This window comes from Ranitomeya imitator, chromosome 1, assembly GCF_032444005.1.
Source record: "Ranitomeya imitator isolate aRanImi1 chromosome 1, aRanImi1.pri, whole genome shotgun sequence".
Taxonomy (NCBI): Eukaryota; Metazoa; Chordata; class Amphibia; order Anura; family Dendrobatidae; genus Ranitomeya; species Ranitomeya imitator.
The window spans coordinates 623,512,539-624,089,254 of NC_091282.1; the positions used below are offsets into that span (position 1 = coordinate 623,512,539).

General features: G+C 45.5%; 1 protein-coding gene across 1 annotated transcript; it reads left to right on the forward strand.

Annotated features, from left to right (window-relative positions):
• Positions 1-27,123: 27,123 nt before the first annotated feature.
• On the forward strand, positions 27,124-300,171 carry LOC138681287 (antigen WC1.1-like). Its single transcript, XM_069768718.1, has 16 exons — positions 27,124-27,172; positions 47,485-47,706; positions 47,892-48,206; positions 79,340-79,648; positions 86,404-86,718; positions 87,400-87,711; positions 168,974-169,279; positions 213,857-213,910; positions 227,700-228,014; positions 229,313-229,357; positions 229,708-229,845; positions 230,124-230,222; positions 241,905-241,982; positions 271,721-271,834; positions 297,547-297,660; positions 298,162-300,171. Exons 1-16 carry the CDS (start codon positions 27,124-27,126, stop codon positions 298,275-298,277), a joined length of 2,901 nt encoding a protein of 966 aa, XP_069624819.1. The 3' UTR covers positions 298,278-300,171.
• The last annotated feature ends 276,545 nt before the right edge of the window (positions 300,172-576,716 follow it).

A 576,716-nucleotide genomic window follows, 5' to 3' on the forward strand; every position in this document is an offset into this window, starting at 1 on the left:
AGTACACGCCTGCGCAAGGCAATCTTGCCTTGCGCAGGTGTGTACTACGGAGGAGAGAATGAACTTCAATCCAATATTGCGGCCAGCATGCAGTCAGCGGGTAAGGAAAGGGTGAATCAAACACCTGAAAACTCCGCCCATATGACCCAAAACCAGTCCTGCCAAATTCAGGTGACAGGTTCCCTTTCAGCAATGTCTCCTCATTCTTCACCACTAGATCACAATTCACCAAGGTTAACGTGTTCTGTGCTGCTATAGGTGGTCGAATATTTAGCAAGGGTGTCTCTGATGCCCAAAGTATATTTTTTAAAAATGTATCCCCCATGGGTAAATGTTTGTCAGCCCCTGCTCTTAGTGTATGGGCATTACAAGTCTAGGAGACCCGCTCCTTTACATTGTGCCTATTTTTTCATGAAACTTTCAGCAATGTCTCCTCATTCTCCACCACTAGATCACCAGGCTTAACGTATTCTGTGCCACTACAGGCAGTCCAATTTTTGGCAAGAGTGTCTGTAATGCCTACAGTATATTTTTAAGAAATGTATCCCCCTTGGGGAAATGTTTGTAAGCCCATGCACTGCGTGTATGGGCATTACAAGTCTGGGAGACACACTCATTTACATTAGGCCGAGTTTTTAATGAGGCCTTCAGCAATATCTCCTCATTCTCCACAACTACATCACCATTCACCATGCTTAACATGTTCTGTGCTGCTATAGGCAGTCAAATATTTGGAAAGGGTGTCTGATTCCCATAGTGTATTTTTAAAAAATGTATCCTCCTTGGGGAAATGTTTGTCAGTCCAAGCCCTTAAGGTACCTTAACACTAAACGACGCTGCAGCGATCCAGACAACGATCCGGATCGCTGCAGCGTCGCTGTTTGGTCGCTGGAGAGCTGTCACACAGACCGCTCTCCAGCGACCAACGATGCCGGTAACCAGGGTAAACATCGGGTTACTAAGCGCAGGGCCGCGCTTAGTAACCCGATGTTTACCCTGGTTACCATCCTAAAAGTAAAAAAAACAAACGCTTCATACTTACCTTCCGCTGTCTGTCCCCGGCGCTCTGCTTCTCTGCTCTGGCTGTGAGCGCCAGCCAGCCGGAAAGCACAGCGGTGACGTCATCGGGGACAGACAGAGGTAGGTAAGTATGTAGTGTTTGTTTTTTTAACTTTTTCGATGGTAACCAGGGTAAACATCGGGTTACTAACCGCGGCCCTGCGCTTAGTAACCCGATGTTTACCCTGGTTACCAGCGAAGACATCGCTGAATCGGCGTCACACACGCCGATTCAGCGATGTCAGCAGGAGAGCCAGCGACCAAATAAAGTTCTGGCCTTCTAGCCCCGACCAACGACATCACAGCAGTATCCTGATCGCTGCTGCGTGTCACACTGAACGATATCGCTAGCCAGGACGCTGCAATGTCACGGATCGCTAGCGATATCGTTTCGTGTGAAGGTACCTTTAGTGTATGGGAATATCAAGTCTAGGAGACACACTCATTTACATTGGCTCTAGTTTCAATGAGGCCATCAGCAATGACTCTTCATTCTCCACCACTAGATCACCAGACTTAACATATTCTGTGCCACTACAGGCAGTCCAATTTTTGGCAAGGGTGTCTATGATGCCCATAGTATATTTTAAGAAATGTATCCCCCCTGGGAAAATGTTTGTCAGCCCATGCATTGCATGTATGGGCATTACAAATCTAGGAGACACACTCCTTTATATTGTGCCTAGTTTTTAATTAGGCCTTCAGCAATGTATCCTCATTCTCCACCACTAGAACAATTCACCATGCTTAACGTGTTCTGTGCTACCATAGGCAGTCCAATATTTGGCAAGGGTGTCTATGATGCCCATAGTATATTTTACAAAAATGTATCCCCCTTGGGGAAATGTTTGTCAGACCATGCACTGCGTATATGGGCATTAGAAGTCTAGGAGACACACTCATTTACGTTTGGCTGAGTTTTTAATGAGACCTTCAGCAATGTCTCCTCATTCTCCACCACTAGATCACCATTTAATACGCTTAACATGTTCTGTGCTGCTATATTTGGCAAGGGTGTCTATGATGCCCATAGTATATTTTTTAAAAATGTATCCCCCTTGGGGAAATGTTTGTCAACCCATGCACTTAGTGTATGGGCATTACAAGTCTAAGAGACCGGCTCCTTTAAATTAGGCCTAGTTTTTAATGAGGCCTTCCTCTACCTCTCATTTTCCACCACTAGATCACCAGGGTTCACGTGTTACGTGCTGCTACAGTCAATTTTTTGGCAAGTGTGTCTGTAATCCCCATTAAATATTTTTTTTTAAATTTACCCCCATGGGGAAATATTTGTCAGCCCATACACATAGTGTAAGGGCATTACGAGTCTAAGAGACCTGCTCCTTTGTAATGGGACAGTTTTTTTTATGAAGCCCTCCTCCATGTTTATTCCAATGGTGGATTGGGGTGCGTGCAATTTTGGGTCAAGGCGGCCCTTGCATTCAATGCATAAGAAAACAGTATGGCAGAACCAACTGAAGAATGTGAAGTGGATTTTCCTGTGGCCATCCAGTACCTGGGTTCAAAGGCTTATTGGGGTGCATATGACTTCATAGCAGGGCAAGCCTTGCAGGTAATACATAAGAAAACTGTATGGAAGGACCAACTGAAGAATGTGAAGTGGTTTTTCCTGTGGTCAACCAGTACCTGGATTCAAAGGCTTATTGGGGTGCATATAACTTGATAGCAGGGCAGGCCATGCATTCAATGCATTGTATTTTTGGCAGCCCAGCCACTCACTTCATAGGCAATAACAGCATAGGAGACCCAGTGTATAATAATGGCCTTTTAAGAATATTAATACTGCCTGATGCCCCTCTAAAAATAGGCTTTCAGACTTTAAGACTGAGTCCCTCTTTCATAAATGAAACAAGATGTGTCTCCTTATGTGTCACACACCACATGGCCAGCTGGGGTTGTTAAATGTTACAATGACATTTCCCAGTGAATGCATTTGTATTGGTTGAAAGCAATGAAAAAGTTGAAAAACGCATCAAAAATGCTGTGTGTGAACATAGCTCAAATGGTGGAGGAACATTTTGGTCTGGGGTTAATAATTTTGCCTTATATACAAGTCATTACCCTGGAAAGGATGCACCTTAACATATTTGCCAGCAAAATCCATTTTGGTTTCGTTTTTGTATGTTTTTTGGTGCACCTGTGAAAATGGCGCGAAACTATGACAACATTGCTTACAGCTGTGACCTTGAAGTCAGAAATGCTTCCAGGGGCGATCCCCATGATGTTCCCATGTCTTTGGAGCAGTGTTTCCATCATTTTCAGACGTTTTTAGACCTTAAAAGGACCCCTGGGGGAATCGCTGTTAAAATACTTGGGTTTCCAATAGACTTACATTGGGCTCGTTGCTCAGGTCGAGTACCCGAGTATTCCAATTTGCTTGACCCGAGCAATGAGCACCCAAGCATTTTAATGCTCACTAGTGTTGAGCGATACCTTCCGATACTCAAAGGTATCGGTATCGGATGGGATAGGCCGATATTCAAAAAATATTGGATATCGCCGATACCGAAACCCGATACCAATGCAAGTCAATGGGACACAAGTATGGGAAGCTATCCTGGATGGTTGCAAGGGTCTGAAGGAGAGGAAACTCTCCTTCAGGCCCTGGGATCCATATTCATGTAAAAAATGAAGAATACAAATAAAAAATATGGATTTACTCACCCCTCCGACGAACCCTGGCTATCACCGCTGCAAGCGTCTGCCTCCGTTCCTAAGAATGCAGAGAGTGAAGGACCTTCGATGACGTCGCGGTCAGGTGATCAGTCCTGTTCAGTTTCTCATGCAATTCTTTGTAAACGTGAAAAAATTGGAACTAAATGAAATAAATATTTTCATTCCACTTTGCATGAACTCGTGGGTAGCACCTGAAGGGTTAAAACATTTCTTGACAGCAGTTTTGAGGGGTGAGGTTTTAAAAAAGATATCACTTTTTGGGTGTTTCCAATATATAGGCCCCTCAAGTCTGACTAAATCCCTAAAGAAACAGGTTTTGTAAATCTGTTGAAAAAAATGAGAAATTGCTGCTAAAATTTTTAACTCTTCTATTCTAATAAAATAATATAACATTTGAAAATGATGCAGATGTAAAGTAGGCATATGGGAATGTTATTTATTAATTGTTTTGTACAGCATGACTAACTGGTTTAAGAACATAAAAGTTTAAAAAACTGTGAATATTTAAATTTTTTGACAAAAATCCAATATTTTCATAAATACATGCAAAATATATCTACCTAAATTTACCACTAGAATAAGGTATAATATGTCATTAAAAAAACAGTTTTAGAATTGCTGGGATACATTGAGGCGTTCCAGAGTTGTTGTCACATGAAGTGATGTTGGTCAGATTTAATACATTTGAACTGCTTATTAAGGTCATAATTGTCTGTGCCACTAAGGGGTTATTATTATTATCATAAAATATATATTCCTTCTATCGCAGAAAGTAAACGTCTGCGGCTGATGAATGGAGATGGCCAATGTGCTGGAAGAGTAGAGCTCTACTACAATGACAGTTGGGGGACAATCTGTGGCCACTTTTGGGATAAAACAGATGCAGATGTGGTTTGTAAGCAACTGGATTGTGGATATGCCCTTAATGCTACACTTGAAGTTTATTCTGAGTCTAGCAACATCTGGCTGAATAGAGTACAATGCAGAGGACACGAAACGCACATTTGGAACTGTGCTGCTGACCCATGGAGTAACCACAAGTGTGGAACTTTTGAAAATGCAGGAGTAATATGTTTAGGTAAGAGCTCTGAATTATTTTATATTCTATTCTTCAACTATGACAACTCTCATCGCTATAATCAGGGCAGTATCAAGGATGATGACCATTTGGTTCATAACCTTTATAAAATATGACACTGGGACTCCACGATCTGAAGTTTGTATCTTTGTTCTATAAAAAGACAACTAAGCTTTACTCATCTTCCCTGAGTTTCTCCACTGCTCATGGTGTCTATTATTGTCTGCAGTGCTGATATCATGTCAACAGCCAAAATATGACCTCAGCGGCTTTGCCCGAGTTGATGGCATGAGCTGCTCAGAGACTCTGAGTTCACTGATTAGCCACGGCACTGTTGATGTGATGTTATCACTGCAGACAGTATCAGTCACTGGGAGCTGTGGATCTTTTCATATCTTCAGGTGTTTGAGTGTATTTTCAGGTTTCCAAAAAAATCGAGGTAGTTAAAAATGTGACCAGACCATTTTTCATGCATTTTCAATTTTGAAGATACTCCACATGTTACAATGAGAAGGCCGAAAAGATGACCTATGCATACTTTTGAGTATTTTGCCAGCCTTTTAGCTTGAAAAAATGTTTTAAAAAAAAGTAAGAAAATGCCTGTAGAAAAAGACACCTGATCAAAAATGACAGTGTTGAAAAATGTATTTATGAAACGACTGACCAAAAATGTTGAAAAAATGTCGTCAGGTTTTTGCTTGAAAACCTCATTGGTTTCACCCATTAGGAAAAGTCATTGTGATTTTCAGTGTTATAAAGCTTTTCTAAATATACTGTATATATCGATATTGTCTGCATTGGATACAACTGAATGCTCAGGATGACAATGTTAGACCTGGAATAAATATTCAGTTAAAAAGTAGATAGCACATTCCCTACTGTAGTTTATCGTTGTCAACCAATAATCATCGTACGATTGGAGGAACTGTCAAATTTATCTTTATTTCAGTAAATGTTTCATGGATGTGGTTCTGTGGCACCTTATGAGACTTAAAGGTCCTTCTTCTGAACCTTACTCACAGACAACACAGCTGTCCCCAAAATGGCTACTCATGCAAAGACATGTGACCAGATTTGTTCATCGGCCATCTTCGATTGAAAAACATCTTGCCCATTTGAATGTTTTTTTTAATAGAGTTAGGCTAATGTAGAGATCTGTCCACATGCTCCTCCATTGGTTGATATCTTGTAGACACAAAAGCTGTGCAGTCTGATTGCCTTGCGTAGGCATGTACTATGGAGGACATAGAATGAACTTCAATCCAATATTGCGGCCAGCATGCAGCCAGCGGGTAAGAAAAGGGTGAATCAAACACCCAAAAACTCCACCCATATGACCGAAAACCGGTCCCGCCAAATTCAGGTGACAGGTTCCCTTTAAATGTGCTGAACAGTTGTTTTGGGTTGTAGGATAGTGAGGATACAAGTTTAGTAAAATAGGTCTGTTTAGCAGAAGAGAGGGCTAGTTTGAAGGCAAGTGTTGGTTTTTGAAAGCAGTGAAGTCGTTTGGCATGCGTATTTTTTTCCAACGCCGCTCCGCGACCCTGGATGCTTGTCAGAGTTTTTTGGTGAGGTTATTACGCAAAGAGTTACTAGCAGCATCTATATCAAGCAGCTCCACCAACTACTCCCTGCCCAAATGTTGGTTGACCTGTTAGATCAGCTAGAGCCCTGTTTGTGCGTTGTCTGTTTCACTGGTTATAAACCCAGCTGGTCTACCCATCCTGTCAGACCTCTCCACTTTTGACCCCAGCTGTTCCTACTGATCCTTTGCTTCTTGCCCTAACCTTAGGTCATCTGAGTTTGCTTTCACTTTGCCCTCCTGTACCATGCCTCTGACCTTCAAATCAGCTGCTGCAGACCTTGGACTGTCCTGAAGTAGTACCTGGTGACTACCTGTGGCCAAGCCTGTCCTCACCACCAGAGGCACTAGTGAACACTAGGAAGTCAATTAGTTACACCCCACCAGGGTAAGGCTGGCCCATGGAGTAGTTAGTCCACATCTACCAGTGTTATATTCTCCCACCACCCTAACAGTATGTTTGGTCCAAGTCAGGATCCATGGATCCCAAGATGACAGGTCAAATGTTGTACATTGAGGTCTGCTCTCAGCGTAAGCTTCAGGGCCAGCTGATGCAGGTGATTAAAATTAAGTCTGCTCAGCTGCAGGATTTGTTCTGTTCTGTTTCCACGCTGTCCTGTACCACAACTGCGATTGGTCCATCTTCCTCAGTATCGACATAGTTTCCAGGGGATCCAATTGGAGTTACAGAGTCTGTTGGTAAGATAAGTTTCATCTTTCACTTCTGTCCCACTTGGATATCCCAAGGAGAGCTGAGGCTTCATTAATCAGTGTCATATCGACTTTATTCCCAATCCTCATTTTTTTTTCCATTTGACAAGACCAAGATTGTTTTCTGCATCTCTCTGCTATGCGGATGAGCCCTTGCTTAAACAAACCCTACTTGGGATAATGGAGGCCTCAAGACTCAAAATGTTGAGACATTATTGGAGCTGGTTAGGGCAGCATTCAAGGAACCTGGCCACACCTTGTATTCTGCCTTATCCCTGCTAACTATAAGCCAGGGCATGGATACCATGGCTCAGTATGCATGAAGCTGCTCTGAAATGAATAATCCTTGATAGCAGCCTTCTACGATACGATTCAATATGATACAATACACTTTATTGATCCCGGGGGGAATTATGGTATTACAGCAGCAATACAAACAGCAGTACATAAAATTTTAGGACACAAATCTTGCACAAGTATACCAACATTACATAACAAATAAATTCTGGCAGGCGAATGTCTGGTCACAGCAAGGATGATTTAGCAGACAGAGATCTATTATGCTCTCTGGATGACCTTATACATCTTGCTTCAAAGATTGATCACCGCTTCCTTGAGCAAGGTCTAGAACAGGCTCAAGAGTCATATTTCTTCAGGTCAGTTCCAAACTTTCAGTACCCTTTGCTGTCACAAGCTCGACATGTTTGTCAGTGCCCTGTGAGGCCCGGAGGCCTCCATTGCCTTAGGATGGTCAGAGAGATTACCCTGGATGGAAAAGTTAACTCTCCAAAACTTTTGACCCAAGTGACTTTGGTTTGGGGAGAGAAGTCACTCTCCATGGCTACCCATTTAGAATCTGGATCCAATGCCAATCTCAATCATCCCTGTTGTGAATTCTGTGGCAGAGCTCCCTCCTGTGGTCACAAGTGGTACTTCGGCTGATTCTCTCTGTGAGCTTCCGTTGGTGGAGGAAAGTGGTACTGCAGCTTCTGAGTTTCCTTCCTCAGGTGATGTGGTGAAGTCGTTAGGTGCTGCTCTATTTAACTCCACCTAGTGCTTTGATCCTGGCCTCCAGTCAATGTTCTAGTATTGGACCTGTTTCCTCCTGGATCGTTCCTGTGGCCTGCTGCTCTGCATAGCTAAGTTCTGCTTTGCTATTTTGTTTGCTGTTTTTTCTGTCCAGCTTGTCTATTTGTTTTTTCCTGCTTGCTGGAAGCTATGGGATGCAGAGGGTGTACCTCCGTGCCGTTAGTTCGGTATGGAGGGTCTTTTTGCCCCCTTTGCGTGGTTTTTGTAGGGTTTTGTGTTGACCGCAAAGTTACCTTTCCTATCCTCGCTCTGTTCAGAAAGTCGGGCCTCACTTTGCTAAATCTATTTCATCTCTACGTTTGTCTTTTCATCTTAACTCACAGTCATTATATGTGGGGGCTGCCTTTTCCTTTGGGGTATTTCTCTGAGGCAAGGTAGGCTTATTTTCTATCTTCAGGCTAGCTAGTTTCTCAGGCTGTGCCGAGTTGCATAGGGAGCGTTAGGCGCAATCCACGGCTGCCTCTAGTGTTGTTGGAGAGGATTAGGGATTGCGGTCAGCAGAGTTCCCACGTCTCAGAGCTCGTTCTATGTTTTTGGGTTATTGTCAGGTCACTGTATGTGCTCTGACCTCTATGTCCATTGTGGTACTGAATTATCTTATCATAACAATACTGGAGGCTGAAAGTACTAATGATTTACAATAGAGGGAAAAAAGAAGTTCTGAGACCATTTTTTTTTCTCTGCACTGTGTTTTGCCTTTTTTTTCCCCTAGACATTTGGGTGGTTCAGGACACAGGTGTAGCGATGGACATTAAAGGTCTGTCTTCATGTGTGGATCAGCTCACGGCAAGAGTACAAAATATTCAAGACTTTGTGGTTCAGAATTCTATGTTAGAACCGAGAATTCCTATTCCTGATTTGTTTTTTGGAGATAGAACTAAATTTCTGAGTTTCAAAAATAATTGTAAACTATTTCTGGCTTTGAAACCTCGCTCCTCTGGTGACCCAGTTCAACAAGTTAGGATCATTATTTCTTTTTTACGTGGCGACCCTCAGGACTGGGCATTTTCTCTTGCGTCAGGAGATCCTGCATTAAGTAATATCGATGCGTTTTTCCTGGCGCTCGGATTCCTGTACGATGAACCTAATTCAGTGGATCAGGCAGAGAAAAATTTGCTGGCTCTGTGTCAGGGTCAGGATGAAGTAGAGGTATATTGTCAGAAATTTAGAAAGTGGTCCGTACTCACTCAATGGAATGAAGGTGCGCTTGCAGCTATTTTCAGAAAAGGTCTCTCTGAAGCCCTTAAGGATGTCATGGTGGGATTTCCTATGCCTGCTGGTCTGAATGAGTCTATGTCTTTGGCCATTCAGATCGGTCGACGCTTGCGTGAGCGTAAATCTGTGCACCATTTGGCGGTATTACCTGAGCTTAAACCTGAGCCTATGCAGTGCGATAGGACTTTGACCAGAGTTGAACGGCAAGAACACAGACGTCTGAATGGGCTGTGTTTCTACTGTGGTGATTCCACTCATGCTATCTCTGATTGTCCTAAGCGCACTAAGCGGTTCGCTAGATCTGCCACCATTGGTACGGTACAGTCAAAATTTCTTCTGTCCGTTACCTTGATCTGCTCTTTGTCATCATATTCTGTCATGGCATTTGTGGATTCAGGCGCTGCCCTGAATTTGATGGACTTGGAGTATGCTAGGCGTTGTGGGTTTTTCTTGGAGCCCTTACAGTGTCCTATTCCATTGAGAGGAATTGATGCTATGCCTTTTGCCAAGAATAAGCCTCTGTACTGGACCCAGCTGACCATGTGCATGGCTCCTGCACATCAGAAGGTTATTCGCTTTCTGGTGTTGCATAATCTGCATGATGTGGTCGTGTTGGGGTTGCCATGGCTACAAGTCCATAATCCAGTATTAGATTGGAAATCCATGTCTGTGTCCAGCTGGGGTTGTCAGGGGGTACATGGTGATGTCCCATTTCTGACTATTTCGTCATCCACCCCTTCTGAGGTTCCAGAGTTCTTGTCTGATTACCGGGATGTATTTGATGAGCCCAAGTCCGATACCCTAGCTCCGCATAGGGATTGTGATTGTGCTATCGATTTGATTCCTGGTAGTAAATTCCCAAAAGGTCGACTGTTTAATTTATCTGTGCCTGAGCACGCCGCTATGCGGAGTTATGTGAAGGAGTCCTTGGAGAAGGGGCATATTCGCCCGTCATCGTCGCCATTAGGAGCAGGGTTCTTTTTTGTAGCCAAGAAGGATGGTTCACTGAGACCTTGTATAGATTACCGCCTTCTAAATAAGATCACGGTTAAATTTCAGTACCCCTTGCCGTTGTTATCTGATTTGTTTGCTCGGATTAAGGGGGCTAGTTGGTTCACCAAGATAGATCTTCGTGGTGCGTATAATCTTGTGCCTATTAAGCGAGGTGATGAATGGAAAACTGCATTTAATACGCCCGAGGGCCATTTTGAGTATCTAGTAATGCCATTCGGACTTGCCAATGCTCCATCAGTGTTTCAGTCCTTTATGCATGACATCTTCCGAGAGTACCTGGATAAATTCCTGATTGTGTACTTGTATGACATTTTGATCTTCTCGGATGATTGGGAGTCTCATGTGAAGCAGGTCAGAACGGTGTTTCAGGTCCTGCGTGCTAATTCTTTGTTTGTGAAGGGATCAAAGTGTCTCTTTGGTGTTCAGAAGGTTTCATTTTTGGGGTTCATCTTTTCCCCTTCTACTATCGAGATGGATCCTGTTAAGGTCCAAGCCATCCATGATTGGACTCAGCCGACATCTCTGAAAAGTCTGCAAAAGTTCCTGGGCTTTGCTAATTTTTATCGTCGCTTCATCTGCAATTTTTCTAGTATTGCTAAACCATTGACCGATTTGACCAAGAAGGGTGCTGATGTGGTCAATTGGTCTTCTGCTACTGTGGAAGCTTTTCAAGAGTTGAAGCGTCGTTTTTCTTCTGCCCCTGTGTTGTGTCAACCAGATGTTTCGCTTCCGTTCCAGGTCGAGGTTGATGCTTCTGAGATTGGAGCAGGGGCTGTTTTGTCGCAGAGAAGTTCTGATTGCTCGGTGATGAAAGCATGCGCCTTCTTTTCCAGGAAGTTTTCGCCTGCTGAGCGAAATTATGATGTGGGCAATCGAGAGTTGCTGGCCATGAAGTGGGCATTCGAGAAGTGGCGTCATTGGCTTGAAGGAGCTAAGCATCGCGTGGTGGTCTTGACTGATCATAAGAACTTGACTTATCTCGAGTCTGCCAAGCGGTTGAATCCTAGACAGGCTCGTTGGTCGCTGTTTTTTGCCCGTTTTGACTTTGTGATTTCGTACCTTCCGGGCTCTAAAAATGTGAAGGCGGATGCTCTGTCTAGGAGTTTTGTGCCCGACTCTTGGGGTTTATCTGAGCCGGCGGGTATCCTCAAAGAGGGAGTAATTGTGTCTGCCATCTTCCCTGATTTGAGGCGGGTGCTGCAAAAATTTCAGGCTAATAAACCTGATCGTTGCCCAGCGGAGAAACTGTTTGTCCCTGATAGGTGGACGAATAAAGTTATCTCTGAGGTTCATTGTTCGGTGTTGGCTGGTCATCCTGGAATCTTTGGTACCAGAGAGTTAGTGGCTAGATCCTTTTGGTGGCCGTCTCTGTCGTGGGATGTGCGTACTTTTGTGCAGTCCTGTGGGATTTGTGCTCGGGCTAAGCCCTGCTGTTCTCGTGCCAGTGGGTTGCTTTTGCCCTTGTCGGTCCCGAAGAGGCCTTGGACACATATCTCTATGGATTTTATTTCAGATCTTCCCGTCTCTCAAAAGATGTCAGTCATTTGGGTGGTCTGTGATCGCTTCTCTAAGATGGTCCATTTGGTACCCTTGTCTAAATTACCTTCCTCCTCTGATTTGGTGCCATTGTTCTTCCAGCATGTGGTTCGTTTACATGGCATTCCAGAGAATATCGTGTCTGACAGAGGTTCCCAGTTTGTTTCGAGGTTTTGGCGAGCCTTTTGTGGTAGGATGGGCATTGACTTGTCTTTTTCCTCGGCTTTCCATCCTCAGACTAATGGCCAGACTGAACGAACCAATCAGACCTTGGAAACATATCTGAGATGCTTTGCTTCTGCTGATCAGGATGACTGGGTGTCCTTTTTGCCTTTGGCTGAGTTCGCCCTTAATAATCGGGCCAGCTCGGCTACCTTGGTTTCGCCGTTTTTCTGCAACTCTGGGTTCCATCCTCGTTTCTCTTCAGGGCAGGTTGAGTCTTCGGACTGTCCTGGTGTGGATACTGTGGTGGACAGGTTGCAGCAGATTTGGACTCATGTAGTGGACAATTTGACCTTGTCCCAGGAGAAGGCTCAACGTTTCGCTAATCGCAGATGCTGTGTGGGTCCCCGACTTCGTGTTGGGGATTTGGTTTGGTTATCTTCTCGTCATATTCCTATGAAGGTTTCCTCTCCTAAGTTTAAACCTCGTTTCATTGGTCCGTATAGGATTTCTGAGGTTCTTAATCCTGTGTCTTTTCGTCTGACCCTTCCAGATTCTTTTTCCATACATAACGTATTCCATAGGTCATTGTTGCGGAGATACGTGGCACCTATGGTTCCATCTGTTGATCCTGCTGCCCCGGTTTTGGTGGAGGGGGAGTTGGAGTATATTGTGGAGAAGATTTTGGATTCTCGTGTTTCAAGACAGAAACTCCAGTATCTGGTTAAGTGGAAGGGTTATGCTCAGGAAGATAATTCCTGGGTCTTTGCCTCTGATGTCCATGCTCCCGATCTTGTTCGTGCCTTTCATATGGCTCATCCTGGTCGTCCTGGGGGCTCTGGTGAGGGTTCGGTGACCCCTCCTCAAGGGGGGGTACTGTTGTGAATTCTGTGGCAGTGCTCCCTCCTGTGGTCACAAGTGGTACTTCGGCTGATTCTCTCTGTGAGCTTCCGTTGGTGGAGGAAAGTGGTACTGCGGCTTCTGAGTTTCCTTCCTCAGGTGATGTGGTGAAGTCGTTAGGTGCTGCTCTATTTAACTCCACCTAGTGCTTTGATCCTGGCCTCCAGTCAATGTTCTAGTATTGGACCTGTTTCCTCCTGGATCGTTCCTGTGGCCTGCTGCTCTGCATAGCTAAGTTCTGCTTTGCTATTTTGTTTGCTGTTTTTTCTGTCCAGCTTGTCTATTTGTTTTTTCCTGCTTGCTGGAAGCTCTGGGACGCAGAGGGTGTACCTCCGTGCCGTTAGATCGGTACGGAGGGTCTTTTTGCCCCCTTTGAGTGGTTTTTGTAGGGTTTTGTGTTGACCGCAAAGTTACCTTTCCTATCCTCGCTCTGTTCAGAAAGTCGGGCCTCACTTTGCTAAATCTATTTCATCTCTACGTTTGTCTTTTCATCTTAACTCACAGTCATTATATGTGGGGGCTGCCTTTTCCTTTGGGGTATTTCTCTGAGGCAAGGTAGGCTTATTTTCTATATTCAGGCTAGCTAGTTTCTCAGGCTGTGCTGAGTTGCATAGGGAGCGTTAGGCGCAATCCACGGCTGCCTCTAGTGTTGTTGGAGAGGATTAGGGATTGCGGTCAGCAGAGTTCCCACGTCTCAGAGCTCGTTCTATGTTTTTGGGTTATTGTCAGGTCACTGTATGTGCTCTGACCTCTATGTCCATTGTGGTACTGAATTATCTTATCATAACACATCCCGATCTGGCTCATTAGCTTCAGCTTATATGCAACCGCTTTTTTGTCTCCTACCTGTTTCCTCCACTGAGGAGCAACTCCTGGCAGAGCCTATTGGTCATGCCACACTGCCTTTCACCCTACAAATTGTAACCCAACACTCAGAAAAAAATCCATTTTTCGGTGCTGCCTAACTCTATGGACCGTTCTTCCGTTAATCCCCAATCCCCACAGTTTTTAGCGTACCCTAAAAACTCATTTGTTCAGACTGACCTACCGCCTCAATGCATTAACCTAACAATCCCTGTGTGGCCTATTTAAAAAAAATAAATAAAAAATCAGGTTCCTCGCATTATGTTCTCATTCACTTTATGCAGTTAATAGCCCTCTGTGTCTGTACTGCTACATACTTAGGCAGTTAACTGGTTCATGCAGCTTTACATGAACACCCAAGCCTTACACTATGGCTGGTCCGAATAACTATAGCAATTGTTACCATCCACCTCTCGTGTCTCCACTTTTTCCTCATAGTTTGTAAGCTTGCGAGCAGGGCCCTCATTCCTCCTGGTATCTGTTTTGTACTGTATTTCTGTTATGCTGTAATGTCTATTGTCTGTACAAGTCCCCTCTATAATTTGTAAAGCGCTGCGGAATATGTTGGCGCTATATAAATAAAAATTATTATTATTATTATTATTATTATTATTCTGGGCCTTGCTTAGGTACGGCTACACGTGCTGGTTGTTGACTGGTCCACTGGTCAGGTGCTTTAATGGGGATTGGCGTTTGCTACCAACTCACCCAAGTTCCCAACTTCCATGCCTTTGGACCCGCTTTCCTTGCCTGAGAAATGTGATATGTCTGATTCTGAGAAGGAATCCCTGTCTCTGACTAAGGTTGTTGAAATGGATTCTGTAAGAGATGCCACTCCAGTTAATATCAGCTTCAACTCGGAGGTGCAGAATCCAATCCAGAGGCAATTGTGCCAAAACTACCTATACTCCTATCTTTCCTGTGATGTCTCCTTAGCAGCGTGGCCTAAAAAGTGAAGGGCATAATGGGGGTACTGTCACAACAGAGATTTGCAGGCATTCCCAGTGCTGCTCTACTCACCATTCTGGCAGTGCCGCTTAGGCTGCTTCATGAAGCACTGCTGCATGTGGCATCCATCAAGCTTTAGGGGGGTGTAGCCAGTCTCTGCAGGAATGTAATCCTGCCGTGTCCTGCAGAGATTAGCTTCCCTGGCCTATCCCAGGGCCTATATCAGGCAGCTTCACCAACCACTCCCTGCCCCTAATGTTGATTCCTAGCCTGCTAGTTCAGCTAGATTTCTGTTTATGCGTTATCTGCTTGTTTCCCCTGTTATTGACCCAGGTTGCCTACCTGTCCTGTCTGACCCCCTGCGCTCCTGACCCAGGCTATTTGTACAGATTCTTTGCTGCCTTCCCTGACCTCGGACCATCTGACTTTGCTTTGTCTTTGCCCTCCTGTACAGCACCTCTGACCCTCCGGTCTTCTGCTTTAGACCCAAGGACTGCCCTGGATTGGTACCTCACGACTACCTGCGGCCAAACCTACTCTCACCATCAGAGGCACTAGTGAACACCAGGTAGTTCTTTAGTTAGGTCCCTCCAGGGTAAGCACAACCCGTATTGCAGTGGGTCCACATCCATCAGAGGTACATTCGCCCACCACTGTAACAGATGTAATGTCTTGTTCGGAGGACTCCAGTGTATAGTCATTAAAAATATTCAGCACAGTAGGTTGTATTGTTACACCGAAGGTGACAAGTTTGCCCCCTACAACTGTAATGACAAGTATGGGCTTAAAAGTCTTGGTCCTAATTGTAGCTGTCTGTGGTTTCAGTACATGGTGGTAATAAGAGTGTACAGGTGAAAATGAGCAGTGAAGGGGAGCAGTAAGGTGAGTATTAGTTGTTTCTTTTTTTCCTTACATCTTACGTTAATTATACTTAGGGTACTGTACAGACGTCAGAGCATATCAATTCATTCAGAATAGATTTGTTCAATATCAAAATTCCCAGTAAAATTTGCTCCATTTGACAAATATGAATCTTGACGGATCCGCTCATTTCTAACATACACTAATGTCTTACCAAAGATTAAACTAGAAATCCAGCTTTAGGTCTCATTCAGACAGTATTATAAGAGGCTGTGTGCATGCTGTCCTTGAGTGCCACAAAGAGCACATGCTATTATAGCCTGCGTACCAGTGCATAATTTTACACATATACTAATCACCTGTGTGGAGAAAATTACAGCATACATTATATTGGTCGGTGTTAAGGACCAGAGTAATGCAAGTAGTAAAATTCGCTCTGACATCTATCCACAACATTGACTAATACACAGAGTCAATCATGGCCCCAATTTGTGAACACAACTGGCCTGTTTTTCCATGGCTTTACTGTACAAATAGTATTAGTTCAAAATTCTGCAATGGATTGATTACGGTACATTTTAAAATAAAACTGATCAAGTCAATCCTTTAAAAAAAAATTAAAATATTGAAAAACATGTCCTTTGCAGACTTTGCAGTGAGTTGCAGATTGTATTGCAGCTAAGAGAACAGGTAACAATGTGTAAATGATCTGTTATACAGTGGGGCAAAAAAGTATTTAGTCAGTCAGCAATAGTGCAAGTTCCACCACTTAAAAAGATGAGAGGCGTCTGTAATTTACATCATAGGTAGACCTCAACTATGGGAGACAAACTGAGAAAAAAAAAATCCAGAAAATCACATTGTCTGTTTTTTTATCATTTTATTTGCATATTATGGTGGAACAGTTAGGGCAATCTATTTTTGATGTTTTGTTTTTCTGGCACAAAAAGCTCAGCATATTACTGATTGGGTTGACAGATTACTGGGAGGGGATAATGAGGACCCAATGGTCATGGTGCACATTGGCACCAATGAAGACGATAGAGGAAGGAGGTAGATGGAAATACCATTTCAAGGAATTAGGCTGCAAGATTAAAGCAAGAACCTCAAAGGTGGTATTTTCTAAAACACTACCTGCACCACATGCCACACTATAGAGGCAGCGGAAAATTAGAGAAATGAAGAAGTAGCTCAGGAATTGGTGTAGGAAGGATAGTTTGGGGTTTCCAGAGAACTGGGCCAACTTCTCTGTTGGGTACAGACTGTATGCTACGGTTAGACTTCACCTGAATTGGTAGAGAGCAATTGTCTTTGGGAAACAAATGGCTAGAAGGTTGGAAAACTGTTTGTGTTTAAACTAGGGACTGGTGGGATGGGCAATACTGTACAGCTAAGGTTGGAGACACACTAGAGCATAATATGGACGAGTGCTATGCGATAAAAATTGCATAGCACTCTAACCAATGTTAATCTATGGGGCAGCTCCTATCATCCATTGTTTTCTCAGCCGTGGTATAATTGAGTGATTCCATAATTTTTTTCCCTATGCTTGGTTAAAAAAGTAACCATTAGTGGCTACCACATTTTTTGTTTTTGATTTCTTTTAGTGTTTCTTAAAGACAGAAAGTTGCCATTTTGAAATGACTTTAGTTTTGTGCTATGTCTGTGATCTGCTTTTTTTCTACAAAATTAAGCAACTGAATGAACATCCTCCAAGGCCGTTGAGTCCATAATTTTTGCCAGGGGTTGTAGTTGTGTGTGCTAGCCTTGTGCCACTTTTTTGTGTGTTTTAAATAAACCAAAAAAGCCTTGTATATCTGCGTGCTCCATGTTTTGGCATTTTAGGCCATTTTGCCACTGTTTTTGCTGTCTGTTAAAAAGGCCACATATTTGCCAGTGTGGTATTTCCGTGACAGCCCTCAATATCTACGTGCTCCAAGTTTGGGCATTGTAGGCAGCGGTGAACCTAGCCTCTCTGCTGCCTGAGGCGAACGGAAAAATGGCGCCCCCCCCCACACACAGTGAAAAAAACAAAAAAAAAAACCTAGCAGCGCAAATCCAGTTACTGTATATACTCGAGTATAAGCCGACGCGCGTAGTATAAGCCGACCCCCCTAATTTTGCCACAAAAAACTGGGAAAATTTATTGACTCGAGTATAAGCCTAGGGTGGAAAATGCAGCAGCTACCGGTAAATGTCAAAAGTAAAAATAGATACCAATAAAAGTAAAATTAATTGAGGCATCAGTAGGTTAAGTGTTTTTGAATATCCATATTGAATCAGGAGCCCCATATAATGGTCCATACAGTTCATGATGGGCCCATAAGATGCTCCATATTAAAATATGCCCCATATAATCCTGCATAAAGGTTAATAAGGGCCCCATAAGATGCTCCATAGAGATATTTGCCCTATATAGTGCTGCACAAGTGTTATGGCCCCATAAGATGCTCCGTACAGTCACTGACTAGTGATGGGCAGTCCGGCTCTTTTTGGTGATCTGGCTCATTCGGCTCCGCTCACCATAAAGAGCCGCCTCTTTAGGATCGCGAACCGGCTCTTCTTCAAAATAAAAATCCGTTTTCCACAGTCCTCGCTCCAGGTGTTTGCCTGTAGAGTGACAGCCTCATTATACCCCTGTATACGGATCTAGTGAAGCAGTACAGACTGTATTTTAGCATTGCTATTTCCTCAGATTGTTCGCTCTTGTGAACAGGGCCCTGCTCTCGCTTGTAGTCTCATGTATTACTTTCTAATATGTGGCATTTTTTTGTACCTGTCCTTTCTGAATTACTAAGTGCTGTGATGTACTGGCGCTGTATGAGATTATAAGGCATGTTACAAGCACTGGTGAAAGTGAAAGAAAATAAAAATTAGGCTCGGGGCCTGCGCAGCATGACATCCACATACAGATTGGACGCAGTCATCCTGATTCGGAGGCGTCTACATTGACAATCATATTTTTTGGATGCGCTGCCATGTACCAGGATGTCTGCAGATTTTTTAACACCCAAAATTCGCAACAAGCTGCGTCTTGGGAGCACATGACAAATCCTGATGCATCCTGATCCTGATCCAAACACAGGTCCATGCGTCCCTATGTTAAGTATAGAGATGCAATCTGGATCAGTATTGCTCCACATCACAACGCACCATACTAAAGCGCTAGTGTGAAAGCAGACCACCCGTGCAGCCCCTAACCAGGTGCCCCCATGTTATATACAGGCCCCCAATCCATGTTATTACCATTAGCACACTATAACATAGGGCACAGCATGCATAGTCTCCATTATGTCTGCATACTGCTCCCATACAGGGTCATCACTTTCCCATACAGCACATCCCTTGCTTCCGAGCATGCTCAGTCCCACATAACGGATCCGTGCTCCATAGAGCTCCATGGTATTTCCAGACGTGTAGCCACGGGTCCGTGCGGGTCCCTGTGTCTGCGTGTTTTTCAGATGACACAAAGCTGCAACAAGTTGCATTTTTCTGCGTCTGGTAAGATATGGAGACACATGGATCTGTGTGAAACCGGTGACAACTGGATGCACACGCAAGTCCCATTCGTCACCATTGAAAGTCAATGGAGACCAAAACGGATCCGTGTGCAGCCATTTTCACACGCAATGCGAAATATGCAAGTGTGAAACCAGCATAACGCTATATAATGATTGGAGCTGTGCTAGATCTCACCACAGGTTCTGCCTAAAATCACATTGTATTACCCTCAGCAGCAACAACCGACGCCGTCCATCCTCCTCCCTGTATGTTCCCTGTATGTTCCTGTCCTGAATCCTCCTCAGTCCTGACTAATACTATGCTACCAAACAATCTGCTGAGTCCCTCCATCTACTATATAATTGTCTAAGGGTCACTTCCGTCTGTCCTTCTGTCTGTCTATCTGTCTGTCACGGTTATTCATTCGCTGATTGGTCTCGCCAGCTGCCTGTCATGGCTGCCGCGACCAATCAGCGACGGGCACAGTCCGGAAAAAAATGGCCGCCCCCTACTCCCCGCAGTCAGTGCCTGTCGCCCGCATACACCCCTCCGGTCACCGCTAACACAGGGTTAATGCCGGCGGTAACGGACCGCGTTATGCCGCAGGTAACACCCTCCGTTACCGCCGCTATCAACCCTGTGTGTCCCCAACTTTTTACTATTGACGCTGCCTATGCGGCATCAATAGTAAAAAATGTAATGTTAAAAATAGTAAAAAAAAAAAAATATAAACCTGCTATACTCACCCTCTGTAGTCCACTGAGCCGCTCCCGCCGGCCGCCATCTTCCGCTGCAGTCTCCGGTGGCAAAGATGGTATGGCAGAAGGACCTGCCATGACGTCATGATCATGTGACCGCGACGTCATCACAGGTTCTGCGCGCCTGCGCTAGAAAGACCTGCCATGATGTCACGGTCATGTGACCGCGACGACATCACAGATCCTGCGCCCATACCAATGCTGGGACCGGAAGCTGCCGTGGACTACCAGGGGCCTTCGGAAAGGTGAGTATATGTTTATTTTTTCACCTGTGACAAACTTGGCTGGGCAACATACTATGTGGCTCTGTGCTGTATACTACTTCGCTGTGCAATATACTACGTGGCTCTGTGCTGTATACTACGTCACTCGGCTGTATACTACGTCACTCGGCAATATACTACGTCACTGGCCAATATACTACGTGGCTCTGTGCTGTATACTACTTCGCTGTGCAATATACTACGTGGCTCTGTGCTGTATACTACGTCACTCGGCAATATACTACGTCACTGGCCAATATACTACGTGGCTCTGTGCTGCATACTACGTCGCTGTGCAATATACTACGTCACTGAGCAATATACTACGTGACTGGGCAATATACTATGTAACTGGCCAATATACAGGTCCTTCTCAAAAAATTAGCATATAGTGTTAAATTTCATTATTTACCATAATGTAATGATTACAATTAAACTTTCATATATTATAGATTCATTATCCACCAACTGAAATTTGTCAGGTCTTTTATTGTTTTAATACTGATGATTTTGGCATACAACTCCTGATAACCCAAAAAACCTGTCTCAATAAATTAGCATATTTCACCCATCCAATCAAATAAAAGTGTTTTTTAATAACAAACAAAAAAACCAACAAATAATAATGTTCAGTTATGCACTCAATACTTGGTCGGGAATCCTTTGGCAGAAATGACTGCTTCAATGCGGCGTGGCATGGAGGCAATCAGCCTGTGACACTGCTGAGATGTTATGGAGGCCCAGGATGCTTCAATAGCGGCCTTAAGCTCATCCAGAGTGTTGGGTCTTGCGTCTCTCAACTTTCTCTTCACAATATCCCACAGATTCTCTATGGGGTTCAGGTCAGGAGAGTTGGCAGGCCAATTGAGCACAATAATACCATGGCCAGTAAACCATTTACCAGTGGTTTTGGCACTGTGAGCAGGTGCCAGGTCGTGCTGAAAAATGAAATCTTCATCTCCATAAAGCATTTCAGCCGATGGAAGCATGAAGTGCTCCAAAATCTCCTGATAGCTAGCTGCATTGACCCTGCCCTTGATGAAACACAGTGGACCAACACCAGCAGCTGACATGGCTCCCCACACCATCACTGACTGTGGGTACTTGACACTGGACTTCAGGCATTTTGGCATTTCCATCTCCCCAGTCTTCCTCCAGACTCTGGCACCTTGATTTCCGAATGACATGCAAAATTTGCTTTCATCAGAAAAAAGTACTTGGGACCACTTAGCAACAGTCCAGTGCTGCTTCTCTGTAGCCCAGGTCAGGCGCCTCTGCCGCTGTTTATGGTTCAAAAGTGGCTTTACCTGGGGAATGCGGCACCTGTAGCCCATTTCCTGCACACGCCTGTGCACGGTGGCTCTGGATGTTTCCACACCAGACTCAGTCCACTGCTTCCTCAGGTTCCCCAAGGTCTGGAATCGGTCCTTCTCCACAATCTTCCTCAGGGTCCGGTCTCCTCTTCTCGTTGTACAGCGTTTTCTGCCACATTGTTTCCTTCCAACAGACTTACCATTGAGGTGCCTTGATACAGCACTCTGGGAACAGCCTATTTGTTGAGAAATTTCTTTCTGGGTCTTACCCTCTTGCTTGAGGGTGTCAATGATGGCCTTCTTGACATCTGTCAGGTCGCTAGTCTTACCCATGATGGGGGTTTTGAGTAATGAACCAGGCAGGGAGTTTATAAAAGCCTCAGGTATCTTTTGCATGTGTTTAGAGTTAATTAGTTGATTCAGAAGATTAGGGTAATAGGTCGTTTAGAGAACCTTTTCTTGATATGCTAATTTATTGAGACAGGTTTTTTGGGTTATCAGGAGTTGTATGCCAAAATCATCAGTATTAAAACAATAAAAGACCTGACAAATTTCAGTTGGTGGATAATGAATCTATAATATATGAAAGTTTAATTGTAATCATTACATTATGGTAAATAATGAAATTTAACACTATATGCTAATTTTTTGAGAAGGACCTGTACTACGTGGCTGAGCAATATACTACGTGGGCTGTGCAATATACTACGTGGACATGCATATTCTAGAATACCCGATGCGTTAGAATCGAGCCACCATCTAGTGTATGTATAGATATATATATAATCTCAGTATATACTGCCATGGATGAAGCCAGTAAAGTATATCTTTATTTGGGACTATGGTAACTCAAATCCTGACTCCAGCACTGAAGGATGGTGTAAGGCTAGGTTCACTTTGCGTTAGGGCAATCCGTTAAGCGCATAGCGCTAGCGGATTGCGCTAACGCAATGTTTGTTTAGGGTCGGCGTTCGGCATCCCCACAAGCACAGATCCCCGATCTGCGCTAGCGAGGGACGGACCTCGGACGCACCTCGGACACTGCAAGCAGCGTCCGAGGTCCATCACAAAAGAACGGCACATCGCTAGCGCGTGCTGAAAATGGCATGCGCTACAGGCAGAAATCACATTGCTGTCAATGGGTGCGCTAACGGATCCGTTGCACGGCGTTAATTGCGATATTTTCGCTGTGCAACGCAGTCCGTTAGCGTTAACCCATTAACGCAATGTGAACCTAGCCTAACACTAATCCTTGCAGTCTGAGGGCACTTAAGGGTTAACAGACAGTCCACAGCTACCTCTCTCCTCACTGCTCCTCCCAGTCACACTTCACTAGCTGAATCTGATAAGCTGTAAGCATGCAGGCACCAGCCAAGAAAGAAAAAAAAAAAAAAAAGACTTGGAGTTGGCTTAGCTCACTCACCCTGCACTGCCTACTCCTTTCTTTCACAGGCTCAGCAGGGAGGCGGCTCTGTGTGTGGGCTCAATGGCTCCTTCAAACACATCACTGGCATCAGGAAGTATCAGAGACTCAGAGCAGGGATTGCAGGGAGAGTTGGCACCACATGTTCTAGCTGTCACTCTGCCGCCCCCTGCAGCTCTGCTGCTGAGACAAAAGATTCAACTTGGTTCATGATAGTAGCATCGCTGATTGTAGGCCAGAGTACCACTTTTTTTGCTGTCTGTAAGGGTACCGTCACACTATACGATTTACCTACGATCACGACCAGTGATATGACCTGGCCGTGATCGTAGGTAAATCGTAGTGTGGTCGCTGGGAGCTGTCACACAGACAGCTCTCCAGCGACCAAGATGCCGAGGTCCCTGGGTAACCAGGGTAAACATCGGGTAACTAAGCGCAGGACCGCGCTTAGTTACCCGATGTTTACCCTGGTTACAAGCGTTAAACTAAAAAAAAACAAACAGCACATACTTACATCTGGTGTCCGTCAGGTCCCTTGCAGTCTGCTTCCCGCACTCAGTGACTGCCGGCCGTAAAGTGAAAGTGAAAGCACAGCCGCTGTGCTCTGCTTTCACTTTACGGCCGGCAGTCACAGTGCTGGAAGCAGACTGCAAGGGACCTGACGGACACCAGAATGTAAGTATGTGCTGTTTGTTTTTTTTTAGTTTAACGCTTGTAACCAGGGTAAACATCGGGTAACTAAGCGCGGTCCTGCGCTTAGTTACCCGATGTTTACCCTGGTTACAAGCGAACGCATCGCTGGATCGCATCGCTAGATCGGTGTCACACACACCGATCTAGCGATGACAGCGGGAGATCCAGCGATGAAAGAGAGTTCTAAACGATCTGCTACGACGTACGATTCTCAGCAGGATCCCTGATCGCTGCTGCGTGTCAGACACAGCGATATCGTAACGATATCGCTGGAACGTCACGAATCGTACCGTCGTAGCGATCAAAATGTTATAGTGTGACGGTACCCTTACTGTAACTATATACAGCACTATTTAGCATTAAAAAATATAAAAATACCACATATTTGTCAGTGTGGTATTTCCGTGACAGCCCTCATATATCTGCGTGCTCCAAATTTGGTCATTGTATGCCGGTGGACCACTGTTTTTGCTGTCTGATACCCTAATTATTTACAGCACTATTTAACATAAAAAGTATAAAAAGGCCACATATTTGCCAGTGTGTTATTTCCGTGACAGCCCTCATATATCTGCATGTTCCAAGTTTGGGCATTGTAGGACAGAGGACCCCTTTTTTTGCTGTCTGTTACTGTAATAGTATGCAGCAGTATTTGGCATTAAAAAATATAAAAAGGCCACATATTTTCCAATGTGGTTTTTCCGTGACAGCCCTCATATATCTGTGTGCTCTAAGTTAGGTCATTGTACGCCGGTGTACCACTTTTTTTGCTGTCTGTTACTGTAATTATATACAGCACTATTTAGCATAAAAAAATATAAAAAGGCCACATATTTGCCAGTGTGGTATTTCCGTAACAGCACTAATATATCTGCGTGCACCAAGTTTGGTCATTGCAGGCCAGAGCAACACTTTTTTTGCTGTCTGTTACTGTAATTATATACAGCACTATTTAGCATAAAAAATATAAAAAGGCCACATACCGTATTTTTGCTGTCTGTTACTGTAATAGTATGCAGCAGTATTTGTCATTAAAAAATATAAAAAGGCCACATATTTTCCAATGTGGTTTTTCCGTGACAGCCCTCATATATCTGCATGTTCCAAGTTTGGTCATTGTAGGCCGGTGTACCTCTTTTTGCTGCCTTTTACACTAATTATATACAGCACTAATTAGCATAAAAAGTATAAAAACGCCACATATTTGCCAGTGTGGTATTCCCGTGACAGCCCTCATATATCTGCATGTTCCAAGTTTGGGCATTGTAGGACAGAGGACCACTTTTTTTGCTGTCTGTTACTGTAATAGTATGCAGCACTATTTGGCATAAAAAAATAAAAGGCCACATATTTGCCAGTGTGGTATATCCATGACAGCCCTCATACTGTATATCTGCATGCTCCAAGTTTTGGCATTGTATGCCAGAGTACCACTTTTTTGCTGTCTGTTACTCTACTTATATACAGCTCTATTTTTCATAAATTAACTTCACAAAAAAGCCCCCCAAAATTGATTACAGTCTGTTATTTCAGGCTGCGGCCTGCCTGCTGTTTGGGTTTGAAAAATCTTAGATTTTCAGGCATACTGATCAGATACTATTACGCTACTAATAAATATATTTGTGTTGAACATTTGAAAAAGTGCAGTAGCCCATTTAAAATGAGCAAGGCAAGGGGCAAGGGATGGAGAAGTGGACGTGATTATGATGGTGCATGCAGAGGACGAGGCCGTGGCCAAGGTGAAAGTGGGCAACAACTAAGACCCACATCTTCTCACTCGAACTTCCTGTCCCAGTTTCTAGGGACCACAGCACACCACTATTGAAGCCAGAGCAGTGTGAAATGGTTGTTGGTTGGATAGCGGATAATGCTTCCAGTCACTTAGCCACCACCACCACTACCACCATGTCTTCCACATGGTTAAGTCTGAGTAGCCGTGAGTGTGGCCCGGATATTCCTCACCCTGATCCTCCTTCCTCCCACCATGCCAAGTGCCCTGAGACAACTGATCCCACACTTGGACACTCTGAAAGGCTGTTCAGTTTTCCATTTCAAGATTCCGAACTCTCGGCCGGTCAACTTGAAGTGGGGCTAGATGAGATCGCATGTAGAGATGCCCAAAGCTTTGACCAACCCCGGTCACATGTAGGCGATGATGGGAAAGTGTCAGAAGAGGTGGATGATGATGAGACACAATTGCCAGAAAGTCAGGAGGAGGAGCAGGGTGCGGATGTGGAAGACGAGGTGGTGGATGACTATGTGACTGACCCAACCTGGCAGGAGGAAATGCAGAGCGAGGGCAGCAGCACACATGGGGAAGGAGGCATATCACCCCAACAGGCAGGAAGAAGCAGTGTGGTGGCCACAGACAGAAGGCGTGCATCCTTTCCCTGTAACATGAACATGAGGGAAGTTGCCATTTCAACTGTTAGATCTTCCCCAGTCTGGTTATTTTTTAAAGACTCTGCCGATAACCTCATACAGGCCATTTGCAGCACCTACCATGCCCGCATCAGCAGGGGTAGCAAAACAACCAGCCTGACCACCACCAGCATGATCAGGCACATGGCAGCAAAGCACCCGATTTTGTGGGCCGAAGCACAGGCTCCAGGAACACTGTCTGCTGGTCACACCACTGCTTCTTCCACTGTTTTGCATAGAAGCCAATCCCCAGTACACCGTGCATGTGAAGATGCCTCTAGCCCTGCACCTGTAGTGGCCGACAGTCAAGCAGCACCATCAGCAAGCCCATCCACGTCCTTGTCCCAGCACAGTGTTCAGTTGTTTATAACACAGCCTTTGGAATGCAAGTGGAAATACCCAGCCAACGCCCCACAGGCCACAGTCCTAAATTCTAATATTTCTCTTCTGCTTTTGCTAGAAATGCTGCCTTTTAGGCTTGTTGAGACGGAAGCTTTCCGCAACCTGATGGCGGCGACCGTTCCAAGGTATTCGGTCCCCAGTCGCCACTATTTCTCCCAGTGTGCCATACCGGCATTACACCAGCATGTGTCCCACAACATTACCCGTGGCCTCAAAAATGCTATTACAGCGAAAGTCCACATAACCACGGACACATGGACAAGTGCTTGTGGGCAGGGACGGTACATCTCACTGATGGCACACTGGGTTAACATAGTGGAAGCCGGGGCCCAGTCGGGCCTTGGGATGGAACACATCCTCCACATGCTGAGGATTGCTGGCCTTATGTCAATCAGTGTTTCCCACACAGTCTACAGTTCCTGCAATTCCTCCTCCTCCTCTTCATCCTTCATCTCTGAAATCAACACATCAGTCAGTAGCTGAAAGCACTGCAGGACTGCCTCAGCCAAGTGGCAACAGGCTGTGCTGAAGCTAATCTGCATAGGTGACAAACCGCACAATGCAGAAGAGTTGTGGACAGTGCTGAAAGAGCAGTCAGATGTTTGGATGACACCGCTGAACCTACAGCCAGGCATGGTCATGTGTGAAAATGGCCGGAACCTGATGGCGGCTCTGAGGCGAGGTGAGCTCACACACGTACCTTGCTTGACCTATGTGCTTAACCTCATGGTTCAACGTTTTCTAAAAAGCTATCCGGAGTTGCCGGATATAGTAGTGAACGTACGCCGTCTGTCTGTCCCTTTTAGAAAGTCAGCTACTGCTTCAGCCGCCCTTTCCTTGCTTCAGCAGCATTTGCAGCTTCCATCTCACCGGCTTGTGTGTAATGTCCCTATGCGCTGGAACTCTACCCTGCATATGTTGGAAAGGATTTGTGAGCAGAAGAGGGCAATTGTTGACTACCAACATCAACAATGCTGTCGATATTCAGTTCAGTCTCCACACATAAGACCTCAGGAGTGGACATGGATGTCCGACATATGTACCATCCTCCAAAACTTTGAGGAGTGCACCAAGATGGTAAGCAGAGATGACACCATAATTAGGATCACCATTCTGCTTCTCAGCATTCTGAAAACCTCTCTGCTCACAATTAAAGAGAATGCATTGCAGGCAGAGTACAAAGACATGGAGCAAAAAACCATACAGAGAGATTACACTCAGCCCAGCCTCATGTCTTCTCAACGTGGATTGGTAGGCAATGAGGAGGAGGAGAAGGAGGAAGAACAAGAGCTACTTTCATGCGCTATAGACGGTACTACAAACACAGCTGTCATACCGTCTGTTCAGCGGGGAAGGCCTGAGGACATGGAGGAGGAGGATGAGGATGAGGAGGACAGCATGGTCAGTTGTCCTGTTATTGAGGACACGGAAGTCTTGCCTGATTGCACTCTGGCACGCATGGCTTACTTTATGTTGCGCTGCATTTCACATGACCCTCAAATTATAACATTTTTGGGTGACACTAATTACTGGTTGGTGACACTTCTAGACTCACACTACAAGGAGAACTTTCATCTCTGCTACCAGAGGCAAAGAGATGTACTAAAATGTTGCAGCACCAGAGGGCCATTGTAGAAAATTCCCATGTGAGAACGCTGGCAGCAGACGTCATAATTTGTTGTACAACCAAGGAGTCCAAGCGAGAGAGACAGAAGTACAATACAGCTCAGGCAGGGGAACAATGGCAAAGTTCTGGGACAGTTTTCTCAGACCCTCCCATCGTGACGGCACAGAGGCAGGGGGTGCTGTCACAAGAAGGACAATGTTTAGGAAGATGGCGAGGGAGTACCTTGCAGAACATACAAACATCCTCCGTGATTCCTCTGCCTTTAAATTATTGGGTATCCAAGCTGGACACGTGGTATGAAATGGCTCCCTACACCTTGGAGGTCCTGTCCTGCCCTGCTGCTAGCGTTCTGTAAGAGCAGGATTTTAGTGCCGCTGGTGGAATTATAACAGATAAGCGCATCCGCCTGTCAATTGTAAATGCTGACAGTGTTAGGTGTCCAGTTCCCACCTCTGCACAGGGGGAATCTCGAACCATCTCCGCTGTGGTCTCCCATTCTTCTCCAGCCACAGTAGAGTCTGCTCAGCTGAGACATCGGTCCCAGCATCTTGTTCAGTCTCTCTCACTGTGCATAGGGTTACTGCTGCTTTTCTATCTTCTGCCATTGAAGCCAGTGCTGGGCAGCGGCGAGCAGATGCTTTTTGGGCTAAGTCCTGCTTTTCCCCTTCTGAGCATGCCCAGGGCAAGATCTCCCATTGGAGATCGAGGGTCACATGCTCAGATATTGCAGCAGATCCCATTGTTCCTCCAGGAAGGTCCTGAAGGTGCTCAACTTCTGTGGCAGCCTCCCATTGGTCCTTTTGGGAAGTCCTGGACATGCTGCAGCTATAAAAGGTTCGCATGACTGCACAGCCATGCGATAGTGTAAACTTGTGTACGTGTGTGTGTTGATGTGTGAAAGTCGTTCATTAATTATCCCCTCCCTTGTGTATGACTGCTCGCACAAGGTGGATGATTGCTATCTAGCGCCCGACTTAGCCATCAGCACGTAACACACAAAACAGCGTCTATTGCTGTGACCGCCAGTGCGGCGCCGTGTGCTTTCACAGTGCTTTCCTGACAAAAGCCTGGGTGGTTAGTGGCGTTCGAAAGTGCGGCACCGCACGCACTCTCATGCATCTTTATTATTATTATTTCTGTCACTCTGACACACCAGTTGCGTTGTTGAGCGCAATATTTCTATATGAACTCAAATCCTGTGTCTTGGGATTGAGTTCTGAGACTCCTTGCTTGCGCTCTTGGTGCGGTACCGCGGCCCTGTGACGCAACAGGGTTCGCCTCCTTCACACAGAGTGAGGTTATCCCGTGTGTGAATCCACACTGTACTGCCATATAGTCCGTCATTACTTGGCAGCAGGTTCCATCTCTGCACGGTGGACCCCGGGCTGCGAACGCACCTTACACTATCTTTCTTATTATTTAGTGCGTTCCGCTAGCCCTAACAGTGAGTTTTCCATGAGGTGAGTTTTTCACGTGTGGCGTGTTTTGCATGTGGCGAGTTTTGCGCATGGCGAGTTTTGAGTGGCAACTTTTGTGTTTTGACTTTTATGTGGCGAAGTTGGTGTATGTGTGGTGAAATGTGTGCTGAGGGTGATATATGTGTTCAAGCACGTGGTAGTGTTTGGTGCATTTTGTGTGTATGTTCAAATCCCCCTGTGTGCTGAGTATACTCTTTGGCGCCATTGCTCTCATTCTTTAAGTCCCCCTTGTTCACGTCTCAAAGCTATCAATTTGCCTCCAACACTTTTCCTTTCACTTTTTCCCCTTTATGTAGATAGGGACAAAATTGCTTGGTGAATTGGAATGCACGGGGTTAAAATTTCACCTCACAACATAGCCTATGATGCTCTTGGGGTCCAGACGTGTGACTGTGCAAAACTTTGTGGCTGTAACTGCGATGGTGCAGATGCCAATCCCGGACATACACACATATATACACACACACACACATTCAGCTGTATATATTAGATTTATACTGTATATATATATATATATATATATATATATATATATATATATATATATGCAGGGTCGGCTCCAGGTTTTTGAGGGCCCCGGGTGAAAGTCTCAGTGGGCCCCCCCTTTAACACATACCACGGTTCATGATCGCATATAAACACAACCATGTAGTATATAACACAGCCCACGTAGTATATAGCACAGCCACGTAGCATATAACACAGCCATGTAGTATATAACAGCCCACGTAGCATATAACCCAGCCACGTAGTATATAGCACAGCCCACGTAGCATATAACAGCCCATATAGTATATAACACGGCCCACGTAGTTTAAAGAACAGCCATCTAGTATATAGCACAGCCCACATAGCATATAACAGCCCACGTAGTATATAACACGGCCCACGTAGTATATAGAACAGCCATGTAGTATATACAGACACTTGCCCCATATAGTGCTGCACAAACATTATTGCCCCATAAGATGCTCCATACAGACACTTGCCCCATTTGCTGTTGCTGCGATAAAAAAAAAATCACATACTCACCTCTCCGTCGCTCAGGCCCCCAACACTTTCAATATTCACCTGTCCTTGTTCCAGTCGCCGCTCGATCTTCAGCGTCTTCTGCACTGACGCTCAGGCAGAGGGCGCGCACTAACCAAGTCACCGCACCCTCTGACCTGAGCGTCACTGCAGAAGACGCTGAAGACGGAGGTGGAGCGGCGGCTGGAACGAGAAGCAGGTGAATATCACGCAGCGCTGCGCTCCCCTCCCCGTTATACTCACCTGCTCCTGGCGTGGTCACTGCAGGTCCCTGGCTTCCCAGCACCGGCAGCTTCTTCCTATATTAAGCGGTCACCGTTACCACTCATTACAGTAATGAATATGCTGCTCCACCCTTATGGGCGCCTTATGGCGCTACCATGTGACTGCTCAGTACAAGAAGAAGCTGGGGAGCCGGGGACCTGCAGGAGTAGGTAGGTGAGGGCCGCCAGGAGTAGGTAGGTGAGTATAATTAGACAGCCGCCGGCCTCTCCCCCTCCCCTGCCGAGTCAGCTGCGTGATGTGCCGCTAGCTGAGGGCCCCTGGGGGAGTGGTGGTCCTAGGCACTGGTAGCTGCCTGCCCCTAATGCCGGCATTGAATGGGCCCCCTGTCTCGCCAGGGCCCCGCCACTTGCCCGGGTACGCCGGGTGCTGACGCCGGCCCTGTATATATGTATATATATATATATGAGACTTGCAGCCAGGGCCACATCTGTCAGTGCACATTATTGACCAGTCTTGTCTCTCTATCGAGGAGATGTATGGCAGCTGCTTTGAAGTCTATTGCAGCTTGGAGCCTCTTGACTGCTCTGCAGGAGATGCAACCACACATCATTCAATGTGGGCGTGTCTGCAGCACACTGGAGGCAGCCAGCACATCACAGGTACAATGTCGGCATTCTGTGTCGGGGGAGGGGCATATGCTCCGCTGTCTCTCTTCGTGTTCAGCCACTGCCTGCAGTAGTGCATGGAGATCACTATATACGTTGCTGTACCTCGGAGCTTAACTATATCGGTGGTCTGTGCACGCTGATATAATTAAGTGTAGTGTAGCTCTAGATGGGCCCCTGTGAGCTTTGGGCCTTGGGCGACCACACCCTTTGCCCCCCTGTTGACTATGATACTGAAAACTGGGCCTGGAGATTATAGGCCAGATAAACCTCAGCTGTGATTAAAATCCTTGACAGTTTCCTAAGAGACACTGGAGTATCCCTATAAGAAAAACTTCATTATCCAGCATCAACATTGTTAGGTGTCGAGTTCCTGCCTCTGCACAGGGGGAATCTCGAACCATCTCTGCTGCAGTCTCCCATTCTCCTCCAGCCGCAGTGGAGTCTGCTCAGCAGAGACGTCGTTCCCAGCATCTTGCTCAGTCTCACTCTGTGCAACAGATTACTGCTGCTTTGCCTGCTTCTGCCATTGGAGCCAGTGCTGGGCAGCGGCGAGCAGACGCTTTTGGGATCTAAGTCCTGCTTTTTCCCTTCTGAGCATGCCCAGGGTGAGATCTCCCATTGGAGATCGAGAGTCACATGCTCAGATGCTGCAGCGGTTCCCATTGGTCCTTTATTGGAAGGTCCTGAATGTGCTGCAGCTATATAAGCTGCGCATGACCGCACGGCCATGCGCTAGTGTACATTTGTAAACATGTGTGTGTGTTGTGAGTGAAAGTCGTTCATTAAAATCCCCTCCCTATTGGATGACTGTTCGCGGAAGGTGGGTGATTACTATCTAGCGCCCGACTTAGCTACCAGCACGTTACACACCATACAGCGTCTAATTCCTGTGACCGCCAGTGCGGCGCCGTGCGCTTTCACAGCGTTTTCCTGACCCAAGCCTGGGTGGTTAGTGGCATCCGCCAGTGCGGCACCGCATGCACTCTCATGCATCTTTTATTATTACTTTGGTTACACTGACACCCCACTAGCGGTGTCGAGCGCAAGGAGTCTAGTCGGACTCGGATCCCAAGTCTTGGGACTGAGCTTGGTGACTCCTTGCTTGCGCTCTTGTGTGCGGTACCGCGGCCCTGTGACTTAACAGGGTTCGCTTCCTTCACACAGGGTGAAGTTATCCCGTGTGTGTATTCTCATTGTACCGCCATATAGTCCGTCATTACTTGGCAGCAGGTTCCATCTCAGCACGGTGGACCCCGGGCTGCGAACGCACCTTAATTTATCTTATTATTTGGTGCGTTCCGCTAGCCCTAACATTACACTAGCGCCAGGGTCTGGCTAGTAATGACGGACATACAGCAATCCTTGCGGTATATCCAGAAGCTGGAGGGTAGGTTGGCGGCTCTCGAGAGCTCAACCGCAGCTGTGGATGTTACCGCAGTTGCTGTACAGGCTGCTAGCGTGGCTGCAGCAACCTTGTCCACTGCCACCCCTGTTCCGACATTATCTCGCCTCCCGCCACCAGAAAAATTTTCTGGAGATAGCAAATCTTGTAGGGGATTCGTGAGTCAGTGCTCTGTTCACCTCGAGCTCCTGGCTGCACGTTTTCCCACAGAGCGGTCTAAGGTGGGATTTATTGTCTCTCTTGTCGGACAGGGCGTTGGAATGGGTTACGTCACTGTGGGAGCGTGGCGATCATGTGGTGCAGAGTGCTCCGCTGTTTCTGAGCACTCTGAAACAGGTCTTTTTAGGACCTCAAGTCACCCATGATACTGCGCTCCAACTGCTGGCATTAACTCAGGGTGAGTCCTTGGTCAGCCATTTTGCCGTCCACTTCCACACTTTAGTTTCTGAGCTGGAGTGGTCGGATAAAGTCCTTATCCCCATATTTTGGAAGGGGCTGGCTGATCACGTGAAGGATGCTCTGGCCACTAGGGAGATTCCTGCCACACTGGAGGAGTTAATAACTATCTCTACTCGTATTGACCTCCATTTTAACGAGCAGAGGTTAGAACGAGCCCAGTGTAGGCAGAGGTTTCGGCTGGCTCCTACCTTCGCCAAACCTCTGGAATCTCCAGTCCTGGTTCCTGAGTCACATGAGGCCATGGAAGTGTCACGAGCGGGATCTAAGTCCCGGACCGCTTGTGCACTCAAGGTCTGTCATGTTTGCCAGCAGTCAGGACATCTTGCCACCAGATGTCCCCAGCGGTCGAGGAAACGTCAGCGTCTTGTGGTAGTGGGTGGAGGTACACAAGACACGGCAACATTTGCCTCCAAATTGTCCTTTAAGGGGACAATTATTATAGGCTCATTCTCCCACTCGGTAGAGCTCTGCTTGGATTCTGGGGCGGAGGGCAATTTTATGTCTTCTGCCTTCGCCCAACATCACACAATACCCCTGGTTATGTTAGCTCAACCAGTAACGGTACGAGTGGTGAATGGGTTGACACTGCCCTCACAGATAACACACCAGACCATCCCTTTTACTCTGTCCATGTCGCCATCCCATCAGGAGATTATATCTCTGCTCGTCATTCCTGAGGGAATTGATGAGGTCCTGTTGGGAATACCTTGGCTACGGTACCACTCTCCTCATATCGATTGTTCCTCAGGCAGAATTCTGGGATGGGGTGAATCTAGTGGGGGTAGGTGTCAGAGGGAGTGCGTTCAGGTTGCTACTACAGAGGTACCCGCAGATCTTTCCTCTCTCCCCAAAAAATACTGGTCTTATGCAGACGTGTTCTCCAAAAAGGTGGCGGAGACCATTCTGCCCCATCGCCCCTATGACTTTCCTATTGATCTCTTGCCTGGTGCTGAGCCTCCCCGTGGTCGAGTCTATCCGTTATCTCTCCCGGAGACGGCAGCAATGTCACAGTACATCCAGGAAAATCTGGCAAGAGGATTCATTAGAAAGTGAGTGTCACCTGCTGGGGCAGGGTTCTTCTTCGTGCAGAAGAAGAATGGGGAATTGCGTCCATGCATAGACTACAGGGGTCTTAACGCCATCACCGTTAAGAATAAGTATCCTTTGCCCTTGATATCTGAGCTCTTCGATAGGCTTCGGGGAGCAAGGGTATTTACAAAATTAGATCTGCAGGGTGCTTACAACCTGATTCGCATCCGTGAGGGGGACGAATGGAAGATGGCTTTTAACACCAGGGATGGGCACTATGAATATCTGGTGATGCCCTTCGGGTTCTGTAATGCCCCAGCCGTCTTCCAAGACTTTGTGAACGACATCTTCCGGGATATGCTCTCCACCTCGGTCGTAGTCTATCTGGATGATATTCTCATCTACTCATCTACTCTCCAGATATTGACTTCCACCGGAGAGATGTTTGCAAAGTCTTCGCTCTCCTACGGGCAAACTCCCTCTATGCCAAGTTGGAGAAGTGTATGTTCGAGCAGGAGTCTTTACCTTTCCTGGGCTATATCATCTCCGCCCAGGGATTGGCTATGGATCCTGCCAAACTACAGGCTGTGATGTACTGGCAGGAACCCCATTCACTTAAAGCGGTGCAGTGCTTTATGGGGTTCATTAACTACTATCTTCAGTTCATCCCACACTTCTCAACTTTGGTAGCTCCCTTGGTTGCCCTCACCAAGAAGGGAGCAAATCCCAAGTTGTGGTCAGAGGAGGTCTCCAAGGCCTTTCTCTCGATTAAGTCACACTTTGCTAGCACTCCCATCCTACCTCGCCCCGATGTAGATAAGCCATTTGTCATGGAGGTGGACGCCTCTTCCGTTGGTGCTGGAGCAGTCCTTTTCCAAAAGGATGCTCAAGGTCGGAAGCATCCTTGCTTCTTCTTCTCCAAGACCTTCACACCAGCGGAGAGGAAATATTCCATCGGGGACAGGGAGTTGCTAGCCATGAAGTTAGCTTTTTCAGAGTGGAGACACCTCTTGGAGGGAGCTCGCTTTCCCTTCCAAGTGTTCACTGACCACAAGAACTTGGTGTACCTGCAGACAGCCCAGCGGTTAAATTCTCACCAGGCCAGATGGTCCATGTTCTTCTCCCGGTTTCATTTCACCCTCTATTTTCTTTCTGGGCAGAAGAACATTCGGGCCGACGCTCTCTCTCGCTCCGTTGTGTCATCTGTGGAGGAGGAAGAGGAGCCTCGGCTTATTGTCCCCACCGAGAGCTTGAGAACTGTGGCCCCAGTTTCGCTAGAGTCTGTGCCTCCGGGCAAGACTTTTGTACCATCCAGTTTGCGACCGGAGGTTCTCTCTTGGGCACACTCGTCCAGAGTTGGTGGACATTTTGGTTCCAAAAGGACATCTGAGTTACTGGCGAGGACATACTGGTGACAGCATATGGCTAGTGATGTCACAGAATATGTTCGGGCGTGTGTCTCTTGCGCCAAGAAAAAGTCCCCTCGGCAACGGCCAGCTGGTTTGCTTTACCCTCTGCCGGTGGCGGACAGAACCTGGGAGATTGTCGGGATGGACTTTGTAGTGGGCTTATCCAAGTCTCGTAACTGCACCATTATCTGGGTGATCACCGACCATTTTTCCAAAATGGTGCACTTTGTGCCTCTTCCACGGCTACCTTCTGCACGGGCTCTGGCTGTGTTGTTCATCAAACACATCTTTCGCCTACATGGTATGCCAGACAAAATTGTTAGTGACCGGATATCCCCAGTTTGCGTCTCGATTCTGGAGAGAGCTTTGTCGTCTACTCAGTATTGAGTTGAATCTTTCTTCGGCATATCATCCCGAGACGAATGGGTTGGTAGAGAGGGCCAACCAGACCTTGGTCACATATTTACGACATTTTGTCTCTGCCAGGCAGGATGACTGGGCATCCTTGCTACCGTGGGCAGAATTTGCGCTTAACAACGCCGTAGCCGACTCCACCAGTCAGACTCCATTCCTCCTAAATTACGGTCAGCATCCGCGTGTTCCTGTGCCCATGCCTGTGTCTTCCGCCGATTCCAGGGTGGCAGACTGGGCTGTGGAGGCACGGGACATTTGGAACCGTACTCAGGATGCCATTCGGGCCTCCAAGGAGAGAATGAGGTCCTCCGCCGATGCACGTCAGCGCCCCGCTCCGACCTTTGCTCATGGCGACTTAGTGTGGCTCTCCGCCCGTAACATCAGGCTGCGTGTTGAGTCCACTAAGTTTGCACCTCGCTACTTGGGTCCCTTCAAGGTCCTCGAACATGTTAACCCTGTGGTCTACCGTCTGGCCCTTCCTCCACGCTTAAGTATCACTGACACCTTTCATGTGTCCCTCTTGAAACCCGTATACATGTCCCGGTTTTCCGAGTCATCTGCCGGGACATCGGGTTCGTCTACGGACGATTACGAGGTGAACGCTATTTTGGGGTGCAAGGTGGTACGTGGCAAAAAATTCTATTTGGTGGATTGGAAGGGTTATGGCCCAGAGGACAGGTCCTGGGAGCCTGCTGAACACATTCAAGCCCAACAGCTCATTGCTGCCTTTGAGCGTAGCGAGGTTCAAGGAGGGGGGCCATGTTGGGTGTCGAGTTCCCGCCTCTGCACAGGGGGAATCTTGAACCATCTCTGCTGCGGTCTCCCATTCTTCTCCAGCCGCAGTGGAGTCTGCTCAGCAGAGACGTCGTTCCCAGCGTCTTGCTCAGTCTCACTCTGTGCATAGGGTTACTGCTGCTTTGCCTGCTTCTGCCATTGGAGCCAGTGCTGGGCAGCGGCGAGCAGACGCTTTTGGGACTAAGTCCTGCTTTTTCCCTTCTGAGCATGCCCAGGGTGAGATCTCCCATTGGAGATCAAGGGTCACATGCTCAGATGCTGCAGCAGTTCCCATTGGTCCTTTATTGGAAGGTCCTGAACGTGCTGCAGCTATATAAGCTGCGCATGACCACACGGCCATGCGCTAGTGTACATTTGTAAACGTGTGTGTGTTGTGAGTGAAAGTCGTTCATTAAAATCCACTCCCTATTGGATGACTGTTCGCGGAAGGTGGGTGATTGCTATCTAGCACCCGACTTAGCTACCAGCACGTTACACACCATACAGCGTCTAATTCCTGTGACCGCCAGTGCGGCGCCGTGCGCTTTCACAGCGCTTTCCTGACCCAAGCCTGGGTGGTTAGTGGCGTCTGCCAGTGCGGCACCGCATGCACTCTCGTGCATCTTTTTTTATTACTTTGGTTACACTGACACCCCATTAGCGGTGTTGAGCGCAAGTAGTCTAGTCGGACTCGGATCCCAAGTCTTGGGACTGAGCTTGGTGACTCCTTGCTTGTGCTCTTGTGTGCGGTACCGCGGCCCTGTGACTTAACAGGGTTCGCTTCCTTCTCACAGGGTGAAGTTAACCCGTGTGTATATTTTCATTGTACCGCCATATAGTCCGTCATTACTTGGCAGCAGGTTCCATCTCTGCACGGTGGACCCTGGGCTGCGAACGCACCTTAATCTATCTTATTATTTAGTGCGTTCCGCTAGCACTAGCAAACATGTTTTATGAGTGATCATTCCTGTCAAACTAATCTGGTCATCTTCTATGATGAGATAAGTTCCTGACTGGACCAGGGAATTATAGTGAATGTTGTCTATTTAGACTTTTCTAAGGTGTTTGATATGGTGCCATTCAAAAGGTTGGAATATAAAATGAGAATAATGGAGGGGAAAATATGTGTAAATGGGTTAACAACTGATACAAAACAAAGTGTGGTTTATTAATGGAACACACTCGGATTAAATCACGGTTAACAGTGTGGTATAACAATGGTCAGTATTGAACCTGCTTCTTTTTAACATATTTATTAGATTGGATCAATAGCGCTGACAGCAAAACCAGGGATAAATAAACATCCAAAAATCTTCTTTTTTCGATCTACGTGTTACACCGCTGATCCAGCGCCTTCCTTAGGCTCGTACAATACAGGTGGTGAGGGCTAACTGATATACATTTCCCGATGACATCCAAAATCAGGTTTAATTAATTACTATACAACAACATGTACTATCAATCTTAAGAGCAGAATTATGAAAAGAATTAACAATACCAATGTAGAACATATGCTTAAAACACCCCTTTCCTATAAAAAAATATATATTCATTTCATTATTTTATTCACTTTTTTTTAATGAGAACTAGAGAGGAAAACATACTAATAATAATAATTATTGCAGTAAATAAAAAAAGATCCCTCAAAAGGAATCCTTAGTCAAACACCTCTCACTGAATAGTATTTTCTATGCAGTCATTGAGGTCCTCCTTCTGTGGTTGCCATCCTTATTGTGTTATTAACAATTGCATAAGAATTCAATGAATTTTTCTAACAATATATCTGTTTCAATTTTTTTGTATTTCTTTTCCCTGAACTTTCTCTAAAATGGCAGCTTTCTTGAAAAACTCCCTGTCGGATGTGCAATTTTTCTAATCCGCTGTATTGGCCACAAGGGGTGTTTTGAAATCCACTTTAGGTAGTGACTGCTAGAGAATTCCAGGTAACTATTCACATCAGCATTTTAGAAAAATGTTGAAGTGTGAATAGCACGCTGCTCTCCATTGTAGATAACCAAATGCAGAAATGTAATTCTCATGGTGGAGAAAAAAAAAAGTAAACTGTGACCCCCAAGAATTATTATTAAGTTGATGTACAAAAGATGTTGCTTCTTCAGGTATCCCTGTACAATTGAAAAAAATAAATTGTTTATTAATGTTTTATAAAATAGGATGGGGGGTGAAGCAATATGATGGGACTCCAAAAGCCTCATAAATAGTTTGGCAAAACTGGGCACAAAGCAAGTCCCCATCGCACAGCCCCTCAACTGCCAGTATGTCACACCCTCAAAAGAAAAAATATCATGTTCTAATACAAAATGAATGCTATTTAATAAAAAGCTGTTCTGTCTCTCAGGTAGGAATTGATCCTGATCTAAGAAATATTTAATGGCTGTAAGACCCAAGTCATGTTTAATATTAGAAAATTTACATCCAAAGTAAAGAGTGAAAAATCACAGAGTAATTTAATCTGTCTGAGATGGGAAGAATCATGTATGTAAGGCTGGTTTCACATTTGCGTTTCTTGCCGCTGCGTTTTAGCGCAAAAAAAAAAAAGGCATGCGTTTTTTTTCCTATACTTAACATTAAAAACGCATGCGTTTTTTGCATGCGTTTTGCCACGTTTGACAACGCATGCGTCTTTTCTATGCTTGCGTTTTGTTGCGGAAATGCAACATGTAGTAATTTCTAGAGGTGTTTTTTTGCCACAAAAAAACGTATTGCTGTCTATGTAAATGCATGTGTTTTTAAGCACATGCATTTGGTTGCGTTAAAAACGCATGCGTTTTCATAGAAAAATACAAGAAAACACACTGATAAGCCACCCCCCACCATAAAGGTGATAAAGGTATCCTAACCCTAACCCTAACCCCAGGGATCCTAACCCTAACCCTAACCCTAGGGATCCTAACCCTAACCCTACCCCTAACCCTAACCCTAACCCTACCCCTAACCCTAGGGATCCTAACCCTAATCCTAACCCTAGGGATCCTAACCCTAACCCTAACCCTAGCTATTTCTCTTTATAGTGGGTTTTCTAGTTGATTTTGATGATTGGCAGCTGTCACACACTTCTCATCTTGCGTTTCAAAAACGCAAACACAGGAAAAAAAGCATGTAAACGCATCAAAACACCGCTTTTTTTACCACATGCAAAAACGCATGCGTCTAAAAAACGCAGCGTTTGCACGCGTTTACATGCGTTTTTTTCACCACCTGCGTTTGCGTTTTAAACGCTGCGTTTTTAAACCAAATGTGAAACTAGCCTAAGATGGTATCTGGGTGACGTTCGGGTAAAAAAATAAATCAATGTAATATGACAAATTGGCAGTTATGGAATTAATCCCAGAAATTATTGGGCGACCTGGAAGATTTGTGAGGCTTTATGTGAGGTTTTATGGATCTTGGACAAAAATAAAAAAAAAGTGGTAGTGAGTAGCATTTGATAAATAAAAAAACTTTCTTCTTTTCATTTAATACATTTTGTTTGTTGGCTGCATTAATCAAGGATAGGTAGTCCTTGTAGTATTGTGTTGGTGGATCCTCAGTAAGTTTGGAATAATGATGGCTATAGTTGAGGATCCTCATCCCTTCCTCCTAGTAGACTGAACAGTTCATGACCACGACTCCCCTTCCCTTATCAGCGGCGCTAATTACCGAGATTGTCCCTTACCTCAGATTGTGGGATAGTTTTTAATTCCTTTAATAACAGGTAATGAAATGTTTCACTAGGACTACCTCAATGATAGATTGGGTAGAATTGGGATTTTGGTTAAACATCTACATGTAATGGAGTAAGCCCTGAATCAACCTCCAAAGAAGATGTATTTGAATCCTTTAAAGTCTTGTTATTTCTTTTCTTTCAACAAAAAATATCTACTTAAAGTCAATTTCCTTCCAAAAGAATTTAAATCCAGAAACAAATCAAGTGGATTTGCCTTGGAAGTAGGACAAAAAGATAATTATTTATTGAGTGGTTTGATTTCATCTGGACTCAAAGGGTGTTCAAATAGATTCAAAATTCTCAGATCTTCCTTTTATTGGATTAGCTACGCAGGAGGAGCTCTTTGAGATTTTTTTCTTCTTAGCGCCTCCCTTACATCCCCTAAAATATATATTTTTTTATGTGGGTCGATTGAGGTTGGGAGTGGATAGCGGGAAAAAATGAAAAATGTAAGTCTGAATGACAGAGATCTGTCCTTCAAGTTTTCCCCACATGATGTCCCAATTAGATATCCCCATGGAATTGCCGGCTATAATACTTTCAACCTGATCTCATGAATCACAGACATTATTTATGGTTGGTCCTGAATTGTCCCAACCTGCATGGAATTTAACTTTGGTAAGTGGATGGCCACAGTTTCAAGGTACACATTACTATCTATGGAGTCGAGTGTTTCAGATGTTATTACCTTCCCTATTTTGCCATACACTGTGTTGGTTTCGTATGAAAGGGAGACAACAGAAGAGTTCCTCTGAATATTTCCCTTGTTAAAAGATTGATCCAATTGTGTATTTAGAATATTCACCTGCAATCCCAAAGGCTCAATATAAGAGAACTCTGTGCAGTTCACCTTCGTAAAGAGAGAATGCATGTCTGGAGATGAAACTGCCTCTATGGAAGTGCCAAGGTCTAATTGTAGTCCGGAGGGATGACTGGATGTATTATTAGAGGACTCTGTACAGGTCCCCTTGAAAACTCTGTAGGGTAATCAACACAGAGAAGGATAATTGAATGTTACTGAAGGATATATATAAGCTGAAGGGTTGGGCTGAGAAATGGCAATTGAGATTTAGTGTACATGAATGTAAGGTTATGCACTTTGGCGAAGGGAATAAAATGCATAATTATGTACAAAAACACACTGGGTAAAACTGTTACTGATAAAGACTTGGTTGTATGGATGGACGACAAACTCCACTTTAGTGATCACTGTCAGGCAGCTGCTGCCAAGGCAAATGAAAAATTGGGATGCATTAAAGAGGCATAGATGCTCATAAGGAGGACATAGTTTTCCTCTATAAGGTCGGCGTCACACTCGGCGTAAGACAATACGGTCCGTATATTACGGCCGTAATACGCAGAAAAGTCCCCAAAATAGTGGTCCGTAGCTCCTCCGTAGGCAGGGTGTGTCAGCGTATTTTGCGCATGGCATCCTCCGTATGTAATCCATATGGCATCCGTACTGCGTGTTTTTCTCGCAGGCTTGCAAAACCAACATACGGATATACAAGGGATCCATGTGTAAAAAAAAACATAAAAACATATATACTGTCTATATATATATATATATATATATATGTCTGTTCAGTAGACACATATATGTATATATATTAATATTTCATACAGCGCGAGATAGCATTAAAGCCGGTAATTCAATTGCCGGCTTTTGCTATCTCCTTCCTAAACCCGACATGATATGAGACATGGTTTACATACAGTAAACCTTGTCATATCCCCATTTTTTTTTGAATATTCCACATTACTAATGTTAGTAGCGTGTATATGCAAAATTTGGCCGTTCTAGCTATTAAATTAAAGGGTTAAATGGCGGAAAAAATTGGCGTGGGCTCCCGCGCAATTTTCTCCGCCAGAGTAGTAAAGCCAGTGACTGAGGGCAGATATTTATAGCCTGGAGAGGGTTCATGGTTATTGCCCCCCCCCTGGCTAAAAACATCTGCCCCCAGCCACCCCAGAAAAGTCACATCTGGAAGATGCGCCTCTTCTGGCACTTGGCCACTCTCTTCCCATTCCCGTGTAGCAGTGGGATATGGGGTAATGAAGGGTTAATGCCACCTTGCTATTGTAAGGCGACATTAAGCCAAATTAATAATGGAGAGGCGTCAATTATGACACCTATCCATTATTAATCCAATAGTAGTAAAGGGTTAAAAACAAACAAACATTATTAAAAAGTATTTTAATGAAATAAACACAAAGGTTGTTGTAATATTTTATTCTACGCTCAATCCATCTGAAGACCCTCGCTCTGTAACAAAGAAAAAATAATAAACCAACAATATACATACCTTCCGAAGATCTGTAACGTCCCACGATGTAAATCCATCTGAAGGGGTTAAAATATTTTACAGCCAGGAGCTCTGCTAATGCAGCGGTGCTCGTGGCTGCAAAACCCCAGCGAATGAATGGAAACTAGGTCAATAATAATAATAATAATAATAATCTTTATTTATATAGCGCCAACATATTCCGCAGCGCTTTACAGTTTAACAGTTTCAAACACAACAGTCATAGGTAACAATGTTAACAATACAGTAATAAAGCAAAATAAGACTACCCTGCTCGTGAGAGCTTACAATCTACAATGAGGTGGGGGAGATACAAAGTACAGGTGTGTATTTACAATGATGTATTTACAATGATGGTTCAGCCATCTTCAGGGGGTGGGGGGTAGATGGAGATAGTGAATGGGCTACACACACACACAAATAAAATGACTGATTAGGGAACGTGATAGGCCGCTCTGAACAAATGAGTTTTGAGCGAGTGCCTAAAACTATGCAAGTTGTGGATGGTCCTAATATCTTGGGGTAGAGCATTCCAGAGGATTGGCGCAGCACGGGAGAAGTCTTGGAGTCGGGAGTGGGAGGTACGGATTAGTGCAGAGGTTAGTCGAAAGTCGTTTGCAGAGCGCAGCGGTCGGCTAGGCCGATAGACAGAAATGAGGGAGGAGATGTAGGGGGGTGCCGCACTGTGGAGAGCTTTGTGGGTGAGAACAAGTACTTTGAATTGTATCCTGTAATGAATGGGCAGCCAGTGTAACGACTGGCGAAGAGCAGACACGTCCGAGTAACGATTAGCCAGATGAACAACCCTGGCTGCTGCATTAAGGATAGACTGGAGAGGGGAAAGTCGCGTGAGAGGGAGGCCAATTAATAGAGAGTTGCAGTAGTCCAGGCGGGAGTGGATTAGGGCGACAGTGAGAGTTTTTGTTGTCTCCATGGTGAGAAAAGGGCGGATTCTAGAGATGTTCTTTAGGTGTAAGCGGCACGAGCGGGCAAGAGATTGTATGTGGGAGGTGAAGGAGAGATCGGAGTCAAAAATAACACTCAGACAGCGTGCCTGCTGCCTAGGCGTTATTATGGTGCCACCCACGGAGAGGGAAATGTCAGATTTAGGGAGTCTAGTAGAAGGCGGGAGCAGAAGAAGTTCAGTTTTGGAGAGGTTGAGTTTCAGATAGAGAGCAGACATGATGTTAGAGACTGCAGACAGACAGTCAGTGGCGTTCTGTAGTACAGCGGGGGTAAGGTCAGGGGCTGACGTGTATAGTTGTGTGTCATCGGCATAAAGATGGTACTGAAAGCCAAATCTGCTGATGGTCTGTCGAATTGGGGCTGTGTAGAGGGAGAAGAGAAGGGGGCCAAGGACTGAGCCCTGAGGTACCCCGACAGTGAGAGGAAGAGGAGATTAAGTGGAGCCAGAGAGCAGAACACTGAAGGAGCGTTCAGAAAGATAGGAAGAGAACCAGGAGAGAGCAGTGTCCTTAATGCCTAGTGACTGGAGCCTAGAGAGTAGGAGAGGGTGATCAACAGTGTCGAAAGCTGCAGAAAGATCGAGAAGAATGAGCAGAGAGTGGTCACCGTTACATTTTGCTGTCAGAAGGTCATTGGTCACCTTGATGAGTGCAGTTTCTGCTGAATGTAGGGGGCGGAACCCGGACTGTGAAGGGTCTAGGAGGGAATGAGTGGAGAGGTAACGGGTTAGGCGGGAGTAGACTAGGCGCTCCAGGAGTTTTGAGATGAAGGGGAGATTGGAGACCGGTCTGTAGTTGTTTGCGCATGATGGGTCAAGGGTGGGTTTTTTTTTAGTAATGGTGTAAAGAAAGAGTGTTTGAAGGAGGAGGGGAAAATGCCAGAGGAGAGGGAGAGATTAAAAATTGTAGTTAGGTGAGATGTGACGACTGGAGAGAGAGACTGGAGGAGGTGTGAGGGAATGGGGTCGGTGGTGCATGTAGTCGGACGAGAAGAGGAGAGGAGCTTGGAGACTTCTTCTTCTGTGATGGGATCAAATGCGGAGAGTGAGCCAGGGGAGATGCAGGGAGGAATGGGAGTCATTGCACTTGGTGTCTGGGAGCGGATTTCCTGACGGATATTGTCTATTTTCTCTATAAAGTGGGAGGCCAGGTCATCAGCACAAATGTCTGTGATAGGGTCTTGTGCTTTTGGCCTGAGGAGGGAGTGAAAGGTGTTTAAAAGTTTCTTGGGGTTGTTGGATAGTGAGGAGATCAGAGTGGTGAAGTAGGTCTGTTTGGCAAGGTGAAGGGCAAAGTTATAGGTCCTTAAAATAAATTTGAAGTGTATGAAGTCTTCTGGGGTGCGAGTTTTCCTCCATAAGCGTTCAGCACTCCTAGAGCATCGCTGGAGAAATCGGGTTTGCGATGTGAGCCAGGTCAATGACCTGTAGTTACCTTCATTCGCGGTGAGGCGCCCTCTGCTGGTTGTCCTCATATGAACTCGAGCCTGGGAGCTTTCTAGGAAAGTTCCCATGCTCGAGGGACAACCAGCAGAGGGCGCCTCACCGCAAATGAAGGTAAATATAGGTCATTGACCTACTTTACCTTCATTCCCCGGGGTTTTACAGCCACGAGCACCGCTGCATTAGCAGAGCTCGTGGCTGTAAAATATTTTAACCCCTTCAGATGGATTTACATCGTGGGACGTTACAGATCTTCGGAAGGTATGTATATTGTTGGTTTATTATTTTTTCTTTGTTACAGAGCGAGGGTCTTCAGATGGATTGAGCGTAGAATAAAATATTACAACAACCTTTGTGTTTATTTCATTAAAATACTTTTTAATAATGTTTGTTTGTTTTTAACCCTTTACTACTATTGGATTAATAATGGATAGGTGTCATAATTGACGCCTCTCCATTATTAATTTGGCTTAATGTCACCTTACAATAGCAAGGTGGCATTAACCCTTCATCACCCCATATCCCACCGCTACACAGGAATGAGAAGAGAGTGGCCAAGTACCAGAATAGGCGCATCTTCCAGATGTGCCTTTTCTGGGGTGGCTGGGGGCAGATGTTTTTAGCCAGGCGGGGGCTAATAACCATGGACCCTCTCCAGGCTATTAATATCTGCCCTCAGTCACTGACTTTACTACTCTGGCAGAGAAAATTGCGCGGGAGCCCACGCCAATTTTTTCTGCCATTTAACCCTTCAATTTAATAGCTAGAACGGCCAAATTTTGCATATACACACTACTAACATTAGTAGTGTGGAATATGCAAAAAAAAATGGGGATATGAGATGGTTTACTGTATGTAAACCATGTCTCATATCATGTCGGGTTTAGGAAGGAGAAATGAAAAGCGGCAATTGAATTACTGGCTTTAAAGCTATCTAGCGCTGTATGAAATAATATATATACATATATGTGTCTCACTGACATATATATATATATATATATATATACATACCTATTCTATGTGTCCACATTTATTCTACCTATTCTACTGTATGCTGTCAGTGTGATTTTACTGTACACCGCAATGAATTACCGGCTTTTCTCTCTAACACCGCTGCGTATTTCTCGCAAGTCACACTGCTGGTCCATGTGTAATCCGTATTTTTCTGGCTTCCATAGACTTTCATTGGCGATTTTTTTGCACAATACGGTGACAAACGCAGCATGCTGCGATTTTCTACAGCCGTAGAAAGCCGTATAATACAGATCAGTAAAATACGGCAGATAGGAGCAGGGGCATAGAGAATAATTGGGCCGTGTGTAATGCGTGTTTTACGGATGTATTTTATGCGCTCATACGTCCGTAAAACTCGCTAGTGTGACGCCAGCCTAAAAGTCACTAGTGAGACCACACTTAGAATACTAGGAAAATTCTGGTCTCCGGTGTAAAAGAATTACATGGCTGAACGAGAGCGGGTGCAGAGAAGAGCACCCAATGTTATTAAGGGAATGGGTGAACTGCAATACCGAGAAAGGTTACTAAACTCATGGTAATTCAGTTTGGAAAAATGAAGGCTTAGAAGCAATTTTATTACATTGATGAAATACATGAGGAAGACAGTACAGATATTTTTCTAATGATCTTTTTACACAAAGGCCTTCAATGTTGTCAGATGGAAGAAGGTTTAAGCATAATAACAGATGCGGATTCTTTACTGTAAGAGCAGTGAGACTATGGAACGCTCTGCCGTATGATGTTGTAATGAGTGATTCACTACTAAAATTTAAGAGGGGACTGGATGCCTTTCTGGAAAAGTATAATGTTACAGGGTATATATACTAGATTCCTTGATAGGACGTTTTTCCAGGGAACAAGTCTGATTGCCGTATGTGGATTCGGGAAGGAATTTTTTCCCTTATTAATGTCTGCCCCATGGGATATTTGCCTATGTCTGGATAAACATGTTAGGCTATGTGTTGAACTCAATGAACTTGGTTCTACCTTAAATCTTAAAAACTATTAAACTAAATTCTTTTGTCATAGGGAAAGCTGGATCCGTGAGACTGATTGGTGGTGAGCATCACTGTGCAGGAAGACTGGAGATCCTCATAAATAATACATGGAGCAGAGCCTTCAGTGACCAATGGGACGACAATGAGACCCAAGTTGTGTGCAGAGAATTACATTGTGGTCAGGCAGTTGATTCATTTATCAGAGCACCAGATACAATCAATGCTCAGGTATATTTTAGCGGAAAATGTCAAGGTAACGAGACCCGATTGTCAGATTGCTCTTTAATTGGATCATCTGATTTAAAGACATGGACAGATCAGGAAAAGGATATAGAAATCATCTGCTCAGGTATAGTATTGTAAATACATTTATAGTAAATTATATAAATAGTATATTAATAGTATATGACTTATATTGATGTATTTCTTAAAATGCAGAAACACAACACCTAAGACTGATGAATGGCCCAAGCAGATGTGCTGGCAGAGTGGAGATTTATCAGAATGGAAAATGGAGGACGATCTGCCTTAATCTTTGGCATGAAGAAGACGCCACTGTGGTTTGTAAGCAGCTGGGTTGTGGTTCTGCTGCCAAAATTACAATGGAAAACTATATTGGGAGAGGAAGTGGGGACATCTGGCTGGTCAACCTACAATGTGTAGGACATGAAACACATATCTGGAACTGTGCAACAAGTCCACTTAGCATACATAATTGTGTTCAAGAAGTAGATGCAGGTGTAATATGCTCAGGTAAGAGATTCTTGAATATCTTAGATTATAATAGTAAAATATTTAAACATTTGTAGTACCAATTTCAATCACTCGGACATAAAGCCATTTTTCATTTTTGGGGTTTTTTCCCTCCTTGCCTTTCAAGATCTTTAACTGGAGTAGATGTGAATCAAATTCCAGGACCCAGTCCATTGATGATTACAGTAATCTCTGGCCACTGTATTGGATCTCAAAGAATCATCATCTTATGTCCTGGCATATTTGGCTCTTCTTTGTATTACCCAATCAACAAATGTTCCGCTAATTCTAGGGCACTTCACAATCATGAAATAACTAATCCCACATAATATATATATATATATATATATATATATATATATATATACAGTGTGTGTGTATATATATATATATATATATATATATATATATATATATATATATATATATATATATATATATATACAGGTCCTTCTCAAAAAATTAGCATATAGTGTTAAATTTCATTATTTACCATAATGTAATGATTACAATTAAACTTTCATATATTATAGATTCATTATCCACCAACTGAAATTTGTCAGGTCTTTTATTGTTTTAATACTGATGATTTTGGCATACAACTCCTGATAACCCAAAAAACCTGTCTCAATAAATTAGCATATTTCACCCATCCAATCAAATAAAAGTGTTTTTTAATAACAAACAAAAAAACCATCAAATAATAATGTTCAGTTATGCACTCAATACTTGGTCGGGAATCCTTTGGCAGAAATGACTGCTTCAATGCGGCGTGGCATGGAGGCAATCAGCCTGTGACACTGCTGAGATGTTATGGAGGCCCAGGATGCTTCAATAGCGGCCTTAAGCTCATCCAGAGTGTTGGGTCTTGCATCTCTCAACTTTCTCTTCACAATATCCCACAGATTCTCTATGGGGCACTGTAGTACCATGGTCAGTAAACCATTTACCAGTGGTTTTGGCACTGTGAGCAGGTGCCAGGTCGTGCTGAAAAATGAAATCTTCATCTCCATAAAGCATTTCAGCCGATGGAAGCATGAAGTGCTCCAAAATCTCCTGATAGCTAGCTGCATTGACCCTGCCCTTGATGAAACACAGTGGACCAACACCAGCAGCTGACATGGCACCCCACACCATCACTGACTGTGGGTACTTGACACTGGACTTCAGGCATTTTGGCATTTCCTTCTCCCCAGTCTTCCTCCAGACTCTGGCACCTTGATTTCCGAATGACATGCAAAATTTGCTTTCATCAGAAAAAAGTACTTGGGACCACTTAGCAACAGTCCAGTGCTGCTTCTCTGTAGCCCAGGTCAGGCGCCTCTGCCGCTGTTTATGGTTCAAAAGTGGCTTTACCTGGGTAATGCGGCACCTGTAGCCCATTTCCTGCACACGCCTGTGCACGGTGGCTCTGGATGTTTCCACACCAGACTCAGTCCACTGCTTCCTCAGGTTCCCCAAGGTCTGGAATCGGTCCTTCTCCACAATCTTCCTCAGGGTCCGGTCTCCTCTTCTCGTTGTACAGCGTTTTCTGCCACATTGTTTCCTTCCAACAGACTTACCATTGAGGTGCCTTGATACAGCACTCTGGGAACAGCCTATTTGTTGAGAAATTTCTTTCTGGGTCTTACCCTCTTGCTTGAGGGTGTCAATGATGGCCTTCTTGACATCTGTCAGGTCGCTAGTCTTACCCATGATGGGGGTTTTGAGTAATGAACCAGGCAGGGAGTTTATAAAAGCCTCAGGTATCTTTTGCATGTGTTTAGAGTTAATTAGTTGATTCAGAAGATTAGGGTAATAGGTCGTTTAGAGAACCTTTTCTTGATATGCTTATTTATTGAGACAGGTTTTTTGGGTTATCAGGAGTTGTATGCCAAAATCATCAGTATTAAAACAATAAAAGACCTGACAAATTTCAGTTGGTGGATAATGAATCTATAATATATGAAAGTTTAATTGTAATCATTACATTATGGTAAATAATGAAATTTAACACTATATGCTAATTTTTTGAGAAGGACCTGTATATCAGTGAGAAGAAGAAGAGATCCTAATACATAGAATATTAATATAACTATGACCATATATCTATACATATACACATACCCAAATGCACATATATATACTTAAACAATACATAAACCCACATCCATAGTATCATTAATGAATAGATATTCATTAATGATACTATGGATGTCGGTTCATGTATTGTTTATGTATCTACTATTTAATTGTCTAAGGGTCACTTCCATCTTTCTGTCTGTCTGTCCTTCTGTCTGTCACGGATATTCATTGGTCGCGGCCTCTGTCTGTCATGGAATCCAAGTCGCTGATTGGTCTCGCCAGCTGCCTGTCATGGCTGCCGCGACCAATCAGTGACGGCCACAGTCCGATAAGTCCCTCCCTATTCCCCTGCAGTCGGCGCCTGCTCCATACTCCCCACAGTCACCGCTCACACAGGGTTAATGCCAGCGGTAATGGACCGTGTTATGCCACGGGTAACTCAATCCATTACCGCCACTATTAACCCGGTGTGACCAAGTTTTTACTATTGATGCTGCCTATGCAGCATCAATAGTAAAAAGATCTAATGTTAAACATAATAAAAAAAATAAAAAATCATCATATACTCACCTTCCGGCGCCTTTCCCGCTCCTCTCGACGCTCCGGTGCTAAGGATGGTATGCGACAAGGACCCTCCATGACGTCACGGTCATGTGACCGCGACGTCATCACAGGTCCTGCGCGCCTACGCGAGAAGGACCTGCCATGATGTCACGGTCATGTGACCGTGACGTCATCACACCCTGGGACCAGAAGCTGGTGACAGAACTACAAGGGGCCCTGGAATCATAAGGTGAGTATTTGTTTATTTTTTTATTTTTTAACCTGTGACATACGTGGCTGGGCAATATGCTACGTGACTGGCCAATATACTACTTGTCTGGGCAATATACTACGTGGTTCTGTGCTGTATACTACGTCGCTGTGCAATATACTACGGTGTTCTGTGCTGTATACTACGTCACTGGGCAATATACTACGTAACTCGGTAATATACTACGTAACTGGGCAATATACTACGTGGCTGGGCAATATACTACGTGGCTGGGCAATATACTACGTGACTGGGCAATATACTACGTGACTGGGCAGTATACTACGTCACTGGGCAATATACTACGTAACTTGGTAATATGCTACGTAACTGGGCAATATACTACGTGGCTGGGCAATATACTACGTAGCTGGGCAATATAGTACATGTCTGGGCAATATACTACGTGGGCTGTGCAATATACTACGTGGCTCTGTGCTGTATACTACGTCGCTGGGCAATATACTACATGGCTGGTCAATATACTACGAGGACATGCATATTCTAGAATACCCGATGCGTTAGAATCGGGCCACCATCTAGTATATATATATGTGTGCATTTGGGTATGTGTATATGCATATATATATGGTCATATTTATATTAATATTCTATGCATTGTTGTTCTTTTGTATCTGGTAAACACTTTTTTATTTGTATTTATTATGTATGTATAGTGTTCCTGATATTTAGCGACACTACACCTTTATTACATGGATATATGTATAGTTGCTTGTAAATACCGGGCACTTTCACTTTACGGCTAGGACACTTTTATCAGCTAATATATTAATTAATAATGATGCACCTAGCACTTTTCTTATTAAATAATAAAGACATGAGATGTTATGCCATTAAATTTGTTTTTATAAACTTATGCACTGTTCACTGATGCACTTTATTTTGAATGTTTCATTATTTACAATAATTACACTGGGAATTCTTCATAGAGTTAATTATGGCATGATATTTACTATCTTCAATGCACTTTTGAATATACCCACTCTCTGTTTACTAATCGTTTTCTTTCTTTGTGGGTGCCCGGTGAGTGTGCACGCGCTGTTGCCCCAGTCCTCGGTCGCTTCCTATGATGCTCTCATATTTACTTGCATAGCTTTGAGCTTGCGTGTCATTGAGCGTCGGGACGAAGTGTGTCATAGGAGGGCGGGGCGGCACGCGATGCGCCGTGATTACCGGTAATTCCACTCACCACTCTTGCATATAAGCACAGCTGCCCCTCACCCTGACAGGCAACTGGAAGAAGCAGGAGGCAAAACACGCGTCGGGGTGAGGGGACACCACGAGCACTGGTCACTGCACAAGGTGATTAACTATTCTTGTAAGATTATGCCACATTGCCTAACATGAGGCTAGGTGGTCACATTATGGTACATGGGAAATAGTTATCAGATACTATATAGATGCCACAGCTAATGAGCTACTGAGCCTTATGATGTTATGCATCGATGGCTAGTTTGGTGTTGTCATTGTATTGCATATGGGTAGATTCCCGGGGCCACCAGTTTTATTTTTATACTTATTAATTGTTACTATAAGCCACTGAGCTTTATGATGGTATATATTGATGGCTAACTGGTTGATGTGTATACTGTACAGGTGTTGTTTATCACGTTCACTTGTTTTATATTTAGGTGGTTATGCTTAACAGCAACTATATGGATGTGACATCCTTTTACATACATATTTTTTGAGGAAATAATTCTGTTCCACTACCTGGTTACCATCAATCATAGTTATAGACAAATCCTACTTCCAAATTTGTGCTTTGGTGCCTTGTGATTTGTCCCCTACGGTAATTTAGCTTTTTTTATTGCATTTGTATGTATTTTTTAATAATTTCTTATTAATATTGCTTTTATAAATATTTGGGATCTCTTCTTCTTCTCACATATATATATATATATATATATATATATATATATATATATATATATATATATATATAATGTGGGATTAGTTGTTTCTTCTTTGTATTAGCTGACCTAGTGTGACATCACATGTGCATCACGTCGCATCAGGCCAGATTGCAAAAGAAGAGCTGTGGATGTCTTCAGCAAAGAGGTGGCTCTCATGAATCCTAACCAGTGGCTACATGGCTACAGATTAACTCATTCCTGATGGACCAGTTCCAGTGAGTCAATTTGCACCAACTCTATTCAAAACTAATTGTTAATTTTTCATCAACTTAGACATATGTAAATTTGGTGTTGAATAAAATTCCAAGTTGGGTGGAGCTGAGAAAATTAAAAATGTTGCTATTGCTCGAAACATTTTGAGCCTGATTCATCAAAGCTTCCATGCCAGAATTGTGAACTATTTCAAACTTTTCGTGCCCAAACTTTGCTGCTTTAGGCATTGTCACACCAGTTTCTTCCAGCTCCGCCAAAAAGGTCAGTGGTGGGGCAAGTCAATGTCACATCAGGGTCTAATTCATGATGACTTGCAGTATTCCAAACACCAAAAATCTCAGTCTAGTTACTGACTGGAGTGCACAGAAGCACATTCCACTTGTCAGAAGCTTCACTTACATGAATTGGGGCTGTTGTTTGCAACCTGTTACGACTTTGCAAAATTGCAAAAATATTCTCATTTCTGTCACCGTATTTTGAAAGCGATAACTTTTTCATTTCTCGTTAAAGTTGTTCGATTGCTTTTTTTTTTTAAAGACGAGCTATATTTTGCAATGGGAACAATACTCCTTACACTCTCTCTATTCTATTTTTGGGGGCAATTTAATTTTTTTTTCATTTTGGAGTTCATCAGTGTGAAGACTTGAGGGTCGATGGGTTCTCTTGCTGGACCGGCTGTCTTTAGAATGTCCGCATGGACCACGGCTCATTCCACTGAATGTCCGCACTCCTTTTCCGTGGACAGAAGACTATTCAGAAAACACAGGGTGAGGATAAAACGGGGTGAAAAAAAATTATTGAACCACCAACAGACAATAACATATGGTACAGTCCAAGCAAATACATAAAATGGTGCAAAATACAGAGTCTAACCTTTCCTCTGGCTCTCCAGGATTAGAGCAGCTGGAGCTTTAGGGCATCCAGAGCCTACCACCCCAACCAATAGCACACCACATTTTGCGGGCTTCCACAGAGAGTAGGTAGTGGCAAGCATAGAAAGCTGACCGAGTGCAGCGAGGTATGTGACCAGGGGACCTAATTGTCCCAACCTTGATCTTTGAGGGTTCAGTGAAGGTCCAAGGAGCAAATCTGTATTCCTCCAGCAGGGGCCGTGGTCCCTTTAGTTGGCATCCTCTAAAGTGTCCAGAAACAGAGGCAAATCCCCTTTTAGGCTATGTGCACACGTTCCAGATTTTTCGCGTTTTCCATGATAAAAACGCATCGCGGAAAAATATGCACCATGTTCATTAATTTTGTGGGGTTTTTTTTGTGGATTTCCCACTATTTATTGCCTTTTGAAGCTCCGGAAAAACAAAACAAAGATAAAAACGTGCGAAAAACGCATACAGATTTCCAGCGGAAAAAGTCCGATTGTGTTCAGGAAATTTCTGCATAAAATCCTGACGTGTGTACATAGACTTATAGTTCACAGTTGTCCTTCAGGCCCTTGGCCATAGTTTTGGGTGAAGATGAGAGGAGGTGAGCTCTCATTGTTCTAATACTCAATCATTCTACATAGTTTGTCCTTCACAGATAGCAGAACAATAAATTGCAACAAACATCAATTCGAGAGTCAACTTTCAGGCTCTTATGAAAAATGGCCTATGCCACTGAAAAACACGTCTGGCCTAATCGAGAACAAATGCTGTGTCGTTAATATCACAATGAATAAATAAAATGGACGTTTTATTATATCAGAAAATTAAGTATGCAGCAAAACCAAACTGCATTTTTGGGGGGGATTTTGCTTTTTATGTTTGAGTAAAGGAGTGTGATCTCAACTTTTACATTGTTTTATATTATCTAAAAAAAATTGCTTACTATTTTTTAGATATTTAAAGGGAACCTGTCGCCTGAATTTGGCGGGACAGGTTTGCGGTCATATGGGCGGGGTTTTCGGGTGTTTGATTCACCCTTTCCTTACCCGCTGGCTGCATGCTGGCCGCAATATTGGGTTGAAGTTCATGCTGTGTCCTCTGAAGTACACACCTGCGCAAGGCGCAAGATTGCCTTGCGCAGGCGTGTACTTCGGAGGACACAGCATGAACTTCAACCCAATATTGCGGCCAGCATGCAGCCAGCGGGTAAGAAAAGGGTGAATCAAACACCCAAAAACCCCGCCCATATGACCGCAAACCTGTCCCGCCAAATTCAGGTGACAGGTTCCCTTTAATTATTTTCCAAGGATGACTTAAGCCTGTGATTTCTTCATTGCCTATCCAATACATTGAAATACTGTAATAATGCAATCCATTGTATAATTTATTATTCCCTATGAAATCTAGACAGAGATTGGACTTCTTCATATGTTCAGGGGAGACAAACCAGCCTTCAGGGATTAATATCTTATCAATGCATCCCGACTTATTAACCCCTTTACCCCCAAGGGTGGTTTGCACGTTAATGACCGGGCCAATTTTTACAATTCTGACCACTGTCCCTTTATGAGGTTATAACTCTGGAACGCTTCAACGGATTCCAGTGATTCTGACATTGTTTTCTCGAGACATATTGTACTTCATGATAGTGGTAAAATTATTTGATAGTACCTGCGTTTATTTGTGAAAAAAACAGAAATTTGGCAAAAATTATAAAAATTTCGCAATTTTTCAACTTTGAATTTTTATGCAATTAAATCACAGAGATATGTCACACAAAATACTTAATAAGTAACATTTCCCACATGTCTACTTTACATCAGCACAATTTTGGAACCACAATTTTTTTTTGTTAGGGAGTTATAAGGGTTAAAAGTTGACCAGCAATTTCTCATTTTTACAACACCATTTTTTTTTTAGGGACCACATCTCATTTTAAGTCATTTTGAGGGGTCTATATGATAGAAAATACCCAAGTGTGACACCATTCTAAAAACGGAACCCATCATGGTGTTCAAAACCATATTCAAGAAGTTTATTAACCCTTCTGGTGCTTCACAGGAATTTTTGGAATGTTTAAATAAAAATTAACATTTAACTTTTTTTCACAAAAAATTTATTTCAGCTCCAATTTGTTTTATTTTACCAAGGGTAACAGGAGAAAATGGACCCCAAAAGTTGTTGTACAATTTGTCCTGAGTACACCGATACCCCTTAAGTGGGGGTAAACCACTGTTTGGGCGCATGACAGAGCTCGGAAGCGAAGGAGCGCCATTTGACTTTTCAATGCAAAATTGACTGGAATCGAGATGAGACACCATGTTGCGTTTGGAGAGCCCCTGATGTGCCTAAACATTGAAACCCCCCACAAGTGACACCATTTTGGAAAGTAGACCCCCTATGGAACTTATCTAGAGGTGTGGTGAGCACTTTGACCCACCAAGTGCTTCACAGAAGTTTATAATGCAGAACCGTAAAAATAAAAAATCATATTTTTTCACAAAAATTATCTTTTCGCCCCCAATTTTTTATTTTCCCAAGGGTAAGAGAAGATATTGGACCCCAAAAGTTGTTGTACAATTTGTCCTGAGTACGCTGATACCCCATATGTGGGGGTAAACCACTGTTTGGGCGCATGGGAGAGCTCGGAAGGGAAGGAACGCCGTTTGACTTTTCAATGCAAAATTGACAGGAATTGAGATGGGACGCCATGTTGCGTTTAGAGAGCCACTGATGTGCCTAAACATTGAAACCCCCACAAGTGACACCATTTTGGAAAGTAGACCCCCTAAGGAACTTATCTAGATGTGTTTTGAGCGCTTTGACCCACCAAGGGCTTCACAGAAGTTTATAATGCAGAGCCGTAAAAATAAAACAAAAATTTTTTCCCACAAAAATTATTTTTTTAGCCCCTAGTTTTGTATTTTCCCGGGGTAACAGGAGAAATTGGACCCCAAAATTTGTTGCCAATTTGTCCTGAGTGCGATTATACACAATATGTGGGGGGAACCACTGTTTGGGCACATGGGAGGGCTCAGAAGGGAAGGAGCGCCATTTGGAATGCAGACTTAGATGGAATGGTCTGCAGGTGTCACATTGCGTTTGCAGAGCCCCTAATGTACCTAAACAGTAGAAACACCCCACAAGTGACACCATTTTGGAAAGTAGACCCCCTAAGGAACTTATCTAGATGTGTTTTGAGCGCTTTGACCCACCAAGGGCTTCACAGAAGTTTATAATGCAGAGCCGTATAAATAAAACAAAAATTTTTTCCCACAAAAATTATTTTTTAGCCCCCAGTTTTGTATTTTCCTGAGAGTAAGAGGAGAAATTGGACCCCAAAATTTGTTGCCCAATTTGTCCTGAGTGCGATTATACACAATATGTGGGGGGAACCACTGTTTGGGCACATGGGAGGGCTCAGAAGGGAAGGAGCGCCATTTGGAATGCAGACTTAGATGGAATGGTCTGCAGGTGTCACATTGCGTTTGCAGAGCCCCTAATGTACCTAAACAGTAGAAACCCCCCACAAGTGACACCATTTTGGAAAGTAGACCCCCTAAGGAACTTATCTAGATGTGTTTTGAGCGCTTTGACCCACCAAGGGCTCCACAGAAGTTTATAATGCAGAGCCGTAAAAATAAAACAAAAAATTTTTCCCACAAAAATTATTTTTTAGGCCCCAGTTTTGTATTTTCCCGAGGGTAAGAGGAGAAATTGGACCCCAAAATTTGTTGCCAATTTGTCCTGAGTGCGATTATACACAATATGTGGGGGGAACCACTGTTTGGGCACATGGGAGGGCTCAGAAGGGAAGGAGCGCCATTTGGAATGCAGACTTAGATGGAATGGTCTGCAGGTGTCACATTGCGTTTGCAGAGCCCTAATGTACCTAAACAGTAGAAACCCCTCACAAGTGACACCATTTTGGAAACTAGACACCCTAAGGAACTCATCTAGTTGTGTTGTTAGAGCTTTGAACCCCCAAGTGTTTCACTACAGTTTGTAACGCAGAGCCGTGAAAATAAAAAATCTTTTTTTTTCCCACAAAAATTATTTTAAGATGTAATGGTATTAGGTGCGTTCGCAGTCCGAGGTCCACCGTGCAGGTGAAAACCCTGCTGCTAGTAGAGACGGACGATATGGCGGTACAATATGAATACACACATGGGTTAACTTCACCCTGTGTGAAGGAAGCAAACCCTGTTGCGTCACAGGGCCGCGGTACCGCACCAAGAGCGCAAGCAAGGAGTCTCAGAACTCAATCCCAAGACTCAGGATTTGAGTTCATAAAGACCTCATGCGCTCGACACCGCTACTGGCGTGTCAGAGAGACAGAAATAATATTATTTTAGAGGCACGAAATTGCGTGCGGTGCCGCACTGGCGGACGCCACTAACCACCCAGGCTTGGGTCAGGAAAGCGCAGAGAAAGCGCACGGCGCCTCACTGGCGGTCACAGCTATTAGACGCTGTAATGTGTGTACCGTGCTGATGGCAAAGTCGGGCGCTGGTAAGCAATCACCCACCTTCCGCGAGCAGTCATACAATAGGGAGGGGATTTTAAAGAACGACTTTCACTCACAACACACACACATTTACAAAAGACAATACTAGCGCATAGCCTTAAATAGTTGCAGCACGTTTAGGACCTTCAGAGAATGGACCAATGGAGTTGGTGCAGTACCTGAGCATGTGACCCCAGATCTCCACTGAGAGATCTTGCCCTGGGCATGCTCAGAGTGCAAAGCAGGATTTAGTCCTAGCACCTACAAGGTCCTTAGCTGCAGTATCAGATCATGTGCCCCTCGATCTCCACTGAGAGATCTTACACTGGGCATGCTCAGAACGTGAAAAGTAGGACTTAGATCCAGAAGCGCCTGCTCGCCGCTGCCCAGCACTGGCTTCAATAGCAGAAGCAGGAAATGCAGCAGTAACTCTTAGCACAGAGTCAGACTGAGCGAGACGATGGGATCGACGTCCCCACTGGGCAGGTTCCACTGCGGCCGGAGAAGAATGGGAGACCGCAGCGGGGAAGGACCGAGATTCCCCCTGTGCAGAGGCAGGAACTCGACCCCTAACATGCCCCCCCCCTCCTTGGGCCTCGCTATGTTCGAATGCAGCAATGAGCTGCGGAGCCCGAGTGTGCTCAACGGGCTCCCAGGACCTGTCCTCAGGGACATAACCCTCCCAATTCACCAAATAGAATTTTTTACCACGTACTACCTTGTACCCCAAAATAGCATTCACCTCGTAATCATCCGTAGACGAACCCGATGTCCCGGCAGATGACTCAGAAAACTGGGACATGTATACGGGTTTCAAGAGGGACACATGAAAGGTGTCGGTGATACCCAAGCGTGGAGGAAGGGCAAGATGGTAGACCACAGGGTTAACCTGTTCGAGGACCTTGAAAGGACCTAAGTAGTGAGGCACAAACTTAGTGGACTCAACTCGCAGCCTGATGTTAAGGGCGGAGAGCCACACCAAGTCGCCAGGAGCAAAAGTCGGAGCGGGGCGCCGATGTGCATCGGCGGAGGACCTCATTCTCTCCTTGGAAGCCCGAATGGCATCCTGAGTGCGATCCCAAATGTCCCATGCCTCCACAGCCCAGTCTGCCACCTTGGAATTGGCGGAAGACACGGGCATGGGCACAGGTACCCGCGGATGCTGACCATAGTTAAGGAGGGATGGAGTCAGCCCAGTGGAGGCGGCTACAGCGTTCTTCAGAACAAACTCCGCCCACGATAGCAAAGATGCCCAGTCATCCTGCCTAGCAGAGACAAAATGTCACAGATATGTGACCAAGGTCTGGTTGGCTCTCTCTACCAACCCATTCGTCTCGGGATGATAGGCAGAGGAGAAATTTAACTCAATCCTGAGAAGATGACAAAGCTCTCTCCAGAACCGAGACGCAAACTGGGGACCCCGGTCACTGACAATTTTGTCCGGCATACCGTGAAGGCGGAAGATATGTCTAATAAACAACGTGCCTGTGCAGAAGGTAGCCGAGGAAGCGGCACCAAATGCACCATTTTAGAAAAATGGTCGGTGATTACCCAAATGACTGTACAGCCACGAGACTTGGGCAAAACCACCACAAAGTCCATCCCGACCATCTCCCAGGGCCTGTCTGCCACCGGCAGAGGGTATAACAAACCAGCTGGCCGTTGTCGAGGAGACTTATTTTTGGCGCATGAGACACACGCCAGAACGTAATCTCTGACATCTCGGAGCATATGCGGCCACCAGTACGTCCTCGCCAGCAGCTCAGATGTCCTTTTTGTCCCAAAGTGTCCACCCACCCTGGAGGAATGAGCCCAAGAGAGAACCTCCGGTCACAGATTGATGGGAACAAAAGTCTTGCCCGAAGGCACTGACTCTAGCGAGACCGGAGCTACGGTTCTCAGACTCTCCGAAGGGACAATAAGCCGAGGCTCCTCTTCCTCCTCCTAAGTTTCACAAGGGAGCGAGAGAGAGCGTCAGCACGAATATTCTTCTCCCCGGCAAGATAATGGAGAGTGAAATGGAACCGGGAGAAGAATAAGGACCATCTGGCCTGACGAGAATTCAGCCGCTGGGCTGTATGTAAATAGACCAAATTTTTGTGGTCCGTGAAGACTTGGAAGGGAAACCGCGCACCTTCCAGAAGATGTCTCCACTCCGAAAAGGCCAACTTCATTGCTAGCAACTCCCTATCCCCAATGGAGTAATTTCTCTCCACTGGTGTGAAGGTCTTTGAGAAGAAGAAGCATGGATGCTTCCGACCTTAAGCATCCTTTTGAAAGAGGACTGCTCCAGCACCAACGGATGAGGCATCCACCTCCAATAGAAATGGCTTATCCACATTGGGACGATGTAAGATGGGAGCACTAGCAAAATGAGACTTTATAGAAGTGAAGGCCTTGGAGACCTCTTCCGACCACAATTTGGGATTCGCTTCCATCTTGGTGAGGGCTACCAAGGGAGCTACCATAGTTGAGAAGTGGGGAATGAACTGGCGGTAATAATTAATGAACCCCATAAAGCGCTGCACCGCCTTAAGAGAATGGGGCTCTTGCCAGTCCATCACAGCCTGTAGTTTGGCAGGATCCATAGCCAATCCCTGGGCAGAGATGATATAGCCCAGGAAAGGTAAAGACTCCTGCTCAAACATACACTTCTCCAACTTTGCATAAAGAGAGTTTGCCCGTAGGAGGTCGAAGACTCTGCCAACATCTCTCCGGTGGGAATCAATATCTGGAGAAAAGATGAGAATATCATCCAGATAGACTACAACTGAGGTGGAAAGCATATCCCGGAATATGTCGTTGACAAAGTCTTGGAAAACGGCTGGGGCATTACAGAGCCCGAAGGGCATAACAAGATACTCATAGTGCCCATTTCTGGTGTTAAACGCCGTTTTCCATTCGTCCCCCTCACGGATGCGAATCAGGTTGTAAGCACCCTGCAGATCTAGTTTAGTAAACACCCTTGCTCCCCGAAGCCTATCGAAAAGCTCAGATATCAAGGGAAAAGGATACTTGTTCTTAATAGTGATAGCGTTAAGACCCCTGTAGTCTATGCATGTACGTATTTCCCCATTCTTCTTCTGCACGAAAAAGAACCCTGCCCCAGCAGGTGACACTGACTTCCTGATGAACCCTCTTGCCAGATTCTCTTGAATGTACTGTGACATTGCCTCTGTCTCCGGGAGAGATAACGGATAGACTCGACCCTGGGGAGGCTCAGCACCAGGCAAGAGGTCAATAGGACAGTCATAGGGGCGATGGGGCGGAAGGGTCTCCGCCGCCTTTTTGGAGAACACGTCTGCATAAGACCAATATTGCTTGGGGAGAGAGGATAGATCTGCGGGTACCTCTGTAGTAGCATCCTGAACGCACTCCCTGTGACACCTACCCCCACAAGATTCACCCCATCCCAGAATTCTGCCTGAGGACCACTCGATGTGAGGAGAGTGGTACCATAGCCAAGGTATCCCCAACAGGACCTCATCAATTCCCTCAGGAATGATGAGCAGAGATATAATCTCTGGGATGGCGACATGGACAGAGTAAAAGGGATGGTCTGATGTGTTATCTGTGAGGGCAGTGTCGACCCATTCACCACTCGTACCGTTACTGGTTGAGGTAGCATAACCAGGGGTATTGCGTGACGTTGGGCGAAGGCAGAAGACATAAAATTGCCCTCCGCCCCAGAATCCACGCAGAGCTCTACCGAGTGGGAGGATGAGCCTAATGTTATTGTCCCCTTAAAGGACAATTTGGAGGCAAACGTCGCTGTGTCTAGTGTACCTCCACCTACTACCACTAGACGCTGACGTTTCCTCGACCGCTGGGAACATCTGGTGGCAAGATGTCCTGCCTGCTGGCAAACATGACAAACATGGAGTGCACGAGCGGTCTGGGACTTAGATCCCGCTCGTGACACTTCCATGGCCTCATGTGACTCAGGAGCCTGGACTGGAGATTCCAAAGGTTTGGCGAAGGTGGGAGCCAGCCGAAACCTCTGCCTACACTGGGCTCGCTCTAACCTCCGCTCGTGAAAACGGAGGTCAATACGAGTGGATACTGTTATTAATTCCTCCAGTGTGGCGGGAATCTCCCTAGTGGCCAGGGCGTCCTTAACGTGGTCAGCCAGCCCCCTCCAAAATATAGTAATAAGGGCTTTATCCGACCACTCCAGCTCAGATGCTAGGGTGCGGAAGTGGACGGAAAATGGCTGACCAAGGACGAGCCCTGAGTCAATGCCAACAGTTGGAGCGCCGTATCATGGGTGACACAAGGTCCTAAAAAGACCTGTTTCAGAGTGCTCAGGAATAACGGAGCACTCTGCACCACATGATCGCCACGCTCCCACAGCGGCGTAGCCCACTGCAACGCCCTATCCGACAGGAGAGACACGATAAACCCCACCTTTACCCGCTTTGTAGGGAAACGAGAGGCCAGAAGCTCGAGATGTATAGAGCACTGACTCACGAAACCCCTACAAGACTTACTGTCACCAGAAAATTTTTCTGGTAGCGGGAGATGAGATAGAGTCGGTACAGGGGTGGCAGTGGACAAGGTAGCTGCAGCCATGCTAGCAGCCTTTACAGCGACAGCAGTGACATCCACAGCTGAAGTTGAACACTCTAGAGCCGCCAACCTTCCCTCCAGCTGCTGGGTGTACCGCTGTAAACGCTGATCGTCCGCCATTTACTAGCCAGTCCTTGGCGCTAGTATTATGTTAGGACTGGCGGAACGCACCAAGTATAAGATGTAATGGTATTAGGAGCGTTCGCAGTGCGAGGTCCACCGTGCAGGTGAAAACCCTGCTGCTAGTAGAGACAGAAGATATGGCGGTACAATATGAATACACACATGGGTTAACTTTACCCTGTGTGAAGGAAGCGAACCCTATTGCGTCACAGGGCCGCGGTACCGCACCAAGAGCGCAAGCAAGGAGTCTCAGAACTCAATCCCAAGACTCAGGATTTGAGTTCATAAAGACCTCATGCGCTCGACACCACTACTGGCGTGTCAGAGAGACAGAAATAATATTATTTTAGAGGCACGAAATTGCGTGCGGTGCCGCACTGGCGGACGCCACTAACCACCCAGGCTTGGGTCAGGAAAGCGCAGAGAAAGCGCACGGCGCCTCACTGGCGGTCTCAGCTATTAGACGCTGTAATGTGTGTACCGTGCTGATGGCAAAGTCGGGCGCTAGGAAGCAATCACCCACCTTCCGCGAGCAGTCATACAATAGGGAGGGGATTTTAAAGAACGACTTTCACTCACAACACACACACATTTACAAAAGACAATACTAGCGCATAGCCTTAAATAGTTGCAGCACGTTTAGGACCTTCAGAGAATGGACCAATGGAGTTGGTGCAGTACCTGAGCATGTGACCCCAGATCTCCACTGAGAGATCTTGCCCTGGGCATGCTCAGAGTGCAAAGCAGGATTTAGTCCTAGCACCTACAAGGTCCTTAGCTGCAGTATCAGATCATGTGACCCTCGATCTCCACTGAGAGATCTTACACTGGGCATGCTCAGAACGTGAAAAGTAGGACTTAGATCCAGAAGCGCCTGCTCGCCGCTGCCCAGCACTGGCTTCAATAGCAGAAGCAGGAAATGCAGCAGTAACTCTTTGCACAGAGTCAGACTGAGCGAGACGATGGGATCGACGTCCCCACTGAGCAGGTTCCACTGCGGCCGGAGAAGAATGGGAGACCGCAGCGGGGAAGGACCGAGATTCCCCCTGTGCAGAGGCAGGAACTCGACCCCTAACATGCCCCCCCCTCCTTGGGCCTCGCTATGTTCGAATGCAGCAATGAGCTGCGGAGCCCGAATGTGCTCAACAGGCTCCCAGGACCTGTCCTCAGGGACATAACCCTTCCAATTCACCAAATAGAATTTTTTACCACGTACTACCTTGTACCCCAAAATAGCATTCACCTCGTAATCATCCGTAGACGAACCCGATGTCCCGGCAGATGACTCAGAAAACTGGGACATGTATACGGGTTTCAAGAGGGACACATGAAAGGTGTCGGTGATACCCAAGCGTGGAGGAAGGGCAAGATGGTAGACCACAGGGTTAACCTGTTCGAGGACCTTGAAAGGACCTAAGTAGTGAGGCACAAACTTAGTGGACTCAACTCGCAGCCTGATGTTAAGGGCGGAGAGCCACACCAAGTCGCCAGGAGCAAAAGTCGGAGCGGGGCGCCGATGTGCATCGGCGGAGGACCTCATTCTCTCCTTGGAAGCCCGAATGGCATCCTGAGTGCGATCCCAAATGTCCCATGCCTCCACAGCCCAGTCTGCCACCTTGGAATTGGCGGAAGACACGGGCATGGGCACAGGTACCCGCGGATGCTGACCATAGTTAAGGAGGGATGGAGTCTGCCCAGTGGAGGCGGCTACAGCGTTCTTCAGAACAAACTCCGCCCACGATAGCAAAGATGCCCAGTCATCCTGCCTAGCAGAGACAAAATGTCACAGATATGTGACCAAGGTCTGGTTGGCTCTCTCTACCAACCCATTCGTCTCGGGATGATAGGCAGAGGAGAAATTTAACTCAATCCTGAGAAGATGACAAAGCTCTCTCCAGAACCGAGACGCAAACTGGGGACCCCGGTCACTGACAATTTTGTCCGGCATACCGTGAAGGCGGAAGATATGTCTAATAAACAACGTGCCTGTGCAGAAGGTAGCCGAGGAAGCGGCACCAAATGCACCATTTTAGAAAAATGGTCGGTGATTACCCAAATGACTGTACAGCCACGAGACTTGGGCAAAACCACCACAAAGTCCATCCCGACCATCTCCCAGGGCCTGTCTGCCACCGGCAGAGGGTATAACAAACCAGCTGGCCGTTGTCGAGGAGACTTATTTTTGGCGCATGAGACACACGCCAGAACGTAATCTCTGACATCTCGGAGCATATGCGGCCACCAGTACGTCCTCGCCAGCAGCTCAGATGTCCTTTTTGTCCCAAAGTGTCCACCCACCCTGGAGGAATGAGCCCAAGAGAGATCCTCCGGTCACAGATTGATGGGAACAAAAGTCTTGCCCGAAGGCACTGACTCTAGCGAGACCGGAGCTACGGTTGTCAGACTCTCCGAAGGAACAATAAGCCGAGGCTCCTCTTCCTCCTCCTAAGTTGCACAAGGGAGCGAGAGAGAGCGTCAGCACGAATATTCTTCTCCCCGGCAAGATAATGGAGAGTGAAATGGAACCGGGAGAACCGGGGAGAACCGGGGGATGGTCCTATCTGGCCTGACGAGAATTCAGCCGCTGGGCTGTATGTAAATAGACCAAATTTTTGTGGTCCGTGAAGACTTGGAAGGGAAACCGCGCACCTTCCAGAAGATGTCTCCACTCCGAAAAGGCCAACTTCATTGCTAGCAACTCCCTATCCCCGATGGAGTAATTTCTCTCCACTGGTGTGAAGGTCTTTGAGAAGAAGAAGCATGGATGCTTCCGACCTTAAGCATCCTTTTGAAAGAGGACTGCTCCAGCACCAACGGATGAGGCATCCACCTCCAATAGAAATGGCTTATCCACATTGGGACGATGTAAGATGGGAGCACTAGCAAAATGAGACTTTATAGAAGTGAAGGCCTTGGAGACCTCTTCCGACCACAATTTGGGATTCGCTTCCATCTTGGTGAGGGCTACCAAGGGAGCTACCATAGTTGAGAAGTGGGGAATGAACTGGCGGTAATAATTAATGAACCCCATAAAGCGCTGCACCGCCTTAAGAGAATGGGGCTCTTGCCAGTCCATCACAGCCTGTAGTTTGGCAGGATCCATAGCCAATCCCTGGGCAGAGATGATATAGCCCAGGAAAGGTAAAGACTCCTGCTCAAACATACACTTCTCCAACTTTGCATAAAGAGAGTTTGCCCGTAGGAGGTCGAAGACTCTGCCAACATCTCTCCGGTGGGAATCAATATCTGGAGAAAAGATGAGAATATCATCCAGATAGACTACAACTGAGGTGGAAAGCATATCCCGGAAGATGTCGTTGACAAAGTCTTGGAAAACGGCTGGGGCATTACAGAGCCCGAAGGGCATAACAAGATACTCATAGTGCCCATTTCTGGTGTTAAACGCCGTTTTCCATTCGTCCCCCTCACGGATGCGAATCAGGTTGTAAGCACCCCGCAGATCTAGTTTAGTAAACACCCTTGCTCCCCGAAGCCTATCGAAAAGCTCAGATATCAAGGGAAAAGGATACTTGTTCTTAATGGTGATAGCGTTAAGACCCCTGTAGTCTATGCATGTACGTATTTCCCCATTCTTCTTCTGCACGAAAAAGAACCCTGCCCCAGCAGGTGACACTGACTTCCTGATGAACCCTCTTGCCAGATTCTCTTGAATGTACTGTGACATTGCCTCTGTCTCCGGGAGAGATAACGGATAGACTCGACCCTGGGGAGGCTCAGCACCAGGCAAGAGGTCAATAGGACAGTCATAGGGGCGATGGGGCGGAAGGGTCTCCGCCGCCTTTTTGGAGAACACGTCTGCATAAGACCAATATTGCTTGGGGAGAGAGGATAGATCTGCGGGTACCTCTGTAGTAGCATCCTGAACGCACTCCCTGTGACACCTACCCCCACAAGATTCACCCCATCCCAGAATTCTGCCTGAGGACCACTCGATGTGAGGAGAGTGGTACCATAGCCAAGGTATCCCCAACAGGACCTCATCAATTCCCTCAGGAATGATGAGCAGAGATATAATCTCTGGGATGGCGACATGGACAGAGTAAAAGGGATGGTCTGATGTGTTATCTGTGAGGGCAGTGTCGACCCATTCACCACTCGTACCGTTACTGGTTGAGGTAGCATAACCAGGGGTATTGCGTGACGTTGGGCGAAGGCAGAAGACATAAAATTGCCCTCCGCCCCAGAATCCACGCAGAGCTCTACCGAGTGGGAGGATGAGCCTAATGTTATTGTCCCCTTAAAGGACAATTTGGAGGCAAACGTCGCTGTGTCTAGTGTACCTCCACCTACTACCACTAGACGCTGACGTTTCCTCGACCGCTGGGAACATCTGGTGGCAAGATGTCCTGCCTGCTGGCAAACATGACAAACCTGGAGTGCACGAGCGGTCTGGGACTTAGATCCCGCTCGTGACACTTCCATGGCCTCATGTGACTCAGGAGCCTGGACTGGAGATTCCAAAGGTTTGGCGAAGGTGGGAGCCAGCCGAAACCTCTGCCTACACTGGGCTCGCTCTAACCTCCGCTCGTGAAAACGGAGGTCAATACGAGTGGATACTGTTATTAATTCCTCCAGTGTGGCGGGAATCTCCCTAGTGGCCAGGGCGTCCTTAACGTGGTCAGCCAGCCCCCTCCAAAATATAGTAATAAGGGCTTTATCCGACCACTCCAGCTCAGATGCTAGGGTGCGGAAGTGGACGGAAAATGGCTGACCAAGGACGAGCCCTGAGTCAATGCCAACAGTTGGAGCGCCGTATCATGGGTGACACAAGGTCCTAAAAAGACCTGTTTCAGAGTGCTCAGGAATAACGGAGCACTCTGCACCACATGATCGCCACGCTCCCACAGCGGCGTAGCCCACTGCAACGCCCTATCCGACAGGAGAGACACGATAAACCCCACCTTTACCCGCTTTGTAGGGAAACGAGAGGCCAGAAGCTCGAGATGTATAGAGCACTGACTCACGAAACCCCTACAAGACTTACTGTCACCAGAAAATTTTTCTGGTAGCGGGAGATGAGATAGAGTCGGTACAGGGGTGGCAGTGGACAAGGTAGCTGCAGCCATGCTAGCAGCCTTTACAGCGACAGCAGTGACATCCACAGCTGAAGTTGAACACTCTAGAGCCGCCAACCTTCCCTCCAGCTGCTGGGTGTACCGCTGTAAACGCTGATCGTCCGCCATTTACTAGCCAGTCCTTGGCGCTAGTATTATGTTAGGACTGGCGGAACGCACCAAGTATAAGATGTAATGGTATTAGGAGCGTTCGCAGTGCGAGGTCCACCGTGCAGGTGAAAACCCTGCTGCTAGTAGAGACAGAAGAAATGGCGGTACAATATGAATACACACATGGGTTAACTTTACCCTGTGTGAAGGAAGCGAACCCTATTGCGTCACAGGGCCGCGGTACCGCACCAAGAGCGCAAGCAAGGAGTCTCAGAACTCAATCCCAAGACTCAGGATTTGAGTTCATAAAGACCTCATGCGCTCGACACCGCTACTGGCGTGTCAGAGAGACAGAAATAATATTATTTTAGAGGCACGAAATTGCGTGCGGTGCCGCACTGGCGGACGCCACTAACCACCCAGGCTTGGGTCAGGAAAGCGCAGAGAAAGCGCACGGCGCCTCTCTGGCGGTCACAGCTATTAGACGCTGTAATGTGTGTACCGTGCTGATGGCAAAGTCGGGCGCTAGGAAGCAATCACCCACCTTCCGCGAGCAGTCATACAATAGGGAGGGTGTTATGGCTGGCAATCAGGCAACACAGCGTGCAGTAATCAGCGCACATACAGAGATCTGGCAATAACCAAAAACAATAGGACGAGCTCTGAGACGTGGAATCTCTGTAGACTGCAGTACCTGATCTATCCTCACACAACTATAAGCAGCAGTGGATTGCGCCTATAACTACCTATGCAACTCGACACTGCCTGAGGAGCTGACTAGCCTGAAGATAGAAATACAAGCCTGACTTACCTCAGAGAAATACCCCAAAGGAATAGGCAGCCCCCCACATATAATGACTGTTAGCAAGATGAAAAGACAAACGTAGGAATGAAATAGATTCAGCAAAGTGAGGCCCGATATTCTAGACAGAGCGAGGATAGCAAAGAGAACTATGCAGTCTACAAAAAACCCTAAAACGAAAACCACGCAAAGGGGCAAAAAGACCCACCGTGCCGAACTAACAGCACGGCGGTGCACTCCTTTGCTTCTCAGAGCTTCCAGCAAAAGTTAATAGCAAGCTGGACAGAAAAAACAGAAAACAAACTAGAAGCACTTATCTAGCTGAGCAGCAGGCCCAAGGAAAGATGCAGTAGCTCAGATCCAACATTGGAACATTGACAAGGAGCAAGGAAGACAGACTCAGGTGGAGCTAAATAGCAAGGCAGCCAACGAGCTCACCAAAACACCTGAGGGAGGAAGTCCAGAGACTGCAATACCACTTGTGACCACAGAAGTGAACTCAGCCACAGAATTCACAACAGGAGGGGATTTTAAAGAACGACTTTCACTCACAACACACACACATTTACAAAAGACAATACTAGCGCATAGCCTTAAATAGTTGCAGCACGTTTAGGACCTTCAGAGAATGGACCAATGGAGTTGGTGCAGTACCTGAGCATGTGACCCCAGATCTCCACTGAGAGATCTTGCCCTGGGCATGCTCAGAGTGCAAAGCAGGATTTAGTCCTAGCACCTACAAGGACCTTAGCTGCAGTATCAGATCATGTGACCCTCGATCTCCACTGAGAGATCTTACACTGGGCATGCTCAGAACGTGAAAAGTAGGACTTAGATCCAGAAGCGCCTGCTCGCCGCTGCCCAGCACTGGCTTCAATAGCAGAAGCAGGAAATGCAGCAGTAACTCTTAGCACAGAGTCAGACTGAGCGAGACGATGGGATCGACGTCCCCACTGAGCAGGTTCCACTGCGGCCGGAGAAGAATGGGAGACCGCAGCGGGGAAGGACCGAGATTCCCCCTGTGCAGAGGCAGGAACTCGACCCCTAACATGCCCCCCCCTCCTTGGGCCTCGCTATGTTCGAATGCAGCAATGAGCTGCGGAGCCCGAATGTGCTCAACAGGCTCCCAGGACCTGTCCTCAGGGACATAACCCTTCCAATTCACCAAATAGAATTTTTTACCACGTACTACCTTGTACCCCAAAATAGCATTCACCTCGTAATCATCCGTAGACGAACCCGATGTCCCGGCAGATGACTCAGAAAACTGGGACATGTATACGGGTTTCAAGAGGGACACATGAAAGGTGTCGGTGATACCCAAGCGTGGAGGAAGGGCAAGATGGTAGACCACAGGGTTAACCTGTTCGAGGACCTTGAAAGGACCTAAGTAGTGAGGCACAAACTTAGTGGACTCAACTCGCAGCCTGATGTTAAGGGCGGAGAGCCACACCAAGTCGCCAGGAGCAAAAGTCGGAGCGGGGCGCCGATGTGCATCGGCGGAGGACCTCATTCTCTCCTTGGAAGCCCGAATGGCATCCTGAGTGCGATCCCAAATGTCCCATGCCTCCACAGCCCAGTCTGCCACCTTGGAATTGGCGGAAGACACGGGCATGGGCACAGGTACCCGCGGATGCTGACCATAGTTAAGGAGGGATGGAGTCTGCCCAGTGGAGGCGGCTACAGCGTTCTTCAGAACAAACTCCGCCCACGATAGCAAAGATGCCCAGTCATCCTGCCTAGCAGAGACAAAATGTCACAGATATGTGACCAAGGTCTGGTTGGCTCTCTCTACCAACCCATTCGTCTCGGGATGATAGGCAGAGGAGAAATTTAACTCAATCCTGAGAAGATGACAAAGCTCTCTCCAGAACCGAGACGCAAACTGGGGACCCCGGTCACTGACAATTTTGTCCGGCATACCGTGAAGGCGGAAGATATGTCTAATAAACAGCGTGCCTGTGCAGAAAGTAGCCGAGGAAGCGGCACCAAATGCACCATTTTAGAAAAATGGTCGGTGATTACCCAAATGACTGTACAGCCACGAGACTTGGGCAAAACCACCACAAAGTCCATCCCGACCATCTCCCAGGGCCTGTCTGCCACCGGCAGAGGGTATAACAAACCAGCTGGCCGTTGTCGAGGAGACTTATTTTTGGCGCATGAGACACACGCCAGAACGTAATCTCTGACATCTCGGAGCATATGCGGCCACCAGTACGTCCTCGCCAGCAGCTCAGATGTCCTTTTTGTCCCAAAGTGTCCACCCACCCTGGAGGAATGAGCCCAAGAGAGAACCTCCGGTCACAGATTGATGGGAACAAAAGTCTTGCCCGAAGGCACTGACTCTAGCGAGACCGGAGCTACGGTTCTCAGACTCTCCGAAGGGACAATAAGCCGAGGCTCCTCTTCCTCCTCCTAAGTTGCACAAGGGAGCGAGAGAGAGCGTCAGCACGAATATTCTTCTCCCCGGCAAGATAATGGAGAGTGAAATGGAACCGGGAGAAGAATAAGGACCATCTGGCCTGACGAGAATTCAGCCGCTGGGCTGTATGTAAATAGACCAAATTTTTGTGGTCCGTGAAGACTTGGAAGGGAAACCGCGCACCTTCCAGAAGATGTCTCCACTCCGAAAAGGCCAACTTCATTGCTAGCAACTCCCTATCCCCGATGGAGTAATTTTTCTCCACTGGTGTGAAGGTCTTTGAGAAGAAGAAGCATGGATGCTTCCGACCTTAAGCATCCTTTTGAAAGAGGACTGCTCCAGCACCAACGGATGAGGCATCCACCTCCAATAGAAATGGCTTATCCACATTGGGACGATGCAAGATGGGAGCACTAGCAAAATGAGACTTTATAGAAGTGAAGGCCTTGGAGACCTCTTCCGACCACAATTTGGGATTCGCTTCCATCTTGGTGAGGGCTACCAAGGGAGCTACCATAGTTGAGAAGTGGGGAATGAACTGGCGGTAATAATTAATGAACCCCATAAAGCGCTGCACCGCCTTAAGAGAATGGGGCTCTTGCCAGTCCATCACAGCCTGTAGTTTGGCAGGATCCATAGCCAATCCCTGGGCAGAGATGATATAGCCCAGGAAAGGTAAAGACTCCTGCTCAAACATACACTTCTCCAACTTTGCATAAAGAGAGTTTGCCCGTAGGAGGTCGAAGACTCTGCCAACATCTCTCCGGTGGGAATCAATATCTGGAGAAAAGATGAGAATATCATCCAGATAGACTACAACTGAGGTGGAAAGCATATCCCGGAATATGTCGTTGACAAAGTCTTGGAAAACGGCTGGGGCATTACAGAGCCCGAAGGGCATAACAAGATACTCATAGTGCCCATTTCTGGTGTTAAACGCCGTTTTCCATTCGTCCCCCTCACGGATGCGAATCAGGTTGTAAGCACCCCGCAGATCTAGTTTAGTAAACACCCTTGCTCCCCGAAGCCTATCGAAAAGCTCAGATATCAAGGGAAAAGGATACTTGTTCTTAATGGTGATAGCGTTAAGACCCCTGTAGTCTATGCATGTACGTATTTCCCCATTCTTCTTCTGCACGAAAAAGAACCCTGCCCCAGCAGGTGACACTGACTTCCTGATGAACCCTCTTGCCAGATTCTCTTGAATGTACTGTGACATTGCCTCTGTCTCCGGGAGAGATAACGGATAGACTCGACCCTGGGGAGGCTCAGCACCAGGCAAGAGGTCAATAGGACAGTCATAGGGGCGATGGGGCGGAAGGGTCTCCGCCGCCTTTTTGGAGAACACGTCTGCATAAGACCAATATTGCTTGGGGAGAGAGGATAGATCTGCGGGTACCTCTGTAGTAGCATCCTGAACGCACTCCCTGTGACACCTACCCCCACAAGATTCACCCCATCCCAGAATTCTGCCTGAGGACCACTCGATGTGAGGAGAGTGGTACCATAGCCAAGGTATCCCCAACAGGACCTCATCAATTCCCTCAGGAATGATGAGCAGAGATATAATCTCTGGGATGGCGACATGGACAGAGTAAAAGGGATGGTCTGATGTGTTATCTGTGAGGGCAGTGTCGACCCATTCACCACTCGTACCGTTACTGGTTGAGGTAGCATAACCAGGGGTATTGCGTGACGTTGGGCGAAGGCAGAAGACATAAAATTGCCCTCCGCCCCAGAATCCACGCAGAGCTCTACCGAGTGGGAGGATGAGCCTAATGTTATTGTCCCCTTAAAGGACAATTTGGAGGGAAACGTCGCTGTGTCTAGTGTACCTCCACCTACTACCACTAGACTCTGACGTTTCCTCGACCGCTGGGAACATCTGGTGGCAAGATGTCCTGCCTGCTGGCAAACATGACAAACATGGAGTGCACGTTTGGTCTGGGACTTAGATCCCGCTCGTGACACTTCCATGGCCTCATGTGACTCAGGAGCCTGGACTGGAGATTCCAAAGGTTTGGCGAAGGTGGGAGCCAGCCGAAACCTCTGCCTACACTGGGCTCGCTCTAACCTCCGCTCGTGAAAACGGAGGTCAATACGAGTGGATACTGTTATTAATTCCTCCAGTGTGGCGGGAATCTCCCTAGTGGCCAGGGCGTCCTTAACGTGGTCAGCCAGCCCCCCTCCAAAATATAGTAATAAGGGCTTTATCCGACCACTCCAGCTCAGATGCTAGGGTGCGCAAGTGGACGGAAAATGGCTGACCAAGGACGAGCCCTGAGTCAATGCCAACAGTTGGAGCGCCGTATCATGGGTGACACAAGGTCCTAAAAAGACCTGTTTCAGAGTGCTCAGGAATAACGGAGCACTCTGCACCACATGATCGCCACGCTCCCACAGCGGCGTAGCCCACTGCAACGCCCTATCCGACAGGAGAGACACGATAAACCCCACCTTTACCCGCTTTGTAGGGAAACGAGAGGCCAGAAGCTCGAGATGTATAGAGCACTGACTCACGAAACCCCTACAAGACTTACTGTCACCAGAAAATTTTTCTGGTAGCGGGAGATGAGATAGAGTCGGTACAGGGGTGGCAGTGGACAAGGTAGCTGCAGCCATGCTAGCAGCCTTTACAGCGACAGCAGTGACATCCACAGCTGAAGTTGAACACTCTAGAGCCGCCAACCTTCCCTCCAGCTGCTGGGTGTACCGCTGTAAACGCTGATCGTCCGCCATTTACTAGCCAGTCCTTGGCGCTAGTATTATGTTAGGACTGGCGGAACGCACCAAAGTATAAGATGTAATGGTATTAGGTGCGTTCGCAGTGCGAGGTCCACCGTGCAGGTGAAAACCCTGCTGCTAGTAGAGACAGACGATATGGCGGTACAATATGAATACACACATGGGTTAACTTTACCCTGTGTGAAGGAAGCGAACCCTGTTGCGTCACAGGGCCGCGGTACCGCACCAAGAGCGCAAGCAAGGAGTCTCAGAACTCAATCCCAAGACTCAGGATTTGAGTTCATAAAGACCTCATGCGCTCGACACCGCTACTGGCGTGTCAGAGAGACAGAAATAATATTATTTTAGAGGCACGAAAGTGCGTGCGGTGCCGCACTGGCGGATGCCACTAACCACCCAGGCTTGGATCAGGAAAGCGCAGAGAAAGTGCACGGCGCCGCACTGGCGGTCACAGCTATTAGACGCTGTAATGTGTGTACCATGCTGATGGCTAAGTCGGGCGCTAGGAAGCAATCACCCACCTTCCGAGAGCAGTCATACAATAGGGAGGGGATTTTAAAGAACGACTTTCACTCACAACACACACACATTTACAAAAGACAATACTAGCGCATGGCCGTGCGGCCATGCGAGCCTTAAATAGTTGCAGCATGTTTAGGACCTTCAGAGAATGGACCAATGGAGTTGCTGCAGTACCTGAGCATGTGACCCCAGATCTCCACTGAGAGATCTTGCCCTGGGCATGCTAAGAGTGCAAAGCAGGATTTAGTCCTAGCACCTACAAGGACCTTAGCTGCAGTATCAGATCATGTGACCCTCGATCTCCACTGAGAGATCTTACTCTGGGCATGCTCAGAACGTGAAAAGTAGGACTTAGATCCAGAAGCGCCTGCTCGCCGCTGCCCAGCACTGGCTTCAATAGCAGAAGCAGGAAACGCAGCAGTAACTCTTAGCACAGAGTCAGACTGAGCGAGACGCTGGGATCGATGTCCCCACTGAGCAGGTTCCACTGCGGCTGGAGAAGAATGGGAGACCGCAGCTGAGATGGACCGAGATTCCCCCTGTGCAGAGGCAGGAACTCGACCCCTAACACTAGGCCAAATGCATCTGTGCAACTCATTTATTACACTTCTGTCAAGGGTCTCTGCGTTTGGCATTGCAGATGCCTTGTTAATCCTTCTGACTTTTTGACACAGTGGCAACCTCCCTCTGGCTCTAATTGACACACCTGGACCAGGGTGTTTATTGACTCCTAGTCTGCATCAGGGAGTCGCTGGTGTTATCCATTTTTTCCCTTGTGAAAGCTTTGAGCGATTGCATTTGGCTTACCTCCTCTCTGGTGCTGTTGGAGGACGTTTGTTGTTACCTCTCTGAGTTGCTTCCCTTTTGTTTGCCTCCCTTCTCCTATTCAGGGCCTAGCTCTATGGATATACAGGGCTTCCTGCTCGGCGATTAGTGTGGAACTAATATAGGGAAGGTAGGGGAGGCAGGGTGCTATTAGATTTCCTTTGGGTTCTCCACTTCCCCTTTACCTAGCATTTGAGCTTCCTTATCCTCTTCCTCTCATGTTGCACTTAGTCTTCCCACACTGTGCATGACATTTTCTGTATGTAATAGAGTATGTTTATCTCAGATGTCTTAGTTCAAAGTTTGTTATGTTGAAGAGAGTGCTGAATTGAGTTTCTTGAAGTAGCAATAGAAAAAAAGAGGACCAACTGATAAGTATAGACTATAAGGAGCAAATGCGGGGCAATACATTGCTTTATTAGAATGTTTACTAACCACATAAAAGACTGTGTTGGATAAATCGCACAAAAGACAATTATAAAACACGTTAGTAAGCTTAATAAAAGTTTACATTAAAGAGATAGCTTTTGCAAAAAATTGAAAGGGTAATTGTTCCTGCTCAGAACAGAGCTCCCTTGTAAAATTTAGAAGCAGAAGAACAAGGGGATAATGGTAAGAGATTTGTACTTTGTTGGAATGTAGGTAGTCTTTTGGCAGAATGAATGAGGTCAGTTATAAATAAAAATTGGTGCATGATTCAACTGGAATCTATTCTTTCAGAATACGTGGGGCAAAAGCCCATGAATACTTCGGTAAATGTAAAAATATGTTGAATCATCCGGCAAGCACCGGTTGAAGAAATAAGAAAGAATGGTTGAATCTCGCTCTTTTCCTAGACAATCATAGATGATGTAGTTTTACATGCTCATGTAAGCAGGAGGAAATCCAGCTCAATGAACTTGTGAACAAACTTCTTACTTTTTTTTCACCAAAAAGTGAATCATAAAGGTGCCAGTCACCTGAAACGCGTCGATGTCACATACCATGTAACTTACATCGCTGATTCTGTTTTGTCCTCTACTGAGCACTTGTTGATGAGTAAAGAAAGAAGTTTGTTCACAGGTTCGTTGAGCCGGATTTTCTCCTGTTTATGTGATTGCTCTACGCTCTGACGCGGAGTCTCTTACATAGTAATATAGTAACATAGTTAGTAAGGCCGAAAAAAGACATTTGTCCATCCAGTTCAGCCTATATTCCATCATAATAAATACCCAGATCTACGTCCTTCTACAGAACCTAATAATTGTATGATACAATATTGTTCTGCTCCAGGAAGACATCCAGGCCTCTCTTGAACCCCTCGACTGAGTTCGCCATCACCACCTCCTCAGGCAAGCAATTCCAGATTCTCACTGCCCTAACAGTAAAGAATCCTCTTCTATGTTGGTGGAAAAACCTTCTCTCCTCCAGACGCAAAGAATGCCCCCTTGTGCCCGTCACCTTCCTTGGTATAAACAGATCCTCAGCAAGATATTTGTATTGTCCCCTTATATACTTATACATGGTTATTAGATCGCCCCTCAGTCGTCTTTTTTCTAGACTAAATAATCCTAATTTCGCTAATCTATCTGGGTATTGTAGTTCTCCCATCCCCTTTATTAATTTTGTTGCCCTCCTTTGTACTCTCTCTAGTTCCATTATATCCTTCCTGAGCACCGGTGCCCAAAACTGGACACAGTACTCTTGTGCTCTGAACACCTTAGGATGTCACTTACGGTGAGATGGACCTGTATTAGTTTTTCTTACTGTTTATCAATGAAAATTCAGAAAACACTGAACTTGTGCTTATGTCATTAAGTTCATGACTTTCTGACATACAGAACTGATCATATTTATACTGTGATCTCTGTTAGATTGTGAAAATGATTTGCTCTTTATATTCAGTAAAGGTACCTTCACACATAACGATATCGTTAACGATATCGTTGCTTTTTGTGACGTAGCAACGATATCGTTAAGGAAATCGTTCTGTGTGACAGCGACCAACGATCAGGCCCCTGCTGGGAGATCGTTGGTCGCTGAACAAAGTCCAGAACTTTATTTCGTCGCTGGACTCCCTGCAGACATCGCTGGATCGGCGTGTGTGACACCAATCCAGCGATGTCTTCACTGGTAACCAGGGTAAACATCGGGTTACTAAGCGCAGGGCAGCGCTTAGTAACCCGATGTTTACCCTGGTTACCAGCGTAAAAGTAAAAAAACAAACACTATACTTACCTACCGCTGTCTGTCCCCGGCGCTCAGCTTCTCTGCACTCCTCCTGCACTGGCTGTGAGCGTCGGTCAGCCGGAAAGCAGAGCGGTGACGTCACCGCTCTGCTTTCTGGCCTCTGTGCTCACAGACAGTGCAGGAGGAGTGCAGAGAAGCAGAGCGCCGGGGACAGACAGCGTTTGGTAAGTATGTAGTGTTTGTTTTTTTTTACTTTTATGCTGGTAACCAGGGTAAACATCGGGTTAGTAAGCGCGGCCCTGCGCTTAGTAACCCGATGTTTACCCTGGTTACCCGGGGACCTCGGGATCGTTGGTCGCTGGAGAGCTGTCTGTGTGACAGCTCTCCAGCGACCAAACAGCGACGCTGCAGCGATCGACATCGTTGTCGGTATCGCTGCAGCGTCGCTGAGTGTGAAGGTACCTTTAATCTTCAGGTTAACAGTATTATGAAGGTTCTTAGCCACTTTACTGAAAGTGCTGCATCTAGGAGAAAGCTAACTTTTTTTCCTCCCAGGAACTGCCAGCTTTCAGTCATACTGGGGTTTCAGGAGCAATTACAGTCACTGCTCATCGTGCTTTAAGCATGGCCCAACACTTTGACTAAAGTGACTTCCAGATGGCTCTGCAGTGCATCAGTGGAGATATGAAAGTGCTGGATCGTGCTTGCAGCTGCTGCTCTCAGCGCTGTGAGCCTTGAGTGACTGAAAGCCGGTGGCTCCACTAATAAATATAGTTAATTTTCTCCCGGGTGCTGCACTTTCATTACAATGGATGGCAACCTTTATACACTTCAAAAAATGAGAAAAAAGAAAAGCGCACTCACCGGTGATGATGCGTCAGATTTATTCGGACATATACATTAAAAGGCAGGGAGGGTAGTGAACACACACGGACTACGGCCGTTTCGTGCGCAATGCACTTCAACAGGACCAGTTGAAGTGCATTGCGCATGAAACGGCCATCGTTTTATTGTCAATAGATTATCATTGCAGGACTAAGTGTCATGTATAAGCCAGTCTAGTTAATCTGTATAACCCTGCCCCCACCACTGTTTGGCAGCTTTCTGCCTATGCACAGTGTACACAAGAAGCTTCTGACAACTGCTAGATCTACAGCAGAGAAAACTGGGATTTTGTCAAAACTGTACCAAGCAGCCAAGTAAATGATACATCAATAGAATCAGTGTCTCTGCTCCTACATCATGCTGGGCTCAGATTATATAGTAGGAAAATAGCTGACAGATTCCCTTTAAGAAGCAAAATCTTGGAGAATAAAAACTTTAGTCTGTTAAATTTTGGATTATCCTTCTTTAGGTCATAGAGAATACAGACTAGTTGATGGGCCCAGTGCTTGTTCGGGACATTTGGAAGCCTTGCATGGTACAGAATGGGGATACGTCTGCGGAGTTGATACAGAATTAAGAGCAGCCAATGTCATTTGTAAAGAGCTTCAATGTGGAGAAGCCGTGCCATCAGTAATAAACTATCCAACAAGAAATATTCCGGTATGGACAGAACAAATCTATTGTACTGGAAATGAGACCAGATTACTAGACTGTGAACGAAAACCTGGAGAAGAGAAAACCTGCAGGAAACAATATCCTACTGCTATTCATTGTAAAGGTATGTGATACTACCAAAATCCACCAGTATCAGGGTGCAGCCTCAATTTTCTTTCTCCTACAAATTGCTATGTCAGTCCCATTACGACTAACATGACAAATGAGAAGAAAAAGGCGTCATTCTGGGTGAGCGCTGCCAAAAAGACATTGAGGAGGGTCCATGGTATGAATATACTTTAATTCACTACAAACCACTCAGCCTCCTTCATCAGATTACAGGATATTACTAATGATTAGAGATGAGCAAACTCGTGCTTGAAAGTTTGGCGTTCGTACGGGATAGTTAGTGTCCGGATCTAAAAGCTGAACGTAAACTTTACCTGGCAAGCCGCTGCAATATTCAGGAGAAGAGAGAGATGATCACCACTGTGTGATCTTATCACAACAAAGGCATTGGGTCCCCCCACAACGTTAAGATCTTACAGATGAAATGTGTAATGTTGATGTGATGGATATATTATTAACCGTTTTAATCCTAGTAGGTGCAATATACACACGTGGTCAAAATTGTTGGTACCACTTGTTAAATGACAGAAAAACCCACAATGGTCACAGAAATAACTTGAATCTGACAAAATAATAAATAAAATATCTATGTAAATAAATAAATGAAAGTCAGACATTGCTTTTCAACCATACTTCCACAGAATTAAAAAAAAAAAATCATGAAATACGCCTGGACAGAAATGATGGTACCCCTGAAAATAATGTGAAAAAGGGACATGTTAAATAAAGGTATGTCCACTAACTAGCATCACAGGTGTCTGCAATCTTGGAATCAGTGAGTTGGCCTGCATATAGGGCTACAGATACTCACTGTGCTGTTTGGTGACATGGTGTGTATCACACTCAACATGGACCAGAGGAAGCGAAGGAAAGAGTTGTCTCAGGAGATTAGAAAGAAAATTATAGACAAACATTTTAAAGGTAAAAGTTATAAGACCATCTCCAAGCAGCTTGATGTTCCTGTGACTACAGTTGCACATATTATTCAGAAATTTAAGATCCATGGGACTGTAGCTAACTTCCCTGGGCATGGCCGCAGGAGGAAAATTGATGACAAATCAAAGAGACGGATAATACGAATGGTAACAAAAGAGCCCAGAAAAACTTCTAAACAGATTAAAGGTGAACTTCAAGCTCAAGGAACATCAGTCAGATCGCACCATCAATCGTTGTATGAGCCAAACTGGACTTCATGAGAGACGACCAAGGAGGACACCAATGTTGGAAAAAAAAACATAAAAAGCCAAACTGGAATTTGCCAAACGACATGTTGACAAGCCACAAAGCTTCTTTCAGAATGCCCTATGGACACATGAGACAAAAAGTGAACTTTTTGGCAAGGCACATCAGCTCTACGTTTACAGATGGAAAAATGAAGCATATCAAGAAAAGAATACTGTGCCTACTGTGAAACATGGAGGAGGCTCTATTATGTTCTGGGGCTTCTTTTTTGCATCTGGCACAGGGTGTCTGGAATCTGTGCAAGGTACAATGAAATCTCAAGACTATCAAGGGAATCTAGAGAGAAATGTGCTGCCCAGTGTCATAAAGCTTACTCTCAGTCACAGGTCATGTGGCAGGCCTGATGGTTCAGTCACCACAGAGGTACTGTACCACATCCAGAGGTGTGGTATCCCACTCTCAGGTTAGGAGGAGGCACTACCCAGAACTCTAACACCAGCATCCAACACCACACCACACCAGTCAGGGCATCTGGGCGTACAACAAGGGAGGATTGCCTCATCCCAGTCTGGACAGGGAAATTAAGTAGAAGGTGTGGGTGGAGAGAGTAGAGATGTTATGGAAACAGTAGGAGGAGTCAGGAAAGGTCTAGAAAGTTAGTCAGTCTGTGGGGGAGAAATGAAGCAGAGCAGACATGAGAGACAGTTGGAGCTGGGGACTTGAGCAGTGATGAGCTCGTCCCAGCACAGGAGAACAGAGAAAGAAGCTCCTGACAGAAGGAAGAGAGAGAAGGGGTCCTAGGGACCTGGGTAGTGAGCAATCCACCCATGGAGCCCGCATCCACTCTGACCATTGCAAGATGGAGGGGCCAGGTCGCAGTGGCTAGAGGCTGTGGTACCTGTATGTGCCGCAGCCACATCCACACACATTCGCTGAAAAGGCAGCCACATAGGAGCTAGGGGACTCAGAGGACATCACCTGACAAGGTCTGCGGCTGCTGGCCTGGGACACTGTGTGTGTGAAGGCGCAGGGCTGGAGAGGTGGGAACCAGCGCAGCGAAACGGCCAGGAAAGGAACATAAGAGGGGAGTCCTGGAGAATTGTATCCCAAATCATCTGTGGGTTGGCTCGACGACAGACCCGGAAGACACAGTACACGGCTGGAGACAGTAATCTGCAGAACTGTGAGTAAAGCATTGAAAACTGCACCAAGCTGTGTCCTCTGAATCATTCCTGCGTCACTTGCCCTGTACTACAACTACCACAACCACGATCATCAGAATTAACACCTATATCTGCCCTGGGGACTAGCTCTGCCTTTGGAGAGCTGAAAAATCGTAGCTGTGTCACTAACTGCCCCAGTGGATCTGAACGGCAGTGTCGGCCATATCGTCCGAGTACCAGGGGTGGTATCACAAACAATTCCCCTATAAACTTTATTCCATTCCCCTTTAATTTCAATTGACTCTTTTATTAGATGCCCAGGGCAAAGGACCAGGTCACTGCTGCCGTGACCACATCCCTTTAAGAACCGACCCGGTACCGAGTATCCACACACCCTCATGGGTGCTCCATTTTGGCATCACGAACAGGATGGACCGACCCTTTGAGCTGGGTTCTGTGTGCCTATTTTGGACTATAATTCTAAAGGGTACAAAAGCTGTACTTGCTCAACATAAATATTACAATACATAAAGAACAGGCCCGTCGGCCAGAGGGATACGCCTCTTGGCTAGAAATGGTGGACAAAGGAAGAGGAACCACCCACGGAGATGGGCGTGGTCGAGAGAACGTGCAGGAAACTGTGTTGAGACCGGAACAGCAGCACACCCGGGTGACACAATGGCATGCGTGCGTTGGGTGGAGGTGGAAGACTCTCCCAGCCAATGGGAAGAAGATCTGGGCCATCAACTACCTGTTGCAGACCCAGAGTTCCTGGACATTGAGGTGGAGGAGCTGACCCGTCTTGAATAATTCCCCAATAAACTTTATCCCATTCCCCTTTAATTTCAATTGACTTTTTTATTGGATGACCAGAGCGATGGACCGTGTCACTGCTGCCGTGACCACATACATTAAAGAACCTGCCCGGTACAGGGTATTCCCACGGCCCTTTCAGGTGCTCCAGTCAAGAGCCTTGCAACAGGATATTGGCCCAAAACACACAGCTAAAAACACCCAAGAATGGCTAAGAGAAAAACATTGGACCATTCTGAAGTGGCCTTCTATGAGCCCTGACTTAACTCCTATTGAACATCTTTGGAAAGAGCTGAAACATGCTGTTAGGGTTGGCGGATTGCACTAAATAAAATATAAATTAAAGTGCAATCGCCACCCAGGGTTCACTGTGCAGAGATGTATAACTGCTGTTAATGAGAACAATGACGGAACAAAACAGCGAGCATTAGCTCAAACGCACTGCGTTAATACCACACAGTGTGATAGGAACACGGAGTACCAAGCTCAGTTACTTCACTGAGAGGAACTACACTCAGAAAGCTGAATACTATACCCTGTTAAACATAACAGGAATGATAGCACGTGGAGAGGGCTTGCTTTGAAACTAAACTGTGATAACCACACACATGAATTAAGCCGATGCTAAGCCAAGAGAAAGAACTCATATGGTGTTGGTACAATACCCTGTTGCCTTCACAGAGAAGTATAGCATAAGGGTTGAGCTTGCTCTTTAGCTGAACTGTGCCAATTGCGCACATGAGCAAAACAGATGCGAAGCCAAGCGGCTAGTACCCCTGTTCTGAACGCTACCAAACCTGTGCCTGAACAGCTCCCAAAGCTTGTAGCAGACTAAAGACTCAGGTACTGAGCCATAGGTACGAAATCGCATAAGTGTGCAACCTGCCAGCCAACATGTACTGGCTCTGAGCAAAGTCACACACGTGCAGACAGAGTGGTAGAGTATCCACCCACACACACCAAACATAAACAATACTATCACCCCCGTGTGAGCTGCTGAGATCCTTTTAAACCCTATGCTCCACCCCATACACAAACACCCAGCTGGCTGTGACATCGCCAGCGGGCCAATCTGGAGCCACATCACTAGAGCATTAACGTCTAACCACCAAAGAGAAGACACCACATCACAGAAGGCACAGTAAGGTGATTTATGGAGCGCAAAGCTGCACCTGCATAACACTGGTTACTATAGACTTGACTGGAGAGTCAGCAGTAACCAAAGGTATGCCACGAGCCTGAGCAAGACACTGGGACTGATGTCGGTGCTTAGTAGCAATATCAGTGGCCAGACCTGAATGGGAGACTATGCTTGGGATCTATCCCGCGCAGCAGGAGAATCCTGACGTCTAAGGGTATGTGCACACGCTGCAGATTTTGCTGTGGATTCGCAGCATTTCCGCAGCAGCGGATCCGCAGCGGTTTCCCATGAGTTTACAGTACCATGATAACCTATGGGAAACAAAATCCGCAGTGCACATGCTGCGGAAAAAAACGGGCGGAAAAGCAGCGGTTTACATTCCGCAGCATGTCAATTCTTTGTGCGGATTCCGCTGCAGTTTTACACCTGCTCCAATAGAAAACTGCAGGTGTAAAGCCGCAGCGGAATCCGCAGTAGAAAACGCGATAAATCCACAGGAAAAACCGCAGCAGTTTTGCACTGCGGTTTTTCCAAATCCGCTGCGGAAAAATCCGCAGTCCTCAAGAATACGTGTGCACATACCATAATACATGCCGTCTGGAAAAGGCAACCTTCAAACACGAGACAACTGGAGTAGTTTGCTCTTGAGGAGTTGGCCAAAATACCTGTCGAGAGGTGCAGAAGTCTCATTGACAGTTACAGGTATCATTTCATTGCAGTAATTGCCTCAAAAGGTTGTGCAACAAAATGTTAAGTTAAGGGTACCATCATTTCTGTCCAGGACTATTTCATGAGGTTTACTTTTTTTAAAATTCTACGGAAGCATGGTTGAAACGCAATGTCTGACTTTCATTTTCTCATTTTCATAGATTTTTTTTATTATTACTTTTGTCAAATTCAAGTTATTTCTATGACCATTATGGGTTTTTCTGTTATTAAACGAGGGGTACCAACAATTTTGACCACTTGTGAAATTCTTGAGGTTCATTCCCTTATTGAAAATGATATTAGGTCTCTCTGGTATGGTCTGTGATAAAATGGCATCATTTCTTAATATTGGCTAATATTTTGTTAAAATGTCCCTAATATTTCAATGAGATTGGGTGAAGGTGGTGATGAAACGATTTGATTTTTTAATCTAACTCTAATTTATTTGCCACCATCTCCTCCATGAAGGCAATCAGTTTGAATGACTGTTTAATATTTTTATGCATCCTTAAGTATATCCTTAGGGTATTTTGTCTCATCAAATCTTTTTTTTTAGAAGACTCTTTTTTTTTTAAATTCTGTATCATGTGTACATTTTTTTTATGTGTCTGTATTGTCCATAGTACCCCTTGAGAACACCAAATAGCTATCAACATCAACATTCTTTAACTGTGCATTGGTGATAATCTTGCACTGTTCACCCATTGAAATTTCCAAATTTAAAAATTCAATTTTGGCTGTGGAAAAGGAAAAGGAGAAATTCAACCCCTAAGTATTGCTGTTTTTTTCTGGACTAACATCTCAGCCTCCTGAGGCGTCCCTTACCGTGCAATCTGTTCAACAAAAATCTAACATGGCAGTTATGTGAGGCTTCTGCAGGCCCAATCTGCTAAGATCATCTTTCCTGTTGGCAGAAATGGGAGCCAAAAAGTACATGCATTGGCAATAATGACATTTGAGTGGTGTTGTCGGTGATTGACACTGGCAATTAAATTATTCGACCATTCAAGACTTCTAATCTTTATGCATTAGATATCCAATTTTTGGCTGCTTTTATCTCATCCATTGCCAAAAGTCAATGAAAAAAAACAAAAACCTTCGATAGTTTCAGTTTTCTTTAAAAATGGATAAGAAAAACATCTAACACAAAACATACAACAGGCTGGAGAAAATGAGTGCATTTTTACAAATATGATAACGAACATGCAAACGTGAATGTAGCTTAGATGTGAGGCCATAAAGTCAAATTTTGTTCACGCTTTGGATGCAGTTGTTCAAGGAGTGGATTAAAAGATGAGCAGCATCCGTCCTTTCTTCTTTCTTTCAATTTCTGATCCAACAAGGTTTTGACTTCAAATTTGCCTGAAAAATTCTTTAAAAATTGTTTTCTGTTCATACCCCAAAAACTCACAAATCCTCCAGTATCATAATAGCTTTGTAATGTGGGTACCTTTATAGCTGGAAGGCATGCCTTCTAGAATTTACTCTTCATACTAGACAGCCCAAGAAAAAGGCTTGGCATAACCACCTGTGGTGCAACTGCATGAAAAATTAATTTTAATTTTTCAATTATCTTCTGAATCTTCAGTGATGAGGTCCATCTCATAGTTTAAGAAGCACCACTATAGACTGATTCTAAGATGTTTGCAGAATTTAGTTAATAAAAACCTAATCCATATTTGTTGATGTCAATGTCATGACAATTATAATTTCTTCATATTGTGTCGTGTTGTCTTTTTTTAGGCATTTTTAACAGCTACAGACTCGCGAATGGCAGTCACCCTTGTTCTGGGAGAGTGGAAGTATTTTATGAAGGACGATGGATGGCGATGTGCAGATCTCATTGGACTCTGCGAGAAGCTAATGTACTCTGTAGACAAATCAAATGTGGAGTTGTTGCTCTCATTCCAGGTGGAGGCCATTTTGATAAACATAACATTAGTACCAAATACAGATTCCATTGTACAGGTAAAGAACACCACCTGGGAGATTGTAATGTAACCGCACTTGGAAATGGTGACTGCCCATCCTCGGATACAGCTGGTGTTACCTGCACAGGTAAGTCATTGAACTTTGTTTCAAAGATTATATAGGCTTCCGCAGAGGAGATATTTATTTCTTCTCCAACCCCATAATTCCATATTATATTTTGCAAATGTCTCATCTGGGCCAGGCTCCACTTCGGGCTACAGTTTGGTTTGCCCCACATTGGGTTTTACAAGTTACTCAGCAATTCTTAGTGACATCATCTGCCTAAGGCTGCCGTTACACTGGCAGTATTTGGTCAGTATTTTACATCAGTATTTGTAAGCCAAAACCAGGAGTGGGTGATAAATACAGAAGTGGTGCATATGTTTCTATTATACTTTTCCTCTAATTGTTCCACTCCTGGTTTTGGCTTACAAATACTGATGTAAAATACTGACCAAATACTGCTAGTGTGACGGCAGCCTAAGCCTTTTAAGATGCAGCTGATACAATCCTCTGTCTGTGTTAGGAGCGGACGCAGGAGTGTATCCTCTGGAGCAAATTACAAAAGATCAATGAGGGAGCAGAGAGTAGGATCCCTACCAATAAAATACAAAGAATTCAAATTACAAATTTCAATTTTTTTTTTAGTTCTCATCAGACTAAAAACGTCTACAGTTTACAAATTTGAGTCAACTTATAAAATGTCAAACTAATTTTATAAAGCAATAAAATTAAATTACCGTTATTTATTCCCTTATATATCCTCAGGGAAAAAGCAAAAAGTGAGGCTAATGGATGGAGAGGACCACTGTGCAGGAAGACTGGAGATTCTCACAAATAATACATGGAGCAGAGCCTTCAGTGACCAATGGGGCAATAACGAGACTCAAATTGTGTGCAGAGAATTACATTGTGGTGAGACAGTAGATTCATTTATTGTCACAGAATCAACAACCGACGGTCATGTGCACCTCAGTGGAAAATGTCAAGGAAATGAGACCCAACTGTCAGATTGTTCTGTTACTGGAACATCTGATGAAAAGACTGATCAAAAAAGAGATATAGCAGTCACCTGCTCAGGTACAGTAGCTTCAGCATAACTTTATATCAAGGAATTGTTGTGTATGTGTTCAGTTGATTAAATGAGTATTGATTGTGTCACAAATTTTCTAAGTAAATACATTTCTAAAAATTCTATTGATATTATTGACATGAAATTCTCACCAGGTGTTGGTAGCAACCCACCCAATCCATACAGGCAAAAGAATTAAACCACAGAATTAAATCACAAATTAAGTGATGTGTAATAATGACAAGTGACACAGAGAAAAAGTACTGAACACATGAAGAAAGACAGGTGCAAAAAGTTATGGAAAGTCATGAAACCAGCTGAAATCTATTAGTAATTAAAAAGCAATCCAGCTACTTATTGAAAAATAATATCAGCTGGTCCAATTGATCGCCTGTAAAAAGGTGTCTCATTACCAAGGTACCACACAAGAAACAACTCATTATGAATAAACCACTGAGCTGTCTAAAGAAATTTGCAACCTTATTGTTGCAAAACATACTAATAGCATCGGATACAGGAGAATTTCGACACTATTAAAGGTTCTAGCGAGCACTGTTGGGGCCATAATCTGGAAATAAATGTAAACAGGTTGCGGGATGCAGTGACGGACAGGAGGCAGAGCAAGGGTTAATAAGTATAACAGTTTTAATGTAACGGGGTTAACTCCTCACAGGGAAGTGCAGGGTCAAGCAGGGGATTAAACAGTTGAAATTAAAAAAAAGGATATGCAGAATTCAAGGATAAAGAATCAGGTAATGGCGATTACTGTCAAAAAGTCGGTAGTCACTCAGACAATGAAGTCCATAGCGCCAACAACGGCAGATTGGGGTCTTTTCTAGTGGGCTCCTAAAGACAACAATGCCTCATCCTCTGGTTATAGCGGTCGGTATCCGGTACCTTCCGCTACCCCTAGTCCATATGCTGCAGTGGCTGACAAGGGTGGGAGCAGAGTCCTGTAAGAGCCGAACATGGCTCTGCTAATTTACACTGGCAAAATCAGGGTCTCCCGTGAGCGGGAAAGTATGAACTGGTAACGTGGGTTACGCAAGTCTATCCAGTACTTGGTTCTCTCCTTGTGGCACGTGCGCTGCACTCGCGGTCATGAAGCACACGGCACCTCGATCTCTGTCAGCTACTGGGCGTGCTTCCCTCTTCTCTTTATGCTGCGCGCTGCCTGTTCCTGCCAAGACTGAAGCACTGACAACCAGTGGCGTGCTGCTTCTCCGGCGGGGTGCTGCACACGATCTCTCTCTGGCAGCACACACACAGTACTCACTAGCGCGGAACGTTTCACACCTCGCTCCGTGGTGACCAACGGGCACCCTGCATGTCTCTTCTCAAAGTCTCTATCAGCAGTGGTGGTGGTGCTTGGGTATGGGCCTGTGCTGTACGGATGCTGTACAGATGCTTTGGGGCAGCATCACTCACTGGCCACTGCTGCACACTATTTGATCCCGCCAAGTCTCTGTCAGAGCTGCTGCTGTGCGCATGGCTCCTCTCAGCTCAGCGGTCCCTTTCGCTTCATGGCTGCCACATGCCCAGCTTCTCTCCAGGCAGCTGTCCCTCTGCAGAAGAATGGGCCTTGTTGCAGCGCCAGTACTCAGTGGGGAGGGGAATTGGAGCGCGCTGGTTGCCTATCCGCGCGCTGTCTCTTTTTGCTCCAAACACTCCTGCTGTGCATGCTTTCTCCTTTTATCTCCCCACACCCCTCAGTCAGAAGGAATGTCCAGCTTGCTATTGCTTCCCCCCAGAAACAAGGGATGCAGCCTCGACAGTTCCCGCCCCGGCAAGCAGGTACCCATGGTGCATAAACAGAACATCATTTCACCATAAACTGGGCATGATCAGAAGCTCCTCTGAAGATTTCAGAAAAAGTGAAAAGAAGAACTGCCTGTGGAGAGCTACAGGAAGACCTGGAATCAGCAGATACAATTGTTATAAAGAAAACTATAATTTATGCACTTAACCTCTATGGTTTGCATGAACACTCAACTTTAAAGACTCCATTGCTGAACAAAAATCATGCTTAAACTAATTTAAAGTTTACTCAACAACATTGAGACAAGTTAGGGAAATATCCCAGAATAGAAGAAAGACAGCGCCACAACGGTCAGTGATGAAGACCTTACGTGTTTAATCTGCCTCCTGCGGCGACGTTTCGGTACAATAACCTTTATCAAGGTTATTGTACCGAAACGTCGCCGCAGGAGGCAGATTAAACACGTAAGGTCTTCATCACTGACCGTTGTGGCGCTGTCTTTCTTCTATTCTGGGATATGGAATTGCAGCCGGGCTGGACCCCTTGGCATTGACTTGCGCCAATATGCGAATGGAAGCTGTATGGGCATGGGGTGCGGTTTTTCTCTTTTTGGATTTCTGCAAGTCAGGGAAATAATCAGACAATACAGACCGGTCAGTTGAGAACAAAATTGAACTCTTGGATGCCATAATACACACCATGCATAGAGGTCAAAATGCACTGCATATCACCCAGAACACCATAGCAACACTGAAGTTTGGAGGTGAGAACCTTATGATGTGGGGCTATTTTTCAGCATAGGGCACTGACAAACTTCATATAATTGAAAGAAAAATGAATGGATATACAATGGGTACGGAAAGTTTTCAGATCCCTTTAAATTGTTCACTCTTTGTTTCATTGCAGCCATTTGGTAAATTCACAAAACTTCATTTTTTTCCTCATTAATGTACACTCTGCACCTCATCTTGGGTGAAAAAACAGAAATGTAGAAATTTGGGCAAATTTATTAAAAAGGAAAAACTGAAATATCACATGGTCATAAGTATTCAGACCCTTGGCTCAGTATTGAGTAGAAACTCCTTTTTGAGCAAGTACAGCCATTAGTCTTCTTGGGAATGATGCAACAAATTTTTCACACCTGAATTTGGGGATTCTCTGCCATTCTTCCTTGCAGATCCTCTCCAGTTCCGTCAGGTTGGATGGTGAATGTTGGTGGACAGCCATTTTCAGGTCTCTCCAGAGATGCTCAATTGGGTTTAGGTCAGGGATCTGGCTGGGCCAGTCAAGAATGGTCACAGAGTTGATCTGAAGCCACCCCTTTGTTATTTTAGTTGTGTGCTTAGGGTGATTGTCTTGTTGGAAGGTGAACCTTCGGCCAAGTCTGAGGTTCAGAGCACTCTGGAAGAGGTTTTCATCAAATATATGTCTGTAATTGGCTGCATTCATATTTCCTCCAATGGCAACCAGTTGTCCTGTCACTGCAGCTGAATAACACCCCCATAGCATGATGCTGCCACCACCATGTTTCACTGTTGGGATTGTATTGGGCAGTTGATGAGCAGTGCCTGGTTTTCTCCACACATACCACTTAGAATTAACACCAAAAATGTCTATCTTCGTCTCATCAGACCAGTGAATCTTTTTTCTCATAGTCTGTTAGTCCTGTATGTGTTTTTTAGCAAACTCTATGCAGGCTTTCATATGTCTTGCACTGAGGAGAGGCCACTCTGCCATAAAGGCCCAACTGGTGGAGGGCTGCAGTGATAGTTGATTTTCTGGAACTTTCTCCCATTCCCTACTGTATCTCTTGAATTCAGCCACAGTGTTGGGGTTCTTCTTTATTTCTCTCAGCAAGGCTCCTCTCCCATGATTACTCAGTTTAGCTGGATGGCCAGGTCTAGGAAGACTTCTGGTGGTCCCAAACTTCTTCCATTTAAGGATTATGCAGGCCACTGTGCTCTTAGGAACCTTGAGTACTGCAGAAATTCTTTTGTAACCTTGACCAGATCTGTGCCTTGCCACAATTCTGTATCTGAGCTCCTTGGCCAGTTCCTTTAACCTCATGCTTCTCATTTGGTCTGACATGCACTGTGTGTGTGCCTTTCCAAATCAAGTCCTATCAGTTTAATTGAACACAGCTGTACTCCAATGAAGGAGTAGAACCATCTCAAGGAAGATAACAAGGACATGGACAGCATGTGACTTAAATATGAGTGTCTGAGCAAAAGGTCTGAATACTTTTGACCATGTGATATTTCAGTTTAATGTGAAAAAATATATTTTTTTTTAATTTAGCAAATGGCTGCAATGAAACAAGGAGTGAAAAATTTAAAGGGGTCTGAATACTTTCCGTACCACTGTATGTACCAAGACATTCTTGCTAAAAATTTGCTGCCATCTACCAGGATAATGAAGATGAAACAAGGGTGGAAATTTGAGCAAGACAATGCTTTCAAACAGTTCATAGAGGAAGGCCACAGAAACTTCAGGATTTAAAGATCGTGCAGAAGAATGGGCCAAATTCACATCTCAGCAATGCATGCGATCAGTTTCTCCATATAGGTGGCATCTTCAAGCTGTCTTCACCACAAAGGCTTTTGTAGGTAGTATTAAATAAATTTCATCAGGCGTGTTCAAAACTTTTTCCCTTGAAGCGAAGTTAGGAATGTTTTACTGGATGTGAGTTCCAGCTTTTTTTTTTTTTTTTCAGTTTTTGAACTATGTGTGGAGAAAACCAGGCACTACTCATCACCTGCAATACAGTCCCAACAATGAAACATGGTGGTGGCAGCATCATGCTTTGGGGAAGTTTTTCAGCTGCAGGGACAGGACAATTGGTTGCTATTGAAGGAAACATGAATGCAGCCAAGTACAGAGATATCCTGGATGAAAACCTCTTCCAGAGTTCTCTGGCCTTCAGACTTGGCTGAAGGTTCACCTACCAACAAGACAATGACCCTAAGCACAAAGCAGAAGGAAGAATGGCAGAGGATTCCCAAATCCAGGTGTGAAAAACTTGTTGCATCATTCCCAAGAAGACTCATGGCTTTACTGGCTCAAAAGGTGCTTCTACTCAATACTGAGCAAAAGGTTTGAATACTTATGATCATGTGGCATTTCAGATTTTCTTTTTTAATACATTTGCAAAAATGTCTACATTTTTTTTTTTTTTAGTCAAGATGGGGTGCAGGGTGTCCATTAATGAGAAAAAAATAACTTTTTTGAATTTATCAAATGGCTACAATGAAACAAAGAGTGAAAAATGTAAAGGGGTCTGAATACTTTCCGTACCCACTGTATACCTTAGTATATGGACATCTATATCAACCCTGAAGTTTGGAAGTGGGAACATAATGGCATGGGACTATTTTTAAGCATATGGCACTGACAAACTTCAAATATCTGATGGAAGGATGAATAGAAAAATGTATCTAGACATTCCTGATAAAAATCTGCTGCCATCTGCCAGTATGATGAAGATTTCAACAAGGCAATGATCCCAAACACACAGCCAAGGAAACTCTCAATTGATTTCAGAGAAAGAAGGTAAAGCTGCAAGAATGGCTCAGCCAATCACCTGACCTGAATCCAATAGAAAATGTGAGGATGGAACTAAAGCTCAGAGTGCATAGAATGAGCATATGGGCCATTCAGGATTTGATGTCTGTTAGTCTGGAAAAATGGGCCAAAATCACACCAGAGCAATTCATATGACTAGTTTCTCCATATAGGAGACGTGAAGCTGTCATTACCAACAAAGGCATTTGTACACAGTATTAAATAAATAAATTTCAGTTAGCGTGTTCAATACTTTTTCTCAGTGACATTTGTCATTATTACAAGTAATTTAATTTATGGACATCTATGGTTTGATTTCTTTGGTTGTGTGGTTTGGATTGATTGTTACCGATATTTGGTGAGAAATTCTTCTCAATAATACCTTTAATCATGAACATTTAAACATTTGCAACTGGATTATTTCATTCAGTGATATCTAGGATGTGGGATTTTATTTTTTTGAGCAGTATATGTATATATATATATATATATATAAGGCATCGTGATTATTCGCTAATCCCGCCCACTGCACAGAAGCTCCGCCTCCCACCACCACACAGAATACCGCCCCCCACCCCATTACCACACACAATCCCGCCCCCCACCCCATCACCACATACAATCCGCTCAGCGACCAATCACAAGCCGCGACGTCATAGAAGGCCCTTTACGCGCTCATTCTTCGGAACGAAAGCAAGGCGGTTGCAGCGGTGACGACCAGGGCGCGTCAGAGGGTAAGTATATCAATATTTTTTATTTTCATTCTTTATTTTACACATGAATATGGATCCCAGGGCCTGAAGGAGAGTTTCCTCTCCTTCAGACCCTGGGATCCATTACAACATACCTTCCGATATTTGTGTCCCATTGACTTGTATTGGTATCGGATATCGGTATCGGCGATATCCGATATTTTTTGGATATCGGTCGATACCATCCGATACTGATACTTTCAAATATCGGACGGTATCTGTTATGACCTGGTGGTCAGGACAATAATGGACCTGGTGGTTAAGAGCACACGGAATGACCTGATAGTTACTGATAATAAAGGATAGAGCTCTGGGACGTGGGAACTCTGCTGACCGCAATCCCTAATCCTATCACACACACTAGAAATAGCCATGGATTGCTCCTAACGCTCCCTATGCAACTCGGCACAGCCTAAGAAACTAGCTAGCCCTGAAGATAGAAAAATAAAGCCTACCTTGCCTCAGAGAAATTCCCCAAAGGAAAAGGCAGCCCCCCACATATAATGACTGTGAGTAAAGAAGAAAATACAAACACAGAGATGAAACAGATTTAGCAAAATGAGGCCCGACTTACTGAACAGACTGAGGATAGGAAAGGTTGCTTTGCGGTCAGCACAAAAACCTACAAAAAGACCACGCAGAGGGCGCAAAAAGACCCTCCGCACCGACTCACGGTGCGGAGGCGCTCCCTCTGCGTCCCAGAGCTTCCAGCAAGCAAGACAACAAAAAAATAGCAAGCTGGACAGAAAAATAGCAAACCAAAGAAAATACAAGCAGGAACTTAGCTTCTGCTGGGAAGACAGGTCACAAGAACGATCCAGGAGTGAACTAGACCAATACTGGAACATTGACAGGTGGCATGGAGCAAAGAACTAAGTGGAGTTAAATAGAGCAGCCAGCTAACGAATTAACCTCGTCACCTGTGGAAGGAAACTCAGAAACACCCACCAGAGGAAGTCCATGGACAGAACCAGCCGAAGTACCATTCATGACCACAGGAGGGAGCCCGACAACAGAATTCACAACAGTACCCCCCCCTTGAGGAGGGGTCACCGAACCCTCACCAGAGCCCCCAGGCCGACCAGGATGAGCCAAATGAAAGGCACGAACCAGATCGGCAGCATGAACATCAGAGGCAAAAACCCAGGAATTATCTTCCTGACCATAACCCTTCCACTTGACCAGGTACTGGAGTTTCCGTCTCGAAATACGAGAATCCAAAATCTTCTCCACCACATACTCCAACTCCCCCTCAACCAACACCGGGGCAGGAGGATCAACGGATGGAACCACAGGCGCCACGTATCTCCGCAATAACGACCTATGGAACACATTATGGATGGCAAAAGAAGCAGGAAGGGCCAAACGAAATGACACAGGATTGATAACCTCAGAAATCTTATACGGACCAATGAAACGAGGCTTAAACTTAGGAGAGGAAACTTTCATAGGAACATAACGAGACGATAACCAAACCAAATCCCCAACACGAAGTCGGAAACCCACACAGCACCGGCGGTTAGCGAAACGTTGAGCCTTCTCCTGGGACAATGTCAAATTGTCCACCACATGAGTCCAAATCTGCTGCAACCTATCCACCACAGTATCTACACCAGGACAGTCTGAAGACTCAACCTGCCCTGAAGAGAAATGAGGATGGAAACCAGAATTGCAGAAAAACGGCAAAACCAAAGTAGCCGAGCTGGCCCGATTATTAAGGGCGAACTCAGCCAATGGCAAAAAGGACACCCAATCATCCTGATCAGCAGAAACAAAGCATCTCAGATATGTTTCCAAAGTTTGATTAGTTCGTTCGGTTTGGCCATTTGTCTGAGGATGGAAAGCCGAGGAAAAAGACAAATCAATGCCCATCCTAGCACAAAAGGATCACCAAAACCTCGAAACAAACTGGGAACCTCTGTCAGAAACGATGTTCTCCGGGATACCATGTAAACGAACCACATGCTGGAAAAATAATGGCACCAAATCAGAGGAGGAAGGCAATTTAGACAAAGGTACCAAATGGACCATCTTAGAAAAGCGATCACAAACCACCCAAATGACCGACATCTTTTGAGAGACGGGGAGATCCGAAATAAAATCCATAGAAATATGCGTCCAGGGCCTCTTCGGGACCGGCAAGGGCAAAAGCAGCCCACTGGCACGAGAACAGCAGGGCTTAGCCCGAGCACAAGTTCCACCGGACTGCACAAAAGAACGCACATCCCGTGACAAAGACGGCCACCAATAGGATCTAGCCACCAAATCTCTGGTACCAAAGATTCCAGGATGACCAACCAACACCGAACAATGAACCTCAGAGATAATTCTACTAGTCCATCTATCAGGGACAAACAGTTTCTCCGCTGGGCAACGGTCAGGTCTATCAGCCTGAAATTTTTGCAGCACCCGCCGCAAATCAGGGGAGATGGCAGACAAAATTACCCCCTCTTTGAGAATACCCGCCGGCTCAGGAACAACCGGAGAGTCAGGCACAAAACTCCTTGACAGGGCATCAGCCTTCACATTCTTAGAGCCCGGAAGGTACGAAACCACAAAATCAAAACGGGAGAAAAATAACGACCATCGAGCCTGTCTCGGATTCAACTGTTTGGCAGACTCAAGATAAGTCAAATTTTTGTGATCAGTCAAGACCACCACGCGATGCTTGGCTCCTTCAAGCCAATGACGCCACTCCTCGAATGCCCACTTCATGGCCAACAACTCTCGATTACCAACATCATAATTACACTCAGCAGGCGAAAACTTTCTAGAAAAGAAAGCACATGGCTTCATCACCGAGCCATCAGAACTTCTTTGCGACAAAACAGCCCCTGCTCCAATCTCAGAAGCATCAACCTCAACTTGAAACGGGAGCGAAACATCTGGCTGGCACAACACAGGGGCAGAAGAAAAACGACGCTTCAACTCCTGAAAAGCCTCTACAGCTGCAGAAGACCAATTGACCACATCAGCACCCTTCTTGGTCAAATCAGTCAACGGTTTAGCAACACTAGAAAAATTAGCGATGAAGCGCCGATAAAAATTAGCAAAGCCCAGGAACTTTTGCAGGCTCTTCACAGATGTCGGCTGAGTCCAATCGTAAATGGCCTGGACTTTAACAGGGTCCATCTCGATAGTAGAAGGGGAAAAAATGAACCTCAAAAATGAAACCTTCTGAACTTCAAAGAGACACTTTGACCCCTTCACAAACAAGGAATTCGCACGAAGGACCTGGAACACCATTCTGACCTGCTTCACATGAGACTCCCAATCATCCGAAAAGACCAAAATATCATCCAAATACACAATCAAGAATTTATCCAGGTGCTCTCGGAAGATGTCATGCATAAAGGACTGAAATACTGATGGAGCATTGGAAAGCCCGAATGGCATAACCAGGTACTCAAAATGGCCCTCGGGCGTATTAAATGCTGTTTTCCATTCATCGCCTTGTTTAATACGCACAAGATTATACGCCCCTCGAAGATCTATCTTGGTGAACCAACTAGCCCCTTTAATACGAGCAAACAAATCAGACAGCAACGGCAAAGGATACTGAAATTTGACTGTAATTTTATTAAGAAGGCGGTAATCAATGCAAGGTCTCAAAGAACCATCCTTCTTGGCCACAAAAAAGAACCCTGCTCCTAACGGTGATGACGACGGGCGAATATGGCCTTTCTCCAAGGATTCCTTTATATAACTCCGCAGAGCGGCGTGTTCTGGTACAGATAAATTGAACAATCGGCCCTTAGGAAACTTACTACCAGGAATCAAATTAATTGCACAATCGCAATCCCTATGAGGAGGTAGGGCACTGGCTTTGGGCTCATCAAATACATCCCGATAATCTGACAAAAACTCTGGAACTTCAGAAGGAGTGGAAGACGAAATAGACAAAAATGGAACATCACCATGTACCCCCTGGCAACCCCAGCTGGACACAGACATAGATTTCCAGTCCAATACTGGATTATGAACCTGTAGCCATGGCAACCCCAAAACGACCACATCATGCAGATTATGCAACACCAGAAAGCGGATATCCTCCTGATGTGCAGGAGCCATGCACATGGTCAATTGGGTCCAGTACTGAGGCTTATTCTTGGCCAAAGGCGTAGCATCAATTCCTCTCAATGGAATAGGATACTGCAAGGGCTCCAAGAAAAAACCACAGCGCCTAGCATACTCCAAGTCCATCAAATTCAGGGCAGCGCCTGAATCCACAAATGCTATAACAGAATAGGATGACAAAGAGCAAATCAGAGTAACGGACAATAGAAATTTAGACTGTACCGTACCAATGGTGGCAGACCTAGCGAACCGCTTAGTGCGCTTAGGACAATCGGAGATAACATGAGTGGAATCACCACAGTAAAAACATTCCGACGTCTGTGTTCTTGCCGTTCAGTTCTGGTCAAAGTCCTATCACATTGCATAGGCTCAGGCCCATGCTCAGATAGTACCGCCAAATGGTGCACAGCTTTACGCTCACGCAAGCGTCGATCGATCTGAATGGCCAAAGACATAGACTCATTCAGACCAGCAGGCATGGGAAATCCCACCATGACATCCTTAAGGGCTTCAGAGAGACCCTTTCTGAAGATTGCTGCCAGGGCACATTCATTCCACTGAGTGAGCACAGACCACTTTCTAAACTTCTGACTATATATCTCCGCTTCATCCTGACCCTGACACAGAGCCAGCAAGATTTTATCTGCCTGATCCACTGAATTAGGTTCGTCATAAAGCAATCCAAGCGCCAGGAAAAACGCATCAACATCACGCAATGCCGGATCTCCTGGCGCAAGGGAAAATGCCCAGTCTTGAGGGTCACCACGTAACAAAGAAATAATGATCTTTACTTGTTGAACAGGGTCACCTGAGGAGCGAGGTTTCAAGGCAAGAAACAATTTACAATTATTTTTGAAATTCAAGAACTTAGATCTATCACCAAAAAACAAATCAGGAATTGGAATCCTAGGCTCTGACATCGGATTCTGAACCACAAAATCTTGAATGTTTTGTACCCTTGTAGTGAGATTATCCATCCAAGAGGACAGTCCTTGAATGTCCATGTTTACACCTGTGTCCTGAACCACCCAGAGGTAAAGGGGAAATGAGAGACAAAACACACTGCAAAGAAAAAAAAATGGTCTCAGAACTTCTCTTATCCCTCTATTGAGATGCATTAGTACTTTGGGCCACCTGTACTGTTATGACCTGGTGGTCAGGACAATAATGGACCTGGTGGTTAAGAGCACACGGAATGACCTGATAGTTACTGATAATAAAGGATAGAGCTCTGGGACGTGGGAACTCTGCTGACCGCAATCCCTAATCCTATCACACACACTAGAAATAGCCGTGGATTGCTCCTAACGCTCCCTATGCAACTCGGCACAGCCTAAGAAACTAGCTAGCCCTGAAGAAAGAAAAATAAAGCCTACCTTGCCTCAGAGAAATTCCCCAAAGGAAAAGGCAGCCCCCCACATATAATGACTGTGAGTAAAGAAGAAAATACAAACACAGAGATGAAATAGATTTAGCAAAGTGAGGCCCGACTTACTGAACAGACTGAGGATAGGAAAGGTTGCTTTGCGGTCAGCACAAAAACCTACAAAAAGACCACGCAGAGGGCGCAAAAAGACCCTCCGCACCGACTCACGGTGCGGAGGCGCTCCCTCTTCGTCCCAGAGCTTCCAGCAAGCAAGACAACAATAAAAATAGCAAGCTGGACAGAAAAATAGCAAACCAAAGAAAATACAAGCAGGAACTTAGCTTCTGCTGGGAAGACAGGTCACAAGAACGATCCAGGAGTGAACTAGACCAATACTGGAACATTGACAGGTGGCATGGAGCAAAGAACTAAGTGGAGTTAAATAGAGCAGCCAGCTAACGAATTAACCTCGTCACCTGTGGAAGGAAACTCAGAAACACCCACCAGAGGAAGTCCATGGACAGAACCAGCCGAAGTACCATTCATGACCACAGGAGAGAGCCCGACAACAGAATTCACAACAGGTATCGCTCAACACTACACATTATCCTTTGAAAATGACAAAAATGACTATACATTTAATTGTGTTTACAGAGAAATTTTAACTTATTTATGTTTCGTTATGAAATTTGTTTAGATGCTGGAATGAATAAAAAACGCACACCTTACTGAATCCAGCTTTTTTTTTTTTACACTGTGAATAAAATGTATTATTAGTATTATTCACATTTTTAATGATTATTATTGTTATTAACTTCATTTTAAGTTAATTTACCACCTGCGTAAGCGCTATTGAATCTTGTCATTATTTACTTTAGTTTAATCACCAGCAGCGTTAATTAGATAGCAATGAGCGTGCCGAACGTTAGCTGGCTGGAAACAGCTAGTATATATATATATATATATAGCACTCAGGGCAGCTGAATAGCCTGGCACCCGTAGCGTATACAGTGATGCAAGTTGTCCATGGTACTGGTCTCGGATGTGGACTGCCCTGTGCCCAGAGGTGGATGTCCTGTGCCCGAAAGAGTCGGATGTGGACAGTCCTTTTCCTGGAGGTGAATGTCCTGTGCCCAAAAGAGGACTGGAGTAATGATTATAAAGAGGTGGATATGGTGCTAGACTGCAAGCAAAAGTCCAGGAAGCATGTGTGGAGGTAATTGCTGTAACTTGGCAGAGTTACGAAGTTTGTTGTGGATTGGTGGATCCACGAACCTTACAAGCGTCTGGCTGTAACTCAGCGGGGTAACAAAGGTTTTCTGTGGATCAGTGGATCCATGAAGTCTGCGGTGCAGAGCCATGTAGAGCCTTGTGGAGATTAGCTGCAGTGGCAGCAAGAGGTTCTGCAGCAGCCGAAGTTGCAGTGGCAGCAGCAGCAGCAGCGGCTTGTGTTGGCAGCAGAAGATGCCAGCAGTTTGTGGCTGCAGCAGGTACTGTGGTAGCACCTGCAGGAGCTAGTGAGGTGTCATAAAAACATTAGTGGTCCAGACCGTTCAGACTCTTAAAGGGCCAGTGCCGACCAAAGAGGCTTTTTTGTGAACTGGTGCCTAAGAGTACCGTGGGGAGTCCATGGGGTGTACCCCAGGGAAGGGGTGGTGTCCCTAACAGGGGTGGTGTCTCAAAAAGGGATAGAGTCCCAAAAGGGGTAACCTGAACAGGGATAGTTGCCCAAAAAGGGGAGGAATCCCAAAAAGGGTGGCGGTAACCCTAACAGGGATAGTTGCCCAAAAGGGGGCGAAGCGTCCCGAAGGGGTGCCGCAGATTAACTATTGCCCAGGGCAAGTACATTATGTGTGTCCAGACTGCTATGTGAACTATCCACCCGGCGAGATTTAACAGGGGTGTGCCCTGCAGATGCATTAGAAAGAAATATGCGGACTGGTCGATTCTGGGACCCCGGTGACTTTAGTGAGGGTTGCACCAAAGGGATTTTAAATATCCAATAGGAGGGTCAGGGTCACCTGCATCCATGGGCGCACTAAGGACTATCCAGTGGCCAGGGTGGTCCTCGAGACGGCCAGGAACAGTGTAATCCATGATGTCAAAAAGAGAGAAGCCAGCGCTGCTTGTGGTCAGAACGCAATTTGAAAAGCGCAAATGCGCATATTAAATTCTGACTGTATATCAAAATGAGATATTTAGCAAACAATTGATCAATTCTTTGCGCATTTGCACTTTTCAAATTGCGTTCTGACCACAAGCAGAACTGGCTTCTCTCTTTTTGTAATCCATGATGTTGCCATAGTCTCAAACTTAATCTGTCCAGTCGTAATAGTCCGGGACTCTGGGCTGTTTGCAGACTCTCATCTCTCGGCTGAAGGGGTTGCATACTTAAAAGCAGTAATACCTTCCAAATTTGACAGGTCAGACATCGGTTGACCAGTGGGAAAGGTGCGTCTGCCCAACTTACAGACGTGATGTCACCCGTCACGTACTACAAGATGTTGGTGGTAGCCATACCAGAACTTATGACTGGGCGGAAGTGTGGGTCTGACCAATTCTGGGACTTGGCAGAGGTGACCAAAAGGTGTGACTATTGAAGACTGGGAAGCTCCAGGAGTGGGGTCCGAAACCATTAGAAATGGGGACTGCTGGTATCAGGATGACCGATTGGGTGGTGACTCCTATTCAGATAATGATGTGGTAGTTAAAACGAGTGGAGCTGACACCCACTTAGAGAGTGACTTGGTGGTTCACCATACTGTGGGGTGTGACACAGACTCCTGGGGTGACTGTGACTCTGAGAAAGTAAGGGAGTACAGTAAAGAAGAGCCCCACAAGAAGGGCAAGTCCTCCCATCGCCGGAGGAACAAGGGCCACAAAGAAGTTGCTCAAGTGACTCTTGCTGATAATAGAAGGTCGTGTACTTCTAACTCGCATGTGAGTTCTATTTCAGACACTGAAGAGATCGGGAAGGAATGTGACCTGTCATTGCCCGTAGCAACCTCTAGGGCCAAGTATGGTGAAGGCTCCAGAAAACCTGATGCTGAGGAGCTGGAGTGTGTGAAGTACTCTAAAGTCCCAGAGAAACGGGGCGAAGCAAAGGATGTCACTGCTGAGACCCAGGAGAGGGCAGATGATGACAGTTCTGTGTCCGAGGGTGTAGAAGTGGAGGAGGCCACCAAAAGAGTGGAGCCTGAAGCAGATACCTCCTCGAGTGATGGAAGCTCAACCAATGCAGAGGTTATAAGAAGCGACTTAAAGGGAACTTTTCACCTCCCAGGGTTCTTATAAGTTAAAGAGCCACCTTCAGCAGCAGTGAGGCTGCATTCTGTGAAGGTGGCTCTTATGTTTCTGATCCCTAGTAACACTGAAATGTTGACTTTTATTAATTGCGCCCCATACCTGTATTGCATCCCAGAGGTATGGTGTCTCCCCCTGTTTCAGGGTGTGATGATGTAGGATGCTCAAAACCGACTGAGATGGTTCTCTCGACTGGTAGGGCAAGGTAACGTGTGGGACCTGTCTTGAGACCCTGGGTGTATGACAGGTGTTAAACCTCACAAGTTTGAACGGGGCGGTATGTGATGCAGTGACCCCTGTTACAGCTAGGGTACGATGTATGATTGTAAATGGCCGGTATGTGACGCAGAGGGAGTCTGTGCTGTAAGCCAGTAATGTTGTTGTTCTGGGACCCGTAGTCCCACAAATGTTTGTATAGTTTTAAAGGGAGGCTTACAGGGTTAGTTTGAGAGCTGGGTGGGTCGAACTAACCACACACACCACTCACCCATGGGTGTGGTTACAGGTTCATAATGTAACCATGGTGTGGTCACATGGTCTCTGTAATGGAGAGTGTGTAGATCTTGGATGGCTTGTGTGTTGGGAGGTCCTTTGTGTGGACCGGATCACTGAATAGTGCACTGAGAGGCCATGGATCTGAAGACTTGTGTGTTGGGAGATCCTGGGAGTAGGATCAGATCCCAGGAGTAGGATCAGATCCCTGAATAGTGCACTGAGAGACTTGTGGGTTGGACGGTCCCAGGTGGGGACGACGTCCTGAACAGCACACGCAGTGGCCTGTGTGTGGGATGGTCCTAGGCGGGGATGGACGTCCCAAAGAGCGCACAGAAAGACCGAATGTATGCAGGGTCTGTAATGGCACTGCGTTAGGGGAGCTACAACCCGTCTGAGGATCTGGACTGTCAGGTGGCCTAGTGAGCAAGGCATTGTTTGGGATGGTGAACCCAGTTCGGCAGTTTCCCTGGGAACAGGGACTAACAAGGGGAGCAGGATCTCCAAGAAGGTAATCCAAAGTTGGGGAACTGTGTACACTCACAGGGGGTCAGTTAATGAACTGTGCGGTCACCCATGGTAACTGGACGGAGTAAGGTCCAGTATGTTTAGAGACTGCAGCTTAATGTCATCTGTTGGTGCCTATTGTGTTCAATGAAGGATACAATGAACTGTGCATAATCCGGTTTATGACTGCATAATAAATCGCATGGACCGTTTATGTGAGAAAAACATGCCCGTTGCTAAGCGAGTGTCCCCCAACACATGCAGTAAGCGCTATCTCACATTATTTTGGGTTAGAGTTTTTCCTATTGGTTTCTCATATAACATTCTGCATCCTGATATCAGCTCAAACTCATTTTACAGAAAACCTTATCTATTGACAAATATGCATGTACCATCCTTGAAGATGCAGCCTGAATGCAATGAAAGGTACCTCCTTTTGCACCCAGTAGTGATAAAAAAAAGTAGTAAAATACAAAACTAGAAGAGAATCAGTCAGAGAAAATAAGGAGAGTAATTTTCTATGGCCAACCCATGCAGAACTTTTATTTTCAGGGGTTGTTTTGCTGTTCCTTTCCAGTGCCCCTGTTGTCGTTTCATTTTCTCCTAAGTTGCTGACATTTATTCACAATAATTTATGCTTTTCTAAGTGGACACATTGATATCCTGAAGAATAATTGATTTTGCATTATACTACAACACATATGTTTCCTAAAATTTTATGACTAATGTGCATGTAAAAAATATGGAGATATTAATATATGTGTGTTTGATCTAATGTAGAAAGTAAGCAAATGAGACTGGTGAATGGCTCTGCTCGATGTGCTGGAAGAGTGGAAATTTATCACAATGGAAGATGGGGGACGATCTGTGATGACTCCTGGGATAAAGCAGATGCAGATGTGGTTTGTAGGCAGTTGGGTTGTGGTTCTGCTATTAAAGCTACAACAGGAGCCTATTATGGGAGAGGAATTGGGGACATCTGGCTGGACGATGTAAAATGTGTAGGAAATGAAACACACATCTGGAACTGTCCATCAAATCAGTTTGGTGACAATGACTGTGGTCATAAAGAAGATGCCGGTGTAATATGTTCAGGTAAAAGAGATTTACATGTTTGTTAAATGGGGTATCTCATGGGTTGTGTGTTTTTTGGGAATAAGTAGAAGGCATGCTTTAGTAAATAACAGGCAGATGTCGCTGAGCGTTTAATTATTGGCTAGACAATGACTAAAGGCAATAACTAAAAAGTAGAACCCATTAGCCCACCTTATCAAACAGTAGAAGAATGGATGAATTTAGTGGGATATAACAGAAAATGGAAAATAAAAGTGTAAACTAGAGTAAAAAGAAATCTAACATACAGCGGGAAAACAAAGTATTTGATACACTGATGATTTTGCAAGTTTTCATACCAATGTTTTCCATTGCAGAATCTTGGCAGATCCTGCATAATAGGCAGTGTTATGGGACTTACCTCTATTTTAAATAAACTTGTCATATATGCCACAGTACAGTGGTTACTCAATTGTGGGCTATATCCAGCATATAAGGTATATTACATTTACCCATCACCATGTATGCGATATCCATGGTTAATATATGACATGTCCAGGACCATGTATATTCATGTATCAAACACTATAGTAATGTATTTTCTGCTAATTTACCCCTTAAATAAGACCAAAGCCTGACCTTATAGAGTGCATTTCACGAGGTTCAAAAGATTTTTTTTTACTGGTATATACAGGTCCTTCTCAAAAAATTAGCATATAGTGTTAAATTTCATTATTTACCATAATGTAATGATTACAATTAAACTTTCATATATTATAGATTCATTATCCACCAACTGAAATTTGTCAGGTCTTTTATTGTTTTAATACTGATGATTTTGGCATACAACTCCTGATAACCCAAAAAACCTGTCTCAATAAATTAGCATATCAAGAAAAGGTTCTCTAAACGACCTATTACCCTAATCTTCTGAATCAACTAATTAACTCTAAACACATGCAAAAGATACCTGAGGCTTTTATAAACTCCCTGCCTGGTTCATTACTCAAAACCCCCATCATGGGTAAAGGTACCTTCACACATAACGATATTGTTAACGATATCGTTGCTATTTGTGACGTAGCAACGATATCGTTAATGAAATCGTTCTGTGTGACAGCGACCAACGATCAGGCCCCTGCTGGGAGATCGTTGGTCGCTGAACAAAGTCCAGAACTTTATTTTGTCGCTGGACTCCCTGGAGACATCGCTGGATCGGCGTGTGTGACACCGATCCAGCGATGTCTTCACTGGTAACCAGGGTAAACATCGGGTAACTAAGCGCAGGGCCGCGCTTAGTAACCCGATGTTTACCCTAGTTACCATGCTAAAAGTAAAAAAAAACAAACAGTACATACTTACCTACAGCCGTCTGTCCTCCAGCGCTGTGCTCTGCTCTCCTCCTGTACTGTCTGTGAGCCGGAAAGCAGAGCGGTGACGTCACCGCTCTGCTTTCCGGCTCACAGACAGTACAGGAGGAGAGCAGAGAAGCAGAGCACAGCGCTGGAGGACAGACAGCTGTAGGTAAGTATATAGTGTTTGTTTTTTTTTACTTTTAGCATGGTAACCAGGGTAAACATCGGGTTACTAAGCGCGGCCCTGCGCTTAGTTACCCGATGTTTACCCTGGTTACCGGCATCGTTGGTCGCTGGAGAGCGGTCTGTGTGACAGCTCTCCAGCGACCAAACAGCGACGCTGCAGCGATCCGAATCGTTGTCGGTATCGCTGCAGCGTCGCTTAATGTGAAGGGGCCTTAAGACTAGCGACCTGACAGATGTCAAGAAGGCCATCATTGACACCCTCAAGCAAGAGGGTAAGACCCAGAAAGAAATTTCTCAACAAATAGGCTGTTCCCAGAGTGCTGTATCAAGGCACCTCAATGGTAAGTCTGTTGGAAGGAAACAATGTGGCAGAAAACGCTGTACAACGAGAAGAGGAGACCGGACCCTGAGGAAGATTGTGGAGAAGGACCGATTCCAGACCTTGGGGAACCTGAGGAAGCAGTGGACTGAGTCTGGTGTGGAAACATCCAGAGCCACCGTGCACAGGCGTGTGCAGGAAATGGGCTACAGGTGCCGCATTCCCCAGGTAAAGCCACTTTTGAACCATAAACAGCGGCAGAGGCGCCTGACCTGGGCTACAGAGAAGCAGCACTGGACTGTTGCTAAGTGGTCCCAAGTACTTTTTTCTGATGAAAGCAAATTTTGCATGTCATTCGGAAATCAAGGTGCCAGAGTCTGGAGGAAGACTGGGGAGAAGGAAATGCCAAAATGCCTGAAGTCCAGTGTCAAGTACCCACAGTCAGTGATGGTGTGGGGTGCCATGTCAGCTGCTGGTGTTGGTCCACTGTGTTTCATCAAGGGCAGGGTCAATGCAGCTAGCTATCAGGAGATTTTGGAGCACTTCATGCTTCCATCGGCTGAAATGCTTTATGGAGATGAAGATTTCATTTTTCAGCACGACCTGGCACCTGCTCACAGTGCCAAAACCACTGGTAAATGGTTTACTGACCATGGTATTACTGTGCTCAATTGGCCTGCCAACTCTCCTGACCTGAACCCCATAGAGAATCTGTGGGATATTGTGAAGAGAAAGTTGAGAGACGCAAGACCCAACACTCTGGATGAGCTTAAGGCCGCTATTGAAGCATCCTGGGCCTCCATAACATCTCAGCAGTGTCACAGGCTGATTGCCTCCATGCCACGCCGCATTGAAGCAGTCATTTCTGCCAAAGGATTCCCGACCAAGTATTGAGTGCATAACTGAACATTATTATTTGATGGTTTTTTTGTTTGTTATTAAAAAACACTTTTATTTGATTGGATGGGTGAAATATGCTAATTTATTGAGACAGGTTTTTTGGGTTATCAGGAGTTGTATGCCAAAATCATCAGTATTAAAACAATAAAAGACCTGACAAATTTCAGTTGGTGGATAATGAATCTATAATATATGAAAGTTTAATTGTAATCATTACATTATGGTAAATAATGAAATTTAACACTATATGCTAATTTTTTGAGAAGGACCTGTATATATAGTTCTGGTCTTGCCCCTTACCTTAGCTTTTTCCTTTATATAGATACCCTATACACTGCTTCTATGCGCATGCAGTGTTGAGATTACATCTCAGACAGAGAAATTCCAGTCACCACATACGCGCTGTTAGGACTGGCGGAACGCACCAAATAATAATTAGAGATGATATAAGGTGCGTTCGCAGTCCAGGGTCCACCATGTAGGTAAGACACCTGCTGCTTGGTAATGACAGACTATATGGCGGTATAATGTGAAGACACACATGGGTTAGCTTCATCCGGTATGAAGGAAGCGAACCCTGTTGCGTTACAGGGCCGAGATACCGCACAGAGAGTGCAAGCAAGGCGACACAGAACTCTGCCCCAAGACTCAGGGAAAGAGTCCCTCTAGATCTCTTGCACTCAACACTGCTACTGTGGTGCCAGGGAATAAACTAAACTTAAACATTTACTGCACTTGAGTGCATGCAGCTTCGCTCTGGCGGACGCTACTAACCACCCTAACTAGGGCCAGGAAAGCGAACTATCTGCACACGGCGCCGCTCTGGCTGTCCCTGCAAACTAGATACAGTATCTTGTGCTAATGTGCAGGATAGCACTGTCGGGCGCTAAGTAGCTCTACTATTCATGAGCAGGCAACAACACTAGGGATGGGAATGATTTGGAGCTTTCATCCATCTACAGGCATTCATCCACACACACAAGTTTACACTAGCGTATGGCTGAGCAGCCATGCCAACCTTTTATAGTAGTAGCGCTCCGAGACCTTCCTGATGGTCCAATAGGACCCCCGACCTCCAATGGGAGGTCGTCCTGTGGGCATGCTCAGTGTGGGAAAAGCAGGACTTAGTCCCTGAAACGCTGGCTTGCTGCTGATCAGTGCTGGCTACAAAGGCAGAGCCTGGAAAGTCAGCAGTACCCAAGCGCACAGTATCAGCTTGAGCCAGACGCTGGGATCGATGTCTCTGTTGAGCAGGTTCCACTGCAGCTGGAGGAGAATGGGAGACCGCAGTGGACATAGTTTGAGATTCTCCCTGTGCAGCGGTGGGAACTCGACACCTAACATTACCCCCCCTTGGGCCTCACTGCGTTCAAAGGCTGCAATAAACAGCGGAGCCCGAATGTGCTCCACAGGTTCCCAGGTTCTGTCCTCTGGGCCGTAACCCTTCCAGTCCACCAGATAGTACTTTTTGTTACGTACCACCTTGCACCCCATGATAGTGTTCACCTCGTAATCGTCTGTGATGTCCCAGCAGATGACTCAGAAAACTGGGACATGTGAATGAGCTTTTTAATAGGGATACATCAAAGGTGTCGGTGATACCCATGCGTGGAGGAAGAGCCAGATGGTAGACCACAGGGTTAACCTGTTCTAGAAACTTGAAGGGCCCTAAGTAGCGAGGCGCAAACTTAGTGGACTCAACTTGTAGCCTGATATTGCAGGTGGAGAGCCACACTAAGTTGCCAGGAGCAAAGGTAGGAGCGGAGCGCCGATGTGCATCGGCGGAGAACCTCATTCTCTCCTTGGAGGCCCGGATGGCGTCCTGCTTGCGGTCACAGATGTCCTCTGCTTCCACTGCCCAGTCTGCCACTCTAGAGTCAGAGGAAGACACATGCATGGGCACAGGAACTCATGGATGCTGGCCGTAATTAAGGAGGAATGGAGTCTGCCCAGTGGAGTCGGCTACGGCATTGTTAGATGCAAACTCCGCCCATGGTAGCAGGGATACCCAGTCATCCTGCTTGGTCGAGACAAAATGTCATAGGTATGTGACCAGGGTCTGGTTGGCCCTGTCTACCAACCCATTCGTCTCGGGATGGTACGCTGAAGAGAGATTCTGTTCAATACTAAGTAGGTGACAAAGCTCTCTCCAGAACCGAGACGTAAACTGGGGACCCCAGTCACTGACAATCTTGTCAGGCATACCATGTAAGCGGAAGACATGTTTGACAAACAACACCGCCAAGGCCCGTGCAGAAGGTAACCGTGGGAGAGGCACCAAATGCACCATTTTAGAGAAATGATCGGTAACTACCCAAATAATGGTGTAGCTACGGGACGTGAGTAAGCCAACCACAAAGTCCATCCCGACCATCTCCCAGGGCCTATCAGCCACCGGTAGGGGCAAAGTAGCCCAACAGGCCATTGTCGAGAAGACAAAGTTCTGAGATAGTTTTCTTAGACCCTCCCATCGCACTGGCCCAGAGGCGCGGGGTACTCTCACAAGAAGTGCAAAGTTTGGGAAGATGCTGAGGGAGTGACCTTGCTGATCATACCAACATCCTCCGTGATTCCTCTGTGTCTTATAATTATTGGGTATCCAAGCTGGACACATGGCATGAACTGGCTCTCTATGCTTTGGAGATCCTGGCCTGCCCTGCCGCTAGCATTTTGTCAGAGCGGGTTTTTAGTGCTGCTGGTGGAATTATAACTCAATTATAACTCATGCGCATCCGCCTGACAACTGAAAATGCTGACAGGCTGACTCTTAAAAAATGAACAAGGGCTGGATTGGGCCAAACTTGTCTACACCACCGAATGATAGCAGTGTAACATAAACTGAAATCCAGTGTTTTTTTTGGGGAGGTGTATTCCCATGCACCTCTTCACACCCACACATGGGTATGCACTTCCTGATTTTGACTATTTGCTGTTGCCCTCCTCCTTCTCCTCATCCTCATCCTACACCACCAGATCACCAGCGTGACCGTGGTCCGTGATGCAACACCCACATAACTTTTTTAAAGGGTGTTTATGAAGCCCATACCAAAAAAATGTTTATACAGTATGTTCATGCATACCCCCCAGAGGTAAATGTTTGTCAGCCCATGCACTTAGTGCATGGGCATTACAAGTAAAGGAGACTATCTCCTTTCTAATGGGAACATTTTTTAGGAGGCCCTCCTCCACGTCTCATCAAAGGGTTATTGTGGTGCCTCCAAATTTTTGGCAGCCATTGCATTCACTGCATAGGCAAACAGAATGGGAGACCCACCCCCTTTTGGGCCTCCGCCCCCTGTTGGGACCCCTAATGAGGAGTGGGCTACTTTCCCACGGAACCTTCCATCCCCTGGTATCTCTCACCAATTTCATCGGCATTCCGGGAATCACCCTGTGCAACCTAAGTCTGTACCAGCCTTGGCAGGGAGTGCACAAGCAAGTATATCACCACCTGTTCTACCATCTGCACAGGCATAGAGGACTCTGGCTGCAGCCACTTCTGGACCATGTGCAACAGGTCAAACATTTGGGAGCGCGGTGGTTTGTCCCAGTGATAAGCCCAACGGTGAACCCGCTAAACCCTGAGAGTCATTTGTTACCCCCTAGCATGCAAGAATCGACATTTTTAGCTTACCATACTATTTAGTGTCCGGCAAGGCTAAATCATAGTATGCTCTCTTCAAAGAGTTGTTGGGGTGCGTCCAAATTTTTGGCAGCCCTGCCACTCACTGCATCAGCAATAACAGTATAGTAAACCCTCTGTTTAATAATGGGAACAACAAAGCATAGGCGGCTGATGGATGAGTAGAAAAGGCTGCCTCATGACCCTATAACAATAGGCTTTGTGATTATCATAGACCCGCCTTCATAAATGAAACAGGATGTGTCTGATGATGTGTCAAACAACGCATGGCCAGATAAGGATGCAAAATGTTAAAATGACATTTAACAGTGAAGGCATTTGTCTTGGTTGAAAGCAATGCTAAAGTTCAAGAATGCATCAAAAACACTATGTTTGAACATATCCTAAGGTGTGGAGGAGCATTTTTGTTTTTGTTTTTTTATTTTGCCTTCTATACAAGTCATTACCCTGGAAAGGATTTTCCTTCACATATTTCACAGGAAAATCCATTTTGGTTCAGTTTTTGTATGTTTTATTGTGAGTCTATGAAAGTGGCGTAATACTCTGACAACATTGTTCACATCAGTGACCTGGAATGCTTCCAGGGGTCTTCCCCATGATGTTCCCATGTCATTTGAGCACTGTTCCTATCGATTTCCGGAATTTGATAAAATACAGAGGACCTACACCAGCAGATGACATGGTTCCTGTCAGGGATCCTGGGTGTAACTACTGCCGGGAGGCTACTCACTGCAGTAAGGAAGTCCAGAGCAGAACGGCAGAGAACTCAGCAGGTAGCAAACAGGACCTGAACCATGTGACAGAGGGGGAGTGGCCAAAGGCGGAGCCAGTCACCAGGGTGCAAAGGAGGCGAACGGCGTCGGAGTGTAGTCAAACGTGCCGAGGTCAAAAATCGGGAGAAAAGCGAGGTACTGGAGGGTGAGACAGAAGGATAGTCTGGTGGAAGCCGGAGGTCAGAAAGCCAAGTGAATCAGACAGACCAGATCGAGCACGGAGAGCAAGCAAACAACACTGTATGCACACGCACACCAGGGAGTCAGGCACACAGATAGAATGAAAGTATAACTGACAGAGAATCCTCGTCCAGCCTCCCAAATCCAAAAGGAGGCCACAACAATTAACCCTGAGAGGGCAAGGCATTAACCCAGTCCAAACCATGACAGTACCCCCTCTTAACGGGGGGGGGGCACTGGACACCCAGGCTTCCCTGGATATCTGGCATGGAAGGCCCAAACCAGATGATTGGTGTGCACTGAACTGGCTGGACGCATGACCGATCCTCAAGAAAATAACCTTTCCAATATATCAGATACTGCAGCTTCCGGCGCACCCACCGACAGTCAGTGATGCATCCCACCGTGTACTCCAGCTGTCCTTCTGCCAATACTGGTGGAGTATTTCATGAGGGATCTTCCCTAACCGTCCCCACTGGCTTTATCAGGGACCTGTGGAAGACATCAAATATTTTGAAGGTGGTGGGCAGCTGTAGTCTGTAGGCCACCGAATTGACTACCTCCACAATTTTGTATGGACCAATAAACTTGGGGCCCAGCTTCTTAGAGGGTATCTTAAGCTTGATATTATGGGTGGATAACCACACCTTCTCCCCTGCTACAAATGCCAGACCTGGCCCCCTCCTCCTGTCTGCAAATCGTTTGTAACTTTTCTGGGCTTTAGAGATGTTTATCTGAAGCAACCTCCAAAGAGTGCTCAAACATTGTTCTATGCTTTCGGCTCTAGGACAACCTGAATCCATGCAGGAAAATTCCCCAAAATGTGGGTCAAACCCATAGTTGACCTGAAAGGGAGACATTCCAGTGGACTGACTCACATGAGACTTGAACGCAAATTCTGCCATGGGCAATTCCTCACAAGAGTCCTCCGGTCTGGAAGAGACCAGGCATCTCAGAATTTGCTCCAAAGATTGGTTTGTGCGTTCAGTCTGTCCATTAGACTCCATGTGATAGGCAGAGGAGAAAGACAGCGTAATCCCCTATTCTTACTAAAAGCCCTCCAAAACCTGGCCACGAACTGCACACCTCTGTCCGGCAATACATTCACAGGCACTCCATGCAACCAAACAATATGCTATATAAATAAGCGGGCCAAGGTTTCAGCAGATGGTAATGCAGGCAAAGGTACAAAGTGGGCTTGTTTAGAGAAGCTATCCACCACCACCCATACCACTGAGCTGCCCCTGGAAGGAGGGAGATTTGTGATAAAGTCCATGTACAAATGTGTCCATGGCCTATCCGGAATAGGCAAAGGCACCAAGTCCCCGGCCGGCCGGGTATGAGAACTCTTGGAAAGGGTGCACATCCCACATGCAGTCACAAACTTTTTAATATCTGATACCATAGAGGGCCACCAAAAACCCCTAGCAACTGCCCCTCACATAGCTGCAATCCCAGGATAGGCACTTAAGACAGAATTGTGAAACTCCTGCAGGAGTCTTAGACAGAACCGTTCCGGTACAAACAATTTACCTGGAGGTTTACTACCAGGTGCCCGGGTTTGGGCCTCCAAATTCTCTCTCTGCAAATCGGATGAAATTTCAGCCACCACAACTCCGGACTGAAGAATGGAGGAGGGGGATTCTGGAGGGGACACAGAATGAAAGCTTCGGGATAAAGCAACTATTTTTAGATCCCAGGCGGAGTGTGATGACAAAATGAAATAGAGAAAAAAAAAGCGCCCACTGAGCCTGTCTGGGGTCCAATCTCTTGGCAGACTCGATATAGGCCAAATTTTTATGATCAGTGATAACTGTAATGAGGTGGACAGCCTCCTCCAGGAAATGCCTCCATTCTTCAAAAGCCAACTTAACTGCCAACAATTCCCCATTGTCAACATCATAATTTCTCTCAGCCGGAGAGAATTTTTTAGAAAAGAAGGCGCACGGTTTCAGGTTAGTGAGTGTGTAAGGACCCTGAGATAATACTGCCCCCACATCCACCTCAGAAGCGTCAACCTCCACAATAAAGGGTCAACTCTTGTTTGATCGGGTTGTATCAACACAGGAGCGTAAGTAAAACATTTTTTCAGTGTCAGGAAATAATTTTTTGCAATTTTTTTGAAAAATGGCATGAGAGTTAAGCTACTTTCACACATCAGGTTTTTCGCGCCATGCCGATTCCGGCGTCGCGCAGCAGTGGCGGATCGGGCGTAATTTGTGAAAACTGGATGGGACGAATCCGGTTTTCTGCGAGATCCGATGTCCGGATTCGGCGGTAAACCGGATCCATCCCATCTGGTTGGCATCGTCCGTTTTTCCATCCAGTTTTTGACAGATCTGGTTTTTAAGAACGCCCCTGGGAGGCTCCAAAATGTGATTTGCCCTCTGAAAACTATATATACAGTCTTCCTACAGCCCACCATTGACAGGTTGGAGAGGAGCAAATGTTTGGAGAGAAATTTGGATGTCGTTATTGCGAATATTCTGCAGAACAACGTGGATTTCATTTTGGAGGCGAATCGCTTGAAAGCAATTGTTCTGGAGAAGGAACTAGAGAGACAACGCATCAAGCGTCTGCGCCGACGCCATTTGTGGAACCACCCCATCACCACACAGAGAATGACATGTGGGGTGTTTTCTACACTGTACATGGAGCTACGAGGAGACCCAGAGAAATTTTTCTCATATGTGCAGATGAAAGCGGAGAACTTTGATCTATTGGTGGACCGAATTGAACATCTCATCCGAAGGAATGATACATATTGCAGATTCTCTATTTCACCGGCTGAGCATCTGATGGTCACTCTTCGGTAAGCAATTTTTATTGTATATACTCCTGTAGCACAGTTTCATTGATTGTAATTTGATTTTTTAGTAATTTCTGCTTGCTTTTGTTCACAGATTCCTTGCTACTGGAGAATCCCTTTCATCACTACCTTTCCAGTTCAGACTGGGAATTTAAACCATCTCTGGAATTGTAAAGCACACTTGCCGTGCACTGTGGGACTCCTTGCATGATGATTTTATACCACATCCCACAATGGAGAGTTGGTTGGAATAAGCTGAGAAATTCCAGCAAGTGTGTCAGTTTCCCCAATTGCTTGGGCGCGGTGGATGGGAAACATATTCGTATCGTGAAACCGGCTGGTTCTGGATCAGAAAATTTTAACTATAAAAAGTACTTTTCCATTGTGCTGATGACCATCGCCGATGCGGATTACAAATTTGTAGCGGTGGATATTGGGGCGTATGGCCGCTCAAATGATTTCCAAGTTTTCAAACTGTCTGCAATGGGGCGTCATTTGTATGGAAACACCTTTCAATTCCCCCCCCAGACCACTGCCTCAAACCTCTGGGCCACCAATACCTTTTGTTGTGCTGGGGATAAAGCCTTCCAGCTGTCAGAACATCTTTTCAAACCCTACTCCAGCCGTGGATTAACCCAAACTAAAAGAATTTTTAACTACTGCCTCACACGTGCACGGAGAATGGTGGAGTGCGCTTTTGGGATTTTTGACCGCCAAATGGAGAGTTCTACTGACATCTATAAACTTGAAGACAGACACTGTTGACGAGGTGGTGAAAGTGGGTTTTGTCCTACACAATTATGTGATATTCAAGGAACAGATTTCCATTGAGGACCACTCTGAAGAAACCACCTTGGCTAATTATAACAACATTATGTATAGAAGTTCTGTGATAGTTTCCCAAATTAGGGATCAATTCGCAGAATACTTTATTTCACCGGAAGAAACAATAGACTGGCTGGATGAGAGAGTTTGAACAATTTGTCTTTGACCTTGTAACCGTATTTTACCATATTGTACCCAAGTTGTGTACCTGTTTGTGTTCTCACCAAAGTATATTACCTTCTTTTACCCAAGTTGTGTACCTGTTTGGGTTCTACCCAAAGTATTTTACCTCTAACCAATAAACCTTGTTGAACCCAAGTGTTAACTATATCTTATAAAGAAAATAAAAATTTGCTTTAAAAACAGTTTTATTACAAACTTTTTTAACAAAATAAAAATAAACTTTATTTGGCTGCGCCAAAAACTTAGAGATTTGATTAAGTCGGTGTGGAGATAGTGCTGGAGGGGCTTTCAAATAGGGACACTTCGACAGTGGGAGTGTGGAGAGAGGAATGTGGTGGTGGGGAAGGATCAATAGGTAGTGGTGAAGGGGTGGAGAAAGCAAGTGAAAGGGTGGACATGAAACTGGGAGTTAGGTTAGGAATTTGGTATGATGGAGGGGTGTAGCTGATGGTTTGGGAGGATTGGGAGGCAGAAGCGGTGATGGGTGGAGAAGAGGGTGGGGACATGATGGGTGAAGGAGGCTGGTGGTAGTGGGCAGGGAGAGGAGGTACGGAAGATGTTGTTGGGAACTGGTATGGGGAAGAATGTTCATACTGGTCTGGATGGTGGGAAGGGGCACGGGCAGGACGCTGGTAGTTGTCTGGATGGTGGGACAGGGCACGGGCAGGATGCTGGTAGTGGTCTGGATGATGGGACGGGGCACAGGCACGGCATGATGTGGGTAATGGTGAGGTTGCAGGGATGGGGCTCAGGCAGGTTGCTGGTACGGGTCAGGAGGATGGAAGTGGCTGTAGTGAGGGACAGTGGCTGAAGGGGGGCAGGTGCAGGAGGGGTGGCAAGTGTGGTGGCTTTGGAGGCAATGAGCGCTAGAGTAGACTGGCAGGCTTCCATTACTTTCATCTGCTGATCAGTTGATAGCTTCTCCATTTGCTCAAGTACCGACCGGAAATAAGTGTGGTTCGGTGACTGACTTGCCTCTGAACGCATCGTTAGCAGAAGTGTATGCAACTCGAGTATGCTTTTATTTATTAAATTGAAACCTACAGCCATTTGCTCGGACAAAACTTTGAAAGAGTTCTGGAAGGATGCGTTCGGGTGCAAGAACTCGGGCGCATAGCTCTGTACCTGACCCCTCTGCCGCTGGCGCCCTGAAGCCACAGGTGTACTAGAGGTGGCAGCAGCAGAGGGGTGGGGTACAGGAAAAGCTATATCCTCACCAGCAGATTCATGCAATGGAACTGGCCAGGATGCTCCAGCGCTGGTGGATGGGACCGAGGGATCAGATTGGTGGGAAGGCTGGGAAGGTGCAGAGTGGGAAGGTACAGGGGGGCCAGGACTGTCGAAGTGTCCCTCGGTGGCGGACTCCTGAGGGATCGCCCCAGAAGGGTTCAACTCAGCTGCAGGCTCCCGAGTGCTTCCGACAGTGCTGTGGAACAAAGAGAAAAAAAATATAATTTATATACTGATATTGCATGGCCCTGGCTGAAACAGCAAAAGAGGGTTAGACATGTAAAACATTGGTTATTAAATGTGGTGGGTAATATTTACCTTCGGGTCACCATCGTTGACCTGAGGAATGACAGGGCTTGGGCATATTTGTATCTGTTCCTGCGTCCTTCAGAGCCACTCGGGGCCCTTATCTCTTTGTTGAACTCCTTCTTAAAGTGATCCCTGATAGACCGCCACCGCTTCACAATCCTCTCACCTGTAAAAAAAGGAGAAACACAAATTGATTAAGATACAATACTTAGAATGCATCAACATAACTGAACTGTGTATACTTACGTTCTTGATTCTGGGCCCGAACATCGAGGTCCTCCCAGTTCTCTACTAGCTGTTGGCATACTTGCTCCCAGAGTCGACGGGTCACTATGACATCAGCATGGCGGCGGTCACCCATGTTCCACAGCGGCTCCCTGTCTCGGATCAGATCGATGAGGAGGTCAATATTGAGGCTGACCTCCTCACCATCTGAATCAGGAGCACATTGTGAAGCCTGTTATAAAAAGGACAAAAATAAATAAAATTAGATTCAAAACAACATAAAGAAAATTCCACAAAAAAAAATGCTGCTTACACGATGACAGCGGCCACGACTCTCACGCCAACGACCCTGGGAGCCACTCGGAGGACCTCTGGATCGAGCACCAGAATCAGAACTCTAGAAGAAAAATAACATAAAATGATGTGCTTGTAGTTAGCCTTTTTATGTGTTGTGTACATTTTGATATCTATAATGATCATTCTGTTTGTTGTGTGATGTGTCCAATGATCTGTTTCTATGTGTTGTGTGCATTGTTCTTTCTGTGAGGATCTTTTGTTTTTATGTATTGAGGGTAGTGTGTGGTTTGTGGTTCCACCATGCATGAAAAAAACATACCAATTGTGATCCTGCTCCAGGTCTTTCTCCACCCCTTCGGTCTGCTTCTGGAAGCACCTCTTCTGCTGCAGCAGCAGCTTCCTACAAAAATGAAAGATGGTGAAATACGAGTACATTAATATATATAGACAGAGAGAGAGCTAGACAGAGAGAGAGCTAGACAGAGAGAGCTAAACAGAGAAAGAGCGAGAGCGCGAGGGAGAGAGCAAGAGAGAGCGTGAGAGAGAGAGCGAGAGGAAGCGCGAGAGGGAGTGAGAGAGAGAGAGAGAGAAAAATTATATAAAAAACATTTACTTCAGTGCACTGCTGACGAGAGGGAGGCTGATGGCAGGCAGGCTTTTGCAGGCAGGCAGGCTCTAGCTGGCAGGCATGCAGGCTCTTGCTGGACAGCAGGCTAGGCTCTCGCTGGCTGGCAGGCAGGCAGGCTCTAACTGGCAGGCAGGCTCTTGCTGGAAGGCAGGCTAGGCTCGTGCTGGCAGGCAGTTTCTAGCTGGCAGGCAGGCTCTTGCAGGCAGGCAGGCTCTAGCTGGCAGGTTGGCAGGCAGGCTCTTGCAGGAAGGCAGGCTAGGCTCTTGCTGGCAGGCAGGCAGGCTCTAGTTGGCAGGCAGGCTCTTGCTGGAAGGCAGGCAGGTTTTTGCAGGCAGGCTCTTGCTGGAAGGCAGGCTAGGCTATTGCTGGCAGGCAGGCAGGTTCTAGCTGGCAGGCAGGCTCTTGCTGGAAGGCAGGGTGGGGCAGGGTGTTGGCTCTCTTGCAGTATGGCTGGAAATGAGTGAGGGCCTCAATGGCATTTTTTTATATATGTGTCCTGGGGCAGGCCAATAGGTTCTGAGCATGCTCAGATTAAAGAACCGGATCAGGCCAGCGGATCCGATTTTTTCCGGATCCGGCGCATTCCGGCATCCATAGACAAGCATTGTAGCCAAATCCGGCCCTTCCGACTTTTTCGGCGCAGACAAAAAACATTACTGTAGACGTTTTTTTCCAGATGCCGGAATCAAAATTTTCGCCAGATCCGGAAAAAAAACGGAAAGAACGATGGGCCATGCGGCGCATTGCGGCGCTAATACAAGTCAATGGGGAAAAACCGGTTCCAGTTTTTATTTTCGCCGGTTCTGGTTTTTCATAAAAGAGCCGTAATCAGCCAGAATGAAAAAACCTGATGTGTAAAAGTAGCCTTAGTGAGACCAAAGTGCATAACTAAGTTTTCAAACAGCCTCTCAGTCTTCAGGAGCGCTGTTTTCCATTCCATCCCCTTCTCGGACCCTTATAAGGTTATAAGTCCCTCGTAAATCGAGCATAGAGAACCATTTGGCCCCATGAGTTGGTTACATAAATCGGGGATTAGGGGAATAGGGTATGTGTCATTTACTGTAACTTTGTTCAGTTCCCAAAAGTCGAGGCACAGCCGCAAACCACCATCTTTCTTTTTTACGAAAAAGAACCCCGCTGCCACCAGCGAAACAGAAGGCCGAATATGCCCCTTGCGGAGACTCTCTGTTATGTACTCCTTCATGGCTTGATGCTCAGGCCCGGACAAATTAAACAGGTGAACCTTGGATAACTTGGATCCGGGACTAAATCAATTTCACAATCGAAAGGTCTATGTGGTGGAAGCACCTCAGCCTCACTTTCGGAAAACACATCTTCAAAGTCCTTCAAGTGTTCCAGAATACCCACCAGACTGACAGATGACACAGATACAGATTTTACAGGGGTGACAAGAGGTACTAGGTTACAGTATATACCGTTATCCTTACATCCCCACTGAGTGATCTCCCCCGCCACCCAATCAGTGATAGGATTATGGCGTTGAAGCCAAGGCATCCCTAGTACCAGTCCAGCAGGCAAATTATCAAGAACAAAACAACTTAATTTTTCCACGAGTCGAACCCACTTTCAGAGAAAAAACCTCAGACATGAAACAAATTCCGTCCCAGGTGAGAGGAGACGAGTCAATAGCCACAATTTTAATATGATCTTTAGGCCTGACTGCCCCTATCTTATTAAGAGTCACGACCCTGGCATCAATCAGGTTAATGGTAGAACCGCAGTCAACAAAGGCATTGGTCATGACAGGACCGCCAGCAAGTTCCAATTCCACCTGGAGCAAAATTTTAGCAAAGGAGAAAAAATGTACCTAGTAGTCTGGGTAACCTACTCATTCGTCACCCAGACTTAGGCGCTTCCTGACAACTTAGCAGAGGATGGACAAGAGGGACAGTCCCTTTTCCAATGTCCAGAGGCTCCACAATAAAAGCATAGTTGGTTGTCTCTGCGATGTCTTCTCTCTCTTTTCATCATCGAGATAACCCCAACCTCCATGGACTCAGGGACGGACTCACTAGCTTAGTAACATATTATTAAGGTTGAACGAAGACTTTAAGTTCATCTTGTTCAACCCATAGCCTAACCTAACATGCTCTAACATGACGATCCAGAGGAAGGCGAATAAAACTCTTGTGGCAAACAGTAAGCTTTACATTTGGGAAAAAAAATTCCTTCCTGACTCCACATACGGCAATCAGACTAGTTCCCTGGATCAACACCCTATCAAGGAAACTAATGTACATACAGATTGAAGTATAGTGAGGTCTCTTGCTGCATAATTCCTCTAGTACGGAGCCTTCGGTCCATACGGACCGCCTGCGTCATGGCATCCTCCAGGGTATCGGGGGAGAGTGTAATGCCAGAGCATCCTGTAATTGGTCAGACAGGAACACCTAAACAGCAGTGCCCTCTCAGCCAGCAGGGGGCATACCTCTAAGCCAAACCAAATAAAACTAGAAAATCGCACCAGACACTCAGTTAATCCCTAGATCCAACAAGGATCCAACATTAGATCTTGTGTCTGTTATTATTACTCGAGTCATCCTTTTCATTATTGATGCCTCATGCAGAGACCCTGATGCTTAGTCTATATTTGCGGCTTTGCTTCTGATATAATCCTTATAATTTTTGATTGTCTGTTCTTTCTCTTGGTGTGATGCACTACGCAAGCGCTAACCAAACTTTCTTTGGCAATGTTATTGTTGATTAGTGATATTACTCTATGGGTAGGCGTGACCCCTGTTCTGCCCCAGCTTATGCTAGGTTTAATTGGTCGGACAGGCCCTTGCAGAACAACCCCCTCAGGGCAGCATCATTCCAGGATACATCAATGGCCCTGTGTCTAAACTCTGAGCAGAACCATTTGGCTGAATGCCTTCCCTGAGTCACACTCATCACCTTATCCTCTGCCAGACACACTCTATCAGGCTCATCATAAATGTGCCCCAAAGCCTCAAAGAACAGGTTCACCGACATACATTTAGAAGAAGAGTGCGAGAGAGAAAGCCCATGCCTGTGGTGCCCCCTTTAGCAAGGACATAATGATCCCCACTCTCTGCCTTTCATTACCAAAAGCTCTGGGACGTAACTCAAAAAACAACTTACATCCCTCTTTAAAAACATTAATACAATTTTGTATCCCCTGAAATATTGTCAGGTAACTTTACCGGAGGTTTGAGGTCTACTTGGAACACATCAGTGGGGCCCCCATCCCGAGTCCCCAACCGAACAGGACCTAGTAGAGCGCCCGCCACATCTCTCTGCACCTGTTGGTGTGAGTGAACCAGGGCTTGCTGCTCCATGGACAGCTTCTGCGTAAATTGGGTGAGCTCATTAACTTGCTCCGTTAGAGCCCGTACCGGATCCATAATAAACTCGTACCTCACCACCTGGAAGAGACTATATGGTCAGTTAAAATGTCAGGAATCCCGGGTGTAACTACTGCCAGGAGGCTACTCGTCGCAGTAAGGGAGCCCAGAGCAGAATGTCGGAGAACCTGAACCATGTGACAGAGGGGGAGTGGCCAGGGGCAGAGCCAGGTGCCAGGGTGCAAAGGAGGCGAACAGCACCGGTGCGTAGTCAAACGTGCCAAAGTCAATAATCGGGAGATAAGCAAGGTACTGGAGGGTGAGACAGAAGGATAGTCTGGTGGAAGCCGAAGGTCAGAACACCAAGTGAATGAAACAGACCAGATCAAGCATGGAGAGCAAACAAGCAACACAGTATGCACATGCACACCTGGGGTCAGGCGCATAGACAGAACGAGAGTATAACTGACAGAGAATCCGAGTGTAGTGAGAGTATAAATATCCCTCCCAGATCCAAAAGGAGGCCACAACAATTAACCCTAAGAGGGTATGCATTAACCTAGTCCATACCATGACAGCTCCTCAAAAGATCACTGATTGTGGAAACCTCACACTAGACCTTGAAAATCAAGGTCCCAGAGTTTGGTCCAAGCTGCTTCAGTCCCAGTGTAAAGTTTCCACAATCAGTGGTGGTTTGGGCAGCTATGTCATCTGCTGGTATAGGAACATTGTGTTTTATCAAGACCAAAGTCAGTGCAGCCGTCTAAAAGGAAGTTTTTGAGCACTTCATGCTTCCATCTGCCAACAAGCTTTTTGAAGATGGAAATTTCATTCTCCAGCAGGACTTGCACCTGTCCACACAGGCAAGGACACTGCCAGTGCCAACCTAAGCACCACCAGTATGCAAAAGCACATGGTAGCCAAGCAACTCAGTAGGTAGGCGAAACACCTGGGTGCAAAATTTTTGTCTGATGGTGAAACCACTGCCCCTTTCCCTATGTTACAGCCTTCCAAATTTGCTATCCATGAAGCTAGTGCTGATGCCTCCTGTCCACAATCTGAAGTTGCACAGACATAAGAGTCACCAACCATGTCCTGTTCATTGTCCCAGCTCAGCGTTCACTTGTCCCTGCCCCAGACATGTAGCAGAAAGCATAAATATCCCACAGGAAAAACTATAAACACCCACATTGGCAGATTGGTAGCTTTGAAAATGTTGTGGACTTGACTTGTGGTAACTGAGTTTTTCCACGATCTCTTGGCGATGGCAGCACCATGGTATTCTATTCCCATCCAACATTCTTTTTCAAGGTGATCCGTCATTGCATTACATAAGCAAGCACTAGTGTTGAGTAGTGTTGAGCATTCCGATACCGCAAGTATCGGGTATCGGCCGATACTTGCGGTATCGGAATTCCGATACCGAGATCCGATATTTTTGTGATATCGGGTATCGGTATCGGAAGTGTAAAATAAAGAATTAAAATAAAAAATATTGTTATATTCACCTCTCCGGCGGCCCCTGGACATCAGCGGGAGGATCCGGCGTCCGGCACGGCTTCTTTCTTCAAAATGCGCGCCTTCAGGACCTGTGGAATGACGTCCCGGCTTCTGATTGGTCGCGTGCCGCCCATGTGACCGCCACGCGACCAATCAGAAGCCGCGACGTCATTCCTCAGCTAAAGTCCTAGAATGAGCGCCTTCTAGGACCTGAGGAATGACGTCGCGGCTTCTGATTGGTCGCGTGGCGGTCACATGGGCGGCACGCGACCAATCAGAAGCCGGGACGTCATTCCACAGGTCCTGAAGGCGCGCATTTTGAAGAAAGAAGCCGTGCCGGACGCCGGATCCTCCCGCTGATGTCCAGGGGCCGCCGGAGAGGTGAATATAACAATATTTTTTATTTTAATTCTTTATTTTACACTTTAATATGGATCCCAGGGCCTGAAGGAGAGTTTCCTCTCCTTCAGACCCTGGGATCCATGAGGATACATTCCGATACTTGATGTCCCATTGACTTGTATTGGTATCGGATATCGGTATCGGCGATATCCGATATTTTTCGGGTATCGGCCGATACTATCCGATACCGATACTTTCAAGTATCGGACGGTATCGCTCAACACTAGTGTTGAGCGATACCTTCCGATATCGGAAAGTATCGGTATCGGATTGGATCGGCCGATATTAAAAAAATATCGGATATCGCCGATACCGATACCCGATCCCAATGCAAGTCAATGCGACAAAAATATCGGAATTAAAATAAACCCTTTCTTTCCTTGTAGGTTCATTCTACATCAAGGAAAACAACTAAGAATAATGTAGGATGTATTTGGTGAGGTGACGGAGACATCAAAGGCATAGAGGTTTAGCCCAATAAAATAGAATAGCATGATTTTTTTTTTTTTCTAAAGACGTTCGGAGTGACAAAGATATTGACTATGTATATTTTTTTTAATTTTGTCCGATATTGATGTTTCACTATTCCACGCCCTTCCCCTTCTTTTTTTTTACTTTTCCCACACTTTCATCTTCATCATCATCAGCATCTTTGACATCAACTTCTTCTTCACCTTATTCATCTTCTTCATCATCTTCTACCTATTATTTTTTTGGATTACATTCTTCATATTAATTTTATTCAACTATTATTATTCTTCCTATTCTACTTCTTCATCATATCCTCATTTGTGACAGGCATTCCCGTAGTTGTTATCTATAAAAGTTTCAAGATTACACCTTCCGTTCTGCCTGTCACAAAAGTTACATTTGTCCGCGTTCAGTTTGGCCTGCAGCATCAGGCTTTATCCAGGGGCACCACGAGGAGGAACGGACTCACCCCCATACACTGCTTAGTCTTCTTCTGCATATAATTTAGATAATATCTTTTGCTCTGATATTAAGTGTTATGCTTAATGTTCTTCTGCTCTTTGTTCTGCAGCCTTTTGTTCTTCTGCTTCTCGGTCTTCCATGTCGTCGTCTCCAGAGTCGTCGTCTCCATGGTCGTCGTCTCCGCCGTCGTCGTCGTCTCCGCCGTCGTCGTCGTCATCTTAGGGGTGGTCTTCTGGGTCGTCGTCTTTAGGGTCTTGAACTTGGAAATGAAGCAGAAGGTACAAGAAGGCTGAGAAAATGCCGAGAACCAGCTGATGGAACTGGAACTCGGATGGCTACCCGAAGGTCAAAGAGCCAATGGAACTACCGAGTTTGACGTTACTGGAACCCGGTTACTAAGCAGGAGGTACCCGTGCTAAAAAGCACTACCAAGTACCGCCTGACGTTGGCGGAACTCAGATACCCAGAAGGAGGCACCTAAGCCAAAGGCTCTGCCCGGAACCAGCTAACGTTACTGGAACCAGGATGGGGAGCAGAAGGTACAAGAGCAAAAGACACTGCCGCGAACCAGCTGACGGTACTGGAACCCGGATGGGTAGACGAAGGTCCAAGAGCCAATGGAACTACCGAGAACCAGCTGACGTTACTGGAACCCGGTTACTAAGCAGGAGGTACCCGTGCTAAAAAGCACAACCAAGGACCACCTGACGTTGGTGGAACTCGGATACCCAGAAGGAGGCACCTAAGCCAAAGGCTCTGCCCGGAACCAGCTGACGGTACTGGAACCAGGATGGGGAGCAGAAGGTACAAGAGCAAAAGACACTGCCGAAAACCAGCTGACGGTACTGGAACCCGGATGCGTTGGCCAACTGTGCAAGAGCCAATGGCACGACCGAGAACCAGCTGACGGTGCTGGAACCCGGTTACTAAGCTGTAGGTGCCCGCGCTTAAAAGCACTACCAAGGACCGCCTGGCGTTGGCGGAACTCGGATACCCAGGAGGAGGCACCTAAGCCAAAGGCTTGGCCCGAACCAGCTGACAGTGCTGGAACCAGGTGGTGGACCAGAAGGTCCATAGGAGAGGAGAGAACAGCTAGGCCGCGAGGCAGCCACAGTTACCGAACACCAACAGTCCTACAGGGGGAGCTTGGCCTACTGGCACTACAGAACCAGCCTTGACTACTAATTCACGCAGCCCACATAGGAAGCTCCTAAACTGGAGGCACCCTGGAGTTGGCTAACCCGACCGCAACACGACGGGGCAACGCATAGGCGTCTCAGTGAGCTTGACACTACCCGGAAACAGCTGACGGTGCTGGGACCAGGCTGGGCACGAGGGATTACCGTGACAAAAACACTGTCGAGAACCAGCTGACGGTACTGGAACCCGGATGCGTTGCCCCAGTGTGCAAGAGCCAATGGCACCGAGGACCAGCTGACGGTGCTGGAACCCGGTTACTAAGCTGTAGGTACCCGCGCTTAAAAGCACTACCAAGGACCGCCTGGCGTTGGCGGAACTCGGATACCCAGGAGGAGGCACCTAAGCCAAAGGCTCGGCCTGGAACCAGCTGACGGTGCTGGAACCAGATGGTGGACCAGAAGGTCCACAGAAGAGGAGAGAACAGCTAGGCCATGAGGCAGCCGCAGTTACCGAACACCAACAGTCCTACAGGGGGAGCTTGGCCTACTGGCACTACAGAACCAGCCTTGACTACCAATTCACGCAGCCCACATAGGAAGCTCCTAAACTGGAGGCACCCTGGAGTTGGCTAACCCGACCGCAACACGACGGGGCAACGCATAGGTGTCTCAGTGAGTTTGACAGTACCCGGAAACAGCTGACGGTGCTGGAACCAGGATGCGTTGCCTATTAAAGATTGTCTTCCTACAGCCCCAACTAGCGGTGTTGGAGCAAAGGGAAAGCAGGGGGAGCAGAGTGTAGGTCGAAGCCTAGTTGAACCAATTTCAAAGGAAACCTTTAACCCCCCCTCAGGTGTTACAAAGCACAAGAGCCACACCTTGTGCAGCATTAATGCTGCACACGTCAAAGGTTGCTCTATGAATTTTGCAACTTGCACACGCTGAATAAAACACGTACACTATTTAGCCCATTATACTGTCAAACAGTAGTGGAGGCGTGACTTGTCTTTTTAAGGAGACGCAGCACAGGTGTCCCAAATAACGCCTTGGTGCTGGGCGCAGCTTCCTGAGTGTTGTTATTTGCTGTACAGGAGTCTGCGCTCTTGTGTTATCCCTTGGCAATGCCCTGTTAGCGCTGCCCATCTTATGACCTCATTTCATGTTGGCCGGTGCGGTTAACGATGGCCATGAATCCCAGACCCACAGTGCCTTTTCATAAAGTCACACTGCGGTGCTGGGATTCGTGGCCTTGAGCATTAAATATTTTCACCGTTCACACACGTCCTTACACCTGCTTCAGACTGGGCGGCCTCTGCTGATCCCTTATCGCATGCCGCGGCCATGAGGCCGCACAGTCTGAAGAAGGCGGAAGGAGATGAGTGACGACAGGCGAATATATGCACTGCTCGTGCCCATAAACCACACCCTCGCTGTCAAAATAAATAAGACACCGAGGGGCGTTGTTTCGAGCAGGGCGGACGCACAGGCGCAGCCAGCTAACCAATGATGTCAAAAGACGGGCAGCGCTACCAAGGGTGGTGCTGCGTATCATTAGAAAGGAAAGTCACAACTCAGGGACAGTGGAATGGTCTCAATGAGACACATTTTCTACGTGTTGAGTTCCACGTGGGCAAGGAGAAAAAGTCAGCCACCTTGTACAAATGCAGCATTACTGCTGTACAAGGTGGCTGATATACATAGAAACACCTTGGGGTGGGTGGCAGGGTCCCTTTAATTTCAGTTCATGTGCCTGCGTGGCGTTTGCAGGTCACGTTGCCGGCTACACAGCAGGGGAACAGCTGGCAGTACTGAACCCAACTGACACATTGGCTGGTGTTTATCTCTGTGCAGCTAGCAGTTCCGGGCAAAAACTGGCGGTGTTAGAGCCCAGGGTCAGCAGGAGGAGGAGAGGAGCAGAGTGTAGGCCGAAGCCTGCACTGGTGGCAGCTTTTGGTCTGTTGTGCCAGCGTGGCTTGTGCTGGACACGATGCCGGCTACACAGCAGGGGAACAGCTGGCGGTGCTGAACCCCACTGACACAATGGCGGGTGTTTTTCTCTGTGCAGCTAGCAGTTCCGGGCAAAAACTGGCGGTGTTAGAGCCCAGGGTCAGCAGGAGGAGGAGAGGAGCAGAGTGTAGGCCGAAGCCTGCACTGGTGGCAGCTTTTGGTCTGTTGTGCCAGCGTGGCTTGTGCTGGACACGATGCCGGCTACACAGCAGGGGAACAGCTGGCGGTGCTGAACCCCACTGACACAATGGCGGGTGTTTTTCTCTGTGCAGCCAGCACTTCCGGGCAAAAACTGGCGGTGTTAGAGCCCAGGGTCAGCAGGAGGAGGAGAGGAGCAGAGTGTAGGCTGAAGCCTGCACTGGTGGCAGCTTTTGGTCTGTTGTGCCAGCGTGGCTTGTGCTGGACACGATGCCGGCTACACAGCAGGGGAACAGCTGGCGGTGCTGAACCCCACTAACACATTGGCTGGTGTTTTTCTCTGTGCAGCTAGCACTTCCAGGCTACAAATGGCGGTGTTATAGCCCAGGGGCAGCAGGAGGAGGAGAGGAGCAGAGTGTAGGCCGAAGCCTAGTTGAAGCAATTTCAAAGGTAACCTTTAACCTCCCCTCAGGTGTTACAAAGTACAAGAGCCACACCTTGTGCAGCATTAATGCTGCACAAGTCAAAGGTTGCTCTATTAATTTGTCTACTTGCACACGCTGAATGAAACACGTACACAATTTAGCCCATTAAACAGTCAAACTGTAGTGGAGGCGTGATTTGTCTTTTTAAGGAGACGCAGCACAGGTGTCCCAAATAACAACTTGGTGAATGGGCGCAGCTTCCTGAGCGTTGTTATTTGCTGTACAGGAGTCTGTGCTCTTGTTATCCCTTGGCTATGCGCTGTTAGTGCTGTCTGTCTTCTGACCTCATTTCATGTCGGCCGTTGCGGTTAGCGATGGCCATGAATCCCAGGCCCACAGTGTGTTTTCAAAAATTCACACTGCGTGGCTGGGATTCGTGGCCTTGTGCAGTAAATATGTTTGCCGCTCACACATGTCCTTACACCTGCTTCAGACTGGGCGGCCTCATCTGATCCCTTATTGCATGCCGTGGCCATGAGGCCGCCCAGTCTGAAGAAGGCGGAAGGAGATGAGTGAACACAGGCAAACATATGCACTGGACATGCCCATCAATCACACCCTCGCTGTCAAAATAAATAAGATACCGAGGGGCGTTGTTTCGAGCAGGGCAGACGCACAGGCGCAGCCAGCTAACCAATGATGTCAAAAGACGGGCAGCGCTACCAAGGGTGGTGCTGCGTATCATTAGAAAAGAAAGTCACACCTCAGGGACAGGGGAATGGTCTCAATGAGACACATTTTGTACGTGTTGAGTTCCACGTGGGCAAGTAGAAAAAGTCAGCCACCTTGTACAAATGCAGCATTACTGCTGTACAAGGTGGCTGTTATACATAGAAACACCTGGGGGTGGGGGACAGGCTCCCTTCAATTTCAGTTCAGTTGCCTGCGTGGCGTTTGCAGGTCACGTTGCTGGCTACACAGCAGGGGAACAGCTGGCGGTGCTGAACCCCACTGACACATTGGCTGGTGTTTTTATCTCTGTGCAGCTAGCAGTTCCGGGCAAAAACTGGCGGTGTTAGAGCCCAGGGTCAGCAGGAGGAGGAGAAAAGCAGAGTGTAGGCTGAAGCCTGCACTGGTGGCAGCTTTTGTTCGGTTGTGCCAGCGTGGCTTGTGCTGGACACGTTGCCGACTACACAGCAGGGGAACAGCTGGCAGTGCTGAACCCCACTAACACATTGGCTGGTGTTTTTCTCTGTGCAGATCGCATGTCCGGGCAAAAACTGGCGGTGTTAGAGCCCAGGGTCAGCAGGAGGAGGAGAGGAGCAAAGTGTAGGCCGAAGCCTGCACTGGTGGCAGCTTTTGGTCGGTTGTGCCAGCGTGGCTTGTGCTGGACACGATGCAAGCTACACAGCAGGGGAACAGCTGGCGTTGCTGAACCCCACTGACACATTGACTGGTGTTTTTCTCTTTGCAGCCAGTACTTCCGGGCACCAACTGGCGGTGTTAGAGCCCAGGGTCAGCAGGAGGAGGAGAGGAGCAGAGTGTAGGCCGAAGCCTAGTAGAATTAATTTCAAAGGTAACCTTGAACCCCCCCTCAGGTTTTGCAAGGTACAAGAGCCACACCTTGTGCAGCATTAATGCTGCACAAGTAAAAGGTTGCTCTATTAATTTTACTCCTTACACACGCTGAATAAAACACGTACACTATTTAGCTCATTATACTGTCAAACAGAAGTGGAGGCGTGACTTGTCTTTTTAAGGAGACGCAGCACAGGGGTCAAAATTTACACCAAGGTGCTGGGCGCAGATTCCTGAGCGTTGTTATTTGCTGTACAGGAGTCTGCGCTCTTGCTATCCCTTGGCCATGCGCTGTGAGGGCTGCCTGTCTTCTGACCTCATTTCATGTTGGCCGGTGCGGTTAGCGATGGCCATGAAACCCAGACCCGCAGGGTCTTTTCTTTAAGTCACACTACGGGGCTGGGATTCGTGGCCTTGCGCAGTAATTTTTTTCGCCTGTCACTCATGTCCTTACACCTGCTTCAGACTGGGCGGCCTCAGCTGATCCCTTCTCGCATGCCATGGCCATGAGGCCGCACAGTCTGAAGAAGGCGGAAGGAGATGAGTAAAGACAGGCGAAGATATGCATTGCTCGTGCCCATCAATCACACCCTCGCAGTCAAAATCAGTAAGACAACAAGGAGCGTTGTTTCAGGCAGGGCGGACGCACAGGCGCAGCCAGTCAACCAATGATGTCAGAAGACGGGAAGCGCTACCAAGGGGGGTGCTGCGTATCATTAGAAAGGAAAGTCACACCTCAGGGACAGTGGAATGGTCTCAATGAGACACATTTTCTACGTGTTGAGTTCCACGTGGGCAAGGAGAAAAAGTCAGCCACCTTGTACAAATGCAGCATTACTGCTGTACAAGGTGGCTGTTATACATAGGAACACCTTGGGGTGGGTGGCAGGGTCCCTTTAATTTCAGTTCATGTGCCTGCGTTGCGTTTGCAGGTCACGTTGCCAGCTACACAGCAGGGGAACAGCTGGCGGTGCTGAACCCCACTAACACATTGGCTGGTGTTTTTCTCTGTGCAGCTAGCACGTCCGGGCAAAAACTGGCGGTGTTAGAGCCCAGGGTCAGCAGGAGGAGGAGAGGAGCAGAGTGTAGGCCGAAGCCTGCACTGGTGGCAGCTTTTGTTCGGTTGTGCCAGCGTGGCTTGTGCTGGATACATTGCCGACTACACAGTAGGGGAACAGCTGGCGGTGCTGAACCCCACTGACACATCAGCTAGTGTTTTTTCTGTGTAGACAACACTTCCAGGTGGCAACTGACAGTGTTGAAACCCAGAGAATCACAGAGGAGCAGAGTGTAGGCCGAAGCCTGCAGTGGAGCAAGTTGAAAGGGAACCTTTAACCCCCAGGCATTTGTTGCTGAAAGAGCCATCTTGTACAGCAGTAATACTGCACATGGAAAATGGTGGCTCCTAAAATTATGCTCCTTGCAAACGCTGAAGTACACACTCATATAATGTGTCCCCTCACACCGTAAAACCGTCACGGAAGTGGGACTTTCCTTTGTAATGTGACACAGCACAGCCGTCATTCCAACCCCCTTGGTGCCGTGCGACACCTCCTCAACGTTGTTTGGTTCTGTCACGGAGCCCGCGCTGTAATGTTATCCCTTGGCCATGCACAGTTAGCGGTGCCCGTCTTCTGACATCATTTAGGTGTCAGGCTGGCAGTGCCTGTGCGTCAAAGCTGCCCGAGATCCAAGCTCGCAGTGTCGTCTAATGTAATCACACTGCGGGCCAGGGATCCATGGGCATGCGCAGTGCATATCATCGCCTCTCACTCACCTACTTCCTGCTTCTTCAGACTGTGCGGCGTCACGGCCGTGGCATGCTATTAGGGATCAGCTGATGATGCCTAGTCTGAAGAAGCGTGAAGAAGGGGAGTGAGAGGCTAGTATATGCACTGCGCATGGCCATGGATACCAGGCCCACTGTGGGATCACATTAGACGACACTGCGAGGTGGCATTTCGGGCAGCGTGGACGCACAGGCGCAGCCAGGACAACAACAAATGATGTCAGAGGACGGGTAGCGCGAACTGTGCATGGCCAAGGGATAACATAACAGCGCAGGGTCCATGACGGAATCAAACAACGCTAAGGAGGCAGCGCACGGTGCCAAGGGGGTAGGAATGACGGCTGCGCTGCGTCACATTACAAAGGAAAGTCCCACCTCCGGGACGGTTGGACGGTGTGAGGGGACACATTACATGAGTGTGTAGTTCAGCGTTTCCAAGGAGCATAATTTCAAGAGCGACCTTTTCCTTGTGCAGTATTAGTGCTGCACAAGGTGGCTCTTTCAGTAACAAACGCCTAGGGGGGGGGGGCAGGTCCCCTTACATTTTAGTTGTGCCAGAGTGGCGGTCGCATGACACTTTGCCGGATACACAGCTGGGGATCAGCTGACGTTACTGAACCCCAATAACAGAGGAGCGACTGTTGACTGTGCACACAGCATTTCCAGGCACCAACTGGCGGTGTTAGAGCCCAGGGACAGCAGGAGGAGCAGATTGGAGGTATTGCCGCACACACAGCTGGGGATCAGCTGACGTTACTGAACCCCAATAACAGAGGAGCGACTGTTGACTGTGCACACAGCACTTCCAGGCACCAACTGGCGGTGTTAGAGCCCAGAGACAGCAGGAGGAGCAGATTGGAGGTATTGCCGCACACACAGCTGGGGATCAGCTGACGTTACTGAACCCCAATAACAGAGGAGCGACTGTTGACTGTGCACACAGCACTTTCAGGCACCAACTGGCGGTGTTAGAGCCCAGGGACAGCAGGAGGAGCAGATTGGAGGTATTGCCGAACACACAGCTGGGGATCAGCTGACGTTACTGAACCCCAATAACAGAGGAGCGACTGTTGACTGTGCACACAGCACTTCCAGGCACTAACTGGCGGTGTTAGAGCCCAGGGGCAGCAGGAGGAGCAGATTGGAGGTATTGCCGCACACACAGCTGGGGATCAGCTGACGTTACTGAACCCCAATAACAGAGGAGCGACTGTTGACTGTGCACACAGCACTTCCAGGCACCAACTGGCGGTGTTAGAGCCCAGGAACAGCAGGAGGAGCAGATGAACAGAGTGTAGGCCGAAGCCTGATTGGAGCAAGTTGAAAGGGAACCTTTAACCCCCCTCCAAGACGTTTGTAGCTGAAATTGCCATCTTGTGCAGCACCAAGGATGCAAAAGGAAAAGGTTGCTCTTTTAATTATGCTCCTTGCAAACACAGAAGTAAACACTAAAAATGTGTCCCCTTACACCGTAAAACTGTCCCGGACGTGGGAATTTCCTTCGTAATGGGACGCAGCACAGCTGTCATTCCTATCCCCTTGGTGCCGTGCGCTGCCTCCTCAGCGTTGTTTTAAGCTGTCACGGAGCCTGCGCTGGTCTGTTATCCCTTGGCCATGCCCAATTTGCGCTGCCTGTCTTCTGACATAATTTGGTGTCAGGCTGTCAGTGCCTGTGCGTCCACGCTGCTCCAGATCTCACCTCGCAGTGTCGTCTAATGTAATCCCACTGCGGGCCTTGGATCCATGGGCATGCACAATGCATATCCTCGCCTCTCACTCCCCTCCTTCCCTCTTCTTCAGACTGTGCGGCGTCACGGCCGTGGCATGCTATTAGGGATCAGCTGACGGCGCACAGTCTAAAGAAGGCGGAGGGAGATGGGCGAGAGCCCGAGGTGAAGATATGCACTGCGCATGCCCATGGATCCCAGGCTCGCAGTGTGATTCAATCAGAAGACACTGCGAGGTGGGTTCTCGGGCAGCACGGGCGCACAGGCGCAGCCATCCTGACACCAAATTATGTCAGCAGACAGGCTGCGCAAACTGGCCATGGCCAAGGGATAACAGAACAGCGCAGGCTCCGTGACAGGTTAAAACAACGCTGAGGAGGCAGCTCATGGCACCAAGGGGGTAGGAATGACGGCTGTGCTGCGTCACATTATGAAGGAAAGTCCCAGCTCCGGGACGGTATAACGGTATCAGTGAACACATTTTATAAGTGTTAAGTTCTGTGTGTGCAAGGAGCTAAACTAAAAGAGCTACCTTTTCCTTGTGCAACATTACTGCTGCACAAGATGGCTCTTTCAGTAACAAACGCCGAGGGGGGGGGGGGGACAGGTTCCCTTACATTTAGGTTGTTGTGCCAGCATGGCGGTCGCAGGACACATTGCCGGCTACACAGCTGGGGATCAGCTGACGTTACTGAAACCCAATAACACTGGGTCGTATGTTTTGACTGTGCAGCCTGCACTTCTGAGCCGCAACTGGCGGTGTTGGAGCCCAGGAATAGCAGTTCAGGTGGTAGAAAGATGAGCACATCAGGAGACCTGGATGACACCCAATTACTTAATCAGGCAGAGGAGTGGCAAATTCCTGCGAGATCCAGGCCTGGTTCATTTTCAGGAAAGTAAGCCGGTCAACATTATCGGAGGATAGTCGCATGCGACGGTCTGTTAGTACACCACCTGCGGCACTAAAGACACGTTCCGATAACACTCTAGCCGCAGGGCAAGCCAGCACCTCCAATGCATACTGGCTTAGCTCTGGCCATGTATCCAGCTTAGAGACCCAAAACTTGAACGGGGAAGAGCCATCTGGGAGTACAGTAAGAGGGCAAGCCATGTAGTCTGTCACCATCTGACGGAACCGTTGCCTCCTGCTGACTGGAGCCGCCGGTGATGGTGTAGACATTTGGGGCGGGCACACAAAAGTTTGCCACAGTTGTGCCATACTGGGCTTGCCTTGGGCAGAGGCACTGCTTCTGCTCCCTCTTTGTGCAGAGCCTCCTCCACTGCCTCGACGCACTGAGCTGCTTTGTAAAGCACTAGCAGCACTCCTCTCTGTTGGACTGGAGAAGATGATGGAATTCACAAGTGTGTCGTGGTACTCCCGCATTTTACGCTCCCGTGTCAACGCCGGGATGAGGTTTTGGACGTTGTCACGGTAGCGAGGATCGAGGAGGGCGTACACCCAATAATCAGGCACGTTGAGAATGTGGTCGATGCGGCGGTCGTCTCTCAGGCACTGCAACATGAAATCAACCATGTGCTGCAGACTGCCAACTGGCCCAGAAACGCTGTCCCCTGCTTGAGACATGATCTCTGCCCGCTCTTCATCACCCCACCCTCGCTGTACACACTGACCACCGGACAATGGTGTAACTCCCTCCTCTGGACATAGCTCTTCCTCATCCATTGACTCCTCCTCATCCTCCTCACAAAGGGTCCCCTGCCGACCCCTTTGTGAGGAACCACGTGGCGCTGACTGTCCAGAAGCTGATGGAAAAGGTGACTCCTCATCCTCCACCTCTTCCACATCATCCCTTGCAGGGTTTCTTGAAGCAGGCAGATAAGTGGGACAGTCATGCTGACTAGTGCATCATCTGCACTTGCCATCCGCGTGGAATAATCGAAAGGACGCAAAACCTGGCAGACGTCCTTCATAGTGGCCCACTCTGTGGTTGTGAAGTCTGATCAGCGCTGACTGCGACTTTTTTGCGCCTGATGCAGCTGGTACTCCATTACTGCTTGCTGCTGCTCACACAAACGCTCCAACATATGTAACGTGGAATTCCACCTGGTAGGTAGGTCACATATGATGCGATGTTCAGGAAGGCGAAACCGACGCTGCAGAGCAGCAATGCGGGATCTTGCCAAGGTGGAACGCCGCAAGTGAGCACACTGTAGGCGGGCCTTGTGCAGAAGTGCATCAAGATCCGGATAGTCCCTCAGAAAACTCTGCACAACCAAATTGAGCACATGTGCCAGACATGGGATGTGAGTGAGGTTGCCAAGGGCCAAAGCTGCCACCAGATTTCGGCCATTGTCACACACTACCATGCCTGGCTGGAGATTCGCTGGCACAAACCACACATCGCTCTCCTGCTTGATGGCATTCCAGAGCTCCTGCGCTGTGTGGCTTCGATTCCCCAAAGCAACTAATTTCAAGACGGCCTGCTGACGTTTGGCCACGGCTGTGCTCATGTCAGTCGTAACAGGTAAACGTTCACGGGTCCATGTGGAGGTGGACTGTGACGGATCCTGCAGCGATGAATCTGAGGAACTTGTGTAAGAGGAGGAGTCAATGCGTACAGTCTGGATTCCTGCAATCCTTGGAGTGGGCAGGACACGTCCTGCGCCACTCGCATGGTCTGTTCCCGGCTCAACAACATTAACCCAATGGGCAGTGACTGAAAGGTATCGCCCCTGTCCATGTTGACTGGTCCACGCATCGGTGGTGAGGTGGACCTTGCTACTGACGGCGTTCAGTAGCACGTGTTTTATTTGTCCCTCCACATGCTTGTGCAGGGCAGGGACGGCTTGCCTGCTGAAGTAAAAGCGGCTGAGCACCTTGTACTGTGGGACTGCCAATGCCATCAAGTCACGGAAGCTGTCAGTCTCCACCAGCCTGAATGAGAGCATTTCCAGTGACAGAAGTTTGGCAATGCCTGCATTCAGAGCCTGTGCTCGGGGGTGGTTTGCCGAGAATGCCCGCCTTTTCTCCCATGCCTGTACTACCGATGGCTGTAGACTAGGCTGGGAGTGTGAGGATGACTGGGAACGTGGTGCTGTGGGTGGAATTACACTAGGTTTCTGGCCAACAGTGCCAGAGGTTCTTCCATGGCGATCCAAGGAGGAAGCCGAACCAGCTGTGCGTGAGCTGGAGGAAGAGGCAACACGAGCTGAAGAGGTGGTAGCTGCCGCTGTTGGTTGGCCTAGGTCTTCAGTGTGTTTTTGTAACTCCACCGCGTGCCTGTTCCGCACATGTTTCCACATATTTGTGGTATTGAGGTTGCTGACACTTTTACCTCTTTTGACTTTCTGATGACACAGCTTGCATTTGACAAAACAAATGTCATCTGCAACTGTGTCAAAAAAGGACCAGGCACTGCAAGTCTTGGGAGCGCCCTTTTTGGCTTTTGAAAGAGACAGGCTCCTAACGGGTGCCAAAGTGGAGGCTACAGGCTCCGCAGTCTTCCCCCTCCCTCTCCCTCTTTGGCCCGTTAGGGGAATCTCTTCCTCTGAGCTGCTCCCACCACCTTCCTGTTCCTCACGCCACGATGGGTCAAGGACCTCATCATCTCCACTACCCTCTGCCACCAACTGCTCCTCCTGGGTAGTCTCGGCAGCACAGTATGCACCAGAAAGCGGCACCTGAGTTTCATCATCAGATGCGTACTGTGCTGTGGTCACCGCAGGCACTGACCCACCCGCCTCTTCAGAGTCAGAGAGACAAAGCTGTTGGGCATCACTGCACACTGCCTCTTCTTCCATTTCTCCAATACTGCTTGGCTGGCCCCCTGTTTCCAAGCCAAGAGATTCAGAGAACAGAAGTAGAGACGGCTCCTGTCCTGGGCTCTCTGACTGCCTGGCCAATTTGGCAGGTGGTGAAGAGACAGATGGCTACTCTCCAGTGGTCTGTGCCTGAGAGGATGTGGCACTAATTGAAGTCGATGCCGATGCGTTAGCTGCCATCCATCCGACAACGGCTTCAATTTGATCTTCACGCAGCAGTGGTGCCCGGCGCTCTCCGACAAAGCTGCGCATGAAGGACTGTTCCCTGCTGAAACTGAGTGATGACGAGTCACCGGTGCCCGCAGCAGGCACAGAATCACCACGTCCTCTCCCTGCTCCTCTCCCTGCTCCGCGCCCACGCCCACGCCCCTTACTCCCTGCCCTCTTCATCTTGGTTGACAGATAAAGATAAGCAGAAAAGTACTAAGGCCTTAGTGTGCTTATTCCTGAAATGCTCCTCCTAACAGGTGTAAGAAACACTAATGTTGTAAAGTGTGGACTAGACTTTATTATTGATAAAATGTGGGCTACACAAGTGTTAAGTGGTGTTTGGTGAACTTAACTTTTTTATTTTTGTGCAGATCAGGCTGCAGAGCGAGTTTAGCTCACACGGGGACCGTGCAGACAGCCGTAAATGGCGCTGCAAGGCCCAAAAACCCTCCTCTAGGTTATGCTATCTAGTGTTTTTCCACTATTTTGCTGGAGACGGGTGGAAAGACACTAATAGGAAATTTTTTCCAAAATTTTCAACAGGCTGCACTAGTTGAAAAAAAGGACAAGATATTTAACGGTATGAGGCAGTGACAAACCCTGAGCTGAATACAACCGGCTGTGGCTGCACACAGACTACAGGGCGAGCTGCGCTCACACGGAGACCGTGCAGACAGCCGTAAACTGCGCTGCAAGGCCCAAAAAACCCCCTCTAGGTTATCCTATCTAGTGTTTTTCCACTATTTGGCTGGAGACGGGTGGAAAGACACTAATAGGAAATTTTAGAAAAAATGTGCAGCAGGCTGCACTATGAGCAAAAAAGGACAATGGATAGAACTGTGTGAGGCAGTGTGAACCCCCCCGAGCTGAATATAACCTGGTATATGGCTGCACACAGACTACAGAGTGAGCTGCGCACACACACACACACAGAGACCTTGCAGAACGCTGTTAAAACAGCGCTGCAAGGCAAGAGCAAGGTGAACTGAACAGTGAACATAGCGTTTGCTAAATTAGCCTTGGAAAAGCAAAATAAAGCAATTAGCTATCTCAACTGGCCCTCAGTTAGAACACAGCGTCCTGTCCCTAACTGAAATCACAGCAGAGTGAGCGCAAAATGGCGGCAGCGTTTTTTATAGTGCAGAGTGACATCATTTCAGCAGCCAATCACAGCCTTGCCAGTACTTACATGCCCACCATGCTAAACAGGATGTGCCCACACTTCCATTCATTCCTCATTGGCTGCTGCGTGCAGTTTGAATTCTGGGAACTTCCGATTCCGGTATCCAATACGCGGGAAATATCGGAATTCGGTATCGGAATTCCGATACCGCAAGTATCGGCCGATACCCGATACTTGCGGTATCGGAATGCTCAACACTAGCAAGCATGTTACAGAATATCAGCTGTGCTGTGGCCAACATAGTCACAAGGAAAGAATACTTTAGCAGACACATGGACAAGTTTTTGTGGACATGGATGCTGCATTTCCCTTATGACACACTGGCTTTGCACCTTTCTTGACCCACGGTACAAGGAGAAAATTGCTTCTCTCATGTCGGAGGCCGCTGGGACATTTTCAGTGCATGCATTCCAGAGGGCCGTTGTGATAGACTTGCTAAAAAGATTACCCTCAGACAAAGCTGCTGAATTAGGTACTGGCTCTTTTCACCCACGAGGATTACAGGGGAGGGCCAAGCACACCAGGTGCAACTAAGGGGGGGGATATTCAACTGGGTCATTTTCATGAGACTGTCACATCAGCAAGTCCTATCTGTGGGTGTAACTATGATGAGGAAGGAGAAGTTGACCAAGATGGTGAAGGACTACTTAAGTTACCATACGAGCATCCCTCTTATTCTGCAGTGCCCTTTAACTATTGGTTGTCCAAGCTGCACATTTGGCCCGACCTCTCCTTCTACACCTTGGAGGTGCTGCCATGCCCTGCTGCAAGTGTGTTGTCTGAGTGGGTTTTTAGCTTAGCTGTTGCAATTATAACTTATAAGTGTGCATGCTTGTCAACGGAAAATGTAGACATGTTCTAAAATTGAACAAGGGCTGGATTTATTGCGACTTTGTAAACCCTACGGATGACAGCAACGTAATGTAAAAGCAATCCAAATATTTTTTGGGGGAAGTTGTCTTAACATCCATCCTTTACCATCCAAACCCATTTTGTTCATGAAATCACATCCTCCTATTCCTCCTCCTGCTTCGGCAACAAGTACTCAGTGGTCATGTATGTATACCCTACGTGGCTAATGTTTTGTACTTTGTGAAAAGTTGGTACATTGTGCAATGGTGAAACTTGTACTCCCTATCAATTGCCTTACTGACACACTCCAACAATGGAGTAATGAAGATTATTGCCCCTGCTAAATTGTAGCCTAAGATTATCTCTATTCGGATTGCGCCAGTCGCACAACTGCTAGATAAAGAAACGCTATTTTTTAAAGTAAAAGAAATAGTAAATTTTTGTTCAATCACCTTACTGACACACTCCAAATACTCAGTAATGAAGATTATTGCCCCCGCTGAATTGTCATGTAAGATTATCTCTACCCAGACGGCGCCAGTCGCACAACTGCTAGATAAAGAAGCACAGTTTTTTACAACAATACAAATTTTTTTGCAATTGCCTTGCTCATACACTCCAAATGCTCAGTAATGAAGATTATTGCCCCTGCTAAATTGTCACGTTAGTTTATCGCTACCCAGATTGTGCCAGTCGCACAACTGCTGGACAAATAATAGGTATTTACGCAATAGACGAGGAATAATATTTAGGAATTACATTAACCCCTTTCTGCCAGCTGACGTCAGCTGGCAGAATCCCCACTTTGAGGTGAGCTCCAATGGTGGACCCACCTCAAAGCCACGACATGTCAGCTGTTTTGTACAGCTGACATGTGCACGCATTGAGCGCGAGCGGAATCGCGATCCTCCCGCGCCCATTAACTAACAGCAGCATTTAACTAGCGCTCCCGGCCACGCGGCCGGAAGTGCTCGCACCACTGACCCCTGTCACATGATCGGGGGTCATCAGTGCATTGCCATAACAACCAGAGGTCTCATTGAGACCTCTATGGTTGTTGATGGCCGATTGCTTTGAGTGCCACCCTGTGGTTGGCGTTCAAAGCAACCCTGCATTTCTGCTGCATAGAGGTGATCTGTGCTTCACCTCTATGTAGCAGAGGCGATCGTGTAGTGCATGCTTCTAGGCTATTGAAGCATGCCAAAATTAGAAAAAAAAAAGTGTTTAAAAAAAAAAAGAAAAATAAAAAATATATAAAAGTTCAAATCACCCCCCCTTTCGCCCCAATCAAAATAAAACAATAAAAAAAAAATCAAGCCTGCACATATCTGGCATCACTGCGTTCAGAATCCCCGATCTATCAATAAAAACAAAGGATTAACCTGATTGCTAAATGGCGTAGCAAGAAAAAAAATCAAAACGCCAAAATTACGTTTTTTTGGTTGCCGCAGCATTGCATTAAAATGCAATAATGGGCAATCAAAAGAACATATCTACACCAAAATGGTATAATTAAAAACAACAGCTCGGCACATAAAAAATAAGCCCTCACCCGACCCCAGATCACGAAAATTGGAGACGCTACAGGTATCGGAAAATTGTGCAATTTTTTTTTATTTTTTTTTAGCAAAATTTGGAATTTTTTTTTACCACTTAGATAAAAGAGAACCTAGACATGTTAGGTGTCTATGAACTCGTAATGACCTGGAGAATCATAATTGAAGATTAGTTTTAGCATTTAGTGAACCTAGCAAAAAAGCCAAACAAAAAATAAGTGTGAGATTTCACTTTTTTTGCAATTTCATCGCACTTGGAATTTTTTTCCCGTTTCCCGTTTTCTGTTACACGACATGGTAAATCCAATGGTCTCATTCAAAATTACATCTCGCCCCACAAAAAAATAAGCCCTCACATGGCCATATTGGCAGAAAAATAAAAAAGTAATGGCTCTAGAAATAAGGGGAGCAAAAAACAAAAACGAAAAAAACGAAAAAAGCTCCGGAGGTGAAGGGGTTAAAGAATGGATGTTATTATACGCTGGCACTGAGGAATATTATTTTGCGTAAAAAAAAAAAATGCAGGCTGCTACACAGGAATATTATGTAGCTCCCCAAAAAATGGTTTTGTATATGCTGGTACTACCTAATATTTATTTCCCTCTACAAATAGATGATTTATAAATTATGATAATGGATGAAACCCTCCCTATTTCACAGTAATCCCACAGTTTGTTCCTAATAATAACTACTATACAACACAGAGATCTGCAGCATGTACTCACAGTGATCAGAACACCCACCCAGATGCCTGCCTTTCACCCACCTTCCCTCCACCTATAAAATTTCTCACTACTACTTAAATCCCCACCTAACAAACAAGTAATCTAATCTCTTCACAGTCTTCAACTCTTAAAATAGTTTTTTGGAATGAACAAACGCTCAGTAATAAATTCCGATCACTCTCGCTAAACTACTTTCACTGTCCATAGGCTCAAACTACGTTTTCCCTATGCTGTTTCTGGCTGCAATGTGCACAAGATGGTTCACACCAAAGATGGCACTGGCATTATTGTGATTGGCAAACCAGCCAAGCATGTTCATTGGCTGCAAATAAAGTGCCAAGCATGCTGGGCGGGACTCTCGAATATACCGAGGCGAATACCTACTTACTCACCGAGTAAGGCCGGTTTCACACGCCAGTGGCTCCGGTACGTGAGGTGACAGTTTCCTCACGTACCGGAGACACTGACTCACGTAGACACATTGAAATCAATGTGTCTCTGCACATGTCAGCGTGTTTTCACGGACCGTGTGTCCGTGTGCAAAACACGGAGACATGTCAGTGTTCATGGGAGCGCACGGATTACACGGACCCATTAAAGTCAATGGGTCTGTGTAAAACACGTACGGCACACGGTGCCGTGCAGGAGACAGCGCTACAGTAAGCGCTGTCCCCCCAGCGTGGTGCTGAAGCCGCCATTCATATCTTCTCTCCAGCAGCATTTGCTAGAGAGAAGATATGAAAAATCCTTCTTTTTTCGTGTTTAAAATAAAGATCCCTGTCCCCTCCCCCCTCCCACCCCCTGTGTGCCCGCCCGCTGTTAATAAAATACTCACCTGGCTCCCTCGCAGTTTCCTCTCAGCGCCAGCTTCTCCTGTATGAGCGGTCACTTGGTGCCACCGATTACAGTCATGAATATGCGGCTCCACCTCCCATAGGGGTGGAGCCACATATTCATAACTGTAATGGTCGGCACCACGTGACCGCTCATACTGGAGAAGGTGCGGTGCAGAGAGGACGCTTCGAGGGAGCCGGGTGAGTATTTTAGTAACAGCAGGCGGGCGCACAGGGGGTGGGAGGGGGGAGGGGACAGGGATCTTTATTTTAAACACAAAAAAAAAAGGATTTTTCATATCTTCTCTCCAGCGAACGCTGCTGGAGAGGAGATATGAATGGCGGCTTCAGCACCAGATGCAGGGGACAGCGCTTATCTCTAGCGCTGTCTCCTGCACGCTCCGTGTGGTACCCAGTCTGCACACGGCTGCCTCACGTGTGCCACACTGATGTTCAAGGTAAGCACACGGACACGGATAATTCCAGTACCGATTTTTCCGGTACCGGAATTATCTGGACGTGTGAGACTGGCCTAATGAATAGCCCGAATACCATTCTATTTGTGCGAGTAACGCATAGTACCGAATGTATTCGCTCATCACTACTGGTGACTGAATTGCTGTGAGTGCAGCCTCAGTAACCGGTGGAGACATCATCGAGGTTACCTCCGGTCACTGAGTCTGCGTTCCTAGGCAGACTGATCCCCGCTAGCATCATGAGTTTTTCTAACAGTGCTAGCGGAGGTCTCACTGAGGTCACAGCAGTTTTAGCCCAGCTGGGAACGCAGCCTCAGTGACCGTAGGTAACCTCGATGATGTCACCTCTGGTCACTGTGGCTGCTCTCACAGCAGTTCAGTCACCAGTGGTTCTCAGCCTGGACGGTCGCATATTGGCACAAGTTGATAACTGTTTATCCCCCAGACATGGATTATGGTGTGGCACAGAACAACGAATCGGTGAGGGATATTGTTGTTTTTTTTATTTTTGATTTATTACAGAAGACAAGGGCTTTGGTGAAATAGGAGTTAGGTGAGTTTACCTGTGGAGTGCAAATTTGCCTCCAATATTTGCTGATAATGTGCTGCATTCATGTTTCCTTCAGGGTATGTGCACACGTCCGGATTTTTAGTGTTTTTTTTGCGGATTTTCGCTATAAAAACGCTATAAATCCGGTAAAAAAACGCTAACATTATGCATCCTATCTTTTAGAATGCATTCCGCATTTTTTGTGCATATGTTAGCGTTTTTTTCCGCAAAAAAACGCATTCCACAAAAAGAACGGACATGCTCATTCTTTTTGCGGATTTTTTGCGGATTCCATGGCAAAAAGGACATTCAGAAAAAAAAAAAAAAACGCTAAAAATCCGCAAAAAATCCGCGCAAAAACCGCGCAAAAAACACGCAAATTCCGCGAGAAATCCGCGCAGAAAAAAAAGCGGATTTCTGGCAGAATTCTCAGGATTTTGTCAGGAAAAAACCTGACGTGTGCACATACCCTCAAGCTTCCTGTGCCTTAGTAGCTCACACTTCCCAAAAACATCAGTGATCCACCTCAGTGCTTTATAGTGGAATGGTGTTCCTTTCATCATAGGCCTTGTTGACCTTTCTCTAAATGTAATGTTTATGGCTGTGCCCAAAAAGTTCATTTTTGGTCTCATCACTGCAAATTACCTTATTCCAGAAGTTTTGAGGTGTGTCTCTGTGCTGTTTTGCGTATTGTAGGTGAGATAATTTGTTAATTTGTTGCATTTGTGCTGGTTTTCAGAGAGTCCTGTATTTCAGCTGATGTTATTTGTGGGTTTTTCTTTGCATCCCGAACAATTTTCCTGGCAGTTGTGTATGATAATTTTGTTGATTTACCTTGTTAGGGCTAGCGGAACAAACCAAATAATTAGAGAAAAGGAATAAGGTGCGTTCGCAGCCCGGGGTCCACCGTGCAGAGATGGAACCTGCTGCTAAACAATGACGGACTATATGGTGGTACAATGAGAATACACAAATGGGTTAGCATCATCCTGTGTGAAAGAAGCGAACCCTGTTGCGTCACAGGGCCACAGTACCGCACGTAACGGAAATAATAAAAAAGTAGCATGAGAGTGCATGCGGTGCCGCACTGACGGACACCACTAACCACCCAGACTTGGGTTTGGAAAGCGCAGTGATAGCGCACGGCGCCGCACTGGCGGTCACAGGAACAGACACTGTTTGTGTACTATGTTGGTAAAGTCAGGCGCTAGATTACAATCATCCTCTTTACGCGAGCATTCAAACACAAAGGAGGGGATGATTAAAGAGCGACTTTCACTCACAACACACACACATAAACAAGTGTATACTAGCGCATGGCCGTGCGGCCATGCAAACCTTTTATAGCTGCAGCAAGTTCAGGACCTTGCTAGAGGACCAATGAGAACTGCTACAGTAACTGAGCAACTTCAGGACCTTCCTGTAGGACCAATAGGAGCTACTGCAGTACCTGAGCATGTGACCCGAGACCTCCACTGAGAGGTCTTGCTTTGGGCATGCTCAGAAGGGGAAAAGCAGGACTTAGTCCCAGAGATGTCTGCTCACCACTAGTGTTGAGCATTCCGATACCGCAAGTATCGGGTATCGGCCGATATTTGCGGTATCGGAATTCCGATACCGAATTCCGATACTTCCCGCGTATCGGATACCGGAATCGGAAGTTCCCAGAATTCAAACTGAACGCAGCAGCCAATGAGGAATGATTGGAAGTGTGGGCACATCCTGTTTAGCATGGTGGGCATGTAAGTACTGGCAAGGCTGTGATTGGCTGCTGAAATGATGTCACTCTGCACTATAAAAAACGCTGCCGCCATTTTGCGCTCACTCTGCTGTGATTTCAGTTAGGGACAGGACGCTGTGTTCTAACTGAGGGCCAGTTGAGCTAGCTAATTGCTTTATTTTCCTTTCCAAAGGTTAATTTAGCAAAACGCTGTGTGTTCTTCACTGTTCACCTTGCTCTTGCCTTGCAGCGCTGTTTTAACAGCGTTCTGCAAGGTCTCTGTGTGTGTGTGTGTGTGTGCAGCTCACTCTGTAGTCTGTGTGCAGCCATATACCCGGTTGTATTCAGCTCAGGGGGGGTTCACACTGCCTCACACAGTTGTCCTTTTTTGCTCATAGTGCAGCCTGCTGCACATTTTTTCTCCAATTTCCTATTAGTGTTTTTCCACCCGTCTCCAGCTAAATTGTGGAAAAACACTACATAGGATAACCTAGAGGGGGGTTTTTGGGCCTTGCAGCGCACGGTCTGCACGGTCTCCGTGTGAGCCCAGCTCGCCCTGTAGTCTGTGTGCAGCCATAGCCGGTTGGATTCAGCTCAGGGTTCGTTACTGGCTCATACCTAGAGAAAAATTTTCCTTTTTTTCAAATAGTGCAGCCTGTTTAAAAATTTTAAAAAAAATTCCCTGTTAGTGTTTTTCCACCCGTCTCCAGCTAAATTGTGGAAAAACACTACATAGGATAACCTAGAGGGGGGTTTTTGGGCATTGCAGCGCCGTTTACGGCTGTCTGCACGGTCTCCGTGTGAGCCCAGCTCGCCCTGTAGTCTGTGTGCAGCCATAGCCGGTTGGATTCAGCTCAGGGTTCGTTACTGGCTCATACCTTGAGAAAAATTTTCCTTTTTTTCAAATAGTGCAGCCTGTTTAAAATTTAAAAAAAAAATTCCTATTAGTGTTTTTCCACCCGTCTCCAGCTAAATAGTGGAAAAACACTACATAGAATAACCTAGAGGGGGTTTATTGGGCCTTGCAGCGCCGTTTACGGCTGTCTGCACGGTCTCTGTGTGAGCGCAGCTCGCCCTGTAGTCTGTGTGCAGCTATAGCCGGTTGGATTCAGCTCAGGGTGCGTTACTGCCTCATACCTTGAAAAACAATTTCCTTTTTTTCAAATAGTGCAGCCTGTTTAAAATTAAAAAAAAAAAAATTCCTATTAGTGTCTTTCCACCCGTCTCCAGCTAAATAGTGGAAAAACACTACATAGGATAACCTAGAGGAGGGTTTTTTGGCCTTGCAGCGCCGTTTACGGCTGTCTGCACGGTCTCCGTGTGATTTAAACTAGCTCTGTAGCCCGATCTGCACAAAAAAAAAGTAAAGTTCACCAAACACAACTTAACACTTGTGTAGGCCACATTTGAAAAATAATAAAGTTTAGTCCACACTTTACAACATTAGTGTTTCTTACACCTGTTAGGAGGAGCATTTCAGGAATAAGCACACTAAGGCCTTAGTACTTTTCTGCTTATCTTTATCTGTCAACCAAGATGAAGAGGGCAGGGAGTAAGGCACGTGGGCGTGGGCGCGGAGCAGGGAGAGGAGCAGGGAGAGGACGTGGTGATTCTGTGCCTGCTGCGGGACTCGTCGTCACTCAGTTTCAGCAGGGAACAGTCCTTCATGCGCAGCTTTGTCGGAGAGCGCCGTGCACCGCTGCTGCGTGAAGACCAAATTGAAGCCGTTGTCGGGTGGATGGCAGCTAACGCCTCGGCATCGACTTCAGTTAGTGCCACATCCTCTCAGGCACAGAGCACTGGAGAGCAGCCATCTGTCTCTTCACCACCTGCCAAATTGGCCAGGCAGTCAGAGAGCCCAGGACAGGAGCCGTCTCTACTTCTGTTATCTGAATCTCTTGGCTTGGAAACAGGGGGCCAGCCAAGCAGCATTGGAGAAATGGAAGAAGAGGTAGTGTGCAGTGATGCCCAACAGCTTTTTCTCTCTGACTCTGAAGAGGCAGGTGGGCCAGTGCCTCCGGTGACCACAACGCAGTACGCATCTGATGATGAAACTCAGGTGCCGCTTTCTGATGCGTACTGTGCTGCCGAGACTACCCAGGAGGAGCAGTTGGTGGCAGAGGGTAGTGGAGATGATGAGGTCCTTGACCCATCGTGGCGTGAGGAACAGGAAGGTGGTGGGAGCAGCTCTGAGGAAGAGCTTCCCCTTACGGGCCAAAGAGGGAGAGGGAGGGGGAAGACTGCAGAGCCTGTAGCCTCCACTTTGGCACCCGTTAGGAGCCTGTTTCTTTCCAAAGCCAAAAAGGGCGCTCCCAAGACTTGCAGTGCCTGGTCCTTTTTTGACACAGTTGCAGATGACATTTGTTTTGTCAAATGCAAGCTGTGTCATCAGAAAGTTAAAAGAGGGAAAAATGTCAGCAACCTCAATACCACAAATATGTGGAAACATGTGCGGACCAGGCACGTGGTGGAGTTACAGAAACAGACTGAAGATGTAGGCCAACCAACAGCGGCAGCTACCACCTCTTCAGCTCGTGTTGCCTCTTCCTCCAGCTCACGCACAGCTGGTTTGGCTTCCTCCCAGGATCGCCATGGAAGAACCTCTGGCACTGTTGTCCAGAGACCTTGTGTAATTCCACCCACAGCACCACCTTCCCAGTCATCCTCACACTCCCAGTCTACTCTACAGCCATCGGTAGTACAGGCATGGGAGAAAAGGCGGGCATTCTCGTCCAACCACCCCCGAGCACAGGCTCTGAATGCAGGCATTGCCAAACTGTTGTCCCTGGAAATGCTCTCGTTCAGGCTGGTGGAGACTGACAGCTTCCGTGACTTGATGGCATTGGCAGTCCCACAGTACAAGGTGCCCAGCCGCTTTTACTTCAGCAGGCAGGCTGTCCCTGCCCTGCACAGGCATGTTGAGGCAAACATAAAACATGCGCTACTGAACGCCGTCAGTAGCAAGGTCCACCTCACCACCGATGCGTGGACCAGTCAGCATGGACAGGGGCGATATGTTTCCCTCACTGCCCATTGGGTTAATGTTGTTGAGCCAGGTACAGATCGTGCGAGTGGCGCAGGACGTGTCCTGCCCACTCCAAGGATTGCAGGAATCCAGTCTGTACGCATCGACTCCTCCTCTTACACCAGTTCCTCAGATTCCTCTCTGCAGGATCCGTCACAGTCCACCTCCACATGGACCCGTGAACGTTTACCTATGACCGACATGAGCACAGCCGTGGCCAAACGTCAGCAGGCCGTCTTGAAACTAGTTTCATTGGGGCATCGAAGCCACACAGCGCAGGAGCTCTGGAATGCCATCAAGCAGGAGAGCGATGTGTGGTTACTGCCAGCGAATCTCCAGCCAGGCATGGTAGTGTGTGACAATGGCCGAAATCTGGCACATGTGCTCAATTTGGTTGTGCAGAGTTTTCTGAGGGACTATCCGGATCTTGATGCCCTGCTGCACAAGGTCCGCCTAGAGTGTGCTCACTTGCGGCGTTCCAGCTTGGCCAGATCCCGCATTGCTGCTCTGCAGCGCCGATTCCGCCTTCCGGAACACCGCATCATATGTGACCTACCTACCCGGTGGAATTCCACGTTACATATGTTGGAGCGGTTGTGTGAGCAGCAGCAAGCAGTTATGGAGTACCAGCTGCATCAGGCGCAAAGAAGTCGCAGTCAGCGCCGATCAGACTTCACAACCACAGAGTGGGCCACTATGAAGGACGTCTGCCAGGTTTTGCGTCCTTTTGATTATTCCACGCGGATGGCAAGTGCAGATGATGCACTAGTCAGCATGACTGTCCCCCTTATCTGCCTGCTTCAGCAAACTTTGCAAGGGTTAAGGGATGATGTTGTGGAAGAGGTGGAGGATGAGGAGTCACCTTTTCCATCAGCTTCTGGAGAGTCAGCGCCACGTGGTTCCTCACAAAGGGGTACGCAGGGGCCAATTTGTGAGGAGGATGAGGAGGAGTCAATGGAGGAGGAAGAGCTCCGTCCAGAGGAGGGAGCGACACAATTGTCCAGTGGTCAGTGTGTACAGCGAGGGTGGGGTGATGACGAGCGGGCAGAGATCATGTCTCAAGCAGGGGACAGCGTTTCTGGGCCAGTTGGCACTCTGCAGCACATGGTGGATTTCATGCTGCAGTGCCTGAGAAACGACCGCCGCATCGACCACATTCTCAACATGCCTGATTATTGGGTGTTCACCCTCCTCGATCCTCGCTACCGGGACAATGTCCAAAACCTCATCCCTGCGTTGACCCGGGAGCGTAAATTGCGGGAGTACCACGACACACTGGTGAATTCCATCATCTTCTCCTGTCCAACTGAGAGGAGTGCTGCTAGTGCTTTACAAAGCAGCTCAGTGCGTCGAGGCAGTGGGGGAGGCTCTGCCCAAAGAGGGAGCAGAAGCAGTGCCTCTGCCCAAGGCAAGCCCAGTATGGCACAACTCTGGCACACTTTTGTGTGCCCGCCCCAAATGTCTACACCATCACCGGCGGCTCCAGTCAGCAGGAGGCAACGGTTCCGTCAGATGGTGACAGACTACATGGCTTGCCCTCTTACTGTACTCCCAGACGGCTCTTCCCCGTTCAAGTTTTGGGTCTCTAAGCTGGATACATGGCCAGAGCTAAGCCAGTATGCATTGGAGGTGCTGGCTTGCCCTGCGGCTAGTGTCTTATCGGAACGTGTCTTTAGTGCCGCAGGTGGTGTACTAACAGACCGTCGCATGCGACTATCCTCCGATAACGTTGACCGGCTTACTTTCCTGAAAATGAACCAGGCCTGGATCTCGCAGGAATTTGCCACTCCTCTGCCTGATTAAGTAATTGGGTGTCATCCAGGTCTCCTGCTGTGTTCATCTTTCTACCACCTGAACTGCTATTCCTGGGCTCCAACACCGCCAGTTGCGGCTCAGAAGTGCAGGCTGCACAGTAAAAACATACGACCCAGTGTTATTGGGTTTCAGTAACGTCAGCTGATCCCCAGCTGTGTAGCCGGCAATGTGTCCTGCGACCGCCACGCTGGCACAACAACCTAAATGTAAGGGAACCTGTCCCCCCTTCCCCCCGTCGTTTGTTACTGAAAGAGCCATCTTGTGCAGCAGTAATGCTGCACAAGGAAAAGGTAGCTCTTTTTTTTTAGCTCCTTGCACACGCAGAACTTAACACTTATAAAATGTGTTCACTGATACCGTTATACTGTCCCGGAGCTGGGACTTTCCTTCGTAATGTGACGCAGCACAGCCGTCATTCCTACCCCCTTGGTGCCATGCGCTGCCTCCTCAGCGTTGTTTTAAGCTGTCACGGAGCCTGCGCTGTTCTGTTATCCCTTGGGCATGCCCTATTTGCGCTGCCTGTCTTCTGACATAATTTGGTGTCAGGCTGGCTGCGCCTGTGCGGCCGCGCTGCCCGAGATCCCGCCTCGCAGTGTCTTCTGATTGAGTCACACTGCGGGCCTGGGATCCATGGGCATGCGCAGTGCATATCTTCCCCTCGGGCTCTCGCTCATTTCCCTCCGCCTTCTTTAGACTGTGCGCCGTCAGCTGATCCCTAATAGCATGCCACGGCTGTGACACCGCACAGTCTGAAGAAGAGGGAAGGAGGGGAGTGAGAGTCGAGGATATGAACTGTGCATGCCCATGGTTCCAAGGCCCGCAGTGGGATTACGTTAGACGAGACTGCGAGGTGGGATCTGGAGCAGCGTGGAAGCACAGGCACTGACAGCCTGACACCAAATTATGTCAGAAGACAGGCAGCGCTAATTGGGCATGGCCAAGGGCTAACAGAACAGCGCAGGCTCCGTGACAGCTTAAAACAACGCTGAGGAGGCAGCGCACGGCACCAAGGGGATAGGAATGACAGCTGTGCTGTGTCCCATTACGAAGGAAATTCGCACCTCCGGGACGGTTTAACGGTATAAGGGGATGCATTTTTAGTGTTTACTTCGGTGTTTGCAAGGAGCATAATTAAAAGAACCACCTTTTCCTTTTGCATCCTTAGTGCTGCACAAGATGTCTCTTTCAGCTACAAACGTCTTGGGGGGGGGTTAAAGGTTCCCTTTCAACTTGCTCCAATCAGGCTTCGGCCTACACTCTGTTCCTCTGCTCCTCCTGCTGTCCCTGGGCTCTAACACCGCCAGTTGGTGCCTGGAAGTGCTGTGTGCACAGTCAACAGTCGCTCCTCTGTTATTGGGGTTCAGTAACGTCAGCTGATCCCCAGCTGTGTGTGCGGCAATACCTCCAATCTGCTCCTCCTGCTGTCTCTGGGCTCTAACACCGCCAGTTGGTGCCTGGAAGTGCTGTGTGCACAGTCAACAGTCGCTCCTCTGTTATTGGGGTTCAGTAACGTCAGCTGATCCCCAGCTGTGTGTGCGGCAATACCTCCAATCTGCTCCTCCTGCTGTCCCTGGGCTCTAACACTGCCAGTTGGTGCCTGGAAGTGCTGTCTGCACAGTCAACAGTCGCTCCTCTGTTATTGGGGTTCAGTAACGTCAGCTGATCCCCAGCTGTGTATCCGGCAACGTGTCATGCGACCGCCACGCTGGCACAACTAAAATGTAAGGGGACCTGTCCCCCCCCCCCTAGGCGTTTGTTACTGAAAGAGCCACCATGTGCAGCACTAATACTGCACAAGGGAAAGGTCGCTCTTGAAATTATGCTCCTTGCAAACGCTGAACTACACACTCATGTAATGTGTCCCCTCACACCGTCCAACCGTCCCGGAGGTGGGACTTTCCTTTGTAATGTGACGCAGCACAGCCGTCATTGCTACCCCCTTGGCACCGTGCGCTGCCTCCTTAGCGTTGTTTGATTCCGTCATGGACCCTGCGCTGTTATGTTATCCCTTGGCCATGCACAGTTTGTGCTGCCCGTCCTCTGACATCATTTGTTGTCGTCCTGGCTGCGCCTGTGCGTCCACGCTGCCCGAAATCACACCTCGCAGTGTCGTCTAATGTGATCCCACAGTGGGCCTGGTATCCATGGCCATGCGCAGTGCATATACTAGCCTCTCACTCCCCTTCTTCACGCTTCTTCAGACTAGGCGGCGTCAGCTGATCCCTAATAGCATGCCACGGCCGTGACGCCGCACAGTCTGAAGAAGCAGGAAGGAGGTGAGTGAGAGGCGATGATATGCACTGCGCATGCCCATGGATCCCTGGCCCGCAGTGGGACTACATTAGATTACACTGCAAGGTTGGATCTCGGGCAGCTTGGACGCACAGGCACTGCCAGCCTGATACCTACATGATGTCAGAAGACGGGCACCGCTAACTGTGCATGGCCAAGGGATAACATTACAGCGCGGGCTCCGTGACAGAACCAAACAACGTTGAGGAGGTGGCGCCCGGCACCAAGGGGGTTGGAATGACGGCTGTGCTGTGTCACATTACAAAGGAAAGTCCCACTTCCGGGATGGTTTGACGGTGTGAGGGGACACATTATATGAGTGTGTACTTCAGCGTTTGCAAGGAGCATAATTTTCGAAGCCACCATTTTCCATGTGCAGTATTACTGCTGTACAAGATGGCTCTTTCAGCAACAAATGCCTGGGGGGGGGTTAAAGGTTCCCTTTCAACTTGCTCCACTGCAGGCTTCGGCCTATACTCTGCTCTTCTTTGATTCCCTGGGTTTCAACACTGTCAGTTTCCACCTGGAAGTGTTGTCTACACAGAAAAAACACTAGCTGATGTGTCAGTGGGGTTCAGCACCGCCAGCTGTTCCCCTGCTGTGTAATCGGCAACGTGTCCAGCACAAGCCACGCTGGCACAACAGAACAAAAGCTGCCACCAGTGCAGGCTTCGGCCTACACTCTGCTCCTCTCCTCCTCCTGCTGACCCTGGGCTCAAACACCGCTAGTTTTTGCCCGGAAGTGCTAGCTGCACAGAGAAAAACACCAGCCAATGTGTTAGTGGGGTTCAGCAACGCCAGCTGTTCCCCTGCTGTGTATCCGGCAACGTGTCCAGCACAAGCCACGCTGGCACAACAGAACAAAAGCTGCCACCAGTGCAGGCTTCGGCCTACACTCTGCTCCTTTCCTCCTCCTGCTGACCCTGGGCTCAAACACCGCTAGTTTTTGCCCGGAAGTGCTAGCTGCACAGAGAAAAACACCAGCCAATGTGTTAGTGGGGTTCAGCAACGCCAGCTGTTCCCCTGCTGTGTAGCCGGCAACGTGACCTGCAAACGCCACGCAGGCACATGAACTGAAATTAAAGGGAACCTGGCCCCACCCCCCCAGGTGTTTCTATGTATAACAGCCACCTAGTACAGCAGTACTGCTACATTTGTACAAGGTGGCTGACTTTTTATCCTTGCCCACGTGGAACTCAACACGTACAAAATGTGTCTCATTGAGACCATTCCACTGTCCCTGAGGTGTGACTTTCCGTTCTAATGATACGCAGCACCCCCCTTGGTAGCGTTTCCCGTCTTTTGACATCATGGTTAGCTGGCTGCGCCTGTGCATCCGCCCTGCTAGAAACAACGCCCCTCGTTGGCATATTTATTTTGTCAGCGAGGGTGTGGTTTATGGGCACGAGCAGTGCATATGTTCGCCTGTCTTAACTCATCTCCTTCCGCCTTCTTCAGACTGTGCGGCCTCCTGGCCGTGGTAGGCGATAAGGGATCAGCTGAGGCCGCCCAGTCTGAAGCAGGTGTAAGGACATGTGTGAGCGGCAAACCTATTTACTGCAAAAGGCCACGAATCCCAGCCACGCAGTATGTTTTTTGGAAAACACACTGCGGGTCTGGGATTCATATTCATTGCTAACCGCAACGGCCAACATGAAATGAGGTGAGAAGACAGGCAGCGCTCACAGCGCATGGCCAAGGGATCACAATAGCGCAGACTCCTGTACAGCTAATAACAACGCTCATGAATCTGCGCCCAGTACCTAGGTGCAAATTTTGACACCTGTGCTGCGTCTCCTTAAAAAGACAAGTCACGCCTCCACAACTGTTTGACAGTATAATGGGCTAAATAGTGTATGTGTTTTATTCAGCGTGTGCAAGGAGCAAACTAAATAGAGCAACCTTTTACTTGTGCAGCATTAATGCTGCACAAGGTGTGGCTCTTGTACCTTGCAACACCTGAGGGGGGGTTAAAGGTAACCTTTGAAATTGGTTCAACTAGGCTTCGGCCTACACTCTGCTCCTCTCCTACTCCTGCTGACCCTGGGCTCTAACACCGCCAGTTTTTGCCCGGACATGCGATCTGCACAGAGAAAAACACCAGTCAATGTGTCAGTGGGGTTCAGCAACGCCAGCTGTTCCCCTGCTGTGTAGCTTTCATCGTGTCCAGCACAAGCCACGCTGGCACAACCGACCAAAAGCTGCCACCAGTGCAGGCTTCGGCCTACACTTTGCTCCTCTCCTCCTCCTGCTGACCCTGGGCTCTAACACCGCCAGTTTTTGCCCAGACATGCGAGCTGCAAAGAGAAAAACACCAGTCAATGTGTCAGTGGGGTTCAGCAACGCCAGCTGTTCCCCTGCTGTGTAGCTTGCATCGTGTCCAGCACAAGCCACGCTGGCACAACCGACCAAAAGCTGCCACCAGTGCAGGCTTCGGCCTACACTTTGCTCCTCTCCTCCTCCTGCTGACCCTGGGCTCTAACACCGCCAGTTTTTGCCCGGACATGCGATCTGCACAGAGAAAATCACCAGTCAATGTGTCAGTGGGGTTCAGCAACGCCAGCTGTTCCCCCGCTGTGTAGCTTGCATCGTGACCTGCAAACGCCACGCAGGCACATGAACTGAAATTGAAGGGAGCCTGCCCCCCACCCCCAGGTGTTTCTATGTATAACAGCCACCTTGTACAGCAGTACTGCTGCATTTGTACAAGGTGGATGACTTTTTCTCCTTGCCCACGTTTAATTAAACACGTACTAAATGTGTCTCATTGAGACCATTCCACTGTCCCTGAGGTGTGACTTTCCTTTCTAATGATACGCAGCACCACCCTTGTTAGCGCTGCCCGTCTTTTGACATCATTGGTTAGCTGGCTGCGCCTGTGCGTCTGCCCTGCTCGAAACAACGCCACTCGGTGTCTTATTTTTTTGGACAGCGAGAGTGTGATTGATGGGCATGTGCAGTGCATATGTTTGCCTGTGTTCACTCATCTCCTTCCGCCTTCTTCAGACTGGGTGTCCTCATGGCCGCGGCAGGCGATAAGGGATCAGATGAGGCCGCCCAGTCTGAAGCAGGTGTAAGGACATGTGTGAGCGTCAAACATATTTACTGCACAAGGCCACGAATCCCAGCCACGCAGTGTGATTTTTTGAAAACACACTGTGGGTCTGGGATTCATGTCCATCGCTAACCGCAACGGCCGACATGAAATGAGGTCAGAAGACAGGAAGCGCTCACAGCGCATGGCCAAGGGATCACAATAGCGCAGACTCCTGTACAGCAAATAACAACGCTCAGGAAGCTGCGCCCAGCACCTAGGTGTAAATTTTGACACCTGTGCTGCATCTCCTTCAAAAGACAAGTCACGCCTCCACAACTGTTTGACAGTATAATGGGCTAAATAGTGTACGTGTTTTATTCAGCGTGTGCAATGAGCAAACTAAATAGAGCAACCTTTTACGTGTGCAGCATTAATGCTGCACAAGGTGTGGCTCTTGTACCTTGCAACACCTGAGGGGGGGTTAAAGGTAACCTTTGAAATTGGTTCAACTAGGCTTCGGCCTACACTCTGCTCCTCTCCTCCTCCTGCTGACCCTGGGCTCTAACAACGCTAGTTTTTGCCCGGAAATGCGATCTGCACAGAGAAAAACACCAGTCAATGTGTCAGTGGGGTTCAGCAACGCCAGCTGTTCCCCTGCTGTGTAGCTTGCATTGTGTCCAGCACAAGCCACGCTGGCACAACCGACCAAAAGCTGCCACCAGTGCAGGCTTCGGCCTACACTCTGCTTCTCTCCTCCTCCTGCTGACCCTGGGCTCTAACAACGCTAGTTTTTGCCCGGAAATGCGATCTGCACAGAGAAAAACACCAGTCAATGTGTCAGTGGGGTTCAGCAACGCCAGCTGTTCCCCTGCTGTGTAGCTTGCATCATGTCCAGCACAAGCCACGCTGGCACAACCGACCAAAAGCTGCCACCAGTGCAGGCTTCGGCCTACACTCTGCTCCTCTCCTCCTCCTGCTGACCCTGGGCTCTAACACCGCCAGTTTTTGCCCGGACATGCGAGCTGCACAGAGAAAAACACCAGTCAATGTGTCAGTGGGGTTCAGCAACGCCAGCTGTTCCCCTGCTGTGTAGCTTGCAACGTGACCTGCAAACGCCACGCAGGCACATGAACTGAAATTGAAGGGAGCCTGCCCCCCACCCCCAGGTGTTTCTATGTATAACAGCCACCTTGTACAGCAGTACTGCTGCATTTGTACAAGGTGGATGACTTTTTCTCCTTGCCCACGTGGAACTCAACACGTAAAAAATGTGTCTCATTAGAGACCATTACAATGTCCCGGAGGTGTGACTTTCCTTTTTAATGACACGCAGCACCCCCATTGTTAGCGCTGCCCGTCTTCTGACATCATTGGTTGGCTGCCTGTGCCTGTGCGTCCGCCCTGCCCGACACAACGCCCCTCGTTGTCTCATATATTTTGGCTGCGAGGGTGTTATTGATGGGCATGTGCAGTGCATATGTTCGCCTGTTTTAAGTCATCTCCTTCCGCCTTCTTCAGACTGTGCGGCCTCATGGCCGCGGCATGCGATAAGGGATCAGATGATGCCGCCCAGTCTGAGGCAGGTGTAAGGACATGTGTGAGCGGTAAACATATTAACTGCACAAGGGCACGAATCCCAGCACCGCAGTGTGATTTTTTCAAAACACACTGTGGGTCTGGGATTCATGTCCACCGCTAACCGCAACGGCAAACATGAAATGAGGTCAGAAGACAGGAAGCGCTCACAGCGCATGGCCAAGGGATAACAAGAGCGCAGACTCCTGTACAGCAAATAACAACGCTCAGGAAGCTGCGCCCAGCACCTAGGTGTAAATTTTGACACCTGTGCTGCATCTCCTTAAAAAGACAAGTCATCACGCCTCCACTACTGTTTGACAGTATAATGGGCTAAATAGTGTACGTGTTTTATTCAGCGTGTGCAAGGAGAAAAATGAAGAGAGCAACCTTTTACTTGTGCAGCATTAATGCTGCACAAGGTGTGGCTCTTGTACCTTGCAACACCTGAGGGGGGGTTAAAGGTAACCTTTGAAATTGGTTCAACTAGGCTTCGGCCTACACTCTGCTCCTCTCCTCCTCCTGCTGACCCTGGGCTCTAACACCGCCAGTTTTTGCCCGGACATGCGAGCTGCACAGAGAAAAACACCAGTCAATGTGTCAGTGGGGTTCAGCAACGCCAGTTGTTCCCCTGCTGCGTAGCCGCCATCGTGTCCAGCACAAGCCACACTGGCACAAATGACCAAAAGCTGCCACCAGTGCAGACCTCGGCCTATACTCTGCTCATCTCCTCCTCCTGCTGACCCTGGGCTCTAACACCGCTAGTTTTTGCCCGGAAGTGCTAGCTGCACAGAGAAAAACACCAGCCAATGTGTTAGTGGGGTTCATCAACGCCAGCTGTTCCCCTGCTGTGTAGCCGGCAACGTGACCTGCAAACGCCACGCAGGCACATGAACTGAAATTAAAGGGACCCTGCCACCCACCCCAAGGTGTTTCTATGTATAACAGCCACCTTGTACAGCAGTACTGCTGCATTTGTACAAGGTGGCTGACTTTGTCTACTTGCCCACGTTTAATTAAACACGTACAAAATGTGTCTCATTACAGACCATTACAATGTCCCTGAGGTGTGACTTTCCGTTTTAATGACACGCAGCACCCCCCTTGTTAGCGCTGCCCGTCTTCTGACATCTTTGCTTGGCTGGCTGCGGCTGTGCGTCCGCCCTGCTTGAAACCACGCTCCTCGTTTTCTTACTTATTTTGACTGCGAGGGTGTGATTGATGGCCACGAGCAGTGGATATATTCGCCTGTCTTTACTCATTTCCTTCCGCCTTCTTCAGAATGTGCGGCCTCATGGCCGCGGCATGTGAGAAGGGATCAGATGAGGCCGCCCAGTCTGATGCAGGTGTAAGGACATGAGGGACAGGCGACAAAATTTACTGCGCAAGGTCACGAATCCCAGCTCAGCAGTGTGACTTTATTAAAAGACACTGCGGGTCTGGGTTTCATGTCCATCGCTAACCGCACCGGCCAACATGAAATGAGGTGAGAAAACAGGCATCGCTCACAGCGCATGGCCAAGGGATAACAAGAGCGCAGACTCCTGTACAGCAAATAACATCGCTCAGGAAGCTGCGCCCATGCACCAAGGTGTTATTTTCGACACCATTGCTGCTTTTCTTTAAAAAGACAAGTAACGCCTCCACTACTGTTGTACAGTATAATGGGCTAAATAGTGTACGCGTTTTATTCAGCGTGTGCAAGGAGCAAAATTAAGAGAGCAACCTTTTACTTGTGCAGCATTAATGCTGCACGAGGTGTGGCTCTTGTACCTTGCAACACCTGAGGGGGGTTAAAGGTTACCTTTGAAATTGGTTCAACTAGGCTTCGGCTTACACTCTGCTCCTCTCCTCCTCCTGCTGACCCTGGGCTCTAACGACGCTAGTTTTTGCCCGGAAATGCGATCTGCACAGAGAAAAACACCAGTCAATGTGTCAGTGGGGTTCAGCAACGCCAGCTGTTCCCCTGCTGTGTAGCTTGCAACGTGACCTGCAAACGCCACGCAGGCACATGAACTGAAATTGAAGGGAGCCTGCCCCCCACCCCAGGTGTTTCTATGTATAATAGCCACCTTGTACAGCAGTACTGCTGCATTTGTTCAAGGTGGCTGACTTTTTCTACTTGCCCACGTGGAACTCAACACGTACAAAATGTGTCTCATTGAGACCATTCCACTGTCCCTGAGGTGTGACTTTCCTTTCTAATGATACGCAGCACCACCCTTGGTAGCGTTTCCCGTCTTTTGACATCATGGTTAGCTGGCTGCGCCTGTGCATCCGCCCTGCTAGAAACAACGCCCCTCGTTGTCATATTTATTTTGTCAGCGAGGGTGTGGTTTATGGGCACGAGCAGTGCATATGTTCGCCTGTCGTCACTCATCTCCTTCCGCCTTCTTCAGACTGTGCGGCCTCATGGCCGCGGCATGCGAAAAGGGATCAGATGAGGCCGCCCAGTCTGAAGCAGGTGTAAGGACGTGTGTGAGCGGCGAAAATATTTACTGCTCAAGGCCAGGAATCCCAGCACCGCAGTGTGACTTTATGAAAAGGCACTGTGGGTCTGGGATTTATGGCCATCGTTAACCGCAGCGGCCAACATAAAATGAGGTCATAAGACGGGCATCGCTAACAGGGCATTGCCAAGGAATAACACAAGAGCGCAGACTCCTGTACAGCAAAAAACAACGCTCAGGAAGCTGCGCCAAGCACCAAGGCGTTATTTGGGACACCTGTGCTGCGTCTCCTTAAAAATACAAGTCACGTCTCAACTACAGTTTGACTGTAGAATGGGCTAAATTGTGTACTTGTTGCATTCAGCGTGTGCAAGTAGACAAATTAATAGAGCAACCTTTTACTTGTGCAGCATTAATGCTGCACGAGGTGTGGCTCTTGTACCTTGCAACACCTGAGGGGGGTTAAAGGTTACCTTTGAAATTGGTTCAACTAGGCTTCGGCCTACACTCTGCTCCTCTCCTCCTCCTGCTGACCCTGGGCTCTAACAACGCTAGTTTTTGCCCGGAAGTGCTAGCTGCACAGAGAAAAACACCAGCCAATGTGTTAGTGGGGTTCAGCACCGCCTGCTGTTCCCCCACTGTGTAGCCGGCAAAGTGTCCTGCAAACGCAATGCAGACACAAAGCTGACTCCAGTGCAGGCTTCGGCCTACACTCTGCTCCCCCTGCTTACCCTTTGCTCCAACATCGCTAGTTGGGGCTGTAGGAAGCCAATCTTTGATAGGCAACGCATCTGGGTTCCAGCTCCGCCAGCTGGTTCTCAGCAGTGTTCTTGTCACAGGTACTCCCTCGTGCCAAGCCTGGTTTCAGCACCGTCAGCTGTTTCCGGGTTGTGTCAAGTTCACTGAGACGCCTATGCTTGCCCCGTCGTGGTGCGGTCGGGTTAGCCAACTCCAGGGTGCCTCCAGTTTAGGAGCTTCCTATGTGGGCTGCGTGAACTGGTAGTCAAGGCTGGTTCTGTAGTGCCAGTAGGCCCAGCTCCCCCTGTAGGACTGTTGGGTTTGGTAACTGCGGCTGCCTCGCGGCCTAGCTGTTCTCTCCTCTCCTGTGGGCCTTCGGGTCCACCTCCTGGTTCCAGCACCGTCAGCGGGTTCCAGGCCGAGCCTTTGGCTTAGGTGCCTCCTCCTGGGTATCCGAGTTCCGCCAACACCAGGCGGTCCTTGGTAGTGCTTTTAAGCGCGGGCACCTACAGCTTAGTAACCGGGTTCCAGCACCGCCAGCTGGTCCTCGGTGCCATTGGCTCTTGCACACTGGGGCAGCGCATCTGGGTTCCAGCACCGCCAGCTGGTTCTCGGCAGTGTTCTTGTCACAGGTACTCCCTCGTGCCAAGCCTGGTTTCAGCACCGTCAGCTGTTTCCGGGTTGTGTCAAGTTCACTGAGACGCCTATGCTTGCCCCGTCGTGGTGCGGTCGGGTTAGCCAACTCCAGGGTGCCTCCAGTTTAGGAGCTTCCTATGTGGGCTGCGTGAACTGGTAGTCAAGGCTGGTTCTGTAGTGCCAGTAGGCCCAGCTCCCCCTGTAGGACTGTTGGGTTCGGTAACTGCGGCTGCCTCGCGGCCTAGCTGTTCTCTCCTCTCCTGTGGGCCTTCGGGTCCACCTCCTGGTTCCAGCACCGTCAGCTGGTTCCAGGCCGAGCCTTTGGCTTAGGTGCCTCCTCCTGGGTATCCGAGTTCCGCCAACGTCAGGCGGTCCTTGGTAGTGCTTTTAAGCGCGGGCACCTACAGCTTAGTAACCGGGTTCCAGCACCGTCAGCTGGCCCTCGGTGCCATTGGCTCTTGCACACTGGGGCAACGCATCCAGGTTCCAGCACCGCCAGCTGGTTCTCGGCAGTGTTCTTGTCACAGGTACTCCCTCGTGCCAAGCCTGGTTTCAGCACCGTCAGTTGTTTCCGGGTTGTGTCAAGCTCACTGAGACGCCTATGCTTGCCCCGTCGTGGTGCGGTCGGGTTAGCCAACTCCAGGGTGCCTCCAGTTTAGGAGCTTCCTATGTGGGCTGCGTGAACTGGTAGTCAAGGCTGGTTCTGTAGTGCCAGTAGGCCCAGCTCCCCCTGTAGGACTGTTGGGGTTCGGTAACTGCGGCTGCCTCGCGGCCTAGCTGTTCTCTCCTCTCCTGTGGGCCTTCGGGTCCACCTCCTGGTTCCAGCACCGTCAGCTGGTTCCAGGCCGAGCCTTTGGCTTAGGTGCCTCCTCCTGGGTATCCGAGTTCCGCCAACGCCAGGCGGTCCTTGGTAGTGCTTTTAAGCGCGGGCACCTACAGCTTAGTAACCGGGTTCCAGCACCGCCAGCTGGTCCTCGGTGCCATTGGCTCTTGCACACTGGGGCAACGCATCTGGGTTCCAGCACCGCCAGCTGGTTCTCGGCAGTGTTCTTGTCACAGGTACTCCCTCGTGCCAAGCCTGGTTTCAGCACCGTCAGCTGTTTCCGGGTTGTGTCAAGTTCACTGAGACGCCTATGCTTGCCCCGTCGTGGTGCGGTCGGGTTAGCCAACTCCAGGGTGCCTCCAGTTTAGGAGCTTCCTATGTGGGCTGCGTGAACTGGTAGTCAAGGCTGGTTCTGTAGTGCCAGTAGGCCCAGCTCCCCCTGTAGGACTGTTGGGTACGGTAACTGCGGCTGCCTCGCGGCCTAGCTGTTCTCTCCTCTCCTGTGGGCCTTCGGGTCCACCTCCTGGTTCCAGCACCGTCAGCTGGTTCCAGGCCGAGCCTTTGGCTTAGGTGCCTCCTCCTGGGTATCCGAGTTCCGCCAACGCCAGGCGGTCCTTGGTAGTGCTTTTAAGTGCGGGCACCTACAGCTTAGTAACCGGGTTCCAGCACCGCCAGCTGGTCCTCGGTGCCATTGGCTCTTGCACACTGGGGCAACGCATCTGGGTTCCAGCACCGCCAGCTGGTTCTCGGCAGTGTTTTTGACACAGGTACTCCCTCGTGCCAAGCCTGGTTTCAGCACCGTCAGCTGTTTCCGGGTTGTGTCAAGCTCACTGAGACGCCTATGCTTGCCCCGTCGTGGTGCGGTCGGGTTAGCCAACTCCAGGGTGCCTCCAGTTTAGGAGCTTCCTATGTGGGCTACGTGAACTGGTAGTCAAGGCTGGTTCTGTAGTGCCAGTAGGCCCAGCTCCCCCTGTAGGACTGTTGGGATTCGGTAACTGCGGCTGCCTCGCGGCCTAGCTGTTCTCTCCTCTCCTGTGGGCCTTAGCGTCCACCTCTTGGTTCCAGCACCGTCAGCTGGTTCCAGGCCGAGCCTTTGGCTTAGGTGCCTCCTCCTGGGTATCCGAGTTCCGCCAACGCCAGGCGGTCCTTGGTAGTGCTTTTAAGCGCGGGCACCTACAGCTTAGTAACCGGGTTCCAGCACCACCAGCTGGTCCTCGATGCCATTGGCTCTTGCACAATGGGGCAACGCATCCGGGTTCCAGCACCGCCAGCTGGTTCTCGGCAGTGTTCTTGTCACAGGTACTCCCTCGTGCCAAGCCTGGTTTCAGCACCGTCAGCTGTTTCCGGGTTGTGTCAAGTTCACTGAGACGCCTATGCTTGCCCCGTCGTGGTGCGGTCGGGTTAGCCAACCCCAGGGTGCCTCCAGTTTAGGAGTTTCCTATGTGGGCTGCGTGAACTGGTAGTCAAGGCTTGTTCTGTAGTGCCAGTAGGCCCAGCTCCCCCTGTAGGACTGTTGGGGTTCGGTAACTGCGGCTGCCTCGCGGCCTAGCTGTTCTCTCCTCTCCTGTGGACCTTCGGGTCCACCACCTGGTTCCAGCACTGTCAGCTGGTTCCGGGCCGAGCCTTTGGCTTAGGTGCCTCCTCCTGGGTATCCGAGTTCCGCCAACGTCAGGCGGTCCTTGGTAGTGCTTTTAAGCGCGGGCACCTACAGCTTAATAACCGGGTTCCAGCACCGTCAGCTGGTCCTCGGTCGTGCCATTGGCTCTTGCACACTGGGGCAACGCATCTGGGTTCCAGCAACGCCAGCTGGTTCTCGGCAGTGTTTTTGACACAGGTACTCCCTCGTGCCAAGCCTGGTTTCAGCACCGTCAGCTGTTTCCGGGTTGTGTCAAGCTCACTGAGACACCTATGCTTGCCCCGTCGTGGTGCGGTCGGGTTAGCCAACTCCAGGGTGCCTCCAGTTTAGGAGCTTCCTATGTGGGCTGCGTGAACTGGTAGTCAAAGCTGGTTCTGTAGTGCCAGTAGGCCCAGCTCCCCCTGTAGGACTGTTGGGGTTCAGTAACTGCGGCTGCCTCGCGGCCTAGCTGTTCTCTCCTCTCCTGTGGGCCTTCAGGTCCACCACCTGGTTCCAGCACCGTCAGCTGGTTCTCGGCAGTGTCTTTTGCTCTTGTACCTTCTGCTCCCCATCCTGGTTCCAGTACCGTCAGCTGGTTCCGGGCAGAGCCTTTGGCTTAGGTGCCTCCTTCTGGGTATCCAAGTTCCACCAACGTCAGGTGGTCCTTGGTAGTGCTTTCAGGCACGGGTACCTCCTGCTTAGTAACCGGGATCCAGTAACGTCAGCTGGTCCTCGGTAGTTCCATTGGCTCTTGGACCTTCGGCTACCCATCCGGGTTCCAGTACCGTCAGCTGGTTCTCGGCAGTGTCTTTTGCTCTTGTACCTTCTGCTCCCCATCCTGGTTCCAGTACCGTCAGCTGGTTCCGGGCAGAGCCTTTGGCTTAGGTGCCTCCTTCTGGGTATCCGAGTTCCGCCAACGTCAGGCGGTCCTTGGTAGTGCTTTTTAGCACGGGTACCTCCTGCTTAGTAACCGGGTTCCAGTAACGTCAGCTGGTCCTCGGTAGTTCCATAGGCTCTTGAACCTTCGGGTAGCCATCCGAGTTCCAGTTCCATTAGCTGGTTCTTGGCATTTTCTCAGCCTTCTTGTACCTTCTGCTACATTTCCAAGTTGAAGACCCTAAAGTCGACGACCCGGAAGACCACCCCGATGACGACGACCCAGAAGACCACCCCGATGACGACGACGACGGAGACGACGACGGCAGAGACGACGACGGCGGAGACGACGACGGCTGAGACGACGACGGCGGAGATGACGACACTGGAGACGACGACCCTGGAGACGACGACATGGAAGACCGAGAAGCAGAAGAACAAGAGGCTGCAGAACAAAGAGCAGAAGAACATTAAGCATAAGACTTAATATCAGAGCAAAAGATATTATCTAAATTATATGCAGAAGAAGACTAAGCAGTGTATGGGGGTGAGTCCGTTCCTCCTCGTGGTGCCCCTGGATAAAGCCTGATGCTGCAGGCCAAACTGAACGCGGACAAATGTAACTTTTGTGACTGGCAGAACGGAAGGTGTAATCTTCCAACTTATATAGATAACAACTACGGGAATGCCTGTCACAAATGAGAATATGATGAAGAAGTAGAATAGGAAGAATAATAACAGTGGAATGAAAAGAATATGTAGAATAGGAAGAATAATAATAGTTGAATAAAATGAATATGAAGAATGTAATCAAAAAAAAAAAAAAAAAGGTAAAGGATGAAGAAGAAGATGAATAAGGTGAAGAAGAAGTTGATGTCAAAGATGCTGATGATGATGAAGATGAAAGTGTGGGAAAAGAAAAAAAAAAAAGAAAAAAAAAGAAGGGGAAGGGCGTGGAATAGTGAAACATCAATATCTGACAAAATAAAAAAAAAATTTACATAGTCAATATCTTTGTCACTCCGAACGTCTTAAAAAAAAAACAAAAAACATGCTATTCTATTTGATTGGGGTAAACCTCTATGACTTTAATGTCTCCGCCACCTCCCCAAATACATCCGGCATTATTCTTAGTTGTTTTCCTTCATGTAGAATGAACCTACAAGGCAAGAAAGGGTTTATTTTAATTCCGATATTTTGGTCCCATTGACTTGCATTGGGATCGGGTATCGGTATCGGCGATATCCGATATTTTTTGAATATCGGCCGATCCTATCCGATACCGATACTTTCCGATATCGGAAGGTATCGCTCAACACTACTCACCACTGATCAGTACAGGCTACAATGGCAGAGCCTGGAAAGGCAGCAGTAACCCGTTGCACAGAACCAGACTGAGCGAGACGCTAGGACCGACGTCTCTGCTGAGCAGGCTCCACTGCTGCTGATGCAGAATGAGAGACCGCAGCAGACAAAGATCGAGATTCCCCCTGTGCAGCGGTGAGAACTCGACCCCTAACATACCTGACCATGGTTTTGTTTTTCTAGAGCCCATGATATTCCATTTGTTAATCACAGTTTGAACGCTGCTGACTGGCATTATCAATTCCTTGGGTATCGGTTTGTATCCCTTTCCTGTTTTATACAGTTCACCTATCTTTTTCCGTAGATCCATTGACAATTCTTTTGCTTTCCCCATGACTCACAATCCGGAAATGTCAGTGGATGATGAATGAATCTGTCTGTATCCCTGAAACTCACTCAGCTTTTATGCACACCCACTGATTACAAGCACACAGGTCACAGGTGAGGATGTTACCTTTAGTAGCCATTCAAAACCCATTTGTGTCAACTTCTATGCATGTTATCAGGTCAAAATCACCAGGATATGTGAACTTTTGATCATGGTCATTTGGATTTTTTGGATTGTCCTTATGATTTTAAAAGAGAAAACACAGTAAAGGGTGGGCCATTTATTTGGATACACCTACATAAAATGGGAATGGTTGGTAATATCAGGATATAACTTCCTATTTGTGGCACATTAGTATATGGAAGGGGGAAAACTTTTCAAGATGGGTGGTGAACATGGCGGCCATTTTGAAGTCGGCCTTTCTGGATCCGACCTTATTTTTTCCAATGGGAAGAGGGTCATGTGACACATCAAACTTCCTGATAATTTCATCAGAAAAACAATGATGTGCTTGGTTTTAACGTAACTGTATTCTTTCATGAGTTATTTACAAGTTTATGACCACTTATAAAATGTGTTCAAAGTGCTTCCCATTATGTTGGATTGTCAATGCAACCCTCTTCTCCCATTCTTGACACACTGATAGCAACACCGCAGAAGAAATGCTGGCACAGGCTTCCACTATCTATTGTTTCAGATGCTGCACATCTCTTATCTTCACAGCATAGACAATTATCTTCAGATGACCCCATTTTATTTAAGTGTATCCATATACCGTAAATGGCCCACCCTGTAGTTTGACAATAAACGGCTTCATCCAGCCACTAACCCTGAGTGGATAAAAGGTTTTGGTGTTACCATTCATATTCTCTAAAAAAGGCCAAAAAAGCAAAAATTCTGCTGGGGTATGTAAACTTTTGAGCGCAACTGTATTTGATCGCCTACTAACCAGCAAGAATTCTGGCTCTCACTAATCTGTTAGTTTTTACTTTAAGAAGCCCCCATACACTGCACTCATTATCTGTATTTACTTCACCTAATTGAACTTGTTACCTGTATAAAAGACACCTGTCTACACACTCAATCACACTACAACCTTTTCCACCATAGCCAAGACTGAAGAGTTGTCTAAGGACACCAGGAACAAAATTGTAGACCTGAACAAGGCTCAGATCAGCTACAGGACAATAGGCAAGCAGCTTGTTGAGAAGGAAATAACTATTGGCACAATTATTAGAAAATGGAAGACACACAAAATGACTATCAATCTTCCTCGGTCTGGGGCTCCGTGGAACATATTGCTTCGTGGGGTAAGGATGATTCAGAGAAAGGTCAGGAATCAGCCCAAAACTTCATGAGAGACCTGGTCAATAACCTGAAGAAAGTATTAGTATAACATTAGAATTTGTAGCACACTATGCTGTCATTGATTAAAATCTTACAGGGAACGCAAGATCCCCTTGCTCACACTGCCACATATCCAGGCCCATTTGAAGTTCAGTAATGACCATCTGGATGATCCAATGGAGGTATGGGAGAAGGTCATGTGGTCAGATGAGACCAAAATAGAACTTTTTGCTATCAACTTCACCAGCTGGGTTTGGAATGAGAAGGAGGATAAGTACAACTTCAATAACACTATCCCAACTGTGAAGCTAGGTGGGGCAAACATCATACTTTGGGGGAGCTTTTCTGCAAAGGGAACATGACGACTGCATTGTATCAAAGGGAGGATGGATGGGGTCAAGTATTGGAGATTTTGACCAACAACCTTCTTCCCTCAGTAAGAATATTGAAGATTGGTCATGACTAGGTATTCCAGCATGACAATGACCCAAAACACACAACCATGGCAACTAAGGAGTGATTTGAAGTTCCTGGAGTGGCCTAGCCAGTCTCCAGACCTGAACCCAATAGAAAATCTTTGGTAGGAGCTGAAACTCAATATTGCCCATCAACCTGAAAGATCTGGAGAAGATCTGTATGGAGGAGTGGGCTGAAATCTTTGCTGCAGTGTGTGCAAATTTGGTCAAGAACTACAGGAAACATCTGACCTCTGTAATTGCAAATATAGGTTTCTGCACCAAACATTAAGTTCTGTTTTTCTACTGTATGAAATACTCATTTCATGCAATAAAATGCAAATTAATTATGTAAAAGTCATACAAAATGATTTTCTGGATTTTATAAGATTCTGTCTCTCACAGTTGAAGCACACCTAAGATAAAAATTACAGATCTCTACATTCTTTGTGGGTGGGAAAACTTGCAAAATCGTCATTGTTTCAAATACTTATTTTCCCCACTGTATATACTGTAGCTAGATTTGGAATCCCTGCATGACAGGTACTGAAAGAAGTGTATAAATGTAAGGAAATAGATTTCAGCAAAAACATTTTTAGAGCCACATTGCAGGGGGTACTTTGGTAGTCAAGTCTCTATGGCAACATTTTCAATGAGACCCAATTTCAAAAATAACTTTTAGTTCCAAATACATGTGTTTAATTAAGTAAAAAACATTGTCATGGCAGTAGGGATACCTTACTCTAAACATGTCAATTTGAGTTAATTGACCATGACCATCTTAGATAATGTTACCTAAGAGTAACTAAATTTTTTCCATTGACTTAAAAAGTACTAATATAGAGAAGTTCATAGATGTAGAATCCAGATTCCAGACATCTGGTTGACAATGTTTAAGAAAGCTAGTTTTAAACTTCTTTTTCCCATACGATTGCTCTAGGAAAAATAAGGAAATCTGCGAATCGAGCTCCTCTTCACTTCCCTGAATTGTTCAAATCTGCCATAATTGAAGCTTAGAAGATTTGCTTGTCTATACAGGGCTGTAGTGGAAAAATCTTTGCTGTGTAGTGAACTGTTGTCCAGAAAGCGGGGATGCCCTTGTAAGTTTGTAGTGCCTCTAAAATGTTTGAATGTAGCTGCGCTAAGGCTTCAGTGGGGTAGAATTTTTTTTAATAAACTTCATATTGCAAACCCTTCTTTTTGTTGCAGAATAAGGCTTATATAACAAGGTAAATCCCTGAGAACTTATTTTTATGGTCTATAAAAGGTAAACATATCCTCTCACGTATCAACAACAATTTTCTTTCAGAATTTTTGGATCTTCGCCTGACTAATGGTAAAAAGGAATGTGAAGGGTGGCTAGAAGTTTACCAAGATGGAAGATGGGGCTTTGTATGTAATAATCTTATGCCAGCGCTAACACTCTCTATTATCTGCAAACATCTGAAATGTGGATCAAACGGAGACCTGGTGTTAAAATTGAGTAATTCTAGCAAAGGATCCTTCTGGTTGCATCATGTTAACTGCACCAAACATAGTAAACTATTATGGGAATGTCCATCATCTCCATGGAGCACAAAGCCCTGCAGAGAAAGAGAACTCGCTTATGTCGTTTGTAAGTGTCTTAATTATTTTATTATAATGTAATTCTGTCAGTTTCTGATTTTCTCTTTATTTTACATTTCTAGCTATTAAAAGCCAAATAGAAAATGTATCATTGTGTTTGCACCTAAAAGTTAGCTCAATTTTCAATATTTCTTTGTCGCAAATGAGCAAACTAATTAAAGCGCCATTTTATATTTTGTTAAGCACTCACACCATAACCTAAAAATGCCAAGTAAAGGGGTTGCAATTAGGGATTTGCAAACAGGCTCAGTGATACTCGGATATCACTCGAGCATTTAGGTGCTCAGATGCGCTCGGCACTCAGCGACATTAACCAGTGCTCGAATTTTAAACTCTAATCCCTGCCCCGTATGTATGATGCCTGTTACACAGCCAATAAGCATGTAGTGAATGCTTTCCAGTCTCTGTAATGTCGTAGCTAGTGTTGAGCGTTCCAATACTGCAAATATCGGGTATCGGCTGATATTTGCTGTATCGGAATTCCGATACCGAGTTCCGATATTTTTGCGATATCGGAAATCGGAATCGGAAGTGTTCCCAGTCATCTTCAGCGTGTGCAGTGCGTATGGTTCCCAGGGTCTGAAGGAGAGGAAACTCTCCTTCAGGCCCTGGAATCCATATTAATGTAAAAAATAAAGAATAAAAAAAAAAATATATGGATATACTCACCCCTCTGACGAACCCTGGCTGTCACCGCTGCGAGCGTCTGCCTCCGTTCCTGAGAATGCAGTGAGTGAAGGACCTTCGATGACGTCGCGGTCACGTGAGCGGTCAGGTGACCGGTCACCTGATCGCGACGTCATCGAAGGTCCTTCACTCACTGCATTCTTAGGGACGGAGGCAGACGCTCGCAGCGGTGACAGCCAGGGTCCTTCGGAGGGGTGAGTATATCCATATTTTTTATTTTTATTCTTTATTTTTTACATGAATATGGATCCCAGGGCCTGAAGGAGAGTTTCCTCTCCTTCAGACCCTGGGAACCATCCAGGATACCTTCCGATATTTGTGTCCCATTGACTTGTATTGGTATCGGGTATCGGTATTGGCGATATCCGATATTTTTTGGATATCGGCCGACACCATCCGATACCGATACCTTTGAATATCGGAAGGTATCGCTCAACACTAGTCGTAGCCATCTTGGTAGTAGTAATACTGTGATTGGCTGGCCGCATTATCTCATCAGAGGTATAAAAGAGCAGGAGACACCAGGCTCGCCACATTGATGCCATTGCCCAGCTCAGTGACAGTTCTTATTGGAGGGAGAGAGTACTTGTCCGGGCCAGTGTGTGCAACATATGCATGGAGAGCCTGTGTGTTGTGACTGTCACACAGCCGCGACACATGCAGCACTGAACAGCTGATTATCAGGAGCGCTCCAGATATCTGGGTTCCCGATGCAACTTCTTCTGTAAGCACTATACCGTGCTGAATAAGTAGGGAGCCAATGATGTTCGCTCATCTCTAGTGAGTACCTTAAACGCCCAGGTGATACACATAAGTTTATAACACTGATCCATACAAATATTTTAAAACATCACAGAAGGATAATGTAAAGGGGTAAAAGTAGAAAAATCGACTTTTTCCCACAAAAATGTTATTTTAGCTCCATTTCTTTTATTTTCATGAGGTTAACAAGACAAAATGGATGCCAAAAATTGTTATGCAATTTCTCCTGAGTAAACCGATTCCTCATATGTGGTCAAAACTAGTTTGAGGAACAGTGCATAGATCAGAAGTAAAGTAGCGCCATATAGGAGTTCAGATTTTGCTGGACTGGTTTGAGGATGCCATATTACATTGGCAATGCCCCTGAGGTGCCAGAACAGTGGAAACCCCATATAAGTGATGCCATTTTACAAACTACATCTCTCTCTCTCTCTCAGTGTGTGAAAACAAAATTACACTTTTAACGCCAAAATTTAGTTTTAGCCCCAGATTTTAAATTTTCACAAGAGGAAATGGGCAAAAATGGCACCAAAATGTGCCCCACAATTTCTGTTGAAGGTAGACATACCCCATATGTGGCTGTACAGTACTGTTTAGCTACACAGCGAGACTCGGTAAGGACGCAGCACTATTTGGGTCCTGAAGTGCAGATTTTGCTAGAATAGTTTGCGGACTCCATAAACAGAGCCCCTAAGTGTTCTGTATATGAAGCCCATAAGTGTCCCCATTTTGGAAATTATCTCTCTTTGGATATACTGTATATCTGCAATTGTAGTGACAATTTTGGCTCCTTGGATGTTTTCCAGAAACAAGAAGCAGTGGATATTGCTGAGTGAAAATTTCAAACTGCCATTGCAGAGCCCATATATTGTAGTGCCCAGTATGTTGCAGTTCCCAGTACGTTGTAGTGACTGGTATGTTGTAGTGACCAACTCATGCTTCTGGAGACATGCACATGTAAATTAGGCTGGCAGTCATCACTACAGAAAATGTCAAACATGTGGACACTAAATGTTATTTAAGCACACTGGGGCTTAGAAGTGAGTGGGACATTTGGATTTGGGAGTGCAGAATTTGATTAATTTCTTTTGGGGGATGAGATGCCCCCTATATTTCCTTTAACAGACAAGGGATCTGTGTGTGGACTTGCTTTTTTGTGGATTGATTTGAAGCTTTTTTGGGGAACATTTTAAAGAACATTTGGATCACATTTATCTTGCGCTGTACGCTGAGCACTTTTATCAAAGTTTCCATCCAAATCTCAGATTGACGTGATTCAGTTGAAACCCCTGAGAGATCCATTCACTATAATGAGGCAGCAGAGTTACTCTGGACTACATCTTGCCTCTGTTCAGTTTTGTCCTTCATTTCAGAAGTGCACAAAACTGGCGTACCATGCTTGTATGCAGGCATAATAATATGGGCACCACCGGATGATAGGTAGCCAGAAGGCATCCACTGTGTCTCCATCTGCCTCATTATATGGAGTCTTTTGCTGGGATCCTGTCTGAATCATGTGTTTCAGAGCATTACCCGGAAGAGCTCAGAGTACAGCGCAAGATAAATGTGCGTCGCGACTTACTGCAATCTTTCGGAGACAGAATGAAAAAATCTACAGCAGATGAATAATTGGTATTTATTTTTTACACCTTTCCTCATGATTAGATGACTTTATTCTTTGAATAGGTGCGATTCCAACGATACCCGATTTTTTTTCTCTTTAGCTGCTCTCACACCTAAATAACACTTTTTACTGCAAAAACAAGTTTTTGCACCGCAATATTTTTGGAGCTATAATTTTTCCATATTTCTGCCAACAGAGTCATGTGAGGGCTTGTTTTTTGTGGGCTGAGATGACATTTTTATTGGTTCCATTTTCGGGCACATGACTTTTTTTGATTGCTTTCTATTCTGGGTTTTAGAAGGCAAAATTTCCAAAAAACTGTAAATCTGGGAGGGTGTGGCCTGGCAGACTAGAAGAAAGGACACACTTCACCAGAGCTCCACCTGATACCATCAAGCTTTATACTTTTTTAATACTTTTGCTGGCTCCAAACCCCCCAGAGTTAAGCTAGTGCCCTCAAGAATACTGATAAAAGCTTTTGGACCAGTTTAACCGCTTCCTGCGGTCTCCAGGAGAGCAAAGAGCACGGAAGGTGAAGGACCCGGTTGGAGCCTGGTGCCATCTTTCCTCCGACTCCAAACAGCAGCCCACGCACGTGGGGTGAAATCCTTGGTGAGTTGGCAGTGAGTTAGCGAGGTGCTGCAGCCGCCTCGCATGGTCCCCGGAAACACTCCCCCTGCTCTGCACTCACCCGGCCGCCCCCCGACACTTGAAATACCTAGGACATGATCTGCCCACCACCTTTGGCCCCACACGTTGCTCCCCCGGGTGCGCCGTCCCGTCTCCACTATTTATAAACACTTACCCATCCAGGGTCTGCCTCCTGGGTCCTCTGCCCTGGCCATGATGACTTATTCCTTACCCCCCATATCCATGACACGAAATATGCTTTCCCTTTGACTTAATTTTCCCTTAACTGGGCATAAAATACCAGCGTTTCCTGTAGTGTAAAGATGACCTTATGCCTAACTCACGCAAAACTATCTCAGCGAATCCTACCAATAAGACTCCTTCACTAATGGGCCTGGACGTAAATATGTCTTCTGGACCATATTCTTCGGCAGAATCTTCTAATTCCTATTTCCTCCATACTAGACGGAGTCATCTCAGAAATGATCCCAGCCTCTACAACCAGGATTCCAAGTACCTCAACTCTGGACCAAACAGCTTTACTCTCACAGTTGCAGACCATCCTGCATTCCAAATTACCCAAAATGTAGGATAAGTTAACTAAACAACTTTCAAAAGAGATCAGAGTGCTGGGTTCCCGAACCTCCGATCTTGACGAAAGGTTGGACTCGACCTCTGTAGCTCATGCCACCCATGAAAAGGAAATTGAGATGCTCCATGAGGAGATATACACTCTCAACAAACTAGAGGATTTTGAAAACTGCACCAGCAGACACAATATTCGTATCAGGGGTTTACCCAAAATAATCACAGACCTCTAATCCATAGCAACAGCTCTGTTTCAAGAACTCCTACCTAGGGCCGTTTTTAGGCAAAGTGGGGCCCTAGGCAGAGAATGGGGCTCCAAATGCTAACATATTGCACATCACACAGAAGCATTTTGGTTGTATTTACATGCGCTGAGTTCAGGCCGCTAAATGAGTGACAATATTGAAATCGTTCAAAGCTTGTTTCCCGGCCTCTTTCCACCATCTGAGAAAGAATGATGGGGACAGAATGATCACTAAAAGATCACTAACAGATCACCATACAGTATCATGTTATTCGCAGCTAGTGTTGAGCGATACCGTCCGATATTTGAAAGTATCGGTATCGGATGGTATCGGCCGATATCCGAAAAATATTGGATATCGCCGATACCGATATCAGATACCAATACAAGTCAATGGGACACAAATATCGGAAGGTATCCTCTATGGTTCCCAGGGTCTGAAGGAGAGGAAACTCTCCTTCATGCCCTGGGATCCATATTCATGTGTAAAATAAAGAATAAAAATAAAAAATATTGATATACTTACCCTCATGACCGCTCAGCGACCAATCACAAGCCGCGACGTCATCGAAGGTCCTTAACACGCTCATTCTTAGGAACGGAAGCATGGCGGTTGCAGCGGAGACAACCAGGGCGCGTCCGAGGGTAAGTATATCAATATTTTTTATTTTTATTCTTTATTTTACACATGAATCTTAATCCCGATACCGATTCCCGATATCACAAAAATATCGGAACTCGGTATCGGAATTCCGATACCGCAAATATCGGCCGATACCCGATACTTGCGGTATCAGAATGCTCAACACTATTCGCAGCACATCTACTGTACAGTTTACACCGGCGATGTGCTGCTAAGTACAATGAGCCCTCTGTGTCTGTACTGCTACATACTTAGGCAGTTAACTGGTTCATGCAGCTTTACATGAACAACCGAGCCTTACACTATGGTTGGTCCGAATAACTAAAGCAATTGTTACCATCCACCTCTCGTGTCTCCCCTTTTCCTCATAGTTTGTAAGCTTGCGAGCAGGGCCCTCATTCCTCTTGGTATCTATTTTGAACTGTGATTTCTGTAATGCTGTAATGTCTATTGTCTGTACAAGTCTCCTCTATAATTTGTAAAGCGCTGCGGAATATGTTGGCGCTATTTAAATAAAATTATTATTAGTATTATTATTTTTGTTCCGACATAAACAATCCTATCACTCGATGGATATGCAGCATTTTGTTTGCTTTGTATAATACACTGTTATGATCCGGTGACCTTGGAGCCGCATGGAACTTTCTCTGGAGTTGGTGGAAACTATACTAACCGCAAATCCTGAACTTAACACCGCAACTAGAAGTAGCCGTGGGGTGTGCCTAATAAATCCTAGACACCTCGACACAGCCGGAGGACTAAATACCCCTATAGATAGAAATAGGAATTCTACCTTGCCTCATAGCAGAACCCCAAAGGATAGGCAGCCCCCCACAAATATTGACTGTGAGTAGTAGAGGAAAAGACACACGCAGGCAGGAAACAGGATTTAGCAAAAGAGGCCACTATAGCTAAAATAGGAAAAGATAGGACAGGATACTAAGCGGTCAGTATTAAAACCCTTCCAAAAATATCCACAGCAGAAAATACAAAAAACTCCACCATCTAACTAAAGATGTGGAGCGTATATCTGCAACTCCAGAGAATCCAGCAAGACTGAGAAAACACTGACACAATCTAAGCTGGACAAGAGAAAACAAATGAATAGCACAGAATTATTAAGCACACAGCATGTGCGCCACAGAAACAAAAACCAGACACTTATCTTTGCTGAAATGGCAGCAAGGCAGGAGGAACCAGACAAAGATCCAAAACCTCCCAGAACCATGGACAACTGGCAAGGACTAATGAATCCTGCACACCTAAATACCCCAGTCAGAGCTGCAATCAGCAGATACACCTGACCAGGACTGCAACTCAGGGACAACTGCATTACCACCTACAACCACTGGAGGGAACCGAAAAGCAGAATTCACAACAGTACCCCCCCCCCTTGAGGAGGGGTCACCGAACCCTCACCAGGGCCCCCAGGACGATCAGGACGAGCCAGATGAAAGGCACAGACCAAATCAGCAGCATGGACATCAGAGGCAAAAACCCAAGAATTATCCTCCTGGCCATAACCGTTCCATTTGACAAGGTACTGAAGCCTCTGCCTCGAAAAACGAGAATCCAAAATCTTCTCAACCACATACTCCAACTCCCCATCAACCAACTCAGGGGCCGGAGGATCAACAGAGGGAACAACAGGCACCACATATTTCCGCAATAAAGATCTATGGAAGACATTATAGATAGCAAAAGAGGCCAGAAGCGCCAATCGAAAAGACACCGGATTAATAATCTCAGAAATCGTATAAGGACCAATAAACCGAGGTTTAAACTTAGGGGAAGAAACCTTCATAGGAACATGACGGGAAGACAACCAGACCAGATCCCCAACCCGAAGCCGGGAACCAACACACCGACGACGGTTAGCAAAACGTTGAGCCTCCTCCTGAGACAACACTAAATTGTCCACCACATGAACCCAAATCTGCTGCAACCTGTCAACCACAGAATCCACACCAGGACAGTCAGAAGGCTCAACCTGCCCAGAAGAAAAACGAGGATGAAAACCAAAATTACAAAAGAAAGGCGAAACCAAAGTAGCCGAACTAGCCCGATTATTAAGGGCAAACTCGGCCAATGGCAAGGCGGCCACCCAATCATCCTGATCAGCAGACACGAAGCATCTCAAATAAGTCTCCAAAGTCTGATTAGTTCGCTCGGTCTGGCCATTTGTCTGAGGATGAAATGCAGAAGAAAAAGACAAATCAATGCCCAGCCTAGCACAAAAGGCCCGCCAAAACCTAGAAACAAACTGGGAACCTCTGTCGGACACAATATTCTCCGGAATACCATGCAGACGAACCACATGCTGAAAAAACAACGGAACCAAATCTGAAGAGGAAGGCAATTTAGGCAAAGGCACCAAATGAACCATCTTAGAGAACTGGTCACAAATAACTCAGATAACAGACATCTTCTGGGAAACCGGAAGATCAGAAATAAAATCCATAGAAATATGCATCCAGGGCCTCTCAGGGACTGGCAATGGCAAAAGCAACCCACTAGCACGGGAACAACAAGGCTTGGCCCGCGCACAAGTCCCACAGGACTGCACAAAAGAACGCACATCACGTGACAAAGAAGGCCACCAAAAGGACCTACCAACCAAATCTCTGCTACCAAAAATACCAGGATGACCAGCCAACACAGAACAGTGAACCTCAGAAATCACTCTACTAGTCCATCTGTCAGGAACAAACAGTTTCCCCACTGGACAGCGGTCAGGTCTGTCAGCCTGAAATTCCTGAAGAACCTGTCGTAAATCAGGGGAAATGGCAGAAAGGACCACCCCTTCTTTCAGAATGCTGACCGGTTCAAGGACCTCAGGAGAATCAGGCAAAAAACTCCTAGAGAGGGCATCAGCCTTAATATTCTTAGAACCCGGAAGATACGAAACTACGAAATCAAAACGGGAAAAAAACAAGGACCATCGAGCCTGTCTAGGATTCAGCCGTTTGGCAGACTTGAGGTAAATCAGATTCTTATGATCGGTCAAGACCACAATACGATGCTTAGCTCCCTCAAGCCAATGTCGCCACTCCTCAAACGCCCACTTCATAGCCAACAACTCCCGATTGCCAACATCATAATTGCGTTCCACAGGCGAAAACTTCCGAGAAAAGAAGGCACACGGTTTCATCAAGGAACCATCAGAATTCCTCTGAGACAAAACGGCCCCTGCCCCAATCTCAGAAGCATCAATCTCAACCTGAAACGGAAGAGAAACATCCGGCTGGCGCAACACCGGAGCAGAAGTAAATCGGCGTTTAAGCTCCTGAAAGGCAGAGACAGCCGCAGAGGACCAATTTGCCACATCAGCGCCTTTCTTCGTCAAATCGGTCAAGGGTTTAGCCACGCTAGAGAAGTTAGCAATGAAACGGCGATAAAAATTAGCAAAACCCAAAAAATTTCTGAAGGCTCTTCACGGATGTGGGTTGAATCCAATCATGAATGGCCTGAAACTTAACCGGATCCATCTCCATAGATGGGGAAGAAAGAATGAAGCCCAAAAAAGAAACCTTCTGCACCCCAAAGAGACACTTAGACCCCTTCACAAACAAAGCATTGTCACGAAGGATCTGAAATACCATCCTGACCTGTTGCACATGACACTCCCAATCATCGGAAAAAATCAAAATATCGTCCAAATATACAATCAAGAATTTATCAAGATAAGTCCGGAAGATATCATGCATGAAGGACTGAAAAACAGATGGAGCATTAGTGAGCCCGAATGGCATCACAAGGTATTCAAAATGACCTTCGGGCATATTAAACGCAGTTTTCCATTCATCACCCTGCTTAATATGAACAAGATTATATGCCCCCCGAAGGTCAATCTTAACCCCTTCATGACCCAGCCTATTTTGACCTTAAAGACCTTGCCGTTTTTTGCAATTCTGACCAGTGTCCCTTTATGAGGTAATAACTCAGGAACGCTTCAACGGATCCTAGCGGTTCTGAGATTGTTTTTTCGTGACATATTGGGCTTCATGTTAGTGGTAAATTTAGGTCAATAAATTCTGCGTTTATTTGTGATAAAAACGGAAATTTGGCGAAAATTTTGAAAATTTCGCAATTTTCACATTTTGAATTTTTATTCTGTTACACCAGAGAGATATGTGACACAAAATAGTTAATAAATAACATTTCCCACATGTTTACTTTACATCAGCACAATTTTGGAAACAAAATTTTTTTTTGTTAGGAAGTTATAAGGGTTAAAATTTGACCAGCGATTTGTCATTTTTACAACGAAATTTACAAAACCATTTTTTTTTAGGGACCACCTCACATTTGAAGTCAGTTTGAGGGGTCTATATGGCTGAAAATACCCAAAAGTGACACCATTCTAAAAACTGCACCCCTCAAGGTACTCAAAACCACATTCAAAAAGTTTATTAACCCTTCAGGTGCTTCACAGCAGCAGAAGCAACATGGAAGGAAAAAATTAACATTTAACTTTTTAGTCACAAAAATTTTCTTTTAGCAACAATTTTTTTATTTTCCCAATGGTAAAAGGAGAAACTGAACCACGAAAGTTGTTGTCCAATTTGTCCTGAGTACGCTGATACCTCATATGTGGGGGTAAACCACTGTTTGGGCGCGCGGCAGGGCTTGGAAGGGAAGGAGCGCCATTTGACTTTTTGAATCAAAAATTGGCTCCACTCTTTAGTGGACACCATGTCACGTTTGGAGAGCCCCCGTGTGCCTAAAAATTGGAGCTCCCCCACAAGTGACCCCATTTTGGAAACTAGACGCCCCAAGGAACTTATCTAGATGCATAGTGAGCACTTTGAACCCCCAGGTGCTTCACAAATTGATCCGTAAAAATGAAAAAGTACTTTTTTTTCACAAAAAAATTCTTTTAGCCTCAATTGTTTCATTTTCACATAGGCAACAGGATAAAATGGATCCTAAAATGTGTTGGGCAATTTCTCCTGAGTACGCCGATACCTCATATGTGGGGGTAAACCACTGTTTGGGCACATGGTAAGGCTCGGAACGGAAGGAGCGCCATTTGACTTTTTGAATGAAAAATTATTTCCATCGTTAGCGGACACCATGTCGCGTTTGGAGAGCTCCTGTGTGCCTAAACATTGGCGCTCCCCCACAAGTGACCCCATTTTGGAAACTAGACCCCCCAAGGAACTTATTTAGATGCCTAGTGAGCACTTTAAACCCTCAGGTGCTTCACAAATTGATCTGTAAAAATGAAAAAGTACTTTTTTTCACAAAAAAATTATTTTCGCCTCAATTTTTTCATTTTCACATGGGCAGTAGGATAAAATGGATCATAAAATTTGTTGGGCAATTTCTCCCGAGTACGCCGATACCTCATATGTGGGGGTAAACCACTGTTTGGGCACACGGCAGGGCTCGGAAGGGAAGGCGCGCCATTTGACTTTTTGAATGGAAAATTAGCTCCAATTGTTAGCGGACACCATGTCGCGTTTGGAGAGCCCCTGTGTGCCTATGCATTGGAGCTCCCCCACAAGTGACCCCATTTTGGAAACTAGACCCCCCAAGGAACTTATCTAGATGCATATTGAGCACTTTAAACCCCCAGGTGCTTCACAGAAGTTTATAACGCAGAGCCATGAAAATAAAAAATAATTTTTCTTTCCTCAAAAATGATTTCTTAGCCTGGAATTTCCTATTTTGCCAAGGATAATAGGAGAAATTGGACCCCAAATATTGTTGTCCAGTTTGTCCTGAGTACGCTGATACCCCATATGTGGGGGTAAACCACTGTTTGGGCGCACGGCAGGGCTCGGAAGGGATGGCACGCCATTTGGCTTTTTAAATGGAAAATTAGCTCCAATCATTAGCGGACACCATGTCACGTTTGGAGAGCCCCTGTGTGCCTAAACATTGGAGATCCCCCAGAAATGACCCCATTTTGGAAACTAGACCCCCAAAGGAACTAATCTAGATGTGTGGTGAGGACTTTGAACCCCCAAGTGCTTCACAGAAGTTTATAACGCAGAGCCATGAAAAAAAATTATTTTCTCAAAAATTATCTTTTAGCCTGCAATTTTTTATTTTCCCAAGGGTTACAGGAGAAATTGGATCCCAAAAGTTGTTGTCCAGTTTCTCCTGAGTACGCTGATACCCCATATGTGGCGGTAAACCACTGTTTGGGCACATGCCGAGGCTCGGAAGTGAAGTAGTGACGTTTTGAAATGCAGACTTTGATGGAATGCTCTGTGGGCGTCACGTTGCGTTTGCAGAGCCCCTGATGTGGCTTAACAGTAGAAACCCCCCACAAGTGACCCCATTTTGGAAACTAGACCCCGAAAGGAACTTACCTAGATGTGTGGTGAGTAGGGTTGAGCGAAACGGGTCGAACATTTTCAAAAGTCGCCGACTTTTGGCTAAGTCGGGGTTTCATGAAACCCGATCCGACCCCTGTGCGGGGTCGGCCATGCGGTACGCGACTTTCGCGCCAAAGTCGCGTTTCAATGACGCGAAAAGCGCCATTTCTCAGCCAATGAAGGTAAACGCAGAGTGTGGGCAGCGTGATGACATAGGTCCTGGTCCCCACCATCTTAGAGAAGGGCATTGCAGTGATTGGCTTGCTGTCTGCGACGTCACAGGGGCTATAAAGAGGCGTTCCCGCCGACCGCCATCTTACTGCTGCTGATCTGAGCTTAGGGAGAGGTTGCTGCCGCTTTGTCAGAAGCAGGGATAGCGTTAGGCAGGGTCCATTAACCACAAAACCGCTTGTGCTGCAGCGATTTGCACTGTCCAACACCACCCTCGGTGTGCAGGGACAGTGGAAGTTTTTTTTTTTTTTTTTTCCCCTCAGCGCTGTAGCTCATTGGGCTGCCCTAGAAGGCTCCCTGATAGCTGCATTGCTGTGTGTACGCCGCTGTGCAAACCAACTGCTTTTTTCAAAGCACAAATCCTCTTGTTCCTTCCTTTCTGCACAGCTATCTTTTTTGTTTGTCCACACTTTTTATTTCATTTGTGCATCAGTCCACTCCTTATTGCTGCCTGCCATACCTGGCTGAGATTACTGCAGGCAGGGAGATAGTAGCTGCCTGCCATACCTGGCTGAGATTACTGCAGGCAGGGAGATAGTAATTGTAGGACATTCCCTGTTTTTTTTTTTTTTTTTTTTTTTGTGGGAGATTAAGATTGGCAATTTGGCATTTCTGCTAGAGTGCCATCCCTGTGTGTGCCATCTCTCTCACATAGTGGGCCATAGAAAGCCTTTTCATTTTTCTGTATTTTTTTTTGTGGGGTGTATAAATTCTCCCTGATAAAAATACAGTGGGAGATTAATATTGGCCTTTGGGCTTGTGTGCCAGTCCTGAGTGTGCCATCTCTCTCACAAATAGTGGGCCATAGAAAGCCTATTTTATTTTTTTTTGGGTTTTATAAATTCTCCCTGAAAAAAAGGGAGATTAATATTGGCCTCTGGGCTTGTGTGCCAGTCCTGAGCGTGCCATCTGTGCCAGCCCTGAGCGTGCCATCTCTCTCACAAATAGTGGGCCATAGAAAGCCTATTTAATTTTTTTTTTGGTTTTATAAATTCTCCCTGAAAAAAAGGGAGATTAATATTGGCCTCTGGGCTTGTGTGCCAGTTGTGAGCGTGCCATCTGTGCCAGTCCTGAGCGTGCCATCTCTCTCACAAATAGTGGGCCATAGAAAGCCTATTTAATTTTTTTTTTGGTTTTATAAATTTTCCCTGAAAAAAGGGAGATTAATATTGGCCTCTGGGCTTGTGTGCCAGTTGTGAGCGTGCCATCTGTGCCAGTCCTGAGCGTGCCATCTCTCTCACAAATAGTGGGCCATAGAAAGCCTATTTAATTTTTTTTTTGGTTTTATAAATTTTCCCTGAAAAAAGGGAGATTAATATTGGCCTCTGGGCTTGTGTGCCAGTTGTGAGCGTGCCATATGTGCCAGTCCTGAGCGTGCCATCTCTCTCACAAATAGTGGGCCATAGAAAGCCTATTTAAATATTTTTTTGGTTTTATAAATTCTCCCAGAAAAAAAGGGAGATTAATATTGGCCTCTGGGCTTCTGTGCCAGTCCTGAGCGTGCCATCTGTGCCAGTCCTGAGCGTCCCATCTCTCTCACAAATAGTGGGCCATAGAAAGCCTATTTTTTTTTTGGGGGGGGTTTTAGAAATTCTCCCTGGAAAAAAAAAGGGAGATTAATATTGCCCTTTGGGCTTGTGTGCCAGTACTAAGCGTTCCATCTCTCTCTCTCTCTCTTAGTCAGTGGGCCATAGAACGCCTATTTTTGGTTTTATTTGTTTTCTAAATTCTCCCTGAAAAAATCATTTTATTTTATTTGGTTTCTAAATTCTTCCTGATAAAATCATATTTTTTTTATTATTTTTTTTTCTAAAGTCTCCCTGAAAAAAAAAAAAAAAAAAAAAAAAAACAGTGGGAGATTAATATTGGCCTTTCTGCTTGTGTGCCAGTCTTGACTCCTGGGTGCGTCATCTCTCAGTCAGTGGGCCATAGAACGCCTATTTTTGGTTTTATTTGTTTTATAAATTCTCCCTGAAAAAATCATTTTATTTTATTTGGTTTCTAAATTCTTCCTGATAAAATCATATTTTTTTTATTATTTTTTTTTCTAAAGTCTCCCTGAAAAAAAAAAAAAAAAAAACAACCAAAAAAAACAGTGGGAGATTAATATTGGCCTTTCTGCTTGTGTGCCAGTCTTGACTCCTGGGTGTGCCATCTCTCTCTCTCTCTCTCTCTCTCTCTCCAATTGTGGTCCATAGAAAGCCTATATTTTTTTTCCTTGATTTGGGTTCCAAAATCTACCAGAGAAAATAACTCCATCAATCATTGGTAGAAAAATATTGGCCTCTGGGCTTGTGTGCCACTCCAGATTCCTGTGTGCGTCATCTCTCACTCAGTGGCCCATAGAAAGCATATAGTTTGTTACATTTGTTTTCTAAATTCTCCCTGCAAAAATCAATGTTTTTTTTTCGGGGGGTTTCTAAAGTGTTCCTGAAAAAAATAAAAATAAAAAAAAAATAATAGTGTGACATTAATATTAACATTTGTGCTTCAGTGACAGTCCTGCGTGTGGGGCATCTCTCTAATTTGCAGCCACCAAAAAAAGAGTGTGTAACATTGGGCCTGATTTTCGCTGTGGTCTCACCAACCTGTAAAGGGGTAGCTAAATCATACTGAAGTTATAGCTCACCGTGTAAGTTGTGTGACTGCAACAAATAACGTTAGTTTGGTTACGTTTTTAAAACAATGAGGAAGTCTAGTGGAAGAGGTCGTGGCCGGGGGCGTTCATTGTCAGCTGGTAATGAGGGTAGTGGTAGTGGTGGAGCATCAGGTGGTCGTGGGGAAAAAAATATTGCACCTAAGTCTGGAGCTGTGGAGCCAGGTTCGTCGTCCGGCTACACAAGGCCTCGAACGCTCCCTTTTCTGGGATTAGGAAAACCGCTTTTAAAGCCGGAGCAGCAAGAGCAAGTTTTGGCTTATCTTGCTGACTCAGCCTCTAGCTCTTTTGCCTCCTCTCGTGAAACTGGTAAAAGTAAAAGCAGCGCGTCGTTAGTGGATGTTCACGGTCAGGGACAAGTCACTTCCTTGTCCTCTTCAGCAAAAACAACAACAGAGAAGAATGCAGCAGGCGACACAACGGGTTACTCCATGGAGCTCTTTACACATACCATCCCTGGCTTAGAAAGTGAAGCAGTTAACAGTCCATGCCCATTACAAATTGAATCTGACATGGAGTGCACTGACGCACAGCCACAGCCAGACTACTATGCTGGTCCTTTGACTCAGACCACAACATTGCCCTCGCAGGGTGCTGATCAAGAATCAGACCCTGATGAGACTATGTTGCCCCATCACGAACGCTATACCACCGAACGACACGGTGACACAGACGAAGTTGCGCAGGAGGTACAAGAAGAGTTATTAGATGACCCAGTTCTTGACCCCGATTGGCAGCCATTGGGGGAACAGGGTGCAGGCGGCAGCAGTTCTGAAGCAGAGGAGGAGGAGGGGCCGCAGCAGGCATCAACATCGCCACAGGTTCCATCTGCCGGGCCCGTATCTTGCCCAAAACGCGTGGCAAAGCCAAAACCTGGTGGAGGACAGCGTGGCCATCCGGTTAAAGCTCAGTCTGCAATGCCTGAAAAGGTATCCGATGCTAGAAAGAGTGCAGTCTGGCATTTTTTTAAACAACATCCAATTGATCAGCGCAAAGTCATCTGTCAAAAATGTTCTACTTCCTTAAGCAGAGGTCAGAATCTGAAAAGTCTCAATACTAGTTGCATGCATAGACATTTAACCACCATGCATTTGAAAGCTTGGACTAACTACCAAACGTCCCTTAAGGTTGTTGCACCCTCGGCCAATGAAGCTAGTCATCAACGCAACATCCCTTCCGGCAGTGTAGGACCACCATTTAGCGCACCACCTGCTGTATCTGTGCAGGTATCTTTGCCAGGCCAAAGCAGTCAGGGTCAGGGAATCACCAGTTTCGTAGTAGGAAACACTGCATCTAGGGCACCGGCGGCAACAATACCATCTCCCACCGTCTCTCAGTCTGCCATGTCCACCGGCACCCCCGCTAGTTCCACGATCTCCATCTCTCCAGTCCAGCTCACCCTACATGAGACTATGGTTAGAAAAAGGAAGTACTTAGCCTCGCATCCGCGTACACAGGGTTTGAACGCCCACATAGCTAGACTAATCTCGTTAGAGATGATGCCCTACCGGTTAGTTGAAAGCGAAGCTTTCAAAGACCTGATGGACTACGCTGTACCACGCTACGAGCTACCCAGTCGACACTTTTTTTTCCAGAAAAGCCATCCCAGCCCTCCACCAGCATGTTAAAGAGCGCATCGTCCATGCACTCAGGCAATCTGTGAGCACAAAGGTGCACCTGACAACAGATGCATGGACCAGTAGGCATGGCCAGGGACGTTACGTGTCCATCACGGCACACTGGGTAAATGTGGTGGATTCAGGGTCCACAGGGGACAGCAAGTTTGGGACAGTTCTGCCTAGCCCACGGTCTAGTAAACAGTTGTCTGTAGCCGTTCGCACCCCCTCCTCCTCCTCCTCCTCCTCGTCCTCCTGCAGAAGCAAGAGCTCGTCCACAGACCGCAGTCGCACAAACACTCCATCCGCACCTGCCACTGTTGCACACCAGGTCTCCCATTATGGGGCAGCTACTGGCATACGTCAGCAGGCTGTATTGGCTATGAAGTGTTTGGGCGACAATAGACACACCGCGGAAGTTCTGTCCGAGTTCTTGCAGCAAGAAACGCAGTCGTGGCTGGGCACTGTAGATCTTGAGGCAGGCAAGGTAGTGAGTGATAACGGAAGGAATTTCATGGCTGCCATCTCCCTTTCCCAACTGAAACACATTCCTTGCCTGGCTCACACCTTAAACCTGGTGGTGCAGTGCTTCCTGAAAAGTTATCCGGGGTTATCCGACCTGCTCCTCAAAGTGCGTGGACTTTGCGCACATATCCGCCGTTCGCCTGTACACTCCAGCCGTATGCAGACCTATCAGCGTTCTTTGAACCTTCCCCAGCATCGCCTAATCATAGACGTTGCAACAAGGTGGAACTCAACACTGCACATGCTTCAGAGACTGTGCGAACAGAGGCGGGCTGTTATGTTTTTGTGGGAGGATACACATACACGGGCAGGCAGTAGGATGGCAGACATGGAGTTGTCAGGTGTGCAGTGGTCGAAGATTCAAGACATGTGTCAAGTCCTTCAGTGTTTTGAGGAATGCACACGGCTGGTTAGTGCAGACAACGCCATAATAAGCATGAGCATCCCCCTAATGCGTCTGCTGATGCAAAGTTTGACGCACATAAAGGATCAGGCGTCTGCACCAGAGGAAGAGGAAAGCCTTGATGACAGTCAGCGATTGTCTGGTCAGGGCAGTGTACATGACGAGGTACCGGGCGAAGAGGAGGTGGAGGATGAGGAGGATGATGGGGATGAGTATATTTTTAATGAGGAAGCTTTCCCGGGGGCACGGGAAATTGGTGGCGTGGCAAGGCCGGGTTCTGGTTTTTTGAGGGACACAAGTGACGTAGATTTGCCTGCAACTGCCCCTCAACCAAGCACAACCGCAGATTTGACAACGGGAACTTTGGCCCACATGGCGGATTATGCCTTGCGTATCCTCAAAAGGGACACACGCATTACAAAAATGATGAACGATGACGATTACTGGTTGGCCTGCCTCCTTGATCCTCGCTATAAAGGCAAATTGCAAAATATTATGCCACATGAGAACTTGGAACTAATATTAGCAACAAAACAATCAACTCTTGTTGACCGTTTGCTTCTGGCATTCCCTGCACACAGCGCCCGTGATCGTTCTCACACGAGCTCCAGGGGCCAGCAGACCAGAGGTGTTAGAGGGGCAGAAATCAGAAGTGGCGTTGGCCAGAGGGGTTTTCTGACCAGGTTGTGGAGTGATTTTTCTATGACCGCAGACAGGACAGGTACTGCAGCATCAATTCAAAGTGACAGGAGACAACATTTGTCCAGTATGGTTACAAACTATTTTTCATCCCTTATCGACGTTCTCCCTCAACCGTCATTCCCATTTGATTACTGGGCATCCAAATTAGACACCTGGCCAGAATTGGCAGAATATGCATTGCAGGAGCTTGCTTGCCCTGCAGCTAGTGTCCTATCAGAAAGAGTATTCAGTGCTGCAGGTTCAATACTAACAGAAAAAAGGACTCGTCTGGCTACCCAAAATGTAGATGATCTAACCTTCATTAAAATGAACCACAACTGGATTTCAAAATCTTTTGCCCCACCCTGCCCGGCTGACACCTAGCTTTCCTATGAAAAGGTCTTGCCTGTGGACTATTCTGAATGACTTTTCCAATCTCGTAATTTTCTTCACCTGATTGTCCAGCATACGACATGTTTCCACCTCACGAAATGGCCAAACTCCCCACACGGGGCCGTGCTATCGCCACTTTGCGCTTGGACCCTTGAGAGTGCTGTTTGTCTGAAGAGGTGGGTGTGGCCGCTTTTGGTCGACGGCACTGCCACTGGGTCCCTCATAGTACAATAAAGTGTCTCTGGCGGTGGTGGTGCGCACCCAACGTCAGACACACCGTTGTAATATGAGGGGCCCTGTGCCTGTACCGCCGGCCACAAGCCAGTTCCCCCCCCCAGCTCAAACAGTGCTCTACCACTAGCAAAATTATCTCTCACAGCTTCACCAATGTGTAGTCTAGGCGCTGACATCCTTCAATGCCTGGCACTGACAATACCATTGTTTTGACATTTTTGTTATGTTAGGCCTTCGAAGCCTGTCTGCGGTCCCTTCTTTCTACAACTACTACACTGACCAGGCCACTGCTGGCCGTGTTACCCTGGAACCAATTTAAAAGTGCCTACAGTCAGCCCAATTTTGTTATGTTAGGCCTTCGAAGACTGTCTGCCGTCACTCCTTCCACTAGACTTCCACTGACCATACACTGCTGCCCATGTACCCCTGGAACCAATTTAAAGTGCCTACAGCCAGCCCAATTTTGTTATGTTAGGCCTTGGAAGCCTGTCTGCGGTCACTCCTTCCACTAGACTTCCACTGACCAGACCACTGCTGCCCGTGTACCCCTGGAACCAATTTAAAAGTGCCTACAGCCAGCCCAAGTTTGTTATGTTAGGCCTTGGAAGCCTGTCTGCGGTCACTCCTTCCACTAGACTTCCACTGACCAGACCACTGCTGCCCGTGTACCCCTGGAACCAATTTAAAAGTGCCTACAGCCAGCCCAAGTTTGTTATGTTAGGCCTTGGAAGCCTGTCTGCGGTCACTCCTTCCACTAGACTTCCACTGACCATACACTGCTGCCCATGTACCCCTGGAACCAATTTAAAAGTGCCTACAGCCAGCCCAAGTTTGTTATGTTAGGCCTTCGAAGCCTGTCTGCGGTCACTCCTTCCACTAGACTTCCACTGACCAGACCACTGCTGCCCGTGTACCCCTGGAACCAATTTAAAAGTGCCTACAGCCAGCCCAAGTTTGTTATGTTAGGCCTTGGAAGCCTGTCTGCGGTCACTCCTTCCACTAGACTTCCACTGACCATACACTGCTGCCCATGTACCCCTGGAACCAATTTAAAAGTGCCTACAGCCAGCCCAAGTTTGTTATGTTAGGCCTTCGAAGCCTGTCTGCGGTCACTCCTTCCACTAGACTTCCACTGACCAGACCACTGCTGCCCGTGTACCCCTGGAACCAATTTAAAAGTGCCTACAGCCAGCCCAAGTTTGTTATGTTAGGCCTTGGAAGCCTGTCTGCGGTCACTCCTTCCACTAGACTTCCACTGACCATACACTGCTGCCCATGTACCCCTGGAACCAATTTAAAAGTGCCTACAGCCAGCCCAAGTTTGTTATGTTAGGCCTTGGAAGCCTGTCTGCGGTCACTCCTTCCACTAGACTTCCACTGACCAGACCACTGCTGCCCGTGTACCCCTGGAACCAATTTAAAAGTGCCTACAGCCAGCCCAAGTTTGTTATGTTAGGCCTTGGAAGCCTGTCTGCGGTCACTCCTTCCACTAGACTTCCACTGACCATACACTGCTGCCCATGTACCCCTGGAACCAATTTAAAAGTGCCTACAGCCAGCCCAAGTTTGTTATGTTAGGCCTTCGAAGCCTGTCTGCGGTCACTCCTTCCACTAGACTTCCACTGACCAGACCACTGCTGCCCGTGTACCCCTGGAACCAATTTAAAAGTGCCTACAGCCAGCCCAAGTTTGTTATGTTAGGCCTTGGAAGCCTGTCTGCGGTCACTCCTTCCACTAGACTTCCACTGACCATACACTGCTGCCCATGTACCCCTGGAACCAATTTAAAAGTGCCTACAGCCAGCCCAAGTTTGTTATGTTAGGCCTTCGAAGCCTGTCTGCGGTCACTCCTTCCACTAGACTTCCACTGACCAGACCACTGCTGCCCGTGTACCCCTGGAACCAATTTAAAAGTGCCTACAGCCAGCCCAAGTTTGTTATGTTAGGCCTTGGAAGCCTGTCTGCGGTCACTCCTTCCACTAGACTTCCACTGACCATACACTGCTGCCCATGTACCCCTGGAACCAATTTAAAAGTGCCTACAGCCAGCCCAAGTTTGTTATGTTAGGCCTTCGAAGCCTGTCTGCGGTCACTCCTTCCACTAGACTTCCACTGACCAGACCACTGCTGCCCGTGTACCCCTGGAACCAATTTAAAAGTGCCTACAGCCAGCCCAAGTTTGTTATGTTAGGCCTTGGAAGCCTGTCTGCGGTCACTCCTTCCACTAGACTTCCACTGACCATACACTGCTGCCCATGTACCCCTGGAACCAATTTAAAAGTGCCTACAGCCAGCCCAAGTTTGTTATGTTAGGCCTTCGAAGCCTGTCTGCGGTCACTCCTTCCACTAGACTTCCACTGACCAGACCACTGCTGCCCGTGTACCCCTGGAACCAATTTAAAAGTGCCTACAGCCAGCCCAAGTTTGTTATGTTAGGCCTTCGAAGCCTGTCTGCGGTCACTCCTTCCACTAGACTTCCACTGACCAGACCACTGCTGCCCGTGTACCCCTGGAACCAATTTAAAAGTGCCTACAGCCAGCCCAAGTTTGTTATGTTAGGCCTTGGAAGCCTGTCTGCGGTCACTCCTTCCACTAGACTTCCACTGACCATACACTGCTGCCCATGTACCCCTGGAACCAATTTAAAAGTGCCTACAGCCAGCCCAAGTTTGTTATGTTAGGCCTTCGAAGCCTGTCTGCGGTCACTCCTTCCACTAGACTTCCACTGACCAGACCACTGCTGCCCGTGTACCCCTGGAACCAATTTAAAAGTGCCTACAGCCAGCCCTATGTTATTATGTTAGGCCTTCGAAGCCTGTCTGCGGTCACTCCTTCCACTAGGCCTCCACTGACCACACCACTGCTGCCCGTGTACCCCTGGAACCAATTTAAAATTGCCTACAGCCATGTGTGATTATTTTAGGCCTTCGATGCCTGTCTGCGGTCACTCCTTCCACTAGGCCTCCACTGACCACACCACTGCTGCCCGTGTACCCCTGGAACCAATTTAAAATTGCCTACAGCCAGCCCAATTTTTTTATTTTAGGCCTTCGATGCCTGTCTGCGGTCCATTCTTTCAACTACTACTACACTGACCAGGGCACTGCTGCCCAAGTACCCCTGGAACCAATTTAAAATTGACTACAGCCATGTGTTAATATTTTAGGCCTTCGATGCCTGTCTGTGGTCACTCCTTCCACTAGGCCTCCACTGACCACACCACTGCTGCCCGTGTACCCCTGGAACCAATTTAAAATTGCCTACAGCCATGTGTGATTATTTTAGGCCTTCGATGCCTGTCTGCGGTCACTCCTTCCACTAGGCCTCCACTGACCACACCACTGCTGCCCGTGTAACCCTGGAACCAATTTAAAATTGCCTACAGCCATGTGTTATTATTTTAGGCCTTCGATGCCTGTCTGCGGTCACTCCTTCCACTAGGCCTCCACTGACCACACCACTGCTGCCCGTGTACCCCTGGAACCAATTTAAAATTGCCTACAGCCAGCCCAATTTTTTTATTTTAGGCCTTCGATGCCTGTCTGCGGTCCATTCTTTCAACTACTATTACACTGACCAGGGCACTGCTGCCCGTGTACCCCTGGAACCAATTTAAAATTGCCTACAGCCATGTGTTATTATTTTAGGCCTTCGATGCCTGTCTGCGGTCACTCCTTCCACTAGGCCTCCACTGACCACACCACTGCTGCCCGTGTACCCCTGGAACCAATTTAAAATTGCCTACAGCCATGTGTTATTATTTTAGGCCTTCGATGCCTGTCTGCGGTCACTCCTTCCACTAGGCCTCCACTGACCACACCACTGCTGCCCGTGTACCCCTGGAACCAATTTAAAATTGCCTACAGCCATGTGTGATTATTTTAGGCCTTCGATGCCTGTCTGCGGTCACTCCTTCCACTAGGCCTCCACTGACCACACCACTGCTGCCCGTGTACCCCTGGAACCAATTTAAAATTGCCTACAGCCAGCCCAATTTTTTTATTTTAGGCCTTCGATGCCTGTCTGCGGTCCATTCTTTCAACTACTACTACACTGACCAGGGCACTGCTGCCCAAGTACCCCTGGAACCAATTTAAAATTGACTACAGCCATGTGTTAATATTTTAGGCCTTCGATGCCTGTCTGCGGTCACTCCTTCCACTAGGCCTCCACTGACCACACCACTGCTGCCCGTGTACCCCTGGAACCAATTTAAAATTGCCTACAGCCATGTGTGATTATTTTAGGCCTTCGATGCCTGTCTGCGGTCACTCCTTCCACTAGGCCTCCACTGACCACACCACTGCTGCCCGTGTAACCCTGGAACCAATTTAAAATTGCCTACAGCCATGTGTTATTATTTTAGGCCTTCGATGCCTGTCTGCGGTCACTCCTTCCACTAGGCCTCCACTGACCACACCACTGCTGCCCGTGTACCCCTGGAACCAATTTAAAATTGCCTACAGCCAGCCCAATTTTTTTATTTTAGGCCTTCGATGCCTGTCTGCGGTCCATTCTTTCAACTACTATTACACTGACCAGGGCACTGCTGCCCGTGTACCCCTGGAACCAATTTAAAATTGCCTACAGCCATGTGTTAATATTTTAGGCCTTCGATGCCTGTCTGCGGTCACTCCTTCCACTAGGCCTCCACTGACCACACCACTGCTGCCCGTGTACCCCTGGAACCAATTTAAAATTGCCTACAGCCATGTGTTATTATTTTAGGCCTTCGATGCCTGTCTGCGGTCACTCCTTCCACTAGGCCTCCACTGACCACACCACTGCTGCCCGTGTACCCCTGGAACCAATTTAAAATTGCCTACAGCCATGTGTGATTATTTTAGGCCTTCGATGCCTGTCTGCGGTCACTCCTTCCACTAGGCCTCCACTGACCACACCACTGCTGCCCGTGTACCCCTGGAACCAATTTAAAATTGCCTACAGCCAGCCCAATTTTTTTATTTTAGGCCTTCGATGCCTGTCTGCGGTCCATTCTTTCAACTACTACTACACTGACCAGGGCACTGCTGCCCAAGTACCCCTGGAACCAATTTAAAATTGACTACAGCCATGTGTTAATATTTTAGGCCTTCGATGCCTGTCTGCGGTCACTCCTTCCACTAGGCCTCCACTGACCACACCACTGCTGCCCGTGTACCCCTGGAACCAATTTAAAATTGCCTACAGCCAGCCCAATTTTTTTATTTTAGGCCTTCGATGCCTGTCTGCGGTCCATTCTTTCAACTACTACTACACTGACCAGGGCACTGCTGCCCGTGTACCCCTGGAACCAATTTAAAATTGCCTACAGCCATGTGTTATTATTTTAGGCCTTCGATGCCTGTCTGTGGTCCCTCCTTCCACTAGGCCTCCACTGACCTGTCTACTGCGGCCCGTGTACCCCTTGAACCAACCTAATAAAATATTTAAAAAATTAATTTGATTATAAAAAATAAGATCGTGTTGAGATCTTAAATGCAGACATTTTAACAATCAAAACAAACACACAACAAATATCTGGAACTGTACTACAAAGGTCCAACAGCTACAATTTCTTTCTCCTGCAAGAAGTTAACTGAAAGTTTTTTGGAGTTGTTAACACAGATATGGCATCCACCGAGTGTTGTCCTGTCGCGTCTCCTTTAAATTATTTCCAATAAGATGTTAAACTATTAATTTAATAAAATCAATAATTAAAAAAATAATTGAGTAAGTCAAAAGCACATTGCAAATAAACATTAATTACAAATCAAGAAGCATGGCGCGTCCGAGGGTGAGTAGATACCGAATAAGAATATAATCACCCTCGGACGCGCAATGCTTATTTACAACAGCCTTCCTTCCTAAGAATCAGCCCTTCCGTGGTGTAGAGAGAGGTTGTGTTACACTCCAAGGTGTTCCCCAGGTTGCCTTTCCTGAGCTTCGATCTTCCGGCTCTCGTTTAGTAGCTGTTGGAAACTACGCTGCATTAGGCCTACTAATTGTGTATGGGGTGTAGAGACAGGTTGTGTTACACTCCAAGGTTTTCACCAGGTTGCCTTTCCTGAGCTTCGATCTTCATGCTCTCGTTTAGTAGGTGTCGGAAAGTAGGCTGCATTAGGCCTACAAATTGGGTATGGGGTGGAGAGAGATGGTGTGTTACACTCCAAGGTGTTCCCCAGGTTTCCTTGCCATTGCTTCGGTCTTCCGACTCTCGTTTAGTAGTTGTAGAAAAGTACACAGCATTAGGCCTACAAAATGGGTATGGGGTGGAGAGAGATGGTGTGTTACACTCCAAGGTGTTCCCCAGGTTGCCTTTCCTGAGCTTCGATCTTCATGCTCTCGTTTAGTAGGTGTCGGAAAGTAGGCTGCATTAGGCCTAAAAAATGGGGAATGGGGTGGAGAGAGATGGTGTGTTACACTCCAAGGTGTTCCCCAGGTTTCCTTGCCATTGCTTCGGTCTTCCGACTCTCGTTTAGTAGTTGTAGAAAAGTACACTGCATTAGGCCTAAAAAATGGGTATGGGGTGGAGAGAGATGGTGTGTTACACTCCAAGGTGTTCCCCAGGTTGCCTTTCCTGAGCTTCGATCTTCATGCTCTCGTTTAGTAGGTGTCGGAAAGTAGGCTGCATTAGGCCTACAAATTGGGTATGGGGTGGAGAGAGATGGTGTGTTACACTCCAAGGTGTTCCCCAGGTTTCCTTGCCATTGCTTCGGTCTTCCGACTCTCGTTTAGTAGTTGTAGAAAAGTACACTGCATTAGGCCTAAAAAATGGGTATGGGGTGGAGAGAGATGGTGTGTTACACTCCAAGGTGTTCCCCAGGTTGCCTTTCCTGAGCTTCGATCTTCATGCTCTCGTTTAGTAGGTGTCGGAAAGTAGGCTGCATTAGGCCTACAAATTGGGTATGGGGTGGAGAGAGATGGTGTGTTACACTCCAAGGTGTTCCCCAGGTTTCCTTGCCATTGCTTCGGTCTTCCGACTCTCGTTTAGTAGTTGTAGAAAAGTACACAGCATTAGGCCTACAAAATGGGTATGGGGTGGAGAGAGATGGTGTGTTACACTCCAAGGTGTTCCCCAGGTTGCCTTTCCTGAGCTTCTATCTTCAGGCTCTCATTAAATTGTGGTTAAATGGAACAACTGCATTTGGCGTACTAGTTGGTTTGGGGCCTACTATCGGTGTCTGCCACTCCTTGCTGTTCTCCTGGTTTCCTGTCCTGAAATTCCATTTTCAGCCTCTCGTTAAGTAGTTGTTAATGTTAGACTGCATTTGGCCTACTAGTTGGGTTGGGGCCTACTATCGGTGTCTGCCACTCCTTGCTGTTCTCCTCCACTGAACAAAGCTGTGCCGCCTGTTTACTACGGTTGCCAATTTTGAACTGCATTTCGACTACTTACTGATTTGGCCCTACTCTCTGTGTCAGCCTCTCATTCCAGTTGTCCTCCACTGCAATGCCCCCTGGTTATTCCTGTGTTACCAATTTTGAACTGCATTTAGCCCACTTTCTTCTTTGGGCCTATATCTGTGTTTCCACTTCATCGTGCCCATTGCCCAGCCAGTGATAGATGAGTCTGCTGGTACATTGACCCATAACGCAACATTCCCCGTGCACGCTACACAACAACATTGTGACCCTGCTGAAAGTCAGGTTGCTCTTCCCGCATACCATACCACCTTACACGGGGACAAAGAGGAAGGTGCAGATGAAAGTGCAGGTTCCTTCATCAGGTGGGGGGAGGAATACTAGTTGGCGACGTCACTGGCACAGGGCCTCTCATAGTACGCAAAAGTGTTGCTGCCGGTGGGAGGCGCCCCCGCCGTGCAAACACACCGCTGTACTTTGAGGGGCCCTGTGCCAGTGCCAATGCCAACGAGTGGGCCCCCCCTGCTTGCTCAGGATCACAGCACTTGCAAAGTTGAAATACTTACCTCTCCCTGCTCCACTGCCGTGACGTGGTCCAGATTTACTGGGCCCACTAATTACTTGAACCAGCCCTACCCCCCACAACTTTAGCCAAATGACCCCCAATTTCAAATGCCTTCCAATTATTTTAAGGTAAATTACGCTTGACAAGCTTCATTAAGAAGAATGGATGGTTTTGACATTAAAATGGGCACTCTAGGTGTTTTCCTGGCCCCCACTCACTGCCGACTATGCTGCCCCATTGACTTGCATTGGGTTTCGTGTTTCGGTCGATCCCGACTTTACGTCATAATCGGCCGATTTCACTCGACCCGACTTTGGACATAGTCGGGTTTCGCAAAACCCGGCTCGACTCTAAAAAGGTCAAGGTCGCTCAACTCTAGTGGTGAGCACTTTGAACCCCCTAGTGCTTCACAGAAGTTTATAATGCAGAGCCGTGAAAATAATAAATACGTTTTCTTTCCTCAAAAATAATTATTTAGCCCAGAATTTTTTAATTTTCCCAAGGGTAACAGGAGAAATTTGACCCCAATATTTGTTGTCCAGTTTCTCCCCAGTACGGTGATACCCCATATGTGGGGGTAAACTACTGTTTGGGCACATGCCGGGGCTCGGGATTGAAGTAGTGACGTTTTGAAATGCAGACTTTGATGGAATGCTCTGCGGGCGTCACGTTGCGTTTGCAGAGCCCCTGATGTGCCTAAACAGTAGAAATCCCCCACAAGTGACCCAATTTTGGAAACTAGACCCCGAAAGGAACTTATCTAGATGTGTAGTGAGCACTTTGAACCCCCAAGTGCTTCATAGAAGTTTATAATGCAGAGCCGTGAAAATAATAAATACGTTTTCTTTCCTCAAAAATAATTATTTAGCCCAGAATTTTTTATTTTCCCAAGGGTTACAGGAGAAATTGGACCCCAAAAGTTGTTGTCCAGTTTCTCCTGAGTACGCTGATACCCCATGTGTGGGGGTAAACCACTGTTTGGGCACACGTTGGGGCTCAGAAGGGAAGTAGTGACTTTTGAAATGACTTTGATGGAATGGTCTGCGGGCGTCACATTGCGTTTGCAGAGCCCCTGGTGTGCCTAAACAGTAGAAACCCCCCACAAGTGACCACATTTTAGAAACTAGACCCCCCAAGGAACTTATCTAGATATGTGGTGAGCACTTTGAACCCCCAAGTGCTTCACAGACGTTTACAACGCAGAGCCGTGAAAATAAAAAATAATTTTTCTTTCCTCAAAAATGATGTTTTAGCAAGCATTTCTTTATTTTCACAAGGGTAACAGGAGAAATTGGACCCCAGTAATTGTTGCGCAGTTTGTCCTGAGTATGCTGGTACCCCATATGTGGGGGTAAACCATTGTTTGGGTGCACGTCGGGGCTCGGAAGTGAGGGAGCACCATTTGACTTTTTGAATACAAGATTGGCTGGAATCAATGGTGGCGCCATGTTGCGTTTGGAGACCCCCTGATGTGCCTAAACAGTGGAAACCCCTCAATTCTAACTCCAACACACCCCTAACCCTTATCCCAACTGTAGCCGTAACCCTAATCACAACCCTAACCCCAACACACCCGTAACCCCAACACACCCCTAACCCTAACCACAACCCTAATTCCAACCCAACCCTAGCCCTAAGGCTATGTGCCAACGTTGCGGATTCGTATGAGATTTTTCAGCACCATTTTTGAAAAATCCGCGGGTAAAAGGCACTGCGTTTTACCTGCAGATTTACCGCGGATTTCCAGTGTTTTTTGTCCGGATTTCACCTGCGGATTCCTATTGAGGAACAGGTGTAAAACGCTGCGGAATCCGCACAAAGAATTGACATGTTGCGGAAAATACAACGCAGCGTTCCCGCGCGGTATTTTCCGCACCATGGGCACAGCGGATTTGGCTTTCCATATGTTTACATGGTACTGTAAACCTGATAGAACTCTGCTGCGAATCCGCAGTGGCCAATCCGCACCATGTGCACATAGCCTAATTCTAAAGGTATGTGCAAACGCTGCGGAAAACGCTGCGGATCCGCAGCAGTTTCCCATGAGTTTACAGTTCAATGCAAACCTATGGAAAACAAAAATCGCTGTACACATGCTGCAGAAAAACTGCACGGAAACGCAGCGGTTTACATTCCGCAGCATGTCACTTCTTTCTGCGGATTCCGCAGCGGTTTTACAACTGCTCAAATAGAAAATCGCTGTTGTAAAACCGCATTGAAATGCGCAGAAAAAACATGGTAAATCCGCCATAAATCCGCAGCGGTTTAGCACTGCGGATTTATCAAATCCGCAGCGGAAAAATCCGCAGAGGACCAGAATACGTGTGCACATACCGAAACCCTAACCCTAACCCTACCCCTAACCCTAACCCTACCCCTAACCCTAACCCTAACCCTAGTTCTTACCCCAACCTTAGTGGAAAAATTTTTTTTTTTTTTTTTTTTATTGTCCCTACCTATGGGGGTGACAAAGGGGGGGGGGTCATTTACTTTTTTTTTTTATTTTGATCACTGAGATGTAACCTCAGATCATTCGGCCGGCAGATTCGGCGGGCGCACTGCACATGCGCCCGCCATTTTGGAAGATGGCGGCGCCCAGGAAAGAAGACGGACGGTCCCCGGGAGGCCAGGTAAGTATAAGGGGGGGGGAGATCAGGGCACGGGGGGGCGTCGGAGCACGGGGGGGTGGATCGGAACACGGGGGGTGGATTGGAGCGCGGAGTGGGGGATCGCTGTGCGGGCGGGTGGATCGGAGCACGGGGGGGGGAATCGCTGTGCGGGGGGGATCGCTGTGCGGGGGGGATCGGAGTGCGGGGGGTTTGATTGGAGCACGGGGGTGTAATTGGAGCACGGGGGGAGCGGGCAGGAGGACGGGGGAGCGGAGCACAGGACCGTGGGGAGCAGACCACAGATCGAGGGGCTGGGGGGGCGATCGGAGGAGTGGGGTGGGTGCACATTAGTGTGTCTAGCCATGGCCGATGATATTGCAGCATCGGCCATGGCTGGATTGTAATATTTCACCATTTTTTTAGGTGAAATATTACAAATCGCTCTGATTGGCAGTTTCACTTTCAACAGCCAATCAGAGCGATCGTAGCCACGAGGGGGTGAAGCCACCCCCCCTGGGCTAAACTACCACTCCCCCTGTCCCTGCAGATCGGGTGAAATGGGAGTTAACCCTTTCACCCGATCTGCAGGGACGCGATCTTTCCATGACGCATATGCTGCGTCATGGGTCGGAATGGCACCGACTTTCATGACGCAGCGTATGCGTCAAAGGTCAGGAAGGGGTTAATAAACCAACTAGCCCCCTTAATCCTAGCAAGCAAATCAGAAAGCAAAGGTAAAGGGTATTGAAACTTGACCGTGATCTTATTCAAGAGGCGATAATCAATACAGGGTCTCAAGGAGCCATCCTTCTTAGCAACAAAAAAAAATCCCGCTCCCAACGGTGAAGAAGATGGCCAAATATGCCCTTTCGCCAAAGACTCCTTAATATAATTCCGCATGGTGGTATGTTCAGGCACAGACAGGTTGAAAAGTCGGCCCTTAGGAAACTTACAGCCTGGAATCAAGTCAATAGCACAATCACAGTCCCTGTGCGGTGGAAGGGAACTGGACTTGGGCTCATCGAATACATCCTGAAAATCAGACAAAAACTTAGGAATTTCAGAAGAGGAAGAAGAGGAGATTGACATCAAAGGAACATAATTATGAATCCCCTGACAACTCCAACTAATCACAGACATAGACTTCCAGTCCAACACAGGATTATGTACCTGCAACCACGGAAAACCCAGCACGATAGCATCATGCAAATTATGCAACACCAGAAATCGACAATCTTCCTGATGGGCTGGCGCCATGCGCATGGTCACCTGTGTCCAAAACTGGGGCTTATTTTTAGCCAAGGGTGTAGCATCAATGACCCTTAAAGGAATAGGGTTCTGCAAAGGCTGCAAGGGAAAACCACAACGCCTGGCAAACTCAAAGTCCATTAAGTTCAAGGCGACGCCTGAATCCACAAACGCCATGACCGAAAATGATGACAATGAGCAGATCAAGGACATAGATAACAGAAATTTAGGTTGTACAGTACTGATGGTAAATAAACTGGCGATCCTCTTTGTCCGCTTAGGGCAGACAGAAATGACATGAGAAGCGTCACCACAATAATAACACAACCCATTCTGACGTCTGAATCCTTGTCGTTCCGTTCTAGACAGAATCCTATCACACTGCATTGGCTCAGGAATTTGCTCTGAGGACAACGCCACAGCGCGCACAGTTCTGCGCTCCTGCAAGCGCCGGTCAATCTGAATGGCCAGAGACATAAAATCACTCAGACCGAAAGGCAACATCTTTAACGGATTCAGAAAGACCCTTTCTGAAAATTTCCGCCAAAGCATCATCATTCCATTTAGTCAACACAGACCATTTTCTAAATTTCTGACAATACAATTCTGCCGCCTCTTGACCCTGAGACAGGGCCAACAAGGTCTTCTCCGCTTGATCCACAGAATTAGGTTCATCATATAATAATCCCAAAGCCTGAAAAAAGGAGTCTGCATTAAGCAAAGCCGGATTCCCAGATTCCAGGGAAAATGCCCAATCCTGTGGATCGCCACGCAGCAGGGAGATGACGATTTTAACCTGCTGAATGGAATCACCGGAGGATCGAGGTCTCACAGCAAAAAACAGTTTATAGTTGTTTTCAAAATTCAAAAATTTGCACCTGTCACCAAAAAACAAATCAGGAGTAGGAATCTTCGACTCTAAAACAGGAGTCTGAACAATATAATCAGAAATACCCTGTACCCTAGCAGCAAGCTGGTCCACACGAGAAGCTAATTCCTGAATATCCATGCTAGCACAAGACTCCTCAGCCACCCAGAGAAAAAAGAGGGAAGAGAAGACAACGCAGAGTGCAGAAATAAAATGGCTCAACACCTTTCTTCCCTTCTTCTGAGATGCATTTAACTCATTATAGGCCAGTTGTACTGTTATGATCCGGTGACCTTGGAGCCGCATGGAACTTTCTCTGGAGTTGGTGGAAACTATACTAACCGCAAATCTTGAACTTAACACCGCAACTAGAAGTAGCCATGGGGTGTGCCTAACAAATCCTAGACACCTCGACACAGCCGGAGGACTAAATACCCCTATAGATGGAAATAGGAATTCTACCTTGCCTCAGAGCAGAACCCCAAAGTATAGGCAGCCCCCCACAAATATTGACTGTGAGTAGTAGAGGAAAAGACACACGCAGGCAGGAAACAGGATTTAGCAAAAGAGGCCACTATACCACATTGGCTCACGAAACCCCTACAGGACTTACTGTCCCCAGAGTATCTCTCAGGCAAAGGAAAGTGAGATAGGGTCGGAACAGAGGTGGCAGTGGGTAAAGCTGCTGCAGCCACGCTAGTAGCCTGAACAGCTATTGCGGTAACATCCACCGCCGAGGTTGCACGCTCAAGAGACGCCAACCGGCCCTCCAGCAGCTGGATGTACCCCTGCAATCGCTGTTCATCCGCCATTACTTAGCCAGATCCTGGCGCTAGTATACTGTTAGGGTTGGCGGAACGCACCAAATATATAATTTATTAAATGGAATTGGTGCGTTCGCAACCCGGGATCCACCGTGCAGGAAAGCACCTGCTGCTAAATAATGGCGGCTCTATATGGCGGTATATACCAACTCTGTTAGCTTCACAGAGTAACCGCGAGAGGAAAGCTCTGTGCCCTGTTAGACTTTCACAGAGGCACAGGCCAACTACCCAGATGTGAGCAGTGAGTGGTCATGCATGCATACAAAACTCCTCGCCGGAGATGCCAGCATTCTAGGGGCTTATTTCAGCCGGGTCCCTGAACACACATAAATACAATCTCCTCGCCGGAGGTGCCAGCATTCTAGGGGCTTATTTCAGCCAGGTCCCTGAACACATTCAAACACATGACCACATTGGCGCAAAGCATATAGCATAAGACGATACTAGCGCATGGCCGTGCGGTCATGCGCAGTTTATATAGTTGCAGCACAGGAAGCTGCTACTGAAGTTTTTGCCCTTTCAGGACCTTCCAGAAGGACCAATGGAATGTACTGCAGCACCTGAGCATGTGACCGAACATGTGGCCCTCGACCTCCAATGGGAGACCCTGCCCTGGGCATGCTCAGTGTGAGTAAACAAGGACTTAGTCCCAGAGAGGCTCGCTCGCCGCAGATCAGTGCAGGGTACCATAGGAAAGCCAGAAAAGGCAGTAGTGACCCTATGCACCGAATCAGCCCCAGCGAGACGCTGGGAGCGACGTCTCCGCTGAGCAGAGCCCACTGCGGCCAATACCGAATGGGAGACCGCAGCAGACACGGATCGAGATTCCCCCTGTGCAGCAGAGGAAACTCGACTCCTAACACCATGTTATTGAATATGAATAGCCCACACTACCATGTTACAGCACATGAATGGCCCAAAATGCCATGTTACAGCAAATGATTGGCCCACAGTACCAAGTTACTGGATATGAATTGCCCACAATACCATGTTGCAGTATATGAATTGCCCACAATACCATGTTACAACATATGCCATCTCTATTTATATGACCAGCTAAAATACTAATGCAAAAGAGTCTTTTAGATATAATGGGGGACTGTATAATTATCACTGGCATAGAGAGGCAGTTCAGCCTATTTCAGTGTAGGTAGCACTGTGGATATGTTAATAATATATTTTAAATTACCTAATGAAAGTTACATTTTATCAGAATAGTCCACTCAGGACTACTGAAGATACGGTACACAGACAGTGGATAAAGTCAGCAGTCAGGAAGATTGGTGTGTGAGGACAAGAGAAGAATAAACATTTCATTCAAAGTGAGATTGATAAAATAGCAGCTAAACTCTTGGAGGCAATGCCGGAAGGGAAAGCTAGATAGAGACTGATCAGTGTGGTCTTAGCTCTGCTGTATTTCAATCAGATATTTTTGCAGGTGCAGAACAAGTCACTGATATTTCAGAAAGAGAAAAACATTTAACTCTGTCTGACTCACAAAATGTTGGTGTCGTGAAAAGTTTGACTATTTTTTCAACGCTGTTTAAAATAGTTTATTTTGATGTACATGCATGCAGTATTAGTACCATGTCTGCTAGCGCTGATTTTCACATTTACTTACCATTTTTTGGTTGCCACATTTTTTGGGAAGGAGGAAATTCTTAAAAAATACTGTAGAGTTACTTTTCTCTGTGACTGTCCTGCTTAATATTGTGTGTGTCACAAACAATACTAGGGATTTGTGGGTTGATTTGTGTGCAACCTTGTGAAGGCAAGGAGCACAGAAATTGCGCGTACTAACAAGACATGGCAATGGTAATAGAATAAACAAACTAATAGCCAAGAGAAAAGCTTTTTTTCAGAATGAGTTGTGATGAAAAGAGCAGTCTAGCATTTTTTTCATACTCTGCACTAACTATATACACTGCTCAAAAAAATATAGGGAACACTAAACCCCTTAGTGACAGAGCCAATTTGGTACTTAATGACCGAGCGAATTTTTTACAATTCTGACCACTGTCCCTTTATAAGATTATAACTCTGGAACGCTTTAACGGATCCCGCTGATTCTGAGATTGTTTTTTCACGACATATTGTACTTCATGTTAGTGGTAACATTTATTTGATATTACTTGCGATTATTTATGAAAAAAATGGAAATATGGCGAAAATTTTTAAAATTTTGCAATTTTCAAACTTTTAATTTTTATGCCCTTAAATCAGAGAGATATATCACACAAAATAGTTAATAAATAACATTTCCCACATGTATACTTTACATCAGAGCATTTTTGGAAACAATTTTTTTTTATTAGGAAGTTATAAGGGTTAAAATTTGACCAGCGATTTCTCATTTTTACAACAAAATTCACAAAACCATATCACATTTAAAGCCACTTTGAGGGGTGTACATAACAGAAAATACCCAAACTTGACACCATTCTAAAAACTACACCCCTCAAGGTGCTCAAAACCACATTCAAGAAGTTTATTAACCCTTTACGTGCTTCACAGGAACTGAAACAATGTGGAAGGAAAAAATGAACATTTAACTTTTTTTGCAAACATTTTACTTCAGAACATTTTTTTTTATTTTCACAAGGGTAAAAAGAGAAAATGAACCACAAAATTTGTTGATCAATTTCTACTGAATACGCCGATACCCCATGTGTGGGAGTAAACCACTGTTTAGGCGCACGGCAGAGCTTGGAAGAGAAGGAGCGCCTTTTGACTTTATCAATGCAGAATTGGCTGGAATTGAGATCGGATGCCATGTTGCCTTTGGAGGGCCCCTGATGTGCCTAAACAGTGGAAACCCCCCACAAGTGACACCATTTGGAAATTAGACCCCTTAAGGAACTTATATAGATGTATGATGAGCACTTTGAACCCCCAGGTACTTCACAGAAGTTTATAACGCAGAACCGTGAAAATAAAAAAATAGAATTTATTCTACAAAAATGATTTTTAGCCCCCAAATTTTTATTTTCATAAGGGTAACAGGAGATATTTGACCACGAAAGTTGTTGTGCAATTTGTCCTGAGTATGCCGATACCCCAAATGTGTGGGTAAACCACTGTTTGGACGCACGGTAGGGCTTGGAAGAGAAGGAGCACCGTTTGACTTTTCAATGCAGAATTGGCTGGAATTGAGATCGGACCCCATGACGCATTTGGAGAGCCCCTGATGTACCTAAACAGTAAAAAAAAACATAACTAAAACCATTTTGGAAACTAGACCCTATAAGGAACCTTTCTAGATGAGTGGTGAGCACTTTAAACCCCCAGGTGCTTCACAGAAGTTTATAACGTTGAGCCGTGAAAATAAAAAATCACATTTTTTCTACAAAAATGATCTTTTCGCCCTCAAATTTTTATTTTCACAAGAGTAACAGGAGAAATTAGACAATTAAATTTGTTGAGCAATTTGTGCTGAGTGCGCCGATACCCCATATGTTGGGGTATCCCAACCTGATCCATAATCCTAATCACAACCCTAACCATAACCCTAATCAAAACCCTAAACCCAACACACCCCTAATCCTAATCTCAATCCTAACCTCAAACCTAACCCTAATCCCAATACACCCCTATTCCCAACCCTAACCTTAACCCTAATCCCAAACCTAACCCTAATCCCAAACGTAATCCTAATGCCAACCCTAACCCTAATCCAAACCCTAATCCCAACCCTAATCCCAACTCTAACCGTAACTTTAGCCCCAACCCTAACCCTAACTTTAGCCCCAACCCTAAGCGTAGCCCCAAACCTAACCCTAACTTTAGCCCCAACCTTAACCCTAACTTTAACCCCTACCCTAACCATTGCCCCAACCCTAGCCTTAACCCTAACCCTAGACCCAACCCTAACCCTAACTTTAGCCCCAACCTTAACCCTAATCCTAGCCCTAACCCTTACCTTAACCTTAGCCCCAACCCTAACCACAGCCCTAATCCTAGCCCCAACCGTAACCCTAACTTTAGCCCCAACACTAACCCTAATTGGAAAATGGAAATACATACTTTTTTATTTTATTATTTTTTTCCTTACTAATGGGGTGATAAAGGGGGGGGGGGTTATTTACTATTTTTTTTAATTTTGATCACTGTGATAGGATCTTGCAATGTCCAAAATAAAACAAGAGGGAGAATCTTCCTCTGCCGGACGGCAGATCACGGCGGGTGCACTGTGCATGCACCCGCCATTTTTTCCCGAAGGAAGATGCCAGCGGCCAGGAGAAGAAGCAGGAGGACCCAGGGACACCGGTAAGTATAACAGGGTCTCCGATCCCCCTATTTCTCTGTCCTCTGATGTGCGGTCACATCAGAGGACAGAGAATAACACACTGTATTTTTTTTGGCGGACGCCGGTAAATGGTTATTTACTGGCAATCACAAAACAGGGGTTGGTAAAAACCGACCCCGATCATGTTCTTTGGGGTCTTGGCCACCCACGGCAGCCGAGACCCCAAAGATCCTCCAGGTGCCAGCCGGCAGGCGCACTGCGCATGCGTCCACCATTTTTTTGTGCCAGAAGAAGATGGCGGTGCCCATGGGGAACCACGAGGAGCACCGGGGGAGATGGGTGAGTATTGGGGGTGATCAGGGACCCCATTTCTCTGTCCTCTGATGTGGGATCAATGGCAAATTGCTTTTTTTTGCGACCACCGGTAAATGGTTAACCGACCCGAATCATGTTCTCTGGGGTCTCGGCTACCCCCAGCAACCCAGACCATGGAGAAAATCCGACTCTGAGGGGGCGCTATACACTTTTTCCACAGCGCCATTAATTAGCGGCACTGTGGTTTAAGTACCCTTAACTGCTGCCGTTAAAAATCGTATCGGCGATCGTTAAGGGGTTAAACAACAGAATATAGCTCTAAGTAAATCAAACTTCTGTGAAATCAAACTGTCCACTTAGGAAGCAACACTTTTTGGCAATCAATTTCACATGCTGTTGTGCAAATGGAATAGACAACAGATGGAAATCATTGGCAATAATCAAGACACAGTCAATAAAGGTGTGGTTCTGCAGGTCGGGACCAAAGACCACATCTCAGTACCAATTGTTTCTGGCTGATGTTTTGGTCACTTTTGAATGTTGGTTGTGCTTTCACACTCGCGTTAGCTACAGACAGACTCTACAACCCACACAAGTGGCTCAGGTAGTGCAGCTAATCCAGGATGGCACATCAATGTGAGCTGTGGCAAGAAGGTTTGCTGTATCTGTCAGCGGAGTGTCCAGAAGCTGGAGGCGCTACCAGGACATTGACCAGTACACCAGGAGACGTGGAGGGGGCAGTAGGAGAGCAACAACCAAGCAGAAGGACCACTACCTCAGCCTTTTGTGCAGGGAGGAACAGGAGGAGCACTGCGAGAGCCCTAAGAAATGACCTCCAGCAGGCCAAAAATGTGCATGTGTCTGCACAAACAGTTAGAAACCGATTCCATGAGGATGGTCTGAGTGCTTGTCATCCAGAGAAGGGGGTTGTGCTCACAGCTCAACACCGTGGAGGATTCTTGGCATTTGCCACAGAACACAAGGATTGGCCACTGGTGCCCTGTGCTCTGCACAGATGAAAGCAGGTTCACACTGAGCACATGTGACAGACGTGACAGAGTGTGGAGACAACGTAGAGAATGATCTGCTGCCTGCTACATCCTTCAGCATGACTGGTTTGGCAGTGGGTCAGTAATGGTATGGGGTGGCATTTCTTTGGAGGGCCGCACAGCTCTCCATGTGCTTGCCAGAGGTAGTCTGACTGCCATTAGGTACCGAGATGAGATCCTCAGACCCCTTGTGAGACCATATGCTGTTGCGGTTGGCCCTGGGTTCCTCCTAATGCAGGACAATGTCAGACCTCATGTGGCTGGAGTATGTCAGCAGTTCCTGCAAGATGAAGGCATTGAAGCTATTGACTGGCCTGTCTGTTCCTCAGACCTGAATCTGATTGAACACATCTGGGACATCATGTCTCACACCATCCACTAACTTCAGGTTGCATCACAGACTGTCCAGGAGTTCACGGATGCTTTAGCCCAGGTTTGAGAGGAGATCCCTCAGGAGACCATCTGCCTCCTCACCAGGAGCATGCCCAGGCATTGAAGGGAGGTCATACAGGCATGTGGAGGCCACACACACTACTGAGCATCATTTCCTTGCCTTGAGGCATTTCCACTGAAGTTGGATCAGCCTGTAACTTCCAGACCTCCGTGGCATATTAGTTGTGATTTAAATTGATCATTTTTAGGTTTTATTGTTCTCAACACATTCCACTATGTAATGAATAAAGATTTACATCTGAAATATTTAATTCAGTGATATCTAGGATGTGGGATTTTAGTGTTCCCATAATTCTTTTGAGCAGTGTTTATACAGTTAGGGCCAGAAATATTTGGACAGTGACACAAGTTTTGTTATTTTAGCTGTTTACAAAAACATGTTCAGAAATACAATTATATATATAATATGGGCTGAAAGTGCACACTCCCAGCTGCAATATGATAGTTTCCACATCCAAATCGGAGAAAGGGTTTAGGAATCATAGCTCTGTAATGCATAGCGTCCTCTTTTTCAAGGGACCAAAAGTAATTGGACAATGGACTCTAAGGGCTGCAATTAACTCTGAAGGCGTCTCCCTCGTTAACCTGTAATCAATGAAGTAGTTAAAAGGTCAGGGGTGGATTCCAGGTGTGTGGTTTTGCATTTGGAAGCTGTTGCTGTGAGCAGACAACATGCGGTCAAAGGAACTCTCAATTGAGGTGAAGCAGAACATCCTGAGGCTGAAAAAAAAGAAAAAACCCATCAGAGAGATAGCAGACATGCTTGGAGTAGCAAAATCAACAGTTGGGTACATTCTGAGAAAAAAGGAATTGACTGGTGAGCTTGGGAACTCAAAAAGGCCTGGGCGTCCACGGATGACAACAGTGGTGGATGATCGCCGCATACTTAATTTGGTGAAGAAGAACCCGTTCATAACATCAACTGAAGTCCAGAACACTCTCAGTGAAGTAGGTGTATCTGTCTCTAAGTCAACAGTAAAGAGAAGACTCCATGACAGTAAATACAAAGGGTTCACATCTAGATGCAAACAATTCATCAATACCAAAAATAGACAGGCCAGAGTTAAATTTGCAGAAAAACACCTCAAGAAGCCAGCTCAGTTCTGGAAAAGTATTCTATGGACAGATGAGACAAAGATCAACCTGTACCAGAATGATGGGAAGAAAAAAGTTTGGAGAAGAAAGGGAACGGCACATGATCCAAGGCACACCACATCCTCTGTAAAACATGGTGGAGGCAACGTGATGGCATGGGCATGTATGGCTTTCAATGGCACTGGGTCACTTGTGTTTATTGATGACATAAGAGCAGACAAGAGTAGCCGGATGAATTCTGAAGTGTACCGGGATATACTTTCAGCCCAGATTCAGCCAAATGCTGCAAAGTTGATTGGACGGCGCTTCATAGTACAGATGGACAATGACCCCAAGCATACAGCCAAAGCTACCCAGGAGTTCATGAGTGCCAAAAAGTGGAACATTCTGCAATGGCCAAGTCAATCTCCAGATCTAAACCCAATTGAGCATGCATTTCACTTGCTGAAATCCAGACTTAAGACGGAAAGATCCACAAACAAGCAAGACCTGAAGGCTGCGGCTGTAAAGGCCTGGCAAAGCATTAAGAAGGAGGAAACCCAGCGTTTGGTGATGTCCATGGGTTCCAGACTTAAGGCAGTGATTGCCTCCAAAGGATTTGCAACAAAATATTGAAAATAAAAATATTTTGTTTGGGTTATGTTTATTTGTCCAATTACTTTTGACCTCCTAAAATGTGGAGTGTTTGTAAAGAAATGTGTACAATTCCTACATTTTCTATCAGATATTTTTGTTCAACCCTTCAAATTAAACGTTACAATCTGCACTTGAATTCTGTTGTAGAGGTTTCATTTCAAATCCAATGTGGTGGCATGCAGAGCCCAACTCGCGAAAATTGTGTCACTGTCCAAATATTTCTGGCCCTAACTGTACATGTTGTTCTGCCCATCTGAACATAGGGCAATATGTTCGCATTTATGTGCTGGTTTGTTGCGTTATAGCTAGTGTTGAGCATTCCGATACCGCAAGTATCGGGTATCGGCCGATACTTGCGGTATCGGAATTCCGATACCGAGATCCGATACTTTTGTGGTATCGGGTATCGGTATCGGATACATAGAGATGTGTAAAATAAAGAATTAAAATAAAAAATATTTATATATTTACCTCTCCGGCGGCCCCTGGTGAGTCCGCGGGTAACCGGCAGGCTTCGTTGTTCAAAATCAGCGCTTTTAGGACCTGAGAATCACGTCCCGGCTACTGATTGGTCGCGGGCCGCCCATGTGACCGCCACGTGACCAATCACAAGCCGCGACGTCACCGCAAGCTATTAGCGCGCTCATTTTTGAAAAATGAGCGCGTTAATGACTTTCAAAGACGTAGCGGCTTGTGATTGGTCGCGGCCACGCGACCAATCACAAGCCGCGACGTCACCGCAAGCTATTAACGCGCTCATTTTTAAAAATGAGCGCGTTAATGGCTTTCAAAGACGTAGCGGCTTGTGATTGGTCGCGTGGCCGCGACCAATCACTAGCCGCGACGTCACCGCAAGCTATTAATGCGCTCATTTTTAAAAATGAGCGCGTTAATGGCTTTCAAAGATGTAGCGGCTTGTGATTGGTCGCGTGGCCGCGACCAATCACAAGCCGCGACGTCACCGCAAGCTATTAGCGCGCTCTTTTTTGAAAAATGAGCGCGTTAATGACTTTCAAAGACGTAGCGGCTTGTGATTGGTCGCGGCCACGCGACCAATCACAAGCCGCTACGTCTTTGAAAGCCATTAACGCGCTCATTTTTAAAAATGAGCGTGTTAATAGCTTGCGGTGACGTCGCGGCTTGTGATTGGTCGCGTGGCGGTCACATGGGCGGCCCGCGACCAATCAGAAGCCGGGACGTGATTCTCAGGTCCTAAAAGCGCTGATTTTGAACAAAGAAGCCTGCCGGTTACCCGCGCTGAGTTCAGGGGCCGCCGGAGAGGTAAATATATCAATATTTTTTATTTTAATTCTTTATTTTACACATCCCTATGGATCCCAGGGCCTGAAGGAGAGTTTCCTCTCCTTCAGACCCTGGGAACCATGAGAATACCTTCCGATACTTGATGTCCCATTGACTTGTATTGGTATCGGATATCGGTATCGGCGATATCTGATATTTTTCGGGTATCGGCCGATACTATCCGATACCGATACTTTCAAGTATCGGACGGTATCGCTCAACACTAGTTATAGCACCATCTAGTGGTGGCTGAATTTTATAATCTGAGTCTTTAACAGCAAATAGAGTGATGCATTATGGGATTAAAGCAAGGTATTCTGGGAAGAAGAAGTTCAGTTTTTCTTCTGTGTACTTCCTGGGACACACATGTTTGTTTTCCCTCCTGTAACTGCTCCAACTTGAGTTTTGTTATCCTGGTAAATCATATCTAATAAGATTAGCATCTCTATTCTTGCAATACAGTGTTGTCCAGAAATGTGATTAACTGTATGGCAGCCAGTACATAGAAGATGTGATAATTAGAGATCTGTGAATTTCCATGTTAAAGTTTGCATCATACTGTATACTTTCCTGTTAATTGTAAAGTGTCAGCTGTGTGATTATTTGCCAAAAGTTACCTTTGTTGTTTGTATTCTTATAGTTTTATCACATGTTCTACACCTGTTCACCAATAAAAAAAAAACGTTAGACTACAGAGAACGGTCTGCTTATTTGGAAGATAGAAGTGGTTTATGTTGTATGTCAGATTGCACCCTGTGTCAACGTGTATGAAGACAGAACACAGGTGCATTTCTCAAAATTAGAATATATTCAAAAAGTTAATTTATTTCAGTTCTTCAATACAAAAGTGAAACTCATTTATTATATAGAGTCATTACAAACAGAGAGATCTATTTCATGTGTTCATTTCTGTTCTGCTCATAAAGTTTGTGCGTACCCTCCCCCCCCCCCCCGTTTGCCAGGAAATACTCACCCAGCTCCCAGCTCCAGCGATGTCTACTCTCTGCGCCAGCAGCAGGTCCTGTGTGAACGGTCACGTGGTCCCGCTCATTACAGTGAGGAATATGCGCATATTCCTCACTGTAATGAGCGGGACCACGTGACCGCTCACACAGCACAGGCTGCAGCCGCTGAGAGGAGACATTGCTGGAGCTGGGAGCTGGGTGAGTATTTCCTGGCAAACGGGGGGAAATTATTCATTCCTTCTTACCAGCGAACGCTGCTGGGAAGAAGGGATGAATTCTGGCTTCAGCACAAGTGGGGGGGACAGCGTTTACAATAACGCTGTGTCCTGCACGGCACACGGACTGCACACGGACAACATCCGTGTGCGGTACGTGTTTTACACGGACCCATTGACTTTAATGGGTCCGTGTGATTCGTGCGCTCCCACGAACACTGTCATGTCTCCGTGTTTTCCAAACGGACACACGGTCCGTGAAAACACGCTAACATGTGCAGAGACACATTGATTTTAATGTGTCTACGCGAGTCAGTGTCTCCGGTACGTGAGGAAACTGTCACCTCACATACCGGTGCCACTGACATGTGAAACCTGCCTTAGAAAGACCACAGTTAGCACAGCCATCTACCAGGAAATTTTAGTGCACTTCATGCTTTCCTTTGCCGACAAGCTTTTGGGAGATGGAAATTTAATTAAAAAATCAAAAGATAGTCAGCTCACCTGACTATCGGCTATTCCACACCTGTTCCTGCACGGAAAAGTTGAGCACTCAGTCCACAGAAAAATCGATGAATCCTGCAGGAATGTAGTAAAATCAGTAAATTTATTTCTTCATTTTTTAAAAAAGGAAAGGGTTGTATCCTATGGTACACCACTTGTAAATAAGTTATACTTTCTTACAGCATTATGCACACATGGCAGCGTTCTTCCGATGCGTTTCAACTAACGTCTTAATCATGGTCAAAAGTACCAATACCTGGTTTAAAAACAACAGTATCACTGTGCTTGATTGGCCAGCAAACTCGCCTGACCTTAACCCCATAGAGAATCTATGGGATATTGTCAAGAGGAAGATGAGAGACACCAGACCCCACAATGCAGATGAGCTGAAGGCTGCTATCAAAGCAACCTGGGCTTCCATAACACCTCAGCATTGGCACAGGCTGATCACCTCCATATGCCGCATTGATGCAGTAATTGATGCAAAAGGAGCCCTGACCAAGTATTGAGTGCATTTACTGAACATACATATCAGTAGACCAACATTTCAGATTTTACAATAATTTTTTCAAGCTGGTGTTATAAAGTATTCTATTTTTCTGAGATAATGACTTTTGGGTTTTCATTGGCTGTAAGCCATAATCATCAACATTAACAGAAATAAACACTTGAAATAGATCTCTCTGTTTGTAATGACTCTATATAATATATGAGTTTCACTTTTACATGGAAGAACTGAAATAAATTGACTTTTTGCTGACATTCTATTTTTTGAGAAGCACTTGTGTGTGTGTATATATATATATATTGTAGCATGGCTAAAGGGTGTGTAGTCGATGGGAGGTATGTGCCATATAAGTGCCTTGTTACTGTATGGTAGCCCAGGGGTATTTCTGTTTTGCACATAATCTTGTATATGTGTTTCAGGACCTGTGGTAATGTCAGACCACATGGCTAATCATGTGATGGGTTACTGGGTGGGGTTAGCTCTTTATAAGACTGGCTAATCCTTTACACAGCAGATATGTGTGGAGGTGAAACCCTCCTGAGTGTGTTACGGCTTCAGGACTGAGCCGGATGAACTGGACACTTGTTTTTCTTTGCCTGAACCAAAGGCTATTTGTTTTCTGTTGTTTTGCCACATGGTTTATGAAGCAATAAACCCAGTGAACTTTAAAGGAACACGTCTCCTGAGTGTCAGCCATCGCACCTGAGTGAGTGGAATCCCTACAATATATACATACATATATATATATATATATATATATTAGAGCAGCACCAGAGAAGACCTTAATAGTATGCACGCTTCTCCAAACATCACCAGCTATGACTGCTTGAATAACATTTTTATTATTCTATTATTTATAATCTCATAGCATGTTATCAGTATACAGTTAGAAAGGCAGCACTGTTATCTTCTATATTCTGTAAAAAGAAACAGAAATCCAATCTGGTGCTGGTGCTCCCGAAAATTGTAACATGTGATAGATCAGCTTATTTTAAACAAAAATGTAAAAAAAAAAAATTTTTCCTGAAATGTACCAAGTAAAAACAACGCATTTCACCTTAAAAAAGCCTTCATCAGGTAAAATATATACTTCTTCTATATTCTGTGTGATGGAAGCTGTCATGTCATCATCAGCAACTGTGATAGGGGCTCTCTCCTCCTTCCTATGCATACATATAAAGTGTGTGGTACAATATGTGCTATTTCATTTCTCCATAGAATATAAATGAATGTAATATCCAGGGGGATCGATATGTGATCATGTAACCAAGCTGACTAATATGCCATGAATGTTAGGATTTAAAGAAACAACTAATAAAGTAATGGTAGCTGAATCAAATTCATTGTGGAATAACTACATAATGAATAAAAAATATAAAATCACTGAACTGCTACATTAATATCATTTCCCAATATGGAAACCCCCAAAACATCCAAGGGCTAATAGGCTCAATATGTTAGTGAAGCTGATATTAAATCTATGTTTAGGTCTTGATTTTCACATTTCTCATTGAGTCTGGATATTTCATTGTTACAATCATTAATTTTTCTTTATTTCTGTCTTTATTATTTAGGTAATAAAAATAAAAATATAATTCAGAGTTGCCCAGAATCCGAGCCTTGTACAGGTTGGTAGAAATATTTCACTTACTAACCATTTACAACTTAGAAGCTACTGATGAACCCTTTTACCTCTAATTTTCTGAACTCCTTAATAAGAAGTAATTTTTTTGCATCGTGATGTGCATCAATGGGATGATGCAGATACTTGAATTAATAGAAGTTCCAGTCTCTCAGATGCTTCAATAACTTCTGAGCTTGACAGAGGGAGAGCATTCCTTCAGTCGCACACACTACCAAAAAGGCATCCAGGCCTTCCTTAACCCCTTCACGATATGCCCCGTACTAGTACGGCGCATGTCGTGTCTCCCCTTTGATGCGGCCTCCGGCGCTGAGCCCACATTAAAGTCGCGACATGTCAACTGTTATGTACAGCTGACATGAGCGCGCAATAGCGGCAGGTGGAATCGCGATCCACCTGCCACTGTTAACCTGCTAAATGCCGCTGTCAAACGTTGACAGCGGCATTTAACTACCGCTTCCGGCCGCGCGGCCGGAAATGAGCCCATCGCCAACCCCCGTCACATGATCGGGGGTCAGTGATGTGTCAAGATGGTAACCATAGAGGTCCTTGAGACCTCTATGGTTACTGATGCCGGCCTGCTGTGAGCGCCCCTCTGTGGGAAGCCTGCATTTCAGCTGCATAGCAGCGATCTGATGATCGCTGCTATGTAGCTGAGCCGATCCAGTTGTGCCAGCTTCTAGCCTCCCTTGGAGGCTATTGAAGCATGGCAAAAGTAAAAAAAAATGTTTTTAAAAATATGAAAAAAACGAAAAAATATAAAAGTTTAAATCACCCCCTTTCGCCCCATCCAAAATAAAACAATAAAAAAAATCAAACCAACACATATTTGGTATTGCCACATTCAGAATCGCCTGATCTATCAATAAAAAAATGCATTAACCTGATTGCTAAACAGCGTAGCGAGAAAAAAATTTGAAACGCCAGAATTACGTTTTCTTTGGTCGCTGCGACATTGCATTAAAATGCAATAACGGGCAAAAGAATGTACCGTATATACTCGAGTATAAGCCGAGATTTTCAGCCCAAATTTTTGGGCTGAAAGTGCCCCTCTCGGCTTATACTCGAGTCACCGTAGCGGTGGGGTCGGCGGGTGAGGGGGAGAGGGCGCTGAGGTATACTTACCTAGTCCCAGCGATCCTGGCGCTCCCCCTGCCCTCCCACGGTCTTCTGTGCTGCAGCTTCTTCCCCTCTTCAGCGGTCACGTGGGACCGCTCATTAGAGAAATGAATAAGCGGCTCCACCTCCCATAGGGGTGGAGCCGCCTATTCATTTCTCTAATCAGCGGTAACGGTGACCGCTGATAGAGGAAGAGGCTGCAGCACCGAAGACCAGCTGTACGGGGGAAGGAGCCGGACGCCAGGACCAGGTAAGTATGTCATATTCACCTGTCCGCGTTCCAGCCGCCGGGCGCCGCTCCATCTTCCCGGCGTCTATCTGCGCTCTGACTGTGCAGGTCAGAGGGCGCGATGACGCATATAGTGTGCGCGCCGCCCTCTGCCTGATCAGTCAGAGCAGGGAGACGGCGGGACCGGACGCCGGAAGCTGCAATCAAGAAAGGTGAGTATGGCTTTTTTTTTTTTTTATTGCAGCAGCAGGAGCGGCGGCACAGATTTATACCGAACATCTATGGGGCAGTATGAACGGTGCAGAGCACTATATGGGGCAGATATGGAGCAATATGAACAGTGCAGAGCACTATATGGGGCAGATATGGGGCAATATGAACAGTACAGAGCACTATATGGGGCAGATATGGGGCAATATGAACAGTGCAGTGCACTATATGGGGCAGATATGGGGTAATATGAACAGTGCAGAGCACTATATGGGGCAGATATGGGGCAATATGAACGGTGCAGAGCACTATATGGGGCAGATATGGGGCAATATGAACAGTGCAGAGCACGATATGGGGCAATATGAACAGTGCAGAGCACTATATGGGGCAGATATGGGGCAATATGAACAGTGCAGAGCACTATATGGGGCAGATATGGGGCAATATGAACGGTGCAGAGAATTATATGGGGCAGATATGGGGCAATATGAACGGTGCAGAGCACTATATGGGGCAGATATGGGGCAATATGAACGGTGCAGAGCACTATATGGGGCAGATATGGGGCAATATGAACAGTGCAGAGCACTATATGGGGCAGATATGGGGCAATATGAACGGTGCAGAGCACTATATGGGGCAGATATGGGGCAATATGAACAGTGTAGAGCACTATATGGGGCAGATATGGGGCAATATGAACGGTGCAGAGCACTATATGGGGCAGATATGGGGCAATATAAACGGTGCAGAGCACTATATGGCACAGCTATGGGGAAATATGAACGGTGCAGAGCACTATATGGCACAGCTATGGGGCAATAATGATCTATTTTTATTTTTGAAATTCACCGGTAAATGCTGCATTTCCACCCTAGGCTTATACTCGAGTCAATAAGTTTTCCCAGTTTTTTGTGGCAAAATTAGGGGGGTCGGCTTATACTCAGGTCGGATTATACTCGAGTATATACGGTATCTGCACAAACATGCTATCATTAAAAACATCAGCTCAGCATGCAAAAACTAGGCCCTCAACCGACCCCGGATCACGAAAAATGGAGACGCTATGGATATTGGAAAATGGCGCATTCGTTTTTGTTTTTTTAGCAAAGTTTTGATTTTTTTTTCACCACTTTAGATAAAAAATAACCTAGACATGTTTGTGTCTATGAACTCGTAATGACCTGGAGAATCATAATGGCAGGTCGTTCAAAAGTACAACTCGTCCCGCAAAAAATAAGCCCTCACATGGCCATATTGATGGAAAAATAAAAAAGTTATGGCTCTGGGAAGGTGGGTAGCGAAAATGAAAACACAAAAAAACGAAAAAGGGCCGTGGCGTGAAGGGGTTAAACCTTTTAGTGAAATGACCATCACAACAGCCTATGGCAAAGAGTATTAAAATCTCAGTAACCCAATACTAAAAAATTGGGATGATATAACCATTTTTCTTCTTGAACTCTTACCATCATTGCGACAAGTCTAGGTGTACAAATGTGAAAAGATTATTAAAAACTGTCATAATTAGAGAATAACTGAGTAATTCCTAATACTTGCATGCTTGTTTCGAGTAACAAGTGTAAAGGGAGTCAATGGGAAAGCTGAGCTTTCTTCCAGCAGACTCTACAGTGCAAATGTTCAAAAGCATGGGAAAAGTGCTGAATTGAAGGAGAACAGCATGGGGAAGACCCATGGAATCATCTCTGACCCCCAGATCACTGCTGAGAACTGTGGGGTCACACTTTTACTCCTCTCTAAGGACTGACAATAAAACATTACAAACCGAAAAGAAATTGTATTTTACAGGAAAAAAATAGTCAGGAAATATTTTTTACTGTATAATGACTTGCATATAAGGCAACATTTAAAAAAGGATTTTTAAAAAAAAATATGATTTAAGTAAACAAAAATTGCTTTTTGTTTAATAAAAAAACAGGAAATTTCCATTTCATGTATGAAGAAGTCAAGAACTGTCAAAAATTAGGTACTCAGAGGGACTCAGTTATACTCTGTATTAGACAGTAAGGAGACCTTATACACACTCTGTTCAAATTAATATGTATTGGTACTCCTAAACTCATAAAAGCTATGCAATTTTGAAGGTTATATACAAAGGAAATGTATCCAAGAACACAAAACTCTGTATGGATGGACAACATAATATCGATACATTTTAAAAAAAAGTTTTTTGACGCTTAGATAGCAACAAAATCCACCCCAGAAGACATAATATTCTATGGATGAGTAAAATCATAAGGTTACATTTTTTTTTATAATTTTTTGATGGTTATAATCCAAGGAAATCTACCCAAGAACATGTAATACTTTTTCGCTGAGAAACGTAACCCGGCAAAATTTTGAAACTTTTTTTAAGTGTTATATATCACAAAATTGTACCCCAGAACACGGAATAGTATATGGGTAAAAATTTAAACAAACAAGCAACATTTTTAAATGCTTTTTTGTAGTGATATATGCCACTGCAACAATAACCATGTTAAACTATATGGATTAGTCATTAAATCCAAAAAACAATTTTGAATGTAAATATTTTGAAAGTGTTGTTGATGTACTTATACAGTCATAAAGGCTTTGCAGACAGTGACATCTTTAGGGTAGAACAAAGCAGACAAGTCAACAGGAATCTCAGATAGTAAAGTCTCTTCATGCCCTAAGGGATTATCTTCCACAACGAGCTGGACCAATTCCTCCAGGCAGATAGGAAGCAGCGACTTGGATGCTACTGTCTTGACATCTGCATCAACCAGACACTTGGAAACCCTCTTACAGGGTTCAACTTCTGCCCGTAATCCCGAGATAACTGGACCTCTTCTTCCAGATCAGGGGAAATCAGAGACAAGAAAACATGTGCATTGGTAACTTCACCAGCCGGCCACACGGAAGCTGAGGGAACTCTCACAGGATCCATCTTCTGCCCAATATCCAGAGACAAACTTCCAGATAGCAGAGATGTTCTTGGGTACAGAACACAGGAAAAGTCATTGGAGATGAGCAAAGAGAACAACACCTCCACTGGGTCAGAGAAAAGCTGAGAGGAGGAAACTTCTGTTTAGGAATCTTCACCAACGGGCCACATGGACGCTGAAGGTATCCACATAGGAACCATCTTCTGCCCGTTATCCAGAAGAAAATGTCCAAGAGGCAGGGGTTGTAACAGCGTGTCCCTTCAGTTCAAATTTCGTGTTTTCAAGTTTGCATGTTTTAGCGCTGCAGTGTGCTGCCTTATTTACTTAACTATATGCGAGTTGGTGACTCTAGGTTCAGCACCTGTTCACACTGAGTCCATGTTTGGATGTGCAGGTCAGGTTTTTGAAATGTATTCTCTAGCCTTCTGATCGTGCACTCCGCCTCCTAGCTTCAGGTGTTTTAATTACAGCAGGTCCAATACCCCTCCACAGAGAGAGAATTTTAGTCTGAGAAGAGGTTTCACATGTACCCATTCAGATGGAGACGTTTATTCTCAGCGAGGTAAGGCAAGCGTAGGACCTGCTGTAACGGGGCTACCAGGTACACATAAAATTGGCCATTTTTATGCGCTAAAAGCTCTCATTTTTCATATTTCTAGTGCAGTAATGCAGTTCAAATTTCGTGTTTTCAAGTTTGCATGTTTTAGCGCTGCAGTGTGCTGCCTTATTTACTTAACTATATGCGAGTTGGCGACTCTAGGTTCAGCACCTGTTCACACTGAGTATATGTTTGGATGTGCAGGTCAGGTTTTTGAAATGTATTCTCTAGCCTTCTGATCGTGCACTCCGCCTCCTAGCTTCAGGTGTTTTAATTACAGCAGGTCCAATACCCCTCCACAGAGAGAGAGAATTTTAGTCTAAGAAGAGGTTTCACATGTACCCATTCAGATGGAGACGTTTATTCTCAGCGAGGTAAGGCAAGCGTAGGACCTGGTATAAGAGAGATGCCGTAACGGGGCTACCAGGTACACATAAAATTTGCCTTTTTTATGCGCTAAAAGCTCTCATTTTTCATATTTCTAGTGCAGTAATGCAGTTCAAATTTCATGTTTTCAAGTTTGCATGTTTTAGCGCTGCAGTGTGCTGCCTTATTTAATTAACTATATGCGAGTTGGTGACTCTAGGTTCAGCACCTGTTCACACTGAGTCTATGTTTGGATGTGCAGGTCAGGTTTTTGAAATGTATTCTCTAGCCTTCTGATCGTGCACTCCGCCTCCTAGCTTCAGGTGTTTTAATTACAGCAGGTCCAATACCCCTCCACAGAGAGAGAGAATTTTAGTCTAAGAAGAGGTTTCACATGTACCCATTCAGATGGAGACGTTTATTCTCAGCGAGGTAAGGCAAGCATAGGACCTGGTATAAGAGAGATGCCGTAACGGGGCTACCAGGTACACATAAAATTGGCCTTTTTTATGCGCTAAAAGCTCTCATTTTTCATATTTCTAGTGCAGTAATGCAGTTCAAATTTCGTGTTTTCAAGTTTGCATGTTTTAGCGCTGCAGTGTGCTTCCTTATTTACTTAACTATATGCGAGTTGGCGACTCTAGGTTCAGCACCTGTTCACACTGAGTCTATGTTTGGATGTGCAGGTTAGGTTTTTGAAATGTATTCTCTAGCCTTCTGATCGTGCACTCCGCCTCCTAGCTTCAGGTGTTTTAATTACAGCAGGTCCAATACCCCTCCACAGAGAGAGAGAATTTTAGTCTGAGAAGAGGTTTCACATGTACCCATTCAGATAGAGACGTTTATTCTCAGCGAGGTAAGGCAAGCGTAGGACCTGGTATAAGAGAGATGCCGTAACGGGGCTACCAGGTACACATAAAATTGGCCATTTTTATGCGCTAAAAGCTCTCATTTTTCATATTTCTAGTGCAGTAATGCAGTTCAAATTTCGTGTTTTCAAGTTTGCATGTTTTAGCGCTGCAGTGTGCTGCCTTATTTACTTAACTATATGTGAGTTGGCGACTCTAGGTTCAGCACCTGTTCACACTGAGTCTATGTTTGGATGTGCAGGTCAGGTTTTTGAAATGTATTCTCTAGCCTTCTGATCGTGCACTCCGCCTCCTAGCTTCAGGTGTTTTAATTACAGCAGGTCCAATACCCCTCCACAGAGAGAGAGAATTTTAGTCTAAGAAGAGGTTTCACATGTACCCATTCAGATGGAGACGTTTATTCTCAGCGAGGTAAGGCAAGCGTAGGACCTGGTATAAGAGAGATGCCATAACGGGGCTACCAGGTACACATAAAATTGGCCATTTTTATGCGCTAAAAGCTCTCATTTTTCATTTTTCTAGTGCAGTAATGCAGTTCAAATTTCGTGTTTTCAAGTTTGCATGTTTTAGCGCTGCAGTGTGCTGCCTTATTTACTTAACTATATGCGAGTTGGCGACTCTAGGTTCAGCACCTGTTCACACTGAGTCTATGTTTGGATGTGCAGGTCAGGTTTTTGAAATGCCTTCCCCGGCCTGTGTCCCTGGACTGCCATGTAATCAGGCTTGAGTCAACAACCATTGAGGGGAACCTGTCTTTGTTCTCCTCAGCATAGGACTTATCCAACACAAGCTTGTAGCTTCTGGAGACTTCTTAAGTTAGCCACATAGTCAAAAGTAAATGGGAGCCCTCCCCCATGGAGGGGTGGATCCCAAAACACAGAACAATAGCCACATGGTTTGGCCCAGGCAGTGTGGATGGGCCAGGGACTAGGATCTATTGCTGAGGCTGAGATCCTGGTGCCCGTGTGTGGAGGATTAAAAGCTGCCACGTGGAATGGTGTTATGTCCCTCATTGGTTGGGTCCATTGAACGTATCCTAGATTACTGGTATAGTCGTTGGAGATGTGTGGAGAGATCGTCACCACTTCCCCATCTTCGGTGACGTCAGCACACCTTGACTCGACTACTATCAGACCAGCTGAAGAAGAAGGCGACGACTGTCTTTGGCGCATGGGAACCAGATGCTTCTCTCGACTGGGTAGATTCAAATGAAGCATTTTGCTGGGGCTCTTGACCAGGGCGGGTGGTAGAGTCCTTGGCTCCTAATGACCCATGGGCATAACGGACAGCATACAGAAGACAAACGTCTTTGAGTATAAGGCTCCGACTTGGAGCTGTAGGTATCCTTGTAGGACTAGACTGCTCTTTAGTAGGGCTTGACCATCTTCAGACAACGCCCACACCGGGTTCTGGAGCTGTAGGATGGAGACCACACACCGACTCCAAATGGCTGGTGGCTTTATTATTTCAAAGCTCCCAGAAAACAGAGACACAGTCATTGATTTTGCTGGAGAGGAAGTACTCTTGCCAAGGGAAGCCTCTCCTGCTGACCCAAGGTTTTGGAGTTTAAGATTTAAAGGGCAGAGACCGTCTGGATGTTCTTCACAACCACAGCGATACTGCATTCCCTTCTTGCAACTGGATTCGGGCTGCTGCTTAGCCAGCCCACTTTTATCAGCCTTCTTGGGTTTTGCTTGGGTAGCTGCTTGGACAGGTTGAGGAACAGGCGGGTTTTGGACAGACTTGATCTGATGTGACGGTTTCCTCATGGGTTTCACCCAACTGGACTGGCTCTGGAATCTAGAGAGGGAAGACTTTGCTGGAGGAGCTAGTTTAGGTACATTGAATACTTTAAGGAAGACCATCAGGAAGGCCTCAAGGTTAAAGAGGATAGGATCCCTTGCTTCTCCGAGAGGGTTAATCAAACTCAATGCATCTCCTGCGAAGTAGGACATCAGGAATCCCACCTTGGCCTGATCGAAGGGGAAATCGGAGGCATACCATTCGAAGAACAGCAAGCAATGCTCCAGGAACTCCATGCACTCCTCTGGATCCCCATAGAATCTTGGCAGAGGCTTCGGAAGGAGTTTTTCATAAGCAGCAAGCTGATTAAAAATCTCATCAGAGACTATAATTCGACCTGATGTAGGTGTAGTCAGGAATTCAGATCAGGTATACACTTCTCTTGGAGGCCCATACAGGCAAGAAGAAAGTTCATCTCAATCCGAGAGCTAAGGCTCATGGGACTCAGTGGGGACCATGGCCTGAGCAATCTGTAACGCTCGCACCCAGACAGGTTGGCGCGGGCATGCGGGAATGTGGCCCACTGGACCACTGACCAGAATACCCTGGAAGGGGCGTGACTAAGTAGCTACCATGGTGTTCACTGGAGCCTCTGATGGTGAGGTTTGTGCGGCAGGAAGCTACCAGTTAACACTCCAGGGTAGTGTCTGGCTGTGGCTGCTGATTCCACTGGGGAACGGAACACTGGGACGGGTGCGGGCAAGTGTCGATGGACAGGACTTGACAGGCAGGCAGAACAGGTGGGCACGAGTGACCCTCAGGAAGGACAGGCAGGCACAGGCACGGCTGGCACAATGGCAGGACAGGCAGGCACAGCTTGCATACTGGCAGGACTGGTGGACAGGACTGGAACTCTGGTAGGACAGGTAGATATCAGAATATAGGCAGGTATATGGAAACAGGTAGGAACTTGTTCAGACAGGAGAGTATATTTAAACAGGTAGGAACCTGTTCAGACAGATGAGTATATGGGAACAGGTAGGAACTTGTACAGACAAGAGAATATATGGGAACAGGTAGGAACCTGTTCAGACAGGAGAACGGAGGTAGAGCAAGACCTTAAGAGCGGACGCAAAGCAGAACCACAGGAGGCGGAGCTAAGAGCAGAAACGTAGGAGTGGAGCAAGGCAGAAGCGCAAGGAGCACAGGACAGAGCCACAGAGTGCAGAGTCGAGAGCAGAGCAAAGCCGCAGAATGCAGTGTTGAGAACAAAGCAAAGCCACATAGTGCAGAGCCGAGAGCAGAGCAAGGCCACAGAGTGCAGAGCTGAGAGCAGAGCAAAGTCACAGAGTGCAGAGCCGAGAGCAGAGCAAAGCCACAGAGTGCAGAGCCAAGAACAGAGCAAAGCCACAGAGTGGAGAACCAGGAGCAGAGCAAAGCCACAGAGTGCAGAGCCAAGAGCAGATCAAAGCCGCAGAATCACGGGTTGTGGCGAGCAAAGCAGAGAGGCACAGAGCCACAGGTTGAGCAAAGCAGGAGGGAGTGAACATAAAGGTACGCACAGCAGATTTGGAAAGACTAACAGGCAAGGAACAGCAGGAACGGACATAGGCCAGATTCCCCCTTCCACCATGACCTTGCTTTTTCCCAGTCAGGTTGTAAGCAGCCTTCCCCTCTTGGATCTGCTGTTTCATAACCTTCAGCCCACAGCTCTCAGTCACCTGTCACTAAATGAAAAATCACTATTTGTTTTCTTAGATAGTGTGCAACAACATCATTGTTATACCTAACGATTTTTAAGTGAAAATCTGATGGTGTTTCATCTTCTTTCCTCCACCCCATCCTTCCCCGCTGTCCGCAATATTTTCGGGAATTTGAGTAGTTGTCCTCCATAGTTCAAGCGTGCAGAATGCAATCTTGCCTCACGAATGCACAGTATCCTTTGCCCAACTGCGGGCAAAGCCGAAAAGCATTACTGTGCATGCGCTGATGCAGTTCTTAGCTGCTGAGGTGCAAGGCTGTTGTGAATTCCGCTCTTGTGCTCCCTCCGGTGGTTGTAAGTGGCATTTTTGTGAGTTCTGCTCTTGGGCTCCCTCCGGTGGTTTTAAGTGGTATGGCTGCTCCTTGGATTTAGCAGTCTGCAGCTGCTTCCACTGATTGTCTTTCTGCTCGGCTATTTATGCCTGGCTCTTCCCTTCAGCCAGTGCCACTTGTCAATGGTTCCTGGTTGGATTCACATCTCTCTTGGATTTCCCTCATATCCTGACCAGTTCAGCAAAGATAAGTCCTTGCTTTGCTCTTTTCTGTCCACATGTTGTGGACTTATTCGTTCTGTGCATTCTATGTTTTGTCCAGCTTGTCAGTATGGATTAATTCAGTTAAGCTGGAAGCTCTGGGAAGCAGATTTACCCTCCACACCTTTAGTCAGGTGTGGAGATTTTTGTAAACTCTGTGTGGATTTTTGTAGTTTTTAATACTGACCGCACAGTATTCTATCCTGTCCTATCTATCTAGCTAGACTGGCCTCCTGTGCTACATCCTGGTTTTATTCTGTGTATGTCTTTTCCCTCTCCACTCACAGTCATTACTTGTGAGGGGCTATCTATCCTTTGGGGATTTTCTCTGAGGCAAGCTAGTTTTCCTGTTTCTATCTTTAGGGGTAGTTAGTTCTCAGGCTGTGACGAGGTGCCTAGGGAGTGACAGGAGCATCCCACGGCTACTTCTAGTGTTGTGTTGAGCTTAGGGACTGCGGTCAGTACAGGTACCACCTCCTTCAGAGCTCGTCCCATGTTGCTCCTAAACCACTAGATCATAACACCAGGCCCTGTCTCTGTTACTATTGTGTCTGCCACCCAGGGGGGCATTGTACCCTGGTCTGTGTCCTGTCTAGCCACCCAGTGGGGCTTACTACCCTGGCTTGTGTCCATGTATCTGTGCCTTGACCTGTTCCTGACTTTGTCTTAGCCTTGTACTGTTCCTGTGTCCGTTTATATCCCTGCCATAATTTCATTTTCCTGCTGTGAGTACTCTGTATCTTGATTTGCTCTGCTTTTGGCTCTGCTCTGGGCTCTGCACTCTGTGTCTTGCTCTGCGCTCTGACTTTGCTCTGCTCTCAGCTCTGCACTGTGGCTTTGCTCTCAGCTCTGCACTCTGTGTCTTGCTTTGCTCTCAGCTCTGCACTCTGTGTCTTGCTTTGCTCTCAGCTCTGCGCTCTGTGGCTTTGCTCTCAGCTCTGCACTGTGTGTCCTGCTTTGCTCTCAGCTCTGCACTCTGTGTCTTGCTTTGCTCTCAGCTCTGCACTCTGCGGCTTTGCTCTCAGTTCTGCACTCTGAGGCTTTGCTCTCAGCTCTGCTCTCTGTGGCTTTGCTCTGCACTCTGACCTTGCTCTGAACTCTGTGGCTCAGCTCATCTCTCGCTCTGCGGCTCTGCTCCTTGCGGTTCTACCTGGCTCCTTGCAGTTCTACGTCTCTTGCTCTTGGCTCTGCCTCCTGCATTTCTGCTCTTGGCTGTGCCTCCTGCTCTTGGCTCCGCCTCCTGCATTTCTGCACGTGGCTCTGCCTCCTGCATTTCTGCTCTTGGCTGTGCCTCCTGCTCTTGGATCAGACTCCTGTGTTTCTGCACGTGACTCCACCTCCTTTGTTTCTGCACGTGACTCCACCTCCTGCTCTTGCCTCTGCCTCCTGCATTTCTGCACTGGGCTCCTCCTCCTGTCTCCACCTCCTGTGTCTCTGTTCTTGGCTCTAGCTACTGTGCTTTTGCTCTGCATCCGCTCTTGCGGTCTTTCTCTTCCTATTCATAAGTCCTCCTGTCTGAACAGGTTCTTACCTGTTTTACATACCAGCCTGCAGACCGGTCCCTACCGGTTCTTCCAGTGTACCAGCCTTGTCCTCCTGTCCTTCCCGAGAGCCACCCGTACTTGCCTGCCAGAGAGCCAGCCGTGCCCGCCTGCCAGTGTCTCTATAGTTACCCGTACCTGCCTGCCAGAGAGCCAGCCGTACCCACCTGTCAGTGGTTCTGTTGTACCAGTCTGCCTGTCTATGTCCCAGCTGTGCCCACCTGCCAGAGTGCCAGCCGTGCCCGCTTGCCTGTCTATGTTCCGCTCCCCGGTGGGATCAGCAGCCACAGCCAGACACCACCCTGTAGTGGTACCTGGTAGCTTCCTATTTGATTAGTCTGACCTCACCATCAGAGGCTCCAGCGAACACCTAAGAAGCTACTTAGTTACGCCCCTTCCAGGGAAGTTTGGTCTGTGGTCCAGTGGGGCCACACCCCCGCACGCCTGCACCAACCAGTCTGGGCGCGAGCGTGACACAAGTAATATGACTAAGCATAGTCATTAGTGATGAGCGAGTGTACTCGTTGCTCGGGTTTTCCTGGTCTCCGAGTTTTTGTCAGTGCCCAGAGATTTAGTTTTTGTTGATGCAGCTGTATGATTTGCAGCTGTTAGACAGCTTGAATACATGTGGGGATTCCCTAGCAACCAAGCAACCCACACATGTACTCAGGCTGGCTAGCAGCCATAAATCATGCAGCTGCAGTTGACAAAAGCTAAATCTCCAAGCACTCACAAATAGTCGGAGACCACCCGAGCAAAGAGTATACTCACTCATCACTAATAGTCATGTGACTTAACATAGGAAGCCAAGATAGACAATCAGTTTGCAAATGTGTTTTTGGGTGTTTGCCCCTCATCAGTGGAAAGTAAGACATCTGATTTGGTTAGGCGAGAGGCCTCTTACAGTATAAGGCTTTTTTTACACTTGCCTTGTTTTTTGCGGCCCGTTTTTACGGCCTCAATTGATTTCTATGGGGCTGCAAAAATTCGACGGAGCGCCGTACTTCATATTGCCGTGAGGGTCCTATCTATGGCCATGAAAAAATATCGAGCCTGGTCGATATTTTTCACGACTTACGGACACGGCCCCCATTGAAAATTAGTGGGGTCACAATAACAACGGAACCTTGTTTTTGCGGTGCACCGTGAAGACCGTATTTGCTGAACGCCATTTTATTTTTCCCTACTTTTTTCCTACTATTCGAAACCAGAAAAATAGTGATCCGCAAGATTTTTACAGCAGACCGTTAAAATTATGGCAATATGACTCTCAAAAAAGGCTCACAAAAAACACGGCAAGTGTAAAAGAAGCCTAAGGGGGAAAGTTTCTGCATCTCTAGAGTGCCAAGCTGGCTTTTGGAGTCTTATAATCCATGAAATGCTGCTGTCAGAAATGAAATCTACAAATATTTTCTTCACTGAGGAAGCGGACTTGAACTCTAGTGCCACCTATTGGTTGTAACAATTCTAAAAGTCAATATCGACCCTTTAAAGGGCCTTGCCACATGAATTGATATAGAAAGCCAAACCAGATGATATATAAATATAGCAGAGATGAATACAGTAACTGGAAAAGAAGAGGGTATGTACAATGGAACCCGAGTATAACAGCTGGCAACTGTCCACAGTTACAAAGGAAGGGCTATCAAAAACTCAATGAGAAGAGGAAGTAAGGCCATATTTGTGTCACTCATCCAGAACTTATATGTATGTGTTGCTGTGTAGGATGTCTAGAAAGTATTGGTGTTGATGAAGGATATTTTGAAGCAGCTTACTGTAGAGATTTGCTGAGTACTATAATGTGACTCTGCATGTACTGTATATTTATAGCAAACTTCTCTTACATTTATTTATCCCCATTCTTTTTTTGCTTTAGAAAATGACCAGATTCGTCTTACTGGAGGAGACAACAGATGCTCCGGCAGAGTGGAAGTGTTTTTCCAGGGACAGTGGGGAACAGTGTGTGACGACGATTGGGATATCGATGATGCAAAAGTCATCTGTAGACAGATGGGATGTGGCTCAGCTACAAACGCTACTACAGAAGCGAGGTTTGGAAAAGGAACAGGTCCAACATGGCTGAGTGAGGTGCAATGTAAAGGATATGAGCGAGCGGTACAGGACTGCTGGTCTAAACGCTGGAATAAAAGCGATTGTCTCCACAAGGAGGATGCTGGGGTCATATGTGAAGGTACGGACGCATCCTTTTGAGTTGAATTACAAGTAGATTGTTGGAAAAAAAGAATTGTTTGGACTCAGTATTTATTGGCATCCATAACTGCAGTATTAGAAATCTATGATTAGAGAATGTGAATTTCGTACACGTTATTGATTGACTTTCTAAAGTGTGAGAACCTTTATGTAGAAATAGAGGGTGGGCCATTTATATGAATACACCTAAATAAGATGGGAATGATTGGTGATATCAACTTCCTTTTTGTGGTACATTAGTATATGGGAGGGGGAAATCTTTTCAAGCACACCATTGTTTTTCTTGTGAAATTCTCAATAAGATTGATGTGTTACATGACCCTCTTCCCATTGGAAAAAATAATGTTGGATCCGAAATGTCCGACTTCAAAATGGCCACCATGGTCACCACCTATCTTGAAAAGTTTTCCCCCTCCCATATACTAATGTGCCACAAACAGGAAGTAAATATCGCCAATAGTGTTGAGCACTCCAATACTGCAAGTATCGGGTATCGGCCGATATTTGCTGTATCGGAATTCCGATACCGAGTTCCGATATTTTTGTGATATCGGAAATCGGAATCGGCGTATGTGGTGTGTATGGTTCCCAGGGTCTGGAGGAGAGGAAACTCTCCTTCAGGCCCTGGGATCCATATTAATGTAAAAAATAAAGAATAAAAATAATAACTATGGATATACTCACCCCTCCGACGAACCCTGGCTGTCACCGCTGCGTGCGTCTGCCTCCGTTCCTGAGAATTGCAGAGAGTGAAAGACCTTCGATGACATCGCGGTCACGTGAGCGGTCACGTGAGTGGTCAGGTGACCGGTCACCTGACCGTGACGTCATCGAAGGTCCTTCACTCTCTGCAATTCTCAGGAACGGAGGCGAACGCTTGCAGCGGTGACAGCCAGGGTCCTTCGGAGGGGTGAGTATAGCCATATTTATTATTTTTATTCTTTATTTTTTACATTAATATGGATCCCAGGGCCTGAAGGAGAGTTTCCTCTCCTTCAGACCCTGGGAACCATCCAGGATACCTTCCGATATTTGTGTCCCATTGACTTGCATTGGTATCGGGTATCGGTATCGGCGAGATCCGATATTTTGCCGGTATCGGCCAATACCATCCGATACCAATACTTTCAAATATCGGAAGGTATCGCTCAACACTAATCACCAACCATTCCCATTTTATTCCCATATAAGTGGCCCACCCTGTATAATTCACTGGTATATAAATAGAAAATGTATTTGTGACTATGGTGACATTGACTTTTATTTTGTCTTTTAAAGGTCATGAAGATCAAATTACTCCTCGTGTATTGACTACAACAACAAGTAAAATTAGCATGGGACATTTTATTATGTCATAACATTTCCTTGACCGATTCTAACTTAAAATGTACAAGATTCTTCTAATTCTTAAATTTTAATTATAGACTGTTTTTTTTACATTTACTAATAAGAAAAATGCTTGTGATTAACCTGAAATAGCCATTTCCATGTGAATAATCTGTATAAATTTCATTTATTTATTTATTACTTGATCATGACTTATAATCTAAATTACTAAGCGCACAATGTTGATCTCTTTTTCACACTAATTCTATAAGATTTTTGCACCTGATGTTGACAGATGGCAATAGAACAATAGATATTTTGCTCATGATTTTATTTCTACTCTATAGGTCTGCCGCCATCACTGCCTGCTACTTCCACTACCCCAAACTTTTTTCTTATCGTCTCAATTATTTCCTTGCTCTTTCTTGGTATTGCAATCATTACATTAATATATTTGACAAAATATTCCAATTGGTCTAAAAAATGTGAGTATAACATAAAATCGTAAAATAAAATAATAAAAAATGTGATCAATATACTGCATATAATATATTCATATTCAGTAGTAGTCACTTTATTATGAGATGGAAAATGATAATGTGCAGATCCATTTCCAAACCTGAATAACATCTTACAAAACCTCCTCTGAAAAGTAACCATTAGAAATTATGCGGTTCATAGTTCCTATGCTTTGTGCCGATTCCGATATTTACAGCTCTGGGGGTCTAATGTTACATTTTTCTTTAATTCACATTTTCCTCAGTTCTCAGAAACGTCACGTTAGTTTCTTCCCGTGACCCGGTGTATGAAGATGTTGAACTCAGGTTGATAGAGAGAAACAATAGTTTGCCACAGACTTCAGGTTAGTAAATTGTAATCTAGCTTGTTTGATATATTTATCTATATATAAAGCTGAGTGTATGTATGTGTGTGTATGTATTAAACCACGCCCACTCCACATAGCCACGCCCACTCCGCATAGCAGGAACAGGCCACATCTAGCTCTGTCCTTTCTGGAATGGAGTTGCTCCTGTGAGGCATGACTTCAAAAGAAAGGAAGGAGCCTTATGGATAGAGATGTGAGGGGGAAATGAGAGATGTCAGGGGGATAATGAGAGAAGTGAGGTGTTGCTGCAATATGAGGCTGTGTATAGAGAAGAGTGAGACGCTGCAGGTGGAGGATGTGTATAAGGTCACATTCACACGTTCAGTATTTGGTCAGTTTTACCTCAGTATTTATAAGCCAAAACCACGAGTGAAAAATACAGAAGTGGTGACATGTTTCAAATAATAATAATAATTTTCCCCTGATTGTTTTACTCCAAGTTTTAGCTTACAAATAATGAGGTATGCAAATTGCCTCTTCAGACAAAAAAGAGGACTTGAACTTTATAGCGCCACCTGTTGGAAGTAGCGATCCTACTTAGCCTCCTTACCTTGACAAGCAAGAGCTGGAATGTCACTCTCCACAAGGAGAAACCTTACCCCTCAGACCTCAAATACTGAGAGAAAAATACTGACTAAATAACGCGTGAACGAGGTCTAATACAGGAGGAGATGACACACAGGTATATACTATATACAACCCCTGGCAAAAATTATGGAATCACCGGCCTTGGAGGATGTTCATTCAGTTGTTTAGTTTTGTAGAAAAAAATCAGACACGACACAAAACTAAAGTCATTTCAAATGGCAACTTTCTGGCTTTAAGAAACACTAAAAGAAATCAAGAACAAAAAATGTGGTAGTCAGTAATGGTTACTTTTTTTAACCAAGCATAGGGGAAAAAATATGGAATCACTCAATTCTGAGGAAAAAATTATAGAATCATGAAAAACAATCTCAATCCAATTGAAAATCTTTGGTGGAAGTTGAAGAAAATGGTCCATGAGACGGCTCCAACCTGCAAAGCTGATCTGGCGACAGCAATCAGAGAAAGTTGGAGCCAGATTGATGAAGAGTACTGTTTGACACTCATTAAGTTCATGCCTCAGAGACTGTAAGCTGTTATAAAAGCCAGAGGTCGTGCAACAAAATACTAGTGATGTTTTGGAGTGTTTTCTTTTTTGTTTGTTTTTCATGATTTCATAATTTTTTCCTCAGAATTGAGTGATTTCATAATTTTTTCCCTATATTTGGTTAAAAAAAGTAACCATTACTGGCTACCACATTTTTTGTTCTTGATTTCTTTTAGTGTTTCTTAAAGCCAAAAAATTTACATTTGAAATGACTTTAGTTTTGTGCCATGTCTGTGATCTGCTTTTTTTCTACAAAATTAAACAACTGAATGAACATCCTCCGAGGCTGGTGATTCCATAATTTTTGCCAGGGGTTGTATACAGGAGGAGATGACTTACAGGTATAATGATAAAATGTTGCTTATTGAGGTTCCCTAACAGAGAATGCTTTTTCTGAGCCCCTTCCTATTCTGGTATAATCGACATGATGAAACATGGTCCTAATGTTTGGTTAATTTAGTAACTGGATTTTATTTTATTACTAGCTGAAGAGCCCGGCTTTGCCCGGGCATAGTAACTAACTGTGGTTAGTTATAGCATCTCACTTCTCTTATTTACCCATCATATGCAGTGGTAAGTGCCACAATCTCTCTTCTTTTTGTACAAATGTGGACTCCTTTTTGGTGAGAACTAATGAGATTAGGATGAATCGGGGCCCAGATACTTATCTATATTTAGAGGAGTGATAAATTGTGACCTCATTGTGTGGTGGATTGTCATTTTTAATGAGTTTGATCATTTTGTATGTTCCAATACACTTGGATATTAGCCACAAAACTAAAAATAGATGTGCATGTGAAAAAAAGCTGCTTACAACCTGGACCCCTTAGGCTATGTGCACACGTTTCAGATTTGTTGTGGATCCGCAGTGTTTTTCCTGCACAGAATTGCACCAAATCTGCAAAGGATTGCTCAAGCAAGGTTAATCAATGGGAATCCAGAATTGGTGTGCACATAATGCGGAAAATAAAATCCTGATTCCAAGCATTTTATTTTGGGCAGCATGTCAATTCTTTTTGCAGATGTACAGTGTTTTTGCACCCATTAACTTACATTGCCAAAAACGCTGAAGAAAGGAAATGATGTCAGATGGAGAAAGAGTGTGTTGGCGGAGAATATGTGAGAGCGGAGAATATGTGTGTGTCTATCTGTGGGTGGTTGTCTGCGGGTGTTTGTGTGTGTGTGTATGTACCCAGGCATCGTTTGATGGGACTACTTCTCCAATCCTGCTATGTCTGCATGTGATCAATTATAAAAAAACAACACATTTATATAATTGCATACATATTCACATACAAAGTACATACTCACCGCACACCTAATCCCCGACACCCGCGTCTCCAGCAAACAATCAAAAATAATAAACCTATGTATATTCCCTGTCTGCTGTAGTCCATATAATACTGAGTGTCCCAAGATGATCTCAAGTATAGAGCAGTCACATGGGGAGATGTGACCACTCTACTCAGCCTCTGGCGATACACTGACAGGAGGTAATTGCTCCTGCAGTGTATCACTGAGTCGCCGTGAGAGTTCACCGGATTTCAATAGCTCCGGTACTCTCACTTACGGCACGTATCCACTGTGCCATCCAGCTCTTGTGACCTGCGGTGGATACCACATCCGTCTCCTCCTTCTACCTACTGCCTCCCCCAAGGCTTGATCGGCTGGTCTAGAGCCCTCTATCTTAGGACTTCCTGGCTATTCCATTATTCTGATGTAATACTACTCTTAAGGGTCTATGCTTCATACCCTTTCCAGCTCTCCATAGAGCACACTGATGAAGGTCCTTGGTTGACCAAAACGTTTGAATCGTGTAAATACTGTATGTATATAATAAACACTTTTTGCATCAGACCCCTACGAGTGTGCCAAAGTATCATCTATTTTGAATAGTGTTGTTTGCTATATGGTCATGTTATATGGTCCATAATTCAACTGGTACTTTGTTCCTGTCGTATAGATGATTTATGAATGACTGGTATACGAAGGTAACCGATTTATATATATATGTACAGGACACTCTGATATTCCTTTCTGTAAGCACTTTAAAGCACTTATGCACCTTGCCTAAGGATCTCTCTGTCTTTTTCTGCCTATCTAGGGATACAAGAGGCTATCAGCCGCCGAGGAGTGGGGGCGCCAATCACGCATGACTAGGGTGCCAACCCCCGCTGATAGGCAGGGACAGATAAGGGACAGCCCCATAGTGTCAGGATGTCCCAAAATAATCTCTGAGTAACTAAGAGATAGCACGTCGAGTGTGTATGAGCAAATATTCATCCCACCCCAAGAGGGCCTAATAGGGGTAGCAGGGTGAGCCGACGTGGAGAGGGGGCACCATTTGCGTAGGAGGTAGGGTGCCAACCTCCACTGGTAGGCAGGGCGCATATAGCATAAGTGTAGGGTTAGGCACCACCTGGGCCTTTCCTATTGATTGTTGTTGTGTTGGTGATGGTTTTTTGTAGTTTTAAAAAAAGAAGTTTATTAAAAGTCAAGTTTTAATCAATTAAAAATTGGGTCTCTTCTGTGAACACTTCATCTCATCTGACCAGAGAATCTTATTTCTCATAGTCTGGGAGTACTTCATGTGTTTTTTAGCAAAGTCTATGCAGGCTTTCATATTTTGCACTGAGGAGAGGCTTCTGTCTGGCCACTCTACCATAAAGGCCCAACTGGTTGAGGGTTGCAGTGATAGTTGACTTTGACAAACTTTCTCCCATCTCCCTACTGCATCTCTGGAGCTCAGCCACAGTGATCTTGGGGTTCTTCTTTACTTCTTTCACTAAGGCTCTTCTCCCACGATTGCTCAGTTTGGAAGGGCAGGTCTAGGAAGACCTGGTGGTCCCAAACATCATGCATTTAAGTATTATGGAGGCCACTGTGCTGTTAAGAACCTTGAGTACTGCAGAAATTCGTTTGTAACTTTGGACAGATCTGTGCCTTGCCACAATTCTGTCTCTGATGTCCTTGGCCAGTTCCTTTGACTTCATGATTCTCATTTGGTTTTACATGCACTGTGTGCTGTGAGGTCTCATATAGACAGGTGTGTGCCTTTCCAGATCAAGTCCTATTAGTTTAATTTAACACCTATGGACTCTAATGAAGGAGTAGAACCATCACAAGGAGGATTCCAAGGAATGGACAGCATGTGACTTATAAATGAATGTCTGAGCAAAGGGTCTGAATACTTATGACCATGTGATATTTCAGTTTTTCTTTTATATTTTTTCAAAAATTTCTACATTTCTGTTTTTTTTCAGTCAAGTTGGGGTCCAGAGTGTAATTTAATGTGAAAATATTGAACTTTTTGGAATTTAGCAAATGGCTGCAATGAAATAACGAGTGAAAAAATGCAATTTTTTTTTTTAATGTTAGAAGTAGGGTTGAATGAAACGGATCGGACAAATTCAAAAATCGCCGACTTACATATAACTTTTATTGAGGGCTTGTGTTAGGAGTCGAGTTTCCTCTGCTGCACAGGGGGAATCTCGATCCGTGTCTGCTGCAGTCTCCCATGCGGTATCGGCCGCAGTGGGCTCTGCTCAGCGGAGACGTCGCTCCCAGCATCTCGCTGGGGCTGATTCGGTGCATAGGGTCACTACTGCCTTTTCTGGCTTTCCTATGGTACCCTGCACTGATCTGCGGCGAGCGAGCCTCTCTGGGACTAAGTCCTTGCTTACTCACACTGAGCATGCCCAGGGCAGGGTCTCCCATTGGAGGTCGAGGGCCACATGTTCAGTCACATGCTCAGGTGCTGCAGTACATTCCATTGGTCCTTCTGGAAGGTCCTGAAAGGGCAAAACATGCTCAGGTACTGCAGCACTTTCCATTGGTCCTTCTGGAAGGTCCTGAAAGGGCAAAAACTTCAGTAGCAGCTTCCTGTGCTGCAACTATATAAACTGCGCATGACCGCACGGCCATGCGCTAGTATCGTCTTATGCTATATGCTTTGCGCCAATGTGGTCATGTGTTTGAATGTGTTCAGGGACCCGGCTGAAATAAGCCCCTAGAATGCTGGCATCTTCGGCGAGGAGTTTTGTATGCATGCATGACCACTCACTGCTCACATCTGGGTAGTTGGCCTGTGCCTCTGTGAAAGTCTAACAGGGCACAGAGCTTTCCTCTCGCGGTTACTCTGTGAAGCTAACAGAGTTGGTATATACCGCCATATAGAGCCGCCATTATTTAGCAGCAGGTGCTTTCCTGCACGGTGGATCCCGGGTTGCGAACGCACCAATTCCATTTAATAAATTATATATTTGGTGCGTTCCGCCAACCCTAACAGTACACTAGCGCCAGGATCTGGCTAAGTAATGGCGGATGAACAGCGATTGCAGGGGTACATCCAGCTGCTGGAGGGCCGGTTGGCGTCTCTTGAGCGTGCAACCTCGGCGGTGGATGTTACCGCAATAGCTGTTCAGGCTGCTAGCGTGGCTGCAGCAGCTTTACCCACTGCCACCTCTGTTCCGACCCTATCTCACCTTCCTTTGCCTGAGAGATACTCTGGGGACAGTAAGTCCTGTAGGGGTTTCGTGAGCCAATGTGGTATACACCTCGAGCTTCTGGCTGCACGTTTCCCTACTGAGCGGGCAAAGGTGGGATTCATAATCTCTCTCCTGTCGGACAGAGCGTTGGAGTGGGCTACGCCGCAGTGGGAGCGCAACGATCATGTGGTGCGGAGTGTTCCTAGGTTTCTGGACACTCTGAAACAGATCTTTTTAGGACCTCAAGTCACCCATGATACAGCGCTCCAACTGCTGGCTTTGACTCAGGGTTCAACCATGGTCAGCCATTTTGCTGTTCACTTCCGGACATTAGCGTCTGAGTTGGAATGGCCAGATAAAACCCTCATTCCCGTATTTTGGAGGGGGCTGGCTGACCATGTGAAGGACGCTTTGGCCACTAGGGAGATTCCCGCCACACTGGAGGAGCTCATAGCCGTATCTACTCGTATTGACCTCCGTTTTAACGAGCGGAGGTTGGAGCGAGCCCAGTGTAGGCAGAGGTTTCGGCTGGCTCCCACCTTCGCCAAACCTTTGGAATCTCCTGTCCAGGCATCCGAGTCACATGAGGCCTTAGAGGTGACACGAGCGGGATCCAAGTCTCAGTCTGCCCGTGCACATAAGGTCCGTCATGTTTGCCAGCAGTCAGGACACCTTGCCTCCAAGGGTCCTCAGCGGTCGGGGAAACGTCAGCGTCTAGTGGCAGTTGGAGGAGGTACACTAGACACGGCGACGTTTGCCTCAAAGTTGTCCTTCAAGGGGACAATTACCATAGGCCCATCCACTCTTATGGTCGAGCTATGCGTGGATTCTGGGGCAGAGGGTAACTTTATGTCTTCCGCTTTTGCCCAGCGTCACGCAATACCCTTGGTGATGCTCGCCAAGCCGGTAACCGTTCGAGTGGTAAATGGGTCAACACTACCTTCACAGATCACCCACCAAACCATTCCTTTCACGCTATCTGTGTCTCCATCACATCAGGAGATAATCTCCCTATTAGTCATTCCTGAGGGAATTGATGAGGTCCTGTTGGGGATACCATGGCTTCGCTACCATTCTCCTCATATTGAGTGGTCCTCTGGGAGAATTTTGGGTTGGAGTAAATCTTGCGAGGGTAGATGTCTGAGGGAGTGCGTTCAGGTTGCTACTACACAGGTACCCGCAGATCTTTCCTCTCTCCCCAAGCACTATTGGCCCTATGCAGACGTGTTCTCCAAAAGAGCTGCGGAGACCCTTCCGCCTCACCGCCCCTATGACTGTCCTATTGACCTCTTGCCTGGTGCTGAGCCTCCCCGGGGTCGAATCTATCCGTTATCTCTCCCGGAGACGGAGGCAATGTCCCAGTACATCCAGGAGAATCTGGCAAGAGGATTCATTAGGAAGTCAGTATCACCGGCAGGGGCAGGGTTCTTCTTCGTACAGAAGAAGACTGGAGACTTACGTCCATGCATAGACTACAGGGGTCTTAACGCCATCACCGTTAAGAACAAGTACCCACTACCCCTGATATCTGAGCTGTTTGATAGGCTACGGGGAGCGAGGGTATTTACAAAGTTAGATCTGCGGGGTGCTTACAACCTGATTCGCATCCGTGAGGGGGATGAATGGAAGACGGCTTTTAACACCAGGGATGGGCACTATGAATATCTGGTGATGCCCTTCGGGCTCTGTAATGCCCCAGCCGTTTTCCAAGACTTTGTGAACGACATCTTCCGGGATATGTTCACCACCTCGGTCGTAGTCTATCTGGATGATATTCTCATCTTCTCTCCAGATATGGACTCCCATCGGAGAGATGTTCGCAAAGTCTTCGACCTCTTACAGGCAAACTCCCTCTATGCCAAGTTGGAGAAGTGTGTGTTTGAGCAGGAGTCCTTGCCTTTCCTTGGTTATATCATCTCTGCCCAGGGTTTGGCTATGGATCCTGCCAAGCTACAGGCTGTAATGGACTGGCAGGAACCCCATTCTCTTAAAGCGGTGCAGCGCTTTATGGGGTTCATTAATTACTATCGTCAGTTCATTCCACACTTCTCAACTTTGGTAGCTCCCTTGGTTGCCCTCACCAAGAAGGGAGCAAATCCCAAGTTGTGGTCAGAGGAGGTCTCCAAAGCCTTTCTCTCGATCAAGTCACACTTCGCTAGCGCTCCCATCCTACATCGCCCAGATGTTGATAAGCCATTTATCTTGGAGGTGGATGCCTCATCCGTTGGTGCTGGAGCAGTCCTTTTCCAAAAGGATGCTCAAGGTCGGAAGCATCCTTGCTTCTTCTTCTCCAAGACCTTCACACCAGTGGAGAGGAATTATTCCATCGGGGACAGGGAGTTGCTGGCCATGAAGTTGGCTTTTTCGGAGTGGAGACATCTCTTGGAGGGAGGGAGCTTTCCCTTCCAAGTCTTCACTGACCACAAGAACTTGGTGTATCTGCAAACGGCCCAGCGGCTGAATTCTCGCCAGGCTAGATGGTCCCTGTTCTTCTCCCGGTTCCATTAAACTCTCCATTTCCTCTCCGGGGAGAAGAACGTTCGTGCTGACGCTCTCTCCTGCTCCGTGGTGTCATCGGAGGAGGAGGAGCCTCGGCTTATTGTCCCTTCTGAGAGCCTGAAAACTGTAGCTCCGGTTTTGCTAGAGTCTGTGCCCCCGGGCAAGACTTTCGTACCAGCTAACTTGCGACCTTAGGTTCTCTCTTGGGCTCACTCCTCCAGAGTGGGTGGGCATTTTGGGACCAAGAGGACATCTGAGCTTCTGGCGAGAACATACTGGTGGCCGCATATGGCCCGAGATGTCAAGGACTATATTCAGGCGTGCGTTTCTTGCGCCCAGAATCGGTCTCCTCGGCAATGGCCTGCTGGGTTGCTTTACCCTCTACCGGTGGCAGACAGGCCCTGGGAGATGGTCGGGATGGACTTTGTGGTGGGTCTACCCAAGTCGCGTGGCTGCTCCATTATTTGGGTTGTCACCGACCATTTTTCCAAGATGGTGCATTTGTTGCCGCTTCCTCGGTTACCCTCAGCACGGGCCTTGGCGGTGTTGTTCATTAAACACATTTTCCGTTTGCATGGTATGCCTGATAAGATTGTCAGCGATCGGGGTCCCCAGTTTGCGTCTCGGTTTTGGAGAGAGCTCTGCCGTTTACTCAGCATAGAGTTAAACCTCTCCTCTGCATACCATCCCGAGACGAATGGGTTGGTGGAGAGAACCAACCAGACTCTGGTAACATATTTGCGACATTTCGTCTCTGCTCGGCAGGATGACTGGGCATCTTTGCTACCTTGGGCGGAATTTGCCCTGAACAACGCCGTAGCCGATTCCACTGGTCAAACTCCTTTTCTCCTTAATTACGGCCAGCATCCGCGTGTCCCTGTGCCCATGCCCGTGTCATCCACCGATTCTAGGGTGGCAGACTGGGCGGTGGAGGCACGTGACATCTGGGACCGCACACAGGATGCCATCCGGGCCTCCAAGGAGAGAATGAGGATTTCGGTTGATACACACCGGTGCCCCGCTCCGGTCTTTGCTCCTGGCGACTTAGTGTGGCTCTCCGCCCGTAACATCAGGCTGCGAGTTGAGTCCACTAAGTTTGCTCCTCGCTACATTGGCCCGTTTAAGGTTCTGGAACAGGTCAACCCTGTGGTCTACCGTTTGGCTATTCCTCCACGCCTTGGTATCACCGATACTTTCCACGTTTCCCTCCTAAAGCCCGTTCATTTGTCCCGGTTTTCCGAGTCATATGCTGGGACATCGGGTTCATCCACGGATGAGTTTGAGGTGAATGCTATTGTGGGGTGCAAGGTGGTACGTGTCAAGAAATTTTATCTGGTGGACTGGAAGGGTCACGGCCCAGAGGATAGAACCTGGGAGCCTGTGGAGCACATTGTTAGGAGTCGAGTTTCCTCTGCTGCACAGGGGGAATCTCGATCCGTCTCCGCTGCGGTCTCCCATTCTCCTCCAGCCGCAGTGGAGTCTGCTCAGCAGGGACGTCGATCCCAGCGTCTCGCTCAGTCTGACTCTGTGCGAAGAGTTGCTGCTGCTTCTCCAGTCTCTGCCATTAAAGTCAGTGCTGGTCAGCAGCGAGCGGACTTCTCTGGGACTAAGTCCTTGTCTGCACGTACTGAGCATGCCCAGGGTAAGATCTCCCGTTGGAGATCGAGGGTCATGTGCTCAGGCTCTGCAGCACATTCCATTGGTCCTCTTGGCAGGTCTTGGAAGGGCAAAAGTGCTGTAGCGACTTCCTGTGCTGCAACTATATAAACTGCGCATGACCGCACGGCCATGCGCTAGTATTGTCTCATAATGTTATGTGTGTATGTTGTGAGTGAAAGTCGCTCTTTAAATAACCCTCCCTATTGAATGTCTGTTCGCGGAAGGTGTATGTTTGCTATCTAGCGCCCGACTTATCCTACAGCACTATTCACACATTACAGCGTCCTCTTGCTGTGTCCGCCTGTACGGCGCCGTGCGCTTGCCTTGCGCTTTCCATACCCAAGCCAGTGTGGTTGGTGGCGTCCGTCAGTGCGGCATTGCTCGCACTCCTGTGCATTTATATATTTATACTTGGTTTCCTTACACACCCAGTTGTGGTGTAGTGCCAGCGAGGGTCTAATCGGACTTCAATCCCAGTTGGGGTTAAGTACGCTGACTACTCGCTCGCGCTTTAGGTGCGGTACCGCGATCCTGTGACGCAACAGGATTGCTCCCTTCGCGCTGGGTGAGGTTGAACCCACGTGTATATACTTTAGTGTACCGCCATATAGTCTGTATTAACTAGCAGCAGGTTTTCACCTGCACGGTGGACCCCGGACTGCGAACGCATCTATATCACCTTTCTTGGTGCGTTCCGCCAGTCCTAACACACATTCGGGCTCCGCTGCTTATCGCAGCTTTTGAGCGTAGTGAGGCTCAGGGAGGGGGGGGCCCTAGGAGGGGGGGTAATGTTAGGAGTCGAGTTTCCTCTGCTGCACAGGGGGAATCTCGATCCGTGTCTGCTGCGGTCTCCCATTCGGTATCGGCCGCAGTGGGCTCTGCTCAGCGGAAACGTCGCTCCCAGCGTCTCGCTGGGGCTGATTCGGTGCATAGGGTCACTACTGCCTTTTCTGGCTTTCCTATGGTACCCTGCACTGATCTGCGGCGAGCGAGCCTCTCTGGGACTAAGTCCTTGTTTACTCACCCTGAGCATGCCCAGGGCAGGGTCTCCTATTGGAGGTCGAGGGCCACATGTTCAGTCACATGCTCAGGTGCTGCAGTACATTCCATTGGTCCTTCTGGAAGGTCCTGAAAGGGCAAAACATGCTCAGGTACTGTAGCACTTTCCATTGGTCCTTCTGGAAGGTCCTGAAAGGGCAAAAACTTCAGTAGCAGCTTCCTGTGCTGCAACTATATAAACTGCGCATGACCGCACGGCCATGCGCTAGTATCGTCTTATGCTATATGCTTTGCGCCAATGTGGTCATGTGTTTGAATGTGTTCAGGGACCCGGCTGAAATAAGCCCCTAGAATGCTGGCATCTTCGGCGAGGAGTTTTGTATGCATGCATGACCACTCACTGCTCACATCTGGGTAGTTGGCCTGTGCCTCTGTGAAAGTCTAACAGGGCACAGAGCTTTCCTCTCGCGGTTACTCTGTGAAGCTAACAGAGTTGGTATATACTGCCATATAGAGCCGCCATTATTTAGCAGCAGGTGCTTTCCTGCACGGTGGATCCCGGGTTGCGAACGCACCAATTCCATTTAATAAATTATATATTTGGTGCGTTCCGCCAACCCTAACAGCTTGTTTTATCTCTTGGAAGACTGATAGGAAAACAATCATGAAGAAATAATTGGTTTATGGAAATGGGCCATTCAAGTACACTTTTAGAATAGTTCAATTGCGGCATATTTCAACAAATTTAACTGCTACATGAGCATATGAATGGCCAATTTCATGTGGCAGGATTTTTAGTTCATAATTCTAAGGAAAAACCAGGAGAGGAATCTAAAAGTAAAAAAAAACCTAATAATGCAAAGATTTGTTTTCTTTTTGTAGCTGATTACTTCCGCAATGCTGAAGAGAGGCTGGAATATTACACATCCAAAGAGAGAAATGAGGAGAGTCTTGATCAAGGTAATACATATCACATTATATTTTATAAGGAAATGCTCTAAGTAGAGAGCGGTCAGCTGTAGGGATGAGCGAACCCGAATGATAAAGTCCGGTATTCGTACCGAACCCCTAGTGTCTGTTACCGAACACCAAACACAAACTTTTTATTGTACATCTTGTTTCCTGTTTGGGTTCGCCAGTCTAATAAGGCGACAGCACAACTAATCAAAAAGCTTTTAAACTGTGTGCACTTCCGAAGCCATCACAGCCATGCAAAGTATTACCAGTGCTACCTCCATTCTGCTCTTATTAGAGTAGGGATAGATTTTGACTGCACACTCTGCAAAAAATCCTACTGTGTGTACTCTGCATGGCTCTGCCTGTGGGAGTACTGTGACAAAAAGCCAATGTGTGTTCTCTGCCTTCACTGCCTCTGCTAATATTGTGCCTTTAAGCTGCTGTGTGTTTTCTAGTAATCTTGAAAAAAAAAAATTGGTATCAGCCATCTCATTGCCATTTCTAGACCAAATAAATAATTTGTCAGGACCAGTATATGTTTTCTAGCAGTCTGGGAGACATTATTGGCTTCAGATGTCTCATTTCTGTTTAAAGGCCAAATAAAAAAAATTTCAGGACCAGTGTATGTTTTATAGCAGTATGGGAAATAAATAATTGGCATCAGCGATTTTGCTGTCATTTCTAGGCCAATTTTTTTTCCTTAACCGGTGTGTGTTTTATAGTATTCTGGGAAATAAATAATTGGCATCAGCCATCTCGTTGCTATTTATAAACCAAGCTATAATTTTTCATGATTTGTTTGTTTTTTTTAGTAGTTCTGGGAAATAAATAAATAGCATTAGCTGTCTCATTGTCATTTCTAGGCCAAAGAAAACACTGTCCTTAACCAATGTGTGTTTTTCTACTAGTGTTGCAAATAAATAATTGGCATCAGCCATCTTGTTGCCATTTTTATGCCAAATAAAGATTTTTTTCAGGACCTCTGTGTGTTTTCCAATAATGTTGCAAATAAATAGTAGTGATGAGCGAGTATACTCGCTGCTCGGGTTTTCCTGAGCACGCTCGGGTAACCTCCGAGTATTTGTTATTGCTCGGAGATATAGTTTATCGCCTCAGTTGCATGATTTATGGCTTCCAGATAAGCTGAATAGGTGTTGGAATTCCCTAACAAACAGGCATTCCTCACATGTATTCAGCGTATCTTGAAGCCGTAAATCATGCAACTGAGGTGATGAAAACTATATCTCCGAGCAACAACAAATACTCAGAGGTCAACCGAGCGTGCTCGGGAAAACCCGAGCAGCGAGTACACTCGCTCATCACTAATAGTTAGCATCAGTCATCTATGTGCATTTATTGGCCAAATAAAAAAATTTTCAGAATCGCTGTGTGGTTTCTTGCAGTGTTGAAAATAATTCTACTCTTCCACCATGTCTTTTTGGAGTAGTGTTTAAAAAAAAGAACTTTGAAAAATGAGGAGAGCATAGGGAACGGGAACAGGGAAATGGACATGGCTTTTGTGGTGCTGATGTAACTGCTGATGGTGTTGGTTGTGTAGCTGATGCAGGGAGAGGTCTGTATCTGCTATATGCTCAAATACAACACCTTCCTCTGGAGAACACAGGTGACAGGACATTATGCATCCTTTTGTAGGTCCGAATACCACTGCAAAAAAAGATGTTGATTAATTGTTACATTGGATGGCTAAGAGTGGCATAAATCTTCTGAAAATAAGCACCACCTGTATGACAAGTCATCTGAATTTCAAGCACCAGGTGCAGTGGAGTAGATATTTTAATACGGCTTGACAGATCTAAGCCTCCTCATGCTCCCTCTTCTGCTGTTGGCTCAGCCTTTTCCTCCCATTCACGATCAGCAGGGCTACCTGCCTCCCTCAACAAGAGGATGTGACAGCATCACCACCACCAGTGTCCTCAAGCATCTCCACACTGACCCATGAAAGTGTTCAGCTTTCCATCCTCAAAACCCTCAAATGTAAGAGGTGATACTCCCCTAGCTACCCATGAGATATGGTCCTGAATGACAGCATTTCCTAATTACTGGCCTTTGAAATGCTGCCATTCCAGCTGGTGGAGATGGAGAGTTAAAAAAAAATGATGATGGTGGCTGTCCGGCAGTACGTTGTTCCCAGTCGCCATTACTTTTTCAGACGGGTCATCCCTGCTCTGCACAACATGTTTCGGAACAAACGACAAGTGCACTGCACAACAAAACCAGTGGAAAGGTCCACATAACCACTGATATATTGAGCATTAAGCATGGTCGGAGATGTTACATCTCACTAACTGCCCACTGGGTAAATATTGTGGTGGCTGGGACAGAGGGGGGAAGGCATTGTAGCACATTTCCTAAAATGACCGAGGATTGCTGGATGGTTATCTGTTCAGATTACTGTTTCCTCCTACTCTGCTTCCTATATCACCTGCTCATCTGGTAACAGTGAGACTTGCACCACCAACTTCGGCACAATGAGGGGGATATCACACACACAAAAAAATACAAAAATGAAAGTTTTTTTAAGTCTTTTTTTCAAAAACACTCTCCTTGTGTACTCTGCCCCTGTGTCTGTGACAGTACCGTGTGTAAGCAAAAGTTTTTATGATCTTCCACTGTGTCGGTGGGAGTGATGTATGTTTTAATATATTTTTCTACTTTATGCAACCATATCTGTTATAGTACTATGCTAAAAGCCGATTGTGTGCATTCTTTAACCCATATCAGTGGGAATACTGTGCCTGATGTGTCCAACAGGAAACTCAGGGTGGAGACATCAGCAACAACATATGTACAAGTATTTGGGTTAGCACAGAATTGTCCAGCGAGCTGAAGAGCTCAGAGGGAAGAGCTGTTGTCTGGTGCACAGGAGCTGTTGGGTTTGAATCCTGACAGTGCCTTTAAGCTGCTGTTTGCACTCTGCATCTCTGCCTGTTGGGGTACTGTGCACAACTGTTTGGGTATGAAATTTTTAATCAGCTTCACTTGGGGAAAATGTTAAAACATGCTCTGAAGGTGAAATTTTATATCAGCTTCTATGGGGGAAATGTAAAAACTTTCGCCGTGGGTTAAATTTGTTATCAGCTTCGGTGCGGGAAATGTAGAAACATGGTGGTTGAAATTTTTATCAGCTTTATCAGCTTTTGTGGGGGAAATGTCAAAACAAGCTCTGTGGGTGAAATGTGTTATTAGCTTCTATGGGGGTGCCCAAAAGCCTCTGTGTACTCTGCAGCCATGTCTGTAAGAGTAGTGTGCCTAAAAAATTAAAAATTTTACACTACCTTTGTGGATGAACCTAATGTTCATTAAAGGATTTCACTACATATTCCAATTAAAGAGTCTCTACATTTCCATGGACGCACAGTCATTGCTTAGTAGCAGCACAACGGTATATAGTCAAATTCTAGCAGAAATGCTTACCCATGCTGAGATGTAGTGCCGGACCTGTGTATCGCTGCCACCGACGCGCGTTTCGCTGCTCTTTTTCAAGGTGCGGACCGCAATGACTGTGCGTTGTGTCACTGTGTCTAATGGTAGGGACACAGTGCAGATGCTTCCCTGACTGATATTTGAGCACTAAGCACTTTACTCTATGGTACTTGTCCGGATACATACCTGTGGCTTACCTGATCCCTTATTATTTTTGTAAATTGTCATTCTTTTGTATTTGTTGTTACTTTGATTTATTTGTAATTAATTAATAAATGTATACATTTTTACATATTCTTTGTGGACTCTATGCTCCATAATTTTCTCATGGTGGCTACTCTGGAAAAATAGATTAACTACATCTTCCTTAGACAATACATTATATTCTATGGAGAATGTAGAGATAAATTGACAGAGGAGCAGAGTGTGGAAGTGAGTAGAATGAGGCACAGAAAGATCATGCTGAACTTGATACAAGTCTTTTACTTCAGCCTAGAGTTGGATTCATCTCTACACTGATTACCGTATATAATCGTGTATAAGCCAAGTTTTTCAGCACTTTTTTTGTGCTGAAAACGCCCCCTCAGCTTATACACAAGTCATTGTCCCAGAAATAATAATAATCTTTATTTATATAGCGCCAACATATTCCGCGGCGCTTTACAGTTTAACAGTTTCAAAACACAAGTCATAAGTAACAACGTTAGCAATACAATAATTAAAGCAAAATTAGACAACCTTGCTCGTGAGAGCTTACAATCTATAATGAGGTGTGGGAGATACAAAGTACAGGTGTGTAGTTACAATGCTGGTCCAGCCATCTTGAGGGAGAGAGGGATAGATGGGGGTAGTGAAAGAGCTAGACATGCACACTTCCACATAAAATGACTTTGATTAGTAAACGTGAAAGGCTGCTCTGAACAAATGTGTTTTGAAGGAGCGCCTAAAACTATGCAAATTGTGGATAGTCCTAATTTCATGGTGTAGAGCAGGGGTATCAAACTGCATTACTCGAGGGCCGCAAACCATGCGTGTTTTCAAGATTTCCTTAGCTTTGCACAAGGTGCTGTAATCATTATGTGTTTAGGTGATTAAATTATCACCAGTGCAGTACAAGGAAATCCTGAAAACATGACCTGTTTGCAGCCCTCGAGGAATGCAGTTTGACACCCCTGGTGTAGAGCATTCCAGAGGATTGGTGCAGCATAGGAGAAGTCTTGGAGTCGGAAGTGAGAGGTACAGATGAGTGCAGAGGTTAGTTGAGGATCATTTGCAAAGCGCAGCGGTCGTTTAGACTGATAGACAGAAATGAGGGAGGAGATGTAATGGGGTGCCGCACTGTGGAGAGCTTTGTGGGTGAGAACAAGTACTTTGAATTGGATCCAATTATGAATGGGCAGCCAATGTAACGATTGGCGGAGAGCAGACGCGTCCGAGTACCGATTAGCCAGATTATGACCCTGGCTGCTGCATTAAGGATAGGCTGGAGAGGGGAAAGTCGAGTAATGGGGAGGCCAATTCATAGAGAGTTGCAGTAGTCCAGGCGGGAGTGGATCAAGGCGACATTGAGGGTTTTTGTTGTTTCCATGGTTAGAAAAGATGTTCTTTAGGTGTAAGCGGCATGAGCGAGCAAGAGATTGTAAATGGAGGTGAAGGAGAGATTGGTGTCAAACATAACACCCAGACAGCACGCCTGCTGCCAGGGTGTTATTATGGTGACACCCACTGAGAGGGAAATATCAGATTTAGGGAGGTTAGTAGATGGCGGGAGTAGAAGAAGTTCTGTTTTAGAGAGGTTGAGTTTCAGATAGAGGGCTGACATGATGTTGGAGACTGCAGACAGACAGTCAGTAGCGTTCTGTAGTACAGCGGGGGTAAGGTCAGGAGGATGTGTATAGTTGTGTGTCAACAGCATAAATATGGTACTGAAAGCCAAATCTGCTGATGGTCTGTCCAATTGGGGCTGTGTAGAGAGAGAAGCGGACCAAGGACTGAGCCCTGAGGTACCCCAACAGCAAGAGGAAGAGGAGATGAAGTGGAGCCAGTGAACAAAATACTGAAGGAGCGGTCAGAAAGATAGGAAGAGAACCAGGAGAGAGCAATGTTCTTAATGCCTAGTGACTAGAGCCTAGAAAGTAGGAGACAGTGGTCAACAGTGTTGAAAGCTGCAGAGAGTGGTCACCGTTACATTTTACAGTCAGAAGCTCGTTGGTCACTTTGATGAGTGCAGTTTCTGTCTAATGTAGGGGATGGAAGCCAGCTTGTGAATGATCTAGGAGGGAGTGAGTGGAGAGGTAACGGGTAAGGCGGGAGTAGACCAGGTGCTCCAAGAGTTTAGAGATGACGGGGAGATTGGAGACAGGTCTGTAGTTGTTTGTGCAGGATAGGCTAAGAGCAGGTTTCTTTAATAATGGAGTAAAGGTACCTTCACACTAAACGACGCTGCAGCGATCCAGACAACGATCCGGATCGCTGCAGCGTCGCTGTTTGGTCGCTGGAGAGCTGTCACACAGACAGCTCTCCAGCGACCAACGATGCCGGTAACCAGGGTAAACATCGGGTTACTAAGCGCAGGGCCGCGCTTAGTAACCCAATGTTTACCCTGGTCACCATCCTAAAAGTAAAAAAAAACAAACGCTTCATACTTTACCTTCCGCTGTCTGTCCCCGGCGCTCTGCTTCTCTGTACTGGCTGTGAGCACAGCGGCCGGAAAGCAGAGTGGTGACATCACCGCTCTGCTTTCCGGCCGCTGTGCTCACAGTGAGTGCAGGAAAGCACAGCGCCGAGGACAGACAGCGGAAGGTAAGTATGTAGTGTTTGTTTTTTTTTACGTTTAGGATGGTAACCAGGGTAAACATCGAGTTACTAAGCGCGGCCCTGCGCTTAGTAACCCGATGTTTACCCTGGTTACCAGCGAGGACATCGCTGAATCGGCGTCACACACGCTGTTTCAGCGATGTCAGCGGGAGAGCCAGCGACCAAATAAAGTTCTGGCCTTCTAGCCCCGACCAACGACATCACAGCAGGATTCTGATTGCTGCTGCGTGTCAAACTGAACGATATCGCTAGCCAGGACGCTGCAACGTCACGGATCGCTAGCGATATCGTTTAGTGTGAAGGTACCTTAACAATAGAGTGTTTGAAGGAGGATGTGAAAATGCCTGAGGAGAGGGAGAGATTAAATAATATAGTTAGGTGAGTTGTGATGACTGGAGAGAGAGACTGGAGGAGATGTGAGGGAATGAGATCGGTAGTGCATGTAGTCGGATGAGAAGAAGAGAGGAGTCTGGAGACTTTTTCCGTGATGGGATCAAATGTGGAGAGTTAGCTAGAGAAAATGCAGGGAGGGATGGGAGTCACAGCACTTAGTGGTTGGGTGTGGATTTCCTGATGGATGTGTTAGGTGTCGAGTTCCAGCCACTGCACAGGGGGAATCTCGAACCATCTCCACTGTGGTCTTCCATTCTTCTTCAGCCACAGTGGAGCCTGCTCAGTGGAGACGTCAGTCCCAGCCTCTGGCTCTGGCAGATACTGTGCGCTTGGTTACTGCTGATTTTCCAGGCTCAGCCATTGTAGCCAGCACTGTTTTGTGGCGAGCAGATGCTCCTGGGACTGTCTTGCTTCTCCTCTACAGAGCATGCCCAAGGAATGACCTCTCATTGGAGGTTGGGGGTCACATGCTCAGGTCCTGTAGCAGTTCCTATTAGACCACTAGTAAGGTCCTGGAGAGCTTCCTCTGTAAAAGGTTTGCATGGCCGCACGGCCATGTGCTAGTATCAACTTATGTTCATGAGTGTATGAGCTTTGCTACTTTGTGGTCTGTGTCAGCATGTGCTCAGGGTCGGCTGTAAGCCACTAGAATTCTGACACCTTCGGAGAGGAGTTGGTTTGTATGAATTCAGGGCTGGCGTATAGTCACTAGAATTTCGGCACCTCCTGAGAGGAGTTGTTTGAGTGCTGTTGCTGGCTGACTGTATGACCAATGTATGCTACCTGCTCCTTTAGTGAGCTTCTATTCTCTTTGAGGTTAACAGAGCACAGCGTTACCTTTAATCCCGGCGACTCTGTGAAGCACCAGAGTTCGCTCCTATACAGACCGGGTGACGGAACCCATGTTTATTTAGGCGTAGTACTGCCATATAGTGCAGCCAATTACTAGCAGCAGGTTCCACTCCTGCACGGTGGACCCCGGGCTGTGAACGCACCTATACTATCTCTTTATTTACTCGGTGCCTTCTGCCAGCCCTAAATGGATGTTATCTATTTTCTCTATAAAGTAGTATGCCAGGTCATCAGCACAAATGTCTGTGATAGGGGCTTGTGCTTTTGGCCTGAGGAGGGAGTGAAAGGTGTCCAAAAGTTTCTTGGGGTTGTTGGATAATGAGGAGATCAGGGTGATGAAGTAGGTCTTTTTAGCGAGGTGAAAGATGGCATGGAAGGGGGAGTGGTTTATCAGCGGGTCACAGAGGCAGGAGCCAGCATCTGCGGCTAAAGCCTGTACCCGCTGCTAAATTGAAATGAATATTCACTGCACTGGCAATGGATATTGATTTCTTATAGCGCGCACAGTTACAGCCCCAGCCACTGGCTTCCAGCAGCTGCCAAGCTTTCATGGGTGCCCGCTCATTAAGGTAATGAATATTCACCTCTCTCCACTCCCATAGTGGTGGAGTGAATATTCATTACCTTGATGAGAGTGGATATGTGATCGCTCGGCCTGAAGAGCCGCTGGCATCGGAATGAGATACAACTAGGATGTGCAGAGAAGGTAAGTAGGATTTTTTTTGTTTTTTTATAGGAACCATGCATACAAGGACAGGGATGGGGAGCCATGCATAAAAGGATAGAGGTTAAGGAGCCATGCATACAAGGATGGGGATAAGGAGCCATGCATACAGGGATGGGGAGCCATAAATACAAGGACAGGGATGGGGAGCCATGCATACAATGGCAGGGATGAGGAGCCATGCATACAAGGACGGGGATGGGGTCATGCATACAAGAATAGGGATGGGGAGCCATACATACATGACAAGGATTGGGAGTCTGTTATGGACCTGGTGGTTAGGAGCACCCGGCACGACCTGATAGTTAAACTCACACAGGACAAGCTCTGGAATGTGGGAGCTCTGCTGACCGCAGGCCCTAATCCTATCACAACAACTAGAAATAGCCGTGGAGCGTTCCTGACACTCCCTAGATGCCTCTTCACAGCCTAAGAGCTAGCTAGCCCTAGAGATAGAAAATAAAGCCTACCTTGCCTCAGAGAAATTCCCCAAAGGAAAAGGCAGACCCCCACATATATTGACTGTGAGTAAAGATGAAAGTCACAAACGCAGAAATGAAACAGGTTTCAGCAAAGGGAGGCCAGACTTACTAAACAGACAGAGGATAGGAAAGGTATCTTTGCGGTCAGCACAAAAAACTACAAAAGACCACGCAGAGTGTGCAAAAAGACCTCTGCACCGACTAACGGTGCGGAGATGCCACTCTGCATCCCAGAGCTTCCAGCTAGCAAGACAAAATCATGATAACCAGCTGGACAAGGAAACAATGAACAAATAATAACTATCAGGAACTTAGCTTCTGCTGGAGAAGACAGGTCACCAGAAAGATCCAAGAGCGAACTGAACCAATGCAGGAACATTGACAGCTGGCATGGAGTAACGATCTGAGTGGAGTTAAATAGAGCAGCCAACCAAAGGATAAACCACGTCACCTGTGTAAGGAACCTCAGAAGCAGCAGCTTCACTCACAGCCACCAGAGGGAGTCCATGGACAGAACTCGCCGAAGTACCATTCACGACCACAGGAGGGAGTTCGACAACAGAATTCACAACAGTACCCCCCCCCTTGAGGAGGGGTCACCGAACCCTCACCAGAGCCCCCAGGCCGATCAGGATGAGCCAAATGGAAGGCACGAACTAGATCGGCAGCATGAACATCAGAGGCAAAAACCCAGGAATTATCTTCCTGACCATAACTCTTCCACTTGACCAGGTACTGGAGTTTCCGTCTCGAAGCACGAGAATCCAAAATCTTCTCCACCACATACTCCAACTCTCCCTCGACCAACACCGGGGCAGGAGGATCAACGGAGTGAACCATAGGCGCCACATATCTCCACAACAACGACCTATGGAACACATTATGGATGGCAAAAGAAGCCGGAAGGTCCAAACGAAATGACACAGGATTAAGAACTTCAGAAATCTTATATGGCCCAATGAAACGAGGCTTAAACTTAGGAGAGGAAACCTTCATAGGAACATGACGAGATGACAACCAAACCAAATCCCCAACACAAAGTCGGGGACCAACACAGCGCCGGCGGTTAGCGAAACGTTGAGCCTTCTCCTGGGACAATGTCAAATTGTCCACCACATGAGTCCAAATCTGCTGCAACCTATCCACCACCATATCCACACCAGGAGAGTCCGAAGGCTCAACCTGCCCTGAAGAGAAACGAGGATGGAAACCAGAATTATAGAAAAAAGGAGAAACTAAAGTAGCCGAGCTGGCCCGATTATTGAGGGCGAACTCAGCCAAAGGCAAGAAGTTCCCTCCCGTTAGCGGTTCGTCTTGTGGTCGCAGCCAGCACCTATACGGCGGTATTCTATTCCTAAGGGGATTTCCCTAAACCGGCTTTGTTCCCATTCTCAAGGAAATTGAATCTCTTGAAAAAGGCTTCACAGCCGAAACGTTGAGATTATAAGGATTTGATTATATGTCCATACGGAGTATAAGAAATGTATTTTTGGAAATCCCATTACTGTTTTGAAATATAAGAATATCTTAAGAATATCCTGGAAATTCACCAATATTTTCTGGAAATAAACATTTTGATGAATGAATAAGAGACTCTTCTAGTATCTAATAGTGTGCCGGAGTTTTTTTCATATTAAAGGCAAGAAGGACACCCAATCATCCTGATCAGCAGAAACAAAGCATCTCAGATATGTTTCCAAAATCTGATTAGTTCGTTCGGTTTGGCCATTAGTCTGAGGATGGAAAGCCGAAGAAAAAGACAAATCAATGCCCATCTTAGCACAAAAGGACCGCCAAAACCTCGAAACAAACTGGGAACCTCTGTCCGAGACGATGTTCTCTGGAATTCCATGCAAACGAACTACATGCTGGAAAAACAATGGCACCAAATCAGAGGAGGAAGGCAATTTAGACAAGGCAGCATAGCCAGCCACTAGACTCTAAAACTTAACATTTAATATGTATACCTCTAAAATTATGTGTACTTTAAAAACAATTTGGTGCTCATGTTTAAACGTGCACTAGACAAGAGAAATGGCATGATCTCACCCAATTGCTGTCTCTCTTCTTGTTATAGATTCTTGTGCTTATTGAGAGCACGGCATGGGACGGAGACCAATAGACCTTTTCCAATGGGGGGGAGAAAAAAATTTAAAAAAAATATATATATATAGGTAGGTGGGGGGGAAGGGTTTGAAGCTATCTTCCCTGTCGTGCCCCGTGTATAAGACTCCCGCCCTAACAAGGGCAGTCCCCAAGTTTGAGCCTACTTAGTGAAGCCCTTTAGTTAGTATAACCACCCTGGATGATATGTCCTCTTTCTCTTCCCAACGCGTTTCCCTCCCCGTTACGGGGGTTCATCAGGGGAATAAAATGTCCAGGTTAAATGTCCAGGTTAGTGGAGGTATTCTGCAGTGGCAGACATAACCTCATTCAGCGGCGTCCTCCATGTGAGGATAAGGCAGTCCCTCTCTTGTCCAATCTGGTTATCATTAAATAAGGGAGGGGGAGGCACCTAGATTCCAATCTGTCATCACTTCCTTTCAACTTGTGTCAATCATACACTTAGTTCAAATGTTTCAAACCTATCAAAAAGATCTAATATTGCATTCAGAATAGTTTTTCCAGTACTTTAAGCGATCTATAAATACTCTTTAATTGGTTTCAAGGCCCTTTTTACCATTGAGCGTCCCTCAATAACACCTCTGTGCAATGGTGCATTTGCGCTCATACACTTAGTTCAGATGTTTCAACACCTATCAAAAAGATCTGATATTGTGTTCAGAATAGTGTTAGGAATACTCTTTAATTGGTTTCAAGGCCCTTTTTACCATTGAGCGTCCCTCAATAACACCTCTGTGCAATGGTGCATTTGCGCTCATACACCTAGTTCAGATGTTTCAACACCTATCAAAAAGATCTGATATTGTGTTCAGAATAGTGTTAGGAATACTCTTTAATTGGTTTCAAGGCCCTTTTTACCATTGAGCGTCCCTCAATAACACCTCTGTGCAATGGTGCATTTGCGCTAATACACTAAGTTCAAATGTTTCAACACCTATCAAAAAGATCTGATATTGTGTTCAGAATAGTTTATCCGGTATTTTAAATGGTTTCAAGGCCCTTTTTACCATTGAGCGTCCCTCAATAACAACTCTGTGCAATAGTGCATCTGCGCATGTTCCCTTAAGCCGGCGGCTCCTTAATCCTATCCTGGATATCCCAGGCTATTGCATTATCTTTGCGCTCTTAGGGCGACTTGGTACATGTTCCCATTGTACTTTATCTGTCACCAATGTCCCCCGTTCCTTTTTATGTGCCTAGATATACACATCCGTGTATTAGAGCCACCGCGCATACATACTCTTAGCCTATTCGGCTCCTCTATCACCTGACTTCAGGTCCTGGTCGGTGTTATCTGAATGCGCTTACCGGCGCATGCGCCCCTGAATTAATCAGCTAGTTTATGAGCGCAGTTCCTAGTTCGTCTTCTGCGCCGGCCATCTCTTGCGCCTGCGTTTTATCCTTTACCCTGTAACATTAAGACTCCTCAACAGGGAGAAAGGTACATAATTTGGGATCTATATGCGCTCTACATAGTACTTACTACGCTTTTAATTATTTAAGTAGACTGAGTCCCTACACTAGAGACACAGTAGAAGTCTCGGTATTCTGATTTCCCTACTCTGACATGCAATATTAATGTTCACTAGTGTCATGGTGAAAGATACCCTTATAGGCAGCTTATAAGGGTATCTTTCACCATGACACTAGTGAACATTAATGTGGGGCATTGATAGATAATGTGTGAACAGCCACGCTACAAGGTGAAAGGATCATGTATATATGTATACTTGGGATAAGGGAGGTACATGAATATGATATAGAAATGACTATAAAATGATATTGCAAGTGTATGATTGACACAAGTTGAAAGGAAGTGATGACAGATTGGAATCTAGGTGCCTCCCCCTCCCTTATTTAATGATAACCAGATTGGACAAGAGAGGGACTGCCTTATCCTCACATGGAGGACGCCGCTGAATGAGGTTATGTCTGCCACTGCAGAATACCTCCACTAACCTGGACATTTAACCTGGACATTTTATTCCCCTGATGAACCCGTAACGGGGAGGGAAACGCGTTGGGAAGAGAAAGAGGACATATCATCCAGGGTGGTTATACTAACTAAAGGGCTTCACTAAGTAGGCTCAAACTTGGGGACTGCCCTTGTTAGGGCGGGAGTCTTATACACGGGGCACGACAGGGAAGATAGCTTCAAACCCTTCCCCCCCACCTACCTATATATATATTTTTTTTTTCTCCCCCCCCATTGGAAAAGGTCTATTGGTCTCCGTCCCATGCCGTGCTCTCAATAATCACAAGAATCTATAACAAGAAGAGAGACAGCAATTGGGTGAGATCATGCCATTTTTCTTGTCTAGTGCACGTTTAAACATGAGCACCAAATTGTTTTTAAAGTACACATAATTTTAGAGGTATACATATTAAATGTTAAGTTTTAGAGTCTAGTGGCTGGCTATGCTGGGTTGTTAGTTAAAAGTGGTCAGACGTGATTAGGAACGATACGTTCTGGTTTCTTTCTTTTTTCCTGCTGAATTCACAATTTAGACAAGGGTACCAAATGGACCATCTTAGAGAAGCGATCACAAACCACCCAAATGACCGACATTCTTTAAGAAACAGGGAGATCAGAAACAAAATCCATGGAAATATGCGTCCAGGGCCTCATCGGGACCGGCAAGGGCAAAAGCAACCCACTGGCACGAGAACAGCAGGGCATTATCCCGAGCACAAGTCCCACAGGACTGCACAAAAGAACGCACATCCCGTGACAAAGAAGGCCACCAAAAGGATCTAGCCACCAAATCTCTGGTACCAAAGATTCCAGGATGACCAGCCAACACCGAACAATGAACATCAGAGATAACTCTACTAGTCCATCTATCAGGGACAAACAGTTTCTCCGTAGGACAACGGTCAGGTCTATCAGCCTGAAACTTCTGCAGCACGCGCCGCAAATCAGGGGAGATGGCAGACAAAATTACCCCCTCTTTAAGAATACCCGCCGGCTCCGGAACACCCGGAGAGTCAGGCACAAAACTCCTTGACAGGGCATCAGCCTTCACATTCTTAGATCCCGGAAGGTATGAAACCACAAAATCAAAACGGGAGAAAAAGAGCGACCATCAAGCCTGTCTAGGATTCAACCGTTTGGCAGACTCGAGATAAGTCAAATTCTTGTGATCCGTCAAGACCACCACGTGATGTTTAGCTCCTTCAAGCCAATGTCGCCACTCCTCGAATGCCCACTTCATGGCCAACAACTCTCGATTGCCAACATCATAATTGCGCTCAGCAGGCAAGAATTTTCTAGAAAAGAAGGCACATGGTTTCATCACCGAGCCATCAGAACTTCTTTGCGACAAAACAGCCCCTGCTCCAATCTCAGAAGCATCAACCTCGACCTGAAACGGGAGCGAAACATCTGGCTCGCACAACACAGGGGCAGAAGAAAAACAACGCTTCAACTCCTGAAAAGCCTCTACAGCCACAGAGGACCAATTGACCACATCAGCACCTTTCTTGGTCAAATCAGTCAACGGTTTAGCAACACTAGACAAATTAGCGATGAAGCGACGGTAAAAATTAGCTAAGCCCAGGAACTTCTGCAGGCTCTTCACAGATGTCGGCTGAGTCCAATCATAAATGGCCTGAACTTTAACAGGTTCCATCTCGATAGTAGAAGGGGAAAAAATGAAACCCAAAAATGAAACCTTCTGAACTCCAAAGAGACACTTTGACCCCTTCACAAACAAGGAATTCGCACGAAGAACCTGGAACACCATTCTGACCTGCTTCACATGAGACTCCCAATCATCCGAAAAGACCAAAATGTCATCCAAATATACAATCATGAATCTATCCAGGTACTCTCGGAAGATGTCATGCATAAAGGACTGAAACACAGATTGTTATGGACTGGCAGAACGCACCAAGTATAAGATGATATGAAACTAGGTGCGTTCGCAGTCCGAGGTCCACCGTGCAGGTAAAAACCCTGCTGCTAGTAAAGACGGACTATATGGCGGTACTATATGAATACACACATGGGTAACTTCACCCTGTGTGAAGGAAGCGACCCTGTTACGTCACAGGACCGCGGTACCGCACATAGAGCGCAAGCAAGAAGTCTCTAATCTCAAACCCGAGACTGAGGATTTGAGTTCAGAAGACCTCATGCGCTCGACACCGCAACTGGGGTGTCAGAGAAAGATAAATAATAATATATAAAGGCAAAAGAGTGCGTGCGGTGCCACACTGACGGATGCCACTAACCACCCAGGCTTGGGTCAGGTAAGTGCAGGGCGCCGTTCAGGCGGTCACAGCAACTAGACGCTGTTATGTGTGTAACGTGCTGTTGGATAAGTCGGGCGCTAGATAGCAAACATACACCTTCCGCGAACAGTCATCCAATAGGGAGGGTTATTTAAAGAGCGACTTTCACTCACAACACACACACATATTATCAAGACAATACTAGCGCATGGCCGTGCGGTCATGCGCAGTTTATATAGTTGCAGCACAGGAAGCTGCTACCGAACTTTTGCCCTTTCAGGACTTTCCTGGAGGACCAATGGGATGCGCTGCAGTACCAGATCAGTGCAGGGTACCATAGGAAAGCCAGAAAAGGCAGTAGTAACCCTATGCACAGAATCAGCCTCAGCGAGACGCTGGGAGCGACGTCTCCACTGAGCAGACCCCACTGCGGCCGATGCAGAATGGGAGACCGCAGCAGACACGGATCGAGATTCCCCCTGTGCAGCAGAGGAAACTCGACTCCTAACATTACTCCCCCTCCTAGGGCCCCCCTGAGCCTCACTACGCTCAAAAGCTGCAATAAGCAGCGGAGCCCGAATGTGCTCTACAGGCTCCCAGGTTCTATCCTCTGGGCCGTGACCCTTCCAGTCCACCGGATAAAATTTCTTGCCACGTACCACCTTGCACCCCACAATAGCATTCACCTCAAACTCATCCGTGGATGAACCCGATGTCCCAGCAGATGACTCAGAAAACTGGGACAAATGAACGGGCTTTAAGAGGGAAACGTGAAAAGTATCGGTGATACCAAGGCGTGGAGGAATACCCAAACTGTAGACCACAGGGTTGACCTGTTCCAGAACCTTAAACGTGCCAATGTAGCGAGGAGCAAACTTAGTGGACTCAACTCGCAGCCTGATGTTACGGGCGGAGAGCCACACTAAGTCGCCAGGAGCAAAGACCGGAGCGGGGCGCCGGTGTGTATCAGTCGAAAACCTCATTCTCTCCTTAGAGGCCCGGATGGCATCCTGTGTGCGGTCCCAGATGTCACGTGCCTCCACCGCCCAGTCTGCCACCCTAGAATCGGTGGATGACACGGGCATGGGTACAGGGACACGCGGATGCTGACCGTAATTAAGGAGAAAAGGAGTCTGACCAGTGGAATCGGCTACGGCGTTGTTCAAGGCAAATTCCGCCCAAGGTAGCAAATATGCCCAGTCATCCTGCCTAGCAGAGACGAAATGTCGCAAATATGTCACCAGAGTCTGGTTGGTTCTCTCCACCAACCCATTCGTCTCGGGATGGTATGCAGAGGAGAGGTTCAACTCTATGCTGAGTAAACGGCAGAGCTCTCTCCAAAACCGAGACGCGAACTGGGGACCCCGATCGCTGACTATCTTATCAGGCATACCATGCAATCGGAAAACGTGCTTAATGAACAACACCGCCAAGACCCGTGCTGAAGGTAACCGAGGAAGCGGCACCAAATGAACTATCTTAGAGAAATGGTCGGTGACAACCCAAATAATGGAGCAGCCACGCGACTTGGGTAAGCCCACCACAAAGTCCATCCCGACCATCTCCCAGGGCCTGTCTGCCACTGGTAGAGGGTAAAGCAACCCAGCAGGCCATTGCCGAGGAGACCGATTCTGGGCGCAAGAAACGCACGCCTGAATATAGTCCATGACATCTCGGGCCATATGCGGCCACCAGTATGTTCTCGCCAGAAGCTCAGATGTCCTCTTGGTCCCAAAATGCCCACCCACTCTGGAGGAGTGAGCCCAAGAGAGAACCTCCGGTCGCAAGTTAGCTGGCACGAAAGTCTTGCCCGGGGGCACAGACTCTAGCGAAACCGGAGCTACAGTTCTCAGGCTCTCAGAAGGGACAATAAGCCGAGGCTCCTCCTCCTCCTCCTCAGATGACACTACGAAGCGGGAGAGAGCGTCGGCACGAACGTTCTTCTCCCCGGAGAGAAAATGGAGAGTAAAATGGAAACGGGAGAAGAACAGGGACCATCTAGCCTGGCGAGAATTCAGCCGCTGGGCCGTTTGTAGATATACCAAGTTCTTGTGGTCAGTGAAGACTTGGAAGGGAAAGCGAGCTCCATCCAAGAGATGTCTCCACTCTGAAAAAGCCAACTTCATGGCTAGCAACTCCCTGTCCCCGATGGAATAATTCCTCTCCGCTGGTGTGAAGGTCTTGGAGAAGAAGAAGCAAGGATGCTTCCGACCTTGAGCATCCTTTTGGAAAAGGACTGCTCCAGCACCAACGGATGAGGCATCCACCTCCAAGATAAATGGTTTATCAACATCGGGGCGATGTAGGATGGGAGCGCTAGCGAAGTGTGACTTGATCGAGAGAAAGGCTTTGGAGACCTCCTCTGACCACAACTTGGGATTTGCTCCCTTCTTGGTGAGGGCAACCAAGGGAGCTACCAAAGTTGAGAAGTGTGGAATGAACTGGCGATAGTAATTAATGAACCCCATAAAGCGCTGAACCGCTTTGAGAGAATGGGGTTCCTGCCAGTCCATTACAGCCTGTAGCTTGGCAGGATCCATAGCCAAACCCTGGGCAGAGATGATATAACCAAGGAATGGCAAGGACTCCTGCTCAAACACACACTTCTCCAACTTGGCGTAGAGGGAGTTTGCCTGTAAGAGGTCGAAGACTTTGCGAACATCTCTCCGATGGGAGTCAATATCTGGAGAGAAGATGAGAATATCATCCAGATAGACTACGACCGAGGTGGTGAGCATATCTCGGAAGATGTCGTTCACAAAATCTTGGAAAACGGCTGGGGCATTACAGAGCCCGAAGGGCATCACCAGATATTCATAGTGCCCATCCCTGGTGTTAAAAGCCGTCTTCCATTCATCCCCCTCACGGATGCGAATCAGGTTGTAAGCACCCCGCAGATCTAACTTTGTAAATACCCTCGCTCCCCGTAGCCTATCAAACAGCTCAGATATCAGGGGCAATGGGTACTTGTTCTTAACGGTGATAGCGTTAAGACCCCTGTAGTCTATGCATGGACGTAAGTCTCCAGTCTTCTTCTGTACGAAGAAGAACCCAGCCCCTGCCGGTGACACTGACTTCCTAATGAATCCTCTTGCCAGATTCTCTTGGATATACTGAGACATTGCCTCCATCTCTGGGAGAGATAACGGATAGACTCGACCCCGGGGAGGCTCAGCACCAGGCAAGAGGTCAATAGGACAGTCATAGGGGCGGTGAGGCGGAAGGGTCTCCGCAGCTCTTTTGGAGAACACGTCTGCATAGGGCCAATAGTGCTTGGGGAGAGAGGAAAGATCTGCGGGTACCTGTGTAGTAGCAACCTGAATGCACTCCCTCTGACATCTACCCTCGCAGGATTTACTCCATACCAAAATTCTCCCAGAGGACCACTCAATATGAGGAGAATGGTAGCGAAGCCATGGTATCCCCAACAGAACCTCATCAATTCCCTCAGGAATGACTAATAGGGAGATTATCTCCTGATGTGATGGAGACATAGAAAGCATGAAAAGAATGGTTTGGTGGGTAATCTGTGAGGGTAGTGTTGACCCATTTACCACTCGAACGGTTACTGGCTTGGTGAGCATCACCAAGGGTATTGCGTGACGCTGGGCAAAAGCGGAAGACATAAAGTTACCCTCTGCCCCAGAATCCACGCATAGCTCGACCATAAGAGTGGATGGGCCTATGGTAATTGTCCCCTTGAAGGACAACTTTGAGGCAAACGTCGCCGTGTCTAGTGTACCTCCTCCAACTGCCACTAGACGCTGACGTTTCCCCGACCGCTGAGGACCCTTGGAGGCAAGATGTCCTGACTGCTGGCAAACATGACGGACCTTATGTGCACGGGCGGACTGAGATTTGGATCCCGCTCGTGTCACCTCTAAGGCCTCATGTGATTTGGATGCCTGGATTGGAGATTCCAAAGGTTTGGCGAAGGTAGGAGCCAGCCGAAACCTCTGCCTACACTGGGCTCGCTCTAACCTCCGCTCGTTAAAACGGAGGTCAATACGAGTACAGACAGTTATTAATTCCTCCAGTGTGGCAGGAATCTCCCTAGTGGCCAGAGCGTCCTTAACGTGATCAGCCAGGCCCCTCCAAAATATGGGGATAAGGGCCTTATCCGACCACTCCAGCTCGGAAGCTAAAGTACGGAAGCGGACGGAAAAATGGCTGACCAAGGACTCACCCTGAGTTAAAGCCAGTTGTTGGAGCGCTGTGTCATGGGTGACTTGAGGTCCTAAAAAAACCTTTTTCAGAGTGCTCAGGAACAACGGAGCACTCTGCACCACATGATCACCACGCTCCCACAGCGGCGTAGCCCACTCCAACGCCCTGTCCGACAATAGAGAGACAATAAATCCCACCTTAGCCCGCTCTGTAGGAAAATGTGCAGCCAGGAGCTCAAGATGGATAGAGCACTGACTCACGAATCCCCTACAAGTTTTGCAATCTCCAGAAAATTTTTCTGGCAACGGGAGGCAGGATAATGTCGGAACTGGGGTGGCAGTGGACAAGGTTGCTGCAGCCACGCTAGCAGCCAGTACAGCAACTGCGGTAACATCCACAGCTGAGGTTGAGCTCTCGAGAGCCGTCAACCTACCCTCCAGCTGCTGGATATACCGCAAAGATTGCTGAATGTCCGCCATTTACTAGCCAGACCTTGGCGCTAGTATTATGTTATGGACTGGCGGAACACACCAAGTATAAGATGATATGAAACTAGGTGCGTTCGCAGTCCGAGGTCCACCGTGCAGGTAAAAACCCTGCTGCTAGTAAAGACGGACTATATGGCGGTACTATAAGAATACACACATGGGTTAACTTCACCCTGTGTGAAGGAAGCGACCCTGTTGCGTCACAGGACCGCGGTACCGCGGTACCGCACATAAAGCGCAAGCAAGAAGTCTCTAATCTCAAACCCGAGACTGAGGATTTGAGTTCAGAAGACCTCATGCGCTCGACACCGCAACTGGGGTGTCAGAGAAAGATAAAAATATATAAAGGCACAAGAGTGCGTGCGGTGCCGCACTGACGGATGCCACTAACCACCCAGGCTTGGGTCAGGTAAGCGCAGGGCGCCGTACTGGCGGTCACAGCAACTAGACGCTGTTATGTGTGTAACGTGCTGTTGGATAAGTCGGGCGCTAGATATCAAACATACACCTTCCGCGAACAGTCATCCAATAGGGAGGGTTATTTAAAGAGCGACTTTCACTCAACACACACACATATTATCAAGACAATACTAGCGCATGGCCGTGCGGTCATGTGCAGTTTATATAGTTGAAGCACAGGAAGCTGCTACCGAAGTTTTGCCCTTTCAGGACCTTCCTGGAGGACCAATGGGATGCGCTGCACTACCTGAGCATGTGACCCTCGACCTCCAACGGGAGATCTTGCTCTGGGCATGCTCAGTGTGTGCAAATAAGGACTTAGTCCCAGAGAAGCCTGCTCGCCGCAGATCAGTGCAGGGTACCATAGGAAAGCCAGAAAAGGCAGTAGTAACCCTATGCACAGAATCAGCCTCAGCGAGACGCTGGGAGCGACGTCTCCGCTGAGCAGACCCCACTGCGGCCGATGCAGAATGGGAGACCGCAGCAGACACGTATCGAGATTCCCCCTGTGCAGCAGAGGAAACTCGACTCCTAACACAGATGGAGCATTAGAAAGCCCGAATGGCATAACCAGGTACTCAAAATGGCCCTCGGGCGTATTAAATGTTGTTTTCCATTCATCGCCCTGTTTAATTCGCACAAGATTATACGCCCCTCGAAGATCTAACTTGGTGAACCAACTAGCCCCCTTAATCCGAGCAAACAAATCAGACAGCAGCGGCAAAGGATACTGAAATTTGACTTTGATCTTATTAAGAAGGCCGTAATCAATACAAGGTCTCAAAGAGCCATCCTTCTTGGCCACAAAAAAGAACCCTGCTCCCAATGGTGACGACGACGGGCGAATATGACCCTTCTCCAAGGATTCCTTTATATAACTCCGCATAGCGGCGTGCTCTGGAACAGATAAATTAAACAGACGGCCCTTAGGAAACTTACTACCAGGAATCAAATTAATAGCACAATCACAATCCCTATGAGGAGGTAGGGCACCGGATTTGGGCTCTTCAAATACATCCCGGTAATCTGATAAAAACTCAAGGACTTTAGAAGGAGTGGAAGGCGAAATTGACAACAATGGAACATCACCATGTACCCCCTGACAACCCCAGCCGGACACATACATAGATTTCCAATCCAACACTGGATTATGGACCTGTAGCCATGGCAACCCCAAAACGACCACATCATGCAGATTATGCAACACCGAAAAGCGAATATCCTCCTGATGTGCAGGAGCCATGCACATGGTCAATTGAGTCCAGTACTGAGGCTTATTCTTGGCCAAAGGCGTAGCATCAATTCCTCTCAATGGAATAGGATACTGCAAGGGCTCCAAGAAAAAACCACAGCGCCTGGCAAACTCCAAGTCCATCAAATTCAGGGCGGCACCTGAATCCACAAATGCCATAACAGAATAGGACGACATAGAGCAAATCAAAGTAACGGACAAAAGAAATTTAGACTGTACCGTACCAATGGTGGCAGACCTAGCGAACCGCTTAGTGCGCTTAGGACAATCGGAGATAGCATGAGTGGATTCACCACACTAAAAACACAGCCCATTCCGACGTCTGTGTTCTTGCCGTTCAGCTCTGGTCAAAGTCCTATCACACTGCATAGGCTCAGGCCTATGCTCAGAGAATACCACCAGATGGTGCACAGCTTTGCGCTCACGCAAGCGCCGATCGATCTGAAAGGCCAAGGACATAGACTCATTCAGACCAGCAGGCGTGGGGAATCCCACCATAACATCCTTAAGGGCTTCAGAAAGACCCTTTCTGAAAATTGCCGCCAGGGCACACTCATTCAACTGAGTAAGCACAGACCACTTTCTAAACTTCTGACAGTACACCTCCGCTTCATCCTGACCCTGACACAAAGCCAGCAAGATTTTCTCTGCCTGATCCACTGAATTTGGTTCATCATAAAGCAATCCAAGCGCCAGAAAAAACGCATAAACATCACGCAATGCAGGATCTCCTGGCGCAAGGGAAAATGCCCAGTCTTGAGGGTCACCACGCAACAAAGAAATAATGATTTTTACTTGTTGAACGGGGTCACCAGAGGAGCGGGGTTTCAAAGCTAGAAACAGTTTACAATTATTTTTGAAATTCTGGAACTTAGATCTATCCCCAGAAAATAAATCAGGAATAGGAATTCTAGGTTCTAACATAGGATTCTGAACCACAAAATCTTGAATGTTTTGTACCCTTGCAGTAAGATGATCCACACAAGAGGACAGACCTTGAATGTCCATATCTACACCTGTGTCCTGAACCACCCAAAGGTTTAGGGGAAAAGAAAGACAAAACACAGTGCAAAGAAAAAAAAATGGTCTCAGAACTTCTCTTATCCCTCTATTGAGATGCATGAATACTTTGGGCCAGCTATACTGTTATGGACCTGGTGGCTAGGAGCACCCGGCACGACCTGATAGTTAAACTCACACAGGACAAGCTCTGGAATGTGGGAGCTCTGCTGACCGCAGGCCCTAATCCTGTCACAACAACTAGAAATAGCCATGGAGCGTTCCTGACACTCCCTAGACGCCTCTTCACAGCCTAAGAGCTAGCTAGCCCTAGAGATAGGCTTTATTTTCTATCTTGCCTCAGAGAAATTCCCCAAAGGAAAAGGCAGACCCCCACATATATTGACTGTGAGTAAAAATGAAAGTCACAAATGCAGAAATGAAACGGGTTTCAGCAAAGGGAGGCCAGACTTACTAAACAGACAGAGGATAGGAAAGGTATCTTTGCGGTCAGCACAAAAAACTACAAAAGACCACGCAGAGTGTGCAAAAAGACCTCAGCACCGACTAACGGTGCGGAGATGCCACTCTGCATCCCAGAGCTTCCAGCTAGCAAGACAAAATCATGATAACCAGCTGGACAAGGAAACAATGAACAAATAATAACTATCAGGAACTTAGCTTCTGCTGGAGAAGACAGGTCACCAGAAAGATCCAAGAGCGAACTGAACCAATGCAGGAACATTGACAGCTGGCATGGAGTAACGATCTGAGTGGAGTTAAATAGAGCAGCCAACCAAAGGATAAACCACGTCACCTGTGTAAAGAACCTCAGAAGCAGCAGCTTCACTCACAGCCACCAGAGGGAGTCCATGGACAGAACTCGCCGAAGTACCATTCACGACCACAGGAGGGAGTTCGACAACAGAATTCACAACAGGAGTCATGCATACAAGGATAGGGTTTAAGGAGCTATGCATACAAGGATGGGGATAAGGAGCCATACATACAGGGATGTGGAGCCATGCATACAAGGACAGGGATGGGGAGACCTGCATACAAGGACAGTGATGGGCAGATGTGAATACAAGCACAGGGATCGGGGGCCATGCATACATGGACAGGGATGGGGAGCCATGCATACAAGGACAGGGATGGGGAGCCATGCATACAAGGACAGTGATCAGGAGACATGCATACAATAACAGGGATGGGGAGACATGCATACAAGGACAGGGATGGTTAGCCATGCATAACAGGAAAGGGATGAGGGGACAATGCCTACCCAGCTTATACTTGAGTCAATAAGTTTTCCAAGTTTTTGTGGCAAAATGAGTTGCCTCGGCTTATACATGGGTTGACTTGTACACGAGTATATATGGTAATACTGCTATAACATGTCCTCCTAGCTGAGGTTGCTTATTTCTGTGTACTGTAAAAGAAGACCAGCAATCCTTTTGTGGATTTTTTTGTGCTGTCTATTGGAGAGATCTGAGCACCAGCTCAAATTCAATTGCAAATTAACAAATAGAGCCTGCAGAGGGGAAAACTGGTGTAAATTCAAGATACAAGTCATAAAGTAGCTAGAAATTTATTTCTCATATATTCACACAATACAGTCTATTTTGAAAAGTTCTTTGAAAGTATAATTAAACTTAATGAATTTGGTGCATCTTGTCTGTGACGTGTGCCTCTTGCCCGCAATGTTAGTTATGCAGTGACTAAATAATATTTTAGGCAAGGGAAACGGCGCCACTTTTTACATATTTGATTGGCAGCCATATCTAGCCTTTGCTGATCCCCAGCTTCACCAATTTTGGCAGAGCTACCTAAGTCTTTGCTCATAATATATGTTTCTCACCAGTAGTAAATATTAATATTATTAATTATTAAGTGAGATTAATTAACCCCTTTCTGACATCGGACGTACTATCTCGTCGAGGTGGGGTGGGCCTCTATGACCACGGACGGGATAGTACGTCCAGCGCGATCGGCGGCGCTCACTCAGCTGACATCCGGCACTATGTGCCAGGAGCGGTCACGGACCGCCCCCGGCACATTAACCCCTAGCACACCGCGATCAAAGATGATCGCGATGTGCCGGCGGTGCAGGGAAGCATCGCGCAGGGAGCGGGCTCCTTGCGGTCTTCCCTGAGCCCCCCGCAGCAACGCTATGTGATCGCGTTGCTGCGAGGGTCTTACCTCCCTCCCTGCCTGCTCCAGATCCGGATCCAAGATGGCCGCGGATCCGGGTCCTGCAGGGAGGGAGGTGGCTTCACAGAGCCTGCTCAGAGCAGGCACTGTGAAGGCTGCACTGCTCTAAGTCAGATCAGTGATCTGACAGAGTTCTGTGCAAACTGTCAGATCACTGATCTGTGATGTCCCCCCCGGGACAAAGTAAAAAAGTAAAAAAAAAACACGCGATCAAAAAGACAGATATAAATAAACATGGTACCGCTGAAAACGTCATCTTGTTTCGCAAAAAACGAGCCGCCATACAGCATCATCAGCAAAAAAATAAAAAAAGTTATAGTCCTGAGAATAAAGCGATGCAAAAATAATTATTTTTTCTATAAAATAGTTTTTATCGTATAAAAGCGCCAAAACATAAAAAAATGATATAAATGAGGTGTCGCTGTAATCGTACTGACCCGAAGAATAAAACTGCTTTATCAATTTTACTAATCGCGGAACGGTATAAACGCCTCCCCCAAAAGAAATTCATGAATAGCTGGTTTTTGGTCATTCTGTCTCACAAAAATCGGAATAAAAAGCGAATAAAAAATGTCACATGCCCGAAAATGTTACCAATAAAAACGTCAACTCGTCCCGCAAAAAACAAGACCTCACATGACTCTGTGGACCAAAATATGGAAAAATTATAGCTCTCAAAATGTGGTAATGCAAAAAATATTTTTTGCAATAAAAAGCGTCTTTCAGTGTGTGATGGCTGCCAATCATAAAAATCCGCTAAAAAACCCGCTATAAAAGTAAATCAAACCCCCCTTCATCACCCCCTTAGTTAGGGAAAAATTTAAAAAATGTATTTATTTCCATTTTCCCATTAGGGCTAGGGTTAGGGCTAGGGCTAGGGTTAGGGCTAGGGTTAGGGCTAGGGCTAGGGTTAGGGTTAGGGTTAGGGCTAGGGTTAGGGCTAGGGTCAGGGCTAGGGTTAGGGCTAGGGTTAGGGTTAGGGTTAGGGCTAGGGTTAGGGTTAGGGCTAGGGTTAAGGCTAGGGCTAGGGTTAGGGCTAGGGTTAGGGCTAGGGCTAGGGTTAGGGTTAGGGTTAGGGCTAGGGTTAGGGCTAGGGTCAGGGCTAGGGTTAGGGCTAGGGTTAGGGTTAGGGTTAGGGCTAGGGTTAGGGTTAGGGCTAGGGTTAAGGCTAGGGTTAGGGCTAGGGCTAGGGTTAGGGCTAGGGTTAGGGCTAGGGCTACAGTTTGGGTTGGGGCTAAAGTTACAGTTAGGGTTTAGATTACATTTACAGTTGGGAATAGGGTTGGGATTAGGGTTAGGGGTGTGTCAGGGTTAGAGGTGAGGTTAGGGTTACCGTTGGAATTAGGGTTAGGGGTGTGTTTGGATTAGGGTTTCAGTTATAATTGGGGGGTTTCCACTGTTTAGGCACATCAGGGGCTCTCCAAACGCGACATGGCCTCCGATCTCAATTCCAGCCAATTCTGCGTTGAAAAAGTAAAACAGTGCTTCTTCCCTTCCGAGCTCTCCCGTGTGCCCAAACAGGGGTTTACCCCAACATATGGGGTATCAGCGTACTCAGGACAAATAGGACAACAACTGTTGGGGTCCAATTTCTCCTGTTACCCTTGGGAAAATACAAAACTGGGGGCTAAAAAATAATTTTTGTGGGAAAAAAAAAAGATTTTTTATTTTTACGGCTCTGCGTTATAAACTGTAGTGAAACACTTGGGGGTTCAAAGTTCTCACAACACATCTAGATAAGTTCCCTGGGGGGTCTAGTTTCCAATATGGGGTCACTTGTGGGGGGTTTCTACTGTTTAGGTACATTAGGGGTTCTGCAAACGCAATGTGACGCCTGCAGACCATTCCATCTAAGTCTGCATTCCAAATGGCACTCCTTCCCTTCCGAGCCCTCCCATGCACCCAAACGGTGGTTCCACCCAACATATGGGGTATCAGCGTACTCAGGACAAATTGGACAACAACTTTTGGGGTCGAATTTCTCCTCTTACCCTCGGGAAAATACAAAACTGGGGCCTAAAAAATAATTTTGGGGGGAAAGATTTTTTTTTTAATTTTCACGGCTCTGCGTTACAAACTGTAGTGAAACACTTGGGGGTTCAAAGCTTTCACAACACATCTAGATGAGTTCCTTAGGGGGTCTAGTTTCCAAAATGGTGTCACTTGTGGGGGGTTTCTACTGTTTAGGTACATTAGGGGCTCTGCAAATGCAATGTGACACCTGCAGACCATTCCATCTTAGTCTGCATTCCAAATGGAGCTCCTTCCCTTCCGAGCCCTCCCATGCACCCAAACAGTGGTTCCCCCCCACATATGGGGTATCAGCGCCCTCAGGACAAATTGGACAACAAATTTTGGGGTCCAATTTCTCATGTTACCCTCTGGAAAATACAAAACTGGGGGCTAAAAAATAATTTTTGTGGGAAATTTTTATTTTTATTTTTACGGCTCTCCATTATAAACTTCTGTGAAGCCCTTGGTGGGTCAAAGCGCTCACCACACATCTAGATAAGTTCCTTAGGGGGTCTACTTTCCAAAATGGTGTCACTGGTGGGGGATTCTACTGTTTAGGTACATTAGGGGCTCTGCAAACGCAATGTGACACCTGCAGACCATTCCATCTAAGTCTGCATTCAAATGGAACTCCTTCCCTTCCGAGCCCTCCCATGCGTCCAAACAGTGGTTTCTCCCCACATATGGGGTATCAGCGCCCTCAGGACAAATTGGATAACAAATTTTGGGGTCCAATTTCTCCTGTTACCCTCGGGAAAATACAAAACTGGGGGCTAAAAAATAATTTTTGTGGGAAAATGTATTTTTTATTTTTACGGCTCTCCATTATAAACTTCTGTGAAGCCCTTGGTGGGTCAAAGCTCTCACCACACATCTAGATAAGTTCCTTAGGGGGTCTACTTTCCAAAATGGTGTCACTTGTGGGGGGTTTCTACTGTTTAGGTACATCAGGGGCTCTGCAAACGCAGTGTGACACCTGCAGACCATTCCATCTAAGTCTGCATTCAAATGGCACTCCTTCCCTTCCGAGCCCTCCCATGCGCCCAAACAGTGGTTTCCCCCCACATATGGGGCATCAGCGCACTCAAGACAAATTGGACAACAAATTTTGGGGTCCAATTTCTCCTGTTACCCTCGGGAAAATACAAAACTGGGGGCTAAAAAATAATTTTTGTGGGAAAAAATTTTTGTTTTATTTTTACGGCTCTCCATTATAAACTTCTGTGAAGCCCTTGGTGGGTCAAAGCGCTCACCACACATCTAGATAAGTTCCTTAGGGGGTCTACTTTCCAAAATGGTGTCACTTGTGAGAGGTTTCTACTATTTAGGTACATTAGGGGCTCTGCAAACGCATCATGGCGTCTCATCTCAATTCCTGTCAATTTTGCATTAAAAAGTCAAACGGCGCTCCTTCCCTTCCGAGCTCTCCCATCTGCCCAAACAGTGGTTTACCCCCACATATGGGGTATCAGCGTACTCAGGACAAATTGTACAACAACTTTTGGGGTCCAATTTCTTCTCTTACCCTTGGAAAAATAAAAAATTGGGGGCGAAAAGATAATTTTTGTGAAAAAATATGATTTTTTATTTTTACGTTTCTACATTATAAACTTCTGTGAAGCACTTGGTGGGTCAAAGTGCTCACCACACCTCTAGATAAGTTCCTTAGGGGGTCTACTTTCCAAAATGGTGTCACTTGTGGGGGGTTTCAATGTTTAGGCACATCAGGGGCTCTCCAAACGAAACATGGCGTCCCATCTCAATTCCAGTCAATTTTGCATTGAAAAGTCAAATGGCGCTCCTTCGCTTCCGAGCTGTGCCATGCGCCCAAACAGTGGTTTACCCCCACATGTGGGGTATTGGCGTACTCAGGACAAATTGTACAACAATGTTTGGGGTCCATTTTCTCCTGTTACCCTTGGTAAAATAAAACAAATGGGAGCTGAATTACATTTTTTGTGAAAAAAAGTTAAATGTTCATTTTTATTTAAACATTCAAAAAATTCCAGTGAAACACCTGAAGGGTTAATAAACTTCTTGAATGTGGTTTTGAGCACCTTGAGGGGTGTAGTTTTTAGAATGGTGTCACACTTGGGTATTTTCTATCATATAGACCTCTCAAAATGACTTCAAATGAGATGTGGTCCCTAAAAAAAATGGTGTTGTAAAAATGAGAAATTGCTGGTCAACTTTTCACCCTTATAACTCCCTACCAAAAAAAAATTTTGGCTCCAAAATTGTGCTGATGTAAAGTAGACATGTGGGAAATGTTACTTATTAAGTATTTTGTGTGACATATCTCTGTGATTTAATTGCATAAAAATTTAAATTTGGAAAATTGCGAAATTTTCATAATTTTCGACAAATTTCCATTTTTTCACAAATAAACGCAGGTACTATCAAAGAATTTTTACCATTGTCATGAAGTACAATAAGTCACGAGAAAACAATGTCAGATTCACTGGGATCCGTTAAAGCGTTCCAGAGTTATAACCTCATAAAGGGACAGTGGTCAGAATTGTAAAAATTGGCCCGGTCATTAACGTGCAAACCACCCTTGGGGGTAAAGGGGTTAATTCATATTAATATAATGATACATATGTAACTAAATTTTAACATAACTAGAATGTAATTATAATACATCATTAATTTTTGCAAAATTTTGTAATTTCTTTATGTTCTAGTAAGATATTCTTTATCCATAGAATTTATTATATGATAGGGTGTTGCAAAACAAGAACATGATAGCACGGAAAATGTAAATTACCAATGACATAAAGGTAAAATAACAGCATATCTCAAAATTACAGCAACATAACATACATTGCTCAAAATTGAAATAGTAAAATTTGTGGAATTATGAAAATTAGACCAAAAGACATGCTAACGATATGCAAATGATAAAAAAAAAATGGAAATTACATTTTCAAAATATCCTGGTTTATTCAGTATCAAGAATGATCGCCAAGATCAGATATACTGTGCTACGAGTCTACAGGGCTGTATAATAATCTTAATCATAGAAACGATCCAAAATATAATTACCATAAATTATTTAAATGTGATTTTGTATCCAGGAGAAGAACATGGATATGATGATGTGGACATGGATGACTTGTCTCAGCATGCAGACTGCAATGGAAAATTAAGTGCTAATTATAACAATGAACAAATAGGACCATCATGGAAAGGTTTGTACTTTCATATACAGTCATGGCCAAAAGTTTTGAGATTGACAAAAATTTTGGTTTCACAGTTTACTGCTTCAGTGTTATTTTTTCAGATGTTTCTATGGTTACTGAAGTACAATTATCAGCATTTCATACATTTTTAAACTTTTATCGACAATTATATCAGGTTTATGCAAAGTATCAATATTTCTAGTGTTGATCCTTGTTTTTGAAGACTTCTGCAATCCGTTCTAACATAGATTATATTATGCTGGAAAAAGCATTGTGCTTCACCTAATTACTTCTGATCTCTTGGAGAAGTTGCTCTTGATGGACGTCAGTATAATATTCTTTCTTCATAGCCATCGTCTTGGGCAAAATTGTGAGTGAGCCCACCCACCTGGATGAAAAGACCCCATGCATGAATGGTCTCAGGATGATTTACTTGCATGACCCAAGACTCATGATAGTGCTCACGTTTTTTGCTCTGGAAAATCATTCATCCGGTTGTCCCAAAGAGTTTGAATGGACTTCATTAAAAAAAATTACGTTTTCCCCACCAATATGTCTTTTTACTGACCTGAGATACAGGTCCTTCTCAAAAAATTAGCATATAGTGTTAAATTTCATTATTTACCATAATGTAATGATTACAATTAAACTTTCATATATTATAGATTCATTATCCACCAACTGAAATTTGTCAGGTCTTTTATTGTTTTAATACTGATGATTTTGGCATACAACTCCTGATAACCCAAAAAACCTGTCTCAATAAATTAGCATATCAAGAAAAGGTTCTCTAAACGACCTATTACCCTAATCTTCTGAATCAACTAATTAACTCTAAACACATGCAAAAGATACCCGAGGCTTTTATAAACTCCCTGCCTGGTCCATTACTCAAAACCCCCATCATGGGTAAGACTAGCGACCTGACAGATGTCAAGAAGGCCATCATTGACACCCTCAAGCAAGAGGGTAAGACCCAGAAAGAAATTTCTCAACAAATAGGCTGTTCCCAGAGTGCTGTATCAAGGCACCTCAATGGTAAGTCTGTTGGAAGGAAACAATGTGGCAGAAAACGCTGTACAACGAGAAGAGGAGACCGGACCCTGAGGAAGATTGTGGAGAAGGACCGATTCCAGACCTTGGGGAACCTGAGGAAGCAGTGGACTGAGTCTGGTGTGGAAACATCCAGAGCCACCGTGCACAGGCGTGTGCAGGAAATGGGCTACAGGTGCCGCATTCCCCAGGTAAAGCCACTTTTGAGCTACAGAGAAGCAGCACTGGACTGTTGCTAAGTGGTCCCAAGTACTTTTTTCTGATGAAAGCAAATTTTGCATGTCATTCGGAAATCAAGGTGCCAGAGTCTGGAGGAAGACTGGGGAGAAGGAAATGCCAAAATGCCTGAAGTCCAGTGTCAAGCACCCACAGTCAGTGATGGTGTGGGGTGCCATGTCAGCTGCTGGTGTTGGTCCACTGTGTTTCATCAAGGGCAGGGTCAATGCAGCTAGCTATCAGGAGATTTTGGAGCACTTCATGCTTCCATCGGCTGAAATGCTTTATGGAGATGAAGATTTCATTTTTCAGCACGACCTGGCACCTGCTCACAGTGCCAAAACCACTGGTAAATGGTTTACTGACCATGGTATTACTGTGCTCAATTGGCCTGCCAACTCTCCTGACCTGAACCCCATAGAGAATCTGTGGGATATTGTGAAGAGAAAGTTGAGAGACGCAAGACCCAACACTCTGGATGAGCTTAAGGCCGCTATTGAAGCATCCTGGGCCTCCATAACATCTCAGCAGTGTCACAGGCTGATTGCCTCCATGCCACGCCGCATTGAAGCAGTCATTTCTGCCAAAGGATTCCCGACCAAGTATTGAGTGCATAACTGTACATTATTATTTGTTGGTTTTTTTGTTTGTTATTAAAAAACACTTTTATTTGATTGGATGGGTGAAATATGCTAATTTATTGAGACAGGTTTTTTGGGTTATCAGGAGTTGTATGCCAAAATCATCAGTATTAAAACAATAAAAGACCTGACAAATTTCAGTTGGTGGATAATGAATCTATAATATATGAAAGTTTAATTGTAATCATTACATTATGGTAAATAATGAAATTTAACACTATATGCTAATTTTTTGAGAAGGACCTGTATAAGAGACTAGCATCCCCATACAGGTGACAATCCTGCAGCTGTCGGCTGTACGTATAGCTGATAACTTACTGCATCAGCCACAATCAGTGTTTGCACCTTCAAATCTGTATAACCCCTTAGAGATGCTACTGTCAAAAGTAAAAATCCTGATCAAATCTGCACCTGATGTCACTGGCAGGTCACCTGCGTTGTCTTTGCGTTGTTTCAGCAATGTAAGGTCATGCTGCGTTCCTAAAAGACGCGCCGCACGTCCGTTTCCGCGGCTTAGCCGCATGCGTCTTTTAATGCATAGTGGAGACAGGACTTCATAACATCTGGACCCTGCATGTTTGACACTGCGGCTCAACACAGCGTCAAAAATGCAGCGTTTCCTGAACGTGGAAACATACCCTAATAGGTATATTTTTGAGTAAAATGTAAATTGTTCTTTTAGTCTATAAACTTTTGACAACATGTCTCCAAATTTCCAAGCAATAAATTTTATATTTTTATTCTGACAAAGAAAAATGGTCAAAATTAAAAAAAGACCTCAAATAATGCAAAGGAAACAAGTTGATTGATCAGAAATATTTTGTGAAATAACCATGATTTTTAATCTCAGCTTTCATGTGTCTTGGCATACTCTCCAGCAGTCTTTCACACTGCTCCTGGTGCAAACATGTAAGCAGTTCTTCTTTGTTAAATAACTTCTGACTGTCCATCATCCTCTTGATTACATTCCAGAGGTTTTCAATAGGGTTCAGGTCTGAAGATTGGGCTGCCCATGACAGGGTTTTGATGTGACGGTCTCTTCATTTTTGCCGGAGCTGTAATAGAACCCCCAACGTCACTTCAAAACTTAATATATCCCAAAAATATTCATTTTGTTAATTTCCTTGAAAAAATGAATAATTGCTGCTACATTTTTAAACCTTCTAAAATTTTAATAAAATAAAAGAGCATTTCAAAAATGGTGCTGATGTGAAGCAGACATGAGGGAAAAGTTATTTATCAATGCTTTTCTATGGTATGACTATCTGGATAAAAGGGATAATCATTCAAAGTTTGAAAATTGCTAATATTTTGCCATTTCTATCAAATTTCTAATATTTGTAATAAATAAACATGAAATACGTCAGCCGAAATTTACAATTATCATAAAATATAATATGAAAAAACAGTCTCAGAATCACTGGAATCCGTTGAAGAGTTCCAAAGTTATTTCCACTTAAAGTGACATTGATCAGATTTGAAAGACTTGGCCTGGTCGTTAAAGGGAACCTGTCAGCAGAATTGTGCATTGTAACCTACACACCGTGTCAGGTCGGTGCCGTTATACTGAATAAAATGATACCTTGCTTGATGAAATCCATCTCATGGTTGTTTCTTAATCGTTATTTTCAGTTTTGCGTTAATGAGATTCTTATGCCCTGAGGTGGGGTTGGGGTATGTGGTGCTCTGTTTAGGTATTCATAATGCAGACTGCTGACAGGTCACTGACCTGCCTCCCAGTTTGCATAATGAATACTATCACATACTGAATTAAAAAACGCTTCTGCAGGCAGGTTCCGGCCATGGCACCTGCGCTGCAGAATAATCGCATGGTTAATGTGCACTTAATACCTTTTGCAGATTTATTTGAGCCAGGAAAAAAAAGTAATTATGAAAATGGCACCCTCCGTGCCTGCATAGTAACAGCTATTGGTTTGAATAGAGATCTGAAAGCTGCTGTTGCGCAGACTCTGGCGGTGCCATCTTGCTGGAGAAGAAAAAAAATGTCCTCCTCAAAGATGGCGCCACCCGCGCCTGCGCAATAGCAGCTGTCGGAGATCACCAATAGCTGCTATTGCACTTGCGCAGGTGGCGCCATCTTGGTGGAGGACTTTTTCTTTCTTCTCCAGCAAGATGGCGCCGCCGGCACAGCAGCAGCAGGAGCAATTGGATCTCTATACAAACCGATAGCTGTTACTACGCAGGGGCGGCGGGCGCCATTTTCCAAATGACTTTTTTTCCTCACTCAAGTAAATCTGCAAAAGGTATTAAGTGCACATTAACCATGTGATTATGCTGGAGAGCAGGTGCCACGGCCGGAACCTGCCTGCAGAAGTGTTTTTTTTATTCAGTATGTGATGATATTCATTACGTAAACTATAGGAGGCAGGTCAGTGAGGGATCAGGAACCTCTCAGCAGTCTGCATTATGAATATTTAATCAGAGCACCACATACCCCAACCCCACCTCAGGGCACAAGAATCTCTTTAACGCAAAACTGAAAATAAAGATTAAGAAACAACCATGAGATGGATTTCATCAAGCAAGGTATCATTTTATTCAGTATAACGGCACCGACCTGACAGTATGTTTAGGTCACTATGCACAACACTGCTGACAGGTTCCCTTTAATGACCAGGCCAAGTTTTTGAAATCTGACCAATGTCACTTTAAGTGGTAATGGCATGTTACATTCTCCAATAATTTGCCCAAACCCATATTAAATGAGAATCTCTATGTGAGAAGAGTGATTTTTCACTCCTCCAAACATATTTTGATTACTACAGAGCCCTGGGGTGGCATTATTTACACCACTCAGTCTGATATTTACCATTCTGCTTGGTAATGTAAGATTTGTGTAGCCATTTGACCACACAACACTTGCCATGAAGCTCCTGGTGCACATTTTTTGTGCTTATGTTAATGACTGATTTTTAATTCTGCCATTATGGACTCACGGGACTCTGGAGCTACAGAGTCAATAAAGGATTAATGACTTTTACGCACCTTGCCCTTAGGTGACCCCACTTTGTACCTTTACATGCTCTCCACTTCATGACTCAGTTGATGTAGCTCCTAAATGCTTCCACTTTTCAATAATGTCCCTCATGAGTGTTGGAGTGGAATATTTAGGAGGAAAGAACTTAGATCAGAAGAATTAAAATTAGTGGCGCTGGTATCAAGGATTTTCTGCTGCGAATAAGACAGTAACCACTCTATTGTCAAAGAAATAAATACTATGAGGTATATTCACACAAATAAAACCTTTTTCTTTTTCAAGAAAAGGATTTACCTCATATGTTTGTGTAATATGGTTGTACTACCAAGATACAAGTTATAACAGAGGTACATATAATACAAACAGATCCACAAATGCCTGAATTCAAAGAAAAAAGGAAGTCTATGAACAATAATGACAGTGAGGCATCTCATTCTGTTACTGTATAGAAGGATGCGCTGTCCTGGTACTGGATGATATAGTGACTGTCTTGAAGATGACGTTCTACCGTTTAGGGCAATTAGGTACGTATGTATATAGACGTTGGAGAGCTGCCTCTGCCGATGGCAGCTTGCTCCGTATGGTACCTCCAACAGTCGGCAGGGATCCAGTCACTGTCTCTCTGCGCTGCGTGATGGTTGATGCGGCTAGTGCAGGACCTGTGTAACAAGATGGATCAAGTGATGTCTGCATGACTGAGGCTAGGTACGGGTCGCAGCAATGACCATTAGCCAATGCATTTAGGAAACTCCATTTTCCTTCTTCAGGGTTGGTCCTTCTACTGGTAGAGTCCTTAAATACCTTGCATGAAGGTCAGATGGCATTATTCAATAAAAAACGAAAAGTTCAACTTCGCTGTTGAGTCCTCTATGGATCAATGTGTCCAACATAAAGATCCATTTACTCTCTGCACGTGACATAGACTTAATATAGTTGCTTTTCCTCCAGTGTGAGTTTTAGTGATGGGTGAGCACTGAAATGCTCTGGTGCTCGTTGCTCGGGTAGAGCAAATTGGAATGTTCGGGAACAATGAGCCCAATGTAAGTCTATGGGAAACTCGAGCACTTTTCCGACGCCCCCCGGTGATCTACAGTGGGACTAAAAATTGCGTAAATCGATGGGAACAGTGCTCAAATGACATGTAAACAGCATGGGGATGAACCCTGGAAGCATTTTTGACTCCCAGGTCACTGCTGTTAACAATGTTGTCAGAGTGTTACTTGACTTTTACAGGCTCACAATAAAACATACAAAAACAAAAACAAAATTGGTTTTCCTGGGAAATTTGTTAAGGAACGTCCTTTCCAAGGTAATAACTTGTATATAAGGCACAATAACTAACCAAAACCAAAAATGCTCCTCCACACCGTGGGCTATGTTCACACGTAGTGTTTTTGATGCATTTTTGAACTTTAGCATTGCTTTCAACCAAGACTAATGCATTCACTGGGAAATGTAATTTTAACATTTTACAACCTTATCTGGCCATGTGACACATCATCAGACACATTCTGTTTCAATTATGAAGGAAGGACTCTGAAAGTCATAAAGCCTATTTTTATAGGTTCATCAGGCGGTACTAACTATTCTTAAAGGACCAGCAGTCGGCCCTTACTATTCTTAGAGAGCCATCAGCCAGCTATGCTTTGTTGTTCCCATTAACAAACAGTGGGTCTCATATACTGTTATTGCGTATGCAGTGAGTGGCAGGGCTGCCCAAAATTTGGACGCATCCCAATACTCCTTTGAATAGATGTACAGGAGGGCCTCCTGAAAGCAATGTTCCCATTATTATAGTCGCCCATACTGTTTGCCTATGCAGTGAATGAAAGGGCTCCCAAAAATTTGGAGGCACTCCAATGCCCCTTTGTAAAGACGTAGAGGAGGGCCTTATGAAAAAATGTTCCCATTATTAGGAAGTGGGTCTCCCATAATGTTTGCCTATGCAGTGAAAGCAATGGTTGCCAAAAATTTGGAGGCACTCCAATGCCCTTTGGAAGAGACATGGAGGAGAGCCTCATAAAAAATGTTCCCATTAGAAAGGAGAAGGTCTAAAATTTTAATGCCCATGCACTAAGTGTATGGGCTGACAAACATTTACCCTGGGGGGTATACTTGAACATACTATATACCAATTTTTTTTAGTAGGCATCATAAACACCCTTTACAAAAATTATGTGAGTATTGTATCACGGACCACGGTCACCCTAGTGATATGGTGGTGGAAGATGAGGATGAGGAGAAGGAGGAGGACAACAAATAGCCAAAATCAGGAAGCGTATACCCATGTGTGTGTGTGTGTGAAGAGGTGCATGGGAATAGACCTCCCAAAAAAAGACACCGGATTTGAGTTTAGTGTTACAATGCTATCATTTGATGGTTTTGAGAAGTCTGGTCCAATCCAGTTGACAGGACGATTCGCTTTTCAGTTATAATTACACCAGCAACACTAAAAACCCGCTCTGACAAAATGCTAGCAGCAGGGCAGGCTAGGACTTCCAAGATGTAGAGAGCCAGTTCATGCCACATGTCTAGCTTGGATACCCAATAATTATAAGCCACAGAGGAAATACAGAGGACATTGGTATGAACAACAAGGTACTCCCTCAGCATCTTCCCAAACTTTGCACTCCCTGTGAGAGTAATTCGCACCTCAGGGCCTGTGAGATGGGACGGTCTTAGAAATCTCTCCCAGAACTTTGACAGTGTTCCCCTACCTCTGCTGGATTGGAGTTGTGTCTCTCTCACCTGTATTCCTTGGTTGTCCAACAAGCTGTGACCTCTGCCGCCAACACTTTCAGATTGGAATGTTTTTAATAATTCCATAACAAGGGCCTTCTGCTACTGCCCCATTTTAGTAGACCTGTCCGCCTCTGGAATAAAAGATAGAAAGTTCTACTTGTAGCGTGGGTCTAGAAGCGTCACCAACCAGTATATGACTGTCACCAAAAATATTGAGAACGCGAAGGTCACGGGAAAGGCAGTGTAACATATCCTCAGCCATGAATGCCAGACTGCTAACAGAGGAGACTTCCTTGTCCTCACCAAGAGGATGACTGACCATGCTCTCCTCTTCTTCCTCCACTCTGTCCTCAGGCCATCCACACTGAACAGACGGTATGACAGCTGTGCAGGTAGTACCAACTATAGCGTATGAAACTAGCTTCTGTTCTCCCTCCTCCTCCTCCTCTTTTTCTCATTGTCACCCAATCCATGAGGCTCAGAGGTTAGGCTGTGTGTAATCACCTTGTATGGTTCCTTGTTCCATCTCATCATGCTTCACCTGCAATGCATCCTCTTTGATTGTGAGCAGAGAGCGTTTCCATCTTGGTGAAGTCCTCAAAATTTTGAAGGATGGTACATATGTTTGACATCCATAGCCACTTCTAAGGTCTTATGTGTGGAGTCAGAACTGAATTGTTGATGCTGGTAGTCAACAACTGCCCTCTTCTGCTCACAAATCCTTCCCAACATCTGCAGTGTAGAGTTCCGTATTGGAATTTCACACACCAGTCGTCCGTGAGCCAGAATCTGCAAACGCTGCTGAAGCACGGCAAGGCTGACTTTATAAAATAGGCACACAGGTGGTGTACTTTAACAAGCAGATCTGGCAGCTCCAGGTATGTTTTGAGAAACTGCTGAACCACGAGGTTAAGCACATGGGCCAGGCATGGTACATGTGTGAGCTTGCTCGCCTCAGAGCTGCCACCAGGTTCTGGCCATTGTCACACATGACCATGCCTGACTTTAGGTTCAGTGGTGTCAGCCACAGATCTCTTTCAGAGCTGTCCAAAAATCTTCAGCATTGAGTGTTTTGTCAAGCATATTAGCTCAGCACAGTCTGTTGCCGCTTGGCTGAGTCAGTGCAGCAGTGCAACTAATGTGGTAATTTTGGAGATGAAGGCTGAAATGGAGGATGAGGAGGAGATGCTGGAGCTGTATAGACTGTGGGGTAAACCCTGATTGATCTAGGGCCCGCAATCCTTGGCATTGGGAGGTCGTGTTCCATCCTAAGGTCTTACTGGGTCCCGGCTTCCACTATGTTAACCCAGTGTGCGGTCAGATGTATCGTCACTGCCCACAAGCAGTTGTCCACGTGTCCTTGGTTAGGTGGACTTTCCCAGTAACTGCATTGTTGAGATCACGGCTAATATTGTGGGACACATGTTTGTGTAATGCGAGAACTGCACACCAGGAGAAATAGTGGTGGCTGGGGACCGAGTACCGAGGGACGGCTGCTGCCATCAGGTTGCAGAAAGCTTCCATCTCCATGAGCCTAAAAGGCAACATTTTGAGTGCAAGCAGTTGTAAAATGTGGGAATTTAGTAGTTTGGCCTGTGAGGCGCTGGCTGCATATTTGCACCTGCGTTCCAAGGACTGGGGTATGGACAACTGAATGCTGCGCTGGGACAAGGACGTGGACTTGCTTGCTGCTGGTGCTAGTTGAGTGTCTGCAACAACAGGTGCAGGGCAGGAGACATCTTCGCATGCACCATGGACAGGGGATTGGCTTTCACGCACAACAGTGGAAGAAGCCATGGTGTTACCCGCAGACACTGTTTGTGGACCCAGGGGTTTGGCCCACAAAGTCGGGTGCTTTGCTGCCATGTGCCTGATCATGCTGGTGGTGGACAGGCTGGTAGTTTTGCTACCCCTGCTGATGCTGGCCTGGCAGGTGGTGCAAATGGATTTTTTGGGGTTATCGGCATAGTCTTTCAAAAACAACCAGACTCTGGAAGACCTAACAGTTGTACTGTCAACTTCCGTCATGTTGATGTTACGGGGAACAGTTGCCCGCCTTCTGTCTGCAGCCACCACACTGCTTCTTCCTAACTGTTGGGGTGCTAGGCCTCTCTCTTCCTGTGTGCTGCTGTTCTCGCTCTGCATGTCCTCCTGCTAGGCTGGATCAGTTACTATATCATCCACCACCTCGTCTTCCACTACCGCACCCCGGTCCTCTTCCTGACTTTCTGGCAATTATGTCTCATCATCGACCTATTGTGTCATGTTCCCACTATCACCTTTGTGTGACCATGGCTGCTCAAATATTTGGGCATCGCTACATGCGATCTCCTCTTGCCCCGATTCAAGTGGATTGAGCGAGAGGCCAGAATATATAAATGGAATAGTGAACAGCTCTTGTGAGTGTCCAAGTGTGGGATCTGTTGCCTATGGGCACTCGGCATGGTGGGAGGAAGGAGGATCATGGTGAGTAATATGTGGACCAGTTATCCGCTATCCAACCAACAACCTTTTCACACTGCTCTTGGCCTCTGCATGCACCATCACCTTCATCAAGAAGAGGCCTGATTAGTCTCGAAAGCTTGCAATTTGTTACCATCTTTTCAGCTAGACATTAAAAGTTATCAACCACTGAGGACTCTCAATTCTAAATATTTTTCTATCTACTGGCTAACACGGTACCAAGATATATATCTTTGCTGTATCTTGATGGAACCAGTAAAAGTAAGGATCCCAAGGACTTTGTTTTCATTATAACCCAGTATAATGCCAATTCTAATATCCTCTCAAAAATAGTAAGGAAACATTGGGACATACTAAAGGAAGTTAAAATACTGGGTGAACAGATTCCCACCTATCCTAGGTTTGTGTATAAAAAAGTCTGTAACCTAGGAAACATCGTAACCCCCACAGTTTAAAATAACCCCCTAAAAAACCTTCCTCTTTTTTCAGGACACACTCAAAGGTTTTTTCCTTGCCGTAAGTGCAAAATGTGCCATCAGGTCCAAAATAAAAAAAAATAAAAATTGGATATTACTAAGGGTGGCACAGAATACAAGATCAGGGATTTTATTATGTGTTCCACTGTGGGGGTCATAAACACCATCAAATGTCCATGTGATAAATTCTATGTGGGACGCACAAAATGTCCCCTTAATGTTAGAATAAATGAGCACATCAGAAATATAAAGAAAAAATACACAGGCCACCCCTTATCTAAACATTTTGTGGAAAATCAGAAATATAAAGAAAAAATACACAGGCCACCCCTTATCTAAACATTTTGAGGAAAATTATGGAGGGTTGATGCAAAATATGGTGGCTATTGGCCTGGAAATTACATACCCACACTGGAGGAAAGGCATAGTAAGTCTATGTCATGTCCAGAGAGTACATCAATCTTAATGTTGGACATGTTGATCCCTAGAACACTCAACAACAAAGTTGAACTTTTTGATTTTTATTGAATAATACCATCTGACCTTCATGTAAGGTATTTAAGGATGCTCTACCAGAAGGAGGACCATCCCTGAGGAAGGAAACTGGAGTTTCCAAAATGTGTGGGCTAATGGTCCTTGCTACGACCCAAACCTAGCCTCAGTCATGCGGACATCACGTGATCGATCATGTCACACAGATCCTGCACTAGCCGCGTCAACCGCCGGCAACCAGCACGCAGCACCTAGAGACAGGGACCGGATTCCCGCCGACTGTTGGAGGTACCACACTGAGCAAGCTGCCTCTGGCTGGGGCAGCTCTCTGACATCTATGTACATACCTACCTAACTGCCCTATAATGGCAGAACATCATCTTTAAGACAGGCACTAGATCATCCAGTACCGAGTCAGCACATCCTTCTATATGGTAACAGACTGAGATGCCTCACTGCCATTACTGTTCATAGACTTCCTAAAGGGGTTATTTGAATTCAGGCACTTGTGGAACTGTTTGTATTATATGTACCCCTGTTATAACTTGTATCTTGGTAATACCACCATATTACACCACCACACCACCATCTGTGGTTACATTATACCATACACTTGGCATTTATATGAGTAAATCCCTTTCTTGAAAAGAAAAAGGTTTTGTCAGCACGGATATACCTCATAGTAAGAATTTACATCAACTGACTTTTTACATACGTAGTGTTCTATTACATGACCGCACTGGTATAAATGAGCTTTTATTCAGTAGCCATTCTTTCTCAAATGTTAGCATAAGCAGACTGCATGGTGAGGGGCTGGATTAAACACACTAGTGACGATGGGAATAAATGTAAAACCTGACTTCATCGATTAAAAATTATTTCCCAATACCTTTGTCCTTATAGAATATCTTTAATGGGATATATCTGGAAAACAACATTTTTAAAGTATAGCCATTCAGTTGATGAGCTACTGGTTCCATGCTTGACTTCATATGTTATCACAAGAAAAACCATGATATTTCTCACCAATGACCCCCTGTAGTAATGAAATTAATTGATAGGATGGGTCCATTTGTCTATAATAGAGAGAACTGTATAATTCATTATATTTTATTTTCCTGCACTGTTTTTTATATGAAGTCAAATTTTGGTGACATACTGTGATACTAGTCTACAGGGCTGGATAGAAATTTTAATAGTAATGGTCGAGCACTAAAATGCTCGGGTGCTCGTTGCTCGGGTCGAGCAGATTGGAATACTCGGGTACTCGGCCAGAACAACGAGCCCAATGTAAGTCTATGGGAGACCCGAGTATTTTTACCACGAAAATGTCTGAAAATGATAGAAGCACTGCTCAAGTGACACAGGGACCTAATGGGGATCGCCCCTAGAAGCATTCCTGACTCCTAGTTCATAGCTTTAATTATTTTTTTCCGAGATTCATGCCATTTTTCTCTGTGCCACAAAAAACACATGAAAGCGAAACTAAAACGGGTTTTGCTTGGAAATATGTCAAGGTACATCCTTTGCAGGTTCATGACTTGCCTGTAAGGCCAAATATTTAACCCCAGCACGAAAATTTCCTCTCCCACTTAGGCTTAGTTCAGACACAGCGTTTTTTAAGCTTTTTTCAACTTTAACATTGCTTTCAACCACTACAAATGCATTCACTGGGAAATGTCATTGTAACATTTAACACCCCTAGCTGGCCATGTGGTGTGTGACACATAAGCAGACCCTTCTTGTTTCATTTACGAAGGAGGGACTCTTAAACTCACAGTGCCTATTTTACTGGTGCATCAGGTGGCATTAATCTTCTTAAAGGGCCATTATGAAACAGTGGGTCTCCTAAGCTGTTGTAGCCTTTGCTGTGAGTGGCTGGGCTGCCAAAAATTACAACACACCACAATACCCCTATCATAAGTTGTCCAGGGGGGACTCCTGAAAAACTGTTGCATTGAATTCAAGGCCAGCCCTGCTGCCAATTCATATGCACCCCAATAAGCCTTTGGACCCAAATACTGGATGGGCCCATAAAAATCCACTTCACAATATGCATTTTGTACTTCCGTACTCCTTTGTTTTATATATTGGCGGCAAGGCCAGCCCTGCTGCATAGTCAGTCATATGCACCCCATTACGCCTTGGGACCCGCATACTGGATGGGCCCAGGAAAATCCACTTTACAATATGCATTTTGTACTCCCGTACTCCTTGGTTTTAGATATTGGCAGCTAGGCCAGCCCTGCTGCATAGTCAGTCATATGCACCCCATTAGGCCTTGAAACCCACATAGTGGATGGGCCCAGGAAAATCCACTTCAAAATATGCATTTTGTGCTCCATACTCCTTAGTTTTATACATTGGCAGGAAGGCGAGCCCTGCTGCATGGTCATATGCACCCCATTAGGCCTTGGAACCCACATACTGGATGGGCCCAGGAAAATTCACTCGTATTTTTTAATGGTATGATGGTTCCCTCTTTGCACAATTATTTACAGGAGAATTTTGCAATTTTATTTGCCATGTTTTTAACACTAAGGTTCAGATACAGCTTTAAAAAAGGCAAATAATTGCAATACGAGGCAACTTTATTGCAAACTACAAAATTCAAGGAATAGTATGATTGAATAGTGTGAGTGCGTACACTTTTGTGTGTGAGGACTACATAAATATAGTGATTATGTATATATGAAGATAAACTACATACAGTATAGTTAGATCATCACCAAGAGGCTTTTAAACATCATCCGTCTGGAATATCAGAGAAGCGCCACCAAGACAGGGAACCCCTGGGAGATTACCTACACTACATGGGCGTCCCAAGTTATGCAGGTATCAGCACACTGTACATATAGAGGTACCCCAGTTTTGGTATCTGTCTTAGTCATGTTTCTCTGGTCTTCTATAGTGAATAACACTATGTAGTAACTCTAGTTTCACCCAGACCTTCAAGTGGCCACTTTTCAAGGTTGTATGAAACTGAGATATCATGGAGTCATCAGACGAGGGGCCATAAACCCCTAGAAAATAAAAGCCACAAGGATTTAGATCAAACCACCACGGCATAGTTTCAGTAAACCTTAATGTTTTACAATGACAAACAGCAAACATATAGAGGCTTATAACTGTTTGTGAAGTGAATAAACAAACATTTATCAAGATTTTGTCACTATTAGCATTGCCTGTCACATCTCTAAATGTTTTACAAGAAATGCAGCTATATGATGAATGCTTTCGGTATACAGTATTTCAATCTTGTTTACAAATCGCCATTTGTACTGTATATTCTCCATTTGTACATTTGAGGCAGACAAAGTTAAGGCTTGCAAGGAGAGAAACAAATATAGTGGACAAAGCTATATTTTTAATGAACTACTGAGGCAAAGTAACAGCATTGCTTTATCAAATTTATATGAAGGGTATTGTGTCCAATGTTAGCAACCAGGCAACGCAAAAAAGAGCTTTTCAAGTGAGCTCTTTAAGGTACACAAATGTTATGAAGTGTTTTCCAACAAGGATGTGGTTTCGGCAATGGGGGGTACCTTTTGTAAAAATAGACTAGTGCCATCACAGCCCCCTTGACCAAACTTCACCGGCCTATAACAGTACAAAGCACGTACACCCTGGTGATCTAGTGGCAGTTAAACAAGAGAGATTGCAGGAGACAGAGTTAAGAAGTAGGCCCAATGGAATGCCATGCCCAATTCCCCAATTCCCTTTTTGGACTTAAAAATATAGTGCCATCACAGCCCACTTGCCCAAAATTGTCCGGCCTATAACAGTACTGAGCATGTGCACCCTGGTCATCTAGTGGCAGTTAAAGGACACATTGCAGGAGACAGACTTAAGAAGCAGGCCCAATGCAATATAATGCCCAATTCCCCAATGTGGAGTCCTGTTTTTACAAAATGAAATAGTGCCTTCACAGCCCCCGTGCCCAAAAATCACCGGCCTATAACAGTACTGAGCACGTGCACCCTGTTAGGACTGGCGGAACGCACCAAGAGAGATGATATAGATGCGTTCGCAGTCCGGGGTCCACCGTGCAGGTGAAACCTGCTGCTAGGAAATGACAGACTATATGGCGGTATCCAAAAGTATACACGCGTGGGTTAAACCTCACCCAGCGTGAAGAAAGCGATCCTGTTGCGTCACAGGACCGCGGTACCGCACATAGAGCGCGAGCAAGTGGTCAGCAAACTTAACCCCAACAGGGATTGTAGTCCGATTAGACCCTTGCTGGCACTACACCGCTACTGGGTGTGTAAGGAAATATATAATTATAGCACCGAAGTGCGAACTGTGCCATGCTGGCAGGTACCACTAAGCACCCAGACGTGGGTCAGGAAGCGCACACTGGCGCGTGGCACCGCACTGGCGGTCACAGCAATAGACGCTGATACGTGTGTGACACGTTGAGTGATTAGTCGGGCGCTAGATAGCAGCCATACACCATACGCGAACAGTCATACAATAGGGTAGGGGTATTTAATGAACGACTTGCACTCACAACAAACACACGTATTAAATTGTACACTAGCGCATGGCCGTGCGGTCATGCGCAGTTTATATAGTTGCAGGACAGGAAGTGGCCACAGAAACTTTGCCCTTCCAAGACCTGCCAAGAGGACCAATAGAATGCGCTGCAGAGTCTGAGCACATGACCCTCGATCTCCAACGGGAGATCTTGCCCTGGGCATGCTCAGTGTGCGCAGACAAGGACTTAGTCCCAGAGAAGTCCACTCGCTGCTGACCAGCACTGACTTTAATGGCAGGAGCTGAAGAAGCAGCAGTAACTCTCTGAACAGAGTGAGACCGAGCAAGACGCTGGGACCGACGTCCCTGCTGAGCAGGCTCCACTGCGGCTGGATAGGAATGGGGGACCGCAGCGGAGACGGCTCGAGATTCCCCCTGTGCAGAAGCGGGAACTCGAGACCTAACATTACCCCCCCTCCTAGGGCCCCCCCCCTCCTTGGGCCTCGCTACGCTCGAAGGCAGCAATGAGCTGTGGGGCCCGAATGTTTTCAGCAGGCTCCCATGACCTGTTCTCTGGACCATAACCCTTCCAATCCACCAGATAGAACTTTTTGCCGCGTACCACCTTACACCCCAAAATAGCGTTCACCTCGTAATCGTCCGTAGACGAACCCGATGTCCCGGCAGATGACTCGGAAAACCGGGACATGTATACGGGTTTCAAGAGGGACACATGAAAGGTGTCGGTGATACCCAAGCGTGGAGGAAAAGCCAGGCGGGAGACCACAGGATTAACCTGTTCGAGAACCTTGAAGGGACCCAAGTAGCGAGGAGCAAACTTAGTGGACTCAACTCGCAGCCTGATGTTATGGGCGGAGAGTCACACCAAGTCGCCAGGAGCAAAGGTCGGAGCGGGGCGCCGATGAACATCGGCGGAGGACCTCATTCTCTCCTTGGAAGCCCGAATGGCATCCTGAGTGCGATCCCAAATGTCCCGTGCCTCCACAGCCCAGTCTGCCACCCTGGAATCGGCGGAAGACACGGGCATGGGCACAGGTACCCGCGGATGCTGACCATAGTTAAGGAGGAATGGAGTCTGTCCAGTGGAGTCAGCTACAGCATTGTTAAGAGCAAACTCCGCCCACGGTAGCAAAGATGTCCAGTCATCTTGCTTAGCAGAGACAAAATGTCGCAGATATGTGACCAAGGTCTGGTTGGCTCTCTCCACCAACCCATTCGTCTCGGGATGATATGCCGAAGAGAGATTCAACTCGATACTGAGAAGGCGACAAAGCTCTCTCCAGAACCGAGACGCAAACTGGGGACCCCGGTCACTGACAATTTTGTCTGGCATACCGTGAAGACGGAAGATGTGTTTAACAAACAATGCTGCTAAGGCCTGTGCAGAAGGTAGCCGAGGAAGCGGCACCAAATGCACCATTTTAGAAAAATGGTCGGTGATAACCCAAATGACAGTACAGCCACGTGACTTGGGCAAACCCACCACAAAGTCCATCCCGACCATCTCCCAGGGCCTGTCTGCCACCGGCAGAGGGTATAACAACCCAGCTGGCCGTTGACGGAGAGACTTATTTTTGGCACAAGAGACACATGCCCGAACGTAGTCTCCTACGTCACGAACCATATGTGGCCACCAATACATTCTCGCCAACAACTCAGATGTCCTCTTTGCCCCAAAGTGTCCACCCACTCTGGACGAATGAGCCCACGAGAGAACCTCCGGACGCAAATTGATGGGAACAAAAGTCTTGCCCGGAGGCACAGACTCAAGCGAAACCGGAGCTACGGTTCTCAGACTCTCTGAAGGGACAATGAGCCGAGGCTCGTCCTCCTCCTCCACAGTTGACACCAGGGAGCGAGAGAGAGCGTCAGCACGAATGTTCTTCTCCCCGGCGAGATAATGTAGAGTGAAGTGGAACCGGGAGAAAAACAAGGACCATCTGGCCTGACGAGAATTCAGCCGCTGGGCTGTCTGTAAATAGACCAAATTCTTGTGGTCCGTGAAGACTTGGAATGGGAACTGAGCACCCTCCAAGAGATGTCTCCATTCCGAAAAGGCCAACTTCATTGCCAGCAGCTCCCTATCCCCGATGGAGTAATTTCTCTCCGCTGGTGAGAAGGTCTTTGAGAAGAAGAAGCATGGGTGCTTCCGACCTTGAGCATCCTTTTGATAGAGGACTGCTCCTGCACCAACAGATGAGGCATCCACCTCCATTAGGAATGGCTTATCCACATCGGGACGATGTAAGATGGGAGCGCTAGCAAAGTGGGACTTAATAGAAGTGAAGGCCTTGGAGACCTCTTCGGACCACAATTTAGGATTCGCTCCCTTCTTGGTGAGGGATACCAAGGGAGCTACCAGGGTTGAGAAGTGGGGGATGAACTGACGATAGTAATTTATGAACCCCATAAAGTGCTGCACCGCTTTCAGAGAATGGGGTTCCTGCCAGTCCATCACTGCCTGTAGTTTGGCAGGATCCATAGCCAATCCCTGGGCCGAGATGATGTAGCCCAGGAAAGGTAAAGACTCCTGCTCAAACATACACTTCTCCAACTTGGCATAGAGGGAGTTTGCCCGTAGGAGGTCGAAGACTTTGCAAACATCTCTCCGGTGGGAGTCAATATCTGGAGAGTAGATGAGAATATCATCCAGATAGACTACGACCGAGGTGGAAAGCATATCCCGGAAGATATCGTTCACAAAGTCTTGGAAAACGGCTGGGGCATTACAGAGCCCGAAGGGCATCACCAGATATTCATAGTGCCCATCCCTGGTGTTAAAGGCCGTCTTCCATTCGTCCCCCTCACGGATGCGAATCAGGTTGTAAGCACCCCGCAGGTCTAATTTAGTAAATACCCTTGCTCCCCGAAGTCTATCGAATAACTCAGATATCAAGGGCAAAGGATACTTATTCTTAACGGTGATGGCGTTAAGACCCCTGTAGTCTATGCATGGGCGCAATTCCCCATTCTTCTTCTGCACGAAGAAGAACCCTGCCCCAGCAGGTGACACTGACTTCCTAATGAATCCTCTTGCCAGATTTTCCTGGATGTACTGTGACATTGCCTCCGTCTCTGGGAGAGATAGCGGATGAACTCGACCCCGGGGAGGCTCAGCACCAGGCAAGAGATCAATAGGATAGTCATAGGGGCGATGAGGCGGAAGGACCTCCGCCGCCTTTTTGGAGAACACGTCTGCATAAGACCAATACTGCTTGGGGAGAGAGGATAGATCTGCGGGTACCTCAGTAGTAGCAACCTGAACGCACTCCCTCTGACACCTACCCCCACAAGATTCACCCCAACCCAGAATTCTGCCTGAGGACCACTCGATATGAGGAGAGTGGTACCGTAGCCAAGGTATTCCCAACAGGACCTCATCAATTCCTTCTGGAGTGACGAGCAGAGAAATTATCTCCTGATGAGATGGCGACATGGACAGAGTAAAAGGGATGGTCTGGTGTGTTATCTGTGAGGGCAATGTCGACCCATTCACCACTCGCACCGTTACTGGTTGAGCAAGCATTACCATGGGTATTGCGTGACGTTGGGCGAAGGCAGAAGACATAAAATTGCCCTCCGCCCCAGAATCCACGCAGAGCTCTACCGAGTGGGAGAATGAGCCAATAGTAATTGTTCCCTTAGAGGACAACTTAGAGGCAAACGTCGCCGTGTCTAGTGTACCTCCACCTACTACCACTAGACGCTGACGTTTCCTCGACCGCTGAGGACATCTGGTGGCTAGATGTCCTGACTGCTGGCAAACATGACAGACCCTGAGTGCACAAGCGGTCCGGGACTTAGATCCTGCTTGTGACACTTCCCTGGCCTCATGTGGCTCAGGAACCAGGACCGGAGATTCCAGAGGTTTGGCGAAAGTAGGAGCCAGCCGAAACCTCTGCCTACACTGGGCTCGCTCTAACCTCCGCTCGTTAAAACGGAGGTTAATTCGAGTGGAGACAGTTATTAACTCCTCCAGTGTGGCAGGAATCTCCCTAGTGGCCAGAGCGTCCTTTACGTGGTCAGCCAAGCTCCTCCAAAATATGGGGATAAGAGCTTTATCCGACCAATCCAGCTCAGATGCTAAGGTGCGGAATTGGACGGCAAAATGACTGACCAAGGACTCACCCTGAGTTAATGCCAGCAATTGGAGCGTAGTATCATGGGTGACTTGAGGTCCTAAAAAGACCTGTTTCAGAGCACTCAGAAACAGCGGAGCACTCTGCACCACATGATCGCCACGCTCCCACAGCGGCGTAGCCCATTCCAACGCCCTGTCCGACAATAGAGACAGAATAAATCCCACCTTAGCCCGCTCTGTGGGAAAACGTGCAGCCAGGAGCTCGAGGTGAATAGAGCACTGACTCACAAATCCCCTACAAAACTTGCTATCACCAGAAAATTTTTCTGGCAGCGGGAGGTGAGATAATGTCGGAACAGGGGTGGCAATGGACATAGTAGCTGCAGCCACGCTGGCAGCCTGTACAGCTACTGCAGTAACATCCACAGCTGAAGTCGTGCTCTCGAGAGCCGCCAACCTACCCTCCAGCTGCTGGATATACTGCAGAGATTGCTGTTTGTCTGTCATCACTAGCCAGACCCTGGCGCTAGTGTAATGTTAGGACTGGCGGAACGCACCAAGAGAGATGATATAGATGCGTTCGCAGTCCGGGGTCCACCGTGCAGGTGAAACCTGCTGCTAGGAAATGACAGACTATATGGCGGTATCCAAAAGTATACACGCGTGGGTTAAACCTCACCCAGCGTGAAGAAAGCGATCCTGTTGCGTCACAGGACCGCGGTACCGCACATAGAGCGCGAGCAAGTGGTCAGCGAACTTAACCCCAACAGGGATTGTAGTCCGATTAGACCCTTGCTGGCACTACACCGCTACTGGGTGTGTAAGGAAATATATAATTATAGCACCGAAGTGCGAACTGTGCCGTGCTGGCAGGTACCACTAAGCACCCAGACGTGGGTCAGGAAGCGCACACTGGCGCGTGGCACCGCACTGGCGGTCACAGCAATAGACGCTGATACGTGTGTGACACGTTGAGTGATTAGTCGGGCGCTAGATAGCAGCCATACACCATACGCGAACAGTCATACAATAGGGTAGGGGTATTTAATGAACGACTTGCACTCACAACAAACACACGTATTAAATTGTACACTAGCGCATGGCCGTGCGGTCATGCGCAGTTTATATAGTTGCAGGACAGGAAGTGGCCACAGAAACTTTGCCCTTCCAAGACCTGCCAAGAGGACCAATAGAATGCGCTGCAGAGTCTGAGCACATGACCCTCGATCTCCAATGGGAGATCTTGCCCTGGGCATGCTCAGTGTGCGCAGACAAGGACTTAGTCCCAGAGAAGTCCACTCGCTGCTGACCAGCACTGACTTTAATGGCAGGAGCTGAAGAAGCAGCAGTAACTCTCTGAACAGAGTGAGACCGAGCAAGACGCTGGGATCGACGTCCCTGCTGAGCAGGCTCCACTGCGGCTGGATAGGAATGGGGGACCGCAGCGGAGACGGCTCGAGATTCCCCCTGTGCAGAAGCGGGAACTCGAGACCTAACACACCCTGGTCATGTTGTCGGAGATAAGGAAAAGATATTGCAGGAGACATAGTTAAGAATTAGGGCCAATTGTTGTGAATTCTGTGGCAGAGCTCCCTCCTGTGGTCACAAGTGGTACTTCGGCTGATTCTCTCTGTGAGCTTCCGTTGGTGGAGGAAAGTGGTACTGCAACTTCTGAGTTTCGTTCCTCAGGTGATGAGGTGAAGTTGTTAGGTGCTGCTCTATTTAACTCCACCTAGTGCTTTGATCCTGGCCTCCAGTCAATGTTCTAGTATTGGACCTGTTTCCTCCTGGATCGTTCCTGTGGCTGCTGCTCTGCATAGCTAAGTTCTGCTTTGCTATTTTGTTTGTTGTTTTTTCTTTCCAGCTTGTCTATTTGTTTTTTCCTGCTTGCTGGAAGCTCTGGGACGCAGAGGGTGTACCTCCGTGCCGTTAGTTCGGTACGGAGGGTCTTTTTGCCCCCTTTGCGTGGTTTTTGTAGGGTTTTGTGTTGACCGCAAAGTTACCTTTCCTATCCTCGCTCTGTTCAGAAAGTCGGGCCTCACTTTGCTAAATCTATTTCATCTCTACCTTTGTCTTTTCATCTTAACTCACAGTCATTATGTGTGGGGGCTGCCTTTTCCTTTGGGGTATTTCTCTGAGGCAAGGTAGGCTTATTTTCTATCTTCAGGCTAGCTAGTTTCTCAGGCTGTGCCGAGTTGCATAGGTAGCGTTAGGCGCAATCCACGGCTGCCTCTAGTGTGGTTGGAGAGGATTAGGGATTGCAGTCAGCAGAGTTCCCACGTCTCAGAGCTCGTTCTGTGTTTTTGGGTTATTGTCAGGTCACTGTATGTGTTCTGACCTCTATGTCCATTGTGGTACTGAATTACCTTTCACAACAGTACTGGAGGCCAAAAGTACTAATGATTCTCAATAGAGGGAAAAAAGAAGTTCTGAGACCATTTTTTTTTCTCTGCACTGTGTTTTGCCTTTTTTTTCCCCTAGACATTTGGGTGGTTCAGGACACAGGTGTAGCAATGGACATTAGAGGTCTGTCTTCATGTGTGGATCAGCTCACGGCAAGAGTACAAACTATTCAAGACTTTGTGGTTCAGAATTCTATGTTAGAACCGAGAATTCCTATTCCTGATTTGTTTTTTGGAGATAGAACTAAATTTCTGAGTTTCAAAAATAATTGTAAACTATTTCTGGCTTTGAAACCTCGTTCCTCTGGTGACCCAGTTCAACAAGTTAGGATCATTATTTCTTTTTTACGTGGCGACCCTCAGGACTGGGCATTTTCTCTTGCGTAAGGAGATCCTGCATTAAGTAATATCGATGCGTTTTTCCTGGCGCTCGGATTGCTGTACGATGAACCTAATTCAGTGGATCAGGCAGAGAAAAATTTGCTGGCTCTGTGTCAGGGTCAGGATGAGATAGAGGTATATTGTCAGAAATTTAGGAAGTGGTCCGTACTCACTCAATGGAATGAAGGTGCGCTCGCAGCTATTTTCAGAAAAGGTCTCTCTGAAGCCCTTAAGGATGTCATGGTGGGATTTCCTATGCCTGCTGGTCTGAATGAGTCTATGTCTTTAGCCATTCAGATCGGTCGACGCTTGCGTGAGCGTAAATCTGTGCACCATTTGGCGGTATTACCTGAGCTTAAACCTGAGCCTACGCAGTGCGATAGGACTTTAACCAGAGTTGAACGGCAAGAACACAGACGTCTGAATGGGCTGTGTTTCTACTGTGGTGATTCCACTCATGCTATCTCTGATTGTCCTAAGCGCACTAAGCGTCCACCTCTTCTGACTAGGGTTGAGCGACCTTTCTTTTTATAGGATCGGGTCGGATTTCACGAAACCGAGTGAAATCGGCCGATCCTATAGAAAAGTCGGGGTCGGCCGAAACACGAAACCCAATGCAGTGCATTGGGTTTCTAATGGTTCCCAGGGTCTGAAGGAGAGGAAACTCTCCTTCAGGCCCTGGGATCCATATTTAAGTGTAAAATAAAGAATCAAAATAAAAAATATTGCTATACTCACCCTCGGACGCGCCCTGGTTCTTACCGGCGCCTGAAGGACCTTCGATGACGTCGCGGCTTGTGATTGGTCGCGTGAGCGGTCACATGGGCGTCACGTGACCAATCACAAGCCGCGACGTCATCTAAGGTCCTTCAGGCGCTGATTCTTAGGAAGGAAGTCTGCGGGTTAGAACCAGGGCGCGTCCGACGGTGAGTATATACCTATTAGGAATATACTCACCCTCGGACGCACCCTCGGATGCTTCCTTCCTAAGAATTAGCGCCTGAAGGACCTTAGATGACGTCGTGGCTTGTGATTGGCCGCGTGACTGCCCATGTGACCGCTCACGCGACCAATCACAAGCCGTGACATCATCGAAGGCCCTTCAGGTGCTCATTCTTAGGAAGGAAGGCTGCCGGTGAGAACCAGGGCGCGTCTGAGGGTGAGTATATCAATATTTTTTAATTTTTATTCTTTATTTTACACTTAAATATAAATTCCGATACCGATTCCCGGTATCTTAAACATATCGGGAATTGGTATCGGAATTCCGATTCCAGATCAGAAGATCGCCACACAGGGGTCGGGTCGGGTTTCATGAAACCCGACTTTGCCAAAAGTCGGCGACTTCTGAATCTGGCCAACCCGTTTAGCTCAACCCTACTTCTGACACTTTCCCACCATCACCTTTGTGTGACCGGGGCTGGTCAAAGCTTTGGGCAGCTCTTCATGAGATCTCAGCTTTCCCCACTTCAAATTGACCGGCAGAGATTTCTGAATCTTGAAATAGAAAACTGAACAGCTCTTCAGAGTGTCCAAGTGTGGGATCAGTTGTCTCAGGGCACTCGGCATGGTGGGAGGCAGGAGGATCAAGGTGAGGAATATCCTGGCCACACTTGCGGCTACTCAGACTTGATGTGTGAAAGACAAGGTGGTGGTGGTGGCTAAGTGACTGGAAGCATTATCTGTTATCCAACCAACAACAGTTTCACACTGCTCTGGCTTCAATAGTGGTGTGCTGCGGTCCCCCAGAAACTGGGACAGGAAGGACGAACGAGAAGATGTGGGTCTTTGATGTTGCCCACTTTCACCTTGCCCACGGCCTCATCCTCTGGATGCACCATCAGCATCACGTCCACTTCCCCGTCCCTTGCCCCTTACCTTAACCATTTTAAATGGACTACTGCACTATTTCAAATGCTCAACACAAATGTCTTTACTACTAGGAAATAATATGTGATCAGTATGCCTACAAATCCACGATTTTTTAAACCCAAACATCAGGCAGACCTCAGCCAGACCTAACAGACTGTATTCAATTTTTAAAAAAGTTAATTTATGTTAAATAGCGCTGTATAGAATTTGATTATCACACAGCCAAAAAATAAGTACATCGTCCTCCAATGCCCAAACTTAGAGCACAGAGATATGTGACGGTTGACGGCTGTAACGGAAATACCACACTGGCAAATCTGTGGCCTTTCAATTTTTTTGAATGCTAAATAGCGCTGTGTAGAATTTTAGTATCACACAGCCACGAAATAAGTACACCGGCCTCCAATGACCAAACTTAGAGCACCGAGATATATGACGGTTGACGGCTGTAACGGAAGTACCACACTGGCAAATCTGTGGTCTTTCAATTTTTTGGGATGCTAAATAGCGCTGTGTAGAATTTGAGTATCACACAGCCACAAAGTAAGTACACCGGCCTCCAATGCCCAAACTTAGAGCACAGAGATATATGAGGCCTTTTTCGGTGAATTTAAAACACCAAAAATAAAGGAGGCGCAAGGGTAGCACACACAGCTATGCTACGTATGCCTGATAAACTATCACTTTTCAACAGGCCTCAGTTTGACAGAATAGACTGTATTTTTTTTTTGGGGGGGGGTGAGGGGGAATTTGGGGGGAAAAAAGGTATATAGACAGTAAATAAGCAGCAGCAGGCAGTTATGGAGCTTTGGGAAGGATGCAGTGGGAGCAATGGATGCACATACCGTGCCTGCAGGCCTTGCACTAATGTGGATATGCTGTGCCCTGCCTACCTAGCGCTGCAATATCGGGACCCACGAATTAGCCCTAAAAAGGACTGTTGGTTTCTCAGGAGTTGTGGATATAAGAGCTGCAGACCTAACTAACTCTAAAAAACAATATTCTGACCTTATCTCGGCAGCAGCTCTCCCTACACTTGCTGAAACAGGAACAGAATGCGGCGAGCAGGGCGGCGCCAGGTCTCTTATACTCGGGATGATGCTGTGCGACCAAGCCAATCACTGCACAACCACAACAAAGATGGCTGCGGCGCTTCATGGCCTGGCAGACAATCCCTGCACCGTGATTGGGTCTGCCAAAACTGCTGGGTGGAGACTGTGGTTACCGCCGAATAATCCCAGAAATGCTCGGTGCTCGTCGACTACACCGAGTACCTGATACTCGGGCGAGCTTCGAGTAGTGGCGAGCACGTTCGCTCATCACTAAATTTTAACATTAATCATTGAAGCTATCAAAGTTATAAGGATTAAACGTAAAAAAAAATCATTGTGATTTTGTATCTAGGAGAAGAACATGGATATGATGATGTGGACATAGATGACCTGTCTGAGCCCATAGACTCTGATGCAGAAGTCAGCGCTCATAATAACAAGGAACAATTGGAACCATCTAGGAAAGGTTTGTACTTATACAAATATGTGAAAAGAAACTTAACACTGAAGAAGACAAAGGCTCTAAAGATATTTCTTCAAAATATCTATATAGATCAGGCAAGTAGGAAAGCAGATACCATCTAACATTTTTTAAAACAAATTTTCATTTTTAAGGACATCTGCATTGAGAAGAGAAGAGCATCAAGAAGGTAATGCGCTGATAGAAAGCCTTGTGTAGGTTTCTGTCAATGCATTACCTTCTTGATTCCTGGTTTTTCACAGGAGAGCTGTCCTTACAAAAAAAGACTTGTTGGTCAGAACATTGGGCAATATCTGTTAATATCTAAATAAATATAAACTCTGTTGCAAATATAAACGCTGAACTAAGATCTTCTAGCCTTTGTCTTCTTCGGTGCTATTCAGCACTGCTATAGAACTACAGTACAATTAATTTTGTGTTGCCAGCTTCTCTCTGATTTATAAATTTATGTTAATTTTTGTTTAATTTGCTTTTATTGTTTTAAAGCTTTTGTTAATCAGAAAGAAGATCACAACTTTGCCACATGCAACATTCAAGTGGAGCTTCATTTCTGTGAGGGCCATGATTATGATGATTCCATTCCAGGCCAAATTGAGAATTAGTGGCTTAAAGGGGTTGTCTAGGAGTTTAAATATTTAGGATTAAGAAAAAGACTTGATAAAGTAAGAAAATAGCTGTAAGCTTGTTTTACCGCTGTCTCCAACATCATGTCCTCCATCTATCTGAAACTGAACCTGTCAAAAACTGAACTCCTTGTGTGTCCTCCTTCTACTAACCTAACTATGTCTGACATTGCCATTTCCCTGCGTGGTTCTACCATTACTCCCTGCTGTCTTGGGGTCATACTTGAATCAGAGCTTTCATTCACCCCCTATATCGGATCACTGGATCACTCTTGTTATCTGCACCTCAAAAACATTTCTAGAATTTGACCTTTTCTTATTTTCATATCTGCAAAAACTCTTACTGTTTCTCTTATTCATTCTTGTCTGGACTATTGTAACTCTCTACTAATTGGCTTCCCTCTTACCAAACTCTCGCCCCTCCAATCTGTCCTGAATGCTGCAGCCAGAAACATATTCCTCACCAACCGTTACACCGATGCCTCTACCTTATGCCAGTCATTACACTGGTTACCCATCTACTCCAGAATTTAGTATAATCTTATCATGCTCACCCACAAAGCACTCCATGGTTCAGCACCACCCTACATCTCCTCCCTCATCTCAGCCTACCACCCTACCCTTGCCCTCCATTCTGCTAATGATCTAAGGTTAGCATCCTATATAATCAGAACCTCCCACTCCCATCTCCAAGACTTCTTGTGTGCTGTTCCAATGCTTTGGAATGCACTACCCAAGACAATTTGATTAATCCCCAATACCCACAGTTTTAAGCATGCCCTAAAAACACATTTCTTAAGACTGACCTACCACGTCAACCCATTTATTTAACTATCTCGGACTTACCCATTCAAAATTTTCTTCATAACCAGGATCTCTTTATCATGTTCTCACTCTCTTTATGCATTTAATAGCCCTCTCTGTCTGTACTTTTACAAATTCTGTCTGATAACCAGTTCATGCAACATTACATGAACACCTGATTTCTTACATTATGGCTAGTCAGAAAATTGAAAGCAATTGTTACCATCCACCTTTCGTGTGTCCCCTATTTCCTCAAAGATTGTAAGCTTGCAAGCAGGGCCCTCATTCTAATTGGTATCTGTTGTTTGTGATTATTGTTAGGGGACTAGAAATTGATTCGCAAGACTCAGGCATCCAGGCCAGTGGTATTGGGCAGCTAGAAGGGAGGCCCCATAAATTTCTAACCCTCCAGCATCTCTAGTGTGGAGTTTGATTCGTTGCAACATCATCTGTATGTAACACACAGATAATGTCGTGTCAACGTCAGGGATGCCAGAAGGTTTGAGATTCTCGTATCTTCCATCTAGCTCCCAGATACCACTGACCTGGAAGCTGAACCAGAGTCTCATGAATTGATATCCTCATAGGGGACAGTCTAGACTTGGACCATAAATTTCCATTTTTTTTATTCCAGCTTAAATAACCAGTACAGTAAAATACCACTTGTATAGGGGGTTACATGGATGTATGGTACTTCATCAATGTAATAAGAGTAATAATTGAATACTCTTATGCGCATTATACAGATTTTTACTTTAAGGTTATTGATGGATATATTTTTATTATAGTGAATAGTATATTGCTTTTTTAATTGCAGAAATGCGTTTGTAGCTTTTACAATTATGGAGAATCTGCAGAATGATTTCAAGAATTACCGTTATTTGCAATTTCAACCCATGGCATGTACAGGTTTTAACAGGACAATTAGCATAATTTGAGTAAAATGATTCCAGGTTAGTGTAAATGTGAATTTGATCTATTGAATTTTTTTCTAGATTCATACATTATAGAGATTATAAATTGTATTCATTTTGACTCAGCATAATTAATAAATACATTTATAAATGAAGATGTGGTCTTGTCTAATTTTATTGTATTCTTTAAAATATATATTTCTTCAACCAAATCTATATGTACAGTACTGCGCAAAAGTTTTAGACAAATGTGAACAAAATGTTGCAAAGGAAAAACCCTTACAAAAATAAAACTGTTAAGTTTATTTTGATTAATTAACAAAGTGAAAAGTGAATGACCAAAAAAAGGAATCTTAAATCAATATTTCGTCTGACCATCCTTTCTTCTAGATAAACTTACACACAGTCATATTCTGTAGGATTATTGTCAGTTTAATTCTGCCAAATAAGTGACAGTGATTATAGTTATATGTAGGGTGAAATACAATCATTAACAGAAACAAGTACAGTATATTGAAAGCTTATAGCTCAGTGAGGAGCAGAAAAACTCTGCTAAAAAGGTGAGGTTGTAGAAAACAGCTTTATGTTACAGATCATACACTAAAACAAGAGAGAGCAAGGCAAAAAGACACAAGGTAGTTGTACTGTAGCATTTTGCACAGTTTCTCCCATGCAATGAATTCAAAGCAAACTGGAAACATTTTTTCACCTTTTTAAAACATTTGCATATTTGGAAATGCATGTAATCTTTGTTATATTAGCCAAATTACTTTAGCTTTAAGAGATTTTCTTAATGATAAAGAAAAACTATTCATTTTTTAAATTTTCGCTCAAATAACATTTTTCTACATTTGTTAACATTGAGTAAGTAACAATTGGGTATACTTACAAATATGAATGTAATGGTCATAGATGTAGGACAGACAGCCGAGCATGTTGCCAGAACCCCATTGAATTCAGTGTTGCCTTTTTTTTATTTTTCAATTATATATAATTTAGGGGTCACATCCAAGCTGTTGTGAATTCTGTGGTCAAGCTCCCTCCTGTGGTCATGAGTGGTACTTCGGCTGGTTCTGTCTATGAGCTTCCGCTGGTGGAGGTGAGTGGGGCTGCGGCTTCTGAGTTTCCTTCCTCAGGTGACAAGGTTAAGTCGTTAGGTGCTGATCTATTTAACTCCACCTAGTTCTTTGTTCCTGGCCTCCAGTCAATGTTCCAGTATTGGTCTGGCTCTCTCCTGGATCGTTCTTGTGGCCTGTCTGCCCTGCATAAGCTAAGTTCTGCTTGTGTTACTTGTTTGCTATATTTTCTGTCCAGCTTGCTATATTGGTTTTTCTTGCTTGCTGGAAGCTCTGAGACGCAGAGGGAGCACCTCCGTACCGTTAGTCGGTGCGGAGGGTCTTTTTGCCCCTCTGCGTGGTTGTTTGTAGGTTTTTGTGTTGACCGCAAAACTATCTTTCCTATCCTCGGTCTATTAAGTAAGTCGGGCCTCACTTTGCTAAATCTATTTCATCTCTGTGTTTGTATTTTCATCTTAACTCACAGTCATTATATGTGGGGGGCTGCCTTTTCCTTTGGGGAATTTCTCTGAGGCAAGGTAGGCTTATTTTTCTATCTTCAGGGCTAGTTAGTTTCTCAGGCTGTGCCGAGTTGCATAGGGAGCGTTAGGCGCAATCCACGGCTACCTCTAGTGTGGTATGATAGGATTAGGGATTGCGTTCAGCAGAGTTCCCACGTCTCAGAGCTCGTCCTATGTTAGTAACTATCAGGTCACTTTGTGTGCTCTTAACCACTAGGTCCATTGTGGTTCTGAATCACCTGTTCATAACAGTACTGGAGGCCCAAAGTACTAATGCTTCTCAATAGAGGGAAAAGAGAAGTTCTGAGACCATTTTTTTTCTTTGCACTGTGTTTTGTCTTTCTTTTCCCCTTTACATCAGGGTGGTTCAGAACACAGGTGTAGACATGGACATTCAAGGTCTGTCCTCTTTGATGGATAATCTCGCTATAAGTGTTCAGAACATTCAAGATTTAGTGGTTCAGAATCCTATGTTAGAACCTAAAATTCCTATTCCTGAGTTATTTTCTGGAGATAGAACTAAGTTTCTGAATTTCAAAAATAATTGTAAACTATTTCTGGCTTTGAAACCCCGCTCCTCTGGTGACCCAGTTCAACAAGTAAAGATCATTATTTCTTTATTACGTGGCGACCCTCAAGACTGGGCATTTTCCCTTGCGCCAGGGGATCCAGCATTGCGTGATGTTGATGCGTTTTTCCTGGCGCTTGGATTGCTTTATGACGAACCTATTTCAATTCAATAATTGGGGAATTTCTCTGAGGCAAGGTAGGCTTATTTTTCTATCTTCAGGGCTAGTTAGTTTCTCAGGCTGTGCCGAGTTGCATAGGGAGCGTTAGGCGCAATCCACGGCTACCTCTAGTGTGGTATGATAGGATTAGGGATTGCGGTCAGCAGAGTTCCCACATCTCAGAGCTCGTCCTATGTTAGTAACTATCAGGTCACTTTGTGTGCTCTTAACCACTAGGTCCATTGTGGTTCTGAATCACCTATTCATAACACCAAGCAGAAGCTGCCTGAGGAATTGGCAGGTCAATCCTTATTAGAAATGAGTGAGCATTTTTAAGTTTTGGCTCGGTTACGATGAGCAATCTTCCCGATGTTCGCCAAACGTATCCGAACTCAACAGCTCAAATTAGGGGCAGACACCAGGAAAAGTGGCATCAGTTGATCCAGAGTACAAATAATATATTTGCGCAGCATGGATGCATGAGGCAGTGCTTGGACTAGCATTTCTAGCAGAAATATTGATCAGTAACAACTGGAGGACTGATGGGTGTAGACCTGGTGCTCTGAGAGCGATGCCCAATTCAGGCAACACACATGAAGGATACACAACTTGGAGTCCAAACACTTCCAAAAATTAGGGACAGACAACAGGAAAAGTGACATCAATAGACCCACAATATAAATTTGATAATGACACAGCTGCAGTCAGACATGGGCAATGCATGAGGTATCAGTGTTTGGGTCAACATTTACAGTTTTTAATTTAAGTTTAAATTAAGATGAGGTGGGTGAGGGACCAGTATAAACCTGCTTTACTAGGAGCCATGATACCTCATGCAACAGCTCAAACTGGATTTTTGCTCAGCCACACTCAGGTGCCACAAACATCAGTTTTGTAGATTACTATTGTTAGAAACATTTAAAGATAGTAACACAGAAGAAGGCAACACACAAAAAGGACACTCAACTTGAAGTTCCAAAAATTAGGGACAGACATAATTTTCCTTCAGTACAAATAGTAGAATAGGCCTCTGACACATCTTCCACTACAGGCAACTCACCAGATGGAGACCCAACTTGGAGTCTCCACATTTTCAAAAAATATTGTCACACACTACTAATGTGGCATCAATTTTGAAAAGTAGCAATGGTATTAAGGGGCTCTAACACCTCTTGTACTACAGGCAGCCCATCAGATGGAGATCCAACTTTTAAAATAATTGTAATATCAGCAGCAGCAACAGCAGTCACAGAAATCATGACAAAGGTGTGACAGACTGCAATGACACAAGATCAATGCAGCACATTAAAAACTACACCATTGCCTAGTCTGCCTAGTCTGTGACTGGAGTGCAAAAGTCATACTAGATCCATGACTTGTTCATCTTGATAAAAGTCCAGCTGTACACACTTTCAGGGGATAGCTGGATGCGCTTATCTGTCAGGATACCACCAGCAACACTGAAGACATGTTCTGAGAGAATGGTGGCTGCCATGCATGACAAACCTCCAAGGCATTACAGGCAAGCTCAGGCCACTATTCCATTTTTGAAGACCAAAATGCAAAAGGTTCCAAATTCCCCCTGATGACATTGATATTGAGTTTGCTTGAAATACTCCTGCACCATCCTCTCCAGTCGTTCACAACGTGTCAGACTTGTACTCTGTTCTATTGATGCACAAGCTGTTCTAAAAAAATGTGTGAAACAACTCACAGAAACTGTTTATTCCATTTATACTGATGATGCTAATGTTTTTACATTGATGACTCTAAGTGCCCGTTGTTGGAATTCTTTAACTGCGATTCACACTATGTGCCTTACTGCTGGCTTGGGGAAAACCACTTTTAAGATTGTCTAGAAGAATGTTTCGATGCTCCAGCATGTGTGCATCCCTTTATTGGGGGGAAACATCTGATCAAATATACCCTTGTACCGTGGATCTAACAGAGTGGCAATCCAGTAGTCAGCGCTATTTGTAATCCTATCAATACGGTCATCATATAGCAGATAGTGCAGCACGAAGGCGCTCATGTGTTGGGCGCTTCCATGAGGTTCAAGTCCATGCTGTGTTGGTGGCGGGGTAACACTCAAGATTGCTTCTTCCATTCTCTCCCTCCAACCATGCACAACGGAGAGGATTATCATCCTCTTCATCTCCTGACTGTTGCGCACCCATACCCTCTTCCTCTTCATCCTCCTCCATTTATTCATCAGCTCCTACACCTTCACTAACAGTTTGTCTGGTACTATGCCCCCCGTCAATCACTGTAAACGACTATCCCATGGCACCCACCTGTGCAAAGACTGTCCAAAAATTTGAGATATAGTTATCTCTTCCGCATCCTTCTATGCTTCCACTTCTTCCTCTGGACCACCACATCCCCCCTAAGACTATTCAAAGTGTGCTCCAGCATGTAGATCACCAGAGTAGTGATGCTGATAGCTGCATTTTTATGCTGCTAATCATCTTAGTAATGCTTTGAAAACTGTGCAGAAGGGTGCAGAGGTCCTTCATCTGTGCTCACTACACAAGTGTGATTTGCACCACGTCCAGACTGCGTTTGCCCAAGCTATGCAAAAGGACATTCTCCACCAGGACTCGTTGCTGCTGCATCAGTCACTGCAACATGTGCAGAGTGGAATTACACCATGTCAGCAGGGTGCAAATGGTAAAAATGAGCACACAGCGGCCATGCATTCATGCCAGAATATTTGAGGAGAAATTGCTGTACCACCAGGTTGAGGGCTTGAGCCATGCAAGGCACATGCGTGAGGGTTCGTAAGGCAGCCAGCAGGTTCGCACCGTTATCGCAAAATGCCTTCCCTGGCTCCATGTTCTGTAGAGACAGCCATTGCTCTAACTCAGCCTGGATTGCTGTCCACAACTCTTGATCTGTGTGACTGTGATCTAAAAAGCGTAGTAATTTAAACACTGCTTGATTGTGGTGAGCCCTGGTAGCGCAGTACAGAGGTGGGGGGATTCTCTCTGCACTATTGCAACGCGTGTCTCACTAACCCTCCATCAGGGACTGGCACAGGTGCAGCTCTTCTAGTTCCATTTCTCCCTCCTCACCAAATTGTCTGGATGCTTTGGGAAACCTGATATTGCAGTTGTACTACAGAGATTCAGTATAGAAGATGTAGCTGTGCTGGCTTCACACACTGTTACCAAACACGTCACACTATGTAAGGTTGGTATTTTATGTTTTTGTTATCACAATTGTTAATTTAGCTTGTTTTATGAATGGATAGTGCAAAGTTTGTAGATATTTCCCTACTTATAGAAATAAGTAAGATTTTCTTACAAATGAAAGTGTGCTTCTCAGGTACATTGTTCCCCAATACATATTCTCTCTTTATTCAGATTATCTTCTGAAATGGAGAGGAAAATGTATGATTTGCAAAAAACCCTTCATGTTGATGAAGTGAAGATGTTGTTAGATGATGATGCAAACCCCACACTGCATGAGTATTTTTTAGAATAAAACGAGATTGATTCTCATGATGAGGTGGATGCATGTGAAACTGATTCTGAAACAGAGCAATATGATGATGAAAGTGATGAGGATGAAGAAGATATAGAAGCATGTGTTAGGTATCAAGTTCCCGCTGCTGCACAGGTGGAATCTTGAGCCATGTCTGCTGCGGTCTCCCATTCTGCATCAGCCGCAGTGGAGCCTGCTCAGCAGAGATGTCAGTCTCAGTGTCTCGCTCAGCCTGATACTGTGCAAAGGGTTACTGCTGCCTTTCCAGGCTCAGCTTTTGTAGCCAGCTCTGGTCAGCGGCGAGCAGGCTTTTCTGAGACTAAGTCCTGCTTTGCACCCACAGAGCATGCCCTCAGGAGGACCTCTCATTGGAGGTTGGTGGTCACACGCTCAGACCCTGTAGCAGCTCCTATTGGTTCTCCGGGAAGGTCCTGAAGAACTGCAACTATAAAACGTTTGCATGGCCGCACGGCCAGGTGCTAGTATCAAATGTGTATGGCTTAGGCCAGTGGATACTATACCACTCTTTATAGATGTGGCGCTGAGACTGTACACTCAGGCAGGCAGTTAGCGTCAGTGGGGGCAATTAGCCGTTGGCTTGCTTGCAAGCACAACCCTAGTTAGGGCTATAGTTTTTGTGTGCAGCGCGACTCTGTGCGGCAACAGAGATCACTTTCAGTTCATACGGCGTGAAGCTTAACCCACGTGTGAGCTCCGAGTTTATCCGCCATTACTTTGCAGCAGATATCTCCGCACGATGGACCCTGGGCTGCGAATGCACCTTGATGCTTCCTACCTATACTTGGTGCGTTCCGCTAGCCCTAACAGTATACTAGCGCCAGGGTCTGGCTAAGTATTTGCGGACGAACAGCGATTGCAGGGGTACATCCAGCTGCTGGAGGGCAGGTTGCTGGCTCTCGAGCGTGCAACCTCAGTGGTGGATGTTACCGCAATAGCTGTTTAGGCTGCTAGCGTGGCTGCAGCAACTTTAACCACTGCCACCCCTGTTCTGACCTTATCCCACCTCCCGCTGCAAGAGAAATACTCTGGTGACAGTAGGTCATGTAGGGGTTTCATGAGCCAGTGCAGTATTCACCTCGAGTCCTGGCTGCACGTTTTCCCATAGAACGCGCAAAGGTTGGATTCATTATTTCTCTTCTGTCGGACAGGGCTTAGAATGGGCTACGCCGCTGTGGGAGTGCGGCGATCATGTGGTGCAGAGTGCTCCTCAGTTTTTGAGCACTCTGAAACAGGTCTTTTTAGAACCTCAAGTCACCCATGATGCGGCGCTCCAACTGCTGGCATTGACTCAGGGTACGTCGATGGTCAGCTATTTTGCCGTCCACTTCCGGACTTTGGCATCTGAGCGGGAGTGGCCGAATAAAGCCCTCATCCCGGTATTTTGGAGGGGGCTGGCTGACCATGTGAAGAACACTTTGGCCACTAGGGAGATTCCCGCCACACTGGAGAGCTCAGGGCTGTATCAACTCGCATCAAACTTCGCTTTCATGAGCGAAGGTTGTAGTGAGCCCAGTGTAGGCAGAGGTTTCGACTGGCTCCCACCTTCGCCAAACCTCAGGAATCTCCGGCCCAGGCGTCCGAGTCACATGAGGCCATGGAGGTGTCACGAGCGGGATCTAAGTCCCGGACCGTTTGTGCACTTAAGGTCTGTCATGTTTGCTGGCATTCAGGACACCTTGCCTCCAGGTGTTCTCAGCAGTCGGGTAAGTGTCAGCGTCTATTGGTAGTTGAAGGAGGTACACTAGACACGGTGACGTTTTCCTCCAATTTGTCCTTCAAGGGGACAATTACCATAGGCCCATCCACTCTTATAATTGAGCTTTGTGTGGACTCCAGGATGGAGGGCAATTGTATGTAATCTGCTTTCGCCCAACGACACGCAATACCTCTGGTAATGCTCGCCAAACTAGTGACCGTTCGAGTGGTAAATGGGTCGACACTACCCTCACATATTACTCACCAAACCATTCCATTTACTCTTTCCATGTCTCCATCTCATCAGGCGATTATTTCCCTATTAGTCATTCCAGAAGGAATTGATGAGGTCCTGTTGGGAATACCATGGCTACGCTATCACTCTTCTCATATAGAGTGGCGCTCTGGGAGAATTCTGGGATGGAGTAAATCCTGTGAGGGTAGATGTCAAAGGGAGTGCATTCAGGTTGCTACAACTGATCTCTCCTCACTCCCCAAGCACATTGGCCCTATGGGGACGTGTTCTCCAAAAGGGCTGCGGAGACCCTTCCGCCTCACCGCCCGGAGACGGAAGCAATGTCCCAGTACATCTGAGAGAATCTGGCAAGAGGATTCATTTAGGAAGTCAGTGTCACCTGCAGGGGCTGGGTTCTTCTTCGTGCAGAAGAAGAGTGGGGAACTACATCCATGCATAGACTACATGGGTCTAAACGCCATCACCATTAGGAATAAGGACCCACTACCCCTGATATCTGAGCTCTTTGATAGGCTACGGGGAGTAAGAGTATTTACTAAATTAGATCTGCGGGTGCTTACAACCTGACTTGCATCCGTGAGGGGAACAAATGAAAGATGGCTTTTAACACCAGGAATGGGCACTATGAATATCTGGTGATGCCTTAAGGCTCTGTAATGCCCCAGCCATTTTCCAAGACTTTGTGAATGACATCTTCCAGGATATGTTCACCACCTCGGTCGTAGTCTATCTGGATGATATTCTCATCTACTCTCCAGCTATTGACTCCCACTGGAGAGATGTTTGCAAAGTCTTCGACCTCCTACGGGCAAACTCCCTCTACGCCAAGTTACAGAAGTGTGTGTTTGAGCAGGAGTCCTTGCCTTTCCTTGGTTATATCATCTCTGCCCAGGGTTTGGCTATGGATCCTGCCAAGCTACAGGCTATGATGGACTGGCAGGAACCCCATTATCGTAAAGCGGTGCAGCGCTTTATGGGGTTCATTAATTACTATCTCCAATTTATTCCCCACTTCTCAACTTTGATAGCTCCCTTGGTTGCCCACACCAAGAAAGGAGCAAATACCAAATTGTGGTCGGAGGAGGTCTCCAAGGCCTTTCTCTGTATTAAGTCACACTTCACTAGCGCTTCAATTCTACATCGCCCCGATTTAGATAAGCCATTTATACTGGAGTTGGATGCCTCATCCGTTGGTGCTGGAGCAGTCCTCTTCCAAAAGGATGCTCAAGGTCGGAAGCATCCTTACTTCTTCTTTTCCAAGACCTTTTCACCTGCGGAGAGGAATTATTCCATTGGGGACAGGGAGTTGCTAGCTATGAAGTTGACTTTCTCAGAGTGGAGACACCTCCTGGAGGGGGCTTGTTTTCCCTTCCAAGTTTTTACTGACCACAAAAATTTGGTGTACATACAGACAGCCAAGCGGCTGAATTCTTGCCAGGCAAGATGATCCCTGTTCTTTTCCTGGTTCAATTTCACCCTCCATTTTCTCTCCAGGGAGAAGAACATACGTGCCGACACTCTCTCCCACTCCGTAGTGTCATCTGAGGAGGAGGAGGAGCCTCGACTTATTGTCCCTTCGGAGTGCCTGAGAACTGTGGCTCCGGATTCACTAGAGTCTGTGCCCCCAGGCAATACTTTCGTTCCATCTAATTTGCAACCGGAGGTTCTCTCTTGGCTGGGTTCTCTCCAGGGTGAGTGGACATTTTGGGACCAAGAGGACATCTGAGCTTTTGGCGAGGACGTACTGGTGGCCGCATATGGCCCATGACATCGGGGACTATATTCGGACGTGTTTCTCCTGCATCAAAAATCGGTCTCCTTGGCAACAGCCTGACAGGCTACTTTACTCCTTACCGGTGGCAGACAGGCCTTGGGAAATGGTCAGAATGGACTTAATGGTGGGCTTACCCATGTCTCGTAGCTGTACCGTTATCTGGGTAGTCACTGATCATTTCTCAAAAATGGTGCACTTGGTGCCGCTTCCAGGGTTACCTTCTGCATGGGCCTTGGCGGTGTTGTTCATAAAACAAATTTTCCATCTACATGGCATGCCTGACAAAATTGTCAGTGACCGGGGTCCCAAGTTCGTGTCTCGGTTTTGGAGAGAGCTCTGTCGTTTACTCAGCATAGAAATGAATCTTTCTTCTGCATATCATCCCGAGACTAATGGGTTGATTGAGGGGCCCAACCTGACTTTGGTAACATATTTGTGACAATTTGTCTCTGCTAGGCAGAATGAATGGGCATCTCTGCTACCTTGGGCAGAATTTGCTTTGAACAATGTCATAGCTGATTCCACTGGGCAGACTCAATTTCTCCTTAATTACGGCCAGCATCCGCATGTCCCTGTGCCCGTGCCCGTTTCATCCACCGATTCTAGGGTGGCAGACTGGGTGGTGGAGACACGTGACATTTGGGACCGCACACAGGATGCCATCTGGGCCTTCAAGGAGAGAATGAGGGCTTCTGCCAATGCACTCCGGCGCCCCGCTACGACCTTTGCTCCTGGTGACTTAGTGTGGCTCTCCGCCCATAACATCAGGCTGCGATTTAAGTCCACTAAGTTTGCGCCTCACTACATAGGCCCTTTCAAGGTTCTGGAACAGGTTAACCCTGTTGTCTACTGTTTGGCTATTCCTCCGTGCCTAGGTATTACTGACACTTTCCATGTATCCCTCTTAAAGCCCGTCTATATTTCCCGGTTTTCTGAGTCATCTGCCGGGACATCGGATTCGTCCTCATATGAGTACGAGGTGAACTCTATCTTGGGGTGCAAGGGGGTACGTGGCAAAAAATACTATCTGGTGGACTGTATGGGTCACGGCCCAGAGGACAGAACCTGGGAATCTGTGGAGCACATTCGGCTCATTGCAGCCTTTGAGGGTAGCAGAGCCCAAGGAGGAAGGGAACCTAGGAGTGGGGGTAATTTTAGGTGTCGAGTTCCCGCCGTTGCACAGGGGGAATCTCGAACCATGTCTGCTGTGGTTTCCCATTTTGCATCAGCTGCAGTGGAGCCTGCTCAGCAGAGACGTTGGTCCCAGCGTCTTGCTCAGCCTGATACTGTGCAAAGGGTTACTGCTGTCTTTCCAGGCTCTGCTTTTGTAGCCAGCACTGGGTAGCGGTGAGCAGGCTTTTCTGGGACTAAGTTCTGCATGCCCACCGGAGGACCTCTCATTGGAGGTCGGGGGTCACATGCTCAGGCCCTGTAGTAGCTCCTATTGGTTCTCCAGGAAGGTCCCGAAGAGCTGCAACTATAAAACATTCGCATTGGCAGCTCGGCCATGCGCTAGTATCAAATGTGTATGGCTTAGGCCAGTGGATACTATACCACTCATTATACATGTGCTGTGAGACTGTAGCGCTGGGACTGTACACTCAGGCAGGCAGTTAGCGTCAGTGGGGGCAATTAGCCGTTGGTTTGCTTGCAAGCACAACCCTAGTTAGGGCTATAGTTTTCGTGTACAGCGCGACTCTGTGCGGCAACAAAGATCGCTTTCAGTTCATACGGGGTGAAGCTTAACCCACGTGTGAGCTCCGAGTTTCTCCGCGATTACTTTGCAGCAGATATCTCTGCATGGTGGACCCCGGGCTGTGAACGCTCCTTGTTGCTTTCTACCCATACTCGATGCTTTCCCTAGCCCTAACAGCATGCTACATGGGAGGAGATGAAAAAACAAATGGAACAATAAGCCACCCATGGAAACTAAACGTAGGGAGCCTCATTCATCTTCCTGCAGTTAAAGGGAACCTGTCACCTGAATTTGGCGGGACCGGTTTTCGGTCATATGGGCGGAGTTTTCGGGTGTTTGATTCACCCTTTCCTTACCCGCTGGCTGCATGCTGGCCGCAATATTGGATTGAAGTTCATTCTCTGTCCTCCGTAGTACCCGCCTGCGCAAGGCAAACACCCGAAAACTCCGCCCATATGACCGAAAACCGGTCCCGCTAAATTCAGGTGACAGGTTCCCTTTAAGGAACAGCAAGGAATGCTAAAACCACAGCTGAATGCTGGAATAGTTTATTCACAGCTGGCATTGTGGACTCTATTGTCACATACACAAATCAATATATTGACATTATAAAAGACAAGTTCATTTGTAACAGAATCATCTATCCAACAGATGAAATAGAACTGAGAGCTTTTTTTTTATTGTTATAGCTTGCAGGAGCTTATAGGGCAAATTGGCAAAGTTTGGAGGAACTTTGGGGTAGAGATGGTGGTGAAAAGAAAAATTTGGCCTTGTTATTTGTTTAAAAAGATTCAAGATTATAATCCATTACCTTTGGTTTGACAACAGGATTACCCGAACCCAACATAAGACATATGACCAGCTTGCTGCAATTCATGATTTATTCCAAAAATGTGTTGAACACTGTAAGAAAAGCTATTGCCATGGGGAAAGTGTCACTATTGACAAAATGCTCCCTGGTTTTCGTAGCAGATTTGCATTTCGTCAATACATTCCATCAAGGCCTAGCAAATACGGAATTAAAATGCATGCCTTTGTTGATGCCAGAAAGACCTACACATACAACCTTGAAATGTATGCAGGAAAACAGCCAGAAGGTCAATACTAGGTCAGCAACAAACCCAGTGATGTTGTGAAACGAATGGTTGAGCCCTTATTTGGATCAGGTCACAATATAACAGCTGACAATTGTTTTTCAAATTGTGATCTGATTGATTGTCTGAAATGCAGAATCTGTAGGTACTGTAAGAAAAATTAAAAATGAATTGCCTCCACAGTTTCTCAGAGCTAGCATTTGCTGCATGGCTTAGGAGGCGTTTTGGAGGAGTTAGTGTGGTAACTCCCTTCCCTTCTCTACTTTGGTTTCTCCCCCATCCTTCACTCCCTGTTGCATTCCTCTGTTATATGTGAGTGAATATTTTGTATGCTTGGTGTTTGTTGGGTTTGTGTACTGCAGTGCACAGTAGCGCCCCTCTTCCCTGTGTAGGGAAAGAGAACAGACGAAGGGCTAACTCAGGAGATAAGGCAATGGCAGCGGCCCCGGCATCTTCACCTTCAGAAGTATTACAAGGAATGGGGTGAGCTAGAGTGCCCCCTAGTGTTAGGGACAGAGAAGGAGCTCCTGGTCCCTGGTTACCCAACAACTGTGTCGTGACAGGTACTGTAGGACAGGCATAATCTTTGGAAACCATCAATATCCACCAGGCAGAAAATTAGCATTTCCGTCATCAATAGATTGGAGATGGTACAGTTTAAGCTCTTAGCTTTAGTATGTGTAGCAGGAAACATTCTTGTATGTGACCACAATTGCAAGACTGAGAGCTGGCTGCGGTCCTAAGAGAGGGTGGAGTAGGGTGAAGATTACAAACAGTTGGACTATAAGTGTTGTGCAGGCAGAGAAGCTATGGTGAATTGAGAAAGAAGTGGTGTGCTCGGTGAAACAAAAACAGCTGGCATGTCCACTTCTGTAACAGCTGTTGGGGTCTCACTTAACCTGACTGTAGTGGGTAAATAAGTGGAGGTTCTGTGGCCAGATAGCTGTGTGAGAATACTTGACACAGAGACTGAGGAGGAAAAAGCAGCAAATGCCATTGATTGGATTAAAATTTTTGCCTCTACTGAGTCGTTTTTTTACAAAGATGGAAGATAGCGTGAGTTGGGTCATCCTTTGTGCTCTCAAAAATGGCTCAGGCTATGCAACCCTTGTTGCCTCTGTGAACTGAATAATAAACCTATAAAGAGGGCACTGGAGGTAAATGCTCCGCCATCATAAATATAATAGAAACCCAAAAGAAAAATGGCGAAAGGCGACACTAGTGCCACACACGGACGTGATACTAAGCTGAAGAGCAAAAGGAGTCAATTGTACTTATACCACGGATGTCTATATACATATATCGGTAGCATACATCAATAAATGGGACAGTGCACAATAAAAAATATATACAGATGTCATATAAATAACCGGGCAAATGGTAGAGAAAATCAAAAGACGGATGCTCACAGACAAAATATAAATGCAGGGAGATACTGAGTATAATAAGGAGTACCGATAAATTGCTTAGTGCAATAATAAGTATAATAAAAAGTGCCAATAAAGTGCCTAGTGCAAACTTAATGTGGCAAGGTACCCCATATAGCTATGCTGCCAAGTACACGGGCACAGATAACCATTAGAGGGAGAATCCCGTACAAATAAATAGGTGGGACCTGATTTAAACTGCATAACACTAATAAGGGGCACGTACAAAGAGTACCAACCTGCAGCCGTGTGTGGAAAGAGGGGCAGATGCTGCTTCCTCGGGGGCGCTAGTGTGAGGAGGGATGGGGTCTCCTTTTATCCCAAGCAAGATGGCCCAAAGTGGTAATGGTGGCGCTTGCCCAGGCACAGCAATGGCCGGAAGCAGCGGTTTCTATTATATTTATGATGGCGGAGCATTTACCTCCTAGGTTTACTGATCTATATTTGATCTATATTTACTTGTTCCACAGACCATGTGGTATATTATGCCACATGTCCCTGTGGACTTGTCTACGTGGGCCTCACGTCATGCCAACTACGTGTTAGAATTAGAGAGCACATCCGGGACATTAAAGCAGCTCTGAATTCATCGGCTGGTGAATTTTTGAAGCCAATACCAAGGCACTTTAAAGAAAAACATGGCTGTAACAGCCAGTTGCTGAGGGTACCTTGCCACATTAAGTTTGCTCTAGGCACTTTATTGGCACTTTTTATTATACTTATTATTGCACTAAGCAATTTATCGGTACTCCTTATTATACTCAGTATCTCCCTGCATTTATATTTTGTCTGTGAGCATCCGTCTTTTGATATTCTCTACCATTTGCCCGGTTATTTATATGACATCTGTATATATTTTTTATTGTGCACTGTCCCATTTATTGATGTATGCTACCGATATATGTATATAGACATCCGTGGTATAAGTACAATTGACTCCTTTTGCTCTTCAGCTTAGTATCACGTCCGTGTATGGCACTAGTGTCGCCTTTCCCCTTTTTTTCATTGCATCCTTATACTTTGGTTTCTATTCGCATTATTTATGTATTTTTAAACATAGTTCTTCAATAAAATTGTTTGATTTTAGCTCTAGTGTCCATTTTTCTTTTGGGTTTCTCTGTGAACTGAAGACTAGCGACCACTGCTGGCCATAGCCAGAGTTGTGGTTGAGGATGCAGTGCTTGTCTTGGTTGCATCACTCAGTGTCTGTGTGGGAAGCCACACTGTAACCTCCTCGTCTGGTTGTTTTGGGTTGTCATTATGATTTAAAAAATGAACACACGGTAGGTTGAAAATAAATTGCTTCACCCAACCACTGGAGAAAAAAAATTGGTGTTATCATTCATATTCTCTGAAAAAAGGCCTAGAAAGCAAAAATTATGCCGGGGTATGTAAACTTTTGAGCATAACTGTATATCCATAACCTGTTTTTAACAGCACAGGAAAGTTTAAAGGATTTTAAAAACACCCACATCTGATGGGGTTGAATATAAAACTCCCCATATGCCACATCACGTGTTAGTTTTAAAAAAAAAATGTTTTAAGCTTTTCATGTTGTTAGTGCATGAGCACTTTAAAAATATTTTTAGAATAAGTTTAGTTGTAAACACACAAGTGTAATATTGTCATTCTGGAACACCACCTGGGGGTTGTTCCAGAATCAAGGTCGTTTTGGGATTCCGGCTACTAGAGGGAAGCGCCTCCAAAAAATATTTTTCCACTGAAAAAAATCTATGTCTTACATTTCATCACTTACACCTTGACGAGCAACCATGAGTAGGGGCGTTACATTTCACTGACTGGGCACTGGAGTATCTAAGGCTTGCGGGACAAAGCACTGTGTCTAACACTCCCATCACTGCTTCTGCATTCTCCACCTCCTCTTGGGCCTCCACCTCTTCCCTCAACCTCTCCCTTAATCTGAGACTCATTCCAACAGTGCAGAAAGAATCATTTGCACCTCCATACTGCGCTGCCAGGGCACACTGCAATCAGGTAGTGTTCAAATTAATACGCCTTGTGCATCGCAGTCACACAGCTCAAGAGTTGTGGACAGCTATCTAGGCTGAGTTAGAGCAATGGCTGTCTCCACTGAGCCTGGAGCCAGGGAAGGCCTTGTGTGAATACGATGCAAACCTGGTGTTGGCCCTTCAACGGGGCAACCTCACACATGTGCCTTGCATGGCTCACATCCTCAACCCAGTGGTATAGCAATTTCTCAACCACTATCTCAGAATTAATCTGCTGCTGCAGAAAGCATGCTCACTCTGTGCTCATTTCCGTCGATCGCAGCCCACAGGTTATTGACTTGCATCGCTGTAGAGGTCTTTTGGCCTACCAGTTAACCATTTGATTTTTGATGGTCCAACATGGTGGAATTCTACTCTGCACATTTTGCAGTGATTGTGGCAGCAGCGACAATCCCTGGTGCAGTTTGTACTTTTGCATAGCCTGTTCCAAAACAGTACTGATGTGGTGAAAATCATGCCTGCGGATTGGGCACATATAAAGGACCTACGCACACTTCTGCACAGTTTTGAAATGGCTACTAAGATGGATAGTGCTGATGATACTTTCATCAGCATTGCTATTCCTTTCATCTACATGCTGAAGCACAATTTGAATAGTCTGTGTGAGGAAGTGGTAGTCCCAGAGGAAGAGGTGGAAGCAGAGGAAGATGAGGAAGGGATTACAATATCTGAAATTTCCAGACTATCATCGCACAAATGGGTGCCATGGGAGGGTGGCTTATAGTGATCAAGGGGGCTCAAGGTACCAGACAATCTGTTAGTGAAGTTGCAGGAGCCGAGGAACAAATGGAGCACGAAGATGTGATGGAATAGTAACACCCCAGGAATCCGGCTGTTACAGTGGTGTTGCCTTCCTTTTGGGGAAGGTGATACCATGCCTGGAAGCAAGGATGATCCCTTTAACAGGTGGTACACATACATGCAACATACTCTGATTCCAGGCTAGAAGGGGGAGCTCTGATCCAGGTTTCAGGGGAGCTTCCCTAGATAAATTCATATTCTGGTTTGGAGGAGGAGTTAGGCAGTTGGTAGCAGACAGTGGAGGAGAAAGGAGTGAGAAGAAATGGGGGCCGTACAGCCACATGTTGTGCTGCATCTCCAGGACAGAGAAGAGTAGCAGATGGGTTGCATTGATAGCAAGTGCCAGAAGGGAGAAGCACAGGAGAACAAAAGAGTTTGGAGGAGAGCTGTGACTGGGCTCCCTCCAAGCTGAAGCACAGTACCGGGTACCGGATACCCGAGGCTGTGTAGAACTTTATGTCCCACATCATAACCGGAGGGTAGAAGACTGCAGGTTGTCTGCCCACATCTACACCCGATGGTGCAGCAACACATAGAGCCCGGGTCGTGATAGAGACCCTGTAAAAAGGCTTACATTGCCTACCATACAGGTACTGTCTTAGGACAGGGACAGAGAGGACCTTGACAGAAGCCACAGGCAGCAAGGGACTCACCTCAAAGCGCAAGAAGGTAGGCTTACGAACCTCACCTGCGAGAGGGATCCGTCATTGTTTCTAGGCCGACTGGGCCTCGCCAACACCTGTTGCTGGTACCCTGGACTGTGGCCATAAACCATCAGTAAACCATGTAAAGAAACTGCAACTTTGTGTCCTCTGGTTATTTCTGGCACCACACCATCTTTGCCAAATACACCGGGAGCCCTGGGGACCCAGGTTCACCTGTGGGAAGCTGTTATGCTGAGATAATTCAGTACCACAATGGACATAAAAGTCAGAGCACATACAGTGATCTGACAATAACCCAAAAAACATAGAACGAGCTCTGAGACGTGGGAACTCTGCTGACCGCAATCCCTAATCCTCTCAAACCACAATAGAGGCAGCCGTGGATTGCGCCTAACGCTCCCTATGCAACTCGGCACAGCCTGAGAAACTAGCTAGCCTGAAGATAGAAAATAAGCCTACCTTGCCTCAGAGAAATACCCCAAAGGAAAAGGCAGCCCCCACATATAATGACTGTGAGTTAGATGAAAAAACAAACGTAGAGATGAAATAGATTTAGCAAAGTGAGGCCCGACTTACCTAGTACCACTCTCCTCCACTAACGGAAGCTCACAGAGAGAATCAGCCGAAGTACCACTTGTGACCACAGGAGGGAGCTCTGCCACAGAATTCACAACAGTACCCCCCCTTGAGGAGGGGTCACCGAACCCTCACCAGAGCCCCCGGGACGACCAGGATGAGCCATATGAAAGGCACGAACAAGATCAGGAGCATGGACATCAGAGGCAAAGACCCAGGAATTATCTTCCTGAGCATAACCCTTCCACTTGACCAGATACTGGAGTTTCCATCTTGAAAGACGAGAATCCAAAATCTTCTCCACAATATACTCCAACTACCCCTCCACCAAAACCGGGGCAGGAGGATCAACAGATGGAACCATAGGTGCCACGTATCTCCGCAACAATGACCTATGGAATACGTTATGTATGGAAAAAGAATCTGGAAGGGTCAGACGAAAAGACACAGGATTAAGAACCTCAGAAATCCTATACGGACCAATGAAACGAGGTTTAAACTTAGGAGAGGAAACCTTCATAGGAATATGACGAGAAGATAACCAAACCAAATCCCCAACACGAAGTCGGGGACCCACACAGCGTCTGCGATTAGCGAAACGTTGAGCCTTCTCCTGGGACAAGGTCAAATTGTCCACTACATGAGTCCAAATCTGCTGCAACCTGTCCACCACAGTATCCACACCAGGACAGTCCGAAGACTCAACCTGCCCTGAAGAGAAACGAGGATGGAACCCAGAGTTGCAGAAAAACGGTGAAACCAAGGTAGCCGAGCTGGCCCGATTATTAAGGGTGAACTCAGCCAAAGGCAAAAAGGACACCCAGTCATCCTGATCAGCAGAAACAAAGCATCTCAGATATGTTTCCAAGGTCTGATTGGTTCGTTCGGTCTGGCCATTAGTCTGAGGATGGAAAGCCGAGGAAAAAGACAAGTCAATGCCCATCCTACCACAAAAGGCTCGCCAAAACCTCGAAACAAACTGGGAACCTCTGTCAGAAACGATATTATCTGGAATGCCATGTAAACGAACCACATGCTGGAAGAACAATGGCACCAAATCAGAGGAGGAAGGTAATTTAGACAAGGGTACCAAATGGACCATCTTAGAGAAGCGACCACAGACCACCCAAATGACTGACATCTTTTGAGAGACGGGAAGATCTGAAATAAAATCCATAGAGATATGTGTCCAAGGCCTCTTCGGGACCGGCAAGGGCAAAAGCAACCCACTGGCACGAGAACAGCAGGGCTTAGCCCGAGCACAAATCCCACAGGACTGCACAAAAGAACGCACATCCCGCGACAGAGACGACCACCAAAAGGATCTAGCCACCAACTCTCTGGTACCAAAGATTCCAGGATGACCAGCCAACACCAAACAATGAACCTCAGAGATAACTTTATTCGTCCACCTATCAGGGACAAACAGTTTCTCCGCTGGGCAACGATCAGGTTTATTAGCCTGAAATTTTTGCAGCACCCGCCGCAAATCAGGGGAGATGGCAGACACAATTACTCCCTCTTTGAGGATACCCGCCGGCTAAGATAAACCCGGAGAGTCGGGCACAAAACTCCTAGACAGAGCATCCGCCTTCACATTTTTAGAGCCCGGAAGGTACGAAACCACAAAGTCAAAACGGGCAAAAAACAGCGACCAACGAGCCTGTCTGGGATTCAACCGCTTGGCAGACTCGAGATAAGTCAAGTTCTTATGATCAGTCAACACCACCACGCGATGCTTAGCTCCTTCAAGCCAATGACGCCACTCCTCGAATGCCCACTTCATGGCCAGCAACTCTCGATTGCCCACATCATAATTTCGCTCAGCAGGCGAAAACTTCCTAGAAAAGAAGGCGCATGGTTTCATCACCGAGCAATCAGAACTTCTCTGTGACAAAACAGCCCCTGCTCCAATCTCAGAAGCATCAACCTCAACCTGGAACGGAAGCGAAACATCTGGTTGACACAACACAGGGGCAGAAGAAAAACGATGCTTCAACTCTTGAAAAGCCTCCACTGCAGCAGAAGACCAATTGACCACATCAGCACCCATCTTGGTCAAATCGGTCAATGGTTTAGCAATACTTGAAAAATTGCAGATGAAGCGACGATAAAAATTAGCAAAGCCCAGGAACTTTTGCAGACTTTTCAGAGATGTCGGCTGAGTCCAATCATGGATGGCTTGGACCTTAACAGGGTCCATCTCGATGGTAGAAGGGGAAAAGATGAACCCCAAAAATGAAACCTTCTGAACACCAAAGAGACACTTTGATCCCTTCACAAACAAAGAATTAGCACGCAGGACCTGAAACACCGTTCTGACCTGCTTCACATGAGATTCCCAATCATCCGAGAAGATCAAAATGTCATCCAAGTACACAATCAGGAATTTATCCAGGTACTCTCGGAAGATGTCATGCATAAAGGACTGAAACACTAAAGGAGCATTGGCAAGTCCGAATGGCATTACTAGATACTCAAAATGGCCCTCGGGCGTATTAAATGCAGTTTTCCATTCATCGCCTCGCTTAATACGCACAAGATTATACGCACCACGAAGATCTATCTTGGTGAACCAACTAGCCCCCTTAATCCGAGCAAACAAATCAGATAACAACGGCAAGGGGTACTGAAATTTTACCGTGATCTTATTTAGAAGGCGGTAATCTATACAAGGTCTCAGCGAACCATCCTTCTTGGCTACAAAAAAGAACCCTGCTCCTAATGGCGACGATGATGGGCGAATATGCCCCTTCTCCAAGGACTCCTTCACATAACTCCGCATATCGGCGTGCTCAGGCACAGACAAATTAAACAGTCGACCTTTTGGGAATTTACTACCAGGAATCAAATCGATAGCACAATCACAATCCCTATGCGGAGGTAGGGTATCGGACTTGGGCTCATCAAATACATCCCGGTAATCAGACAAGAACTCTGGAACCTCAGAAGGGGTGGATGACGAAATAGTCAGAAATGGGACATCACCATGTACCCCCTGACAACCCCAGCTGGACACAGACATGGATTTCCAATCTAATACTGGATTATGGACTTGTAGCCATGGCAACCCCAACACGACCACATCATGCAGATTATGCAACACCAGAAAGCGAATAACCTCCTGATGTGCAGGAGCCATGCACATGGTCAGCTGGGTCCAGTACTGAGGCTTATTCTTGGCCAAAGGCGTAGCATCAATTCCTCTCAATGGAATAGGACACTGCAAGGGCTCCAAGAAAAACCCACAACGCCTAGCATACTCCAAGTCCATCAAATTCAGGGCAGCGCCTGAATCCACAAATGCCATGACAGAATACGATGACAAAGAGCAGATCAAGGTAATGGACAAAAGAAATTTTGACTGTACCGTACCAATGGTGGCAGACCTAGCGAACCGCTTAGTGCGCTTAGGACAATCAGAGATAGCATGAGTGGAATCACCACAGTAGAAACACAGCCCATTCAGACGTCTGTATTCTTGCCGTTCAACTCTGGTCAAAGTCCTATCGCACTGCATAGGCTCAGGTTTAAGCTCAGGTAATACCGCCAAATGGTGCACAGATTTACGCTCACGCAAGCGTCGACCGATCTGAATAGCCAAAGACATAGACTCATTTAAACCAGCAGGCACAGGAAATCCCACCATGACATCCTTAAGGGCTTCAGAGAGACCCTTTCTGAATATAGCTGCGAGCGCACCTTCATTCCATTGAGTGAGTACGGACCACTTTCTAAATTTCTGACAATATACCTCTATATCATCCTGAGCCTGACACAGAGCCAGCAAATTCTTCTCTGCCTGATCCACTGAATTAGGTTCATCGTACAGCAATCCGAGCGCCAGGAAAAACGCATCGATATTACTTAATGCAGGATCTCCTGGCGCAAGAGAAAATGCCCAGTCCTGAGGGTTGCCACGTAAAAAAGAAATAATGATCAAAACTTGTTGAACTGGATCACCAGAGGAGCGAGGTTTCAAGGCCAGAAATAGTTTACAATTATTTTTGAAACTCAGAAATTTAGTTCTATCTCCAAAAAACAAATCAGGAATAGGAATTCTTGGTTCTAACATAGATTTCTGATCAATAGTGTCTTGAATTTTTTGTACTCTTGCTGAGAGCTGATCCACACATGAAGACAGACCTTTAATGTCCATCGCTACACCTGTGTACTGAACCACCCAAATGTCTAGGGGAAAAAAAGGCAAAAAACAGTGCAGAGAAAAAAAAATGGTCTCAGAACTTCTTTTTTCCCTCTATTGAGAATCATTAGTACTTTTGTCCTCCAGTACTGTTATGCTGAGATAATTCAGTACCACAATGGACATAAAAGTCAGAGCACATACAGTGATCTGACAATAACCCAAAAAACATAGAACGAGCTCTGAGACGTGGGAACTCTGCTGACCGCAATCCCTAATCCTCTCAAACCACAATAGAGGCAGCCGTGGATTGCGCCTAACGCTCCCTATGCAACTCGGCACAGCCTGAGAAACTAGCTAGCCTGAAGATAGAAAATAAGCCTACCTTGCCTCAGAGAAATACCCCAAAGGAAAAGGCAGCCCCCACATATAATGACTGTGAGTTAGATGAAAAGACAAACGTAGAGATGAAATAGATTTAGCAAAGTGAGGCCCGACTTACTAAACAGAGCGAGGATAGGAAAGGTAATTTTGCGGTCAACACAAAACCCTACAAACAACCACGCAAAGGGGGCAAAAAGACCCTCCGTACCGAACTAACGGCACGGAGGTACACCCTCTGCGTCCCAGAGCTTCCAGCTAGCAAGGAAAAACAAATAGACAAGCTGGACAGAAAAAAACAGCAAACAAAATAGCAAAGCAGAACTTAGCAATGCAGAGCAGCAGGCCACAGGAACGATCCAGGAGGAAACAGGTCCAATACTAGAACATTGACTGGAGGCCAGGATCAAAGCACCAGGTGGAGTTAAATAGAGCAGCACCTAACGACTTCACCACATCACCTGAGGAAGGAAACTCAGAAGCCGCAGTACCACTCTCCTCCACTAACGGAAGCTCACAGAGAGAATCCGCCGAAGTACCACTTGTGACCACAGGAGGGAGCTCTGCCACAGAATTCACAACAGGAAGCCATACCATCCTTGCTGCTGTGCCATCACTCCTCAGAGGACCCCTTTAAGCAACGTCGGTCACCCCTGACCGAATACCACAGGTGGCGTCACTTTCTGCCACTTAGATTGCGTTGTTATACACTGGGCCTGAGTTTTGGGTCAGTCTCCCCAGAAAAAAGGGAGTTTCACATTCTCACAAATTGGATCTACTGCAGTCCTGTTAGTTTGGTGTATGTCTGCCAGCCACTTTCTTCCACTTAGATTGCGTTGTTTTATACACAGGGACTGAGTTTTGGGTCAGTCTCCCCCAAAAAAGGGGAGTTTCAAATTCTCACAAAAGTGGATCTACTGCAGTCCTGTTAGTTTGGTGTATGTCAGCCAGCCACTTTCTGCCACTTAGATTGCGTTGTTATATACACTGGGCCTGAGTTTTGGGCCAGTCTTCCCAGAAAAAAGGGAGTTTAAAATTCTCACAAAGTGGATCTACTGCAGTCCTGTTAGTTTGGTGTATGTCAGCCAGCCACTTTCTTCCACTGAGATTGCGTTGTTTTATACACAGGGCCTGAGTTTTGGGTCAGTGACCCTCCAAAAAAGAGAGTTTCAAATTCTCACAAAGTGGATCTACTGCAGTCCTGTTAGTTTGGTCTATGTCAGCCAGCCACTTTCTGCCACTTAGATTGCATTGTTTTATACACTGGGCCTGAGTTTTGGGTCAGTCTCCCCCAAAAAAGGGAGATTCAAATTCTCAACAAGTTTATATACACCTTCTACCTTGTTTTACAGTACCATATAACTGTTGTTATTTTGGTTAGATTTTCCAAAAAATGAGGAAGTCTCGTGTAAGAGGCCGTGGGCGGTGGTTGCCAGCTGGTACTGATGGTGGTGGTGGTAGTGGTGCATCTGGTGGTAGTGGCAAAAGCACAATAGCACCTAAGGCTGGAGGTGTTAAGCCAGCATCATCGTCTGGCTACACAAGGCCTCGAAGGCTCCCTTTTCTGGGAGTAGAAAAACGGCTTTTAAAGCCGGAGCAGCAGGAAAAAGTTTTGGCTTTCATTGCTGACTCAGCCTCTAGCTCTTTCACCTCCTCTTCAGAAAGTTCCAAAAATAATAGCAGCGAGTCATCAGTGGATGCTCCCGGTCAGGAACAAGACGTTTCCTTGTGTCCTTCACCCAAACCAAAAGTGAAGGATGTGTTAGGAGACACTATAGGTTGCTCCATGGAGCTCTTTACACATACCGTGCCTGGGTTAGAACGGGAAATTGTTAACTGCCCATTACAAGATGAATCGGACATGGAGTGCACTGATGCACAGCCACAGCTAGATTATAATGCTGTTCCATTGAGTCAGTTCACTACATTGCCCTCGCAGTGTACTGAGCCAGAATCTGACGCTGAAGAGACTATGGTGCCCCATCCTGAACGCTATAGCACCTTACAAGGTGACACAGAGGAAGGTGCACATGACATTGAAGAGAAGCTAAAAGATGACCCAGTTGTTGACCCAGATTGGCAGCCATTGGGGGAAGAGGGTGCTGCTGCCAGTAGCTCTGAAGCAGAGGAGGATGATCCGCAGCAGCCATCTACATCACAACAGCTGTCATCTGGCAGGCCCGTATCAGGCCAAAAACGTTTGTCAAAAACAAAAAGAGTTTTAGGACAGCGTGGCCATCCGGTGAAAGTAGCACAGCGTGCAATGCCTGAAAAGGTATTCCATAGTAGGAAGAGTGCAGTGTGGCAATTTTTTAACCAAGATCCGAATGATCAGTGAAAAGTTATCTGTAAGAAATGCTCAAAGACCTTTAGCAGAGGGAAGAATCTTCAAAATTTAAATACAACGTGCATGCTTAGACATTTAACCAGCATGCACTTGTAAGCCTGGACGAACTACCAAACGTCCCGTACCGTTGGTGCACCTGCTCAGAATGAAGGTAGTCAGCACCGCTACATTGCTTCCCTCACTGTAAGCCCACCGGTTAGGACACCACCAGCAGCAAATGTGGAGGTATCTGTTATGATCAGGTGGCCTTGGAGCAGCATGAAAACTTTCACTGGAGTAGGTGGTAACTATACTGACCGCAAACCCTGATCTTAACACCGCAACTAGAAGTAGCCGTGGGGTGTGCCTAACAAAACCTAGACACCTCGACACAGCCGGAGGACTAAATACCCCTATAGATGGAAATAGGAATTCTACCTTGCCTCAGAGCAGAACCCCAAAGGATAGGCAGCCTCCCACAAATATTGACTGCGAGTAGTAGAGGAAAAGACACACGCAGGCAGGAAACAGGATTTAGCAAAGGAGGCCACACTAGCTAAACAGGAAAGGATAGGACAGGATACTAAGCGGTCAGTAGTAAAAATCCTTCCATAAATATCCACAGCAGAAAATACAAAAACTCCACCATCTAACTAAAGATGTGGAGCGTATATCTGCAACTCCAGAGAATCCAACCAGACTGAGAAAACACTGACACAGTCTAAGCTGGACAAGAGAAAAACAAATGAATAGCACAGAATATAAGCACACTGCATGTGTGCCACAGAAAAAGAAACAGACATTTATCTTTGCTGAATTGGCAGCTAAGCAGGAGAAGCCAGAAAGTGATCCAACACTTCACAAGAAACATTGACAACTGGCAAGGACTAAAGAATCCTGCACACCTAAATATCCCAGTCAGAACTGCAATCAGCAGATACACCTGGCCAGGACTGCGACTCAGAGACAACTGCATTCCCACCTACAACCACTGGAGGGAACCCAAAAGCAGAATTCACAACAGGTATCGTCGTAAGGCCAAAGCAGTCAGAAAATCACAAGGTTATTGAAGACACAAAAGAGCACAGTGAGGTCAAAAATACTCTGTTGTAATAAAATCAAAGTAATAAGCAAGTGCTAGTCAAAAGATGGAAAAAACAGGGTATTTAGTTGATACGTTTTTTGCAAAAAAATGTATACTAAGCTGCTCCTGTATAAGCAGGGTTCAGAGAGAGAATATCCATATGGACATGCTGGATGGAACAGCTTTGATGCAAATGACCCATAAGGAGTGGTGGACTCCCTAGTCTTGTAGAAACAAGAGAACAATTATAGAACTAGAAACACATGGGCTACTTGCACATTGAACAAGTCTGTAGGAACCTGTTCACACACCACCAAAAAACCTGAAGACACAAAAGAGCACAGTGAGGTCAAAAATACTCTGTTGTAAAAAAAAATCACAGTAATAAGCAAGTGCTAGTCAAAAGATGGAAAAAAGAGGGTATTTAGTTGATACTTTTTTTGCAAAAAATGTATACTAAGCTGCTCCACCAATCGTCAAGGTATACCCATATAGAGCAGTCCTAACTAATGTATATAATACCTATCTGATGTATTTAAAAACCAAATCATCTGTATAGTACCTGTATAAGCAGGGTTCAGAGAGGGAATATCCATGTGGACATGCTGGATCGAACAGCTTTGATGCCAATGACCCATAAGGAGTGGTGGACTCCATAGTCTTGTAGAAACAAGAAAACAATTATAGAACCAGAAACACATGGGCTACTTGCACATTGAACAAGTCTGTAGGAACCTGTTCACACACCACCAAGAAACTTGAAGACACAAAAGAGCACAGTGAGGTCAAAAATACTCTGTTGTAAAAAAAAATCACAGTAATAAGCAAGTGCTAGTCAAAAGATGGAAAAGACAGGGTATTTAGTTGATCCTTTTTTTGCAAAAAAATGTATACTAAGCTGCTCCACCAATCGTCAAGGTTATTGGTAGGAAACACTGTATGTAGGCCAACATTGAGAATACCATCACCAACCCTCTCTCAGTCCGCCATGTCCACCACCACCACTACCGCTAGTTCCACCATATGCACCTCTCCAGTCCAGCTCACCCTACAAGAGACCATCGTTAGGAAAAGAAAGTACTCATCCTCTCATCCGCGTACACAGGGTTTGAACGCCCACATTGCTAGACTAATCTCATTAGAGATGATGCCCTACCGGTTGGTTAAAAGTGAAGCTTTCAAACCCCTGATGGCCTACGCAGTACCACGCTATGACCTACCCAGTCGACACTTCTTTGAGAGAAAAGCCATCCCAGCCCTCCACCAGCATGTGAAAGACCGCATTGTCCATGCACTGAGGCAATCAGTCAGTAGAAAGGTGCACCTCACAACAGATACATGGACCAGTAGGCATGGTCAGGGACATTACGTGTCCCTCACGGCACACTGGGTTAATGTAGTGGATGCAGGGTCCACAGGGGACAGCCATAGTGGGACAGTTCTGCCTAGCCCACGCTCTAGGAAACAGTTGACTGTAGGCGTTCGCCACCCCTCCTCCTCCAGAAGCGAAAGCTCATCCACAGAGCGCAGTTACACGACCACTCCATCCGCAGCTGCCAGTGTTGCACACGAGGTGTCCCATTATCGAACAGCTAGTGGTAAGTGTCAGCAGGCTGTGTTAGAAATGAAGTGTTTGGGTGACAACAGACACACTGCGGAAGTACTGGCCGAGTACTTGCAGCTAGAAACCCAGTCATGGCTGGGCAGTGTACATCTTGAGGCAGGCAAGGTAGTCAGTGATAACGGAAGGAATTTTATGGCTGCCATAGCCCTTTCAGAACTGAAACACATTCCTTGCCTGGCTCACACCTTGAACCTGGTGGTGCAGTGCTTCCTCAAAAATTATCCGGAGTTACCAGCCCTGCTCCTGAAGGTGCAAAAACTTTGCTCGCACATCCACCGGTTGCCCGTACACTCCAGCCGTATGCTGAGCCATCAACAATCGCTGAATCTTGCCCATCACCGCCTAATAATCGACACTGCAACAAGGTGGAACTCCATACTGCACATGCTTCAGAGGCTGTGCGAACAGAGGCGTGCTGTCATTTATTTGTGGGAGGATACACATACACGGGCAGGCAGTTGGATGGCAGACATGGAGTTGTCTGGTGTGCAGTGGTCGAAGCTCCAAGACCTCTGTCAAGTCCTTCAGTGTTTTGAGGAATGCACACGGCTGGTAAGTGCAGACTGCATCTGCTGATGCAAAGTTTGATGCACATCAAGGAGCAGGCGTCTGCAGCCGAGGAGGAGGGAAGCCTAGATGACAGTCAGCCATTGTCTGCTCAGGGAACTCTCCTGGATGAGATGGCGGACGAAAAGGAGGAGGAGGATGATGGGAATGAATATTTATGGGAGGAGGATGCTTCTCAGGGGGCAATGGAAACTGGTGGCGTTGCAAGGTCAGGTACAGGGTTTTTGCGGGCCACCAGTGATGTTGATTTCCAAGAAAGTGCTCCTCAACCCAGCACAAGCAGTGAATTGACATCTGGAACATTGGCCCACATGGCAGAGTATGCCTTTTTGTATCCTAAGAAGGGACCACCGCATTATCAAAATGATGACTGATGACGATTACTGGTTGGCCTGCCTCCTGGATCCACGATAAAAAGGAAAATTACAAAATATCATGCCACATGAGAACCTTGAGCAAATATTGGCTACCAAACAAGCAACTCATGTAGACCGTTTGGTTCAGGCATTCCCAGCACACAGCGGCGGTGATGGTTCTCACACGAGCTGTAGGGGGCAACATGGCAGAGGTGTTAGAGGTACACAAATCAGAAGTGGCGTTGGACATAGGGGTTTTATGACCAGGTTGTGGAGTGATTTCGCAATTACCGCAGACACGACAGGTACTGCTGCATCGATTCAAAGTGACAGGAAACGGCATTTGTCCAGTATGGTTACGAACTATTTTTCCTCCCTTATCGATGTTCTCCCTCACAGGTCATTCCCTTTTGATTACTGGGCATCTAAAATAGACACCTGGCCTGAATTGTCAGAATACGCATTACAGGAGCTCGCTTGCCAAGCTGCTAGTGTGCTATCAGAAAGAGTCTTCAGTGCTGCTAGTTCAATACTGACCGAAAAAAGGACACGTCTGGCTACCCGAATTGTTGATGATCTAACCTTCATTAAAATGAACCAATCATGGATTTCAAATTATTTTGCCCCACCTTCCCCTGCTGACATGTAGCTTGCCTGAAAAATGTCTTGCTTTTGGCCTCCTCTTACTGACTGCTCCAGTTCCTCCATTTGCAGCTGCTGAATGTCCACCATAGGTCATTTTTATACCTCCCTAAATGGGCTGACACCCCCCACAGGGTGTGGTCACCACTAGGCGCAAGCACCCGTGCGAGTGCCGTTTGCCTGGGCAGGTGGGTGTGCCCACTCTTGGGCGAAGGCACTGGCACAGGGTCCCTCATAGTACAATGAAGTGTCTCTGATGGTGGTGGTACACAACCAACATCAGACACCGTCGTAATATGAGGGGCCCTGTGACAGTACCGCCGCCCACGGGAGAGTGTTCCCCCCCAGCTCAAACAGTGCTCTACCACTTGCAAAACTTACCTCTCCCTGCTCCACCACTGTGTAGTCTGTGCTGTTAAATCCTTCAAAGGCACTGCCAATACAAATTTGTTGAAATGATAGATGATAGTAAAAATATACAGGGGCCCTGGCCTCCATTTAGACCAGTTAATACTTTGCGCCAACTACCACTGTCTGCTACTCAGCAGAGGAGCCCACCCCTGTACCTAGCTATGCCACCAGTTTATTTATGAACATTTTTTTGGCTGACATTTAACCCACTTTATTATTTTGGCCTACTAACTGTGTTAGCCACTTATTACAGTTGTCCTCCACTGAACAAAGCAATGCCACCTGTGTACTCCTGCTACCAATTTCGAACTGCATTTAGCCTACTTACTTACTTGGGCCTAGTAACTGTGTCAGCCTCTCATTACAGTTGTCCTCCTCCGCTGAACAAAGCTATGCCGCTTGTGTACTCCTGTTACCAATTTTGAACTGCATTTAGCCTACTTTTTTATTTTAGGCCTACTAAGTCTGTCTGAGCCACTTATTACAGTTGTCCTCTACTGAACAAAGCAATGCCGCCTGTGTACTCCTGTTACCAATTTTGAACTGCATTTAGCCTACTTTTTTATTATAGGCCTACTAAGTCTGTCTGAGCCACTTATTACACCGCACCGCACCCTCCTGCTCACCTGATGTTTTAACGGATTTTTGTATCTGTTTATGTTCTCCATTAAAGTTCACACTTTCCACTGCTGAATTGGGGTGAGTGCCGCATATTTCTTTCCTTATATACTTATTACAGTTGTCCTCCTCTGCACAAAGCAATGCCGCCTGTGTTCTCCTCTTACCAATTTTGAACTGCATTTAGCCTACTTTTGTATTTGGGCCTACTAACCGTGTCTGCGCCACTCATTACAGTTGTCCTCCACTGAACGAAGCTATGCCGCCTGTTTAGTCCTGTTACCAATTTTAAACTGCTTTTAGCCTACTTACTTATTTGGGCCTAGTAACTGTGTCAGCCTCTCATTACAGTTGTCCTCCGCTGACCAAAGCTATGCCACCTGTGTACTCCTGTTACCAATTTTGAACTGCATTTAGCCTACTTATTTATTTGGGCCTAGTAACTATGTCAGCCTCTCATTACAGTTGTCCTCCTATGCTGAGCAAAGCTATGCCGCCTGTGTACTCCTGTTACCAATTTTGAATTGCATTTAGCCTACTTTTTTATTTTAGGCCTACTAAGTCTGTGTGAGCCTCTCATTACATTTGTCCTCCTCCGCTGAACAAAGCTATGCTGCCTGTGTACTCCTGTTACCAATTTTGAACTGTATTTAGCCTACATTTTTATTTTAGGCCTACTAAGTCTCTGTGAGCCTCTCATTACAGTTGTCCACCGCTGAACAAAGCAATGCCGCCTGTTTAGTCCTGTTACCAATTTTGAACTGCTTTTAGCCTACTTTTTCATTTTGGGCCTATATCTGTGTTTCCTCCTCCTCCTACCCATTGCCCAGCCACTGCTAGATGAGTCTGCTGGTACATTGACCCAGGCCACTACATTCCCCTTGCACTCTACACAGCCAGAATCTGACCCTGATGAAAGTCAGGTTCCCCTTCCCGCATACTATACCGCCTTACACGGGGACAAAAAGGAAGGTGCAGATGAAAGTGCAGGTTCCTTCATCCGGTGGGGGGCATACTCATTGGCACTGGCACAAGGCCCCTCATAGTATGCAAAAGTGTCTCTGGCAGTGCGAGGCTTCGCCCGCCGTCAAACACACCGCCGTACTATGAGGGGCCCTGTGCCAATGCCAACTAGTGGGCCACCTGTTGTGAATTCTGCTTTTGGGCTCCCTCCGGTGGTTGTAGGTGGTAATGCAGTTGTCTCTGGGCTGCAGTCCTGGACAGGTGTATCTGCTGATTGCAATTCTGACTGGGGTATTTAGGTTTGCAGGACTCATTAGTCCTTGCCAGTTGTCAATGTTTCTTGGGAAGTGTTGGATCTCTGTCTGGCTTCGCCTGCTTAGCTGCCAATTCAGCAAAGATAAATGTCTGCTTCTTTTTCTATGGCACACAGGCTGTGTGCTTGTTCTTTGATTGTATTCCTGTTCTGAGTTTAGTAGTCTCTGGAGTTGCAGATATACGTTCCACATCTTTAGTTAGATGGAGGAATTTTTTGTATAATCTGCTGTGGATATTTTTGGAAGGGTTTTAAAACTGACCGCACAGAACTCTGTCCTATCCTCTCCTATTTTAGCTAGAGTGGCCTCTTGTGCTAAATCCTGTTTTCTGACTGTGTGTGTCTTTCCTCTCCTACTCACAGCCAATATTTGTGGGGGGCTGCCTATCCTTTGGGGTTCTGCTCTGAGGCAAGGTAGTATTCCTATTTCCATCTTTAGGGGTATTTAGTCCTCCGGCTGTGACGAGTTGTCTAGGTCTTGTTAGGTACACCCCACGGCTACTTCTAGTTGTGGTGTTAAGATCAGGATTTGCGGTCAGTATAATTACCACCTACTCCAGTGAAAGTTTTCATGCTGCTCCAAGGTCACCGGATCATAACAGTACAACTGGCCAATAATGAGTTAAATGCATCTCAGAAGAAGGGAAGAAAGGTGTTGAGCCATTTTTTTTCTTCAGTCTGCTTTATCTTCTCTTCCCTCTTTATCTCTGGGTGGCTGAGGAGCCTTGCGCAAGCATGGATGTTCAGGAATTAGTTTCTCGTGTAGACCAGCTTGCTGCTAGGGTACAGGGTGTTATGATCAGGTGGCCTTGGAGCAGCATGAAATGACCTTCGCTGGAGCAGTGGTAACTTTACTGACCGCAAACCCTGATCCTATCACCACAACTAGAAGTAGCCGTGGGGTGTGCCTAACCAGACCTAGACACCTCGACACAGCCGGAGAACTAAATATCCCTAAAGGTGGAAATAGGAAAACTCTCTTGCCTCAGAGTAGACCCCCAAAGGATAGGTAGCCCCCCACAAATGATGACTGTGAGTAGGAGAGGAAAAGACACATGCAGACAGAAAACAGGGATAAGCAAAGGAGGCCACTTCTACCTAGATAGGAAAGGATAGTACAGGATACTATGCGGTGAACATAAAACACTACAAAATATCCACAGCAGAAAAATACAAAAACTCCACCACCTAACTAAAGATGTGGAGAGTATATCTGCGACTCCAGCGAATCCAACTAGACTGAGAAAAACATCAGGCACAGTCTAGTAGGAACAAAATAGAAACAAGATCAGCACAGAAAATAAACACACAGCCGTGTGTCTAAAAAAATGAAGCAAACACTTATCTTTGCTAAATTGGCAGCAAGCAGGAGAGGCCAGGCAGAGGACCAACACTTCCAAAGGAACATTGACTACTGGCAAGGACTAATGAGCCCTGCACAGCTAAATACCCCAGTCAGAATTGCAATTAGCAGAATCACCTACCCAAGACTGCTGCTCAGGAATAACTGCATTACCATCAACAACCACCGGAGGGAGCCCAAGAGCAGAATTCACAACAACAGGGTATTTCTGATTATATTGTTCAGACTCCTGTTTTAGAACCGAAGATTGCTACTCCTGATTTGTTTTTTGGCGACAGGTCCAAATTTTTGAGTTTTAAAAACAACTGTAAACTATTTTTTGCTCTGAGACCTCGATCCTCTGGTGATTCCATTCAGCAGGTTAAAATCGTCATCTCCCTGCTGTGTGGCGACCCACAGGATTGGGCATTTTCCCTAGAATATGGGAATCCGGCTTTGCTTAATGTAGACTCCTTTTTTCAGGCTTTAGGATTATTATAAGATGAACCTAATTCTGTGGATCAAGCTGAGAAGACCTTGTTGGCCCTGTCTCAGGGTCAAGAGGCGGCAGAATATTATTGTCAGAAATTCAGAAAATGGTCTGTGTTGACTAAATGGAATAATGATGCTTTGGCGTCAATTTTCAGAAAGGGTCTTTCTGAATCCGTTAAAGATGTTATGGAGGGGTTTCCCACGCCTTCCGATCTGAGTGATTCTATGTCTCTGGCCATTCAGATTGACCGGCGCTTACGGGAGAGCAGAACTGTGCGCGCTGTGGCGTTGTTCTCAGAGCAGACTCCTGAGCCAATGCAGTGTGATAGGATTCTGTCTAAAACGGAACGACAAGGATTCAGACGTCAGAATAGGTTGTGTTATTATTGTGGCGACGCTTCTCATGTCATTTCAGTCTGCCCTAAGCGAACAAAGAGGATCGCTAGTTCATTTACCATCAGTACTGTACAACCTAAATTTCTGTTATCTGTGTCCTTGATCTGCTCATTGTCATCATTTTCTGTCATGGCGTTTGTGGATTCAGGCGCCGCCTTGAACTTAATGGACTTTGAGTTTGCCAGGCGTTGTGGTTTGCCCTTGCAACCTTTGCAGAACCTTATTCCTTTAAGGGGCATTGATGCTACACCCTTGGCTAAAAATAAGCCCCAGTTTTGGACACAGGTGACCATGCGCATGGCACCAGCCCATCAGGAAGATTGTCGATTTCTGGTGTTGCATAATTTGCATGATACTATCGTGCTGGGTTTTCCGTGGTTGCAGGTACATAATCCTGTGTTGGATTGGAAGTCCATGTCTGTGACTAGTTGGGGTTGTCAGGGGGTTCATAATGATGTTCCTTTGATGTCAATCTCCTCTTCTTCCTCTTCTGAAATTCCAGAGTTTTTGTCTGATTTTCAGGATGTATTCGATGAGCCCAAGTCCAGTTTCCTTCCACCGCACAGGGACTGCGATTGTGCTATTGACTTGATTCCAGGCTGTAAGTTTCCTAAGGGTCGACTTTTCAACCTGTCTGTGCCTGAACATACCGCCATGTGGAGCTATATTAAGGAGTCTTTAGAGAAAAGGCATATTCGGCCATCTTCTTCACCGTTGGGAGCTGGGTTCTTTTTTGTTGCTAAAAAAGATGGTTCCTTGAGACCCTGTATTGATTATCGCCTCTTGAATAAAATCACGGTCAAGTTTCAATACCCTTTACCTTTGCTTACCGATTTGTTTGCTAGGATTAAGGGAGCTAATTGATTTACGAAGATTGACCTTCGGGGGGCATATAATCTTGTTCGTATTAAGCAGGGTGATGAATGGAAAACTGCGTTTAACACGCCCGAAGGCCATTTTGAATACCTTGTGATGCCATTCGGGCTCACTAATGCTCCATCTGTTTTTCAGTCATTCATGCATGATATTTTCCGGACTTATATTGATAAATTCTTGATTGTATATTTGGACGATATTTTGATTTTTTCCGATGATTGAGAGTCTCATGTGGAACAGGTCAGGATGGTATTTCGGATCCTTCGTGACAATGCCCTGTTAGTGAAAGGGTCTAAGTGTCTCTTTGGGGTGCAGAAGGTTTCTTTTTTGGGCTTTATTTTTTCTCCCTCATCTATAGAGATGGATCCGGTTAAGGTTCAGGCAATTCATGATTGAATTCAGCCCACATCCGTGAAAAGCCTTCAGAAATTTTTGGGTTTTGCTAATTTTTATCGCCGTTTCATTGCTAATTTTTCCAGCGTAGTTAAACCCTTGACCGATTTGATGAAGAAAGGCGCTGATGTGGCGAATTGGTCCTCTGCGGCTGTCTCTGCCTTTCAGGAGCGTAAACATCGATTCACTTCTGCTCCGGTGTTGCGCCAACCGAATGTTTCTCTTCCGTTTCAGGTTGAGGTTGACGCTTCTGAGATTGGGGCAGGGGCCGTTGTGTCTCAGAGGGATCCTGTTGGTTCCTTAATGAAACCGTGTGCCTTCTTTTTCCGTAAGTTTTCGCCTGCTGAACGCAATTATGATGTCGGCAATCGGGAGTTGTTGGCTATGAAGTGGGCGTTTGAGGAGTGGCGACATTGGCTTGAGGGAGCTAAGCACCGTATTGTGGTCTCGACTGATCATAAGAATTTGATTTACCTCAAGTCTGCCAAACGGCTGAATCCTAGACAGGCTCGATGGTCCTTGTTTTTTTCCCATTTTCATTTCGTGGTCTCGTACCTTCCGGGTTCTAAGAACATTAAGGCTGATGCCCTCTCTAGGAGTTTTTCGCCTGATTCTCCTGAGGTCTTAGAACCGGTCGGTATTCTGAAAGAAGGGGTGGTCCTTTCTGCCATTTCCCCTGATTTACGACGGGTTCTTCAGGAATTTCAGGCTGACAAACCTGACTGCTGTCCTGTGGGGAAACTGTTTATTCCTGACAGATGGACTAGTAGAGTGATTTCTGAGGTTCACTGTTCCGTGTTGGCTGGTCATCCTGGAATTTTTTGTACCAGAGACTTGGTTGGTAGGTCCTTTTGGTGGCCTTCTTTGTCGCGTGATGTGCGTTCTTTTGTACAATCCTGTGGGACTTGTGCGCGGGCCAAGCCTTGTTGTTCTCATGCTAGTGGGTTGCTTTTGCCTTTGCCGGTCCCTGAGAGTCCCTGGACGCATAGTTCTATGGATTTTATTTCCGATCTTCCGGTTTCCCAGAGGATGTCGGTTATCTGGGTTGTTTGTGACCGGTTCTCTAAGATGGTTCATTTGGTGCCTTTGCCTAAATTGCCTTCCTCTTTGGATTTGGTTCCGTTGTTTTTTCAGCATGTGGTCCGTTTGCATGGTATTCCGGAGAATATTGTGTCCAACAGATGTTCCCAGTTTGTTTCTAGATTTTGGCGGGCCTTTTGTGCTAGGCTGGGCATTGATTTGTCTTTTACTTCTGCGTTTCATCCTCAGACAAATGGTCAGACCAAGCGAACTAATCAGACTTTGGAGACTTATTTGAGATGCTTTGTGTCTGCTGATCAGGATGATTGGGTGGCTTTCTTGCCATTGGCCGAGATTTTTCCCTTAATAATCGGGCTAGTTCGGCTACTTTGGTTTCGCCTTTCTTTGGTAATTTTGGTTTTCATCCTCGTTTTTCTTCTGGGCAGGTTGAGCCTTCTGACTGTCCTGGTGTGGATTCTGTGGTTGACAGGTTGCAGCAGATTTGGGCTCAGGTGGTGGACAATTTGGTGTTGTCTCAGGAGGAGGCTCAGTGTTTTGCTAACCGTCGTCGGTGTGTTGGTTCCCGGCTTCGGGTTGGGGATCTGGTCTGGTTGTCTTCCCGTCATGTTCCTATGAAGGTTTCTTCTCCTAAGTTTAAGCCTCGGTTTATTGGTCCTTATAGGATTTCTGAGATTATTAATCCGGTGTCTTTTCGACTGGCGCTTCCGGCCTCTTTTGCTATCCATAATGTCTTCCTTAGATCTTTATTGCGGAAATATGTGGAGCCCATTGTTCCCTCTGTTGATCCTCCAGCCCCTGTGTTGGTTGATGGGGAGTTGGAATATGTTGTTGAGAAGATTTTGGATTCCCATTTTTAGAGGCGGATGCTTCAGTACCTTGTCAAATGGAAGGGTTATGGCCAGGAGGATAATTCTTGGGTTTTTGCCTCTGATGTCCATGCCGCTGATTTGGTTCGTGCCTTTCATCTGGCTCATCCTGATCGGCCTGGGGGCTCTGGTGAGGGTTCGGTGACCCCTCCTCATGGGGGGGGGTACTGTTGTGAATTCTGCTTTTGGGCTCCCTCCGGTGGTTGTAGGTGGTAATGCAGTTGTCTCTGGGCTGCAGTCCTGGACAGGTGTATCTGCTGATTGCAATTCTGACTGGGGTATTTAGGTTTGCAAGACTCATTAGTCCTTGCTAGTTGTCAATGTTTCTTGGGAAGTGTTGGATCTCTGTCTTGCTTCGCCTGCTTAGCTGCCAATTCAGCAAAGATAAGTGTCTGTTTCTTTTTCTATGGTACACAAGCTGTGTGCTTGTTTTTTGATTGTATTCCGGCTCTGAGTTTAGTAGTCTCTGGAGTTGCAGATATACGTTCCACGTCTTTAGTTAGATGGAGGAATTTTTTGTATAACCTGCTGTGGATATTTTTGGAAGGGTTTTAATACTGACCTCACAGAACTCTGTCCTATCCTCTCCTATTTTAGCTAGAGTGGCCTCTTGTGCTAAATCCTGTTTTCTGACTGTGTGTGTCCTCTCCTACTCACAGCCAATATTTGTGGGGGGCTGCCTATCCTTTGGGGTTCTGCTCTGAGGCAAGGTAGTATTCCTATTTCCATCTTTAGGGGTATTTAGTCCTCCAGCTGTGACGAAGTGTCTAGGTCTTGTTAGGTACACCCCACGGCTACTTCTAGTTGCTGTGTTAAGATCAGGATTTGCGGTCAGTATAGTTACCACCTACTCCAGTGAAAGTTTTCATGCTGCTCCAAGGTCACCGGATCATAATAGCCACCCCTGCTTGCTCAGGATCACAGCACTTGCAAAGTTGAAATACTTACCTCTCCCTGCTCCACCGCCGTGATGTATTCCGCGTTTCCTGGGCCCACGAAAATCTTGAGCCAGCCCTACCCCCCACAACTTTAGAAAACCGAGAAGAACATGGACACAAGAGCTAAGATATAACAATTTTATTGAGAAAAATTCTAAAATATTACACATAAATACTAAAAACCAAAGTACAAAAGATACAATAGAAAAGGGAGAGGCAGACCTAGTACCACACACGGATACAACCATCAGATGAGGAGCAAATCAGCAATAATATACCAAGACACCATACATATAAATATATATACATGAACTCGTAAGGATATAGCAGATAAAAGATGTTAGCCTGCAGGTTGGTGTACATTACATCTGATGTTTCCTGTCTCATCCCCATTTGCCATGTGGCAGGCGTAATTTGGGCTCAGTCTCTCACATACATATATATGATCCCCCGAAATAATATTTAACTTGTATTTGTATTGATGAGCCGTTCTGGGGTTAGTCACTATATAGCGCCTGCATTTGGACACCCGGTTTATATAGTTAAATTTACTGCTTGTACCTCCCAGCTGTCTGCTTATTATTTTGGAGCTCTCTCCCTGGTGTAGTTGCCCACTTATTGTTATAACTATACTTCATGATTAGATTATATATTGGGCTAACATCTTTTATCTGCTATACCCTTACGAGTTCATGTATATATATTTATATGTATGGTTTCTTGGTATATTATTGCTGATTTGCTCCTCATCTGATGGTTGTATCCGTGCGTGGTACTAGGTCTGCCTCTCCCTTTTCTATTGTATCTTTTGTACTTTGGTTTTTAGTATTTATGTGTAATATTTTATAATTTTTCTCAATAAAATTGTTATATATTAGATCTTGTGTCCATCTTCTTCTCGGTTTTCTACTGTATTAATTATGGCGGAGCATTTACGCTGATTGCCCTTTGTATAGGTTTACAAATATTACACCCCCACAACTTTAGCCAAATGACCCCCTGTTTTCAATGCCTAACTATTATTATAAAGTAAATTAAGATTCACAAGCTTTAGAAATAAGAATTTATGTTTTTGGCATTATAATGAGCACTGCAGGTGTTTTCCTGTCCTCCACTCACTGCTGACTTTGATTCCCTATTGACTTGCATTGGGTTTCGTGTTTCGGTCAGCCCCCGACTTTTCGCAATAATCAGCCGATTTCACCCGACCCGACTTTTGAGAAAGTCGGGTTTCGCGAAACCCGACTCGATCCTAAAAAAGTAAAAGTCGCTCAACTCTAGTGTCCAGCCCATAGATCTTGACAGCTCATTTACAATTTAAGAAACATGTGGATTTTTCTGGAATAAGACATTGTATTGTTGGTATCAAGGTTTCATTTTATTCAAGTTTCTATGTCCTACATACTCATATAGACGGCATAATAGGGTTACTCCTACTGAGAGATTGCTATTGATATTGGCTCTTTTGTATATTTTACATTAATTACATCTAACAGATATGCTTTGAACGTTCGCTTTAAAAATTGCTAACTGCTGCTGTTTTCAAAGACTTGTGGTTTTGCTTATTCACGTCAAAAGGAAACAGTGACAAAAATGCAATGGCTGCAGTTTTTCCTCATTAAAATGTGAGGAAGGTATTGTAAACCAACTTTTTATTTACATGCACAAAGTGTGAATCATTGAACCTTTTTATTTTATATAATGGACTTTTATGTCATGGACTTTATACACAGCTCATTCGGATACATACATCTACACCTGCATCTAGCCACAGATGTGCACCTGCATAATCTAAGATTTTGTAATACTGATGAGTATTACATCCTGTCTTGTGGTTCTTTTATCTAAGAAAATTTTCCTGTCCTAACCACGTGTTAAATATCCTGGTGTTGGTTTTTTTTGCATTTCCCATAATCTGCTGATTTATTAACCAAAATATATAATATACACACTGTGATGAAGTTACTAGTAAAGTAATTGAGGGGAGATACAGTATGTTTCACTATGCCTAATGGCATCAGTGATGTGAAACCAGAATATTTTCCTCTAGCACACTATGTGTTGTGAGGGTTAAACGCAACCTAGAAAAATTGGAGTCCGTCTCAACAGGACTGGATTTTCCTTTTTATTTTTCAAAAGTCGACGCGTTTCAATTGCATTAAGCAGTCTTACTCATGACTTACTCATGTATTTATGAGTAAAACTGCTTAATCTGTGAGCTGGAATCAAGTTTTTAACCCCTTCCCGACCTGCGACGCCACGTAGGCATAATGAAAGTCGGTGCCAATCCGACCTGTGACGCCTATGTGGCGTCAGGGAGGAATCGCGTCCCTGCAGATCAGGTGAAATGGTTAATTCAAATTTCACCTGACCTGCAGCGACAGGGGGAGTGGTACTTCAGCCCGGGTGGCTACGATCACTCTGATTGGCTGTTGAAAGTGAAACAGCCAATCAGAGCAATTTGTAATATTTCACCTATGAAACTTGGGGAAATATTACAATCCAGCCATGGCCGATGCTGTAATAGCATCGGCCATGGCTGGAGACCACGATCTTCTTCCACCACCGACTGACAGCAGCGATCTGCCACCGCTGTCAGTCTTTCCTCCCCTCCGTTCTGTGCTCCGCTGCCCTCCGCTGCCTTCCTCTCCCCTCCATTCTGTCCGCCGCCCACCCGCTGTCCGAACCCACCATCCCGTAACTCCGGAGTCCCGGGGTCCCTCCCGGTGTCCATCCGACATCTAGGATGGGCGCCACCATCTTCCAAAATGGTGGGCGCATGCGCAGTGCGCCCGCCGAATCTGCCGGACGGCAGATTCATTACAGGTACATTTTGATCACTGTGATAGGTTATATCACAGTGATCAAAATAAAAAAATAGTAAATAAAGCCCCCCTTATCACCCCCATAGGTAGGGAAAATAATTAAATAAATAAAATATATTTATTTTTATTTTTCCACTAGGGTTAGGGTTAGAACTAGGGTTAGAACTACGGTTAGGGTTAGGGCTAGGGTTAGGGTTGCAATTGGGGTTAGAATTAGGGTTAGAATTAGGCTATGTGAAAACAGTGCAGATTTGGCTGCGGATCCGCAGCAGATTGGCCGCAGCGGATTCGTGGCAGTTTTCCATCACGTTTACAATACCATGTAAACCTATGGAAAACCAAATCTGCAGGTGAAATCTGCACGAAAACACTGGAAATCCGCGGTAAACCGCAAGTAAAACGCAGTGTTTTACCTGCGGATTTTTCAAAAGCGTTGTGCAAAAATCTGCACACGAATCCGCAACGTGGGCATATAGCCTTAGGGTTAGGGTTGGAACTAGAGTTAGGGTTGGAATTAGGGTTAAGATTAGGGTTAGGAGTCTGTTGAGGTTAGGGTTAGGCTTGTGGTTAGGGTCGGGATTAGCGTTAGTTGTGTGTTGGGGTTAGGCTTGGGATTAGGGTTAGGGTTGGGGTTAGGGGTTAGGGGTTGGGGCTGTGTTGGGGTTAGGGTTGTGGTTAGGGGTGTATTGGGATTAGGGTTGTGATTACGGTTATGGTTAGAGTTGGGATTAGGGTTAGGGGTGTGTTGGGGTTAGTGTTGGAGTTAGAATTGAGGGGTTTCCACTGTTTAGGCACATCAGGGGGTCTCCAATCACGACATGGCGCCACCATTGATTCCAGCCAATCTTGCATTCAAAAAGTCAAATGGTGCTCCCTCCCTTCCGAGTCCCGACGTGTGCCCAAACAGTGGTTTACCCAAACATATGGGGCATAAGCATACTCAGAGGAAAAATTGTACAACAATTTTGGTGGTCTAATTTCTCCTGTTACCCATCATAAAAATGGGGGTTAAAAAATTATTTTTGTGGGGGAAAAAAATATTTTTTTTATTTTCACGGCTCTGCGTTATAAAATTCTTTGAAGCACTTGGGGATTCAAAGTGCTCACCACAAATCTAGATAAGTTCCTTCGGGGGTCTAGTTTCCAAAATGGGGTCAATTGTAGTGGGTTTCTACTGTTTCGGTACATCAGGGGCTCTGCAAATGCAATGTGACGCCCACAGACCATTCCATCAAAGTCTGCATTTCAAAACGTCACTACTTCGTTTCCGAGCCCCGACGTGTGCCCAATCAGTGGTTTTACCTCCACATATGGGGTATCAGCGTACTCAGGACAAACTGGACAACAACTTTTGGGGTCCAATTTCTCCCGTTACCCTTGTAAAAATAAAAAATCGAGGGCTAAAAAATAATTTTTGAAGAAAGAAAAATGATTTTTTATTTTCATGGCTCTGCGTTATAAACTTCTGTGAAGCACTTTGGGGTTCAAAGTGCTCATCACACATCTAGATGAGTTCCTTGGGTCATCTAGTTTCCAAAATGGTGTCACTTGTGGGGGAGTTCAAATGTTTAGGCACCCAGGGGCTCCATTTTATCCTGTAGCTCATGAGAAAATGAAAAAATAGAGGCTAAAGGAATTTTTTTGTGAAAAAAAAGTACTTTTCATTTTTTCGGATCAATTTGTGAAGCACCTGGGGGTTGAAAGTACTCACTATACATCTAGATAAGTTCCTTGGGGGTCTAGTTTCCAAAATGGGGTCACTTGTGGGGGAGCTCCAATGTTTAGGCACACTGGGGCTGCACCTTGAGGGGTGCAGTTTTTAGAATGGTGTCACTTTTGGGTATTTTCAGCCATATAGACCCCTCAAACTGACTTCAAATATGAGGTGGTCCCTAAAAAAATGGTTTTGTAAATTGTGTTGTAGAAATGAGAAATCGCTGATCAAATTTATAACTTCCTAGCAAAAAATGTTGTTTCCAAAATTATGCTGATGTAAAGTAGACATGTGGGAAATGTTATTTATTAACTATTTTGTGTCACATAACTCTCTGGTTTAACAGAATAAAAATTCAAAATTTGAAATTTGCAAAATTTTTGCCAAATTTCCATTTTTTCACAAATAAGCGCAAAAATTATCGACCTAAATTTACCACTAACATGAAGCTCAATATGTCACGAAAAAACATTCTTAGAATCTCTAGGATCCGTTGAAGCGTTCTTGAGTTATTGCCTCATAAAGGGACACTGGTCAGAATAGCAAAAAATGGCTAGGTCATTAAGGTCAAAATAGGCTGGGTCATGAAGGGGTTAAAGGGAACCAGTCAGCAGGCTTGTGCACAGCAACCTATAGACAGTGTCAGGTCGGTGCCGTTATACTGAATAAAATGATAGCTTGGTAGATGAAATCCGTCTTGTGGTTGTGTAATCTTTATTTTCAGCTTCGAGTTAATGATATGCTCGTGCTCCGGGGCAACCTGTAGGGTTCTGACTCGGAGACCCTTTTTTATACTATCAGCATAACCTCAAGCACATTTATTATTAACACAGTAAACATGTGATTATGCTGCAGCGCAGGAGACACTGCCGTCACCTGCTTGCAGAAGGTTTTTTTTTTTTCAGTATGTACATGTATTCATAATGTAAAACTAGAGGGCACGTCAGTGAGGGAACAGTGACCTGTCAGCAGGCTGCATTGTGAATAGCTAATCAGAGGACCACATAAAGCCCCCACCACAGGCTGCCCGAATGATGAGCATATCATTAACTCAAAACTGAAAATACAGATTAAACAGCCACAAGATGGATTTCATCAAGCAAGGTATCATTTTATCAGTATAACGGTGCTGACCTGACAGTGTGTGTCGGTTACTGTGTACAATCCTGCTGACAGCGTCCCTTTAAGTTACAGTTGCGTATACGGGATGGTTTTTATGTGAACATCTATAGAGTGCATAGGAAGATGTCCACCTTATTTACACCTGCAGAGTTCTGACATGACCTGTGTGATGTCATGATTAATGTTGAGCATTCCGATACTGCAAGTATCGGGTATCGGCCGATATTTGCTGTATCGGAATTTCGATACCGAGTTCCGATATTTTTGTGATATCGGAAATAGGTATCGGAGTGTGCGGTGCGTATTCACCTGATCGCGACGTCATCGAAGGTCCTTCATTCACTGCATTCTTAGGGACGGAGGCAGACGCTCGCAGCCGTGACTGCCAGGGTTCGCCAGAGGGGTGAGTATATCCATATTTTTTATTTTTATTCTTTATTTTTTACATGAATATGGACCCCAGGGCCTGAAGGAGAGTTTCCTCTCCTTCAGACCCTGGGAACCATCCAGGATCACTTCCGATATTTGTGTCCCATTGACTTGCATTGGTATCGGGTATCGGTATCGGCGATATCCGATATTTTTTGGATGTCGGCCGATACCATCCGATAGCAATACCTTTGAATATCAGAAGGTATCACTCAACACTAATCATGAACTAATAGTTTGCATAATGGGGTCACTTATGGGGGATTCTGCTGTTCTGGCACCTTATGGGCTTTTCCAGTGAGTCATGGCACATGGAAATCATTCCAGAAAAATCTGAAATATATTATGATGCTCCTTCCCTTGAGAGGTAAAATTTGCGGCTAAAACAACACTTTGCGATAAAAATAATTATTCTTTCTTCACCATCCAGTGGTACAAAATTCTGTGAGGCACATGTGGTGTCAACATGCTCTCTGCACTCCTAAATTAATCCACTGAGAGGAGAAGTTTGTAAATTGCAGTCCCTTATAGAGTGTTAGCAGCGGGTTAATCAGCGTGATGTCCAGTGAGTTTTAGATTTCCTGCTGCAGATATTTTTAAATTTACACCTTGTGTCCCTTTTAAATATTGGAGAACTCTTTTAACGGCATTCCAGTCCTTTTGGCGCGGTTTCTCCACATATCTGCACAATATTCCAACTGCTGTTGTAATATCCGGTCGAGTCGTAGTTGATATATATAGAAGTGCCCCACTGCCTGTCGATATTTCTCGTTGTTAGGCAACAGGTCATCTTCTTCCAGTTTCAGGTAGGATGATTCCATTGGCGTTGATACACCTTTGGCCTCCGTCATTCCGAACTGATCCAAAATTGAATTGATCTTTGCACTTTGACTTAAAAGAAAACTTCCATCTTCCTTTCTCTGGATGTGGATTCCTAGATAATATGTCACATTTCCTAGGTCTTTCGTTTCAAAATTCTGGTTCAAAATTTTAGTAATTTTCCCAATTTTAGCTTCTTCTTGATGAACTACAATTACATCGTCCACATATAAGAGAATATACATCCATTTTCCGTCTGTATATCTCGTGTACAGACATGGATCCGCTTGTCCTCTTTTAAATCCTTCTTCTAACAAGACTTTGTTCATTTTAGTGTTCCATGCTCTCGCCGATTGCTTAAGACTAGTGTTGAGCGATACCGTCCGATACTTGAAAGTATCGGTATCGGATAGTATCGGCCGATACCCGAAAAATATCGGATATCGCCGATACCGATATCCGATACCAATACAAGTCAATGGGACATCAAGTATCGGAAGGTATTCTCATGGTTCCCAGGGTCTGAAGGAGAGGAAACTCTCCTTCAGGCCCTGGGATCCATAGGGATGTGTAAAATAAAGAATTAAAATAAAAAATATTGATATATTTACCTCTCCGGCGGCCCCTGAACTCAGCACGAGTAACCGGCAGGCTTCTTTGTTCAAAATCAGCGCTTTTAGGACCTGAGAATCACGTCCCGGCTTCTGATTGGTCGCGGGCCGCCCATGTGACCGCCACGCGACCAATCACAAGCCGCGACGTCACCGCAAGCTATTAGCGCGCTCATTTTTGAAAAATGAGCGTGTTAATGACTTTCAAAGACGTAGCGGCTTGTGATTGGTCGCGTGGCCGCGACCAATCACAAGCCGCTACGTCTTTGAAAGCCATTAACGTGCTCATTTTTAAAAATGAGCACGTTAATAGCTTGCGGTGACGTCGCGGCTTGTGATTGGTCGCGTGGCCGCGACCAATCACAAGCCGCTACGTCTTTGAAAGCCATTAACGCGCTCATTTTTAAAAATGAGCGCGTTAATAGCTTGCGGTGACGTCGCGGCTTGTGATTGGTCGCGTGGCCGCGACCAAACACAAGCCGCTACGTCTTTGAAAGTCATTAACGCGCTCATTTTTAAAAATGAGCGCGTTAATAGCTTGCGGTGACGTCGCGGCTTGTGATTGGTCGCGGCCACGCGACCAATCACAAGCCGCTACGTCTTTGAAAGCCATTAACGCGCTCATTTTTAAAAATGAGCGCGTTAATAGCTTGCGGTGACATCGCGGCTTGTGATTGGTCGCGTGGCGATTACATGAATCAATTGTAATATTATCAGCTAATTGTTCTTGAAATAACTTTCTTATTGCTTCTGGGTCTCTATGCGCAAGCCGCCTGTGCCATACATGAATACAGTTCTTGTGCAGTTCTTGCTTAGCTGTGCATACACACTCTTTACATTTCAACTGATACAGTTCATCTCTGATTTTTCCTTTTGCTAATGTGTGACCCTCTTTTGAGATGATGCAGCTATCTTCCTTAAATGTAACTTCATTACCTTGTTTTGTGAGCTTTTTCACAGATAATAGATTACTTTCAAGACTAGGCACATATAGTACATCTTTTACATGGATCCTTCTACTTTGTGTTGCAGAGATGTTAAAATCAATATAACCGTCTCCTATGCCTTCTGAGTTCATGCACTGACCGTTTGCCATTATCACTTTCTCTGACTTATTTTGGTTAAGCTTAGTAAAGAAGTCTCTGTCATTGGTCATGTGACTGGTTGCACCAGAATCTATACACCACGCATGCTTTGATTTAAATGCATTGACTGATGTGAATGCAGCTTCAGTATTTGCCGAATCCTTGTTTCCAGAAACAGCACTCTTAACTCTCTGTTGGCTGTTTTGCTTTTTCAACTGATTCATTTTAGCTTTCCAGACTCTGCATTCAGCTTTTAAATGACCTGGCTTCTTGCATATAAAACATTCACGTGTCTCTTTAGGGTGGTTTCTGCTGGTGGGCACATCACGTGTTTGTAAAGCAGTTTCCTTGTTACATATCTTGCTGCTCACATTTTCGTCTTTCTCTTATATTCATCTACAAGCTTTCCTCTGACGTACTCCAATGTCAACTCATCATCTGGGCGTGCATCTAGTGCGGTTACAAGCATGTCATAGCTTTCTGGGAGACCACTAAGTAATAGTGCTGCTACATGGAAGTCCTTCATATCTTCCCCAATGCCCCGCAGGCTGTTATGAAAGGCAATTCAGTATCACAATGGACATGGAGGTCAGAGCACATACAGTGATCTGACAATAACCCAAAATAATAGAACGAGCTCTGAGACGTGGGAACTCTGCAGACCGCAATCCCTGATCCTCTCCAAACACAACTAGAGGCAGCCGTGGATTGCGCCTAACGCTCCCTATGCAACTCGGCACAGCCTGAGAAACTAACTAGCCTGAAGATAGAAAAAATAAGCCTACCTTGCCTCAGAGAAATACCCCAAAGGAAAAGGCAGCCCCCCACATATAATGACTGTGAGTAAGATGAAAAGACAAACGTAGGGATGAAATAGATTCAGCAAAGTGAGGCCCGATATTCTAGACAGAACGAGGATAGGAAAGATAACTTTGCGGTCTACACAAAACCCTAAAGAAAACCACGCAAAGGGGCAAAAAGACCCTCCGTACCGAACTAACGGCACGGAGGTACACCCTTTGCGTCCCAGAGCTTCCAGCAAAACAAATAGACAAGCTGGACAGAAAAAATAGCAACAAATAGCAAAGAAGCACTTAGCTATGCAGAGCAGCAGGCCACAGGAATGATCCAGAGAAACACAAGTCCAACACTGGAACATAGGCAGGAAGCATGAATCAAAGCATTAGGTGGGGTTAAGTAGAGAAGCACCTAACGACCTCACCAGATCACCTGAGGGAGGAAGCTCAGAAGCAGCAGTACCAGTTTCCTCCACAAACGGAAGCTCCCAGAGAGAATCAGCCGAAGTACCACTTGTGACCACAGGAGGGAGCTCTGCCACAGAATTCACAACAGTACCCCCCCCTTGAGGAGGGGTCACCGAACCCTCACCAGAGCCCCCAGGCCGACCAGGATGAGCCACATGAAAGGCACGAACAAGATCGGGAGCATGGACATCAGAGGCAAAAACCCAGGAATTATCCTCCTGAGCATAACCCTTCCATTTAACCAGATACTGGAGTTTCCGTCTTGAAACACGAGAATCCAAAATCTTCTCCACAATATACTCCAATTCCCCCTCCACCAAAACCGGGGCAGGAGGGTCAACAGATGGAACCATAGGTGCCACGTATCTCCGCAACAATGACCTATGGAAGACGTTATGTATGAAAAAAGAATCTGGGAGGGTCAGACGAAAAGACACAGGATTAATAACCTCAGAAATCCTATAAGGACCAATGAAACGAGGTTTAAACTTCGGAGAGGAAACCTTCATAGGAATATGACGAGAAGATAACCAAACCAGATCCCCAACACGAAGTCGGGGACCCACACGGCGTCTGCGATTAGCGAAACGTTGAGCCTTCTCCTGGGACAAGGTCAAATTGTCCACTACATGAGTCCAAATCTGCTGCAACCTGTCCACCACAGTATCCACACCAGGACAGTCCGAAGACTCAACCTGTCCTGAAGAGAAACGAGGATGGAACCCAGAATTGCAGAAAAATGGCGAAACCAAGGTAGCCGAGCTGGCCCGATTATTAAGGGCGAACTCAGCCAAAGGCAAAAAGGACACCCAGTCATCCTGATCGGCAGAAACAAAGCATCTCAGATAGGTTTCCAAGGTCTGATTGGTTTGTTCGGTCTGGCCATTAGTCTGAGGATGAAAAGCCGAGGAAAAAGACAAGTCAATGCCCATCCTACCACAAAAGGCTCGCCAAAACCTCGAAACAAACTGGGAACCTCTGTCAGAAACGATATTCTCTGGAATGCCATGCAAACGAACCACATGCTGGAAGAACAATGGCACCAAATCAGAGGAGGAAGGCAACTTGGACAAGGGTACCAGATGGACCATCTTAGAAAAGCGATCACAGACCACCCAAATGACTGACATCTTTCGAGAGACGGGAAGATCTGAAATAAAATCCATAGAGATATGTGTCCAAGGTCTCTTCGGGACAGGCAAGGGCAAAAGCAACCCACTGGCACGAGAACAGCAGGGCTTAGCCCGAGCACAAATCCCACAGGACTGCACAAAAGAACGCACATCCCGCGACAGAGATGGCCACCAAAAGGATCTAGCCACTAACTCTCTGGTACCAAAGATTCCAGGATGACCAGCCAACACCGAACAATGAACCTCAGAGATCACTTTATTTGTCCACCTATCCGGGACAAACAGTTTCTCCGCTGGACAACGATCAGGTTTATTAGCCTGAAATTTTTGCAGCACCTGCCGCAAATCAGGGGAGATGGCAGACACAATTACTCCTTTCCTTGAGGATACCCGCCGGCTCAGATAAACCCGGAGAGTCGGGCACAAAACTCCTAGACAGAGCATCCGCCTTCACATTTTTAGAGCCCGGAAGGTACGAAATCACAAAGTCAAAACGGGCAAAAAACAACGACCAACGAGCCTGTCTAGGATTCAAACGCTTAGCAGACTCGAGATAAGTCAGGTTCTTATGATCAGTCAATACCAATCAGTCAATACCACCACGCCATGCTTAGCTCCTTCAAGCCAATGACGCCACTCCTCGAATGCCCACTTCATGGCCAGCAACTCTCGGTTGCCCACATCATAATTCCGCTCAGCAGGCGAAAACTTCCTGGAAAAAAAAGCGCATGGTTTCATCACTGAACAATCAGAACCTCTCTGCGACAAAACAGCCCCTGCTCCAATCTCAGAAGCATCAACCTCGACCTGGAACAGAAGAGAAACATCAGGTTGACACAACACAGGGGCAGAAGAAAAATGACGCTTCAACTCTTGAAAAGCTTCCACAGCAGCAGAAGACCAATTGACCAAATCAGCACCCTTCTTGGTCAAATCGGTCAATGGTTTGGCAATACTAGAAAAATTGCAGATGAAGCGACGATAAAAATTAGCAAAGCCCAGGAACTTTTGCAGACTTTTCAGAGATGTCGGCTGAGTCCAATCATGGATGGCTTGGACCTTAACAGGATCCATCTCGATAGTAGAAGGGGAAAAGATGAACCCCAAAAATGAAACCTTCTGCACACCAAAGAGACACTTTGATCCCTTCACAAACAAAGAGTTAGCACGCAGGACCTGAAAAACCGTTCTGACCTGTTTCACATGAGACTCCCAATCATCCGAGAAGATCAAAATGTCATCCAAGTACACAATCAGGAATTTATCCAGGTACTCTCGGAAGATGTCATGCATAAAGGACTGAAACACTGATGAGAAATTGGCAAGTCCGAATGGCATCACTAGATACTCAAAATGACCCTCGGGCGTATTAAATGCAGTTTTCCATTCATCGCCTCGCCTGATTCGCACCAGATTATACGCACCACGAAGATCAATCTTGGTGAACCAACTAGCCCCCTTAATGCGAGCAAACAAATCAGATAACAAAGGCAAGGGGTACTGAAATTTAACAGTGATCTTATTAAGAAGGCGATAATCTATACAAGGTCTCAGCGAACCATCCTTTTTGGCTACAAAAAAGAACCCTGCTCCTAATGGCGACGATGATGGGCGAATATGCCCCTTCTCCAGGGATTCCTTCACATAACTGCGCATAGCGGTGTGCTCAGGCACGGATAAATTAAACAGTCGACCTTTTGGGAATTTACCACCAGGAATCAAATTGATAGCACAATCACAATCCCTATGCGGAGGTAGGGCATCGGACTTGGGCTCATCAAACACATCCCGGTAATCAGACAAGAACTCTGGAACCTCAGAAGGGGTGGATGACGAAATTGACAAAAATGGAACATCACCATGTACCCCCTGACAACCCCAGCTGGACACCGACATGGATTTCCAATCCAATACTGGATTATGGGCTTGTAGCCATGGCAACCCCAACACGACCACATCATGCAGATTATGCAACACCAGAAAGAGAATATCCTCCTGATGTGCAGGAGCCATGCACATGGTCAGCTGGGTCCAGTATTGAGGCTTATTCTTGGCCAAAGGCGTAGCATCAATACCTCTCAATGGAATGGGACACTGCAAAGGCTCCAAGAAAAACCCACAACGCTTAGCATATTCCAAGTCCATCAAATTCAGAGCAGCGCCTGAATCCACAAATGCCATGACAGAATATGATGACAAAGAGCAGATCAAGGTAACGGACAGAAGAAATTTTGACTGTACCGTACCAATGGTGGCAGACCTAGCAAACCGCTTAGTGCGCTTAGGACAATCAGAGATAGCATGAGTGGAATCACCACAGTAGAAACACAGCCCATTCAGACGTCTGTGTTCTTGCCGTTCAACTCTGGTCAAAGTCCTATCGCACTGCATAGGCTCAGGTTTAAGCTCAGGTAATACCGCCAAATGGTGCACAGATTTACGCTCACGCAAGCGTCGACCGATCTGAATAGCCAAAGACATAGACTCATTCAAACCAGCAGGCATAGGAAATCCCACCATGACATCCTTAAGGGCTTCAGAGAGACCCTTTCTGAACATAGCTGCCAGCGCAGATTCATTCCATTGAGTGAGCACTGACCATTTTCTAAATTTCTGGCAATATACCTCTATTTCATCCTGACTCTGACAAAGAGCCAGCAAAGAGCCTGCCTGATCCACTGAATTAGGCTCATCGTACAGCAATCCGAGCGCCAGGAAAAACGCATTGATATTACTCAATGCAGGATCTCCTGGCGCAAGAGAAAATGCCCAGTCCTGAGGGTCGCCGCGCAAAAAAGAAATAATAATCAAAACCTGTTGAACTGGATCACCAGAGGAACGAGGTTTCAAGGCCAGAAATAACTTACAATTATTTTTGAAACTCAGAAACTTAGTTCTATCTCCAAAAAACAAATCAGGAATAGGAATTCTTGGTTCTAACATAGATTTCTGATCAATAGTGTCTTGAATCTTTTGTACTCTTGCCGAGAGCTGATCCACAAATGAAGACAGACTTCTAATGTCCATCGCTACACCTGTGTACTGAACCACCCAAATGTCTAGGGGAAAAAAAAGACAAAACACAAAGCCAAGAAAAAAAAATGGTCTCAGAACTTCTTTTTTCCCTCTATTGAGAATCATTAGTACTTTTGGCTTCCTGTACTGTTATGAAAGGCAACTCAGTATCACAATGGACATGGAGGTCAGAGCACATACAGTGATCTGACAATAACCCAAAATAATAGAACGAGCTCTGAGACGTGGGAACTCTGCAGACCGCAATCCCTGATCCTCTCCAAACACAACTAGAGGCAGCCGTGGATTGCGCCTAACGCTCCCTATGCAACTCGGCACAGCCTGAGAAACTAACTAGCCTGAAGATAGAAAAAATAAGCCTACCTTGCCTCAGAGAAATACCCCAAAGGAAAAGGCAGCCCCCCACATATAATGACTTTGAGTAAGATGAAAAGACAAACGTAGGGATGAAATAGATTCAGCAAAGTGAGGCCCGATATTCTAGACAGAACGAGGATAGGAAAGATAACTTTGCGGTCTACACAAAACCCTAAAGAAAACCACGCAAAGGGGCAAAAAGACCCTCCGTACCGAACTAACGGCACGGAGGTACACCCTTTGCGTCCCAGAGCTTCCAGCAAAACAAATAGACAAGCTGGACAGAAAAAATAGCAACAAATAGCAAAGAAGCACTTAGCTATGCAGAGCAGCAGGCCACAGGAATGATCCAGAGAAACACAAGTCCAACACTGGAACATAGGCAGGAAGCATGAATCAAAGCATTAGGTGGGGTTAAGTAGAGAAGCACCTAACGACCTCACCAGATCACCTGAGGGAGGAAGCTCAGAAGCAGCAGTACCAGTTTCCTCCACAAACGGAAGCTCCCAGAGAGAATCAGCCGAAGTACCACTTGTGACCACAGGAGGGAGCTCTGCCACAGAATTCACAACAGCAGGCGCTCTATGGTCTCCAGGGTATTTCTAATGTAGTCCTGCATGTCCTGGTCATTGTATAGCTTAGACTAATACAGCTTTCTCATTAGATAGAGTTTATTACTTAAATTTATTCTCTCATGTACTTTCTGCAACTGCTCCCACATTTCCTTTGCAGATTCACACTTGCACACATGCACAATCTGATCATCCTCTATACTGAGTGATATGGTGCTCTGTGCTTTCTGATCCATTTCTAGCCATTCCTGTGGTACTGGGTCAGGCTTAGGGTCCTGAGTGTATTTCCACGTACCTTCTCTTATCAGCAGCATCTTCAACTTCCAGGATTGGTAGTTCTGGTTATTCAGGCTTGGCACTGTAAACTTTGTTGAGTTGCTGCTGGCCGCCATTTTACTGCTTCTCAGTTTGCTGTTGTCTTTCTATCTCTGTGCTCTGGAGCAGGGTTGAGCGAAACGGGTCGAAATTTTTCAAAAGTCGCCGACTTTTGGCAAGGTCGGGTTTCATGAAACCCGACCCGACCCCAGTGTGGGGTCGGCCATGAAGTCGGCGATCTTTTGAATCTAGAATCGGAATTCCGATACCGATTCCCGATATGTTTAAGATATCGGGAATTGGTATCGGAATTCAGATTTAAGTGTAAAATAAATATTCCTATTAGGTATATACTCACCCTCGGACGCGCCCTGCTTCTTTCCGGCAGCCTTCCTTCCTAAGAATCAGCCCTTCCAGGACCTTCGGTGACGTCGCGGGTGACGTCGCGGCTTGTGATTGGCCGCGCGAGCGGTCACATGGGCGGCCGCGCGGCCAATCACAAGCCGCGATGTCACCGCGACATCACCGCAAGGTCCTGGAAGGCTGATTCTAAGGAAGGAAGGTTCCCGGTTAGTACCAGGGCGCGTCAGAGGGTAAGTATTACGATATTTTTTTATTTTAATTCTTTATTTTGCACTAAAATATGGATCGCAGGGCCTGAAGGAGAGTTTCCGCTCCTTCAGACCCTGGGAACCATGGAAACCCAATGCACTGCATTGGGTTTCGGGTTTCGTCCGACCCCGACCCCGACTTTTTTATAGGATCGGCCGTTTTCACTCGACCCGACTTTTTCAAAAGTCGGGTTTCGTGAAACCCGACCCGATCCTATAAAAGTAAAGGTCGCTCAACCCTACTCTGGAGGTTTGGGATTGCTTTGACTCCTGGGCCCATAACCTGTTAGCAGCGGGTTAATCAGCGTGATGTCCACAACGCGCAACAGAGAATGTTCATTTATTAAGAATTGAGAACATCCAGCATTACAACATGAGAACAGGATCAATCTGGTTTCTGAGAGAGAGAGAACTGCTGTGAGTCCTTTCAGCTTCAGCTACACCCAAGAAATGTGCTCACAGGGAAGGGGGAGGAGGAACATTCTGTCTGTAAATGAGGACTCCTTTTTTTTCACTTTGTTGACATGTGAACAATATGCATGCAGATATATAAATCACATCATATTAAACAAACAATAGTTGTTGCAATACATACAGATCAATATGCATTAGGCCAACATAGAGCTATTCTGCTGTTATGGCACCCAAAGGGCTTCACTAATGTGACATGGCGCCAACAAACAGATCCAGCTAAATCTGCACTGTAATATGGCGCTCCTTCCCTTCTCAGCTTTGCACTGTTCCTCAAAAGTAGTTTTCATTCACATATGGTATATTATCATGCTCAGGACAAATTGTGTAACAAATTGTAATGTTAATTTTTTCCTATTATTCATTTTGAAAATTGAAAATATGTGACCGAAGCAACATTTTAGTGGAAAAAATTGTACTTTTCTATTGACACAAGTCAATATTATACAATTCTGTGACTCGCCTGAGGGTTAAAAATGCATACTACATCCCTAGATAAATTCCACAAGAGGTGTGGTTTTCAAAATGGGGTCACTTGTGGGGATTTCTGCTGTTTTGGCATGTAAGGGGCTCTTCAAATATAACATGACATCCACAATCTATTCCAACCAAAATTGTCTTTCATAATTAAATTGTCGCTCCTTCCCTTCTGAGCCCAGCCTTGTGCTCAAACAGTAGTTTTACGCCACATATGGTGTATCAGCAAACTCAGGCAAAATTGCACAACAAATTTTGTTGTCCATTACCCGTTACCCTTGTGGAAAGGAAAACTTTGGAGCTAAAACAACATTTTTGTGGGAAAAAATTTTATTTTTTCCATTTTTATTGTTCAACATTATAAAATTCTGTGAAGCACCTGGTGGTTCAAGGTGGTCTAATACTAGCAATATATAATAGAAAAACTTGGCACTCAAATAAGGGCTTAATGGTTTATTTTAAAGGTGTGGCAGTTAAAAATGTGAGAGTAATACACGTCATGTAGAAATCGAAAGGCTGTGGCTCCAAAGGGTCTTAATGGAGTCTATGACCTACTCGCCTTTATATAAATATCTTTAGAATTGTATCAATATATCCTGATTAGAGATGGGCAGACCCCTGGATATTTGGGACTGGCGGCTTCTGCCAAATGATTACAAAAAGTTCGGGTTTGGTACAAGTGAACTAAACTGGTGATTGGACTCGCTCTGACCCTCGGTGGCTTTTGAGCCTGTGCCTGAGAACGCCCCGAGTCAGATGCAGAGTCCAAGTGGGAATTCCCACCCTACACTGACCGATTGTCAGGAGAGAACAAAACTAACATTTACCGCACAGAGTGCGTACAGCGCTACGCTGGCGGATGCCACTATCCACCCTAACTAGGGTCAGGAAAGCGAACTGGTTGTGCACGGCGCCGCACTGGCAGTCGCTGCTGGTTTGACCCAGTAACATGTGCTAGATGTGCGGGGTAGCACTGTCAGGCGCTAGGTAGCTTCCAACATTCGTGAACAGTCAACAACACTAGGGATGGGAATGATTCGGAGCTTTCATCCATCGACAGGCATACATCCACACACACACATAAGCAAGTTTATACTAGGCATGACCATGCGGCCATGCAAACCTTTTATAGCGGAAGCTCTTCGGGACCTTCTTAGTGGTCCAATAGGAACTGCTACAGGACCTGAGCATGTGACCCCTGAGCTCCAATGGGAGGTCGTCCCTTGGGCATGGTCAGAAGAAGAAAAGCAGGACTTAGTCCCAGGAACGCCTGCTCGCCGCTGATCACTACTAGTTACAATAGCTGAGCCTGGGAAGACAGCAGTAACCAGCCGCACCATATCAGGCTGAGCCAGATGCTGGGACCAACGTCTCCGCTGAGCAGGTTCCACTGCGGCTGAAGGAGAATGGGAGACTGCAGAGGAGATGGTTTGAGATTCTCCCTGTTCAGTGGTGGGAACTTGACACCTAACACTAGGTGCCAATTAATCATAACACTGGACATTGACTTTATGCAACATCATAACGTTCATCCTAATTAACAAACTGTAAAATTAGAGAAAATCTAAAATGCTAGTTGTGTGCATGATGTACACCTGCTTTGAACCAGTATCTGCTTATGGACTGTGGTTTTTAGAAATGGTTACCAAACAGAAAATGGTGAGGATGTGGAATTTAACAGTAAAATGTGAGGTATACATAAATAGAACCCTTCTAATTTGTGGGTTGGCACTAAGCATTACCCATATCTTCTATATAGAGTAGTGATGTTAGTACCGCATTAGCCCATCCCACAAACATTTTTTAGGGTAGAATTCTTAATAATATTCTCCTTTTGCTACTGAGCTTCTCATTAATCGCTGAAGTTCTCAGTGTTTGAGGACTTTTCAACAAAAAGAAATGGACGTGGAAAAATTTATCAAGTTTTCTGGCTTATTTCTGCTGCTTTGGAAGTCTAATTGTCAAAAAAGTCACCCTGCTGGTATGTGTTTCTCTTACATCATATTAAATTAGGTTTTTTGATATAATGTTTTATGCTGGACTATAAAACTGTAAACTATAGAATGAAATTAACCTGTAATATCCAATGTAATGTTATACTACAATAGGATATTACATTATATTAAACCTTATTATTCTATATTGTTTCACTATATTACCTAGTTTAGGACTGAGGCATTTATCCCCATTCCTGACAAGGCACATATATGGGTTTTTTAATACACGTGGTTAGAGACTTAGAAAAAAAAATATGTTCTCATTCGGATATTCACATAATTTTTGCATATTTTTTCATTATACCTAGGGCTTAATTTTTTATGTTATTTTCACAGTCTATTTTGGGGAGAAAATAAGTGTAGCTCACACTTTTGGGACTTTCTTATTAAAACGGTGGACAACTGAAATACATTATAACTTTTTTTCCATTTCTGTAATTTTTATATATAAAGCACATTATTTTATTTTTTTTCACAGGGGATTATTAGGAATGATTTGGATAGGCAGTTGTTAATTATCTACTTCATTTTTCTATTTAGGTATTTTTTCATTTATTTCACATGGTATGCCCCCATAAGGTCATGAAAGATTTCGGGTCATTTCAACATTTAAATACATTTTTAAATCAGATTTCTCCTTTAACTGGGGCTGGTATGTTAACCCCAATTACAGTGGAAATACGGTCTGATGGCTGCCTAGCAGAACTGACAGTCTCCCAGCACCAAGCAGCTCCTGCTCTCTCCCTAGACCCAACAATTACTTAACAACTGTGCTTCCTACACTGTGTACATGGCATTTGTTTAGCACTGTGTAGACAGCGATTGGGAAGGTAGACATGGTAATAAACCATCTCTGCCTTTATGCGTCATGTCATGTCTTCCTAGAGTAGCATATCTAATGTCACACAGTTCAAATGGCTTCTTTCCAACCCAGAGAGCAGCAATCCATGCTCTATTACATTTATTACAAAATAGTAATTCATAAACAAGGATGACTTTTGATGATGTGCAACTCAATCCAATTTTCCGGTATTTCTCATGCTAACCCTCAGCTAACAGAAATGTATCCTACCAGAAGTTTTTTACACTCTTGTGACACATGAATAACATTCTCAATTTTTTAACCTAAAAGGTTAAATCATGGGAGACCCTTTTGCTCAATTATTAAGCATTGCCATCATGTTTACAATAATTGATAACAAACATTCTTACATGTGCTCATTCATTAATTACTGGCTCCTCTAAATGCACCAAAAAGATTAAAAGCTGGTCATATAAATTCGATCAAAATTGATCAAATGTACCAATTTTATTAGGCCCTGTTAGTAGGGAGAGCAAATGGGGTCAGTGGTAATTAATTGTTCCCCTTTAAAAAATCATGAATTCTTATGTTTAGGCCGGGGGTCACACTTGAGAGAAACTTGTACAAATCTCACATCTCAATACCCAGAACTGCCGCCGGCACTCGGACCGGAGCATTCAGCTGCATAGAAATACGCGCAGCCGCACGCTCCTGTCCCGAGTGCCGAAGACAGTGCAGGGTATTGAGATGCGAGACTCGTGTAAGTTTCACGCAATTATGACCCCGGCCTTATATTGGTATCCAGCTGAATATCTGTTGTCCATGTTATTGTTTGGTCAACATCTGTCTTAAATGCATGGAATACAAAATAGCCAGGATAAAAAAAATAGCCAAGATCTAATCAAGTATGAAAGGCATTTAACAAAATTCTTTGCAATCCATGAATATATAATTTAATATTCTAATAGTACGCTGTGTACACAATTTACAGGATAAAAAAAATTGACCAGCTAAAACTGATAACATTTTTTTTAATCCAATAAATTATGGAGAAACTGTTAAAATTGGGAAACAGCCACAAAGCCACAAATATCACAATGATTAAATGGATTGTGATCATATTCATCATGAGCGATAAATTTATTAAAATAGGCATGAAAAAAATTAGGAAGCAGATATCTCTAAAATAGAATAAAATCATAGGTTTCCGTAAAGTGATAATAGTATATGTATATATATATATATATATATATATATATATATATATATATATACAGTTAGGGCCAGAAATATTTGGACAGTGACACAATTTTCGCGATTTGGGCTCTGCATGCCACCACATTGGATTTGAAATGAAACCTCTACAACAGAATTCAAGTGCAGATTGTAACGTTTAATTTGAAGGGTTGAACAAAAATATCTGATAGAAAATGTAGGAATTGTACACATTTCTTTACAAACACTCCACATTTTAGGAGGTCAAAAGTAATTGGACAGATAAACATAACCCAAACAAAATATTTTTATTTTCAATATTTTGTTGCAAATCCTTTGGAGGCAATCACTGCCTTAAGTCTGGAACCCATGGACATCACCAAACGCTGGGTTTCCTCCTTGTTAATGCTTTGCCAGGCCTTTACAGCCGCAGCCTTCAGGTCTTGCTTGTTTGTGGGTCTTTCCGTCTTAAGTCTGGATTTGAGCAAGTGAAATGCATGCTCAATTGGGTTTAGATCTGGAGATTGACTTGGCCATTGCAGAATGTTCGACTTTTTGGCACTCATGAACTCCTGGGTAGCTTTGGCTGTATGCTTGGGGTCATTGTCCATCTGTACTATGAAGCGCCGTCCAATCAACTTTGCAGCATTTGGCTGAATCTGGGCTGAAAGTATATCCCGGTACACTTCAGAATTCATCCGGCTACTCTTGTCTGCTCTTATGTCATCAATAAACACAAGTGACCCAGTGCCATTGAAAGCCATGCATGCCCATGCCATCACGTTGCCTCCACCATGTTTTACAGAGGATGTGGTGTGCCTTGGATCATGTGCCGTTCCCTTTCTTCTCCAAACTTTTTTCTTCCCATCATTCTGGTACAGGTTGATCTTTGTCTCATCTGTCTATAGAATACTTTTCCAGAACTGAGCTGGCTTCTTGAGGTGTTTTTCTGCAAATTTAACTCTGGCCTGTCTATTTTTGGTATTGATGAATGGTTTGCATCTAGATGTGAACCCTTTGTATTTACTGTCATGGAGTCTTCTCTTTACTGTTGACTTAGAGACAGATACACCTACTTCACTGAGAGTGTTCTGGACTTCAGTTGATGTTGTGAATGGGTTCTTCTTCACCAAATTAAGTATGCGGCGATCATCCACCACTGTTGTCATCCGTGGACGCCCAGGCCTTTTTGAGTTCCCAAGCTCACCAGTCAATTCCTTTTTTCTCAGAATGTACCCAACTGTTGATTTTGCTACTCCAAGCATGTCTGCTATCTCTCTGATGGATTTTTTCTTTTTTTTCAGCCTCAGGATGTTCTGCTTCACCTCAATTGAGAGTTCCTTTGACCGCATGTTGTCTGCTCACAGCAACAGCTTCCAAATGCAAAACCACACACCTGGAATCCACCCCTGACCTTTTAACTACTTCATTGATTACAGGTTAACGATGGAGACGCCTTCAGAGTTAATTGCAGCCCTTAGAGTCCATTGTCCAATTACTTTTGGTCCCTTGAAAAAGAGGACGCTATGCATTACAGAGCTATGATTCCTAAACCCTTTCTCCGATTTGGATGTGGAAACTATCATATTGCAGCTGGGAGTGTGCACTTTCAGCCCATATTATATATATAATTGTATTTCTGAACATGTTTTTGTAAACAGCTAAAATAACAAAACTTGTGTCACTGTCCAAATATTTCTGGCCCTAACTGTATATATATATATAAAAATTGACATAGCGGCACGTTTTCTGACCTCAGAGTGCATGGTTTATATCAAGCTAATTCAGAATTTCTGATTGCTGTATATTTTAAATGGTTTAAAAAGAGGTGTGTTGCCGGCACTTCTGTGGTTATCTCCGCTATTTAAATCTACCTCGGTGGACACCAGACAACTGAGGAAATACGGATGCACACCAAAAAAATGAATCAACTATAATCCAAAAACAGAGAAAAAAGGTAGCAGTCACCATCCGGTAAAACATTCCTTTATTTAGTCTATAACACGGGTACAGCGAAAGAGGAGTGGGTACCTTCTGTGGACGACTGATGTTTTGCGCTAACTACGCTTCAACAGGTCTTATAGTCAGCTTATAGGACCCATTGAAGCTCAGCTAGCGTGAAACGACCGTCGTCCATAGACGGTATCCGCTCCTCTCCCACTGTACCCATGTTATAGACTAAATAAAGGAATATGTTACCGGATGGTGACTGCCACCTTTGTTCTCTGTTTATATTACAAATGGATTTGTCCTGAATTTACTTAAAAATATAAAATTAATCTAACCTTAGATTTTATACTGTCGTTAGCTATAGAGGAGGTATGAGAACTTTGTGTTAAACAGGTGTTAGGGGTCGACTTCCCGCCTCTGCACAGGAGGAATCTCAAGCCATCTCTGCTGCAGTGCAGCCTGCTCAGCGGAGACGTTGGTCCCAGCGTCTGGCTCAGCCTGATACGGTGCAGATGATTACTGCTGCCTTTTCAGGTTCAGCCATTGTAACCAGTACTGGTCAGTGGTGAGCAGACGTCTCTGGGATTAAGTCCTGCTTTTCCCCTTCTGAGTATGCCCAGGGTAAGACCTCTCATTGGAGGTCGGGGGTCACATGCTCAGGTACTACATCAGCTCCCATTGGTCCTCTAGGAAGGTCCTGAAGTTGCTCAGGTACTGCAGCAGCTGCCATTGGTCTTCTAGGAAGGTCCTGTAGTTGCTGCAGCTATAATAGGTTTGCATGGCAGTACGGCCATGCACTAGTATCAACTAACTTATGTGTTCTGCGCCAGTGTGGTCATGTGTATGTGGTTTCAAGGTTCGGCTGAAATAAGCTCCTAGAATACCGGCACCTCCGGTGAGGAGTTTTGTGTGAGTGGATTCAGGACCCGGCTGAAATAAGCCCCTAGAATACCGGCACCTCCGGTGAGGAGTTTTTCGTGTGCTATTCTGACTGCATAACCACTGTTCGCTCTATTTGGTAGCTGTGTTCCTCTGTGAGGTTAACAGGGCACGGCATTCTCTTGTCTTTAGTGACTCTGTGAAGTAACAGAGTTCACTTATACCACCATATAGTACCATCAGTTACTAGCAGCGGATTTTTCTCCTGCACGGTGGACCCCGGCTTGCGAATGCACCGATTAATCTATAAATATATATTTGGTGCATTCCGCCAAAACCTAACAACAGGCTTTCTCATCTTGTTAAATTGTAAAATTGCAAAGGGAAAAATTATAAATCATTATTGCAGTTCACCTCTTATCAAAAACTGCTGTTCTTGCGAGTGCAGTAGTGGATTTTAAATTTTTTTAGTTTACAGCTTGTTGAGTAGGCTGCTAACTCTATAGTCTCAGAAGTGCCTCTGTTTGCTGAAAGGGAAAGCGCATAGTTTGCACTAGTAATGTGATCGCGCTGCTGGTCCAAATAGTCAATCTTCAGGAGAACAAGGAGAAGGTCTTGAGCAAAGGGAGCTTTGTACTCTTGAAATTAGAAGATAAGCACGCCTCCTTTAATTTTTTGAAAAATTTAGATGTACCTTATGCAAATTTCTCATAGATGATTTGTAGAAAATTTTCTTCTTTGCAAATCGCTGAACGGCTAATAATCTACCTAATTTTAAAGGGTTCATCGCACTTATATTGTGTACTATCCTCTACAGCTTTGCCCTTCAAGGGATAGTATTACAAAATAAACCAGGATTTACAGATGTCAGTTGTTAAATTTTCATTATTTCACTTGCGAAGTGTTTTATAGCACAAATGATACCAGTAGGACTTGGATGAACAGTGATTGGTCAAATAGCTATAAACCAATAAATTATTTTTTTTTTATAGGATAAAAATGGTAATGAAATAGACAGAAAAATAGATTGTAGATGTGCAATAAAATCAGGATTATATTATACATTTATAGGTAAGAAAAGTTACATGGCCTAGTTGCATATCATAGGATCTAAATATCGCACAACTGCACAGTTAAATGTGTACCTCTAACCTAACAATCCTAAATCACACTGAAAATGCACAAAAAATACATTTTATCAAGCTAACATAAAAAAACCTTGAATATTCCTCTCCCTTGATTGATGTTTTCATTAGAAACCTTACAATAGGTATTATTGGAAAATATTTTTTTGCCTTAAAATTTAAAACCTCAATCATATCTTCATAACCTCCTATTTCTAGGAAAAAGGAGGTTGGAAAAAAAAGAAAAGAGGTGTTTTATTTCTTGTTTGGATGGTCACATATTTATATATTTTTTCATGATATTTGAAAAATAGGTTTGTATCTGTGTAAGGCCGGGGTCACACTAACGTAGAATACGGACGAGTGCTATGCGAGAAAACATTGCATAACACTAGGACCAGCGTTAATCTATGGGGCAGCTCACATCACCGACTCGGACACAACACGGACCATCCGTGTGACTTGCAAGAAATATGCAGACATTTTCCTCATTTCAGCCCAATGAGCTATTAAATTCAATGAGGAAAAGCAGTGAGAAATGTAAAGCCATAAGCATGTCATACGGACACATAGGAGCGAGGAAATCGCATCATCGTATTGCAAACAGATTACACACGGATGACCAAACGGAAACCACTTGTGTGACTCTCGGCAGGGAGAATCGGACCGATTTTCTGTATGTATAGTGTGACGCCAGCCTTACAGTGCTCAACGACTAGCATAATGGTGCTCATTTGGTTGGGTTGTGTGCAAACAACCACTGGTAATGCTTAAGGCTGCAGAATTATCCCATTTGTTTCTCCATTACCTGTATTTTTTTAATATTTTAATTTGAAGTGGTTATGACAAGTTCATGAGTGGAAACCACATGCTTTAGCATTTAAAGCATAGGGCATTAGATGCCGGTGGCAGAGCCACGGTAAGAACATCGACAAAACAGACCGTAAAGTCACTTCAAGACAGCGATCGTCGATGTTTTCTGGAAGCTGCTTTGCTAGGACAACTCTGCAAATGCATTCTTTTTCTAAAAGATTGTGTGTGGCCATCCAAAATCCAAGGCACAGTCAGTGCTGTGCGAGAACTCTTGTTGCAGCAGATTTCCCCCTTAAACATTGCAAAGGATTGAAATCAGCTGCATAAAATTATTCGCTGCAAAGTAAAAATCTACACCTCAGGTCAATTTCAGTTTTAAAATTTTGAGTCTTGTAGATTTTTATAAAATTTCCTACGATTATAAACATTTTTACTATTGCAAAATGTTGCTCTTTCCCCAGTCTAGCTATACTTTTTTTTCCACATCTGCTACACCAACTCTGTTTGATTCACTGTCAAAAGTCTTGCTGCGGAATTTGTTGGCGCTATATAAATAAAAATTATTATTATTATTATTACCATTCATAACCAGTTATATTTCTTTCGCAGCTTCCAGGGAATACAGATTAGTGGATGGACATAATGATTGCTCAGGTCAGTTAGAAGCTCAGCATGGTGATACTTGGGGATCGGTTTGTGAGATTGATGAAGACTTCAAAGCAGCCAATGTCATGTGCAGGGAACTTCAGTGTGGAGAAGCAGTGCCATCACTAGCGATCTATACAAGACGACCTGGACCAATATGGACAGAGCAAATTCACTGTGTTGGTGATGAGCCCAGATTATTGAACTGTACAAGTATACTTGAAATGAAAAACTGCACTAAAGAAAACCCTCCTGCAATTCAGTGCAAAGGTATTTAAAGCCGGTGTTGTATATTCAGCTAAATATTTTTTATTACTGAATAAATTAAATTTAAGATTTGAGTTGATTTTAATATCATAGGATCATATTCCTCATGAACCGTTAAACCAATGCCTCTACCTTGTGCCAGTCATTGTGCTGGTTGCCCATCCACTCCAGAGTTCAATATAAACTTATCACTTTTACCCACAAAGTTCTCCATAGTTCAGCACCACCCTACATCTCCTCCCTCGTCTCAGTCTACCACCCTATCTGTGCTCTCCGTTCTGCTAATGACATAAAGTTAAAATCCTCAATAATCAGAACCTCCCACTTTCATCTTGAAGACTTCTCACGTGCTGCACCAATTCTTTGAAATACACTACTGAGGATAATTCAATTAATCACCAATACCCACACTTTTAAGCATGCACTAAAAACACATTTCTTTAGACTGGCCTACCGCCTCAACACATTTATTTAGCTATCCCTCTGTTGCCCAATCAAAATTTTCTAAATAAACTGGACCATTGTATCATGTTCTCAAATGCTTTATGCGTTTAATGTTCACCCCTTTCAGACATTAGACGAATCAGTGCATCCTGGCGATTATGGGGGCACAGGAGCTGTGCATGCACGATCGCCTAAAGGAGCCTAGCTTAAATGACAGGATCCTCTCGGTGTCATAGTCAGGGCCAGTGCTCACACTGCCTCTGGCTGTTCAACCCTCTAAGTACCATGATCAATAGTGATTGCAGCACTTAGAAGGATAGGAGATAGAGGGGGCTCTCTCTCCATACCATTTGGCACCCCCCACAAAATGATCATGGGAGTCCAATGTTTGCCATGACAACAGATTAAATAATGTCTTCCTCAACTGTCATCTACAGTGGCCTGCTGCACAATGCCAGGAACAAGGTCTAAAAGGCATTTGTTCAGTGCAATACTGACAGGTGTAATGCATTGAAAGACATTGTACCTGCGATAACAGAGTAATAAAAGTTAGACTTTCATAGATGAACTAAGTAAAAAGGTAGGGTGATCAATGAGCGGAACAGACTGCCACGAGAGGTGGTGATTTTTCCTGCAATGGAAGTCTTCATACAGAAGCTGGAAAGACACCTGTCTGGATGATTTAGTGAATCCTGCTTTGAGCAGGGGGTTGGACCAGATGACCCAAGAGGTCCCTTCTAACTCTACCATTCTATGATTCTATAGTAAAAAAAAAAAGCTTAAATTGTAAAAATATAAAAAATCAGAAGATAAAGAACAAAAAATGAAAAAGTATTAAACTAATGAATACATATATTTAAGTAAAAACAAAAAAATACACTTTTGGTATCGCAGCATGCAGAATTATGAATTTTATAAAACTATCACTAGGCAACCTTTTCAATCAACATCATAAAAAAATAAACAAAGATGTGGCAAAAAATCAATGCTTTTTCATCATACTGCAGAAAAAAAGCGGAATAAAATGAGCCAAAAAAAAGAATAACCTAAATAAGGCCAGTGTCACACTTAGCGTAGCGAAATACGGTCTGTTATTTACAGGCGTAATACTAAGAAAAGTTCCTAAACAGTGATCCGTTTTCAAAGCGAGGATGCGATTTTTTTTCTCAAAAAATTATCCGTGTGTCATCTTTATGGCATCCGTATGGTATCCGTACAGTGAGATTTTCTCGCCGGCTTGCAAAATGGTCATAGAATGAATCCATGGGCTCAAGCATTCGTGAAAACATATATACAGTATATATATATATATATATATTATATAAAGCTGAATGTGTGTGTGTGTGTGTGTGTGTGTGTGTGTGTGTGTGTGTGTGTGTGTGTGTGTGTGTGTGTGTGTGTGTGCATGTTCGGGATTGGCATCTGAACCGTCGCAGCTACAGCCACAAAATTTTGCACAGTCACACGTCTGGACCCCGAGAGCGTCATAGGCTATGATGTGAGGTGAAATTTTAACCCCGCGCTTTCCAATTCACCAAACAATTTTGCTCCTATCTACATAATGGGGAAAAAGTGAAAGGAAAAGTGTTGGAGGCAAATTGACAGCTGCCAGATGTGAACAAGGGGGACTTAAAGAATGAGAGCGATGGCGCCAAAGAGTATATACCGTACAGTTGCTAAGGTGGGGCCCCGACATGGGATACTCACCACACACGGGGATATGAACATGCACACAAAATGCGCCACACACTACCACGTGCTTGAACACATATTACCCTCATCACACATTTCACCACACATACACCAACCTCGCCACATAAAAGTCGAAACACAAAAGTCACCGCTCAAAACTCGCCACGCGTAATACTCGCCACATGCAAAACTAGGCTCACGCAAAACTCGCCTCATGGGAAAACTCGCCACATGCAAAACTTGCACCCACGGAAAAAGTGCCACATGCACAAAAGTTGCAACACATGCAAAAGTTGCCTCACACAAAACTTGCACATACTCAAAAGGCACCACACATAAAAGTCGCCAGGCGCAAAACTCGCCATGCGCAAAACTTGCTGCACACAACTTGCTACACTAACCTGTCACATGCAACTCGACACACAAAAAGTTGCTACACGCATGTCGCCACACAAAACTCATCTCACAAAAGTCGCTACATGCATGTCGCCACACGCAACTCAACACACACAACTTGACACACGAAAAAACTCGCCCTAAAACACACACAAGTCTGGTATTATCCTTCAAAAATAAAAATCTGATTAATAAGCAGACAAACTACAAGAGCAACAAATGTACCATATAGGAAATACGCCAGCTGTCAGTCACATGACCTGTCTATTATGTGTATGTGTGAGCTAATATATACTGCAGGGAGAGGGCTTCCTGTTGGCTGGGGATTTATTAGGCTGCCAATTTAGCTTACAAATACTGAGGTTAAAATACTGACCAAATAACGTGTGAATGAGGTCTAATACAGGAGGAGATGACATACAGATACATACTATGTACAGGGGAGATAACACACAGGTATATACTATATACAGGAGAGATGACACACAGGTATATACTATATAGAGGAGGAGATGACATACAGGTACATACTATATACAGGAGGAGATAACATACAGGTATATACTATATACAGGAGGAGATGACACACAGGTATATACTATATACAGGAGGAGATGACATACAGGTATATACTATATATAGGAGGAGATGACATACAGGTATATACTATATACAGGGGAGATGACACACAGCAGGTATATACTATATACAGGGGAGATGACATACAGGTATATACTATATACAGGAGATGACATACAGGTTTATACTATATATAAGGGAGATGACAAACATGTATATACTGAGGTGAAAATGAGAGGTGTGAGGTGAAAATGAAAAGGTGTGAGTGCAAAATGAGAGGAGTGAGGGAAAATAGTGGAGTGATCGGAAAATGACAGATGTGAGGTCGAAATGACAAGTGTTAGGGGGGAATGAGAGGAGTGAGGGGAAATAAGAGGAGTGAGGGGAAAATGAGAGGTGTGAGGGGGAAAATGAGAGATGTGAGAGGGAAAATGAAAGATGTGATGGGGAAAATGAGAGGCGTGAGGGGAAAATAAGAGAAGTGAGGTTCTATAACTAACCACAGATATTTACTATGCCCAGGCAACGTCGGGCTCTTCAGCTAGTATATATATATATATATACATATAGTACAGACCAGAAGTTTGGACACACCTTCTCATTTAATTATTTTTCTGTATTTTCAAGACTCTGAAAATTGTACATTCACACTGAAGGCATCAAAACTATGAGTTAACACATGTGAAATTATATACTTAACAAAAAAGTGTGTAACAGATGAAATTATGTCTTATATTCTAGGTTCTTCAAAGTAGCCACCTTTTGCTTTGATGACTGCTTTGCACACTCTTGGCATTCTCTTGATGAGTTTCAAGAGGTAGTCACCGGGAATGGTCTTCCAACAATCTTGAAGCAGTTCCCAGAGATGATTAGCACTTGTTGGCCCATTTGCCTTCACTCTGCGGTCAGGGTTCAGGTCTGGTGATTGTGGAGGCCAGGTCATATGGTGTAGCACGCCATCACTCTCCTTCTTGGTCAAATAGCCCTTACACAGCCTGGATTTGTGTTTGGGGTCATTGTTCTGTTGAAAAATAAATGATGGTCCAACTAAATGCAAACCGGATGCAATAACATGCCGCTGCAAGATGCTGTGGTGGCCATGCTGGTTCAGTATGCCTTCAATTTTGAATAATCCCCAACAGTGTCACCAGCAAAGCACCACCACACCATCACACCTCCTTCTCCATTTTTCATGGTGGGAACCAGGCATGTAGAGTCCTTCCGTTCACCTTTTCTGCGACGCACAAAGACACGGTGGTTGGAGCAAAAGATCTCAAATTTGGACTCATCAGACCAAAGCACAGATTTAAACTGGTCTAATGTCCATTCCTTGTGTACTTTAGCCCAAACAAGTCTCTTCTGCTTGTTGCCTGACCTTAGCAATGGTTTCCAAGCAGCTATTTTACCATGAAGGCCTGCTGCACAAAGTCACCTCTTAACAGTTGTTGTAGAGATGTGTCTGCTGCTAGATCTCTGTGTCGTATTGACCTGGTCTATTATCTGAGCTGCTGTTAACCTGTGATTTCTGAGGCTGGTGACTCGGATAAACTTATCCTAAGAAGCAGAGGTGACTTTTGGTCTTCCTTTCCTGGGGTGGTCCTCATGTGAGTCAGTTTCTTTGTAGTGCTTGATGGTTTTTGAAACTGCACTTTGGGACACTTTCAAAGTTTTCCCAACTGACTGACCTTCATTTCTTAAAGTAATGATGGCCACGAATTTTTCTTTACTTAGCTGCTTTTTTCTTACCATAATACAAATTCTAACAGTCTATTCAGTAGGACTATCAGCTGTGTATCCACCAGACTTCTGCTCAACACAACTGATGGTCCCAACCTCATTTATAAGGCAAGAAGTCCCACTTATTAAAACTGACAGGGCACACCTGTGAAGTGAAAACCATTTCCCGGGGAATACCTCTTGAAGCTCATCAAGAGAATGCCAAGAGTGTGCAAAGCAGTCATCAAAGGAAAAAGGTGGCTACTTTGAAGAACCTAGAAACCTAGAATATAAGACATATTTTCAGTTATTTCACACTTTTTTGTTAAGTATTTAATTCCACATGTGTTATTTCATAGTTTTGATGCCTTCATTGTGAATTTACAATTTTCATAGGCATGAAAATACAGAAAAATCTTTAAATGAGGTGTGTCCAAACTTTTGGTCTGCACTATATATATATATATATATATATATATATATATATATAAATATTTATTTATATATATACACATAAACCTTTACCATGTGTAGATATTTATTCTATCTATTCTGTTCTAACCTGTCAGTGTGATTTTTGTTATGATCCGGTGACATAGGAGCTGCATGAGAACTTTCACTGGAGAAAGTGGCCACTGTACTGACCGCAATCCTGAACTTAACATCGCAACTAGAAGTAGCCGTGGAGTGTACCTAACAAACCTAGACACCTCGTCACAGCCGGAGAACTAAATACCCCTAAAGATGGAAATAGGAATACTATCTTGCCTCAGAGAAAATCCCCAAAGGATAGACAGCCCCCCACAAATATTGGTGGTGAGTCGGAGAGGAAAAAACATACACAGGCAGAAAAACAGGATTAGCACAAGAGGCCACTCTAGCTAGATAGGACAGGATAGGTAAGACTTCTGTGCGGTCAGTATACAAATCCTTCAAAACATCCACAGCAGAATATACAAAAACTTCCTACATCTTACTAAAAGATGTAGGAGCGTAAATCTGCAACTCCAGTGAATCCTACAATCAGAGCAGGAATAAAACTGAATCAAGCACACCGGCAGTGTGCCACAGAAACAAAAACCAAACACTTATCTTTGTTGAAATTGGCAGCGAGCAGGAGAAGCCAGAAAGTGATCCAACACTTCACAAGGAACATTGACTACTGGCAAGGCCTAAAGGATCCTGCCCACTTAAATATCCCAGTCAGAATTGTAATCATCCGATACACCTGGCCAGGTCTGTGACTCAGAGACAACTGCATTCCCACCTACAACCACTGGAGGGAACCCAAGAGCAGAATTCACAACAGTACCCCCCCCCTTGAGGAGGGGTCACCGAACCCTCACCAGGGCCCCCAGGACGATCAGGGCGAGCCAGATGAAAGGCACGGACAAAATCAGCAGCATGGACATCAGAGGCAAAAACCCAAGAATTATCCTCCTGGCCATAACCCTTCCATTTGACCAGGTACTGGAGCTTCCGCCTCGAAAAACGGGAATCCAAAATCTTCTCAACAACATATTCCAACACCCCATCAACCAACACAGGGGCCGGAGGATCAACAGAGGGAACAACGGGCTCCACATATTTCCGCAACAAAGAACTATGGAAGACATTATGGATAGCAAAAGAGGCCGGATGCGCCAGTCGAAAAGACACCAGATTAATAATCTCAGGAATCCTATAAGGACCAATAAACCGAGGATTAAACTTAGGAGAAGAAACCTTCATAGGAACAAGACGGGAAGACAACCAGACCAGATCCCCAACCCGAAGCCGGGAACCAACACACCGACGACGATTAGCAAAACGTTGAGCTTCCTCTTGAGACAACACCAACTTGTCCACCACATGAGCCCAAATCTGCTGCAACCTGTCCACCACAGAATCCACACCAGGACAGTCAGAAGGCTCAACCTGCCCAGAAGAAAAACAAGGATGAAAACCAAAATTACAAAAGAAAGGCGAAACCAAGGTAGAAGAACTAGCCCGATTATTAAGGGCAAACTCGGCCAATGTCAAGAAGGCCACCCAATCATCCTGATCAGCAGACACAAAGCATCTCAATGAAAACAGAAGGAATCGGGTCAATAAAAATAGGGGTATACACATACCAAATAAAGATCTAATTAAACCATGATAATAACCTAGTTCTAATCCTATTTTACCCATTAGATGGACACAATAACTGTTCAGTACAGAAAAATATGAAAATCCAATAAAAAAATGTACACAAGAACAAAGTATAAAAAATACAAATTTTATTAAAGAAAAAACACAAAAAACAGTAACATACAAAACAACAAAATACTAAACCTGGTAGGTGTCACAGAGTGGGAAACCAAAAACGGCGCAGGAACCCACCATACTCAATAAAGAGGCACTTCACAGAAAACTAAATGGACCAAAATGGTGCACATGGTAGGTCTGTAAGCATGATATCAAAAAGAATCACTAATCATAGAGAACCTCCAAGAGCAGTTACCTATATCAATCTGTAAGTAGATACCTCCGGTGGGTGCCGACGCCTGCCCCTACGCACGTTTCGGCAATCAGCCTTCTTCTGGGGGTCATTTAGTTTTCTGTGAAGTGCCTCTTTATTGAGTATGGTGGGTTCCTACGCCATTTTTGGTTTCCCACTCTGTGACACCTACCAGGTGTTAGGGTTGACGGAACGCACCAAATATATTGTTTATTAAAAGGAATTGGTGCGTTCGCAACCCGGGATCCACCGTGCAGGAAAGTACCTGCTGCTAAATAATGGCGGCTCTATATGGCGGTATATACTAACTCTGTTAGCTTCACAGAGTAACCGCGAGAGGTGAGCTCTGTGCCCTGTTAGACTTTCACAGAGGCACAGGCCAACTACCCAGATGTGAGCAGTGAGTGGTCATGCATGCATACTCAATCTCCTCGCCGGAGGAGCCAGCATTCTAGGGGCTTATTTCAGCCGGGTCCCTGAACACATTTATACACAATCTCCTCGCCGGAGGTGCCAGCATTCTAGGGGCTTATTTCAGCCGGGTCCCTGAACACATACAAACACATGACCATATTGGCGCAAAGCATATAGCAAAAGACGATACTAGCGCAGGGCCGTGCGGTCATGCGCAGTTTATATAGTTGCAGCACAGGAAGCTGCTACTGAAGTTTTTGCCCTTTCAGGACCTTCCAGAAGAACCAATGGAAAGTGCTGCAGTACCTGAGCATGTTTTGCCCTTTCAGGACCTTCCAGAAGGACCAATGGAATGTACTGCAGCACCTGAGCATGTGACTGAACATGTGGCCCTCGACTTCCAATGGGAGACCCTGCCCTGGGCATGCTCAGTGTGAGTAAACAAGGACTTAGTCCCAGAGAGGCTCGCTCGCCGCAGATCAGTGCAGGGTACCATAGGAAAGCCAGAAAAGGCAGTAGTGACCCTATGCACCGAATCAGCCCCAGCGAGACGCTGGGAGCAACGTCTCCGCTGAGCAGAGCCCACTGCGGCCGATACCGAATGGGAGACCGCAGCAGACACGGATCGAGATTCCCCCTGTGCAGCAGAGGAAACTCGACTCCTAACATTACCCCCCCTCCTAGGGCCCCCCCCCCCCTCCTTGAGCCTCACTACGCTCAAAAGCTGCGATAAGCAGCGGAGCCCGAATGTGCTCCACAGGCTCCCAGGTTCTATCCTCTGGGCCGTGACCCTTCCAGTCCACCAGATAAAATTTCTTGCCACGTACCACCTTGCACCCCACAATAGCATTCACCTCAAACTCATCCGTGGATGAACCCGATGTCCCAGCAGATGACTCGGAAAACCGGGACAAATGAACGGGCTTTAAGAGGGAAACGTGGAAAGTATCGGTGATACCAAGGCGTGGAGGAATAGCCAAACGGTAGACCACAGGGTTGACCTGTTCCAGAACCTTAAACGGGCCAATGTAGCGAGGAGCAAACTTAGTGGACTCAACTCGCAGCCTGATGTTACGGGCGGAGAGCCACACTAAGTCGCCAGGAGCAAAGACCGGAGCGGGGCGCCGGTGTGTATCAGCCGAAACCCTCATTCTCTCCTTGGAGGCCCGGATGGCATCCTGTGTGCGGTCCCAGATGTCACGTGCCTCCACCACCCAGTCTGCCACCCTAGAATCAGTGGATGACACGGGCATGGGCACAGGGACACGCGGATGCTGGCCGTAATTAAGGAGAAAAGGAGTTTGACCAGTGGAATCGGCTACGGCGTTGTTCAGGGCAAATTCCGCCCAAGGTAGCAAAGATGCCCAGTCTTCCTGCCTAGCAGAGACGAAATGTCGCAAATATGTCACCAGAGTCTGGTTGGTTCTCTCCACCAACCCATTCGTCTCGGGATGGTATGCAGAGGAGAGGTTTAACTCTATGCTGAGTAAACGGCAGAGCTCTCTCCAAAACCGAGATGCGAACTGGGGACCCCGATCGCTGACAATCTTATCAGGCATACCATTCAAACGGAAAACGTGTTTAATGAACAACACCGCCAAGGCCCGTGCTGAGGGTAACCGAGGAAGCGGCAACAAATGCACCATCTTGGAGAAATGGTCGGTGATAACCCAAATAATGGAGCAGCCACGCGACTTGGGTAGACCCACCACAAAGTCCATCCCGACCATCTCCCAGGGCCTGTCTGCCACCGGTAGAGGGTAAAGCAACCCAGCAGGCCGTTGCCGAGGAGACCGATTCTGGGCGCAAGAAACGCACGCCTGAATATAGTCCTTGACATCTCGGGCCATATGCGGCCACCAGTATGTTCTCGCCAGAAGCTCAGATGTCCTCTTGGTCCCAAAATGCCCACCCACTCTGGAGGAGTGAGCCCAAGAGAGAACCTCCGGTCGCAAGTTAGCTGGTACGAAAGTCTTGCCCGGGGGCACAGACTCTAGCGAAACCAGAGCTACAGTTCTCAGGCTCTCAGAAGGGACAATAAGCCGAGGCTCCTCCTCCTCCGATGACACCACGGAGCGGGAGAGAGCGTCAGCACGAACGTTCTTCTCCCCAGAGAGGAAATGGAGAGTAAAATGGAACCGGGAGAAGAACAGGGACCATCTAGCCTGGCGAGAATTCAGCCGCTGGGCCGTTTGCAGATACACCAAGTTCTTGTGGTCAGTGAAGACTTGGAAGGGAAAGCGAGCTCCCTCCAAGAGATGTCTCCACTCCGAAAAAGCCAACTTCATGGCCAGCAACTCCCTGTCCCCGATGGAATAATTCCTCTCCGCTGGTGTGAAGGTCTTGGAGAAGAAGAAGCAAGGATTCTTCCGACCTTGAGCATCCTTTTGGAAAAGGACTGCTCCAGCAACAACGGATGAGGCATCCACCTCCAAGATAAATGGCTTAGAAACATCGGGGCGATGTAGGATGGGAGCGCTAGCGAAGTGTGACTTGATTGAGAGAAAGGCTTTGGAGACCTCCTCTGACCACAACTTGGGATTTGCTCCCTTCTTGGTGAGGGCAACCAAGGGAGCTACCAAAGTTGAGAAGTGTGGAATGAACTGGCGATAGTAATTAATGAACCCCATAAAGCGTTGCACCGCTTTAAGAGAATGGGGTTCTTGCCAGTCCATTACAGCCTGTAGCTTGGCAGGATCCATAGCCAAACCCTGGGCAGAGATGATATAACCAAGGAAAGGCAAGGACTCCTGCTCAAACACACACTTCTCCAACTTGGCGTAGAGGGAGTTTGCCCGTAAGAGGTCGAAGACTTTGCGAACATCTCTCCGATGGGAGTCAATATCTGGAGAGAAGATGAGAATATCATCCAGATAGACAACGACCGAGGTGGTGAGCATATCCCGGAAGATGTCGTTCACAAAGTCTTGGAAAACGGCTGGGGCATTACAGAGCCCGAAGGGCATCACCAGATATTCATAGTGCCCATCCCTGGTGTTAAAAGCCGTCTTCCATTCATCCCCCTCACGGATGCGAATCAGGTTGTAAGCACCCCGCAGATCTAACTTTGTAAATACCCTCGCTCCCCGTAGCCTATCAAACAGCTCAGATATCAGAGGTAGTGGGTACTTGTTCTTAACAGTGATGGCGTTAAGACCCCTGTAGCCTATGCAAGGACGTAAGTCTCCAGTCTTCTTCTGTATGAAGAAGAACCCTGCCCCTGCCGGTGACACTGACTTCCTAATGAATCCTCTTGCCAGATTCTCCTGGATGTACTGGGACATTGCCTCTGTCTCCGGGAGAGATAACGGATAGACTCGACCCCGGGGAGGCTCAGCACCAGGCAAGAGGTCAATAGGACAGTCATAGGGGCGGTGAGGCGGAAGGGTCTCCGCAGCTCTTTTGGAGAACACGTCTGCATAGGGCCAATAGTGCTTGGGGAGAGAGGAAAGATCTGCGGGTACCTGTGTAGTAGCAACCTGAACGCACTCCCTCAGACATCTACCCTCGCAAGATTTACTCCAACCCAAAATTCTCCCAGAGGACCACTCAATATGAGGAGAATGGTAGCGAAGCCATGGTATCCCCAACAGGACCTCATCAATTCCCTCAGGAATGACTAATAGGGAGATTATCTCCTGATGTGATGGAGACACAGATAGCGTGAAAGGAATGGTTTGGTGGGTAATCTGTGAAGGTAGTGTTGACCCATTTACCACTCGAACGGTTACCGGCTTGGCGAGCATCACCAAGGGTATTGCGTGACGCTGGGCAAAAGCGGAAGACATAAAGTTACCCTCTGCCCCAGAATCCACGCATAGCTCGACCATAAGAGTGGATGGGCCTATGGTAATTGTCCCCTTGAAGGACAACTTTGAGGCAAACGTCGCCGTGTCTAGTGTACCTCCTCCAACTGCCACTAGACGCTGACGTTTCCCCGACCACTGAGGACCCTTGGAGGCAAGGTGTCCTGACTGCTGGCAAACATGACGGACCTTATGTGCACGGGCAGACTGAGACTTGGATCCCGCTCGTGTCACCTCTAAGGCCTCATGTGACTCGGATGCCTGGACTGGAGATTCCAAAGGTTTGGCGAAGGTGGGAGCCAGCCGAAACCTCTGCCTACACTGGGCTCGCTCCAACCTCCGCTCGTTAAAACGGAGGTCAATACGAGTAGATACGGCTATGAGCTCCTCCAGTGTGGCGGGAATCTCCCTAGTGGCCAAAGCGTCCTTCACATGGTCAGCCAGCCCCCTCCAAAATACGGGAATGAGGGTTTTATCTGGCCATTCCAACTCAGACGCTAATGTCCGGAAGTGAACAGCAAAATGGCTGACCATGGTTGAACCCTGAGTCAAAGCCAGCAGTTGGAGCGCTGTATCATGGGTGACTTGAGGTCCTAAAAAGACCTGTTTCAGAGTGTCCAGAAACCTAGGAACACTCCGCACCACATGATCGTTGCGCTCCCACAGCGGCGTAGCCCACTCCAATGCTCTGTCCGACAGGAGAGAGATTATGAATCCCACCTTTGCCCGCTCAGTAGGGAAACGTGCAGCCAGAAGCTCGAGGTGTATACCACATTGGCTCACGAAACCCCTACAGGACTTACTGTCCCCAGAGTATCTCTCAGGCAAAGGAAGGTGAGATAGGGTCGGAACAGAGGTGGCAGTGGGTAAAGCTGCTGCAGCCACGCTAGCAGCCTGAACAGCTATTGCGGTAACATCCACCGCCGAGGTTGCACGCTCAAGAGACGCCAACTGGCCCTCCAGCAGCTGGATGTACCCCTGCAATCGCTGTTCATCCGCCATTACTTAGCCAGATCCTGGCGCTAGTATACTGTTAGGGTTGACGGAACGCACCAAATATATTGTTTATTAAAAGGAATTGGTGCGTTCGCAACCCGGGATCCACCGTGCAGGAAAGTACCTGCTGCTAAATAATGGCGGCTCTATATGGCGGTATATACTAACTCTGTTAGCTTCACAGAGTAACCGCGAGAGGTGAGTTCTGTGCCCTGTTAGACTTTCACAGAGGCACAGGCCAACTACCCAGATGTGAGCAGTGAGTGGTCATGCATGCATACTCAATCTCCTCGCCGGAGGAGCCAGCATTCTAGGGGCTTATTTCAGCCGGGTCCCTGAACACATTTATACACAATCTCCTCGCCGGAGGTACCAGCATTCTAGGGGCTTATTTCAGCCGGGTCCCTGAACACATACAAACACATGACCATATTGGCGCAAAGCATATAGCAAAAGACGATACTAGCGCATGGCCGTGCGGTCATGCGCAGTTTATATAGTTGCAGCACAGGAAGCTGCTACTGAAGTTTTTGCCCTTTCAGGACCTTCCAGAAGGACCAATGGAAAGTGCTGCAGTACCTGAGCATGTTTTGCCCTTTCAGGACCTTCCAGAAGGACCAATGGAATGTACTGCAGCACCTGAGCATGTGACTGAACATGTGGCCCTCGACCTCCAATGGGAGACCCTGCCCTGGGCATGCTCAGTGTGAGTAAACAAGGACTTAGTCCCAGAGAGGCTCGCTCGCCACAGATCAGTGCAGGGTACGATAGGAAAGCCAGAAAAGGCAGTAGTGACCCTATGCACCGAATCAGCCCCAGCGAGACGCTGAGAGCGACGTCTCCGCTGAGCAGAGCCCACTGCGGCCGATACCGAATGGGAGACCGCAGCAGACACGGATCGAGATTCCCCCTGTGCAGCAGAGGAAACTCGACTCCTAACACCAGGTTTAGTATTTTGTTGTTTTGTATGTTACTGTTTTTTGTGTTTTTTCTTTAATAAAATTTGTATTTTTTATACTTTGTTCTTGTGTACATTTTTTTATCGGATTTTCATTTTTTACAAAGCATCTCAAGTAAAGGTACCGTCACACTAAGCGACGCTGCAGCGATACCGACAACGATCCGGATCGCTGCAGCGTCGCTGTTTGGTCGCTGGAGAGCTGTCACACAGACAGCTCTCCAGCGACCAACGATCCCGAGGTCCCCGGTAACCAGGTAAACATCGGGTAACTAAGCGCAGGGCCGCGCTTAGTAACCCGATGTTTACCCTGGTTACCATCGTTAAAGTAAAAAAAACAAACGCTTCATACTTACCTACCGCTGTCTGTCCCCGGTGCTTTGCTTCTCTGCTCTGGCTGTTTAGTATTGGCCTCCTTTGCTGAATTCTGATTTCATTTCTATGTACGTCATTTCCCTCTCCATTCACAGTCAATATTTGAGGAGGGCTATCTTTCCTTTTGGGGGTTTTCTCTGAGGCAAGATAGCTTTCTATTTCCTTCTTTAGGGGTAGCTATTTCTTAGGCTGTGAAGAGGTGTCTAGGGAGAGTCAGGAACATCCCACGGCTATTTCTAGTGTTGTTGTTAGGATTAGGGACTGCGGTCAGTAGAGATACCACCTTCTCAGAGCTCGCTCCATGTTGCGTTTTAGCCACCAGGTCATATCAGTGTGGCCTCTTAACCACCAAGTCATAACAGTACAGCAGGCCCGAAATGAATTAAATGCATCTCAAAAGAAGGAAAAGAAAGTTCTGAACCATTTTTTTTTCTGTGCTCTGTTCTGTCTTTTTTTTCCTCTTGATATCTGGGTTGTGCTGGATATATGCTCTGGTATGGAGGTTCAGAGTTTGTTTTCTCGTGTGGATCAACTTGCTGCAAGAGTCCAGAGTATCCAAGATTATATTGTCCAGACTCCGGCTCTAGAGCCTAGAATTCCTACTCCTGATTTGTTTTTTGGGGACAGATCCAAGTTTTTGAACTTTAAAAATAGCTGCAAATTGTTTTTTGCTTTGAAACCCCGTTCTTCTGATGATCCCATTCAGCAAGTAAAAATCATCATATCCTTACTGCGTGGTGATCCTCAAGACTGGGCTTTTGCTCTTGAAACAGAGGATCTGGCATTGTTGAGTGTGGATGCATTTTTTCAAGCGCTCGGATTGTTGTATGACGAACCTAACTCAGTAGAGCATGCTGAGAAAACACTGTTGGCCCTGTGTCAGGGTCAAGAAGCGGCAGAGTTATACTGCCAGAAATTTAGAAAATGGTCTGTGCTCACTAAGTGGAATGAAGAGGCTCTGGCTGCTATTTTCAGAAGAGGTCTTTCTGAAACCCTTAAAGATGTTATGGTGGGCTTTCCTACGCCTACCGGTTTGAGCGAATCTATGTCTCTAGCCATTCAGATTGATCGGCGCTTGCGTGAGCGCAAGGTGGTGCACCATATGGCAGTGTCCTCTGAGCAAAGTCCTGACTCTATGCAATGTGATAGGATTTTGACTAGAGCAGAAAGACAGAAATTCAGACGTCAGAATGGCCTGTGTTTTTACTGTGGTGATTCTGCTCATGCTATTTCTGATTGCCCTAAGCGTATTAGGAGGGTTCCTTGGTCTGTTACCATTAGTACTGTACAGCCTAAATTTCTCTTGTCTGTTACCCTGATTTGCTCATTGTTGTCCTTCTCAGTTATGGCATTTGTGGATTCTGGCGCTGCCCTGAACTTAATGGACTTAGAATTTGCCAAGCGCTGTGGTTTTTCCTTGGAGCCTTTGCAGAGTCCTATTCCCTTAAGGGGGATTGATGCTACGCCATTGGCCAAGAATAAACCTCAATATTGGACTCAGTTAGCCATGTACATGGCTCCAGCACATCAGGAAAATATTCGCTTTTTGGTGTTGCATAATTTACATGATGTTGTTGTGCTGGGTTTTCCATGGTTACAGGTACATAACCCAGTGCTGGATTGGAGATCTATGTCTGTAACTGGTTGGGGTTGTCAGGGAATACATAGTGATATTCCTTTGATGTCCATGTCCTCGTCCCCTTCTTCTGAAGTTCCTGAGTTTTTGTCGGATTTCCAGGATGTATTTGATGAGCCCAAGTCCAGTTCTCTGCCTCCTCATAGGGACTGTGATTGTGCCATTAATTTGATTCCTGGCTGTAAGTTCCCTAAGGGCCGACTTTTCAATCTGTCTGTGCCAGAGCATGCCGCTATGCGGAGTTATGTGAAGGAGTCCTTGGAGAAAGGGCATATTCGCCCGTCTTCGTCACTGTTGGGAGCGGGATTTTTTTTTGTTGCCAAGAAGGATGGCTCCTTGAGACCCTGTATAGTTTATCGCCTTCTCAATAAGATCACTGTCAAATTCCAGTACCCTTTACCTTTACTTTCTGATTTGTTTGCTCGGATTAAGGGTGCCAGTTGGTTTACTAAAATCGACCTTCGAGGGGCGTATAATCTCGTGCGTATCAAACAAGGTGATGAATGGAAAACAGTATTTAATACGCCCGAAGGCCATTTTGAATATCTTGTGATGCCATTCGGGCTCTCTAATGCTCCATCGATATTTCAGTCCTTTATGCATGATATCTTCCGGAATTATCTGGATAAATTCATGATTGTGTATTTGGATGATATTTTGGTTTTCTCCGATGATTGGGAGTCTCATGTAAAGCAGGTTAGGATGGTATTTCAGGTCCTTCGTGCTAATGAGTTGTTTGTGAAGGGGTCTAAGTGCCTCTTTGGAGTTCAGAAGGTTTCTTTTTTGGGTTTCATTTTTTCCCCCTCGGCTATTGAAATGGACCCTGTTAAAGTCCAGGCCATTCATGATTGGACTCAACCTACATCTGTAAAGAGCCATCAGAAATTTTTGGGCTTTGCCAATTTTTATCGCCGCTTTATTGCTAATTTTTCTAGTGTGGTGAAGCCTCTGACCGATTTGACGAGGAAGGGCGCTGATGTGCTGAATTGGTCCTCTGCGGCTGTTGAGGCCTTTCAGGAGCTTAAACGTCGTTTTACTTCTGCCCCTGTGTTGCGTCAGCCAGATGTTTCTCTTCCTTTTCAGGTTGAGGTTGATGCTTCTGAGATTGGGGCAGGGGCCGTTTTGTCTCAGAGAAATTCTGATGGCTCTTTGATGAAACCGTGTGCTTTCTTCTCCATAAAGTTTTCGCCTGCTGAGCGTAATTATGATATCGGCAATCGGGAGTTGTTGGCTATGAAGTGGGCATTTGAGGAGTGGCGACATTGGCTTGAGGGAGCCAAGCATCGCGTGGTGGTCTTGACTGATCACTAGAATCTGATTTATCTCGAGTCTGCTAAGCGGTTGAATCCTAGACAGGCCCGGTGGTCTCTGTTTTTCTCACGTTTTGATTTTGTGGTCTCGTATATTCCGGGTTCTAAGAATGTGTAGGCTGATGCCCTTTCTAAATGAAAAACCACAAGTACACCAGTCACCAAATACCAAATAAAAACACTGATATAAAGAATACTAATATATAAACTATATATATTAACCAGTGACTAGTGTCCTGTGGAGAGGGGAGTGTAAGAAACACCAACGTACCAGACGAAGGCAACCACAACCGATAAGGAGTAATCCAAGAAGAATCACCAGACAGGGATAAGATACAAAGAATTTCTTTATTATATCAGATTGGCAATCATTAACAATAGTAAAAAATCAAAAAATGTGCGCACAAGGGACAATATAATTAATAAATAATATATAAAATCAATACAGAATGGTACAGGCTGACCCAAAGGGTATAAAAAAGATATAGAAACAGGCACATACACCCCCAGACAATTTATAGGTAACTAAAATCATATGGCCAGAGAATTACATGTTCATATCATGGATATTAAAAAATTGTGCAAAGTATAGCATAGAGTCCTTGACAAATAAGCCAAAAATGTGCGTGCAATGCTGCAGTGTAAAGTGCTGAACAGAAGGGTATTTAAAATTAATATGACATTTAATAAAATGTCATGAAATATCTAGTGCAAAAAAAGTGCAGTGTGCAATATAGTGCAAGGAGCATCAAGGTTATGATTGGCACAAAATTTGCATAACCTAGCAATATAGGATAAATAGCAGTGTATGGTTAATTTGAAATGTGCAAAAAACGCAAGATATGGACATACGTAAATGGCTAAACGTTTGTATAATTATAAGATCCTGACACTGTCCTTAAGGCAGGAAACAGCTGCCACTGCTCGGCCGCAGCACAAACCAAGTGCCGGTATAGAAGCCTATAATAAGGGGGGGGATTTGTATGTAATACTAAAATTACCTGTAACAATGGGTCAGCCAGGTCCCAGAGAGGCGCACCCCGACGCGCGTTTCGGATCTCAGTCCTTCGTCAGGGGGTGGCCACTGTATCGAATATGGGGGCTTTTATATAAAACACTCACCCAAGCGCTGCGGCCCGGATGTAGGCGGCGCATGCGCAGTTGCGTAGTTTGGGAACTTCCGCCGCCCGCGTCATGCCGCCGGACGTACGGGGTCAGAGTACCCGACGTCTCCCAGCAACAAGGACGATAAGGCCGCGGAGCTCCGTCGCAGCAACCAGGCATGCGCACCACCAGGAACCGAGTCTCAGGTAAGTATGCGAAGCTTAACCCTATCAGTGCTACAGAATCGCTATCTCTTGATGAATGTTTGTATGTGAAGAGACCTCTCTTGCGTAACCCATTTATTTATGGCAGATACCCTCATGTAAAGAAAAAAAGAAAAAAAGGAAAAAAATAATAAAATTAAAAAAAATAAATAAATAAATAAATAAATAAAAAAATGATGATAGTAGGGGAAGTGACCGATGTGTACCTAACAACTGAGGTGAATATATATATGATAATACATCCATATATGTGAATATAGGGCGCATGAAGAAAGGAAAGAGAGGAGGAAACCCCCCATATATAGGTGAAATGTGCAGTCACATCGCTGTTCAGACTAAAAATAGAGATGAACTAGGGATGAACAATATATGCATATTGACTGCAGTACATGTGTTTGTATAAATGGATTCATATATATATATATATATATATATATATATATATATATATAAACAACATATAAGGGAGGAACCCTCCATATATATGGGATGTACTAATAGCCAAAAAAAGGGGAACAACCGATATTATAACAGATAGAATATAACGATATATGAATATTTCATGTACAGAAAATGGGGCAACCAACAGTATGCTGATGTAATCTAACAATATATAGAACACCCCTAATAAAATGTACAATTCATATATTATTTGATTAAACATTTGTATATATATATAAAGAACAATTAACATGTACACTATTTTATACAAAATAAACAGGTTTGGTCCAAAGAAGATCCCAAATCATCCGCCACAGCAACTGCATCCCGACATCCAACACTGGAATGCCAACATGGGAGTCATGGGAGGCAAACATACAAGATAAGTAGACACTGTAAAAATAAGGGTGATAGTTGATATATAAAAACGGCATAAAATCAACAGTAGCCGATTAGTTAACTAAAATCTGAACATACATACGTTCTTACATATATACTGGTGATATCCTACTAAGAACAATAATCTATATAAAAGGATAATAGTACTCATAATAAAATTCCTAAAAGGGGGACAATATTTAAAAATGTGTTTAAAAAGATTAAAAAAGGAAGGAACGAAGGTTTTTACAAAAATGGAGCAAAGCTCAAGTTCTCATTTAGACCCTTGGGTGCCACTGTATCAAGGGTCCAGATCCACTTGGTCTCCAACCTAGCAAGGGGCATTCCAATCTCACCACCTCGCTCACTCAAAGTGATGGTGTCAATCCCTATAAATTTTAGACCAGATGGATCACAGTTGTGGTGACTTTTAAAATGTTTCGGGATTGTTTTGAGTTCTGATATATCTGCCACATCTTGTGCAGCCTGTATTCCGCGCACATGTTCTCTAACCCTCACCTTAAATTGCCTGGTTGTCATACCCACATAAATTAGTGGGCATGGGCATACTGCATAGTAGATTACTGCCTTTGATGCACACGTTATAGCATGTTTGATTTTAAATGTGCTGGTCCCACTTGAGTTTGTAAATGTTGTTGCTCTCATTACATTTGGACAGGCCACACATTTACCGCATTCTTTACAACCAGATGGACGTCTGCCACCGTCCAAAAAGGAAGGGACTATAGGCTCAAATTTATAGTGGCTCTTAATCAGATAGTCACTAAGATTTCTGGATCTCCGATACGTTAAACTTGGTCCATCACCCACATATTGAGACAGGATTGGGTCGGATTTGAGAATACCCCAAGACTTGAGTAAATGGGCCCTCATCATTTCCGTCTGACCATTGAATTGTGTGATGAACCTTACCCTCTGGTTCGTTTTCTGGGATTTATTGCCATATAGTGCCTGGTGCCGAGTAGTATTTTTGGCTCTATTATAACCCCTTTTAATTGATCGGCGGCTATATCCCCTTTCCAAAAACCTCTCTTTCAATTTTGCCGATTGTTCCTCAAAGTCTGAATCACTAGCGCATATCCTCCTCAGCCGTAAAAATTGTCCTATCGGAATTGCATTAATCATTGTTTGGGGATGAGAAGATGTTGCGTGTAGCAAAGAATTAACGGCTGTTGCCTTCCGAAAGATATCGCTAGAAAGGGAGTCATCACTGTTCCTGTAGATGCGTACATCTAAGAATTCCATTTCATTAGTATCGAATTTATATGTTAACCGTAAATTCCGAGAGTTGTTATTCAATTCTTCCATAAAGCCACGCAAAGCATCAGCTGAACCCTGCCAAATGAAAAATATGTCATCGATGAACCGCACCCACAATGGGATGCGGTCCACCGAAGGCATAAGTCCAGACATAAAAAGGTCCCTCTCCCACAGTCCCAGGAATAAATTTGCATATGCCGGTGCAAAAGAAGCACCCAGGGCGGTGCCCTGGAGCTGTAGGTAGAGGGACCCCTTAAAAATTGTAAACTTCAGCCAATGGTTGCCGAACTTCCCTCCTATATCCAAGACACCAACGATTTCCTGAAGAAGATTGATGGTTTGCATGTTGGTGTGGACACTCTCCTAGTGTCATGTGACGTGGAGAGTCTCTACACCAACATCCGCCATCATGATGGTATATCTGCAGCTAGATATTTTTGGGGGTCCTCCTTTCTGCCAGAACCTATGAGGGAGTTTGTTGTCCAGCTACTTGAATTCTCTTTAACCAAAAATGTTTTTCTTTTTAAGGGGTCCCTCTACCTACAGCAAATTTATTCCTGGGGCTGTGGGAGAGGGACCTTTTTATGTCTGGACTTATGCCTTCGGTGGACCGCATCCCATTGTGGGTGCGGTTCATCGATGACATATTTTTCATTTGGCAGGGTTCAGCTGATGCTTTGCGTGGCTTTATGGAAGAATTGAATAACAACTCTCGGAATTTACGGTTAACATATAAATTCGATACTAATGAAATGGAATTCTTAGATGTACGCATCTACAGGAACAGTGATGACTCCCTTTCTAGCGATATCTTTCGGAAGGCAACAGCCGTTAACTCTTTGCTACATGCAACATCTTCTCATCCGCAAACAATGATTAATGCAATTCCGATAGGACAATTTTTACGGCTGAGGAGGATATGCTCTAGTGATTCAGACTTTGAGGAACAATCGGCAAAATTGAAAGAGAGGTTTTTGGAAAGGGGATATAGCCGCCGATCAATTAAAAGGGGTTATAATAGAGCCAAAAATACTACTCGGCACCAGGCACTATATGGCAATAAATCCCAGAAAACGAACCAGAGGGTAAGGTTCATCACACAATTCAATGGTCAGACGGAAATGATGAGGGCCCATTTACTCAAGTCTTGGGGTATTCTCAAATCCGACCCAATCCTGTCTCAATATGTGGGTGATGGACCAAGTTTAACGTATCGGAGATCCAGAAATCTTAGTGACTATCTGATTAAGAGCCACTATAAATTTGAGCCTATAGTCCCTTCCTTTTTGGACGGTGGCAGACGTCCATCTGGTTGTAAAGAATGCGGTAAATGTGTGGCCTGTCCAAATGTAATGAGAGCAACAACATTTACAAACTCAAGTGGGACCAGCACATTTAAAATCAAACATGCTATAACGTGTGCATCAAAGGCAGTAATCTACTATGCAGTATGCCCATGCCCACTAATTTATGTGGGTATGACAACCAGGCAATTTAAGGTGAGGGTTAGAGAACATGTGCGTGGAATACAGGCTGCACAAGATGTGGCAGATATATCAGAACTCAAAACAATCCCGAAACATTTTAAAAGTCACCACAACTGTGATCCATCTGGTCTAAAATTTATAGGGATTGACACCATCACTTTGAGTGAGCGAGGTGGTGAGATTGGAATGCCCCTTGCTAGGTTGGAGACCAAGTGGATCTGGACCCTTGATACAGTGGCACCCAAGGGTCTAAATGAGAACTTGAGCTTTGCTCCATTTTTGTAAAAACCTTCGTTCCTTCCTTTTTTAATCTTTTTAAACACATTTTTAAATATTGTCCCCCTTTTAGGAATTTTATTATGAGTACTATTATCCTTTTATATAGATTATTGTTCTTAGTAGGATATCACCAGTATATATGTAAGAACGTATGTATGTTCAGATTTTAGTTAACTAATCGGCTACTGTTGATTTTATGCCGTTTTTATATATTAACTATCACCCTTATTTTTACAGTGTCTACTTACCTTGTATGTTTGCCTCCCATGACTCCCATGTTGGCATTCCAGTGTTGGATGTCGGGATGCAGTTGCTGTGGCGGATGATTTGGGATCTTCTTTGGACCAAACCTGTTTATTTTGTATAAAATAGTGTACATGTTAATTGTTCTTTATATATATATACAAATGTTTAATCAGATAATATATGAATTGTACATTTTATTAGGGGTGTTCTATATATTGTTAGATTACATCAGCATACTGTTGGTTGCCCCATTTTCTGTACATGAAATATTCATATATCGCTATATTCTATCTGTTATAATATCGGTTGTTCCCCTTTTTTTGGCTATTAGTACATCCCATATATATGGAGGGTTCCTCCCTTATATGTTGTTTATATATATATATATATATATATATATATATATATATATATATATATATATGAATCCATTTATACAAACACATGTACTGCAGTCAATATGCATATATTGTTCATCCCTAGTTCATCTCTATTTTTAGTCTGAACAGCGATGTGACTGCACATTTCACCTATATATGGGGGGTTTCCTCCTCTCTTTCCTTTCTTCATGCGCCCTATATTCACATATATGGATGTATTATCATATATATATTCACCTCAGTTGTTAGGTACACATCGGTCACTTCCCCTACTATCATCATTTATTTTTTTATTTTTTTATTTTTTTATTTTATTATTTTATTATTTTTTTCCTTTTTTTCTTTTTTTCTTTACATGAGGGTATCTGCCATAAATAAATGGGTTACGCAAGAGAGGTCTCTTCACATACAAACATTCATCAAGAGATAGCGATTCTGTAGCACTGATAGGGTTAAGCTTCGCATACTTACCTGAGACTCGGTTCCTGGTGGTGCGCATGCCTGGTTGCTGCGACGGAGCTCCGCGGCCTTAGCGTCCTTGTTGCTGGGAGACGTCGGGTACTCTGACCCCGTACGTCCGGCGGCATGACGCGGGCAGCGGAAGTTCCCGAACTACGCAACTGCGCATGCGCCGCCTACATCCGGGCCGCAGCGCTCGGGTGAGTGTTTTATATAAAAGCCCCCATATTCGATACAGTGGCCACCCCCTGACGAAGGACTGAGATCCGAAACGCGCGTCGGGGTGCGCCTCTCTGGGACCTGGCTGACCCATTGTTACAGGTAATTTTAGTATTACATACAAATCCCCCCCCCCTTATTATAGGCTTCTATACTGGCACTTGGTTTGTGCTGCGGCCAAGCAGTGGCAGCTGTTTCCTGCCTTAAGGACAGTGTCAGGATCTTATAATTATACAAACGTTTAGCCATTTACGTATGTCCATATCTTGCGTTTTTTGCACATTTCAAATTAACCATACACTGCTATTTATCCTATATTGCTAGGTTATGCAAATTTTGTGCCAATCATAACCTTGATGCTCCTTGCACTATATTGCACACTGCACTTTTTTTGCACTAGATATTTCATGACATTTTATTAAATGTCATATTAATTTTAAATACCCTTCTGTTCAGCACTTTACACTGCAGCATTGCACGCACATTTTTGGCTTATTTGTCAAGGACTCTATGCTATACTTTGCACAATTTTTTAATATCCATGATATGAACATGTAATTCTCTGGCCATATGATTTTAGTTACCTATAAATTGTCTGGGGGTGTATGTGCCTGTTTCTATATCTTTTTTATACCCTTTGGGTCAGCCTGTACCATTCTGTATTGATTTTATATATTATTTATTAATTATATTGTCCCTTGTGCGCACATTTTTTGATTTTTTACTATTGTTAATGATTGCCAATCTGATATAATAAAGAAATTCTTTGTATCTTATCCCTGTCTGGTGATTCTTCTTAGATTACTCCTTATCGGTTGTGGTTGCCTTCGTCTGATGCCCTTTCTAGGAGTTTTTTGCCTAATTCTCCGGGAGTTCTTGAGACGTCTGGGATCCTCAAGGAGGGAGTGATTCTTTCTGCCATCTCCCCTGATTTGCGGCGGGTACTTCAGGAGTTTCAGGCTGATAAACCTGACCGCTGTCCTGTGGAGAAATTGTTTGTTCCTGATAGATGGACTAGTAGGGTAATTTCTGAGGTTCATTGTTCGGTGTTCGCTGGTCACCCTGGGATTTTCGGTACCAGAGATTTGGTGGCTAGGTCCTTTTGGTGGCCTTCCTTGTCGCGGGATGTGCGTTCGTTTGTGCAGTCCTGTGGGACCTGTGCTCGGGCTAAGCCTTGCTGTTCCCGTGCCAGCGGGTTGCTTTTGCCTTTGCCTATTCCTGAGAGACCCTGGACGCATATTTCCATGGATTTTTTTTCTGATCTTCCTGTCTCTCAGAAGATGTCTGTTATCTGGGTGGTTTGTGACCGGTTTTCTAAGATGGTCCATTTGGTGCCGTTGCCTAAGTTGCCTTCCTCCTCTGATTTGGTTCCATTATTTTTTCAGCATGTGGTTCGTTTGCATGGTATTCCGGAGAATATTGTGTCTGACAGAGGTTCCCAGTTCGTTTCTAGGTTTTGGCGGTTCTTTTGTGCTAGAATGGGCATTGATTTGTCTTTTTCTTCAGCATTCCATCCTCAGACAAATGGCCAAACGGAGAGAACTAATCAGACCTTGGAGACCTATTTGAGATGCTTTGTGTCTGCTGATCAGGATGATTGGGTGACCTTTTTGCCGTTGACCGAGTTTGCCCTTAATAATCGGGCTAGTTCTGCTACCTTGGTTTCGCCTTTCTTTTGTAACTTTGGTTTTCATCCTCGTTTTTCTTCAGGGCAGCTTGAGCCTTCTGGCTGTCCTGGTGTGGATTCCGTGGTGGACAGGTTGCAGCAAATTTGGACTCATGTGGTGGACAATTTGACGTTGTCTCAGGAAAAGGCTCAGCGTTTTGCTAACCGTCGTCGGTGTGTTGGTCCCCAGCTTCGTGTTGGTGATTTGGTCTGGTTGTCTTCTCGTCATGTTCCTATGAAGGTTTCTTCCCCTAAGTTCAAGCCTCGCTTTATTGGGCCTTATAAGATTTCTGAAGTTATCAATCCAGTGTCTTTTCGTTTGGCCCTTCCAGCTTCCTTTTCCATTCATAATGTGTTCCATAGATCCTTGTTGCGGAGATATGTGGTACCTATGGTTCCCTCCGTTGATTTTCCTGCTCCGGTGTTGGTTGAGGGGGAATTGGAATATGTGGTGGAGAAGATTTTGGATTCTCGTTTTTCGAGGCGGAAGCTTCAGTATCTGGTCAAGTGGAAGGGTTATGGCCAGGAGGATAATTCTTGGGTTGTTGCCTCCGATGTTCATGCTGCCGATTTAATAATAATAATAATAATAATCTTTATTTTTATATAGCGCTAACATATTCCGCAGCGCTTTACAGTTTGCACACATTATCATCGCTGTCCCCGATGGGGCTCACAATCTAAATTCCTTATCAGTATGTCTTTGGAATGTGGGAGGAAACCGGAGTGCCCAGAGGAAACCCACGCAAACACAGAGAGAACATACAAACTCTTTGCAGATGTTGTCCAAAGTGGGATTAGAACCCAGGACTCCAGCGCTGCAAGGCTGCTGTGCTAACCACTGAGCCACCGTGCTGCGATTTGGTACGTGCTTTCCATTTGGCTCGTCCTGATCGGCCTGGGAGCTCTGGTGAGGGTTCGGTGACCCCTCCTCAAGGGGGGGTACTGTTGTGAATTCCGTTCTGGAGCTCCCTCCTGCGGTTGCTAATGGTATTTTTGTGAGTTCTGCCCTTGGGCTCCCTCTGGTGGTTTCGAGTGGAACTGCTGCTCCTTTAGGTAGCTGTAGCAGCTGCCTTCACTAATCGCCTTGCCTGGGTTTGTTATTTAAACCTGCTCTGGGCTTTAGTCCTTGCCTGCTGTCAATGTTCTTGGTTGGATTTGGTTCTCTCCTTGGAATTTTCATATGGCCAGTCCTTGTCTGCAAAAGATAAGTTTTTGCTAGTTTTTGTTTGTCCATTTATTTGGACTCTTTGCTTTGCAAATATGACTCTTTTTGTCCAGCTTGTCACTATGTCTTATTCAGGCTAGCTGGAAGCTCTGGGAAAGCAGATTTGCCCCTCCACACTGTGAGTCGGTGTGGAGTTCATTTTTGTAAACTCTGCGTGGATTTTGTAGTTTTTTATACTGACCGCACAGTATCCTTTTCTCTCTGTCTATCTAGTTTAGTATTGGCCTCCTTTGCTGAATTCTGATTTCATTTCTATGTACGTCATTTCCCTCTCCATTCACAGTCAATATTTGTGGGGGGCTATCTTTCCTTTTGGGGGTTTTCTCTGAGGCAAGATAGCTTTCTATTTCCTTCTTTAGGGGTAGCTATTTCTTAGGCTGTGAAGAGGTATCTAGGGAGAGTCAGGAACATCCCACGGCTATTTCTAGTGTTGTTGTTAGGATTAGGGACTGCGGTCAGTAGAGATACCACCTTCTAGGAGCTCGCTCCATGTTGCGTTTTAGCCACCAGGTCATATCAGTGTGGCCTCCTAACCACCAGGTCATAACAGGAGCGTAAATCTGCAACTCCAGTGAATCCTACAATCAGAGCAGGAATAAAACTGAAACAAGCACACTGGCAGTGTGCCACAGAAACAAAAACCAAACACTTATCTTTGCTGGAATTGGCAGCGAGCAGGAGAAGCCAGAAAGTGATCCAACACTTCACAAGGAACATTAACTACTGGCAAGGGCTAAAGGATCCTGCCCACTTAAATATCCCAGTCAGAATTGTAATCATCCGATACACCTGGCCAGGTCTGTGACTCAGAGACAACTGCATTCCCACCTACAACCACTGGAGGGAACCCAAGAGCAGAATTCACAACAGATTTTACTGTACACTACGCTGAATTGCCGGCTTTTCTATAGAACACTGGTGCGTATTTCTTGCAAGTCACACTGATGGTCCGTGTGTAATCTGTATTTTTCTCACCCCCATAGGCTATCATTGGTGTATTTTTTGCGGAATATGCTGACAAACACAGCATGCTGTGATTTTCTACACCTGTAAAATACAGCTGAGAAATATACGCCAGATAGGAGCTGCCCCATAGACAATCATTGGTCCGTGTGCAATGCATTGTTTTTGCGCCTCTCATACATCCGTAAAACTCTCTAGTGTGACCCCGGCCTAACAATGATATCTCTGAAAATGTCATCATGTCCCACAAAAATAAGGCAGTACTCAATGTATTAGTGGAAAAATAAAAAAGATATAGCTCTCATTATAGAAAGATGCAAAAAAATATTCAATTTCCATTCAATTATTTTTCAGTGAGTTTTTCAAGTCTGTGACCACCAACTTCTTCTCTTGTAGAAGTCCTCTTAATGCTTCACTGAGCACCTTCATGTCTTCCCATATGGCCTTATTCATGGTTTGACACGTTAACAGGTGACCTCTGAGCTCAGAGACTTCCTTCTCCAGCTCAACTACTCTGTGCTCAGCCGTTTGTCTCAGGACCTTCTCTCGTTTGACATGCTCTTTTACTGTCTCTTTAAATATCTCTATTTCGTGATCATGTTCTCTTTTGGCTAGCACGTGTCATACCATAATTTATTTAATTATATTTTCAGATGGGGCAACTTGCCCACCCACACTCTGCCGCTTCAGAGTTCTACCTGTTCCTTCATCAACAGGTTCAGCTTTCTCTTGGGTCCTCCCTCCATCACCTTCGACTGCTTCTAGGGCCTCTGACGAGCTCTCTGAAGAATCACTGTTCTCGCTCCGAGACTCCAAAACCGCATTTTCCTCCAATTTCTGTCCTTTCAGACACTATGTCGGCCTGTAAATCTTTCACATTTTGCTTCTCATGAGACAGCTCTTTGGCGAGGTCCTGGAAATCCGGCGCTTTGTTCCAGCAGGTCATTTCCAGCTGAGACACGTGTTTTGCGTCCTCCTGTCGAGCAGAGCTTCTCCTCAGTGGAGCGGATGGTATGAAGCAGGTTCTGCTCCTGTGCTTCCTTCTCTCCAAGCTGAGCCTTGACTGCCGAAGGCTTGGACTTCAGGTGACACACCTGATCCAGCTGCGTGGAGTTGGCGGCTTCCACACTCTAAACCTTCAACCTCTCGTTTGCCAGCTGTTGACAGACCTCGTCCTGCTCTTTCTCCAAGCTTTGGACATGAGCTTCCACCTTGGAGATACTGTTAGCTCACTCTTTCCACATGCACATTTCCTTTTTCAGCTTGTCATTTTGATCCTCTAGTTGTTGGGTGACAGCGGGCAAATTGGACAACTTCACCTGCAGACTCTCTTTTTTTTTCTTGAAGTTGTTCTTCAACTGCGCTTTTAGCTGTTGGATCCCTACCATCACCCTGGGTCAGTTTTATATTCTCCACGTCATCAACTACCTCAGTGCTGGGGTTTGTCAGAGGTAAAGTGACCTCTTTATCAAGGACATTAACCTTGTTGGCATCTGTCCTTGTCTCTTCTTTATCTATCTTCTCAGAGGGTGTAGCCTGACCTACCTTTCTGCGGCCCTGGCAATGCGAGGAAGACTTGTCATTTGTACAGGGGTCAACCTTACTGCTCTATTTCCCCCTTGCGTCACCATTTTAATGGGCGTCATCACCACTCAATCTGTCATCCTGGAACCAGCAGTCCCCATTTAAACAGGTGTTGGACCTCTCTCCTGGAGCTACACTACACCACTTTTAGTGGTCATACTTTCTGGTATTGTTGCCACTAAGTTGGGCCTGTCCACGATTTTCCTTAGTCATGCCTAGCTTAGGACTATCAACTCTAGGGGGGGAATTCTCCATATTATTACCTCCTATACACATTAACTCAACAAACACTTTCCTTTTATTCACCAGTCCCTCAGAGTTTTCAAGTCCCAACTTATTACCATAGGATACAGCAAGTCCAGGACTACAGCTGTTTCAATGTAGAGGAAGGCTGTCAAAAGTAATTTAGTGTCCTCCCTTGTGCCACTTGCTTCTCTCTTTGTCACAGGTGACAGAACATTCAGGGGGGGTCCTCAGTAAAGACACTCCACTCCCCAGGTCTATCAGTCCCATCACACATTCTCCATCCAGCCAGAAGGGACACTGTCATGATGCTTCATGGGCCAAGCAATCCACTGTATAGCATGAACCTGCATAGCATGAACTTCAATGTTCCTGGCATAAGTCCAATGGCTCATTCACCACCACCCTCTTTTTGGCCACCACCCCTATTTGGATTACCATCTCCTTTTGGGATTCCACCTCCTTTAGGGTGACCACCACCTTTTGGGACTCCATCCCTTTTTTGGGCAGCCATCCCTGTTTGGGTCACCACCACTTTTAGGGACACCACCCCTCTTTGGGGTACACCTCGTAGATGCCCCCACCGCCTTCTGAAGCTCCAGTTCGAACAATACACTGACATCTCTCTCTGGGCTTGCACTGGCCTTTTAAGAGTTTGTACGACCTGGGCCACCGATGTCTTCTTATGACACCTCACCAGCTCCTGCTGGTGCTGCCACAGCTCCTGCTGCAGCAACTGGTACTACTGGTACCTCCGGTTGCCGATCAAAAGCCGCTCCGCAAGACTCCACACCATTTTGCCAGGCTCTGCCTGGCTCCACAAGGCTCTGCACTGCTCAATACAGTGAGGCACTGCACCGCCTCTGCCAGGTTCTGCACAGCTCCGCAAGGTTTTGCACCTCTCTGCATGGCTCCGTACTGCTTTGCCAAGCTCTGTACGGCTCCAGAGGGCTATGCGGACCTCACTATGCGTGTTGGGGAACACTCGCTTGGCAACGGGATTAAGGCACGGTTTCTCAATTAAACAGTCTAGCCGGTTTATTTAGACCTCATAAACCAAACCAAAAATTGTCCATTACTTAACATCAACGGAACATAATAAGGCACCACCAGTCTGCTCCAATAGCAGATAATTGGTTGCCCTTATTACAACCCCCTTGTCTTAGGTTACCTTCCTGGAGGATTATTTAGTCTAGAAAAAAGACGACTGAGGGGCGATCTAATAACAATGTATAAGTATATAAGGGGACAATACAAATATCTCGCTGAGGATCTGTTTATACCAAGGAAGGTGACGGGCACAAGGGGGCATTCTTTGCGTCTGGAGGAGAGAAGGTTTTTCCACCAACATAGAAGAGGATTCTTTACTGTTAGGGCAGTGAGAATCTGGAATTGCTTGCCTGAGGAGGTGGTGATGGCGAACTCAGTCGAGGGGTTCAAGAGAGGCCTGGATGTCTTCCTGGAGCAGAACAATATTGTATCATACAATTATTAGGTTCTGTAGAAGGACGTAGATCTGGGTATTTATTATGATGGAATATAGGCTGAACTGGATGGACAAATGTCTTTTTTCGGCCTTACTAACTATGTTACTATGTTACTATGAGTTCCGCTCCAAACACTGACTCCTTGTCAGTTCTGGTTTCTAGGGAAGCTGCCTTACTGGGATCACTGTCTCATAAGATATCTTGAGACAAAGGCACTGCCGACAGTTTCCGACCCTCAGAAGGATGGTAGCTTCCCCAACGCAGTGCCGTCACAGACTCTGCTGGTATATGGTCTCACCATGTGCACTTCAGGAATCCGGTCCACTCGCAGGAGCTTCCAACAGACAGAGACCATTCAGGTACATGGCCTCACCATCTGCTCTTCAGGAATCCAATCTACTCGCAGGACCTTCCAACACACAGAGACCGGTCCTCTTTCAAGCCCTTACAACACAGACTATGTTACCAAACCATAGTCACATTATGTAGCTGTAACCATCCCCATAGGTGAGAGGTGTGTGGTTAGCCAGACCCGCCCCGTTCTCAGGCTAACTCTGTAAGCCCATCCCCTTATAAACTAATCAAGGCTCATAGACCTACAGGTCCCAGAGCAACATTTCAGCCTTACAGTGCAGAGGAGCTCCTCCTCAGTGACACATACCGGCCATTTACAACAATGCGTTCAAGGGTTATCTCCTTCTGCAGAGGAAAGTCTTGCCCTGGACCCACAAGGTTTCAGTGTTGATAGGAAAATCTACCCATCTTTGGGATTTTTGATGAATATCATTTTCCCATTGTGTAATATTACCAGGTTTGTTGGTAGGAAATATTTTTATATTTTTGAGTGAAGAGCTAAAGTAATGGATGAAGCTTTTTCTTGCTGCAAGGGTTTCTTTTGAAAAGTCCACAAAGACTTTGAGGTTTTCATATCATTATGGAAAGAGCCTGTTTCTTCTAAGGAACTCCATAAATTGTTCTTTATCATGAAAGTAGTGGTGTCTGAAAATTACATTCCTGGGTAGTTCTTCAGCAATGGAGCTCAGTTTTTGGAGTCTGTGTGCGTTTTCGATGATTGTGTCAATGTCGTTTGCTGATGGAAGGGTTGCTTTGAGGATTTGCTATAAGTAAAACATTTTTTCACCTATTTCTATTCTCCTGGTCTACTGTTTTGGCTTTCAATATTTCAATTTCCTCTTTTAACTTATTTAGATTGTCCTCCAGGACATCTTATTTAATTGTGACATTTTTGATCTTTCATTAGTTTCCCTGAAACTTTCATTTCCTGGAGGGAAAACTGTAGAAAATTGAACCTTTTATTAATGTTGCTTTCCAGATCAATTTTTGAGAAAGTAATTAAGGTACAGAGGGATCTTTCTGAGAGGGTAAGGTGTTCCAGAGAGAAGTCCAGAGAAGTGGTGATAGAGGGAGAGTCAACTTTTGATTGATATGAAAAATCTAGTGGATTGGTTATATTTAACCTTGGTCGTTGTTTCTGTGGACTTATGTTTGGAGAATAGTTGTCAGACTCATATTATCATCATCCAAGTTTTCATAAATAAATGTGGTTACTCCCATGATGTTGCTTGGGGCTTCTTCAATTTCATTGCTTAAATTTCTAGAGATTGAAATCTGTGTTCACTATGTCTTGATTATTATCTTCTCTTGCAGAGGATGTTTCAAATGTGGTTAGATTGCTGCTAAATATCCCCTTAAAATCCTCATTGTTAACCTGAGTATATGTGTCCATTTCCTGGACATAGGAAATATTTTCTTGAATATTATGAGATGAAAGTGCTGCTGTAGACTCCGCATTGAGAAGATGTCTTTATTCCTTTATAACTTGGACTACAGCAGCTGGGATAACGGGATTGCATTAGGCTCTCCTGTGCTGACGGTTCCGTGGTCTTCACTGTACAGGTGTGCCTTTTGTGAATGGGACCAGTTGGATAAACATGTCGGTGGCTGCGTTGCTGGAGTGCATCAATTCTTCAGAAAAGATAAGGAAAATGCTTTTCATTCACAATGAGTTTCAAGACCATACCCGGTCATTTTTCAATTCTTATTGATAAAACGTAAATAGATGAATAGAGGACAAATTATTAGGATGTAAGAGAAGTGTGATGAGAACCCAGGATGGACCATTGAATAGAGATGGAACATTTAACAGAGGAGCCACCCAAACAGATGAGGGAAAGAGGAGAAAGGAAATAAAGGAACTATAAACATAAATGATAACACTTCAAGGACAAACTGTTGAGGAGAAGTAATGGGAGTGTAGGAGAATTGGGATTAGAACCTGGGATGAGCCAGTGAATTGAAGTCAGAAAAGCAACATTTAACGGAGGAGCCACGTATGTAGATAAGAGAAAGATAATACAGAAAAGGGAACTACGCATATAACTAGTAATAATATTTCATTGGATAAATAAAGTGTTTAAAAGAAAGTAGTGGAAGAGAAATGGGATTAGAACCCAGAAAGAGCCCATGAATAAAAAACAGAGGAGGACATTAAACAAAGGAGCCACCTAGTAGATGAGGAAATGAATAGACAAAAAAGGGAGCTATACATATAAATGAATGAAAAACAATAAACTGTGTTGAAGAGAGAGGAGAGAAAACAATTCTTTTATTAAAGAGAATTTCGTTCTTATTTTCTATTTTGCCAGTGGGTGAGATAAATTAGGGAAAGGTGGTCTATTTTACACAGGTATAAATTTTTGAAGCAAAAAAAGAGGGTTAAAGAGGGGTACAAAAAATGAAAATGAAAATTTGCAGAAATACGAAATCATGAAAAAAAAATGAAAGGAATGAATAGTTTAAAATCAAGAAAATGTAAATGAAAACAGGAACTCACAAGAATAGATGCATTGGATGCAAGACCATGTGCATATTCATTATTTGGGATAAGACATATTGTGATATATATAATTAAAATGGAGATCTCAATGCATGTGCATATTAAAGTAATATCCAGAAGGGTATACAAATACATAAGATGATTTGTGACCATATGGAGTGACTGTACAGAAGATAAATATTGTGTGTACATACAGTGGGTACGGAAAGCATTCAGACCTCTTTAAATTTTCCACTCTTTGCTTCATTGCAGCCATTTGGTAAATTCAGAAAAGTTCATTTTTTCACATTAATTTACACTCTGCACCCCATCTTGACTGAAAAAAGCCTGAAATGTAGATTTTTTTGCAAATTTAATAAAAAGAAAAACTGACATATCACATGGTCATAAGTATTCAGACACTTTGCTCAGACACTCATATTTAAATCACATACTGTACCTCAGTGGCTCTACAAATAAGACATAGTGACTACAATTTAATCCAGCCAAATTTACACTCCAAATACCAAAAGTCACTTCCCTTCTGAACCCTGCCATGTGTCCAGACAGAACTTTTTACTTTATGTGGTTGTTTATGTGGCTGCTCTGAGATGAAAGTGGGTAACAAACCATAGGGCTCACTTTTTCGAGCTACTTTTTGCTAAAGTGAAAAATGTGGGACTAAAGCAACATTTTTGCGAACAAATAAAATGTTTTAATGTAACAACCTAATGTTATCAAATGTTGTATAGTACATGTGGGTTCAAATTCCCTATGATAATATCCTGGAGGGGTGTAGTTTCCAAAATGGGTTGTTTGTGGAGGGTTTCTGTTGTTTTGGCACCTTCCCGTCTTAGCCCTTCCATTTGTCCAAATAGATTTCAAACCACGTGTGTAATATCAGCATGCTCAGTAACATTGGGTAAGTAATTATGGGGTCAACTTTCTCGTGCTATTCCTTGTAAAAGTAAAAAAAAATTGGGGCTTAAGCAACATTTTACAGAAATTAGGATTTTTTTTTTATTTCATTCCACTTTTCATTAATTCCTGTCTTTAATCTGTTCCAAAGTTCCTGACAGCGGTTCTGAATTATGTGAGGAGTGTGGATTTTAAAATGGTATCACGTTTGGGTAGTTTCCAATATATACAGGTGTTAGGGTTGGCGGATTGCACTAAATAAAATCTATCTATATAATTTTCTAAGGGGTACTTCCGTCTGTTTGTCTGTTTGTCTGTCACGGAAATCCCGCGTCGCTGATTGGTCGTGGCCGGGCACAGTCCGGCCGCAAATTCGTCTTTCCCTACTCCCCTCTAGTCAGTGCCCCCTCCCTACTCCCCTCCAGTCAGTGTCAGTGTGTCGCCCCATCCCGGACCAACTTTTTACTATTGATGCTGCCTATGCAGCATCAATAGTAAAAAGATATAATGTTAAAAATAATTAAAAAAATAAAAAATCGTGCTATTCTCACCTTCCGGCGAGACCACTGCATCATCAGGGTCATTTTGGAATGCATCACTGGAAACGGAAGCTGCCAGCTGCATCGCGAGGAACGGGAGAGCTTCATGGGCTGTGCTATATACTACGTGGCTGCTATATACTACGTGGCTGCTATATACTATGTGGCTGCGCTATATACTATGTAGCTGTGCTATTACTATGTGGCTGTGCTACATACTACGTGGCTGTGCTATATACTATGTGGCTGTGCTATATACTACGTGGCTGCTATATACTATGTGGCTGTGCTATATACTACATGGCTGTCTGTGTTTTATACTACGTGGCTGTTCTATATACTATGTGGGTTGTGATATATACTATGTGGCTGTACTATATACTACATGGCTGCTATATGCTACGTGGCTGCTATATACTACGTGGTTGTGCTATATACTACGTGGCTGTGCTATATACTACGTGGCTGTGCTATATACTACGCGGGCTGTGCTATATACTACTTCGCTGCTATATACTATGTGGCTGTGCTACATACTACGTGGCTGTGCTATATACTACCTGGCTTCAATATACTATGTGGTTTCTATATACTACGTGGCTGCTATATACTACGTGACTGCTATATACTATGTGGCTGTGCTATATACTACGTGGGCTGTGTTATATACTACGTAGCTGTGCTATATACTACATGGGCTGTGTTATATACTACGTGGGCTGTGCTATATACTACATGTCTGCTATATACTACGTGACTGCTATATACTATGTGGCTGTGCTATATACTACGTGGGCTGTGTTATATACTACGTAGCTGTGCTATATACTACATGGGCTGTGTTATATACTACATGGACTGTGCTATATACTACATGGCTGTGATATATACTATGTGGCTGCTATATACTATGTGGCTGTGCTATATACTATGTGGCTGTGTTATATACTATGTGGCTGTGCTATATACTACGTGGCTGTGCTATATACTATGTTTCTGTGCTATGTACTACATGGCTGTGTTATATGCTACATGGCTGTATTATATACTACGTGGCTTTGTTATGTTCTACTTGGCTTTGCTATATACTACGTGGGCTGTGTTATATATCATGTGACTGTGCTATATACTACATGGCTGTGTTATATACTACGTGGCTGTACTATATCCTGCTCCTCGAACCCCCGACATCCAGCGCCCCCAACATCCAACGCCCCCAACCCCCGTCATTCTGTGACCAATCAGTGATATTGGCATGAGATTTAAACACTGCTTCGGTGATTGGTTGTGCCTGGCCAGCGGCGACCAATCAGCGACAGGCACAGTCCAGCCACGAATTGGCGCAGAATTTGAACCATGCTTTGCTGATCGGCCAGCCGGGCGCAACCAATCAGCGATATTGGTGCTGAATTGAACCCCTACTCACAGCGCGACGTACATACATACATATTCCAGAATACCCGATGCGTTAGAATCGGGCCACCATCTAGTAAATATTAAAGTGCAATCGCAACCCGGGATCCACCCTGCAGAGATGGTAAACTGCTGCTAGTGAGCAATGACTAAGCACACAGTGAGCGACTGCTTGGACACACTGTGTTAAAGCCACACAGTGTGAACAGAACAGTGAGCACTAAACTTAGTTGCTCCACACCACACAGAGGTACTGAGCGAATGTATACTGAGTAGTGTTGAGCGAAACCGTCCGATACTTGAAAGTATCGGTATCGGATAGTATCGGCCGATATCCGAAAAGTATCGGATATCGCCGATACCGATACCCGATACCAATACAAGTCAATGGGACACCAAGTATCGGAAGGTATCCTGATGGTTCCCAGGGTCTGAAGGAGAGGAAACTCTCCTTCAGGCCCTGGGATCCATAATAATGTGTAAAATAAAGAATTAAAATAAAAAATATTGATATAATTACCCCTCCGGAGGCCCCTGGACATCACCGCTGGCAACCGGCAGCCTTCTTTGTTTAAAATGAGCGCGTTTAGGACCTGAGAATGACGTCGTGGCTTCTGATTGGTCGCGTGCCACTCATGTGACCGCCACGCGACCAATCAGAAGCCGCGACGTCATTCCTCAGGTCCTAAATTCCTAGAATGAGGAGTTTAGGACCTGAGGAATGACGTCGCGGCTTCTGATTGGTCGCGTGCCGCTCATGTGACCGCCACGCGACCAATCAGAAGCCGCGACGTCATTCCTCAGGTCCTAAATTCCTAGAATGAGGAGTTTAGGGCCTGAGAATGACGTCGCGGCTTCTGATTGGTCGCGTGGCAGTCACATGAGCGGCACGCGACCAATCAGAAGCCGTGACGTCATGGGAGTCCCTAAACGCGCTCATTTTAAACAAAGAAGGCTGCCGGTTACCAGCGGTGATGTCCAGGGGCCTCCGGAGAGGTAAGTATATCAATATTTTTTATTTTAATTCTTTATTTTACACATTACTATGGATCCAATACCGATACCCGATACCACAAAAGTATCGGAACTCGGTATCGGAATTCCGATACCGCAAGTATCGGCCGATACCCGATACTTGCGGTATCGGAATGCTCAACACTAATACTGAGTGCTTTGCCCTGTCACATGGAAAGCACATGAATAAAGCTTGCTCAGCAACAGAGCTGTGTCAATCGCACACAGAAATTAAACAGATGCTGTGTATAATACCCTGACTAGGGTTGAGCTTGTTCTGAATCTCTACTGTGCTAATCGCACACATGTAGGAAACAGATGCTAAGCCAAATGGCTTATTGCCCCCACTAATGCGAGATGCCTGCCTTTGTGCACTGTCCCAAAGCTAGACATACACAACACATGCAGACAGAGTGGTAGAGATTCCACTCATATAGCCATACACAAATTATATTAGCGCACCCGCGGGTGCCATTGGGGGTCTTTTATACAAAAGGCTCCACCCCAAACACTCATGCCCAGTCGGCCAAGACATCGCCTGAGGGCCAATCTGCCACATCACCAGTGCAGGAGACGTCCGACCACCAATAGAGAGACGCCACATCACGGACATGCTCAGTAAGGTGATTTCTGGACTTAGACTCCAGCGCGCTGCTGTCTATCGCTGGTTACCATAGACGTGACTGGAGAACCAGCAGTTACCAAATGAACACTACGAGCCTGAGCAAGACGCTGGAACCAACATCTATGCTCACCTGCAGCGGCCGAATCTGAATTGGAGACCGCAGAAGCAGATAAGGCTTGGGATCAATCCCCTGCAGCTGGAAAATCCAGACACCTAACAATAAGTCCCTTTGAAACTGAATAGGTCCCTAAATAAACAGGTTTTGTAAATTTCTTGAGAAAATGAAAAAATGCAGCTAAACTGATAACCCCTATAACATCCCAACAAAATACAGCGTAATGATGTTAGAAAAATGATGCAAATGTAAAGAAAACGAATGGGAAATGTTATTAATTATTCTGTACAGCATGACTAACTGGCTTAGGAATATAAAAATTTTATGTTTGACAATTTCTTTGTTTTTAATTTTCTGCAAAATTCTGACATTTAAAAAACGCAAAACATATTGACATTAATTTACCAATAACACAAAGTACAATGTGTCATGAAAAACAATATAGGAATCACTGGGGGAACTATGAAACATTCCAGAGTTATTTACCATTTAAAGTGACATAATAACATTAATTATAGCATGTTGCATATAAAGTACAACGTACTTTGGTACTGACTGTTGCTATTTTTGTTATTACAGTTGAGGTGAGACTTTCTGGAGGAACAAATTGTTCAGGTCGTGTGGAAGTCAAATACAAGGGAGAATGGGGCGGAGTTCTTGTTACTGAACATTTGAAACACATCTCCACTGTAGTTCACAGACAGCTGGGATGTATTATTCCAAATGCCGATTTTCTCACCAATGCAAGTGAATTTGGAAACATTAAAACAAATTTAGGATTTTATGTAATAAACTGTTCAGGAGAAGAGTCATATTTGTCACAATGCATATTTCATCCTTTTCAAATAAATAATTTTTCAACAGCTTTTATGGTTGGATTGACATACCCAGGTATGTTAAATGTATATATTTATTTTATTTAAAAATGTTTATTTTGTATTATACATATACAACACCAATTTATGGTTCACACCTGTGCTAAGCAAAATTTTCAAAAATGATCATGAGGTCTTAAATTGAGGTGAGTGAACCACGAATTAGAAGTTGCCAGCATCATCAAATTTTGCTAAAAAATTTGATTTGAGGTTATTGGATTTGCACCGAATAGAAAATGAAGTCTTTAATTGCCCTAAAAATGTAGTTTGATATTCTATTTTCCTCAGTGTACTTTTCAGTAATATTATAGACGCACACACCCTCTGTACAATTTGCTCAGTGTTTTGCGGCTCTCTATCTTCATGGCTCTGTGGCTCTATCTTCCAGATTCACCATAAAGTGACTTCTGCTATACATGTGCTATACATGCTATATATGTGCTATACCATGTGACGTAATTACTGCAAGGCTTATAATAAAGCTGATCCACTGTCACTGAGGTCATGTGATCTTTATATATTTGAAACAATCTTCTAAAATGTGTAAAATGGTTGTGTCCATTGTAGGAAATCCATGCCTTCTCAGTGGTTGATGTAGACACAGATAGAAAAGTTCTTAGTCAAGCAGAAAGATTTATTAAACTTCATAAATCTTCAAATTAAAACAAATGACCTATCACTGGCAAAACAGTAGAACATAGTTAAACAGTCTCTTAGAGGTAAAGTCTTTGAGAGAGCTCTTAGGCCGGAGTCACACACACAGCGAGATACGGCCGAGTCTCGCAGGTTAAACCCAAGCTCTGGCACCGGCACTGCGGAGCAGAGCGTGCGGCCGCATAGCTCCGGAGTGCTGGTGCCAGAGCTTGGTTTTAACCTGCGAGACTCGGCTGTATGTTGCTGTAGTGTGACTCCGGCCTTACTCTTACACCGGTCTCCACGCTTAGTCACTCTTAGCTGTAACTGACCAAGACTAAAGCAGGAGTTCCACCTCTACTCCCACACAATAACTGAGGCAGCTCAGATAACTTGTGAATGGGCTGCAAAGACTGAATTGGAGAATGGGAACAACCAGTCCTGCCCATCTATTTCAGTCATTCTTAAAACCAGGACCCAAAATCCAGGGTCATTAAAAAAGACCTCTTGACATTATCTGTGTTGTAGCCTTTGTCTCCGAGTCCAATATCACCGAGGCTTGCCACCGCTGTGTCACATACCTTCCAATATCACTGAGGCTTGCCACCGCTGTGACACATAACTTCTAATATCACCGAAGCTTGCCACCGCTGTGACACATACCTTCCAATATCACCGAGGCTTGCCACCGCTATGACACATACCTTCCAATATCACCGAGGCTTGCCACCGCTGTGACACATACCTTCCAATATCACCGAGGCTTGCCACCGCTGTGACACATATCTTCCACCCAGGGCTTGTCTGGCTGCAATATTACACCATTTTGTGTATTTTGTTTGCTGCAAAATGACAAATTTACATTTTATCAAATAGATTTAATCTAGTTTTTCAATAACATATTAATATAAGTTTATTAGTTAATGGTTGCAGTATGGCGACATCTGAGTGGGTTTTCACTCAGTCAAGTATAGCATTGCAAAAAGACTACCGATGTCGAAACAGAGCCACGTGGTGAATTAATCTGTTGTTTAATAGCAAACCTGCTAACAGGGAAAGTCCTTTTGACAATTAAGACTGTAAAAAAAATAGTAAGAAAATTAAAAAGTAATAAGTGTGTAAATGTGCTAATTTATCCAGGATATTTTTATCTAGGTTACAGAGATTACAGATTGGTTGATGGCCCAAATGACTGTTCTGGTTATTTACAAGCTAAACAAGGTAATACTTGGGGATCGGTTTGTGCGATTGACAAACATCTAAGGACAGCCAGTGTTATGTGCAGAGAACTTCAATGTGGAGAAGCAGTGCCATCATTAGAAACCTATACAAGACCACCTGGACCTATATGGATGGATCAAATTCGCTGTATTGGCAACGAGTCCAGATTATTAGAAATAATACTTGGTGCTATGAAAATTTGCACAAAAGAAAATCCTCCTCACATTCAATGCAAAGGTATTTAAAACTACTGTAGTTTTTTATAACACTACATCAGACCTAACCTATAAAAATACGGTCCATTTTTCAACCTCACAGAGGAGGCAATTTTATAAAAAAGCTATTAAATAGAGAATTCTATTGGATCTATGTTAAATACCCGAGTTCCTTATGGCTTAAACGTGAGGCATGGTCTAATTACTCAAAATTAATTATTTACAGTGTCGGAAATATGGCTTCAGTCTCTCTTAATCATGTATAGAATGTATATAATGTTATTTTATGTTGTTTTTAACTATGTATATGCATTGTATATGGGCAGGTGGAATTGTTTGCATGCAAATATCCACCAATGAAAGTCTCAGAGGAAGCTACTTAATTGTAATACCTTGTTTCTAATGCAGATCATGACTAAGACCACCAGCTCGAAACGCGTAGATCGTCATTAGGTTCTCTAGCCGGTGTGTACTGAGTGATGGATACCATATATATGGATGTATTTTTAATATATTTTTGTTAAAAGTTATTTTTTACCTTCACCACTCGCTGGACACACCTGCTTTTCTGTTTAACCCAAACCCTAACCACACCCCTAACCCCAACAGACCACTAACTCCAACACACCCCTAGCCCTAATCTCAACTCTAACCATAACCCTAACCACACCCCTTTCCCTAATGGGAAAATGGAAATAAATACTTATTTTAATTTTATTATTTTTCCCTAACTAAGGCAGTGATAATGGGGGGTTTCAATTACTATTTATAGCAGGTTTTTACAGCGGGTTTTTGTTTGGCAGCTGTCACACACTAAAAGACGCTTTTTATTAAATAGTTTTGGCACTACCACATTTTAAGAGCTATAATTTTTCCATAATTTGGCCCACAGAGTCATGTGAGGTCTTGTTTTTTGCTGGACAAGTTGCCATTTGTATTGGTATTATTTTCAGGCACATGACATTTTTTTATCGCTTTTTATTATGATTTTTGGGAGGCAGAAAGAAGAAAACCCAGCAATTCATAAATTGGGGTGGTGCGTTTATACCGTTCCACGTGTGGTCAAATTGATAAAGCAGTTTTATTCTTTGGGTCAGTACGATTACAGCGATACCTCATTTATATTTTTTAAAATAATTATTTTTGCATCGCTTTATTCTGAGGGCTGTAACTATTTTTTATTTTTTGCTGATGATGCTGTATAGTGGCTCGTTTTTTGCGGGACAAGATGACATTTTCAGCAGTACCATGTATTTTTATATCCGTTGTTTTGATCGCGTGTTATTCTACTTTTTGTTCGGCGGTATGATGAAAAAGCATTGTTTTTTGCCTCGTTTTTTTTTATTTATTTTTTTACGGTGTTCACTGAAGGGGTTAACTAGTAGGACAGTTTTATAGGTCGAGTTGTTATGGACGTGGCAATACTAAATATTTGTACTTTTATTGTTTTTTTATTTACATAAATTGTATTTATTGGAACAATATTTATTTTATTTTTTTCTTTATCTAGGAATTTTTAAAAATATTTTTACACAGTATAATTTGTTTTAACTTTTTTACATTGTCCCAGGGTGGCACTTTGCACAGCACTGTGTCAGATCAGCAATCTGGCAGGCAGTGTAGGAGGCTACTCAGCATCTGCTTTCAGCAGGCAGTGACAAGCTACCTCCCTGCAGGACCTGGAAGGACCCCGTGACCATCTTGGATCCAGGGGCCTTCAGGGAGGAGACCCTCAGATCAACGCGATCACAGCGCAATGCTTTTCTATGCCATCGGAACACTGAGATCTTGTTTGATCGCAGTGTTCCGGGGGTTAAAGTGCCAGGAGAGGTCCGTGACCACTCCTGAAACATAGTGCCGGGTGCTGTGATATTCAGCTGACACATAGTGCCGGGTGTCAGCTGTGATATTCAGCTGACACCCGGCTGCGATCGGCTGCTTTTCCCTGTGAGTGTGGCTGATCGCGCATATGATATACTATTCCATCCATGGGAAGTGAGGCCCATGTCATATGGATGGAATAGTATGTCCAATGCCAGAAAGGGGTTAAAAGAGTGGAGACCAATCTGGCTGTAATTCCAGAGGGGATTACCAGTCAGCTGCAACCCCTCGATGTTTCCATCACAAACCATTTAAAGTCTTCATGCAAGAAAAATGGAACAAATGGATGGCTGCTGGCAATCATGATATGATACCAACTAGGGTTGAGCGAAACGGGTCGAACATTTTCAAAAGTCGCCGACTTTTGGCGAAGTCGAGTTTCATGAAACCCGATCCGACCCCTGTGCGTGGTCGGCCATGCGGTACGCGACTTTCGCGCCAAAGTCGCGTTTCAATGACGCGAAAAGCGCCATTTCTCAGCCAATGAAGGTAAACGCAGAGTGTGGGCAGCGTGATGACATAGGTCCTGGTCCCCACCATCTTATAGAAGGGCATTGCAGTGATTGGCTTGCTGTCTGCGGCGTCACAGGGGCTATAAAGGGGAGTTCCCGCCGACCGCCATGTTACTGCTGCTGATCTGAGCTTAGGGAGAGGTTGCTGCCGCTTCGTCAGAAGCAGGGATAGCGTTAGGCAGGGTCCATTAACCACAAAACCGCTTGTGCTGTAGCGATTTCCACTGCCCAACACCACCTTCGGTGTGCAGGGACAGTGGAAGCTCCTTTTTTTTTTTTTTTCCTCAGCGCTGTAGCTCATTGGGCTGCCCTAGAAGGCTCCCTGATAGCTGCATTGCTGTGTGTACGCCGCTGTGCAAACCAACTGCTTTTTTCAAAGCACAAATCCTCTTGTTCCTTCCTTTCTGCACAGCTATCTTGTTTGTTTGTCCACACTTTTTATTTCATTTGTGCATCAGTCCACTCCTTATTGCTGCCTGCCATACCTGGCTGAGATTACTGCAGGGAGATAGTAATTGAAGGACAGTTCCTTTTTTTTTTTTTTTTTTTTTTTGTGGGAGATTAAGATTGACATTTCTGCTAGAGTGCCATCTCTGTCTGTGTCATCTCTCACTCAGTGGGCCATAGAAAGCCTATTTATTTTTTTGCTTGATTTGGGTTCCAAAATCTACCTGAAAAAATCACTACATCAATCAGTGGGAGAAAAATATTGGCCTCAGGGCTTGTGTGCCACTCCTTACTCCTGTGTGTGCCATCTCTCACTCAGTGGGCCATAGAAAGCCTATTAATTTTTTTGCTTGATTTGGGTTCTAAATTCTACCTGAAAAAATCAATAAATCAATCAGTGGGAGATTAATATTGGCCTTTGGGGTTGTGTGCCAGTCCTAAGCGTGCCATCTCTCTCTCTCTCAGATAGTGGGCCATAGAAAGCCTATTTTTTTATTATTTTATTGGGTTTATAAATTTTCCCTGGAAAAAAAAAAAAGTGGGAGATTAATATTGGCCTCTGGGCTTGTGTGCCAGTCCTGAGCGTGCCATCTCTCTCACAAATAGTGGGCCATAGAAAGCCTATTTATTTTTTTGGTTGATTTGGGTTCATAATTCTACCTGAAAAAATCAATCAATCAATCAGTGGGAGATTAATATTGGCCTTTGGGCTTGTGTGCCAGTCCTAAGCGTGCCATCTATCTCTCTCAGATAGTGGGCCATAGAAAGCCTATTTATTATTATTTTTTTTATTGGGTTTATAAATTTTCCCTGGAAAAAAAAAAAAGTGGGAGATTAATATTGGCCTCTGGGCTTGTGTGCCAGTCCTGAGCGCGCCATCTCTCTCACAAATAGTGGGCCATAGAAAGCCTATTTATTTTTTGGGTTGATTTGGGTTCCTAATTCTACCTGAAAAAATCAATCAATCAATCAGTGGGAGAAAAATATTGGCCTCAGGGCTTGTGTGCCACTCCTTACTCCTGTGTGTGCCATCTCTCACTCAGTGGGCCATAGAAAGCCTATTAATTTTTTTGCTTGATTTGGGTTCTAAATTCTACCTGAAAAAATCATTAAATCAATCAGTGGGAGATTAATATTGGGCTTTGGGCTTGTGTGCCAGTCCTAAGCGTGCCATCTCTCTCTCTCAGATAGTGGGCCATAGAAAGCCTATTTATTATTATTTTTTTTATTGGGTTTATAAATTTTCCCTGGAAAAAAAAAAATGGGAGATTAATATTGGCCTCTGGGCATGTGTGCCAGTCCTGAGCGTGCCATCTCTCTCACAAATAGTGGGCCATAGAAAGCCTATTAATTTTTTTGCTTGATTTGGGTTCCAAAATCTACCTGAAAAAAATCACTAAATCAATCAGTGGGAGATTAATATTGGCCTCTGGGCTTGTGTGCCACTCCTGACTCCTGTGTGCGTCATCTGTCACTCAGTGGGCCCTAGAAAGCCTATTTTTTGTTTTATTTGTTTTCTAAATTCTCCCTGAAACAATCATTTTATTTTCTTTGGTTTCTAAATTATTCCTGAAAAAAATCATTTTTTTGGTATTTTTTTTTCTCTCAAGTCTCCCTAAAAAAAAAAAAAAAAAAAAAAAAATCTGTGGGAGATTCATATTGCCCCTTCTGCTTGTGTGCCAGTCTTGACTCCTGGGTGTGCCATCTCTCTCTCTCTCCCCAATTGTGGGCCATAGAAAGCCTATTAATTTTTTTGCTTGATTTGGGTTCCAAAATCTACCAAAAAAAATCACTAAATCAATCAGTGGGAGATTAATATTGGCCTCTGGGCTTGTGTGCCACTCCTGACTCCTGTGTGCGTCATCTGTCACTCAGTGGGCCCTAGAAAGCCTATTTTTTGTTTTATTTGTTTTCTAAATTCTCCCTGAAACAATCATTTTATTTTCTTTGGTTTCTAAATTATTCCTGAAAAAAATCATTTTTTTTGTATTTTTTTTTCTCTCAAGTCTCCCTGAAAAAAAAAAAAAAAAAAATCTGTGGGAGATTCATATTGCCCCTTCTGCTTGTGTGCCAGTCTTGACTCCTTGGTGTGCCATCTCTCTCTCCCCAATTGTTGGCCATAGAAAGCCTATTAATTTTTTTGCTTGATTTGGGTTCCAAAATCTACCAAAAAAAATCACTAAATCAATCAGTGGGAGATTAATATTGGCCTCTGGGCTTGTGTGCCACTCCTGACTCCTGTGTGCGTCATCTGTCACTCAGTGGGCCCTAGAAAGCCTATTTTTTGTTTTATTTGTTTTCTAAATTCTCCCTGAAACAATCATTTTATTTTCTTTGGTTTCTAAATTATTCCTGAAAAAAATCATTTTTTTTGTATTTTTTTTTCTCTCAAGTCTCCCTGAAAAACAAAAAAAATCTGTGGGAGATTCATATTGCCCCTTCTGCTTGTGTGCCAGTCTTGACTCCTGGGTGTGCCATCTCTCTCTCTCTCCCCAATTGTGGGCCATAGAAAGCCTATTAATTTTTTTGCTTGATTTGGGTTCCAAAATCTACCTGAAAAAAATCACTAAATCAATCAGTGGGAGATTAATATTGGCCTCTGGGCTTGTGTGCCACTCCTGACTCCTGTGTGCGTCATCTGTCACTCAGTGGGCCCTAGAAAGCCTATTTTTTGTTTTATTTGTTTTCTAAATTCTCCCTGAAACAATCATTTTATTTTCTTTGGTTTCTAAATTATTCCTGAAAAAAATCATTTTTTTGGTATTTTTTTTTCTCTCAAGTCTCCCTGAAAAAAAAAAAAAAAAATCTGTGGGAGATTCATATTGCCCCTTCTGCTTGTGTGCCAGTCTTGACTCCTGGGTGTGCCATCTCTCTCTCTCTCCCCAATTGTGGGCCATAGAAAGCCTATTAATTTTTTTGCTTGATTTGGGTTCCAAAATCTACCAAAAAAAATCACTAAATCAATCAGTGGGAGATTAATATTGGCCTCTGGGCTTGTGTGCCACTCCTGACTCCTGTGTGCGTCATCTGTCACTCAGTGGGCCCTAGAAAGCCTATTTTTTGTTTTATTTGTTTTCTAAATTCTCCCTGAAACAATCATTTTATTTTCTTTGGTTTCTAAATTATTCTTGAAAAAAATCATTTTTTTGGTATTTTTTTTTCTCTCAAGTCTCCCTGAAAAAAAAAAAAAATCTGTGGGAGATTCATATTGCCCCTTCTGCTTGTGTGCCAGTCTTGACTCCTGGGTGTGCCATCTCTCTCTCTCTCCCCAATTGTGGGCCATAGAAAGCCTATTAATTTTTTTGCTTGATTTGGGTTCCAAAATCTACCAAAAAAAATCACTAAATCAATCAGTGGGAGATTAATATTGGCCTCTGGGCTTGTGTGCCACTCCTGACTCCTGTGTGCGTCATCTGTCACTCAGTGGGCCCTAGAAAGCCTATTTTTTGTTTTATTTGTTTTCTAAATTCTCCCTGAAACAATCATTTTATTTTCTTTGGTTTCTAAATTATTCCTGAAAAAAATCATTTTTTTGGTATTTTTTTTTCTCTCAAGTCTCCCTGAAAAAAAAAAAAAAAAATCTGTGGGAGATTCATATTGCCCCTTCTGCTTGTGTGCTAGTCTTGACTCCTGGGTGTGCCATCTCTCTCTCTCTCCCCAATTGTGGGCCATAGAAAGCCTATTAATTTTTTTGCTTGATTTGGGTTCCAAAATCTACCAAAAAAAATCACTAAATCAATCAGTGGGAGATTAATATTGGCCTCTGGGCTTGTGTGCCACTCCTGACTCCTGTGTGCGTCATCTGTCACTCAGTGGGCCCTAGAAAGCCTATTTTTTGTTTTATTTGTTTTCTAAATTCTCCCTGAAACAATCATTTTATTTTCTTTGGTTTCTAAATTATTCCTGAAAAAAATCATTTTTTTTGTATTTTTTTTTCTCTCAAGTCTCCCTGAAAAAAAAAAAAAAAAAAATCTGTGGGAGATTCATATTGCCCCTTCTGCTTGTGTGCCAGTCTTGACTCCTGGGTGTGCCATCTCTCTCTCTCTCCCCAATTGTGGGCCATAGAAAGCCTATTAATTTTTTTGCTTGATTTGGGTTCCAAAATCTACCAAAAAAAATAACTAAATCAATCGGTGGGAGATTAATATTGGCCTCTGGGCTTGTGTGCCACACCTGACTCCTGTGTGCGTCCTCTCTCACTCAGTGGGCCCTACAAAGCCTTTTTTTTTTTTTTTTCCCTAAATTCTCCCTGAAACAATCATTTCATTTTATTTGTTTTAGAAACTCTTCTGTAAAAAATAATTTTTTTTTTATTTTTTTTTTTCTGAAGTCTCCCTTTTAAAAAAAACAAACACAAATCAGTGGGAGATAAATATTTACATTTGCGCTTCAGTGACAGTCCTGCGTGTGTGCCATCTCATTTGTTGCCAACAACAACAGAGTGTGTAACATTGTGGCTGATTTTCGTTGTGGTCTCACCCACCTGTAAAGGGGTAGCTAAATCATACTGAAGTTATAGCTCACCGTGTAAGTTGTGTGACAGCAACAAATACCGTTCGTTTGTTAACGTTTTTAAAACAATGAGGAAGTCTGGTGGAAGAGGTCGTGGCCGGGGGCGTTCATTGTCAGCTGGTAATGAGGGTAGTGGTAGTGGTGGAGCATCAGCTGGTCGTGGGAAAAAAAATATTGCACCTAAGTCTGGAGCTGTGGAGCCAGGTTCGTCGTCTGGCTACACAAGGCCTCGAACGCTCCCTTTTCTGGGAGTAGGAAAACCGCTTTTAAAGCCGGAGCAGCAAGAGCAAGTTTTGGCTTATCTTGCTGACTCAGCCTCTAGCTCTTTTGCCTCCTCTCGTGAAAATGGTAAATGTCAAAGCAGCGCGTCGTTAGTGGATGTTCACGGTCAGGGACAAGTCGCTTCCTTGTCCTCTTCAGCAAAAACAACAACAGAGAAGAATGCAGCAGGCGACACAACGGGTTACTCCATGGAGCTCTTTACACATACCGTCCCTGGCTTAGAAAGTGAAGCAGTAAACAGTCCATGCCCATTACAAGTTGAATCTGACATGGAGTGCACTGATGCACAGCCACAGCCAGACTACTATCCTGGTCCTTTGACTCAGACCACAACATTGCCATCGCAGGGTGCTGATCAAGAATCAGACCCTGATGAGACTATGTTGCCCCATCACGAACGCTATACCACCGACCGCCACGGTGACACAGACGAAGTTGCACACGAGCTACAAGAAGAGGTAATAGATGACCCAGTTCTTGACCCCGATTGGCAGCCATTGGGGGAACAGGGTGCAGGCGGCAGCAGTTCTGAAGCGGAGGAGGAGGGGCCGCAGCAGGCATCAACATCGCAACAGGTTCCATCTGCCGGGCCCGTATCTTGCCCAAAACGCGTGGCAAAGCTAAAACCTGTTGGAGGACAGCGTGGCCATCCGGTTAAAGCTCAGTCTGCAATGCCTGAAAAGGTATCCGATGCTAGAAAGAGTGCAGTCTGGCATTTTTTTAAACAACATCCAATTGATCAGCGCAAAGTCATCTGTCAAAAATGTTCAACTACCTTAAGCAGAGGACAGAATCTGAAAAGTCTCAATACAAGTTGCATGCATAGACATTTAACCACCATGCATTTGCAAGCCTGGACTAACTACCAAACGTCCCTTAAGGTTGTAGCACCCTCGGCCAATGAAGCTAGTCAGCAACGCAACATCCCTTCCGGCAGTGTAGGGCCACCATTTTCCGCACCACCTGCAGTATCTGTGCAGGTTTCTTTGCCAGGCCAAAGCCGTCAGGGTCAGGGAATCACCAGTTTCGTAGTAGGAAACACTGCATCTAGGGCACCGGTGGCAACAATACCATCTCCCACCGTCTCTCAGTCTGCCATGTCCACCGGCACCCCCGCTAGTTCCACGATCTCCAGCTCTCCAGTCCAGCTCACCCTACATGAGACTATGGTTAGAAAAAGGAAGTACTTAGCCTCGCATCCGCGTACACAGGATTTGAACGCACACATAGCTAGACTAATCTCGTTAGAGATGATGCCCTACCGGTTAGTTGAAAGCGAAGCTTTCAAAGCCCTGATGGACTACGCTGTACCACGCTACGAGCTACCCAGTCGACACTTTTTTTCCAGAAAAGCCATCCCAGCCCTCCACCAGCATGTTAAAGAGCGCATCGTCCATGCACTCAGGCAATCTGTGAGCACAAAGGTGCACCTGACAACAGATGCATGGACCAGTAGGCATGGCCAGGGACGTTACGTGTCCATCACGGCACACTGGGTAAATGTGGTGGATGCAGGGTCCACAGGGGACAGCAAGTTTGGGACAGTTCTGCCTAGCCCACGGTCTAGGAAATAATTGGCTGTAGCCGTTCGCACCCCCTCCTCCTCCTCTTCGTCCTCCTGCAGAAGCGAGAGCTCGTCCACAGACCGCAGTCGCACAACCACTCCATCCGCAGCTGCCACTGTTGCACACCAGGTCTCCCATTATGGGGCAGCTACTGGCAAACGTCAGCAGGCTGTATTGGCTATGAAGTGTTTGGGCGACAACAGACACACCGCGGAAGTTCTGTCCGAGTTCTTGCAGAAAGAAACGCAGTCATGGCTGGGCACTGTAGATCTTGAGGCAGGCAAGGTAGTGAGTGATAACGGAAGGAATTTCATGGCTGCCATCTCCCTTTCCCAACTGAAGCACATTCCTTGCCTGGCTCACACCTTAAACCTGGTGGTGCAGTGCTTCCTGAAAAGTTATCCGGGGTTATCCGACCTGCTCCTCAAAGTGCGTGGACTTTGCTCACATATCCGCCGTTCGCCCGTACACTCCAGCCGTATGCAGACCTATCAGCGTTCTTTGAACCTTCCCCAGCATCGCCTAATCATAGACGTTGCAACAAGGTGGAACTCAACACTGCACATGCTTCAGAGACTGTGTGAACAGAGGCGGGCTGTTATGTTTTTGTGGGAGGATACACATACACGGGCAGGCAGTAGGATGGCAGACATGGAGTTGTCAGGTGTGCAGTGGTCGAAGATTCAAGACATGTGTCAAGTCCTTCAGTGTTTTGAGGAATGCACACGGCTGGTTAGTGCAGACAACGCCATAATAAGCATGAGCATCCCCCTAATGCGTCTGCTGATGCAAAGTTTGACGCACATAAAGGATCAGGCGTCTGCAGCTGAGGAAGAGGAAAGCCTTGATGACAGTCAGCCATTGTCTGGCCAGGGCAGTGTACAGGACGAGGTAGCGGGCGAAGAGGAGGAGGAGGACGAGGAGGATGATGGGGATGATTATATTTTTAATGAGGAAGCTTTTCCGGGGCCACTGGAAATTGGTGGCGCGGCAAGGCCGGGTTCTGGTTTTTTGAGGGACACAAGTGACGTGGATTTGCCTGAAACTGCCCCTCAACCAAGCACAACCGCAGATTTGAGAACTGGAACTTTGGCCCACATGGCGGATTATGCCTTACGTATCCTCAAAAGGGACACACGCATAACTAAAATGATGAATGATGACGATTACTGGTTGGCCTGCCTCCTTGATCCTCGCTATAAAGGCAAATTGCAAAATATAATGCCACATGAGAACTTGGAACTAATATTAGCAACCAAACAATCAACTCTTGTTGACCGTTTGCTTCTGGCATTCCCTGCACACAGCGCCCGTGATCGTTCTCACACGAGCTGCAGGGGCCAGCAGACCAGAGGAGTTAGAGGGGCAGAAATCAGAAGTGGCGTTGGCCAGAGGGGTTTTCTGACCAGGTTGTGGAGTGATTTTGCTATGACCGCAGACAGGACAGGTACTGCAGCATCAATTCAAAGTGACAGGAGACAACATTTGTCCAGTATGGTTACAAACTATTTTTCATCCCTTATCGATGTTCTCCCTCAACCGTCATTCCCATTTGATTACTGGGCATCAAAATTAGACACCTGGCCAGAATTGGCAGAATATGCATTGCAGGAGCTTGCTTGCCCGGCAGCTAGTGTCCTATCAGAAAGAGTATTCAGTGCTGCAGGTTCAATACTAACAGAAAAAAGGACTCGTCTGGCTACCCAAAATGTAGATGATCTAACCTTCATTAAAATGAACCACAACTGGATTTCGAAATCTTTTGCCCCACCTTGCCCGGCTGACACCTAGCTTTCCTATGAAAAGGTCTTGCCTGTGGACTATTCTGAATGCCTTTTCCAATCTCGTAATTTTCAGCACCTGATTGTCCAGCATACGACATGTTTACACCTCACTAAATGGCCAAACTCCCCACACGGGGCCGTGGTATCGACACTTGGCGACAGCACCCGTGAGAGTGCAGTTTGTCTGAAGAGGTGGGTGAGCCCGCTTTTGGTCGACGGCACTGCCACTGGGTCCCTCCTAGTACAATAAAGTGTCTCTGGCGGTGGTGGTGCACACCCAACGTCAGACACACCGTTGTAATATGAGGGGCCCTGGGCCTGTACCGCCGGCCACAAGACAGTTTCCCCCCACCCCAGCTCAAACAGTGCTCTACCACTTGCAAAATTATCTCACAGCTCCACCAATGTTTAGTCTATGCGCTGACATCCTTCAATGCCTGCCACTGACAATACCATTGTATTCACATTTTTGTTATGTTAGGCCTTCGATGCCTGTCTGTGGTCACTCCTTCCACTAGGCCTCCACTGACCACACCACTGCTGCCCGTGTACCCCTGGAACCAATTTAAAATTGCCTACAGCCATGTGTTATTATTTTAGGCCTTCGATGCCTGTCTGCGGTCACTCCTTCCACTAGGCCTCTACTGACCACACCACTGCTGCCAGTGTACCCCTGGAACCAATTTAAAATTGCCTACAGCCAGCCCAATTTTTTTATTTTAGGCCTTCGATGCCTGTCTGCGGTCCATTCTTTCAACTACTACTACACTGACCAGGGCACTGCTGCCCGTGTACCCCTGGAACCAATTTAAAATTGCCTACAGCCATGTGTTATTATTTTAGGCCTTCGATGCCTGTCTGCGGTGACTCCTTCCACTAGGCCTCCACTGACCACACCACTGCTGCCCGTGTACCCCTGGAACCAATTTAAAATTGCCTACAGCCAGCCCAATTTTTTTATTTTAGGCCTTCGATGCCTGTCTGCGGTCCATTCTTTCAACTACTACTACACTGACCAGGTCACTGCTGCCCGTGTACCCCTGGAACCAATTTAAAATTGCCTACAGCCATGTGTTATTATTTTAGGCCTTCGATGCCTGTCTGCGGTCACTCCTTCCACTAGGCCTCCACTGACCACACCACTGCTGCCCGTGTACCCCTGGAACCAATTTAAAATTGCCTACAGCCAGCCCAATTTTTTTATTTTAGGCCTTCGATGCCTGTCTGCGGTCCATTCTTTCAACTACTACTACACTGACCAGGTCACTGCTGCCCGTGTACCCCTGGAACCAATTTAAAATTGCCTACAGCCATGTGTTATTATTTTAGGCCTTCGATGCCTGTCTGCGGTCACTCCTTCCACTAGGCCTCCACTGACCACACCACTGCTGCCCGTGTACCCCTGGAACCAATTTAAAATTGCCTACAGCCATGTGTTATTATTTTAGGCCTTCGATGCCTGTCTGCGGTCACTCCTTCCACTAGGCCTCCACTGACCACACCACTGCTGCCCGTGTACCCCTGGAACCAATTTAAAATTGCCTACAGCCAGCCCAATTTTTTTATTTTAGGCCTTCGATGCCTGTCTGCGGTCCATTCTTTCAACTACTACTACACTGACCAGGGCACTGCTGCCCGTGTACCCCTGGAACCAACATCAGAAAATATAAAAATAAGTATTTTGCTTACAAAAAAGAAAATACTGGAGAGATATCAAATGCAGACATTTTAACATTAACCCCTTCAAGACCCAGCCTATTTTGACCTTAAAGACCTTGCCGTTTTTTGCAATTCTGACCAGTGTCCCTTTATGAGGTAATAACTCAGGAACGCTTCAACGGATCCTAGCGGTTCTGAGATTGTTTTTTCGTGACATATTGGGCTTCATGTTAGTGGTAAATTTAGGTCAATAAATTCTGCATTTATTTGTGATAAACACGGAAATTTGGCGAAAATTTTGAAAATTTCGCAATTTTCACATTTTGAATTTTTATTCTGTTAAACCAGAGAGATATGTGACACAAAATAGTTAATAAATAACATTTCCCACATGTTTACTTTACATCAGCACAATTTTGGAAACAAAATTTTTTTTTGTTAGGAAGTTATAAGGGTTAAAATTTGACCAGCGATTTGTCATTTTTACAACGAAATTTACAAAACCATTTTTTTTAGGGACCACCTCACATTTGAAGTCAGTTTGAGGGGTCTATATGGCTGAAAATACCCAAAAGTGACACCATTCTAAAAACTGCACCCCTCAAGGTACTCAAAACCACATTCAAGAAGTTTATTAACCCTTCAGGTGCTTCACAGCAGCAGAAGCAACATGGAAGGAAAAAATGAACATTTAACTTTTTAGTCACAAAAATTATCTTTTAGCAACAATTTTTTTATTTTCCCAATGGTAAAAGGAGAAACTGAACCACGAAAGTTGTTGTCCAATTTGTCCTGAGTACGCTGATACCTCATATGTGGGGGTAAACCACTGTTTGGGCGCACGGCAGGGCTTGGAAGGGAAGGAGCGCCATTTGACTTTTTGAATCAAAAATTGGCTCCACTCTTTAGCGGACACCATGTCACGTTTGGAGAGCCCCCGTGTGCCTAAAAATTGGAGCTCCCCCACAAGTGACCCCATTTTGGAAACTAGACGCCCCAAGGAACTTATCTAGATGCATAGTGAGCACTTTGAACCCCCAGGTGCTTCACAAATTGATCCGTAAAAATGAAAAAGTACTTTTTTTTCACAAAAAAATTCTTTTAGCCTCAATTTTTTCATTTTCACATGGGCAACAGGATAAAATGGATCCTAAAATGTGTTGGGCAATTTCTCCTGAGTACACCAATACCTCACATGTGGGGGTAAACCACTGTTTGGGCACATGGTAAGGCTCGGAAGGGAAGGAGCGCCATTTGACTTTTTGAATGAAAAATTATTTCCATCGTTAGCGGACACCATGTCGCGTTTGGATAGCTCCTGTGTGCCTAAACATTGGCGCTCCCCCACAAGTGACCCCATTTTGGAAACTAGACCCCCCAAGGAACTTATTTAGATGCCTAGTGAGCACTTTAAACCCTCAGGTGCTTCACAAATTGATCTGTAAAAATGAAAAAGTACTTTTTTTTCACAAAAAAATTATTTTCGCCTCAATTTTTTCATTTTCACATGGGCAGTAGGATAAAATGGATCATAAAATTTGTTGGGCAATTTCTCCCGAGTACGCCGATACCTCATATGTGGGGGTAAACCACTGTTTGGGCACACGGCAGGGCTCGGAAGGGAAGGCGCGCCATTTGACTTTTTGAATGGAAAATTAGCTCCAATTGTTAGCGGACACCATGTCGCGTTTGGAGAGCCCCCTGTGTGCCTAAACATTGGAGCTCCCCCACAAGTGACCCCATTTTGGAAACTAGACCCCCCAAGGAACTTATCTAGATGCATATTGAGCACTTTAAACCCCCAGGTGCTTCACAGAAGTTTATAACGCAGAGCCATGAAAATAAAAAATAATTTTTCTTTCCTCAAAAATGATTTTTTAGCCTGGAATTTCCTATTTTGCCAAGGATAATGGGAGAAATTGGACCCCAAATATTGTTGTCCAGTTTGTCCTGAGTACGCTGATACCCCATATGTGGGGGTAAACCACTGTTTGGGCGCACGGCAGGGCTCGGAAGGGATGGCACGCCATTTGGCTTTTTAAATGGAAAATTAGCTCCAATCATTAGCGGACACCATGTCACGTTTGGAGAGCCCCTGTGTGCTAAAACATTGGAGATCCCCCAGAAATGACACCATTTTGGAAACTAGACCCCCAAAGGAACTAATCTAGATGTGTGGTGAGGACTTTGAACCCCCAAGTGCTTCACAGAAGTTTATAACGCAGAGCCATGAAAATAAAAAAAAAAATTATTTTCTCAAAAATGATCTTTTAGCCTGCAATTTTTTATTTTCCCAAGGGTAACAGGAGAAATTTGACCCCAAAAGTTGTTGTCCAGTTTCTCCTGAGTACGCTGATACCCCATATGTGGGGGTAAATCACTGTTTGGGCACATGCCGGGGCTCGGAAGTGAAGTAGTGACGTTTTGAAATGCAGACTTTGATGGAATGCTCTGTGGGCGTCACGTTGCGTTTGCAGAGCCCCTGATGTGGCTTAACAGTAGAAACCCCCCACAAGTGACACCATTTTGGAAACTAGACCCCCAAAGGAACTTATCTAGATGTGTGGTGAGCACTTTGAACCCCCAAGTGCTTCATAGAAGTTTATAATGCAGAGCCGTGAAAATAATAAATACGTTTTCTTTCCTCAAAAATAATTATTTAGCCCAGAATTTTTTAATTTTCCCAAGGGTAACAGGAGAAATTTGACCCCAAAAGTTGTTGTCCAGTTTCTCCTGAGTACGCTGATACCCCATATGTGGGGGTAAATCACTGTTTGGGCACATGCCGGGGCTCGGAAGTGAAGTAGTGACGTTTTGAAATGCAGACTTTGATGGAATGCTCTGTGGGCGTCACGTTGCGTTTGCAGAGCCCCTGATGTGGCTTAACAGTAGAAACCCCCCACAAGTGACACCATTTTGGAAACTAGACCCCCAAAGGAACTTATCTAGATGTGTGGTGAGCACTTTGAACCCCCAAGTGCTTCATAGAAGTTTATAATGCAGAGCTGTGAAAATAATAAATACGTTTTCTTTCCTCAAAAATAATTATTTAGCCCAGAATTTTTTAATTTTCCCAAGGGTAACAGGAGAAATTTGACCCCAAAAGTTGTTGTCCAGTTTCTCCTGAGTACGGTGATACCCCATATGTGGGGGTAAACTACTGTTTGGGCACATGCCGGGGCTTGGAATTGAAGTAGTGACGTTTTGAAATGCAGACTTTGATGGAATGCTCTGCGGGCGTCACGTTGCGTTTGCAGAGCCCCTGATGTGCCTAAACAGTAGAAACCCCCCACAAGTGACCCCATTTTGGAAACTAGACCCTGAAAGGAACTTATCTAGATGTGTGGTGAGCACTTTGAACCCCCAAGTGCTTCATAGAAGTTTATAATGCAGAGCCGTGAAAATAAGAAATACGTTTTCTTTCCTCAAAAATAATTATTTAGCCCAGAATTTTTTATTTTCCCAAGGGTTACAGGAGAAATTGGACCCCAAAAGTTGTTGTCCAGTTTCTCCTGAGTACGCTGATACCCCATATGTGGGGGTAAACCACTGTTTGGGCACACGTCGGGGCTCAGAAGGGAAGTAGTGACTTTTGAAATGCAGACTTTGATGGAATGGTCTGCGGGTGTCACGTTGCGTTTGCAGAGCCCCTGGTGTGCCTAAACAGTAGAGACCCCCCACAAGTGACCCCATTTTAGAAACTAGACCCCCCAAGGAACTTATCTAGATATGTGGTGAGCACTTTGAACCCCCAAGTGCTTCACAGACGTTTACAACGCAGAGCCGTGAAAATAAAAAATCATTTTTCTTTCCTCAAAAATTATGTTTTAGCAAGCATTTTTTTAGATTCACAAGGGTAACAGGAGAAATTGGACCCCAGTAATTGTTGCGCAGTTTGTCCTGAGTATGCTGGTACCCCATATGTGGGGGTAAACCACTGTTTGGGCACACGTCAGGGCTCGGAAGTGAGGGAGCACCATTTGACTTTTTGAATACGAGATTGGCTGGAATCAATGGTGGCGCCATGTTGCGTTTGGAGACCCCTGATGTGCCTAAACAGTGGTAACCCCTCAATTCTAACTCCAACACTAACCCCAACACACCCCTAACCCTAATCCCAACTGTAGCCATAATCCTAATCACAACCCTAACCCCAACACACCCCTAACCACAACACTAACCCCAACACACCCCTAACCCTAACCACAACCCTAATTCCAACCCTAACCCTAAGGCCATGTGCCCACGTTGCGGATTCGTGTGAGATATTTCCGCACCATTTTTGAAAAATCTGCGGGTAAAAGGCACTACGTTTTACCTGCGGATTTTCCGCGGATTTCCAGTGTTTTTTGTGCGGATTTCACCTGCGGATTCCTATTGAGGAACAGGTGTAAAACGCTGCGGAATCCGCACAAAGAATTGACATGCTGCGGAAAATACAACGCAGCGTTCCCGCGCGGTATATTCCGCACCATGGGCACAGCGGATTTGGTTTTTCATATGTTTACATGGTACTGTAAACCTGATTGAACACTGCTGCGGATCCGCAGCCAAATCCGCACCGTGTGCACATAGCCTAATTCTAAAGGTATGTGCACACGCTGCGGATCCGCAGCAGTTTCCCATGAGTGTACAGTTCAATGTAAACCTATGGGAAACAAAAATCGCTGTACACATGCTGCGGAAAAACTGCACGGAAACGCAGCGGTTTACATTCCGCAGCATGTCACTTCTTTGTGCGGATTCCGCAGCGGTTTTACAACTGCTCCAATAGAAAATCGCAATTGTAAAACCGCAGTGAAATGCGCAGAAAAAAACGCGGTAAATCCGCAGCGGTTTAGCACTGCGGATTTATCAAATCCGCAGCGGAAAAATCCGCAGAGGACCAGAATACGTGTGCACATTCCTAACCCTAACCCTAGCCCTAACCCTACCCCTAACCCTAACCCTACCCCTAACCCTACCCCTAACCCTACCCCTAACCCTAACCCTACCCCTAACCCTAACCCTAACCCTAGCCCTAACCCTAACCCTAACCCTACCCCTAACCCTAACCCTAACCCTATTCTAACATTAGTGGAAAAAAAAAAATTTCTTTATTTTTTTATTGTCCCTACCTATGGGGGTGACAAAGGGGGGGGGTCATTTATTATTTTTTTTATTTTGATCACTGAGATAGATTATATCTCAGTGATCAAAATGCACTTTGGAACGAATCTGCCGGCCGGCAGATTCGGCGGGCGCACTGCGCATGCGCCCGCCATTTTGGAAGATGGCGGCGCCCAGGGAGAAGACGGACGGGACCACGGCTGGATCGGTAAGTATGATGGGGTGGGGGGGGACCACGGGGGGGGGGATCGGAGCACGGGGGGGGGAATCGGAGCGCGGGAGGGGTGGAACGGAGCGCGGGGGGCGTGGAACGGAGCACGGGGGGGCTGGAATGGAGCACGGGGGGGTGGAACGGAGCACGGGGGGGGGGGTGGATCGGAGTGCAGGGGGGTGATTGGAGCACGGGGGGGTGATTGGAGCACGGGGGGAGCGGACACGAGCACGGGGGGGGAGCGGAGCACTGGACGGAGGGGAGCCGGAGCAGTGTACCGGCCAGATCGGGGGGGTGGGGGGGCGATCGGAGGGGTGGGGTGGGGGCACACTAGTATTTCCAGCCATGGCCGATGATATTTCAGCATCGGCCATGGCTGGATTGTAATATTTCACCCGTTATAATGGGTGAAATATTACAAATCGCTCTGATTGGCAGTTTCACTTTCAACAGCCAATCAGAGCGATCGTAGCCACGAGGGGGTGAAGCCACCCCCCCTGGGCTAAACTACCACTCCCCCTGTCCCTGCAGATCGGGTGAAATGGGAGTTAACCCTTTCACCCGATCTGCAGGGACGCGATCTTTCCATGACGCCGCATAGGCGTCATGGGTCGGAATGGCACCGACTTTCATGACGCCTACGTGGCGTCATGGGTCGGGAAGGGGTTAAAAACAAACACACAACTAAAATCTGGTACAGTACTAAAAATGGCCACCAACTACAATTACTTTCTCCTGCAAGTAGTTAACTGAAAGGTTTTTTAAATTGAAAACACAGATATGGCATCCACCGAGTGTTGTCCTGTCGCGTCTTCTTTATATTATTGCCGAGAAGATGCAAAACAATGAAAATAATAAAATCATTAATTACCAAAATAATAGAGAAAGTCAACACCACATTGCAAATAAACATTCATTCCAAATAAAGAAGCAGGGCGCGTCCGAGGGTGAGTATATACCTAATAAGAATATAATCACCCTCGGACGCGCAATGCTTATTTCCAACAGCCTTCCTTCCTAAGAATCAGCCCTTCCGTGGTGTAGAGAGACGTTGTGTTACACTCCAAGGTGTTCCCCAGGTTGCCTTTCCTGAGCTTCGATCTTCCGGCTCTCGTTTAGTAGTTGTTTGAAACTACGCTGCATTAGGCCTTCAAATTGGGTATGGGGTGCAGAGAGATGGTGTGTTCCACTCCAAGGTGTTCCCCAGGTTGCCTTTCCTGAGCTTCGATCTTCCGGCTCTCGTTTAGTAGTTCTTGGAAACTACACTGCATTAGGCCTTCAAATTGGGTATGGGGTGTAGAGAGAGGGTGTGTTACACTCCAAGGTGTTCCCCAGGTTGCCTTTCCTGAACTTCGATCTTCATGCTCTCGTTTAGTAGTTGTCGGAAACTACGCTGCATTAGGCCTACAAATTGGGTATGGGGTGTAGAGAGAGGGTGTGTTACACTCCAAGGTGTTCCCCAGGTTGCCTTTCCTGAGCTTCGATCTTCCGGCTCTCGTTTAGTAGTTCTTGGAAACTACACTGCATTAGGCCTTCAAATTGGGTATGGGGTGTAGAGAGAGGGTGTGTTACACTCCAAGGTGTTCCCCAGGTTGCCTTTCCTGAGCTTCGATATTCCGGCTCTCGTTTAGTAGTTGTTGGAAACTACACTGCATTAGGCCTACAAATTTGGTATGGGGGAAACATTGGCGCATCTGCGGTCCCTCCTTCCTCTAGGCCTCCACTGACCTGTCTACTGCTGCCCGTGTTCCCCTGGAACCAATTTTAAATTGCCTACAGGCAGCCCAATTTATTATGTTAGGGCTTCGAAGCCTGTCTGCGGTCCCTCCTTCCACTAGGCCTCCACTGACCTGTCTACTGCTGCCCGTGTACCCCTTGAACCAACATCATAAAATAAAAAAAAAAGTATTTTGCTTATAAAAAAGAAAATACTGGTGAGATATCAAATGCAGACATTTTAACATTAAAAACAAACACACAACTAAAATCTGGTACAGTACTAAAAATGGCCACCAGCTACAATTACTTTCTCCTGCAAGTAGTTAACTGAAAGGTTTTTTAAATTGAAAACACACATATGGCATCCACCGAGTGTTGTCCTGTCGGGTCTTCTTTATATTATTGCTGAGAAGATGCAAAACAATGAAAATAATAAAATCATTAATTACCAAAATAATAGAGAAAGTCAACACCACATTGCAAATAAACATTCATTCCAAATAAAGAAGCAGGGCGCGTCCGAGGGTGAGTATATACCTAATAAGAATATAATCACCCTCGGACGCGCAATGCTTATTTCCAACAGCCTTCCTTCCTAAGAATCAGCCCTTCCGTGGTGTAGAGAGACGTTGTGTTACACTCCAAGGTGTTCCCCAGGTTGCCTTTCCTGAGCTTCGATCTTCCGGCTCTCGTTTAGTAGTTGTTGGAAACTACGCTGCATTAGGCCTTCAAATTGGGTATGGGGTGTAGCGAGAGGGTGTGTTACACTCCAAGGTGTTCCCCAGGTTGCCTTTCCTGAGCTTCGATCTTCCGGCTCTCGTTTAGTAGTTCTTGGAAACTACACTGCATTAGGCCTTCAAATTGGGTATGGGGTGTAGAGAGAGGGTGTGTTTCACTCCAAGGTGTTCCTCAGGTTGCCTTTCCTGAGCTTCGATCTTCCGGCTCTCGTTTAGTAGTTCTTGGAAACTACACTGCATTAGGCCTACAAATTGGGTATGGGGTGGAGAGAGATGGTGTGTTACACTCCAAGGTGTTCCCCAGGTTTCCTTGCCATTGCTTCGGTCTTTCGACTCTCGTTTAGTAGTTGTAGAAAAGTACACTGCATTAGGCCTACAAAATGGGTATGGGGTGGAGAGAGATGGTGTGTTACACTCCAAGGTGTTCCCCAGGTTGCCTTTCCTGAGCTTCTATCTTCAGGCTCTCATTAAATTGTGGTTAAATGGAACAACTGCATTTGGCGTACTAGTTGGTTTGGGGCCTACTATCGGTGTCTGCCACTCCTTGCTGTTCTCCTCCACTGAACAAAGCTGTGCCGCCTGTTTACTACGGTTGCCAATTTTGAACTGCATTTCGACTACTTACTGATTTGGCCCTACTCTCTGTGTCAGCCTCTCATTCCAGTTGTCCTCCACTGCAATGCCCCCTGGTTATTCCTGTGTTACCAATTTTGAACTGCATTTAGCCCACTTTATTCTTTGGGCCTATATCTGTGTTTCCACTTCATCGTGCCCATTGCCCAGCCAGTGATAGATGAGTCTGCTGGTACATTGACCCATAACGCAACATTCCCATGCTACACAACAACATTGTGACCCTGCTGAAAGTCAGGTTGCTCTTCCCGCATACCATACCACCTTACACGGGGACAAAGAGGAAGGTGCAGATGAAAGTGCAGGTTCCTTCATCAGGTGGGGGGAGGAATACTAGTTGGCGACGTCACTGGCACAGGGCCTCTCATAGTACGCAAAAGTGTTGCTGCCGGTGGGAGGCGCCCCCGCCGTGCAAACACACCGCTGTACTTTGAGGGGCCCTGTGCCAGTGCCAATGCCAATAAGTGGGCCCCCCCTGCTTGCTCAGGATCACAGCACTTGCAAAGTTGAAATACTTACCTCTCCCTGCTCCACTGCCGTGACGTGGTCCAGATTTCCTGGGCCCACTAATTACTTGAACCAGCCCTACCCCCCACAACTTTAGCCAAATGACCCCCAATTTCAAATGCCTTCCAATTATTATAAGGTAAATTACGCTTAACAAGCTTCATTAAGAAGAATGGATGGTTTTGACATTAAAATGGGCACTCTAGGTGTTTTCCTGGCCCCCACTCACTGCCGACTATGCTGCCCCATTGACTTGCATTGGGTTTCGTGTTTCGGTCGATCCCGACTTTACGTCATAATCGGCCGATTTCACTCGACTCGACTTTTGAGATAGTCGGGTTTCGCGAAACCCGGCTCGACTCTAAAAAGGTCAAGGTCGCTCAACTCTAATACCAACTACATGAATGAGGAGGCCCAGTATCACTCAAGTTTGTGAGTGGGTGAAATCATTATGGCAATCAGTGAAGGATGAAACTGTTATACAGTCATTTAAAAAATGTGGGATTAGCAATGCCTTAGATGGGACCGAGGATGGTGTGCTATATGAGGAGAGTGAAGAAAGTGATACTAATGTGAGGACCTGGGCTTCCTGGATGCCGACAGTAGTGATGAGGAATTCCTGGGTTTCCCTGATAACTAAACGATTAGTCACTACTTATTGAGAACATTGCTCTTATTGTTACTTATGGTACATGTTACTGTTATTACTACATAGCAACATAGTAACATAGTAACATAGTTATTAAGGTTGAAGGAAGACTTTAAGTCCATCTAGTTCAACCCATGGCCTAACCTAACATGCCCTAACATGTTGATCCAGAGGAAGGCAAAAAAAAAACCATGTGTAAAGAGTAAGTTCCATATTGGGGAGAAAAATTCCTTCCCGACTCCACATACGGCAATCAGACTAGTTCCCTGGATCAACGCCCTATCAAGGAATCTAGTGTATGTACCCTGTAACATTATACTTTTCCAGAAAGGTATCCAGTCCCCTCTTAAATTTAAGTAATGAATCACTTATTACAACATCATACAGCAGAGAGTTCCATAGTCTCACTGCTCTTACAGTAAAGAATCCGCGTCTGTTATTATGCCTAAACCTTCTTTCCTCCAGATGTAGAGGATGCCCCCTTGTCCCTGTCTCAGGTCTATGATTAAAAAGATCATCAAAAAAGGTCTTTGTACTGTCCCCTCATATATTTATACATTGTAATAAGATCACCCCTTAGCCTTCGTATTTCTAAACTAAATAGTGTAATAACCTATCTTGGTATTGCAGACCCCCCAGTCCTCTAATAACCTTGGTCGCTCTTCTCTGCACCCGCTCCAGTTCAGCTATGTCTTTCTTAACCCCTTACCGGCATCGGACGTACTATACCGTCCGATGCCGGCTCCCCTGCTTTGATGCAGGGCTCCGTGGTGAGCCCGCACCAAAGCCAGGATATGTCAGCTGTTTTGAACAGCTGACATGTGCCCGTAATAGGCGCGGGCAGAATCGCGATCTGCCCGCACCTATTAACTAGTTAAATGCCGCTGTCAAACGCAGACAGCGGCATTTAACTACCGCTTCCGGCCGGGCGGCCGGAAATGACGTCATCGCCGACCCCCGTCACATGATCGGGGGTCGGCGATGCTTGTGAATGGTAACCATAGAGGTCCTTGAGACCTCTATGGTTACTGATTGCCCGTCGCTGTGAGCGCCACCCTGTGGTCGGCGCTCACAGCACACGTGCAATTCTGCTACATAGCAGCGATCAGCAGATCGCTGCTATGTAGCAGAGCCAATCGTGCTATGCCTGCTTCTAGCCTCTCATGGAGGCTATTGAAGCATGGCAAAAGTTTTAAAAAAAAGTTTAAAAAAATGTGAAAAAAAAAAAAAAAACATAAAAGTTTAAATCACCCCCCTTTCGCCCCAATCAAAATAAATCAATAAAAAAAATATCAAATCTACGCATATTTGGTATCGCCGCGCTCAGAATTGCCCGATCTATCAATTAAAAAAAAGTATTAACCTGATCGTTAAACAGCGTAGCGGGAAAAAAATTCGAAACGCCAGAATTACGTTTTTTTGGTCGCCGCGACATTGCATTAAAATGCAATAACGGGCGATCAAAAGAACGTATCTGCACCGAAATGCTATCATTAAAAACGTCATCTCGGCACGCAAAAAATAAGCCCTCAACCGACCCCAGATGATGAAAAATGGAGACGCTACGAGTATCGGAAAATGGCACAATTTTTTTTTTTTTTTTTTTTAGCAAAGTTTGGAATTTTTTTTCACCACTTAGATAAAAAATAACCTAGTCATGTTTGGTGTCTATGAACTCGTAATGACCTGGAGAATCATAATGGCAGGTCATTTTTAGCATTTAGTGAACCTAGCAAAAAAGCCAAACAAAAAAACAATGTGGGATTGCACTTTTTTTTGCAATTTCACTGCACTTGGAATTTTTTTCCCGTTTTCTAGTACACGACATGCTAAAACCAATGATGTCATTCAAAAGTACAACTCGTCCCGCAAGAAATAAGCCCTCACATGGCCAAATTGACGGAAAAATAAAAAAGTTATGGCTCTGGGAAGGAGGGGAGCAAAAAACGAACACGGAAAAACGAAAAATCCCCCGGTCATGAAGGGGTTAAACACCGGAGACCAGAACTGTGCACAGTATTCTAAGTGTGGTCGAACTAGTGACTTGTATAGAGGTAAAATTATGTTCTCCTCATGAGCATCTATGCCTCTTTTAATGCATCCCATTATTTTATTTGCCTTTGTAGCAGCTGCCTGACACTGGCCACTGAATATGAGTTTGTCATCCACCCATACACCCAGGTCTTTTTCATTGACGGTTTTGCCCAGAGTTTTAGAATTAAGCACATAATTATACATCTTATTACTTCTACCCAAGTGCATGACCTTACATTTATCCCCATTAAAGCTCATTTGCCATTTATCAGCCCAAGCTTCTAGTTTACATAAATCATCCTGTAATATAAAATTGTCCTCCTCTGTATTGATTACCCTGCAGAGTTTAGTGTCATCTGATGGGTGAGCACTAAAATGCTCGGGTGCTCGCTGCTTGGGTCGAGCAAATTGGAATGCTCGGGTGCTCAACCCGAGCAACGAGCCCAATGTAAGTCTATGGGAAAACTGAGCATTTTTACCGCGATCACCCCCGGGGGTCCCTTTAGGGTTTAAAAATGTCTGAAATTGATGGGAACAGTGCTCAAATGACATGGGAGCATCATGGGGATCGCCCCTGGAAGCATTTCTGACTCCCAGGTAACAGCTGTGAACAATGTTGTCAGAGTATTATGCCACTTTTACAGGCGCACAATAAAACATGCAAAAACAAAAACAAAATGGATTTTCCTGGGAAATATGTTAAGGAACATCTTTTCCAGGGTAATAATTGTATGTAAGGCAGTATAAGTAACCCTAAACAAAAATGTTCCTCCACTACTTGGGCTATGTTCACACATAGCGTTTTTGATGCATTTTTCAACTTTAGCATTGCTTTCAACCAAGAAAAATGCATTCACTGGGAAATATCATTTTAACATTTTACAACCCAATTTGGCCATGTGGTGTGTGACACATCATCAGACACATCCTGTTTCATTAATGAAGGAGGGACTCTGAAAGTCACAAAGTCTATTTTTATAGGGCCAGCAGTCGACCCTCACTATTCTTAGAGCGCCATCAGCTGGCTATGCTTTGTTGTTCCAATTATTAAACAGTGGATCCAATATACTGTCATTGCGTATGCAGTGAGTGGCTGGGCTGCCCAAAATTAGGACGCACTCCAACAACCCATTGAACAGACGTCATGGATGACCACATGCAATATTTGGTACTCCCATACTGTTTGCTGCTTATGCATTGAATGCAAGGTCTGCCCTGCTCCAAAGTTACACGCACACCAATAAGCCTTTGAACCAACGTACTGGATGGCCACAGTAAAGCTAAGTTCTAGAGATGAGAGAGCATACTCGGTAATGCTCGTTACTCATCCGACCATCACTCTTCTCGCTGTACTCGGCGAGCACCGAGTATTTCTGGGTTTGCTCGGCAGAAGATAGGGTGGAACCGCATATTCATCACTGTAATGGGCAGCACCACGTGACCGCTAATACAGGAGAAGCTGCGGCGAGGACAGGAAGCAGCGCCAGCGAGGGAGCTGGGTAAGTATTTAATTAACAGCGGGGGACGCACAGGGGGTGGGAGGGGGTTGGGCACAGGAATCTTTTTTTTAAACCAAAAAAAAAAGAGTTTTCATATCTTCTCTCCAGCGAACGATGCTGGAGAGAAGAAATGATTAGCGGCTTCAGCACCACCCGGGGGGGGGACAGCGCTTACAGTAGCGCTGTCTCCTGCACCGCACACGGACTGCACACGGACAACATCCGTGTGCGGTGCGTGTTTTACACGGACCCATTGACTTTAATGGGTCCGTGTAATACGTGCGCTCCCACGAACACTTACATGTCTCCGTGTTTTCAAAATGGACACACGATCCATGAAAACACGCTGACATGTGCAGAGACACATTGATTTTAATGTGTCTACGTGAGTCAGTGTCTCCGGTACGTGAGGAAACTGTCACCTCACGTACCGGACCACATGACGTGTGAAACCGGCCTGACAATCAATTTCACATACTGTTGTGCAAATGGAATAGACAACAGATGGAAATTATTGGCAATTATCAAGACACTCTCAATACAGGAGTGGTTCTGCAGGTGGGGACCACAGACCACATCTCAGTATCAATATTTTCCAGCTGATGTTTTGGTCACTTTTGAATGTTGGTTGTACTTTCACACTCGTGGTTGCATGAGACGGACTCTACAACCCACACAAGAGTAAATATAAACACGGAGAACATATAAGGCTTTCACAAGGATTTAAAAACATCATCACAGCATATTAAATAGAAACCAAATTCAGAGGATCTGCACCAATATTAATGAAATACCACAAAGAAAGCGGTGTACTAGTCCAAGGAATAGTATAAAATGTAAAATTTATTTGGAATGCAAAATCAAAGGTCAAACAGAGGCAGTAAAGAGTTAAAAATCGGCAGCACATCCGTACCTACACAATAAGGGGACAAAGTGGCATCACATAGCAGCAATACAAATCAAATGTAGTTTAGTACTCCATCAGAGTTAACAAACACTACATATATAGCACATAGGGCCAAACAATGGCACTGAGGGAACCATAACCAGGCTTACAGAGCATGTTAATAAAGAAATGGAAACATACCATATAGGGATGCACGCTGAGCTGCGAGCCACGATGTTCCCCAACCCTCCCGACGTGCGTTTCGGATAAACCTTCCTCAAGAGAGGCATGCCAATACTAAAATCTCCCCGTCATTTCAGAGAGTTCCACAATTGTGATGGTTCCTCTCTGAGAGTGAGGGGTATTGATGCCCTTAGAAATAATATAAGATGGGGGGGTTATCCAAGAGATTGGGTAGGCTCGAGACGAGATGGATTTGGCAATTGAACACTGTCCAACCCTTCTGCCTTAATGAGGGTCTCTCATTTGTGCCTTTCCTTTAGTCCGCTGTCCATGCTGCGGCTGTAGTCATGTATTCGTTCGTATTTGCTTTTTATTTTTTGTTTTTAATTTTCCCTTTATCCATTTTTAGTGCTGTGCTGATCCATTTGTGAGAAGTGATGTTGTGTGGATTACATATTCTGATGTATCTATGAAGCTACGCCCCCTTCCAGCAATCGCCGTAATTCTGTTTGTTATTTTTTTGATATTTTTCAAATTCGTAAGAGCCAGGCAAAGGGCCAGAATTGGCACATTTAATAGATGTGCCTTTTCTGAGCAGCTGCGGGCTGCTATTTTTAGGCTGTGGGGGGGGGGGGAGCAATTTCCATGGTCCCTTACCAGCCTAAGAACACCAGCCCCAGCTGTCTGCTTTAGCAAGGCTGGTTGTGAAAACTGGGGGAAACCCATGCCATTTTTTTTATTATTTATTTAAATAATTAGAAAATACGGTGTGGGGACCCCTCTATTCTTGATATCCAACCTTGCTGAAGCTGACAGCTGAGGGTTGCAGTCCCCAGCTATGAGTTTTACCTGGCTGATTATCAAAAATACAGGGGAAAACCCAAGCAGGTTTTTTGTTTTAATTATTTCTTTACAGCACAGGACCCGGCTAATGAATACTCCCATCTGCCGCACCTGCTCTCACTGTTATTAGAATCAGCAGGTGTTAGCTGATGGGAGCTGTATTCCTATCAGCTGAACACAGCTGAGCACTCACTCTGTCGTCTGATAGCAAGGAAACTGCAGCTCTCTTACCGGCGGAGATGATTTCACCGCCAATCAGAAGCGCTACACTGGTGTTTCCCACGCTGTGACACAGCATGGGAGACACCAGCTTTTGTGCTGTGTATATTCGGCAATCATGAGCCGAACCGAATATTGAAATATTCGCTCATCACTAGTGGAGATTCCTAGTTGGGTTTCCATCTGATGGGTTAATTTTAGTGGATGGTGTGTCAGAAGCCTATTACCCTGTTCCTAAATTGTGGAAATTGATGCCACGTTAGTGGTGTGTGACAATATTTTTTTTTAAATGATTGGGTCTCCAGCTGCTGGGTTACCTGTAGTGGAAGGTGTTTCAGAGGCCTATTATACTGTTTATACTGTACTGTTTCTACTCTTAAAAAAAAAGCTGTTGCATTAGATATCAGTACTCCCAGCAAAGAAGGCTTGCATGGATCCCTTAACCGCAAGGTTTTAATTTGAACTTCAGATAAAATCTCAAAATGCTGGCCCTGATACCACATGCACGGCCCTTGGTTGACTGCTTCTGTACCATTTTAAAATGTTCAACTGTGGGTCAATTGATCAGTCAACTATCTGTGCTACTCTCCTTATATTTTTCTACAAATAGTACTCTTTGAAACTGATGTGTGTGCCATCTGAGTTTGGCTGAGAAAAACATAAAAATTTGAGCTGTTACATAAGGTATCAGGGCTCCCACCTAAGAAGGCTTACACTGCTCTCTTAACCACCAGGCATTTATTGGATCTTTAAATCAAAGCTCTAAATGCTGGCCCAGACCCTGATACCTCATGCATGTCCCCTGACTGACTGCTGTTGTGCTATTAGCAAATTTTTAGTATGTATCAATTGATGCCACTTTTCATGGTGTCTGACCCTAATTTTAGCTGTTTGGAAAGTTTTTGACACCCCTTAACTCCTTCATGACATGTGCCGTACGTGTACTCCACATGTCATGTCTCCTCCATCTTTCCCAATACCTCAGCTTTTTTGAACAGCTGACATGTGACTCTAACAGCCGCGAGTGTAATTGCGATCCACTGCTGCTGTTAATCTGTTAAATGCTGCTGTCCATCTCTGAGAGCGGCATTTAACTCATGCTTATCGGAAGTGCACCGGAAATCCCACCCCGTCACGTGATCACTGATGGTTTGGTATGACAACCAGAGGTCTCCAGCAGACCTCTATGGTTGTCATAGCACGATTGCTATGAGAGCCACCCAGTGAGCATTTCTTCTACATACATGTAATGTGTGTGGCAGAGGTGATCAGACAACTGCAGCTTTTAGTCTCCCATGGAGACTATTGAAGCATGAAAAAAGTAAAAAAAAGTGTTTCAAAATATTTAAAAAAAATAAAAACATAAAAGTTCAAATCACCCTCGTTCTGCCACATTCAAAGTAAGTCAATAAAAAATAAACATGAACATGCACATATTTGGTATGGTCGGGTTCAGAATTGCCCGATATATCAAGCTATAAAAAGAATTAATCTGCTCGGTTAATGGTGTAGCGAAAAAAAGTCAAAACCCCAGAATTACATTTTTTTTGATTGCCGCAACATTGCATTAAAATGCAATAACGGGAGATCAAAAGGTTGTATACACACCAAAATGGTATCATTAACCCCTTTACCCCCAAGGGTGGTTTGCACGTTATGGACCGGGCCAATTTTTACAATTCTGACCACTGTCCCTTTATGAGGTTATAACTCTGGAACGCTTCAACGGATCCTGGTGATTCTGACATTGTTTTCTCGTGACATATTGTACTTCATGATAGTGGTAAAATTTATTTGATATTACCTGCATTTATTTGTGAAAAAAATGGAAACATGGCGAAATTTTTGAAAATTTCGCAATTTTCCAAATTTGAATTTTTATGCAATTAAATCACAGAGATATGTCACACAAAATACTTAATAAGTAACATTTCCCACATGTCTACTTTACATCAGCACAATTTTGGAACCAAAATTTTTTTTTGTTAGGGAGTTATAAGGGTTAAAAGTTGACTAGCAATTTCTCATTTTTACAACACCATTTTATTTTGGGGACCACATCTCATTTGAAGTCAGTTTGAGGGGTCTATATGATAGAAAATACCCAAGTGTGACACCATTCCAAAAGCTGCACCCCTCAAGGTTCTCAAAACCACATTCAAGAAGTTTATTAACCCTTCAAGTGTTTCACAGGAATTTTTGGAATATTTAAATAAAAATGAACATTTCACTTTTTTTCACAAAAAATTTACTTCAGCTCCAATTTGTTTAATTTTGCCAAGAGTTACAGGAGAAAATTGACCCCAAACCTTGTTGTACAATTTGTCCTGAGTACGCCGATACCCCATAAGTGGAGGTAAACCACTGTTTGGGCGCATGACAGAGCTTGGAAGCGAAGGAGCGCCATTTGACCTTTTAATGCAAAATTGACTGGAATTGAGATGGGACACCATGTTGCGTTTGGAGAGCCACTGATGTGCCTAAACATTGAAGCCCCCCACAAGTGACACCATTTTGGAAAGTAGACCCCCTAAGGAACTTATATAGAGGTGTGGTGAGCACTTTGACCACCAAGTGCTTCACAGACGTTTATAATGCAGAACCGTAAAAATAAAAAAAATAAAAATTTCACAAAAATTATCTTTTCGCCCCCAATTTTTTATTTTCCCAATGGTAAGAGAAGAAATTGGAACCAAAAAGTTGTTGCACAATTTGACCTGAGTACTCTGATACCCCATATGTGGGGGTAAACCACTGTTTGGGCGCATGGGAGAGAAGGAGCGCCGTTTGGCCTTTCAATGCAAAATTGATAGGAATTGAGATGGGACGCCATGTTGCGTTTGAAGAGCCACTGATGTGCCTAAACATTGAAACCCCCCACAAGTGACACCATTTTGGAAAGTAGACCCCCTAAGGAACTTATCTAGAGGTGTGGTGAGCACTTTGACCCACCAAGTGCTTCACAGAAGTTTATAAGGCAGAACCGTAAAAATAAAAAATAATTTTTGTGAAAAAAAAGATATTTTCGCCCCCAATTTTTTATTTTCCCAATGGTAAGAGAAGAAATTGGAACCAAAAAGTTGTTGTACAATTTGTCCTGAGTACGCTGATACCCCATATGTGGGGGTAAACCACTGTTTGGGCGCATGGGAGAGCTCGGAAGGGAAGGAGCGCCGTTTGACTTTTCAATGCAAAATTCACAGGAATTGAGATGAGACGCCATGTTGTGTTTGGAGAGCCACTGATGTGCCTAAATATTGAAACCCCCCACAAGTGACACCATTTTGGAAAGTAGACCCCCTAAGGAACTTATCTAGATGTATGGTGAACACTTTGACCCACCAAGAGCTTCACAGAAGTTTAAAATGCAGAGCCGTAAAAATAAAACAAAATTTTTTTCCCACAAATATTATTTTTTAGCCCCCAGTTTTGTATTTTACCAAGGGTAACAGGAGAAATTGGACCCCAAAATTTTTTGTACAATTTGTCCTGAGTGCGCTGATACCCCATATGTGGGGGGGAACCACCGTTTGGGCGCATGGGAAGGCTCGGAAGGGAAGGAGCGCCATTTGAAATACAGACTTAGATGGAATGGTCTGCAGGCGTCACATTGCGTTTGTAGAGCCCCTAATGTACCTAAACAGTAGAAACCCCCCACAAGTGACCCCATATTGGAAACTAGACCCCCAAAGGAACTTATCTAGATGTGATGTGAGAACTTTGAGCCCCCAAGTGTTTCACTACAGTTTATAACGCAGAGCCGTGAAAATTAAAAAATCCTTTTTTCCCACAAAACTTATTTTTTAGCCCCCAGTTTTGTATTTTCCCAAGGGTAACAGGAGAAATTGGACCCCAAAAGTTGTTGTCCAATTTGTCCTGAGTACGCTGATACCCCATATGTTGGGGTAAACTCCTGTTTGGGCACACGGGAGAGCTCGGAAGGGAAGGAGCACTGTTTTACTTTTTCAACGCAGAATTGGCTGGAATTGAGATCGGACGCCATGTCGCTTTTGGAGAGCCCCTGATGTGTCTAAACAGTGGAAACCCCCCAATTATAACTGAAACCCTAATCCAAACACACCCCTAACCCTAATTTCAACGGTAACCCTAACCACACCTCTAACCCAGACACACCCCTAACCCTAATCCCAACCCTATTCCCAACCGCAAATGTAATCCAAACCCTAACCCTAACTTTAGCCCCATCCCTAACTGTAGACTTAACCCTAACTGTAGCCTTAACCCTAACTGTAGCCTTAACCCTAACTGTAGCCTTTACTCTAACTGTAGCCCTAACCCTAACCCTAGCCCTAACCCTATTCCTAACCCTAACCCTAGCCCTAACCCTAACCCTAACCCTAACCCTAACCCTAGCCCTAGCCCTAACCCTAACCCTAGCCCTAACCCTAACCCTAACCCTAGCCCTAACCCTAACCCTAGCCCTAACCCTAATGGGAAAATGGAAATAAATACATTTTTTAATTTTTTTTTATTTTTCCCTAACTAAGGGGGTAATGAAGGGGGGTTTGATTTACTTTTATAGAGGGTTTTTTAGCGGATTTTTATGATTGGCATCCGTCACTCACTGAAAGACGCTTTTTATTGCAAAAAATATTTTTTGCGTTACCACATTTTGAGAGCTATAATTTTTCCATATTTGAGTCCACAGAGTCATGTGAGGTCTTGTTTTTTGCGGGACGAGTTGATGTTTTTATTGGTAACACATTCGGGCACGTGAAATTTTTTGATCGCTTTTTATTCCGATTTTTGTGAGGCAGAATTAGCAAAAACCAGCTATTCATGAATTTCTTTTGGGGGAGGCGTTTATACCGTTCCGCGTTTGGTAAAATTGATAAAGCAGTTTTATTCTTCGGGTCAGTACGATTACAGGGATACCTCATTTATATCATTTTTTTTATGTTTTGGCGCTTTTATACGATAAAAACTATTTTATAGAAAAAATAATTATCTTTGCATCGCTTTATTCTGAGGACTATAACTTTTTTTTTTTTTTGCTGATGTTGCTGTATGGCGGCTCGTCTTTTGCAGGACAAGATGACACTTTCAGCGGTACCATGGTTGTTTATATCTGTCTTTTTGATCGCATGTTATTCCACTTTTTGTTCGGCGGTATGATAATAAAGCGTTGTTTTTTGCCTCGTTTTTTTTTTTTTTTCTTACGGTGTTTACTGAAGGGGTTAACTAGTGGGCCAGTTTTATAGGTCAGGTCGTTACGGACATGGCGATACTAAATATGTGTACTTTTATTGTTTTGTTTTTTTTATTTAGATAAAGAAATGTATTTATGGGAATAATTTTTTTTTTTTTTTCATTATTTAGGATTTTTTTTTTTTTTACACACTTGTAAAAAATTTTTTTTACTTTTTTACTTTGTCCCAGGGGGGGACAATACAGATCGGTGATCTGCCAGTTTGCACAGCACTCTGACAGATCACCGATCTGTCAAACAGCGCTGCAGCGTTACCAAGTGCCGGCTCTGAGCAGGCACTTGGTAAGCCACCTCCCTCCCTGCAGGACCCGGATCCACGGCCATCTTGGATCCGGGACTTGCTGCAGGGAGGAGGTAGAGACCCCCGGAGCAACGCGATCACATCACGTTGCTGCGGGGGTCTCAGGGAAGCCCGCAGGGAGCCCCCTCCCTGCGTGATGCTTCCCTGCACCGCCGGCACATCGCGATCATGTTTGATCGCGGTGTGCCGGGGGTTAATGTGCCGGGGGCGGTCCGTGACCGCTCCTGGCACATAGTGCCGGATGTCAGCTGCGATAAGCAGCTGACACCCGGCTGCGATCGGCCGCGCTCCCCCCGTGAGCGCGGCCGATCGCCTATGACGTACTATTCCGTCCTTGGGAAGTAAAGCCCACCCCACATGGACGGAATAGTATGTCTAATGGGAGAAAAGGGTTAAAGACATCAGCTCGGCAAGCAAAAAAAAAGCCCTCACCGAGCCCCAGATCTTGAAAAATGGAGACGCTATGGGTTCCGAAAAATGACACAATTTTAAATTTATTTTTTTTAACAAACTTTGGATTTTTTTTCACCACCTAAATAAAAGAGAACTTAGACATGTTTCGTGATTATGACCTTGAGAATCATAATGGCAGGTCAGTTTTTGCAATTGGTGCACATGGTAAAAACAAAATCCAAAAAACAGTTGTGGAATTGCACTTTTTTTGCTCCCTCAAAAAACAAATCCTCACATGGCCATATATATAAAAAAAATGGCTCTGGGAGCGAAAAACAAATGCAAAAAAGAAAAAAGGCTCTGTCATGAAGGAGTTAAGGTGTTTTGTATACTTTTGGTTTGGCCTCCCATTGAATTTAATGGGGCTTGGCGAATCAAACTGAATTGAACTTTTGAAGGTTTGGTCATCTCTAGTTCTGATTATACTTCATTTTAATGTACAGTACATGCATCAATAGGATTACTCCGTCCTAGTTGCATTACTCTGCAATTATCAACATTAAATCTCTTTTGCCAAGTGTATGCCCATTGAGACATCTCATACAGAACATTTTATAATGTCAAGGCCAGATTTTAATATTCTACATAGTTTGGCGTCATCAGTAGTGTTGAGCATTCCGATACCGCAAGTATCGGGTATCGGCCGATATTTGCGGTATCGGAATTCCGATACCGAATTCCGATATTTCCCGCGTATCGGATACCGGAATCGGAAGTTCCCAGAATTCAAACTGCACGCAGCAGCCAATGAGGAATGAATGGAAGTGTGGACACATCCTGTTTAGCATGGTGGGAATGTAACTACTGGCAAGGCTGTGATTGGCTGCTGAAATGATGTCACCATGCACTATAAAAAACGCTGCCGCCATTTTGCGCTCACTCTGCTGTGATTTCAGTTAGGGACAGGACGCTGTGTTCTAACTGAGGGCCAGTTGAGATAGCTAATTGCTTTATTTTGCTTTTCCAAGGCTAATTTAGCAAACGCTGTGTGTTCACCTTGCTCTTGCCTTGCAGCGCTGTTTTAACAGCGTTCTACAAGGTCTCTGTGTGTGTGTGTGTGTGTGTGTGTGTGTATGCAGCTCACTCTGTAGTCTGTGTGCAGCCATATACCCGGTTGTATTCAGCTCAGGGGGGTTCACACTGCCTCATACAGTTCTATCCATTGTCCTTTTTTGCTCATAGTGCAGCCTGCTGCACATTTTTTCTAAAATTTCCTATTAGTGTTTTTCCACCCGTCTCCAGCTAAATTGTGGAAAAACACTACATAGGATAACCTAGAGGGGAGTTTTTGGGCCTTGCAGCGCCGTTTACGGCTGTCTGCACGGTCTCCGGGTGAGCGCAGCTCGCCCTGTAGTCTGTGTGCAGCCACAGCCGGTTGTATTCAGCTCAGGGTGCCTCACTGCCTCATACCGTTGAATAACTTGTCCTTTTTTTCAAATAGTGCAGCCTGTTGAAAATTTTTCCAAAAATTTCCTATTAGTGTCTTTCCACCCGCCTCCAGCTAAATTGTGGAAAAACACTACATAGGATAACCTAGAGGAGTGTTTTTGGGCCTTGCAGCGCCGTTTACGGGTGTCTGCACGGTCCCCGTGTGAGTTAAAGTCGCTCTGTAGCCCGATCTGCAGAAAAAAAAAGTAAAGTTCACCAAACACCACTTAACACTTGTATAGGCCACATTTTATCAATAATAAAGTCTAGTCCACACTTTACAACATTAGTGTTTCTTACACCTGTTAGGAGGAGCATTTAAGGAATAAGCACACTAAGGCCTTAGTACTTTTCTGCTTATCTTTATCTGTCAACCAAGATGAAGAGGGCAGGGAGTAAGGCACGTGGGCGTGGGCGCGGAGCAGGGAGAGGAGCAGGGAGAGGACGTGGTGATTCTGTGCCTGCTGCGGGCACCGGTGACTCATCATCACTCAGTTTCAGCAGGGAACAGTCCTTCATGCGCAGCTTTGTCGGAGAGCGCCGTGCACCGCTGCTGCGTGAAGATCAAATTGAAGCCGTTGTCGGATGGATGGCAGCTAACGCATCGGCATCGACTTCAATTAGTGCCACATCCTCTCAGACACAGACCACTGGAGAGCACCCATCTGTCTCTTCACCACCTGCCAAATTGGCCAGGCAGTCAGAGAGCCCAGGACAGGAGCCGTCTCTACTAGGGTTGAGCGAAACGGGTCGTTCATTTTCAAAAGTCGCCGACTTTTGGCAAAGTCGGGTTTCATGAAACCCGATCCGACCCCTGTGCGGGGTCGGCCATGCGGTACGCGACTTTCACGCCAAAGTCGCGTTTCAATTACGCGAAAAGCGCCATTTCTCAGCCAATGAAGGTAAACGCAGAGTGTGGGCAGCGTGATGACATAGGTCCTGGTCCCCACCATCTTAGAGAAGGGCATTGCAGTGATTGGCTTGCTGTCTGCGGCGTCACAGGGGCTATAAAGGGGCGTTCCCGCCGACCCCCATGTTACTGCTGCTGATCTGAGCTTAGGGAGAGGTTGCTGCTGCTTCGTCAGAAGCAGGGATAGCGTTAGGCAGGGTCCATTAACCACCAAACCGCTTGTGCTGTAGCGATTTCCACTGCCCAACACCACCTTCGGTGTGCAGGGACAGTGGAAGCTACATTTTTTTTTTTTTTCCCCTCAGCGCTGTAGCTCATTGGGCTGCCCTAGAAGGCTCCCTGATAGCTGCATTGCTGTGTGTACGCCGCTGTGCAAACCAACTGCTTTTTTCAAAGCACAAATCCTCTTGTTCCTTCCTTTCTGCACAGCTATCTTTTTGGTTTGTACACACTTTTTATTTAATTTGTGCATCAGTCCACTCCTTATTGCTGCCTGCCATACCTGGCTGAGATTACTGCAGGGAGATAGTAATTGAAGGACACTCCCTGTTTTTTTTTTTTTTTTTGTGGGAGATTAAGATTGACATTTCTGCTAGAGTGCCATCCCTGTCTGTGTCATCTCGCACTCAGTGGGCCATAGAAAGCCTATTTATTTTTTTGCTTGATTTGGGTTATAAAATCTACCTGAAAAAATCACTACATCAATCAGTGGGAGAAAAATATTGGCCTCAGGGCTTGTGTGCCACTCTTGACTCCTGTGTGCATCATCACTCACTCAGTGGGCCATAGAAAGCCTATTTATTTTTTTGCTTGATTTTGGTTCTAAAATCTACCTGAAAAAATCACTACATCAATCAGTGGGAGAAAAATATTGGCCTCAGGGCTTGTGTGCCACTCCTGACTCCTGTGTGCATCATCACTCACTCAGTGGGCCATAGAAAGCCCATTTTTTTTTTTTTTTGCTTTATTTGGGTTCTAAATTCTACCTGAAAAAATCAATAAATCAATCAGTGGGAGATTAATATTGGCCTTTGGGCTTGTGTGCCAGTCCTAAGCGTGCCATCTCTCTCTCTCAGATAGTGGGCCATAGAAAGCCTATTTATTTTTATTTTTTTTTATTGGGTTTATAAATTTTCCCTGGAAAAAAAAAAAAAGTGGGAGATTAATATTGGCCTCTGGGCTTGTGTGCCAGTCCTGAGCGTGCCATCTCTCTCACAAATAGTGGGCCATAGAAAGCCTATTTATTTATTTTTTTTTGGTTTTATAAATTCTCCCTTAAAAAAAAAAGGGAGATTAATATTGGCCTTTGGGCTTGTGTGCCAGTCCTAAGCGTGCCATCTCTCTCTGTCTCTCAGATAGTGGGCCATAGAAAGCCTATTTATTATTTTTTTTATTGGGTTTATAAATTTTCCCTGGAACAAAAAAAAAAAAGTGGGAGATAAATATTGGCCTCTGGGCTTGTGTGCCACTCCTGACTCCTGTGTGCGTCATCTCTCACTCAGTGGGCCATAGAAAGCCTTTTTTTGTTTTATTTGTTTTTTAAATTCTCCCTGAAAAAATCATTTTATTTTCTTTGGTTTCTAAATTCTTCCTGAAAAAATCATTTTATTCTATTTTTTTTTTCCTAAAGTCTCCCTGAAAAAAAACAAAAAAAAAAACAAATCAGTGGGAGATTAATATTGCCCTTTCTGCTTTTGTGCCAGTCTTGACTCCTGGGTGTGCCATCTCTCTCTCTCTCTCCAATTGTGGGCCATAGAAAGCCTATTATTTTTTTAGCTTGATTTGGGTTCCAAAATCTACCTGAAAAAATCACTACATCAATCAGTGGGAGATAAATATTGGCCTCTGGGCTTGTGTGCCACTCCTGACTCCTGTGTGCGTCATCTCTCACTCAGTGGGCCATAGAAAGCCTTTTTTTGTTTTATTTGTTTTCTAAATTCTCCCTGAAAAAATCATTTTATTTTATTTGGTTTCTAAATTCTTCCTGAAAAAATCATTTTATTCTATTTTTTTTTTCCTAAAATCTCCCTGAAAAAAACAAAAACAAAAACAAATCAGTGGGAGATTAATATTGCCCTTTCTGCTTGTGTGCCAGTCTTGACTCCTGGGTGTGCCATCTCTCTCTCTCTCTCCAATTGTGGGCCATAGAAAGCCTATTATTTTTTTAGCTTGATTTGGGTTCCAAAATCTACCTGAAAAAATCACTACATCAATCAGTGGGAGATAAATATTGGCCTTTGGGCTTGTGTGCCACTCCTGACTCCTGTGTGCGTCATCTCTCACTCAGTGGGCCATAGAAAGCCTTTTTTTGTTTTATTTGTTTTCTAAATTCTCCCTGAAAAAATCATTTTATTTTATTTGGTTTCTAAATTCTTCCTGAAAAAATCATTTTATTCTATTTTTTTTTTTCCTAAAGTCTCCCTGAAAAAAAAACAAAAAAACAAATCAGTGGGAGATTAATATTGCCCTTTCTGCTTGTGTGCCAGGCCAGTCTTGACTCCTGGGTGTGCCATCTCTCTCTCTCTCTCCAATTGTGGGCCATAGAAAGCCTATTATTTTTTTTAGCTTGATTTGGGTTCCAAAATCTACCTGAAAAAATCACTACATCAATCAGTGGGAGATAAATATTGGCCTCTGGGCTTGTGTGCCACTCCTGACTCCTGTGTGCGTCATCTATCACTCAGTGGGCCATGGCCATAGAAAGCCTTTTTTTGTTTTATTTGTTTTCTAAATTCTCCCTGAAAAAATCATTTAATTTTATTTGGTTTCCAAATTCTTCCTGAAAAAAATCATTTTATTCTATTATTTTTTTTCCTAAAGTCTCCCTTAAAAAAAAAAAAATCAAATCAGTGGGAGATTAATATTTACATTTGTGCTTCAGTGACAGTCCTGCGTGTGTGGCATCTCTCTCATTTGTTGCCACCAACAACAGAGTGTGTAACATTGTGCCTGATTTTCGTTGTGGTCTCACTCACCTGTAAAGGGGTAGCTAAATCATACTGAAGTTATAGCTCACCGTGTAATTTGTGTGACAGCAACAAATACCGTTAGTTTGTTTACGTTTTTAAAACAATGAGGAAGTATGGTGGAAGAGGTCGTGGCCGGGGGCGTTCATTGTCAGCTGGTAATGAGGGTAGTGGTAGTGGTGGAGCATCAGCTGGTCGTGGGAAAAAAAATATTGCACCTAAGTCTGGAGCTGTGGAGCCAGGTTCGTCGTCTGGCTACACAAGGCCTCGAACGCTCCCTTTTCTGGGAGTAGGAAAACCGCTTTTAAAGCCGGAGCAGCAAGAGCAAGTTTTGGCTTATCTTGCTGACTCAGCCTCTAGCTCTTTTGCCTCCTCTCGTGAAACTGGTAAATGTCAAAGCAGCGCGTCGTTAGTGGATGTTCACGGTCAGGGACAAGTCGCTTCCTTGTCCTCTTCAGCAAAAACAACAACAGAGAAGAATGCAGCAGGCAACACAACGGGTTACTCCATGGAGCTCTTTACACATACCGTCCCTGGCTTAGAAAGTGAAGCAGTTAACAGTCCATGCCCATTACAAGTTGAATCTGACATGGAGTGCACTGATGCACAGCCACAGCCAGACTACTATGCTGGTCCTTTGACTCAGACCACAACATTGCCCTCGCAGGGTGCTGATCAAGAATCAGACCCTGATGAGACTATGTTGCCCCATCACGAAAGCTATACCACCGACCGACACGGTGACACAGACGAAGTTGCACACGAGCTACAAGAAGAGGTAATAGATGACCCAGTTCTTGACCCCGATTGGCAGCCATTGGGGGAACAGGGTTCAGGCAGCAGCAGTTCTGAAGCGGAGGAGGAGGGGCCGCAGCAGGCATCAACATCGCAACAGGTTCCATCTGCCTGGCCCGTATCTTGCCCAAAACGCGTGGCAAAGCCAAAACCAGTTGGAGGACAGCGTGGCCATCCGGTTAAAGCTCAGTCTGCAATGCCTGAAAAGGTATCCGATGCTAGAAAGAGTGCAGTCTGGCATTTTTTTAAACAACATCCAATTGATCAGCGCAAAGTCATCTGTCAAAAATGTTCAACTACCTTAAGCAGAGGACAGAATCTGAAAAGTCTCAATACAAGTTGCATGCATAGACATTTAACCACCATGCATTTGCAAGCCTGGACTAACTACCAAACGTCCCTTAAGGTTGTAGCACCCTCGGCCAATGAAGCTAGTCAGCAACGCAACATCCCTTCCGGCAGTGTAGGGCCACCATTTTCCGCACCACCTGCAGTATCTGTGCAGGTTTCTTTGCCAGGCCAAAGCAGTCAGGGTCAGGGAATCACCAGTTTCGTAGTAGGAAACACTGCATCTAGGGCACCGGTGCCAACAATACCATCTCCCACCGTCTCTCAGTCTGCCATGTCCACCGGCACCCCCGCTAGTTCCACGATCTCCAGCTCTCCAGTCCAGCTCACCCTACATGAGACTATGGTTAGAAAAAGGAAGTACTTAGCCTCGCATCCGCGTACACAGGGTTTGAACGCACACATAGCTAGACTAATCTCGTTAGAGATGATGCCCTACCGGTTAGTTGAAAGCGAAGCTTTCAAAGCCCTGATGGACTACGCTGTACCACGCTACGAGCTACCCAGTCGACACTTTTTTTCCAGAAAAGCCATCCCAGCCCTCCACCAGCATGTTAAAGAGCGCATCGTCCATGCACTCAGGCAATCTGTGAGCACAAAGGTGCACCTGACAACAGATGCATGGACCAGTAGGCATGGCCAGGGACGTTACGTGTCCATCACGGCACACTGGGTAAATGTGGTGGATGCAGGGTCCACAGGGGACAGCAAGTTTGGGACAGTTCTGCCTAGCCCACGGTCTAGGAAACAATTGGCTGTAGCCGTTCGCACCCCCTCCTCCTCCTCTTCGTCCTCCTGCAGAAGCGAGAGCTCGTCCACAGACCGCAGTCGCACAACCACTCCATCCGCAGCTGCCACTGTTGCACACCAGGTCTCCCATTATGGGGCAGCTACTGGCAAACGTCAGCAGGCTGTATTGGCTATGAAGTGTTTGGGCGACAACAGACACACCGCGGAAGTTCTGTCCGAGTTCTTGCAGAAAGAAACGCAGTCGTGGCTGGGCACTGTAGATCTTGAGGCAGGCAAGGTAGTGAGTGATAACGGAAGGAATTTCATGGCTGCCATCTCCCTTTCCCAACTGAAACACATTCCTTGCCTGGCTCACACCTTAAACCTGGTGGTGCAGTGCTTCCTGAAAAGTTATCCGGGGTTATCCGACCTGCTCCTCAAAGTGCGTGGACTTTGCTCACATATCCGCTGTTCGCCCGTACACTCCAGCCGTATGCAGACCTATCAGCGTTCTTTGAACCTTCCCCAGCATCGCCTAATCATAGACGTTGCAACAAGGTGGAACTCAACACTGCACATGCTTCAGAGACTGTGTGAACAGAGGCGGGCTGTTATGTTTTTGTGGGAGGATACACATACACGGGCAGGCAGTAGGATGGCAGACATGGAGTTGTCAGGTGTGCAGTGGTCGAAGATTCAAGACATGTGTCAAGTCCTTCAGTGTTTTGAGGAATGCACACGGCTGGTTAGTGCAGACAACGCCATAATAAGCATGAGCATCCCCCTAATGCGTCTGCTGATGCAAAGTTTGACGCACATAAAGGATCAGGCGTCTGCAGCTGAGGAAGAGGAAAGCCTTGATGACAGTCAGCAATTGTCTGGCCAGGGCAGTGTACAGGACGAGGTAGCGGGCGAAGAGGAGGACGAGGAGGATGATGGGGATGATTATATTTTTAATGAGGAAGCTTTTCCGGGGCCACTGGAAATTGGTGGCGCGGCAAGGCCGGGTTCTGGTTTTTTGAGGGACACAAGTGACGTGGATTTGCCTGAAACTGCCCCTCAACCAAGCACAACCGCAGATTTGAGAACTGGAACTTTGGCCCACATGGCGGATTATGCCTTACGTATCCTCAAAAGGGACACACGCATAACTAAAATGATGAATGATGACGATTACTGGTTGGCCTGCCTCCTTGATCCTCGCTATAAAGGCAAATTGCAAAATATAATGCCACATGAGAACTTGGAACTAATATTAGCAACCAAACAATCAACTCTTGTTGACCGTTTGCTTCTGGCATTCCCTGCACACAGCGCCCGTGATCGTTCTCACACGAGCTGCAGGGGCCAGCAGACCAGAGGAGTTAGAGGGGCAGAAATCAGAAGTGGCGTTGGCCAGAGGGGTTTTCTGACCAGGTTGTGGAGTGATTTTGCTATGACCGCAGACAGGACAGGTACTGCAGCATCAATTCAAAGTGACAGGAGACAACATTTGTCCAGTATGGTTACAAACTATTTTTCATCCCTTATCGATGTTCTCCCTCAACCGTCATTCCCATTTGATTACTGGGCATCAAAATTAGACACCTGGCCAGAATTGGCTGAATATGCATTGCAGGAGCTTGCTTGCCCGGCAGCTAGTGTCCTATCAGAAAGAGTATTCAGTGCTGCAGGTTCAATACAAACAGAAAAAAGGACTCGTCTGGCTACCCAAAATGTAGATGATCTAACCTTCATTAAAATGAACCACAACTGGATTTCGAAATCTTTTGCCCCACCTTGCCCGGCTGACACCTAGCTTTCCTATGAAAAGGTCTTGCCTGTGGACTATTCTGAATGCCTTTTCCAATCTCGTAATTTTCTGCACCTGATTGTCCAGCATACGACATGTTTACACCTCACTAAATGGCCAAACTCCCCACACGGGGCCGTGGTATCGACACTTGGCGACAGCACCCGTGAGAGTGCAGTTTGTCTGAAGAGGTGGGTGAGCCCGCTTTTGGTCGACGGCACTGCCACTGGGTCCCTCCTAGTACAATAAAGTGTCTCTGGCGGTGGTGGTGCGCACCCAACGTCAGACACACCGTTGTAATATGAGGGGCCCTGGGCCTGTACCGCCGGCCACAAGACAGTTTCCCCCCACCCCAGCTCAAACAGTGCTCTACCACTTGCAAAATTATCTCACAGCTCCACCAATGTTTAGTCTATGCGCTGACATCCTTCAATGCCTGCCACTGACAATACCATTGTATTGACATTTTTGTTATGTTAGGCCTTCGATGCCTGTCTGTGGTCACTCCTTCCACTAGGCCTCCACTGACCACACCACTGCTGCCCGTGTACCCCTGTAACCAATTTAAAATTGCCTACAGCCATGTGTTATTATTTTAGGTCTTCGATGCCTGTCTGCGGTGACTCCTTCCACTAGGCCTCCACTGACCACACCACTGCTGCCCGTGTACCCCTGGAACCAATTTAAAATTGCCTACAGCCATGTGTTATTATTTTAGGCCTTCGATGCCTGTCTGCGGTCACTCCTTCCACTAGGCCTCCACTGACCACACCACTGCTGCCCGTGTACCTCTGTAACCAATTTAAAATTGCCTACAGCCATGTGTTATTATTTTAGGCCTTCGATGCCTGTCTGCGGTGACTCCTTCCAGTAGGCCTCCACTGACCACACCACTGCTGCCCGTGTACCCCTGGAACCAATTTAAAATTGCCTACAGCCATGTGTTATTATTTTAGGCCTTCGATGCCTGTCTGCGGTCACTCCTTCCACTAGGCCTCCACTGACCACACCACTGCTGCCCGTGTACCCCTGGAACCAATTTAAAATTGCCTACAGCCATGTGTTATTATTTTAGGCCTTCGATGCCTGTCTGCGGTGACTCCTTCCACTAGGCCTCCACTGACCACACCACTGCTGCCCGTGTACCCCTGGAACCAATTTAAAATTGCCTACAGCCATGTGTTATTATTTTAGGCCTTCGATGCCTGTCTGCGGTCACTCCTTCCACTAGGCCTCCACTGACCACACCACTGCTGCCCGTGTACCCCTGTAACCAATTTAAAATTGCCTACAGCCATGTGTTATTATTTTAGGCCTTCGATGCCTGTCTGCGGTGACTCCTTCCAGTAGGCCTCCACTGACCACACCACTGCTGCCCGTGTACCCCTGGAACCAATTTAAAATTGCCTACAGCCATGTGTTATTATTTTAGGCCTTCGATGCCTGTCTGCGGTCACTCCTTCCACTAGGCCTCCACTGACCACACCACTGCTGCCCGTGTACCCCTGGAACCAATTTAAAATTGCCTACAGCCATGTGTTATTATTTTAGGCCTTCGATGCCTGTCTGCGGTCACTCCTTCCACTAGGCCTCCACTGACCACACCACTGCTGCCCGTGTACCCCTGGAACCAATTTAAAATTGCCTACAGCCATGTGTTATTATTTTAGGCCTTCGATGCCTGTCTGCGGTGACTCCTTCCACTAGGCCTCCACTGACCACACCACTGCTGCCCGTGTACCCCTGGAACCAACATCAGAAAATATAAAAATAAGTATGTTGCTTATAAAAAAGAAAATACTGGAGAGATATCAAATGCAGACATTTTAACATTAAAAACAAACACATACAACAAAAATCTGGTACAGTACTAAAAATGGCCACCAGCTACAATAACTTTCTCCTGCAAGTAGTTAACTGAAAGGTTTTTTCAATTTTAAACACAGATATGGCATCCACCGAGTGTTGTCCTGTCGCGTCTTCTTTATATTATTGCCAAGAAGATGCAAAACAATGAAAATAATAAAATCATTATTTACCAAAAAAATAGAGTAAGTCAAAACCACATTGCAAATAAACATTCATTACAAATAAAGAAGCAGGGCGCGTCCGAGGGTGAGTATATACCTAATAAGAATATAATCACCCTTCCGACAGCCTTCCTTCCTAAGAATCAGCCCTTCCGTGGTGTAGAGAGAGGGTTTGTTACACTCCAAGGTGTTCCCCAGGTTGCCTTTCCTGAGCTTCGATCTTCCGGCTCTCGTTTAGTAGTTGTTGGAAACTACGCTGCATTAGGCCTACAAATTGGGTATGGGGTGTAGAGAGATGGTGTGTTCCACTGTAGAGAGATGGTGTGTTCCACTCCAAGGTGTTCCCCAGGTTTCCTCGCCAATGCTTCGATCATCATGCTCTCGTTTAGTAGTTGTTGGAAACTACGCTGCATTAGGCCTACAAATTGGGTATGGGGTGTAGAGAGATGGTGTGTTCCACTCCAAGGTGTTCCCCAGGTTTCCTCTCCATTGCTTCGATCTTCATGCTCTCGTTTAGTAGTTGTTGGAAACTACGCTGCATTAGGCCTACAAATTGGGTATGGGGTGTAGAGAGATGGTGTGTTACACTCCAAGGTGTTCCCCAGGTTTCCTCTCCATTGCTTCGATCTTCCGGCTCTCGTTTAGTAGTTGTTGGAAACTACGCTGCATTAGGCCTACAAATTGGGTATGGGGTGTAGAGAGATGGTGTGTTACACTCCAAGGTGTTCCCCAGGTTTCCTCTCCATTGCTTCGATCTTCCGGCTCTCGTTTAGTAGTTGTTGGAAACTACGCTGCATTAGGCCTACAAATTGGGTATGGGGTGTAGAGAGATGGTGTGTTACACTCCAAGGTGTTCCCCAGGTTTCCTCTCCATTGCTTCGATCTTCCGGCTCTCGTTTAGTAGTTGTTGGAAACTACGCTGCATTAGGCCTACAAATTGGGTATGGGGTGTAGAGAGATGGTGTGTTACACTCCAAGGTGTTCCCCAGGTTTCCTCTCCATTGCTTCGATCTTCCGGCTCTCGTTTAGTAGTTGTTGGAAACTACGCTGCATTAGGCCTACAAATTGGGTATGGGGTGTAGAGAGATGGTGTGTTCCACTCCAAGGTGTTCCCCAGGTTTCCTCGCCAATGCTTCGATCATCATGCTCTCGTTTAGTAGTTGTTGGAAACTACGCTGCATTAGGCCTACAAATTGGGTATGGGGTGTAGAGAGATGGTGTGTTCCACTCCAAGGTGTTCCCCAGGTTTCCTCGCCAATGCTTCGATCATCATGCTCTCGTTTAGTAGTTGTTGGAAACTACGCTGCATTAGACCTACAAATTGGGTATGGGGTGTAGAGAGATGGTGTGTTCCACTCCAAGGTGTTCTCCAGGTTGCCTTTCCTGAACTTCTATCTTCAGGCTCTCATTAAATTGTGGTTAAACGGAACAACTGCATTTGGCGTACTAGTTGGTTTGGGGCCTACTATCGGTGTCTGCCGCTCCTTGCTGTTCTCCTGGTTTCCTGTCCTGAAATTCCGTTTTCAGGCGCTCGTTAAGTAGTTGTTAATGTTAGACTGCATTTGGCCTACTAGTTGGGTTGGGGCCTACTATCGGTGTCTGCCACTCCTTGCTGTTCTCCTCCACTGAACAAAGCTGTGCCGCCTGTTTACTACTGTTGCCAATTTTGAACTGCATTTCGACTACTTACTGATTTGGGCCTACTCTCTGTGTCAGCCTCTCATTCCAGTTGTCCTCCACTGCAATGCCCCCTGATTAGTCCTGTGTTACCAACTTTGAACTGCATTTAGCCCACTTTATTCTTTGGGCCTATATCTGTGTTTCCTCCTCATCCTGCCCATTGCCCAGCCAGTGATAGATGAGTCTGCTGGTACATTGACCCATAACGCAACATTTCCCGTGCACGCTACACTGCAAGATTGTGACCCTGCTGAAAGTCAGGTCCCCCTTCCCGCATACCATACCACCTTACACGGGGACAAACAAGAAGGTGCAGATGAAAGTGCAGGTTCCTTCATCAGGTGGGGGGAGGAATACTAGTTGGCGACGTCACTGGCACAGGGCCTCTCATGGTACGCAAAAGTGTTGCTGCCGGTGGGAGGCGCCCCCGCCGTGCAAACACACCGCTGTACTTTGAGGGGCCCTGTGCCAGTACCAATGCCAACGAGTGGGCCCCCCCTGCTTGCTCAGGTTCACAGCACTTGCAAAGTTGAAATACTTACCTCTCCCTGCTCCACTGCCGTGACGTGGTCCAGATTTCCTGGGCCCACTAATTACTTGAACCAGCCCTACCCACCACAACTATAGCCAAATGACCCCCAATTTCAAATGCCTTCCAATTATTATAAGGTAAATTACGCTTGTCAAGCTTCATTAAGAAGAATGGATGGTTTTAACATTAAAATGGGCACTCTAGGTGTTTTCCTGGCCCCCACTCACTGCCGACTATGCTGCCCCATTGACTTGCATTGGGTTTCGTGTTTCGGTCGATCCCGACTTTACGTCATAATCGGCCGATTTCACTCGACCCGACTTTTGAGATAGTCGGGTTTCACGAAACCCGGCTCGACTCTAAAAAGGTCAAGGTCGCTCAACTCTAGTCTCTACTTCTGTTCTCTGAATCTCTTGGCTTGGAAACAGGGGGCCAGCCAAGCAGCATTGGAGAAATGGAAGAAGAGGCAGTGTGCAGTGATGCCCAACAGCTTTGTCTCTCTGACTCTGAAGAGGCGGGTGGGCCAGTGCCTGCGGTGACCACAGCGCAGTACGCATCTGATGATGAAACTCAGATGCCGCTTTCTGGTGTGTACTGTGCTGCCGAGACTACCCAGGAGGAGCAGTTGGTGGCAGAGGGTAGTGGAGATGATGAGGTCCTTGACCCATCGTGGCGTGAGGAACAGGAAGGTCGTGGGAGCAGCTCTGAGGAAGAGATTCCCCTAACAGGCCAAAGAGGGAGAGGGAGAGGGAGGGGGAAGACTGCGGAGCTTGTAGCCTCCACTTTGGCACCCGTTAGGAGCCTGTCTCTTTCAAAAGCCAAAAAGGGCGCTCCCAAGACTTGCAGTGCCTGGTCCTTTTTTGACACAGTTGCAGATGACATTTGTTTTGTCAAATGCAAGCTGTGTCATCAGAAAGTCAAAAGAGGTAAAAGTGTCAGCAACCTCAATACCACAAATATGTGGAAACATGTGCGGACCAGGCACGCGGTGGAGTTACAAAAACACACTGAAGACCTAGGCCAACCAACAGCGGCAGCTACCACCTCTTCAGCTCATGTTGCCTCTTCCTCCAGCTCACACACAGCTGGTTCGGCTTCCTCCCAGGATCGCCATGGAAGAACCTCTGGCACTGTTGTCCAGAGACCTAGTGTAATTCCACCCACAGCACCACATTCCCAGTCATCCTCACACTCCCAGTCTACTCTACAGCCATCGGTAGTACAGGCATGGGAGAAAAGGCGGGCATTCTCAGCCAACCACCCCCGAGCACAGGCTCTGAATGCAGGCATTGCCAAACTTCTGTTACTGGAAATGCTCTCATTCAGGCTGGTGGAGACTGACAGCTTCCGTGACTTGATGGCATTGGCAGTCCCACAGTACAAGGTGCCCAGCCGCTTTTACTTCAGCAGGCAAGCTGTCCCTGCCCTGCACAAGCATGTGGAGGGACACATAAAACACGCGCTACTGAACGCTGTCAGTAGCAAGGTCCACCTCACCACCGATGCGTGGACCAGTCAACATGGACAGGGGCGATACATTTCCCTCACTGCCCATTGGGTTAATGTTGTTGAGCCTGGTACAGATCGTGCGAGTGGCGCAGGACGTGTCCTGCCCACTCCAAGGATTGCAGGAATCCAGTCTGTACGCATTGACTCCTCCTCATACACAAGTTCCTCAGAATCATCGCTGCAGGAGCCGTCACAGTCCACCTCCACATGGACCCGTGAACGTTTACCTGTTACGACCGACATGAGCACAGCCGTGGCCAAACATCAACAGGCCGTCTTGAAACTAGTTTCTTTGGGGAATCGAAGCCACACAGTGCAGGAGCTCTGCAATGCCATCAAGCAGGAGAGCGATGTGTGGTTTGTGCCAGCGAATCTCCAGCCAGGCATGGTAGTGTGTGACAATGGCCGAAATCTGGTGGCAGCTTTGGCCATTGGCAACCTCACTCACATCCCATGTCTGGCACATGTGCTCAATTTGGTTGTGCAGAGTTTTCTGAGGGACTATCCGGATCTTGATGCACTGCTGCACAAGGTCCGCCTAGAGTGTGCTCACTTGCAGCGTTCCAGCTTGGCAAGATCCCGCATTGCTGCTCTGCAGCGCCGATTCCGCCTTCCAGAACACCGCATCATATGTGACCTACCTACCAGGTGGAATTCCACGTTACATATGTTGGAGCGGTTGTGTGAGCAGCAGCAAGCAGTAATGGAGTACCAGCTGCATCAGGCGCAAAAAAGTCGCAGTCAGCGCCGATCAGACTTCACAACCACAGAGTGGGCCACTATGAAGGACGTCTGCCAGGTTTTACGTCCTTTTGATTATTCCACGCGGATGGCAAGTGCAGATGATGCACTAGTCAGCATGACTGTCCCCCTTATCTGCCTGCTTCAACAAACTTTGCAAGCGTTAAGGGATGATGTTGTGGAAGAGGTGGAGGATGAGGAGTCACCTTTTCCATCAGCTTCTGGAGAGTAAGCGCCACGTGGTTCCTCACAAAGGGGTACGCAGGGGCCACTTTGTGAGGAGGATGAGGAGAAGTCAATGGAGGAGGAAGAGCTCCGTCCAGAGGAGTGGAGCGACACAATTGTCCAGTGGTCAGTGTGTACAGCAAGGGTGGGGTGATGACGAGCGGGCAGAGATCATGTCTCAAGCAGGGGACAGCGTTTCTGGGCCAGTTGGCAGTCTGCAGCACATGGTGGATTTCATGCTGCAGTGCCTGAGAGACGACCGCCGCATCGACCACATTCTGAACGTGCCTGATTATTGGCTGTACGCCCTCCTTGATCCTCGCTACCGGGACAACGTCCAAAACCTCATCCCAGCATTGACCCGGGAGCGTAAAATGCGGGAGTACCACGACACACTGGTGAATTCCATCATCTTCTCCAGTCCAACTGAGAGGAGTGCTGCTAGTGCTTTACAAAGCAGCTCAGTGCGTCAAGGCAGTGGGGGAGGCTCTGCACAAAGAGGGAGCAGAAGCAGTGCCTCTGCGCAAGGCAAGACCAGTATGGCACAACTGTGGCAAACTTTTGTGTGCCCGCCCCAAATGTCTACACCATCAACGGCGGCTCCAGTCAGCAGGAGGCAACGGTTCCGTCAGATGGTGACAGACTACATGGCTTGCCCTCTTACTGTACTCCCAGACGGCTCTTCCCCATTCAAGTTTTGGGTCTCTAAGCTGGATACATGGCCAGAGCTAAGCCAGTATGCATTGGAGGTGCTGGCTTGCCCTGCGACTAGTGTCTTATCGGAACGTGTCTTTAGTGCCACAGGTGGTGTACTAACAGACCGTCGCATGCGACTATCCTCCGATAACGTTGACCAGCTTACTTTTCTGAAAATGAACCAGGCCTGGATCTCGCAGGAATTTGCCACTCCTCTGCCTGATTAAGTAATTGGGTGTCATCCAGGTCTCATGATGTGTTCATCTTTCTACCACCTGAACTGCTATTCCTGGACACCGCCAGTTGCGGCTCAGAAGTGCAGGCTGCACAGTCAAAACATACGACCCAGTGCTATTGGGTTTCAGTAACGTCAGCTGATCCCCAGCTGTGTAGCCGGCAATGTGTCTTGCGACCGCCATGCTGGCACAACAGCCTAAATGTAAGGGAACCTGTCCCCCCCCCCCCCCCCCCGGCGTTTGTTACTGAAAGAGCCACCTTGTGCAGCAGTAATGCTGCACAAGGAAAAGGTAGCTCTTTTAGTTTAGCTCCTTGCACACGCAGAACTTAACACTTATAAAATGTGTTCACTGATACCGTTATACCGTCCCGGAGCTGGGACTTTCCTTCGTAATGTGAAGCAGCACAGCCATCATTCCTACCCCCTTGGTGCCATGCGCTGCCTCCTCAGCGTTGTTTTAAGCTGTCACGGACCCTGCGCTGTTCTGTTATCCCTTGGCCATGCCCAATTTGTGCTGCCTGTCTTCTGACATAATTTGGTGTCAGGCTGGCTGCGCCTGTGCGCCCGCGCTGCCCGAGATCCTGCCTCGCAGTGTCTTCTGATTGAATCACACTGCGAGCCTGGGATCCATGGGCATGCGCAGTGCATATCTTCCCCTCGGGCTCTCGCTCATCTCCCTCCGCCTTCTTTAGACTGTGCGCCGTCAGCTGATCCCTAATAGCATGCCACGGCCGTGACGCCGCACAGTCTGAAGAAGAGGGAAGGAGGGGAGTGAGAGTCGAGGATATGCACTGTGCATGCCCATGGATCCAAGGCCCGCAGTGGGATTACATTAGATGACACTGCGATGTGGGATCTAGAGCAGCGTGGACACACAGGCACTGACAGCCTGACACCAAATTATGTCAGAAGACAGGCAGCGCTAATTGGGCATGGCCAAGGGATAACAGTACAGCGCAGGCTCCGTGACAGCTTAAAACAACGCTGAGGAGGCAGCGCACGGCACCAAGGGAATAGGAATGACAGCTGTGCTGCGTCCCATTACGAAGGAAATTCGCACCTCTGGGACGGTTTTACGGTATAAGGGGACACATTTTTAGTGTTTACTTCTGTGTTTGCAAGGAGCATAATTATAAGAGCAACCTTTTCCTTTTGCATCCTTAGTGCTGCACAAGATGGCTCTTTCAGCTACAAACGTCTTGGGGGGGGTTAAAGGTTCCCTTTCAACTTCCTCCAATCAGGCTTCGGCCTACACTCTGTTCCTCTGCTCCTCCTGCTGTCCCTGGGCTCTAACACCGCCAGTTGGTGCCTGGAAGTGCTGTCTGCACAGTCAACAGTCGCTCCTCTGTTATTGGGGTTCAGTAACGTCAGCTGATCCCCAGCTGTGTGTGCGGCAATACCTCCAATCTGCTCCTCCTGCTGTCCCTGGGCTCTAACACCGCCAGTTGGTGCCTGGAAGTGCTGTCTGCACAGTCAACAGTCGCTCCTCTGTTATTGGGGTTCAGTAACGTCAGCTGATCCCCAGCTGTGTGTGCGGCAATACCTCCAATCTGCTCCTCCTGCTGTCCCTGGGCTCTAACACCGCCAGTTGGTGCCTGGAAGTGCTGTCTGCACAGTCAACAGTCGCTCCTCTGTTATTGGGGTTCAGTAACGTCAGCTGATCCCCAGCTGTGTGTGTGGCAATACCTCCAATCTGCTCCTCCTGCTGTCCCTGGGCTCTAACACCGCCAGTTGGTGCCTGGAAGTGCTGTCTGCACAGTCAACAGTCGCTCCTCTGTTATTGGGGTTCAGTAACGTCAGCTGATCCCCAGCTGTGTATCCGGCAACGTGTCATGCGACCGCCACGCTGGCACAACAAAAATGTAAGGGAACCTGTCCCCCCCCCCTAGGCGTTTGTTACTGAAAGAGCCACCTTGTGCAGCACTAATACTGCACAAGGAAAAGATCACTCTATAAATTATGCTCCTTGGAAACGCTGAACTACACACTCATGTAATGTGTCCCCTCACACCGTCAAACCGTCCCGGAGGTGGGACTTTCCTTTGTAATGTGACGCAGCACAGCCGTCATTCCTACCCCCTTGGCTCCGTGCGCTGCCTCCTTAGCGTTGTTTGATTCTGTCATGGACCCTGTGCTGTTATGTTATCCCTTGGCCATGCACAGTTTGCGCTGCCCATCCTCTGACATCATTTGTTGCCATCCTGGCTGCGCCTGTGCATCCACGCTGCCCGAAATCCCACCTCGCAGTGTCGTCTAATGTGATCCCACAGTGGGCCTGGTATCCATGGCCATGCGCAGTGCATATACTAGCCTCTCACTCCCCTTCTTCACGCTTCTTCAGACTAGGCGGCGTCAGCTGATCCCTAATAGCATGCCACGGCCGTGACGCCGCAGTCTGAAGAAGCAGGAAGGAGGGGAGTGAGAGGCGATGATAAGCACTGCGCATGCCCATGGATCCCAGGCCCGCAGTGGGATTACATTAGATGACACTGCGAGGTTGGATCTCGGGCAGCTTGGACGCACAGGCACTGCCAGCCTGACACCTAAATGATGTCAGAAGACGGGCACCGCTCACTGTGCATGGCCAAGGGATAACATTACAGCGCGGGCTCCGTGACAGAATCAAACAACGTTGAGGAGGTGGCGCACGGCACCAAGAGGGTTGGAATGACGGCTGTGCTGTGTCACATTACAAAGGAAAGTCCCACCTCCGGGACGGTTTAACGGTGTGAGGGGACACATTATGTGAGTGTGTACTTCAGCGTTTGCAAGGAGCATAATTTTAAGAGCCACCATTTTCCATGTGCAGTATTACTGCTGTACAAGATGGCTCTTTCAGCAACAAATGCCTGGGGGGGGGTTAAAGGTTCCCTTTCAACTTGCTCCACTGCAGGCTTCGGCCTACACTCTGCTCCTCTTTGATTCCCTGGGTTTCAACACTGTCAGTTGCCACCTGGAAGTGTTGTCTACACAGAAAAAACACTCGCTGATGTGTCAGTGGGGTTCAGCACCGCCAGCTGTTCCCCTGCTGTGTAGTCGGCAACGTGTCCAGCACAAGCCACGCTGGCACAACAGAACAAAAGCTGCCACCAGTGCAGGCTTCGGCCTACACTCTGCTCCTCTCCTCCTCCTGCTGTCCCTGGGCTCTAACACCGCCAGTTTTTGCCCGGACGTGCTAGCTGCACAGAGAAAAACACCAGCCAACGTGTCAGTGGGATTCAGCACCGCCAGCTGTTCCCCTGCTGTGTAGCCGGCAAACGCCATGCAGGCACCTGAACTGAAATTATAGGGAACCTGCCCCCCCCAGGTATTTCTATGTATAACAGCCACCTTGTACAGCAGTAATGCTGCATTTGTACAAGGTGGCTGACTTTTTCTCCTTGCCCACGTCGAACTCAACAAACACGTACAAAATGTGTCTCATTAGAGACCATTACAGTGTCCCTGAGGTGTGACTTTCCTTTTTAATGACACGCAGCACCCCCCTTGGTAGCGCTCCCCGTCTTGTGACATCATTGGTTGGCTGGCTGTGCCTGTGCGTCCGCCCTGCCCGACACAACGCCCCTCGTTGTCTGATCTATTTTGACTGCGAGGGTGTGATTGATGGGCATGTGCACTGCATATGTTCGCCTGTCTTCACTCATCTCCTTCCGCCTTCTTCAGACTGTGCGGCCTCATGGCCGCGGCATGCGATAAGGGATCAGCGGAGGCCGCCCAGTCTGAAGCAGGTGTAAGGACATGAGTGAGCGGCGAACATATTTACTGAGCAAGGCCATGAATCCCAGCTCTGCAGTGTGACTTTATTAAAAGACACTGCGGGTCTGTGATTCCTGGCCATCGATAACCGCACCGGCCAACATGAAAGGAGGTGAGAAGACAGGCAGCGCTCACAGCGCATGGCCAAGGGATAACAAGAGCGCAGACTCCTGTACAGCAAATAACAACGCTCATGAGGCTGCGCCCAGCACCAAGGCGTTATTTTTGTGCACCTGTGCTGTGTCTCCTTAAAAACACAAGTCACGCCTCCAATACAGTCTTACTGTATAATGGGCAAAATTGTGTACGTCTTTCATTCTGCGTGTGCAATGAGCAAAATTTAAAGAGCAACCTTTCACTTGTGTAGCATTACTGCTGCACAAGGTGTGGCTCTTCTACATTGTAACACCTGAGGGTGGGTTAAAGGTTACCTTTGAAATTGGTTCAATTAGGCTGCGGCCTACACTCTGCTCCTCTCCTCCTCCTGCTGACCCTGGGCTCTAACACCGCCAGTTTTTGCCCGGACGTGCTAGCTGCACAGAGAAAAACACCAGCCAATGTGTTAGTGGGGTTCAGCACCGCCAGCTGTTCCCCTGCTGTGTAGCTGGCATCGTGTCCAGCACAAGCCACGCTGGCACAACAGACCAAAAGCTGCCACCAGTGCAGGCTTCGGCCTACACTCTGCTCCTCTCCTCCTCCTGCTGACCCTGGGCTCTAACACCACCAGTTGGGGCCCGGATGTGCTAGCTGCACAGAGAAAAACACCAGCCAATGTGTCAGTGGGGTTCAGCATCGCCAGCTGTTCCCCTGCTGTGTAGCCGGCAACGTGTCCTGCAAACGCCACGCAGGCACCTGAACTGAAATTAAAGGGACCCTGCCCCCCCCCCCCCAGGTGTTTCTATGTATAACAGCCACCTTGTAAAGCAGTAATGCTGCATTTGTACAAGGTGGCTGACTTTTTCTCCTTGCCCACGTGGAACTCAACACGTACAAAATGTGTCTCATTACAGACCATTACATTGTCCCTGAGGTGTGACTTTCCTTTTTAATGACACGCAGCATCCCCATTGGTAACGCTGGCCGTCTTCTGACATCGTTGGTTGGCTGCCTGTGCCTGTGCGTCCGCCCTGCCCGACACAACGCCCCTCGTTGTCTGATATTTTTTGACTGCGAGGGTGTGATTGATGGGCACGAGCAGTGCATATCTTCGCCTGTCTTCACTCCCCTCCTTCCGCCTTCTTCAGACTGTGCGGCCTCATGGTCGTGGCATGCGATAAGGGATCAGCTGAGGCCGCCCAGTCTGAAGCTGGTGTAAGGACATGTGTGAGCGGTTAACATATTTACTGCGTAAGGCCACGAAGCCCAGCCCCGCAGTGTGACTTTATGAAAAGACACTGTGGGTCTGGGATTCATGGCCATCGTTAACCGCACCGGCCAACATGAAATGAGGTCAGAAGACGGGCAGCGCTAACAGGGCATGGCCAAGGGCTAACACAAGAGCGCAGACTCGTGTACAGCAAATAACGACGCTCAGGAGGATGCGCCCAGCACCAAGGCGTTATTTTGGACACCTGTGCTGCGTCTCCTTAAAATGGTTTTACCATTCTCTTTTGTGTCTTCAGGTTTCTTGGTGGTGTGTGAACATGTTCTTACAGACTTGTTCACTGTGCAAGTAGCCCATGTGTTCCTGTCTCCTTAAAAAAACAAGTCACGCCTCCAATACAGTTTTACTGTACAATGGGCAAAATTGTGTACGTCTTTCATTCTACGTGTGCAATGAGCAAAATTTAAAGAGCAACCTTTCTCTTGTGGAGCATTACTGCTGCACAAGGTGTGGCTCTTTTAAATTGTAACACCTGAGGGTGGGTTAAAGGTTACCTTTGAAATTGGTTCAATTAGGCTTCGGCCTACACTCTGCTCCTCCTTCAGACCCTGGGCTCTAAGACCGCCAGTTTTTGCCTGGAAGTGCTAGCTGCACAGAGAAAAACACCAGCCAATGTGTCAGTGGGGTTCAGCAACGCCAGCTGTTCCCTCGCTGTGTAGCCGGCAATGTGTCCTGCAAACGCAACGCAGACACAAAGCTGCCTCCAGTGCAGGCTTCGGACTACACTCTGCTCCCCCTGCTTACCCTTTGCTCCAACACCGCTAGTTGGGGCTCCAGGAAGATAATCTTGAATAGGCAACGCATCCGGGTTCCAGCACCATCAGCTGGTTCTCGGCAGTGTCTTTGTCACGGGTACTCCCTCCTGCCCAGCCTGGTTTCAGCACCGTCAGCTGGTTCCGGGTAGTGTCAAGGTCACTTACACGCCTATACATTGTCCCGTCGTGTTGCGGCCGGGTTAGCCAACTCCATGGTGCCTCCAGTTTAGGAGCTTCCTATGTGGGCTGCGGGAATTGGCAATCAAGGCTGGTTCTGTAGTGCCAGTAGGCCAAGCTCCCCCTGTAGGACTGTTGGTGTTCGGTAACTGCGGCAGCCTCGCGGCCTAACTGTTCTCTCCTCACCTGTGGACCTTCTGGTCCACATCCTGGTTCCAGCACCGTCAGCTGGTTCCGGGCAGAGCCTTTGGCTTAGGTGCCTCCTTCTGGGTATCCGAGTTCCGCCAACGCCAGGCGGTCCTTGGTAGTGCTTTTAACCCCTTCATGACCCAGCCTATTTTGACCTTAAAGACCTTGCCGTTTTTTGCAATTCTGACCAGTGTCCCTTTATGAGGTAATAACTCAGGAACGCTTCAATGGATCCTAGCGGTTCTGAGATTGTTTTTTCGTGACATATTGGGCTTCATGTTAGTGGTAAATTTAGGTCAATAAATTATGCGTTTATTTGTGATAAAAACGGAAATTTGGCAAAAATTTTGAAAATTTCGCAATTTTCACATTTTGAATTTTTATTCTGTTAAACCAGAGAGTTATGTGACACAAAATAGTTAATAAATAACATTTTCCACATGTTTACTTTACATCAGCAGAATTTTGGAAACAACATTTTTTTTTGCTAGGAAGTTATAAGGGTTAAAATTTGACCAGCGATTTCTCATTTTTACAACGAAATTTACAAAACCATTTTTTTAGGGACCACCTCACATTTGAAGTCAGTTTGAGGGGTCTATATGGCGGAAAATACCCAAAAGTGACACCATTCTAAAAACTGCACCCCTCAAGGTACTCAAAACCACATTCCAGAAGTTTATAAACCCTTCAGGTGCTTCACAGCAGCAGAAGCAACATGGAAGGAAAAAATGAACATTTAACTTTTTAGTCACAAAAATTATCTTTTAGCAACAATTTTTTTATTTTCCCAATGGTAAAAGGAGAAACTAAACCACGTAAGTTGTTGTCCAATTTGTCCTGAGTACGCTGATATCTCATATGTGGGGGTAAACCACTGTTTGGGCGCACGGCAGGGCTTGGAAGGGAAGGAGCGCCATTTGACTTTTTGAATCAAAAATTGGCTCCACTCTTTAGCGGACACCATGTCACGTTTGGAGAGCCCCCGTGTGCCTAAAAACTGGAGCTCCCCCACAAGTGACCCCATTTTGGAAACTAGATGCCCCAAGGAACTTATCTAGATGCATAGTGAGCACTTTGAACCCCCAGGTGCTTCACAAATTGATCCGTAAAAATGAAAAAGTACTTTTTTTTCACAAAAAAATTCTTTTAGCCTCAATTTTTTCATTTTCACATGGGCAACAGGATAAAATGGATCCTAAAATTTGTTGGGCAATTTCTCCTGAGTACACTGATACCTCATATGTGGGGGTAAACCACTGTTTGGGCACATGGTAAGGCTCGGAAGGGAAGGAGCGCCATTTGACTTTTTGAATGATAAATTATCTCCATCGTTAGCGGACACCATGTCGCATTTGGAGAGACCCTGTGTGCCTAAACATTGGCGCTCCCCCACAAGTGACCTCATTTTGGAAACTAGACCCCCCAAGGAACTTATTTAGATGCCTAGTGAGCACTTTAAACCCTCAGGTGCTTTACAAACTGATCTGTAAAAATGAAAAAGTACTTTTTTTTCACAAAAAAATTCTTTTCGCCTCAATTTTTTCATTATCACATGGGCAATAGGATAAAATGGATCATAAAATTTGTTGGGCAATTTCTCCCGAGTACGCCGATACCTCATATGTGGGGGTAAACCACTGTTTGGGCACACGTCAGGGCTCGGAAGGGAAGGCGCGCCTTTTGACTTTTTGAATGGAAAATTAGCTCCAATTGTTAGCGGACACCATGTCGCGTTTGGAGAGCCCATGTGTGCCTAAACATTGGAGCTCCCCCACAAGTGACCCCATTTTGGAAACTAGACCCCCCAAGGAACTTATCTAGATGCATATTGAGCACTTTAAACCCCCAGGTGCTTCACAGAAGTTTATAACGCAGAGCCATGAAAATAAAAAATAATTATTCTTTCCTCAAAAAAGATTTTTTTAGCCTGGAATTTCCTATTTTGCCAAGGGTAACAGGAGAAATTGGACCACAAATGTTGTTGTCCAGTTTGTCCTGAGTACGCTGATACCCCATATGGGGGGGTAAACCACTGTTTGGGCGCACGGCAGGGCTCGGAAGGGAAGGCACGCCATTTGGCTTTTTAAATGGAAAATTAGCTCCAATCATTAGCGGACACCATGTCACGTTTGGAGAGCCCCTGTGTGCCTAAACATTGGAGATCCCCCAGAAATGACCCCATTTTGGAAACTAGTCCACCAAAGGAACTAATCTAGATGTGTGGTGAGGACTTTGAACCCCCAAGTGCTTCACAGAAGTTTATAACGCAGAGCCATGAAAATAAAAAATAAAAAATATTTTCTCAAAAATGATCTTTTAGCCTGCAATTTTTTATTTTCCCAAGGGTATCAGGAGAATTTTGACCCCAAAATTTGTTGTCCAGTTTCTCCTGAGTACGCTGATACCCCATATGTGGGGGTAAACCACTGTTTGGGCACATGCCGGGACTCGGAAGTGAAGTAGTGACGTTTTGAAATGCAGACTTTGATGGAATGCTCTGTGGGCGTCACGTTGCGTTTTCAGAGCCCCTGATGTGGCTTAACAGTAGAAACCCCCCACAAGTGACCCCATTTTGGAAACTAGACCCCGAAAGGAACTTATCTAGATGTGTGGTGAGCACTTTGAACCCCCAAGTGCTTCATAGAAGTATATAATGCAGAGCCGTGAAAATAATAAATACGTTTTCTTTCCTCAAAAATAATTATTTAGCCCAGAATGTTTTATTTTCCCAAGGGTTACAGGAGAAATTGGACCCCAAAAGTTGTTGTTCAGTTTCTCCTGAGTACGCTGATACCCCATGTGTGGAGGTAAACCACTGTTTGGGCACACGTCGGGGCTCAGAAGGGAAGTAGTGACTTTTGAAATGCAGACTTTGATGGAATGGTCTGCGGGCGTCACGTTGCGTTTGCAGAGCCCCTGGTGTGCCTAAACAGTAGAAACCCCCCACAAGTGACCCCATTTTAAAAACTAGACCCCCCAAGGAACTTATCTAGATATGTGGTGAGCACTTTGAACCCCCAAGTGCTTCACAGATGTTTACAACGTAGAGCCGTGAAAATAATAAATCATTTTTCTTTCCTCAAAAATGATGTTTTAGCAAGCATTTTTTTATTTTCACAAGGTTATCAGGAGAAATTGGACCCCAGTAATTGTTGCGCAGTTTATCCTGAGTACACTGATACCCCATATGTGGGGGTAAACCACTGTTTGGGCACACGTCAGGGCTCGGAATTGAGGGAGCACCATTTGACTTTTTGAATACGAGATTGGCTGGAATCAATGGTGGCGCCATGTTGCGTTTGGAGACCCCTGATGTGCCTAAACAGTGGTAACCCCTCAATTCTACCTCCAACACTAACCCCAACACACCCCTAACCCTAATCCCAACTGTAGCCATAACCCTAATCACAACCCTAACCCCAACACACCCCTAACCACAACCCTAACCCCAACACACCCCTAACCCTAACCACAACCCTAATTCCAACCCTAACCCTAACCACAACCCTAATTCCAACTGTAGCCATAACCCTAATCACAGCCCTAACCCTAACCCCAACACATCCCTAACCCTAATCCCAACTGTAGCCATAACCCTAATCACAGCCCTAACCCTAACCCCAACACACCCCTAACCCTAATCCCAACTGTAGCCATAACCCTAATCACAACCCTAACCACAACCCTAATTCCAACCCTAACCCTAAGGTTATGTGCCCACGTTGCGGATTCGTGTGAGATTTTTCAGCATCATTTTTTAAAAATCCGCAGGTAAAAGGCACTGCGTTTTACCTGCGGATTTTCCGCGGATTTCCAGTGTTTTTTGTGCGGATTTCACCTGCGGATTCCTATTGAGGAACAGGTGTAAAACGCTGCGGAATCCACACAAAGAATTGACATGCTGCGGAAAATACAACGCAGCGTTTCCGCGCGGTATTTTCCGCACCATGGGCACAGCGGATTTGGTTTCCATATGTTTACATGGTACTGTAAACCTGATGGGACACTGCTGCGAATCCGCAGCGGCCAATCCACTGCGGATCCGCAGCCAAATCCGCACCGTGTGCACATAGCCTAATTCTAAAGGTATGTGCACACGCTGTGGAAAACGCTGCGGATCCGCAGCAGTTTCCCATGAGTTTACAGTTCAATGTAAACCTATGGGAAACAAAAATCGCTGTACACATGCTGCAGAAAAACTGCACGGAAACGCAGCGGTTTACATTCCGCAGCATGTCACTTCTTTGTGCGGATTCCGCAGCGGTTTTACAACTGCTCAAATAGAAAATCGCAGTTGTAAAACCGCAGTGAAATGCGCAGAAAAACCGCGGTAAATCCGCCATAAATCCGCAGCGGTTTAGCACTGCGGATTTATCAAATCCGCAGCGGAAAAATCCGCAGAGGACCAGAATACGTGTGCACATACCGAAACCCTACCCCTACCCCTAGCCCTAACCCTACCCCTAACCCTACCCCTAACCCTAGCCCTACCCCTAACCCTAGCCCTAACCCTACCCCTAACCCTACCCCTAACCCTAGCCCTAACCCTAGCCCTAACCCTACCCCTAACCCTAGCCCTAACCCTAACCCTACCCCTAACCCTAACCCTAACCCTACCCCTAACCCTAACCCTACCCCTAACCCTACCCCTAACCCTATTCTAACATTAGTGGAAAAAAAAAAATTCTTTATTTTTTTTATTGTCCCTACCTATGGGGGTGACAAAGGGGGGGGTCATTTATTATTTTTTTTATTTTCATCACTGAGAGAGATTATATCTCAGTGATCACAATGCACTTTGGAACGACGGCAGATTCGGCGAGCGCACTGCGCATGCGCCCGCCATTTTGGAAGATGGCGGCGCCCGGGGAGAAGACGGACGGACCCCGGCAGGATCGGTAAGTATTATAGGGTGAAGGGGGAGCACGGGGGGGGGATCGGAGCATGGGGGGATGAATCGGAGCGCGGGAGGGGTGGAACGGAGCACGGGGGGTAGAACGGAGCACGGGGGGGTGGAACGGAGCACGGAGGGGGTGGATCGGAGTGCAGGGGGGGTGATCGGAGCACGGGGTGGGTGATTGAAGCACGGGGGGAGCGGACAAGAGCACGGGGGGGAGCGGAGCACAGGACAGAGGGGAGCCGGAGCAGTGTACCGGCCAGATCGGGGGGCTGGGGGGGCGATCGGTGGCGTGGGGGCACATTAGTATTTCCAGCCATGGCCGATGATATTGCAGCATCGGCCATGGCTGGATTGTAATATTTCACCCGTTATAATAGGTGAAATATTACAAATCGCTCTGATTGGCAGTTTCACTTTCAACAGCCAATCAGAGCGATCGTAGCCACGAGGGGGTGAAGCCACCCCCCCTGGGCTAAACTACCACTCCCCCTGTCCCTGCAGATCGGGTGAAATGGGAGTTAACCCTTTCACCCAATCTGCAGGGACGCGATCTTTCCATGACGCCACATAGGCGTCATGGGTCGGATTGGCACCGACTTTCATGACGCCTACGTGGCGTCAAAGGTCGGGAAGGGATTAAGCGCGGGTACCTACAGCTTACTAACCGGGTTCCAGCACCGTCAGCTGGTCCTCGGTGCCATTGGCTCTTGCACACTTGGGCAACGCATCCGGGTTCCAGTACCGTCAGCTGGTTCTCGGCAGTGTTTTTGTCATGGGTACTCCCTCGTGCCCAGCCTGGTTCCAGCACCGTCAGCTGGTTCCGGGTAGTGTCAAGCTCACTGAGACGCCTATGCGTTGCCCCGTCGTGTTGCGGTCGGGTTAGCCAACTCCATGGTGCCTCCAGTTTAGGAGCTTCCTATGTGGGCTGCGGGAATTGGCAATCAAGGCTGGTTCTGTAGTGCCAGTAGGCCAAGCTCCCCCTGTAGGACTGTTGGTGTTCGGTAACTGTGGCAGCCTCGTGGCCTAGCTGCTCTCTCCTCTCCTGTGGACCTTCTGGTCCACATCCTGGTTCCAGCACCGTCAGCTGGTTCCGGGCAGAGCCTTTGGCTTAGGTGCCTCCTTCTGGGTATCCGAGTTCCGCCAACACCAGACGGTCCTTGGTAGTGCTTTTAAGCGCGGGTACCTACAGCTTACTAACCGGGTTCCAGCACCGTCAGCTGGTCCTCGGTCGTGCCATTGGCTCTTGGACACTTGGGCAAGGCATCCGGGTTCCAGTACCGTCAGCTGGTTCTCGGCAGTGTTTTTGTCATGGGTACTCCCTCGTGCCCAGCCTGGTTCCAGCACCGTCAGCTGGTTCCGAGTAGTGTCAAGCTCACTGAGACGCCTATGCGTTGCCCCGTCGTGTTGCGGTCGGGTTAGCCAACTCCATGGTGCCTCCAGTTTAGGAGCTTCCTATGTGGGCTGCGGGAATTGGCAATCAAGGCTGGTTCTGTAGTGCCAGTAGGCCAAGCTCCCCCTGTAGGACTGTTGGTGTTCGGTAACTGCGGCAGCCTCGCGGCCTAGCTGCTCTCTCCTCTCCTGTGGACCTTCTGGTCCACATCCTGGTTCCAGCACCGTCAGCTGGTTCCGGCCTGAGCCTTTGGCTTAGGTGCATCCTTCTGGGTATCCGAGTTCCGCCAACGCCAGGCGGTCCTTGGTAGTGCTTTTAAGCGCGGGTACCTACAGCTTACTAACCGGGTTCCAGCACCGTCAGCTGGTCCTCGGTGCCATTGGCTCTTGCACACTTGGGAAACGCATCCGGGTTCCAGTACCGTCAGCTGGTTCTCGGCAGTGTTTTTGTCACGGGTACTCCCTCGTGCCCAGCCTGGTTCCAGCACCGTCAGCTGGTTCCGGGTAGTGTCAAGCTCACTGAGACGCCTATGCGTTGCCCCGTTGTGTTGCGGTCGGGTTAGCCAACTCCATGGTGCCTCCAGTTTAGGAGCTTCCTATGTGGGCTGCGGGAATTGGCAATCAAGGCTGGTTCTGTAGTGCCAGTAGGCCAAGCTCCCCCTGTAGGACTGTTGGTGTTCGGTAACTGCGGCAGCCTCGCGGCCTAGCTGCTCTCTCCTCTCCTGTGGACCTTCTGGTCCACATCCTGGTTCCAGCACCGTCAGCTGGTTCCGGGTTGAGCCTTTGGCTTAGGTGCCTCCTTCTGGGTATCCAAGTTCCGCCAACGCCAGGCGGTCCTTGGTAGTGCTTTTAAGCGTGAGTACCTACAGCTTACTAACCGGGTTCCAGCACCGTCAGCTGGTCCTCGGTGCCATTGGCTCTTGCACACTTGGGCAACGCATCCGGGTTCCAGTACCGTCAGCTGGTTCTCGGCAGTGTTTTTGTCACGGGTACTCCCTCGTGCCCAGCCTGGTTCCAGAACCGTCAGCTGGTTCCGGGTAGTGTCAAGCTCACTGAGACGCCTATGCGTTGTCCTTTCGTGTTGCGGTCGGGTTAGCCAACTCCATGGTGCCTCCAGTTTAGGAGCTTCCTATGTGGGCTGCGGGAATTGGCAATCAAGGCTGGTTCTGTAGTGCCAGTAGGCCAAGCTCCCCCTGTAGGACTGTTGGTGTTCGGTAACTGCGGCAGCCTCACGGCCTAGCTGCTCTCTCCTCTCCTGTGGACCTTCTGGTCCACATCCTGGTTCCAGCACCGTCAGCTGGTTCCGGGTTGAGCCTTTGGCTTAGGTGCCTCCTTCTGGGTATCCGAGTTCCGCCAACGCTAGGCGGTCCTTGGTAGTGCTTTTAAGCGTGGGTACCTACATCTTACTAACCGGGTTCCAGCACCGTCAGCTGGTCCTCGGTCATGCCATTGGCTCTTGCACAGTTGGCCAACGCATCCGAGTTCCAGTACCGTCAGCTGGTTCTCGGCAGTGTCTTTTGCTCTTGTACCTTCTGCTCCCCATCCTGGTTCCAGTAACAAACAAATGTAACTTTTGTGACTGGCAGAACGGAAGGTGTAATCTTCAAACTTTTATAGATAACAACTACGGGAATGCCTGTCACAAATGAGAATATGATGAAGAAGTAGAATAGGAAGAATAATAATAGTTGAATAAAATGAATATGAAGAATGTAATAAAAAAAAAATAGGTAGAAGATGAAGAAGAAGATGAATAAGGTGAAGAAGTTGATGTCAAAGATGCTGATGATGAAGAAGATGAAAGTGTGGGAAAAGTAAAAAAAAAAGAAGGGGAAGGGCGTGGAATAGTGAAACATCAATATCTGACAAAATAAAAAAAAATTACATAGTCAATATCTTTGTCACTCCGAATGTCTTTAAAAAAAAAAAATAATGCTATTCTATTTGATTGGGCTAAACCTCTATGACTTTAATGTCTCCGCCACCTCCCCAAATACATTGCATTGGGATCGGGGATCGGTATCGGCGATATCCGATATTTTTTGAATATCGGCCAAACCAATCCGATTCCGATACTTTCCGATATCGGAAGGTATCGCTCAACACTAGTCATCAGCAAAGACTGACACTTTACTCTTAATCCCATCCTTAATGTTACCTCTTTAGGTTTTGAAGTTTTTCCAATTTCCTTTTGAATTTTTTCATAGAATAGTAAAATGTCCTCCTTCTTGGCATCTTTTGTTGTTGAGTACATTTGTATAACTGTGACATGGACTGTCACTCCTTGTAGTCCTTTTGGGATGACCATCACTGACTACATTGTACTTCATCAGGACATTGCCGGAGAATCTTTGACAATAAATGCGACACTGTTACCCCTTCATATATTGCCAGAATAGTAGACCCGATATTCATTTAACTGGAAATTTTTGGATTGAGTCCAATTTAATTCTCTGATTCTGATAAAGACCAGTTATGCTCTGTCCACTTTGGTTTTGACGATGTCGAGGTTTCCTTTGGTTCATGGTTCGTGCATTCCAAGTTCTAAACTTTAAGATATCTCTGCAGCTTTTGGTCTTCTTTTTCAACTAATTGACATCAGCACCAAGATGATCTTGCTGCTTTTATCCTGGTGCATCATGAGCATTGATCATACTCCGATCAACCATTGGCTCTTCCACAGTAGGTTGATGAGTGCTTTCCGGCCTAGGAACCCATCTTCCAGCACTAAATCAAATTCCTTTAGTTGTACTCTGCATTGTTTTCCTGGCAGGATAAAAAAAAGTAGATTGCCAGGCCTTTCTTCCATGCAGTTGTAAGCAGGTTGCGGGATGCAGTGATGGATAGGAGGCAGAGCAAGAATTAACAAGTTTAATAACAGGAATACTCCACGCGGGGAGGTGAAGGGTTAAACATTTCAAATGTCAAAGGATACTGTGAGTTGCAGAACATTGGCTCAAATAACGGCAGTTCTGATGAAAGTCAGTGGTTCCTAGGTCCATGAAGTGAATAGCTCCGACAACGGCTGGCGCAGTGTTATTTCCAATGGGGTCCTGTGGGCAACATTGCCCCATCTTCTGGTGGCAGCGATCGGTCTCCGGTTCCTTTCGCTTAGCCTAGTCCATATGTTACAGTGGCTGATAAGGGTGCGGGCCACAGTAGTCCAAGCCCAACGCGGCTCGGCAAATATAAATTGGCAAAATCAGGGTCTCCCGTGAGCGGGAAAGTATATGCTGGTAAAGTGATTTACACAAGTCTATCCAGTACTCTGTTCTCTCTTTGCGGCACGTGCGCTGTACTCACGGTCATAAAGCAAGCAACACCTTGATCTCTGTCAGCTACTGGGCACACTGCACTTTTCTCTCTATGCTGTGCGCTGCCTGTTCCCACCAAGACTGAAGTGCCGACAACCACTGGTGCGCTGCTTCTCCGGCGGGGTACTGTACCCGATCTCCCTCTGGCAGTATGCACACAGTACTCATTAGCCCAGCACATTCAACACCTAGCTCCATGTTACCAATGGGCACACTGCACATCTCTCCTCACAGTCTCTGTCAGTGGTGGTGGGGGGGCTCGAGCACGGGACTGTGCTATATGGATGCTCCGAGACTGCAGCACTCACTGGTCCCTGGTGTTCACTGACTATTCCCGCCAAATCTCTCTCTGAGCTGCCTCTGAACATAAGGCTCCTCTCAGCGCAGCGATCCTCCTGCAGAAAGCAGGGAACCCTCTCAATGCGGCCTGTCGCGGTGCTGGTACTCTGTGGGGAGGACGCGTCGCTCACCTGACTGCGTGCAGCCCCGGGTTGAGTCCGAACTAACTCCTGCTGCGTGCTTTTGCTTTTATATGCCCCTGCCCCCCTCGGTCAGGACTGAGGAAGGTCCATCTTGCTAAAGCTTCCCCCTGGAACAAGGGATGCAAACTCGATAGTTCTGGCCCCAGCAAGCAGGTACCTATGGTGCTGTCGTCCTCCTTACACAGTAACGTGCGACCCTTGAAGGAGTTTTTCTGAATCAGTTTAACATTAATACAAGCTGCCTCATTACACAGTGTCCTGCTGCCGACAGTGGCGCTAGGCAGTATGTTTAGTCTGTTGCATCAGTTGAAACTTGTCTGCCTTTGGTATCCCTGATTGCAAAATTCATTGCTGCTAGAATGGATTGCAACATCAGAGATGCATGCAAATACACAATACAGCTAAAAAAATACACAATACAGCCATCAAATTTATAATACACACAACATATGCACAATACAGAAATTTCATGCACAATACACACAACACATACACAATACCTATATCATATACATAGTACCCACATTCCACACATAATATCCACATTAAAAACACAATTCATGTGTCACACACTTTTTATGGAGCAACAAAACACAATACAAATAACAAATACACAATACAAACATCACATACACAATACATACAACAAATACTTAATACAGATAAAATACACAATACACGCAACAAATACACAATACATACCTATACATTGCTCTGGATAAATAAATACACCCACTTTAGAAGATATACACTTTTCTTGTATGACAATAATAAAAAAAAAACACATTTAAGGCCAACAGTGATTAGTGGCCATGCATGTCTCCTAATCTGAACCCTACTGAACACATGTGGAGAATTCTAAAGAGACCCATTGTCATCACTCTCCATCCAGCATCCAGGCTTTAAAAGAGGCTGTTCTTGAAGAATGAAAAAAGATAGATGTTTTAAAATGTCACCAATTTCTTAATTCCATACATAAAAGACTTGTCACTGTTTGCCATTTCCGACCCAGCTAGCTTTGCCATCCCGCCTGACCTCTCAGCTCCTGACCTTGGCTACGTTTGCTAATCCTGTGCTGCCTTCCCCAACTATGCCTTTGTTCTGCCCCTCTGTACCTTGTACCATGCTTCTGACCTTCTGGTCAGCTGCTACAGATCCAGGGACTGCCTTCGAGTAATACCTGGTGAATTCCGGTGGCCAAGCCTATCTTCACCATCAGAGGCTCTGGCGAACACCCGATAGTCACTTAGGTACACCCCTGCTAAGTAAGTCCGGCCCGTGGTGCTGTCGGTCCACACCAACGTGCAAGTGCTGTACAATGAGGTCCTCTCTCAGCATGAGCGTCAGAGCCATTTGATGCAGGCCTTCAATGTGGTGGCAACTCGGCATCATGGTCTGTCCACTGCTTTGTCCGCTTCTATCATTATTGGGTTGATTGTGATGTACATCACACCTCACTTGACAAAACGGGACATAAAGAACACAAGTCCCAGAAGTAAGGAAGATAGAAGATAGAAAAGAGTAGAGCTGCCCAGTGAAATGGCTATAGTGATACACCTATGGGAAAGGCCAAAAAGGAAGTGAGTATAAAATTGCCCCTTTCATAGCCAATTCAAATTTATTCAAAGAGAATCAAATTTCCAACCTAAACTGACTGATCAGCCAGATCAGAATTACTCTAGGTTCGCTCAACTCTACTTGTTTACAAAAACGTGAATATTTTATAGTTGGTTTACATTTTTTATAGAATTATTAATTTAGAAAAAATGTTCTCTCTTAGAGCAAGATGCAATTAAATCATTTAATTCGGGATAGGATATTCAAGATGCTGACAATTCTGTGCTCCTCCAAAATCAGGCAAGGGAATCACAGAGTTCAGAAGAGTTATTTTGGTAACTGCGATATAGCATCCCTCTCTTTACCCTTTCTAAATAAATCATTTACACATGTTTGCATTTCTAAAATCTATGAGGATCTAAGGGGTAAATTTTCTCCTTGTGAAGAGTGGTATGCCTAGCCTGACATATCAATGAAAGGAGACTTATCACCCTTGCAATTCTCCTCTGGTAAATTATGTATATAAATTGTTTCTTCAGAAAGAAGAAGGCTTGAAATATTGTGCGATCTATTGGAAGTAACAATCCTAAAAGTCCCTATCGACCTTTCAACGAGCCTTGTCATATGACTTAGGATAAAAGCCAAACCAGAATTTAGGTGGCACTAGAGTTCAAGTCCTCTTCCTCCCTGAAAAGGCAAATTTTATCTAAAATTTATGACTAACTAAAGCTATGTTTAAGATTTTATAAATCATCATTAATGGCTTGAGAGTTAAAAACTACAATATCATTTACTGACTGCTGCTTTTATTTCTTTTGACAGTTGAGGTGAGACTTTCTGCAGGAACTACTAACTGTACAGGCCGTGTGGAAGTCAAATACAAGGGAACGTGGGGAGGAGTATTTTATAATCCAGATTTTACAAACCTCTCCACTGTAGTTCAAAGACACGTGGGGTGTCCCATGGCAAAGGAGGATCTTTTAATCAGAGCAAGTGAATTTGGAAACATTAACATGAAGTTATGGTTTCTTATCATTAATTGCTCAGGAGAAGAGTCATATTTGTCACAGTGTTTGTTTATTACCTTTGAAATAGAGAATTTTGCTACAGACTCTATGGCAGGATTGACCTACCCAGGTAAGAAATACATGAAATTTACATTTCATATCCTGTTCTAGTTGGTCTTTACAGTAGCCAGGATGACTCCACTGCCAACGTGTAAGATAAACCTAAGCAATTGGGTAAAAAACTCAATTCATTAAGTAGCTTTAGACATAATTCTTGTATTAAACCTCCTGAAATGTAACAAAATGTTTGCAAGCCAGTGTGTCGTGGCTCGGTTTTGGATTTCAATCTGCTGCCCTGCTGCTGCATGGTTGGTTTCCCTGTCTGCTGAGCTATTGCCTTTTCTTCCCTGTCAAAAATTCTGATGGTTCCAACTGTTTTTATTCCCCCTTCTTGGCTTGCTCCTCTCAAGGTGTTTTCCTTTTTGCCATTTTGGTATGACCTATCACATTCTGGGTTGGGTTTTATATGTTCTACCTTCACTATATTTCTTTGCTGGCTATACCTCTAGGAGGACTTGGGATTAGGAGTTCCAGCTGTACAGTTAGACACCAGTTGAATTCCTGCATTGAGTCTGTTTTATTTTCTTCCCAGTTCCTCTCCTTTTCACCCCTCTAAGATTCTGGAAGGTTATTTTTGTTCCATTTACTTTTGGTTCTCCTTAGTCTTCCATCTCTACCATTTATAAATGTTTTAATTTTCTCACTTTGGGTTTTTGCATATTCCTGCGCACTTTCATCTCCTCTTATTGGCAGTGTGTTGTGGCTTCACCTCTGATCCTCAGAAGGTGAGAGATACCCCTCAATGGCCATTTAGGGAGCCAGGACTGAGGTGGAGTTTGACCTGTGCAGCTATGATCTTTCTATATTGTACAGGGACTAGTGCATGAGGGTGTGGTGTCTCCCTGTAGTAGGCATTCCTTCTTTCCATTACCTGAAAGTGTGTGTCACATTCATTACCCCACTTTGTTGGTGTTGCAAAAATATTGTAAGACATAAGAACATATTTATGTTATTCATGTGATGCACTTATACATGGGTAATGGGAATAATGAAGCCCACAATGTACAAAAAGCCACAACCACACTCTATGGGTTTCTTTGCAGACTAGATAATCCCTAGTCGTACAACTAAAAATCACAATTCTGGACCTGGCTCCCTAAAAGGCCATCAATGGGTTTCTCGTACCTCCTGAGGAACCAAAGGGGAGGCTACTGTACACAACTAACCAGGAGAAGCAAAGTGTGCAGAGGGATATGAAGACCTAGTGTGAGGAAACTTTAGGCACATGCACAAAGCAGAAATAAGGAAAACTAAGGAGAATAATAAATTATTATTATTATTTATTTATATAGCACCATTGATTCCATGGTGCTGTACATGAGAAGGAGTTACATAAAAATTACAGACATCACTTACAGTAAGCAACCTAACAATGACGGACTGATACAGAGGGGCGAGGACCCTTCTCTTGCGGGCTTACATTCTACAGAATGGTGGGAAAGGAGACAATGGGTCGGGGGGTTGCGGCAGCTCCGGTGTTGGTGAGGGGGTAGCTCCGGTGGTGATGAGGAGGCAGAGGGGTCATTGCAGGCTGTAGGCTTTCTTGAAGAGGTGGGTTTTAAGATTCCGTCTGAAGAATCCCAATGTGGTTGATAGTCAGATGTGTTGAAGCACAGAATTCCAGAGGATGGGGGATATTCGGGAGAAGTCTTGGAGGCGATTAGGTGAGGAGTGAATAAATGTGGAGGAGAGAAGGAGGTCTTGGGAGGACCGGAAATTATGTGAGGGAAGATATCGGGAGATTAGGTCAGAGATATATGGAAGAGACAGGTTGTGGATGGCTTTTTAGGTCATTATTAGTAACTAGATTGTGGCCCGATTCTAACGCATCGGGTATTCTAGAATATGCATGTCCCCATAGTATATGGACAATGATGATTCCAGAATTCGCGGCAGACTGTGCCCGTCGCTGATTGGTCGAGGCAACCTTTATGACATCATCGTCGCCATGGCAACCATTATGACATCTACGTCGATACTGTGCCCGTCGCTGATTGGTCGAGGCAAATTCGCGGCAGACTGTGCCCGTCGCTGTTTGGTCGAGGCAACTTTTATGACATCATCGTCGCCATGCTGTGCCCGTCGCTGATTGGTCGAGGCCTGGTGGCAATCAGAGACGCGGGATTTCCAGGACAGACAGACAGATGGAAAAACCCTTAGACAATTATATATATAGATTTGAACTGGATACACTGAGGGAATGGGAGTCAGTGAAGAGATTTGCAGAGGGGAGAAGTGGTGGAGTAGAGAGGAGAGAGATGAATTAGTCGGGCAGCAAAGTTAAGGATTGACTAGAGAGGTGCGAAAGTGTTAGCAAGGAGGCCACAGAAATGAAACTAGAATAATCTCCCACCAACTTAACGGAGGAGAAAGAAAAAGTCACACAGCAGAAACACAAATGGTGTTTGCATAACAGGGATTATCACTTCACTGAAGAGCTGGAGTTCCTTAGCACTAATCTACTTAGAAGTATAGCCGGCAAGGAAGTGTAGTGAGGGAAGAATATATACAGCATATATCAACCCAAAATGGGACAATGGGAAAGACCCGAAGAGGAGTAACCACCAAAAGGGAAAAATAAAGGAAATAGTAACTATCAGCATAAGGATAGGATAGAAAAGGGCAATAGCTCAGACAAGAGAAATGGCCATGGAACAAGAGGATAGCCTCCCCAAACAGAGGCATGAGCTGAGGCCACAGGACCATCAGAAGCCCCCAACATCCAACGTTGCTAATGGGATGCCTTCACCAAGTGATCCACGTGAAGATCCAGTAAATCAACCCAGGAGTTACAGTGGCATGTAAAAGTTTGTGTACACCTGGTCAAACTTACTGATATTTTGAACACCTAAGCAAGTTGAAGATGAAATGATCTCCAAAAAGGATAAAGTTAAAGATGGCATATTTACTTTATATTTTAGGGAAAACAAAAATATTGTCATTTATTACATTTTAAAAATTACAAATAGGAAAAAGGGCAGATGCAAAAGATTGGTAACCCTGCATGGATAGTACCTAGTAGCACCTCTTTTGCAAGTATCACAGCTTGTAAATGCTTTTCGAAACCAGCAAAGAGGCTTTCAATTCTTTCAGTTTTTTTTTTGAGGGATTTTCATCCATTCTTCCTTGAAAACTTTTTACAGTTCTTTGAGATTCTTGGGTTGCATTGAATGCACTATTATTTGGAGGTCCAGTAACAGATTTTCATTGATTTTTTTTTGATCAAGGGGGACTGTGAGGGCCATTGTAAAATCTTCAGCTTGCACCTTTTGAGGTACTGGATTTTGGCATGTGTTTAGGATTATTATCCATTTGTAGAATCCATCCTCTTCTCAGCTTCAGCTTTTTTACAGATTGTGGTGTGCTTGCATCAATTTGTTACATTTCATTGAATCCATTGTTCCTTTTACCTGAGAAATGCTCCCCATGTCACTGTCTGCAGCACAATCCCAAAGAATGATTGATCCACCCATGCTGAATGGTTGGAGAGAGGTTCTTTTCCTGAAATTCTGTGCTTTTTTTTTCTCTACACATACCTTTTGATCATTGTGGCAAAAGAGTTTTAATTTAACCTTATTGGTTCATAGGATTTTTTTTCTAAAGTGCATCAGGCTTGTTTAGATGTTCTTTTGCATACTTATGACTTGAGAATGCATGAGAGGTTTTCTTCTGATGACACTTCCATGAAGATCATATTTTTGTAGATGTCTCTGAACAGTAGAACAATGTACCACAACTGCACAGTCTGCCAATTCTTTCCGAAGGTATTTTGCCTTCAAGCAGGGGTTCTGATTTGCCTCTGTAGCAATTCCATGAGCAGCTCTCACTGAAATTTTGTTTGGTCTTCAAGACCTTATCTTGACCGACTCTGTTTCTGTTAACTGCCATTTCTTGATTACATTTTGAATTGAAGAAAGGGCAACGTGAAAACACCTTGCTATCTTCTTATAGCCTTCTCCTACATTGTGGGCCTCCACCATTTTCATTTTCAGAGTACCAGGCAGCTGCTTAGATGAAACCACGGCTGCTGTTTTTGGCACAAGGGTAAAGGAGGCTGGGTATTTATAAAGCTGTGAAATTTTCATGACCTGGCCTTTCCTAAACTTGATTGTGAACAAGCCATAACTGTCACGACGTTACCACTACAGAGCAGTGCCAGAAGACCGCAGCATCTGATGGCTACTCTTGTGCCACTGAGAAGAAGTACTTCTCCGGTGTATTAAATGTGTTTGTTTTCTTTCAGCAAGGCAGGGGTTAATCGGCCATGAGGAAATCCCTGCATTCAGCTGTGCTGTGTTAGCCACTCCTCTCTCCTTGTCTGAGTTAGCACTTGCTACATAGACCTGGAGTGAGAGGAGCTGGTGTGGATAAGGAGAGCTGGAAGAGTTTATTGTGTGACTGTTGCTTGGTTTGTACGCTTGGAAATTCCTCATCCTTACCTGCCTTATTTTCTTCCCCCATCCTTCACACCCTGGTGAATATCTCTGTCATTTATGAGAGTATTTTTTGCGTGAGTGGAATTTTCTTTTACCCTTGTCTTTGTTCCCCTGTCTGTCAGGTTGGTGTACTATGGTACACAGTAGCGCCTCTCTTCCACGGGTGGGGGGAGGGGGACAGATGCAGGGCTGCAGCTAGGAGACAGGGCAAAGGCGGAGGCCCCAGCATCCTTGCCATCTGAGGTATCCCAGGTAACATGGCTAGGGCGTCCCCTAGTGCTGGGGCCAGGAAAGGTGCCCCTGGTCCCAGTTTACTCACCAGTCCTATCATGACAATAACTATGATAGGCTAATTAAAGTCTGAAACCTCGATCAGAGTTATCTGAGTGCTCAAATCTCCAAGGGTACCCAAACTTTTGCATATGCCCATTTTGCTTTTTGTAATTTTTAAAATGACATTATATACTTTGGGGGAAAAATACAAAGGAAATGTGTCATCTTTAGCTTTAGCCCGTTTAGAGATCATTTCATCTTCAACTTGCTTAATTGTTCACAATAACAGTATTTTTCACCAGTGGTGCCCAAACTTTTACATACCACTGTATCTTCATGGCCAACATTTTTCGACTTAACAAGATACTGTAGATGGTGCATAACGCAGAGAATTTGCTCAACCTCATAGTCCAAATCCACCTCAATTATGTCTTGACTACCATAAGTCCCCTCAATTTTTTTTCAAAATGATGGAAATAATTATTGATCCTCCCACAGGATTAAAGATTGTAATAATTTTATAAGGACCTAAGAATTTAGGAGTAAACATCCTAGACATGACCTTTAAACATGGATATTTTGAGGGCAAAAACACAAAATCCTCCAACCTAAAGATAGCCTTTCTACATTTGCCATTAGCACCTTTCTTGGCCAAAAGCTACCACAAGGCCCTTTTTGACCTCCTTTCAGTCCTTAATTAATTGACAAGAAAGTCTCTTCCTCTGGCATAGAGGATTGCAACCCAGGAAAGTTAATAAACACTGGATGAAAATCCCAGATGCAAAAAAAGGGAGAGGTCACTATAGCCAAAGAATTAAGCGCAAACTCAGAAATCAGCATAAATTCTACCCAGTAATCCTGATTAGAAGAAAAAAAAACACCTCATATACTGTTCCACCTCTTGTTCAATTCTTTCTGTATGCTCATTATTCTTAAAATAATAACATGAGGAAAAAGACAGCTTTATATTCAATCTGTAGTACAAACTATGCCAAAAGCTAGCCAGCTATTGAACCACTCTATCAGAAATAATGTTTTAGGAACACCATGCAATTTAACTATTGTGATGTACCAACTAATGGTATCATTAGAGGCAGGTATGACAGAGGTCTGCTGCTATCTAAATACAGGACAGTTTGCTCGGTCTTGTTGTCCCACAAATCTGTATAGTTAATAAGAGCTGGATTTCAAGGTTAACCAGAAAGTGATGGGTGGGATTGGTTAACCACATACCTCCCAAGGGGTGTGTTGCTGTGACATCAGAAAGGTCTTATATGCTTCCTGACTGCACCACATGGGGGAGATGGCCATGTGTGAGACTGGAGCTGGCAGGAGCTCCTGGAAGTCCAGGAAGCACTGAGGGTCTGGAATACTGACAGGACCTATATGATGCCAAACTGGGAGACATAACAATCTGTCAAGCAGGTAACCCAGGAACCTGGGGGATTGTGTGCACTGATGGGTGTAATTTATGGACCTGTGCAGACATGGTGGTTTATGATGGTTTAATAAACCAGAAATGGACGTATTTACATGAAGAGACTGTTGCTGTGTGTTTAAATATCACAGTCAAGTGAGTGTACCTTAACCTGCTTAGTGATCACTAGGTCACGCTGTAGAGGGGGTGATCTCTTAAAATGAAATCCAAATGATTGCTTGTACCTGACTTTGCTTATAGGCAAAGAATGTATTGGATACACAGAGACAGATACACACTCCTGTCTCAGCAAATGCTTACACACAACTGCTTTATTTTTTGAAACAAAAGAACCATGCTACAGGCAGGATATGGGTGTTGCACAACTTCTGAACAGCCAGTGTCACTCTATGATTGGTCCATTCCAACTTCACATCCATATATGGTATTCAGTCCAATGTCCAGTGACTTCTTCGCATTCCAAAAATTGCTTCCAGGATGCTGCTTAGGACATAGACGCCATCTTTGTCACATTACATATCTGAACTAGCTTATGTAAAGATTAATAATTGATTTCATTAGTCATTCTCTCCTTCACAACACTATATAATCGATTACAGGATTGTGCTTAATTATCCATGGCAGGCCTAACACTAACTTTGCAGATAGAGAAGGAAAAACCATAAGCGAAATGGATTCAGTACATAATACAACTTTAATACATACATTCTTGACCTTCATGGTAATGTTACTTTGAAAAAGAGGAGAGTTATCAATTGCCAAAACTTGAAGGCTGAGACTAGTGACATGATAGCCACAGATTACTACAAAATCATGATCATTTAAATTTAAAGCAGAACCTGAACCCAGAAACGCAGGCGTAAAGATGAAGCCAGACTTATTCTCCAGGGATATCTGTAAAATAAACTCCCGGATGCCTATACAAAAGATAATCTCAGATTTTTGGCTCCTGTACCTGTACACGTTACGGTCTTTTTTTCCTGTCTCTTTTACAAATTCATCTTTATATTTGAAACATTGAACTACTATGTGACCCGAATAACCACAGTATACAAAATAGATCAGATGCTCTAAGCTCTATACTTAAGGGATTCCTGCAGGCACCAATTTGTTCATTAGTTTGAACTGATAGGGAGGAAGATGCCACTGAAACACCTTTAAATGTGCATCATTCTCTTAGGCATGTATCTAATTGATCAAGACAAGTCCTTACACATAGCAATAGCCCATCAAATAAGAGCAGCACTTCTTAAACAACTAGACCACCTTTTTTTTGTACCCATCAAATATTTCCCTTGGGTACAAAAAAAATAAATTGAAGTGACCAAAAAGATTCATATAAAACATTGAAATTTGTATTAATTCATTTAAAGAAATTTTAAAATTCAGGAACAAAGGTAACTGGAAAAGTGGAGGCTACTCTAAAAATATCCCCATTATATCATTTCTATGGCAAAAAAAAACATTACATATTGTCTCCAATTGATAACAATATATCTTAGCTAGATTTCCATAGAAATATATGTATAATAATGTTGTAAACTGCAACAGAATAAAGTGCTTAGTGCCAAAAATCTAACCAAATATGTGCAAAAAAGCATCAGAAATTAATGTCACCGTAATTTATCAATTAACCACAAGATGGTGCTGTTGCTTCATTTAAAGGGAACCTGTCACCTGAATTTGGCAGGACCGGTTTTCGGTCATATGGGCAGAGTTTTCGGGTGTTTGATTCACCCTTTCCTTACCCGCTGGCTGCATGCTGGCCGCAATATTGGATTGAAGTTCATTCTCTGTCCTCCATACATAGTAACATAGTAACATAGTTAGTAAGGCCGAAAAAAGACATTTGTCCATCCAGTTCAGCCTATATTCCATCATAATAAATCCCCAGATCTACGTCCTTCTACAGAACCTAATAATTGTATGATACAATATTGTTCTGCTCCAGGAAGACATCCAGGCCTCTCTTGAACCCCTCGACTGAGTTCGCCATCACCACCTCCTCAGGCAAGCAATTCCAGATTCTCACTGCCCTAACAGTAAAGAATCCTCTTCTATGTTGGTGGAAAAACCTTCTCTCCTCCAGACGCAAAGAATGCCCCCTTGTGCCCGTCACCTTCCTTGGTATAAACAGATCCTCAGCGAGATATTTGTATTGTCCCCTTATATACTTATACATGGTTATTAGATCGCCCCTCAGTCGTCTTTTTTCTAGACTAAATAATCCTAATTTCGCTAATCTATCTGGGTATTGTAGTTCTCCCATCCCCTTTATTAATTTTGTTGCCCTCCTTTGTGCTCTCTCTAGTTCCATTATATCCTTCCTGAGCACCGGTGCCCAAAACTGGACACAGTACTCCATGTGCGGTCTAACTAGGGATTTGTACAGAGGCAGTATAATGCTCTCATCATGTGTATCCAGACCTCTTTTAATGCACCCCATGATCCTGTTTGCCTTGGCAGCTGCTGCCTGGCACTGGCTGCTCCAGGTAAGTTTATCATTAACTAGGATCCCCAAGTCCTTCTCCCTGTCAGATTTACCCAGTGGTTTCCCGTTCAGTGTGTAATGGTGATATTGATTCCCTCTTCCCATGTGTATAACCTTACATTTATCATTGTTAAACCTCATCTGCCACCTTTCAGCCCAAGTTTCCAACTTATCCAGATCCATCTGTAGCAGAATACTATCTTCTCTTGTATTAACTGCTTTACATAGTTTTGTATCATCTGCAAATATCGATATTTTACTGTGTAAACCTTCTACCAGATCATTAATGAATATGTTGAAGAGAACAGGTCCCAATACTGACCCCTGCGGTACCCCACTGGTCACAGCGACCCAGTTAGAGACTATACCATTTATAACCACCCTCTGCTTTCTATCACTAAGCCAGTTACTAACCCATTTACACACATTTTCCCCCAGACCAAGCATTCTCATTTTGTGTACCAACCTCTTGTGTGGCACGGTATCAAACGCTTTGGAAAAATCGAGATATACCACGTCCAATGACTCACCGTTGTCCAGCCTATAGCTTACCTCTTCATAAAAACTGATTAGATTGGTTTGACAGGAGCGATTTCTCATAAACCCATGCTGATATGGAGTTAAACAGTTATTCTCATTGAGATAATCCAGAATAACATCCCTCAGAAACCCTTCAAATATTTTACCAACAATAGAGGTTAGACTTACTGGCCTATAATTTCCAGGTTCACTTTTAGAGCCCTTTTTGAATATTGGCACCACATTTGCTATGCGCCAGTCCTGCGGAACAGACCCTGTCGCTATAGAGTCCCTAAAAATAAGAAATAATGGTTTATCTATTACATTACTTAGTTCTCTTGGTACTCGTGGGTGTATGCCATCCGGACCCGGAGATTTATCTATTTTAATCTTATTTAGCCGGTTTCGCACCTCTTCTTGGGTTAGATTGGTGACCCTTAATATAGGGTTTTCACGCCTGCGCAAGGCACCCGAAAACTCCGCCCATATGACCGAAAATCGGTCCTGCCAAATTCAGGTGACAGGTTCCCTTTAAAGCTAATATTGGCCAAAATATGGCTGTTTTTTTTAGAAATGCCAAAAAAGAAGAAAAGTGAGCGCTGCTGCAAATGGCATGAACATAATAAATGCCATTTCTATCCACTCCGAATAAGCAAAGAAAACTTCAGGATAGGTGAGGCAAATAATTCAAGGGTATAATATCCTAACAAGGAGTAAACTTTATCTGAATGTCACAAGGATCTAGAGACCTCCTGCCCCTTATTTGTCTCACCTATCCAGAAGTTTTCTTTGTTTATTCGGGCTGTCTCGTGATTTGGCACTCACATGCCTTATGCCTTATTGTTACATTTATGCCATAATTATTTGCACAGCTTTGTTATATATTATCAATAGTGGATAGAAAGGGCATTTATTATGTTCATGTTATCTTTTCTTCTTTTCTTCTTTTTTGGCATTTCTAAAAAAAAAACACATGACTTGTCCTATATTAGCTTTAAATTAAGCAACAGCACCATCTTGTGGTTAATTGATAAATTACGGTTACACTAATTTCTGATGCTTTTTTCCCACTTATTTGGTTTGATTTTTGGTGCTTTATTCTGTTGCTGTTTACAACATTATTATACATATATTACTATGGAAATCCAGTTAAGATACAGTACAGACCTAAAGTTTGGAAACACCTCATTTAAAGATTTTTCTGTATTTTCATGACTATGAAAATTGTACATTCACACTGAAGGCATCAAAACTATGAATGAATACATGTGGAATTATATACTTAACAAAAAAGTGTGAAACAACTGAAAATATGTCTTATATTCTAGGTTCTTCAAAGTAGCCACCTTTTGCTTTGATGATTGCTTTGCACACTCTTGGCATTCTCTTGATGAGCTTCAAGAGGTAGTCACCGGGAATAGTCTTCCAACAATCTTGAAGGAGTTCCCACAAATGCTCAGCACTTGTTGGCCGATTTGCCTTCACCATCTCGATTGGGTTCAGGTCTGGTGACTGTGGAGGCCAAGTGATCTGGCGTAGCAACCCATCACTCTCCTTCTTGGTCAAATAGCCCTTACACAGCCTGGAGGTGTGTTTGGGGTCATTGTCCTGTTGAAAAATAAATGATGGTCCAACTAAACGCAAACCGGATGGAATAGCATGCCACTGCAAGATGCTGTGGTAGCCATGCTGGTTCAGGATTCCTTCAATTTTGAAAAAATCCCCAACAGTGTCACCAGCAAAGCACCCCCACACCATCACACCTCCTCCTCCATGCTTCACGGTGGGAACCAGGCATGTAGAGTCCATCCGTTCATGGTGGTTAGAACCAAAGATCTCACATTTGGACTCATCAGACTAAAGCACAGATTTCCACTGGTCTAATGTCCATTCCTTGTGTTCTTTAGCCCAAACAAGTCTCTTCTGCTTGTTGCCTGTCTTTAGCAGTGGTTTCCTAGCAGCTATTTTACCATGAAGGCCTGCTGCACAAAGTCTCCTCTTAACAGTTGTTAAAGAGATGTGTCTGCTGCTAGAACTCTGTGTGGCATTGACCTGTTCCCTAATCTGAGCTGCTGCTAACCTGCGATTTCTGAGGCTGGTGACTCGGATAAACTTATCCTCAGAAGCAGAGGTGGCTCTTGGTCTTCCTTTCCTGGGGCTGTCCTCATGTGAGCCAGTTTCTTTGTAGTGCTTGATGGTTTTTGCCACTGCACTTGGGGACACTTTCAAAGTTTTCCCAATTTTTCAGACTGACTGACATTCATTTCTTAAAGTAATGATGGCCACTCGTTTTTCTTAGCTGCTTTTTTCTTGCATAACAAAAATTCTAACAGTCTATTCAGTAGGACTATCAGCTGTGTATCCACCAGACGTCTGCACAACACAACTGATGGTCCCAACCCCATTTATAAGACAAGAATTCCCACTTATTAAACCTGACAGGGCACACCTGTGAAGTGAAAGCCATTCCCGGTGACTACCTCTTGAAGCTCATCAAGAGAATGCCAAGAGTGTGCAAAGCAATCATCAAAGCAAAAGGTGGCTACTTTGAAGAACCTAGAATATAAGACATATTTTCAGTTGTTTCACATTTTTTTGTTAACTATATAATTCCACATGTATTAATTCATAGTTTTGATGCCTTCAGTGTGAATGTACAATTTTCATAGTCATGAAAATACAGAAAAATCTTTAAATGAGAAAGTGTGTCCAAACTTTTGGTCTGTACTGTATATTGTATCAATTCGGGACAATAATGTTTTTTGCCACATAAACAATATGATGGGGATATTTTTAGAGTAGCCTCCACTTTTCCAGTTACCTCTGTTCCTGAATTTTAATTTTTTTGAATGAATTAATAAAAATTTCAATGTTTTATATGAATCTTTTTGGTCAATTCAATTCATTTTTTTACCCAAGGGAAATATTTGATGGGGTGTACAAAAAATAAGGTGGTTTATGTATCTAATTGAATATACAGTGTCATAACTTCCTCCAGGCACTGCTGCCAAAAACTTTAGATCAGTATGTCCTTAATCTGATCTGAAAGTCCCTGGCAAAACTGACTCCATAGGTAGGGGGGGTTCATTCCAGGAGGTCTCTACTGAGCAGTAGTTCTAGAATCAGCCTTAACAAAATAACATATTTCGGATTCAGCTACCGTGACTTTGTACGGGTCGTTATAAATGAGGCCAAGAGCCGAGAGATATGTCTGAAAAGAAGATAAAGCTGGGAAATCCTCAGACAAAGAAAATGCCCAAGTATGTGGATCCCCATGAAGCTAAGGCAAAATAATGCCCACTTGCTGACTCTCAAACCCAGAGGAGAAAGGATGGAATCAAACGTATAGTTTACATAAGGCACTTACTTCTATCGAGCCCAAAACCTCCATTTACCTTTACATTTGGCTCAGCTGCACTATTAGGATTAGCAGGACTTGTGAGATGTTGATGGCAATTAAAGTCCGCAACCTCCAAAGATAAAGCTTCAAGTTGTGTGGCTAAAGTATTCACAAAACCCACAATGATACCCCAATACACACTTATGGGGTTGGCTATAATGTTATTCTGGGGAGATTCGGGAGAAGACTCGCTACACTCATCAGGAGGGCGTTAAACTAGAAGAGGAGGGGACGGGAAGAAAAACATTAGACTTGAACAAAGAAGACCCAGGAAAACATACTCAGAAGGGAGGTAAGAACATTTCTAAAACAATCCACAGCGAGGAGATTGGAACAAAACAAAATCCTCTAAACTGCATGCTCGCAAACGCCAGAAGCCTGACAAACAAGATGGAAGAACTAGAAGCAGAAATATCTACAGGCAACTTTGACATAGTGGGAATAACCGAGACATGGTTAGATGAAAGCTATGACTGGGCAGTTAACTTACAGGGTTACAGTCTGTTTAGAAAGGATCGTAAAAATCGGAGAGGAGGAGGGGTTTGTCTCTAGGTAAAGTCTTGTCTAAAGTCCACTTTAAGGGAGGATATTAGCGAAGGGAATGAGGATGTCGAGTCCATATGGGTCGAAATTCATGGAGGGAAAAATGGTAACAAAATTCTCATTGGGGTCTGTTACAAACCCCCAAATATAACAGAAATCATGGAAAGTCTACTTCTAAAGCAGATAGATGAAGCTGCAACCCATAATGAGGTCCTGGTTATGGGGGACTTTAACTACCCGGATATTAACTGGGAAACAGAAACCTGTGAAACCCATAAAGGCAACAGGTTTCTGCTAATAACCAAGAAAAATTATCTTTCACAATTGGTGCAGAATCCAACCAGAGGAGCAGCACTTTTAGACCTAATACTATCTAATAGACCTGACAGAATAACAAATCTGCAGGTGGTCGGGCATCTAGGAAATAGCAACCACAATATTGTACAGTTTCACCTGTCTTTCACTAGGGGGACTTGTCAGGGAGTCACAAAAACACTGAACTTTAGGAAGGCAAAGTTTGACCAGCTTAGAGATGCCCTTAACCCCTTTCTGACCTTAGATGTACTATCCCATCGAGGTGTCCTGGGTCTATCTGACCCTTGACGGGATAGTACGTCATATGCGATCGGCAGCGCTCAAGGGGGGAGCGCCGCCGATCTTGGTCGGGTGTCAGCTGCCTATCGCAGCTGACATCCGGCACTATGTGCCAGGAGCGGTCACGGACTGCCCCCGGCACATTAACCCCCGGCACACCGCGATCAAACGTGAGGGGGCTCCCTGCGGGCTTCCCTGAGACCCCCGCAGCAACGCAATGTGATCGCGTTGCTGCGAGGGTCTCCTACCTCCTTCCTCGCTGCAGGTCCTGGATCCAAGATGGCTGCGGCATCCGGGTCCTGCAGGGAGGGAGGTGGCTTCACAGAGCCTGCTCAGAGCAGGCACTGTGAAGCCTGAAGTGCTGCATGTCAGATCGGTGATCTGACAGAGTGCTGTGCAAACTGTCAGATCATCGATCTGTGATGTCCCCACCTGGGACAAAGTAAAAAAGTTTAAAAAACATTTTTCCAAATGTGTAAAAAAAAATTAAAAAAAATATTCCTAAATAATGAAAAAAAAAAAATATTATTCCCATAAATACATTTCTTTATCTAAATAATAATAATAATAATAAAAAAAATAAAAGTACACATATTTAGTATCGTTGCATCCGTAACGGCCCCACCTATAAAAATGGCCCACTAGTTAACCCCTTCAGAAAACACAGTAAGAAAAAAAAAAACAACGAGGCAAAAAACAACGCCTTATTATCATACTGCCAAACATAAAGTGGAATAACACGCGATCAAAAAGACAGATATAAATAATCATGATACCGCTGAAAACGTCATCTTGTCCCGCAAAAAACGAGCCACCATACAGCATCATCAGCAAAAAAATAAAAAAGTTATAGTCCTGAGAATAAAGCGATGCAAAAATAATTATTTTTTCTATAAAATAGTTTTTATCGTATAAAAGCGCCAAAACATAAAAAAATGATATAAATGAGGTATCGCTGTAATCGTACTGACACGAAGCCTAAAACTGCTTTATCAATTTTACCAAACGCGGAACGGTATAAACGCCTCCCCCAAAAGAATTTCATGAATAGCTGGTTTTTGGTCATTCTGCCTCACAAAAATCGTAATAAAAAGCGATCAAAAAATGTCACGTGCCCGAAAATGTTACCAATAAAAACGTCAACTCGTCCCGCAAAAAACAAGACCTCACATGACTCTGTGGACCAAAATATGGAAAAATGATAGCTCTCAAAATGTGGTAACGCAAAAAATATTTTTTGCAGAAAAAGCGTCTTTCAGTGTGTGACGGCTGCCAATCATAAAAATCCGCTAAAAATCCCGCTATAAAAGTAAATCAAACCCCCCTTCATCACCCCCTTAGTTAGGGAAAAATTAAAAAAATGTATTTATTTCCATTTTCCCATTAGGGTTAGGGCTAGGGTTAGGGCTAGGGTTAGGGTTAGGGCTAGGGTTAGGGCTAGGGTTAGGGCTAGGGTTAGAGCTAGGGTTAGGGCTAGGGCTAGGGTTAGGGCTAGGGTTAGGGCTAGGGTTAGGGCTAGGGCTAGGGTTAGGGCTAGGGTTAGGGCTAGGGTTAGGGTTAGCGCTAGGGTTAGGGCTAGGGTTGGGGCTACAGTTAAGGTTGGGGCTAAAGTTAGGGTTAGGGTTGGGGCTAAAGTTACGGTTAGGGTTTAGATTACATTTACAGTTGGGAATAGGGTTGGGATTAGGATTAGTGGTGTGTCAGGGTTAGAGGTGTGGTTAGGGTTACTGTTGGGATTAGGGTTAGGGGTGTGTTTGGATTAGGGTTTCAGTTATAATTGAGGGGTTTCCACTGTTTAGGCACATCAGGGGCTCTCCAAACGCGACATGGCGTCCGATCTCAATTCCAGCCAATTCTGTGTTGAAAAAGTAAAACAGTGCTCCTTCCCTTCCGAGCTCTCCCGTGTGCCCAAACAGGGGTTTACCCCAACATATGGGGTATCAGCGTACTCAGGACAAATAGGACATCAACTTTTGGGGTCCAATTTCTCCTGTTACCCTTGGGAAAATACAAAACTGGGGGCTAAAAAATAATTTTTGTGGGAAAAAAAAGATTTTTTATTTTCACAGCTCTGCGTTATAAAGAGCGACTTTCACTCACAACACACACACATATTTACAAGACAATACTAGCGCATGGCCGTGCGGTCATGCGCAGTTTTTTATAGCTGCAGCACAGGAAACAGCTACAGAAGTTTTGCCCTTTCAGGACCTGCCAAAAGGACCAATGGGATGTGCTGCAGTACCTGAGCATGTGACCCTCGATCTCCAACAGGAGATCTTGCCCTGGGCATGCTCAGTGTGTGCAAATAAGGACTTAGATCCAGAAACGTCCACTCGCCGCTGCCCAGCACTGGCTTCAATGGCAGAAGCAGGAAAAGCAGCAGTAAGTCTTCGCACAGAGTCAGACTGAGCGAGACGCTGGGATCGACGTCCCCGCTGAGCAGACTCCACTGCGGCTGGAGGAGAATGGGAGACCGCAGCGGAGACGGATCGAGATTCCCCCTGTGCAGCAGAGGAAACTCGACTCCTAACATTAGGGGCTCTGCAAACGCAATGTGACACCTGCAGACCATTCCATCTAAGTCTGCATTCCAAATGGCGCTCCTTCCCTTCCGAGCCCTCCCATGCGGCCAAACAGTGGTTTCCCCCCCACATATGGGGTATCAGCGTACTCAGGACAAATTGAATAACAAAGTTTGTGGTCCAATTTCTCCTGTTAACCTTGGGAAAATACAAAACTGGGGGCTAAAAAATAATTTTTGTGGGACAAAATTTTTGTTTTATTTTTACGGCTCTGCATTATAAACTTCTTTGAAGCCCTTGGGGGGTCAAAGCGCTCACCACACATCTAGATAAGTTCCTTAGGGGGTCTACTTTCCAAAATGGTGTCACTTGTGGGGGGTTTCTACTGTTTAGGTACATTAGGGGCTCTGCAAACGCAATGTGACACCTGCAGACCATTCCATCTAAGTCTGCATTCCAAATGGCGCTCCTTCCCTTCTGAGCCCTCCCATGCGGCCAAACAGTGGTTCCCCCCACATATGAGGTATCAGCGCACTCAGGACAAATTGTACAACAAATTTTGGGGTCCAATTTCTCCTGTTACCTTCGGGAAAATACAAAACTGGGGGCTAAAAAATAATTTTTGTGGGAAAAAATTTTTGTTTTATTTTTACGGCTCTGCATTATAAACTTCTGTGAAGCCCTTGGTGGGTCAAAGCGCTTAAAACACATCTAGATAAATTCCTTAGGGGGTCTACTTTCCAAAATGGTGTCACTTGTGGGGGGTTTCAATGTTTAGACGCAACATGGCATCCCATCTCAATTCCTGTCAATTTTGCATTGAAAAGTCAAACGGCGCTCCTTCCCTTCCGAGCTCTCCCATGCGCCCAAACAGTGGTTCCCCCCAAATATGGGGTATCAGCGTACTCAGGACAAACTGTACAACAACTTTTGGGGTCCAATTTCTTCTCTTACCCTTGGGAAAATAAAAAATTGGGGGCGAAAAGATAATTTTGTGAAAAAATATGATTTTATATTTTACGGTTCTGCATTATAAACTTCTGTGAAGCACTTGGTGGGTCAAAGTGCTCACCACACCTCTAGATAAGTTCCTCAGGGGGTCTACTTTCCAAAATGGTGTCACTTGTGGGGGGTTTCAATGTTTAGGCACATCAGTGGCTCTCCAAATGCAACATGGTGTCCCATCTCAATTCCTGTCAATTTTGCATTGAAAAGTCAAACGGCGCTCCTTCCCTTCCGAGCTCTTCCATTCGCCCAAACAGTGGTTTAACCCCACATATGGGGTATCAGCGTACTCAGGACAAATTGTACAACAAATTTTGAGGTCCAATTTCTTCTCTTACCCTTGGGAAAATAAAAAATTGGGGGCGAAAAGATAATTTTTGTGAAAAAATATGATTTTTTATTTTTACGGTTCTGCATTATAAAGTTCTGTGAAGCACTTGGTGGGTCAAAGTGCTCACCACACCTCTAGATAAGTTCCTTAGCGGGTCTACTTTCCAAAATGGTGTCATTTGTGGGGGGTTTCAATGTTTTGGCACATCAGTGGCTCTCCAAACACAACATGGTGTCCCATCTCAATTCCTGTCAATTTTGCATTGAAAAGTCAAACGGCGCTCCTTTCCTTCCGAGCTCTCCCATTCACCCAAACAGTGGTTTACCCCCACATATGGGGTATCAGCATACTCAGGACAAATTTTACAACAAATTTTGAGGTCCATTTTCTCCTGTTACCCTTGGTAAAATAAAACAATTTTGGAGCTGAATTAAATTTTTTGTGAAAAAAAGTTAAATGTTCATTTTTATTTAAACATTCCAAAAATTCCTGTGAAGCACCAGAAGGGTTAATAAACTTCTTAAATATGGTTTTGACCACCTTGAGTGGTGCAGTTTTTAGAATGGTGTCACACTTGGGTATTTTCTATCACATAGACCCCTCAAAATGACTTCAAATGAGATGTGGTCCCTAAAAAAAAAATGGTGTTGTAAAAATGAGAAATGGCTGGTCAACTTTTAACCCTTATAACTCCCTAACAAAAAAAAAATTTGGTTCCATAATTGTGCTGATGTAAAGTAAACATGTGGGAAATGTTACTTATTAAGTATTTTTTGTGACATATCTCTGTGATTTAATTGCATAAAAATTCAAAGTTGGAAAATTGCGAAATTTTCATAATTTTCGCCAAATTTCCATTTTCCATTTTTTTCACAAACAAACGCAGGTACTATCAAATAATTTTTACCACTATCATGAAGTACTATATGTCCCGAGAAAACAATGTCAGAATCACTGGGATCCGTTGAAGCGTTCCAGAGTTATAACCTCATAAAGGGACAGTGGTCAGAATTGTAAAAATTGGCCTGGTCATTGAAGCGCAAACCACCCTTGGGGGTAAAGGGGTTAATCTGGTAGACTGGGACAATATCCTCAGAAATAAGAATACAGATAATAAATGGAAAATGTTTAAGAACATCCTAAATAGGCACTGTAAGCGGTTTATACCTTGTGGGAATAAAAGGACTAGAAATAGGAAAAACCCAATGTGGCTAAACAAAGTAGTAAGACAGGCAAATAACAGTAAAGAGAAAGCATTTGCACTACTAAAGCAGGATGGCACCATTGAAGCTCTAAAAAACTATAGGGAGAAAAATACTTTATCTAAAAAAGAGGCACATTGCTAAAAATAGTGAGGAAAGAATGGTTGTAGATGACGAGGAAAAAGCTAACATATTAAACACCTTCTTTTCCACGGTATTCACGGTGGAAAATGAAATGCTAGGTAAAATCCCAAGAAACAATGAAAACCCTATATTAAGGGTCACCAATCTAACCCAAGAAGAGGTGCAAAACCGGCTAAATAAGATTAAAATAGATAAATCTCCGGGTCCGGATGGCATACACCCACGAGTACTAAGAGAACTAAGTAATGTAATAGATAAACCATTATTTCTTATTTTTAGGGACTCTATAGCGATGGGGTCTGTTCCGCAGGACTGGCGCATAGCAAATGTGGTGCCTAGAGTTGAGCGACCTTGACCTTTTTAGAGTCGAGCCGGGTTTTGCGAAACCCGACTATGTCCAAAGTCGGGTCGAGTGAAATCGGCCGATTATGACGTAAAGTCGGGATCGACCGAAACACGAAACCCAATGCAAGTCAATGGGGCAGCATAGTCGGCAGTGAGTGGGGGCCAGGAAAACACCTAGAGTGCCCATTTTAATGTCAAAACCATCCATTCTTCTTAATGAAGCTTGTCAAGCGTAATTTACCTTATAATAATTGGAAGGCATTTGAAATTGGGGGTCATTTGGCTAAAGTTGTGGGGGGTAGGGCTGGTTCAAGTAATTAGTGGGCCCAGGAAATCTGGACCACGTCACGGCAGTGGAGCAGGGAGAGGTAAGTATTTCAACTTTGCAAGTGCTGTGAACCTGAGCAAGCAGGGGGGGCCCACTCGTTGGCATTGGCACTGGCACAGGGCCCCTCAAAGTACAGCGGTGTGTTTGCACGGCGGGGGCGCCTCCCACCGGCAGCAACACTTTTGCGTACTATGAGAGGCCCTGTGCCAGTGACGTCGCCAACTAGTATTCCTCCCCCCACCTGATGAAGGAACCTGCACTTTCATCTGCACCTTCCTCTTTGTCCCCGTGTAAGGTGGTATGGTATGCGGGAAGAGCAACCTGACTTTCAGCAGGGTCACAATGTTGTTGTGTAGCGTGCACGGGAAATGTTGCGTTATGGGTCAATGTACCAGCAGACTCATCTATCACTGGCTGGGCAATGGGCACGATGAAGTGGAAACACAGATATAGGCCCAAAGAAGAAAGTGGGCTAAATGCAGTTCAAAATTGGTAACACAGGAATAACCAGGGGGCATTGCAGTGGAGGACAACTGGAATGAGAGGCTGACACAGAGAGTAGGGCCAAATCAGTAAGTAGTCGAAATGCAGTTCAAAATTGGCAACCGTAGTAAACAGGCGGCACAGCTTTGTTCAGTGGAGGAGAACAGCAAGGAGTGGCAGACACCGATAGTAGGCCCCAAACCAACTAGTACGCCAAATGCAGTTGTTCCATTTAACCACAATTTAATGAGAGCCTGAAGATAGAAGCTCAGGAAAGGCAACCTGGGGAACACCTTGGAGTGTAACACACCATCTCTCTCCACCCCATACCCATTTTGTATGGCCTAATGCAGTGTACTTTTCTACAACTACTAAACGAGAGTCGGAAGACCGAAGCAATGGCAAGGAAACCTGGGGAACACCTTAGAGTGTAACACACCCTCTCTCTACACCCCATACCCAATTTGAAGGTCTAATGCAGTGTAGTTTCCAAGAACTACTAAACGAGAGCCGGAAGATCGAAGCTCAGGAAAGGCAACCTGGGGAACACCTTGGAGTGTAACACACCCTCTCGCTACACCCCATACCCAATTTGAAGGCCTAATGCAGCGTAGTTTCCAACAACTACTAAACGAGAGCCGGAAGATCGAAGCTCAGGAAAGGCAACCTGGGGAACACCTTGGAGTGTAACAAACCCTCTCTCTACACCCCATACCCAATTTGTAGGCCTAATGCAGCGTAGTTTCCGACAACTACTAAACGAGAGCCGGAATATCGAAGCTCAGGAAAGGCAACCTGGGGAACACCTTGGAGTGTAACACACCCTCTCTCTACACCCCATACCCAATTTGAAGGCCTAATGCAGTGTAGTTTCCAACAACTACTAAACGAGAGCCGGAATATCGAAGCTCAGGAAAGGCAACCTGGGGAACACCTTGGAGTGTAACACACCCTCTCTCTACACCCCATACCCAATTTGAAGGCCTAATGCAGTGTAGTTTCCAAGAACTACTAAACGAGAGCCGGAAGATCGAAGCTCAGGAAAGGCAACCTGGGGAACACCTTGGAGTGTAACACAACGTCTCTCTACACGACGGAAGGGCTGATTCTTAGGAAGGAAGGCTGTTGGAAATAAGCATTGCGCGTCCGAGGGTGATTAGATTCTTATTAGGTATATACTCACCCTCGGACGCGCCCTGCTTCTTTATTTGGAATGAATGTTTATTTGCAATGTGGTGTTGACTTTCTCTATTATTTTGGTAATTAATGATTTTATTATTTTCATTATTTTGCATCTTCTCGGCAATAATATAAAGAAGACGCGACAGGACAACACTCGGTGGATGCCATATGTGTGTTTTCAATTTAAAAAAACTTTCAGTTAACTACTTGCAGGAGAAAGTAATTGTAGCTGGTGGCCATTTTTAGTACTGTACCAGATTTTAGTTGTGTGTTTGTTTTTAATGTTAAAATGTCTGCATTTGATATCTCACCAGTATTTTCTTTTTTATAAGCAAAATACTTATTTTTATATTTTCTGATGTTGGTTCCAGGGGTACACGGCCAGCAGTGCCCTGGTCAGTGTAGTAGTAGTTGAAAGAATGGACCGCAGACAGGCATCGAAGGCCTAAAATAAAAACACATGGCTGTAGGCAATTTTAAATTGGTTCCAGGGGTACACGGACAGCAGTGGTGTGGTCAGTGGAGGCCTAGTGGAAGGAGTGACCGCAGACAGGCATCGAAGGCCTAAAATAATAACACATGGCTGTAGGCAATTTTAAATTGGTTCCAGGGGTACACGGGCAGCAGTGACCTGGTCAGTGTAGTAGTAGTTGAAAGAATGGACCGCAGACAGGCATCGAAGGCCTAAAATAAAAAAATTGGGCTGGCTGTAGGCAATTTTAAATTGGTTCCAGGGGTACACGGGCAGCAGTGGTGTGGTCAGTGGAGGCCTAGTGGAAGGAGTGACCGCAGACAGGCATCGAAGGCCTAAAATAATAACACATGGCTGTAGGCAATTTTAAATTGGTTCCAGGGGTACACGGACAGCAGTGGTGTGGTCAGTGGAGGCCTAGTGGAAGGAGTGACCGCAGACAGGCATCGAAGGCCTAAAATAATAACACATGGCTGTAGGCAATTTTAAATTGGTTCCAGGGGTACACGGGCAGCAGTGGTGTGGTCAGTGGAGGCCTAGTGGAAGGAGTGACCGCAGACAGGCATCGAAGGCCTAAAATAATAACACATGGCTGTAGGCAATTTTAAATTGGTTCCAGGGGTACACGGGCAGCAGTGGTCTGGTCAGTGGAGGCCTAGTGGAAGGAGTGACCGCAGACAGGCTTCCAAGGCCTAACATAACAAACTTGGGCTGGCTGTAGGCACTTTTAAATTGGTTCCAGGGGTACACGGGCAGCAGTGGTCTGGTCAGTGGAAGTCTAGTGGAAGGAGTGACCGCAGACAGGCTTCCAAGGCCTAACATAACAAAATTGGGCTGGCTGTAGGCACTTTAAATTGGTTCCAGGGGTACATGGGCAGCAGTGTATGGTCAGTGGAAGTCTAGTGGAAGGAGTGACGGCAGACAGTCTTCGAAGGCCTAACATAACAAAATTGGGCTGACTGTAGGCACTTTTAAATTGGTTCCAGGGTAACACGGCCAGCAGTGGCCTGGTCAGTGTAGTAGTTGTAGAAAGAAGGGACCGCAGACAGGCTTCGAAGGCCTAACATAACAAAAATGTCAAAACAATGGTATTGTCAGTGCCAGGCATTGAAGGATGTCAGCGCCTAGACTACACATTGGTGAAGCTGTGAGAGATAATTTTGCTAGTGGTAGAGCACTGTTTGAGCTGGGGGGGGGAACTGTCTTGTGGCCGGCGTTACAGGCACAGGGCCCCTCATATTACAACGGTGTGTCTGACGTTGGGTGCGCACCACCACCGCCAGAGACACTTTATTGTACTATGAGGGACCCAGTGGCAGTGCCGTCGACCAAAAGCGGCCACACCCACCTCTTCAGACAAACAGCACTCTCAAGGGTCCAAGCGCAAAGTGGCGATAGCACGGCCCCGTGTGGGGAGTTTGGCCATTTCGTGAGGTGGAAACATGTCGTATGCTGGACAATCAGGTGAAGAAAATTACGAGATTGGAAAAGTCATTCAGAATAGTCCACAGGCAAGACCTTTTCATAGGAAAGCTAGGTGTCAGCCGGGCAGGGTGGGGCAAAAGATTTTGAAATCCAGTTGTGGTTCATTTTAATGAAGGTTAGATCATCTACATTTTGGGTAGCCAGACGAGTCCTTTTTTCTGTTAGTATTGAACCTGCAGCACTGAATACTCTTTCTGATAGGACACTAGCTGCCGGGCAAGCAAGCTCCTGCAATGCATATTCTGCCAATTCTGGCCAGGTGTCTAATTTGGATGCCCAGTAATCAAATGGGAATGACGGTTGAGGGAGAACGTCGATAAGGGATGAAAAATAGTTTGTAACCATACTGGACAAATGTTGTCTCCTGTCACTTTGAATTGATGCTGCAGTACCTGTCCTGTCTGCGGTCATAGAAAAATCACTCCACAACCTGGTCAGAAAACCCCTCTGGCCAACGCCACTTCTGATTTCTGCCCCTCTAACACCTCTGGTCTGCTGGCCCCTGGAGCTCGTGTGAGAACGATCACGGGCGCTGTGTGCAGGGAATGCCAGAAGCAAACGGTCAACAAGAGTTGATTGTTTTGTTGCTAATATTAGTTCCAAGTTCTCATGTGGCATAATATTTTGCAATTTGCCTTTATAGCGAGGATCAAGGAGGCAGGCCAACCAGTAATCGTCATCGTTCATCATTTTTGTAATGCGTGTGTCCCTTTTGAGGATACGCAAGGCATAATCCGCCATGTGGGCCAAAGTTCCCGTTGTCAAATCTGCGGTTGTGCTTGGTTGAGGGGCAGTTGCAGGCAAATCTACGTCACTTGTGTCCCTCAAAAAACCAGAACCCGGCCTTGCCACGCCACCAATTTCCCGTGCCCCCGGGAAAGCTTCCTCATTAAAAATATACTCATCCCCATCATCCTCCTCATCCTCCACCTCCTCTTCGCCCGGTACCTCGTCATGTACACTGCCCTGACCAGACAATCGCTGACTGTCATCAAGGCTTTCCTCTTCCTCTGGTGCAGACGCCTGATCCTTTATGTGCGTCAAACTTTGCATCAGCAGACGCATTAGGGGGATGCTCATGCTTATTATGGCGTTGTCTGCACTAACCAGCCGTGTGCATTCCTCAAAACACTGAAGGACTTGACACATGTCTTGAATCTTCGACCACTGCACACCTGACAACTCCATGTCTGCCATCCTACTGCCTGCCCGTGTATGTGTATCCTCCCACAAAAACATAACAGCCCGCCTCTGTTCGCACAGTCTCTGAAGCATGTGCAGTGTTGAGTTCCACCTTGTTGCAACGTCTATGATTAGGCGATGCTGGGGAAGGTTCAAAGAACGCTGATAGGTCTGCATACGGCTGGAGTGTACAGGCGAACGGCGGATATGTGCGCAAAGTCCACGCACTTTGAGGAGCAGGTCGGATAACCCCGGATAACTTTTCAGGAAGCACTGCACCACCAGGTTTAAGGTGTGAGCCAGGCAAGGAATGTGTTTCAGTTGGGAAAGGGAGATGGCAGCCATGAAATTCCTTCCGTTATCACTCACTACCTTGCCTGCCTCAAGATCTACAGTGCCCAGCCACGACTGCGTTTCTTGCTGCAAGAACTCGGACAGAACTTCCGCGGTGTGTCTATTGTCGCCCAAACACTTCATAGCCAATACAGCCTGCTGACGTATGCCAGTAGCTGCCCCATAATGGGAGACCTGGTGTGCAACAGTGGCAGGTGCGGATGGAGTGTTTGTGCGACTGCGGTCTGTGGACGAGCTCTTGCTTCTGCAGGAGGACGAGGAGGAGGAGGAGGAGGGGGTGCGAACGGCTACAGACAACTGTTTACTAGACCGTGGGCTAGGCAGAACTGTCCCAAACTTGCTGTCCCCTGTGGACCCTGAATCCACCACATTTACCCAGTGTGCCGTGATGGACACGTAACGTCCCTGGCCATGCCTACTGGTCCATGCATCTGTTGTCAGGTGCACCTTTGTGCTCACAGATTGCCTGAGTGCATGGACGATGCGCTCTTTAACATGCTGGTGGAGGGCTGGGATGGCTTTTCTGGAAAAAAAGTGTCGACTGGGTAGCTCGTAGCGTGGTACAGCGTAGTCCATCAGGTCTTTGAAAGCTTCGCTTTCAACTAACCGGTAGGGCATCATCTCTAACGAGATTAGTCTAGCTATGTGGGCGTTCAAACCCTGTGTACGCGGATGCGAGGCTAAGTATTTCCTTTTTCTAACCATAGTCTCATGTAGGGTGAGCTGGACTGGAGAGCTGGAGATCGTGGAACTAGCGGGGGTGCCGGTGGACATGGCAGACTGAGAGACGGTGGGAGATGGTATTGTTGCCGCCGGTGCCCTAGATGCAGTGTTTCCTACTACGAAACTGGTGATTCCCTGACCCTGACTGCTTTGGCCTGGCAAAGATACCTGCACAGATACAGCAGGTGGTGCGCTAAATGGTGGTCCTACACTGCCGGAAGGGATGTTGCGTTGATGACTAGCTTCATTGGCCGAGGGTGCAACAACCTTAAGGGACGTTTGGTAGTTAGTCCAAGCTTTCAAATGCATGGTGGTTAAATGTCTATGCATGCAACTAGTATTGAGACTTTTCAGATTCTGACCTCTGCTTAAGGAAGTAGAACATTTTTGACAGATGACTTTGCGCTGATCAATTGGATGTTGTTTAAAAAAATGCCAGACTGCACTCTTTCTAGCATCGGATACCTTTTCAGGCATTGCAGACTGAGCTTTAACCGGATGGCCACGCTGTCCTCCACCAGGTTTTGGCTTTGCCACGCGTTTTGGGCAAGATACGGGCCCGGCAGATGGAACCTGTGGCGATGTTGATGCCTGCTGCGGCCCCTCCTCCTCCTCTGCTTCAGAACTGCTGCCGCCTGCACCCTGTTCCCCCAATGGCTGCCAATCGGGGTCAAGAACTGGGTCATCTAATAACTCTTCTTGTACCTCCTGCGCAACTTCGTCTGTGTCACCGTGTCGTTCGGTGGTATAGCGTTCGTGATGGGGCAACATAGTCTCATCAGGGTCTGATTCTTGATCAGCACCCTGCGAGGGCAATGTTGTGGTCTGAGTCAAAGGACCAGCATAGTAGTCTGGCTGTGGCTGTGCGTCAGTGCACTCCATGTCAGATTCAATTTGTAATGGGCATGGACTGTTAACTGCTTCACTTTCTAAGCCAGGGACGGTATGTGTAAAGAGCTCCATGGAGTAACCCGTTGTGTCGCCTGCTGCATTCTTCTCTGTTGTTGTTTTTGCTGAAGAGGACAAGGAAGTGACTTGTCCCTGACCGTGAACATCCACTAACGACGCGCTGCTTTTACTTTTACCAGTTTCACGAGATGAGGCAAAAGAGCTAGAGGCTGAGTCAGCAAGATAAGCCAAAACTTGCTCTTGCTGCTCCGGCTTTAAAAGCGGTTTTCCTAATCCCAGAAAAGGGAGCGTTCGAGGCCTTGTGTAGCCGGACGACGAACCTGGCTCCACAGCTCCAGACTTAGGTGCAATATTTTTTCCCCCACGACCACCTGATGCTCCACCACTACCACTACCCTCATTACCAGCTGACAATGAACGCCCCCGGCCACGACCTCTTCCACTAGACTTCCTCATTGTTTTAAAAACGTAACCAAACTAACGTTATTTGTTGCAGTCACACAACTTACACGGTGAGCTATAACTTCAGTATGATTTAGCTACCCCTTTACAGGTTGGTGAGACCACAGCGAAAATCAGGCCCAATGTTACACACTCTTTTTTTGGTGGCTGCAAATTAGAGAGATGCCCCACACGCAGGACTGTCACTGAAGCACAAATGTTAATATTAATGTCACACTATTATTTTTTTTTTATTTTTATTTTTTTCAGGAACACTTTAGAAACCCCCCCCAAAAAAAAAAAAAGATTTTTGCAGGGAGAATTTAGAAAACAAATGTAACAAACTATATGCTTTCTATGGGCCACTGAGTGAGAGATGACGCACACAGGAATCAGGAGTGGCACACAAGCCCAGAGGCCAATATTTTTCTACCAATGATTGATGGAGTTATTTTCTCTGGTAGATTTTGGAACCCAAATCAAGGAAAAAAAATGTAGGCTTTCTATGGACCACAATTGGAGAGAGAGAGAGAGAGAGAGAGAGAGAGATGGCACACCCAGGAGTCAAGACTGGCACACAAGCAGAAAGGCCAATATTAATCTCCCACTGTTTTTTTTTTTTTTTTTTTTTTTTTTTTTTTTTCAGGGAGACTTTAGAAAAAAAAATAATAAAAAAAATATGATTTTATCAGGAAGAATTTAGAAACCAAATAAAATAAAATGATTTTTTCAGGGAGAATTTATAAAACAAATAAAAACAAAAATAGGCGTTCTATGGCCCACTGACTGAGAGATGACGCACACAGGAGTCAGGAGTGGCACACAAACCCAGAGGCCAATATTTTTCTACCAATGATTGATGTAGTTATTTTCTCTGGTAGATTTTAGAACCCAAATCAAGGAAAAAAAATATAGGCTTTCTATGGACCACAATTGGAGAGAGAGAGAGAGAGAGAGAGAGAGAGAGAGAGAGAGAGAGAGATGGCACACCCAGGAGTCAAGACTGGCACACAAGCAGAAAGGCCAATATTAATCTCCCACTGTTTTTTTTGGTTGTTTTTTTTTTTTTTTTTTCAGGGAGACTTTAGAAAAAAAAATAATAAAAAAAATATGATTTTATCAGGAAGAATTTAGAAACCAAATAAAATAAAATGATTTTTTCTGGGAGAATTTATAAAACAAATAAAACCAAAAATAGGCGTTCTATGGCCCACTGACTGAGAGATGACGCACCCAGGAGTCAAGACTGGCACACAAGCAGAAAGGCCAATATTAATCTCCCACTGTTTTTTTTTTTTTTTTTCAGGGAGACTTTAGAAAAAAAAATAATAAAAAAAATGTGATTTTATCAGGAAGAATTTAGAAACCAAATAAAATAAAATGATTTTTTCAGGGAGAATTTAGAAAACAAATAAAACCAAAAATAGGCGTTCTATGGCCCACTGACTGAGAGATGACGCACCCAGGAGTCAAGACTGGCACACAAGCAGAAAGGCCAATATTAATCTCCCACTGTTTTTTTTTTTTTTTTCAGGGAGACTTTAGAAAAAAAAATAATAAAAAAAATGTGATTTTATCAGGAAGAATTTAGAAACCAAATAAAATAAAATGATTTTTTCTGGGAGAATTTATAAAACAAATAAAACCAAAAATAGGCGTTCTATGGCCCACTGACTGAGAGATGACGCACCCAGGAGTCAAGACTGGCACACAAGCAGAAAGGCCAATATTAATCTCCCACTGTTTTTTTTTTTTTTTTCAGGGAGACTTTAGAAAAAAAAATAATAAAAAAAATGTGATTTTATCAGGAAGAATTTAGAAACCAAATAAAATAAAATGATTTTTTCAGGGAGAATTTATAAAACAAATAAAACCAAAAATAGGCGTTCTATGGCCCACTGACTGAGAGATGACGCACCCAGGAGTCAAGACTGGCACACAAGCAGAAAGGCCAATATTAATCTCCCACTGTTTTTTTTTTTTTTTTCAGGGAGACTTTAGAAAAAAAAATAATAAAAAAAATGTGATTTTATCAGGAAGAATTTAGAAACCAAATAAAATAAAATGATTTTTTCAGGGAGAATTTAGAAAACAAATAAAACCAAAAATAGGCGTTCTATGGCCCACTGACTGAGAGAGAGAGAGAGAGAGATGGAACGCTTAGTACTGGCACACAAGCCCAAAGGGCAATATTAATCTCCCTTTTTTTTTCCAGGGAGAATTTCTAAAACCCAAAAAAAAAAAAAAATAGGCTTTCTATGGCCCACTATTTGTGAGAGAGATGGGACGCTCAGGACTGGCACAGATGGCACGCTCAGGACTGGCACAGAAGCCCAGAGGCCAATATTAATCTCCCTTTTTTTCAGGGAGAATTTATAAAACCAAAAAAAAAAATTAATAGGCTTTCTATGGCCCACTATTTGTGAGAGAGATGGCACGCTCAGGGCTGGCACAGATGGCACGCTCAGGACTGGCACACAAGCCCAGAGGCCAATATTAATCTCCCTTTTTTTCAGGGAGAATTTATAAAACCCCAAAAAAAATAAAATAGGCTTTCTATGGCCCACTATTTGTGAGAGAGATGGCACACTCAGGACTGGCACACAAGCCCAAAGGCCAATATTAATCTCCCACTGTATTTTTATCAGGGAGAATTTATACACCCCACAAAAAAAAATACAGAAAAATGAAAAGGCTTTCTATGGCCCACTATGTGAGAGAGATGGCACACACAGGGATGGCACTCTAGCAGAAATGCCAAATTGCCAATCTTAATCTCCCACCAAAAAAAAAAAAAAAAAAAAAACAGGGAATGTCCTACAATTACTATCTCCCTGCCTGCAGTAATCTCAGCCAGGTATGGCAGGCAGCTACTATCTCCCTGCCTGCAGTAATCTCAGCCAGGTATGGCAGGCAGCAATAAGGAGTGGACTGATGCACAAATGAAATAAAAAGTGTGGACAAACAAAAAAGATAGCTGTGCAGAAAGGAAGGAACAAGAGGATTTGTGCTTTGAAAAAAGCAGTTGGTTTGCACAGCGGCGTACACACAGCAATGCAGCTATCAGGGAGCCTTCTAGGGCAGCCCAATGAGCTACAGCGCTGAGGGGAAAAAAAAAAAAAAAAAAACTTCCACTGTCCCTGCACACCGAGGGTGGTGTTGGACAGTGCAAATCGCTGCAGCACAAGCGGTTTTGTGGTTAATGGACCCTGCCTAACGCTATCCCTGCTTCTGACAAAGCGGCAGCAACCTCTCCCTAAGCTCAGATCAGCAGCAGTAAGATGGCGGTCGGCGGGAACGCCTCTTTATAGCCCCTGTGACGTCGCAGACAGCAAGCCAATCACTGCAATGCCCTTCTCTAAGATGGTGGGGACCAGGACCTATGTCATCACGCTGCCCACACTCTGCGTTTACCTTCATTGGCTGAGAAATGGCGCTTTTCGCGTCATTGAAACGCGACTTTGGCGCGAAAGTCGCGTACCGCATGGCCGACCCCGCACAGGGGTCGGATCGGGTTTCATGAAACCCCGACTTAGCCAAAAGTCGGCGACTTTTGAAAATGTTCGACCCGTTTCGCTCAACCCTAGTGGTGCCAATATTCAAAAAGGGCTCTAAAAGTGAACCTGGAAATTATAGGCCAGTAAGTCTAACCTCTATTGTTGGTAAAATATTTGAAGGGTTTCTGAGGGATGTTATTCTGGATTATCTCAATGAGAATACCTGTTTAACTCCATATCAGCATGGGTTTATGAGAAATCGCTCCTGTCAAACCAATCTAATCAGTTTTTATGAAGAGGTAAGCTATAGGCTGGACCACGGTGAGTCATTGGACGTGGTATATCTCGATTTTTCCAAAGCGTTTGATACCGTGCCGCACAAGAGGTTGGTACACAAAATGGGAATGCTTGGTCTGGGGGAAAATGTGTGTAAATGGGTTAGTAACTGGCTTAGTGATAGAAAGCAGAGGGTGGTTATAAATGGTATAGTCTCTAACTGGGTCGCTGTGACCAGTGGGGTACCGCAGGGGTCAGTATTGGGACCTGTTCTCTTCAACATATTCATTAATGATCTGGTAGAAGGTTTACACAGTAAAATATCGATATTTGCAGATGATACAAAACTATGTAAAGCAGTTAATACAAGAGAAGATAGTATTCTGCTACAGATGGATCTGGATAAGTTGGAAACTTGGGCTGAAAGGTGGCAGATGAGGTTTAACAATGATAAATGTAAGGTTATACACATGGGAAGAAGGAATCAATATCACCATTACACACTGAACGGGAAACCACTGAGTAAATCTGACAGGGAGAAGGACTTGGGGATCCTAGTTAATGATAAACTTACCTGGAGCAGCCAGTGCCAGGCAGCAGCTGCCAAGGCAAACAGGATCATGGGGTGCATTAAAAGAGGTCTGGATACACATGATGAGAGCATTATACTGCCTCTGTACAAATCCCTGGTTAGACCGCACATGGAGTACTGTGTCCAGTTTTGGGCACCGGTGTTCAGGAAGGATATAATGGAACTAGAGAGAGCACAAAGGAGGGCAACAAAATTAATAAAGGGGATGGGAGAACTACAATACCCAGATAGATTAGCGAAATTAGGATTATTTGGTCTAGAAAAAAGACGATTGAGGGGCGATCTAATAACCATGTATAAGTATATAAGGGGACAATACAAATATCTCGCTGAGGATCTGTTTATACCAAGGAAGGTGACGGGCACAAGGGGGCATTCTTTGCGTCTGGAGGAGAGAAGGTTTTTCCACCAACATAGAAGAGGATTCTTTACTGTTAGGGCAGTGAGAATCTGGAATTGCTTGCCTGAGGAGGTGGTGATGGCGAACTCAGTCGAGGGGTTCAGGAAGGATGTCTTCCTGGAGCAGAACAATATTGTATCATACAATTATTAGGTTCTGTAGAAGGACGTAGATCTGGGGATTTATTATGATGGAATATAGGCTGAACTGGATGGACAAATGTCTTTTTTCGGCCTTACTAACTATGTTACTATGTTACTATCCTCAGCTCTTTTAGCTAAGTTAGCTGATTAGAGATTGTCTAAGATAGCTGCTAGGCACAACGTGGCTGTTCAGAATGTTATGGCTGACCATTCTCTTACACTAATCCATTTAGACTTATAGCCAGCAATGAAGGGCAATGAAGGGAGAATTTATAGCCCAACCCAGAATGTAAAAGGGCAACTAAAATGGGACAATGGAAAATATCGGAGCAATCCCACAAAAAAACAAAAAGGCAATAGAAACCATCAGCATAAGGACAGGGAAGAAAAAGGCAATAGCTCAGCAGACAGAAGAAGCGACTACAGAGCAAGAGGCCACCAGATGAAAAGACAGCCTTTTGGTAACGTTGCTCAAGAATTTTATTAAGATCAGATCATTCCTCAACTGATGAACTAATTTATTTTAAATTAAATTCTACTTAAATTGAACAAAAGCCATATTCAGAATGCTGATATTTCCATTTCGGTCTGCGTGAGTTTAGAAAAGAAGTGTCCGGCTATCCTCCATTTTGTTCAATCGTAGAGGGCCAGCAAAATAAAAAAAAAGTGAGTCATTTATCTACTTACCTCTATGGCCATACCCACTGTTCACTCTTCCTGCACATTGCGACATCACTATCGCCTTCACTGTCCTGGGACGTTTCTGTACATGCACATTGTAAGGTTGCGGTTACGTCATGAAATGCATCACAGGCTTACAACATGCACTTTAGGACAAAACTTACAACCGGGACTAAGCTCATATAAAAAAGTAGTGTGTAAAGAAGATGTTCCAAGGACCTACAAGGGACTGGGAGGAGCAAAGGTCCATGATGAAGTGCATCTTACATTTATTATTACCGGTATCTAGAATATTTCTAGACCCCACAGCATAAGGAACATTCAAAAGGCAGAAAATAACTTAACTGCAAAGCAAATTTCCCACTAAAAAAATAATTCCAAAAGTGATATCAGTTATGACAAATGTAACAGAAACTTCAAGCTGGTTTAGGAGCTGGTCATACACTTTTAGAGTATGATGGATTGAAAGTGGAGATGAAAAACGAGAGGAAGAATTATTTTCTTACTAATTTTTGTAAATTGTTTTCTTGTAAAAAAATGTTCTTGAAATACAAGACCCCCAAATGTTTACTTTCACAAGGGTAAGAGGAGAAATTGGACCCCAAAATTTACTGTGCAATTTATGCTGAGTACGCTGATTCCACATATGTGGGGGGACCACTGTTTGGGCGCATGGGAGAGCTCTGAAGGGAAGGAGAGCCGTTTTGGAATGCAGACTTTGATAGAATGGTCTGGGGGCGTTATGTTGCATTTGCAGAGCCCCTGATGTACCTAAACAGTAGAAACCCCCCACAAGTGACCCCATTTTGGAAACTAGACCCCCCAAGGAACTTATCTAGATGTGTGTTGAGCACTTTGAATGCCCAAGTGCTTCACAGAAGTTTATAATGCAGGGTCGTGAAAATTAAAAAAAAAAAATATTCCACAAAAATGATTTTTTTAGCCCCCAATTTTTTATTTTCCTAAGGGTAACAGGAGAAACCGGACTCCAAAATTTGTTGTCCAATTTGTCCTGAGAGCGCTGATGCCTCATATGTGGGGGTATACCACTGTTTGGGCACACGACAGAGCTCAGGAGGGAGGGAGCACCATTTGACTTTATGAGCGCAAAATTGTCGTGTTTGGAGACCCCCTGATGTACCTAAACAGTGGAAACCTTCCAATTTCAACTCCAACCCTGACCCCAACACACCCCTAACCCTAATCCCAACCCAATCCATAACACTAATCAAAACCCTAACCCCATAATCCCAACCCTAACCCTAATCAAAACCCTCAGCCCAACACACCCCTAATCATAATTTCAACCCTAATCTCAAACCTAACCCTAATCCCAACCCTAACCTTAACACTAGGACTACTGGACTCGTGACCCCGCCTAGAACTACTGAAAGGAGTCATTTTGACTCCTTGCTTGTTTTCGTTTATTTTTAGAGTTTCATTTGTGGTTATTTATTAATAATTATATTTTTTGTAATGTATTATTATTGTGAGATCAAACAGTAATGCTTTTGATTGTTTTTTTTCTGCTTTTCTTATTTTTCTACAGAAAATAACAATAATTATAATAGACGTTTTTCAAACATTTTTTTTTATTCAAGTGCACACATATAAACAACAACTGAAGAACAAAAAGCAGAGAAAATGTAGGTGGAGGAGCATAAAAATGAAAATATGGCGCAGAATTCACCTTCTAAACATTTGGTGTTTCGCATTTTAGGCATTGCCTTTGATTTATGGCAGTACATTGCCCACACAAAGACTTACCACAAGTCTTACAATTGCCGACAGATCTATTTTTCTTGCACTTTTCTTTGATCTGGCAAAATTTTGTTTGAACCATCACTTCTGAACATGTAGAAACTTGGGACGTGGAACCCTTTTCCCTATCTGTGACATAAGGACCACTCAACTCTCTCACAAGCGTTTGCAAAAATGCCTTGCATGACATTTTTTGGTGGGTAATCTCCTTGAATATTATCCATGCATTTATACCCGCAAAGTCTAAGGCATTTTCAAATGCATGAACAGGCCATCTCCTTGTGCATCTTCGTGTGGTATATTTTCGTGCCATCTGATCCACTACATCTACTCCATATTTTGTTTCATTGTAAAACTTTACCGTTTCTGGAGTTTTTTTAGCGGAATCAGACGCAACAACAACATCTGGATGGACGGAACTCAAAATGACAACATTTTTGTTGGGCTTTCCTTGATATACTGTAAGTGTAAAATTGTCTTCATTTCTAAACACTTTAGTGTTGTACAATTCCTCTTTCATGGATTTTATTTCTTTAGGCACTTCTCGCCTTATCTTATTCAGTGTTCCCACGATTGTTGTTCCTTTGCTTTTTAGCTGTTTAGCTAATTTTACTGAAGTAAAATAATTATCGGTTGTAACATTGCGACCTTTTTTCAAAAACGGGTCCAATAACTTCATTACCACATGGTCAGCTACACGGTCCTCAGCACGGCGTGTGTCATCTTTGCCTAGATAAGGGAAGCCATTTGCCAGATATTTGCTCCCCTTATCAACAGCTAGCCAATATTTGTGGCCATATTTATCTGGTTTGGAAGGCATGTACTGCGTGAATGGACACCTAGTTTTGCTTGGGAAAAGTTGCTCATCCACCGTTATGTATGGGCCAGGTTTGTAACACGCAATACAATTTTCAATAAACCTGTCCCACACAGTAGAAAATAGAGCAAACTTGTCCGTTTGCAGTCTCTCCGATCGAGTAGATTTCTCATCAAATCTGAGAAACCTCATAATTTCAACAAAGCGGTCCCTAGACATTGTCGCTTTGCAAAACGGTATTCCCCAGTCATTACACCAAATACTGCTAATCGAGTGACGGTTCGTGCCAGATATTCCACGAGCATAGAATATCGCAATGAATGCATCTAGCTCCTCATCAGATAGAGTAAACTGTAAATTATTGTTCCTGCATGCTTCTGCAAGCGTACAGTTCTTTATATGTGTCAATATACAGTGGGGCAAAAAAGTATTTAGTCAGTCAGCAATAGTGCAAGTTCCACCACTTAAAAAGATGAGAGGCGTCTGTAATTTACATCATAGGTGGACCTCAACTATGGGAGACAAACTGAGAAAAAAAAATCCAGAAAATCACATTGTCTGTTTTTTTAACATTTTATTTGCATATTATGGTGGAAAATAAGTATTTGGTCAGAAACAAAATTTCATCTCAATACTTTGTAATATATCCTTTGTTGGCAATGACAGAGGTCAAACGTTTTCTGTAAGTCTTCACAAGGTTGCCACACACTGTTGTTGGTATGTTGGCCCATTCCTCCATGCAGATCTCCTCTAGAGCAGTGATGTTTTTGGCTTTTCGCTTGGCAACACGGACTTTCAACTCCCTCCAAAGGTTTTCTATAGGGTTGAGATCTGGAGACTGGCTAGGCCACTCCAGGACCTTGAAATGCTTCTTACGAAGCCACTCCTTCGTTGCCCTGGCGGTGTGCTTTGGATCATTGTCATGTTGAAAGACCCAGCCACGTTTCATCTTCAATGCCCTTGCTGATGGAAGGAGGTTTGCACTCAAAATCTCACGATACATGGCCCCATTCATTCTTTCATGTACCCGGATCAATCGTCCTGGCCCCTTTGCAGAGAAACAGCCCCAAAGCATGATGTTTCCACCACCATGCTTTACAGTAGGTATGGTGTTTGATGGATGCAACTCAGTATTCTTTATTCTCCAAACACGACAAGTTGTGTTTCTACCAAACAGTTCCAGTTTGGTTTCATCAGACCATAGGACATTCTCCCAAAACTCCTCTGGATCATTCAAATGCTCTCTAGCAAACTTCAGACGGGCCCGGACATGTACTGGCTTAAGCAGTGGGACACGTCTGGCACTGCAGGGTCTGAGACCATGGTGGCGTAGTGTGTTACTTATGGTAGGCCTCGTTACATTGGTCCCAGCTCTCTGCAGTTCATTCACTAGGTCCCCCCGCGTGGTTCTGGGATTTTTGCTCACCGTTCCTGTGATCATTCTGACCCCACGGGGTGGGATATTGCGTGGAGCCCCAGATCGAGGGAGATTATCAGTGGTCTTGTATGTCTTCCATTTTCTAATTATTGCTCCCACTGTTGATTTCTTCACTCCAAGCTGGTTGGCTATTGCAGATTCAGTCTTCCCAGACTGGTGCAGGGCTACAATTTTGTTTCTGGTGTCCTTTGATAGCTCTTTGGTCTTCACCATAGTGGAGTTTGGAGTCAGACTGTTTGAGGGTGTGCACAGGTGTCTTTTTATACTGATAACAAGTTTAAACAGGTGCCATTACTACAGGTAATGAGTGGAGGAAAGAGGAGACTCTTAAAGAAGAAGTTACAGGTCTGTGAGAGCCAGAAATCTTGATTGTTTGTTTCTGACCAAATACTTATTTTCCACCATAATATGCAAATAAAATGTTAAAAAAACAGACAATGTGATTTTCTGGATTTTTTTTTCTCAGTTTGTCTCCCATAGTTGAGGTCTACCTATGATGTAAATTACAGACGCCTCTCATCTTTTTAAGTGGTGGAACTTGCACTATTGCTGACTGACTAAATACTTTTTTGCCCCACTGTATATGAATCAAAAAATAAACGCCATGCGCTCAAAGGACTATCGATAATGATATTTCTTCTGGCGTATCCTGTAGGGCCAGGTTCTTCTCGAAGAATATTTTGGCTGTCACGCCTACCAGGCAAGTGTTGTCCAATTTCAACAGGTTTCCATTGAATACCATCCGCTGAAACTAGTATTCCTTCAGATTCGCCTTCTCTGGTGTTTGTTGTTGCATTACCTTCGCCGCCATCGTTATCTGTTGTTCTTTCATTTCTGGGACGTTTTGCTGATTTTTTCTGTCCACGACCAGGAGGATGGTCACGAGGCAACATAACTGCATGAGCCCGATCCCCAGTTGATGTGCTTGGAATATCTGGAAAAAAGTTGATGAATATTTAGAATTTTTGTTTTGTAAGGGTCCGTGCACACTGGCTGGATTAGCGGCGGAATATCCGACCGGATATTCTCACCACAATCCGGCCCGTACCTGCCCGCTCAGGTACAGAGCGGAGTTTCATACCTGAAGCTCCGCTCCGAACCCCGGGCTGGAGCCGCTGTCTGGGACGGAGCCGTGCTCGCGCGTAAGCAAGCGCTGCTCTGTCCCTGACAGCGGCTCCAGCCCGGGGTTCGGAGCGGAGCTTCAGGCATGAGCGGGCAGGTACGGCCTGTATTGCGGCAAGAATATCCAGATGGCTATTCAGCCAGAATTCTGCTAGTGTGCACAGGCCCTAACTCAGTGTGTGGAAGAACAAATAAATACACATAACTACTTACCTTCTGGATTTGTTCCTTCTGAGTCTTCAGATTCACTTGATATGTTCTGAGGAATGAAATCTTCATCACTGTCAGAATCAAATACATGTTCCTGCAATTCGGATTCCGATTCATCCTCCGGTATGGATTGCAAAGTAGCCAGAATATGCTGAGGCTTTATCAAACGTCTTCTCTCCATATTCCTCACAAATTCCATAATTCTATATAGTTCCCTGCTGAAAAATAGAAATGAAATGAAAACTAAAAGAAATAATAACTGTTCTGCCACCTTCAAAAGTAGGTGGGCTGAATCAGTGGACAGACAGCTAAACTATTTCATAACAATTCATACCTGTATGAGTCTTCAGAGCTCGTATGTCTGTGTCTGTTCTCTTTGTCTCTTCAGCTGAACTGAAAGTAAAGTTACTATCCAGAATACTGTCTCCTGCTAGGACCTTAGAAAAACACCACCCTTCATTAGCATAAGATAAGAGCGTAGAGTAAACAAGCTATTTTGTTCAGCATTACACAGTAATACAAGCAGGTAAAACACAAGGAAAATGTGAAAAGTTGACATGTAAATTGAACTACATCTATATGTATATCAGGGTAAATAAGACAGTGAAAAAATTATGCACAAAACTTTATAGCAACATTTAGTGACAAAAGGACCTCAAAATATAGTAGGGAGTCAAAATGACTCCCTTCAGTAGTTCTTGGTAAATTTTGAAAAAAACGCGCAAATTTTTCACCAAAATTATTTATTCTCACAAAATCTTTTTTCACATCATATTTGAGGAAAAGTCACCGAGTTTCAAGCCGGAATTCTGAAAAATGTAGTCACAGAAGAGAAATAAAAAACGAAAGGAGTCAAAATGACTCCATCAGTAGTTCTAGTGTTAACCCTAATCTTAATCCCAAACGTAATTCTAATGCCAGCCCTAACCCTTATGCCAACCCTAACCCTAATACCAACTCTAACCCTAACTTTAGCCCCAACCCTGACCCTAACTTTAGCCCCAATACTAACCCTAACTTTAGCCCCAACCCTAACCCTAGCCCTAACTCTAACTTTAGTACCAACCCTAACCCTAACTTTAGCCTCAACCCTAACCCTAGCCCTAACTCTAACTTTAGCACCAACCCTAACCCTAGCTCCAACCCTAACCCTAATTTTAGCACCAACCCTAACCCTAGCCATAACCCTATCTTTAGCCCCAACCCTAACCCTAGCTTTAGCCCCAACCATAACCGTAGACCTAGCCCTAACCCTAACGTTAGTCCCAACCCTAACCCTAACTTTAGCACCAACTCTAACCTTAACCCTAGCCCTAACCCTAACTTTAGCCCCAACCCTAACCCTAACTTTAGCACCAACCCAAACCCTAGCCCTAACCCTAACTTTAGCCCCAACGCTAACCCTAACTTTAGCACCAACCCTAACCCTAAACCTAATTGGAAAATGGAAATACATACTTTTTTATTTTATTGTTTTTTCCTAACTAAGGGAGTGATAAAGGGGGGTTATTTATTATTTATTCTATTTTGATCACTGTGATAGGATCTCACAGTGACCAAATTAAAACAAGTGGAAGATTCTTCCTCTGCCGGCCGGTAGATCACTGCGGGCACACTGCGCATGAGCCCGCAATTTTCTTCCCGGAGGAAGAAGCCGGCGGCCAGGAGGGGACGCAGGAGGACCCAGGGACACCGGTTAGTATCACAGGGTCCCCATCCCCCTATTTCTCTGTCCTCTGATTTGCAGTCACATCAGAGGACAGAGAATGACACACCACTTTATTTTTGCGGTCGCTGGTGAACGGTTAATTACCAGAAACCGACCCGATCATGTTCTTTGAGGTCTCGGCTACCCCCAGCAGCCGAGACCCCAAAGATCTGCTTGGTGCCGGCCGTCGGGCGCACTGTGCATGCGTCCGCCATTTTTTTCCTGGAAGAAGATGGCGGTGCCCATCGGGAGCCACGAGGAGCATTGGGGTACACAGGTAAGTATCGGGGGGAGATCGGGGATCCCATTTCTCTGTCCTCTGATGTGCGATCACATCGGAGGACAGTGAAATTAAATGGGAAATCGATTTTTTTTTTTTTGGTGGTCGCCGGTAAACGGTTAATTACCGGCTATCGCAACCCGGGCTGTTGTGAATTCTGTTGTCGAACTCCCTCCTGTGGTCGTGAATGGTACTTCGGCGAGTTCTGTCCATGGACTCCCTCTGGTGGCTGTGAGTGAAGCTGCTGCTTCTGAGGTTCCTTACACAGGTGACGTGGTTTATCCTTTGGTTGGCTGCTCTATTTAACTCCACTCAGATCGTTACTCCATGCCAGCTGTCAATGTTCCTGCATTGGTTCAGTTCGCTCTTGGATCTTTCTGGTGACCTGTCTTCTCCAGCAGAAGCTAAGTTCCTGATAGTTATTATTTGTTCATTGTTTCCTTGTCCAGCTGGTTATCATGATTTTGTCTTGCTAGCTGGAAGCTCTGGGATGCAGAGTGGCACCTCCGCACCGTGAGTCAGTGCGGAGGTCTTTTTGCACACTCTGCGTGGTCTTTTGCAGTTTTTGTGCTGACCGCAAAGATACCTTTCCTATCCTCTGTCTGTTTAGTAAGTCTGGCCTCCCTTTGCTGAAACCTGTTTCATTTCTGCGTTTGTGATTTTCATCTTTACTCACAGTCAATATATGTGGGGGGCTGCCTTTTCCTTTGGGGAATTTCTCTGAGGCAAGGTAGGCTATATTTTCTATCTGTAGGGCTAGCTAGCTCTTAGGCTGTGAAGAGGCGTCTAGGGAGAGTCAGGAACGCTCCACGGCTATTTCTAGTTGTGTGATAGGATTAGGGGTTGCGGTCAGCAGAGCTCCCACATCCCAGAGCTTGTCCTGTGTGAGTTTAACTATCAGGTCGTGCCGGGTGCTCCTAACCACCAGGTCCATAACACCGGGCGTTGGTAAAAACCGACCCGAATCATGTTCTCTGGGGTCTTGGCTACCCCCTGGCAACCGAGACCCCAGAGAAAATCCGACTCTGGGGGGCGTTATACACTTTTTCCACAGCGCCGTTAATTAACGGCACCCTTAACTGTCGCAATTAAAAGGCGTATCGGCAGTCGTTAAGGGGTTAAACTATCAATACCAACTGAATTTATTACATATTAAATATGAGTGTGACAGTGATTTGAAATTAGAAGCTTTTCAGATTTCATTCGAATAGGACAATTATTGAGCAAAAGCACTAAACTTTACAACATTTCATTTTTGAAGTATACAATGTATTTTTTATTTTGCACAGATTATCTCTAAAGGGGCAACTAAATCATATTTAGAATTTGAAAGTGTACATTTGGTAAACTTTCCTCTTCACAAACCCTTTCTTCCTTGTTACAGGCTAAGACTCTCTCTATATTGTCTAAGGTGCATTTCCGTCTGTTTGTCTGTAACGGAAATCCCGCGTCTCTGATTGGTCGCGCCGGCTGGCTACGACCAATCAGCGATATTGGGGCACGATTTAAACACCACTTCACTTTTTACTATTGATGCTACCTATATAAATGCTCCTGTTAATGAATCAGCCTCCAAAATGCCCCCTCATTTAGTCCGCCATGAAAAATGTCTTGATGAATTCAGTGTCATAGTGTGTTGACATATTTATTATTATTTATCAAATCTGATCTATGATTTTTATTTGAAAATGTATAAATCAAATTCTTAACTTAATGAGTCTGAACGAAAATATATAAAATATGGTAATGTATTCAAGATGACATTTTTTTTACAGGGTATAAAGCTTACAGATTGGCACATGGACCTAGTGAATGTTCTGGTCAGTTAGAAGTTCGACATGGTGGCACTTGGGAATCTGTTTGTGAGATTGATTCAGATCTAAAGGCAGCTAATGTCATGTGCAGACAACTTTCTTGTGGACAAGCAATGACACCATCACTAAACTATACAAGATCTGGAACAATATGGACAAATCAAATCCAGTGCATTGGAAATGAGTCCAGATTATTAGATTGTTTAGTCAGACCTGGACCAAATGGAAACTGTACCAAACAAAATCCTCCAGTAATTCAGTGTGAAGGTATGTAATAATATAGTAGTGAACTAAAATTTGCTCCTCTGTGTTTGTTACAAATCACTTCCTCCAAACGAAAAAAGCTTTCTTATACATATCTTATTTCAATGGGAGGAGGCTGGTTTGGACTCCTGTCCCAACAGCCATGACAAAAGGAGAACTGTGCAACTGTCATGGTTTCATCCCTCAGGGTGTCTGGGATGCAGTTACTGACAGCTCGGCCGTCTACTCTGGTACATAGGCGTTCTGAATCTGTCAGTACTTTAATTGACAGTTTGACCATCCAGTCTGGTTCCGGGGCATGCTGAGCTGTCAGTGTGTTTATTGACAGCGCGACTAGCCAATCTGTGACTGGGAGGCATCAGCTGTCTCAGGTGTTCACTATCCCAGGTAATTGCATGCCTACTTAACTGAGCAGCTTCTCCCAGACCACTGCCAGACGTACATTCATCTTGTTAGATTTGTGATTTGTGCGCCCTAAGCCTTGAGTTCTGTTTGCTTGATCTGTAGCCTGACCTTGCACTTCGCTCTGACGATCCGCCTGTTTAACCAATTCAGCTCTGATCCATTACCCTCCTGGCTTCTGAACTCGGAACCTGACTACGCTTTTGTCTCTTGCTTCTGTTTATGATGTACCCTCCTGGCTTCTGACCTTGGAACGTTACCTCACTATGCTTTTGTCTCTTCCATTTTTGACGTACCCTCCTGGCTTCTGACGTTGGACTCCCTGACCAATCTGACTCATGACTTAGCTGTGAGAAGTGACTAGTGTCACAGCAGCCTTTGAGTAAGGCTGTACCAACAAATGTAGGAGGAAAACCTATAATTATATTTTTGTAAGAGTTGGAAAAATAATGTCCACATCACAAATGTATTTTCAAATGCAAAAATTAACCCCTTTCTGACATCGGTCGTACTATCCCGTCGAGGTGGTATGGGCCCGTATGACCACTGACGGGATACTACGTCATCGCCGATCAGCCGCGCTCTCAGGGGGAGCGCGGCCGATCCGGGCCAGCTGACATCCGGCACATTAACCCCCGTTACACTGCGATCAAAGATGATCGCAGCATTCCGGCGCCACAGGGAAGCATCGCGCAGGGAGGGGGCTGTTGTGAATTCTGTGGTCGAGCTCCCTCCTGTGGTCACAAGTGGTACTTCGGCTGATTCTGTCTATGGGCTTCCGTTGGTGGATGTGAGTGGTACTGCGGCTTCTGAGTTTCCTTCCTCAGGTGATGAGGTTAAGTCGTTAGGTGCTGCTCTATTTGACTCCACCTGGTGCTTTGATCCTGGCCTCCAGTCAATGTTCTAGTATTGGTCTTTCTTCCTCCTGGATCGTTCCTGTGGCCTGTCTCCCAGCATAAGCTAAGTTCTGCTTGTGTTACTTTTGTTTGCTATATTTTCTGTCCAGCTTGCTATTTTGGTTTTTCTTGCTTGCTGGAAGCTCTGAGACGCAGAGGGAGCACCTCCGTACCGTTAGTCGGTGCGGAGGGTCTTTTTACCCCTCTGCGTGGTTGTTTGTAGGTTTTTGTGTTGACCGCAAAGCTATCTTTCCTATCCTCAGTCTATTCAGTAAGTCGGGCCTCACTTTGCTAAATCTATTTAATCTCTGTGTTTGTATTTTCATCTTACTCACAGTCATTATATGTGGGGGGCTGCCTTTTCCTTTGGGGAATTTCTCTGAGGCAAGGTAGGCTTATTTTTCTATCTTCAGGGCTAGCTAGTTTCTCAGGCTGTGCCGAGTTGCATAGGGAGCGTTAGGCGCAATCCACGGCTACCTCTAGTGTGGTGTGATAGGATTAGGGATTGCGGTCAGCAGAGTTCCCACGTCTCAGAGCTCGTCCTATGTTTTTTGGTTATTGTCAGGTCACTTTGTGTGCTCTGAACTTTAAGGTCCATTGTGGTTCTGAATTACCTATTCATAACAGTACTGGAGGCCAAGTACTATGCTTCTCAATAGAGGGAAAAAAGAAGTTCTGAGACCATTTTTTTTTCTTTGCACTGTGTTTTGCCTTTTTTTTCCCCTAGACATTTGGGTGGTTCAGGACACAGGTGTAGTGATGGACATTAAAGGTCTGTCTTCATGTGTGGATCATCTCACTGCAAGAGTACAAAATATTCAAGACTTTGTGGCTCAGAATTCTATGTTAGAACCAAGAATTCCTATTCCTGATTTGTTTTCTGGAGATAGAGCTAAATTTCTGAGTTTCAAAAATAATTGCAAACTGTTTCTGGCGTTGAAACCTCGCTCCTCTGGTGACCCAGTTCAACAAGTTAAGATCATTATTTCTTTATTACGTGGCGACCCTCAAGACTGGGCATTTTCCCTTGCGCCAGGAGATCCTGCATTATGTAATATTGATGCGTTTTTTCTGGCGCTCGGATTACTGTACGATGAACCTAATTCAGTGGATCAGGCAGAGAAAAATTTGCTGGCTCTGTGTCAGGGTCAGGATGAGATAGAGATTTATTGTCAGAAGTTTAGAAAGTGGTCCGTGCTCACTCAATGGAATGAATGTGCGCTGGCAGCTATTTTCAGAAAGGGTCTCTCTGAAGCCCTTAAGGATGTCATGGTGGGATTTCCTATGCCTGCTGGTCTGAATGAGTCTATGTCTTTGGCCATTCAGATCGGTCGACGCTTGCGTGAGCGTAAATATGTGCACCATTTGGCGGTATTATCTGAGCATAAACCTGAGCCTATGCAGTGCGATAGGACTTTGACCAGAGCTGAAAGGCAAGAACACAGACGTCAGAATGGGCTGTGTTTCTACTGTGGTGATTCCACTCATGCTATCTCCGATTGTCCTAAGCGCACTAAGCGGTTCGCTAAGTCTGCCACCATTGGTACGGTACAGTCGAAATTTCTTTTGTCCGTTACTTTGATCAGCTCTTTGTCTTCCTATTCTGTCATGGCATTTGTGGATTCAGGCGCTGCCCTGAATTTGATGGACTTGGAGTTTGCTAGGCGCTGTGGGTTTGTCTTGGAGCCCTTGCAGTGTCTTATTCCATTGAGAGGAATTGATGCTACGCCTTTGGCCAAGAATAAGCCTCAGTATTGGACCCAGTTGACCATGTGCATGACTCCTACGCACCGGGAGGATATTCGCTTTCTGGTGTTGCATAATCTGCATGATGTGGTCGTGTTGGGGTTGCCATGGCTACAAGTCCATAACCCAGTATTAGATTGGAAATCAATGTCTGTGTCCAGCTGGGGTTGTCAGGGGGTACATGGTGATGTTCCATTTCTGTCTATCTCATCATCCACCCCTTCTGAGGTCCCAGAGTTCTTGTCTGATTACCGGGATGTATTCGATGAGCCCAAGTCCAATGCCCTACCTCCGCATAGGGATTGTGATTGTGCTATCGAGTTGATACCTGGTAGTAAGTTTCCTAAGGGTCGACTGTTTAATTTATCTGTACCTGAGCATGCCGCTATGCGGAGTTACGTAAAAGAATCCTTGGAGAAGGGTCATATTCGCCCGTCGTCATCGCCATTGGGAGCAGGGTTCTTTTTTGTGGCCAAGAAGGATGGTTCGCTGAGACCTTGTATTGATTACCGCCTTCTAAATAAAATCACGGTCAAATTTCAGTACCCCTTGCCGCTGCTATCTGATTTGTTTGCTCGGATTAAGGGGGCTAGTTGGTTCACCAAGATAGATCTTCGTGGTGCATATAATCTTGTGCGTATTAAACGGGGCGATGAATGGAAAACTGCATTTAATACGCCCGAGGGCCATTTTGAGTACCTAGTTATGCCATTCGGACTTGCCAATGCTCCATCAGTATTTCAGTCCTTTATGCATGACATCTTCCGAGAGTACCTGGATAAATTCCTGATTGTATACTTGGATGATATTTTGGTCTTCTCGGATGATTGGGAGTCTCATGTGAAGCAGGTCAGAATGGTGTTCCAGGTCCTGCGTGCTAATTCTTTGTTTGTGAAGGGATCAAAGTGTCTCTTTGGTGTTCAGAAGGTTTCATTTTTGGGGTTCATTTTTTCCCCTTCTACTATCGAGATGGACCCTGTTAAGGTCCAGGCCATTTATGATTGGACTCAGCCGACATCTCTGAAGAGTCTGCAAAAGTTCCTTGGCTTTGCTAATTTTTATCATCGCTTCATCTGTAATTTTTCTAGTATTGCTAAACCATTGACCGATTTGACCAAGAAGGGTGCTGATGTGGTCAATTGGTCTTCTGCTGCTTTGGAAGCTTTTCAAGAGTTAAAGCGTCGTTTTTCTTCTGCCCCTGTGTTGTGTCAACCAGATGTTTCGCTTCCGTTCCAGGTCGAGGTTGATGCTTCTGAAATTGGAGCGGGGGCTGTTTTGTCGCAAAGAGGTTCTGATTGCTCGGTGATGAAGCCATGCGCCTTCTTTTCCAGGAAGTTTTCGCCTGCTGAGCGAAATTATGATGTTGGCAATCGAGAGTTGCTGGCCATGAAGTGGGCATTCGAGGAGTGGCGTCATTGGCTTGAAGGAGCTAAGCATCGCGTGGTGGTCTTGACTGATCACAAGAACTTGACTTATCTTGAGTCTGCCAAACGGTTGAATCCTAGACAGGCTCAATGGTCGCTGTTTTTCTCCCATTTTGACTTTGTGGTTTCCTACCTTCCGGGCTCTAAAAATGTGAAGGCGGATGCCCTGTCTAGGAGTTTTGTGCCCGACTCTCCGGGTTTGCCTGAGCCGGCGGGTATTCTCAAAGAGGGAGTAATTGTGTCTGCCATCTCCCCTGATTTGCGGCGGGTGCTGCAAAAATTTCAGGCTAATAAACCTGATCGTTGCCCAGCGGAGAAACTGTTTGTCCCTGATAGGTGGACGAATAAAGTTATTTCTGAGGTTCATTGTTCGGTGTTGGCTGGTCATCCTGGAATCTTTGGTACCAGAGATTTAGTGGCTAGATCCTTTTGGTGGCCATCTCTGTCGCGGGATGTGCGTTCTTTTGTGCAGTCCTGTGGGATTTGTGCTCGGGCTAAGCCCTGCTGTTCTCATGCCAGTGGGTTGCTTTTGCCCTTGCCGGTCCTGAAGAGGCCTTGGACACATATCTCTATGGATTTTATTTCGGATCTCCCCGTCTCTCAAAAAATGTCGGTCATTTGGGTAGTTTGTGATCGCTTCTCTAAGATGATCCATTTGGTACCCTTGTCTAAATTACCTTCCTCCTCTGATTTGGTGCCATTGTTCTTCCAGCATGTGGTTCGTTTACATGGCATTCCAGAGAACATCGTTTCTGACAGAGGTTCCCAGTTTGTTTCGAGGTTTTGGCGAGCCTTTTGTGCTAGGATGGGCATTGATTTGTCTTTTTCCTCGGCTTTCCATCCTCAGACAAATGGCCAGACTGAACGAACCAATCAGACCTTGGAAACATATCTGAGATGTTTTGTTTCTGCTGATCAGGATGATTGGGTGTCCTTTTTGCCGTTGGCTGAGTTCGCCCTTAATAATCGGGCCAGCTCGGCTACCTTGGTTTCGCCGTTTTTCTGCAATTCTGGGTTCCATCCTCGTTTCTCTTCAGGGCAGGTTGAGTCTTCGGACTGTCCTGGTGTGGATACTGTGGTGGACAGGTTGCAGCGGATTTGGACTCATGTAGTGGACAATTTGACCTTGTCCCAGGAGAAGGCTCAACGTTTCGCTAATTGCAGACGCTGTGTGGGTCCCCGACTTCGTGTTGGGGATTTGGTTTGGTTGTCATCTCGTTATATCCCTATGAAGGTTTCCTCTCCTAAGTTTAAGCCTCGTTTCATTGGTCCGTATAGGAATTCTGAGGTTCTTAATCCTGTGTCTTTTCGTTTGACCCTTCCAGATTCTTTTTCCATCCATAACGTATTCCATAGGTCATTGTTGCGGAGATACGTGACACCTATGGTTCCATCTGTTGATCCTCCTGCCCCAGTTTTGGTGGAGGGGGAGTTGGAGTATATTGTGGAGAAGATTTTGGATTCTCGTGTTTCGAGACGGAAACTCCAGTATCTGGTTAAGTGGAAGGGTTATGGTCAGGAAGATAATTCCTGGGTCTTTGCCTCTGATGTCCATGCTGCCGATCTTGTTCGTGCCTTTCATGTGGCTCATCCTGGTCGGCCTGGGGGCTCTGGTGAGGGTTCGGTGACCCCTCCTCAAGGGGGGGGTACTGTTGTGAATTCTGTGGTCGAGCTCCCTCCTGTGGTCACAAGTGGTACTTCGGCTGATTCTGTCTATGGGCTTCCGTTGGTGGATGTGAGTGGTACTGCGTTTCCTTCCTCAGGTGATGAGGTTAAGTCGTTAGGTGCTGCTCTATTTGACTCCACCTGGTGCTTTGATCCTGGCCTCCAGTCAATGTTCTAGTATTGGTCTTGCTTCCTCCTGGATCGTTCCTGTGGCCTGTCTCCCAGCATAAGCTAAGTTCTGCTTGTGTTACTTTTGTTTGCTATATTTTCTGTCCAGCTTGCTATTTTGGTTTTTCTTGCTTGCTGGAAGCTCTGAGACGCAGAGGGAGCACCTCCGTACCGTTAGTCGGTGCGGAGGGTCTTTTTACCCCTCTGCGTGGTTGTTTGTAGGTTTTTGTGTTGACCGCAAAGCTATCTTTCCTATCCTCGGTCTATTCAGTAAGTCGGGCCTCACTTTGCTAAATCTATTTCATCTCTGTGTTTGTATTTTCATCTTACTCACAGTCATTATATGTGGGGGGCTGCCTTTTCCTTTGGGGAATTTCTCTGAGGCAAGGTAGGCTTATTTTTCTATCTTCAGGGCTAGCTAGTTTCTCAGGCTGTGCCGAGTTGCATAGGGAGCGTTAGGCGCAATCCACGGCTACCTCTAGTGTGGTGTGATAGGATTAGGGATTGCGGTCAGCAGAGTTCCCACGTCTCAGAGCTCGTCCTATGTTTTTTGGTTATTGTCAGGTCACTTTGTGTGCTCTGAACTTTAAGGTCCATTGTGGTTCTGAATTACCTATTCATAACAGGGGGCTACCTGCGTGCTTCCCTGAGACCCTCGCAGCAACACGATGTGATTGCGTTGCTTCGAGGATCTGCTACCTCCTCCTCCCTGCAGACCCGGATCCAAAATGGCCACGGGGACCCTTCTGGGTCCTACAGGGAGGTGGCTTTCAAGCGCCTGCTCATAGCAAGCGCCAGGAAGCCTCCCTGCACTGCCTGTCAGATCGCTGATCTGACACAGTGCATTGCAAAGTGTCAGACCAGCGATCTATCACTTTACTGTGATGTCCCCCCCCCCATCCCCAAGGCAATGTAAAAGAAAAATATTTACATGTGTAAAAAAAAGAAACTCCTAAATAAAAAAAATATATATTGTTCCAATAAATACATTTCTTTATCTAAATTAAAAAAACAACAATAAAAATACACATGTTTAATATCGCTGCGACCTATAAAACTGTTCCCCTTCAGTGAACACCATAAAAAAAAGGGAAAAAACAACGCTTTATTATCATACTGCCAAACAGAAAGTGGAATAACACGTGATCAAAAAGACAGATATAAATAACCATAGTACCGCTGAAAACGTCATCTTGTCCCACAAAAAATGACCCGCCACACAGCATCTTCATCGAAAAGATAAAAAAGTTATAGTCCTCAGAATAAAGCGATGCAAAAATAATTCTTTTTTATATAAAATACTTTTTTTCGTATAAAGCGCCAAAACATAAAAAAATATAAATGAGGTATCGCTGTAATCGTTCTGACCCGGAGAATAAAACTGCATAATCAATTTTACCAAACGTGGAGCAGTATACGCGCCCCCCCCAAAAGAAATTCATGAATAGCTGGTTTTTGTTCATTCTACCTTACAAAAATCGGAATAAAAAGTGATCAAAAAATATCACGTACAAAAACTTCAACTTGTCCTGCAAAAAACAAGCCTTCACTTCATTTGTAGCACAGCCTGCTGACGCTTACCACTAGCTGTTCCATAATGGGACACCTCGTGTGCAACACTGGCAGCTGTGGATGGAGTGGTCATGCGACTGCGCTCTGTGGACGAGCTTTCAGTTCTGAAGGAGGAGGAGGAGAAATAAGGGTGGCGAATGCCTACAGCAAACTGTTTCGTAGACCGTGGGCTAGGCAGAACTGTCCCACTATGGCTGTCCCCTGTGGACGCTGCATCCACCACATTAACCCAGTGCGCCGTGATGGATGCGTAACGTCCCTGGCCATGCCTACTGCCTACTGGTCCATGCATCTGTTGTGAGGTGGACCTTTCTACTGACTGATTGCCTCAGTGCATGGACAATGCGGTCTTTGACATGTTGGTGGAGGGCTGGGATGGCTTTTCTCGCAAAGAAGTGTCGACTGGGTAGGCCATAGCGTGGTACTGCGTAGGCCATCAGGGCTTTGAAAGCTTCGCTTTCAACCAATCGGTAGGGCATCATCTCTAACAAGATTAGTCTAGCAATGTGGGCGTTCAAACCCTGTGTACGCGGATGACAGAATCAGTACTTTCTTTTCCTAACGAGAGTCTCTTGTAGGGTGAGCTGGACTGGAGAGCTGCATATGGTGGAACTAGCAGGGGTGGTGGTGGACATGGCAGATTGAGAGAGGGTTGGTGATGGTATTCTTGATGTTGGCCTACATACAGTGTTTCCTACCAAGAACCTTGTGATTCCCTGACTGCTTTGGCCTTGCAATGATACCTCCACATTTGCTGCTGGTGGTGTCCTAACCGGTGGGCTTACAGTGAGGGAAGCAATGTAGCGGTGCTGACTACCTTCATTCTGAGCAGGTGCACCAATGGTACTAGACATTTGGTAGTTAGTCCAGGCTTGCAAGTGCATGCTGGTTAAATGTCTACGCACGTTGTATTTAAATTTAGAATATTCTTCCCTCTGCTAAAGGTCTTTGAGCATTTCTTACAGATAACTTTGCACTGATCATTCGGATCTTGGTTAAAAAATTCCCACACTGCACTCTTCCTACTATGGATTATCTTTTCAGGCATTGCACGCTGTGCTACTTTCACCAGATGGCCACGCTGTCCTAAAACTGTTTTTGGTTTTGACAAACATTTTTGGACAGATACGGGCCTGCCAGATGATAGCTTTTGCGATGTAGTTGGCTGCTGCGGATCATCCTCCTTTGCTTCTGAGCTACTGACAGCGGCACCCTCTTCCCCCAATGGCTGCCAATCTGGGTCAGCAACTGGGTCATCTATCAACTCCTCTTCAATGTCATGTGCACCTTCCTCTGTGTCACTGTGTAAGGTGCTATAGCATTCATCATGGGGCACCATAGTCTCATCAGGGTCAGATTCTGGCTCAGTACACTGCGAGGGCAATGTAGTGATCTGAGTCAATGGAACAGCTTAATAATCTAGCTGTGGCTGTGCATCTGTGCACTCCATGTCCGATTCATCTTGTAATGGGCTTTTAACAATTTCCCTCTCTAACCCCAGGCACGGTTTGTGTAAAGAGCTCCATGGAGTAAACTGTAGTTTCGCCTGCCGCATCCTTCACTTTTGGTTTGGGTGAAGGACACAAGGAAGCAACTTGTTCCTGACTGGGAGCATCCACTGACGACTCGCTGCTTTTAGATGTCGAACCTTCTGAAGAGGAGGCAAAAGAGCTAGAGGTTGAGTCAGCAAGGAAAGCCAAAACTTTTTCCTGCTGCTCCGGCTTTAAAACCTGTTTTCCTACTCCCAGATAAGGGACCCTTCAAGACCTTGTGTAGCCAGACGATGACGCTGGCTCAACACCTCGAGCCTTTGGTGCTATTTTGCTTTTCCCACTACCACCAGATGCTCCACCACCACCATCAGTACCAGCTGGCAACGACCGCCCACGGCCTCTTCCACCAGAGTTCCTCATTTTTGGAAAAATCTAACCAAAATAACAACCGTTATATGGTATATACGCTTGTGGAGAATTTAAATCTCCCTTTTTTTGGTGGGGAGACTGCAACAAAACTCAGGCGTAGTGTATTACACTACACAATGTAAGGGGCAGAACGTGGCTGGAAGATGTATGACAAACTAACAGAACTCTGACGTAGATCCACTTAGTGCCAATTTAAATCTCCCTTTTATTTGGGGGAGACTGCAACAAAACTCAGGCCCAGTGTATTACACTACACAATGTAAGTGGCAGAACGTGGCTGGAAGATGTACGACAAACTAACAGAACTGTGACGTAGATCCACTTAGTGCCAATTTAACCCTGCTGTACTGTTCGGGTCAATATGACCCAAAATGATTTTTGAGACCCTGTAGATTTTTTTATATGAGGATTTGAAACTAGTGGTATCTTGACTTCTCCTCATTTGTGGAGCTCTATATATTTTTTTTTTTGTTTACTTTTTGCTACACGCTGATTGTTACATTTGTACTATTCGGGTCAATATGACCCGATAGCATTTTATACTGTTCTACAGGTCTCTGATTATTTCCGACTGCAAAAGTTATGTTTTTTTTATGTGTACTTCATCTCAAAATGGTGGTGGTTTCACTGTTCTTATCAGTAAACAAGTAATTATCTAGGACCTTATACACAGGACATCTGTATACAGTGTCAGGGTACAGGTAATGCAGTGATCACCAGTGACATTATATACAAGAGCTCTGTATATAGTGTCAGGGTGCAGGTAATACAGTGATCACCAGTGACATTATACACAGACTTTCTGTATAGTGTATAGTGTACAGGTAATACAGTGATCACCAGTGACATTAAAAACAGGGAGCTCTGTACACAGTATATAGTGTACAGTGTGCCTATACATGTAATACACTGACTCACCAGTTAAGTCTGTAGTTGAAGTTCATTATCTTCGCTTTTCTTTAATAAACACAGGCTGCCATCACTTCTTCCAGCCAGGACTCGTCTGCAAAAAATAACACACAATCATCATGCAGCACCGCACGCACTCTTGCGCATCTTAATTATTATTTATGTTACTCTGATACCCCAGTTGCGGTGGCGAGCACAAGATGTCTAGTTGTAATCTATCCCGAGTCTTGGGATAGAGTTCTGTGGTTCCTTGCTTGCGTTCTTTGTGCAGTACCGTAGCACTGTGACGCAACAGGGTTTGCTTTCTTCATACTGGGTGAAGTTAACCCATGTGTGAATCCATATTATACCGCCATATAGTGCGTCATTACTTGGCAGCAGGTTCCATCTATGCACGATGGACCCTGGGCTGCGAACGCACCTTACACTATCTTTCTAATTATTTGTTGCGTTCCACTAGTCCTAACATTACACTAGCGCCAGGGTCTGGCTAATAATGATGGACAAACAGCAATTCTTGCGGTACATCCAGCAGCTGGAGGGTAGGTTGGCGGCTCTCGAGCACACAACCTCAGCTGTGGAAGTTACCGCAGTAGCTGTTCAGGCTGCTAGCGTGCCTGCAGCAACCTTGTCCACTGCCACCCAATCTCGCCTCCTGCTGCCAGATAAATTTTCTGATGATAGCAAATCTTGTAGGGGTTTCGTGAGCCAGTGCTCTATACACCTTGAGCTCCTGGCTGCACGTTTCCCCACAGAGCGGGCAAAGGTGGGATTCATTTTGTCTCTCTTGTCTGTCAGACAGGGTGTTGGAATGGGCTACGCCTCTGTGGGAGCATGCCGATCATGTGGTGCAGAGTGCTCCTCTGTTCCTGAGCAGTCTGAAACAGGTCTTTTTAGGACCTCGAGTCACCCATGATATTGCGCTCCAACTGTTGGCATTGACTCAGGGCTTGTCCTTGGTCAGCCATTTTGCCGTCCACTTCCGCACCTTAGCATCTGAGCTGGAGTGGTCGGATAAAGCCCTTATCCCTATATTTTGGAGGGGGCTGGCTGACCATGTGAAGGACGCTTTCGACACTAGGGAGATTCCCGCCACACTGGAGGAGCTAATAGCTGTGTCCACTCGTATTGATCTCTGTTTTAACGAGCGGAGGTTAGAGCGAGCCCAGTGTAGGCAGAGGTTTTGGCTGGCTCCCACCTTCGCCAAACCTTTGGAATCTCCGGTCCAGGCCCCTGAGTCCATGAGGCCATCGAAGTGTCACGAGCGGGATCTAAGTCCCGGACCGCTCATGCACTCAAGGTCTGTCATTTTTGCCAGCAGTCAGGACATCTTGTCACCAGATGTTCCCAGCGGTCGGGGAAATGTCAGCGACTAGTGTTAGTAGGTGGAGGTACGCTAGACACGGCGACGTTTGCCTCCAAATTGTCCTTTAAGGGGACAATTACAATTGGCTCATTCACTCGTTCGGTAGAGCTCTGAGTGGATTCTGGGGTGGAGGGCAATTTTATGTCTTCTGCCTTCCCCCAATGTCACGCAATACCCCTGGTGATGCTTGCTCAACCAGTAACCATGCGAGTGGTGAATGGGTCGACACTGCCCACACAGATAACACACCAGACCATCCCTTATACTTTGTCCATGTCGCCATCTCATCAGGAGATTATAGCTCTGCTCGTCATTCCTGAGGGAATTTATGAGGTCCTGTTAGTGATACCTTGGCTACAGTACCACTCTCCTCATATTGAGTGGTCCACTGGCAGAATTTTGGGATGGGGTGAATCTTGTGGGGGTAGATGTCAGAGGGAATGCATTCAGGTTGCTACTACAGAGGTAACCGCAAATCTTTCCTCTCTCCCCAAGCAATATTGGCCCTATGTGGACGTGTTCTCCAAAAGGGCTGCGGAGACCCTTTCGCCTCACCGCCCCTATGACAGTCTTATTGACCTCTTGTCTGGTGCTGAGCCTCCCCGTGTTCAAGTCTATCCGTTGTATCTCCCGGAGACGGAGGCAATGTCACAGTACATCCAGAAGAATCTGGCAAGAGGATTCATTATGAAGTCAGTGTCACCTGCAGGGGCTGGGTTCTTCTTCGTGCAGAAGAAGAGTGGGGAACGACATCCATGCATAGACTACAGGGGTCTTAACGCCATCACCATTAAGAATAAGTATTCTCTGCCCCTGATATCTTAGCTCTTTGATAGGCTTTGGGGAGCAAGGGTTTTTTACTAAATTAGATCTACGGGGTGCTTACAACCTGATTCACATCCGTGAGGGGGACGAATGGAAGACGGCCTTTAACACCAGAGATGGGCACTATGAATACCTAGTGATGCCCTTTGGGCTTTGTAATGCCCCAGCCATTTTCAAAGACTTTGTAAATGATATCTTCTGGGATATGCTCTCCACCTCGGTCGTAGTCTATCTGGATGATATTCTTATCTACTATCCAGATATTGACTCCCACCGGAGAGATGTTTGCAGAGTCTTCGACCTCTTACGGGCAAATTCCCTCTATGCCAAGTTGGAGAAATGTGTGTTTGAGCAGGAGTCCTTACCTTTCTTGGGCTTTATCATCTCTGCCCAGGGATTGGCTATGGATCCTGCCAAACTACAGGCTTTGATAGACTGGCAAGAACCCCATTCTCTTAAAGCGGTGCAGCGCTTTATGGAGTTCATTAACTACTCTCACCAGTTCATCCCTCATTTCTCAACTTTGGTAGCTCCCTTGGTAGCCCTCACCAAGAAGGGAGCAAATCCCAAATTGTGGTCTGAAGAGGTCTCCAAAGCTTTCACTTCTATTAAGTCTCATTTTGCTAGTGCTCCCATCATACATCGCCCCGATGTTGTTAAGCCATTTATAATGGAGGTGGATGCCTCATCTATTGGTGCTGGAGCAGTCCTCTTCCAAAAGCATGCTCAAGGTCGGAAGCATCCTTGCTTCTTCTTTTCCAAGACCTTCACACCAGCGGAGAGGAATTATTTCATCTGGGACAGGGAGTTGATAGCAAGGAAGTTGGCTTTCTCAGAGTGGGGACATCTTTTGGAGGGGGCTCACTTTCCCTTCCAAATTTTCACAGACCACAAAAATTTGGTCTATTTACAGACAGCCCAGCGGCTAAATTCTCGCCAGGCCAGATGGCCCATTTTCTTCTCCCCATTCCATTTCATTCTCCATTTTCTCTCCAGGGAGAAGAACATTTGTGCCGATGCTCTATCTCACTCCGTTGAATTATCTGAGGAGGAGGAAGAGGAGCCTAGGCTTATTGTCCCTTCTGAGAGCCTGAGAACCGTGGCTCCGGTTTCACTACAGTCTGTGCCCCCGGGCAATACTTTTGTACCTTCAAATTTGCATCCGGAGGTTCTCTCTTGGGCTCACTCATCCAAGGTGGGTGGACGTTTTGGACTAAAAGGACATCTGAGCTGCTGGCGAGGACGTATTGGTGGCAACATATGGGCCCATGACATCGGAGACTATGTTCAGGCGTGTGTCTCCTGCGCCAAGAACAAGTCCCCTTGACAATGGCCAGCTGGGTTGCTCTACCCCCTGCCGGTGGCAGACAGGCCCTGGGAGATGGTCAGGAAGGATTTTGTGGTGTGCTTACCCAAGAATCATAGCTGCACCATTATTTGGGTGATCACCGACCATTTTTCCAAAATGGTGCACTTGGTGCCTCTTCCACGGCTACCTTCTGCATGGGATCTGGCAGCATTGTTTATTAAATATATCTTTCGCCTACACGGTATGCCGGACAAAATTGTCAGTGACCGGGGTCCCGAGTTTGCGTCTCGGTTCTGGAGATAACTTTGTCGTCTACTCAGCATTGAGTTGAATCTCTCTTCAGCATATCATCCCAAAACAAATTTCTTTGTAGAGAGGGCCAACCAGACCCTGGTAACATATCTGCGACATTTTGTTTCAGCCAGGCAGGATGACTGGGCATTAGGGTTGAGCGACATGGATCGGACAAATTAAAAAATCGCAGACTTTCGGCAAAGTCAGGTTTTGTGAAACCCGACCCGGTCCTAGTGTGGGATCGGCCATGAGGTCGGCGATCAGCGCGCAAAAGTCGCGTTTCGTATGACGTTTTCAGTGCCATTTTTCAGCCAATGAAGGAGGACGCAGAGTGTGGGCAGCGTGATGACATAGGTCTCGGTCCCCACCATCTTAGAGAAGGGCATGACAGTGATTGGCTTGCTTTCTGCGGCATCACAGAGGCTATAAAAGGGCGTGCACGCCGACCGCCAGCTTACTTCTGCCGATCGTAGCATAGGGAGAGGTTGCTGCAGCTGCATCAGAAGAAGGGATATAGTTAGGGAGGGAAGATTAAGCCCCGAAACTGCTTGTGCTGTAGCGATTTCCACTGTCCAATACCACCTTTTCTTTGCAGGGACAGTGGAGTTTATATTTTTGTGCATCAGCTCTGTAGCTTATTAGGCTGCCTTATAAGGCTCCCTGATAGCTGCATTGCTGTTTGTACGCCGCTGTGCAAACCAACTGCTTTTTTAACCCCTTAGCGACCGCCGATACGCCTTTTAACGGCGGCCGCTAAGGGTACTTAAACCACAGCGCCGTTAATTAACGGCGCTGTGGAAAAAGTAAATAGCGCCCCCCAGAGTCGGATTTTCTCCGGGGTCTCGGCTGCCGGGGGTAGCCGAGACCCCAGAGAACATGATTCGGGGTTTTTTTTACCGACCCCGCTTTTGCGATCGCCGGTAATTAACCGTTTACTGGCGATCGCAAAAAAAAACAAAAACGCGATTTCTGTTTAATTTCTCAGTCCTCCGATGTGATCGCACATCAGAGGACAGAGAAAAGGGGTCCCCGATCACCCCCCGATACTCACCTGTCTCCCCCGGTGCTCCTCGTGGCTCCCGATGGGCGCCGCCATATTCAAAATGGCGGGCGCATGCGCAGTGCGCCCGCCGGCCGGCCCCGGGAGAATCTTTGTGGTCTCGGCTACCAGGTGTAGCTGAGACCCCAAAGAGCATGATCGGGGTCGGTTATACTGACCCCTGTTTTGCGATCGCCGGTAATTAACTGTTTACCGGCGACCGCAAAAAAAAAAAGCAAAGTGTAATTCTCTGTCCTCTGATGTGATCGCACATCAGAGGACAGAGAAATAGGGGGATTCGGGGACCCTATTATACTTTCCGGTGTCCCTGGGTCCTCCTGCTGCTCATCCTGGCCGCCGGCATCTTCTGGGTAAAAGAAAATGGCGCCGCATGCGCAGTGCTCCCGCCATCTGTCTCCATCTGCCGGCCAGCAGGAGAAGAGCAGTTGGGGCTAAAGTTAGGGTTAACGTTACGGTTAGGGTTAGGGCTAGGGTTAGGGTTAGGGCTAGGGTTAGGGCTAGGGTTAGGGCTAGGGTTAGGGTTGGGGATAAATTTAGGGTTAGGGTTGGGGCTAAATTTAGGGTTAGGGATGGCGCTAAATTTAGGGTTAGGCTTCTTTCACACTTACGTCGGTACGGGGCCGTCGCAATGCATCGGCCCGACATACCGACGCACGTTGTGAAAATTGTGCACAACGTGGGCAGCGGATGTAGTTTTTCAACGCATCCGCTGCCCAATCTATGTCCTGGGGAGGAGTGGGCGGCGTTACGGCCACGCATGCGCGGTCAGAAATGGCGGATGCGACATACAAAAAAACGTTACATTGAACATTTTTTTGTGCTGACGGTCCGCCAAAACACTAATCCAGTGCACGACGGACGCGACGTGTGGCCATCCGTCATGATCCGTCGGCAATACAAGTCTATGGGCAAAAAACGCATCCTGCGGGCACATTTGGCGACGGATGCCAAACGACGCAAGTGTGAAAGTAGCCTTAGGGCTAGGGTTAGGGTTGGGGCTAAAGTTAGGGCTAGGGATGGGGCTAAGGTTAGGGTTAGAGTTGGGATTAGGGTTAGGGTTTGGATTAGGGTTGGTGTTATGAACGGGTGGTTCAGAAACACAATGGACCTGGTGGTTAAGAGCACACAAAGTGACCTGATAGTTACTAATAACATAGGACGAGCTCTGAGACGTGGGAACTCTGCTGACCGCAATCCCTAATCCTATCACACCACACTAGAGGTAGCCGTGGAGCGCTCCTGACCAGACCTAGGCGCCTTGGGCACAGCCTGAGAAACTAGCTAGCCCTGAAGTTAGAAAAATAAGCCTACCTTGCCTCAGAGAAATTCCCCAAAGGAAAAGGCAGCCCCCCACATATAATGACTGTGAGTAAAGATGAAAATACAAACACAGAGATGAAATAGATTTAGCAAAGTGAGGCCCGACTTACTGAATAGACCGAGGATAGGAAAGATAACTTTGCGGCCAGCACAAAAACCTACAAACAACCACGCAGAGGGCGCAAAAAGACCCTCCGCACCGACTAACGGTACGGAGGTGCTCCCTCTGCGTCCCAGAGCTTCCAGCAAGCAAGAAAAACCAATAAAGCAAGCTGGACAGAAAAAATAGCAAACAAAAGTAACACAGGCAGAACTTAGCTTATGCAAGGCAGACAGGCCACAAGACGATCCAGGAGAGAGCAAGACCAATACTGGAACATTGACTGGAGGCAAGGAACAAAGAACTAGGTGGAGTTAAATAGAGCAGCACCTAACGACTTAACCTCGTCACCTGAGGAAGGAAACTCAGAAGCCGCAGCCCCACTCACATCCACCAGAGGAAGCTCATAGACAGAACCAGCCGAAGTACCACTCATGACCACAGGAGGGAGCTTGACCACAGAATTCACAACAGGTTGGTATTAGGGTTAGGGTTGGCATTAGGGTTATGCTTGGGATTAGGGTTAGGCTTGGGATTAGGGTTAAGGTTAGGGTTGTGATTAGGGGAGTATTGGGATTAGGGTTAGGTTTGAGGTTAGGGTTGAGATTAGGATTAGGGGTGTGTTGGATTTAGGGTTTTGATTAGGGTTATGGTTAGGGTTGACATTAGGGTTGTTTTGGGGTAAGGGTTGTGATTATCGTTAGGGTTAGTGATTAGGATTATGGATCAGGTTGGGATTAGGGTTAGGGGTATGACTAACCACAACCCCTTCCCCTCCCAAAAATAGAGATAAATATATACAAAGTAATGGCCTATGGCTTAGCCATATAACAATATGAACAATACAAATGATCTCTGTAAAGTACTCTCATACCCCCACTAACAAAAATGCAGTGTATGCATGTATATAGACCTGCTGATATCACAGTACCATATAGTCCTAGAAAAAATTAAAGCCAAGGAAAAAATGATAATGACAGGCATACAACAATCAATACCTGAACGGCTGTTAAAGAAAGACTTATGACATACAGATGCAAATGCAAATGCACAAGGCGATAAACGTGGTGGTCTTATACATGCCTAAATCCAGCATATACCTGCGCCTAAAAGGAGCCGCTATCATGCGATAAATCAGGGCCTGAAGCAAGCTGAATGAGGGAGAAAGAGACAAGAGAGGGAAAAGGGAATGTGGGGTGCGAACCCACGCGTATCGCCGCAACTATGGCGGCTTCCTCAGGGAAAAAAATAGCATATTGTGTGAAGCACTGAGCAAAGACATATATACAATCATAATGAGATTAGATGGAGTTCACCTGTTAGAGAGCGGCAACGAAGGAGCACATGGAGCCAGATGGTTGCGGCCATGTTGTTAGTCCTAGATACCGGCGAATAACAAATAAAGTTGTGTGATAACCTGGGCATGCGTACTGGGCGCCATGAAGCTGCGCCCTGGTCACCCTGAGTGACGTCGCATAACAGATGAGGTTATGTAATGACCAGACCCGGGCATGCACACTAGGTGCCGCAAACCTGCGCAAGCGCACCTGTGGCTGCTCCTCAGCAGACCAATAATAAGCTAGAATGCGCCTGCGTTCTAGGACAATGCTGCACGAGAAATCGCACCCCTATCAAGATGTGGTTAGTCATTTTCCCCATACTAGGAAATGTCTGCTGTGTACGTCTGTTCTGTGCATATTGCATTTTTTAAATGTTTTTAGTCTTGTTTTTGTGTGATGTATTATTGTTATATTTTTCAATAAAAACTTTGTAATTTTTTGGTATTTGTTTGAGGTGCTCCCATTCTTGTGGACATGATCTTTTCTTTCTTTTGGTATTACTGTAGTTTCTCAGTCCATGGTGAGCCCCAATATTAATATATTTAGTGGTCCCCTTCCGCCTCTTCTATTCTATTCCAAACAGTGGTTTACCCCCACATATGGGGTATCAGCGTACTCAAGATAAATTGAACAACAACGTTAGTGGTCCAATTTCTCCTGTTACCCTTGTGAAAATAAAAACTTGGGGGCTACAATATCTTTTTTGTGGAAAAAAAAATATTTTTTATTTTCACGACTCTGCATTCTAAACTTCTGTGAAGCACTTGGGCATTCAAAGTTCTCACCACACATCTAGATAAGTTCCTTGGGGGGTCTAGTTTCCAAAATGGGGTCACTTGTGGAGGGTTTCTACTGGTTAGGCACATCAGGGGCTCTGCAAACGCAACATAACGCCCGCAGACCATTTTATTAAAGTCTGCATTCCAAAACGGCGCTCCTTCCTTCCGAGCTCTGCCGTGCGCACAAACAGTGGTTTACCCCCACATATTGGGTACCAGCATACTCAGGACAAATTGGACAACAACTTTTGGGGTCCAATTTCTCTTGTTACCCTTGTGAAAATAAAAACTTGGGGGCTACAATATCTTTTTTGTGGAAAAAAAAATATTTTTTATTTTCACGACTCTGCATTATAAACTTCTGTGAAGCACTTGGGCATTCAAAGTTCTCACCACACATCTTTTGTGGTCTAATTTCTCCTGTTACCCTTGTGAAAATAAAAATTTGGGGGCAAAAAGATCATTTTTGTAGACAAAATGCGATTTTTTTTTCACGGCTCTACGTTATAAACGTCTGTGAAGCACATAGGGGTTCAAAGTGCTCACCACACATCTAGATAAGTTCCTTAAGGGGTCTAGTTTCCAAAATGGTGTCACTTGTGGGGGGTTTCCACTGTTTAGGCACATCGGGGGCTCTACAAACGCAACATGGCGTCCAATCTCAATTCCAGCCAATTTTACATTGAAAAAGTAAAACGGCACTCCTTCTCTTGCAAGCTCTGCGGTGCGCCCAAACAGTGGTTTACCCCCACATATTGGGTATCGACGTACTCAGGAGAAATTGCACAACAACTTTTGTGGTCTAATTTCTCCCGTTAACCTTGTGAAAATAAAAATTTGGGGGCAAAAATATCATTTTTGTAGAAAAAATGTGATTTTTTATTTTCACGGCTCTACGTTATAAACTTCTGTGAAGCACATGGGGGTTCAAAGTGCTCACCACACATCTAGATAAGTTCCTTAAGGGGTCTAGTTTACAAAATGGTGTCACTTGTGGGGGGTTTCCACTGTTTAGGCACATCAGGGGCTCTCTAAACGTGACATGGCGTCCGATCTCAATTCCAGCCAATTCTGCATTGAAAAAGTCAAACGGCGCTCCTTCACTTCTAAGTTCTGCGGTGCGCCAAAAAAGTGGTTTATCCCCACATATGGGGTATTGGCGTATTCAGGAGAAATTGCATAACAAAATTTATGGTTACATTTCTGTTTTTACACGTGTAAATAAAAAAAATGGTTCTGAATTAAAATGTTTGCAAAAAAAAGTTAAATGTTCATTTTTTTCCTTCCACATTGTTTCAGTTCCTGTGAAGCACGTAAAGGGTTAATAAACTTCTTGAATGTGGTTTTGAGAACTTTGAGGGGTGTAATTTTTAGAATCGTGTCACACTTTGTTATTTTCTATCATGTAGACCCCTCAAAATGACTTCAAATGTGATGTGGTCCCTAAAAAAAATGGTGTTCTAAAAATGAGAAATTGCTGGTCAACTTTTAACCCTTATAACTCCCTAACAAAAAAAAATTTTGTTTCCAAAATTGTGCTGATGTAAAGTAGACATGTGGGAAATGTTATTTATTAACTATTTTTTGTGACATATCTCTCTGATTTAAGGGCATAAAAATACAAAGTTTGAAAATTGCAAAATTTTAAAAATTCTCGCCATATTTCTGTTTTTTTCATAAATAATCGCAAGTAATGTTGAAGAAATGTTACAACTAACATGAAGTACAATATGTGACGAAAAAAATATCTCAGAATCAGCGGGATCCGTTGAAGCGTTCCAGAGTTATAACCTCATAAAGTGACAGTGGTCAGAATTGTAAAAATTGGCTCGGTCATTAAGTACCAAATTGGCTCTGCCACTAAGGGGTTAAATGCAAAAATCCTGTTGCTCCTTTCTGCACAGTTATCTTGTTTATTTGTCCACACTTTTGTGTGCAGCAGTCTTTTTTATATTGGCACTAAGTGGATCTACGTCCCAGTTCTGTTAGTTTGTCGTATATCTTCCAGCCACATTCTGCCCCTTACATTGTATAGTGTACTACACTGGGCCTGAGTTTTGTTGCAGTCTCCCCCAAATAAAAGGGAGATTTAAATTGGCACTAAATGGATCTACGTCAGTTCTGTTAGTTTGTCGTACATCTTCCAGCCACGTTCTGCCACGTACATTGTGTAGTGTAATACACTGGGCCTGAGTTTTGGTGCAGTCTTCCCCCCAAAAAAAAGGAGATTTAAATTGGCACTAAGTGGATCTACGTCAGTTCTGTTAGTTTGTCGTATATCTTCCAGCCACGTTCTGCCACTTACATTGTGTAGTGTAATACACTGGGCCTGAGTTTTGGTGCAGTCTCCCCCCCCAAAAAGGGAGATTTAAATTGGCACTAAGTGGATCTACGTCAGTTCTGTTAGTTTGTCGTACATCTTCCCGCCACGTTCTGCCACTTACATTGTGTAGTGTAATACACTGGGCCTGAGTTTTGGTGCAGTCTCCTGCCAAAAAAGGGAGATTTAAATTGGCACTAAGTGGATCTACGTCAGTTCTGAAAGTTTGTCGTACATCTTCCAGCCACGTTCTGCCACTTACATTGTGTAGTGTAATACACTGGGCCTGAGTTTTGTTGCAGTCTCCCCCCCAAAAAGGGAGATTTATATTGGCACTCAGTGGATCTACGTCAGTTCTGTTAGTTTGTCGTATATCTTCCAGCCACTTTCTGCCACTTACATTGTGTAGTGTAATACACTGGGCCTGAGTTTTGTTGCAGTCTCCCCCCCAAAAAGGGAGATTTAAATTGGCACTCAGTGGATCTACGTCAGTTCTGTTAGTTTGTCGTATATCTTCCAGCCACGTTCTGCCACTTACATTGTGTAGTGTAATACACTGGACCTGAGTTTTGGTGCAGTCTCCCCCCCAAAAAAAAGGAGATTTAATTGGCGCTAAGTGGATCTACGTCAGTTCTGAAAGTTTTTCGTACATCTTCCCGCCACATTCTGCCACTTACATTGTGTAGTGTAATACACTGGGCCTGAGTTTTGTTGCAGTCTCCCCCCCAAAAAAGGGAGATTTAAATTGGCACTAAGTGGATCTACGTCAGTTGTTAGTTTGTCGTACATCTTCCAGCCACGTTCTGCCACTTACATTGTGTAGTGTAATACACTGGCCCTGAGTTTTGGTGCAGGCTCCCCCCAAAAAAGGGAGATTTAAATTGTCACAAAGTGGATCTACGTCAGTTCTGTTAGTTTGTCGTATATCTTCCAGCCACGTTCTGCCACTTACATTGTGTAGTGTAATACACTGGGCCTGAGTTTTGGTGCAGTCTCTCAACCAAAAATGGGAGATTTAAATTGGCACTAAGTGGATCTACGTCAGTTCTGTTAGTTTGTCAAATATCTTCCAGCCACGTTCTGCCACTTACATTGTGTAGTGTAATACACTGGGCCTGAGTTTTGGTGCAGTCTCCCCCCAAAAAAGGGAGATTTAAATTCACAACAAGTTTATATACACCTTCTACCTTGTTTTACAGTACCATATAAAGGTTGTTATTTTAGTTAGATTTTTCAAAAAATGAGGAAGTCTAGTGGAAGAGGCCGTGGGCAGTCATTGCCAGCTGGTACTGATGGTGGTGGTGGTGGAGCATCTGGTGGTAGTGGGAAAAGCAAAATAGCACCAAAGGCTTGAGGTGTTGAGCCAGCATCATCGTCTGGCTACACAAGGCCTCGAAGGCTCCCTTATCTGGGAGTAGGAAAACAGGTTTTAAAGACGGAGCAGCAGGAAAAAGTTTTTGCTTTCATTGCTGACTCAGCCTCTAGCTCTTTCTTCAGAAAGTTCTAAATATAAAAACAGCGAGTCGTCAGTGGATGCTCCCGGTCAGGAACAAGTCGCTTCCTTGTGTCCTTCACCCAAACCAAAAGTGAAGGATGCGGCAGGCGACACTACAGTTTACTCCATGGAGCTCTTTAAACATACCGTGCCTGGATAGAGAGGGAAAATGTTAAAAGCCCATTACAAGATGAATCGGACATGGAGTGCACTGATGCACAGCCACATCTAGATTATTATGCTGTTCCATTGATTCAGATCACTACATTGCCCTTGTAGTGTGCTGAGCCAGAATCTGACCCTAATGAGACTATAGTGCCCCGTCCCGAACGCTATAGCACCTTACACGGTGACACAGAAGAAGGTGCACATGACATTGAAGAGGAGGAGATAGGTGGCCCAGTTGTTGACCCAGATTGGCAGCCATTGGGGGAAGAGGGTGCTGCTGCCAGCAGCTCAGAAGCAAAGGAGGATGATCCGCAGCAGCCAACTACATCGCAAAAGCTTTCATCTGGCAGGCCCGTATCTGGCTAAAAACGTTTGTCAAAACCAAAAACAGTTTTAGGACAGCATGGCCATCCGGTGAAAGTAGGACAGTATTCCATAGTAGGAAGAGTTCAGTGTGGGATTTTTTTAACCAAGATCCGAATGATCAGTACAAAGTTATCTGTAAGAAATGCTCAAAGACCTTTAGCAGATGGAAGAATCTCCAAAACTTAAATACAACGTGCATGCTTAGACATTTAACCAGAATGCACTTGCAAGCCTGAACTAACTAGCAAACGTCCCGTACCTTTGGTGCACCTGCTCAGAATGAAGGTAGTCAGCACCGCTACATTGCTTCCCTCACTGTAAGCCCACCAGTTAGGACACCACCAGCAGCAAATGTCGCAAGGCCAAAGCAGTCAGGGAATCACAAGGTTCTTGGTAGAAAACACTGTATGTAGGCCAACATCAAGAATACCATCACCAACCCTCTCTCAATCTGCCATGTCCACCACCACCCCCGCTAGTTCCACCATATGCAGCTCTCCAGTCCAGCTCACCCTACAAGAGACTCTCGTTAGGAAAAGAAAGTACTCATCCTCTCATCCGCGTACACAGGGCTTGAACACCCACATTGCTAGACTAATCTCGTTAGAGATGATGCCCTACCGGTTGGTTGAAAGCGAAGCTTTCAAAGCCCTGAAGGCCTATGCAGTACCACGCTATGACCTACCCAGTTGATACTTCTTTGCGAGAAAAGCCATCCCAGCCCTCCACCAGCATGTCAAAGACTGCATTGTCCATGCACTGAGGCAATCAGTCAGTAGAAAGGTGCACCTCACAACAGATGCATGGACCAGTAGGCATGGCCAGGGACATTACGTGTCCACAGGGGACAGCCATAGTGGGACAGTTCTGCCTAGCCCACGGTCTAGGAAACAGTTGGCTGTAGGCGTTCGCCACCCCTCCTCCTCCTCCTCCAGAAGTGAAAGCTCATCAGCAGAGCGCAGTCGCACGACCACTCCATCCGCAGCTGCCAGTGTTGCACACGAGGTGTCCCATTATCAAACAGCTAGTGGTAAGCATTAGCAGGCTGTGCTACAAATGAAGTGTTTGGGCGACAACAGACACACTGCGGAAGTACTGGCCGAGTACTTGCAGCAAGAAACTCAGTCATGGCTGGGCAGTGTACATCTTGAGGCAGTCAAGGTAGTCAGTGATATCGGAAGAAATTTTATTGCTGCCATAGCCCTTTCAGAACTGAAACACATACCTTGCCTGGCTCACACCTTGAACCTGGTGGTCCAGTGTTTCCTGAAAAATTATCCGGAGTTACCATCCCTGCTTCTAAAGGTGCGAAGACTTTGCTCACGCATCCGCCGGTCGCCCGTACACTCCAGCCGTATGCTGAACCATCAGCGATTGCTGAATCGTCCCCAGCACCGCGTAATAATCAACGTTGCAACAAGGTGGAACTCCACACTGCACATGCTTCAGAGGCTGTGCAAACAGAGGCGTCCTGTCATTTATTTGTGGGAGGATACACATACACGGGCAGGCAGTTGGATGGCAGACATGGAGTTGTCTGGTGTGCAGTGGTTGAAGCTACAAAGACCTCTGTCAAGTCCTTCAGTGTTTTGAGGAATGCAAATGGCTGGTAAGTGCAGACGATGCCATCATAAGCATGAGCATCCCACTAATGCGTCTGCTGATGCAAAGTTTGACGCACATTAAGGAGCAGGCGTCTGCAGCCAAGGAGGAGGGAAGCCTTGATGACAGTCAGCCATTGTCTGCTCAGGGAACTCTCCTGGACGAGGTGGAGGATGAAGAGGAGGAGGATGATGGGGATGAATATTTATGGGAGGAGGATGCTTCTCAGGGAGCAATAGAAACTTGTGGCATTGCAAGGTCAGGTACAGGGTTTTTGCGGGCCACAAGTGATGTTGATTTGCAAGAAAGTGCTCCTCAACCCAGCACAAGCAGTGAATTGACACCTGGAACATTGGCCCACATGGCTCAGTATGCCTTGCGTATCCTAAAAAGGGACCCCCGCATTATCGAAATGATGACCGATGATGATTACTGGTTGGCCTGCCTTCTGGATCCATGATACCAAGGAAAATTACACAATATCATGCCACATGAGAACCTTGAGCAAATATTGGTTACCAAACAAGCAACTCTTGTAGACCATTTGGTTTAGGCATTCCCAGCACACTGCGGCGGTGATGGTTCTCACACAAGCTGTAGGGGGCAACATGGCAGAAGTGTTAGAGGTGCACAAATCCAAAGTGGCGTTGGACAGAGGGGTTTTATGACCAGGTTGTGGAGTGATTTTGCAATGAACGCAGACTCGACAGGTACTGCTGCATCGATTCAAAGTGACAGGAGACAGCATTTGTCCAGTATGGTTACGAACTATTTTTCATCCTTATCGAGCAGAGACGTCGGTCCCAGCATCTAGCTCAGGCTGATACTGGATTACTGGTTACTACTGCCCTTCCAGGCTCTGTCCTTGTAGCAAGCAATGTTCAGCAGCGAGCAGGTCTTTCTGGGACTAAGTCCTGCTTTTACCATACTGAGCATGCCCACGGGACGACCTCCCATTGGAGGTCGGGGGTCACATGCTCAGGTCCTGTTGCGGCTCCTATTGGTCCATCTGGAAGGTCTTGCAGCACTGCCGCTATAAAAGGTTCGGCCATGTGCTAGTGTACACTTGTGAACGTGTGTGTGTTGATGAGAGAAAGCCACTCTTAATTATCACCTCCCTTGTGTTTCTCTGCTCGTGAAAGGTGGATGATTGCTATCTAGTGCCCGACTTGTTATCAGCACTAGAACTGTTGTGAATTCTGCTCTTGGGTTCCCTCCAGTGGTGGTAGGTGGGAATGCAGTTGTCTCTGAGTCACAGTCCTGGCCAGGTGTATCTGCTAATTGCTGTTCTTACTGGGATATTTAAGTGTGCAGGATTCATTAGCCCTTGCCAGTTGTCAATGTTTCTTTGGAAGTATTGGATCTCTGCCTGGCCTCACCTGCTTAGCTGCCAGTTCAGCAAAGATAAGTGTATGTTTCTTTCTCTGAAGCACACTTGCTGTGTGCTTATTTTCAGTGCTGATCTTTTGTTTCTATTTGCTCCATCTTAGACTGTGTCAGTTGTTTTTCTCAGTCTGGTTGGATTCTCTGGAGTTGCAGTTATACTCTCCACATCTTTAGTTAGGTGGTGGAGTTTTGTATTTTCTGCTGTGGATATTTTTGTAGTATTTTTATGCTGACCGCTTAGTATCCTGTCCTGTCCTTTTCTATTTAGCTAGAAGTGGCCTCCTTTGCTAAGTCTGTTTTCTGCCTGTGTGTGTCTTTTCCTCTCCAACTCACAGTCATTATTTGTGAAGGGCTGCCTATCCTTTGACGGTCTACTCTGAGGCAAGATAGTTTTCCTATTTCCATCTTTAGGGGTATTTAGTTCTCCGGCTGTGTCGAGGTGTCTAGGTTTTGGTAGGCACACCCCATGGCTACTTCTAGTTGCGGTGTTAAGATCAGGGTTTGCGGTCCGTATAGTTACCACCTACTCCAGAGAAAGTTTTCATGCTGCTCCAAGGCCACCTGATCATAACATAGAACACACAAAACAGCATCTATTTGCTGTGACCGCCAATGCGGCACCGTGCGCTATCACAATGCTTTCCTAACCCAAGTCTGGGTGGTTAGTGGTGTCTGCCAGTGCAACACCGCACGCACTCTTGTGCATCTTAATTATTATTTCTGTTACTGTGATACCCCAGTTGAGGTGTCGAGCGCAAGAGGTCAAGTTGTACTCTATCGCGAGTCTTGGGGTAGAGTTTTGTGACTCCTTGCTTGCGCTCTTTGTGCGGCACCGCTGCCCTGTGATGCAACCGGGTTCAATTTATTCATACTGGGTGAAATTAACCCTTGTGTGAATCCATATTATACCGCCATATAGTCCGTCATTACTTAGCAGCAGGTTCCATATCTGCACGGTGGACCCCGGGCTGCGAACGCACCTTGCACTATCTTTCTAATTATTTGGTGCGTTTCGCTAGCCCTAACAAACAGGACCTCCCTTTTGTTCCCTCCATGGAAAAGTTTCTTATAAAGTAAATTTTACAGTAATAATTATGTCCCTAATTGGATCCTAAAGAAATTATCTTCCCCACTTGACACCATAAACTAATACAGCATGTTTCTCCTTCTGGCCCCCAAACAGTAATTAAGTCCCTCCCCCTGGCCCCCTTTAGTTAATAATCTCTCCCTGCCTTGCACCCTTTATTTTATAATGGAATCAATGGTGCAATGGTGCTATATAAGTAAATAATTAATAATAATAATAATATGCCCCAGCCTGCCCCCCCATGTCCTTTGTCTAGCCTGGCCCCAGCATCTGCAGCCTGGACTCCAGCTATCCATCCCTTGTGATGCTCTCCCCATATATCCATACTGGTCTCTTGTGTTGCTCCCCCACTCATATATCCATACTGGTCCCTTATGTTGCTCTCCCACTCATATATCCATACTGGTCCCTTGTGTTGCTCTCTCCCCCCACATATATCTACACTGGTCCCTTGTGTTGCTCTCTCCCCCCCCCCCCCTTTCATAATATATCCATACTGGTCCCTTGTGTTGCTCTCTCCCCCCACATATATCTACACTGGTCCCTTGTGTTGCTCTCTCCCCCCCTTCATAATATATCCACACTGGTCCCTTGTGTTGCTCTCTCCCCCCCCTTCATAATATATCCACACTGGTCCCTTGTGTTGCTCTCTCCCCCTCTTCATAATATATCCACACTGGTCCCTTGTGTTGCTCTCTCCCTCCCCTTCATAATATATCCACACTGGTCCCTTGTGTTGCTCTCTCCTCCCATATATCCATACCTGTCGCTTGTGGTGCTCCCCCTAGTATCCATACTGGTCCCATGTGTTGCTCTCTCCCCCCCTCATATATCCATACTGGTCCCTTCTGTTGCTCTCTCCCCCCACATATTCATACTGGTCCCTATTGTTACTCTCTCCCCCCACCCCATATATCCATACTTGTCCTTTTGTGTTGCTCTCTCCCCCCATATTTCCACCCTGGCCCCTTGTGCTGCTCTGTCTTCCCCCATATGTCCATAGTAGTCCCTTGTGTTGCTCTCTCCCCCATATATCCATACTGGTCCCTTGTGTTGCTCCCCCCATATATCCATACTGGACCCTTGTGCTGCTCTCTCCCCCCTCCCACATATCCACTCTAGTCCCTTGTCCTGGCCGCATGGACAGAATAAAAAAAAAATTCCCCTAACCTTCCTGCACTCCCAGCACCGGGCGGCATCCTCTTTCTCTGCAGGTTCGGCGTGCTCCTATTAATATGGCCGCCGACCTAGCAAAGGGTGACGGCTGACTTATGTGGGCCCGTCACTTGCGGCGCATGACACTGACATCATACGGCAGTGACGACAGGCGCACACTAGTCAGTGTTGATCGGGTCACATGCCGCGGAGGTTCAGGTAATGAATGCTGCATGCACACGCCCCTGCACAGACTATGCCTGCACTTTTAAAGGGCCCATACCCCTAAAAACAGCTTTTTTTTCCCTCTTCTACCTTCATACCGCCATCTCCCTGGTCCACTGCAAGGATCCTCTGGAGATTTCCCCGGCTCACCGCCAGGCTAGACTGACCCTGCTCTAACCTCTCCACACCTCGTCCCCTCACCAAATATGTCCCCCACTCATCATACAGCACCATCATTCTGGCCCAAGGAATTACCTAAGTATTAGTGGAAATGCAATGATTTACTGAACTGTGACCGATTTTTGCCGACTTTGAGTAAAAATGCTTGTGAAAGCGAACACGAATCCGAATGTGCTACGTTCATGCAGAATTTGAGATTGGCGAATGTTTTCCGAACAGGTTTGCTCATCCCTAGTATGAAGTACACACAGCGGCCTAAAAGCCAGTACTCCCACAGGTTGGGTGTGCAGAGTACACAGCAATTTTAGCACAGTACTATCACATATATAGGTTGCAGAGTACGCACAGTATTTTGTGTGTTTTTTTAGAAAAATGTCCAGCTCACCGTAATGAACATCCTTAGGTGAGGTGTTCGGAGCACAGGAAACGCTGTGTCAAGGTGTGGAGCAATCAAAAACAAGAGAAGTCCAGTTCAACGAACTTTTCTTTTTTTTTTTTGCAGAGTGCGCAGCCAGAATCTGTCCCTCACTACAGCTGTGTCCCACACTAATACTTGGCTGTGATAGCTCCGGAATTGCCCAACGTCTAAAAACTTGTTGATTTAGTGCTCTCCATCCTTTCAACAAGCTTTATTTGACTGGCAAACCCAAACAGGAAACCGTATGCTTTTACACACAAAAAAAATATTTTATATAAAAATATATACTTTTGCTCTCTTATTCTGAGATCTATAGCTTTCTTTATTTTTCTACTGATGGACCAGTCTGATGGTTTGTTCTTTTTTGGGACAATATGACGCTTTTAGAGATACCACTTTTATTTACATTTGTCTTTTTTATTCTGATTTTATTCCACCTTTTGTTCAGTAGTATGATGAAAAAGCATAGTTTTTTGCCTAATTTTTTTTTTAAGGTTGAGTCATTCTGGACGTGGTGATACCAAATATGTGTACATTTTTTGCCATTTTTCTACATAAAATACTAATTTATGGGTACAACATTTATTTTTATTACAATTTGATGATTTTTACAATTTTTTTTTTTACTTAGCCACTCTGAGAGTTTCACTTTCAACTCTCTGACCATTGTAGTAAAGCATTGCAATGCACCACCAATGCAATGCTTTATATCTGTCAATACTGTTCTGACCCAAGCCTCTTAGACTAAACTCACAGTATGGTCCAACAGGCTTTCTATAGCCTGGGAACCGAGATGTCATCATGGCAACCAAAAAAGGAGGAAAGAAGCTGCTCCAAGGAATGCACACCCATGACAAAATAATAAATCAAAAATATAAATATAATACCAAAAAGGGTTTTATTAGCACACAACAACTTCAAAACATATAAAACATAATTAAAAACAGTACAGAGTACAATTGGCACATATGAGAAAATGACATGTACAGAATACAAAATACAAGTCTGCGAAAAACCGGCATATATACAGGACAAATAACCCTTGGGCTCATGGAGCTAATAACCAGTAACTGGGCAAGCGTGCACACCTATAGCAGCCACAATCTATCCCCCAAACTGGGAGAGCCACTATAATATAAAGACCCACCTATCGGGCAAAGCCCACCAAATGCAGTGGCTCAAAAGGCTAGAGACTCATGGAATCTCAGCAAGCCCCATATCTCTAATTGAACAAGCGGGCTATAACATACCCGAGGTGGGAAAGGCAAGCACGCCGACTCCAGACGCAGACAAAGATGCGTGCCAAACCAGAAAAAACGCCCAACGCGTATCGCCCTTCTAAGAGGGCTTCGTCAGGGGAAGGTGCCGTGTGCCAGAGAACCCCCAGTATAAATAATGAGTAAATAGCTCACCTAATGGGGCGCAGGTGGATAAAGACGCCGGCGCAGCCGGAAGTATGGTGCGTAGGCGGAGAGCGCATGTCACCCAGCAGGGCACATCCCCCTGGCCAGGAAAAAGTGCGCGTGCGCAGTCACAGATTGACCGCACCAATGAGAAATCAGCCTATTCAGCCGCTGGAGACACAGCCGGCGTCAGCGTCCATATGCGCAGGCGCAGATGAGTAGCTGTGAGGAGCGCGGCTCCCCTTCTTGCCGGAAATATAACTGGCCGGTGAAAGACTTCAAATGAGGAAATGATAGGAATGACACAAAAACTTAAAGGGCCAGAGCATGGGTAGATCAAATGAGGGGACAAAAAGGCCTGGGGGTTTTTTTTAAGGAGGAAAGGAGGATGGTAGGGAAAAGAACACAAATCAGGGCCGGGCGCAGAAACAGGGCATATGATAAGCCCAAATAGATGTACAAGAATACCCCATGAAGAATCCCTCTAGTACATACATAGCAGGAATCCCCAAAGGCCCTACAACCATATATAAACGTTACAGCCGAAAGGCTGCAGAACTAGACCCAAAACTGTGCTGCAGAAAGGTCACAGATGTAAATCTAAGAGTGTGCTGCAGATATGTCCCCATGGAGTCCCATAAGGGCATATCTATAATGATATGCGACCCCCCACACACAACCCAGGCGCATCACACAACACACAACCCCCGGGGGCACAACACCACACACATCATGCAGAGTCACCACAACCTGAGAAGGGAAAAGTATAAACGTTAGAATAACATGACAATGTAAATAATTTTTTATTATTAAATATTAAAATTACATATCACAAAACCTGACCTATATATACTCCCCAGATTGCACAGGCCCCCAAATATGGCCTCTTAGTAAAACAGCAGACAAAACACCACGCCCCAACGACCAAAAATACTAAGTCAAACATGGGCCCAGTGGCGATTGAATAGGAAAACCCACAGTGGGATCCTATAGCCCATCCGAAAAAGTCATAATAATGTAGACACAGTAGCAAAAGCCCATAATCCTATAACGCCCCATGAGCCATTCAAGGGTACCATGATGAACTAAATAAAGAGAAATGCCTACAACGAAACGAATAACATCAAGGGAAAAAAATATATATATACATAACACCAAGTACCCAAACTAGAGCACAAGCCCAACAGATCCACAAAAATTGGGCCAATGACATAGACATATTTGGTAGAGAGACCCCAAAGAAGCTCTCCACACCACCAATCATTGTTCATATAGAGAATCCAGGATTTGCTGATGAATAATGAAATCCCTCGAGGCAGTATGTGGACTCAAAGGTAACTCCATCCAGGATCCAGAAAATCTCTTCCATGGGTATACAGGCCAAAAATCCACAGGATGTCCAAAACGAAATCTGGAGAATAGCCAAAAAATCACAAGAGTAAGAAAGAGGGAAATAGATTAGCCCAGAAAGCCCGTAAATAATAGCTCCTCATTAAGACCCCCCGGGGTCACGGATCCCAAGAGGAAAATCCACCGAGCCTCAGCCCTGAGAAGCTGAGGCACAATGGGACCACCTCTATTCGTACGCTGGATCCTTTCCAACCCTACCACCTGCGTATTGTTGGTACGCCCACCATGATGAGACAAAAAGTGGGAAGCGACTGGGGTGAGTACTTTCCCCTTGGCCCGATCACCAGGGGCCATGTGAATAGTAGAGAAATGTTTTTGTACTCTACGACGTAATTCCTGTGTAGTTTGACCTACATATACCAAGTGGCAGGGACAAATTAGGGCGTAAATCACATGAGAGGTCCGACAATTAATGTAGGAGCGTAATTTATGGCGTCCGCCATCAGAAGGATTAATAAAGACATCCCTAGTCATAGTCATGTGTGGACAGACATTACAGTCGCCACAAGCGAAAGAGCCCAGGAGTCTACTGCCCTGACCTATACGAGTGGTTTGCCTGGCATAATGGCTCCTGGTAAGGATGTCCCTAAAATTCGGGGCCCTTCTAGCAACTAACAAGGGACGATCACCCACAATAGCTGAAGTACTGAGGTCCGTGGTGAGTATCCCCCAATGTTTGCGCAGGATACCACTCAGACCAACCCAATTATTGTTAAACGTAGTGATAAACCTGGGTTTATTATCACCTACCTTGGTCCTTGGGGCCAATAGTGAATCCTGCGTATGGGCGCGAGCCCGTTGGTAGGCCCTCGAAATACTCCTATGTGGATAATGCCGGTCCTTAAAACGGTGAGTGAGCTCCCTAGCCTCTTTCTGAAAGTCCAAGTCGTTAGTACAATTGCGTCTGGCCCGAAGGAATTGGCCCATTGGGACACCCATCCGGGTGTGATGCGGATGGAAGCTCCTAAAATCCAATAGGCTATTAGTAGCCGTGGGCTTGCGAAACAATTTGGTCATAACCGATCCATTATTCAGCGAGATCTCCAAGTCCAAGAATGTAACTGTAGACAATGACATGGTATATGTTAGGAGAATGTGATGTGGTGGTGTGGAGAGCTTCTTTGGGGTCTCTCTACCAAATATGTCTATGTCATTGGCCCAATTTTTGTGGATCTGTTGGGCTTGTGCTCTAGTTTGGGTACTTGGTGTTATGTATATATATATTTTTTTCCCTTGATGTTATTATTCGTTTCGTTGTAGGCATTTCTCTTTATTTAGTTCATCATGGTACCCTTGAATGGCTCATGGGGCGTTATAGGATTATGGGCTTTTGCTACTGTGTCTACATTATTATGACTTTTTCGGATGGGCGATAGGATCCCACTGTGGGTTTTCCTATTCAATCGCCACTGGGCCCATGTTTGACTTAGTATTTTTGGTCGTTGGGGCGTGGTGTTTTGTCTGCTGTTTTACTAAGAGGCCATATTTGGGGGCCTGTGCAATCTGGGGAGTATATATAGGTCAGGTTTTGTGATATGTAATTTTAATATTTAATAATAAAAAATTATTTACATTGTCATGTTATTCTAACGTTTATACTTTTCCCTTCTCAGGTTGTGGTGACTCTGCATGATGTGTGTGGTGTTGTGCCCCCGGGGGTTGTGTGTTGTGTGATGCGCCTGGGTTGTGTGTGGGGGGTCGCATATCATTATAGATATGCCCTTATGGGACTCCATGGGGACATATCTGCAGGACACTCTTAGATTTACATCTGTGATCTTTCTGCAGCACAGTTTTGGGTCTAGTTCTGCAGCCTTTCGGCTGTAACGTTTATATATGGTTGTAGGGCCTTTGGGGATTCCTGCTATGTATGTACTAGAGGGATTCTTCATGGGGTATTCTTGTACATCTATTTGGGCTTATCATATGCCCTGTTTCTGCGCCCGGCCCTGATTTGTGTTCTTTTCCCTACCATCCTCCTTTCCTCCTTAAAAAAAACCCCCAGGCCTTTTTGTCCCCTCATTTGATCTACCCATGCTCTGGCCCTTTAAGTTTTTGTGTCATTCCTATCATTTCCTCATTTGAAGTCTTTCACCGGCCAGTTATATTTCCGGCAAGAAGGGGAGCCGCGCTCCTCACAGCTACTCATCTGCGCCTGCGCATATGGACGCTGACGCCGGCTGTGTCTCCAGCGGCTGAATAGGCTGATTTCTCATTGGTGCGGTCAATCTGTGACTGCGCACGCGCACTTTTTCCTGGCCAGGGGGATGTGCCCTGCTGGGTGACATGCGCTCTCCGCCTACGCACCATACTTCCGGCTGCGCCGGCGTCTTTATCCACCTGCGCCCCATTAGGTGAGCTATTTACTCATTGTTTATACTGGGGGTTCTCTGGCACACGGCACCTTCCCCTGACGAAGCCCTCTTAGAAGGGCGATACGCGTTGGGTGTTTTTTCTGGTTTGGCACGCATCTTTGTCTGCGTCTGGAGTCGGCGTGCTTGCCTTTCCCACCTCGGGTATGTTATAGCCCGCTTGTTCTATTAGAGATATGGGGCTTGCTGAGATTCCATGAGTCTCTAGCCTTTTGAGCCACTGCATTTGGTGGGCTTTGCCCGATAGGTGGGTCTTTATATTATAGTGGCTCTCCCAGTTTGGGGGATAGATTGTGGCTGCTATAGGTGTGCACGCTTGCCCAGTTACTGGTTATTAGCTCCATGAGCCCAAGGGTTATTTGTCCTGTATATATGCCGGTTTTTCGCAGACTTGTATTTTGTATTCTGTACATGTCATTTTCTCATATGTGCCAATTGTACTCTGTACTGTTTTTAATTATGTTTTATATGTTTTGAAGTTGTTGTGTGCTAATAAAACCCTTTTTGGTATTATATTTATATTTTTGATTTATTATTTTGTCATGGGTGTGCATTCCTTGGAGCAGCTTCTTTCCTCCTTTTTTGCTGCACTTTTTGGCTGCTTGATTGCACCCCGTTTTGATATGACATTTCAGTTGGTATTGGTAGTGCGCTCTATTTTTTGTATTTCTTGAAGTTTAGTGTTTTCCCTATTTCTCTTTATAGTGTTTTCTTGAGCAGCACACATCCTATTATGGATTTTGATTATTGATGTAAGAGGTTTCATGAGACATTGGTTTAAGTATTAAGTTTAGCAGTATATGGCCGCCTGATGGTGTTCGTCGTCGGTGGGCTCTTTTTCGTGCTGTGATTGGTTATTCTTTACCGGATTCCGCCATTGCTTCTGGTTTATTGTTGGTTTTGTCTATTCTAGTATTTCCCCGAGTTATCCATTTGTATAATGGATTGGGAGGCGCGTGAGGCGGCATGGCAGGCTCAGTCGGCTGACGTATTTTCCTCCACAAGAGATACGATGGTCGATTCGGATTTTGCTAAACTCACAACGGAGCTGACGACGGCCCATCGCACTGGTATACGGCTGTGGTGGAATATCCGCAGCCTGGAGGAATATATCAAGTCTAACATCGTGCCTCGTGGCCTTAGAGTATCCATCTATCCGGCCTGGGAGCCCTCTCCCGCATTTAAGAACACTTGGGAACAGGGATTGCTTAAATGTTCCGGCATTATTATTAATATGCTGCTGGAACACGACAGAGAACTGTTAGCAGTAACCAAGACCAAAATCAAGGAGTTGGATTCCAAACTGGTTAAATTTGATGAGGTTAAGGAAGTCCAGCCCTTTAGACAACGATTAAAAGAAAATCTCGACAAATATGATCGAGACATTATGAGTAAAAAGAAATCTAAATTCTTTAGAGACCGTATGGACTTTGAATCATCGAGGGTCTTTAGATGGAAACATCAGGGGAATCAGCGATCCACTTTACCGGCACAGAAAACCAGAGATATGGTGCAGGATGGTCCAAGGACTGCCAATTATACCTCGGGCAGTGATTTTTTATCGTCAGCAGAGAGCGAGCCAGACGCCGGGTCCGAAGAGGGCGCAGGCGCCGTGGTGGTGCCCACACGGACCACTCGTTTCGGGGGTCGGCATCAACTGACGCAGAAACAGTACCGGAATTTTCGCAAATACTAGCCACGTCCTCTGCGGAAGCAGATTCGATGGGGACTCGTGTGTCAGGTAATGCCTTACAGGTTATTAACCTTTCTGACTATGTCTTGTCTCCCATTGAACTGTCTGTCCTACAGAGGGGGTTGACTTTTTCACCCGTGCAACGTGCGGATAAATTCACACTTGTGAAGGATTTATATCTTTTTTGTAGGAAACTCGTTCTCCAAGTGCTGCATGGTCGGCCTTATTTGGCTAATAATCCGGACTATACGGACCAACAAATACTACAGGATCTGATCCAATTACTTCAAGAGAACGAGGTTGGCTCAGGTAGGAATCGCTTTCCACATAGAAATCCATCTAGAGTTTCACCACCTTTCTCGCTTGTGCCTGCCATTCGAGTTTTTTTCGAACTGGTTAGGAGGGACATTATGAACCTTGCCCCTCGGGCGTTGGTCCCTAATAATTTGAGCAGGGAGGAACAGAGGGCCCTTGCCAATCTCCGTCAGAACTCTATGTTTTTGATCAAAGAGGCGGATAAAGGAGGCAATGTGGTCTTGTGGCCACATGCCTTATATTTGGAGGAGGCACAGCGCCAACTGAGTGACTGTAGGTTCTACAGGAAATTGCCCTCCGACCCTACTTTGACTTTTTCCGCTAGGCTTAGACGTCTTCTTGACAGGGCCAGGGATCTGGGCATTATTGACCACCACGAGTATAAATTTTTGTGGGTGGAGTGCCCGGTTACGGCAACTTTTTATTTGTTGCCCAAGGTACACAAATGCCTACTCAAGCCTCCAGGCAGGCCCATAGTGGCCTGCATTGGTAGCCTGTGTGAAAAGGTCTGTATTTATGTTGACTTTTTTCTTCAGCCCTTAGTTAAGACGTTACCCTCTTTTGTTAAAGACTCAGTCCATTTTATCCAGATTTGTCAGAGTCTGAGGGTGCCTCCTGGTGCCTGGCTCGTGACCTGTGATGTGGAGTCTTTGTACTCCAACATCGGTCACGAGGACGGCATCCAGGCGGTTCTGTTTTTTCTGGACCAACTTAATCACTCTGATCGCATGCATGACTCCCTGATAGTGGACTTGTTAGACTTTATACTCAGGCACAACTATTTTTTGTTTGATAGGGCCTACTATTTACAAGTCTCAGGGGTGGCCATGGGTGCGAGATGTGCGCCCGCCCTAGCGAATTTATTTCTAGGGTGGTGGGAGGCTACCAAGGTGTTTCCATCCGTGACTTTTACAGATAAGGTTTTGCATTGGTCTAGGTATATTGATGACCTATTCTTTGTTTGGACGGGTTCTCAAGAAGAATGTTGTCAGTTTATTGAATCGTTAAATAACAACACTCATCACATTCTCCTAACATATACCATGTCATTGTCTACAGTTACATTCTTGGACTTGGAGATCTCGCTGAATAATGGATCGGTTATGACCAAATTGTTTCGCAAGCCCACGGCTACTAATAGCCTATTGGAATTTAATAGCTTCCATCCGCATCACACACGGATGGGTGTCCCAATGGGCCAATTCCTTCGGGCCAGACGGAATTGTACTAACGACTTGGACTTTCAGAAAGAGGCTAGGGAGCTCACTCACCGTTTTAAGGACCGGCATTATCCACATAGGAGTATTTCGAGGGCCTACCAACGGGCTCGCGCCCATACGCAGGATTCACTATTGGCCCCAAGGACCAAGGTAGGTGATAATAAACCCAGGTTTATCACTACGTTTAACAATAATTGGGTTGGTCTGAGTGGTATCCTGCGCAAACATTGGGGGATACTCACCACGGACCTCAGTACTTCAGCTATTGTGGGTGATCGTCCCTTGTTAGTTGCTAGAAGGGCCCCGAATTTTAGGGACATCCTTACCAGGAGCCATTATGCCAGGCAAACCACTCGTATAGGTCAGGGCAGTAGACTCCTGGGCTCTTTCGCTTGTGGCGACTGTAATGTCTGTCCACACATGACTATGACTAGGGATGTCTTTATTAATCCTTCTGATGGCGGACGCCATAAATTACGCTCCTACATTAATTGTCGGACCTCTCATGTGATTTACGCCCTAATTTGTCCCTGCCACTTGGTATATGTAGGTCAAACTACACAGGAATTACGTCGTAGAGTACAAAAACATTTCTCTACTATTCACATGGCCCCTGGTGATCGGGCCAAGGGGAAAGTACTCACCCCAGTCGCTTCCCACTTTTTGTCTCATCATGGTGGGCGTACCAACAATACGCAGGTGGTAGGGTTGGAAAGGATCCAGCGTACAAATAGAGGTGGTCCCATTGTGCCTCAGCTTCTCAGGGCTGAGGCTCGGTGGATTTTCCTCTTGGGATCCGTGACCCCGGGGGGTCTTAATGAGGAGCTATTATTTACGGGCTTTCTGGGCTAATCTATTTCCCTCTTTCTTACTCTTGTGATTTTTTGGCTATTCTCCAGATTTCGTTTTGGACATCCTGTGGATTTTTGGCCTGTATACCCATGGAAGAGATTTTCTGGATCCTGGATGGAGTTACCTTTGAGTCCACATACTGCCTCGAGGGATTTCATTATTCATCAGCAAATCCTGGATTCTCTATATGAACAATGATTGGTGGTGTGGAGAGCTTCTTTGGGGTCTCTCTACCAAATATGTCTATGTCATTGGCCCAATTTTTGTGGATCTGTTGGGCTTGTGCTCTAGTTTGGGTACTTGGTGTTATGTATATATATATTTTTTTCCCTTGATGTTATTATTCGTTTCGTTGTAGGCATTTCTCTTTATTTAGTTCATCATGGTACCCTTGAATGGCTCATGGGGCGTTATAGGATTATGGGCTTTTGCTACTGTGTCTACATTATTATGACTTTTTCGGATGGGCTATAGGATCCCACTGTGGGTTTTCCTATTCAATCGCCACTGGGCCCATGTTTGACTTAGTATTTTTGGTCGTTGGGGCGTGGTGTTTTGTCTGCTGTTTTACTAAGAGGCCATATTTGGGGGCCTGTGCAATCTGGGGAGTATATATAGGTCAGGTTTTGTGATATGTAATTTTAATATTTAATAATAAAAAATTATTTACATTGTCATGTTATTCTAACGTTTATACTTTTCCCTTCTCAGGTTGTGGTGACTCTGCATGATGTGTGTGGTGTTGTGCCCCCGGGGGTTGTGTGTTGTGTGATGCGCCTGGGTTGTGTGTGGGGGGTCGCATATCATTATAGATATGCCCTTATGGGACTCCATGGGGACATATCTGCAGCACACTCTTAGATTTACATCTGTGACCTTTCTGCAGCACAGTTTTGGGTCTAGTTCTGCAGCCTTTCGGCTGTAACGTTTATATATGGTTGTAGGGCCTTTGGGGATTCCTGCTATGTATGTACTAGAGGGATTCTTCATGGGGTATTCTTGTACATCTATTTGGGCTTATCATATGCCCTGTTTCTGCGCCCGGCCCTGATTTGTGTTCTTTTCCCTACCATCCTCCTTTCCTCCTTAAAAAAAACCCCCAGGCCTTTTTGTCCCCTCATTTGATCTACCCATGCTCTGGCCCTTTAAGTTTTTGTGTCATTCCTATCATTTCCTCATTTGAAGTCTTTCACCGGCCAGTTATATTTCCGGCAAGAAGGAGAGCCGCGCTCCTCACAGCTACTCATCTGCGCCTGCGCATATGGACGCTGACGCCGGCTGTGTCTCCAGCGGCTGAATAGGCTGATTTCTCATTGGTGCGGTCAATCTGTGACTGCGCACGCGCACTTTTTCCTGGCCAGGGGGATGTGCCCTGCTGGGTGACATGCGCTCTCCGCCTACGCACCATACTTCCGGCTGCGCCGGCGTCTTTATCCACCTGCGCCCCATTAGGTGAGCTATTTACTCATTATTTATACTGGGGGTTCTCTGGCACACGGCACCTTCCCCTGACGAAGCCCTCTTAGAAGGGCGATACGCGTTGGGCGTTTTTTCTGGTTTGGCACGCATCTTTGTCTGCGTCTGGAGTCGGCGTGCTTGCCTTTCCCACCTCGGGTATGTTATAGCCCGCTTGTTCTATTAGAGATATGGGGCTTGCTGAGATTCCATGAGTCTCTAGCCTTTTGAGCCACTGCATTTGGTGGGCTTTGCCCGATAGGTGGGTCTTTATATTATAGTGGCTCTCCCAGTTTGGGGGATAGATTGTGGCTGCTATAGGTGTGCACGCTTGCCCAGTTACTGGTTATTAGCTCCATGAGCCCAAGGGTTATTTGTCCTGTATATATGCCGGTTTTTCGCAGACTTGTATTTTGTATTCTGTACATGTCATTTTCTCATATGTGCCAATTGTACTCTGTACTGTTTTTAATTATGTTTTATATGTTTTGAAGTTGTTGTGTGCTAATAAAACCCTTTTTGGTATTATATTTATATTTTTGATTTATTATTTTGTCATGGGTGTGCATTCCTTGGAGCAGCTTCTTTCCTCCTTTTTTGCTGCACTTTTTGGCTGCTTGATTGCACCCCGTTTTGATATGACATTTCAGTTGGTATTGGTAGTGCGCTCTATTTTTTGTATTTCTTGTCATCATGGCAACCTCGATTCACCATGGCAATGAACGATGTTGTCACATGGGGGGTGCAGATCGGAGGGGAGAGGGATATTGATTGCAGCAGATAGGGGGCTTAAACAGTTAGGGGGTTAAACAGCCAGGGGCGGTGCAGGCACCACTCCTGGCTGTGAGAACCGGGTGATAGCTATTATTTTAGCGGAATACCTGGCTGCAATCTAATACACTTGACGCTTTTGCCCACAAAATTTCCAGGATACTTCCATACATCCTAGGTCAGGAATGCATTTCCAACCAGGATGTACGGATATGTCTAAGGTCATGAAGGGGTTAATTAATAAAAAGCAGATATTGAAATTTGAGTTTGCCAACTTCACTGAAATTTCTTAAATAATTTGATTCGAGGCAAATAAATTTGCATGCAAAATATGCGTAGGTAAGAGGAAAGAGATCCCTGCTGATCTTAGATCACACTACAGAAGACGTAGGGCCCTGCTGACCATAAGAGCGTACACTCTACAAAAGAAAAAGAACCCTGCATATCATAAAAGCTTATACTCTACAAAACAGAGTAACGAGGTTTTCTTGCCCATCGTAAATCAAATCTCAACGTTGTTGAATACGCGTGAAACCATGAAATTCAGGAAATTTGATTCCATTTCAATCCTCTGCAGATCAAACCACACATCTTGGCTATTTAGAGATTTAAAAATGGTTGATTGGTTACAATGTGATTAAAGGGAACAAGTCAAGTTGAAAAAACACTATTAACCTAGAGATATGGCATTAAACTGCCAGACTTGTAAAGCTGTGAGTCCTTCGCACTAAATCCCTGGCTACAGGGATGAAATCAACATTATTTCTCCCAGCAACCTTCAGTTTCCAGTAAGATGCAGCTTCAGCCCCCACTTAGTACATAGTGAGCAGGGGCTGTAACCACACCCCAGAACTGACTGACAGCTGGATCTGCATTGATGCACTGCTGATGCGGTTGTGCTGGGGGCATAGATACTTCCATGGTTCTCAATGTACTAAGGCTACGTTCACATTAGCGTCATGCGACGCAGCGTCGCCGACGCACGACAACGCATGCGTCATGCGCCCCTATCTTTATCATTGGGGACGCATGCGTTGCGTTGTCGTGCGTTTTCGGTAAAACGCACAACGCATGTGTCGTTTCACCGCACATGGGTGGCGTCGGAGACGCTACCATGTTGCATTTTTGTAGCGTCCAAAAAACGCGCGTGTCGCACTTGCGTCGTCAATGCGTTACAATTTCCCATTGAAACCTATTGACAACGCACTTGCGTCGCGGGTGTGCGTCGTGCGTGCGTTGTGCGACGCATGCGTCGTTAGATAAAATGAAACAAATAAGTGTCTAGACAGTGTCTAGACAGTGCAAACAGTGAGAAAAACTTCCCCCATATATAAAGAAAATGTTGGATTGTTTGTCACTTCTGCTGCAGCATCTTGAGGCAAGACACCAGAGGCACATCTCCAGAACATCTAGAGGCATCACACCAGAACACCAGACGACTTCTACTATTCATCCGCTGTCCAGAGATGTAAGTATAGAATGATTCTGTGCATTTTCTACATGTTTTTTTAAATTATTTTTGCAAGTTGTGTTTTATATTCTGCACTGTGGTTAAAGATATTGTGGTATTTTTAGTCTGGTTGTGATGTATGGCGTGGTATAGGATGGCGTTTCATTGTCTGCGGCCTTGATTATTGTTCTTTCCAGGATAGATTTTTCGTTTCCATTTTTTGGTTTGGTGGTGTTTTTTGTATTCAGTTGTGATGTTTTCTTGCGTTATATGATGGCATTTAATAGTCTCCGGCCCTGTCGGTTTTATTGTTAAGTATGGTAGTATAGAATGATTCTGCGCCCTTTTATTACATTTATTAATTTTTTATTGCAAGTTGTGTATTATGTTCAGCACTGTGGTTGTGTAAAGACATCGTTGTATGTTTATGGTTGTGATGTATGGCGTTGTATGGCCCTTTTATTGTCTCCGTCCCTGTCGGTTTTTTTGTAAAGTATGGTGTGTTATTAATGTTTCTGCCCTTAATTTTTGGGGGTTGTTAATTTTTTACTTTCAAAAAACTATTGTGTTTTTTGTGTTGCTCCGTGCATACTGTACTTTTAAAAAAAAAAAAACCTTTTGGGATTACTACATAGGGTCTGTTGTAGATTAGTTTTCTTATCTTTAGGCTTTTGTACTCTGCCATTGGGTTGTCTCTGCCATTGTTTCTTTAATTTAATCAATGTGGCAGTGTTGTTTGCTCAGCGTTAGTTCAGTTGGAGTGCAATGTTCTTTGTGGTTTAAATGACTTTTTTTTTTTTATATATATATTGCTGGATTGTGCATAGGAGCATAGGATCAATGTTATTTTGTTCTTTATTTCAGAATTGCATTAGTCATGGCCAGCGGCAGCGATTCCAGCCACACCCCACCGCTGAGGAGTCCGGTGAGTACATGATCTACTATTGCTTACTATATTCGCTGTCATTTGTAGATGGGTCACTCAACTTTTTGGTAAACTATTTTGCAGGCTTCTTCAAGTGAGGAGGAGAACCAGGAGGAAGAGAGGGAGCAGCAGCAGGGACGACGGGGCCAAGCTGTGGTTGCAGGACGGAGAGTAAGTATTTATTTCAAACCTATTCATTTTTTTGTTTAATTTTTTTGTTTTTGCGGTTATGGGGGGTGGTGGGAGGTTGTGGTGTTGTGTGTAGTAGGTGGCGGTGGAGGAGGTAGGGACAATTTTTTTTATCTTTCAAACATTAATATTTTCCATTTTTTCTAGGTTTCACAACGGGCCCTGGATGAACCACTGGACATTGACATAATGGTGACATCCATTGAAGCACGGGGCCCGTTGTGGGACAGCCGTGACCCCCGGGACGCGGACCAGGGCATATTGCGGCGTCTGTGGAAAGAGGTGGCACAATCGCTGTGGGATGGCTTCGACAGCGCTTCACCCAAGGCCAAAGCTAGTTTCCGTAAGTATTTACAAAATGCCGCTGTGACCCATCATGCCAGGATTACACAACCGTCTGTGATGTCTTCTATTGGGATTGCACACGGTTGCGTAATCGTTTTCAATATATTATCTAAAACCTTTTTTATTTTTTCAATTTATACACAGTTAAACAATTGAAGACCAGATGGCGCTCCATGAAGGACCGCTTCAGGAGGGGCCTGAAAAAGGAGGGACAGACTCGTAGTGGTGCTGCCGCTTCAAGGACCTCGGTATACAAGTACAACCGTATACTGCAGTTCTTGCGACTGGTCCTTGAAAGCAGAGAGTAAGTATAGTACCTATGCACACACCTAGTTTTTACAACATGCATATTCACATACTACATTCCAGCCACGTAGCTTATTGCCCAGCCATTTATTTTGGCAAGTACCAAGTATAGAAAGGAAGAAAAAAAGGCAAGTTCACCGAGGTGTGAAAAGGAAAAAATACATACTTTTATCCTCTTCAATCATAAGCAGAGGATGAAACATCAGCACAATACAATAGACACTATCTACGCGTTTCAGGTGACAGGGAACATCAGACCTGAAACGCGTAGATAGTGTTTTTATTGTATTGTGCAGATGTTTCATCCTCTGCTTCTGATTGAAGTGAATAAAGTATTTTGTTTTTACTTTTCACGCCTCGTTGACCTAGAATTTTTTATTCATTTCTGGTCTTCTCACACTTGACACAGCGGCTCCGTGCTCCGAGCCTTCTGGGATTACTACAATGTTGAGCTTGACTTACTAGCAATTTCACTGAAATCTGAAGTATACAGAACACAGAAAAATAGTAGATTGGCCATGCCCAGCCAATGTTTAATAGTGTAGTAGTATAGTGGCTATCCAGGTGTATCCCCGATTTTTTTATACACAAAAAAGTAAAATATAATAGATACGGCATACATTCCACTGCAAAGCAGGTTATGTTCCCATGGTTGCTCAGCTCGCAGGACCTGTGATGACGTCTCGGTCACATGACCGTGACGTCATGGCAGTTCCAACGTAAGCATAATTGTCTGGCGTTGCAAACCACAACCATGGGTTTTTAATATTGATGGTGCATATGCAGTGTCAATATTAAAAATAGGTTAATATTAATGGCGGCAATGGATACCTGGCGGTAAAGTTAATTAATGACGCATGTGAAATGTGATATTTAGTATACTAATGGTTTCCTTATGTTTTCACAGAACACACAGCAGCACCCGCGAGACTGTCCGACCCTCTGGAGCGGTCCTTTGTGAAGCGCCATCTGAACAGTCGCAGCCATCCCACAGCGAGAGCAGGTCTGCACCACCACAATCTGGCGAACCGGCAGCCGGTCCATCAGATGTTCCCCTGGCCGAGGCCTCTGTCGCTCCTTCCTTTGGGTCTTCCCGACAGCGTCAGCGGGCCTCGGACAGGGCGCCCATGCCCGAATTTTTACATCTGAGCACCGTATTTCAGAATGGTTTCAAGGCGCTGTGCGATAAAATGTGCAATATCGAACGGCGTCTTGAAAACATCGAAACGGATCTCTCAAGGCCGGCCAAACATTTTTTTACTGCCATTCACAACGGCGTGGTTGAACATCTTAAGCCGGAACTCCAGATTTCGGTCATGCAGGGCTGCAACAATGTATATGTCAGTGCTCTGCAGCAGGCTCGGGTCATGCAGTCAGCGACAAATATGCCCGCAGTACCATCGCTGGCTGCCATGACTCCGACTCCTGCTGCAGAGCACCACCACAGAGCTCCGCGTGCCGAGGGCCACCGCCACCGCCACCGCCACCACAGAACAGAGCCCCAAAGTTCAGAGCCTGACAGGCCTTCAAGGGGACACAGACGGGAAGCCGACCCACACCCAGAGGGAGAGAGGAGGAAAAAGAAGAAGAAGACGACGACAAGTACTACGACCTTGGCTATGGCTGCTCCCAAAAGTACCACCAGAAAACACCCCGGGTCGACCCGGAGCACACCAAGTACCCAGGCTGGGTCTACACGGAGTACACCCAGTACCCAGCCTGGGTCTACAAGGAGTACACCATCACAGCCTGGGTCTACCCGGAGCCGGAGTAGCCAGCCAAGGACACTGGTCGTCCCTCCTCCTCCCTCACCTCCTGCTTTGCTAGTCTCGCCACCATCCACTGCCTGGATTGATGTCGGCATCCCGTCTAGTGTCATAGAGTATGCTGCTTCCTTCCCCTCGTCCTCCTCCTCGGTCTCCTCAACACCCCCAAAAAGTGTGGGATATCAATCCCCTTTAATTGCGGATGTTGGTACCCCCTAATAACATTTCCCAATTTTTTTTTTTTGTACCCTAAATAAATGTTATTTTAAAAAAAAAAATTAGTTTTTATTGTCTCAAATAAAGTTTGCACCAAATCACACCTTGCGCCGTATACACAATTCTTGTCTTTGTAACACCTGATGTGCAATGTCTGACAATATTTATCAATTTGTTTTTTTCATTGTTTTATAGGGCTGTCGCTCAGTGTACTATCAGATGTTACAAACACAAACAGCATTGCTCAATATGTCAAGTTTACAATGTACCATCACACAACAATTTCAGTATAGATAAAGTTGGTTTTTGTGTGTAACCAACGTTATCTTTTCTGAAATCGTAAAACGATTGAGCCCCTGCTGTGAGTTTTTTGGTGTCAGCGAATGATTTGGAATTTTTTTTGGGTAACTGATCACACGCTGTCATTGTTGGATCGGCGAGTTTAGACCGATCCAGCGATGTCTTTGTTTTAAACAAGGGAATATTGGGTTACTAGCGCACTGTTTTAAACACTCAAATAAAAAGTGAACAATACCCCACAAATATAAAAAGGTGTCTACCACGTCCCTCGCCGTCATCTTTCCGCACTGACACTGTGATTCCCGCCCGTAAAGCTGAGCACACCGTTGACTTAATAATAAACGCTGTGCTGTGCTTTAGGGCTGGCACAGTACGGGAAGTTGACGGCGATGGACGTTTCACACACCGGAGTGTAAGGGTTTTTTTGTATTTTTTAAAATTACATTTACAATGGTAAACATCGTGAGTGTGGCAAAGCGCTTCATAACATTACCCAGATTACACAGGACTTGCTCTTTTTTGGTCGCTGGAGAGCTGTCTGTGTGACAGCTCTCCAGCAACCACGCGACAACTAAACAACGATCTCGGTCCAGTCGTATCACTGGTCGGTATCGTTGGATAATAGTTTTATTAATGTACCTTAAGATTATTGGTCAGGTGAGGTGGTAGCAATGTTCACAGTGTCGCCACTATTTGACTCTGGACGAATTCTAGCATCCTGAGTACAATAGTGTTAACTCTGTAGAGTTTTGCAAACATGATCGTCTCCCTCCTTGTCAAGCCTGGTTCCATATGCAAATAGTCTGCAGGATTAAAAATGGTTGACAAGGTGGGAGCCGATTATGTTATACGTCAAAACTATGGAACACACAAATTTTGTGTGACACACATTACTTTCAATAAAATTGGATTTTACAATTCAATTACTATGGAAAAACGTATGGGAGATTTGTTTGGTGAAAACGGAAAGGCACAAGAACTTTATTTCAAAACACAACGCATTATACAATCAGGGGACATTTTAACAATAACCATACATAGTATGGTTAAATGACATGGACTCCACAGTGTTTACATGACATCATAATAACACGAAGAATTAAACCATTTGATCTTGCCATGAAACACGGCCAACATCAGAAACAAAGTATGCAGCAAATTGGTCCCTCATATGAGCAATCTCCACAGTTGTCCGCAGAGGATGAGCTTGATAATCAGGCAATGGATTTGGTATGGGTTCATCGAGTTCCACGTTGACTCTCTCTTTATCAATAATAAAATTGTGGACAACCACACACGCCTTCACCACCTCATCCACTGTCTCAATTTTCAAATTTATGGCGGATCCTAAGATACGCCATTTGGAGACCAGGATGCCAAAGGCGCACTCCACAGTTCTTCTGGCCCTGGACAGTCTATAATTAAATATAGTTTTGGTGCGGTCCAACCCACGACTTGAGTACGGTTTAAGTAGGTTGCCACTCATTTGAAAAGCCTCATCACCAACAACAACAAATGGCAGGGCCGGGCCGTCGGTGTTGGGAAGAGGTCGTGGATGGGGGAAATTAAAATTGTTATTGTACAATCTTCGGCCCATATCAGACTCCTTAAATGTCCGTGAATCATTTGCACGACCAAACGCTCCAATGTCCACAGCGAGAAACCTGCAGTCCGCACCTGCAATTGCCATCAGCATGGTGGAAAAGTATTTTTTATAATTAAAAAAAAGAGATCCACTTCTTGAAGGCTTGGTAATCCTAATGTGCTTCCCATCCACGGCTCCAATACAGTTAGGGAAAGAACACACTTGTTCAAATTTTTGGGCATTGGCAAGCCATATTTCTCTTGTAGGGATGGGTAAAAATTCCTCCCGGAGGTTGTCCCACAATGCGCGGCATGTGTCGCCAATAATACCCGACAGTGTTGAGACTCCAATCCGAAACTGGAAATGCAGTGATCTCAATGTCTCTCCGGTAGCCAGGAAACTGACAAGAAGAAAAATAAATAAATATAATTAATAAAATTGTTATGAAAGAATTTTTCATTTTTAATAACAATCCCCCCACCCCACAAAACAAAAACACGTTACTTTAAAAAATAGCAAGAACATATAAATCCTTCACATTCCATTACGTACCGTAGAGTCACCAGCAGACGTTCCTCAGGGGAAATCGATTTACGGAGCTGCGTGTCCTGCCTGGAAATGGTTCCTTCCACCAGACGCAGCAGATATCGGAAGCTGTCTTTTGACATCCTGGTGTATTCAAAGTATTTGTCCTGGTTCTCATTTAATTCGCCAAACAGACAATGGTAGGCTCCACGACTCTCTCGGACTTCCACTATAGGGTGTAGCAAAAAACGCCGACGACTCCTTCTCCGTAGTTTGTCTCTTTTCCTCTGTTCATGACAGGCAATAGCATAAGCAATAGCAAGGGCTAATTCCAGCTGAAAATTGAAGTAGATACTCTCCATGGGACGATCCATCTTGATGCTCTATGGTTGGAAATAATCTATGCCGGGGTATATATACCACTATTACATTAATACCCACCCCCATCTACCCATTGGTGGCATTATCGATTGTCTAGACACTAGACCCACCCTCTTCTATTCATTGGTGGTGTTATCTAGTGTCTAGACACTAAATTGTGTGTAAAGATCTATCAGTGTTTGACAACGCATGCGTCGTAAAACGCTGCGTTTTTTGTAAAAACGTACCAAAAACGCACCAAAAACGCTGCGTTTTACGACGCATCCGTCCGACGCTTGCGTCAAAAAAGGTGCGTTTTTGCATGCGTTTCCGATGCGTCGTGCGTTGCGTCGGCGACGCTGCGTCGCATGACGCTAATGTGAACGTAGACTAAGCTGTGACTGAAGCCATGCCTCTCTGACTGAAAGGCAAAGGCTACCACAAAGAATGAGGCTCTTTTCCTTCAGGCAGCTGGATTTTCAAATGTGGTGGATATTGGGTGAGATGAAACCATTTATTCCCATGCACCTTTTTGCACATTGTTTGATTTTGCTAACACTGGTAACTCCAGTACAGATGATTACAGGTTCAAGTGTAATGCCTCAAAACTACTGGAACAGCATGTCCATCTTAAACTGTCCTCCCACCTCTCCTCCTGCTCCCTCTTTGACCAGTTACAATCTGGCTTCTTACCCCATCACTCAACTGACACTACCCTAACTAAAGTCACCAATGACCTACTAACCGCTAAGAGCAAGCGACACTACTCTGTCCTCCTTCTTCTGGACCTGTCTTCTGCCTTTGACGCTGTGGACCATTCCCTCCTGCTACAGATTCTATCATCTCTTGGCATTATAGACCAGGCCCTATCTTGGATCATGTCATATCTAACAGACCGAACTTTCAGTGTCTCCCTCTCTCACACCACCTCCTCACCTCATCCCTTGTCTGTCGGTGTCCCTCAAGGCTCAGTTCTAGGACCCCTAATCTTCTCCATCTACACCTTCAGTCTGGGACAGCTCATAGAATCCCACAGTTTGCATTATCATCTCTACGCAGAAGATACGCAGATCTACCTGTTTGGACCTGACCTCACCTCCTTACTCACCAAAATCCCACACTGTCTGCTATCTTGGCCTTCTTTTCTGCTCGCTTTCTAAAACTGAACATGGACAAAACAGAATTCATCATCTTCCCCCATTTCCCCATCTCACTATACCCCTCCACCAGACCTATCCATCAAGGTCAATGGCTGTTCACTTCCCCCAGTCCTGCATGCTCGATGCCTCTGGATGATTCTCTTCTCTGCCCTCTCTTTCAAGCCACATATCCAAGCCCTTGCCTCCTCCTGCCATCTCAAACTAAAAAATATTTCCCGGATCCACGCATTCCTCAACAACAAAACCACAAAAACACTAGTGCGCACCCTTATCATCTCCCACCTTGACTACTGCAGCCTCCTACTCTCTGGCCTCCCCTCTAGCACTCTGGCACCACTCCAATCCATCCTACACTCTACTTCGTGACTAGTCTACCTTTTTCCCTGATATTACCCATCCCCTCCCCTATGCCAAGCCCTTCACTGGCTTCCTATCATCCAGAGACTCCAGTTCAAAACCCTTGCTATGACATACAAAGCCATCCACATCCAGTCTCCTCAATGCATCTGTGACATGGTCTCCCAGTACTTACCTACATGCAACCGCCGATCCTCACAAGACCTCCTTCTCTACTCCCCTCTTATCTCTTCTTCCCACAACCGCATCCAAGACTTCTCCCGTGCTTCCCCCATACTCTGGAACGCTCTACCCCAACACATCAGACTCTCGCCTACCTTAGAAACCTTCAAAAAGAACCTGAAGACTCAACTCTTCCGACAAACCTACAGCCTGCAGTGATCCTCAACCTACTGAACGGCCACACAACCAGCTCTACCCTCTCCTAATGTATCTCATTCCTCACCCATCCCTTGCAGACTGTGAGCCCTCACGGGCAGGGTCCTCCCTCCTTCTGTACCTGTTAGTGCCTTTTTTTTGCTCGTGTTTATTGTACTTGTCTATATTTGCCCCCTTTTTCACATGTAAAGCGTCATTGAATAAATGGCGCTATAAAAATCCATAATGATAATAATAATTATAATAAAATAAGGGGACAAACAAATACAGTCAGAAGTAAAAACAAATGAAAAGTTTTTAAAAACCTAAAAAAAATACAAGGTCAAATCTCTATCCTTTTCATTCCATGAAAGAGGAAAGCAAAAATTGGTTTTGCTATATTTGGAAAAATCTGCTCTATCAAAATATAAAATACATTTATCTGATCATAATCGGCACAAATAGAAAAAAAATCGAAGCACAGAATTATGTTTTTTCAACTGCCGCAGCAACACAAACATGTAATAGGTAACCAAAACATCATATATAGTCCAAAATGTTATCAATAAAAATATCAGCTTGGGGCACAAAAAACAATGCCTCCCCTAGCTCCATATTCTGAAAATTAAAATACATGCGGATCCGGAACGCTGTAATACAATTATTAGGTTCTGTAGAAGGACGTAGATCTGGGGATTTATTATGATGGAATATAGGCTGAACTGGATGGACAAATGTCTTTTTTCGGCCTTACTTACTAACTATGTTATTACAGCTCTCAGAAAATAATTTTATTTTACAATTTTCTGAATTCTATTCACCACTTAAGTAAAGCAAAAACTATGCATGTTTGGAATCTGCATAATCATACTGACCTGGAAAATTATATTGTCAGTTCACTTTTACTGTAAAAGGAACACTGTAAAAAAAAAAAAAAAAAATTTGCAGAATTTTCCCTTTTTTTAATGTTTCACCACACTTGTTTTTTTCCCCCCTGCCTTCCAGTCCTGCAAAAAAACAAGCCCTCACATGGATTTGTTGATCAATAAAATAAAAAAACTACATAGTAAAAAAAAGGAAAAATATTAAAGACTCTTGGAATATGGTGAGGAAAAAACGAAAGCGCAAAAGCGAAAAATTTCCAGGCCATTAAGGTGTTAACAATAATAGTAATTATAAAAGCTTAAATGATTTAGTGCAAGTTCATGAACAGTATGCACCATGTTGAAGAATTTGCCAAAAAATAAATCAGCAAATATAACAGGACAAAAAGTGAATTCAGTCAATGGCAAGTGATGAATCTGGCCCTCGGTGTAGATTTCCCACTCATTCATTAATTAGTTTGTTTTTTCATTTATTTACTTGTTTATTCATTAACACATTTCCTTTGAACAGAGTTGAGACTTACCGGTGGACTTGCCGATTGTGCAGGAAGAGTGGAAGTGAATTATAAAGGAGAGTGGGGAGCGGTGCGTTTTGTTCCCAATGATGACAACTTTGCCACCGTTGTTTGCAGACAGCTCGGCTGCACCTCTCCGAATGGAAAGAATGCTGTAATCAACTCTGATACATTTGGAGATGAAATACAGTTAGTTTTATTTACGCGTGTAAACTGTGACGGAGAAGAATTATTTCTATCACAATGCAAACATCAAACTGATCGTCATTTTTATACCCCTGAGGAATTACCTGGAGTGATCTGTTCAGGTAAGGATGGAGATTCCGCAGTACTGTCATTTGGTGATGGATTGCGGTCTTGGTTTCCCTTGTTTTGTGTTGACTTTCAGTATTACCATCTTCTTCCCAATATGTCCCAGTATCGTTCAATGTTCTCGAGACCAATGGATTCGCAACACATTCATATATATTTTCACCTATTTCTTATAGAGAAACTTTAGTATTCAATGTAGAGTGCCATCTTTTCTCCTTGGCCACAAAAGTTATGATTTTTTTCAGATTTTTGCCAAGTTTCATGCCCCACTGTCCTCCTGAACTTGTCTAATTCTATCGATTTTGGCTTAAAACTTTGAAAATCCCTATCAGCTAGATTGCAGCTGTTGCTGTAAGAGACTACACCAAGGGCACAAGCAGCAGGTTCCCTTTCTAAAGCCCCTTAGTAGGCAGCATTCAAGTTGAAAAAAATCCCCACTGTATAGGAACGCTACATAAAGCAGGTGTCATGGACTATTTTCACACACTTCATTTTTGCTGTATTTTTCTGCAGTCAAAACCTGCCCTTGTAAAAATGCTAGTTTCCAAATGCCTTTTTTTGACGTGTATTTTAGTTATTTTTGCAGCATTTTTTATGAGCGCATTGTCCACAGTACATGTTTGATAAAGTTTGATTTATTCACCAAAATGCTTTAAAAATTCTGTAAAAAATGTTGAATTTTTCACTCTCATTGCTTTTTATGTCTGCAAAAATGTTCTAAAAACACTGAAAAAATGTACATGCAGCAGATTTAAAAAATGCTGCACTTGTATTCAGTCAGGTAAAAAAAGCAAACCGAAACGTGATATTTTACAGCTTTTGCTGGAAATTTAAAAAGCAGATTTTAGTTTGCATACAAAAATAAAGCACAAAAATGTTACATGTGAACATAGCCGTATTCTGATTTTAGGATCGTTATTTTTCCAAGTACTCATTAAAGTTATCAGACCAGAGACTGAACATATGTGCAAGATAAGCATTTACCCAGAGATCCAGTATCTAATTGTGCCAAAGTGTATAAGCCTCATTGATAGGGCTGATACGGACGTCTCATCAGTCCAACACTGAATGCAAAGACATTGCTCCTTTAAAAATAACCTGTCATTTCAATAGGAGCCATTTTCTGGCAGATATGGGGTTAATCAGCAGGATAATGGTGTTCTAAAGACATTCTGCCATCACGGTTAAAGCCCAGTTCCTGGTAGGAAATTAACTTTATTCCTCCTAACAACCTTTGGCTTTAAGTCATAGAGATGAAGCCCAGCAGTTCAGTGACCACCACGTACATGGTGAGTGGAGGCTGTAACCTCGCCCCAGTACAATGACTGACAGTCGGCTGTGTAGTGAAGCACTGCTTGGCTGGCTGTCAGTCAGTGCCAGGACGTACTTACAGCCGCCACTCTCCGTTCTCTGAGTGGTGAATGTAAATGTTCTGGGCCATATCTGCATGCATGAAAGCCAGCGGCACCCAGGAGAAATAATGTTCATTTTCTACTGGGTGCTGCCCTTCTAATATGGTTGCCGGGCACCTTCATAACTCCTAAGTCCATATCTACAGGTGACTATTGTTGTGGGACATGACTGGCTCCCTTTAAGGGTATGTTTCCACGTGCAGGAAACGCTGCGTGTCTGACGCTGCATAGAGCCGCAGCGTCAGACACGCAGCGTCCAGATGTTACAGCATAGTGGAGGGGATTGAATGAAATCCCGTCTCCACTATGCGTGGTAACACGCACGCGGCGGCCCTGCGACTCTGGACATGCTGCACGTCTTTTCAGATCGCAGCATGTCCGTATATCTTGCGGCGACGCAGCGTCGCCGCAAGATATAGCACAGGGCCCTATGGTGGGGAGCGATGATCCCGGATGTGTGCTATGAACACATCTGGCATCATCGCGTCCCAGAAAGGGGGCGGGGCTTACCGCAGAGCGGCTAAGCCGCTCCGGCGATACCGCCGGCCATCCTGAAAGTGGACACATACCCTAAAGCTCTTCTTTGCTATGGAAATGTCAAACACAGGTACGTCAGCCAGAAAACTATGGGCAGCATCTCATTACCAAAGCTTTTATTTTTTTAGGGCTCTTGCAGACAGCCATGAAAATCTGTCTTGGTAGTTTTGTTTGGGAAACTAATGGGCAGTTTGTGCATTGAAGTCTGTCAAGCAAGAAGAACAAAAGAAGTGAATGAACACTGGAATAATTAATAAAATATAAAATTATTTATTAACACCAAATGTCAAAAACAACTGCATGTAAGCAGACATGTAAAAAATAAATATATGGGGGGTGAAAATAGCACAGGAAAATTACGGGGAAAACATATAAAAAATAATAATATTAAATAGCAATAGAAATCCCCAAAAGCAAGCAAAAAGAAATAACATCTAAGGATACCAAACATAGCTCCCTCAAAAAACACATGCAAAAATATATAAAGGTAAGTTACCATATATACTGTAAGTGCCAGTAGTGTCTCCTTGGGAAAGCCCTGGCGAAACGTACATTGGAGCTACTGGGCACTTATTTATGGTAACTTACCTTTATATATTTTTGTATCTGTGTTTTTTGAGGGACCTATGTTTGGTATCCTTACAGTAGATGTTATTTCTTTTTACTTGATTTTGGGGATTTCTATTGCTATTTAATATTAGACATATTTTCTATACGTTTTCCCTTGATTTGACTGTGCTATTTTCACCCCCCACCCCTATAAATTTTTACCTTTTTTACATTTTTGCTTACATGCAGTGATTTTTTTTTACATTTGATGTTAATAATGAATTTTATATTTTATTAACAATTCCAGTGTTCATTCACTTCTTCTGTTGTTCTTGCTGTGATAGAATCCGTTTTCTGCTGCAGATCTAGCAAAGCTCACATGTTGCGCTGTGTAAAACTCCACTCACATCACCAATTAGCAACTTTGTGTATATCGATAGAAAGCTGCCAATTAGAGATGGAGGCATGCTGGACTAGGAGGCATAATACACCTAGTCCTATAGTGATAATATCCTGCCGATAAAACACTGATTGGATTGAAACAGCAAAACAGACAATAAAATAACACATCTTTATTTAGGATTTCTAATCACATAATGTGACTCCCTGATTACATAGCAAAAACCTGCTGACAGATTCCCTTTTTGTAATTTTCTACATTTTTTTTTCACCACTTATATAAAACAAAAACTACGGTATACATATTTGGTTTCTCAGTAATCATACTGACGTGGAGATTTATATTGACAGGTACTTTTTACTGTAAAATTAACATATGCTAAGATCTGAAACAGGATGACCAGTTGATTTTTTTATAAACTGTCACAAAGTTTTGGTAAATCTATGCTGCTTGTCAAGGGTTTTACTAGAATGTTGCAAGTATTGTTTTTTTTAAATGGCCTCATACATATTTTTTTCCAAGTACATGAAATAAATGGTCAATGTCATTCAATATTTTCAACCATCTTTCCATTAGGGTTTAGTCAGTGTCTTCGTTTTTCAATTTTTCATCAGCTATTTTTCACATAAACAAAATTGGAAAGCTTTTCCCGTCCATTAAATGATTGTATTGTTTGTAATTTTCACAGATCCCCAGAAGTATATAGGGGATTATGATGTGTGACTCAAAGCAAAAATGTCCATGTCTCTATGATTCTTTTGTGGACACATGTGTCCTGACTAGTGATGAGCGAATATACTTGTTACTCGAGATTTCCTCCAAGGTGTCCTCAGAGTATTTGTTAGTGCTCGGAGATTTAGTTTTCATCACCTCAGCTGAATGATTTACATCTGTTAGCCAGCATAAGTACATGTGGGGGTTGCCTGGTTGCTAGGGAATCCACACATGTAATCAGGCTGGCTAACAGATGTAAATCATTCAGCTGCAGCAGAGAAATCTAAATCTCCGAGCACTAATAAATACTCGGAGGACACCCGAGCGTGCTCGGGAAATCTCGAGTAATGAGTATATTCGCTCATCACTAGTACTTACTCATCAAGACAGGCATTCACACTGGTCTTGATGAGGGAGCGACTGGAGTAATATTTCCATTGTAAAGTTATGCCTCAGCTCGTGATGATTTAGATGAGCTGTGGTGTCATGCCCCTATTCCACCCCATCCCATCCCAGTTCTGTCCAATTTAGGCAGAGCCTGGTGAAACTGGTGTGAAAGCCTCAAGTTCAGCAAAAGTTTAGCGACTTATCAGCTTTTTTCACTTTGATTAATTGGGTCCATGATCCACAAAAAGCATTAAGGCCGGCGTCACACTTGCGAGTTTTACGGACGTAAGAGCGCAGAATCTACGTCCGTAAAACTCGCAAAAAATACGGCACAATTATTCTCTATGCCCCTGCTCCTATTTGCCGTATTTTACTGATCAGTATTATACGGCTTTCTACGGCCGTACAAAATCGCAGCATGCTGCGTTTGTCACCGTACTGCGCAAGAAATACGCCAATGAAAGTCTATGGAAGTGTGAAAAATACGGATTACACACGGACAAGCAGTGTGACTTGCAAGAAATACGCAGCGCTGTTAGAGAGAAAAGCCGGCAATTCAGTGCGGTGTACAGTAAAATCACACTGACAGCTTACAGTCCAATAGGTAGAATAAATGTGTACACATAGAATAGGTATATATATATATATATATGTCAGTGAGACACATATATGTATATATATTAATATTTATTCCAGCGCTATACAGCTTGAAAGCCGGTAATTCCAATACCGGCTTTTTCTTTCTCCTTCCTAAAACCCGACATGATTTGAGACATGGTTTACATACAGTAAACCATGTCTTCTCTCCATTTTTTTTGCAGATTCCACACTACTAATGTCAGTAGTGTGTATCTGCAAAATTTGGCCGTTCTAGCTCTTAAAATAAATGGTCAAATGGCGGAAAAAATTGGCGTGGGCTCCCGCGCAATTTTCTCCGCCAGAGTAGTAAAGCCAGTGACTGAGGGCAGATATTAATAGCCTGGAGAGGGTCCACGGTTATTGGCCCCCTCCTGGCTAAAAATATCTGCCCCCAGCCACCCCAGAACAGGCACATCTGGAAGATGCGCCTATTCTGGCACTTGGCCACTCTCTTCCCATTCCCGTGTAGCGGTGGGATATGGGGTAATGAAGGGTTAATGCCACCTTGCTATTGTAAGGTGACATTAAGCCAGATTAATAATGGAGAGGCGTCAATTATGACACCTATCCATTATTAATCCAATTGTAGTGAAGGGTTAAATAAAACACAAACACATTATTTAAAATTATTTTAATGAAATAAAAACAATGGTTGTTGCAGTATTTTATTCAACGCCCAATCCAGTCACTGAAGACCCTCGTTCTGTGAGTAAAAAAACATAATAAACCAACAATATACTTACCCTCCGCAGATCTGTAACGTCCAACGATGTAAATCCTTCTGAAGGGGTTAAAACATTTTGCAGCAAGGAGCTGTGCTAATGCAGGCTGCTCCTCCTCGCTGCAAAACCCCAGGGAATGAGGCTAAAAATAGATCAATGATCTATATTTAGCTTTATTTGCGGTGAGGCGCCCTCTGCTGGCTGTTCATAGATCGTGGGAAATTACCTAGAAAGCCAGGGAGCTTTCTAGGTAATTTCCCACGATCTATGAACAGCCAGCAGAGGGCGCCTCACCGCAAATAAAGCTAAATATAGATCATTGATCTATTTTTAGCCTCATTCCCTGGGGTTTTGCAGCGAGGAGCAGCCTGCATTAGCACAGCTCCTTGCTGCAAAATGTTTTAACCCCTTCAGAAGGATTTACATCGTTGGACGTTACAGATCTGCGGAGGGTAAGTATATTGTTGGTTTATTATGTTTTTTTACTCACAGAACGAGGGTCTTCAGTGACTGGATTGGGCGTTGAATAAAATACTGCAACAACCATTGTTTTTATTTCATTAAAATAATTTTAAAAAATGTGTTTCTGTTTTATTTAACCCTTTACTAGTATTGGATTAATAATGGATAGGTGTCATAATTGACGCCTCTCCATTATTAATCTGGCTTAATGTCACCTTACAATAGCAAGGTGGCATTAACCCTTCATTACCCCATATCCCACCGCTACACGGGAATGGGAAGAGAGTGGCCAAGTGCCAGAATAGGCGCATCTTCCAGATGTGCCTTTTCTGGGGTGGCTGGGGGCAGATATTTTTAGCCAGGGGGGGGCCAATAACCGTGGACCCTCTCCAGGCTATTAATATCTGCCCTCAGTCACTGGCTTTACTACTCTGGCGGAGAAAATTGCGCGGGAGCCCACGCCAATTTTTTCCGCCATTTAACCCTTTATTTTAAGAGCTAGAACGGCCAAATTTTGCAGATACACACTACTGACATTAGTAGTGTGGAATCTGCAAAAAAAATGGAGAGAAGACATGGTTTACTGTATGTAAACCATGTCTCAAATCATGTCGGGTTTTAGGAAGGAGAAGGAAAAAGCCGGTAATTGAATTACCGGCTTTCAAGCTGTCTAGCGCTGGAATAAATATTAATATATATACATATATGTGTCTCACTGACATATATATATATATATATACCTATTCTATGTGTACACATTTATTCTACCTATTCTACTGTAAGCTGTCAGTGTGATTTTACTGTACACCGCACTGAATTACCGGCTTTTCTCTCTAATATATGTGTCTACTGACATATATATATATATATATATATATATATAGACAGTATATATATATTTTCTTTTCTTTTTGGGACACATGGATCACTTCTATAGCGGTATGTTGGTTTTGCTAGCCTGCGAGAAAACCACGCAGTACGGATGCCATACGGATTACATACGGAGGATGCCATGCGCAAAAAACGCTGACACACCCTGCCTACGGAGGAGCTACGGACCACTTTTTTCGGGACTTTTCAGCGTATTACGGCCGTAATATACGGACCGTATTGTTTTACGCTGTGTGTGACGCCGGCCTAACATGTGAATGGCAGCATAGACTATAATATATTCTGTCCGTGAAAATACAGATAGATCACATAAGTGAAAAATAGGCGTCTGAATTAGACCTATTGAGAATTTGGAGTCCATAACGGGGTCTATGTCCAAGTATGAAAATCTTCTCAATACCAGAGAATCCATAGAGTGTGTGCTCCAATTGCTGTGAGGATTTAAAAGTCTGCATTCAGTGACTGCAGACCTTTAGCTGAAGACTAGACAACACCTAAGAATTTTGGTTAATTGACTATTCCTAATTTTTCAGCTTATAGAGAATACAGATTGGTTGATGGATCTGATGAATGTTCAGGACATTTAGAAGCTCAGCTTGGCGATACTTGGGGATCTGTATGTGACCTTGATTCAGAGCTAAGAGCGGCCAATGTAATTTGTAAAGAACTTCAGTGTGGAGAAGCAGTGCCATCATTAGTGACCTATACAAGAAGACCTGGACCAATATGGACAGAGCAAATTCACTGTGTTGGAAATGAGTCCAGATTATTGGACTGTTCTAGACATCCTGGTGTCGCAAAGCACTGTACAAAGCTACATCCTCCTGCTATTCAGTGTAAAGGTAGGTGATTTTTTTTAAAGACATTATTTTTAGCATATGGCACATTATATAACTTACAATCTTATTAAATCAATTCCTTTTGAGTATTTAAAAAATGCAACTATTTTTTCCGAAAAACAGGTGAGCACAATTTATTTTTTTAACCTACACATTAGCACTCTTAGGCCGGCATCACACTCGGCGTAAGACAATACTGTCTGTAATTTACGGCCGTAATACGCAGAAAAGTCACCAAAATAGTGGTCCGTATCTCCTCCGTAGGCAGGGTGTGTCAGTGTA

Coding starts and splice junctions, on each gene's coding strand:
- LOC138681287 (XM_069768718.1), top strand. CDS start 27,124: ATGGTCATGTGTGAAAATGGCCGGAACCTGATGGCGGCTCTGAGGCGA. Junction 228,015..229,312: donor TGCTGGGGTCATATGTGAAG/GTACGGACGCAT, acceptor TGTCTTTTAAAG/GTCATGAAGATCAAATTACT. Junction 229,846..230,123: donor TTCCAATTGGTCTAAAAAAT/GTGAGTATAACA, acceptor CATTTTCCTCAG/TTCTCAGAAACGTCACGTTA.